We start from the raw sequence: 576,716 nt of genomic DNA, 5'->3' as shown, positions 1-576,716 counted from the left end.
AAATGGTGCGGTGACGTAGTCGCTTCTTATGATGAATAAATTTGTATAAGCTCTAGCTGACCGACAAGCTATCATACACTATGTGATGATGCGTGACCATGAACTTCTGCCCTGATACACCGCTTCATGGTACCCTCGAGTACAAGCCATTAATGGAAGCAAAAACTAACATTAGAAGCTAAACATCCATCAATCTGCTAAATCAAATATTCGTAACAGCCATCTCATTAACATTAAGCAGGCACAGATACTGCAGGTATTTGCTTAACAAAAACCATCTAATGCACAACTCGAATGAGAGCCACTATACAGGTTCTACATTTTCCAGTTACCTAAGTAATCAGCTTGCTGCGGTTTTGTTTCTGCTGTTGTGAGATAAACGGACCATTACTTATTTGAATAAATACGCCCTACACCCTGGGTCATATGTATTTCACACATTTTAGCGCCATCATAAAACAACGAATAAAGAAAGGATGGTGTTAAAGCTCTATTTCACAGTTAGTAAAACAAATTTTCGCAAATCACTTGTATTATCTCAGAAAACAGTTACATATAAAATGCCATCCGAAAAATGTTTAGACACTCGCTGGCAGTGGATGGTCTTCCAGGACTGGAACTAAATTATCCTATTCAATTCACTAGGTATTTACTAGTAATGTTGAAGTTCTCCGAACAATTCGTGCGTAATACGTTACATATGCTGGAAACTTAACGTTACTTAACAGGTAAATTACGATGTATTTCGTCAGTTACTTTGTGGGAAACCTGCTTCAGTCTTCATTAATTTTTGCCACGATTGGTAAGTTTAACTAGCAGGATTCTGCGGAATAATTACGTCTCAAAAGTCGGTCGGTGTAGCCGTGCCGTCCAGGGCGCCTTATCACGGTCCGCGCGGCCTCCCCCGTCGGAGGTTCGAGTCTTCCCTCGGGCATGGGTGTGTGTGTGTGTTGCCCTTAGCGTAAGTTAGGCTAAGTTAGATTAAGTAGTGTGTAAGCGTTGGGACCGATGACCTCAGCAGTTTGGTCCCATAGGAACTTACCACAAATTTTCAATTTTTTTACGTCTCAATCCGTGTCAGATTAAGAAATGCAACAGTGTAATGTTAAAACACAGTTTTTCCACAGTACCAAAAAACAAAACGAAATTTCGGAAACCTAATTCGTAAGTGAACAACTTACTTACAAAAAGCGTCTCGGATGGTACTGCACCACAACAATTGCTGCAAAACTCTTTCTCACGCAGATTATGGTGTCAGCCAGAACGAGGCAGCTCCACGCCAGCAGAAGCCACAACGAGAGTATTTCTGGCCACCCACTGACACACCCTCCTCGAAATACGCCAATAGCCACTATAACAGCGAACAAAACAGTTCTACGTTAAGTTAAATTAAGATAATTAATCTTTATATAACATTTGTCAGTACGCATACATGCCTGATCATGAGCAAAACATGCCTAAATGTATTGTAAAAAATTGAATTAGTCTGGACTACATCAATGAGAGAATGTTCGCCTTCTTAATCCCTCAATAGCTGTGTGCTACTAAAATTGTAGCCATAGGCTCAAATCCTCCTCTAATAGTATATTTAAAGTAACATATTTTCCTCCTACTCTAAATTAATTAATAAAGCCCAAAACGAATCTAAGTGACAGGTTCCTACGAAATCCTTAAGTCTGTACTGCAGTGCTGTATAAACAAAAAAGTAGTTTTCCATACTCGTCAGATGAATGATGGAGTACGCCAAACTTCACTCATTAATATTTTGTTAATTCATAGGTGCTTCTCTGTCGTTTATTTTTTACAATTTTTCGAATAAGGGGCCTGGAAGTAAAGACGTGTTAGATCATCGTCGTACAGAATATTTGTATCTACCTTAAGTATTTCTCTTCAGAGCAATGCTCAGAAAAGTTGATAGGAACCTTCTTAATTTAGGTATAAACCTGCGTCTGGTGTCATAATTCATGCGACATTCACACTGGGTGTGACTGGTAGACGGGGGGAGTGGACACGAACGATGGTGTGGTAGACGATAATACTTGTTTATCGCCCCATTTATAAGGTGACAGTACTGCGGTAGAAATTAAATCGGCATTAAGATACGAACATAGAGCATTAACTGGCATATATTGTGACTGTATTGTCTGTAGGGTGAGGGGTTAGAGGTGTTGATGCTACTCACCCACTGTTGAGAAATTCTGTTACGGGTAAAATTGAGTATGGCCTATAATCTGATATAGCGGCAGTTTGGCGTTAAAATTCAGCAGCATATGGGCAGTCTGTGTAAATTCTAGAACCGTCTGCCCATCTGTGCCGCAGCAATAGAATCCTATAATTCTCCTATGACTCTTGTGGTAGCCTAGAGGCGTGATTAACTTTAAAAGTTAGGGCCTAAATTAATAACACCTGCGCAAGCGACGGATAGAATCTCAGCACCACACTCCACTTGGTGAACCTGTTATCATTTCGGGTTCTCGCTGTCTTAATCATACTGCACATTTAGAACTTCAACATAGGCACTATTAGATTTTACTGACAGGGCATCAGCATCCAGCACATTTTAATCATAACGTATAGATGATACTCATCTTTCTGTTAGTACTCGTATATTTGGACTGAATGACAGTTCTACTGAAGGATGACTTATTCGAAACGTTACTGCCAGCAATTTTTGTTTTTGTTGCTGATAACAACCGTTTCTTCTTTAGCGTTATCAGAAGCTGTAATCGAAATTACGCTGCATACATTCACTTGTATAATTTTCAACGTAATTTCGAGCCTCATTGTCTGTAATTTCTTATAGTTTCTCGTGTAGTACCCTTCTCTGATTCGGAATTTCATGTTGGTCATGGATTCCGAAGTCTATTTCTTACGTTTTGCGATCGATGCTGTGTTGTTGTCTGCTCATTTTTTTTTGTCTGTTTCATGGATGGTGACACTGGCATCAGTCTACAGAAAAATATTTTCCAAGTCTCTTTTTATAAAAATGTTGTGTTGCCTATTCCTAAGTTGACAATGTAACTACTGAAGACGTTCTAAAAATGTGAAACACGGCTGACAACTAGCTCTCTAGTTTCCGTGCACTTGAGATAGAAAAACACAAATAATTGTGACAGTTAGTTATTTGTGTTGTTTAGATTGCTGTCTTAGTACTCTTAGTGTCTACGCTCTACTCCCTAAACCCAATTACAGAAACGCAAATAAGACTCATTGACATATACTTTGGGAATTTCGGTGCATGCCCACTACGCCTTTGAGACACGAAATGTAGTCACTTCCTAGACATCTCAAGGCTAGTATTCTTCGTGATAGAAGTGTAACTGAATCTTGGCAACGACGCATGATACGTTTGACAACCCTGTCACCGATTAGTGTGTTCTTGGGTGATGCATAATAAGCCCACAAAATTCGGTTGATACATTCGTATAATTTCCACTTAATAATCTGAGTGGTTTTCACACAGGATCTGAATTAAAGTTATTAATGCATGGTTTTCGTTCGACGTGGAAGTTGGAATTAACCTGTCTTTCACTTTGTGAGCTTGTGTGTTCTAGCCAGCATTGGAGCAATAAGGGGGAGGCCAAAGCTGCAGTATATTCCACTAGTAGTTTGCCTTTAAAGTGGATGCTACTTTTTTTCACAGTTCCCATCCCGCTGAAGGATACACTTTTAGCCGTTTCATGACAGAGCTACAAACAGTCAGCAACAACGAAACTTTATTTATCTTTTTTTTCTGAAATGCCACTTTTCCATACTACTGCATTGTGATACATGACAGCAAGTACACGCAGAGCGTTTCGAATTCCATAGTGAGTAATATCTGACTAATTCATGATGAGATAGACGCAAAACATTAAGTTCACACTGCCCTTTGCCCGATTTTATATCTCTTTTATTAGTGCTCAGTCATGAATTGTTCTTGAGAAAATTATATAAAGGCATCATAACTACACTCCTGGAAATTGAAATAAGAACACCGTGAATTCATTGTCCCAGGAAGGGGAAACTTTATTGACACATTCCTGGGGTCAGATACATCACATGATCACACTGACAGAACCACAGGCACATAGACACAGGCAACAGAGCATGCACAATGTCGGCACTAGTACAGTGTACATCCACCTTTCGCAGCAATGCAGGCTGCTATTCTCCCATGGAGACGATCGTAGAGATGCTGAATGTAGTCCTGTGGAACGGCTTGCCATGCCATTTCCACCTGGCGCCTCAGTTGGACCAGCGTTCGTGCTGGACGTGCAGACCGCGTGAGACGACGCTTCATCCAGTCCCAAACATGCTCAATGGGGGACACATCCGGAGATCTTGCTGGCCAGGGTAGTTGACTTACACCTTCTAGAGCACGTTGGGTGGCACGGGATACATGCGGACGTGCATTGTCCTGTTGGAACAGCAAGTTCCCTTGCCGGTCTAGGAATGGTAGAACGATGGGTTCGATGACGGTTTGGATGTACCGTGCACTATTCAGTGTCCCCTCGACGATCACCAGTGGTGTACGGCCAGTGTAGGAGATCGCTCCCCACACCATGATGCCGGGTGTTGGCCCTGTGTGCCTCGGTCGTATGCAGTCCTGATTGTGGCGCTCACCTGCACGGCGCCAAACACGCATACGACCATCATTGGCACCAAGGCAGAAGCGACTCTCATCGCTGAAGACGACACGTCTCCATTCGTCCCTCCATTCACGCCTGTCGCGACACCACTGGAGGCGGGCTGCACGATGTTGGGGCGTGAGCGGAAGACGGCCTAACGGTGTGCGGGACCGTAGCCCAGCTTCATGGAGACGGTTGCGAATGGTCCTCGCCGATACCCCAGGAGCAACAGTGTCCCTAATTTGCTGGGAAGTGGCGGTGCGGTCCCCTACGGCACTGCGTACGATCCTACGGTCTTGGCGTGCATCCGTGCGTCGCTGCGGTCCGGTCCCAGGTCGACGGGCACGTGCACCTTCCGCCGACCACTGGCGACAACATCGATGTACTGTGGAGACCTCACGCCCCACGTGTTGAGCAATTCGGCGGTACGTCCACCCGGCCTCCCGCATGCCCACTATACGCCCTCGCTCAAAGTCCGTCAACTGCACATACGGTTCACGTCCACGCTGTCGCGGCATGCTACCAGTGTTAAAGACTGCGATGGAGCTCCGTATGCCACGGCAAACTGGCTGACACTGACGGCGGCGGTGCACAAATGCTGCGCAGCTAGCGCCATTCGACGGCCAACACCGCGGTTCCTGGTGTGTCCGCTGTGCCGTGCGTGTGATCATTGCTTGTACAGCCCTCTCGCAGTGTCCGGAGCAAGTATGGTGGGTCTGACACACCAGTGTCAATGTGTTCTTTTTTCCATTTCCAGGAGTGTAGTTACTAGAAAGAATACTATATTGGAATTCTCAATGAGCCAACTGATGGCGATTGAACGCAGATGCTCACACTCCATCACATTTATCTGTTATCGAAGCCTCCTGAGTGTGCAGAATCAGTCATGCGAGAACGATCTTTCTTCAACCAAAAAATCTCATTCTGACATGTTTCGCGCAAAAGCACTCGAGTCATACAATACAAGGGTTCAGTGCTCCCTCTGCTGCCTTCACCCCTCTACTAAACGCAATGCAAACATTAAGTCGCAAATGTTAAATGTATTTCCAGTTGCTGCTATATTTTCTCACACTCTAACAAGTTCATAAGTTGCAGGCATGCAGAATCTAAATCGTAGTTGTTAGGTAAGTACAAGAAATTCAGTTAAGGAAAGGACTGTCGATAAATAAACTCATAGCGCAGCGCCATGTTCACCTGGTCGGAGGCTTCTGTCTGCTGTTGTCGGCGGGATACGCATGACCGGCAGCTGCTACCTGCCGTGGGGCGGGGGAACTCTAGAGCGTAAACTGTTGTGATCCTGAACTGGCACCCAGCAGTTTGAGGGAAATATTTACATAACTTTTTGCTATTATAAATGGATTAAAAAATGAAAAAAATTACGTTTGAGATAACTTCAGCCTGACAACTTTAGCAGACATCCGATATTCGATTTAAAGAAACTACAATAGGGATTCCCATCCCCCCTTCAGCACGCCCTTAAACTCGCTAATACTCTGCCTTCTCGGTCTCGCTTCATTGCCTTTAACGTTCTTTTCTGAAACCGTAAAATAAGTGGTTAAATTCTTCAATCTCGAAATCGAAGACGAAATAAATCAAAAACTGAGGCACTATGACCTGTCAACAACACAAATTTTTGTGCCAGATTAATTAAAATGATTTCCACCTCCTAGCAACACTTAATTGACGTACTTCTTCCATACAGTAAAGTGTGAAGCAAAACATTTTGAACGAAAGTTTTGTATTTCGGAATTTTTTTGAGGTTATGGTGCTCGTCCGACATACGAGTATATTATAATAATATACTCACTTATGCTCGCATTTTTGGTCGTAGTTGCAAAATATCCGAAGCGGCTTTCTGCATGAGAAATTTCCACATAAGTAACTTTGCCACCACTGTGTCGAAATTTTGTGGGAGTTGCGTTAGCAGTTCTCGCACTCTCCCACACACGGCATCTCCAAAACAGGCACATCTGGTTAAACCTAGCACAATACCAACTCTGTCGCTTCCAGTGAGCTTATGTACTTCATATCTCCGTTCATGGAGTTAAAAATCAGATGAACTGTCTGTAATTCCATCGAAGATGCAATTTGCCGCTTTCATTCGGTATAATATTTCTTTTTCATGGAAAAGGTGTAAGATCACAGACTATCTCATACCACTTCGTACGTGCAGCGTACGAGGTAAGTACAAGGGCTATTCCGAAAGTAAGGAACGATAGGTCGCGAAACGGAAACCTCAGTGAAAATCAAAACTGTTTTATTTGCAACAGTTAGCTACAACTTCCAGCTACTTATCTCCATAGTCGTCGATCCGACTTAGACGTTCGTCGTAGCGTTGTACCAACTTTCCAATACCCTCGTTATAGAAGGCAGCCACCAGTGCTTTCCACCAATTCTCTGTGCTGGCCTACAGCTAGTTGTCTGTGCCAAAATGTTGTCTTCATAGCCGGCGACCGAGCGAAGTGGCTCAGTGGTTAGACACTGGACTCGCATTCGGGAGGACGACGCTTCAATCCCGCGTCCGGCCATCCTGATTTGGGTTTTCGGTGATTTCCCTAAAATCGCTCCAGGCAAATGCCGGGATGGTTCCTTTCAAAGGGCACGGCCGACTTCCTTCCCCGTCTTTCCCTAGTCCGATGAGACCGATGACCTCGCTGTCTGGTCTTCCCCACAACAACCCAACCCATAACCAGCGGTTAATGTGAGCACAGATGAAACTCAGAGGGAGACAAATTACGGGCTGTATTGAGGCTAATCAAACATTTCCAATTGAAAACTATGCAGGATCATCTTCATTGCCCTGCAGAATGCGGCTGAGAATTGTCTTGAAGAAGAAAACGCAAAACGGTTATGTAATGTTGGCTGCATAACTTCAGGCCAAATTTCTCACCAGGCCCTCGTACTTGGCGGGAGACACTATTGTTCTAGGTATCTTTATGTGCTCCCTGTGTGCTCATAACTAAAAAGAACGACGTAACGCGATCGACAGACATACTAGAGACACTGCCCAACACACCTGTGCAAAACGTCATCGGATTTTTACTGTGGTTTCCATTTCGCGACAGATCGTGCCTTACTTTCCGAATAACCCTCGTAGATTGGCTTAGTGGCTAAGGCGACCAATTCCTAATGTGCAGGAAGGGAACTGTAATTTTTAAAGTATTAAGAAGATTATAAGTGAGCCGCTAGTCTTGCACTTATTCTCTGTGTGATTTCAGCTTGGCATTAAAATGAAGTGATATCTGCTTTGTGCTTTCGTCGGTATTATCAAAAAATGGTTCAAATCGGTCTGAGCACTATGGGACTCAACTGCTGAGGTCATTAGTCCCCTAGAACTTAGAACTAGTTAACCCTAACTAACCTAAGGACATCACAAACATCCATGCCCGAGGCAGGATTCGAACCTGCGACCGTAGCGGTCTTGCGGTTCCAGACTGCAGCGCCTTTAACCGCACGGTCGGTATTATCGTTCTCTTTGCATGAAAATAAAGAGAACACAAATTAATACAAAGTTTTTCTGGGAGTAAAAATACGAAACACTTACTTTCTTATGCCTTCATAGACATTGGCGTCAGGCACCATGTGAAAGAAATAATGTTCGGCTCAGATTTTTTGATCACTGGTCGGAAAGTAACTTCAAATCAACAGATTATTGAACGACTGAAAACAGTGAAATAGACAGCCTAGTTTGTATGTATAATCTGCTCCTCTTCTTTCTTTTTTTAAAAAAAAGAAAAGGAGGGAAAGATAAGAAACTAATTTGCCTCTTCCTCGAGGGAAAACAAAATATTCATTTGTCGTAACAAAATTTTCTCTCTAATGAAACAATAATTCAGTGGCGTGTCCAGTGTCCGTCATTCTATGCAACTGCATTTAGCCGCCGGGGATAGAGGCAACAAGTTCCCGGAAGAGTCTTTTATTCTGTGACAACTTTTCCCGTGAGTCACTAACTGCTTCGGACAGCTCTGACTTGGTTGTCTGTGCTGGTCTTCCACGCCTAATAATTTTCTCCTTCTCTGCCCTTACGGGCTCTACGGGACTGAGGTGGGCACCGTCGGGGGCTAGTTGAACAGCTCAACGTCTCCTGTCATTTGAAACCAGTGTTTTAGCAGTTTTCTGTGTGAACAGGAGAGCGCTCGTGTTGGAAGATTATTCTTCCTCCCGAAAAACTCTGACGAACAGAAGGACGCATTACGTTCTCCTGTATTTTGCAGTAGTAATGTCTAGAAAACGGACGGTCCACTAGCCAAAGGATGTCGCAACCACTTGCTGATATCCATCCGCAAACTGTGACAGCAGTTCGGCCACACCTTTGCCTCTGATAGACACATTTGCGATCGAATCTCACTCCACTTGCTCGATATACATAGATTGAAGTATATGGTGCTATAGGAAACATCTTCTCGTCCGTAAATACAACTTTACTCCAGTACAAAACTGTTTCCTTCTGCAGATCACTGCGAAAATTTAATCGGGCAGCCCCGACATTTCCGTGACCGTCGATTTTCCTCCGTACCTTCTTTTCTTGTTGAGACGACGCCAAATGGTCGACCTGCTCGAGCTTACCTAGAGGATGTTCCTAATTTCTAAGCTAGTCCTGAAAGGGTCTTCATCACTACAGTGGAGTGTACCAGTGTCTTGATCCTCTGCTGTAGTCCATGGAAGTGCAGGGTGGCGGCGACGGTTGGTGTGGCCTTCCTCCTCCATCGCCTTCACCAGAGATGTGTCGTAGATTAGCTGTTTCCTAGGGCACACGAAAAGGCGCTGATACAGTATCCATCTTCTTGAAGAGTAAGAATGCGACATTTGTCAAGAAACTTCCTGGAAGATTAAAACTGTGTGCCGGACCGAGACTCGAGCTCGGGACCTTTGCCGTTCGCGGGCAAGTGCTCTAACAACTGAGCTACCCAAGCACGACTCACGCCCGGTACTCACAGCTTTACTTCTGCCAGTACCTCGTCTCCTACCTTCCAAACTTTACAGAAGCTCTCCTGCGAACCATGCAGAACTAGCACTCCTGAAAGAAAGGATATAGCGGAGACATGGCTTAGCCACAGCCTGGGGGATGTTTCCAGAATGAGATTTTCACTCTGCAGCGGAGTGTGCGCTGATATGAAACTTCCTGGCAGATTAAAACTGTGTGCCCGACCGAGACTCGAACTCGGGACCTTTGCCTTTCGCGGGCAAGTGCTCTACCAACTGAGCTACCGAAGCACGACTCACGCCCGGTACTCACAGCGTTACTTCTGCCAGTACCTCGTCTCCTACCTTCCAAACTTTACAGAAGCTCTCCTGCGAACCATGCAGAACTAGCACTCCTGAAAGAAAGGATATAGCGGAGACATGGCTTAGCCACAGCCTGGGGGATGTTTCCAGAATGAGATTTTCACTCTGCAGCGGAGTGTGCGCTGATATGAAACTTCCTGGCAGATTAAAACTGTGTGCCCGACCGAGACTCGAACTCGGGACCTTTGCCTTTCGCGGGCAAGTGCTCTACCAACTGAGCTACCGAAGCACGACTCACGCCCGGTACTCACAGCTTTACTTCTGCCAGTACCTCGTCTCCTACCTTCCAAACTTTACAGAAGCTCTCCTGCGAACCATGCAGAACTAGCACTCCTGAAAGAAAGGATATAGCGGAGACATGGCTTAGCCACAGCCTGGGGGATGTTTCCAGAATGAGATTTTCACTCTGCAGCGGAGTTTGCGCTGATATGAAACTTCCTGGCAGATTAAAACTCTGTGCCGGACCGAGACTCGAACTCGGGATGTTTATCTTTCACGGGCAAGTGCTCTACCATATGAGCTACTCAAGCACTTGCCAGCGAAAGGCAAAGTTCGAGTCTCGATCAGACACATAGTTTTAATCTGCTAGGAAGTTTCATATGAGCGTACATTCCGCTGCAGAGTGAAATTCTCATTCTGGAAACATCCCCCAGGCTGTGGCTAAGCCATGTCTCCACAATATCCTTTCTTTCACGAGTGCTAGTTCTGCAAGGTTCGCAGGAGAGCTTCTGTGAAATTTGGAAGGTAGGAGACGAGTTACTGGCAGAATTAAAGTTGTGAGGACGGGGCGTGGGTCGTGCTTGGGTACCTCTGCTGGTAGCCACTTCCACAATTCTGGTCAATGGCTACTGCTCGCCGCTGATCACTATTGAGCGCTCAGTATGTCCCATGCCAGCCTTTCTCTTCGCCGTCGCCCTCAAGCCTGCACTTCATGGTCTACGACAGCGTTTGCAGGGCATTCACCTCCGCGATGTGCATTTTAAATGTGCCTATGCGGACGATGTAGTATTCTTGGCGAGGTCATCAGAAGATATATGTACAGCGATCGCTTGGCTTCATCTACATCTACATCTACATTTATACTCCGCAAGCCACCGAACGGTGTGTGGCGGAGGGCACTTTACGTGCCACTGTCATTACTTCCCTCTCCTGTTCCATTCCCGTATGGTGCGCGGGAAGAACAACTGCCGGAGAGAGAGGTGGCCGGGAGCCGTATCAACCTGCGAAAGTCGCACTACATGGATGTGGGCAGAGGATTGCATTTGAGTAAGCCAGTGGCCATTACCAAAGTCCTGGCGATGAAGTGTTTGGGAGTGACCTTCCATGGGAACGTGCAGCGTACAGCAGCAGCTACGTGTCGCAGAATACTTAATGCGATCCACATGTGACTTGTTCATGCGGGTACATTTTGTCAACGTCTAACTCGCTCCGAAACTTAATGATTACACACACGTTCTCCCGATGGTCGCTACGGTAGCTGCCAAGTTCCAGGCGGCCTTCGGTCATTTCGCCAGCGAGGGCAGGGTGTTCAATACCCGTTACGAGACATTAACGTTGCCCACACATGCAGGCGGCATTGGAATGATAAACGTGCACAACAGGGCCCGCGCTCTCTTCCTGCGGACGATGCATCGCCTCCATGCTTCGGACAAGGACACCTTCTCTGGTACATTGATTCAGGAGGAGGTGCCTCAATCCCTCCGTCCCCCGATTCGTGTTGGACATATCGCGCGAGCAATGTGTCACATTCGTGCCTACGTGATCGACATGAGTTATCTATTGGATGTCTTGCCTACAACGCGGGATCCTAGCACCAAGGACTTCTACCGCTACTTTCAACGGCCGCTGGCTGCTAATGTGGTTGGACGCGGACAACCGGCGGTTGGCTGGAGACGGGTGTGGAGTAACATACACTCCCCTTTCCTTCCCACCACGGTCCGAGCGCTGTGGTATATGATAACGACTGAAAAAGTCCCCACCCGACAACGATAACACATGATACATATTGCCGAGGATCCTCTCTGCCCCAGATGCGCCGCTGTCGTCACCGACATGCACCGTTTCGTTTGTGGTACGGTTGCCGACTGCTGGCTCCTCACACGGCGCATGTTGGCATTGTTGCTGCGACGAACGCCTCAGTCCGTAGAGCCCACCGAACTGATCCATCCCGACGTCAATACTTCCCTGCTACTCGTCATAACGCCACGATGTGCGCAAGGGGTATGGTATTTTCATACTTTTTTTAATGAGAGTGTTGCAGGTTTGTTAGATTATTGGCTTCATTTAAAGAGTAACTACAAGACTTTACGGTGCAAAGCGTCGTATGGTACGCTCCTTGCGAATTACTTAGGGTCGTTGTTTACGCGCCCTCCAGACCAGTACAGTGTAGCTGGTTTGAGAAGGGACTAAGATATCGCATATGATGGACTGATGAGAGACATCAACGGTAATTATAGGGTGTTTCACCCTCGCTGAACGAGAAGACGACCAGGACATCCGGCCATCTGGCTGTTGTGGACAACCCCGAGAGCCGGCCGCTGTGGCCGAGCAGTTCTAGGCGCTTCAGTCCGGAACCGCGCTGCTGCTACGGCCGCAGTTTCGAATCCTGCCTCGGGCAATTTGGGAGTCCAGATATCTCAACATCTTTTGTTCATAAAAATATTTAATTTTGCCTATATATATCTTGAGTGACTTGTGTGACGGAGCTAGTTAACTCAAATTCTGATGAATGTGGTAATGATTTTGAAATGTCACATACTGTAATAAAGTTGAGTATACAAGCGTTATGGGCTGTCTCATCTCTAATGACGCGTTTCCTAGTATTGGAAATATCGAGGTTTCAATTTACATTTGGACTGATTACGTTAAAGGAGAGTGTTCTCCAGTTATCTCTTTTGTATAGTCAAACGATTGAACTCAAAGCGATTAGAGGACCTACAAGACAGGTGCGTCATGTTGGGTGCATGCAAATCATGCGAAATGCAATTCAGGTCGTTTGGATACTTTTGAGTATGGTAGTACGTCCCCCTTCGTAGCCGAGAGAGCTACGCCCCTGACTGCCACGTAGAGAATGTGGATTCGATTCCATACACTGACAAAGAATTCGAGGATAGGGATGGAGATGAATAACACTCGTTAAGGAAACTGGTGAGCTACAGGAATGAGGAGGCTGTAGTTTCGATATTAGTGACCGAAAGAACGATACAGTAATCACTTACCTCTCATTACTGACGTCAAAATGACGCCATAGCGGTGGTCCTACCTAAATACGTTTTAGTCTTTACCAAATGCTTAAAAATGTTCTCTTCTTTCATTACACTATACAATTATTGGTAGTCACATATCAAATGCGATTAGAGAAGAATGCTCACATACTAAAGTTAACTTCACAGGAAACTTTATGATATTAAAAGCTGAGAAACATTTTACATTAAAACCCTCCTCATGCCTCACTGGTTCCGTCGAATCCGTCTGCGTATCTCTTCTTTCATAGTGACCTCCCCATCATCGCCTCACACTACGAGAACATCGCATGTCGATTAGCAAAGTGGCAGTAAACACTGTAAACGTTAATGTCCTCCAAGACAGTATACGGTTATAACAGCATGATGAAAACTAGTTTCTGCTGATCAGCCTACACTGTGGTTGCTACCTAAATACCATGTTAGCCCCACCATAAGCGTAGTTTGTCTATATTTAAAGGCGGTCAAAGCGTGATTGGTCATGCATATATGCTGGTTAGTACGCTGACGGTTGTTGTTTGACGAGACTTTGAATATAGACAAGTTACACTTGGTGACAATGTTGTGGTGTTAACACTGTATTTAGCTATCAATTGTAGTTACGCATGATCTGAGGAGGGTAGCTAATCAACCGAAACCGATTATCATATTCTTGATATCACATTACATTACGATCAAGTCCATTAAAATTTATACCAACATATATCGCTGTGTGTGTCCTCCACCTAACGCTATCAGATCATACAAATCCCAGTAACACGTCACAGGGTTCGTTGAAAAAAGTTCAGTGCTGGCTGACGTGGGAAGACGCGAAGAGGAGAGATGCCGGCGGATTCGAGGGAATCGGTGAAGCACGGAGAGGAGTAACTTTAATGTAAGGCAGAGACGTTTACTCCAGCATTTTAGTATAATTTAGTGTAATCTGACGCGAGGATCAGGACCTGATTCACGAAACTCACCGACGCAAAATTTGGTAATTGCCGCATAATTAGTGGAATATTGAAGGCCAGAAGGGTGATCAGAGTTTATCGTCATTATGGACGGAGCACAAGCTCAGACTAATGATGCGCTATGTAAATCGCAGTCTAGGGACAAGTCTGCCTTCGATCATGCTGGGGCGCGCACACCTTGTTTGCGTCTCGCCTCTTGTGCTGCTTGCGAGCGAGCGTGCGTTTGTTTACTTCCGCGTAGCGTAGACTTTATCGACCATCATGGCGTTTTCTAACAACCAAGCCAAAATTGAATTAACTTTTACTTTGGATCGCGAACGACAAAGTTGTATGAAGCAGAACGTTTTATACGGGTGAAATGCGTCTTCCACCAAAAGATATTCTCGGAATTCATTATTTGATCCTCAGTACTACCGTGTACTTAAAGCTGGCGAATGACGAGCTGTCCGCCGATGTTGTGCGGCGCCACGTTAATCTTCTCAAGTTTCGATACTCTGACGGACATATAGGGACAGTCGTGGTTGATCATGCTTGTTTTGGCCTCCCAATCTCGCAGGTTTTCGAGTTCGCGCTTGAGGTACCGTCGGACGTTGTGGTCGCCGCCTTTAAGCCTTAAGCCGTCGGTACACGGACCGTGCATCCGAACGTTGAGCGTTGAGCGTGCCGAGTTTCTGACGTCATAGCGTGGAATAGCACGTTCGGGAGTCTTTCCGAATGTGCAGAGCAGTATCTGGCATGTCAGATATTCTGAGCGTTGACCAATGAGATGGCACAATGCCACCTACGTCGCACGCTCGCCGTCTCCCTTCAGTACAGAGTTGTGAGGCGCCATATTGGCATTCATTTCAAGCCTATATTTATAGCACACGTGAGGCAATACTGACCTTACGACTTATCTTAGAAGAAAGATTAAGAAAATGCAAACCTACGTTTCTAGCATTTGTAGACTTAGAGAAAGCTTTTGACAATGTTAACTGGAATACTCTCTTTCAAATTCCGAAGGTGGCAGGGGTAAAATACAGGGAGCGAAAGGCTATTTACAATTTGTACAGAAACCAGATGGCAGTTATAAGAGTCGAGGGGCATGAAAGGGAAGTAGTGGTTGGGAAAGGAGTGAGACAGGGTTGTAGCCTCTCCCCGATGTTATTCAATCTGTATATTGAGCAAGCAGTAAAGGAAACAAAAGAAAAATTCGGAGTAGGTATTAAAATTCATGGAGAAGAAGTAAAAACTTTGAGGTTCGCCGATGACATTGTAATTCTGTCAGAGACAGCAAAGGACTTGGAAGAGCAGTTGAACGGAATGGACAGTATCTTGAAAGGAGGATATAAGATGAACATCAACAAAAGCAAAACGAGGATAATGGAATGTAGTCAAATTAAGTCGGGTGATGCTGAGGGAATTAAATTAGGAAATGAGACATTTAAAGTAGTAAAGGAGTTTTGCATTTAGGGAGTAAAATAACTGATGATGGTCGAAGTAGAGAGGATATTATCTGTAGACTGGCAATGGCAAGGAAAGCATTTCTGAAGAAGAGAAATTTCGTAACATCGAGTATAGATTTAAGTGTCAGGAAGTCGTTTCTGAAACTATTTGTATGGAGTGTAGCCATGTATGGAAGTGAAACATGGACGATAAATAGTTTGGACAAGAAGAGAATAGAAGCTTTCGAAATGTGGTGCTACAGAAGAATGCTGAAGATAAGGTGGGTAGATCACGTAACTAATGAGGAGGTATTGAATAGGATTGGGGAGAAGAGAAGTTTGTGGCACAACTTGACTAGAAGAAGGGATCGGTTGGTAGGACATGTTTTGAGGCATCAAGGGATCACAAATTTAGCATTGGACGGCACCGTGGAGGGTAAAAATCGTAGAGGGAGACCAAGAGATGAATACACTAAGCAGATTCAGAAGGATGTAGGTTGCAGTAGGTACTGGGAGATGAAGAAGCTTGCACAGGATAGAGTAGCATGGAGAGCTCCATCAGTCCAGTCTCAGGACTGAAGACCACAACAACAACAACAACAAATGTATAGCACCAGCAAATTGAGAATCACTGGAGAACCTGTTATTAACTGTGTGATTCAATAAAATAATGAGAAACATCAAATTCGTGGCAAAAGAATTATAATGAGAATAGGCTATTTGAAGGCAGCGATGCACTGAAGAGCGACCCAAAACGCATTGTTCTTGGTACAATTTCCTATAGTTAAATTTCCATTAGTAACGATTAAGGTTTTCAGCAAGCTGTAATGTACTATGATTATATGCGATGGGCGTGATCTTGGTTTGGTGTAATGAGTAGCGTCACTGTCCTGTATGGGGTTGGGTGGTGGTTCGCTTCTCGACACTACCGAATTTTTTTTCCTTACATTCACTTTTTTATTGGGTTCTGATACTTTATTATTAGTTTAATGTAAGTACATACTATAATATTTGATGTTATGTAAGTATAAGTTCACCTTCTTTCGAGGGCTGACTTTGTTCGATTGGCTTAATGTACAGGACAGCTTGCGCTACTTGTATAAAGATATTTTGCTCCTTTTTCTTTTAGGCGTCGTAATTCACATGTTGCAAAGATTCTGCTATTGGATAGGAACAGTGATCAAGTAAGGCTGACCTTGGGCTTTTACTAAAATGTGGGAATGATGAAATAATGTTTATCTTATGCGGAGAAGTATTCCAAATTTGTACCGCACTGTTCGTAATGGAACTTTTATAAGCCTGTGTACTTATTGACTGGACATGGTACTTTCCTTTTCGTGGACGTTGGAGGAAATGTGAGTTTTAATAGAGCTAACGTGGGAATTCTACGCGCGCCCGTTGAGTAAACAGTGTGACTTACGAACTAGAAACATCCCTCAACTGCCGCTGGAGTGCGTTGCGATTGCGTATACCACGGCGGGGTCCATGTACCGTATGCACAAGTCACATCGCTCCTGAGCGTTCAGCAGCACGTTGAACTTGGCACGCTCGACGTTAACGTTTGACAGCACGGTCCGTGTGCCGACGGCTTTACGCCAACGTCGTCAGTCGCGTTGCTGCAGGTGGAAGACGTTCGAAACATACCATGTCCTCAACGTCGACCGTCAAATAAAAATTGAACTACGGAAACTACTTGATTATTGCCGACTGCAGGGCGGACGTCATGTACGATATCAGCGCACCTGTTCAGGCTGTGGCCGGGAAGGCCATTACCATTCTGAATGTCTCCGGTGTAGAATGGTTCAGATGCTGTTCGGAGATGTCGCTCTTACTGCGGCGCCAACTGTGTATCCTCCATCTTAAGCGTCTGCTGCGGTGTTGCCTGCTGCGCACCGTCTGAAAAAGTCGGTACTGGCGTCGAGTCTTTCGAAGACGTGATGGCCGTTATGCCTGTCTCTTCTGAACTCCTGCCGGAGGCAACACAAATGAACCATGACCGTCAGCGGGCTGACTGTCCCGACCCCATGGATACTGATTATTTGGCAGTACCGACCTGCGCTTTTCTGCCATCTAGCTACATGTCGGACGGTAGCCGCCAGCCGTCCTACACGGAACAGCATGTTAAGAAGGAACGGTCGCCGAGGAAACGGAGGAAACAACGCCGTGCCCCTTCTAATGACTGCCTCCATCGGAAGTCTACACCGGATGACGACCCTGTTACTAATGCGCTGCACTCTGACACCTGACGACGCGACGTCCTTCCCCGCCTCCATATCCAGGCAGTGTTCACCTGCGGACACCAACCTTACCCCGCCTGCCTCTGATGCGCTTACCTCCCCTTCTCTGTCTGACGCTGCTTGTGGCCACAACACTGAAAGTGTTCCACTGAACCGGCCCGGTGAGACCGTTTCCTGGGCGGATGACATCGATGGTGAAGATGGTAAGTCTGTAGGTGTACAGAGTGATGGACCCCCATTGGTGGAGTCACGTCGCTTCCTGTCATAGTGATGTGCCCTTCAAATGGTTCAAATGGCTCTGAGCACTATGGGACTCAACTTTTGAGGTCATCAGTCCCCTAGAACTTAGAACTAGTTAAACCTAACTAACCGAAGGACATCACACACATCCTTGCCTGAGGCAGGATTCGAACCTGCGACCGTAGTGGTCGCGCGGTTCCGGACTGTAGCGCCTAGAACCGCTCGGCCACTCAGGCCAGCGATGTGCCCTTCAAAAAAAATGGCTCTGAGCACTATGGGACTTAACATCTTAGGTCATCAGTCCCCTAGAAATTACAACTAGTTAAACCCAACTAACCTAAGGACATCACACACATCCATGCCCGAGGCAGGATTCGAACCTGCGACCGTAGCAGTCGCGCGGTTCCGGACTGCGCGCCTAGAACCGCGAGACCACCGCGGCCTGCGATGTGCCCTTCCACGGGAGCCTAACAGGAAGTTCTCTGTGCTTCCCCTGGTTTGAATCGCCCGTCCTGCTGGCAATGGCAGCTTTCCAGACTTATCGCGTAGCCGCGGTCTATATCAATACCATCTTTGAATGTCTCAAACTGCCTTTAATCCATAACGACCTGTATGCTGCGGGTATTGACATTGTTGTCCTTCAGTAAGTGCGCGTTGCAACGATCTGCGATCCCCAAGGTTTTACAGCACATGTCTCTCAAGCTTCCCCTACGGTATTTGCGTTGATCCAGTTGTCTACCTCCCTAACGCCAGAGGCAGGCTGTCACGTTTGGTGGCGTCGGGATCGTCAATGTCTACGCGCCATCTGGTTCAGGTCGCCGCCGTGAACGTTCCACCTTCTTCTCAGAGACACTCACGTCCCTTTTCCTGCGTCGGTAGGACGCACTGATCGTGGGAGGCACCTAAAGACCGTGCGCGGCACTAACATTTCTCCAGTACCTCAGCGGTGTGGATTCTTGGGAACACGCTCATGGCGATCGTCCTGGGTTTACGCATTTCACTAGCAATTCTTCCAGCCGCCTCGATAGTGTTTACATCTTCCGTGATATTGTCAGTGGGGTGTAGGCTGCTGAAGTCTGGGCCCGTTGCATTCCCTGACCATCACCCATATATCTGCGCCATACATCTCTGCCGCCAAAGAGTGTGGCGCAGCCGTGGACGATGGAGACTGAAAACGATCCACCGTACATCACCTGAATGCCAGCAGCTCCTCGAGGGTACTTGGACAGCCTGTAGTCGTCGCCGTGATGCCAGTCATTGTGCCCTCCGCAAAGCAAACTCTTGACTGATTACGGAAAGGAGGTTGCGCCGACTAACTCATTTCTATTTCACCATTGTCCGGGAACGTACTAAGATGCCGAATTCGTCAGGGTCAGGCGATGGAAAATCGTGTCAAGGCACAGCTGACATCCCTCTCTCGCTTCCACCTTGACGGAAGGGCCGCCGGCCGAAGTGGCCGTGCGGTTAAAGGCGCTGCAGTCTGGAACCGCAAGACCGCTACGGTCGCAGGTTCGAATCCTGCCTTGGGCATGGATGTTTGTGATGTCCTTAGGTTAGTTAGGTTTAACTAGTTCTAAGTTCTAGGGGACTAATGACCTCAGCAGTTGAGTCCCATAGTGCTCAGAGCCATTTGAACCATTTTTTTGACGGAAGGGCGTGCACACACGACAGGTTAGTGCCGGAGCTTCCATCTCTGTATCATGTTATAGCGGAACGACAACACCGTCGGAGGACTTTGATTGATGTTCTTACGACCGACGATGGGTGGCGTTTAGATACCAAACGGGATATAGGGTCTGCCCTCCACGCTGTATGTTATGCTGTACTCTGAATAACGTCACCACCCCGTCAACATTACAGCGGTCTCCATACTCTCCCTCTGCTCGGTTCCCGTGGATGCGATTGTGGATCTGCTTGCTAACGTCACAGAGCTATCCAGACGGGTTCTACGAACATTTTCACTCTTCTGGCACCACTCGGGACGGACATTTATCTGGACCTCTCCTGCCGATTCCGGACGGTTTCCTCAGTGGTTACATTCTCGTCCACAAGCCTCGGGGTATCTCACGGATATGCGTTTACCTCCTCTTGACGTCACTCAACAGCGACACAAATATCTTTACCCAGATGGAAGCTGCGTGGCTTAAACGGATGGCTTTGTACGTGGTTTCCCCAGATCAAACTCCTTTCGGAGCCGTCAATAGCATCCACATTGCCCTCTATCGCTCTTGATCACTCTCGTCGTATACCTGGACTTCTCGCAGCGCTTTACTTCAGCCAGGCGTTCGATCAGCTCGATGACGACTACATGGAAAGGGTTCTCTGCAATATGGGATAACCTGATACTGCCGTCGAAGTCTTAACGTGCCACCTTCGTGGAGCTACGTATCAGGTACTCTACAATGGCCGTCTCACTACCACCATCTCGATCCGTCGATCAGTGTGTCAACGCTGCCCGCTTCTGCACTCTTGTATACTTTCACCATGTAACCACTTTTGTATACTTTCACGGCCTCCGTCAACGCCTCTCTGGGATATATTCAGCTGCACTGCTTGTGCAGACGATCTCATCATCGTTCTTCGTAGCAGTGCTCAGGTCAGGGAGTCACTCGTACGGGGTACCACATACAGCGAGCTTTTGGTAGCTGCCATGATGTCCGCAAATAGAGCGCCAAATCTATAGGTGCGGGGCTTCTGCTCTGCCTGTAGCTAATGCTATCCAATGCTTAGGACTCGGCTTCGCAAGTGATCTGCGGCGCACGATTGCAGTAAACTACCGGCAACTACTTTCCCAACTACGAGCCGCACTCTTTTTAGTCATCTGTTTTGTGACTGGTTTGATGTGGGCCGCCACGAATTCCTCTCCTGTGCCAACCTCTTCATCTCAGAGTAGCATTTGCACCTATGTCCTCAGTTATTTAATGACTGTATTGCAATCTGTCTTCCCCTACAGTTTTTGGCCTCTACAGCTCCATATAGTACCATGGAAATTATTCCCTGATGTCTCACCAGATGTCCTGTCGTCCTGTCCCTTCACCTTGTCAGTGTTTTCCACATATTCCCTTCCTCTCCGATTCTGCGCAGATCCTCCTCAATACTTACTTTATCAGTCCACCTTATTTTCAGCATTCGTTTGTAGCACCACATCTCAAATGCTTCGATTCCCTTCTGTTGCAGTTTTCCCACAGTCCGTGTTTCACTACCATAGAATGCTATGCTCCAAACGTACATTATCGGAAATTTCATCCTCAAATTGAGGCCTATGTTTGATACTAGTAGATTTCTCTTGCTCAGAAACGTGCTTTTTGCCAGTGCTAGTCTGCTTTTGATGTCCTCCTTGCTGCATTCGTCATTGGTTATTTTGCTACCTAGGTGGGACAATTGCTTATCTTTATCTACTTCGTAACAATCACTCCTTATGTTATGTTTCTCGTTGTACTCATATCTGCTACTTCTCATTACCCTCGTGTTCCTTCGATTTATTCTCGATCCATATTCTATACTCATTAGATAATTCCATTCACCAGATCATGCAGTTCTTCTTCACTTCCACTCAGAATAGCAATCATTGATATCCTTTCACCCTGAATTGTAGTTCCACTCTTGAAACTTTCTTTTATTTCCACCATTGCTCCTTCGATGCACAGACTGAGGGGCAAATACTACATCCCTGTCCTGCACCCTTTTTAACCCGAGTGCTTCGTTCTTGGTCGTCCACTCACATTATTCCTTCTGAGCTCTTTTACGGATTCTATATTACCTGTCTCTCACTATAACTTACTCCCGTTTTTCTCAGAATTTCGAACACCTTGCACCATTTCAGATTGTCTAATGCTTTTTCCAGGTCGACAAATCCTATGAATGTGTCTTGATTTTTAATTAGTCTTGCTTCCATTATCAGCCGCAATGTCAGAATGGCCTCTACATCTACATCTACATTTATACTCCGCAAGCCACCCAACGGTGTGTGGCGGAGGGCACTTTACATGCCTCTGTCATTACTCCCTTTCCTGTTCCAGTCGCGTATGGTTCGCGGGAAGAACGACTGCCGGAAAGCCTCCGTGGGCGCTCGAATCTCTCTAATTTTACATTCGTGATCTCCTCGGGAGGTATAAGTAGGGGGAAGCAATATATTCGATACCTCATCCAGAAACGCACCCTCTCCAAACCTGGACAGCAAGCTACACCGCGATACAGAGCGCCTCTCTTGCAGGGTCTGCCACTTGAGTTTGCTAAACATCTCGGTAGCGCTATCACGCTTACCAAATAACCCTGTGACGAAACTCGCCACTCTTCTTTGGATCTTCTCCATCTCTTCTGTCAACCCGACCTGGTAGGGATCCGACACTGATGAGCAATACTCAAGTACAGGTCGAACGAGTGTTTTGTAAGACACCTCCTATGTTGGTGGACTACATTTTCTAAGGACTCTCCCAATGAATCTCAACCTGGCACTCGCCTTACCAACAATTAATTTTGTCTCTGGTACCTTTACTGTGATATCGATAGCTGCGATGCCACAACGTAGGTGCGCTCTCGTAGGTTGGCACTACGAGAGCGGACGAACAACGCCGACCACAGCGCCCTCTAGCCGACGCTGTGGAGCTCGACGAGCGCCGCTCCACATTCAGCCCATCTGATCAAGAGCAGACGACCAAGCAGCTTAGCTTCAACTTGCAGGGGGGCGGCGGCGGCGGCGGCGGCGGCTGCGGCGGCGCTAGCCATTATATAGACTTTGCCTTTGTAACTTCTAGTAACTATTAGCTTCGATACATGAATGGCTGCGCACCTACTTGCTCATCTGTACCAAAAGTTAAGTAATGTGTTTGTATATGTTTATACACCAGTAAAGGTGCTTTAGCTTTATTTGCAGTACCGAAGTACTTCACCTTTTCCTCTTCCTACTCGAGTCCTTCACTCTCGACCTATTTTGCAGAAGCAGTTCACTGGAGCAGATCCACACGCCGCCTATCCAGGCGCGATACAAGAAAGTGGCGACTAGGAACGTTCTTTTTCTTCTGTTAGGTTTTTTTGCTCGGTATTGCTTTTTTGTGATAGCTCCGTGTGACTGCGTGTATGAGTGCTTCCATCCTTCGCTATAAGATATTTTGTGTAAACTATGGCTCCGCCACAGAACAGACTTCGCTGTCCGATCTTGTACGGTTTCAGGCTCAGCAAATGACGCAGCTGCATGCTGCTGTAAATGGAGTGGTCACACTACAAACTGCAGCTAATACGGCGCCTCCGACGCCGCCACCTGTCCCACTGACCACGCCCACGGCGCCGCCATTTCTAGCCTTCAATCCGGACGTTGAACGCTAGCCAGATTACATCGCCCAGCTTGAGGCACACTTCTCACAAGGGAACCTCCCCATCGCACCCCTCTCAGATTTAGTTATAAGTTGGGACAGTGGATAGGCCTTGAAAAACTGAACACAGGTCAATCGAGAAAACAGGAAGAAGGTGTGTGGAAAAAAGTAAGCAAAATATACAAACTGAGTAGTTCATGCGCAGGATAAGCAACATCAAGGATAACGTGAGCTCAGGAGGGCCGTGGTCCAGGGGTTAGCGTGAGCAGCTGCGGAACGAGAGGTCCTTGGTTCAAGTCTTCCCTCGAGTGAAAAGTTTACTTTCTTTATTTTCGCAAAGTTATGATCTGTCCGTTCGTTCATTCACGTCTCTGTTCACTGTAATAAGTTTTGCGACGAAAGGACGTGCCTCTCCAATGGGAACCGAAAACATTTGATCGCAAGGTCATAGCCCACCGATTCCTCCACAGGAAAACACGTCTGATATATTCTATACGACACTGGTGACGGCATGTGCGTCACATGACAGGAATATGTTGTCGACCTACCTAACTTGTACACTTGGCGAATGGGTAAAAAGGTTCTTCTACCTTGCCCGGCTTAGGTTTTCTTGTGGATGTGAGAATCACTCCAAAAAAAGTGATGAAAACGTAAGAGTTTGTCACATAAACTGAAAATAAAAAATTAAACTTTTCACTCGAGGGAAGACTTGAACCAAGGACCTCTTGTTCCGTATCTGCTCACCCTAACCACGGGACCACGGCGCTCCTGAGCTGGCATTATCCTTGATATTGCCTGTCTTGTGCATGGACTACTCAGTTTGTATATTTTGCTTATTTTTTTCGTAGTTCCACACAACTTCTTCCTGTTTTCTCGATTGATCTGATGGCAGTTATTCAAGGCCTATCCAATGTGCCAACTTATAACTAAATCTGACGGGGGTGCCATGGGGAGGTTCCCCTGTCAGCAAACAACATACCAGGTATAGAGCAGCTTGCCTTATTCATTGCCAACGCGGGTGTTATGTGATACCGTGCACTCGTAAAATTGTTTTCCACCGCCCGCCCAGGGACTAAAACGTACGACGAAGTCATTGACGCTTTCAATTCCCACTTATGTGACAGTGTAAATGTGGTAGCTGCACGCTAAAAATTCTTTCGTCTCCGGCGTGGTCCTACTCAGTCCAATAAATCTTGGTTAGCGGACCTTCAGGGACCAACATCTGATTGTGACCTTAACTGCTCATGTGGACGCTCATATGCGAATATAATGATTAGAGACGGTATTGCGCAGAATGTGGAAGATCATCGCACCTGCGAGCAAATCCTAACATTTAAAAACCCGTCTTTGCAGAACCACGCGACTGCTACCGTCGCAGGTTCGAATCCTGCCTCGGGCATGGATGTGTGTGGTGTCCTTAGGTTAGTTAGGTTTAAGTAGTTCTAAGTTCTAGGGGACTGATGACCACAGATGTTAAGTCCCATAGTGCTCAGAGCCATTTGAACCATTTGAACCGTCTTTGCAGGAAGTAGTGGACTTGCTAAACAGACAAGATACATTAGATATGGCTACTTCCATGTTCGACGTGACCTCGGGTGTGTGTACTGTTAGCGAGGCACAACACGTGCCCTCCCGCTCTGTCCCAGCACAGCGAGCCGCAACGCGCCGCTCGCACTCAAGTAAACAAGTTTCCAACCAGGCACCTACTCAGAAACTGAAATCATCTCCGAACTGCTTTGGTGCCCACCCACGGGACAGTTGCCCCACCCGTCAAGCACAGTGTTATTTTTGTAATAAGAAAGGACACGTTGCTTGAGGCTTTCCCGACGGACATGTTGTATATATGGTTCTCGGGCGAGACGTCGGATGTCACAGTGAAAACTCCACAATATTTCATCGGTGCAACTGGCCGACATCTTCAGGTGCGACGAACACACTGCTAAGGCAGGACCATAGCCCCCTATTTTTGCCAGTCTTAGGCAGGATGTGCGCATGCGTGGCGGCGCCAAATTCTATGGCCAATAGCGACGCAATCAACCGATAGCTGGAAGGACAGCAACGCCACCTACAGGATGAAGAACCAAAGACTTCTGCGCACGCGCGCAGGCTGCCGCCGCTACTCTGCGCTGCCATCGGCCGTCCCAGCGTCCTCTGTCCTGCCTTTAGCAGTGTGTTCGTAACACCTGAAGATGTCGGCCAGTTGCACTGATGAAATATTGTGGAGCTTTCACTATAACATTCGATGACTCGCCCGAGAACCATATACAGGGTGTTAAAAAACATTCCTCACACACAAATAAAGAAAAGATGTTATGTGGACATGTGTCCGGAAACGCTTAATTTCCAAGTTAGAGCTCATTTTAGTTTCGTCAGTATGTACGCTCAATGGAGCACGTTATCATGATTTCATACGGGATACTCTACCTGTGCTGCTAGAACATGTGCCTTTACAAGTACGACACAACATGTGGTTCATGCACGATGGAGCTCCTGCACATTTCAGTCGGAGTGTTCGTACGCTTCTCAACAACAGATTCAGTGAGCGATGGATTGGTAGAGGCGGGCCAATTCCATGGCCTCCACGCTCTCCTGACCTCAACCCTCTTGACTTTCATTTATGGGGACATTTGAAAGCTCTTGTCTACGCAACCCCGGTACCAAATGTAGAGACTCTTCGAGCTCGTATTGTGGACGGCTGTGATACAATACGCCATTCTCCAGGGCTGCATCAGCGTATCAGTGATTCCATGCGACGGATGGGTGGATGCATGTATCCTCGCTAACGGAGGACATTTTGAACATTTACTGAGTTTGAAGTCAGGCTGGTACGTTCTGTTGCTGTGTGTTTCCATTCCATGAATAATTTGATTTGAAGAGAAGTAATAAAATGAGCTCTAACATGGAAAGTAAGCGTTTCCGGACACATGTCCACATAACATATTTTCTTTCTTTGTGTGTGAGGAATGTTTCCTGAAAATTTGGCCGTACCTTTTTGTAACACCCTGTATACAAGAAAGGACACGTTGAAACTGTGTGCAGTAAGGGAAACTCTAATTTGCAGCCTGTTTCCCGTTCGCGTGACTCGCGTGAGCGTCACCGCAACGGAAACCGCCATGATCATGATTCGCATCAGCCTACGGACGTGAGTGGCATTTATTCACAGCCTTCTGCTTTACGTGCTTCTACAGCTTATCGTGTGAATCAAGTTTTGCCAGACACTTCCTCTCGCATTCAGCGCAATGCGAGGAAATTTTTTGTGCCTTTGAACATTTATGGACGTTCTGTTCGCATGCAGCTGGACACTGGTCCGTCAGTTTCTTTACTGAACAGATCAACGTATGACTTGCTTGGTTCGACCCCGCTTCGTCGTTCACATTCCCCATTGACCGCATTTACTGGACAGGAAATCTCAGTGCTTGGTGTGCGTAGTTTTCAAGCCACGTATAGTGCTCCACTCTAGTAACGCTCCGAACATTTTTGGCATGGACGCGTTTGAACTTTTTGGCCTCGCGATTCAAGACAAAGTACTTTGCATCAACGTTAGTGACCATGCAGACAGTGTTGCTGCACTATGCAGTAATTTTGCTAAACTCTTTTCTGATGGCCTTGGTTGTGCCACAGACCTTGCAGCGCATGTTGTAGTTAAAGACAAATCCATGCTTATTTTCCGGCTCGAACGCCTGGTACCGCATGCATGTGCAAGGTAGTGGTGTTATTGAGCCTGTTTCTGCTTCGCCTATAGTGTGAAATTTCCAACGGTTGTCTCCGTATTTGTGCTGACTTTAAGTCTACAGTAAATCCCCAGACACTGGCCGCTACGTTCCCCTTATCACGTCCTGAGGACATTTTTGATAAGCTTGCTGAGGGAAAATTCTTTTCCACGATTGACTTGCGGAACTTAGACTTTCAAACTCCGCTCGACGAACAGTCAAAGCGCTATTTTGTGATTAACACCCACCTTGGCTTGTTCAAGTTTCGCCACCTTCCGTTCGGTTGTGCTTCGTCTCCTGCTATTTTTCAGTCTTACTTGCAGCAGTTGTGTGCCAGTCCCTGGTTGCTCAAATTATCTGGACGATATAGTTGTGTCGGATCGAACCCCTGACGAATATTTGCAGAATTTGCGTGCCTTATTTACTGTCCTTCTGCAGACAGGACTAAAGTGTAACAGACAAGTCTAATTTTTTTTTCAAACTGAGATTTAGTATTTAGGACATATGATTAACGGACAGGGTATCCACCCCTCACTGTCACATCTCCGTGCGATTAGAGACTTGCGGGCCTATCACCCTCAAATAGGACACTTTCCCCACCTTCAAAAAGGATTGACTGCGTTCCCATTGTTCACTGTTGCTTCAAAGGGCTCTATAGGACCTCATTAAAAATACTAAAGAAATTGTGGTCTGCAGATTCGAGTTGATCATTAAGCAATAAGTTAGGCTATCTTTTTTGTTTCTATAAATTTGAATTTTTTTTACGATGTCAAGCTTCTTCCTGTGGAGGCCTTATGCAAATCTCCTTGCCTCAGCGTATATCTAACACTTCATGCTTAGACACCTGCATATGGTCTCCAAATGCAGACTTATGTGTATTTGTGTGTTCTCGAAAACGTGTAAAAAAAGACCTTCCTGTGTGCCCGACATAGAACCCTTCGTACTCACCGCATCGTAGTTTATAAACCCCTGTGCTTTTGTATTTATGTGCTTGGCTTTCTACAGTATGTCTAAGCTTCGTCCGTAGGTTACTCCTTGTACTGAACGCGAACACCACGTTCGACTTACGGAACTGTCGTTCAGTTTTATCTGATATCGGACCATTATAGGTCATAGGGACGTATCTTTTCGGATTGGTCTTACTACATAACTTCTTATTTTTATTTCTTTTTTACATTCTATAAATAACGTCGACTATAGATGGATCGTATCCATTATTATGTGCTACGTATTTCAGTGTTGCTATTTTTTGCTTTATACTGTCCTGTTCCAGGGAGTTTTATAAGTCTAAGAATAATCGAATAGAGGGTGACATGATTGGTCGTTAATGTTTGTAGAGGAAGGTTTCCTAAAAATGCTGAACTTATGGTGGCCGTTAACTTTCGTAATCGTCAAATCTAAATAATTAATGCTGCAATTGCTCTCAAGTTAGAGGGTGAAAATCTGATTATGCATCGCATTAAGGGCTGCAAGGTATATGATCGCCTCGGACCAGTGCAATGACATCGTCTACATATCTCTTGTAGTATATAGTTTCGTCTTTCAAATTTGCATTATTACTGAAAAACTTATTCTCAAGGTGGTTAATGAAAATATCTGCCATTGTACCTGCAAGACAATTGCCTATCGCAAGCCCATCACGCTGGCAATATATTTTATTATTGAAGTGGAAGTAGTCAAACGAGAGAGATGTTTGCAACAGGTCAATGAGTTCTATTATTTCGGCTTGACTTACTTTCTGATATTTTAAGAGATTATTTTTAATAATATCAACGCATTCTTTAATAGGAATATTAGTACAAAGGTTTTTATGTCAAACGACACTAACATCGATTTGTCTGGTATATTAACATTTTTTTAAGAGTTCCGTTAAGTCGGTGCTATTCTTTATATTGAAAACTGTTTCAAATACATATGGTTCTTTGTTTTTTGTTAAGAAATTTAATTTAGCGCTTGGGGTGTGCCTCCCGTCAACTATCTCTCTCATACATCTATAACTTTTATGTCTCTTAATTTGCGATCTTAATTTTGCCAATTCGAATGCCATTATTTTTAGACCATATTTTGTTCTACTGTCGAGGAAAAAGTCCGATTTATCGATTTTTTTCCCTAATCTCGGTATTAAATTGACTAACGGGATTCTTTGCGACTTGCATAATATTGTTTTCTGCAAAGAATTGTTCAGTCTTAGTAACATAATCGGCTTCACTAATCACGATGGCAGCATTACTTTCATCCGCTTTTGCCGGCCGCGGTGGTCTAGCGGTTCTGGTGCTGCAGTCCGGAACCGCGGGACTGCTACGGTCGCAGGTTCGAATCCTGCCTCGGGCATGGGTGTGTGTGATGTCCTTAGGTTAGTTAGGTTTAAGAAGTTCTAAGTTCTAGGGGACTTATGACCTAAGATGTTGAGTCCCATAGTGCTCAGAGCCATTTGAACCATTTGAACCATCCGCTTTTACCACTATGGTGCTATTTTCGGTTAATTTCTTATTAATAGAATCGGAAGTTTCAATTTCATTATTAGTGTAAGTTTGACGGTATGAACTGTTCTTAAGTATTTTAGCTGTTCTTGTAGCGGTCGCTATCACCTCATTCTTTTTCAAGCTAGATGCGTTAAAGGCTATTTTGGTCTCCACATTAATCTCATTTAATCGTAGTGCATTATATTTACAAGGCATATTATACTGTAGACCTTTCTCCAATAGGCTAAACGCTTGCTGATTTAACACAATATCACTCAAGTTTTCGACCCTACTTGCAAAGTTTATATTTGGTATAGGTGGTGTAGTTAATTGGGGTGGCGGTTTAGCAGTAAGCCGACTTAACTTCTTATCACGTGTAACCTGCACCTGTTTGCTTACATTGCCGACCTTATCGTTAGCAAACTTACGCGCTCTACGCAACTGCTTATCGAATAGTATGTAAGAGGTCCATGATTAAGGAATTTGTTGCTAGCGCACTCGAGCAGATGCAACTTCGATGGATTGCTCACGCGCTGCCTGCGATAAGTAAGCTATAAGAGAATCTGAGACCAAAGAGCAGTGTTGAGCGCAGTAGGAACTGTGTAGCAGTAGCAGTAAGTAGTTAGTAGCGTGCAGTCGTGTGTATGGAGTTGGCTGGGCCGGTCGTGGGGAGCGATGGCGGAGGTAAAAGCAGCCTTGCGCATATGTAGTATTGTTATGTCAAGTCCCATGTAAATGTTTAAAAAAATCTCTTAATAATAATCTTTCTCATAAAAAGTAACTTTTGACAATCATTTATTTCAATTTAAAGAATTTACTAATTTCTCTAATCCTTGGTCATCCCGATTATTGAAAAGAAAAATCAGTTGTTTCCTTTTATAAGTGACAAATCTATCGGCCAGCATTGCACAGAGCTGCGCCAAAAAAATTTCTTATAGGAGCAGATATATACGCGTTATCCGGTGACCTAATTGAGGTAAGATTTTTCAATTTACTCAGAATTTTCAGGGCCATGACGCAGCACTGCTGACGTCTAAAATTTACCAGTATAAACACACAGTCAATTATTGAAAGGTTGTAAGTGAGTCACATTTTTTATTGAGAGATTAGTCACACTTTTTTATTGATAGATTACGCAATTTCCTGTTGGTAGGTTATACTGAATGTGAACGACATAATTATATTTTTTACTGTTGAGAGGTTTAGGAATTTTTCTGTTTTGAGGTTACACTAAATGTGAATATTATTCATATTATTTTTTTATATTTTGTGGGGAGGTTACAAGTATTAGGGACAAATCACTTTCAACTTCATTTGCTATTGTGAACATAAGATTCACCTCTTTATACAAATGACGAATTTTTGTCTTGATCCATAAAATTTCAGCACTGAATTTCACTGTTTGTGCCACTTTAGAGGCGTTTTTTTATTTTAATCTTAGCGTATTTCGGTACCAAATTATGTACTAGGCACTTTTTGTTAAACGTAATATGTACAGATTTTTTACAATTTTCTTTTTTAGAGATAAAAGGGTACAAATGTTTCCCACTGCCTGGCTTGGCATACTATTTTGTAGGGAGCACATTGTGCACATGTGGAGCGATGTAGATACTTGTAAGACAAACTGGAATAAAGAGTGCCTGCGATCGTGGCTACCAGTTTATTGTTTTACAAGCATCTAGATCGCTCCCACATGAGCACAATGTGCTCCGTACAAAACATTATACCAAATGCTGCGCAGATTGCATTGCCTTCGGCGTAAGAACGTTCATTTGGTGGAATGTGACGCTGCTTTCCACAAGCTCAAATCTGCTTTGTTGAATGATAGCTGCTTGATTCCGTTCGATCCCTCTAGACCAGTTGTTTTGGCTGTCGATGCATCTTCCCATGGCATCGGAGCTGTTCTCTCGCACCACATTAATTCTGTCGATGGCCCGATCGCTTTTGCGTCTAAATTGCTCAATTCTGCCCAACAGAACTATTCTCAAATCGAGAAAGAAGCTTTAGCTGTTGTATGTGGAGTGAAAAAGTTTCTTGATTTTTTGTACGGTTGCAAGATCTATTTAGTCACCGACCATAAGCCCTTGACGTCGTTGTTCCACCCGTCAAAGCCGGTGCCAGAACGTACTGCACAAAAGTTGCAACGTTGGTCTTTGTTTTTGTCCAATAACAATTACGAAATTTTGTTTCGGCCTACGTCCCAGCATGGCAATGCCGATGCTTTGTCTCGTCTACCTATCGGTCCTGACGATGAGTTTGATTCTTCCGAATTTTCATGAATGTCTATTGATTCGCAAGATAAGGAATTAGCTGATGGTTTTCCGGTGGATTTTCGTAGCATTGCTTCCGCGACAGCCGCCGATGCTTCCTGGCAGATTATTTTGCGGTATATTCGTACTAAATGGCCTTCATCTGCTACCCAGATTAGTGATCCCCTTGTTCGGCGTTACTTTGCACAACATCACAACTTGTGTGTACATCACGATGTTATTTTGTTATGAACTGATAATGGTCAGTCTTGTGTGGTAGTACCTCGTTCGTTAGTCGGAAATCCTCCGATTACTGCACACTGGTCATTGGGGTATTGTGCGGACGAAGCAATTAGCGCGTCGTCACTTCACTTGGGTAGGCATTGATACACAAACTGAGAATTTGCTTGCTAATTGTCGCTGTTGCGCAGAGCATCAATTTGCTCCCCGCCAACGCTTCTTTGCGTAGCCGACTCCTACTGCGCCCTGGCAGCGCGATCATATTGATTTTGCGGGTCCTTCCTGGGACACCCGCTGGTTGAAAGTTATTGATGCGTACAGCAAACTTTACTTTTGTTGTACCTTTGTCTTCTACTACATCTGCCAGTAGTATTCGGACTTCGACGTATAATTTTTGCATTGAGGGCCTTTCTGAAGTTATTGTCTCCGACAATGGCCACCAATTTGTGTCCTCAGAATTCTAAGCGTTCTGTGCTGCTAATGGCATTCGCCACCTGACCTCAGCCTTGTTCCCCCTCCCCCCTCTCCCCCCCCTCTCCCCCCCCTCTCCCCCCCCACCCCAACCAGTCGAACGGCGAGGCTGAACGCTTTGTCGTACATGCAAATCGCAGATGACCAAGCTGCGCTCCACACACTGTTGCGAGCACGTGCTTTGGTCTGTCCCAGCCTCGCGGCACCCATTCCCCAGCAGAATAGCTACATGGCCGCTCCCATTGGTTGCCCTTGCAGCTATTGTTCCCGCAGCCGCGCGCTCCCTCTGCTTCGCCTCGTTCTGGCTTGGCGCTGAATGATTTGGTATTCTACTGCGTTTTCTCTGGCAGGCAGGCAGCGCTGGGAGCAGGGGCGCATTTTTCGCCAGCTTGGCCACGCCTTATTTGTCATTTCTGGTCCCTCTGGCACTGTCAAGCGAACCGTTTGTATCGTCCTCGGTTTTTCTGCCGCTGGTAGTTTTCCGGCAGAATTGGAGGCTTCACGGCTTCCGCCGCCTCAGCCCACGACTCCACCGACGGCGCCTCCGCCGCAAGCGCTCCTACCGCCGTCGCCGTGTTCCTCCTCGTGCCGGAGACGATGGACACTGAGGCTGCCGTCACGCTGCCCCCGCCGTCGCCCATGGAGGTTGTTGCTCCGCCTCCTCATCCGAGCATACCCAGTCGCGTCCTGGGCTCCATTTTAACAAGGCGTTTTCCTCACCCCGTCGCGAGCAAATCGGGGACGTGGATGGGCAGCGCGGCCCGGCAGTTCCGCTGTCTTACCCCTCAGTTGCGCCGCCCCTGGGTCCCTCCAACCGCCGTCGGAAGCCATACTCAACGACGGTGCGCCGTTTCAGGGGGGAGGGATGTGGTATCTATAGCAACGATGCTACAACGTAGGTGCGCTGTCGTATGTTGGCACTATGAGATTGGACGAACAACGTCGACCAAAGTGCCCTCTAGCTGACGCTCTGGAGCTCGACGAGCGCCGCTCCACATTCACCCCATTTGATCAAGAGCAGACCTAGCAATTTAGCTTCTACTTGCAGTGGCAGCTAGCCATTATAGACTTTGCCTTTCTAACTTATAGTAACTGTCAGCTTCAATAAATAAACGGCTTCGCACGTACTTGCTCATCTGTACCAAAAGTTAAGTGATGTTTTTATATATGTTTATACACCAGTAAAGGTGTTTTAACTTTACTTGCAGTACCGAAGTACTTCAGCTTTTCCTGCTCCTACTCACGTCCTTCACTCTCGCTCTATTTCACAGAAGCAGTTCACAGGAGCAGATCCATGCACTGCCTATCCAGGCAGGATACAAAATTTACCTTTCTTAAAGCCAACCTGATCGTCTGTTCTTTCCATTATTCTGTATATTATTCTTGTCAGCAATTGGATGTTTGGACTCTTAAGCTGATTGCGCGATAATTCTCGCTCTTGTCGACTCTTGCAGTCCTCGAAATCGTGTGGATGAGATTTTTTTTTTTGAAAGTCGGATGGTATTTCGCCTGCCTCATACATTCTACACACCAACGTAAATAGTCGTTTTGTTGCCACTTCCCCCAATCATTTTAGAAATTCTGATGGAATGTTATCTACCCCTTCTGCTTCATTTGATCTTAAGTCCTCTAAAGTTCTTTTAAATTCTGATTCTAATACTGGATCCCCCATCTCCTCTAAATCGACTCTTTTTTCTTCTTCTACCACCTCTAACAAACCTTATCCATCATCCACCTCTCCCCTCTCTCCTCTGCAATTAACAATGGAATTCCCGTTACTCCCTTAATGTTATAACCTTGCTTTTAATTTCACTAAAGGTTGATTTGACTTTCCTACATACTGAGTCCGTCCTTCCGACAATCACTTATATTTCGATTTCTTCACATTTTTCATGCAGCCATTTCGTCTTAGCTTTCCTGTTTCATCATAGCTTCCCTGCACTTCCTATTTACTTCATTCCTCAGCAACTAGTGCTTCTGTATTCCTCAATTTCCCTGAAACTTTCTGTACTTCTTTCATCAATCAACTGAAGTATTTCTTCTGTCACCTATGGTTTCCTCGCAATTTCCTTTTTTGTACACATGTTTTTGTTTCCAACTTCGGTGATTACCCTTTTTAAAGATGTCCATTCCTCCTCAACAGTACTGCCTACTGAGCTTTTCCTTATGGCTGTATCTATGGCCTTAGATAACTTCAAGTGTATCTCGTAATCCCTTAGTACTTCCATGTTCCACTTCTTTGCATATTGAATCTTCCTGACTGATCTCTTAATCTTCAGTCTACTCTCATCACAACTAAATATTATGATCTGAGTCTATATCTGCCACTCGGTACACCTTACAATTCGGTTGTGAATTGGCAGGAGCCAATTCACGGGGTTTGGAGGAAGCCGAAAGGCACGCGTTTAAGCTCACGCAGGCTGGCGTGAAGTCTGGAAAATGACAAGGAATTTAGAACTTAGAAAAACGGACGCAGATGGTGAAATACTTAACTTTAATCCATAATTGGTGAACATCGGTCTGATATGCATCCCAAGATAAATAACAAATGATAATGGCGCCTTGCTAGGTCGTAGCAAATGACGTAGCTGAAGGTTATGCTAACTATCGTCTCGGCTAATGAGAGCGTAATTTTTCAGTGAACCATTGCTAGCAAAGTCGGCTGTACAACTGGGGGGAGTGCTAGGAAGTCTCTCTAGAGCTGCCGTGTGGCGGCTCTCGGTCTGCAATCCCTGACAGTGGCGACACGCGGGTCCGACGTATACTACCGGAACGCGGCCGATTTAAAGGCTACCTCCTAGCAAGTGTGGTGTCTGGCGGTGACACCACAAATTCAGTATCTGATTTCGAAATCTGTCTGACTACGATGAAATCTAACTGAAATCTTCCTGTACCATCTGGCTTTTCCCAAGTATACCCCTTCCTCTTGTGATTCTTGAACAGAGTATTCGCTATTACTAGCTCAAATTTATTACAGGACTCAATTAGTCTTTCTCCTCTCTCATTCCTTATTCCAAGCCCATATTCTTCTATAACCTTTTCTTCCACTCCTTTGCCTACAACTGCATTCCAGTCGCCCACGGCTATTAAATTTTCAGAGTCATTTACGTACTGTATTACCCTTTCAGTATCCTCATATACTTTCCCTATCTCTTCATCTCCGGCTTGCGACGTCGGCTTGTATACCTAGACTACCGTCGTCGGCGTTAGTTTGCTGTCTATTCTTATAACAGCAACCCTATTGCTGACCTGTTCACAGTAACTCTCTCTTTCGTACATTCCAATTCATAAAGAATCCTACTCCAGTATACCGTTTTCTGTTTCTGTTGATATACCCTATACTCATCTGACCTGAAATCCTTAACTTCTTTCCATTTCACTTCACTGACCCCTACTGTATCTAGATTGAGCCTTTGCATTTTCCCTTTCAGATTTTATAGCTTTCGTACTGTTGTGGACTGTTAAGGCAGCCAGTCCACAGTGAAGTAGCCGAAAGGGCACGCGTCAACTCACGCCGTCTGGCGTTAAGTCTGGAACAGGAGTCGTAATGAATGTGATAAAGAAAAGAACGTAGCTACTAGAACACTTAACTTTTATATTGTCCTTTGGTATACAGCATTCTGGATGATACAAGTGAGACTCTATCTGGAGGTACATGCAACGTTACAAATGGTTAATGGCGCCTTGCTAGGTCGTAGTCATTAACTTAGCTGAAGGCTATTCTAACTGTCTCTCGGCAAATGAGAGAAAGGCTTCGTCAGTGTAGTCGCTAGCAATGTCGTCCGTACAACTGGGGCGAGTGCTAGTACGTCTCTCGAGACCTGCCGTGTGGTGGCGCTCGGTCTGCGATCCTGACAGTGGCGACACGCGGGTCCGACATGTACTAATGGACCGCGGCCGATTTAAGCTACCACCTAGCAAGTGTGGTGTCTGGCGGTGACACCACACGTACCACGTTCAAGCTTCTGACATTCAACACCCCGACTCGTAGAATGTTGTCCTTTCGTTAGGTATTCAATTTTTTCGTCAGTCACCTCCCGTTTTGCAGTTCCCTCCCGGAGATTCGGGGGACTATACGGAATCTTTTGCCTTTGGAGAGATCATCATGACACTTTTTCAATTACAGGCCATGTGCATTGTGGATACATGTTATGTTTCTTCAATGCAGTGGTTTCCACTGCCTTTGATCACTGCTGATTCCTCCACCTTTGGGGGCATTTTACCATCCCAAGGACAAGAAGTACCCTGAACTTCTGTTCATTCCTCTGCCCTCTTTCATAAGGCCATTGGTAGAATGAGGGTGACTTCTTATTTTGGAAGTCTTCGATCGCCAATGTTGGTTATTAACCAAAATTTAAGCGGTGGTGTATTTCGAACTCGGAACTAAGGACCTTTTGATTGCTAGTCAACGGCGCTGTCACTTCTTTTCCTTCCTAGCGCCCAAAGGGAGAAATTCGCTGGGGTCTTCACACACCGTTTGCGAGTACTCTATCTTCTTCAACGGACTCAATATGTAAATGCACCTTTTGCGTCACATATCCTCCACTTAACACACACGCTTCCTATTCCGCCATTCACGCCTCAGCGCATGCTACCAGCATTGGGTTGATGTGTTTGCCACGGCTCGCTGTCCAAGAGGTACGAGACCATATTCTGTATCATGTGCCCGTCAGAACGATAGCCCTTTTCATTGGCTCTCACATGACGTTGTGGCACCGCTGTGCTACGAGCCTACCAGCCTATCGCTTGAGGTCCTTGCCTCACACTCTCAGCCCCCATCCCGCTTTCGGACGTCCCACCGCCCTTCTTTTACTTTCTCCACTTTTTCCTCGAGCTGAGCTACGTCCGCACTGCGATGATTCCAGCGCACTTGACGTCCACGAAGGCGATCAGTGGCTTTCTTCAGCAGCACAGGTCACCGAATATGGTTGAGGGGAAGCATCCCAAAGTCGACTGGCATGCCGTTTGGCGATCGGTGTGCGCTCCCTGTCTTTACACTGACTTCAAGTCTGCATGGTACGTTATTGTCAATGGGAAGCAAGTATGCAGACACTCCGTTGTTGGCGCCTGTGATGTTTTGGGCACAGACGAGCATCGCCTGGTGGGCCGATCGGAAAAAGGTGTCTGGTTATTGGTGCGACAGATGTTGACACTAATCACTCTTACGACTCATCAGGTTCCTACCCAATTGCTCCTCTTGCCGGACGCGGGATGATTACCGCAAGCGAAGATGCACTATGTGAATTTGATTTGTGGACAAGCAGCTCACTACCTGTTTATCGATGGCGGGGAAAGTATCCTTTATTTTTGGCAGTGTCTTAACGAATGTCATAGAAGTTGTCCGCAGTCCAAAACGCAGACAATTTTCCTCCTTTCCAGTGTCTGAAACTTACAATTATGGATAAAGGGCGAAAGGTTAAGGCCCATGTACCATCACGTATCATTTCCTGTTACTGCACTATTTGAGCCGTGGCGCCATTGAGTTAGTAGACTGTTCTGTCTGGCGCCACTGGCTCAGGTGTAGTATCGACTATCCCTCTTGCGGCCGCATTGGCAATATCTATGAGGAAGAGTTAGTATCTGTGGGTTGAGTCCTTAGAAGGTCTTTGTTTGCCGATATATATGTACGGGGTCCGATAGCCAGAGGGAGGCACAAAGTTTGGGGATTGACGGTAGCGTCGCGACAAGAGGTGGTCACGAGATCCGAGCGGCCGAAGCCACGAGCTGCGCAAGGAGGGCTTGCACAGGGAGAAGGTACCGGAGTACTTCACCGGGGTCAGCGTCTACTACAAGCACCAGGCCGACATCCAGTCCGTTGGTTGGCAACATTCATGTCGCACGCCCGCTCGTGGCCTGGCTGCCCTCTTCTACCTGGCTTTCATCGGCACCACTCAGTAACCGCAGCGACGCACCGTGGATCCATGGAACTTAAATGTTTCAAATGGCTCTGAGCACTATGCGACTTAACAGCTGCGGTCATCAGTCCCCTAGGACTTAGATCTACTTAAACCTAACTAACCTAATGGCATCACACACATCCATGTCCGAGGCATGATTCGAACCTGCGACCGTAGCGGTCGTGCGGTTCCAGACTGAAGCGCCTAGAACCGCTCGGCCACTCTGGCCGGCCGATCCATGGAACTGCTTGCTGATAAAGGGGAGTAACATTCTGTAATTTTCGTGGTGATTTTTGTCGTTGTCTATCTGCCCTCATTATTTTCTGGTTTACACACCGGTCGCCTCTTTGGCCGTAAATACAAGCCGTAGTATTGTACTGGACACTACTTGTCGTTCGAAAATTTGTGCTGCTATTATAATGCCTTTTCTTACTTTTTGTTTTGTACCCGACCCTCTGAGACTTACTTGGTCAGCTCTTTGGTCATAAATATAGGCCGTAGTATTGTACTAAGACACTAGTTGTTTGAAATTTTGTCCCGCTATTATATTGCCTTTCGTTTCTGGTTTGTATCCGGTAATTAATGTTGTAATGAATGAGTTCTTGGTCGTAAATACAGTCGGAACAATTGTACTAAGGCACAGGTTGTCGTTAAACGAAGAGGGAGGCTTTGGTTACATTTAGATGTTAACTGGTTCAGTTCTTTGATTGTAATTGCATTTCTCAGTCATTAATTATAATCTGAGCAACCCGTTATACTAAGCGGTTCGTTGCTGTGTTTGAAAGACCGGGTAATTATTGGTGTATTTTAGCTGGATCTTGTGATTCCACCGAGTTAGTTCTTTTGTAATAAGTTTTCAGAAATAATATATTAAGACCTTCCTTCAGATCGGTATTAATAACTGACAATCAGTTTAACTTTGAAAATATTAACAGCCAACTTTCACCAGGGCTTTAGTCAAAATAAAATTGCCAGAAGGGGCGGGTTGGAATCCAGTCGCACCTTGATTGCCGATTGAAATTAAGAAGTTGGTTGCTTTGAAGTAAGCCTTATTATCATTGTCATATTGTTTCCTAATCTGTTTAACCTTTAAGCACAGGTCCGCATCTTAGCCCCGGACCTTTCGACATACAGCTTTCAGATTAAAATTTACGCCATCTGTTTTGAGTAATTGAATCACTCTTGTTATCAGTGGTGCTTATATACTTTTCATGTGTTGCAGAAGGGCATTTAATAAGACAGACTGTGTGCAGCGCCGTAGTAAACACCGCTGTTTCACCGAACAACGGGCGGGCTGCAGGTCCGGCCGTCTTGTAATCATTGTCATATTGTTTGCTGTTTTCCAGTACAGCACTTCATGTTTCTTATGCAAAAGCTTATTTAACTTAACGTTTAAGGTCAAAAGAATTTAGCAAAATTTTTCATTTTATTTAAGAAAATTTTATAGTTATATATTGTTAAATAAACAGGTTTTGTGAAAAGGAAGTTATACTGGTGGGACCTCTGTTCCATGTTTTCCTTAATTTCAGTTTAAAATGTTCAAATGTGTATGAAATCTTATGGGACTTAACTGCTAAGGTCATTAGTCCCTAAGCTTACCACGGGTTCCCGGGTTCGATTCCCGGCGGGGTCAGGGATTTTCTCTGCCTCGTGATGACTGGGTGTTGTGTGCTGTCCTTAGGTTAGTTAGGTTTAAGTAGTTCTAAGTTCTAGGGGACTGATGACCATAGATGTTAAGTCCCATACTGCTCAGAGCCATTTGAGCCCTAAGCTTACACACTACTTAACCTAAATCATCCTAAGGACAAACACACACACCCATGCCCGAGGGAGGACTCGAACCTCCGGCGGGAGCCTTAATTCCAGTAAGTACCAAGTTCGACTATGGACATAAATACGTCTGGCCATCATAATTTCAGTTAATTACAACACATGTTGAGTAAGATATCACATCTGTATAACAGGGCAGGCCCTGACAAGTAAGCGTGTCAGCTAACCCAAATTATGAAATAGCCCTTAATTTAATTAAAAGGGAACAGGCAGTTCTTCAATAATAATAGCTTCAGGTAAGTAAAACCACCAAATATAAAACAGGCAGGCCGTCAATGATAACAGCTTCAGCGCTGGCTGGCCAGCCACGTATTCAAATCGGTCCACAAACATACCCAGTAGCAACTCGCCTGAGAGCGTGCCCAAGACGCTTGCGCTAGTGCTCGCCTTAGTCGCCCGGCGGACCAATCACACCGTCCTCCTCGCTCCGCTACCACTCCCCAACTCGCCACGTCACAATACGCCCTTTCCCCCATGAAAAGTCTCGAGCAGAGATCTTAGTGGCCTCAAACCAGAGGGACATGGAGCGACAGATCGAGATAGTGGAGCCAGGAATTCGAAAAGCGACGCCAGAGACCTCGTCATGGCTCTGTCTTCCGGAACCCACTCTAGAGCTGAGGTGTTCATATTATGAAAACTCGATCCCCGCCTCTTCCACACTTAGAACCGATATATTTCCTGCTCATTGGGATGTTCTTCTCGGAAAATCTATACGTAGATAGCTTCAATGAATCAGGGATCCTGCTGCGCCCCCCTCTTCTCACTACTCCGGTTTACTGCTATTCTCGGCGGTCTCAATGTTCCTAATAAATAAATAAACCATTGTTCATTGTCCATCTGATTTTAACATTTTAATGTTCGGATAATAAGTTGCCGTCTCTTTATCTAAGAATAGATGATGAATGCAGCTAGCCGCTATCTCTGTGTAATGTCTTGTCTGTATAGACGTGTATCTGTTGCCTTTAAGATCCCTTCACCTTCACACATAAATCTATACAGTAAAGTAAGGCCCTCCCAGTTCTTGGCTGATCCGTGATAAGACAGGCGAAAAATTAGACTAATGGAGGATTATTAGTATTATCTCTATTTTCATTCGCTCTCTCTCTCTTTCTGTCCTTTATCTATGTACAGTTTTTAATATAATATTTCATTACGTGAAATCAGCCGAAAAGGATTTTTGGTGGAGTCCTTCGTCTTCGTAATCAGCGGCTGGTTTGCTGTGAGAGATCTTTACATTTATTATTACTGTTAAACACTGCAGTCAGTCGGGAGAATCAATCGTTTGGACAATTTGTTCGTTTTACGAAAGATTGCGAATTCCAGATGTGTACGAAGCCTTTTTGGACGATTTAACACAGACTCAGTGATTGCAGGCTCTCTTCGACACAGCTGAAACTTCCCCAGTAATTACAGGGCCAACGTGATCATCAAATGATTCAGAAAAAACTCATTCGTTCATTCACTCCAGAACAAAAAAGTCACAAACCTTATTTATGGAGGAAATTGTGTATTAAATCCATCTCCATTACATGTCCAGATCTCCGGTGATTCCACGCCTTAATTATTTTCTTTTTACAGTCTCTTTCTCTTCAAACAAACCGCTAGCGGCACAAATGTTAATTGGCTCGCTTTAGCGAGAAGAAAAGCAGAATATGTATCTCTCAGAAACAGATACTCCAGAAGCTGTCCTAGTTACCACTCTAACAACCATGGAGAATGCATATATGCATCTCTGTTATTTCAAAGAATAAATGCACTAGAAAATACTTTGGCGTCGTCGAGCTGTCGCCGCATATATTACGAGAAAATCAGGTCAGATAACTTTTCCAAAGTGAATGAATGTGGATGGTTTGATTGAAAATGATTAATTGGTGCGTGGTAGAGGGTATTTTCTGTGGGGACATTACATGCTCCACATTCCCTATGCGTTCCTTGGTTACTGGAAGGGGGCAACAGGACTTGGTGGCCAGGCATCGTGATGCTACCCCTGTCCACTTTGCCCCCAACCCTCCCTTTGGGCCCCAGAAAGGAAAAAAAAGGGATGGACTCTTTGATTAATAATCAAAACGGCTTCAATCCTGGGTTCGAAACCCACCACCAATTAAGTTATAATTAATAATCAACATTGGTGGCCGAAGACATCCGGCATAAGACATCATCATTATTCAGCCAACGGCCTTGTCAAAGAAGGTGGAGGAGTGGACAGAGGTTGAGTACTCCCTTGTCCTTGGGACGGTGGGAGATGGGGGTCAAATTGCTCCTAAAGGCAGAAGAATCAGCAATTGTCAAAAGCATGGCGATGCAGAAGGCAATGGGAACCACTGCATCAAAGACACCTAACGTGTATCCACAAGACTTGCGGCCTATAATAACTACTAAAACCAAAGGGGAGGTGACTATGAGGAAAATACTGAAAGGATAAAGAGTCGGGGTGTGGAATGTCAGAAGCTTGAACGTGGTACGAAAGCTATACAATCGGAAAAGGGAAATGGAACGGCTCAATTTAGATATCTAGATGTCAGTGATGTGAAATGGAAAGAAGTTGAGGATTTCTGGTCAGATGAGTATAGGGTAATATCAACAGTAACAGAAAATGGTATAACGGAGTTAGGATTCCTTATGAATAGGAAGGCAGGACAGAGTGTGTTGCAGTGAACAGTTCAGGGATTGGGTTGTTCTTATCAGAATAGGCAGTAAACCAACGCCGACGACGATAGTCCAGGTATACGTGCCGACGTCGCAAGCTGAAGAGATAGAGAAAGTGTATGAGGATACTGAAAGAGTAATACAGTACGTAAATGAGGCTGAAAAACGAATAGTCTTGGGGGACTGGAATGCAGTTGTAGGCAAAGGAGTGGAAGAAACGGTTACAGGAGAATATGGGCCTTGGAACAAGGAATAAGAAAGAAGAAAGACTAATTGAGTTTTGTAATAAATTTGAGCTAGTAACAGCGAATACTCTATTCAAGAATCACAAGAGGGGGAATACTTGGAAAAGGCCGGATGGTACGAGAAGATTACAGTTAGATTACATCGAGGTCAGACAGAGATTTCGAAATCAGATATTGAATTGTAAGGTGTACCGAGCGGCAGATATAGACTCAGATCATAATGTATCTGTGATGAGGAGTAGGCTGAAGATTAGATCAGTCAGGAAGAATCAATACGCAAAGAAGTGGAATAGCGAAGTACTAAGGGACCATGAGATATGCTTGAAGTTCTCTAAGGGCATAGATACAGCAGTAAGGAATAGCTCAGTAGGCTAAAAAGGGCAATCGCCGAAGATGGAAAGAAAAACGTAGGTACAAAGAAGGTAATTGCGAGGAAACCATGGGTAACAGAAGAAATATTTCAGTTGATTGATTAAAGGAGGAAGTACAAAAAAGTTCAGGGAAATTCAGGAATACAGATACACTGGTCGCCGAGGAATTAAATAAATTGGAAGTGCAAAGAGTCTAAGACGAAATTGGGTGCATGAAAAATCTGAAGAAATCGAAAAAGGAATGATTGTCGGAAGGACGGACTCAGCATATACGAAAGTCAAAGCAACCTTCGGTGAAATTAAGAACAAGCGGTGGTATCATTGGGAATGCAATGGGAATTCTACTGTGGATGGAGGAGAGAGCGAATAGGTGGAAAGAGTACACTGAAGGCCTTTATCAGGGGGAAGATCTGTATGATGTGACAGAAGAAACAGGAGTCGATTTAGAAAAGATAGAGGACCTAGCTTTAGAATCAGAATTTAAGAGAGCTTTGGATGACTTGAGGACAAATAAGGAGGGAGGGACAGATAACATTCCATCAGAATTTCTAAAATCACTGGGGGAAGTGGCAACAAAACTACTACTCGCATTGGTATGTAGAATGTGTGAATATAGAGATGTATCATCTGACTTCCGGAAAAATATGATCCACACAATATCGAATCCAAGAGTCGACAAGTACAAGAATTATCGAACAATCAGCTTTACAGCTCATGCATCCAAGTTGCTGAGAAGAATAATATAAAGAAGAATGGAAAATAAAACGCAGTGCGTGTTAGATGACGATCAGTATGGCTTTACGAAAGGTAAAGGCGCCAGGAAGGCAAGTCTGACGTTGCGGCTAATAATGGTAGCAAGGCTAAAGAAAATCAAGACATGTTCATACTATTCGTTGACCTGGAAAAATCGTTCGACTGTGTAAAAAGGTGCAATATGTTCGAAATTCTGAGAAAAATCGAGATAAGCTATAGGGAGAGACGGGTTACATAACACGTACGGGAGCCAAGAAGGAATAATAAAAATGGACGACTAGAACGAAGTGCTCCGATTAAGAAGGGTTTAAGACAGGGATGTAGTCTTCCGCCCCTATTGTTCCATCTGTATATCGAAGATGCAATGATGGAAATAAAATAAAGGTTCAGAAGTGGAACTAAAATCAAGGTGAAAGGGTGTCAATGATAAGATTCGCTGATGATATTGCTATCCTGAGAGGAAGTGAAGAATAATTACACCATCCGCTAAATGGAATGAACAGTCTAATGAGTACATAATATGGGTTGAGAGAAACTTAACGTCAGGAATGATGACAACGAAGTAGATGAAGTTGAGCTAGGAAGCTAAATAACGGCGGACGGAGTATATAAGAACAGAAAAGCAGACTAGCTCTGGCAAGAATATTCCTGGCCAAGAGCAGTCTAGTAGTATCAAACGTAGACCTTACATCGAGGATGAAATTTCTGACAATGTACGTTTGGAGCATAGCGTTGTATGGTAGTGAAACATGGACTGTGGGAAAACCGCAACGGAAGAGGATCGAAACCTTTGAGATGTGGTGTTCCTGACGAACGTTGAAAATTAGGTGGACTGATAAGGTACGGAATGAGGAGGTTCTGCGCAGAATCGCAGAGAAAAGGAGTATGTGAAAAACAGAGACAAGAATGACAAGGAGAAGGGACAGGATGATAGGATATCTGTTAAGACATCAGGGGATGACTTCCAAACAGCTGTACAGGAAGACAGAGTTTGGAATATATCCAGCAAGTAACTGAGGACATAGGCAATTGAGGAATTGGTGACGGGCCGCATCGATCCAGTCCGAAGAGTGATGACTCAGAAGAAAAATATAAATAGACGGTTTCCTTTCAAAAGAACCTTCCTGATATTTATGTTAAACGATTTAATGAAATGATGAAAAACCTGAGTGGCAGAAGAAACGGTCTGAACCATCGACCTCCCGTCGGCGAGCCCTGAGGCCACCTCTCTGTATATAACAGTCACCATGCTGTCCTGGAATTATAATAGAAAATCACAAACAGCAATGTTTACGGTGAATTTTATAAAACCAGCCGTTTTTATTGTAGTTGATTCTTCTGTTCTTTATATTCTATGATACTTTCTTTACACATAACACGGGCGATATTTCCAGATGTTTGGGCTGAAATGTTCGATTCTGTATTTCTTCAACAACATACCCTTTCTACCATTCTCTACATCGTCACATTATCCAGTGCTGATGCCTTAGCATATGAGTCACAGTTGTGTTCTTTGTAGTATTGTATATCTCCACATACATTTATGCTCCTCAAACCACCGTGAAACGCATCACAGATCATACTTCGCATTTCACCATTTGGCTTTCACTGGGACTTCTTCCTTTCCCATTCCTGTTAGAAGTGTGGGAAGGGTGACTTGAAATGCAACCCCGCAGTGCGTACGGGACCGATACTTATTGGTTGCAGATTATCCCTATATTATTCAATGGTGGTTCTTGAAACCTTATTAAACAGACTTTCACAGGATATTTGACACCTCTCTTCAAGCATTTGCTAGTGCAGATTTCTCACCATGTTCAGGACGCGTTCCCATGTGTTAAAGTGACCACTCGTACTGTACTTCTGTTGTACGGTCAACCTCGCCCGTTAGTTCCATTTGATACAGGTCCATACAGTTGATGAATATCCTAGGATAGACGCACCACTGATTTGTAAACTTTCATTTTATCATTAAAGTACCAATTAACAGAGCCTCCCACCTGCTTTACTAATAACTAGTCTACGTCCGATCATCGAACTTCGCATCGCTACAAATTGGTATAGCAAAGTATTTATAGAAACTGACCGATTACTGCTGTGACTCATTGATATTTTAGTCAGAGATTAATACGTTTCTTCTTTTTGTGAAGTGCATAGTGTTACATTTCTGACCATATAACGTAAGTTTCCAAATTATTGTACCACTATGAAATTCTGCATCTTCCACCCAGGATAATATGCTGCGTCCTACCTACCAGGAAATCATCGTCAAACCACAATTTTACTTTTATACGCCCAAATGATAGTGCTTTCAATAATAGGCGTTGTACATACTGTTATTTGTGCTACTACTGCGTTTGTAACATCATTTCTCATCCAAATGAGATAAAAGAGGTACTGAGAAATTTAGAAAACAAGGTGTGACGATGTTTTGAAACAGTATTTTCAATTAAATTTTTACAAAAATTACATTTCTCTGATAGATCAGTGAAGTAATTCAACATTTCCTTCAATGTTGAGAATTCGGCTTATAGTCACGGGCCTGTACGACTTCGGTTAGACGTGCTAGTAAAGGAAGTGTTTAATACCTTCCCCAGCTGCTAACCACTATACAGTGGCTGTGCTTCAACTACAACCGTACACTGACTATCATCATCGACTCAGGTAAGCACTTACTCGTTCACTCCAAAAGCAGAGAGTTACAAGTGAACCTGTTTTATCATTACACTTGCTTCCGTACAGGAACATCTATTTCGTGAGCAGAAAGCTGTTTTCTTAGCTATGTCAGATTGCCATCAAAAAAGAAAAAGATAATGAATAACTTTACATAGCTAGATCAAATCCCACAATACTTGCGGCTTCTATAATAATATGCACTCCACATTGACTTGACAACCTTGGATAACTGCTAATATTCTCGCATTTAACTAGTATCATTTTTTGGGGTACGTCTGTTACAGTCACGGGAAAAATGACAGAAAGAGCATCACTGTTAAGTGTTAGGCAAGTAGCCACCAAAGGATGCCATAGAATTGATTTACTGACCTGTGTTTTGTGTATAGTGGGACAACAATGAAAACCTTCAGACGAGTACGGAGGATCAGTCATCTCAACACATGATATGCTGTCAGCATTCAAATAGACAAATGAACACCTGGCTAGTGGTCCCAGTTGGGTTCACCGTGTGCGTAGTTAAGATGCGGAATCTCCATGGCTGAGATAGATAGTTTCGTTGTACAAACCTACAGGGTGATATGCGAAAAACATGAGTTCAAGTCAACGCCGATTATTGTCACGGAAAGAAGCTGGGTAGCGGAATGTAAAGAATTGTCAAAACAGATAAAACAGATATCCCCTAGCAAAGCAAACGCCTTAATGACAGATGATCAAACGACTACATCCAAAACGCCAATAACACAACTCTACCTATGACAGCCAAACATTTGAAATTATATAAAAGTAAACCACTCGAAAGAAGCTTTGCACCGCCAGCTTATTTGTGAACGTATGTAGAAATAGATTCAAAGGAAGTATGGAATAGAAGAAACCTTATGCACCTGCAGCTGGGTGATAAAACCTTGCCCCACATCCGTGACATATTGTCCGTAAGATCGTGGAGACGTTGTTCTTTAAGCATATCCCTGTCTTCAACGACAGCCCTCCTGAAGCCAAGCAGTATGTTATGAAGGTTCTTGCGAAAACATGTTGATACTCCCCATGGTTTCCAAGAATGAACAGTTGAATTCACGTCAGCAGGTATCATAGGCCATTCCACGCGTTTGCTTCCTGCGTTGTTTTTTTTTTGGGGGGGGGGCGGGGGGGGGGGGGGAGGAAAAGTGTTCATCAGATTACTTTGATACAGTTTTGCTCGAATTCCTCTTCTGTGGCAACTTCTTCATATCAGAGATAGCACATATAACCTACGAGGGGCGTTTGAAAAGTCCATGAAACGTGCGGGAGAGGGCACCACCGGCGCGTATCGAGGTCATGTTTAGTTAGTAGCATCTCTGGAAAGAGCGCACACCAAGATTCAGCCAAATTAGTCTATTTCTTTGTGTTTGGCATTCGTGTGAATCAAGGAAGTCGAGTGATTGTCAAAAATTGGACGAAAAATAATTTCGTGTATTGATTAAATATTACTTTATGAAAGGCAAAGCGCCTCAGGAGACTAAAGAGAAGCTTGGTAAACATTACGGTGACTCTGCACCTTCGCTTAGAGCAGTTTATAAGTGGTTTCAAAATTTTCGGAGTGGCCATATGAGCACAAGTGATGCTGAACGTTCTGGACGCCCTGTGGAGGTTACGACTCCATAAATCATTGATAAAATATATGACATGATGATGGATGACAGAAGAGTTAAGGTGCGTGAGATTACTAGTACTGTGGGCATCTCGAATAAACGGGTACATACTATTTTGCATAAATATTTGGACATGAGAAAGCTATCTGCAAGGTGGGTTCCACGATTGCTCACACTAGACCAAAAACGGAATCGTGTGAAGTGTTGCAAGGATTGTTGGCAGCTGTTCAGGAAGAATCCGCAGGACTTTAAGCGTCGTTTCGTCACTGTGGGTGAAACATGGATACATTACTATACTCCTGAGACCAAACAACAACCTAAACAATGGGTTACCAAGGGAGAATCTGCACCGAATAAGGCGAAGACCATTCCTTCGGCCGGAAAGGTTATGGCGACTGTCTTTTGGGATTCCCAAGGGATAATCCTCATCGACAATTTGGAAAAGGGTATTAACTATTACAGAGGAATATTATTCATCGTTATTGGACCGTTTGAAATCCGAACTGCAAGAAAAACGCCGGCGATTGGACCGCAAAATAGTCCTTTTCCTTCACGACAATGCACCAGCACACGCCTCAGCAGTTATGGTCGTAAAGTTAATGGAAATAGGATTCCAGCTCTTTTCACATCCCCCCTATTCTCCAGACGTGGCTCCCTCGAACTACTATTTGTACCCCAATTTGAAGAAAGACAAAGATTTTATTCAAACGAGGAGGTGATTGCAGCAACTAATAGCTATTTTGCAGTCTTAAACAATTCCTATTATTCGAAAATGGTCAACTAATTAGAACAGCGTTGGATGAAATGTATAAGTCTAAAAGGAGAGTATGTTGAAAAATAGAAAAGGTTTGCGGCGCTGGATTAGCCGAGCGGTCTGAAGCGCTGCAGTATTGGACTGGGCGGCTGATACCGGCGGAGGTTCGGGTCCTCCCTCGGGCATAGGTGTGTGTGTGTGTGTGTGTGTGTGTGTGTGTGTGTGTGTGTGTGTTTGTCCTTAGGATAATTTAGGTTAAGTAGTGTGTAATCTTAGGGACTGATGACCTTAGCAGTTACGTCTCATACGATTTCACACACATCTGAACATTTTTTAGGAAAGATTTACCCCAAACACTTAAGTAGTTTTAATTTTTTCACCGACTTATCAAAACCCTCTGGTATGTCCGCAGTTATTTATTGGATACATTCCAATCTCTATATTTCTCTATAGCTTTTACTCTCTACAGCTTCCCGCAGCTAGAGGAAGGTATTCATGAGTTGGGCGTAGCGTCAGCGTGTTTTGAAAGAAGAGCACATCGCTGTTATGTTGACTTTAGTGCTGGACAATATGTTGGAGGATCATGTCCATGTACTCCACATCCCTAACACACGATAGCAATGAGAGGCGTCGAACATCCCAACATGAAACTCGCCCAAAAAAGGCTGAGCCCCCTCCCCACTAAACCTGCGGAGATAAGCGCCTGAAACCTGTCTTGGTACCTGGCCGACTACAACGCCTTCCACATCAATCATCAGGGAAGGAGAACTCGGCACCATTTTTCCAGATTCCATGTTAGACATTCCCTTGCCCAACTTCACAGCGCGGCACAGTGTTGGATGTTTCTACTGTTAATGACGCCTAAAGGCCAACAGATAGTGTGAAGGAGTTTGCGTACTACCTGCCTCTACACAGCTGCCTCCTCAACACACTGCTAAGTTTAGTTGTGCACCTCCAACACGTTATTTGCAGGTAGCGGTTGCCAGTTAATGTTGCGGACTACGGACCACCACTACGAGGAAGTTTCTGAATGTTTTGTGCGTCGCTACAGCGGTTGAATATTCGCGTCACATCGCTGTACTGTTAGCCAATGCGGTGATCAACTACTTGTGCTGAGAGTTCTTCTTGCCTTTAAAGGCACGCTCTGTTCTGTTTAAGATTAAAGACACCGTGCCCTCTGCTTTACCTCACAGAGAATGTAGATTAACTTTAAGCTGCGTTACACGGTTACACAGCAATTTTCTCTGTTCAAAAGAGTATTGAAAAACAGGATTTATATCGAAAGAAAACAGAAACCATGCAAGTCATGAGGGTGGTCAAAAACTAATTTGTGCTGCACAGAATGCGAGACTGAAAGGAATATTTATGGACATGAGAAACATGTGTTTGTAGTTGACAATGAATTCGCCTGTTGCCACATTGTTTTATAAGTAAGACTGGCAAAAATAAGTACATATCACAAAATAGAGCCCAGCAAGAGGATATTGGTCTAAATGAGAAATTAGGTGTGGCAGACACTTCGATGACTTCAGCTGTAGACTCGAACACGCTTGCAATGTGCATCAGCTATGGTTTTGATGGGTAGACTATGTTATTTCTGTGGACTAACCGCTCTTCTTTTATCCATGTCTTTATATGGTATCTTAACGGGTTCGGCTTGTTAATTTATGAATCTAGCGATGTTAGTGCTAAAAGGCGACTGGGTACTATTTCTCTCGCCACCCTTGAATACGCTTCTCAAAGGCAGAATTAATATACTTCGTAAAACCGTCACTGAGAATTTCAAATAATATAAGCAGCAATTTTACTGTACATCTAGTCATTTAAAATGTAGTGTATTTTTATCGTACTCTTCGCATATGTTGTATACCCTTAAAAGGTTGTGTGACTGTGACAGTAAAAAATCGTACTTATACATCTGCATTCTCATTTCCACAGTTGCGGCGCCTAACGAAATTTCTAGTGCTTAATTCTTGGTTCTGCACTCAAGTGCACATCTTAGTAAATCCGACTTTTTTTTTTTTTTTGCCTAATGAGAGACGAATGTCAAAGTTTCCTTGAACAACGTTCTTTTCTAATCCGGGCTCCAACTGTGTGTCATTTATCTCAGTTACCTAGCTTAACAATCTGACACGACAATATAATTTGCTTGCTAAGTCTAATATGTCTACTCTACTTTGCATGACCTTCGACACAAAGAAACGGCAAAGAAATTCACGAATTTGGGGGCAGGATGCAAACTGAACTATATGACAGTTTATGGAGCTATTTTTTACTTGATAGTAGTTTCCGCAGACAATGTGTGGACCATCTGTTATGTAATTAGCGTTACGACATACAGGGCTTGAACAAAAATATGGGAACACTGCAAAATGCGTGCTTGAACATAAATTGATATGCTACCTAAGCCTGAAGATTGCGCTGTCGTATTTGACCACATCTTATGTAGTCTTATAACGTTGTGTATGAAGCTATTGATCTTAAGTTATATGTGACTAATTAATATACACTCCTGGAAATGGAAAAAAGAACACATTGACACCGGTGTGTCAGACCCACCATACTTGCTCCGGACACTGCGAGAGGGCTGTACAAGCAATGATCACACGCACGGCACAGCGGACACACCAGGAACCGCGGTGTTGGCCGTCGAATGGCGCTAGCTGCGCAGCATTTGTGCACCGCCGCCGTCAGTGTCAGCCAGTTTGCCGTGGCATACGGAGCTCCATCGCAGTCTTTAACACTGGTAGCATGCCGCAACAGCGTGGACGTGAACCGTATGTGCAGCTGACGGACTTTGAGCGAGGGCGTATAGTGGGCATGCGGGAGGCCGGGTGGACGTACCGCCGAATTGCTCAACACGTGGGGCGTGAGGTCTCCACAGTACATCGATGTTGTCGCCAGTGGTCGGCGGAAGGTGCACGTGCCCGTCGACCTGGAACCGGACCGCAGAGACGCACGGATGCACGCCAAGACCGTAGGATCCTACGCAGTGCCGTAGGGGACCGCACCGCCACTTCCCAGCAAATTAGGGACACTGTTGCTCCTGGGGTATCGGCGAGGACCATTCGCAACCGTCTCCATGAAGCTGGGCTACGGTCTCGCACACCGTTAGGCCGTCTTCCGCTCACGCCCCAACATCGTGCAGCCCGCCTCCAGTGGTGTCGCGACAGGCGTGAATGGAGGGACGAATGGAGACGTGTTGTCTTCAGCGATGAGAGTCGCTTCTGCCTTGGTGCCAATGATGGTCGTATGCGTGTTTGGCGCCGTGCAGGTGAGCGCCACAATCAGGACTGCATACGACCGAGGCACACAGGGCCAACACCCGGCATCATGGTGTGGGGAGCGATCTCCTACACTGGCCGTACACCACTGGTGATCGTCGAGGGGACACTGAATAGTGCACGGTACATCCAAACCGTCATCGAACCCATCGTTCTACCATTCCTAGACCGGCAAGGGAACTTGCTGTTCCAGCAGGACAATGCACGTCCGCATGTATCCCGTGCCACCCAACGTGGTCTAGAAGGTGTAAGTCAACTACCCTGGCCAGCAAGATCTCCGGATCTGTCCCCCATTGAGCATGTTTGGGACTGGATGAAGCGTCGTCTCACGCGGTCTGCACGTCCAGCACGAACGCTGGTCCAACTGAGGCGCCAGGTGGAAATGGCATGGCAAGCCGTTCCACAGGACTACATCCAGCATCTCTACGATCGTCTCCATGGGAGAATAGCAGCCTGCATTGCTGCGAAAGGTGGATATACACTGTACTAGTGCCGACATTGTGCATGCTCTGTTGCCTGTGTCTATGTGCCTGTGGTTCTGTCAGTGTGATCATGTGATGTATCTGACCCCAGGAATGTGTCAATAAAGTTTCCCCTTCCTGGGACAATGAATTCACGGTGTTCTTATTTCAGTTTCCAGGAGTGTATAACAATCATTCAGTCGTGATATAAAATTAGACAAAATAAGGTGACAGTAAAACTTGCCACTGACATATGTGCATTCTCATTCCATGCAGCTGCACAATCTAATGAAATTTCTGGTATTTAAATCTTGCTTCTGCACTCAAGTGTTCAATTTACTAAACCAAAAAATAAAAAATGCCGCTCAATTTCAATCAATGTTATTATATATTCAGCAGAACCAGGGTTCAAATCCTTCTTCAGAACTAATATTCTGAGTTTTTTTGTGGGTTTCCTAACTAACATGTGACGAATATCATGATGTTTCCTTGAACAACGTTCCTTTCCAGCCTGGGCCCCAAACTTTATAATTAACGGCCACAACGTCTATGTGCTATTAGCGGAATATGTGTAACGAGTTCTCATGATCCAGGAGCTTCGTATCCGCAGTGAGACAAGATTAATTTGTCCACTCCGCGCTATAAGACTCTCGGCACACAAAGAAAGGGAAAGAAATACATTAAATTGCAGCAATACAAACTGAACTTGATTCCAGCTTACATGGAGCTACGAACATTTACCTAGGTAGCGGCTGAGAACGCATTGCATTCCTTTAACAAACCGATTTAGTATTTAGCACGCTCTGTTGTAGGGCGGAATGGCGGACCCAAGGGGGTAACAACGACTACATCATCATTCACAGTTCAAACAAACACACTTTATTAAATAAACCATGCAGTAAAATTTGACAAGACATTAAACCACAGCAACTTCGTGAGTCAGTGAGGTGCCACTGACGAATTATTGCAAGAAAACCTTACTATAATTGTTTGGACTATTTCTCACAAATGGTAGAAGCTCATAAATGTAATTTGAAATTATTTACAGCTGTTTAGTTACTGAATTTAATAAATGTAAAAGCAAACAAAATTCAGGAGCTTAAAAACTTTGGTTTAAATCAGTTAATAGCTGCCTCAAGAAATAAAAACTCTTAAAAAAAAAAACTTTGGCTCAGTAAAAATATCTACGATTGAAGTTGGAGCGTGCTACTTGCGTCCAATAATACGACAGGAAGCAGCAGGGAATAATTACCAAACACACACAGCTTGTGTTAAAAATGTTTATTAGTTTTCACAATTTAAATACAATAAAACAGAAATTTTAATCAACCTCACAGGATCACAATAAAATTTTTTCTTAAAACCCTCTTGAAATCTGCATAACAAATGCATAAAACATTAAGAAAATTTCTTTTGGTGTAACTACTTCATACAATCAAAACTTGCCAAACTCTGAACCCGCAAGACTTTCCTGCACAATGACTTCTGTGTTGCAATACAAATTCATACCAAGATACAACATTAAGGCATAACATAAAGCACACAAGTAACAATAAGGCAACTTCTAAAACTTCAACGCTCGGCAATGAAGACACAGGGAACAGCAACTTCTGACTAAGGAATAATCCAGTTGATGCCAGTACAGGTACACACTAATTAAATAACAATTAATAATAAACAGCGCTTCAACATCTAAACATTCCCTGAGAACATATGCACATGAAACCCTCCTTTATAAAAATTAAACTTCACAATCAGCATACAAGGTACAAACATGATACAAATGGCTGATAAGGGAATACAGAATTAATAAGGCGGAGTCTCCAGCAATCTCATCGGGCACTAATTACAAAAAAGGGTTCAAATGGCTCTGAGCAGTATGGGACTTTACATCTGAGGTCATCAGTCCGCCTAGACTTAGAACTACTTAAACCTAACTAACCTAAGGACATCACACACATCCATGCCCGAGGCAGGATTCGAACCTGCGACCGTAGTAACAGCGCGGTTCCGGACTGAAGTGCCTAGAACCGCTCGGCCACAGTGGCCGGCCACTAATTACGGAATGACCCACTTTTATAGGATTAAATTCATATTTCGAGTGAAAGGTGCATCCGCCAAGGCGGCGGAGGAACGAGCTACAAAGCTTAGCCACCTGACAGAGACAGGAACGAAGAGAACAGCAATACTCAACTCAAGGACGAGGTCGAGACAGAAGGCCAGGAACGTGGAGCCCAGTCTAACGAAACATCGCACCGCACCGTACCGTACCGGCCGATATACACTGCGCTCCGCACAACTGAAACAAATCAGCTACAACAGCACATTTGCAATTGCATATTCATATTATATAAAATAATGAAACATAACATTAAAACAGAGGGCTCGCCAAAATATTTTCACTCAACACTCAAGAATTCATTTAAACAATGCAGTAAATTCGTAAATAAGATTGTTCCTTGAAACGTAATAGCAACATCTGAGTATTACTTTAAACGGGCAAGACCTCACCAGAACTACACCTTCATGGAACCTGTTGTAGTTTTAAGAGACAACATAGTATTTCCTTACTCGTCAATTAAGGTGCAAATTTTGGTACTTATCACCAAGGTTACAACAATTTTAGATATACCGTCACTGAGAATGAGGAGCTCACCAGATTTCTTTACATATGTAGCCAAAGATCCTTCACCAGTAGATGGAAAGCCCAAGCTCCGTTATCTTGCCACGTGTAATATAACTTTGACATATCAGACTCGTCACTGAAGACAACGTTAGCTAATATATATATATATATATATATATATATATATATATATATATATATATATATATATATATATATATATATATACAGGTTGATCCACTGATAGCGACCGGGCCAAATGTCTCACAAAATAAGCGTCAAACGAAAAAACTACAAAGAAGAAAACTTGTCCAGCTTGAAGGGGGAAACCAGATGGCGCAATGGTTGGTCCGCTAGATGGCGCTGCCATAGGTCAAACGGATATCAACTGCGTTTTTCTAAATAGGAACCCCCATTTTTTATTACATATTCGTGTAGTAGATAAACAAATATTAATGTTTTAGTTGGACCACTTTCTTTCGCTTTGTGAAAGCTGCCGCTTTAATAGTCACATGGCTCAAAATTTAAGACGAACAGTTGGTAACAGGTAGTTTTTTTTAAATTAAAATACAGAACGTAGGTACATTTGAACATTTCATTTCGGTTGTTCCAATGTAATATATGTACCTTTGTGAACTTATCTTTACTGAGAACACATGATGTTACAGTGTGATTACCTGTAAATACCACATTAATGCAATAAATGCTCAAAATGATGTGCGTCAACCTCAATGCATTTGGAAATAAGTGTAACGACATTCCTCTCAACAGCGAGTAGTTCGCCTTCCGTAACGTTCGCACATGCATTGACAACGCGCTGACGCATGTTGTCAGGCGTTGTAGGTGGATCACGGTAGCAAATATCCTTCAACTTTCCCCACAGAAAAAAATCTGTTATACGTGCGGGCCATGGTATGGTGCTTCGACGACCAATCCACCTGTCATGAAATATGCTATTCAATACCGCTTCAACCGCACGCGAGCTATGTGCCGGACACCCATCATGTTGGAAGTATATCGCCATCCTGCCATGCAGTGACACATCTTGTGGTGACGTCGGTTGAACATTACGTAGGAAATCAACATACATTGCACCATTTAGATTGCCATCGATAAAATCCTTCCTCCCATAATGCCGCACCATACATTAACCCGCTAAGGTCGCTGATGTTCCACTTGTCGCAGCCATCGTGAATTTTCCGTTACCGCTGTTGGTGAATGACGCTTCGTCGCTAAATAGAACGCGTGCAAGAAATCTCTGATCGTTCCGTAATTTCTCTTATGCCCAGTGGCAGAACTGTACATGACGTTAAAAGTCGTCGCCATGCAATTCCTGGTGCATAGAAATATGGTACGGGTGCAATTGATGTTGATGTACCATTCTGAACACCGACGTTTTTGAGATTCCCGAGTCTCGCACACTTTGTCTGCTAATGATGTGCGGATTAGCCGCGACAGCAGCTAAAACACCTACTTGGGCATCATCGGCATTTGTTGCAGGTCGTGGTTGATGTTTCACATGTGGCTGAACACTTCCTGCTTCCTTAAATAATGTAACTATCCGGCGAACGGTCCGGACACCGAGCAGCATACATAGCACACGCCCGTTGGGCATTTTGATCACAATAGCCATACATCGACACGATATCGACCTTTTCCACAATTGGTAAACGGTCAATTTTTACACGGGTAATGTATCACGTAGCAAATACCGTCCGCACTGGCGGAATGTTACGTAATACTACGTAGTTATAGGTTTGTGACTATTACAGCGGCATCTATCACAAAGCGAAAAAAGTGGTCCAATTAAAACATTCATATTTCTGTGCGTACTACACGAATATGTAATAAAAAGTGGGGGTTCCTATTTTAAAAAACGCAGTTGATATCCGTTTGACCTAGGCAGCGCCATCTAGCGGGCCAACCATAGCGCCATCTGGTTTCGCCCTTCAAGCTAGACGAGATTCGTTCTTCGTAGTTTTTTCGTTTGATGCTTATTTCGTGCCATATTCGGCCCAGTCACATCAGTGGAGCACCCTATATATAAAAGCACACAACTGCACCTGTTTGAATCAAACACATACCAAAGCCGAGACGAATGGTTAATGCCAGGCGACGCTCCGGCAAGCTATTCTTCTCAACATGCGTGGCGAGAAAAGCCAAACACCACGGCTCGTGCCGCACCCACAACCTTTCCGCCGTCTCCTGCCGCAGTGCTCCAGTAATACCACGCGCAATGAACATGCGCAGCAAGTATGAGCGAATCTCCCGCCCGTGTTGTAACTGCAACCGACAGAGCACACAGTGAGAGCTGCTGCCTCCACGGTGCAAACTTAAATAGCCGAACCTGCGATGAACAACTGACTCGCGGCCGGCCAAAGTAAAATCGATGGCAAAGACGACACTACAAGAAAGTGGTACCGGCGACAGCCATGCGACATAGCAAAAGGTAACAACATTAAATAACACAGCAATAACAGAATGTTTAAGCAAATCGCTATGTTGGCCAAGGCTTCGTATGAAGGCACAGTAACGTTGCAGTCAGGCAGGACACACACGCCACTGCCCAGCAACAAAGAGGCGGGTGTGCGGGGCCAGGCGAGCCAACAAGAGGCCAGACCAGACAGCGCACTACCGAAATCTGTAATAAAATGAAATTAGAGTTAGACTACACAATTGCATGTCGATGAACATACAAAGCGATGCATCGTTACGAGGCCCAGAGAGGAGTGTGATAGTGAGATGCCCAGGCTCAACTGACAACACCTAATCCTACAGAAGGCCTTTTATGATTTGTCAGTAACCACAATAAAACTGACGAGTATCAACACCAAAGACCCAAGAGATCATTTCATAACACACCAGACAGTGAGGGGTTTAAATAACTGACGTAAATATTTCGCCAGCTAGCACCAAAATTACAATTACAGCTTGGGCGAATTTTCAGGGAACTGTTACTACTAGTAAGCAGTTAGAATAATTCCGTCTGCAACTAATAGCCTTTGGAAATGTTGTGCCATGCTTCTTGACAGAGAGGAGGGGAACGATGCGGGAGACCCGCACCGCCCTACTAGGCAAGATCCTAATGGAGGTGGTTTGCCGTTGCCTTCCTCCGGCCGTAATGAGGATGAATGCTGATGATGAAGACGACACAACAACACCCAGTAATCTCCTGGCAGGTCAAAATCCCTGACCCCGACGGGAATCGAACCCGGGGCCCCGTGCTCGGGAAGCGAGAACGCTAGCGCGAGACCACGAGCAGCGGATTGGGTGCTTTAAAAGAGGGGGCACCTGACCAAACTATGAGGTCATCGGTCCCTTGTTCCTAATAAAACAAAGCCACAAGTGAGAATAAAACGGAGGAGACATATAACACAAAAGGGAAAGAAAGGAAAAACCACAAGAACGAAGGAACGGTAACGAACCCTAAAAGGAACAAAACAGGACAAGAAAACAACAGAGACGCTAGAAACAGAAGAGAGTAAAACAAGGAAGTAGATTACAGTGGCTGGCCGACCACGAGAGTAAAAAGGAGAAGCCAGCCACTCTGTAACACATTAAAACTTCCGTCCTAAAAGTACTACGGTGGAGGACACAGAGGGACAAAGGACATGTGCTAAAACCTACACAGAAGTATAAGCGAGCTGCGGACTAATTGCCGTTAGTTAAGGGTAAACAGAAATCCAACTTAATTCCACGCTCATATTTAGGCCATAGTTTAGTGACAACAGGGATCCCACCGTATAACAAGTGGCCGGAAATCTTAATCAATGTGCTTACTTAAAGATGCTTATGCAATTAACAAGAAAAGATTTCTAAATTTCAAGACTTAAAAATAATCCACAGTAAGGCAGCCTGTACCGCATTACCAATTATACAAGCAGAATAGTAATTTAAACTCACGAATTCACATGGGAATAGTAGAATTTGGAGTAGCCCCAGCCTTTGACCTATTCTGGTAGAACGCCCTGTGGCTCAATTCAAGCTTTATATAAAAGGTCGAAGTTTTAATTCACTGAGACAAGTTTCAGACAGTGCTTCCACAACAAGCACCAACAGTCCACAACGTAAAACAGTCTCAAATTGCTCACCGTAAACAGGCCGCACGCGTGCAGCACGGGATGGCCGCATATCCACGTTTCAGACTGTTCCTCGCATCTTACTTCCCGACACACTGCCCGGAAGGCGCAAACAGAGGGCGCGGCTCAGTCAGCGTCGCGTTCGCGTTCCTTGCTTACAACTCCGCTGGCTGTCCAAAACAGGCGCCTGCACCAACAGGCTCACGGCTTTTCGAACTAACAACACAGCGCCCCTTTCATAAGGGATGGGGCCCCTCCGCGCCCACACCAACGTGGTGACCAAACCAAAATTTCTACTGTCACCTCCGTACAACATGTTAGTTTTTGAATCAGGAGTCACAGGATGCGGGCTGTGATGTTATCCATGCGTCTGGGTAAGATTACTCGTTTACATGGTCCATCAGGAGATAGAAGTGGTCGAAAACGACCGAAGGGTAGCGATTGTAAGGGCAGAGGAAAAAAGTGACAAGGCAAGCGCCAAGGGAAAAAAAGTCCTCTGCGACAGTAGGACGAGTAGTAAGGGCAGTAGCGGCTTGCTAGCTGCGATAGAGCATGCAAGGTGAGGTAAGGTTTGTGTGAGGTATCGTGCATCGTTACCTATGTTGCTGCGTGTTCGTTAAAGCTGCGTCAGTCCGGGTGGTGCGGCTCGGCTCGTGCGGATTCTCCCGGGCCCGCTGCCGTGGCTTCGTCCCTGTAACAAAGGAATTACGCCCTCTACTGCGCCGTGTCGTCAGTGACTTGGCACAGCTTCATCAGGCTGGTGCAGAACGGCGCAGCTCTGCTGCACCTGAGCCTCGAGCAGCTCCGCTTGTTCGGAGACCTGCGCCGCTTCAGCGTCGGACGAATGCAGGCCGTTAGCTCGCGCTCGTGCGATGAAGGCTGCCTTTTTGACTTCTCGGTCCCTTGCGGGGGCCGCCCCCTCGGCGGTCGGCGTCGCCGCCGATACCGCTGAGGAGGCGGTTGTCTTCTTTGCACCTTTCACCTGCGGTGCTGCTGGGGCAGCCGCTGGAGGCACGCGAACGCCCTTATGCGACGTCGCAGGAGTGTTCGCAGGTACTGCTGCACTGAGGCCTTGGGCGAAGACTGCACGCAGTTGCCTCAAGGCCTCTTTCTTCTCTGCAGCCACGGCGGCTGCGAAGGCAGCCCTCTCTGCCGCCATGACGGCTTTGGGGGCTGCGGTGCCGAGTTCGAGGCCACAGTTGTTCTCGGGAGCGCGAACTGCATCCCGACTGCCCGTCTCCGGCGGTCGTTCCCGCCCCTGGCAGGTGGAGCTGCTACTGCGTCGTCCCTCAGCTGTGCCGGGCTGGTCTGCGCCAAACGTCGTTGCCGACGTCGTCTTTTCGTCCGCTGCGTCGGTGCGGCCGCGGCGGCTTCACCCCCGTCGGCAGGGTTGCGGCTTGAGAAAGCCGGGCAGCCGCGCCAGCTGGAGACGTGCGGCCCACCACACCGGACGCAAGTCGGCAGAACGTTGCTGCCGCGGTCGCAGGCGCGGCTGTCGAGCTCGCCAGAGCACTTGACGCACAGCGCCGCGTTGCGGCAATACTTTGCGACATGGCCCTCGCCCTGGTACCTGAAGCACTGGGCCTGGGGTCCATGGCGGTCGGGAGAGCCTCTGTCGTAACCAGGAAGCCCAGCAACTTCCGCATCTCGAAGATGTCGCTCTCGCCGTCGGCTGTTTGCACGGTCACGCCATAGAGCGGCGCCCTCGTCCTGTCGGTTCGGTTGTGCAACCTTGCGGTTGCACTATCAAACACAGCTCGCTGCAGCCCTTCCCTTACCGCTGCCTCGTCACAGCACCAACGTAACCCCTTTAGGAGTACCTTGGTCGTCTTCTTCCTTCCATCAGAAGATGCCTTCTCACTCGCTGGTGGCGCGTCGACAATGTGGTCGGCCACTGCGACTGTGATCGCCCTGTGGTCGACCACGTTTGCAGCCCGAACGCAGATCAGCGAGTCTGTCTCGACAGACTCGTAGACCACCTCGTTCTTGGCGCAATTCGTCATAACGTCGAACAGCGCTGTCCACTTGACGTACAAAGGGGGCACAGGCCGCGAATCCTCTTCTCGGAGCTTCCTTGCTTGGTCGGCAGACTCAGAGAGTTGCACAACCAAAGGACCCCTCGTAGCAGCAGCAGGTTTCCTCTGCGCGTACTTCTTTCCTATGCGGCGGGGCGCAGAACACGACAATCTGCAGGGGTTGTGAAAAGAAACCACAAATTGCTTCCCGCGGCGCCCACAGCGCAGAAACCTCTTCACGAGCTCTCAACGGCCGAGCAAGCGCAGCGCGCAACACCAGCGTTGCGCACACCTCGCCAGCTCAGGCCGCCCGCAACACTCAACACAGCGCCCCGCAGCCACTTCCCTTCACGTCGTAGCCCTTCCGCCACACCCCCAGTGCTTGGAGCCGATCTTTCAACTACCGAGACGCCGCTGACGGACCGCAGAGTCCAGCTCAGGCAGAGATGGCCACACAATCGAGAGATCGAAGCGATCCGCATGCCTCTGTTGCTTGTGCAGCTAATTTCTAGGCCATCTGCTCTGTTGCTAACGTTACGACACAGGGCAAAGCATCCGCCGCGATTTATGAGGCATACACAACTGTCAGAGTACATCGTAATATTGCCTGGGAACAGGTGATACAGATAAAGTCGTGGAAATCGTTCTAGATTGAGTAGTAGATAAGGCGTAGCTGAACAGATACGACCTATAATTGTCGTGGTGATACTAAAACAACGTAAGTACAGGTCGCGTGTCTTATGGCGTCTTCAGCAAAAGCATCACATAACTAAAATTCGTGGTACGGTTCATTTCCACCCAGAAAATCCGTAGCACTAGAATATGGGATAAAAAGTAGAGAAAGCAGTGTCTGTTCTTGTGTAGATATGAGGAACCTTTATTGGGGAAAACTGTATATGAGACTGCCGTAGGTGAAAAGACAACGGTAAGAGAGAATACTTCTAGGCTTTTGGGTGAACGGCCAATACTCATGCCAGAGTATTACCGACGGGAACCATAACATGAGCGTTGTAGGTTGCTATAATATTGAACTGTAATAGCTGAGCCGGCCGGTGTGGCCGAGCGGTTCTAGGCGCTACAGTCTGGAACCGCGCGACCGCTACTGTCGCAGGTTCGAATCCAGCCTCGGGCATGGATGTGTGTGATGTCCTTAGGTTAGTTTAGGTTAGTTAGGTTTAAGTAGTTCTAGGGGACTGATGACCTCAGATGTTAAGTCCCATAGTGCTCAGAGCCATTTGAAACTTTTTGTGGTTCTCAGTCCGAAAACTAGTTTGCTTCAGTTCTCCATGGTAGTGCACCTTGTGCGAGCCTTTTCATCTTTTTATAATTACCGCAACCTGCATCTACCTACTGTATTCGAGCCTTTAACGCCCTCTAAAATTTGTACCCTCACATTCCCATCCTTCACCACACTGATAATTCCTTCACACCTAAGAATGTGTCCTATCAATCGATCCCTTTTTTTAGTCAAGTTGTGTCAGAAATTTCTCTCTTGTCCTGCTCGTTTCAGTACCAACATTCCATAGAAGGCTACACTCCAGACATAACTTCAGGAAAGACTTCCTAAAACTTAAATTGATATCAGATAGGGAGGTTCCTTTGTATTATAAATACCATTCTTCCTGTTGTTAGTATGAATTTTGTATCATATCTACACGGATACTCTGCAAATCACATTTAAATGCCTGGCAGAACGTTCATCGAACCATCTTCAGAATAAATATCTATTATTCCACTCTTATATAGCGCGCAGGAAAAAACAACACTTATTTCTTTCCATGTGAGCTCTGACTTCCCTTACGAGTACTATGAGGATCGTTTGCCCCTAAGTACGTCGGCGGCAACAAAATATTTTCTCATTCGGAGGAGAAAGTTGGTGACTGAAATTTCGTGAGACGATTCCGCCGCAAGTAAAACGCCTTTGTTCTAATGATTTCCACCCCAAATCCTCTATCATTTCAGTGCCACCATCTCCCCTATTTCGCGATAGTACGAAACGTGCTGCCCTTTCTCTAAGTACTCCGTCCATTCCATCTCGTAAAAGGATGTAATTATTATTTTATTCCGATTACCAGTAATGATCTCTGTCCACACTAACACGCGGGAATTATCTACTTCAATTTCGCAAAAGGATAAGGATCCCTCATCGCGCAGCAGTATTCTAAAAGAGGTCGCTCAAGCGGAGTGTAGGCAGTCGGGTATGTGATTGAAATTAAACTCAACAACTGTTATATCGATGCTTCCTGGATCTACGTCCTTCCTGTGTTCGGCCTGTACCCTCTGAGACTGAAGCCGTTTTTATATTTTCCCAAGACCCTCTAATTTTAAAGTATGATCACACCACACAGCCCCTGCTAGCCGTGTAGCCACCTCCTGCGTGTAGTGGACTCCTGACCTATTCCGCAGAACCCGAAACCCAGCCACCCTATGGCGCAAGTCGAGGAATCTGCAGTCTGAACCTCTGCTTCAGACCCTCCACTCGGCTCTGCATCAGAGGTCCGCAACCGGTCCTGTCGACTATGCTGCAAGTGGTGAGCTCTGCTTTCATCTCGCAAGCAAGAGTGGCAGCCTTCACCACTTCCGTTAGCCGCTCGAAACCAGAGGTTATCTCTTCTGATCGAAAGCGACACCCATCATTGGTACCGATGTAAGCCACCGCCTGCAGTTGGCTGCATCCTTTCATATCATCATGGAGGACACTTTCCACATTGAATGACTCCACCTAGTATGCACACGAAGTGCACATTGGCTTTCTTTCCCTTCTTGGCAGCCATGTCCCTAAGGCCCGTTGCACAGTAACGCGGATGGTCGGCGCTCCGCGTTCCGCGCGCGGTTGGTAGTCACTTATTCGAATAGGGCACCACACAGTTACGCGGACGGTCCGCAAGCGGCGGAGTCGTCCGCACAGCCATTGCGCGCCGCGGACCGTCCGCGTCAGTTGAATACACAGAAACAAGTTGGCGCGTGCACAGTCCTGCGGATACCCCGCGCGCAGTAGAAGCAGAGTACCTCATTCCAGCCGTAGCATTCGACTAGTGTGGTAAATGTGGGTGTGAATTAAGAAGTTTCCAGAATATCTTGTGAAATCGATACAGACATGTTAATTGCCGAAGTTGAAGGAAGGCCTCACATATGGGATCCATCGCATGGGGACTACAAGAACCGTGAAATGCGATTGAAGGCGTGGCTAGATGTCTGTGCAAATATAGTACTCGGCTTTGAAGGTCTAAACGAGGCAGATCAGAAAAAGTGTGGTAAGATGACGCATATTTTCCTTGTGTTTTTATTTCAGTTCTATACAAAATACAGTGTGACGAACAGTCCTTTCTACATCTTTGCTCCACCATAGGATGCACCCAAAATCGTCTCTCGCGCGTGGAATTTCTCTTTTTGTATATCATATAGGCTGAAATGAATTTTACTTGCAGCGAGCTCATCTCTATACACCCGATCAAACAGAACGATGTGTTACACGACAGATGAGATCCAGCACAGTGCAGGGAAGACCGCGCTCACTCGACTGCACACAACCGCGCGCATCCGCCAGACTGTGTGAACCATGACGTGGGTCCGCCAACCGCGTGCGGAATGCGGAGCGCGGACCATCCGCGTAAGTGTGCAACGGGCCTAAGACGCCCCATAACACGTCTAACATTGGAGCACCCAACTACCAATAATCACACCCTCTGTGGCTGCCTGGATCTTACAGGCTGAGAGGTTTCCTCTGAAACAGGAGATGCGACTGTATCTGGCTGAGCGACAGTGTCAGCCACAGACAGCAAGCGGAACCTGTTTGTCAGACTAACCTGGGAAGTCTTTCGACGCCTGCCACACCCTGAGGCGACATCCCATTCGACCAAGGGGGGGGGGGGGGGGGGGGGTCAGCCTCAGGTGGGCTGGCCACCAGTGAGGACCGATCGAAAGACTCGGACATGCTGAACGTCCGTTCGATCCCCACGGCCGGCCCATAACAGTGATGCCCATACACTGCAGCTTCAAGCTGTGTAACGAAGCCATCTCAGCCTGGAGCTGAGAACGAATTTTCACCAACTCGGCTCGAATCCACACGTAAGTCACAGTCGCTACCCATACTAAAGACCGTGGGAAACTATACCACTCAGATAAATGGACTGTCGACACATGCTGCGTAACTGTAGTGTAGATCCAGACGAAAACGCAAGATTTGTGTCTAATATATTAATAAGCAGGGATTCAAAAACCGAACTACAGAAGCACTCAAATGAGATTAAGTAATTCGCCCCTAATCAGGAACTTGTAATATGTCACAAAATCGGTTTACTTTCCAATGCAAATGAAAACGCGAGAACTGTGTCTCTTAGATATTAAATTAACACAGAGAAACTCAAGAAACAGAACTACAAAAGCACAAAGATGAAATTATACAATTCGCTCCTGGTTAGGTTACTTCTCTGTGGCTGCTTCTGTGTCAACCGGTTGTACTGCCTGACTCCTCTCTGTAATTTAGTTCGATTACATTCCATTACAATTGATTTACTTTTATTGCTGTTCATGTTATAGTCTCTTTTCAAGACATATTCTTGCAAGTCCTTTAGCATCTCTGACGGAATTATAAGGGGCTTTCAAAAAGAAACGAGCAGAAGGCATAATTACAAAACCAGTACCTGTATGTTAGAAGTACTGACCCTGGCTGTTGAAACACTTGTCCCACTGTTACACAAGGCGGTGAATGGCTCTCTCATAAAATTCCTGGGGCTGCGACGATAACCAGTTCCATACGTGCAGCTGGACGTCGTCGTCCTAGGTAAATCGTTTGCCCCTCAGAGCCTTTTGAAGGGGACGGCATCATCACAGGGAGGTAGGTCCATACTGTATGGAGGATGGCCGAGGACCTCTCGTTTCAATTTCTGCAGGAGTGCCGCGACTGAGTCGGCCGTATGAGGCTTTGCACTGTCGTTGAGCAGAATGACCCCACGGGTGAGATTGCCTGGTCGTTTTGATTTGATCGCTTGGCGAAGGGTGGTAAAGATTTGGGAGTAACTTTGTGTATACACTATTGTCCTGTGGTGCAGGAAGTTAGTCAGAAGGAGGCCATCTTGGTCAAAGAAGAACGTCAGCATGACCTTTCCTGCACTCGTGTGGATGGTCTTGGCTTTTTTTGGTGGTGGTGACCCTGGATGCTTCGACTAGAGACTTTGTCGTTTTAATTCTGGTTCGAAGTGATGACACCATGACTCATCTGCAGCCACCCTTCGTGACAGGAACGCGCATTCCCTTCCCGAGCATAGTGCTGCAGATGAGCAAGACAGTGGGCCATTCGACATGCTTCGTGTTGTGGTAGGAGACTGTGGGGTACCCATTGGGCACACACGTTGCGCGTGTGCAGTCGTTCCTTCATGATGGTGTGAACACTTCTGACGCTCAATCCGACCACGGCGGCTATGGCTTTCACTGTCTGTCGGCGGTCCTGGGTAATGAGTGCAGCCACCAGCTGGAAGATGTCATCGGTAATGCAGAGTGGTGCTCCAGGCAGTGCATCATGGTCGAACGACACCCGTCCTTCCCTGAAACGCTTGTGCCACGCCTTGACCCTTGCAAGGGACATGCAGTGTTCTCTGTACACTTGTGACATTCGTCGATGAATGTCCGTTCCTCCTTCTCCTTCCGCTGTCAGAAAACGAACAACACATCTTTGCTATGCTTCTGACGCTTCCACGTCACTGTTTTCAATGCGACTGGCAGCGTTGGATGATTGATGCTTGCTGCTGGTAGCTCTGTATAGTCACGTGACGAGCACGCGTGCCCTCTAGCGACGGGCTATGGACTTCAAGGCTCTGGCCGGAACCACACCTCGTTACATACGCTACGACATTACCCTCCTGTCACCGGTTTGCGCATTCCGCACTCGGGCTCGTTTCTTTTTGAACGCCCCTTATACAACGTCATCGACACTCGTAAAAATTTTTCTTTCGTCATCCTGAGGTATAATTTTCTCTCCAGCTTTCTCCTTGGTATCTTTCCTAGCATGTACGCAGAATGAATAACACTGGGGAAGGACCACAACGCGGTCCCACTCCATCCCCAACTACAGCTTCCCTTTTATATCCTCGAATTCTTATGACTGAAGCCTGGTTTCTGCATGAACTTTCCCTCCCTGTATTTTACCCCTGCTACTTACAGAAGTTCAAAGAGCTTAGTCCAAGCAATACTGTCGAAAGCTTTAGTAAGTTCCCAGCCAGCGGTTCCACATGGCCCGGGTTCAACAGTATAACAAGCAGTCATAAGCGAATTGCCGTTGTGCGTTGACGTCTCGCTGCAGGGTAACGCTATCATGGATATAAGCTGCCAACTGCTAATTTCTACCAGTCACTTGCAGAGTAGCATAGGCAACAGCCTACAGTACAGCAACTTCGCCATAGGGATCTTTACCGAGCGAGGTGGCGCAGTGGTTAGCACACTGGACTCGCATTCGGGAGGACGTCGGTTCAATCCCGTCTCCAGCCATCCTGATTTAGGTTTTCCGTGATTTCCCTAAATCGTTTCAGGCGAATGCCGGGATGGTTCCTTTGAAAGGGCACGGCCGATTTCCTTCCCCAACCTTCCCTAACCCGAGCTTGCGCTCCGTCTCTAATGACCTCGTTGTCGACGGGACGTTAAACAACACTAACCTAACCTAACCCATAGGGATCTTTACTTCGAATTGTCCAACGTCATCCCAGAATATAACGTCTGTAGCCACCTGACAAGTGAAATAACACAGTATATAGGGGAAGATTATCACCAGGATCCAGCAGCTCGTCCCACTGAAGGGCACAGGGGCAAAGGCGATCGAAACGTTGCTGTGTCAGTTGTCTCAGTGTTTTATAATGACGTGCTGTAATATCTAAAATGATTTTATTCAGACTGACGCGACGTTGAAGCCTACAGATTTCTTCCACAAGACGCAACTGCCGATGAATACTATTCGGCCGACTTCGGATGCAGTCAGCATCGCAGAGGCATCACAGCGTGATAAAAAACGCCCACGGAGGTCTTCACGCTAACGGACTACAGAATATGTCTGACGACGGCGATATCACGAGCACCTGGTGCAGCGAAACGGAAGCTAGACGTATATGTCGCCAACGATATAGTCCAGGCAGTCCGCATAAGACTCTAACTACTGTATCATTCGTATAATTGATCAAGTAGACAACTATGATTACACAACTAGAAATTCGTCGCTAGGTCTGTTAAACAGAAAATGCCTTCAAGATGTCATCAATTTGAAATATCTTTTAGATCGACAACCATCTGTAGTTCAACTATGATACTATTCCATGGGCAAAACTGCAGTAGGGAAAGTTCCAAATACGCAGCCATTCGACGACAAATTTCACGAACCCTTGCCTTAGGTCCCTGGAGGTCCACATGACTGTCCCAAAAAGTATGACACTGCCACAGTTTGCCTATGCAGAACTCGTGGGTCGTGTATCGCGCAGATACTTTGATGTGTCGGCAGCTGGGCCAACACCTTGTAGATAGAGGTGGCTTAAAAAGGCACGCGAGACTAACGCAGACGGGCGTGAAGTACTGGAACAGGATACGTAATTAATGCTATGAAGAAAAGAACGGAGTTTCTCATATACTTATCTTTAATTTCTTGTTGTACATCTCTATGGTGAACACAAGTGAGACTCTAATTACAATCACTGTAAGGCTAATGGCGCCTTGCTAGTTCGTAGCCATTAACTTAGCTGAAGGCTATTCTGTCTCTCGGCTAATGAGAGAGAAAGGCTTCGTACGTCTAGTCGCTAGCTCTGTCGTCCGTACAACTGGGATGAGTTCGAGTCAGTCTCTCGAGACCTGCCTTGTGGTGGCGCTAGGTTTGCGATCACACAGTGGCGACACGCGGGTCCGACATGTACTACAGGACCGCGGCCGATTTAAGCTACCACCTAGCACGTGTGGTGTCTGGCTGTGACACCACATACTTGTCTGGAACACCACATCTATTGGCGAAGTCACAGGCAGGAACGTTAATCTAAGTAGTCCGTCCATAGAACAGATTATGACAGATGAGAGGTGTTGGGGTGTTATGTAAGCTAAAAATATCGTTTCGCACCGCCCATCAGATACATGGCCCATTGCAATACGTCATTAAATTCTGGTTCACACAGAACACTAGCCTGAGTTCTTGGCTTTTTTTAACTTCTTCCAAGAACTGCTAAACGGATCACCATTAAAACTGTTCCACGACAAAAATCAGTATTTATATCCTATATTAACGTGAAACGTCCCCTTTGGAAAATTATGAATGACAGTGCTGGAAAACCTCTACGTTGTTTGATTTTCAAACAGCTGAATAGAACTGAATGTACTCAAACATTCCTCTCTTTACTTATTCTGATCAACACTAAACTGACACAATAGCGCAACGCAATCTGACTTTCAAAAATCCCTACAAAAGAATGGCGCTGACTAACAATAACCTATACATTTCATGAATCACTTACCTCACAAAAAACTTCGTTACTCGAACTATTGCAATACAGTGTGCGCCAATACTGCCAGCTAAATAAAAGGTTCTAACTATTGAAGGCACTAACTACTGATCGGAATAGTTAGCAAATGAAAGATTTTGATAGACGACAAACAATATATTTACCTTAATAATGTTCAAAAGTCATCTCATATATATATATATATATATATATATATATATATATATATATATATATATATATATATATATATATATCAGTTCATGATATCCAGTATTACAAATTTCCTCTTTCTGGCGGACACACGTCCAGATCGTCCGCTCTTAAAATTCTGCCATCTCTCTCCTCACATCCACCACTGCTGGCGGCTCACCTCCAACTGCGCAACGCTACGCGCTTTTCACATCCAACTGCCCAACACTACAATATCGAATATTCCAACAATGCAAACCAGCCACAGACTTCACACAGCACAGTCAGTGATTTTCATATAGAGCGTTACGTGGCGTTACCAACATAAAAGTAGACTGCCTCCAATTGGTACACCCCGGGCAATGCCGAAAGGTAGCTAAAAGTCTGCTACTATCGTGGCGCTGACTATGAGTGTGAACTCATCTCGCGGCCTAAAAGTGCAAATGAAAGCATACAATAAAATGAATGGGTCTTCTCAAAACCCAATGACAAGAGACCTCGGCCCATCAGTCCGAAGTATAAGTAAGACTTAATGTGATATCCTCTCAAGACCAGCACGGGATAACGATATACATGTCATACTGGTCCAAGAAACACATGTAAACCACGAGGCAGATCTCATGAAAAGAGGTCTCATAAGTGGATACACCGTTGCTGGAGCTATTCACCATGAAAACTATGGATCTGCTACATGCGTGCGTAGTGACATTGATAACTGGGCTCCAGTAAAAATAAGTTGTTCGGTTAACATATTTTTAATAGAAACACTAGTAAGTAACCTCACAATAGTCACTGTATATAAGCCTCGTAACATCCAATGGCCAAAAGAAGCACTCCCTGAAACAAAATACTCTATCCTCTTAATGGGCGATTTCAATAGCCACCACAGTTTATGGGATTATAGTGAAAACGATGATAATGGTCAAGCCCTACTTGAGTGTGCAGATATTGAAGACCTGCAACTAATATATGATGCTAAAGAGAGACACACCTTCTGGTCAGCTAGATGGCAACGCGGTTCCAACCCAGATCTGTGCTTTGTCAGCAGAGACCACAAGGGTAAAGGTTACCCATCAAGCAGGAAAGTATTAACTAACTTCCCACACAGCCAGCATAGACCTGTCATTGTCCAAATTGGAATACAAATCCCTCTGGTAAAATCAGCTCCAAAACCAAGATGGAATTTTGAAAAGGCTGATTGGGAGTCATACGCAAAACGTGCCGATGGCACTGTACGGTGGATAAAGCCAATCATTAACAACTATGAACGATTTAGTAAAGCTCTTATTGCATCAGCTAAGAAAACTATACCACGCGTTTTCAGGAAAGAATATACACCTGCCTGGAATGAAACAACTGAACGCCTCTATAACGAGTTCAAAGAATCGGGAGACAGGGAAGTGGCAAAGGAACTTATCGAGTCACTTGACAGCGCCAGAAGAGAAAAGTGGAAAAAAAAACGTGGAAGAAATAGACTTTAGAAAGTCCAGTCGAAAAGCGTGTGTCCTACTCAGGAAACTAGGATCTGGTGCATACAATCCCTGTGAAAGAGCAAAAACCACTCCCAATACAATTGCAGGCCGTATAGCCAATATGTCCAGGGCACCTCTTGACAAAGAAAACGCCAGAAACATTAAGAAACTAATTGAAACACGATGGAGACAAACTACTGAAAGATCACATCCTGCAGCACCTTTCACAGTGGAAGAACTGAAAACGGCTATCTCGAACATCTAAACTAGGAAGGCAGCTGGGCCAGATGAGTTATACCCACAATTCATTAAGTATAGTGGGAAAATTATTATCAATTGGCTCGTGAACTTCTGTAATAACATCCTTGAAGAAGGCCGAGTGCCTAAGATATTCAAAAGATCTTAAGTATTGCCAATATTAAAACCTGTTAAAACACCAGACAAGCCTGAACATTTTAGACCAATATCTCTCCCGGGCACCTGCTTCAAACTCTTGGAGAGACTCTTGTATAATCGTATTGGGACGACTGAGTGATAGAATCCCCATCGAGCAGGCTGGTTTTCGACCACAACGTAACTGTTGCGACCAAGTACTGGCTTTAACAACACATATCGAGAACGGTTATGAACGGAAACTTAAGACAGCTGTTGCATTTGTAGATTTAACCGCTGCATACGATACTGTGTGGAGGCATGGTCTTCTTAGCAAGATACTTGAGATTATCCCTTGCCAGACCTTGTACAAATTACTAAGTGATATGCTCAGCAATAGAACCCTTGAAGTTCATCTAGAAGGAAAGAAGAGTCGCACCATTGTTTCAAACAACGGCTTACCACAAGGTTCTGTATTGGCACCATTACTTTTCAATGTGTACATAAGTGACATACCAACAACAAATGTGCGGAAGTTCTGTTACGCAGATGACATGGCCCTGGCTGTTTAACATGAAAGTTTTGAACAGTGTGAAAACTCTCTTAACCCAGACCTCGGAGTAATGGGTAAATATTTCAGATCTTGGAGATTAATTCCTAACCCAATAAAGTCAGAAGTTACAGTGTTTCATTTAAACAACCAACAGGCAACCCGATCCCTTGATGTTACCTTTGCTGGTAGAAAGTTAAGGCATAACCCAAACCCAAAATATCTTGGTATTAAACTGGACAGATCGCTTACATTCAAACCACACCTAATAGATACTGCTGCTAAGATACGTACAAGAAATAATAATATTCAAAAGCTCGCCAATACTAGCTGGGGAGCTGATGTACATATTCTGAAGATTTGTTCTGTACCACCGGTATACTCAGTTGCGGAATATTGCAGCCCTGTTTGGTTTAACAGCAACCACACGTCTAAAGTGGATACTCAACTAAACAATACCATGAGAACCATAACTGGGACCATTAAATCCAGTCCACTACCTTGGCTTCCTGTTCTCTGCAGTGTAGCTCCACCACATCTTAGGCGGCAAACCGCCTTAGTTAATGAATGGCGTAAAATCTCCTCCAATACCAACCTTCCAATCCATCAGGACATTTCCCCAAATCTTTTCCGACTAAGATCTAGAAGACCACCATGGAGAACAGCTCAAAACCTCATAGCTACGTCTTACGATGCTATGGATTATGGAAAAATGAATGGTCTCAGACTGGATTATCCAAGAACTGCAATGAAATATCACCTGGTGGAAACCTACCTGGTACAGACCTGCCAAGAAGAACTTGGGTTATACTCAATAGATTCAGAACTGGTCATGGCAGAAGTGGCGAGATGCTCTGTAGATGGGGCATACGAGACTCACCACAGTGCGATTGTGGACATCCAGAGCAAACGATCCAGCACATCATTCAGGAATGCCCTAAACGTGCGTTTAAAGGATCCATTCGAGAACTTTATGCAGCCTCCCCTCCAGCCGTCGAGTGGATGGAAAACCTAGACATAGAACTTTAAAGAGACTCTATAGATTCCATATATGTGATTGCTGAATGACCTTATAGCAACAATTTCTATATGATAATTTTATCTTATCTATGATAAGATACCTTATTGTAACAACCTGTGTATACCTACTTTATCCTTAATTGAATGTCCATAAGTCGAGACATTATTTATGTGTTATAATGTATGTCGATTTTATCTTTATCTGTCGGTATGTATTTAAACATGAAACCATTTGTACTTGAAAACCACATGCGCTAAATAATAACCAACATAAAAACCTAAACAGCCTACTTACAAATGCCACAAAAATCAGATTCAAGCCACAATCTTATGAAACTAGTACTCTTGCAATAGTGAAAAGTACAAGATAGAAACGATAATGATATATCGGAGTAAAAATGTGTAAATATAGTCTAATACAAACAAGAGCAGTCAACAGTACAAATTCACACTTCTATTACCATAAAACGTTTACACTTAAGACGAAATTCTTTACAATAAGGCTGACGCGATATTGACCCTTGTTATTGGACATCATATAAGGTGCTGGTGTTGCTGCATCTAAATCACTGTTCCCAGCATTTTCTGTGATACGCTGTTCTCCTGTACATTAATAAGGTCCAGTTCCGCTTCAGTCAGAACTGAACGTACTCAAACATTTCTCTCTTTACTTATTCTCATCAACACTAAACTGACACACAATATTTTTAGCGCAACGCAATCTGACTTTCAATAATCCCTAGAAAAGAATGGCGCTGACTAACAATAACCTATACCTTTCATGAATCACTTACCTCACAAAAATCTTCGTTAATCGAACTGTTGCAATACAGTCATTTTTCGGGAGCGTTTCATTTTGCTCATTCTGAATATATTGTTTTGACTACATAAAAGCCAACTCACAGTACCACCAGTATTTGTGCATGTTGTTTTCTCATAATCACTTGTATGCAGGGCAGTGAAGTAAAAACGAGGCAGATGGAAAAAATTAAGCATACTGTTTACAAAAATAATCTCCATAACTGTTAATACCTAAATTCCACTGCGACCCGAACGGTCAATGCCTTCGTGGAAAAATGTTTGTAGTTGCCTGTGGAACCATGATCGTCCCCAGGCGTGCACCTCTTCGTCCGAAGCAAATCGACGGCCATTAATGTCTTTCTTCAGAGCTCCAAAATATGGAAATCGCCTCCCAGCGAAACTTCTGCAGCGTACTGGAAACAGGCTCACGAGCTCCGTCATAGTCATGACCTTTTTCTTTGAGTGCAAGGGTCCGATGTTCATTAACTTTCTGGACCACGGCACCACAATTCACGCAGAGCGGTACATGAAAATTTCGAAAGACTGGAGCACCCAAGAACGTTGACGGTCGGCATCATTGTGTTGCAGGATAATGCCATCGACATGTTATTAAGCCCTTACACATCCTCCATGCAGTCCTGATTTTTCCCCATGCGATTTCCATATTTTTGGGGCCCTGAAGAAAGACATTCGTGGCCGTCGATTTGCTTCGGACGATGAGATGCACGCCTGGCTGCAGAATGGCTCCGTAGGCAGCCGCAAACATTTTTCCGTGATGGGTCTGACCGCTTGTTCTCATAGCGGGACAAATGTTTTAACAGTTATGTCAAATACTTATGAAATAGCAAACAGATTACTCGCTTTTCTCCATCTGTCTGATTTTCATTTGACCGTTCGCACAAAAAAATTGAAAATAATTAAAATTACAGAACATCAGTAAATTCGCTTCTAAGAACAAACGATATTGTCACTATTCTTTTACAGTTAAGGAATTTCAGCTGTTTTAAGTAAAAGTATGTAGTTCTTTGGGCCGCTGATAAATGCTCATATACACTACTGGCCATTAAAATTGCTACACCATGAAGATGACTTGCTACAGACGCTATATTTAACCAACAGGAGGAAGATGCTGTGATATGCAAATGATTATCTTTTCAGAGCATTCACACAAGGTTGGCGCCGGTGGCGACACATACAACGTCATCCATGCAATACATCCAACCGATTTCTCATACACACACAGCAGTTGACCGCCGTTGCCTGGTGAAACCCTGTTGTGATGCTTCGTGTAAGAAGGAGAAATGCGTACCATCACGTTTCCGACTTTGATAAGGGTCGGATTGTAGCTTATCGCGATTGCGGTTTATCATATCGCGACATTGCTGCTCGCGTTGGTCGAGATCCAATGACTGTTAGCAGAATATGGAATCGGTGGGTTCAGGAGGGTAATACGGCATGCTGTGCTGGATCCCAACGGCCTCGTATCACTAGCAGTCGAGATGACAGGCATCTTATCCGCATGGCTGTAACGGATCGTGCAGCCACGTCTCGATCCCTGAGTCATCAGTTATGGACGTTTGCAAGACAACAACCATCTGCACGAACAGTTCGACGACGTTTGCAGCAGCATGGACTATCAGCTCGGAGCCCATGGCTGCGGTTATCCTTGACGCTGCATCACAGACAGGAGCGTCTGCGAAGGTGTACTCAACGACGAACCTGGGTGCACGAATGGCAAAACGTCATTTTTTCGCATGAATCCAGGTTCTGTTTACAGCATCATGATGGTCGCATCCGTGTTTGGCGACATCGGGGTGAACGCACATTGGAAGCTTGTATTCGTCATCGCCATACTGACCTATCGCCGGGCGTGATGGTATGGGCTGCCATTGGTTACACGTCTCGGTCACTTCTTGTTCGCATTGACGGCACTTTGAACAGTGGACGTTACATTTCAGATGTGTTACGACCCGTGGCTCTACCCTTCATTCGATCCCTGCGAAACCCTACATTACAGCAGGAGATTGCATGACCGCATTTTGCAGCTCCTGTACGGGCCTTTCTGGATACAGAAAATGTTCGACTGCTGCCCTGGCCAGCACAAAAAAATGGTTCAAATGTCTCTGAGCACTATGGGACTCAACTGCTGTGGTTATCAGTCCCCTAGAACTTAGAACTACTTAAACCTAACTAACCTAAGGACATCACACACATCCATGCCCGAGGCAGGATTCGAACCTGCGACCGTAGCAGTCCCACGGTTCCGGACTGCGCGCCTAGAACCGCGAGACCACCGCGGCCGGCTTGGCCAGCACATTCTCCAGATCTCCCACCAATTGAAAACGTCTGGTCAATGGTGGCCGAGCAACTGGCTCATCACAATACGCCAGTCGTTATCCTTGATGAACTGTGCTATCGTGTTGAAGCTGCATTGGCAGCTGTACCTGCACACGCCATCCAAGCTCTGTTTGACTCAACGCCCAGGTGTATCAAGGCCGTTATTACGGCCAGAGGTGGTTGTTCTGGGTACTGATTTTTCAGGATCTATGCACCCAAACTGCGTGAAAATGTAATCACATGTCAGTTCTAGTATAATACACTCCTGGAAATTGAAATAAGAACACCGTGAATTCATTGTCCCAGGAAGGGGAAACTTTATTGACACATTCCTGGGGTCAGATACATCACATGATCACACTGACAGAACCACAGGCACATAGACACAGGCAACAGAGCATGCACAATGTCGGCACTAGTACAGTGTATATCCACCTTTCGCAGCAATGCAGGCTGCTATTCTCCCATGGAGTCGATCGTAGAGATGCTGGATGTAGTCCTGTGGAACGGCTTGCCATGCCATTTCCACCTGGCGCCTCAGTTGGACCAGCGTTCGTGCTCGACGTGCAGACCGCGTGAGACGACGCTTCATCGAGTCCCAAACATGCTCAATTGGGGACAGATCCGGAGATCTTGCTGGCCAGGGTAGTTGACTTACACCTTCTAGAGCACGTTGGGTGGCACGGGATACATGCGGACGTGCATTGTCCTGTTGGAACAGCAAGTTCCCTTGCCGGTCTAGGAATGGTAGAACGATGGGTTCGATGACGGTTTGGATGTACCGTGCACTATTCAGTGTCCCCTCGACGATCACCAGTGGTGTACGGCCAGTGTAGGAGATCGCTCCCCACACCATGATGCCGGGTGTTGGCCCTGTGTGCCTCGGTCGTATGCAGTCCTGATTGTGGCGCTCACCTGCACGGCGCCAAACACGCATACGACCATCATTGGCACCAAGGCAGAAGCGACTCTCATCGCTGAAGACAACACGTCTCCATTCGTCCCTCCATTCACGCCTGTCGCGACACCACTGGAGGCGGGCTGCACGATGTTGGGGCGTGAGCGGAAGACGGCCTAACGGTGTGCGAGACCGTAGCCCAGCTTCATGGAGACGGTTGCGAATGGTCCTCGCCGATACCCCAGGAGCAACAGTGTCCCTAATTTGCTGGGAAGTGGCGGTGCGGTCCCCTACGGCACTGCGTAGGATCCTACGGTCTTGGCGTGCATCCGTGCGTCACTGCGGTCCGGTTCCAGGTCGACGGGCACGTGCACCTTCCGCCGACCACTGGCGACAACATCGATGTACTGTGGAGACCTCACGCCCCACGTGTTGAGCAATTCGGCGGTACGTCCACCCGGCCTCCCGCATGCCCACTATACGCCCTCGCTCAAAGTCCGTCAGCTGCACATACGGTTCACGTCCACGCTGTTGCGGCATGCTACCAGTGTTAAAGACTGCGATGGAGCTCCGTATGCCACGGCAAACTGGCTGACACTGACGGCGGCGGTGCACAAATGCTGCGCAGCTAGCGCCATTCGACGGCCAACACCGCGGTTCCTGGTGTGTCCGCTGTGCCGTGCGTGTGATCATTGCTTGTACAGCCCTCTCGCAGTGTCCGGAGCAAGTATGGTGGGTCTGACACACCGGTGTCAATGTGTTCTTTTTTCCATTTCCAGGAGTGTATATGTGTCCGATGGATACGCGCTTATCATCCGCATTTCTTCTTGGTGTAGCAATTTTAATGGCCAGTAGTGTAGGTTTGACTGTAGCGGGAGCTGCGGTAGGCCTACAGTGGTTGCACAGAAGGGTTCATAAATGAAGAACTAACAGCGTGCACGGGAAGGAAGGATGGTTCAGATGGAGATGAAAGATCTTTGTTGGCATTTCTAGAAGGTGGTGTATAGTGCTAGGAAGGCAGTGTTGTGGAGGTGGAGGCGGACGAAAGATGGATTTTTCGGAATATCAGCAGTGTAGAGGATATACGGGAGTGGAGAAAAGACAGTTCCTTGAGCACACCTGGTGTCACCGAGCGAGGTAGCGAAGGGGATAGCACACCGGGTTCGCATTGTGGAGGACTACGGTTCAATCCCGCGTCCGGCCATTCTGATTTAGGTTTTCCGTACTTTCCCTAAAGCGCTCCAGGCAAATGCCGGGATGGTTCCTTTGAAAGGGCACTGCCGACTTCCGTCCCCGTCCTTCCCTAATCCGATAAGACCGGTGACCTCGCTTTTGGTGTCCCCCCCCCCCCCCCAAAACAACCCAACACCTGCTGTCGCATGCAAGATGCGGGTATTGGTGCAGTTGCGTGGGGTTGGCTATTGAGTGAGAAGGATGTAATCTTGCAGACGTATGTTGCTGGAGGTGTGAAGGACTTGAGTTTAAAAGGGATGAGAATGCCATAGAAGGTCCTAAGATTTTCAAGTGACACAAAGATGATTTAGGGTAAATGAACCGATGGGATACGAGATAAGTAATGTATACCACGAGTAGTCGTAAATTGTTTATTAGCACACTGAAAAAGATAGTTACGTAATTAATGTTTTGTTTCTTTGCGGGTACATGTCTGGGGGTACATGTCCAAGTACGCAGTGAAATCCTCGCACGCAGCTAGGTGAGCCACAACATACTGATAAAGTGGAGTTGCGTATAGTATTTCGAGAGGGACAATGCTGTAAAAATCCACTCGGAATAGGTGGACATTTATAGTAACAATGCACCATCATCTGATGTAATCGTTAGCCGGGGAAGGCCCATCCAGAGTATGACGATAATAGGAAAAGAGAAAAATAGTCCTGGATCATCGTTACCCGGCGGGTTATGCGACTGCTGACAACCATTCGAGAAGCCCGCAGAACCTAGGTAGCAGCTGAAATGTTGCAACTATCTCAAGCCAATCAAGATGACTTCTTTACCCACTTAATCATCGTTTACAAGGTAAATGTAGCAAAGCAAGTGCAGAAAGATGTGGACTGACCACCCGAAAAAGGCGCAGACCCGACCATCATTATACGTGCTGGTGCTGTTTTCCCTGACTGTTCTGTCGCAGGGAGCCGACTACAGAAACCTCCTGACCAGGCCGACAAGACAAAGAAAGCATCACGGAAAGCTGTCCTAGCTTACAGGATGAAATTTTCACTCTGCAGTGAAGTGTGCGTTGATATGAAACTTCTTGGCAGATTAAAACTGTATGCCGAACCGAGCTTCGAACTCGAGGCCTACGTCTTCCGCGGGAAAGTGCTCTACCGACTTTTGCTCGGGGCGGTCGTCACCGACGGAACCACCCAAGCTCCACACAGGACCCGCCCTCACAGATTTACTTCCGCCAGTCCCGAGTTCAAGTCTCTGTCCGGCACACACTATTAATCTGTCAGGAAGTTTCTTGCCCTAGATTATTCTGCACAGGACACTCACAGCGTATGCTGCTCCTTTGGGCAATCTAATTTTGCGTCCACCCTCAAATTCTCGTGACGTAAGACAGAGTGACTTCTTCCTCTTTCTTCGGATGAAGAAATCTTCGCACAGCAGGAGTTTCCAAAAGACGACGACGTGATTTCCCGAGATGGCGCATTTCCTGAGCCGTATTGGAAGATGAATATGTAGAGATTGATTAAGTCTCAGCTTGCTTTCGAGGTGGTAATTAATACTCTCTGACTACAACCGTTGTAGGAGTGTGAGATACATTAGTACGGCACCATGGTTAACTGGTTTGATAAAACTCTTCTGTTCACAAATCTGTGCTGTTGAGGCGCATGTTAACATCACAAACGTCACGAAGAGTTATAAGTTTCTTTATATTGTCTCTGGGAAGTCTGTTGTGAATAAACATTAAAAGTACTGCAGTGGAGTTCAACATATCTCTCGGTCCTCTAGCAAAGGGGTTCTCAAACGTTTTCTATCGTATCAACTTCTGAAACATATTTTCCCCCTCTTTTTTCTTTAGTTCGTCAGAGCTTCTCATACTTGGCACAAAAACTGCCCACGATATCTGTTTACTTCTGTCTAGTTATTGCAGCAATTGCAACAGTAACAATAACAATTAGAGTATGTCCTTAGAGCACAGCACAGTTCAACATTTTTTTAACTATCATACATTTATATTATTCAAAAGTGGTGAAAATTAACAATTACAAACAGTTTGTGAATAACCACGTCTGCGTGTGCAATTATTCGAACACGTAGAATATTCTTCTGTAAAGGTACGAGCGGTTGTTATCAACAGTATGAAAATGTGAACTTACATACGTCAGTGTTACTGAGTTGAGATTTGTGGTGGTCTGTGAATACAGTTTCTGGTGGGCGCCAAGTTGTAACGTAATCTGTCACGTACTCATGTTCGTTGGTTGGGTGATCGTTGCTCTAAACAACCCAGAAGAACATAACTTATTAGCCTGGTAGTGACTCAAAACATTATGCCATCTTGCTCTTCGCGTGTGTAGCGATGTGTATTGCGTGCCGTGAGAAGGTTTTAAAAGCTGCAGCGGGAGTTCTGACGACTTCCGTTCCTTACTTAAGCCTCTATGTGTGACTGGTATATATATCTGTTCTCTTACAGCAGTAAAGAGTATGTTATTGCAAAGTGTTGTGTTTTCATTTACTATGGTTTTTCCTTTCACTAGAGCCTTTTCTACGTAATAGTTTTCTTCTATTGTTCTTCTACGGTATAAACTGTTGCTAGTTTCAGGATACGTGTGTTCTCCGATAGATCTCGTGTGTGTTCTGTGTAGCTTATTCGAAAATTTATGTTTGTTTCTCCTATGTATTCGCGTTGACAGCTGTTCCATGTGTGTTGATGTATTCCTGCACTGCTAAATTTGTCTGGAACATAAGTCGTCAGAACTCCCGCAGCTGCTTTTAAAACCTTTTCCCGATACGCGCTACATCTCGCGACGCACGCTCAAGCAAGGTGGCGTAATGCTTCGACTCACTGCCGAAGTGTTAAGTTTTTCTGTATCGTAGAGCAACTACAAGGCGACAACGAAGCTGACTACACGACAGATTAAGGTACAACCTACTGCTCACCAAAAATTTTATCCGCAACACGACCGCAATTTCCAATAGTGTGACACTGACGTATGTAAGCTCACATTTTCTTATTGCTAGGAGCAGTCGCTCATACCGTTGCAGATGACATCCTGTTCTCCGAAGAGCGGCACCAAACATAGAAAATACGTCAAGAAACGGCAACAAACATGGAAACCCTGCAGTGGCACGACAGTAAAAAAGTATTAGAAAACTGTTCACAAGATAAAGTATTTGTAACCAGGTAGTAGACCTACACATGCAATAGTTTTTTCGTAATATTTTGTAACGGTGGTAATTTTGCGTGATTTAGAACAAAGAATACACACCGATGATGGCGATATTTTCGCTGAAACTAGTTTGGGGAAGAAATTCGACGTGTTTCATACCATTGTGGACCTCAAAACCCCATATTGATGGTAGAACAATAGTTATATTTAAATTTCCGGTAAAAATTTGTTTTATTCAAACCGATCATACAAAAATACACAAGAGTGAAAATGCACATGTACAAAATTCGGAAATTTTATAACATTTTAACATGTAATGTGATGTGCGTGCTTCAGTTTGTAAAGAAAGCAGATCCAGCCTTGGCTGTATATGTGGAAAAGCAATTCGGAGATTCAGTTCCAGCTACAGTCTAGACCGTGGTTTCTTCTTGATTAATGTCGTTGCCTAAAGGGTTGACTTCCTAAAGTAAGCTGATGCGTAGGGTAGTAACACGTCCATTGCCCTTCTTGTTAAACTAGGATATTCGTTCCGGGCCTGCGACCTAAAGTTTTCAAGAGACTTCGATTTAAATTTATTACGAGTTGTATGAGATACTCCTGTTCTGTTGTTGACAAGTGATCAGTTACGATCGTATCGAACGAATTACGGGTCCACCCATACTCAAACGAAGCTTCCGTAAATTTATCCTAGAATTTTTGACCAAGGTTTTAGAGATGAACAACGCCAGTTCTACTAATTTTACCTACATCCAGCACATTTTCCTTGACGAAATCATTCCCCGTCTAAGTTTTCCAATGTCCGGTTTAAGCACTTTCCCACTTAGAAAAATAATATTACTATTACGGCCTTGAAGTGATGCGTTAAGATCATTCAGTTTCTCAGAAACGCCGGCCGAGTAGCACAATATTAGAAGCCATTTTTCATCCAGAAACAGCCGCGAGTATAGGACTGCTGTTAAATAGGAAAGTTCATCTTTCAGCTCCACAAATCGACGAAGAATTTTACCACGAGAGAACCAAAGTACCGGCTCGTGCAACAGCACCGAATCATGAGTAGAACCCATCTCCTCACACAGAAATGCAAACAGCCTACTGTTTAAAGCTCGTCCTTTCACAAAATTTACGCCACTGAATGCATCATTCAGAACTAAATTAACTTCCTGTTGGATTATTTAGAAGCCAACGCCTCCCTTTGTTTGATGCAGTGTGAATTTGACAGAAGGAGACACAGCAAACACTCTTGCAACGAAATCCTTTATAATTTCATTAAATGCTGTCATGTCAGTGGCTACTGCATCGATACGACGAACCACGGTATCACCTGATAGAGGTATTGATCTAATACTCTCGCAGACCCTTTGTCCACGCATGATTTCGCACATTTAGACGACTGCAGGGAGAAGTAATTTCTCACTAGTGCGGAGCGGTGATTTGGATTTTGTAATTAATAGTACACCTGTAGGTAAGCTTTATCCCTTACGCTGAGGGCATATCGTTTAAGATAGGAAGCATTTTTAGGAATTTTAACATTAAGAGTGTGTTCCGTCCACCTTCTAAGATTAGGGCACTACTCGACTCTGTGAAGGATGATTTGGGGTTAGGAAACCCGGTGTATACGAAATTCCGTGTCAATGTGGGAAAGCTTACATCGGCCGTTCGATTCGCACAGTTCATGACAGATGTGTGAAACATCGCCGTCATACGAGGCTACAACAGCCGGAAAAATCGGCAGTAGCAGAACACTGCTTAAATGAGGGACACGGTATGAAATTTGACGAAACTGTGATACACTATGTGATCAAAAGTATCCGGACACCTGGCTGAAAATGACTTACAAGTTCGCGGCGCCCTCCATCGGTAATGCTGGAATTCAACATGGTGTTGCTCCACCCTTAGCCTTGATGACAACTCCCACTCTCGCAGTCATACGTTCAGTCAGGTGCTGGAAGGTTTTTTGGGGAATGGCAGCTCATTATTCACGGAGTGCTGCACTAAAGAGAGGTATCGATGTCGGTTTGTGAGACCTGCCACGAAGTCGGCGTTCCAAAAAAATCACAAAGATGTTATATAGGATTCAGGTCAGGACTCTGTGCAGGCCTGTACCTTACAGGGACATTACTGTCGTGTAACCACTCTGAAACAGGCCGTGCATTATGAACAGGTGCTCGATCGTGTTGAAAGATGCAGTCGCCGTCTCCGAAATGCTCTTCAACAGTGGGATGCAAGGACGTGCTGGTCCATCAATGTAGGCCTGTGCTGTGATAGTGCCACGCAAAACAACAAGGTGCGCAAGCCCTCTCCATAGAAAACACGACCTCACCGTAACACCACCGCCTCCGAATTTTGCTGTTGGCACTATACACACTGGCCGATTACGTTCACCAAGCATTCGCCATACTCACACCCTGCCATCGGATCGCCACATTCGTCGCTCCACACAACGTTTTTCCACCGTTCAATCGTCCAATGTCTACGCTCCTTACACCAAGCGAGGCGTCGTTTGGCATTTACCGGCGTGATGTGTGGCTTATGAGCAGCCCCTCGACCATGAAATTCACATTTTCTCAACTCCCACCTAACTGTCATAGTAGTTGCAGTAGATCCTGATGCAGTTTGAAATTCCTATGTGATAGGCTGGATAGATGTTTGCCTATAACACATTACGATCCTCTTCATTTGTCGGCGGTCTCTGTCAGACGAGGTCAGCCAGTATGCTTTTGTGCTGTACGGGTCCCTTCAGGTTTCCACTTCACTATCACATCGGCAATAGTGTACCTAGGAATGATTAGGAGTGTGGAAATCTCGCGTACAGACGTGTGACTCAAGTGACACCCAATCACCTGACCACGTTCGACGTCCTTGAGTTCCAGGGAGCGCCCCATTCTGCTCTCACGATATGTAGTGACTACTGAGGTCGCTGTTATGGAGTACGTGGAAGTAGGTGGCAGCACAATGCACCTAATATGAAAAATGTATGTTTGTGGGGTGCCCAGATACTTTTGATCACATAGTGTAGAGGTCAACACTTCCGGTTGTTGGAACAGTGTCTACAAAGTAGCAATTGAAATTAGGTTGGCAGATAATTTAATTAACATAAACAATCGGTTTCCTCTTAGCAGGACGTGGAATCCTGTACTATCCCGCATCAAAACAGAACGTTCTTCGGTGCGGTCAGTCCGAGAATTCGAATATCGTCCCTGAGTGCGATATATCGTCGCCGATAGTACTCTCCTAAGGGCGGCGCCACCCGACAAGTCTTGGAGGGCAGCAACCGTGGTATGCAGAGCATGCGCCATGTACAGTACGGTGGCCTATGTAGGATGTCGATTTGCTGCGTGGAGTCCCCCCCCCCCCCCCCCCATCTCCGGATTATCCAATCCAAGGCACGCTCCCGACTCCGTCTCCTCAAGCTCCTTTCTGGCCACACATGGGGTCTGGGACCCTCTACCATCCTCCACACCTATTGTAAGTAGGCTGTTTAGGTTTTTTTATTGGTAACGCTACCTCTGTATGAAAATCACTGGCTGTGATGTGTGTAGTCTGTGGCTAGTTTGCATTGTTGTCTGCCATTGTAGTGTTGGGCAGCGGCAGCTGGATGTTAACAGCGCGTAGCGTTGCGCAGTTGGAGGTGAGCCGCCAGCAGTGGTGGATGTGGGGAGAGAGATGGCGGAGTTTTGAAATTTTTAAAACTGGATGTCATGAACGGATATGTATATTGTGAGTTTTCAACATTATTAAGCTGGCAGTAGTGGTGCTCGCTGTATCATTGCTGTTTGTGTTAATTGTTTTGTGCTGCTGCACTGCCTCGTCCCTTAGTTTAGCATCTGAGCTCAGTAGATTTAAGTTAGCTTAAGAGGGGGTAGACTATAGAAGAGAATGAGTTGCGATGAATTGGAAGAAATGCATTGAGAACTTATACGAAAAACGTAAAGAAAGCAGGTATAGGTAGGATTTTCTTGAAAATAAATAATGAGGTAAGAAATATGTGATCATATAAATACAGAAAGCATGCTTGGATAGGATTTTTTTTGGTGGAAACAAATGTTGAAATAAGACGAAAGATCTATGGAATGAAGTTTTGGGTTGGACTGCAGTACCAAATGTTACACTGAAAACAAACCCTGTCCTTTCCCCCTGTGTTATTCTGGTATGTGTTTGTTTGCTCTTGTATATTTGTGTTTTTCCTGTCTTTATGTGTTTAGCTAATAAGAGTTATGTTGTAGAATTTTTCAAATACTATGTTATTTTCTTTGTAAAGATGTTTAGACATTATTTATTCTGTTCTGTTTTAATGCTCATGTGTGAAATTAATGTTTCGAAAACTATTCTCATTATTTTATATATTCACTTATGTCATAATTCCTGTAACACTGATGTATATGTTGTTTCGATTCTTTTGTAAAGTTTGTTACTACAAATGTTATCTGTATTGTTATGTTCTTTAATGATGTATTTTGTACCTTTGTAATTGTATTCTTATGTTATAAAATTGTAATTGACACCAGTTCATCATATTATTAACTTGTAAGTTTCATTTCACTGCACACGTTTCTGATGGTCATAGTATATGGACAATATGTGAGAAGTAGGGACTGTTAGTGTTTGCATGTGTGTTAATAATTCAGCAAGGGACTGGATAATAGCATTGCTGGTTCTAAGGACAATTAAAAAAACTTTGTGAGTGCACAAGTGGTGGTTTATGGACTTGCTATATTGTCCGCAAGACTCTTCGATGGTGATTGTGCACCTGCACATTTGCAACAGATGGCTGCTGGCCGTCTCTACAAGGACTACAGTGGGTCTGCGTCTTTGCTGACTCACCAGTACCATTATTTCTGCAAGGACTGCAGTGGGTCTGCGTCTTTGCTGACTCACCAGTACCATTATTTCTGCAAGGACTGCAGTGGGTCTGCGCCTCTGGTGGCCCACCAATACCGTAATCTCTACCAGGACTGCAGTGGGTCTGCTATGTGATGACCTACCAAACGATATTCTTCAAAACTTCGATTGACTCCGCTGTGGGTTTGCTCTGTTGTGGCCCATTACCTGTCAGCATGTCAAGAGTCAGCACTGTCTTTCCGTTGGAAGGACAACACTACTTCTTCAAGACTGCATGGAAATCCACTACTTCTGTGTGCAATTTCTTTTACTAATGAGACTTTGTGGAAAAAAAACTGTAATTACTATTATTATGAATGATCAGGACTATCTTTATGGACTGTGAGAAAATTTTAGCTTTTGACCAACATTGTATCAATGAGTGTGTGCATTTGATTTCTTTGTTATTGTAATTACGATTATGAAAAATTTTAACAAATATGTATTGCCCAGTGCCCAAAACAATTTGTAAAATTTTTTGTGGGGAGCGTGGGGGCTATGTAAGTAGGCTGTTTAGGTTTTTTTATTGGTAACGCCACCTCTGTATGAAAATCACTGGCTGTGCTGTGTGTAGTCTGTGGCTAGTTTGCATTGTTGTCTGCCATTGTAGTGTTGGGCAGCGGCAGCTGGATGTTAACAGCGCGTAGCGTTGCGCAGTTGGAGGTGAGCCGCCAGCAGTGGTGGATGTGGGGAGAGAGATGGCGGAGTTTTGAAATTTTTAAAACTGGATGTCATGAACGGATATGTATATTGTGAGTTTTCAACATTATTAAGCTGGCAGTAGTGGTGCTCGCTGTATTGCAGTAGTTCCAGTAACGAAGATTTTTGTGAGGTAAGTGATTTGTGAAAGGTATTGGTTAATGTTAGTCAGGGCCATTCTTTTGTAGGGATTTTTGAAAGTCAGATTGCGTTGCGCTAAAAATATTGTGTGTCAGTTTAAGCACAGTCCTGTATAAATATTCAAAGGGGACGTTTCACTATAAATCCCTTATCGATCCTATCCTCTGCTTCAACCACCCTGCATGGATCTCTGCCCCTCCAAACCTTTTACAAATCCCTTCAAATCCTAGAACGCCATACGCTCCGCCTCGCATATCACATCCACCTCCCATCCCCCACACGGATCCTATATGACCTTATCCCGTTCCCCCACCTCCTCCTTTTCCTCGAACGGATACGGATCCTCTACACCTCCTGCAAACTTGATCCCCTCACCATATTGTCTCTCCCAACCTCTCCCACCCCCGTCCACTGCCGCGCCTGCATTCCCACATCCCACCTGCTCTCCATCTCTCCACTCTCCATACCCTCGCCCAAGGTGGCTTCCACCAACTCCTTCTCCCTGATGATGCCCTCATCCCCTCCATCTACCCCTCCTACCAACTTTGATCCTCCTCCACCACTGGTACATGTATAGTGAACTTTCGGGCGCTGGAGATCATCGCCTAGTGTTTGTGTGTGCCGTCATGTTCGTGTTCCAGTGTCCCAGAGTTTCATCGTTTGTGCGCCATCGTTTGCATGTGTTGTCTCTGTCATTTCTGTGTGTGTCCACGTTTCTGAACGTTTTTATTTTGGACACTGCGCCCGTGAACGGCTCCTTGTGTTTAATTTTTGTATGTCTACGTTTGTATATCCACCATGTCTGTTTCTCGATTATCTCCTTTTGTATCATTAGTCATGTCTGTGGCCGAAGAGCGGCGTAGTATGCCTCAGTTGGCCTACCTGTCTCAGGTGTGAAAATGACAATAAAGAAAAAAAAAGCCTGCAGTTAGCATTCGAGGGTTGGATCCCCTCAGTTCCACGTCGAGGAATCACACTGCCTTGGCTACACTCAGGGTGTACTCGTCGCTTTGGAAGAGACCCGTGCCATTGCTGTCTGTCCGTCCGTCCGCCTGCCAGCCGCTGTCGTCCTTTCGTCCGTCTGCACGCCGTCGCTGCTGCCTGCCGCCCGGTGCTCGCCACCACCGCCAACGCCGTTGCCGCCCGGCCGCTGCAGCAGTCGCCGCCTCCCGGTGTTCGCCGCAACCCGGTTGCGACCATCGCCGCCGCCCGGCCGCCTCCGCCGCCGCCCGGTGCGTCCGCCGTCCACCGCTGCTGCTGGGCCCCGTTTTAGTTCCTTTCGCACTTCGGCGACTCCCCACTACCACTCGTCCGAGGTGCGACTATTGGCCACCTCAAGCATCTCCCTGTCCGGCCACAGCCCCTACTCAATGATCTGACTGAGCACCTACTCCTCAGCATCTTTTTTCCCTCACTCACCATCACCTGTCCCACTATCTACATCCGTCCGGCAGCTCCTCTCCCCTACAGCTTCATTTCCCATTTCGACCATACCTTGTCCACCTATGTGTTTGCCGCCGACCTCAATCTCCACAGCTGTGACCCTGCCACCCTTCGGCGGTGGCATCAGTTCCTTACCACCCTCCATGGTGACTTTGTTCCCCTCCCACAACACACCCGTCCTGAAAATAACTCCACCCCCAATGTTACCCTTGCTTCCCCCAACCTCCTTGGTTGTATCGCCATGGATGTCCTCGATCCCGTTGTCCACAGCTCGTGGTCTCGTGATCGCATTTTAGCCTCCCGAGCACAGGGTCCTGGCTTCGATTCCCGGCACACAGAGGAGATAGAGAGCGGCGCGTTTCGTCACAGGGTTATTTGGTAAGCGTGACAGCGTTACGGAGATGTTTAGCAAACTCAAGTGGCAGACTCTGCAAGTGAGGCGCTTTACATCACGGTGTAGCTTGCTGTCCAGGTTTCGAGAGGGTGCGTTTCTGGATGAGGTATCGAATATATTGCTCCCCTCTACTTATACCTCCAGAGGAGATGATGACTGTAAAATTAAAGAGATTCGAGCGCGCACGGTGGCTTTCCAGCAGTCGTTCTCCCCTCAAACCATACGCGAGTGGAACAGGAAAGGGAGGTAATGACAGGGGCACGTAAAGTGCTCTCCGCCACACATCGTTGGGTGGCTTGCGGAGTATAAATGTAGATGTTTCACCTCCTCGAGATGACTGGGCGTTAGTGTTGTCCTCATCATTTCATCATCATGAAATTGTCGAGGTTGGACTGAGTAAAGGTTCGGAATTTGTACAGGTGCTGATAACCGCACATTTGAGTACCCCACAAACCAAGCATCTTCATCATCATCGATCCCATTGGTAGTGACCACCTCCCCATCCTTCTCATCATCTTCTATACCTGCGGCCTGCCTGTGGCCCCCTGCCCAGCTGCCCCTCCGAAGTCCGTCCATGACTACTGCCACGCCGACTCTTCCTTCCTTCAGAAGGACATCACTGATGCTGTGGCGGCCCATGTCCCTACCAAACTGATCCACCCTCACCACCCTATGCTTCCTCCACAGGCTGTCCTTCTTCACGAATCCCGCAGGCTCTACCGCTCCTTCCTCTGCACCCATGACTGCGATAAACTCATCCACCACTGGCAATTACAGTGACGTATCTGGAACCTCCTTACAGCAAAAACGCTGGGACTGGCACCAGACATGCACACCTCTCAACTCCACCCACTCTGTCAACCCCTCCAATTACTGGTCAGCCTTCCACCACCTTACCAGTAGCCATCCCACTATGCATTACCCCATTCTCCATGAACATCACCCCTTCCCTGACAACCTCAGTAAGGCTAACCATTTTGCTTCCCACCTCTCCGAGGTCTTCTCCATTGCTGATAATCCCCATTTTGATTCCTCCCTCTTCCCCACCATTCTTGACTGCACTGATACCTCTGACCCACCACTAGCTCCTAGTTTCCAGTACTTGGTCCAGTTACCCCCATCACACATCAACACTCTCATCACTGCACATGACATCACACCCATCCTCCACTCCAAATGCAACATTGCCCCTGGTCATGATGGCGTCACCTACTGCCACCTCAAGGAATCCTGCCCCGTCCTTCCTGGCTGTCTTTGCTACCCTGTACAATGTCATCTTCTCCACTGGCTTTTACCCTGACCTATGGAAGACTTCCCATGTCCTGCTGTTCCCCCTCTGATACCTCTTCCTATCGTCCCATCTGCCTCAACTCCATGTTCAGTGAGGTCTTCAAGACCATCCTCTCCCACCATATTCACAGCTGCCTTAACCAGCACTACCTCCTTCCTCTTACCCGGTTCCAAGTTAACTCCCATCACTCCACTATCTTTGTTTCCCTTGACCTCCAGAACGCCTAACCCATATCTGTCATCCTGGTCTCCTCTTCAGACTCCAAACCTAAGCTCTCCCTATCAATTTCGTCCATCTCATTGCTTCCTTCCTATCTCCCCTCCTATGTCACTATCCACAATTCCAACTCCTGTATGTTCTATCCCTCCACCGGTGTGCTCCAAGGCTCTGTCCTTTCCCCTCTCTTGTACACTGCTGATATACCCAAATCTTCCCCACCTGTTCATCTCCTCCAATTTGCTGATGACACCGCCTTCCTAACCCTTTATCCTACCCTTTATCAATGGTCCCAAAGTGCCCTCCAAACACACCTTGACTAGTTCACTACTTGACTCCTTTGTATCAACCCTTGCAAGACCCAGGTAATCATCAAGGCTGCACCACCCATCCTTCTGTCTCCATGATTTCTATCTAACCATTTATGGCCATCTTATCCACCTCAGTCCTATCCTCAAATACCATGGCCTCACCCTTGACCACCACCTCACCTGGACTCCCCATGTCCTTACAATCCAACGCAAAGCCCACAACAGACCCCACCTCCTGAAACTCCTGCCCAGCCAGACATGGGGACTGCATCCTTCACACCTAATAATCCTTGATCCGCCCCATCCTTTGTTATGCCAGCGTTGGATCTCCACCCCTCCCAGGTTCTATAAAGCCCTCCAAATCCTAGAATGCCTTGCACTCTGACTTGCCTTCTAATATCCGCCTTCCATACCCCATGCACATCCTCTGTGACCTCATCCCCTTGCTCCACTTTCTTTTTTTCCTTGAACACGTCCACACCCTGTACATTGTCCACCTACTCGATCCCCCCCAACCCCTGGTGTCCCCCTTCCTCTCTGCCCCCAGACCATTGCCACGCCTTTACCGTTGTGTCCTGCCCTCTCTCCATCTCCACACCCTCCACCTCTTTTCCCAATGTATCTTCCAGCACCTACCCCTCGCAGATGAAGCGCTTCACCCTGACATCTACCCCTCCAACCAACTGTAACCTCACCTTCCCCCTGTCTCCTCCTCAGGGCTCCCTCTCCTCCCCCTCCCTTCTCCTGAGTGGCTTTCCCACTCATACACCCCCTCCCTCTCATGTGCTTACCTTCAGTGTCTCTGCACTCCCTCCTGCTTCGTCTTCCCTCTTCATCTCCTGCCCTGCCCGTCTCCTGCCCCCTTACTTTTCCTCTTCCTCCCACCCCCCCAGACCCCCCTCACTGCACCTCCTCCCCTCTTTTGCCCTCCTCTCCAGCCTCCAGTCCCTTGGCAGGTCCTTACCAGCGGTGTTTTATTCCTCATGAGTGCTTCATAGTTTCCATAGTTTTTTTAAGTTTCTTATTCTGTGTGATTTTTATCCAGTGGCCGACTTTTACCTTGTGTTTGCCTCCACTGTTTTTTTAAGTGCATTTTGATTTCCCAACTGTGTTCTTTTAACCTTATGTCGACTTTTTAACTGCCCCCCCAGTGCATGTCCCCATCTTAGTGTATATTTAACTCCCATGATCTCCATTTACTGTGTTTTTATGTCACCCTTTGTATCCTCCCTTCTTTATGTAATCACCCTTCTGTATTTTTGTAAAGCCAATTGGCTGAAGAGCGGTGGACTGTACCACTGCCAGCCTGCCCCTGCCCATGTGCTGCAGGGGAATGAAATTACAATAAAAAAACTGGCGTCAGTTCTCAACGGGACTCATCAGTAGAAGCAGTATTCTCTGAAGAGGCGACCAGTTGGATCGCCGAAATATTGAATTGATTTGATCCTAAAGGACCCGGCAGCAAACCCAAAGAGACTTTCAAGACTTACTACGCCAAGAAAGCCTATGAAGTCACATCTTAGAGCTTTCTTAGGAATTATATGCTTTTTGAGGAAGCTGACATTTCGTTTCAGTTTTTGATTATGATGCACAAAAAGTTCGGTGTGTTTACTTACTTCATAGGCTTCAAGCTGAGTCTGGCCAAAAATCTCCAAACAAAACACATTGTAGTCATTGCTCATTATTCGAAAGAATGCGGGTAGAGCCCAATGCAGGCAATCAGCTTTATATTTACACACTTTGGTTTTGATATTAGAACTAACTTTCCTCATAGGATCAGGAGAAGGTGCAGGTGGAAGACAGATTAAATTCGATTTTTTTCCTTACTAGAACTGCATACTTCCGAAAGTGAAGACACACTCGGTGAATCACTCTCAGAGGATCTATTGTTATCACTGCGAATCAGGCACTTATTCATCGGTATGGCGGAACTTCTCACTTTACTTTAAATCCGATTAACTACTTCCACTGAACACGCATTAGAATTCAACTTTCCTATGTCACTAAGGGAACAATATTTCCCATTCAACTGATGTAGAAATTCTGAGAACACAGTTATCTACTCATCATTTTCTCCTACTGGTTTTCACAGCGCAGTTGTAACACCTGGAAAATGTGATAAAAATAAACAAACTAACAGTACAGTTACAGTAAACCCTGTTTTTACAATCCCAGGTTTTATGTTTTCCCGCCATTTACGTTACTTTTGGTTGAAACGTCATCAGCCGTGTTCATTCAATTAATTGTTTTCTTGCTATTGAAAATTCGTATTTCCACATTTTGCGCTTTTGAATCGCTACTAAACCGATCTACGTAGCACTCATGCACAGCCTATTGGATAATGCATAGCAAAAAAAAACTGTCCTTATTTCAGAATCTAAATCATTTTGGATTCGAAAAGAAATGTTGGTGGCCTTTTTAGAGCACTTTCAAAATGTTTCATCTTTGTTTCGTCTCCTGACTCCACTCTAAATTGCAATAAATCACGAAAAACACCTGCTGCACAAAACATTAAACAACTAATTTCAAGTTAGCTCGGTTAGTCTGTACTAATTTCATTAGATCCTCGATGAGTAGTTCTTCTGCACAGTTAATTTGCCTTCTTACAATATTAACAAAATTACTTGACCTTACGGCTGCATGCTTATACTATTCAGAATTATTGTGCATTTTTCCACACTCGTCAAAAATTTTGAAATTTGTGTATGACGGCTTATGAAAGTGCCATATCGACTGCCACACGTGGCGGAACATCACACGCAACTTATAAAGTGCACTTTCAACAGCTTTAAAATAAACCAACTATCGGTAGAATGGCAGCCAGTCCAATTTAAATGTTCTCTTTATGCCATGTATGTCATTCTCGAAATTATAATCTTTGTCAGGTTTTCATACATTCAATAAAATCTTGTAGAAAAGGGAATCGCCAATGTCCATTTTTCTTCAACACAAATTCCAACATCCGAAATACTGAACATGAGAGCACTACGCTTTTCATCAAAGCACTTTGAGCCGACAGAGTTCCTGACTAGGTAGTTGTACTGATGGAGAAACAGTACAGTTACTAGGACTTTCAATAAAGATACTTGACTCGCCCTATTCTTGTTTATGTTTCATAGTAGGCAGTACATTTTTTGGAATCCCTCACTTTCAGTTTCGGTTTTTCATTCGTTTACGAAGAACAAAACCCTACGAATATCTGGCTTTTTTTCACGCCATTCAATATGCTTTTACATCACGTACATGCACAATATTCTACGTAAACCACATTCATGCACCCACTGCTCACTTACAACTCACTGTTGACTATGTGAAATAGAGTTTCATTAACTGCAAACAGCACTGTTGTGACGTACCGATCAATTGAGTTTCGTGACAGCGCATTGTAGAGACGTTCATGCTTAAATGTTATGCTTATTTACAGCAATTACTACGAAATTAATGAAAGGACCGTTGTTGTATAAGAATTACACTGTGAGTATATGACACAAACTTAGATCGCATGTACCTCTGATGAAAAAAAATCAGAACCGCAAATTTTTAGATATGGCGCGGTAGAGCTTCTGGTGTGTTTGAAGCGATGTAAAACAAACGCTGTACAGTATTTACACATTTAAAACGCTCAAAAAATCTCTAAAATAACGTTTCAAGAATTCTAAATTTAAAAAATATGCCCTGGAAGGTTACAAGATCAAAGAAACCAGAACCTCACTTTTTACTTTAAATTAGAGCCTGACAGTTGTTACCCATTATTATAATTTTGAAAGAATATGCTTTTGTCGAGTGTGGTTTGTTGTGCAACTGTTTTGTTAGACCAATATCCATTTGACGTTTATGAAGGCTTCCGCATACAGTGGCTTGGGTACTAGGATGGCAATATTTCCGACACTGTAGTTTCACCATTGATATCACTAGTAGAAGAAGTACACAACTAGCCATTGAAATCGCTACACCACGAAGATGACATACTACAGACGCGAAATTTAACCGACAGGAAGAAGATGCTGTGGTATGCAAATGATTAGCTTTTCAGAGCATTCACACAAGGTTGGCGCCGATGGCGACACCTGCAACGTGCTGACATGAGGAAAGTTTCCAACCGATTTCTCATACACAAACAGCAGTTGACCGGCGTTGCCTGGTAAAACGTTGTTGTGCTGCCTCGTGTAAGGAGGAGAAATGCCTACTATCACGTTTCCGACTTTGATAAAGGTCGGATTGCAGCCTATCACGATTGCGGTTTATCGTATCACGACATTGCTGCTCGCGTTGGTCGAGATCCAATGAATGTTAGCAGAATATGGAATCGGTGGTTTCAAGAGGGAAATACGGAACGCCGTGCTGGATCGCAACGGCCTCTTATAACTACGAGTTGAGATGACAGGCATCTTATCCGCATGGGTGTAACAGATCGTGCAGCTACGTCTCGATCCCTGAGTCAACAGATGGGGACGTTTGCAAGACAACAACCATCTGCACGAACAGTTCGACGACGTTTGCAGCAGCATGGACTATCAGCTCGGAGACCATGGCTGCAGTTACCCTTGACGCTGCATCACAGGAGCGCTTGCGATGGTGTGCTCAACGACGAACCTGGGTGCATGAATGGCAAAACGTCATTTTTTCGGGTGAATCCAGGTTCTGTTTACAGCATCATGATGGTCGCATCCGTGTTTGGCGACATCGCGGTGAACGCACATTGGAAGCTTGCATTCGTCATCGCCATACTGTCGTATCACCCTGCGTGATGGTATGGGGTGCCATTGGTTACACGTCTCGGTCACCTCTTGTTCCCGTTGACGACACTTTGAACAGTGGACGTTACATTTCAGATGTGTTACGACCCGTGGCTCTACCCTTCATTCGATCCCTGTGAAACCCTACATTTCAGCAGGATAATGCACGACCGCATGTTGCAGGTCCTGTACGGGCCTTTCTGGATACAGAAAATGTTCGACTGCTGCCCTGGCCAGCACATTCTCCAGATCTCTCACCAATTGAAAACGTCTGGTCAATGGTAGCCGACCAACTGGCTCATCACAATACGCCAGTCACTACTCGTGATGAACTGTAGTATCGTGTTGAAGGTGCATGGGCAGCTGTACCTGTACACGCCATCCAAGCTCTGTTTGACTCAATGCCCAGGTGTATCAAGGCCGTTATTACGGCCAGAGGTGGTTGTTCTGGGTACTGATTTTTCAGGATCTATGCACCTAAACTGCGTGATAATGTAATCACATGTCAGTTCTAATATAATATATTTGTCCAGTGAATACCCGTTTATCATCTGCATCTTCTTGGTGTAGCAATTTTAATGGCCAGTAGTATACATTGTGGTTTAGTTCAAATGGCTCTGAGCACCATGGGACTCAACTGCTGTGGTTATCAGTCCCCTAGAACTTAGAACTACTTAAACCTAACTAACCTAAGGACATCACACACATCCATGCCCGAGGCAGGATTCGAACCTGCGACCGTAGCAGTCCCACGGTTCCGGACTGCGCGCCTAGAACCGCGAGACCACCGCGGCTGGCTGTGGTTTAGTAACAAAATTCAGAAAATCCTGAGGCAACAGAGACTGTTGCATTCTCGGTTGAAGAAGGTAGACGAAAATATCGACAGGCAACAGGCTATTCGATGATAGCCGGCGTACCTCTGTTACACCCCCCCCCCCCTCACCCCAGCCCCCCGCCACCACCGACACCACCACCACCACCACCACCCGCACACGCTCCACAGTTTGAAGACAACTACAGCGCACATTTCTTCGTCGTATCTGCCGAAGTTTTCGCTACAGAGAAAAAAAAAATCGCGAAACATGACCGAAGCGGCTCGAGTCGCGGCGTCGTAGCGTCGCCTGTCAGCTAATTGTGACCCTGAGGTGCGCATGCGCAGTGCGGCAGGTGTTCCGGCGCGGTTGGCGCCTCGGCTGCCGGACGCCAGTCAGTGCGACCGCGGCTGCCGAAGCACGGCGCAGGGTACTATCTTGCCTGTTGCCTTCCGTTCCGTTAGCGTCGAAGGCGTTTCGCCGAGTTTTCGCGCATCGTACAGTAGTAGCGGCCGTGTCCCGGTTGCTGAGGTACGCACGTGTTAACTTCGAGACCACGTTCTCTCTTATGAGAAACACACATATTGGGAGAATAAATGTGGAAGATTACTTCCAAATATTACTGATACTGTGACACTTAAGTGACAAGCGTGTGCGGCTAGTTAATTTACTTCCATCTTCATAACATGTGCAATGTGTTCGCTGTTTGGTCCCTCGAAAGATACAGCACTTACGCCGAAGTTAATGGTAGTCAGAAGGTACGTTCGGCAACATTTATTACCAGTAGATGCAATAATGGCATGTCGCTGGCGCGTACGCACTCGTCGATACACGTCAATCTAAAAAGTAAATTAGTATTTATATCTCTGTTACAAATAAACAAAAAGTTCCGATGTGTTACTTACGTTGTGATTGATTCGCATTCTTATGTGTCGTTTTTTGTGTTACGTAGCTTCAGTATTACGGAGCTGCACTGTTACGTCTTCTATTTAAATTTATCTTGACCTGATAGTTAAAAGGTGTGGGTGTTATGTGTGTCACCGAATTTATCTCCCAAGTGTTCCCATTTATTATATTTAAATTCAAGAACATTCAATCGTAAGTTTTAATTCTCCATAAAACACTATGTAAATAAGACTGAACTGTGAGTCGAGGAGGTAGTTACCACATCGTTATACGAGAATAATAAGATTTGTAATTAATTTTAATAAAACAGTTCTTGGATGAACTCAGGCTAAGTAATCAGATTATCACTACGATAATCCAGAATTTACTTAAACAGCAATGTATGAAAGGGTTTTTCCGTAACAACACAGATTTTTGCACACTAATATGAGTAGTTCCATCACCTACAAAAGAATACCCTTATTTTTTTATTACAGTTTGGAACGAAATAAAATGAAAGATTTGCGCTAACAGGAATTTCACTTGTATTTTAATTCAAGAACGAATGGACTGTAGCACTTCATTAATGCAACAGAGACTCGCCTAAAGTATTATAATTTTCGGTATGATAGCGGATAGCCTATCGAAACATGAATTCATATTACTATTTCTTCAAAAACCGATATTTTGGGTCCGGCTGCTAACACAGACCGTATTTTCTTCTTTTTATGTATTGGAAACATATCATTGCTTCCACATAATTTGAACAAACAATATTATAATTGCATAATACTGTTGTTGTGATACTAAAGTGAACGGTGAAAGAATGCAAAAACGATACCTAAACAGTCATTCAAACGAAATTCTATCGAACAAGTTCGTTTTGAGTGCGTTACTCAAGGCAAGAGAAGTTTAAATTATGAAGGGATGGTACGAGCAGATAATAGTATTTATTTATTACAAGCTTTTGTCTAACTAATTGTCATTTTTCTCATTTTTGACATGTCTTACAGCGTGTCGCTAAAATCATTTTATTCTACAACTAGAATATCGCCATGGCTACTTCCTACAGTGGACGTAGTTTTTTTATCTATCGTAACATTCGCAGTTTTAAGTGAATCTAACAACAATATACACTGTTCTTGTTGGGTTTCAGGCTTTGAACTAGTATAAGTAAACGATTATAAAGAACATCAGGTTGTCACTTCCAGTGCCTGTTCACGCTAAATTCTATTGTGGTTTTCTTTAGTCACATGCGTCGGATACCGAGTTGAAATTAAATGAATTTGCTTGAATGTCTAACCTTTTTCAATTACTTACATCTGAAATTAACATAAGAAACAATAAAAATTACAGTTATGTCGGGCACTGCAACTTACCTACTTTGGTTTGGCTTACTTCTTAAAATTCTGACAAACTGATATGAAGTTCACTGAAGTGACAACGTGGATGATTCCTTTCTGAGAAATATGATTCTGATTCACTGTAAGCGAAACCTTAACAAGTATGAATGGAATTTTTGTAGCCCGTTTGCATCTTCCGTCCTGTGGTTATCAAGATCGCGTCTCTTCCACAACTGAACAGTCGGTGAATGACTATTCTTCTGTAACAGCCGACATATTTCACACATTTGTCTGTCAATGTACAGTTTCCAGTTATTTGAACCTATGAAAATTCGACACTGGATTTTTTGTAAGCCATTCACCGTATAGCTTCGTATGTTCTCCTACAATTCTCCATAATGTTAATTTCACTTTATCTGATTGATGTATACGTGAACAACTAGTAGAGTCGTAAACAGATATTTGTGAAAATGCTAAGTTGTGATTTACCTGTTACTGTGCTCTGTCTGCCAGAAAATGAAATCGCGAACAGACTCTTAACCACTGGCACTCACATCTAATGTACGTAACCTGCCAGCTGATGTATGAGTAACTGTCTAATGCACCTGATGATGGCAGCATGCTTCCTAAATGCATTGTGCTAATAAAATATTAGTAAAAAGTGACTGCAGCAGTATAAATTATTCACATAACTAGTAGATTGTATATCCTTGATCGCTGTCACTAAATTGCAACTACTTGTTATTTAAATCTCATTGTCCTTCTTGTTCCTTCCACAGCTTGAGTGAGATTGTGCTTGTTACGTCGTCTTCAGTCGTACCTATGTTATATGTCTTGTTTCGTCTCTCTTCTCTTTCTTTGGTCTACTTGGTTACTTTTCCATAATGAAAACTTCTTTCTTCTTTTTTGATAATGTATTATTCTGCTGTAGGTCGTTGCGACTTCTACTTCATGCTGGCCACATCGGCCTCTTCATTTGCTGGTTGCTCACGTACGGACCCTTTCTCTACTTTGTCTAAGCGATCTCTCATCGCAATTCTATCTTTCACTGTTTACTGCTTTTCCTGTTTCTTCTTGTGTACCCCTCCATGATTTTCTATAATTTTAAACAAATGCATTGCAAAATTTCTTATTTTAGTTCCATATTCTTCAGAAATTTTTCTGTATCTATCACTTTAGAACTCATCAATTTAAACTAACAATGCATGCTCTGTTTCGGTGTTCTATTGACTACCTGACGTTCTCTACTCAGTCACAGACCGTGGTGGCTAAAATGGCTCTGAGCACTATGGAACTTAACATCTGAGGTCATCAGTCCCCTAGAACTTAGAACTACTTAAACCTAACTAACCTAAGGTCATCACACGCATTCATGCCAGAGGCAGAATTCGAACCTGCGACCGTAGCGGTCACGCGGTTCCAGACTGTAGCGCCTAGAACCGCACGGCCACACCGGCCGGCGCAATTATCTGTGAGTGTTTTCTGTTATGATGTCAACAAGTGGCTCGCATTTCATGAGTTCATTGATATTGTTCTGCAACATGTACAGACATCAAAAAAGCTTTGCATCACCCTGGTTCCCCGAACTCCTAAGGACAGACGTTGACTATGAGTATTGTATCACAGACACAGTCCTTTTGACTGTACGGAGGGGGTGCGACAGCCGATCAGTTCCAGTCATTCAAACAGGGAGGATGTACACGGCTCGTGTTGTCTGTAGTTGAACCATGCCTCGACGGTCAATGACACGGTTCGATCGGGCCCGTATTGTTACTTTGTGCCAGGAAGTGCTCTCAACAAGGGAAATGTCCAAGCGTCTCGGAGTGAACCAAAGTGATGTTGTTCGGACAAGGAGGAGATACAATGAGACAAGAACTGTCGATGTCATGCCTCGCTCAGGCCGCCCAACGACTACTACTGCAATGGATGAATGCCACCTACGGTTTATGGCTCGGAGGAACCCTGACAGCAACACCACCATGTTGAATAATGTTTTTCGTGCAGCCACAGAAGGTTGTGTCATGACTCACTGTGTGCAACAGGCTGCATGCGCAACTTCACTCCCGCCGTCCATGACGAGGTCCATCTTTGCAACCACGACATCATGCAGCGCGGTACAGATGGGCCCATCAACATGCGGAATGGGACCCTCAGGATTGGCATCACGTTCTCTCCACCGATGAGTGTCGCATGTGCCTTCAACCAGACAATCGCCGGAGACGTGTTTGGGGGCAACCCAGTCAGGCTGAATGCCTTACACACAGTGTCCTGTGAGTGCAGCAAGGTGGAGGCTCCCTGCTGTTCAGTGGTGTCCTTTGTGTGGGGCTGATGTACGCCGCTGGTGGTCATGGAAGGCGCCGTAACGTGATTGCGATCCCCCGACCGATAGCGCATCCATTTTTTTTTTTCTCTGTCATCACTCTTCTGACAGGTTTGATGCGGTCCGCCGGCAGCATATTGGCAAGGCATTCGTCCTCACGGAAAACAATTCGCGCCCACATCGTGCACATCTTGTTAATGACTTCCTTAAAGATAACGACATCAAAAAAATGGCTCTGAGCACTATGGGACTTAACAGCTATGGTCATCAGTCCCCTAGAACTTAGAACTACTTAAACCTAACTAACCTAAGGACATCACACAACACCCAGTCATCACGAGGCAGAGAAAATCCCTGACCCCGCCGGGAATCGAATCGGGGAACCCGGGCGTGGGAAGCGAGAACGCTACCGCACGACCACGAGCTGCGGACATAACGACATCACTCGACTAGAGTTGCCAGCATGTTCTTCAGACATGAACCCTATCGAACATGCCTGGGATAGATTGAATAGAGCTGTTTATGGATGACGTAAACCACCAACCACTCTGAGGGATCTACGGCGAATCGCCGTTGACGAGTAGGACAATCTGGACCGACAGTGCCTTAATGAACTTGTGGATAGTATGCCACTACGAATACAGGCATGCATCAATGCAAGAGGGCGTGCTACTGGGTATTAGAGGTACTGGAGTGTACAGCAATCTGGACTACCACCTCTGAAGGTCTCGCTGTATGGTGATAAAACATGCAATGTGCGGTTTTCATGAGCAATAAAAATAGAAAAATAGCGGAAATGATGTTTATGTTGATCTCTATTTCAATTTCCTGTAAAGGTTCTGGAACTCTCGGAACTGAGGTGATGCAAAACCTTTTTTGATATGTGTATTTTTTCTGTTTCTCATTTTCGCAGTACATTATTTAATCTGATGTTTCTATATTTTATCCTTATATTTCAGGTATATTGAATGTGTATGATATGATATAAACTGAAGTACAATTCGAATACATTATTGTACACAAGAATGGATTGATGATGCGTTCTACTCAAAAAATAGCGCGTGCAATATGCAGTAGCCACGCTACCTGTGTCCGGACACCTTTATGTAAGGTTGAATTGACCCCTACATGTCAAGAAAGGCGGACCCGTCGGTATAAATGGAGGCGGGGAATATTGTGTTGTCAGTAGAGATGAAGTGTCAGCACAACGGGTCGGTCATCAGAGCACAGTGACTTCGTACGTGGACCAGTCATCGGACGGCACTTGAGTAACAGATCCTTGACAGACATTTCAACTCTTCTAATGCTCCATATGTCGACATTTGGCGATGGAACTGTGAAGTGGAAATGCGAAGGAACAACCATAGGTAAACGATTGCATTGTCTGGTCTTTCACCCAAATTAGAAGAGATGTTTTCAAGACATTTCAAAAGACTGAGAAATAAACTGTTTGTCGAAATGTAAGAAGCCACAATAGTCTCCGAGCGTTTCACCATGGCCGCTCGAAGTTACGTAGTATCTGGATTGCACAGCGGGCAGTTTTTGCACGTGCATTGTCGTGAGAAGAGTATTTCAGTCAGCTATCCACGTCATCTATCCAGTCCGCCCTTACATTTGAAATTACACTGGCCATTATAGTACAGGCTAGCAATTACTTTTTTAGTTTCTGCATCTGTGTTGTTTCAACATGCCATACGAAGACTGTTATAGTGAAATTAGTAGGTAGAAGGTAACGCAGATGTCGCGTATGCACTTGAATGAAACTTAGTATTTCATTATAAATAGAGATAAGAGTGTAAGTTTCAGTCTTAATTGTGCAGTTGCGTGAGTAACCTTCATACGGAAATTAAATACATTTTTGCTCATTAAGGGAGTACATGTACGTGCCCTCCAATCTGTTGTGTGTGCGTGTGCACGCGCGTATGCTTTCGTCAGTGTTTCGTATCAGAGCAGTTCTTCTTTACTGCATGCATTGCCGTAACCACGCATTGCTTTATGCGTTACTGTAGAGCATTACAATGCTTTTTCTGCTTATTTCTACTTTACATCTACATCTACGCGATTACTCTGCTATTCAGAATAAAGCCGGCCGCAGTGGCCGAGCGGTTCTAGGCGCTTCAGTCTGGAACCGCTCGACCGCTACGGTCGCAGGTTCGAATCCTGCCTCGGGCATGGATGTGTGTGATGTCCTTAGGCTAGTTTAAGTAGTTCTAAGTTCTAGGGGACTGATGACCTCTGATGTTAAGTCCCATAGTGCTCAGAGCCATTTTTAACAATAAAGTGCCTGGCAGAGGGTTCAATTAACCACTTTCAAGCTTTCTCTCTACCGTTCCACTCTCGAACGGCACGCGGGAAAAACGAGCACGTAATTTTTCTGTGCGAGCCCTGATTTCTCTAACTAACTCATGAAATCTAAACAACTCTAACTTTTACACTAGACTTGTGAGAATATTTCAATTACGTGGACATGAAAAGTGGATACAGAAGGATGTGGGTAGGAATTACCGTATTGTTTATCACGTGTGACAGCGCGATGCCACTAGCTAACTATGAAATGCATATATAGGGACCGTACTGATGTCAAATGCTGAAATATCACGCTTATACGACTCTCCTGTATATATACCTGAAATCACGTTTTATATTTATTTGGAAATGGACATTGTACCGCTATTCAGATGGTGGATGATAATACGGGGAAATAATCGATGCATGACCATAGTAATCCTTCCGTAACTCTCGCTCGTAAATTGTAGTATTTAATAGTGTATCAGTATTCAGTTAACGTTCATTGAAATAAATTTTGATACAAAAGGTTCCAAGTCATGGTCACAGAACTACAGATCCATCCTCAAAAGAACCCAGTCTTACTGGGTCATTCGGAACCCATATATCGAGACTTTACTGGTAATACTGGGGATAATCCTGATCGAGATTCGAGTCGATATAGAGCAGCGTGCAGCTGGTTGAGTCGAGGCAGACTTGACCGAGTGCAAGTGATTACAAGGATAAATAGCAATAACTGAATCCAACTTCGCGCCTGGGGAACAGATGACTAGAACCATACGACCACCGTCAGGCGTTCGTGTAACGTACTCCATATTCCAAGGTGTCAAAGACGAACTATAATCGAATCTGGATGATGCAAGTAAGGCAATGATGCTCTTCGTTACTGGACATAGTCCTTACCCGGTCCACCTACACATAATATGCAGTCGAGGAATATCTCTCGACAGTTGCTTTGAGGTACGAACGCCTCAAAATGTAGTGCTTCGGAGTAATTAACATGAAACACAAAGAGGTAACGGATTGGATGACTTTATGTTGGACAGGATTGGACGAGGATGGGTTACTTAACTCCGCTCCCAGTAGCATACCACCACTGTAGTGTCTGTTTCAGAATAGGAAACACAGTGCAGGGAAATGGATCTGACAGTCGTGTAGTATAAGATTAAAGATGTGCGGAACGTATGCGTACCAACAACAGTAGCAGCTGTAGTAGCAGAACTACCTTGAAAAGGAGTGCAGGCCAACAATGAAGACGAAAGGTAATCGGATGCTAAGTTCGGTCAGAGATAATAGGGGTTTGATAGCGAGTTCGAGTTGGATATTGATCATGAATGTGCAGATTACTGATATAATTTATTCACTCCGAGGACACAGTGCTATTTCACTGAACTTCCGTAATTCAACAAATGTAGTTCTTCAGAGTTGCTGTTGTTTATAATGTCTTTATAATATGCGTTTTCAGGATACTGTGATTCAGTTCAAGAAATAAATGTCATTTTTGAATGTATCTGTTAAATTAATGGGACAATAGCAATTTTTTTGATGTAGGAACCCAAATGGTTATGTGAAGTCTCGAGTGCTGCCAAGCCAAGTGGTCATTTGTCAATATTTTACTGTAGGCACAATGAAAGTTGTAGAGAACTGCAGGATCAGCAGTACTCAGGAATTTAGGACCGTTCACCATCATTTCAACGAAACAGTGACAAAGGATTATGACATGGAGTGTTTTTTTCACTTCTACTTCACTCTGCTTACGTACTTTTAATTTCTACCTTTTTATGTTAATATAGCTGTAAAATATAGTTGTAGATGTTCAGCATTGTATGTTCATTATCATACTGAAAGAAAATATGAAGATGCAGAATATGACAATCGGCCTTAGAATTATAACGTGGTGGAGTCACTTCTAACAGAAAAATCAAAAAGAATACCCACAGGAACTTTTGTTCTCTCTTCCCTACCGAACTGAGCCCATTATAAAGGCCAGAACTAGTATCACACGGTATCTCCTTTGGGAGACTAATTTTCTATCCGATGTGCTCTCTTCTAAACGTCGCAAGAACGCCTGGTGATCGTCAGCTGTAGGACTGTATTACATTATAACTGTTTTGTAGATTTCAGTCATATGCTCAGAGAGAGGCGAAATACCCTCAGACTTCAAGAAGAATATAATAATTCCAATCCCAAAGAAAGCAGAAGTTGACAGATGTGAAAATTAACGAACTATCCGTTTAATAAGTCACGGCTGCAAAATACTAGCGCGAATTCTTTACAGACGAATGGAAAAACTGGTAGAAGCCGATCTCTGGGAATATCAGTTTGGATTCCGTAGATATGTTGGAACACGTGAGGCTATACTGACCCTATGACTTATCTTAGAAAACAGATTAAGGAAAGGCAAACCTACGTTTCTAGCATTTGTAGACATAGGGAAAGCTTTAGACAATGATAACTGGAATACTCACCTTCAAATTCTGAAGGTGGCAGGGGTAAAATACAGGGAGCGAAAGTCTATTTACAATTTGTAAAGAAACCAGATGGTAGTTATAAGAGTCGAGGGGCATGAAAGGGGAGCAGTGGTTGGGAAGGGAATGAGACAGGGTTGTAGCCTGTCCTCGATGTTATTCATTCTGTATATTGATCAATCAGTAAAGGAAACAAAAGAAAAATCCTAGTAGGAATTAAAATCCATGGAGAAGAAATAAAAACTTTGGGTTCGCCGATAACACTGTAATTCTATCAGACAGCAAAGAACCTGGAAGAGCAGTTGAACGGAATGGACAGTGTTTTGAAAGAAGGATATAAGATGAACATCAACAAAAGCAAAACGAGGATAATGGAATGTAGTCGAATTAACTTGGTTGATGCTGAGGGAATTAGACTAGGAAATGAGACACTTAAAGTAGTAAATGAGTTTTAGTATTTGGGGATCAAAATGACGGTCGAAGTAGAGAGGATATAAAATGTAGACTGGCAATGGCAAGGAAAGCGTTTCTGAAGAAAAGAAATTTGTTAACATAGAGTATAGATTTAAGTGTTAGGAAGTCGTTTCTGAAAGTATTTGTATGGAGCGTAGCCACGTATGGAAGTGAAACATGGACGATAACCAGTTTGGACAAGAAGAGAATAGAAGCTTTCGAAATGTGGTGCTACAGAATAATGCTTAAGATTAGATGGGTAGATCACATAACTAATGAGGAGGTATTGAATGGAATTGGGGAGAAGAGTAATTTGTGGCACAACTTGACTAGAAGAAGGGATCGGTTGGTAGGGCATGTTCTGAGGCATCAAGGGATCACCAATTTAGTGTTGCAGGGCATCGTGGAGGGTAAAAATCGTAGAGGGAGACCAAGAGATGAATACACTAAACAGATTCAGAAGGATGTAGGTTGCAGTAGATTGGGAGATGAAGCAGCTTGCACAGGATAGAGTAGCATGGAGGGCTGCATCAAACCAGACTCTGGACTGAAGACAATAGCAACAACAACAACAACGTAGTTTTATTACTTTATTATAGACATAACACAGAATGTTTTTCTTCAAACTTAACTTCGTTAGATGATTACATATTGTTCAATAGTCTTTTCCGTATCAGCAGATCAGTAGTCTCACACGAAGTTGGTAGTTCACAATTAATGCTCACTAGCTTTAGGAGTTTATGTTGACTTTTTTTTACACCACCTTCTGCTTCGCTACATGAAGAGTTTAGTATATTCACCGTGCATATTCGAAACAAATGTTCATCATAGCGTTGATGGAAAAACATGTCTTGAAATGAAGAAGAAAATTTAGTGGAACCTTTAGTGTTTCTTGTCCTGTCTTTCTCATGGACCACGTGGTGTTGTTCTAATCACTGTTCTTTGAATTATTGTGTGTGGCATAACTCAGAGTGTCGGAATTATATCATGCTCTTTTCTTTCACACGTCATTTTTTTTCTGCCAGCTGGTCATGCTGTTTTGTGCTTCCACCAATGATTACCATCTTGTTTCCGTCAACTATATGACCTCTTGAATTTCTGAAAATACCGCACACGTAGGGGCTAAAACATAATAACTGCGCTTAAAGTGACAGGTTGATTGAGAGTCTAACACTATCGTAATACTATCTCCTGGCGCTGGTGAATTCTTGTATACTAAACACTGCGTGTATGTTACACCCACGTAAACAATTCCTGTCATTTGATCGAGCTCTGAGGCCTTAATGTATAACAATCTTGTTGCTGAGCACCTATCTTCTTCTTCACATACAGTGGTTCATTAGTCAGCAGCATCCAACTTTGTGGATGTGTTATGAGGCATTTAAAGTTCGCTAACGATTAATAGCAGTGCCGGCTGGAGTGGCCGAGCGGTTCTAGGCGCTACAGTCTGGAGCCGCGCGACCACTACGGTCGCAGGTTCGAATCCTGCCTCGGGCATGGATGTTTGTGATGTCCTTAGGTTAGTTAGGTTTAAGTAGTTCTAAGTTCTAGAGGACGGATGACCTCAGAAGTTAAGTCGCATAGTGCTCATAGCCATTTAATAGCAGTGATTGGGTCTCCTCGGAGGACTTTATTTTCAATGCGGTCTTCCGGTGTCGGAGGAAGGTTCTTCTCGACGCGGAAGCAAGTATTTAAGCTTTCTATATATAGCTTCTGAACGGCTTCAACGAGACAAGCGTTGATGAACTGCCGATGTTTGATCACAGATTTATCTGGTAGGTACCTGCTAGGTAAACATAGGAGGGCTGTTCGGAAAGTAAGGTCCGATCGGTCGCGAAATGGAAACCACAGTGAAAATCAAAAATGTTTTATTTGCAACTGTTCACTACACTTTCTACCTACCACTCTACACGGCAGCTGTTCCGACTTAGACATTGTCGTAGAGTTGCACCATTTTTCCAGTGTTCTCGTCGTAGAAGGCAGCCAGTGTGCAGCAGCCACTTCTCTAAGCTGGTCTGCAGCTCGTTGTCTGCGCCAAATTGTTGTCTTCATATCCACCGGTTCATATGAGCAGAGATGAACATTGAAGGGAACCCGGTCCGTGCAGTATGGTGGCTGATCAAACGCGTCCCATGGAAAACGCTGGAGGGGCGTCCTCATTGCCACTCCAGTGTGCGGCCGAGGATTGTCATGGATTCCAGGCTGGACAGTATATGTTGTGCGCTGTAGGACTAGGTGTTGTGTTGTCCTTACATTCGTATAGACATAACTGACATTCCATTACTGAGATGGCTGCATGGGTACGTTCCGCAAGCCAAATAAAAAAAAAAAATTGTCACTAACAAGGAATTGCATGACAGGTACGTTAGCTGGGGTTGCATGAAATCAGGCGAAAACACGCAGCGGGAAACCATACTTGGCGATACACCCTACTGTTCGAAGCCTCTTTACATGCTCCCTGTGTGCTCAGAACTGGAAAGAGTAACGTGACATGATCGACAGGCTTACTAGATAGACTGCCCAACATCTGTGCAAAGCTTGTCGGATTTTCGCTGTCCTTTCCATTTCGCGAGCTAGCGGACATCACTCCACGGATAGCCTTCGCTGTTGCGGTACTATGACTGCGAACAGAGAGATTCGATTTCGTGGCTTCAGTGCATAGGCGTAGCGCTTTGTATTATACTTGTTTGATCCGTTTGTGCGAGCAGGCATTTTAACGTAAATGCATACCTCACATCCTTACGGACACTACCGTCATAACCAGTGTTGCACACATAACACCTCATTTCAAACCGAACATGTCGTGAAGAATTAGTTTCCATTTTTCATTCTTTTCCTCGTTTTTTCTGGCGTTCTCAAAGTCGTTCGTCAGTATTTCGGTAGAGTGCTGTTCAGCATTATGTGAACGTTGATGCAACTGATTTGTTTATCGATATCGTAAGGTTATTTGTATTCATTCATCTGCGTCGCGCACTGAGTGCTCGGCCCATAGTCATCATTCTGATGCAGTCCACCGGTGACTTCATATAGTGCAACATACCCTTGACCTCTGTATATATACACGGAAAACCTTTCCGACAAATAATAATTATTTTATTTCTGTATTAAATGTGTTGAAAGAATAATGAGTCTAATAAAGATCCTGACGTTTCTTCAGACCAGTGATCTCATCCGTATTGACGCAATTGACGTTTTCTACAGACTTTTCCGAGTGAGTCCGCCGATTTTAGCGACGCGCGATGGAGGCCCCAGGAGTCCTTACGCTGTACGTGAGACTTTAGGAAGAATAATCTGCAGGAATGCTGTAATACTGTTTGAACTACACACACAAAACATCATGTAGTCGTCAGTGATTAGTGCCACGAGGTGTCCGTCCGTATTCTTCAAGTAATACACACATATAAAAAAGTTTTCATTACCTCGGTTCCGAGAGTTCCGGAACCTGTACAGAAAATAGGAACAGACATCAACGTAAACACCATTTCGACATTTTTGTTGCTCATGGAAACCACACTTGTATCACCATACAGCGAGACCTTCAGAGGTGGTGGTCCAGATCGCTGTACACACCAGTACCTCCAATACCAAGTAGCACATCCTCTTGCATTGATGCATGTCTACATTCGTCGTGGCAACTTTCGCCTACCTCTTTACCTGATGTTATAATGAAAGGCATGGAACCAAGTGGTTCATGAACAGTAATGGCCGGCCGCGGTGGCCGTGCGGTTCTGGCGCTGCAGTCCGGAACCGCGGGACTGCTACGGTCGCAGGTTCGAATCCTGCCTCGGGCATGGGTGTGTGTGATGTCCTTAGGTTAGTTAGGTTTAAGTACTTCTACGTTCTAGGGGACTTATGACCTAAGATGTTGAGTCCCATAGTGCTCAGAGCCATTTGAACAGTAATGACGTAACGTACACACATCAAAAAAAGTTTTGCATCACCCCGGCTCCCATAATACCTGAAGATGGACGTTGACTGTGGATATTGTATCACAGACACAGTCACTTTGACTGTACAGAGATGTCATTAAACCCGCCCAAAGATGTAAACAACCGAGCATGAGCAGCGCCTATTAGACGGACGGGGTCCGACAGCCGATGAGTTCCAGTCATTCCACCAGGAAGGAGGTACACGGCTCGTGTTGTCTGTAGTTCAACCAAGCCTAGACAGTCAATAGCGCGGTCCGGTAGCGTCCGCATTGTTACTTTGTGCCAGGAAGTGCTGTCAACAAGTTCATCAAGGTACTGTTGGTCCAGATGGTCCTATTCCTCAACGGCGATTAGTCATAGATCCCTCAGAGTGGTTGGTGGGTCACGTCGTCCATAAACAGCCCTTCTGAATCTATCCCAGGCAGATTCGATAGGGTTCATATGCTGGCCACTGTAGTCGAGCGACGTCGTTATCCTAAAAGGTGTCATTCACAAGATGTGCACGATGGGGGTGCGATTTGTCGTCCATGAAGATGAATGCCTCGCCAATATGTTGCCTATGTGTTTGCACTATCGGTGGGAGGATGGCATTCGCGTATGGTGCAGCCGTTACGGCGCCTTCCATGACCACCAGCGGGGTATGTCGGCACCACATAATGTCACCCCAAAACAGCAGCGAAACTCCACCTTGCTGCACTCGCTGGACGGTGTATCTAAGGCGTTCAGCATGACCGGGTTGACTCCAAACACATAGGTGGCGATTGTCTGGTTGAAGGCATATGCGATACTCATCGGTGAAGAGAACGTGATGTCAGTCCTGAGCGGCTCATTCGCAATGTTGTTGGGCTCCTCTGTACCGCGCTGCATGGTGTCGTGGTTGCAAAGATAGACCTCACACATGGACGTCGGCAGTAAAGTAGTGCATCATGCAGACTACTGCGCACAGTTTGAGTCGTAATACGACGTCATGTGGTTGCACTAAAAGCATTAATCAACATGGTGGCGTTGCTGTCAGGGTTCTTCCGAGACATAATCCGTAGTGGCGGTCATCCAATGCAGTAGTAGTCCTTGGGCGGCTTGAGAGATGCATGTCATCGACAGTTCCTGTCTGTATCTCCTCCGTGTCCGAACAACATCGCTTTGGTTCATTCCGAGACGCCTGCACACTTCCCTTGTTGGAAGTCCTTTCTGGCACAAAGTAACAATGCGGACGCGATCGAACCGCGGTATTGACCGTCCAGACATGGTAGAACTACAGACAACACGAGCCGTGTACCTCCTTCCCGGTGGAATGACTCGAACTGATCAGCTGTCGGATCCCGTCCGTCTAATAGGCGCAGCTCATGCATAGTTGTTTACATCTGTGGGCGGTTTAGTCACATCTCTGAACAGTCAAAGGGACTGTGTCTGTGATATAACATCCACAGTCAACGTCCATCTTCAGGTGTTGTGGGAGCCAGTGTGAGGCAAAACTTTTTTGATGTGTGTACGATACGTCATTACTGCTCAAGAAACACTTGGTTCCATGCCTTTCATTGTAACATCCGGTAAAGAGGTAGGCCAAAATTGTTTCATTACGTTATTCTGTTTCATTGTACGCCTACTCATTTGTTATGCGATACGCAACTTGTACTCTTCCCAGCCGGCCGCATTGGCCGAGCGGTTCTAGGCGCTACAGTCTGGAACCGCGAGACCGCTACGGTCGCAGGTTCGAATCCTGCCTCGGGCATGGATGTGTGTGATGTCCTTATGTTAGTTATGTTTAAGTGGTTCTAAGTTCTAGCGGACTGATGGCCTCAGAGGTTAAGTCCCATAGTGCTCAGAGCGATTTTTGAACTCTTCCCATATGACATCCTGGAATCTATGTGTCGAGGCAATACGGCAGAGGCATGAATTTTTGACTTCCGAAAAGCATTTGACCCGGCACCACACAAACAATTAAAAAGTAGTATTATATGTGGTATCAAAGAACTATGTGGCTGTATTGAGGACTGTTTTGTTGGGAAGACCCATCATGTTATATCGAAGAGAAAGTCATTTGCAAAAATAAAAATAACTTCAAGCCTGCCCTAGGGAAGTGTGTTGAGGCCCTTGTTCATTTCGTGTACTAATGACCTGGCGGACCGTATTCGAAGTAACCTCAGACATTTTGCAGATGATTCAGTTGTCTATTACGAACTGCTGTCTGAGAAAAGCTGCTCAGATATTCAGTGAGTTCTTCTTCATACTTCAAAGATACCAAAATGGGTAATTTGTTTTAAATGCTCGTAACTGTACTACTATGCACTTCAGGAAAACTATAAAAGTAGTATCCCAAAAATACAACATCAATAGTTTTTTTCGACTCTACATCTACATCAGTACTGCTCAAGCCACCTGACGGTGTGTGGTAGTCAGTTGTTCTGGTACCACTAACTAACCCCCCTCCCCTTGCCCCCCCCCCCCCTCACTCCCACCTTCCATGTTGCACTTATGAACTCGGTATGGGAAGTATGATTGTCGGTAAGCTTCTGCATTAGCTCTATTTTTCTCGAATTTTCTCGTCGGGGTTATTTCGCGAAATGTATGTGGAAGGAAATAATACGTTGTCCAACTCTTGACAGCAGCTAGTCTCTCGAAATTTCAATTTTAAACTTGTCCGTGATGCACAACACCTCTCTTGTAACGTCTCTGTATAACACTGTCACGCCGACCAAATGATCCCTTGGTGAAGCGCGCCTATCTTCATTAGGTCTTCCCTATCTCTAATAACAGTCCTACCTGGTGAAGTCTCCAGATTGATGAACAGTAGTCAAGAATCGGTCGAACAATCGTCTTTTTCACCACTTCTTTCGTGAATTATTTACATTTCCTTAAGATTCTTCCTGTGAATCCCAGTGTGGCATCTAATTTTCCTAATGTTTGCTTGATGGCTTCATTCCATTTAAAGTATCTCTGGATATTTACTTCTAGGTATTTTACGGTAGATACTATTTTCGGCAATTTGTCATCAACAGAGCAATTGTATACTACTGGATTTCTTTTCCTATGAATGTGCAATATACTACATTTCCTTACGATCAAGTTCAACTGCAAAAGCCTGCACCACCAAATGGCTCTGAGCACTATGCGACTTCTGAGGTCATGAGTCGCTTAGAACTTAGAACTAAATAAACCTAACTAACCTAAGGACATCACACACATCCATGGCCGAGGCAGGATTCGAACCGGCGGCCGTAGCGGTCACTCGGCTCCCGACTGTAGCGCCTAGAACCGCACGGTCACTCCGGCCGGCCCTGCACCACCATCAATGCTCTGTCATTAAGCAAATCTATACGTATTTTGGTGTTTATACTTTCTTATACACAACCGTATCATCTGCGAACAGTCTTAACGAGCTTCCAACGCTTTCCGTTAGATTATTTATATACTTTGTAAACGGTAACGGTCCTATCGCACTTCCTTGGGGTACTCCGAAAATTATCTTTATATCAGTCGATTTTGTTTCGTTAGGAGTAACTTGTTTTCTGTCTGCAATAAGGTTTTGAATAAAGTCGCAAGTCTGCTCCGATACTCGGTACTGTCGTATTTTTTTTTTTCACTAAACGATTTTGCGGGACGGTGTCAAATGCCTTCCCGAAGTGAAGGAAACAGCATCAATCTGAGCGCCGTTGTCTACAGCACTATGGATTTCATGGAGGAACAGAGAGAGCTAGATTTCGCTAGATCTCTGTTTGGAGAATTCATGTTGACTTTTATAGAGAAGATTTTCGTTCTCCAAAAACGTCATAATTCTTAAACATAAAATATGTCCCATAATTCTCCACCAGACTGAAGTAAACGATATTGGCGTCTAATTATGTGCGTATGTCCTATGACCCTTCTTGAGAGCGGGAATGATCTACGCTTTCTTTCATTTGTGTCCAGGTACCCTTTGTCGGTCCAGCGACCTACGATAAACTGCTAAAAGAAGTAGAGCAAGTTCTTTCGCATAATCTCTGTAGAATCACACAGGTATGTCATTGGGTCCGGATGCCTTTCCGCTACTAACTATTGTCTCGTTACTTTTCTACTCCGTGACCAGTTATCTCAGTGTCTGCCATTTTGATGTTCGGGCGATGATTGAAATGTGGGATTACGATCTCATACGGTGAAAAAGTTTCGAAAGTTCGAATTAAGTATTTTGGCCTTCTCCCTGTCAACTTCCGTTTCGATGCCAGAATGGTCTCTGAATGTCTCAGTAGATTATTTCTAACAGCTTACTGATTTTATGTAAGACCAAAACGTCTTATGATTTTTAGTTCATTATCTGGACAAAAGTTTGTTTTCAATGTGATTTAACACTTCTCTCATTGTTCTCCTTACGCTTGTTTACGATTTGTTCAAATGGCTCTGAGCACTATGGGACTCAATTGCTGTGGTCATAAGTCCCCTAGAACTTAGAACTACTTAAACCTAACTAACCTAAGGACATCACACACATCCATGCCCGAGGCAGGATTCGAACCTGCGACCGTAGCGGTCGTGCGGTTCCAGACTGTAGCGCCTTTAACCGCTCGGCCACTTCGACCGGCTACGATTTGTTCAGCTTTGGTTTGTCATCTAGATTTTGATTTCTCTTGAACCTGTGATGAAGCTGTCTCAGTTTACATAGCAGTTTTCTAACAAGGTTATGAGACAACGATGGGTCTTTCCCATCACTTAAGACCTTGCTTAGAACATATTTTTCTAAGGTATATTGAACGATTCTTTTGAATTGTTTTCCCATTTGTGCAACTCGTCTTCGTCGTCGGCACTGATTATCTCATGTTGACTACTCAGATACTCTACAGTTCATATCCTGTCACTCTTACTAAGCAAAAGCACTTTCCTGCTTTTCTTAATACTAATTGTAATGCCCGTCGTGATAGTTGCTATCAGAGCCTTGTAATAACTGATACTTTCTTCTACGTTAACTGATTCGGTTAGTCCAGGTCTATTTGTTTGCAAGGGATTTTATCACGTTACCTTTACGATTTGGTTCTCTAATTATCTACGCAAAGTAATTTTTCGGACAAGACCCTTACAAATACTTAGGTGTAATAATTTGTAGGGACATGAAGAGGAATGGTCACACTGCCTGAATCGCAGGCGAGGCAGGTAGCAGAACTAAGTCCGTTGGCAGGATACTGGGAAAATGTAGTCGACTTACAAAGGAGACTGACTGCAAATCACTTGTGCTTTACAAATGGTTCAGATGGCTCTGAGCACTATGCGACTTAACTTGTGAGGTCATTAGTCGCCTAGAACTTTGAACTAATTAAACCTAACTAACCTAAGGACATCACACACATCCATGCCCGAGGCAGGAATCGAACCTGCGACCGTAGCGGTCGCTCGGATCCAGACTGTAGCGCCTAGAACCGCACGGCCACTCCGGCCGGCACTTGTGCTTTACATCTTGGAATACTGCTCACACTTCTGGGACTCAGAAAGGCGGTATTGACTGATAGGCGATACTGGCCGTATACGAAGAAGGCCGACACGAATTTGATTCGCGGAAGAGCGCCACGAAAATTCTGAAAAATCCATGTGGCAGACACTGGAAAGTATAGCGCCAATTACCTCGCAAAAGTTTCAAGAGTCGGTATTAAGTGAAAAACGTAGAAATATTCTTCACTCCTTACATAGCGGCTCCGTAGGGACCGTGAAGTCAAGATCAGGTCAATTACAGAACGCACAAAGTCATTCGAGCGGTGATCCTTCCCACATTCCGTGTGGGTGCTGGAGGAAACGCAAATATGTGATATATTGCCAAGTACCCTCTGTTATGCACTTCACAGTCGTTTGCGTACTATGGATGTTGATATAGTGAAATTTTATTGAGTACCAGACCGACTCACTACGTTCCTTTACTATTGTGTGACCGTATGAAAGCTTGGACTGTAACACAAGTAGACGCACTAGATGGCTTTTACGCTTCAAGTCCTGCGTTTATTATTTTAACTAACGACGAAATTCCGCAGTAAAGGAAACAAAATTAAAGGATTTTTTAATCCATCTGATGGCGGTCAGTGTGACAGCACGTTACCTGTCAGACAGTTTGTGATTGGTGCAGACTAGGCTGCCGATTTCATTTTTATTAAAACTGGCCGGATGCGAGTTGAACTCGCCCACTGAAGGGTCCGTAAAACTTATTTATTATATTCCTTATATAGACGCTTCATAAATTCCGTGAATCAAGATTATCGGCAATTTTTGCATGTTATCGACAACTTATCGGTCCCACGTATTCCGAGACTTTCGAGAATGTTTTAATTTGAAGTTTGAAGTCGGATAACAAATGACAAAAGAAATATTTTTTCACGTTATATAATTAAAAATTAACAATTTCAGATTTTTTCCTTGAGTTGTACTGTGAACCCTTGTTTCCTGTCAAGTTGCATGAGTCTGCGTTAACGGGAAGTACCCTACCGGTTTCGATGAGCGAGTTCTAGAATATCAAATTATGCGGCATAAATGGCCGTATCTTTTGACTGCACTTAGAAGCTTGAATACTACTGAACACCCAATTGAATGTAAACCTTACCACGTGAGATGAATTGAAACTTCTTGTCTCTCCCCATTCCTGAGAGAAAGGAGCCTCAACAGACGGACGGAGGGACAGACAGTCAGAAAACAAAACACAATTTGTTTATTCGTATGATATAACTATAAATCCACAATTTTCGGATTTGTTCCTTTACATGTACAGTGAAACCTTGCTTCTGAAACTTTCCTTTCCGCAACATTTCATGATTCTAGACCAGTGGAAAGTACTCTCTAAGTTCTGACGACTGATTTCGCGAGAATCAAAATGTGTGGCACACATGTTTTTAACAGACGGACAGACAGACAGACGGAGAACAAAGTGATCATAGAAGGCTACTGCTTTTACCGGCTGCGGATGAAACCATACGAAAAATGGACAGTTAAAAGATTTAGAAAAAGACCTGGAGCAATTAAAGAAAAAAAAGACACACAAATTGTATTGATAAAATTTAATCAATATACAGGGTGGTCAGTTGATCGTGACCGGGCCAAATATTTCCCGAAATAAGCGTCAAAAGAAAAAACTACAAAGAACGAAGCTTGTCTATCTTGAAGGGGGAAACCAGATGGCGCTATGGTTGGCCGCTAGATAGCGCTGCATTACGTCAAACGGATATCAACTATGTTTTTTAAAATAGGAACCCCCATTTTTATTACATATTCGTGTAGTACGTATAGAAATATGAATGTTTTAGTTGGACCACTTTTTTCGCTTTGTGATAGATGGCGCTGTAATAGTCACAAACATATGGCTCACAATTTTAGACGAAGAGTTGGTAACATATAGGTTTTTTTTAAATTAAATTACAGAACGTAGGGACGTTGGTTCATTTTATTTTGTTGTTCCAATGTGATACATGTACCTTTGCGAACTTATCATTTCTGAGAACGCATGCTATTACAGCGTGATTACCTGTAAATACCACATTAATGAAATAAATGCTCAAAATGATGTCCGTCAACCTCAATGCATTTGGCAATACGTGTAACGACATTCCTCTCAACAGCGAGTAGTTCGCCTTCCGTAATGTTCGCACATGCATTGACAATGCGCTGACGCATGTTGTCAGGCGTTGTCGGGGGATCACGATAGCAAATATCCTTCAACTTTCCCCACAGAAAGAAATCCGGGGACGTCAGATCCGGTGAACGTTCTGCCCATGGTATGGTGCTTCGACGATCAATCCACCTGTCAGGAAATACGCTATTTAATACCGCCTCAACCACACACGAACTATGTACCTGATATCCATCATGTTGGAAGTACATCGCCATTCTGTCATGTAGTGAAACATTTTGTAGTAACATCGGTAGAACACTAAGTATGAAATCAGCATACATTGCACCATTTAGATTGCCATAGATAAAATGGGGGCCAATTATCCTTCCTCCCATAATGGCGCACCATACATTAATCCGCCAAGGTCGCTGATGTTCCACTTGTTGCAGCCATCGTGGATTTTCCGTTGCCCAATAGTGCATATTATGCCGGTTTACGTTACCGCTGTTGGTGAATGGCGCTTCGTCGCTAAATAGAACGCGTGCAAAAAAACTGTCATCCTCCCGTAATTTCTCTTGTGCCCAGTGGCAGAAGTGTACACGACGTTCAAAGTCGCCGCCATGCAATTCCTGGTGCATAGAAATATGGTACGGGTGCAATTGATGTTGATGTAGCATTCTGAACACCGACGTTTTTGAGATTTCCGATTCTCGCGCAATTTGTCTGCTACTGATGTGCGGATTAGCCGCGACAGCAGCTAAAACACCTACTTGGGCATCATCATTTGTTGCAGGTCGTGGTTGACGTTTCACACGTGGCTGAACACTTCCTGTTTTCTTAAATAACGTAACTTCCGGCGAACGGTCCGGACACTTGGATGATGTCGTCCAGGATACCGAGCAGCATACATAGCACACGCCCGTTGGGCATTTTGGTCACAATAGCCATACATCAACACGATATCAACCTTTTTCGCAATTGGTAAACGGTCCAGTTTAACACGGATAATGTATCACGAAGCAAATACCGTCCGCACTGGCGGAATGTTACGTGATACCACGTACTTATACGTTTGCGACTATTACAGCGCCATCTATCACAAAGCGAAAGAAGTGGTCCAACTAAAACTTTTATATTTCTTTACGTACTAGACGAATATGTAATAAAAATGGGGGTCCTTATTCAAAGAAACGCAGTTGATATCCGTTTGACCTATGGCAGCGCCATCTAGCGGGACTGAGATAGCACCATCTGGTTTCTCCCTTCAAGCTAGACAAGTTTAGTTGTTTGTAGTTTTTCGTTTGACGCTTATTTCGTGAGATATTTGGCCCGGTTACTATCAATGGACCACCCTGTAGAACATTACCTTTGCCTCATGCAAGCAGATGATCCCAAACGGCTTTTGATAGTTACTCTCTTGCACTGTCATCGTACATTTCACTTTTACGTATTTTATCAGCAAATGCACTTTCTTTTGACTTTTGTCATAAAAGTTAACATATGATACTCAACTAAATTGAGTTTTGACAGTGAAAAAGCTCTGCACTGTTTCATATTTCAACTTTCACCCTTTTTTTTCCAACTGTTTCTCCATTAACGGTAATGGAAGAAAACACAGTTCTTAAACTGATGTTGGTTTGGCATTATGAAATAGTGTCTACATAAATTTGAAACTGTCCCACACCCGCTATAACGTCTTCAGACTTCACACCATTTCGTAAACGCAAATTCGTATTAAAGAAACCAGTCGAAAATACAACTTAACACGAATCGAGATTACCAACGTGCAAAATATTAACAATAAATAAATAAATATTGTAGAGTAAGTTGTAGAAGTGGCTCTTCCTTGTGTATACTTGCGCAGTAAACTGCTGTCCCTGGAAAAACGGGATAAATGGACACCCTAGTGTAATCTTCTAAAGTCATGAAACAAAATGTGAGATGCTCCCCAGAGACGGTAGATAGAAAGTTAAACGCGAATTGAAAATATCTCAATTCCGGTCTGGCACACGCTTTCAATTTTTCACCGAGTTAAAAGAATCAATAATGTTTGGTAACTTCTCACGATACTCCAAAACTCTTCTTGAAACCGGTAGGTCCCATTATACTGCAACTGAAGCGCAACCTGCCCTCTGTCTACCGTTCCTTGCCTATTTTACGTGCTACAACTGCATGAACCTTGCTTGGTTGTGGGCCGTTAACTCAGTAAACTTATTCTTTATTATGATTTCGCTTCATTTTGCTAGCAAAACAACATACGCAATCATTTCAACAGCCAAGTAACTTAGAGGGCGAATATCTGAAAACATATTGGTAGGACTTGCTTACGAGGAATTTCAGACCGTAATATAAGTTGGCAGAGATCGCAGTTAACTAAAACCAGAGCCAAAATGGACTTCTCAGAAGCAGAGCCAGAAAAGTATAAAAACATTCTAAATACGTAGAGAGAGGAAACCGTCTGGAGGTGTTGCTGTTTCAATAACCAATTTGAAAGCTTGAGGCAACGTAATACATAAAGAACTTGCAAAACTGTTTTCGGTCCCCAAACATGAAATAATGCTGTAAGTATTGACACTTTCTTTAGTTTTTTCTTGTAAGTGGAAACTGTACGTGCCAAAATTTCTCACTAGCTGTGTCAAAAGAAATATTTTTAACTACCGATTACAGTGTCGCCTTGTGCTCTGATTTAGAATAGCCTTAAGCCACCTCTATTTTTTAAACGAATATTAACAAAGTCAGGTACTGAACTGTGTGACCATGAAATAAACGTCTGCGTGGCTATATGCCTTACCGTACTTTAGGCTGCTTTTATGAATGACACATTTGTTATCTTTTTAAAAATACAGCTCTTTGTCCACGCTATAGTGCAAGGCGCAACAGTGCAATTTTTACGGGATTAATTTTTTATTCAACAGAAGTGTGCAGGTGAATAAAAAGATTATTTTGAAATTATATTACGGGTCTTTTAAAGACACAAAAGTGACTCGTACTAACATGAGACTATAACTTTTCCTCAGCGTTGTCATACACCATAGAAATTGCCTTTACATGCAATATTTAAATAACGTAAAATTACTCTTTCCTTTCCTAATGAGATGCAGGAGAAAGAGAATTAGGATACTGAACACATACCTGATAATTCACACTAGATAGCAACACGTAGATTTTATTGAATACAACGCAATCTTTACACTACAATATTCCGTGGAAAGCGCTTGCTGGAAATAAGAACCAGATTGACGTTTACTTTTCCAAATGTGTCGTCTCTGTATGAAATCATCTCAAAATCATTCTGTACCCTCAATATCATCAGTAAGCACCTCAAATAAAATCCATCCTCTGTGGGGCATGCCCGCCTTCCTAGCTCCTTCCCCTGCGACGACTCAACTCTCTCTCTCTCTCTCTCTCTCTCTCTCTCTCTCTCTCTCTCTGCAACTGACTGACTAGCTCAATTATACAACAACTTCTGGTAGCCGAAGAATATGTCTTACTCATATGTGCTAATTCCATACCAAAGAACTAATAATTTAACATCTACATCAAGGACGCTGCCTTCAGTTCTTTTTTCGAGGGCAGCTAGGAGATGCTTGGCTTTTCGACATCCTGATCGTATCATGCAAGCATCGTTCTCTGCACCTCTGAATAATTTACAATACATTAAGATAATTCTAAATCAAAATGTGTTCGAGTTTTTCTCGGCATATCAGTCCACATATTTATGCTAACTACCAATGTAATAACAGTTTCATTTTTTCACCTTTTGTAGGGAGACGCAACATTTCGACGGGGCATGGATCCACGATTGACGTGACTTTGTTTCAAATTTTTAACATCTCTATTCATGCATTAAATTTGTAACCAACGACCCAGTAAAAAGATTTTAATCAGGCAAAGTAAAAAGCTTACTTCAGCAGTGAGGACTGTACGGTGGACCGTTACGAAGTCGCTAGCGTAATTATAAGGGAGCTAACGAATATGAACTTCGACTTTCTCTGGGATTCATAGATTTTCGAGAAAGTTTTTAACTCAGTTGTAACGCAACTGATGGCGACCGATAGTTGTTGAGAAACGAGGCACTAACTGAGTGTACATTGAGTGAGTTATTCCTGGATCATCCAGAAAACGCAAAAATACACCGCGGTATATTTTCTAGAAATATCTGAAATATCACAATATTACGTACAATGATAGCTTCCTCTTCTATCGTTTTGAGCAGCTTTCTGGTAAATAATCTGTACCTCGAATTTCGTTCTGTCACAGTCGTCTTCTTCGTACACATTCAATTTGTAAGCAACTTGTGGTGTAAAATCTAGTCTCATTCTAACCACTGAACCTTGTGTACTCTCTTTAGTTATAGGCATACACAATTTAGTTTTAGATCCAAAATCTGCTTAAAGATAATTTTGACCCATTCCTCCCGCTTTCCACTATTAGTTTACAGAATTCCAGTTCTGCATCCGTATAGTATTTTCAGTCTTCTGGGAATGGCTGTATAGAGACCCCCACTCTTCTACTTAGGCCATCTTCCAACAACGTTTTCTTTGACCTTTTTTTTTTCTTTTTCATCAAGAGACTGCTAGCCCTTGTCTTGTCTATACAAATATTCCATCTTGATGGTATGAAATGAGTGTTGCTCAAAAATCTTTTTCCCATAAAGATATTGGTAAGTGATTTTAGTTTTTCGGTCTTGTGTTGATCTTCATATAACAAGTACTTTTCTTTAGTGCTGTGCTTTCCCCTCGAAAGCTTAGACTTCCTCCAGCATAATGCTCCAAGCCGATCACAATCCGATAGCCTAGTAGTCCTGCCCTTGGAGCTAGGCGATTTCATCTCCAGTTCTATATATAAGTCGATAGATAGAAGTACAGGCTCTTCAGAAGCAAATCTCAGATTATTTTAGATCGCTTCCACATGCACGGACTGGCGCAACTTAAAGCCACCTATAATAAGAAAGCAGATGCAACGCAGATGCGACGTCAGCTCATTTGGGTAAGGCTGCACACAAAAACTCTACCGTTCTCTGACTGAGTCAAACGCTTGTACTGCTGCCAAGAATTACGTTTCTTCCGAAAATAATGACAATAATAATGATGATGATGATGATGATGATGATGATGATGATGAGAATCATTCTAGCCATTTTCGTGTGAGACGTTGTCAAGGCATACTGAGTAATCCTGATGAAATGATTGCGCCGGCCGAAGTGGCCGTGCGGTTCTAGGCGCTGCAGCCTGGAACCGCGAGACCGCTACGGTCGCAGGTTCGAATCCTGTCTCGGGCATGGATGTCTGTGCTGTCCTTAGGTTAGTTAGGTTTAAGTACTTCTAAGTTCTAGGGGACTAAATGACCTCAGAAGTTGAGTCCCATAGTTCTCAGAGCCATTTGAACCGTTTTTGAAATGATTGCTTGTATCCTTGTGAAGTCATATCCGGCTGTACCTCCTGCAACAATATAGATCACATTCTGGAGTAATTTTCAAAGTGGTACAGGTAAAGGACACTAGTTTTCAACATAGTCATCAATTATCTGTGAACAATGGCCGGAACGTTACACTAATCGTTCAATCCCTGGACGATAGATATCAACTCCTTGGTTAGGGAGCCTTTAAAGAATCACTGTTTCACCGTCCCAATCGTTGTAAAACCAGCGTACACAAAAGTTGGATATCGTATGGCGCATGGTCTGGACTCCTCAATCAACATCGCTCGCGTCTGTGCGGCCTTGATCAAATTCTTGGCACCGTTTCAGTACGGCTGCGCACGGCATTGCATTGGTCTACATACTGAGAATCTGCGTGCAGTTAAGACTTTTTGCCCTCAAAAATCTTACGGCCCAACGTACTTCATTTTTCCAGTTACCGTGCCTTCATAACCGCGGTGTGGAGCACCTATTATCCGTAGAGCAGAAGAAATTCGCCTGGAGAAAACCCGGAAAAGTGTGCTCCTTTCTAACACTGTAACACTGTGTTTTAGTGTAGTAGGACTTGTGTAATTTTCTTCCTGAAGTCCCTACGTTCATCGACTGTATGTTGCCAGGAATGTACCACGATGACTATCATCTTTATTATTATTATTCTTGCCCGAAGAAACATGATTCGTTGTTGAGATACGTTTAGTAATAGATTCAGAGAAAACATGACAGCACGTTAGCCTCTCTCGTGCTGTACTCAACAACAACTTTGAAAATCCATCTCTCGAAAAAAAAAAATAATATTCGAATGCGTGTGAAATCTTATGGGACTTAACTGCTAAGGTCATCAGTCCCTAAGCTTACACACTACTTAACCTAAATTAGCATAAGGACAAACACAAACACACACCCATGCCCGAGGGAGGACTCAAACCTCCGCCGGAACCAGCCGCACAGTCCATGACTACAGCGCCCAAGACCGCTCGGCTAATCCCGCGCGGCCATCTCCCGGCAACATCGTTCCTGGGCAACGTTTGTTACAGTTAAGTGTGTAGTACTATAATAGTGCTAAATACACTCCTGGAAATTGAAATAAGAACACCGTGAATTCATTGTCCCAGGAAGGGGAAACTTTATTGACACATTCCTGGGGTCAGATACATCACATGATCACACTGACAGAACCACAGGCACATAGACACAGGCAACAGAGCATGAACAATGTCGGCACTAGTACAGTGTATATCCACCTTTCGCCGCAATGCAGGCTGCTATTCTCCCATGGAGACGATCGTAGAGATGCTGGATGTAGTCCTGTGGAACGGCTTGCCATGCCATTTCCACCTGGCGCCTCAGTTGGACCAGCGTTCGTGCTGGACGTGCAGACCGCGTGAGACGACGCTACATCCAGTCCCAAACATGCTCAATGGGGGACAGATCCGGAGATCCAGCTGGCCAGGGTAGTTGACTTACACCTTCTAGAGCACGTTGGGTGGCACGGGATACATGCGGACGTGCATTGTCCTGTTGGAACAGCAAGTTCCCTTGCCGGTCTAGGAATGGTAGAACGATGGGTTCGATGACGGTTTGGATGTACCGTGCACTATTCAGTGTCCCCTCGACGATCACCAGTGGTGTACGGCCAGTGTAGGAGATCGCTCCCCACACCATGATGCCGGGTGTTGGCCCTGTGTGCCTCGGTCGTATGCAGTCCTGATTGTGGCGCTCACCTGCACGGCGCCAAACACGCATACGACCATCATTGGCACCAAGGCAGAAGCGACTCTCATCGCTGAAGACGACACGTCTCCATTCGTCCCTCCATTCACGCCTGTCGCGACACCACTGGAGGCGAGCTGCACGATGTTGGGGCGTGAGCGGAAGACGGCCTAACGGTGTGCGGGACCGTAGCCCAGCTTCATGGAGACGGTTGCGAATGGTCCTCGCCGATACCCCAGGAGCAACAGTGTCCGTAATTTGCTGGGAAGTGGCGGTGCGGTCCCCTACGGCACTGCGTAGGATCCTACGGTCTTGGCGTGCATCCGTGCGTCGCTGCGGTCCGGTCCCAGGTCGACGGGCACGTGCACCTTCCGCCGACCACTGGCGACAACATCGATGTACTGTGGAGACCTCACGCCCCACGTGTTGAGCAATTCGGCGGTACGTCCACCCGGCCTCCCGCATGCCCACTATACGCCCTTGCTCAAAGTCCGTCAACTGCACATACGGTTCACGTCCACGCTGTCGCGGCATGCTACCAGTGTTAAAGACTGCGATGGAGCTCCGTATGCCACGGCAAACTGGCTGACACTGACGGCGGTGGTGCACAAATGCTGCGCAGCTAGCGCCATTCGACGGCCAACACCGCGGTTCCTGGTGTGTCCGCTGTGCCGTGCGTGTGATCATTGCTTGTACAGCCCTCTCGCAGTGTCCGGAGCAAGTATGGTGGGTCTGACACACCGGTGTCAATGTGTTCTTTTTTCCATTTCCAGGAGTGTATGAGGAAAATCGGTGACACCACTGCTGCAATATCGTTATTCAGAAACGTATGTTATGGCACCGAGCTACCAGAATACTTCGAAGGGTATCCTGCATTGACAGCAAGCTCCGAGGAACCGCATTTCTCTTAACTATTGTATGAAGTTAATGAACAGGGTGAGTCAGCTGCCCCTAACTATGGGTTTTATGCAACACATACCGACTTCAGATACCAGTAGGAAGATTTTCATTTCTTTTCCTCACTATCTGCAAACTATTACTCCTACAGGAAAAACGAACAGAACCTTTTTGTAGGAAGTTTAGTGCAGTAAATTTTGTACGGGAATACATTTTCGCTTGAGGACGTAGAAAAGTACAAAAGTGGCCTTCAAATGCATTTTTATTGTATAGCAGAGCTAATAGTTTGCACGTAGCGAGCGACAGAATATGAAAATCTCGCGATGTGGTTTGCAAAAAGTCCATTGATAGGAGCTGCTCAGTCGCGCTGTAGATTACGCCTCCTTTTCCTCCCTTCATAACAACACACATTAAGGCCACCTCTGAATCAAAAACTTAGTATTTACAATCATTCTCAACCTAGAAATAAATCGTCCACATTAATGGAACAGGTGGCAACCTCGGCTGAGAAAAGACTTGGCTCATGGCCCACACCTCAACAGCTTGAGGCGGTACAAACAACTCGCCGTGGTGCCAAGCTCTCCAGCTGTCTCAGCATCGCCAGCACGCTTCAGTTGCTGTGTCTGAAAAGTTAAGAGCTGTCGCGAAACGGCTGTGTCCACAATACTCCGTCGTGTAGCGCAGCTTATAGCTTAGCCTGTGTGTGACCTTGCCCGCCGCCTGCGAGGACCGGATGGCGGTAACGCCCAAGGAGCTCCTTTTAACATTTCTCCGGCAAAACTCATTCGTCGTCCTTCGGTTGCAACAGAAGAGTAATTGTTCTCACGGAGAATATATCCAATTTAATGTAAAACATTAAATAAATTAGTCATATGGAATTTGGTTGGCGTCATCTAGGTCTTACTAGTAACGTCATTTATTGATTCATCCCTTCACAATTTTTTATCGCCATCTATACAGGGTGTTAGGTCCATAAATGCAGATATTGTGCTATTGGTACCTTTAAATATGTACGCACTTCAATCTGTTAGTTGTTTTTCCTCTGCGCCTAAATGTCTTCCCGTAAAAACTTCACAATACTTTACTATCTGATGTTTCCTGCACAGTCGTAACGGCACCACTGGGTGGACTACATCTGTCAGTATAGACTAACCGTTTTGCATCCACGCATCCATACTTCAACACCCAACCTGCATCAATGGCTTCCTCTTGCCACATGTGCTTGGAGATATTAACCAGCCGGCCTCTGTGACCGAGCGGTTCTAGGCTCTTCAGTCCGGAACCTCGCGACTGTTACGGTCACAGGTTCGAATCCTGCCTCGGGCATGGATGTGTGTGATGTCCTTAGGATAGTTAGGTTTAAGTAGTTCTAAGTTCTAGGGGACTGATGACCTCAGATGTTACGTCCCACAGTGCTCAGAGCCATTTGAACCATTTGATACCAACCACCGTAAAAGCATACTGTTCTCAGAATTATTAGCCTGCAGATGAAGTAAATACTGATGTAATGTTTTCTGTACACTGTCCTGAGCCACCACTACAAAAATCTGTCCTTATACCCCTAACACAGTGCACACCCCTATCGGATGCTATAATTTCTATTCAAACATATCAACTGAACAGAAAACTCGATAATAAAAACCACTTTCCAATCTAAGCTCCGCAAGCCGGAAGTCTGTACCCTGCTTACATTCGAGAATGGTGGGGGAAAAATGTTTGTCTTCCGTACCACACTGAAGCGCAAAAGAAACTAGTATAAGCAAGCATATTCAAATACAGAATATAGCGCTGCGGTCGGCAACGCCTATATGAGACAACAAGAGTCTGGCGCAGTTGCTGTTACAAGAGCAGGACATCAAGATTTAAGTGACTTTGAACGTGGTGTCATCGTCGGCGCACGAGCGATTGGACACAGCATCTCCGAGGTAGCGATGAAGTGGTGATTTTCCCGTATGACCATTTCACGAGTGTACCGTGAATACATCATACCTCCGACATCGCTGCGGTCGGAAAAGGCTCTGCAAGAACAGGACCAACGACGACTGAAAAGAATCGTTCCACGTGATAGAGGTGCAACCCTTCCGCAAATTGCTGCAGATTCCAATACTGGGCCAGTCACAAAGTGTCAGCGTGCGAACCATTCAACGAAACACCAATGTGGGCTTTCGGAGTCGAAGGCCCACTCGTGTACCCTTGGTGACTGCATGACACAAAGCTTTTCGCCTTGCCTTGGCCCGTCGACACCGACATTGGACTGTTGATGACGAAACATGCAGCCTGGTCGCACTAGTCTCCTTTGAAATTGTATCAAGCAGATAGACGTGTACGGGTATGGAGACAACCTCATGAATCCATGGAACCTGTGTGTCAGCAGGGGACTGTTCAAGCTAGAGGAGGCTCTGTAATGGTGTGGGGCGTGTGCATGTGGAGTGATGCGATACTCCTGATACGTCTAGATACGACTCTGATAGGTGACACATACGTAAGCATCGTGTCTGATCACCTGCATTCATTCATGTCCACTGTGCATTCCGACGGACTCGGGCAATTCCAGCAGGACAATGCGACACCCCACAGGTCCAGAATTGCTATGGAGTAGCTCCAGGAAGGCTTATGAGTTTAAACACTTCCGATGGTCACCAAACTCCCCAGACGCGAACATTATTGAGCCTATCTGGGATGCCTTGCAACGTGCTGTTCAGGACAGATCTCCACCCCCTCGTACTCTTAGGGTTTTGTGGACAGCCCTGCAGGATTCATGGTATCATTTCCCTCCAACACTACTTCAGTCATTATTTGGGTCCATGCCACACGTGTTGCGACAGTTCTGCATTCTCGCGGAGGTCCTACACGATATTAGGGACGTATACCAGTTTCTTTGACTCTTCAGTGTAGTTCTAATTCGTAGTCTTTTGTGGTCATTTTGTGAGACGTAATGTGGAACGAAGTAATATATTTCCCCAGAACCATCTCTTAAAATTTCAGTAGTAAAACTTTCCGTAATACACGATGCGTCGCTTTTCCCATCTACCACTGACATTTCTTCAGCATCTCCGTAACTCTCAAGTGCCAGCTAAACCATCCCGTTACGAAACGCTTCGCTTTTCGTTAGATCTTCCTTATTACTTCCTCTTATCTCTCACGACTGGTGGACAGTACTCAAGAATCAGTCGAAAGAGTGTTCTGTAAGCCACTTCTTTCGTGAATGAATTACATTTCCCTAAGATTCTCCCTATATATCTCAGCCTGGCACCTCCTTTTCCTTTTATTTGATTTACGTGGTTATTCCACGTTATAATGGCGCTCTGGATGGTTAATCGAAGGTATTTTGCGATCTTTAATGTTTCCAGTGATTGGCCGTCTAAAATCTAATCGTGCAGCAATGTCTGTGTATTGTCTTTTCAGTAGCGTTTTTGCTGTGCTAACGTACATTTTGAAGCCACAACTCCGTCATCAGGGTTTCAGTCATTAGCTAAGGACATGCATTGCGATTTCAACACGCCAGAAACGCGTGTCTGTGAATTCTGTTGGATTCTTTTGCAAGTGTGAGGTCATCCACATGAGTGCTAAAAGGAACTCGTGAAACTTCGGTAACACGATAAATCAGTCTACTCTAAAAGCCGTAAATTCAACTAAATACCTAGGTATTACAATTACGAACAACTTAAATTACAAGGAACACACAGAAAATGTTGTGGGGAAGGCTAACCAAAGACTGCTTTTTATTGGCAGGACACTTAGAAAATGTAACAGACCTACTAAGGAGACTGCCTACACTACGCTTGTCCGTCCTCTTTTAGAATACTGCGGCGCTGTGTGGGATCCTTACCAGATAGGACTGAGGGAGTACATCGAAAAAGTTCAAAGAAAGGCAGCACCTTTTGTATTATCGCGAAATATAGGAGAGAGTGTCATAGAAATGATACAGGATTTGGGATGGACATCATTAAAAGAAAGGCGTTTTTCGTTGTGACGGAATCTTCTCACGAAATTCCAATCACCAACTTTCTCCTCCGAATACGAAAATAATTTTTTGACACCGACTTACATAGGGAGGAACGATCACCAAGATAAAATATGGGAAATCATAGCTCGTACGGAAAGATATAGGTGTTCGCCCTATACGAGATTGGAATAATAGAGAATTGTGAAGGTGGTTCGATGAACCCTCTGCCAGGCATTTAAATGTGTTTTGCAGAGTATCAATGTAGATGTAGATATATATGTAGATATGACATCACAATGAAGTCTCTCCCATATGCACCTTCATATAACAGTGTAACGACTCGGCTTAGCCAAGAATATCCGCTATCGTTAACATGTTGTTGTTGTTGTTGTTGTTGTTGTGGTCTTCAGTCCTGAGACTGGTTTGATGCAGCTCCCCATGCTACTCTATCCTGTGCAAGCTTCTTCATCTCCCAGTAAGTACTGCAGGCAACATCCTTCTGAATCTGCTTAGCGTATTCATCTCTTGGTCTCCCTCTACGATTTGTACCCTCCACGCTGCCCTCCAATTCTAAATTGGTGATCCCTTGATGCCTCAGAACGTGTCCTACCAACCGATCCCTTCTTCTAGTCAAGTTGTACCACAAACTCCTCTTCTCCTCAATCTTATTCAATACCTCTTCATTAGTTATGTGATCTACCCATCTAATCTTCAGCATTCTTCTGTAGCACCACATTTCGAAAGATTCTATTCTCTTCTTGTCCAAACTGTTTATCGTCCATGTTTCACTTCCATACATGGCTACACTCCATACGAATACTTTCAGAAACGACTTCCTGACACTTAAATCTATACTTGATGTTAACAAATTTCTCTTCTTCAGGAACGCTTTCCTTGCCATTGCCATTCTACATTTTATATCCTCTCTACTTCGACCATCATCAGTTATTTTACTCCCTAAATAGCAAAACTCCTTTACTACTTTAAGTGTCTCATTTCCTAATCTAATTCCCTCAGCATCACCCGACTTAATTTGATTACATTCCATTATCCTAGTTTTGCTTTTGTTGATGTTCATCTTATATCCTCCCTTCAAGACACTGTCCCACTGTCCATTCCGTTCAACTGCTCTTCCAAGTCGATTGCTGTCTCTGACAGAAACTCGCTAAATTTCACATAATCCGTTGCACTTACACTGCCTGACGAAAAATGTGAAGCTCCCAGAAAGAAAATGAAACTTTGCGGCCTGAGAGTATATGTGACTTTATTTCACAGATTGTCTTATGCAGACAAATTTACAAGAAATTTGCCAGTATGAGCCCACTTGTAAGTATGACATTCCACCGCCTCCATCCTAGATCCATGCACTGTTTCCGTTGAGACGGGTGACACAAAGCTGCTGCATGCTCTCCTGAGACAAGCTGACCGACACCTGTTGTAATCGGTCCTTAGTATATTTGATACTGGCACTGGTACCGAGTGGACATACGAGCTACTCCCAACACCTGCCCTTTCAGGGACAGATCTGGGCATCAAGCTGTTCAGGAGAGTGCCTCAACATCACGCAGACATTCCGTAGAGACAAGTGAAATATGTGGATGAGGACTGTAAATAGAAAAAAGGCACGACGATACAATCTAATCAGAGGTAACTCATGTCGACGCAGGATGTTCGTGACATACTGTTCATCATCATCAGTTATCTGCTATATTAGCAGGTCATTTGCCTCTCCATTTTCTGCGATCCATTGCTTCCTTCTTAAGTCTGCTGTATGTTGCACCGTCCATCATGTCATCCAGTATCTGGAATCTCTTCCTTCCTCGCTTCCTTTTCCCTTCTACATAACCTTCTAAAACTGTTTTTATCAGTCCGTCATTCTTTCTTAATATATGCCCAATCCAATTTCTTTTTCTTCTCTTTATTACATCTAGTAACTGTCTTTTCTCTCTCACTCTTCATTTTTTACTCTGTCCATCCAACTTATTCTTTCCATCTTCCGCCATGTCCAGATCTCAAAAGCCTCCAGCCTTTCTCTGTCTTTTTTCTTCATAGTCCATGTTTCAGCGCCATATAGAAGAACACTCCATACAAGACATTTTATGAGTCTCTTTCTGAGTTCTCTGTCCAGACCACTGCAGAAGATTCTCCTTTTCTTATAAAACGCCTCTTTTGCCATTGCTATCCTTGTTTTAATTTCTGTGGTGCACTTCCAGTCGGTGCTTATCCTGCTTCCAATATACTTAAAATTTTGCACCTGTTCTAGTGTTTCTCCATTCAGCACAATTTTTATTTCCTTATTTCCTCCTACTGCCAATACTTTTGTTTTATTTGTGTTAATTTTCATTCCATATTTTTTTCCGTTAGTTGCAATGGTGTCCACCAAATCCTGTAATTCTTTTTCCCCTGTGGCTAGAAGGACCATGTCATCAGAAAATCTCAAGCATCCTACTCTTCTTCCTCCAATTGGTCAATCATATTTTCCAAGTACAGGTTGAAAAGAGTAGGTGATAAACAGCATCCTTGTCTTACTCCTTTCCCTAGTCTGATCCAGTTTGTACTTTCTCCTTTCACTTTAACTGAAACTTTTTGATTAAGGTATAATGAGTTTATAAGTCTTCTGGTTTTCCAGTCCACTCTCTTTTCCCTCATAATAGTCGCCAGCTTGTCCCAAACCACATTGTCAAATGCCTTTTCTAAATCGATGAAGCACATATATAGGTCTCTTCCTTTTTCAATAAACCTTTCTCCCAAGATTCGTAGGAGCCCTATTGCATCTCTGGTGCCCGTATTCCGTCTAAAGCCAAACTGCTCCTCGCCGAGATTCTCCTCCATTACTTTTTCAAGTCTTTTATTAATTATTCTTAACATCACTTTGGCTGCATGTGAAATGAGGCTGATTGTCCTGTGCTCGCTGCATTTCTTGGTTCCTTGTTTTTTTCGGTAATGGAATCATTACTGTTGTCAAAAAGTCCTCAGGCCATTCACCACTGTCATATATTTTATTACATAACCTCAATATTTCTCTTATTCCATTGTGGTTCAAGCATTTTAGTATTTCTCCCGGTATTGTATCTGTACCTACTGCTTTCCCATTTTTCATTGCAGCAATGGCAGACTTTACTTCTTCCATTATGATGGTCGGTCCTTTCTCTTCATCACTTACACTGTTGTGTGATTCAAGTTCCAGAGTTTCTGGTTTGCTATTTGTGTCATATAGCTCTTTTATACACTGCTGGCCACCGTAAATGCAACACCAAGAAAGACAAGAGGTAGCACAACAAAATTTATTTTGTAGATAACATGTTGACCAAGTATCACATGATTACGTTTACAGACGTCTGTGACATGTGGTTCCTGCCGGAATCAGTAGCCAGAGTAGCCGCCATTGTTGGAGATCACCGCTGCCACACGTCTCGGCATTGAGTCAAAGAGACGTTGGATGTGTTCCTGGGGTACAGCAGCCCAAGCAGCTCCCACACGTTGCCAAAGATCATCTGGTGTGGCAGCTGGGGATGTAATCTGGGTCACTCGTTGAGCAACCATGGACCACATGTTTTCTATCGGCGAAAGATCCGGAGAGCGAGCCGGCCAGGGAAGCAATTCAATCTGGTTATTGACGAAGAACCTTTGGACAATGCGTGCCACGTGTGGTCGCGCATTATCCTGTTGAAATATGGCTGTGGCCGAGCCCTGAAGGTAAGGAAGGACAACTGGCTCCAGTACCTCGGATATGTAGCGCCGGCTATTTAAAGTACCGGCAATGCGTACTAGAGGCGTGCGAGAGTAATATCCATACCGCCCCATACCATAATACCCGGTGCAAGACCAGTGTGGCGGTGCATAATGCAGCTGTCCAGCATCCTCTCTCCACGGTGTCTCCACACTCGAATCCGACCATCGTGGTGCTGCAGACAGAAGCGTGCCTCGTCAGTAAAGACAACGTCATTCCATTCTGCCGTCCACATCCGTCTGTCATCACACCATTGGCGACGGAGACGTCTATGATTCTGCGTCAATGGTAGACGAAGCAATGGACGTCTTGCGGACAGACCACTCTGCTGTAAACGGCGTCGAATGGTACGCGCAGACACTGGATGATGCGTTACAGACGCAATGTGCTGTGCTATGGTTCGGGATGTCGCTGAGCGATCCGTCACTGCCATGCGCACAATTTGCCTATCAGCACGTGCAGTGGTGCACCGAGGTGAATGCGATCGACCACGTCGGTCCGTCGTACCCTCCTGCATCCAACGTCACATATCCGCATTACAGTTGTTTGGTTTCGTCCAACACGACTAGCGATTTCTCTGTATGATAATCCACAATCTCGGTAAGCCACTATCCTTCCTCTGTCGAACTCGGATACTTGATCAAACGATGTTCGCTGTTGTCTACGAGGCATAACTGATCGTCTTGTGAAACAACCACAAGGTAAACACACATGCCGAACGTACACTCGTCGAAATCGCCAAGCCTTAAATGGCGCTATGAGGTGGCGCCACAGGCGCGCGTGATGTGCGTCTGCGCTGAAATTCTAATCAGTTGCATATCTCATCGCTGCAAACCCATGGTGTAAATTTCACTTGATTCGGATGCTTCCTTCAGGGTGTTGCATTTACGGTGGCCAGCAGTGTATATTCTTCCCATCTCTGGAGGACATCGTCACGATCTTTGTACACTATCTCTTCGTCTTTACTCAAAATTTCCATAGTAGCACTTCCTGCTCTGTTTTGTTCCCATGTCATAGTCTTTACTCTGTTGTATAGTAAGTCGTATCTTCCCTTCCTGTCCAGTTCTTCAATTTCATCACATTCCTCTTTCAGCCATTTTTTCCAAGCCTGCTCTGTTTCTCTTCGCAGTTCGTTATTTAACATTCGGTATATCTTTCTTGCATCTTCAGTGTTCTTGTTTTTCAATTTTCTTCTCTCCTCCATCTTGGAAATCATTTCTTGTGTGACTCATGGTTTTTTTGACCTTTTCCCTTTTACATATCCTATATTTTGCTGTCCTGCTTTAATGATTCCTTCTTTCAGCATGTTCCAGTACTCGTTGGCATTATCAGGTGCTTCTTTGTCTCGTAATGTGTTTAGAAAGTCCCGAGACAGCATTTCTGTAATTTGTTCTTTGTTGGACCTTATCTTCTCTAAATCCCACTTCTTCACCATTGTCGCCTTTTTCAGTTTTTTCATTCTTATTCCTATTTCTGCCATAAGTAAGTTGTGGTCACTATTAATATCTGCACCTGGTAATGTGTGCACCTTCTTGATTCCATTCCTGTATCTTTCTTCTACCAGTATAAAATCGATTTGGTTTCTGTATTTATCCCCTGGTGATTTCCAAGTGTAGAGCCTCCTCTTATGGTTCTTGAACCATGTGTTTGCCGCTATCAGCTGCCTTTCCCTGCAGAAGTCAATTAACCATTCACCTCTGTCATTTCTCTTTCCAAGACCATGACTGCCTACTATGTTTCCCTCTTTCCCTTCTCCCACAATGGCGTTCCAGTCTCCCATTACTATTTTGCAGCATTTTTTATTTTCGTCCATTTTTCTCTCTATTACACTGTACGTTTCCTCTACAATTTGGTCATCATGTTCTGAAGTTGGCATATACACCTGGACAATCAGTAAATCTTTTTGTGCTCCTTTCAGCCTTACACCAATAACCCGGTCATTTGCATAGTCCACATATTCCACACATTTAGCCAATTCCTTTGTCATAATCATTCCTACTCCATTAATTCCTTTTACTTCTCCTCCTGAGTAGTAGAATACATATTCATCTGACTGCAACTCTTCATGTCCATTCCATCTTGCCTCAGCAACTCCTACGAGGTCCATATGATTCTTTTCCATCTCTCTTTTAAGGTTTTCTAGTTTTCCTGCTTGTAACACTGTTCAGCCGTCAGATTTCTTTCAGTCTGTACCAGCCGTGACCTGGAGCTGTACCCTATGATGCCAGGAATAACACCGCCATGCTTCTCCAAAATATTGTAAGAATGGGATCTCTCCATTTATCGTCAGTGTATTCGCCGACAAAGGTCGTCCGGGAGGCTTAGAACCTTCATTCTTGGCTAAATCCAGCGTCATTCATCAGCAGTGTGTGCATCCTGATCAAGGCACCACACCAAAGTCGATTTTGCTGAGGTGTCAACGGCAGTCTACGCATGAGACAGGATTCCCTCGACCCTCTGCTGCTAGTCTCCGATCAATGGTGCTGGATGACACTTGTTCTCGAATGGTAAACGCAAATATGAAGGCGTTACGATGTGCTTGGTGCACGATACGGCGTTCTTCTTCTGTACTGGCCAGATGTGGTTGACTAGAAACCATGACAATTATGTCTGCCCTCACGTTTCCATGCACTTCAACAACGGGCCACTGTCCCATAAATATGGATCTTGCACAGATCAACCAGCCTGCCAAATGGAAGTCGCTTTCAAACTGTCAGTTCATGGTAACGCTTTCTCACACCAGCACATGGCTTCTCCTCGGTCTTCAAAGGGATCACTGAACATTGACACTTTTCACGTGCCTTGTACAAACCACCACTTAACATGAAAGACACTAATGTACTCTGATGGCCATTCTAATTGTCACTGAGAAGTACAATTCTAATCATTTACATGTAGGGGAATCCATTTATCTAATGGCTAAACGCACTGCTATCACAGTTTGAACTGTGCACCGTTCGACCGGCCAGGGTGGCCGAGCGGTTCTAGGCGCTACAGTCTGGAACCGCGCAACCGCTGCGGTCGCAGGTTCGAATCCTGCCTCGGGCATGGATGTGTGTGATGTCCTTAGGTTAGTTAGGTTTAAGTCGTTCTAAGTTAGAAGGGACTGATGACCTCAGAAGTTAAGTCCCATAGTGCTCAGAGCCATTTGAACCATTTTAAGCCGTACTGTTCCACAGCACTGCACATCATTCTCGCAGTCGTTTATAACAGTTCAAATAAATGTACAACGTATTTTATTCAGAGTTTTCAAAGAATGTAGTGTACAATTTAGAAGTAAATAGGTCAACAAGTTTTCGAGATTTTTCCTAACAGCGTTTACCCCTTCTGCACATACAGGGTGGTCCATTGATAGTGACCGGGGTAAATATCTCAGGAAATAAGCATCAAACGAAAAAATTACCAAGAACGAAACTTGTCTAGCTTGAAGGGGGAAACCAGATGGCGCTATGGTTGGCCGTCTACATGGCGCTGCCACAGGTCAAACAGATATCAACTGCGTTTTTTAAAAATAGGAACCCCATTTTTATTACATATTCGTGTAGTACGTAAAGAAATATGAATGTTTTAGTTGGACCACTTTTTTCGCTTTGTGATAGATGGCGCTGTAATAGTTACAAACGTATAATTACGTGGTAGCACGTAACATTCCGCCAGCGCGGACGGTATTTGCTTCGTGATACATTACCCGTGTTAGAATGGACAGTTTACCAATTGCGGAAAAGGTCGATATCGTGTTGATGTATGGCTATAGTGATAAAAATGCCCAACGGACATGTGCTATGTATGCTGCTCGAATCCGCACATCAGTAGCAGACAAATTGCGTGAGAATCGGCAATCTCAAAAACGTCGGTGTTGAGAATGTTACATCAACATCGATTGCACCCGTACCATATTTCTATGCACCAGGAATAGCATGGAGACGACTTTGAACGTCGTGTACAGTTCTGCCACTGGGCCCCAGAGAAATTACGGGCCGATGACAGATTTTTTGCACACGATCTATTTAGCGACGAAGCGTCATTCACCAACAGCGGTAACGTAAACCGACGTAATGTGCACTATTGGGCAACGGAAAATCCACGATGGCTGCGACAAGTGGAAAATCAGCGACCTTGGCGGGTTAATGTATGGTGCGCCATTATGGGAGGAAGGATAATTGGCCCCCATTTTATCGATTGCAATCTAGATGGTGCAATGTATGCTGATTTACTACGTAATGTTCTACCGATGTTTCACTGCATGACAGAAAGGCGATGTACTTCCAACATGATGGATGTCCGGCACATAGCTCGCGTTCGGTTGAAGCGGTATTGCATAGCATATTTTATGACAGGTGGATTGGTCGTCGAAGCACCATACCATGGCCTGCACGTTCACCGGATCTGACGTCCCCGGATTTCTTTCTGTGGGGAAAGTTGAAGGATATTTGCTATCGTGATCCTCCGACAACGCCTGACAACACGCGTCAGCGCATTGTCAATGCATGTGCGAACATTAAGGAAGGCGAACTACCCGCTGTTGAGAGGAATGTCGTTACACGTATTGCCAAATGCACTGAGGTTGACAGACATCATTTTGACAATTTATTGCATTAATGTGGTATTTACAGGTAATCACGCTGTAATAGCATGCGTTCTCAGAAATGATAAGTTCACAAAGGTACATGTATCACATTGGAACAACCGAAATAAAATGTTCAAACGTACCTACGTTCTGCATGTTAATTTAAGAAATCTACCTGTTACCAACTGTTCGTCTAAAATTGTGAGCCATATGTTTGTGACTATTACAGCGATATCTGTCACAAAGCGAAAAAAGTTGTCCAACTAAAAAATTCATATTTCTTTACGTACTGCACGAATATGTAATAAAAATAGGGGTTCCTATTTTAAAAAACGCAGTTGATATCCGTTTGACCTATGGCAACCATAGCGAAATCTGGTTTCCCTTTTCAAGCTAGACAAGTTTCGTTCTTTGTAGTTTTTTCGTTTGAAGCTTATTTCGTGAGATATTTTGCCAGGTCACGATGTCTAGACCACCCTGTATATAGAACAAAACTATTTTTAAAGCAGAAATTTATGTCCTTAGTTGATACAACGGTTCTGTAATGAATGGACGCGTAAAAGTGCGCTGCGAAGATCATTTAGTTTGTAACGGGAAACGAACCGACGCTTTCCTTCGACACTGGACGTCGCATGAAAGACATGAGGAGCACTGTTTGTTTAGAATGACTCCGGCTACACAGTGCAAAACCGAAATTTCTAATATCCACTGCAACATCACAGAAAATGCCCGTAACGACTATATAGGGTGTCTCTCGCAAGAGTTGTCACGCGCATTTTCTGTGATGTTGCAGTAAATATTTGCGATTTCGGATTTGCACTGTGTAGCCGGAGTCATGACAAACAAATAGTGCTCCTCATGTCTTTCATGCGACGTCCAGCGTCGAAGGAAAGCGTCTGTTAGTTTCACGTTGCAAACAAAATGATTTTTAAAGCGGAATATACATGGTGTAAATTTTAAGTTGACAAACCAGAATAACTCGAAAAATAAGTCTCACGCGAAAAAATGTGTAGAATCCAAAGTTGATTATTTTCGAGGGGGATATCTGCTGGTGCTAAAATTATCCCGCCACCCCAGCCCATTTTTTATTGCAGAATCTGATTCTACACAAAAAAAACTACGGACATTTTGTCTGAAAGATTTGTTTTGATTCTTCGTAGTTGGCGCTGTAGTGCAAGAAAATGCATGTTCGAATTTTTGAATGGAAAACGGTTACGGATAAATAAAATATACTTATTCACTTCGTAAATTTTGATTCGTTAAAACTAAAAAATGTTGACCCACATATCTGCGGAAAAAATTTATATTTGGGTCAACATTTGTAAACCTCTGATTTCTCACTCTCAGACCGCACACTATGGGGAGAGAGGGAGAGTTTTAGTTTTAGCGAATCAAAATTTACGAAGTAAATAAGTATTTTTTATTCATCCGTAACCATTTTCCAGGCAAAAATGAGAATATGGATCTTCTTGAATTACAGCACGGACTACCAAGAATCAAAACAAATCATTAAGACAAAATGTACGTAGTTTTTTTGTGTAGAATCTGATTCTGCAATAAAAAATGGGGGTTCCAATTTCAGAGTTTAAAGTTGCCTCCCGCCCCACCCCTAGGGGGCTGGGGTGGCGGGCTAATTTCAGCACCATCAGGTGTGCCCCTCGAAAATAATCATCCCTGGATTCTACACATTTTTTTTGGTGAAACTTATTTTTCGAGTTATTCTGGTTTGTCAACTTAAAATTTACACCCTGTATAGTAGAAATGTCGGTAACAGTTTGGAAACCTTGTAAGGGTGTTGCAAGGTGGTATGTGCAGACAATTTTTAAGAAAAAATTCGACACTTCCGCCGTTTCCGAGTTATTTAGTATTGAAGTTAGAGATTCAGGCTGTTTTTCGTTTGGTTTCCAAAAACCTAAAAAGAGAGCGATAAAAATTAGGAGACAGGAGGGTAGTAAAGATAGAATCCTAGCCAAAGGCTATGTACTATCATCTACGCTATGAGTAAAACTGCGTTAACTATATCTGTCGGACCACTTGAATCTGTGTAAGCAATGACCTGATTGTCTAACTTAAATGCTAAGTAACTCGGAAACAGCGCAACGTACAATTTTTTTTTGTTAACAATTATTTCTCAGCACATCCTAACCTGAAAAATCCTCATAAGCTTGTCAGACTGTTTCTGACCACCATATGTAGCCTATTTTTTCCCAGCGTTTATTAGTGTTGTGTAAAAATTGGAAACAAATCGGTCAAGAACTGTTAGAGATTGTGCTCACAGAGGTAACCATCAAAAATCAGACGAAGTCCTTGCTTATGCCTCTAACGTCCAAAATAATAGATGACAGAAATATTTATTGAGATATGTCTACGTATGAGAGTTTCAGCAACAACATGCAAATTTTAAAATAGAACCTTAGGTTTTTTGTATCTTGTAGCTAATGTACTTAAACCAGCTGTAGGAAAATCAATTTAAATCACATTTCTCTCACAAGTAGTTTGGGAGCCAGAAACCTTAGAAGTTCAAATGGCTCTGAGCACTATGGGACTCAACTGCTGAGGGTATCAGTCCCCTAGAACTTAGAACTACTTAAACCTAACTAACCTAAGGACATCACACACATCCATGCCCGAGGCAGGATTCGAACCCGCGACCGCAGCAGTCGCACGGTTCCGGACTGCGCGCCTAGAACCGCGAGACCACCGCGGCCGGCAAACCTTAGAAGTGTTAGGGATGGATGCAACATGTGTATAATTTTTGGCTGTGCGAAGAGGAATATTAATTTATGTGTGGTATTAAAATGTGTGCCCATGTTTCTCAACGCACAACTCAATGCGCCTTGTAAACGACTTGCGGACGGGATGTGACGTCGCTGATGTCACGGAGCGAAGAGATTCCTCGATGCGCTGTTAGGTGTCACGTTCGGTGGGAGTGTCGATCGTCGACTTACACTGCCGTACTCGGCAGGTCGAACCGCGTAAACAAACCGAGTTCAGTGTGCCGAGGACTGACTGACAACAAACATGGCACATTCAACGATGACGTTCATGCAAGGGTTGGAACTTAAATAGTGGCAACTATCTATTCACAACCGATACAAAAAGAGTTACATGTTTGTACCTGTTAGTGTCCTTCAAAGTAATCACCAGCGTTGTGTAGAACCCATTGCCAGCGATGTGGAAGGCGTAGTATACGTTATCAGAGCCCGTTCTGTTGATGGTGCGAATTGAACGGTCTGCTGCCTGTCGAATGACTGGAACAGTTCTGAAGCGAATGCTACGAAGTGGTTCCTTCATCTTCGGAATCAAATCAAAGTCACAAGGTCTTAAGTCCGGGGAGTATGGTGGATGGTACAGTACTTCCCAGTCCCATCGACCGAGCAGAGCAGCCACAGCTTGCGCTCTATGCGCCCGCGCATTGTCGTGCAAAATGATGGGTGGGTTGCGCACAAAGTGTCGCCACATCTTTCGCAAAGCTGGTCGCTGGTGATGCTCCAAAAACGATCGGTAGTGCTGTGCAATGACGGTCTGCCGTGGAGGAACGCAATGCGTTAGGATAATACCATCCCGGTCGTACACGAGAATCACTATAATTTTAGGCCGATCCATTTGCACCATGAACAGAACAGTCTCTACTAACGGTATACTACGCCCTCCACATCGCTGACAACGGGTTCTACACAACGCTGGTGACTGCTTTTAAGGACAGTAACAGGTGCAAACATGTAACACTCTTGTATTCGCTGTAAATAAATAGTTGCCACTATTTAAATTCCAACCCTCGTATGTTGCTGATGCACGGCGAATGCCTATGAGGCGGCCATGGTGAAAGCCGTGAGACATCGTGATCGAAGAGCTCCGGCAGCCCTTACGTTCTTAGGTGCTGATCAACGACTTCGGGAAACAATTAGTTTGGAAAGGTGTAGCAACAGACGAAGACCAGCAAGTAGTGAGACGATGGAGGTGTGTTTTACCTGCGATATCCCACGATCCTCATGTCAGCTTATGAGACGGTGCTGCAGTAACTGGTATCTGCCTTGCATCTGTGTAGTGTAGTACAGAGTCATAGGTTTGGCGCCTACTACCTGTCACTGACACAGCAGCTGCGTGGGAACGATTCTCTCTGCCGACTGACCGCTGGTAATTTCACTCTGGACACCTGGCAAGGTGTTAACAATCTCCGATGAATTCGTATTCACAAATTATGGTGCAGTCAACCGTCACAATACGCTTAACTGGGCCACAGAAAATACTAGGCGGTACATTCTGTTGATCGTCAACGGACGTGGACCGTTAACGTGTGGTGTGGAATCCTTGAGAATGAAATAATCTGTCCACATTACTTTATTCTCTGGAAGATGGTCGGGGTGCCCTGGTCCTCAGGAATGGCACACGCGGTCGTCCGATTTAGCACTAGCAATTTCTTATTATGGTGTACCTAAAAGATCGTGTTTTTTACTGAACTGTGGATGGAGCAAACTGACCGTTTAAAACCGATTCCGGTATTTGAGTTCTGAAAAAATTTTATTTTTCGCTCTTTATATGCTGTCGATTATAACAGGTATTTTTTAAAAATTTTTTACTAATAAAAGAAAAAAAACGAAACATGAATTAGTCTTATCAGTAGAGCTAAAATTTTTCTTTTTTAAACAAATCTTTTTTTAAAAAAAAAAAAAAAGAGTGATTTTTTCTCATAAATTTGGCCCTATTGTAAAAAATGTGAAAATGGATCAATGCTGTTGTAATAACAATGCTGACAGAAACGAGCATCAGACTCGTGGCGTAAGAATTGGTACAGCATTGTTGATCATTAACGTCCCTGTTACTGTGTGATATGGATTCAGGTAAGCGTGTACGTATAGTGCACGAGACTTGTTCCTGCCTGGTCTACACTGATCAGTCAAAACATTATCACCGCTGACCTACATCCATATAAACCCGTCCATGTGACAGCTTCGTCACCTGGCGGGGAGTGACTGATAGTTACACTGACGGTGTATGTTGTATCAGTGAGCGTACTGTTCTTGATTAGAATGGGAAAGCCTCCCGATCTATCCGAGTTTGAATGAGAGCAGATTGTGATGGCTCAAAGGCTCGACACGAGAAATCCAGAAACTGGAGGAGTTGTCGAGGAGTGCTGTGGTGAGTGTCCTCAAAACGAGGCGAAACCAATGTCAAACCACGTCCAGACTTCGTGGGGTTCGGCGGCCACCCCTCATAACAGATGACAGACGTCTGATATGTTTGTTCTCATCAGAATTGACAGAAAACCAACAGTTTTGTACAGCAGCTAATGCTCCCACCATCGCTCTTTGTAACGGTATTAGGAAAGTTTTACGCATTTATCGACAGACCTGAACTACGTTTCCAGAATGAGATTTTCACTCTGCAGCGGAGTGTGCGCTGATATGAAACTTCCTGGCAGATTAAAACTGTGTGCCCGACCGAGACTCGAACTTGGGACCTTTGCCTTTCGCGGGCAAGTGCTCTACCAACTGAGCTACCGAAGCACGGCTCACGCCCGGTCTCACAGCTTTACTTCTGCCAGTATCTCGTCTCCTACCTTCCAAACTTTACAGAAGCTCTTTTGCGAACCTTGCAGAACTAGCACTCCTGAAAGAACGGATATTGTGGAGACATGGCTTAGCCACAGTCTGGGGGATGTTTCCAGAATGAGGAGTGAAAATCTCATTCTGGAAACATCCCCCAGGCTGTGGCTAAGCCATGTCTCCGCAATATCCGTTCTTTCAGGAGTGCTATTTCTGCAAGGTTCGCAAAAGAGCTTCTGTAGAGTTTGGAAGGTAGGAGACGAGATACTGGCAGAAGTAAAGCTGTGAGACCGGGCGTGAGTCGTGCTTCGGTAGCTCAGTTGGTAGAGCACTTGCCCGCGAAAGGCAAAGGTCCCGAGGTCGAGTCTCGGTCGGGCACACAGTTTTAATCTGCCAGGAAGTTTCTGAACTACGTTATTTATTAACACGTTTCCATCTGAGCGTACTCTCCGGTAACGCATATTTCCGCGATAACTATATTTCAGCGGCCGCCAGAAATACGCGTCAGTTGCAATATACTACAGTATCAGTACGACTTGACAGTACAGTGCCGAGCGGCCTGGGTCATTCGGGTATTATTTAGTATTGGCGGGCGCCTTCTGTCCCGTTTGCACGTAAAAGAGGTTTAGTTCCGCGTGCTGCCATTGGCAATTGTAAAATAAACAGATAATACGTAGTTTGTAAATCCATTTAATGTGCTCTAAGTTATAATAAAAATCACACTATAATCTTAAATTTCTACAACTAATATGAATAAATAAACAGACTCACCAGTCAGGAGAGTTTGCTTCTGGCTTTGGCGGTAGAAAACTTGTTGATCATATCTTCATATTTCAGACGGTTATCTGTTAGGAGAGCGATGTGAACACTCTGAAACACTGTGACCTCTCTTTTCGTAAACACTAACCTCAGAAGATTTCAAAAGTTCCGCGAAATGTACACATTCACTAGGGAAGGAATACTCTGAATCTGTGTCATATGACGCTTGGAGTCTTGTTGCACGTTCAACAATATCCTCAGGTGAACTGTTCTTAAGGATACTGAAAACTGAAGGAGTCCAACAGTGTTCTATAGCATCCCTTCCACCTCACTAATTTGGTGTACAAGTTGTCAAGTACTGGGAGAAATGTTTCGATTCTAAATTTTTCCCTTCCAGCCAGAAAAACTTATTTAGAGTCCGCTTCTTCTTCGTCATGAAGTTTGCGTTTTCGTTATCTTTTACAAGTACATTCATAGTCTATATCAATCACAATCTCCATCGATTTATTTTCGTAATAGTCTAACACGCCAAAAATAGATGCAATAAATCCTACAAATGATTCATATAATTCACGCACTATTTTAGCATCAATATTTATGCTTTGCAATTTAAGATTTAAACTATTAAATTTCTGGAGTATGTTCTCCCAAACTGTCATCATGAACACAGTTTCTAGTATGCTGAGTTGAGTCAATAAAGCTGAAGCCTCATTTCGGGCAAGTGCTTTTCCAAACGTGTTATTGGTAATATGTGAGAGGGCATTGATAACGCCCTCCCACTTTTCATGTAGACTCACACACGCTTCCTCTCTTTCTGACCAACGTGTTTTTCATAAACTTTTTACCGTTTTGCTGCCTGGTTCCATGAAAGAAAGAAGTTCATCCCAGCTCTGTTTCGAAGCAGAGGAAAAAATTATAAAGGTTTTTCACTACATTCAAAAAAGAACATGCTTCCCGACAACAGCGTGCAGCACTAGTGCCGACTAAATTCAATGAATGTGCTGCACAAGGCACATGATGCGCTTTCCGATTTCGTTCTTTAATGCGTGCCTGCAAACCAGAGTAGGTTCCTGACACATTGCCTGCGTTGTCACATGACAGGCCTCCATGGTCAGTAATATCAGTAGAATTTGTAGGCAGGACATTTAGTACGGCCTCAGCTAAGTTTCCGAACTTGTCTCGGGTTTGGTAAAAACAGAAGGAAACGTTCAACGGGTTCACCATTCTCGTTCACATATCTTAATATGAAAGATAATTGATCAATATGTGAAATGTCCACAGTAGAATCTATTATTGTAGGGAAATATTTGGTCTGTTTTATTTCACTTCTGATAATACATTTTATTTGTTCAGAAATAAGCTCTATTATTTCATCACAGATTGATGAAGAAAGGTAACTTGTATGTCCCTGCCCTGGATTTCCATATCGTTCAATGTGCACTGCGAGAAAAGGATAAAACTCGGCTATAAGTTCACGAGACATCATAAATTGATCATTGTGTAATGAATGGAATCTTTCAACGTGTCCACATAGGGAAGCCCTCGACTTGTTACCTTCTTCACTACTGTAAACACCCTTTTAACACACTGCACCAGTACATTTTGTTTGTCTTAACATATAACTCGAAATGGTTGTCTATTGTTCCAAGTGACTTTTTTCTTGTTAAGAGTGAATTTGTTTAGAATTTTTGTGTTCATGATGAGATAAAAATCTTAGAAATATTTTCCGATTTGCAATACCATCAGCAGCAATCGCGGTCTTACCTCCGAACAATTTACATGGTGCACAAAAAACAGTACCGGTGCTTCAGGAATATACTAGAAAATCACGTGAAGTTGATTCACCATTTAAAAGTTTACGGTAAAATACATTTTTCTTCAAGTATCTGGTTTTATCACCTATTCAATTTCTTGAATTAGGAAAATCACCGTTTACAGATTTGATTAATGCAACGTTGTAAGAGAATATAGATTGTTGATTCATTGATACATCATTCTGCAGGATCATCACTAACGAGATTATTTCTTTTTGTAATGTCTGACTCGACACTTGCTTTTTCGTGAAACTCGAAATCAGGAACAATTTGCTTTTCTTCATTTTTAACTTTTGTTTCGCCTGTACTTCTTTTGCAACAGCTGCAGCACCAGAAATATCATCCGTATTGCTTGAACTCGAAGGCGAACCAGCAACATTCCAAGTGAAAAATTTGTCCACTCTGCCAATCGTTTTTAGAACATTGGCTTCTCGTTCTCGCCTTTCCTTCGATAATTTCCGAAATGCTTTGTTCACTGTTATTCATGTTAAGGCACTCACAAAATTGTCTACCAACAGTCAAAACAAAAGAAAAAAATTCTACAACGAAAGAAAGAAAAATTGTATCCAGTTTTAGTCATACTACACCGCACATAAGCACAAAGCTTTTTACTTTAAACACGGCACACGAGCACAAATATTAGCCCTTTAAACACGGAGCGATGAACTGACCAACTCTGATCACTCGACGTAACTGTGCTATGAAAGAACGACAACGCAGAATAATTTAATTTCGTTGGCCTGTTTTTCTGTTGTTAGTGAACAGTAGAAACACACCTGCCGGCTGGAACTCGTCTCGTAAAGAAAACGTGCCAGTCCCTTTTTTGGCTTCTCTTCCCCGCGTCGCAGGAATTTTAGCTGGGACGCAAATGTGTTCTGAATATTCTTGACACTGTCTTTCTAATTTAAAAGCAAATCATTTTTGCCGTTTCCTGCAGTGAGTTGTGCTGGATCGAGTCTTATCCTACTTACTCTTAAAACATTTTAGCGGTTTCTGTGGGCAGAGAAGACAGACTACAAACTTAAAGTAGTCTTGTTGGCAGCTGATTTGATGTGTTGTCATTTGTGTGAACACTGCTGAGTCTACACGCAAATGCACCTTTTGTTCTTCGAAGTTTAATATAAAATTTGGAATGCCATGTACTATTCGGCTACACAGAGTGGGAATTTTGATATTTTGCAGGCTGCAGCGCATTAAATGAGACAAACGAAAGTTGGTTTTTTCTCCTTTTTCGCCAAAAAAAGTAACTAATTAAATAAATAAAAATGTTTTTGAACTGTTGTGAAGTGTATTTCACATATTATTAGATATTCTGCTTCTTTCCTTTTCCTATAAATATGTGTTTAAAAATGTAAAATATTCCCAGTATCAACATGTTTTGTGAAACGGGTGTCATTAAATCAAAGCTCAGATATTGAAGACCACTGAGCGTTCACATTCATTACAGTAAAGGAGGGTTAACCTGATACTTCACCGTAATTTCTACAAGAAATTTAAGTAGAGTCGGGTTTTACATACTGAGGCCCACACGCGTTACAGTATTTAAGAAACTGTTGATTAGTTTATCACAGCTTTTCAGGGGTCCCAGTATTTTAACGGGGAAAATATGGCAGGATTAAGTAGAAGCCGACAATATTCTCGGAATAATAACGTTTCAAACATTGTATTGTAGATTGCCGTCCTGACAGCTTACTTCAAAATATTTTGAACAATCATGAAGACAATACCAGACAGAAACCTAATGTTAAATTTCCACTCAGTCACCAAGTAAACTATGTACATTTCCAAGCTTGTATTGTCGAATTTCGTTCTTAAGGCTTATTTAAACTAGCAAGATTTTAAACAATATTAAAATTTTTGTCGTTTGTAAGCACAGTTATTTTAAAACGTAAAAGGTTAAAAGAAGTACACAGCAAAAAATGCTCTTTTCCCCCCCCCCCCCCCCTTAAGGTGCCGTCCCTAGGCCCGTGCCTAGTGGGCATGTATACGTAAATCCGCCACTAACAACGACAGTTGTGGTATCCATGCCGACGTCCCAAGCAGACGATGAAGATGTATAGAGAGTATATGAGGATATTGAATGGGTAATTCAGTACGTAAAGAGAGATGAAAATTTAATAGTAACGGGGGACTGGAATGCAGTTGTGCATGAAGGAGTTGAAAGAAGGGGTATGGCAAAATATGAGCCTGGTATTAGGAATAAGACAGGAAAAAGATTGAGTTCCACAGTAAATGTCAGTGAGTAACAGTGAATACTCTGTTCAAGAATCACAAGAGGGGAAGGTATACTTCGAAAAGGCAGGGAGATATGGGAAGATTTCAGTTAGATTACACCATGGTCAGGCAGAGATTTCGAAATCAGATTGAAACGTCCCCTTTGAACAATTATACAAGACTGTGCTTAAACTGACACACAATATTTTTAGCGCAACGCAATCTTACTTTCAATAATCCCTACAAAAGAATGGCCCTGACTAACATTAACAAGCGCCACTACTGCCAGCTACATAAAATATTCAAACTACCTTAATAGTCATGATATATATATAGCAGTTCATGCCATCCAGTCTTACAAATTTCAAAACTCCGCCATCTCTCTCCCCACATCCACCACTGCTGGCGGCTCACCTCCAACTGCGCAACGCTACGCGCTGTTAACATCCAGCTGCCCAACACTACAATGGCAGACAACAATGTAAACTAGCCACAGACTGCACACAGCACAGCCAGTGATTTTCATACAAAGCGCTACGTAACGTTGCCAATAAGAAAACATAAACAGCCTACTTACAAAGCCCCCATGCTCCCCACAAAAAAGTTTACAAATTGTTTTGGGCAGTGGCCAATAATGATTTGATAAATTTTTTCATAATTACAATAACAAAGAAATCAAATGCACACACTTATTGATACAATGTTGGTCAAAAGCTAAAATTTTCTCACAGTCCATAAAGACTGTCCTGATCATTCATCACAGTAAAATTGCAGTGTTTTTCTCAAAGTCTGAGCAGTAAAAGAAAATGCACACGGAAGTAGAGGATTTCCATGCAGTCTTGAAGAAGTAGTGTTGTCCTTCCAACGGAAAGACAGTGCTGACTCTCGACATGCAGACAGATAATGGGCCACAACGGAGCAAACCCACAGCAGAGTCATTCGACGTTTTGAAGAATATTGGTAGGTAGGTCATCACAGAGCAGACCCACTGTAGTCCTGGTAGAGATGGCTAGCAGCCATCCGTTGCGACTGTGCAGGTGCACAATCACCTTCGAAGAGTATTGTGGACAATATAGCAAGTCCATGAACCACCACTTGTGCACTCACAAATTTTTTTTTTGAAATGTCCTTAGAACCAGCAATGCTGTTATCCAGTCCCTTGCTGAATTATTAACACACGTGCAAACACTAACAGTCCCTACTTCTCACATATTGTCCATATACTATGACCAACAGAAACGTGTGCAGTGAAATGTAACTTACAAGTTACTTAATTTGATGAACTGGTGTCAATTACAATTTTATAACATAAGAATACAATTACAAAGGTACAAAATACATCATTAAAGAACATAACAATACAGATAACATTTGTAGTAATACAGGCTTTACAAAAGAATCGAAATAACATATACAACAGTGTTACAGGAATTATGATATAAGTAAATACATAAAAGATCAGAATAATTTTTGAAACATCAACTTTACACATGAGCACTAAAACAAAACAGAATAAATAATGTATAAACATCTTTACAAAGTAAATAACATATTATCAGAAAAATTCTACAACGTAACTCTCATCAGATAAACACGCTAAGACAGGAAAAACACAAATACACAAGGGTACACAAACACATAGCAGAATAACACATGAGGAAAGGGCAGGGTTTGTTTTCAGTGTAACATTTGGTACTGCAGTCCAACCCAAAACTTCATTCCATAGATCTTTCGTCTTATTTCAACATCTGTTTCCGTCAAAAATCCAATCCAAGCATGCCTTCTGTATTTATATGTTCACATATTTCTTACCTCATTATTTATTTTCCATTATCTTACCTCATCATTTATTTCCAAGAAAATCCTACCTAAACCTGTTGTCCTTAAACCCTACTTTTTTGTTTATATCCTCTTTCAAAATACTTTTTTGGCCAAACCATTTTCTTATAGCTTCTCAAGGCATTTCTTTCCATTCATCACAACTCGTTCTCTTATCGTACCCCACCTTAAGCTAACTTAAATCTACTGAGCTCAGATGCTAAACTAAGGGACGAGCTAATGCAGCACGCTACGGTCGCAGGTTCGAATCCTGCCTCGGACGTGGATGTTTGTGATGTCCTTAGGTTAGTTAGGTTTAACTAGTTCTAAGTTCTAGGGGACTAATGACCTCAGCAGTTGAGTCCCATAGTGCTCAGAGCCATTTGAACCATTTGAATGCAGCAGCGCAAAACAATTGACACAAACAGCAATGATAAAAATTCAAATTGGCAATGCAAGCAGCATAAATTAGCAAAGCAAATGCAATATTACAACTAATATAAGGCAATGCGCAGCAAACAAGAAAAATAAATCAGTAGTAAAACTAGCTTAATACAATGTAAAATTCAGTAGGACTAAGCCTGGCAAACAGCAGCAGCAAATGCAATAACTGATACCTAAACATGACATAGCTCAGGCAGAAAAAATATTACAGTAAAAATGGCCATGTTTAATACCAGTGTCACATCTTAACACTAGACTGATGCATCACCTTGACTTACTGTTAAAAAATTATTTTTGCAATTCCTGTGAAGGGAAATGTGTATTTGTGCTCTCTTTTCTACAAAAGTACATCATAAAATTATTCTTTACTGGGTCTGTATACTGAAAATAGTGATATTAGTACATCTATTAAGTTTTATTTTAACCAATGCTGCTGCAGCTAGAAACTTGATATTAAACAAAATGAGCAAATATATATAAAGCAACATATGAAACGTCATTCACTAGGCAAATGGCGTCTCCAAAGGCAAAAAAATTCTCTCAACTAGAAATACAATAGATGTAAAATGTTTCTCATCATTTCATTAGGCATTTTAGTAAATATCATAAATTAAGAGCTCCAAAGTGTAATCATATGTTTTCAAGTTTGAGCGTGTCATATTTGCGATGCTTTCTACAAAGAAATGTCAATAGCGAGGATAATGGTCTTTTTTTTTCTCCACCTGTGCCTCTGAAAGGCACACACTAATGGCTTTTTTCCAGGCGACTGTTGCGCAGCTGGGTGCCCACGACGCATTACGTGAAGGTGGTCACTTAACATTCTTACCGAAATATTTACGACGCCAGTTTGCACTACAGTGACAGTCTCATATAAAAAGTTTCACAGGTCAAGAATTTGCGTTACAGATGTGTAGAAACAAAATCCTATTAATATAACAGTGTCCAAAAAAATTTCGTCCGGATTGTAATACATTCATGCATTTACATACATTTCATAACTCTTAAAGTACGATTCTTGGTTTCCAACATCCTTTTCATAAATCAGAGTCCCTAACCACTACCCATTATTCCTTACCTTATTACACATATACATATTCGTCGACAATTCTTCAATATTTCATCATAATAAATACATTGCATAATCAAATTCCTCATACAGCATCAGCTTATTGATCATAAACATACCTCAACAGCATAATACACATCGTCATCGTAAAATAACATCATAACACCTCAGTCGTAGCTTTCTGCAATAATTTCAAATCCCAAAAAAAATTATCTGCTCATTTAAATAGTGTCATCTACCTCAAACGTACTTTAAAAATCGTGATCCAATACCAAACACATCATTCAAAGCTCTCATAGTATCACAATGGTAGCTATTGTTGATTGCTAGCGCGTAATTGTAGAGAGAATCTCCTTTGTCGTTGCAGTCTTTCATTGTTGTGGCATGCATGTAGATTTGCACCAAGTATTTCGCAGCTGCGCTTGCAATTAACTAGATATTATTTTCAGTGCTATGTTAATGTTTTCTTATTTTGCTCTTCAAATTGTGTTTTTCTGTGTTGTCGTGTGAAATATTGTGACAATAATGGCGTGTGAAAAACGTAATACTAGGCTCCAAAGTAAACAGAAATGACAGTGAAGACGAAAGCAGTGTGTTAGCGCCACCGTGTAATGAATTAACTAATGCTCAAATTAGTGATTTGGTAATTGTGCATAGGGAAATGGAGCGGGCGGCAAATAATGGCGTAGACAGTGAAACAATTAGTGAACAGGGAAGCATTATCGATCGATCGGTCGGTAATAGCTCGCCTCAGGAATCCGAAATGACAGGACACAATCTCACAAATACTGTAGACTCAGGTATTGGGTCCTCACCGTTTTCTCAAATAAGTCAAGACACATTTTCTGCTCGTGAAAATGTGAATGTTGCCGGTGCAAATTCACTGCCGAAAAGCACTGAGGAACATGTTTCAGACAAGAATACAAACTAGCCACAGACTGCACACAGCACAGCCAGTGATTTTCATACAAAGCGCTACGTAACGTTGCCAATAAGAAAACATAAACAGCCTACTTACAAGATACTGGATTGTAAGATGTAGAATTTAGGAGTCTGGCTACATACGATTTGACTTTCGGAAAAATATCATCCACAGAATTCCGGCAACTACAAGAGCTGAGAATTATCGCACAATCACCTTAACAGCTCATGCAGCCAACTCGTTGACAAGAATAATATAAAGAATAATGGAAAATAAAAATGAGGTCGTGTTAAATGACGATAATTTTGGCTTTCGGAAACGTAAAGGCACCAGTGAGACAATCCTCACATTGCGGCTGATAATGGAAAAAAGACTACAAAAGTCTCAAGACACGTTCGTAAGACGTGTTGACCACGAAAGAGCGTTCGTCTCACAAGATGCAAGAAATTCTGAGAAAAATAGGGGTAAGCTATAGGGAGAGACGGGTAATATACAACGTGTACAAGATCGAAGAGAGAATAAGAATGGGAGACCAACAACAAAGTGCTCGGTTAAAAAAGGGGGTAAGACAGGAATGTAATCTGTTCAGTCTATACACCGAAGAAGCAATGATGGAAATAAAAGAAGGGTACAAGAGCGGAATTAAAATTCTTGGTGAAAGAATTTCTGTGGTAAGATTCCCTGATGACGCAGCTATCCTCAGTGAAAGTGAAGAATTACATGACCTGCTGAATGGAATGAACAAATGAGTACAGAACATGGACTGAGAGTAAATCGAAGGAAGAGGAAAGTAATGAGAAGTAGCAGAAACGGGAGCAGCTAGAAACTTAACATCAGAATTGGTGATCACGAAGTAGATGAAGTGAAGAATTTCTGCTACGTACGAAGCAAAATTACCCGTAACAGACGGAGCAAGGACATCAAAAGCAGACTTGCGCTGCCAAAACGGGCATTCTTCGGCACGAGAAGTTTACTAGTAGCAAACATAGACGTTAATTTGAGAAAGAAATTTCTGACAGTGTACGTTTGGAGCACAGCGTTGTACGATAGTGAAACATGGACTGTTTGAAAACTGGAATAGAAGAGAATAGAAACATTTGAGATGTGGGACTACAGACAAATATTGAAAATTAGCTGGGCTGTTAAGGTAAAGAATGAAGAGGTTCTGCGCAGAATCACAGAGGAAAGGAACGTATCGAAAATATTGACAAGAAGAAGGGACAGGATGATAGGACACCTGTTAAGACGTCAGGGAATGACTTCCATGGTACTAGAGAGAGCTATAGAGGGCAAAAACTGTAGAGGATGACAGATTTGAATACATCCAGCAAATGTTTGAGTTGAGTGGCTGCAAGTGCTAATCTGAGGTAAAGAGGTGGCACAGAACAGGTATTCGTGGCGAATCGCACCAATCCAGACAGAAGACTGATGACTCAGAAAGATGCAGCATGGCTAAGTGTTTCTGCAGGGAACTCCAGCGACTTGTTGAGACCATGCCACGTAGAACTGCTGCCCTACACTGCGGAAAAGGTGGTCTGACAGGGTACTAAGAGGTGTCCTATGACTTGTCACTTCAGTGAATAGCACACAACTGTGATATTTCTTACGTTACTTTCATATACGTCAATTTTAGAATCATGCATTGTGCTGCAGCCACGAGTAGCTGGATGCCGGTATACACTTGCGAAAAACCATAGAGAAACGATAATGTCGCAGGACGAGCAGACCGTCTGTGGACATGCTGGAACCCATACCTCAGTGGAAGAACAAGGAAAATCCAATGGCGGACGAGACACAATGAGAACAAGTCAACCTATGCAACAACATAGTGCAATGGACTTTCGAAACTACGCTGTTAACAGTTCAAGTACAAGCCACAATCCAAGTCGAGTCCAAAGAAGAAAACCAATACCAGACTGAAGGCACCGACGAAAAGTCAGAAGTACGATGGAGTGAATAACGAACGCTGTCAAAAAAAAGTACATGACTGGCTGGGCGTTCTTTTTTTTCTCTTAATTGTATTTCGATTCCCCCCCTCCCCCTCCCTTCCGTTTGCAGCACTTCAAAAAGGGGACACACGACACTGAACACTCACAGAAAACGCTGCACTACAGAGAACGAAGGCATGTGGGTATTGAGGGGGGGGGGGGGAGGATCTGAACAAATGAGGTGGGGGAAAAAGAGGGGAAGATGGTGGAGGGAGAGAAATGGGGGCAGCAGGACAGACGCAACGAATGGTTCAAAATGGTTCAAATGGTTCTGAGCACTATGGGACTTAACATCTTTGGTCATGAGTCCCCTAGAACTTAGAACTACTTAAACCTAACTAACCTAAGGACAGCACACAACACCCAGCCATCACGAGGCAGAGAAAATCCCTGACCCCGCCGGGAATCGAACCCGGGAACCCGGGCGTGGGAAGCGAGAACGCTACCACACGACCACGAGATTCGGGCAGACGCAGCGAATGGGAAAAGTGAAGTGGAAAGGAAAAGGACTCAGGGGGAGAGATTGGAGTCAAGGAGTACGAGGATGGAGAAAAAACAGGATGGAAGGGAGGGGGAGTGGGAGCCCAAGGAAAGGACAGAGGGAGGGGGGAGGTGAGGATCATAGTCGATAGAAGGGATAAATGGAGGGAGAGATGGCATCATATGGGAGTTGATGGAAGCCACCTCATGAATGGAGATGAAGAGTATAGAGATGGAGGGTAGGAGAGACACATTGGTGTAGGCATGGTAATGGGTGGGGATTGGAGAGGAGCAACCAGGCGATGAGGGGGATCAAGTCAGTGGGAGGTGTAGAGGATGCCGACATGTTCAAGGAAAATGAGGAGATGGGCGAAAGGAATCAGGTCATAGAGGATCCACGTGGGGGACAGGAGGCGTATACAGAAGGTGAGGCACAGTGCATGGTGCTCGAGGATCTGGAGGGACTTATAGAATTTGGGAGTGGGGGCGGATATCCAGGTGGGACTGCCATAACAGAGGATTGGACAGATTAAGGATTTGTAGGTGTGGAGGATGGTAGAGGAGTGCAACCCCCATGTCTGGAGTTTCAGGAGATGGAGGTGATTGTGGGCTTTGGACAGGATAGAGCAGAGATGAGGGATCCAGGTGAGGTGACGATCAATGGTGAGTCCAAGGAAGGTGAGGTTGGGGGAGAGGCGGATGGGACGAGTGCAGATGGTAAGGGAAAAATCAAGGAACCAGAAGGAGAGAGTGGTATGACCTATGATGATTGCCTGGGTCTTGGAAGGATTGATTTTGAGGAGCCACTGGTTACAACATGTGGCAAAAAGGTAAAGGTGATTCTGTAGAATGTGTTGCGACCGTTGAAGGGTAGGAGCAAGGAAGGCAGTGACATCAGCATACTGGAAGAGGTGGACTGGAGTGAGGGGGGGTGGGGGGGTGGTTGGGGCATATCTGCCGTGTACAGGTGGTAGAGGAGAGGGGAGAAGACAGAGCCCTGGGACACACCTGCGGAGGGGTAGAAGCTGCGGTAATCGGCGTTATGGATGGTAAAACAGGAGGGGCGGCGGTAGAGGAAGGAGGCAGTCTGACAGGCATAGGCTCAGCGGTAGAGATACGGCGATATTAATGCCAGCCGCAAGGGACGCCATTGACCGGTGTATTCACGTGACGACACGACGGTAGCGCACTCGCTTGGCGAGTGCACCGCTGCTGCGCCACTACCCTATGCTATACGTCGAGGTCCATTTGCTCCGAAGGGCACCCAACATGGGCACCCAACATCCGCGTAGCCCGATACCAGAAAGTCCTGCATCCAGTCAGAAATCTGGTCCGATAGTTGGTAAGCTGTGGGTTTGTTCATCTTGTTACACTACTGACCATTAAAACTGCTACACCAAGAACAAATGAAGATGATAAACGGGTATACATTGGACGAATATATTATACTAGAACTGACATGTGATTACATTTTCACGCAATTTGGATGCATAGATCCCGAGAAATCAGTGCCCAGAACAACCACCTCTGGCCGTAATAACGCCCTTGATACGCCTGGACATTGAGTCAAACAGAGCTTGGCTGGCGTGTACAGGTACAGCTGCCCATGCACCTTCAACACGATACCACAGTTCATCAAGAATAGTGACTGGCGTATTGTGACGAGATAGTTGCTCGGCCACCATTGACCAGACGGTTTCAATTGGTGAGAGATCTGGAGAATGTGCTGGCCAGGGCAGCAGTCGAACATTTTCTGTATCCAGAAAGGCCCGTACAGGACCTGCAACATGCGGTCGTGCGTTATCCTGCTGAAATGTAGGGTTTCGCAGGGATTGAATGAAAGGTAGAGCCACGGGTCGTAACACATCTGAAATGTAACGTCCACTGTTCAAAGTGCGAACAAGAGGTGACCGAGACGTGTAACCAATGGCACCCCATACCATCACGCAGGGTGATACGACAGTATGGCGATGACGAATACACGCTTCCAATGTGCGTTCACCGCGATGTCGCCAAACACAGATGCGACCATCATGATGCTGTAAAAAGAACCTGGATTCACCCGAAAAAATGACGTTTTGCCATTCGTGCACCCAGGTTCGTCGATGAGTACACCATCGCAGGCGCTCCTGTCTGTGATGCAGCGTCAAGGGTAACCGCAGCCTTGGTCTCCGAGCTGATAGTCCATGCTGCTGCAAACGTGGTCCAACTGTTCGTGCACATGGTTGTTGTCTTGCAAACGTCCCCATCTGTTGACTCAGAGATCGAGACGTGGCTGCTCGATCCGTTACAGCCATGCGGATAAGATGCCTGTCATCTCGACTGCTAGTGATACGAGGCCGTTGGGATCCAGCACGGCGTTCCGTATTACCCCCCTGAACCCACCTATTCCATATTCTGCTAACAGTCATTGGATCTCGACCAACGCGAGCTGTAATGTCACGATACTATAAACCGCAATCGCGATAGGCTTCAATTCGACCTTTATCAAAGTCGGAAACGTGATGGTACGCATTTCTCCTTCTTACACGAGGCATCACAACAACGTTTCACCAGACAACGCCGGTCAACTACTGGTTGTGTATGAGAAATCGGTTGGAAACTTTCTTCATGTCACCACGTTGTAGGTGTCGCCACCGGCGCCAACCTTGTGTGAATGCTTTGAAAAGCTAATCATTTGCCTATCACAGCATCTTCTTCCTGTCGGTTAAATTTCGCGTCTGTAGCACGTCATCTTCGTGGTGTATCAATTTTAATGGCCAGTAGTGTATATTCGTTGACGTGTTACGATATTCCCAAGCGTGGGAAAGTGTAATACAGAGCGCACTGTTTCTATAGCAGAACAAAGTGGAAATTTGGATGTAAAGAACTGAACTTATAACTTTTAGTTTTCCGATAATTGTCCTTTAATTCGCTATGGGGACTTTTCAGTGCCATCGTCTTACGTGGTATTTTGAAAAGGCAGTATGATAAAAAATTTTGGTTCCAGTGCGGATTTTTAATAACAGTTAAACAGGAAGTCACAGGAACAGTTCCCATTGCTCGCAGAATACGACTCTGCGGGCAGCAGTATGAAACGATATTGGCGTATGAAAAGCGCAGACAAGACTGAAGTCTGAATGCTCATTTATTCCTCTCATACTAAAAAGGGAATCTCGTTAGCTCACTCGATGTGGATTACGCTCCCGTTTCTTTCCACAGGTATGAGGAATCGTTGCACTTTCTGAATAAATTTGATTGCTACTGCTGAATTACGCTAGTCAGAATGCTTCGTTTGTTTTTAAATTCATTCTTCAGTCTGTGAATTAAATTCTTTTTCTCTTGGTTAAATACGCGCTGTGTCGATCACTTTGGCGCAGGTGTGTGTGTGTGTGTGTGTGTGTGTGTGTGTGTGTGTGTGTGTGTCAGATCCTTATTCTGTCCTGCATGTCTACCTTCCAGCGCATTGTGCGAGAACAGAGCATAGTCCGTTTCCACTCTTCTGCTTTGACCCATGACGACGCATTTCGAGCAGCAAGCATAGTTTATACAAGTTACTAAGACAACCACATATGGCATTTAATACCAGGCCGATTGAATTAATCAATACTGTGATCGTAAAATAGAACATTACGATCGAAAACAAACATTAAAAAGACACGAAATATGTCAATCGGATAATGAATTGGAGATAATGTGACAACCGCAGGAAGTAGAGGGTTTTGGGCGGGAACAAACTAAAAAAGCAATAAAACGAAGATCATTCGAAAGCAACCAAAATTAGGAACATAGTAACTCTAACGCACGAATTCCTCCAATATAAACCAAACGGAGTACTACGGGAAAAAAACCTGGTGCCGAATATTTCGTTTGACCTATAGAGCTCAAACGAGGATCGCGATACCAGACACACACCCACAAAGGAACCACATAATCGAAAAATAACACACAGCACTTGCTCCAGAATAAATGAAACAAAAATTCCAAGAGACACACAATTGGAGTCGAATATTCTGTTTCAATTTTGTAGCTCAAACGAAGGCAGCACTCTCAAAAACCTCACACATAACCGCAACAACCAGCTTCGCAATCTTAAGTAGACCGGCATACTTCAATACACATATCGATGCAATCCTCCTCTCCCCCCTCCCCCACTTCCAACGAACACAAATTTGAAAACCCTCATTTCAAAGAGATTTCGCTTCCACAAACCACACACACACACACACACACACACACACACACACACACACACACGTATTGGAGACAATAAAATATTCAAACTCCTTAGTAAACAACCAAACCAGGCATTCAACCAAAAAAAAAGCAAATGAAAATTATTAGCTCAACAACGAAAACCAAAGTGATAAGGAATAAATATCGATCTCATTCAACTGAACCATTATTACAAACTAAATTTACAAGCACATATATCCACAAGAAGAATGAGCCACCCGTAAAAAAAAAATTAAAAAAAAGTCCATTTCTACTACGCCACGCCTGCACGACGTCACATTTGACAAAAAAGCAGCCAATATTTGTAAGAAGCAAGATTATAATTTCCAAGATCACTTCCAAGCGATACATACCGAGGGCGCAACTGTCACGGAGGCAGATATCAATTAGATATTGCTTTTATTTACAGCGTCGAAACAGAACATCTTGCGAATCTCATCAGCAGTGCTCTAAAGATGAGAAATGCATTATTCTTTCCTGATAATTGTTAATTGCAAGGTTGTGTACTGCGGAAAGTGGTTTAGACTTCTGTTGGGGATATTATTTATTGTCGAATCACCGTTTTCAGGAACTGCGGGGATTGTCATGGGAAGACGTGTGTGATACTTGGTAAAAATATATCGACGTTTATTCCTGTATCTATTAGATTGTACGAAATATCACAAAAGAACTAGGACCAGGGAAAATACGTGGCTAGATAGATGCAAACTGACGACACCGCAGAGTATTATTTTAGTCTCTTGCTGCGTTAAAGAGTATACTTTAGAAGTCACTGACTCAAAAATTGGATTATCTACAAATACTGTTTGGGTTTAGTATGGTATTTGTCGTGAGGTGTCTTATGTGAGTGTGATGAACTGTACATATTTCAGTACTTGTACTGGCTAAGGCAAGAAAAGGACTGCTCCAGGCTGGATTCACAACACGCGAAATTGTCGATGGCGAAGCTCTGCATGACGAGTAAAATAAGTGAAATTTCTGTTAACGATGTAAACAAAATCGGTATCTGGTTCCACAGCAGTCGTGCGCTCGATAAATATTGCTCGCTAGTGATTTTGGAAATTACCAAGATCGTTGCTCGTTTCACTCGTAATCATTTGAGCTAGCCACTTAAGTTCCCGTGTAAACTCACCGTCAGCAAATGTCGTATTAAAACACAAAATAATTTTAAGAAACAACATTATAATTATAATCACTAATTGTTTCACTCACGACAGTTTAAGTTGTGATCTCTGGTTCCAGCCTAACCTTATCCTTGGAAATCGTGCCAAATACGAAAAGAAACAGCCAATCATTTTTGAGTCACGAGAATGTTAATACAATCGCTACTAGTTTCTCTAGCAGTAATTTAGGTTTGCACTCAGGTTCCAGCCTAACCACACAGTTGTATACCACAGGTCTGGAACAAACAGCATGTTTACAAAATTCATAGTTTACACCAACTACTAAGACAACCACGGATATTATTTAATAGCATGCCGCTTGCATCCTACGTAACGTAAATTTATGACGATACGCAGGACATCACTGGACAGAGGCGATGAATGGAACGTCCTTCTCCATGACCCACTCTGTAATGAGTTTGAGGAGAGAGATCCGTGGGTTCAACCAGCTGCCAGGGGACTACGTCACGTTGCCGTGCAGTTCCAAGTAGTTACGAGCTATCAACGGTACGTGTGCACTGCCAGGAGTAAAAAAACGTCATCTTGCTTTCGACCGACAGGCCGATGTCAAACCAAGATCTCGGGAGTGTCTCACATCGTCAGTTCAATAAAAGGTGCCTCGCTGGTAAAAACAATCTACTACTATTCGAGAGGAACGTGACTCATACCCATCCCGATTGCAGCTTCCATTAGAATATTCATTGTTTTGTACATTTTACGGGCACCGTAAATTCATTACGAGTTAAAGACATAGAAGGATTCTGATGCTTCATTTTAAAGTGTAGGGAAATGATGGGAACACTTTTTTGGTGTATCGGATATTAGGAAGTGTCCCGAGTGGAGAAAATCTCATACCCGGCTCTGAATCGAACCCGTGCCCCTCCAGTTGGCAATCTCTCTTGCTGACCGCGCAGCTACCGATACGAACACGGGAGGACATGGAACGTAGTCGTATTTCTCTTGAACATGTATCCTATGAACAGTGTTGGACTGGATGGTCGATGATTAAAAGTGAACGAAGAGCTGTTGACACATCACACGTGAGATTCTGTCGCACTTTACATGAGAAATTATCTGCAAGAAATCGTGGAGCAGGATGCTTGCGCATCTCGTAAAAGTTGTCCAAAACCATATGTGTATATTTGTGTCACGAAAGTTTGAACCATTTCATAAACAATCCAGCTGGCCATGTGCACTGATTTGTTATTGTGTATGAGGCGTGTGTCCATCACTTTACGCCGCTGACAAATGCTAGTCAAAACACTTAACGCTGTAATCCGGAGTTTGAGGTTATCGTCTTCCGGAATTTTTATCTTGCAGAGGGTAACAGAATAAATGGTAAATATTAAGCAGATTTTCTGGTCATTATGCGCTTCAAAAAGTTTTCAGCGCTTTATACGATGTTATAAGAGTCGAGGGTTCGAAAGGGAAGCAGTGGTTGGGAAGGGAGTGAGACAGGGCTGTAGCCTCTCCCCGATGTTATTCAATCTGTATATTGAGCAAGCAGTGAACGAAACAAAAGAAAAATTCGGAGTAGGTATTAAAATCCATGGAGAAGAAATAAAAACTTTGAGGTTCGCCGATGACATTGTAATTCTGTCAGACACAGCGAAGGACTTGGAAGAACAGTTGAACGGAATGGATAGTGTCTTGAAAGGAGGATATAAGATAAACGTCAACAAAAGCAAACGAGGATAATGGAATGTAGTCGAATTAAGTCGGGTGATGCTGAGGGAATTAGATTAGGAAATGAGAAAGTAGTAAAGGAATTTTCTATTTGGGGAGCAAAATAACTGATGATGGTCGAAGTAGAGAGGATATAAAATGTAGACAGGCAATGGCAAGGAAAGCGTTTCTGAAGAAGAGAAATTTGTTAACATCAAGTATAGATTTAAAGGTGAGGAAGTCGTTTATAAAAGTATTTGTATGGAGTGTAGCCATGTATGGAAGTGAAACATGGACGATAAATAGTTTCGACAAGAAGAGAATAGAAGCTTTCGAAATGTGGTGCTACAGAAGAATGCTGAAGATTATATGGGTAGATCACATAAGTAATGAGCAGGTATTGAATAGGATTGGGGAGAAGAGAATTTTGTGGCACAACTTGACTAGAAGAAGGGTTCGGTTGGTAGGACATGTTCTGAGGCATCAAGGGACCACCAATTTAGTACTGGAGGGCAGCCTGGAGGGTAAAAATCGTAGACGGAGACCAAGAGATGAATACGCTAAGCAGATTCAGAAGGATGTAAGTTGCAGACGTTACTGGGAGATGAAGCAGCTTGCACAGGATAGAGTAGCATGGAGAGCTGCATCAACCCAGTCTCAGGACTGGAGACCAGAACAACAACAACAACAATACGCTGTTCTTAATCTGCTGATAGAAGTCGGTTTCTTTAAGTTCTAATTGTTCATTGTCTTCCTCGGACAGTCTTTTTACTCTTCTTTCCACCATTTGTTTTCCTTCAAATGCTTCAAATGGCTCTGAGCAGTATGGGATTTAACTTCTGAGGTCATCAGTCCCCTAGAACTTAGAACTACTTAAACCTAACTAACCTAAGGACATCACACACATCCATGCCCGAGGCAGGATTCGAACCTGCGACCGTAGCGGTCGCGCGGTTCCAGACTGTAGCGCCTAGGACCGCTCGGCCACATCGGCCGGCTGTGTGTTCCTTATATCAAGTAAAAGTAACTCATTGTTCCAAATATTGGAGTTCTAGCATCAACACACCTGAATTATTCGAGTTATGAGGAGAAAATATTATGAACAACAGCCGTTCATAATTTGAAATGTGTTGTGTACTGTACCTCCGTTACACAACGAACGCTTTAATCTTGTTCAAAACACTCCACGTCCCGATAGACAACTGGGAGCCATTCATCTGATTTATGGCCTGGTAGTTACCAGACAGATAACGATAATGGAAAACATGAAGCTTACATTGACAGTTTAAAAAAGAACTCCAAGCGTACGTTGTGCTTCACTCATGAATAATGTGTAATTTTATATTCAGCGAACGCTAACGACAGCCAGTGAATTTCATCTGATTTTCATTTTGGCAGTTTCTTAAAGCCAGTCAGAGTGCATAAAGGACTAACCGGTTTCATTAGTTTACATTTTCGGCCTCACAAAAATACTGTCATGAAATATGCGTAGGATGAGTGAAAAGTGCGGTATGGACGATCTTTTTTTTTTATTATTAATGTTGAACGGTCTCGACCTGAGTGGCAAATCATTTTCAGATTTAATTCTGCAAGATGTAACATAAATTTTATTTTACATTCTTATCTTTGCTTACGAACTGCACCCTGAAGCACTAGGATCAGGAGATGATATAATAGACAGACTGAAAATAGTCTTCATTAATAATCGGTTATCATTAACAAAGAAATTCTGATCCAGACAGTATTTTGCACTCATATTTTTTTACTCTTATATCAAAGTAGATCACGGTTTTTTGAGACCTACCATCTGCTATAAAATATTTGTGATGATAAGGATTTAGATTTATAATACAAGAATAGCTTTTTCTGCAAGAGCTCTACTGAATACAGCTATTGTGACAGTGACAAAAAAAGCCGAACCAATTGTTGGTCTACAACACTTTCGGTGAAAATTGAATATCTGTACATAATGTGTAGACTGGATGCAAACTCAAAGGACGGGCAGCTCAGTACCACAGAAATGCGCAATAATGACTACCGACAGGTGGTTACTGTATGAATCAATAGCGACCCTTCTTGTGTGACCGGAACGTCAGTTACCCGTCATACGGACTGTGAAGGGTTGTCATACTAATCGCCGAGTACACTGCTGAAGTCAAAAAGCAAGATAACTGAGGTTCCTGATAACGGTTAAAAGTAAATCGCGTTAAAAAAGCCTTTGTGTGCCCCAACGTTAATGGCCAGTCGGCAAACCATCGTCAGCCAACTGTACATTTGACTGCGGTTAACTCCGTGTACTGCAATGGGTGGTGCCGTGGAGTTGCAAAGATAGTAATACAGATATGAATTCGCACATGGCTGCCTATGTACGTAAATTTTCTAGACAATCGCTGGTGACTGACGTTACTTTTACATGCTCTCTGTCTTTCGTCAACAAATAGTTATACCTTGCTGATAGTCCGTTTGTTTGTATTTAGCGAAATGTAAAAAAAAAGACACCAAATTTTTCGAACTGTATGATGGATATACGTTTATAATTGCATCAATTCTTGAAAATGAAAGAACTGTCAGCTGCAGTATAAAAGAAGAAAAGTATAGTGCCTCCTTTCGGTCATTATTTTTTTTGTTTTTCCCGTTCAGTTGCAATACTACGTTATTTAAATATAAAAATCATGAAATATATGCTAATTAACACATGTAATTGTTCTTTTTAGAAAAAATTCACATCTCATTTCTGTCTAAGAGCTGAATGCAAAAATCCAGTTTTCGTTGCAAATAAAATTTTGTAACTATTAATCTCTTATAAAAAATTGTTTATCAGGATTGTAAAGTTTAAAAATTTCAAGTTAATTTTTTCTATCTTTTTCTATTTTACACTTCACTTGATGTAAATCCCCATAGCACATGCACCTTTGTTTAAAATTTTCAATTTACTAGGATTCGAACCCCGGTCCCCTATACAGCAAGTATGCATGTTACCCGAGGCACATTGCTTGTCGAAACAAATCTAATTTATTGTAGCTCATTAAACACGATTGAAAAATTTACAACATGATTTACTTGAGAATTTTTGAAAGTTCCATTGAACTGCTCTGGGAGAGGTATATTTGAGTTTTGAACTTCAAGTACCATAAATAAAAAAATTACAAAAATCCAGTTAGCCCCATTGTTTGGGGAAAAAACAGGTAATGTGGTCACATTTGGAGGCATAATCTAATTCTACTCCTGGTAAATTTAATTCATTCATTAATAAACTTTCTGGGTTAATTTACGTATACAGTACTGAAATTTAAAGTTGGTGGACTCGTATAGTTCTGCAATTTAAAATTTTGCTGTTGTATCTGATCTGTAGTATAAACTTCAGTTCAGTTACATTTATCTTTCTTGATGCAGGAATCCTTACAAACAATATCCTGATTCGATAATTTTTTCTACACATTGATCTAGTGTGATGGGTTATTGCCACATTTTGTTTTCGGATTAACATTGCTTTCATACTGATTTTGCCCCAAAAGGAGATGTTTATTTTCCACTTCATCTTTTCTTATTACTTGCCAAGCCACTACAAAGGACAGCAGATCCTTACAGACGTCGGTGATCATTCTGAACACTTACTCACACAATTTGTCTACATTGAAATGTGTTAATTATACCTTATTAGAGCTTGAATTTCAGTATTTAAGTGCTGAACTAATCTTAGGCAATGACTGCCTTACTAAAGAACAGATCATTTTACATTGTAAAAGACATATCGACTTTTACGCAGGTTTTGAAAGATTAATGCAGGAAATCTAATCTCACTTATCACTCTATTGTCTTGAAGAATAATACAAGAAAGTGCGAGATAGTCAAACTCTGTACGTCATTATTTACCAAACTCCTAATTGTGAAAAATAAATGAGTTTATAACTGAGTAATTTCACTAAATAATAGACTTTGCCATTACATTCTAAATATCTGGCAGCTTGTTCCAAAAAGAAATACAAAATAAAATTATCAGATTAATTAGTAGAATACAGAAATGTTGAAATGCTAGGTTTACGTTTATGTTTCACATAGATACGCAGACAGGGATGTCAAACCAACGTTATTGTCACAGCAAGCGGCATTAACTTGTCTGAATTTGTGGCACGGAAGCGTTTAGTCCAGAGAGACTTTCCGTTCCTGCACCTGTAAGCTGTCACTTTAAGTATCAATGAAGACAGAGTAGCTTACTCGCAACACGTATTCTTAACATAATACAGCTTTACACGAAAACAAGGTTGAACACTGAAACGGGCTGAGGTCATTTCACGCCTTGTTTTTTTGTACACAACATTATCGAGCACGTTTTGCTTTCGTCATCTTGTATGCTTCAACGGTTCGTAAATATTTAGTCAACGAAGCAAGCTCAGCATGAACGAAGATTGGGATTGCATTAATATACATATCGTCGTTTCGCAAGTCACTGTTTATTCCTCAGCATTACTGGCCAGATATGTTTCATGTGCACTATTAAAAACACATTGATGTAACCCGTAACAGAATATTTCTTTTTTAAGGAAATTGACTGATCTGTCATAGTAATGGATTTCTGTAGCGGAGAGAAATACGCTCATATTTAGTTTATCTACCAATGACCAAATACACCCCAGACGGAAAGTGATTTTGCTGTTATCAGAGCTCATAAGGTTCCCCCCAAATACAAAATCGATGAACTGATTCATACATGACCTATATCTCACTATGATCTTAGCTGTCTTCCAAAGAAGCTCTGTTGACGGGACGCGAGATAGGTTTACCTACAAATGTAACGTTTTTCTTTTCAAACACACTTTTTAAGTTTCAAAAACATTCCTCCATTAATTAATGCTTTAAAAACTTTTTCAGAATCTCCAAATGTTCGTCATATGTTTTTGTGGCCATCAACAAATCATTTGTGTACCTGATAATGCACTAAGGTAGTTCTTTCCCTAGTACTTTTTCTAGCGCTTGTATATAAACTGAAATTCAAGCTAAACAGTCAAACTTTCTTGATACTGGCGCTGAAGGTACTTTACATTAGACTGCAAGCAGATCGAGATTTGTCAAATTCTCCACTAAAAATTTTTTGAAGGTTTTTATCTTAATTTTCTGATCTGTCAGTTTAAATGTATTATTCACAGTACAGGTGTCTACAACAATCTTTATCCCTCACCTTTTCAGATATAATTAATGGATTTTTATATAAACTTTCCTTTTTTTTAACTTTCTCCTGGTCTTCAGTCATCTTGAACTGGGTGTAGGGTATGGAGGAACAAAATATGCTTTATGCTCACTTATGTTTTAGTGTTGGTCATAGCATTTTACAGATTCTGGTTATCTGAAAACACACTTCTGGTTGCCTATAGTACGCTATACAATTCAAACTCCTGCTAATATTACCATTGTGATATATTATTAACAATAAATGTGACGTTATCTATTGTACATTTGCATTTCTTATACGATAAGCTTCGATACCATTCCAAGGACCATTGTTTGCTGACATTAAAATTGTTCTTAATAATTTTGTCCAAGCTAGATTTCCTGCATTAATCTTTCAAAACCTGCGTAAAAGTCGATATGTCTTTTACAATGTAAAATGATCTGTTCTTTAGTAAGGCAGTCATTGCCTAAGATTAGTTCAGCACTTAGCTGTGGTACAATCAAAAACACTTGAGTAGACATCACTCGTCTTATATTGAAATCCATTAATACCTAATTTCTGATTGTTTTATTCACTTTTCCCATAGATCCAGGTGTTCTTATACTGACATTATTACTAGATCTGATTGATCTTCAAAAGCCTCAAAAAATGTTTCCACTACCGCAATCACTTGTGCTCCAGTGTCTAGAACCACATGTGAGGTATGCTGATATACACTGATAGAAACAGTCGTCTGAGACCTTAGTTTAACATTTTCATCCCTTTGCGAAAGCAATACCTTTTCTACCAGAAAGTTATGCCTTGATATATGACCTGTTGTTACCATTTCATTTTTATCTGGCAGTCATTGTTCTTTTGTATCAGAAATTCGTTTATTGCTTTTGGTGTGTATTGTACATTGCTCACTTACTGTTTTGATTATATAGTTGAATCTCCAAAACTAAATTTCATACCATGTTATAGCCAAAAAATTGTTCCACATTCCACCATAGTCTCAGGTACACATGTTTTGCTGGCACTAGTTATAGCATTGTCTTTACCATCCAAAGGTAACTGACCTTCAGATTCTTTAATTTCTGTACTTTCCAATTCGATATCATTACACTCATTGGATACATTATTCCATAACTCAGTGTCATCCCATACACTCAAGTTAGTCATCAAAAATTTCTGCGTTGGTCTGTACACTTCATAATCAGTATAGCTTTCTAACAGTTTAATCTCTTTCCGATAGTCTTGTTCACTAAATTCACCCTCGGCCTGCGGATAATTGCTCAATTCTACTTTGTAAATGAAATCATAATCATTGACATTGGCTACATGTCTCTTCATTGTGATTTTTATCTACACATTCCTTTCTTTCTGCTTGTAACTTTTGTATAGTCTTTTTGAGATCACTACATTCTTTTTCTACTTCCACGTCCCTTTCCGATTCCTGTTCCTGAAAACCAGAGTACATCTGCACAAGTTCCTCAAAATAATGATCAGCACTACCTTTCTCACTTTTCTGCTACCATCAGCAGTTAGCACTTGCCCCTCCTTGGGCAGTTTAGATAACTAATTGTGCATAATATCACTTTCTTCGTTTACTTTATTTCTTTTAATACCTCGCCACTTTAGCAGTATTTCAAACTATCAAGCACACTTTTCTGTGCAGCACATCACCTCAAACTGAACTGATTTCCTGTAGGTTCCATTGCTATGCTCTTTCCATATCTCTCATTTACATTTACTTCACAGTAGTAAAAATGATTCCTATATTGTTTTTCTCTCCTCCTTTAGGTGTCCTGTATATTTTCAAATTTTGGGCTAAATTCCATCTTTCTGCACTTGATAGCGCCACAAAACATGTAGCCCTCTATTTCTTTCATTTGTGTGTCCCCTGTGGTTGCTGCAACCAGCGCATCTCTGAATTAAATATCTTCCACTACTGCACCCTCACACGATACTGATTCTTGGAGTATTCCATTTATCTGTAACTCACTCAGATTTCAGCACTGTCTTCCATCGTGATTATTGCGCCAGTTATCTTCATCTGTTATCCTTTCTAGGAAAAGTGAAAAAAAAATGGTTCAAATGGCTCTGAGCACTATGGGACTCAACTGCTGAGGTCATTAGTCCCCTAGAACTTAGAACTAGTTAAACCTAACTAACCTAAGGACATCACAAACATCCATGCCCTAGGCAGGATTCGAACCTGCGACCGTAGCGGTCTTGCGGTTCCAGACTGCAGCGCCTTTAACCGCACGGCCACTTCGGCCGGCGGAAAAGTGAAAATGAAATAGTTCGCTATTTCTCTCTGATCTTTAATTATTCATTGCTTACTAATTGTTGTCCATGGTCTGTATTAAATATGGTAAGATCTGTCACCAAGGCGCCAATTGTAATGGTAATGGCCTCTATTAGTTTGTATAGTTTTCAGTTTTATTTATTTATTTATTTATTTTGCCAAATGTGTTGGAATTATTATCAGAATTTCCTGTACTGTTAGTACTGTATAGTTATTGTTATTTAATGTAGTGGTTTCATTTCTTTCATGCAGTCCCATTATAAGATTTGAGGACCAACTTACATTTGCTACAAATGACCTGCGCGTAACCTATCCTCACTTCATCACGCGACCTAACATGCCACCTAATGAAATAGTTTCAGTGTATCTAAAACCATTCACAACTCGCAAGGCAATCAAATTCTGAAGACATCAGAAAATTTTTGTATCACTTCTTACTTGCTAAACATCCTTTAACAACATCACTTTTTTGTAGCCATGCAATACAAAGAAAGACTGAGACAGAAGCCAGTACTTATCATTAGACAATTCACCTACAGGTTTTATATTTTTGAAGTTGCTATTGAAACTTTTCGCTGAACAGTTAAAGCTGTTTTGTCTATGAATGTTGTCTTTTTCTAATGAACTTTGAGAAAGCAAAAACATTCCACTTATACCAGTATACATCGAAAAGCTTTAATTCCTGATTCTTTATACTTCACTGCATTTGAGTAAGATGTCAGAACAATGTATGACTGACAGTCGTCAATATATTACTCAGTTAATAAGAACAATGTAAGTTAACAACTTAACTATCGCAGACTAAACTTAATAGCTGAGAAGTAGTACTGGTAATTCTGCATCTCTTCTTATTGTTCAATGAAACAAATACTTAATGAAATTTTTAACTACGTATATATGAAGGTAGTATCTGTTCTCGAAAGAACAGATACCATCGGTGACCTTGCAGCTTCGCCAGAATGAAATGATAATTAAATCGATACCCTAGCTGCAAACAGGCCTAGATATACATCATTGGGGACATGTTGAAAATGTGTGCCACGACTGGGACTCGAACCCAGGATCTCCTGCTTACATGGCAGACGCTCTATCCATCTAAGCCACCGACGGCACAGAGGATAGTGCGTCGGAAGGGACTTATCCCTTGCACTTTCCCCATGATGGATAGAGCATCTGCCATGTAAGAAGGAGATCCCGGGTTCGAATCCCGGTCGAGGTACACATTTTCAGCATGTCCCGAATGATGTATATCAACGCCTGTTTGCAGCTAGGGAGTCGATTTAATGATCATTTAATGAAATTTTTGTATGCGCAATACAATGCAGATTATAATAATTTGGATAACAGGGTAGTATGCAGTCAATAAACACAATGAACTTGCTTCAGTATATTATCAATTTCTAGAACAACACTTACCATTACCCTCTTACAAATGTAAATTACAACAAACAAAGCTTTAGCTATTCGTGGTATATGATAGTAAGGTCTATGCTCAGTTCATTTGTGCTCAGACGTGTTGCTTCATATTATACAGCTCATATACAATTCACACGATCTTCTTTCCTCTATGCCTCTTCACATTCGGTTATCATTCCAATAGTTGTGCTTAATGCAGAAAATGGATCCGAGGCGAGTAATCATTATTTTGAACAGAAAGCGGCCTCATTTTGTCTGTTCTAAGATTTCTTCTTCTTTAGTCGCATGGAGTGAAGAACGAGTATGTACTTCCAGGAGAACACCACACTACGTACTGAAAGATTAGCACGAAGATCAATGTGAAACGTGCCATTACCTCGCACGTGGTTCTCAGACTTGTTGTGTCTGGATACACCGAAAGATTTACGAATTAACTCGCAAACAAGGGTGAGCTTAAGCATTCTCTTTCATCACTGCAACGTATCTTATATTATTACTACACACCTCTACTGATACAATTTACGTAGAAAAATAATAAAGCAATCAAGTTAAAATAATCGTACATAATCGTTAAATACAAGAAAATGTATTAGACAAATAAAGATATTCTACAAAACATATATAAATGTAGTATGCAAGGTAGTTACGCAACAAGCGTGTTGTAAGATACCTGACAAAACACAAATTCCTCTTCATGAACAGACTTTTAATCTGTTTCGCCCTCAATTTCCAATGTAACTACACACCTCAAAAAAAGTTTTGCGTCATCTCGGTTCCCAGAACGTCAGAAGATACACGTTGACTGTGGATATCGTATCACAGGCACAGTCCCTTTGACTGTTCAGAGATGTCACTAAATCCGCCCAAATATGTAAACAGCCATGCATGAGCAGCGCCTATTAGATGGAGGGGTCCGACAGCGTATCAGTTCCAGACATTCCACCAGGATGGAGGTACACGGCTCATGTTTGTAGTTAAACCTTGTCTAGACGGTCAGTACCGCGGTTCGATTGCGTCCGCAATGGTTATTTTGTGCCAGGAAGCGCTCTCGATAAGGGATGTGTTCAGGCGTCTCGGAGTGATTCAAAGCGATGTTGTCCGGACATGGAGGAGATACAGAGAGATAGGAACTGTCGATAACATGCCTCGCTGAGGCTCAAATGGTTCAAATGGCTCTGAGCACTATGGGACTCAACTACTGTGGTCATCAGTCCCCTAGAACTTAGAACTACTTAAACCTAACTAACCTAAGGACATCACACACATCCATGCCCGAGGCAGGATTCGAACCTGCGACCGTACCAGTAGCACGGTTCCGGACTGCGCGCCTAGAACCGCGAGACCACCGCGGCCGGCCTCGCTGAGGCCACCCAAGGGCTATTACTGCAGTACATGAGCGCCACCTACGGATTATGGCTCGGAGGAACCCTGACAGTAACGTCACCATGTTGAATAATACTTTTCGTGCAGCCACAGGACGTCATGTTAAGACTCAAGCTGTGAGCAATAGGCTGCATTATGCACAACTTCAGTCTCGACGTCCATGGCGAGGTCTATCTTTGCAACCACGACACCAAGCAGCGCGGTAAAGATGAGCCCAAAAACATACCGAATGAACCGCTCGGGATTGGCATCACGTGAGTGTCGCATATGCCTTCAATCAGACTATCGTCGGAGACGGGTTTGGAGGCAAACCGGTCAGGCTGAACACCTTAGATACACAGTCCAGCGAGGGCAGCAAGGTGGAGGTTCCCTGCTGTTTTGGGGTGGTATTATGTCTGGCCAACGTACGTCGCTAGTGGTCATGGAAGGCGCCGTAACGGCTGTAAGATACTCGAATGCCATCCTACGACTGATAGTGCAACTATATCGGCAGCATATTGGCGAGGCATTCGTCTTCATGGACGACAATTTGCGCCCCCATCGTGCACGTATTGTGAATGACTTCTTTCAGAATAACGAAATCGCTCAACTAGAGTGGCCAACATGTTCTCCAGACATGAACCCTGTCGAACATGCCTGGGATGGATTGAAAAGGGCTGTTTATGGACGACGTGACCCACCAACCACTCTGAGGGACCTACACCGAATCGCCGTTGAGGAGTGGGACAATCTGGACCAACAGTGCCTTGAACTTGTGGATAGTATGCAACGACGAATACAGGCATTCATCAATGCAAGATGACGTGCTACTGGGTATTAGAGGTATCGGTGTGTACAGCAATCTGGACCACCACCTCTGAAGGTCTCGCTGAATGGTGGTAAAACAAGCAATGTGCGGTTTTCATGAGCAATAAAAAGGACGGAAATGAGGTTTATGTTGATCTCTATTCGAATTTTGTGTAGAGGTTCCGGAACTCTCGGAGCCGAGGTGACGCAAAACTTTTTTTGATGTGTGTGTATTTACGAAGTTATTAATTGTTCGTCACCACGTTTTTCATTTTAGTATCTTTTCAGTAAGTAACACGACGTAATTATTATTGCGCCACTGCGTAGCCTAAGCTACAGTGACAGCAGCTGTAGGTGTGAAGTATTGTAGTTTGCTACAGGGACTCGTAACACTGTAACTGTGAAAGAAAAATAGGCCTAGGGAGCATTTTCGAGGACTTCGATTATATATAAAATTCCACCGATACCGAGCAGCGAGACGGGTAATGGAGAACGCTAACTTTACTGGTTAGACTATTCTGTTCCTGTAGATTATAAAATTTTAGAAAAATCGGTACTGGAAGACATTGGAAAAAGAAAAGTCAGGGATTATGAAATTCTGTCAACATAAAGGTCATTAGGGGCGAAGTGCTGTCGGAGAAGAGTCTGGAAAAAAACTTTGTCATGGCATATTCAAAGGAATCATCATAGCATTCACCTGAATACACTTAACGAGCTCCACCTTTGGACGATTAGGCATGGCCGTCGACTTTCGCTGAAATGCATACAGTGTTGCAACTATAGTGCACCTTGCTCCGACGATTTTACTCAGCAGAGACAGCGCTCAAATGCTGGTTTCGCCGTACGATGTCGCATTTATTTATCGTCTGTGTTAGGTTCTCTAATTTGCTGGGATATGTTCAGTCGAGGTCCATTACTTTGTACTTTTTGCGATGTTTGAAATCAGTCAGGTAAGTGAGGCGTCGTTTAGCTGCGGTAAGGGTTCCTGGAGCGATAATGGAACCAGCTTTTCAAAAGTGTACTTATCGTCTGACATGTTTTTATCAGAAGCTAATGGGGACAGTAAAGTACGAGAAAGCGAGTTCGCTTCCAATTTATTTACTGATAAACATTTTCCTGTGGTGGACAATCAAACAATTCTTTGCCTGGAAAATAAAGAAAAAGATAAAGACTTAAAATACGTTTTTTCTCTATATACAGGGTGTTTCAAAAATTACCGGTATATTTGAAACGGCAATAAAAACTAAACGAGCAGCGATAGAAATACACCGTTTGTTGCAATATGCTTGGGACAACAGTACATTTTCAGGCGGACAAACTTTCGAAATTACAGTAGTTACAATTTTCAACAACAGATGGCGCTGCAAGTGATGTGAAAGATATAGAAGACAACGCAGTCTGTGGGTGCGCCATTCTGTACGTCGTCTTTCTGCTGTAAGCGTGTGCTGTTCACAACGTGCAAGTGTGCTGTAGACAACATGGTTTATTCCTTAGAACAGAGGATTTTTCTGGTGTTGGAATTCCACCGCCTAGAACACAGTGTTGTTGCAACAAGACGAAGTTTTCAACGGAGGTTTAATGTAACCAAAGGACCGAAAAGCGATACAATAAAGGATCTTTTTGAAAAATTTCAACGGACTGGGAACGTGACGGATGAACGTGCTGAAAAGGTAGGGCGACCGCGTACGGCAACCACAGAGGGCAACGCGCAGCTAGTGCAGCAGGTGATCCAACAGCGGCCTCGGGTTTCCGTCCGCCGTGTTGCAGCTGCGTTCCAAATGACGCCAACGTCCACGTATCGTCTCGTGCGCCAGAGTTTACACCTCTATCCATACAAAATTCAAACGCGGCAACCCCTCAGCGTCGCTACCATTGCTGCACAAGAGACATTCGCTAACGATATAGTGCACAGGATTGATGACGGCGATATGCATGTGGGCAGCATTTGGTTTACTGACGAAGCTTATTTTTACCTGGACGGCTTCGTCAATAAACAGAACTGGCGCATATGGGGAACCTAAAAGCCCCATGTTGCAGTCCCATCGTCCCTGCATCCTCAAAAGGTACTGGTCTGGGCCGCCATTTCTTCCAAAGGAATCATTAGCCCATTTTTCAGATCCGAAACGATTACTGCATCACGCTATCTGGACATTCTTCGTGAATTTGTGGCGGTACAAACTGCCTTAGACGACACTGCGAACACCTCGTGGTTTATGCAAGATGGTGCCCGGCCACTTCGCACGGCCGACATCTTTAATATCCTGAATGAATATTTCGATGATCGTGTGATTGCTTTGGGCTATCCGAAACATACAGGAGGCGGCGTGGATTGGCCTCTGGAAGCCTAATTCGGCGGTCGTTTTCTCCGCGCGCAGTATGTGTTTGAAATAATAGAAAATTGTGCAAGTGGGTCGATGAATCCTCTGCCAGGCAATTAAATGTGGTTTACATAGTATCGATGTAAATGTAGATATAATGAAACTCTATTAAATGAAATACATTGTCGTAATTATAAATTAATTTTATCCTTTTTTTCCAGAAAAATCTTAACATTTGGTTGTTTACCTCATCGCCACAAAAAAGGCACATAACTATACACCTCTGAAACATCACAGCAAACAATTTAAAGAGTCATACTTTCAAAAGATCGTAGTATTTTATTCACATTCTCGGCATCTCTGCGGTAGAGCTTTTGGAATTTCCCTGTTACTGTGATTACGTCAATGAGCAATCGCTGGTTACATGATATGTTAATATGTAATACTACACTTGAACTGTACAAAATACTTGCTGCCTGTTTTTATTATTAACTGACACCGATGATCGCAGCATATTTACTATAAGCATTGTCCGAATAATTACGTCAATATCGAAGGCCGATCTTTATTTATTGTGGAGCAAGGAGACACATGGAGAAAGAGAGAGAGATCAGCTATTATGTCCATCCTTTACAGTACGTTACAACGAAAGTGAATATAAATAAGACGCTTGGTAAGAATATCTTGGGTTCTTCAGAAGTAGTGTATTATTTTCAAGTCAAAAATTACTTTTAATACTCCTTCCCACAAGTGAAACGAGAAAGACGACGCCCACACTGATTTTCTTGTTTTTACGTGTAAAGCTGTTTGCTACCTTCGATATTCTGTGTAGGCTTCAACCTCGAGCCGCACTCTTTAGTATGCGTTCCTAACAATTCAAACACGGCAAAAACACAAAAAAATATTAGCAGCGTTGTGGAGAAATATAATACTTGTGTTCGTCCCAACACAAAGATATCGCTCTACACGTGCAGACCATAAGTATGTAACATGAGATGCTTGCTAAGTCTTCAGCAGGTTCGAAGGAAGCAGACTTGAACTTGGTGCATACGAACTTTGCATCCCGTCCACACAGAAGCAGTAGTATTCAGAACCAAGTTGCTTAATTTTTCTTTTTTGCTTCTTGCGTTATTAATTAAAAATTAGAGACTATCTGCATATATTCCAGTGCCATCGGCACTCTGTGAACGTTTAACAATGCAAAGCCAGTCATCATCAGCCAGTTCTATCACTTAATGATGTAGTCGGCGTGTAACAAAGCATCCTATTAAGAGCTTCCATTTCTTCCGATCCTGAGCTTCCCGTTGCCAAATTGAATCCCACTATTATATCTCTGTCCCATCTGTCTGGTGGTCTTCCTCTAGGTCTTCTTGGTGAATTGGGCTCCAGTCTAGGACATGTTTAGACCATCTACCTTCTTTTGTTTGAGCAATATGACCAGTCCACTGCTATTTCAATGCATTCGCTCTTTCCATTATGTCGGTGACGTTCGTTGTTCGTCTTATTTCAACTGCTCTCTTGCTGTCTGTTTTCGTGTAACCCAACATTGATCTTTCCGTTCCTCTTTGGGCTACTGTTAGCTTCCTAACAATGAACCCGTTTAATGTCCGTATTTCGAAATCGTAAGTTATTACTGGCAATATACATTGGTCAAAAATAGATTTATTCAGCTCAACCGACATCTTAGATTTCAAAATTGAAGAGTGCCTCCCATAAGCTTGCCAGCCCAATTTAATTCGTCGAAATATTTCTGGTTTTAAATCTTCTTCATTTATCAGTTGACCAAGATAGATATATTCTGTGACTCTTTGGAGTTGTGTACTTCCAACTGATATATTTTCCTCAGGTGTCTATTCACCGATTATTATCTTGGTTTTATCAACGTTGATTTTTAGTCCAACTTCAGAGCATACTAATGCAAGTTCGTTAACTAATACTTGAATTTCTTCTATTCATTTTCAAATAGGACAATATCACCCACAAACCTCACATTATTCAGTCTTTTTCCGAGAACTTTAATTCCGTTTTCTACCCAATTCAATTTAGACGTGGCTTTTTCTAAGACTGCTGAAAATAGTTTGGGAGATATAGAATCACCTTGTTTTACACCCTTTTCAATGGAAATTCATCAGTATCTTCGGCAACGCTCACAAAAACTGTGGAAGTTTTGTAAATGTTATGTAAGATTTTGATGTAGCTCTGTTCTACTCCTTGTTGTTTTTGAGCCGCAAACATAGCTGAGTGACTGATCGAATCAAAGGCCGTTTGAATGTCTATAAAAGCAAGGTAAAGGCGTGGATGGTACTCATTTGTTCTACTAATTATTTCCCGTAGCGTGAAGTTATGATCAACTGTGCTGAATCCTGATCTGAAACCGGCTTGCTCAATGGATTGAGCCTGTCCGAAAGAACAGATACCATCTTAGTAAAATATATAGTTAAGGCTCACCGGCCACTTGACCATCTTCTGCTTCTGTGCGAATGCACAAACAGTGCCCGAACTCTTATGGGTATCGGCAACGTGCCGCGAGTAATGAGTATAATGGGCGGGGGCACTACGAATGTAGAGCGGGACAATACGTTGAGAATGTGGGTTTCGCGGGAGGCGTGCCAGAGATAAATCCCTGCAGTCGCGCTATCCTCTGTGTCCTCGGTGGCTCAGGTGGATGCCGGCACGGTAGCTCAGCGTGTTCGGTCAGAGGGCTGCGTGCTCTCTGTAATAAAAAAACTGAGTCAAGAATCAACGATCAATTTGAACGTATGTCTTGCGACGTCCGCCCAGACCAAACGCAACGAACTATCGAAAAAAAAAGAAAGAAAATGGATAGAGCATGTGCCATGTAAGCAGGAGATCCCAGGTTCGAGTCCCGGTCGGAGCACACATTTTCATCTGTCCCCGTTGACGTATGTCATTGCGTGTAAGCAACTAAAGGTGTTCATTTCATTTTAATATCATTGATAGTATTGTATACCCCAAGATTAGTAAATTTATTTTATGCTGGGTCTGATGCGAAATTCTAATTTTTCTTAGTTTCATTATATTTCATACTAGCATGGTTTGCTCCCTCATCAGTACATTTATGTGGAACAGCTTTGCTTTTATAGTTCAGGTCTACTTTGTTCTGAACAAAACCATCCTTAACTGCAACTTGTTTTAATATTCGTATCTCTTTCTCAAATTCTTTTTTCATTAGCAGCAAATGCAGAGGCTGGTGCATCTAGAGCTTTCAGGATGATTAGTTTGGCATTTAGGGCTATAACTGTACATGTCGCCTTCCTGTATCTACCGAAAGTGTGTGTTCGTTTCTCTTAGAGTTTCATCTATTTTTCTACTTCAAGATCTGCAATAAATTTTATTTTTGGACTTTTTGTGCTCATTTTCTTTGCCATAGCTATATCTCCTGAAAAGTGTGGTTCTGTTCTTTGTCTTGATGATCTTCAAAAAATCTAGTTTCTTATTTCTTAATATGTGTCTGTTATGGCGGCTGCTAGGATATTGTCCATAGATAGCATATTGAGGAAAACAAATACGCTGATAAAGTCATCTATTTCAATTCAAAAGGAGGAGAAGAAAGGTTTGTTGAGGAGTGAAGCTATGTGTCCCAGGCTTTATGGCCTACCTAAAGTTAATAAGATTAACCTTCCTCTGAGACCCATTGTGAGTGCTATTAATTCCCCAACAGATATCTGGCATCTTGTTTACAGCCACATATTGGCCCAACTGATTCTTATGTAAAAGACTCATGTCATTTCAAATGGTTCAAATGGCTCTGGGTACAATGCGACTTAACTTCTGAGGTCATCAGTCGCCTAGAACGTAGAACTAATTAAACCTAACTAACCTAAGGACACCACATACATCCATGCCCGAGGCAGGATTCGAACCCGCGACCGTAGCGGTCGCCCGGCTCCAGACTGTAGCGCCTAGAACCGCACGACCACTCCGGCCGGCCCATGTCATTTCACTGAGAAACTGAAGGGACTAATTTTGGCTCCTGAGGATATTTTTGTCAGTTTTGACAAAGTGTCTTTAATTACGATGATTCCGCTTAATGAAGTTATTGTTTACATAACGGATGTTTTCCCAGCAGATTTGACTGCTCTTTTCAGACACTGTTTCACCTATAGTCTGTTCCAGTGGGAGCATGAGTTTTATGAGCAGGTTGATGGTGTGGCCATGGGTAACCCATTTAGTCCTACGATCGCCAATTTTTACGTGGAAAAATTCGAACAATTAGCTCTGGAAGAAGCGAATAAGAAAACATGTCGATGGTATCGATACGTGGATGATACAATTATGGTTTGTTGACATGGCAAAAAAGCTTTAGAGGACTTCTTTTGTTATTTAAATAGTATAAATCCTAAAGTCCAGTTTACCATGGAAATGAAAGAAGACAATGCAATATCCTTCTTGGATGTCCTCTTTATGAGACAGACTGATGGCAGCTTGAAACAAAGTCTTTCGGAAGGTTACACATACCGACAGATACTTACACAAGGATTCCACTCATCACCCACAACAGAAAAGAGGAATAGTTAAAAGTCTAGTGGACAGAGCTAAAAGGATTTGTACGCCAGAATACCTGAACGCCAACATCTAAAGCAGGCTTTTGAGAAGAATGAAATAAATTGAGTTTTCCGACCGAATTACAGGAGGCCTAAGGCCAACGACAGGACACAGCGATGGAAGAATACGGTTTCTCTACCCTTCATCAAAAAAGCAACGGATCAAATCGGAAAGATTTTAAGGAAACATAACGTTCGACTTATTTTCAGACCAACTAAGAAAATAGGTCAAGCACTTCGTTCAGTTAAGGATAAATGTCCCCCTCTGTCTGCAAGTGGTGCCTACAAGATTCCGTGAAATGTGGTAGGGTCTACATTGTAACTACAAAGAGAAGTGTGAATACACGGTTGTTGGAACATAAAAGTCTTTGCCTACTAGGGAAAACAGACAAGTCAGCCGTGGCGGAACATGCTCTTCAGTCGGGTAATCACGTAGTGAAATTTTCGGAATCTGAAGTTTTATGATGATGAACTACTATCCACGGCTATATAGAGAAGCCGTCGAAATATATAAACATGGGGATAATTTTAACAAATGTTTCAAATGGCTCTAAGCACTATGGTTGGGTTGTTTGGGAGAAGAGACCAAACAGCTAGGTCATCGGTCTCATTGGATTAGGGAAGAACGGGGAAGGAAGGCCGTGCCCTTTCAAAGGAACCATGCCGGCACTTGTCTGGAGTGATTTAGAGAAATCACGGAAAACCTAAAGCAGGATGGCCGGACGCGGGATGGAACCGTCGTCCTCCCGAATGCGAGTCCAGTGTGCTAAGCACTATGGGACTTAACCTCTGAGGTCATCAGTCCCCTAGACTTAGAACTACTTAAACCTAACTTACCTAAGGACATCACACACACATCCATGCCCGGGACAGGACTCGAACCTGCGACCGTAGCAGCAGCGCGGTTCCGGACTGAAGCGCCTAGAACCGCTCGGCCATAGCGGCTGACTAATTTTAACAGAAAAGAAGAAGCTATGATACTCAGCGATATATGGACAATGGCGCTACAGAATCGATGAGAAGTTTTTATCTTTGACGTACTATTATGACTAGTTATATTTTATCCTTGACAACGTTTCTCTGCTATCTCGTGAAATCCAGACCACGCCCACTTTCCACGGTATTTAGGCCTTTCCTCGACGTCCGACTCGTTGGTCGGCAAGACTCAGCACAACCAGGAGCACCTCCAAAAATGTCCAACATAGCTTTGACGAAACGTCAGGGATAGAAGATTCCATGGACCACGGCCATACAACCAGGAAGAATTCTCAGCAGCTGAAACATCCGGTCGTGAAAGCCTGCATTGTATCATACATAAACTGTCTTTCTGATAATAGCACTTATTTAATGTGGAACCATATGCCAAGACAAATTTAATCATTTCCATCAGTTCTAAGGTTTCAGTCATGGACATGTGTTAGTTTTTCAATAGATTTTGCTCATAATAATACCTAGAGCTAACTTCATAGGAATGGTGGTATAGATGCTTCCCACATTTAAAGAAGTAAACGCAGCGTAATATGCAACTTTTATGTCGTGTATTCTGCAGTTGCGGAAAATGTCACAGCTTCCACCAAAGTGTGAAACATACCCCAGCTAGAAACATCCCCCAGGCTGTGGCTAAGCCATGTCTCCGCAATATCCTTTCTTCCAGGAGTGCTAGTTCTGCAAGTTTTGGAAGGTAGGAGACGTGGTACTGGTGGAATTAAAGCTGTGAGGACGGGGCGTGAGTCGTGCTTGGGTAGCTCAGTTGGTAGATCACTTGCCCGCGAAAGGCAAAGGTCCCGATTTCGAGTCTCGGTCCGGCACACAGTTTTAATCTGCCAGCTGTTGAGAATTATATGAGACCAACCGGCGAATGCTTCGGTTTGAGGTTGTTACAGGAGAGCCTGGATAGTCTTATTACTGACATTGCTAACACAGATTACATTGAAAATGAGTACTCCCCTTAGCAAGAGGAATTTAAATGTGCGTACACCAATTATAGTTCAGTTTTGTGGTAATATGGTGGGTAAAGTCTATTACAAAGTGGATTGCCAAGAAAAATTCCAAACTCGACTGTCTGTAATGCTAGAAGGAAATGTTTTGTGCATTTAACAGTTATCTGCGTGGTACATTTTCCAAGAAAATATCTGTGAGGCGTGGCGTCAAGGCGGAACTGACAGCAAGAGCCATGCTGAAAAAAAAACAGCAAGGAAGCACTGGAATCCACTAAGAAAAAATATACAAATCCTGTAGCTATTCATATAAAGTGGGACTGGCTGAGGATAAAGTGGTTTCACTACATCTTCATGACTCTTCTGCAATTCACTAAGTACCTGGGAGAGGGCTCGTCGGACCACGTTCACACCATTTTTCTACCGTTCCACTATCGAACAGCTCGGGTGAAAAATGTTCATAAATATTTCCTTATGGGCACTGATTTTCCTTATTCTATTACGGACATCATTTCACCCTCTGTAGGTGGCACCAAAAAAAAAAAACGGTTTCGCATTCGGAGGAGAAAGCTGATTTCCTTGAAAGACCTCGAAGCACAGAAAAACGCTTTTGTTTTAATGACTGCCACACCAACTTGCGTATGATATCCGTGTCACTCTCCACTGTGTCGCGTTAATAGAAAACGAATGTTCTCTGTTAGGCATCTCTTGTAAGGATCCCACACAGCACAGCATTACTCTAGCAGAGGATGGACAACTGTAGTGACGGCAGTCCGTTCTGTGGATTTGTTGCATCTTCTAAGTGTTGTTCTAATAAAACGCAGTCTTTAATTTGCTTTCCTTACAGTATTATCTATGTGGTCGTTCCAGTTTAAGTTGTTCGTAATTCTAATGTCTAGGTATTTAGTTGAAATGACAGCCTCTAGATTTTTGTGATTTATTGTGCAACTGAAAACGGACTCCTTTTAATACTCATGTGGATGAAGGCACACTTCATTATTTACGGGCAATTGACATTTTTCGTGCAATACAGATGTCTAAGTCACTTTATCATCGGTTTTGACTTTCTGATGACTTTACTAGATGGTAAGCGACAGCATCATCTGCAAAATGTCAAAGAGAGCTTCTCAAATTGTCTCCTAAATCATTTATTCAGATTACTAATAGCAGGAGCTAAACACTTCCTTGGTGGACACCAGATACCAGTTCTGTTTTACTCGATGAATTTCCGTTAATTACTACGAACTCTGACCTTTATTACAGGAAATCACGATTCTAGTCGCACAGCGGACATGATAATCCACTGGTGCACAATTTGATTAGAATCCGCTTGTTATCAAAAGCTTATTAGAGGAATATTGCCACGGGATGGTAGGTCCACAACTGAGACGGACGAAATAAAAATAAATAAATCCAGTTTCTTCAGTTGTCAAAAGCCTTCTCGATATCTACAAATATGGAACCAGTTTGGGATCCCCTGTCGATAGCACTCATTACTTCGTGTGAATGAAGAGTTAATTGTGTTTTACGAGAATGATATCTTCTGAATCCGTGCGATGTGTCAATAGCTCGTTTTCTTTGAGGTAATTCATAATGTTCAAACACAGTGTATGTTCACGAAATCTATGGCAAATCAATGGAAACGGAAATGATCGTATGGCATTGTTAACCGGAAGGCCCCATTCGGGGGAGTTCGGCCGCCGTATTGCAATTCCTTTATAAGGTGACGCTACATCGGCGACTTACGACTCAATAATGATGAAAATGATGACGGACGTACAACACCCAATCCCCTGCCGGGAATCGAGCCCAGGCCCCCTGCGTGGTTGGCGATAACACTACCGCTACGCTACGGAGGCGGACTGCAAATTACTCTTATTTCCTTTCTCAGGTATTGGTGTGACCTGCGTAGCTTTCCGATCTTCAGACGGTATGCGATTGCGAAATATGGAGCTATTATATGAGCACTCTGAAAAGAACTTAATTGGTATAGAATCTGGACCGGGAGACCTGAATTTATTAAGTCGTTTCAGTTGTTTTGCAGCACTGGGGATATCTACTTCTCAGTTGTTTATGTTAGAGCTGTTCTTGAGTTGAATTCTGGAATATTTACTTCGTCTTCTTTGATGGAGTAAATTTTCGAAAACCCTATTCAGTAACTCTACTTAAGATGCATTGTCATCGGTAACATCACAATCGTTATCGTGCAGTGAAGGTATTGATTGTGTCCTAGCGCTGGTTTACTTTACATAGGATCTGACAGTCTTTAGATTGTCTGCGAGATTTCGAGAAAGAGATTCGCTGGGTAAATTATTAAACGCATCTCGCAGTGACGAGGCTCTAAATTTCGAGTCTCTATAAAATTATGCCTATTCTGGGGCTTTTGTCTGCTTTTAAATTTAGCATGTTTTTCTCATTGCTTCTACAACATTGTTATTACCTGTAATGTGTACTGTGAGGGATCTGTTCTATCCGTTTTCTGGCACAAATCACTCAGCTGCTGTTGATATTATTTGTGTGAAATCAAGCCTCATCTAGTCTATGCTTACATAATTAGTTCGGAAGAAATTGAGTCAGTCTTTTAGGAAGGCATAAAGCGATTTCAAACTTTTTTGTATATACATTTATCATTTATTCTTATTGTATATGGATGTTACAGTATTCAGTCAAGCTACACAAGCTTGTGATTAGTAATCCCTGTATCCAACATGATGCTCCTTATTTGCTCAGGAAGATTTGTTGCTAAGAGTTAAAGCGCGTTTTCACAACCATTTACACTTCAATCCCTATATCCATCATGATGCTCCTCCTTTGTTCAGGAATATTTGTTGCTAAGAGGTAAAGCGCGTTTACACATTTAAAGTGGGCTCTTGAAGTAATTGCTCAACAGGATTATTAGAGAAGAAATTTAATACTATTTTGGGCCATGCTTTATACCTACCCGACAACGGCCTTGCCGCAGTGGATACACCGGTTCCCGTCAGATCACCGAAGCTAAGCCCTGTCGGGCGTGGCCGGCAGTTGCATGGGTGACTATCCGGGCCGCCATGCGCTGTTGCCATTTTTCGGGGTGCTGTCAGCCTCGTGATGCAATTGAGGAGCTACTCGACCAAATAGCAGCGGCTCCGGTCAAAGAAAACCATCATAATGACCGAGAGAGTGGTGTGCTGACCACACGCCCCTCCTATCTGCATCCTCAGCTAAGGATGACACGGCGGTAGAATGGTCCCAATGGGCCACTTGCGGCCTGCAGACGGAGTGCTTTTTTCATACGACAGGCTCTGAACATTTATTATTACCAACACATCGAGGATACATTAAAGGGCATGACTAACTATAATTTTAGGAGTAGGTTACCTATTTGAGATGATACTCAAGGTTTCTTTGAAACTTTCTGGAACTACACTATCTGAGCTGGGTGAAGGTCAATAAGAGGAACCAATTTCGGTCCCTACAATACAGTAATAACACAGGAAACATGCGACAGGTCATTCTTAACGTTAATAAATTAAGCCATTTCGCATCATAAATCACAGTAATTGGGTGATAACAGGATACGTGTGACGCAGCATGACAGGTGACATGGCCCCGCAGGCCTTAGCTGGGACAGATGCCGGAGAAACCATCAGACAACACACAAGGGCAATACCTTGAGTACGTGGACGTAGTGGGGCATACGGGGAAGCACCGTTTCTCTAATAAAAGCTTGTTTTGCCTTTAAAATTTTACAATTATATTAACTTGATTTTGAATTAGTAAGCGAACATATGTTATCATGAACAGCAAGATCCTCAATGTAGTTTTTTAATGAAAGTTCCTGAAGGATTATCTAATCAACAGTCTCTTGAATAATAACACATCAAAGAAATGCTCTCAGAGTCAATTTAAAACGCTTAAAACTCAAAATCAATTTTTGAGCAAAGGAAAGAAACACAAATTGCATAATGCAAGGTTAAATAAAAGATTCTGAAGCCATATGGCAATACCAAAATCTTCCTAGACATCCCTAAAGGCAATAAAGTATTGATCACAAAATTTTAATTAAAACAGCAACTTAAATGCAATAAAATCTGATTGCTGTCAACGTACACTCAAATCCCATAGCCTATACGATGCGCACAGACTCACAAAATATTTTTCTTTCTTGTAAACACTTTACACCATAAACATCCGTACATGTGATCTATACGACACCCAACAAATTATGACAAATAATTAAGCATAGATGCTATAATTAACCAGGTATGTAAATCTTTTCCTTTCAAAATAAATAAAAAAAATACAAATTATCTCTTAAGCTCAGTGGTTACCTTCGTTAAAAAAGGATATACAATACAAATCTTTTGAGGCCGGCCGGAGTGGCCGAGCGGTTAAAGGCGCTACAGTCTGGAACCGCACGACCGCTACGATCGCAGGTTCGAATCCTGCCTCGGGCATGGATGTGTGTAATGTCCTTAGGTTAGTTAGGTTTAAGTAGTTCTAAGTTCTAGGGGACTTATGACCACAGCAGTTGAGTCCCATAGTGCTCAGAGCCATTTGAACAAATCTTTTGAGTTCGTTGAGGTCATGCAATGTTGTGCAACGTGCTGTCCTCCAGGATCACATGCGGCATGTGAAAGATTTTCCACGATGTACAAAAAATTAACGGGGTGCAACCTACTTACACAAATTGCATACTTGGATTATACGTCGACATGGACGCGGCTCTCAAAACTTAAAACGGACGAGGGAGTAGATGCGGTACTACTGAACACTTCGACTATACCGCACTGCACCAAACTGCAGTACAGTGGGATAGACAAGAGACAAATCAACAATTGTTATAAGACAAACTCAGCGAAGGCAGTAAGAAAATATTTGGGGGCCTTAAATTCTTGGGAGGGACATAACAAACCACAGAATGACGTCCCAAGCTAAATTATGAAAATACTCTCGACGATTTCACCACGACAAGTATAAACCATAAAATACCATAACAAGTGAACTGAAATTAACACGATTCATAAGGGTGCGACTGAAAAGCTCCACAGTCAATCTTTACACTTATCAGTACCTCCAAAGTTCACTCGTAGACACCACCAGAGCGTCAAATTATTCGTTATAACTGTAGATAACAGACTTTAACAAGTTGGCGTCCGACTTAGGTTTCTTATTAAGACAAGCAATGATTCGGTCCTTCACTTGAACCCTCCTTCGACCCAAAAAAGTCATTTACTTTAAAGCAGCTAAATAGATGACAACGCCGATATCAACTTAGGATCCTTATGTTCACCTCATACATCAAACTTGCCGTTTTCTTCGTCAGAATCCAGGGGCAGAACCAAGAAATCACTTCTCAGCCCTAGAGTGACTACATGATGACCGCGATCGGGACAACACCGGCCCTCCACACCAGGATCTTCGAGCCCACCGCGTTTCGTCGCCTGCCGACTGCTTCCGCTGGTCCACCGACCAAGCGGCCTTGCCTTCCGACACCGACGTTGTTCCTCACGCACAGTCCAGAGATAACTCCCAGAAACCCCCTTCTTCCTCGTTCTGTCGCCTCGCGGCGCGCGGGAAGCCAAGTCGCCGAAGGTACGCGACGACCAGAGACTCCAATCCGATCTCGATATTGACATCGCAGTGTGTACTGAGAAGGCGCGTGATTTAAAAAAAATTTTAAAAAAATAATTTAATAGCGAGCCGTGCCTGATCAACCTCCCCCACTCGCCGCGTGAAGGAATTTAACTCTGGCAAATCTGGCTAGCTTGAAGCCGCAACATCCGCCCGGACTCTATAAGTGCTTGACCAGTAAATTCATCCGACTGACCACCTGCAGAACCTCATAAGGCCCCAAAAAACGAGGTGCCTACTTGCGGTATAATCCGCACCACCCTCGGACCTGCCTCAGGAGGGACCACCACCTTATCCCCGGGTTTGTAATTAAATTCCTTCCTACTCTTATTATACCGCTGTGCCGGCCTCTGACGGTCTCGCTGAGTATTACGCCGCGCCCGCTTCCAACTCTGCTGAATAACGCCAGCCCTGGGAGCAGATCGTTAATCAATCACAAACTGGACAGCGGGGAGTTCACCGGTTACCTTGACACCAAGGAAGCCGGACATGCTTTTACGACTCATTCTGACCTGTGTTAAACGCAAAGTTGAGGCAGCCAAGTGAATGATCCCACTTGGTAGCGAGAGCTGCTGAGGAACGCGATTAGGGTGGCTTTTAAATACCTGTTTACACGTTCCGCAAACGAATGCTGCGATAGTAAGGAGTCGTGATATGCTAAATGGCCTGTTCGAAACAAAACCACCTCAACTGCTTGGAAACAAAGGTAAGACCGTTATCACTAACTAGGGTCTTCGGTGGTCCAAATATCGAAATAATTCCCGACAAGTGACGGATGGTAGTCTTAGCTGTGACGCTACTGCTGGGAATAAGCCATGAAAAACGCGAAAACGCGCCGACTACCACCAGAAGATACCGAACACCCTGGCGAGTGTGAGGCAGGGGTCCAATATGATCAATGAACCGTGGAGGGCTACTCCACTTGCTTGCTTGCAAATTTCGCACTCGCCAATCATACGCCAGACATATTTATATAAACTGGGTCAAGAGAGCTGCCTTTTAATATTTGTGAAGGTGTTATCCGCACCTAAGTGGCCACCGACCGGAGTATGGTGGAAGTAACGAAACACCGGCTCCAACAGTTCACTAGGCAGTATATGCGTAAACCGTCGGCATCCGGACCCCGACAGCAGACGAACCCCTTACATGGGGCATATCCGGTTACCTGCTTGGCCGCGGTTAACCTATCTTTAATTTTCCTAATACATGGATCATCTTCCTTTATCCCCAAACAATTCCGAAACCTCCGATAAAATAGCACCTAATGCTGCAGGTAGAAGCAGATTAGCATAATCAGAAATAGAACAACATAGTAAAGACATAACAGTAGTGCCCATAGTGAGAGCAAAATAACTAACATAGAGTAAGCTGTAGTATTAACACTTGAATTGTATCAATTAGGACCCACTAATTGCATAAGGTGGTGGGTTGTTATGTATCATATATATTGAAGAATAAAGATTAAAAAAAAAAAAATAGCACCTAAGTGCCAGTGCCAGGGGCACGCCCACTGGGATTAGCTCGGTGGGCAAGGCCAACAACAATTAGGTTTATAGATCACTGCCACACCTGTAACGCTGCAGGTAGCATAGGCTCGTAGAATAAAGTAGATGCAGCCGGCCGCGGTGGTCTCGCGGTTCTAGGCGCGCAGTCCGGAACCGTGGGACTGCTACGGTCGCAGGTTCGAATCCTGCCTCGGGCATGGATGTGTGTGATGTCCTTAGGTTAGTTAGTTTTAAGTAGTTCTAAGTTCTAGGGGACTGATAACCACAGCAGTTGAGTCCCATAGTGCTCAGAGCCAATAAAGTAGATGCAGCTTAATACTAACATAATTAGAGAAAGACATAGGTAGATACTAAAAACTAGAAAATTAGAGAACCCTGTAGTAGTAGATTAAGAATAAGGATTTACCTGTAGTGTAGAAATAACAGCTGCAAAAATATTACGTATGAAATTAGGACCCACTTATGTATTTAGGTAGTGGGTTACATGTATAAGTATTATAACTGAATAAAGAATTTTAAAAAAAATAGCACCTACTCCAACCTCTCGATCTGGTCCGGCCTTCTCAGGCGAGCCCTCAATCTCGAACATACGAATTAAGACATCTGCCACCTGGTTCTCGGTGTCCCTTATATGCTTTACGTTAAAATTGAAGGCAGATATCTTAAAAGCCCACCTGGCTATCTGACTAGTCTCCTGCGGACGGGCCAGCACCCAGCTAAGAGCCTGATTATCCGTTTCGAGCAAGAACTCGCGGTGTCCCAAATAAAATTTAAACTTTTCCGGTGCAGAAAGCACCGCCAAGGCCTCCCACTCTGAGTACTTGGCCTCAGCAGGGGACAATCTCCTGGAGACTTAAGCTACCGGTTCCCGATCTCCCACTTGCTCTTGTCGCAGCACGGCCGCTACCCCACAAGCAGAGGCGTCGGTCTGCACAATAAACGGCAGATCGAAATTGTGGATAGGCCAACACGGGAGTGTTATTCAAGGCCCGATTAATAGCCTCGAACTAAGCCTGATGACTCCCATCCCAAATAAATTTTGCCCCCTTCTTACATAGTTCGTTCAAAGGAGCAGCCAACTGAGCAAACTTCAGCTCGAACTTACGAAAGTAGTTTCCCATCCCCATGAGTCGTGCCACTCCCTTCTGAACTGGCGGAGGAAACCTTTGCAAATCTTTAGTTCACTCTTGGTCAATGTGAGCACCATCCCCAGAGTCCAGGTGCCCCAAGAAGCGAATCTGATTACGAGTCAGGGTGACATTGGACAGCTTAACAGTTAGTCCGGACCCCCTTAATCGACGCAATACCATCTCCAAATGTTCCAGATGTTTGTGTAAAGTACGACCATAAACCATAATGTCATCCAGGAAGTTGCACTTAAATTTGAGATCTCCAAGCACATTGTCCAATAACCGGGACAAAACCACTGCTCTGGTCGGCAATCCAAATGACACCTGATTGGATTCAAAAAGATTCCAATCGGCGCAGAAGGCGGTTATGTGCTTGAAATCTTCAGCAAGTGGCACTGGTAATACACCTGATTGACGTCCAAAACGATAAAGTACCTTGCCCCAGAAAACCACGTAAAGCGATTGCGGACGTCCGGCAGGGAATCCGACTCCAAAATTACCTTTTCATTGACCAGCTGGTAATCTACAGGGCGAAATTCATCCTTATTAGGCTTAGGAATCAAGAACATTGGAGATGCATACGGAGAGGTCGGGGGTCTTATAACCTCTTCCCTTAGCATGCCCTCTATTAACCGACGCAAACTCTTCATCTTCGGATGCCACAACCGGTAAGGAGGTTGTCGAACCGGTACGTCGTCCTTCAGCCTAATCCTATACTCTGTTTGGCTTGTCATTCCTAACTTGTCGGTCATCACTTCTGCAAAATGATCTAAAACCTGCAAGGGGGACTCCCTCTGAAGACTATCAAAATGATTCATATAATAGTTCTCTGTGCTACCGCTCATGGAACAAAACGGACACCCGACATGAACAAAGAGCAATGCGCTCCTCAGGCCGAAATTTAAAAAACAGAACAAGTTCTTGGCCATCCAACACTGACCCGGCCTTAGCTATAAAATCGCAACCCAGAAGTAAATCCATGGACAATTTCTTGAGCACCAAGAATCGAAACGGCCAAGTAAAATTTCCTACTTCCACATTGACCACACAATCCCCACTATCTCTCACTTTTGTCCGTTGACTGAGCGACAAACCCAGAACGACTTATACAGGGGACCCAAGAGATATAATATGCGAAATTCCAAAAACCACTGATAGTCCACTGCTGATATTTCACTACCCAAATCTGGGAGAGCACAGACTGGTTCGTGATTCAGCTGGGTGCACACGAAAGGCAACTGGGTGCGCATAACCTCCTCTATTCGGCGAAAACGTGTCGGAATCCTAACCCGCGTATTTGTAACCTCCTCCTGACACCGTCAACTGTTATTTTCCTTCTTCTGAGCATACGGGCAGTCGCGCACAAGGTGACCTTCCTGACGACAGCGAAACAATACTTTTGGTTTGGAAATTATCAGTCGCGCCACCTCCCCCTGGAGCAAACAACAATCCGGTTGTCGATCCCTAATTTGGGAGCTCACCCTCTGACTGTCGTCATACGACAGCTTCTCAATCTCTGATGCCAATACACTAAGTTCACCCAAGGTGGCAGGTTTCTTGGCGAACGTCATCCGCGACCTATCTTTGGGTCTATCTCCCCCCCCCCCCCTCAAATTGTTTCGACCACCTGTGTTTCCGAAACCTGTAGCTCCAGAGCTAGGACAGATTTTAGCACACTTTCGTTGAATTTAGTAAAGTTATCCCCCTGTAACCGCGAATAATGCTTATATTGTAAGACATTCAGTAAACGAGGGGACACCTTACGTGCAATTATCTACTTACGTAGTTCCCTCAACCCCTTCCCTTCCTGCAAATTTTGAGCAGTAAATCGCTCAGTGGGTATAGTAGTTGGACAACTTGATCATGGGACAAGTTGAAGACGTCAATGTGGAGTATGAACTTGACAGAAAGCCACAACATCTATTCAGTTTATGGAAACGATTCCACTGATAATCTGTTTGTACCCTTTAGCAAGATTCGCATGGAAGGAGGCAATTTAGGAGAACTCGAACCCACGCATACTGACAATCTACCTTGTATTAGCGGTTCCTGTAACCTCTGCACAACCGAACCTTGTTCCCCTCTCTCATTTGTAGTCTGCTCAACATCTAATTGATTGAACGTCGCGCTCAACGCCGAAACCTGATCCCGCAATTTCTGCGCCTCCTGCGCGTGATCTTTAGTAAGCTCAATCTCACTCAGAACTTCAGCACGCCACTCCCAATGCGCCAGTTGCGCTTGAAGACGTACCGATGACCTGTGGAGAAATAACCACCGGGTTTTGCATGGACGCCTTCACCTGCGTCAGTAATTCAGCCACGCCTCCCTCCTCCCTCGCCCGTCTATCAGGGCGCACGCGCTTCATATTCTAACTGTTCATACTTCAATAGCGCTAAATCTGGGCAACGCCGCGCTTCCATATCGGCTTATATCCTGAAAACAATTTAATATTAGTAAAAATCCTAATAAAGCAAATGCGTAAAATTTTAATATTAGTCAAATCCTAATAGAACAAGCACTCATCAATTTATTATTATTAGCCAAATTCTGATAAAACAAATACTTACCAGCTTTAATAGAATTTAGAGAAAGGGTGCCCTTTAATACCCCGTACACAGGTTACATTAGATCGTAACCAGGCTCTGCTACCATTTGACATGACCACGCAGGCGTTAGCTCGGATAGATACTGCAGCAAACATCAGACAACGCTCGAAGGCCAATGCCTCGAATACGTGGAAGTTGTGGGGCATAAGGGCAGGCACCGTTTCTCTAATAAAAGCACTTTTTTACCTTTAAAATTTTACAGTTTTATTAACTTGATTTTAAAATAGTAAATGAATATACATTATCGTGAACAGCAAGATCCTCAATGTAGTTTCTTAATGAAAGTTCCTGAAGGATTATTTAACCAACAGTCTCTTGAATAATAACACATCAAAGAACTGCTTTCAGAGTCAATTTAAAACGCTTAACACTCAAAATCCCTTTTTAAGCAAAGCGAAAAAACACAAATTGCATAATGCAAGGTTAAATAAAAGATTCTAACGCCATATGGCAATACCAAAATTTTCCTAGATATCCCTAAAGGCAATAAAATATTGATCAAAAATTTTTAATTAAAACAATAACTTAAATGCAATAAAATCTTATTGCTATCAACGTACACTCAAACCAAGTAGCCTCTACGATACACACCGCATGTCAGAATATTTTCCTTCCTTTCAAACACTTTACACCATGAACATCCCTACATGTGATGTACGCGACACGCAACGATTTATGACAAATAATTAAGCACAGATGTTATAATTAACAAGGTACGTAAATCTTTTCCTTTCAAAATAAATCAAAGAAACACACAAATCAACTCTTAAACTCAGTGGTTACATCCACTAAAAAGATAATATACAATACATATCTTTCGAGTTCATCGAGGTCATGCATTGTTGCGCATCGTGCTGTCCTTCAGGATCACATGCGGCATGGGAAAGATTTTCCGCGATGTACAAAACGTTAACAAGATGCAACCTACTTACACATATTGCACAATGGGATTATACGTCGATATAGACGCGGCTCGCAAAACTTAAAACGGTCGAGGGAGTAGATGCGGTAAGACTGAACACTACGACTATACCACACTACACTAAACAGCAGTACGGTGGGGTAGACAAGAGACAAATCAACAACTGTTACAAGGCAACCTCAGCAATGGCAGTAAGAAAATATCTGTGACTTTAAATTCTTGGGAGGGCCACGCCGAACCACAGAATGACGTCCCAAGCTAAATTATGAAAATACTCTCGGCGATTTCGCCACGACAAGTAGAAGCATAAAATACCATAAGAAGAGATCTGCAATTAACTCGATTCATAAGCACCTGACTGAAAAGCTCCACAGTCAATCTTTCCATTTAACATTACCTCCAAAGTTCACTCCTGGACACTACCAGAGTGTCAAATTACTCGTTGTATCTGTAGATAACAGACTTTTACACGCTGAGGGCCGACTTGGATTTCTTAATAAGACAAGCAATGATTCGGTCCCTCACTTGGATCCATCTTCGATCCAAAACAGTCATTTACTTTAAAGCAGCTAAATAGATGACAATGCCGATAGCAACGCTCTCCTCTCAAGCAGCGCAATACCGAAGCAAAGCATAGACCACTGAGAAGTCTGATATACGCTCTGCCAATGTGCACCTCTTTAGGATTCTTATGTTCACCTCATACACCAGACCTGCCGTAATTCTTCGTCAGAATCCAAGGACAGAACCAAGAAATCACTTCTCAGCCCCTGAATGACCACACAATGACCGCCATCGAAACAACACTATCCCTCCACACCAGGAGCTTCGAGCTCACGGCGTTCCGTCGCTAATCGACTACTTCTGCGGGCCCCACCGACCATGGGCCTCACGCACAGCTCACAGCTAACTCACAGCAACCTCCTTCTTCCTCGATCTGTCTCCTCGCGACGCGCGAGAAGCCAACTCGACAAAGATATGCGGCGACCAGAGACTCCAATCTGATTTCGATATTGACATCACGGCGAGTGCTGAGAAGACGGGTGATCTCAAAAACAAAAAAATTTAATAGCGAGCTGTACCAGCTCAACAGGTCATTAATAATGATAATAAATTAGACTCACCATCTTGGATAAATCTGGCAACCATGTGGGCTCTCCCAGCTTTCCTAACCAACAGGGCAACATACTTTTAATTTTCTCACCAGTTTAACTCGCCCAGTTGGGTGTTTGAATCGTCGGCGAGTCCGTGGGTGACGTCGTAGGACGGCAAGCTTTTTCACCATTACAGAGGGGGGTTGTACGTACCTTTGAGTAAAATTTAAAAATTCTGCATCACTATGGGAGACAATTACGGGGTTTCGAGAAACACAAAATACTTTTTGTTGCGCAGTGTATATAGAGCCAGTAAATTAAGTTGTTCCTCTTCACTTCTCTTACATTATCTACGGAAGATATAACTAACTAATTATAACCTTTAAAAACAGACAACACAAACAGCATCGCTGCAGAAGACTAAAAGAGAGAATGTCTACATGCTCCTCGGGCTCCCGAACACCCATTCGTCTTGTTTTACGATTCGAGCAGCAGTTCACTGAGGACAAACATGCAGAAGTCTGAGTTTCAGTCGTATAGCGATGTGCTTCCCCGTAATTAGACCGCAGATGCCGAACTCACCGAGCCTCAGCGTGTATATTCCAATGTGAACTACACAACTCTCGCCATTACTGGTTAGCAGCTCAGTGAATTTTCTGCAGTTAGCCGGATAATTCACCCTTCGGCGTTTGCGCGGCACTTGAAATGCGGTGGCCCGAGTTATTCAGCGCCAGTTGCTTACTGATCAACTTCGAACAACTATTTTTGTCTGCTGAATTACACTGTAATATTAGACCTCGCGTTTTTCACCCTACTTGTCGTACAAACTGTTTACCTTAACAGCGGCATTCCCGGGCTAAAAGGTATTACATATTGGCTGTGAAAGCATTGTTTGTGAAAGCATATATATTTCCACCAAGCGCAATTCTTTGACATATCTCTCGTGATGCCAATAATAATCGATGATATAGGAAGAGAAATTAACGCACCGTAATATTTTAAGAGTTTGAGAAGGAATCCTAGCAGAACGGCAGTTTCATTCTGCTTAGAAGTGTGATAATGAAGTCGTAGGTTCACCGATAGCTACTTAGTCAACGGACATTTCTGTCGATTATCTGTGAAAGCATGACAATACGGAGACTCAAGCATGAAATGGTGATAAGTCTTACCATCTTTGTCAGCTATCATCAGGTAGACGCTCAGGAACCTTCTGCTCCACAAATATTAACAGAAAATTTGTTCGCAATGTTGAGGAATTGTCGTGGCATAATAATGGTAGCGTGTTTTCCACCTTGAACCGTTCCATGGCTGTCATTGTTTCATCAGCGTCAGTACATTAGTTTACTAATAGCTTACTTGTGCTCTGCCAGAAAACGAAACTTGAGTGTGCAAATTGACATCGACTGTAGAAGAAGCGATTTGCAGACTTGTCTAGTCTCAGAACATGCCGCACTTTGAAGGCGACCAGCTCTATTAGTTGTGTCCTGAACTGTAGCATGTTTAATTTGTCTTGTGTCAAATTTCGTAACAACGTATTTTGTCAGATTTTTTTTGTGAGTTTGGCTTTTTGCACTTAGAACGGCGGTGGGAGTATGCCTACTCTACAAAAGTTCTTTCCGTTTTTTATACTATAATAGGGAAGCTGTTTGCTTCTTGCAGGCGAAGAAATCCAGTTTGATGAGCGAAATTGGAGGGCATCCCACCTTTTCGATTTCACAGTTTATCGGAAGCCGACTCATACAAACTTACATTTACAAGCAAATACCTCCCACCAGCCTTCCCATAGGATGTCGCAGAACTTTGGTTCAGAGAGCACATAGCGTTGCCGACGAGAACAGTCTGCAGTATGAGCTTCTACACATAGAGTTTTCGAAGTAAATGAATATTCTCCGTGACAGGTACATATGGCGACACGAATGAAACGTAAGGTAGACGTAAGAAACGATAAAGATGACAGAGAGAGATTTAAATCCTTGATTTTCCTGCCTTAGATGGGAAACCTGTCATCAAAAGTATGTCGGATTCTCATCAAGCACAGAGGGATTTTCACCTTCCTCCGAACACAGTAGCACATTTCGTCAAAGACGACCTGATGCTCCGCAGGGCTGGAGTCCTCAACCCCCCTGAGAGAATGGCCTTTCGGACATCGAGCAGACGACTCGTACAGTCCGTGAAAGATTTACAGAACACCGCAGGTACAGCCGGCTCTTACAGTCCAATAAATTAGCTGCGCAGAGCACTGCATCCACACTGGTCACTTTGTGCGGAATAAAAAAGTCGAAATTCTAGCGGTAATTTCATATTTTTATGACTTAGTGCTGAAAGAAGAATTAAATTAACATAGATAGCGAACTCAAGCTGGATAAATTATGGAATAAGCAACTTTCTTTAATAAATTCGCAAAGAGTCGCTGTATTTCAGCTAACAGCACATCTATACACCAGCATGGATTGAACACATAGCCACGGATCAATTTATGCATATCTTTGCCGCCAGTCAACGTCTTTGCTATTTCAATGTCTATGGTTTAAAACGACAGTAAGAGGACTGAGGCGTCAGTCTGTCAACTCCCTCTGGAGGTGCCCGAAAGCTCTAGGGCCGAAATATTAGGAGAAGCAGAGTTTATGCGGCAGCACTCTCGAAATTTAACGCATATCCTCCCAGAACTTCGCTGTAGAATTTTTTTTTAATTTTAGGGTATAATTTTGCAACCTCTTACTTATTAGGTAGGTACTCGTCATATTGTTATCTCTAGACATAGTGCCACGCTCGATATGACACAGTGCACAACTCGGCTTTCGTAATTACTCACTCGCTTACCGGCACGATTGTGCCTGCATCTGTATGTACAGCGATACGCACCGTAGAACGCAGCAGCAAACATTCGCCACCTGCTTTCACATCAGACGCAGACCAGCCAGCAATCAGCGTGCGTGGCGCCGACTGAGTGATTGCATTTGATGAGAAACGTGGAAAATCTCGTTGTCTGATAGCTTTAGAAATTCAATTTGGACATCAAACACGGAGCGGCGTTGACCACTATTCTGCGATACAAGCGGAATTTACAGCGCTGGCAGCGCCGCCACATTACGATTCTACATCGACTATTTTCGGACAACGGCAAACAGCAGTCCAGTGTTACATCTGCCTATATGACTGGTATTCAGGAGTAAAGGTTTTCCGTGGTTTTTCAGGTTCACTTGAGGATAATGTCGAGATGCTAATTACGAAAATGTTCTTCATGCTATTACCCATGTTTACCCTACCCGAGTTTGTCCTCCGTCTCTAACGATGCTGTTATTGACGGTGGATCAAAACGTAATCATTGTTTTCCTAGAAAATGAAAGTGCGAATTGGATTTATTAGGAAAACCGCGATTTTTAGTTTTTGCCTTTGACAAATTCGTATGTAGTGCCTCAACGTGCACTAAAATCATCATATCTCTTTCGCAGTTTGAACACTCCAGGTCAGTTGCGTTAGTCTCGTTGTAGGCTGTTTTCTGATCCTTAACGGCAAGAACAGTGTCATTTCAAGGTTGTGGGCCATTGAAGAAGAGCAGCACATTCAGAGTTTTGAAACATTTAGAGTATAGGGTTGGCCGAGTGCAATTTTTAATATCGTTTATTACTACAATATCTGTGATCATACTGTGCGTGTGTCTTACATTTAAATACCATTCTGACATGAATGAATGTTGAACGAACAGATACTGTTTTCACTATTACAATTGTTGTAAATATTACTAAATTTCGTGCGTTGCAACGTAGAAGGAAAAAATGGAATTTCCTGCAATAAAGAAAATTCATAAAGAACCCCTTTTCTCGGCTAAAAGTATTCCAATATTGTGTAAGCCGATTTATGAATCTATGTTTTCGTAAATTGTGTCCCTTAAATTGTACCTAGTTGATGTTCCTCATTAAATTGTATTAAATTTTGTAAATTACGATTTTTTATTTTTTATTTTTCTAATATAACAGTTTCAACTTGCTTCTCGTTTTTTTTTTTTTTTTACTTATGTACTAATTTTGCGTGATGGAGGCTTGAATGTCGTGTTACAGTGAAGCGCCAAAGAAACTGGTGTAGGCTTGCGTACACAAATATAGAGATATGTAAACAAGCAGAACAGGGCGCTGCGGTCGGCAACGCCTATATAAAACAACAAGATCGGTTACTGCTGCTACAATGCCAGGTTATCAAGATTTAAGTGAGTTTGAACTTGGTGTTGTAGTCGACGCACAGGCGATGGGACATAGCATCTCCGAGGTAGGGAGGAAGTGGTGATTTTCCCGTACGACCATTTCACGAGTGTACCGTGAAAATCAGGAATCCGGTAAAACATCAAATCTCCGACATCGCTGCGGCCAGAAAAAGATCCTGCAAGAACAGGACCAAGGGCGACTGAAGAGAATCGTTGAACATGACAGAAATGCAACCCTTCCGCAAATTGCTGCAGGTTTCACTGCAGGGTCATCACCAAGTATCAGCATGCAAAGCATTCAACGAAACATCATCGATATGGACTTTCGGAGCCGAAGGCCCACTCGTGTATCCTTGATGACTGCACGACACAAAGCTTTACGCCTCGCCTTGGCACCTCAACACCGACATTGGACTGCTGATAACTGGAAACATGTTGCCTGGTCGAACCAGTCTCGTTTCAAATTGTGTGGAGCGGATGGACGTGTACAGGTATGGAGGCAATCTCATCAATCCACGGACCCTACATGCAAGCAGGGGACTGTTCAAGCTGGTGGAGCCTCTGTAATGATGTGGGGCGTCTGGAGTTGGAGTGATGTGGGGGTCGTGATACTTCTAGATAAGACTCAGACAGGTGACGGGTACGTAAGCATCCTGTCTGATCACTTACATCCACTCATGTCCATTGTGCATTCCGACGGACTTGGGCAATTCCACTAGGACAATGCGACACCTAACAGGTCCATAATTGCTACAGAGTGGCTCTAGGAAATTTATTCTGAGCTTAAACACTTCCGCTGGCCACCACACTCCCCAGGATGAATATTATTGAGCATATCTTGGATGCCTTGGACCGTGCTGTTCAGAAGAGATCTCCACCCACTCGTACTCTTACGGATTTATGACAGCGTTGCAGGATTCATGGTGTCAGTTCCTTCCACCATAACTTCAGAGATTAGTCGAGTCCATGTCCATTACTCTACGTTTTATTGTACTGCCCTCATTACGCCTGCTTTATTTACTTGATGACGCAATAGATGCAATAATAACAATCAAAACAATTGGACGATGATGAGCACGTTGTGTAGTGGCACCTCAGCGTGATCGCGGCGGCCTACACAATATTAGGCAGGTGTACCAGTTTCTTTGCCTCTTCAATGTTTATTACAGTGAGTAAAAAAATGTTTTCTTCGGGGTGGAAAAGCAGCACAATTTTTCCTTGATGGGTCACTATGGAAATAAAAGACCTTTTTAGAAAATCAAGAAAAGTGACAACTCAAAGAATTAATTAATAATTACCCGGTAACACCTCACATTCGACAACTACAGAACTACATATCCATATTAGTATTATATAGACTATAATACGTTTTGAAGAAGAGTAATTTGTTAAGTGTCAGGAAATCGTTTCCGAAAGTATTTGCATGGAGTGTGGCCATGTGTGGAAGTGAAACGTGGACGATAAATAGTTTGGACAAGAAGAGAATAGAAGCTTTCGAAATGTGGTGCTACAGAAGAATGCTGAAGATTAGATGGATAGATCACATAACTAATGAGGAGGTACTGGGTGGAATTGGAGAGAAGAGAAACTTGTGGCACAACTTGACTAGAAGAAGGGATTGGTTGGTAAGGCATATTCTGAGGCATCAAGGGATCACCAATTTAGTATTGGAGGTCAATGTGGAGGGTAAAAATCGTAGAGGGAGACCAAGAGATGAATGAACTAAACAGATTCAGAAGGACGTAGGTTGCAGTAGGTAGTGGGAGATGAAGAAGCTTGGACAGTAGCATGGAGAGCTGCATCAAACCAGTCTCTGGACTGAAGACCACAACAACAACAACAACAGAATAAAATGAATTTGCTACCAAAATTGCTTACAAGAAAAGTAAAGGACGCTATACTATTTCACTATAAGTTTTATAGAATTCTTCAAGAGGAATGTTTCTTAAGTACTTCTTTTTTTACTTGTGTCGTTGTTCTCGTCGAGGTCGATATGTTAAAATACACGTTATTACAATTTTTATGTACTAAATTGGAAACAGAAGCCTTGGTAATGTTGTAACTGAATGCCACTATTAATTCAGCCCATAACATCCACGGTACGAGAAAAAAGTTGATCTGCTATAGTTCTTCACAAGTGGCAGATTGCACTCTGTAACAGTTGCTTGACAAGGTGGCACTATAACAGAAGTATGGCAACGCAATAAGAAATAACCAGTAACATTATTAAGTTGGTTGGTTGGTTGGTTGGTGGAGACCAGACAGCGAGGTCATCGGTCTCATCGGATTAGGGAAGGACGGGGAAGGAAGTCGGCCGTGCCCTTTGAAAGGAACCATCCCGGCATTTGCCTGGAGCGATTTAGGGAAATCACGGAAAACCTAAATCAGGATGGCCGGACGCGGGATTGAACCGTCGTCCTTCCGAATGCGAGTCCAGCGTCTAACCACTGCGCCACCTCGCTCGGTAACATTGTTAAGGAATATGTTACAAAAAATGGCTCTGAGCACTATGGGACTTAACATCGGAGGTCATCAGTCCCCTATAACTTAGAACTACTTAAAGCTAACTAACCTAAGGACATCACACACATCCGTGCCCGAGGCAGGATTCGAAACTGCGACCTTAGCGGTCGCGCGGTTCCAGACTGAAGCGCCTAGAACCGCTCGGCCACTCTGGCCGGCGAATACGTTACAGTATGGTAATAAACTTTGGTAACAGTTTGATGCATGGCACTTGATGTCCTATACATAATACCGTTATATCTAAAGAACCTTGCTGTCTCTTGACAGTCTATGATATTTTCATTAAGGACTTAAACATTACAGAAACTCGTGATCGACCAATAATCCGTAAATAGTGACTGCTAAGTCGGAATGTTGTCTTCTCAACGGAACTAGTAGAAATGTTCTCCGTAGCGTTGTTGCGCTTGCCATACTGACCAGCCTGCAGGCACTGAACTGTGCTGTCTGTCTGCGTGATCGGAACTGTGAAAGTTTCGGTGGCGCATCGTGTTTCGTGCCTTTGAACGGTGGAGGCAGTGTAATTTGCGGTTGGCATCGCTCCCTTTGGCGGCTGGCAATATTATCGGAGAGGCAAGTACGACGTGCAGATGCACGTGGTTCAGAAGCATAAAGTGGTCCTAATTCGTGAGCGGCATATGGAGGCTGCTGCTCGGAATTGAGAGTCGCCAAGCGTGTAGTTGTGGCTCTGTGGCGGTGGCCTCATGTGGTACCTGTTGTGAGCCGTTAAAGAGTGGTAAGCAACTCCCCCCTCCCAGGGTCGTGGGAGAAGAGGGCGAGGTGGAAGCCGATGAAAAAGGCGGCTTGGTGGCGTGAATATTTGGTAGGTGCCCCATGTTGCTCTCCGTGGCATTCGTCCACGGCTCCGTGGGAAACCAACTGGAAATCACGATGAGAGGGCGGCCAGTGAAGCGTTTGCAATTTCTACGTTCTTAGACTTGTCTGAGGAGTGAGGCGTGACCTCCAGTTCCATCCGACGTGGCTGGATGCAGCTGGGACCTGTTCCTGAAGGCACTGTGGTGGGGGTGGGGGAGGGGGGGGCCTGCCACCTGCATCGGAATCTCCATCAGAAGGTTGGTTCTTATAAGTCGTCTTTTCTTCTGTGAAAAAAACTGCCTAGGAGTTGTGTGACCTCAGTGCAGCCAATTTTAATTTTTATGGTGCATTGCCACCCCATTTGAACATTTAATTGTAAATATGAGCTTTCCAAGCTGGCCTATGACTATGCCCAATTCCCATGGCTTTTTCCTACTTTTTGGAGTGGAATGAGTACCAGATCACTCAGTTAAACAAAAAAGCTCGGATGGTGGGTGCACAAGTAAGTTCAAAATTGACTGTAACGTTCGATGCGACATTCCATGTACTTTCTCCTCTGGAGATTGTGCATCGTGTGGAGTAGCTCTGTACTTGATAGAGTAAGATCAGTGAAGCATTGTCTTCATCGTACTGTTGAACCAGCTTCGTCGTGTGCGACTTGAAAGTGTGTATAAACAGAGGCGATCAGTTATCGTGTGCTACAGCACCCTGTAAATATGGGAATAAAATTACGCCACTTCGCTTGGAATGTGAACCGGAAATCGGCCGAAAATTACGTCACTTCTCATCGAGTACATGGGGGTATGCAAATAAAATAGACGAAAACGTGTCTAATAGTGCTCAGTCTGCGATAACTAGGAACCACTTTTGGCTGCTGAAATGACGGTCAGCCACACTACGACGCATCTGTCAGTTTTCTAATGCACATGCTCTGACGTGACATCATCCCTTCTAGCGCTACTAGTGCTACGGTGCTCACAAGACCAAGTCAGTATATTTCTTTGAAACTGCATGTAGCATATTTTAGAAGTGTACAATATGAGGGATTTATGAAGTGCCGCTGTCTTGTGGGCACATTGGCCGTGTGGTCTAAGAGACTGGCAGTTCGCTGAGGTAGATTCGATTTCTGCTGTCACCAACACTTTTTTCCTCGTATTATTTTATTCTTCACAATTTCAAACTATTAATTATATATATAAAATTGATATATTCAAATGTGTTATGATCTCAAAAGTCTGTAGGCTACATGATGGTAAAACAAGCGAATATATTAGGAAATTTAGTATGAAAGTATATTCTGTAGATGATCTGTAGATGGTCTGATAAAGAGGACCTTTCCCAGTAGATCTTCTGACGAGAAGTTTTGCCGGCCGGTGTGGCCGTGCGGTTCTAGGCGCTTCAGTCTGGAACCGCGTGACCGCTACGGTCGCAGGTTCGAATCCTGTGTCGGGCATGAATGTGTGTGATGTCATTATGTTAGTTAGGTTTAAGTAGTTCTAAGTTCTAGGGGACTGATGACCACAGATGTTAAGTCCCATAGTGCTCAGAGCCATTTGAACCATTTTTGAAATAGTTTTAGGTGCATGTATTAAAAATGTGAATCTAAAAACGGAGGGGCGCGGGATGAGACTCACCGATCTGGCGTACATAAAGTTGAAAATTTCGAAATACTTGCAAAATATTTCGGTCAGCTTCTTAATTTTCCAGTATCAGTCTAATCTCGAATACGAAAACACTCGTTGCCGGCCGAAGTGGCCGTGCGGTTAAAGGCGCTGCAGTCTGGAACCGCAAGACCGCTACGGTCGCAGGTTCGAATCCTGCCTCGGGCATGGATGTTTGTGATGTCCTTAGGTTAGTTAGGTTTAACTAGTTCTAAGTTCTAGGGGACTAATGACCTCAGCAGTTGAGTCCCATAGTGCTCAGAGCCATTTTTTTGAAAACACTCGTTAAGATCTAGAAGGATATTCACTCCCAACCATCGACGAAATTGAAGAAGCTATTAAAACCTTATAAAGCATCTGGAGAAGCCTCTGCTACAGCAGAGCCATCGAAACGGTCTCTGCTAAAAATAAAAAAACGAATTGAATTAAGCTTTCAGAAAACGTGGAGAAAATAAAAACTCCCAAGAGAATGGAAGGTGTCATTCATACATCCACTAGATGCGGACAATAAAAAAGATGTTATCAACTACAGAGGAATTTCTTTGCAGCCATTTGGATATAATATTGTTATAAAATTATACTAAACAAAATAGAAACAACAATGGAGAGTAGTTAAGATGTGAATATCAAGCTGCTTTTAGGAACAGTAGATCATGTTCTGAACGAATATTCAATCTGAAGTCAATCATTTGCTGCCGGCCGTGGTGGCCAAGCGGTTCTAGGCGCTTCAGTCCGGAACCGCACTACTGCTACGGTCGCAGGTTCGAATCCTGCCTCGGGCATGGATGTGCGTGATGTCCTTAGGTTAGGTTTAAGTAGCTCTAAGTCTAGGGGACTGACGACCTCAGATGTCAAGTCCCATAGTGCTTAGAGCCATTTGAACCACTCGTTTGCTAGAAATAACTGGATTCAAAAGTCAACATTTTTCTTTTAAATCGCATGTAGCGCATTGTGCAAGCGTATATTATGAGGCATTTTTAAAGAGCTGGTGTCGTTACTTTAGTTTGGATGAGTGGTCTAAAGACCAGATTGGCTACTCGTTGACCCAGATTCGTTTCCTGCTGATTCCAGTTCCTTTTTTCTTTTCATTTTGTTTTATTTTGTAAGTAGGCTGTATAGGTTTTTATATTGGTAACGCCACGTAGCGCTCTGTATGAAAATCACTGGCTGTGCTGTGTGCAGTCTGTGGCTGGTTTGCATTGTTGTTGGCCATTGTAGTGTTGGGCAGTTGGCTGTTAACAGCGCATAGCGTTGCGCAGTTGGAGGTGAGCCGCCAGCAGTGGTGGATGTGGGGAAGTGAGATGGCGCATTTTTGAGAGCGGATGATCTGGACGTGTGTCCATCAGAAACAGTACATTTGTAAGAATGGATGTCATGAGCTGCTGTATATATTATGACTATTAAGGTAAATACATTGTTTGTTCTCTATTAAAATCTTTCATTTGCTAACTATGCCTATCAGTAGTTAGTGCCTTCCGTAGTTTGACTCTTTTATTTAGCTGGCAGTAGTGGCGCTCGCTGTATTGCGGTAGTTCGAGTAACGAAGATTTTTGAGGTAAGTGATTTGTGAAACGTATAGGTTAAATTAGTCAGGGCCATTCTCTTGTAGGGATTATTGAAAGATTGCGTTGCGCCAAAAATATTGTGTGTCAGTTTAATCACAGTCTTGTACAATTTTTCTAAGGGGACGTTTCAATTTCTCACAATGTTAAACGATTAATTAAAAATTTAAATATATTTAAACAGTTCAATTTAGATGAATAAAATTAATATATTCAGTTTAGCAGCGATTACTACCCTTGTAAATCATATGGCTATAGGCCACTATATTGTAGCACAATGGTATAAATTTGCAATGTGTACGAATATTTTAGCGAGTCCATTGGTCTGGGGATGAAACGTCACAGTGCTGAAGCGTCAAATGCTGTTGGTTTCCCAAAATATTTTGAATTCCTGAGAAGAAAAGTGTGTTAAGTGTGTTCCATGCGTGATGATTGCTGTATCAGAAGTGTAAATCTGGTTAAAGCATCGATGAGGGTGAGACAGTAGCTTCCGAGTAACATTCATGCAAAGTGATAAATGTACAGACGTAACCAGGGATCCGATGCATGTGGCCAAGGAAAATATTGTCGAGGTGGGCCAAGGAAAATACTGTCGAGGTGGAGCTGGTAGGTATTTTTGACGTAAGCGGTATTTAGCCAATATTATTGCAATGTCTTTGCCAATATTTTTCGAGTAGCAATGTTCTCTGGAAATGAACTTGGTACGAACTATACCCTAATCCCATTGATGTAGCAGCTGTACTACCTTACACTTACGCACCACTGAATAATCACTCGTGTCTTGCCCGATATTGAATGTTCGAGAATGACACCATTGTACGCTATGAAGAGGGTGCCTCATATTCCAGCAAGATTAAATCTCTGGTTGTTCAACTTTTTATCATTAGGTCAGTCCATCTGACTGCACTGTTTGATCTTAAACAAAACAGGTTGTTTAGGCAGAAGTTTCGCAACTAAATTTGAGTTTACTGGAATATTTTCAACAGTGCCTTGACTAATGATATCTACTGAAAAACAGACATAATCTGACGAGTCCAACCGTTTCTCTACCGCTATTGGTAGACGTGAAAACAAATCTGTGTTTTCGTGCTGTGCTGTGGACTTGAATATAATTTCGTAGTCGGAATTCGACAGAAGTAGCGCTTAGCATTGCAAACGTTGAACTGACGTGTAGGAACGCTGTTGCCCGGTCCAAACATGACCACTAAATGTTCGTGGTCTGAGACGGAGAGTAAATTGAAGCCATACACGTAATCACGTAATTCCTTGAATGCAAACATTCCACTTCCCCATCTGACTAGTTTGTTTGTGGCACCGTCAGAGTCTTTGAAGCAGACGCAGTTTGTCGTTCAAAACCATGATGTCGATGCGACAAAACAGCGCTTGTGCGGTAGTCTCAAATATCCATCTTAATCGTTTTGCGCAGATCATATGTCGCAAGATATTTCGCAGTAAGGAAACATTGGTTTTGTTCGTAAAACGGACGTTGGCATTCACTGATCCAGTTCCATTCGGTGCCTTATCGTAACAACTTGTGCAGTGGTTCACTTAAGAAAGCCTCAAGAGGGAGAAACACCGGATAATAATTTACTTGACTTCATAAGGAACGTAACTGCCTGACGACCTTCAGAGCCGGAAGGTTTTCAACGGCGACAGTGTATTGCAACGTCGGCTTGATGCCGTGTGCATGCAATATGTGAGCCAAGTATTGCACTTCGCTTTGAAAGAAGATACACATGTCTTCGTTGCATTTCAAATTTTTCGCTTGTAGAATTTCGATAACAGATTCCAAATTCTGCAAGAGTTCCTGTGGAGTTGTGCCTGAGACAGTTATATCGTCATGGAATTGACAGAGTTGGGAGCTTTGCGAATTAAACGTTCGAAATACCTCAAACTCGGTGCGCTGACTATTCTTCTGTATCGGTGGAGATCAAATGGAGTATTTATCACTATAAATCTTAGTGAGTCTTGGGCCAAAATGATACGCAGATATACTTCTTTATGATCAAGCTTGGCACAGTACACATAACCAGTTATTTCTGACATCCGTTCTTTTGAATAGGATGTGAACCAGTAATGGATTGAGAACCAACCGCTGCTCTGAAATCTCCGTGATGAAAAATGAGCCGTTCGGTTTCTCGAAAACTACGATCGGTGTTGCAGACTGTCTAGTGGTTGTGGCTTCGAAGAACTTATTCTGTGCAAGATGGCCGAATTCCAGATTTATTTTATCCTTTAATGGAAAAAGAATGTTGCATGCTTTGCAAAATTTGGGCACCACATTCGGCTTTGCTGCTTAAGAAAAATAGTCATAATTTTTTACAAGAGCTGATTAAACTTTGCAGTCAGAATGTCGGCTTGAATTTGATTCGCTCCTTCGTGAATGGTGAAGCCCAAAGCGTTGAAGAGATCCAGTCCTAGTAAATTCGTTGCTTGATTTGAATTTACAACTACGAATGTAGCCTGTTTCAAACGGCTTATAGTCACCTCTGTTGAAATTTGTCCTTTTACTGGAGTCTCTTAACAGCAAACTCTGAGTCGCCTGCAGGTTAACGATTGAAACTGACGACCCTATGTCAGTTTGAAAATTAATTTCCAGCAGTAGTGGACATCAAAAGATACTAAGGAAGATCCCAGCAGAGGGGTCGAAACGTCGAACCTTTTAGAAGAAACATGACCCGGCCTAATAACCCAGAAGATTTTAACTTCAATTTGCATTTTGTTAAGTCGAAGAGGTACAGGTAAAGACTTGTTATTCCCTGAAGATGTAGCATTCGCGCGACGTTTGTCCATAAAAGCTTTTGAATATGCACATGTTCGTTATGAACACTCCTTGGCTTTTTATTACTATTAACCACAGCCCTACGTTTGAGTGTCTGCTTTTTTTCCGTTGTGCTTCGTTTTGCACTCCTCGGCCTACGTCTGGTCTTTTTACGATAACTACAAGGCGCATTCCGATAGAAGCTGTTGTCTCTTTTGTTGTTTACGCCACTGCGTAAAGAAGATTTAATTCAGTATGGATTTCTAAAATTGTGTACGGACGGTTTTGTCGAGTAGCGTGTAAGCTTCGTGTTTTGCGGGTCCGGTCGTGCTGGTCGCTTGATCGCGTCGGCTGTTGCGTAGTGGATAATTCAGCCTCTTCGTGCTACATTGCTTCGTTTGCTCGTCTGTTCGTAACCTCAAATCCTTGGCGCATAGTTTTGGAAAGACAAGTCTGGTAGACTAAAAAGGTCCTTTATTAAATCACTGCCAAGGAAGTGGATGTGCACGAATTAATTAATCTGTATAAAATTTCTTACACTGATCATTTTCACAATGAAATTTATATTTCCTCGTTAGGCTTTGTTACTGGAAAAATTCTCTCTTTGTACTCTTGATTTGAATTCTTGCAGCACTGAAAAATGTCTAAAACCACCACATGAACTTGCAAACTAAAACAAAAAAAATTGTTCAAATGGCTCTGAGCACTATGAGACAACTTCTGAGGTCATCAGCCCCCTAGAACTTAGAACTACTTAAACCTAACTAACCTAAGCACATCACACACATCCATGCCCGAGGAAGGATTCGAACCTGCGACCGTAGCGGTCGCGGGGTTCCAGACTGTAGCGCCTAGAACCGCTCGGCCACCTCGGCCGGCTAAACTAAAACATTTTGTAAGCATTTTTTAAATGTCAGGATAAGAGAGTATATACGTTCACAAGTAGGAGACAATTTCTCAAGAAACTGAAATACAGCGGAGCCTGCATATATTAGTAAAAATTATTTTCGTTTCATATCACCTGATATCTGATTGTCACAGTAGTGATCCTCCAAACGCTGGATATAGTTGATTCAGGACTCCTATTTCCAATCGAATACCGAAATGAATGGTGGCGGAATTTTAAATTGCGGTAGTCGTTTTTGCCCGACGCCCTTGTTCTGTTTTAGTCTGGCCAAGCGAACCACCATGAGCTCCTCCACTACTGACAGTTGTTCTGTGTCCAGTAATTTTTGTCCTCACTTGTATCCCTTAATGACGAGAACGTTGTGGATCTGCACTGCCTTGTTGCCGCAGTTAAAAACTGACGAAAAGTTTTCAGCAATCTGTAAACTTGCGGTATGCCTCCATAGCCGAGTGGTCAGCACGCCAGACCCTCATGCAGGGAACATATGTTTGATTTCCTATACTAACAGGGATTTTTGCCTGGTGGGTGGACAGGTCCTGGGGCGCACTCAGTCTCGTGATGGCAGTTGAGCAGCTACCTGATTGAGAGACAGAGGTCTGAAAGTCGACAGTTGTGTACAATGCGGTGTGCAGACCAAACTTCATGTACTAAAAATATCAAGACACAGTTTTACGAAGAGTTAATGTTACGGAGTTAATTTTTCCCACTGTATGCTCATATATTTCTGAGACATGTACCTGACACTCTGATGAGCCGAATCATTATGATCGCCACCCACCGCGAAGTCGTATGCTACCTGGTAGCGCTGAGGTCACGTGACACGGAAAAGACAATGTACGAGCGGAGCAGAGACGAGTGGGTTCTCATTCTAGCGACGATAAATGGCGCATATGTGGAAATCCGCCGGCTTAAGCGACTTAGACTAAAGCCAGATTTTTGCGGACCAATGGCTGGGAGAGAGCATGTCGGATAGGGCAAAGTTCGTCAGCTGTTCGCGTGCTACTGTCGGGGGCAGCTGTGGAAAGTGGTTGAAGAACGCCGAAACCACGAGTAGACGACAAGAAGTTGGACGTCTGTACGTCATCAAAGAACGTAGGAATCGGAGACTTACCGCTGTCTACAGCAGGACAGGCGACGATGTGTGGCAGGTCTGACGACAGAGTACGGTGCTGTCGCAGGCACAAGTGTTTTGGAGCACGTCGTTGAGCGCACAGTGTTGGTGTTCCGTAGCAGAGGACCCCTACGTATTCCCATGACGACCCAACGACATCGTCATTTATGATTACAGTGGGCACGGGATCATCGGCATTGGACCGCGGTTCAATGGAATTGTCACCTGGTCGGACGAATCCCGTTCATTGTTAAACAAGGTCGATGGTCGTTTGCAGATAAGCTGTCATCCAGGCGAAAGACTACTCGAAGTATGCAGCGTGCCATGGACGTAGGCCGATGGGGGCGGTATTACGTTATGAGGGACATTCACCTGGGCGTCAATGAGGCCTGCGGTAATAATCGAAGGCCCGTGACAGCTGTAGACTACGGAAACATTATTAGGGACCACATGCAGCCCTTTTTGCTTGATATCCTCCCAACAGAGATGGCATCTTCGAGACGGATAACTGTCCGTGTCACAACGACAGGAATCGTGCCGCTGTAGTTTGAGGCACATAATAGTGAACTCATAGCGATGTGTTGGCCATCAAATTCGGCTTATCTGAAAACGACGAAGCACTACTGAGACGCTATCGGCAGCCAGCTCCACGCCCACAAACCAACTGTCCGTAAATTACAGGAAGTGTGTGACCTGTGCGTAAGCGCCCGCATCCTGTGGTCGTGCGGTAGCGTTCTCGTTTCCCACGCCCGGGTTCCCGGGTTCGATTCCCGGCGGGATCAGGGATTTTCTCTGCTTCGTGATGGCTGGGTGTTGTGTGCTGTCCTTAGGTTAGTTAGGTTTAAGTAGTTCTAAGTTCTAGGGGACTGATGACCATAGATGTTAAGTCCCATAGTGCTCAGAGCCATTTGAACCATTTGTGCGTAAGCATCCGGTACCACAAACCCCTAGAAACCTATCAAGTACTTCTCGAATCGATGGCATGCAGAATCAATGCTAGACTACGTTCCATAGGGAGAACAACATACTTTTATTTTTATTTTATTTTTTATTTATTTTTTGACATTTGTATGTCTTTCCTTTTGAAATGACGTCTTGCGGACGACAGCCGTTTAGTATTGTGACAAAATAAAACGCCTACAGCCGTTTATTTATTTTGTGGCTACCAGTTTCGGCGCTTCAATGAGCCATCTTCACGCTGTAGTTGATGCAGAAGGAATTTACACGATCCCACATGTACACCTCATCAGTGGACAATATAACTGTTTACGCAGGCTATATGACAACCGCCGGTCAGTTGGCATCATCGATATCTTTCTACCATCGGCTATATGGACAGGCTTGCATGTACAATATACATGCATGGTGGTTAGACGGGGAAAACATACGTACACATGACATCGTTAAAATTACGTATAAACGTCAGCTTCCAACTGATAATACACTGAGATATCAAATGTCATAGATAGCGATATGCACGTATCCAGATGGCAGTAGTATCGCCTACACAAAGTATACAGAGGCAGTACAATGGCGGAGCCGTCAGTAGTACTCATGTGATTGATGTGAAAAAGTCTCCGGCGTGATTATGGTCGCACGACGGGAGTTACCAAAGTCTGAACGCGGCGTCGTAGTCAGAGCTAGACGCATGAGGCATTCCATACTGCGTGAAATAACCTCAGTACTGCGCGAAACAACCGCGGAAATCAATGTGGGACGTACGACAAATGTATCCTTTAGGACAGTGTGGCGAAATTTGGCGTTAATGGGCTACGGCAGCAGACGATCGACGGGAGTGCCTTTACTAACAGCACGACATCGCCTGCAGCCTATGTCCGGGGCTTGTGACCAAATCGATTGGACTCCATATGACTGGAAGACCGTGGCCTGGTCAGATAATTAGCGATTTCAGTTGGTAAGAGCTGACGGTAGGTTTCGAGTGTGGTGCAGACCCCACGAAGCCACGGACCCAAGTTGCCGACAAGGCCTTGGGAAAGCTGGTGGTGGCTCGATAATGTTGTGGGGTGTTTTTACATGGAATGGACTGGGTCCTGTCGTCCAACTGAACCGATCATTCAGTGGAAATAGTTACATTCGTCTCCTTGGAGACCATTTTCAGCCATTCATGGACTTCATGTTCCCAAACAATAATGGAATTTTTATGAGTGACAATGCGCCATTTCACCGGGCCACAATTGTTCGAAATTGGTTTGGAGAACATTCTGGATAATTCGAGCGAATTATTTGGCCAGCTAGATCACCCGACATGAATGCCATTGAACATTTATGGTACATAATCGGCAGGTCAGTTAGTGCACATCCACAACCGGCAACACTTTAGCAATTATGGACGGCTATAGAGGCAGCATGCCTCAGTATTCCTGCAGGGAATGACTCTTTGTCACCTCAGTGAGGCGTACGTTCAGTGCATTTATTTATTCTAGTCTGCCGAGGAGTTTCCTAAAATATTAAACTGATTCCTGTGTTAAATTGTTGATTGCGTTTACATGAACTTACACCTTGACGTCTTATTAGGATTCATAAACATTTTATTTTATCTGTTATTACTTTTCTGTTGTAATTTCATGCACTGACACGTTCCATAACCGTGGAGATATGTTGCTCAATTTGTTTCTATGGAACTAGAGAGTAAAATAACGAAAATAATAAAAAATAAAGAAAACTTTGTGAGATATTGCGCAAACTAACTTACACAACCTGCGACCAAATAAAGACATGTGTATAAAAATGTGACAAAAGTATCTTGCTACAGCAAAAAGCAGACACAGTGTAAGATATACGTGACAATATAAGAAAAAAGATCGATTAATGGCTCAGAGCAGTAAGGTCATCAGTCCCCTAGAACTTAACACTACTTAAACCTAACTAACCTAAGGACATCACACACATCCATGCCCGAGGCAGGATTCGAACCTGCGACCGAAGCGCAAAGATCGATTAGTCAGCTGATAAAACCGTAATCCAACGCCTTGATAATCATGTTTCTTATTAACGTATACTGGTTACTTTTATCTAACGCTGGTAAACTCTTATCCATTAACACAATCGAAAATAAAATTATTAAGAGCGCCACGTCATAACTTTTAGTTATGACAACAGCCTTGTAACGACACGCGGTTTGGCAATATTCGCACCAAAAAAAAATAGAAAATATTGTCTAATAACTTTAGTGAACTTTATGATTAACATATATTCATAACATATTAATTCCTTCAAATATTTGTTAGTAAACTATAATTATAAATTTTGCTTTACACTATTTTATTTTGAATAAGTTAATTGGACTTCTTTCAACGTCGAGACGAGTATATCCACATACTTTAAGAATTTCAATAAAACTTACATGCACAGCAGAATTTGGAAGGTACAGCAAATGAAACATCTCTCAATGATGTATAAATTCTAGAACTGATCTTCACAAATATGCACAATTTACACACCCGCGACCAAAGACTATACTGTGCCAGAACTGTATTAAATAAAGAGAATGACACCCAACTAGTTAAGTCCTCCGGAAAAACGAATGTCATCATACTAACAATTATTACTAGTTACCATGTTGACTGCCACGAGGCCTCCAGCGGCCACATCAGAGCAGCACGCCCGTCGCCGTGGCCTGGACTGGTCTGGAGGCGAAAAAACTAATCCATTGTTGTACGTGCAGCAGACAACGTTTTAAAGCGTGATGAAAATAAATAAATAAAAAATAAAAAGTGCACACGGACTTAATGTGAGAATCATTGCATACTGTGTTCAATATTTCATCATTTAGTTTGGTAACAGTCTTCCTTCAATAGCTCTCATGTTTTGCATTCACGCAGTTTACAACTTGACAATATTTTGTGTCCTAAGTTTTGATTATATATTGAGATGACAAAAGTCGTGGGACAGCGATATGCACACAAACAGACGGCGCTAATGCCGCGTATACAAAGTTTACAAGGCAATACATTGGCAGAGTTGTGATTTGTACTCTGGTGTTTCGTATGAAAATGTTTCCGAAGTGATTATGGTCGCACGATGAGAATTAGCAGGCATTGAATGCTGGATGATAGTTGGAGATAGACGCATTGGACATTAATTTATTTCAAAAGTCGTTAGGAAATTCAGCATTAAGAGATACAGTGTTGAGAGCGTGCTGAGAATACCCTATTTCAGGCATTACCACTCACTACAGACAACGCAGTGGCCGAAAGCCTTCACTTAACGACCGAGAGCAGCGGCTTTTGCGTGAAGTTGTGTTGACAGACAAGGAAAACTGCATGAAATAACCGCAGAAATCAATGTGAGATGTTCGACGAACGTAATCGTGAGGACAGTGCGGCGAAATTTGGCGTTAATAGGCTATGCCATTAGACGACCGATGCGAGTTCCTCTGCTAACAGCACGACATTGATTGCCTTGTCTCTCCTAGGGTCGTGATCATATCGGTTGGACATTCCACGGCTGTAAAACCGAGGCCTAGTCAGCTGAGTCCCGATTTCAATTTTTAAGAGCTGATTGTAGGGTTCGAGTGAGGAGCAGACCCCACGAACCCATGGACCCAAGTTGTCAACAAGGCACTACGCAAGTTGGTGGTGGTGTGGGCTGTGGTTACGTGGAATGGACTCAGTTCTCTGGTCCATCTGAACTTTGAGACCATTTTCGGCCATTTATGCAGCTCATCTTCCCAAACAACGGAATTTTTATGGATAACAATGCGCCATTTTACTGTTCGTGACTGGTTTGAAGAACATTCTGGAAAATTCGAGCGAATCATTTGGCCGCCCAGATAGCTCGACATGAATCCCATCTAACATTTATGGGACATTGTCGGCAGGTCATATCGTACACGAAATCCTGCACGGTAACACTTTCGCAATTACGAACGGGTATTGAGGCGGAATGGCTAAATATTTCTGCAGAGGACTTTCAACACCTTGTTGAGTACACGCCACGTCGGATTGCTGCACTACGCATGTCAAAAGGAGGTCGTACATGATATTACAAAGTATGCCAGTGCTTTGGTCACCTCAGTGTCTACCATTTTCATGTACATCCTCACTGGCAAAGGAGTTTACAACCTCGTAAAAGTGACCCACAGGAAATTACCCTCGATTAGAGGTTTTATGGTAGTGTTACACCCGTCCTCAGAATCGCATCAAACGGGTAATGGAGGTGGCAGGCAGAAATACGCAACGCTTCCTGTCGTATGTCGGTAGTACGCGTTAGCCAGCAGCGCCCTTGGATGGCGCACAGCTGCAGCCAGTTCTGTGGTTAGATAACCCGCGTATCGCTGCTCGTTAGAGGTTATATCTCAGGATTACAACGTCTACAGACTCGCATGAAACGGGTAATGGAGGTGTCGGACAGCAATACGGCGATACTTCCTGTCGTATGTTGGTAGTAGTGTTAGCCTGCAGCGTCCGTGTACGACGCACAGCTGCAGCCAGTTCTGTATCGCTGCCGCTGGGTCCGAGTGGAAGTCCGCGTCCATCACACCTTGTGGAGAGTGGGGCGGACGGAGCTTACACGTCCAGGATGGTCCATATCTATCACTACAATGAATCTAAGTCACATGGCGCAAATCATTACTAAGTGCGTGGCATAGGGTACTTTTTGCTGTACAGTATATCAAAACTTTCTCCCCATTGCTTTCATGGTTGGAGCTTGGAAATAGGTCTGCTTGTATGTCTCTGGGAGATCTGTTGATAGGCTGATCTTATCTCCACGATCTCTTCAGAAGAAATGCGTAGAGTCTGTGGGTTATGGGTGCTCAACGAAGGACTTATCAGCGCGAATACAAAGACTGCTGTATAATACAGAGTGATTCAAAAAGAATACCACAACTTTAAAAATGTGTATTTAATGAAAGAAACATAATATAACCTTCTGTTATACATCATTACAAAGAGTATTTAAAAAGGTTTTTTTTACTCAAGAGAAGTTCAATATGGCCCCCTCCAGACACTCGAGCAATATCAACCCGATACTCCAACTCGTTCCACACTCTCTGTAGCATATCAGGCGTAACAGTTTGGATAGCTGCTGTTATTTCTCGTTTCAAATCATTAATGGTGGCTGGGAGAGGTGGCCGAAACACCATATCCTTAACATACCCCCATAAGAAAAAATCGCAGGGGGTAAGATCAGGGCTTCTTGGAGGCCAGTGATGAAGTGCTCTGTCACGGGCTGCCTGGCGGCCGATCCATCGCCTCGGGTAGTTGACATTCAGGTAGTTACGGACAGATAAGTGCCAATGTGGTGGCGCTCCATCCTGCTGAAATATGAATTGTTGTGCTTCATGTTCGAGCTGAGGGAACAGCCAATTCTCTAACATCTCCAGATACTGTAGTCCAGTTACAGTAGCACCTTCGAAGAAAAAGGGACCAAAAACTTTATTGGCTGAAATGGCACAGAAAACGTTCACCTTAGGCGAGTCACGTTCATACTGAGTTGTTTCCCGCGGATTCTCAGTGCCCCATATACAGACATTGTGACGGTTGACTTTCCCGTTAGTGTGGAAAGTTGCTTCATCACTAAACACAATCTTTGAAACGAAAGATTCATCTGTTTCCATTTCAGCAAGGATAAAATCACAGAAATCGATTCTTTTAATCTTATCAGCTGCAGACAGTGCTTGAAACAATTTCAGACGATAAGGTTTCATAACTAACCTTTTTCGTAGGACTCTCCATACAGTTGATTGTGGAATTTGCAGCTCTCTGCTAGCTCTGCGAGTCGATTTTCCTGGGCTGCGAACAAATGCTTGCTGGATGCGTGCTACATTTTCATCACTCGTTCTCGGCCGTCCAGAACTTTTCCCTTTGCACAAACACCCATCATCTGTAAACTGTTTATACCAACGTTTAATACACCACCTATCAGGAGTTTTAACACCATACTTCGTTCGAAATGCACGCTGAACAACTGTCGTCGATTCACTTCTGCCGTACTCAATAACACAAAAAGCCTTCTGTTGAGTGGTCGCCATCGTAGCATCAACTGGCGCTGACGCCTAGTCAACAGCGCCTCAAGCGAACAAATGTACAACTAAATGAAACTTTATAGCTCCCTTAATTCGCCGACAGATAGTGCTTAGCTCTGCCTTTTGTCGTTGCAGAGTTTTAAATTCCTAAAGTTGTGGTATTCTTTTTGAATCACCCTGTATTACTAGGTTCTGGCATGGCAGTCTGGTATTTAAAATTTTTAAGTAGATTTTAGATCGTCATTAGGCATTTTTCTTCAGCTGTCTGCCATTTTAGTACTTAAGTTGAAAATCTTAGGGACATATGTTACGGAACTTTATTTCGAGGACTATGGCATCGATATGCGAAGTTAGATTAACCAGCCCATTCATTACGACCTCGTCCCATTTACAATTCTGTTTTGAAGATAAGGCCACGAAGCCTAGATATCAGCTGTCACAATACAATCAACTTACTAGATATTACGTCTGGTATTACGATTCTGGTAACAAAGTATTGTACAACAGTAATATCCCTCTGCTTTCACCAGGTAGATGACATTTACTCGGATATTGTTGTCAGACTGTGGTGATGAAAGTCATGTACAAAAACGGTCGTATCCGGTCAGGTTTCTACAACGGAGCAAATACTGGGTAAAGATTGGGGAGTGAATGTGAAATCATTGGCATCATGCGTACCAGTATGTATATAGCCGCTATGTATGAAAACATACTCTCCATCCATTGGGTGTCCATTACTCTACGTACAGGAGTTAACGAGATCCAGCATGGAAAATAACGTACATATGTTCCACACTTTGCGGTGCGTTTCTATTTCATAGGGATCCTGACCTCTTCAAATGGCTCTGAGCACTATGCGACTTAACCTCTGAGGTCATCAGTCGCCTAGAACTTAGAACTAATTAAACCTAACTAACCTAAGGACATCACAAACATCCATGCCCGAGGCAGGATTCGAACCTCCGACCGTAGCGGTAGCTCGGTTCCAGACTGTAGCGCTTAGAACCGCACGGCCACTCCGGCCGGCCCTGACCTCTCGTACCCAACCTCTATGGTCGTGACTAGTAATATAAAGAGGAGGAAATACAGATATTTCTCATAATCAGTGGCCTATATAAAAACCAGCGATAACAACGCTGTTTATATTCGAAAGATGACAGATCTTTTTTGAGCTGCCTTGTCGCGGTTTTTACGCGGGTCGTCCCGACTTTCTCCATTGTGCCCATCCCGGAGTAACACTTACTACACCCAACGTCGTCAGTCATTTGTTGATTATATTCAAATCTCTGTCTTCCGCTGCTGTTTTTGCTCTCTACGCTGCCTTCTGGTACCAGGTGCTTATTATTAAACAGGCAGTGTTCAAAATGTTACAGTGCAGGCTGTATACATCGCAGAACGCTGAAACATCGTAGGTATGTTCATTAGCCTATGCGTGCACGCACAATGCTGAAAACCATATAGTTTCACTTTCTACCACCAGGTAAAAATAAGGCGCTCTAAGAAGTCAGCCGCGCGGTCTAGGGCGCCTTGCCACGGTCCGTGCAGTTCCCCCTGTTGGAGGTTTGAGTCCTCTCTCGGGCACGAGTGTGTGTGTTGTCCTTAAGGTAAGTTAGATTAGTGTGTAAGCCTAGGGACCGATGACCTCAGCAGTTTGGTTCCATAGGAACTAACCACAAATTTCCACAATTTCCAGGAAGTCAGAGTGTCATTTGGAGCAGGAAAAGGGGAGGAACGATCAAACTATGATAACAGTGGTTGTGGGGCGTTTGTTAGTATTTGGTCACATGTTACTACATGTGTTCAATATGGTCTTCCGACTCTGCAACATACTCCACTAAAAAAATGGCATTGTCGACAGTTGCTCGCAACATATCCGTTGTAATCAGACAGATATGCCTTCGTACGCTATCCTTCAGATCAGGAAGAGTCAGAATACATTGTTGGTAGACGCTATCTTTCAGATATCCCCATAACCTGATGTATCATTGATTTAAGTCACATCTTGAGATTTCCTAGAGATGATGAATTCGTTACCGAAAGTTACTCGAAGCAGACCTTTCACCTGGGAAGCATCATGGTGTTTTACCCCTTTTTACATGGAAATAGTGGTGTGGACACAGTCACGTTCTAGCAAGGCTGGAATCACGTGTTGCAAAAGGGGGTCCTTATAAAGTGACCTAACAGGCTAGTCAACTGCCATCTCCTCGAGGAGAAAAGGACCGAGAATGAAGGAGCTTTTGAAACTACACCACAAAGTGACGTAAGATGAGTGCAGTGGACGTGCCTGCATAATATGTTGCGGAGTTGAACAACATTTACGGCAGAACGGCAACGAGGTTCTAGCGGAAATAAAGCTGTGAGGATGGGGCGTGAGTCGTGCTTGGGTAGCTCAGTTGGTAGAGCGCTTGCCCGCAAAAGGCAAAGGTCCCGAGTTCGAGTCACTGTCCGGCACATAGTTTTAATCTGGCAGGAAGTTTCACCATTTACGGGAGTTCTGTGCGTTCACGGCATCGTGCGGATTGAAATCTGCCTCTCCCATCGAAAGAATATTTCCCCAGCCACCTATCATCCATTTCCAATTGTGTCGAAAAACGAAAGGTACAGTCAGGGCGTAGTAGCCTGCTTTGGGACTTCCTCTGGTGCACATTCTGAATCTTGTAGGGATACCTGTGTAAAATGCACCACAAAATCTTTTGAACTACTGATCAAGGAAGAGACAATTCCTGTGGCACAGCTCGATCACTGCCTGCAAAATTTGAGGCGTGTGTTGCACAGTACGCTATAACTACAGCAACTTCATAAACAACCGTCAGGGGAAAGGGACGCCTCCCTCTCCTTGCTACACCGTCTAATACATCTGTTTCCTCAAATTTAGTCCATTTATTGGCATGGTGCCTCATCGCAGCTGTTTCTGACGGCGATATTCCCGCAAGGCAGCACTGCTGCTGCCGCTGTTCTGATAAAATGACTTTACCAGCAGTACACGGTCTCTGTTTTAAACAGCCAAAAAAAAATATATTGAATTTACTGCTGAAAAGGCAATAAATAATAATTTAAACTCTAGAATTTAAGGAGATGGGACCTGGAGAAACTGAAAGAACCAGAGGTTGTACAGAGTTTCAGGGAGAGCATAAGGGAACAATTGACAGGAATAGGGGAAAGAAATACAGTAGAAGAAGAATGGGTTCCATTGAGAAAGAAATAGTGAAGTCAGCAGAGGATCAAATAGGTAAAAAGACGAAGACTAGTAGAAACCCTTGGGTAACAGAAGAAATGTTGAATTTAATTGATGAAAGGAGAAAATATAAAAATGCAGTAAATGAGGCAGGCAAAAATAAATACAAACGTCTCAAAAATGATATAGACAAGACGTGCAAAATGGCTAAGCAGGGATGGCTAGAGGACAAATGTAAGGATGTAGAGGACCGAGCGAGGTGGCGCAGTGGTTAGCACACTGGACTTGCATTCGGGAGGACGACGGTTCAATCCCGCGTCCGGCCATCCTGATTTAGGTTTTCCGTGATTTCCCTAGATCACTCCAGGCAAATGCCGGGATGGTTCCTTTGAAAGGGCACGGCCGCCTTCCTTCCCCATCCTTACCTAATCCGAGCTTGTGCTCCGTCTCTAATGACCTCGTTGTCGACGGGACGTTAAACACCAATATCCTCCTCCTCCTCCTAAGGGTGTAGAGGCTTATCTCACTAGGGGTGAGATAGATACTGCCTACAGGAAAATTAAAGAGACCTTTGGAGAAAGGAAAACCACTTGCATGAATATCAAGACCTTTGATGGAAACCCAGTTATAAGCAAAGAAGGGAAAGCAGAAAGGTGGAAGGAGTATATAGAGGGTCTATACAAGAGCGATGTACTTGAGGAAAATATTATGGAAATGGAAGAGGATGTAAATGAAGATTAAATGGGATATATGATACTGCGTGAAGAGTTTGACAGAGCACTGAAAGACATGAGTCGAAACAAGGCCCCCGGAGTCTACAACATTCCATTAGAACTACTGACAGCCTTGGGAGAGCCAGTCCTGACAAAACTCTACCATCTGGTGAGCAAGATGTATGAGACAGGCAAAATTCCCTCAGACCTCAAGAAGAATATAATAATTCCAATCCCAAAGAAAGCAGGTGTTGTAACATGTGAACATTACCGAACTATCAGTTTAATAAGTCACGGCTGCAAAATACTAACGCGAATTCTTTACAGACGAATGTAAAGACTGATAGAAGCCGACCTTGGGGAAGATCAGTTTGGATTCCGTAGAAATGTTGGAACACGTGAGGCAACACTGACCCTAAGACTTATCTTAGAAGAAAGATTAAGGAAAGGCAAACCTACGTTTCTAGCATTTGTAGACTTAGACAAAGCATTTGACAATGTTGACTGGAATACTCTTTCAAATTCTGAAGGTGGCAGGGGTAAAATACAGGGAGCGAAAGGCCATTTACAGTTTTTACAGAAGCCAGATGGCAGTTATAAGCGTCGAGGGACATGAAAGGGAAGCTGTGGTTGGGAAGGGAGTCAGACAGGGTTGTAGCCTATCCCCAATGTTATTCAATCTGTATATTGAGTAAGCAATAAAGGAAACAAAACAAAAGTTCGGAGTAGGTATTAAAATCCATGGAGAAGAAATAAAAACTTTGAGGTTCGCCGATGACATTGTAATTCTGTCAGAGACAGCAAAGGACTTGGAAGAGCAGTTGAATGGAATGGACAGTGTCTTGAAAGGAGGGTATAAGATGAATATCAACAAAAGCATAACGAGGATAGTGGAATGTAGTCAAATTAACTCGGGTGATGCTGAGGGAATTCGATTAGGAAATGATACACTTAAAGTAGTAACGGAGTTTTGCTATTTGGGGAGCAAAATAACTGATGATGGTCGAAGTAGAGAGGATATAAAATGTAGACTGGTAATGGCAGGGAAAGTGTTTCTGAAGAAGAGAAATTTGTTAACATCGAGTATAGATTTAAATGTCAGGAATTCGTTTCTGAAAGTATTTGTATGGAGCGTAGCCATGTATGGAAGTGAAACGTGGACGATAAACAGTTTGGACAAGAAGAGAATATAAGCTTTCGAAATGTGGTGCTACAGAAGAATGCTGAAGATTAGATGGGTAGATCACATAACTAATGAGGAGATATTGAATAGAATTGGGGTGAAGAGGAGCTTGTGGCACAACTTGACTAGAAGAAGGGATCGGTTTGTAGGACATGTTCTGAGACATCGATGGATCACCAATTTAGTATTGGAGGGCAGCGTGGAGGGTAATAATCGTAGAGGGAGGCCAAGAGATGAATACACTAAGCAGATTCAGAAGGATGTAGGCTGCAGAAGGTACTGGGAGATGAAGAAGCTTGCACAAGATAGAGTAGCATGGAGAGCTGGTTCAAACAAGTTTCAGGACTGAAGACCACAACAACATACCTCACCATCATAAAAGTTAATGGGAAACATAATTTTATGATTTACAGTAAACCTACCTGTACAAAAATACTAATATGTGAAAATTCTTACCACCCGAAAATGGTTCAAATGGCTCTGAGCACTATGGGACTCAACTGCTGTGGTCATAAGTCCCCTAGAACTTAGAACTACTTAAACCTAACTAACCTAAGGACAGCACACAACACCCAGCCATCACGAGGCAGAGAAAATCCCTGACCCCGCCGGGAATCGAACCCGGGAACCCGGGCGTGGGAAGCGAGAACGCTACCGCACGACCACGAGATGCGGGCATCTTACCACCCAGTAAGACATAAAAATGCCTGTTTAGTTTCTGTGATAAACGGAATCTTAAAACTTCTATTAGCTGTGACAGTGTGGGAAAAAGAATTATTAACCCGAAAACACATAGCCATAAATGTGGTTACAGAGCTCAACTAGTAGACAATTAATACTGGAAAATAAAAAAGGTTACATAACAAAAACAACACAAACAGGAAAATATAAAAAATAAAAATTTTATCTCCATGACAGACTGAGGATGAGTGACAGATGATATTGAGAGACACTTTCCAAATTCAAGTATCTCATTTGCTTTCAAACCCTCTAACGAATTAGGATTCAAACTGAGGCATAAAACAGAAGACCATGACAATAAATACAACAGCACAGGCGAACCTAAATTAGAATTTGGTAAATGCAAAGGTTTTTGTATTGTCAGAGAGGCCATTCATTTTTTACTAGGTTTAGGGAGCATACCAGGAACCATAATAATACCGCCTTTGGTGATCACGTAAGGGAATCGAAACACAGTATAAATGATATACAGCATAATATGAAAATTTTACACTATGAACCTAAAGCAAAAAATTAGTCAGCCTTGAAAAGTTACAAATATATAGAGTCACAAAACAGAAACTAAAGTAATGTTCTTAATGAGCAGTTGCAGTTTGTAGAAAAAAATTTCTACAACCTGTTTGATGATGTACTCTAATACTTCCCATTAGCAACTGCAGTTCTTGCCTTTTCCTATATCAGACATATATATATATATATATATATATATATATATATATATATATATATATATATATATATATATATATACAGGGCTATTACAAATGATTGAAGCGATTTCATAAATTCACTGTAGCTCCATTCATTGACATATGGTCACGACACACTACAGATACGTAGAAAAACTCATAAAGTTTTGTTCGGCTAAAGCCGCACTTCAGGTTTCTGCCGCCAGAGCGCTCGAGAGCGCAGTGAGACAAAATGGCGACAGGAGCCGAGAAAGCGTATGTCGTGCTTGAAATGCACTCACATCAGTCAGTCATAACAGTGCAACGACATTTCAGGACGAAGTTCAACAAAGATCCACCAACGCTTAACTCCATTCGGCGATGGTATGCGCAGTTTAAAGCTCCTGGATGCCTCTGTAAGGGGAAATCAACGGGTCGGCCTGCAGTGAGCGAAGAAACGGTTGAACGCGTGCGGGCAAGTTTCACGCGTAGCCCGCGGAAGTCGACGAATAAAGCAAGCAGGGAGCTAAACGTACCACAGCCGACGGTTTGGAAAATCTTACGGAAAAGGCTAAAGCAGAAGCCTTACCGTTTACAATTGCTAAAAGCCCTGGCACCCGATGACAAAGTCAAACGCTTTGAATTTTCGGCGCGGTTGCAACAGCTCATGGAAGAGTATGCGTTCAGTGCGAAACTTGTTTTCAGTGATGAAGCAACATTTTGACCGACAGCGCCGACTTCATCTTTCAACAAGATGGTGCTCCACCGCACTTTCATCATGATGTTCGGCATTTCTTAAACAGGAGATTGGAAAAACGATGGATCGGACGTGGTGGAGATCATGATCAGCAATTCATGTCATGGCCTCCACGCTCTCCCGACTTAACCCCATGCGATTTCTTTCTGTGGGGTTATGTGAAAGATTCAGTGTTTAAACCTCCTCTACCAAGAAACGTGCCAGAACTGCGAGCTCACATCAACGATGCTTTCGAACTCATTGATGGGGACATGCTGCACCGAGTGTGGGAGGAACTTGATTATCGTCTTGATGTCTGCCGAATCACTAAAGGGGCACATATCGAACATTTGTGAATGCCTAAAAAAACTTTGAGTTTTTGTATGTGTGTGCAAAGCATTGTGAAAATATCTCAAATAATAAAGTTATTGTAGAACTGTGAAATCGCTTCAATCATTTGTAATAACCCTGTATATATATATATATATATATATATATATATATATATATATATATGGTGAGTCACCTAACATTACCGCTGGATATATTTCGTAAACCACATCAAATACTGACGAATCGATTCCACAGACCGAACGTGAGGAGAGGGGCTAGTGTAATTGGTTAATACAAACCACAAAAAAATGCACGGAAGTATGTTTTTTAACACAAACCTACGTTTTTTTTTAATGGTCTTTTTTCACTGACACACATGTACATTACCATGAGGGGTGAGGTACACGTACACACGTGGTTTCCGTTTTCAATTACGGAGTGGAATAGAGTGTGTCCCGACATGTCAGGCCAATGTGGTGGCCATCATTTGCTGCACACAATTGCAATCTGTGGCGTAATGAATGTCGTACACGCCGCAGTACATCTGGTGTAATGTCGCCGCAGGCTGCCACAATACGTTGTTTCATATCCTCTGGGGTTGTAGGCACATCACGGTACACATTCTCCTTTAACGTAGCCTACAGAAAGAAGTCCAGAGGTGTAAGTCAGGAGAACGGGCTGGCCAATTTATGCGTCCTCCACGTCCTATGAAACGCCCGTCGAACATCCCGTCAAGGGTCAGCCTAGTGTTAATTGCAGAATGTGCAGGTGCACCATCATACTGATACCACATACGTCGACCTGTTTCCAGTGGGACACACTCTATTCCACTTTGTAATTGAAAACGGAAACCACGTGTGTACGTGTACCTCACCCCTCATGGTAATGTACTTGTGCGTCAGTGAAAAAGACCAATAAAAAGGTGTTAGCATGTGGACGTAATATGCTGTTCCAGTCTCTTCTGTACCCAAGGCCCATCACCGTTCCCTTTGGATCCCTACGTAATTCGGTGTTCTCCGACACACACGATCGAACAGCGGAGGAGTAGTACGCAAGCGTCAACTTTAGGTTACAATATCTTCGGATTTAATTAACATTTTACAATGCAACAAACGGCACTGATTACGTATTTGTTTATATGTTTAGATGTTCTAACAAAAGTAACGGGGTTCCATTTAAAAAAACGTAGGTTTGTGTTAAAAAACATACTTCCGTGCATTTTTTTATGGTTTGTATTAACCAATTACACTAGCCCCTCTCCTCACGTTCAGTCTGTGGAATCGATTCGTCAGTATTTGATGTGGTTTACGAAATATATCCAGCGGTAACGTTATATATATATATATATATATATATATATATATATATATATATATATATATATATATATATATATATATATATATATATATATATATATAAGCTCAAAATGGAATAGAATGCTATGTATAGGTTTCTATATCTTCATTAATATTGTTGTGGATGTGTTTGAACCATCTCCTAGGAGTGTATCTCCATGTGTGATAACTTTAACAGAGCATAATATAAATGACCAGCCTGAAGTGAACATTATCTTATGTAATAACATTTCCTCTGCACGTTTTATGTTGATTACACTACCATCTTCCTTAATCATAAACAACATTGCCTTTTATTTTATTTATGTCAAATGTTGCACAACACAGACTATAACGTAAGTATAGGCTATAAAGCTTCAGATAATACATCCATGGTTAATATAATTTGCACATTACTTACAGTAGAAAATGTATGTATATCTAATCAAATACTTCTTGCGACGATAAAATATGTTGAACGTACCCTCCTCTTAGTCTTCATTTTGAATGGTTAATCGTGATTTTTGGGCACCATTTACCACAACATGAGTCTTTACGTTCGGTAATTACTTTACAAGACTCTTACATAGCACCAAGTTACGTAAAAAAAGGTTACATCTTGATATCGTCTACATAACTAAGTCACAAATGCTGTACAATCTTTTTTTTATGTGAATCAACAAGAAACGAAAAATACCTAAGTTGTATCGTACGTACTAGTTTCATCTAAGTATTTTTTTTTACGTATATCTCTGATATTTCTCATCTGTACTACACATGTGCCATTCGAAGTGGATTCGCACTGCGATGCCAACCGTTTAAATGTGCTGAGTTTTGTCCACCTGACATCTTGTGTGTGAGGTTCAGCGTAAAATGAACATTTCTACAACAAAAAGATGTTAAAGATCTAAAAATAACAGCCATGCCTGTTGAAACCGGTTTTAAATAAAAAGAGTTACGCGATCTTGTCTTTTTATTGATTTTTCACAATTAAAACACATCGCCCTTCAGTACTGTGAAAGCGAGAAAATTCAGTCGAAAGTGAAATAAATGTAGAATCACTAGCATACGACTTCCCTCAGGTATGCAATGAATAAATCGCAGAATACGAGCAATACAATCTCCATTTCAGTAAGATGTTTCTTAATGGATCACTGTTGTATGTACACAATGATGGATAAAACCGCAACATCAAGAAGGAATTATTGCGACATAAGCGAAAGTTTGTAGGCGCATTTCTACATCCGAAAGATGATGTCTATTCAGATTTCGCGGCAGTCGCAACGAGTGGGGCTGTTAGCGCCTCTACGAGATTGCAAATGAGGTTTGCGTTAAATACACAATACCACGGTCGTGAGCGTTAGTTACCTTTGATATTTGGCAGGGGAAGCTGGTGTTAGTCAAGAACGTCTTTATGGCGACAAACGCCATTACCAACATCTCAATGGATTTGAATGGGGCCATGTAATAGGGCTAAGAGGAGCTGGATGTTGATTCTGCAGAAAGATTTGGCAGACATGTATGTCTGTATGTACAGTCAAAGAAGACGAGGCTCCGGAAAGCAACGTGGCACTACTGAGACGTAGGCGGAATGAGGAAGAGGGGGGGGGGGGGGGGCAGGGTGGAGGTCTGTTGTGTTTTCTGATGGAAGTTAATTCCGCCTTGGTCCCACATATGGCCCTTTGTTGGTTAGGAGCAGACCAGTTCAGGGCCTCCAAACGACCTGTCTACATGCTAGACACCCTAGACCTACACCTGTAGTTACGGTCTGGGATGCGCTCTCGTATGACATCAGGAGCACTCTCGTGGCTATCCAGGGCAGTTTGGCTACAAAATTGTACGTCAGTCTTGTGATTCAACCTGTTATGTTACCATTAACGGTCAGCACTCTAAGGGGTATTTTCCAACAGGATAATGCTCGCCAACATACCTCTCTTGTAACCCGGCATGCTCGATAGAGTGTCGACGCGTTGGCTTGGACTGCGCCACCACCAGATCAGTCTCCAATCGGGCACATACTGGACATCGTCGGACGACAACTCAAGTGTCATCCAAAAACAGCATTAACCATCACCAAACTGACGACCAAGTGCAACAGGTATGGAACACCATCTCGCAAACTGACACCTGTCACCTGTACAACACCATGTATGCATGTTTGCATGCTTGCACTCAACATTGCGGTGGTTACACCTGTTATTAATGTACCAGAATATCACATTTGTCATGGCTTATCTCGCGTTTACATTAACCTGTGATCTTCCGATGTTAACCACTTAAGTATGTTACTTTACATTAATTATTTTTTGGTGTTGCAATTTCTTTCCATCAGTGTTTAACGATCTGCATCTTAAGGGACCATTATGCTACAGTTAAACATGCCTCATAATTATATTTTTTGAATAAATCATTGTAAACAGAAAAAAGAATACTTATTATAAACTGAAAGTTCACCTGGAATTTGCAAATTTTGCACAGTTTATCAGTCCTCCACTGAGGTTCGCTGTCGTAATGATAATTTCCAACGAACGTGAATTCCTACCTGTAGTGTACACGCGTAATGAAGACACCAGAAAAGGCAGACGTAAGCGGAGAAATTGTACTTTTTTTTTTTGCCCAACAGTTTTTAGTCAGTGGTGAATTGAAATACTGGGATAGAACAATTTCGGTTATCATCAAGAATTCTTTTGGTTACAGCTGATCCACCTACTATTGAATATGTGTACGCAGGTATTATGTATGCGTCAAATGTAAAGAAAGATTTTCTTCTCATTTTCGGTAAAAGTGTCACATTTAAAAAAAAAAATCTCTGAAAGGCAGCTGCCGCGCTGTTAGAGGCTCCATGTCACGGATTGCGCGGCCCTTCCCGCCGGAGGCTCGAGTCCTCCCTCGGGCATGAGTGTGTCTGTGTGTGTGTGTGTGTTTTCTTAGCGTAAGTTAGTTTAAGTAGTGTGTAATTCTAGGGAACGATGACCTCAGCAGTTTGGTCCCTTAAGAATTCACACACATTCGAACATTTTGAAAGACAGCTCCACGCTGGTCACGCGAACAATTGTTGTTAACAGACATCTCGAGTGGAGACAATAGGAATTCAAGTACACAAACAAGATTGCAGTGAGGGGACTGAAGTCACGGGACAGCGAAATGCAGATGTGCAGATGGCGGCTGTATCGTGCATTGGTGAAGCTATTTTTTGCACTCAGATGTTTCATGTGAAAGATTTCCCGACGTGATTAAGGCCACTGACTGCAATTAACAGACTTTCAACGCGGAATACTAGTTGGAGCTAGATACATGGGACATTCCATTTCTTAAATCGTTAGGGACTTCAGGATATCGAGATACACAATGTCAAGAGTGTTCCGAGAATACCAGATTTCAGGCAGTGGCCGACGGCCTTCACTTAAAGACCGAGAGCAGCGACCTTTACGTACTGTTGTCAGTGCTAACAGACAAACAACACTGCGTGAAATAACCGCAGAATTCAATGTGGGACGTACGAGGAACAGTGCGGTGAAATTTGGCGTTAATGGACTGTTGCAGCTGACGAGCGACGCGAGTGCTTATGCTGACAACACGGCATCGCCTGCAGCGCCTCTCCTGGGCTCGTGTCCATTTTGGTTGAACCCTGAACGACTGGAAAATCTGGTTAGATGTGTCCCGATTTAAACTGGTAAAATCTGATGGTCCAGTTCGAGCGTGTAAGAGACACCATGAAGCCATGCAAGACACTGTCCAAGCTGGTGGTGGATCCATAATGGTGTGCGCTGGGTTTACTTGTAATGGGCTGGGTCCCCAGGTCCAAATGAATTAATCATTGACTGGAAATCGTTATGTTCGGCTACTTATAAACCATTTTCAGTCATTAATGGAAGCCGCGCGGAATGGCTGCGTGGTTTAGGGCGCCATGTCACGGACTGCGCGGCCCCTCCCGCTAGAGGTTCGAATCCTCCCTCGGGCATGGGCTTCTGTTGTCCTTAGCGTAAGTTAGCTTAAGTAGTGTTTACGGCTAGGGATCGATGACCTCAGCAGTTTGGACCCTTAGGAATTCACACACATACACACACACACACACACACACACACACACACACACACACACACATACACATTAATTGACTTCATGTTACACAGACAAAGACTGAACTTTTATGGATGACAATGCGCCATGTCGTATGGCCTTGACTGTTCACGATTTGTTTGGAGAACATTCTGGACAATTCGAGCGACTGATTTTGCCGCCAAGACCAGACGACATTATTTCTATCGAACATTCGATGCTTGGAATACAACGTTTGTGTATGTGTGCGAATGCTTAAAAGAGAATGACATGGATAGATTAGATAATAGAAAGAAGAACTGCAAACACGTGTTCAGTATATACAAAAAAGTATGTAGAAAATAAAAAGTAATTACGGAATTTTGAAAAAGAATACGTAAAGTACTGACAATAAGGGAGAGAAGAAGATTAATATTTTATGGTTATCTGCATAGAGCAAGTGCGGAAAGGTCAATGAAATATATATCCTGCTTTTTTGGAAAGAATAATCAACACTAGTTAGGATTAATGAAATAAACAGAACTCTGAAACTATCCGGTTCAAGAAGTGGATTCTCCAGAAGAAAATTATTTTGAGAATGAAGTGCTGCTTCGGATAAACGTAATTTCCTTGTATCAACCGAGCCACCAGTATACAATCACTTTATTTCATTGCGGCATTGATATTTTGCTAACGACTATGTCACCGTCTCTATCAACTCAAGAAAAAGTTACATTACGCCAAGTTACTAAATAACGTATAACGCCTTCAAGTCGATATATACGAGAACGTCTTACATAATTGACAGTCCTTAAGTGGGCACCTTACCCATTACGGGTATAACGTAATAAATCTGTAGATACAGAAACACACTTTTGAAGTAATGCATAAAATGTGTAACGTTAAATAAAGATGTATAAACAACAATTTTAAAAATAAAATGGAATTTAAAGACTCCATCAAACGAAAGAGAATGAATTCAATATGAAAATCTTAATATGAAAATGAGATGAAAACGGGCGCCTGCTTTCGTTGAAAACTGCAACCATACTGTGTGCGCAGCTTGAAATACACTCCTGGAAATGGAAAAAAGAACACATTGACACCGGTGTGTCAGACCCACCATACTTGCTCCGGACACTGCGAGAGGGCTGTACAATCAATGATCACACGCACGGCACAGCGGACACACCAGGAACCGCGGTGTTGGCCGTCGAATGGCGCTAGCTGCGCAGCATTTGTGCACCGCCGCCGTCAGTGTCAGCCAGTTTGCCGTGGCATACGGAGCTCCATCGCAGTCTTTAACACTGGTAGCATGCCGCGACAGCGTGGACGTGAACCGTATGTGCAGTTGACGGACTTTGAGCGAGGGCGTATAGTGGGCATGCGGGAGGCCGGGTGGACGTACCGCCGAATTGCTCAACACGTGGGGCGTGAGGTCTCCACAGTACATCGATGTTGTCGCCAGTGGTCGGCGGAAGGTGCACGTGCCCGTCGACCTGGGACCGGACCGCAGCGACGCACGGATGCACGCCAAGACCGTAGGATCCTACGCAGTGCCGTAGGGGGCCGCACCGCCACTTCCCAGCAAATTAGGGACACTGTTGCTCCTGGGGTATCGGCGAGGACCATTCGCAACCGTCTCCATGAAGCTGGGCTACGGTCCCGCACACCGTTAGGCCGTCTTCCGCTCACGCCCCAACATCGTGCAGCCCGCCTCCAGTGGTGTCGCGACAGGCGTGAATGGAGGGACGAATGGAGACGTGTCGTCTTCAGCGATGAGAGTCGCTTCTGCCTTGGTGCCAATGATGGTCGTATGCGTGTTTGGCGCCGTGCAGGTGAGCGCCACAATCAGGACTGCATACGACCGAGGCACACAGGGCCAACACCCGGCATCATGGTGTGGGGAGCGATCTCCTACACTGGCCGTACACCACTGGTGATCGTCGAGGGGACACTGAATAGTGCACGGTACATCCAAACCGTCATCGAACCCATCGTTCTACCATTCCTAGACCGGCAAGGGAACTTGCTGTTCCAACAGGACAATGCACGTCCGCATGTATCCCGTGCCACCCAACGTGCTCTAGAAGGTGTAAGTCAACTACCCTGGCCAGCAAGATCTCCGGATCTGTCCCCCATTGAGCATGTTTGGGACTGGATGAAGCGTCGTCTCACGCGGTCTGCACGTCCAGCACGAACGCTGGTCCAACTGAGGCGCCAGGTGGAAATGGCATGGCAAGCCGTTCCACAGGACTACATCCAGCATCTCTACGATCGTCTCCATGGGAGAATAGCAGCCTGCATTGCTGCGAAAGGTGGATATACACTGTACTAGTGCCGACATTGTGCATGCTCTGTTGCCTGTGTCTATGTGCCTGTGGTTCTGTCAGTGTGATCATGTGATGTATCTGACCCCAGGAATGTGTCAGTAAAGTTTCCCCTTCCTGGGACAATGCATTCACGGTGTTCTTATTTCAATTTCCAGGAGTGTATGTATATAACTACAAAGCTAACTCCGTCAAACCGCCAATTACTGATTTTCATCGAGCCGTAAACGCAATAAGAAACCACATCGGCAATGACTGTAATCAGTAGGACATCGTGTAGTAATATATGTCAATATAATGTGCAACGCCCGCATCTCGTGGTCGTGCGGTAGCGTTCTCGCTTCCCACGCCCGGGTTCCCGGGTTCGATTCCCGGCGGGGTCAGGGATTTTCTCTGCCTCGTGATGGCTGGGTGTTGTGTGCTGTCCTTAAGTTAGTTAGGTTTAAGTAGTTCTAAGTTCTAGGGGACTTATGACCACAGCAGTTGAGTCCCATAGTGCTCAGAGCCATTTTTGAATGTGCAACGATATGATACGAATTACTTAAAGTGTCTTGGCTCTGAGCACTATGGGACTCAACTGCTGAGGTCATTGGGAACTTAGAACTAGTTAAACCTAACTAACCTAAGGACATCACAAACATCCATGCCCGAGGCAGGATTCGAACCTGCGACCGTAGCGGTCTTGCCGTTCCAAACTGCAGCGCCTTTAACCGCACGGCCACTTCGGCCGGCACTTAAGGTGTCTTATGTAACATACATGACACACTGTATACAGATTTGATATTCATGCATGATCAAATATCCCTTTTTGTAATTAGAAAGAGTTCGCCTTAAGCAGATCAGTTCAGGTTTCGAGACCCACAGACTCAAATAATGGTTGAAGTACGACATCTGTGTTGCGAAACATCAGTCATAGTCTCTAACGATGGAACCCGGTACGATAATTACCTTCAATGAAATAAAGTAATTCTTATTTATTAAAGTCATGGTCCGTACTTTACTGAAAATAATGTATCTCCAAGATCTGACAGTTACGGAGCACCGAACACATGACACAAGATGTCTAAGACATCAGAAGCAGTATGGACAGGAACATGGGGAGAAAAAGAAGAATGTTGAAAACGTAATAAATAACAAGAGTGGAGAAAGGCTGAAACCGTAACAGTGATCCCGCTGACCACTGCTGTATGAAAATCAGAAGACTCGTGCATATTCTCGTCTCCCGCGCTTGTTAGTAGGTGCTATCGACAATTTTGTCCAGTGACTATGTTAATCGAAGCGAAAGAGTTCCTTTGGCAGCTGTGAAACTGGAAAAGTGAAATCTTACCACAAAGTACTATAACCAGTCACAAAGCTAACCGCTAACCGTTTAAATTCGCTGGTATTCCTAATATGTGGTTAAGAGCATCCACGTTTGCCAAAAATTACAGAGTCCAAGTAGGAAGATTAACACGAAAGTATGCAGTACATGGTCTATGCAACTAAAACACAGAATTAGTCACATTGGTTAAATAAGTGTTGGAAGCCAATGCACCTCAACGTAGGAAGGAAAACAAGGTGCAAATTACGCCTCTGACGATAATGAAAGTAGGAAAACGGCTTACATGTCATTATCACAATGGGTTTTTCCTTGGAGCGCAAGCAGTCCTACTTATGTTGTGGTGTCACCGCCAGACACCACACTTGCTAGGTGGTAGCCTTTAAATCGGCCGCGGTCCGTTAGTATACGTCGGACCCGCGTATCGCCACTATCAGTGATTGCGGACCGAGCGCCGACACACGGCAGGTCTAGTCTAGAGAGACTCACTAGCACTCGCCCCAGTTGTACAGCCGACTTTGCTAGCGATGGTTCACAGTCTACATACGCTCTCATTTGCAGAGACGACAGTTTAGCATAGCCATCAGCTACGTCATTTGCTACGACCTAGCAAGGCGCCATATTCAGTTACTATTCTGAACAGATAATATTGTGAATCATGTACCGTCAAGAGCGACGTTCATCATTAATGGATTAAAGTTAAGTATCAAACTAACTACATCCGCTTTCTGAATTCTCATACCTTGTCATGTTCCAGACCTCACGTCAGTATAGTTCTTCCCTCCTCACGCCAGCCTGCGTGAACTAAAATGCGTGCATTTCGGTGTCCACTAATAACACGGTGTTGGCTCTTCTGCTAACACAACATATGTGATCCAGGAAAAGTTTAAAAGTAAGACATTGTTTTTACTCGAAAACTGAACGCAGGAAAGCATTTAGCTTTAGAGACTTCAGTTCACTACCTACACCCGCGATTCTAAAGCCGTGGGAGAACAGCGTTTGTTCCGGCCAATTTTCATTTGCTGCTTGCGATAATTACAACTGCAGTTAACGTTCCATCTACTTACTCGGCCCATATTGTATTGCAGTGAAAGTTAGGGATTACAAGAACAAAAGCAGCCTACGACAGACTTAAAGATTACATATTGTCAAACAGTTCAGTGTGCAGATTAACCACCACAAATCGCCTGCTATTTGGTTTACTGCTAGTTTAATTCATCAGACGAGAAAATCATCACATATTGATTCCCCTGATGGCACCATTGACGGTGCGAAGTAGAGTTTTAAACATGTAATACGCTACCTAATGAAAAGTGTCCGGACACCTATTAGCGGACATTAAAATGGGGTGTATCCAGCCTTTGCCTTTATGACGCCTTCGACTCTATTGGGGATAGTCTCACGGAAGTGTCTGATTGCCTATTGGTCGGCGGCAACACGTTCGTCCTCAAGAGCTGAAAGCAGAGAGGATAGTGATGTCACATTCTCGGGGTCTGGAGCGAAGTCATCATTCTAACTCATCCCAAAGATGTTCCATTGAGTCGAGGACGGCATTTCAGGAATTTTATTTTCCGAAAACCACAGCCTCTCAGATGCTAAGATGCATTGTAATGTTGATACACTCATCGTCTCCGAAGTCATGCTCTAGTGTAGGCAGTACACAAATCTATAAAATGCGTTAATATCCTGTAAATGCGAACATTTAGGTTAGGCTTTACCGTGACTCTTATTGACATTAAATGAAGCAAAAAGTTTACTGTTACCAGTCGCTATATATTTATCTCCACGACACGTTTCAAAGGTTTAAACCTCCATCATCAGGTGGATTTACATTTGTTAGTATGACATCTGCGTGTGTGTTGTGTTACGATTTTTTGGAGAGACAGTGCCACAAGTCCCTCCAAAAAATTTTAACACAACGGACACACAAATTTCATACTAACGTAAATCCACATGATGGAGGTTTAAACCTTGCCGACCGTTGTGGCCGATCGGTTCTAGGCGCTTCAGTCCGGAACGGCGCTGTTGCTACGGTCGCAGGTTCGAATCCTGCCTCGGGCATGGATGTGTGTGATGTCCTTAGGTTAGTTAGGTTAAAGTAGTTCTAAGTCTAGGGGACTGATGACCTCAGATGTTAAGTCCCATAGTGCTTAGAGCCATTTGAACCATTTTTTTAAACATTTGAAATGGTTCGTGGAGATAAATAAACAGTGACCGGTAACAGTAAACTTGTTGTTTCATTTAGCGTTAATATCCTTCTGCATTTAGCGTTTTTTCAGGCTCGATAATGGTACCACACCAGACCCACGAAAAGCACTCCCTTGCCATAACACTACCTCCTCCATACTTTACCTTTGGCACTACGCAAGATGACAGGTAATGTTCTCCACGTATTCGCCAAACACAAATTCCATAGGATTGTCGCAGGGTTTAGCGAGATACGGCATTCCAGTTCACTCGTTTCCAGTCACCCGCTATCTTATGGCGTCGCACTTTTCACCACTTCAGGCGCCGCCTAGCATTGAATACAGATGTGTGCGGCTTTTGAGGGGTTACAAGACCGTTTTGCCCCTTCATTGTAACTCTCTACGCACAGTCAGCGCTGGTCAGTGCTAGCTGGACTGCTGGTAGTACTTTGGAGCTCAGAAGTGATTTACCGAGCGAGGTGGCGCAGTGGTTAGACACTGGACTCGCATTCGGGAGGACGACGGTTCAATCCCGTCTCCGGCCATCCTGATTTAGGTTTTCCGTGATTTCCCTAAATCGTTTCAGGCAAATGCCGGGATGGTTCCTTTGAAAGGGCACGGCCGATTTCCTTCCCAATCCTTCCCTAACCCGAGCTTGCGCTCCGTCTCTAATGACCTCGTTGTCGACGGGACGTTAAACACTAACCACCACCACCACCAGAAGTGATTCCTTCCGCTGATTTCATGTGATTTTTAACAATCAGCCTACGCAATGATCGATGTTTCCAGTCCGTCAGCAGATAAAGTTTTCTTGGTCTTGGTTTAACTGTGGTTGTTCTCTCGCATTTCCATTTCACAGTCCTGTCACCGCCATTTGATTTGTGCACCTTTAGGAAAATTGAAATATTCCTGATGTGTTTGTTACTCAGGCGACATCCAGTGATTAGTCTATATTAGAACTCACTGAGCTCCCCTGATCGATACATTGTGCTGGTACTGTTTCTCTGCAGACAACACTCCCCGTCTTCTTGAATCCTGGTGGATCCGCCTCTCATGATATCTAACGGCCAATGCTGCGTTACGTAGGCTGTCTCGATAATTGTGAACAGATACTGTATTTTGCCATCAGAGCAATGAATGTCTGAAGGTCCTGGCCCCCGATGAGCGAAATTAATTACGAATCAAACGGTACCCCACCTCTGGCGGCTCATCAGTAAATTGATTCCTATTGGTCCCTGTGTCTACTGCAGGCGATGCTTCCGTTTGCTAAATGTGTAGAAATGCACAACAGGCCTACCACAAGCCGGCCGAAGTGGCCGTGCGGTTAAAGGCGCTGCAGTCTGGAACCGCAAGACCGCTACGGTCGCAGGTTCGAATCCTGCCTCGGGCATGGATGTTTGTGATGTCCTTAGGTTAGTTAGGTTTAACTAGTTCTAAGTTCTAGGGGACTAATGACCTCAGCAGTTGAGTCCCATAGTGCTCAGAGCCATTTGAGCCTACCACAAATAAAAAGTAATACACACATCACCCCGACTCCGAGAATTCCTGAAGATAGACGTTGACTGTGGATATTGTATCACAGACACTTTGACTGTTCAGAAATGTCGCCCAAAGATGTAAACAACCATGTATGAGCAGCGCCAATTAGACGGAGGGGTTCCGACAGCCGATCAGTTCCAGTCACTCCACCAGGAAGGAGGTACACGGCTCGTGTTGTCTGTAGATCAACCATGCGTAGACGGTCAATACGTCGGTTCGATCGCTTCAACATTTTTACTGTGTGCCAGGAAGGGCTCTCAATAAGGAAAGTGTCCAGTGGCCACGGAGTGAACTGAAGCGATATTATTCCGTCATGGAGGAGATACAGAGAGACAGCAAGTGTCCATGACATGCCTCGCTCAGGCCGCCCGACCGCTACCTACGGATTATGGCTCCGAGGAACCCTGATACCAACGCCACCATGATGAATAATGCTCAAACTGCGCGCAATAGGTTGCATGATAAGCAAACCCGACGTCCATGGCGAGGTCCATCTTTGCAACCAAGACTGCACGCAGCGCGGTACAGATGGGCCCAACAACATGCCACATGGACTGCCCAGGATTGGCATCAAGTTCTCTTCACCGATAAATGTCGCATGTGCCTTAAATCAGACAATCGTCGGAGACGTGTTTGGAGGCAATCCGGTCAGGCTGAACGACTTAGACACACTGTCCAGCGAGTGTAGCAAGGTGGACGTTCCCTGCTATTTTGTGGTGGCATTATGTGGGGCCGACATACGCCGCTGGTGGTCGTGGAAGGCGCCGTAACGGCTGTACGATACAGAATGACATCATCCGACCAATAGTGCAACCATATCGGCAGCATGGACGACAACTCGCGCCCCGACCATGCACGTTTTGTGAATGACTTCCTTCAGGACAACGACAGCGCACGACTAGAGCGGCCAGCATGTTCTCCAGACATGAACCCTGTCGAAATTGCCTGCAATAGATTGCAAAGGGCTGTTTATAGACGAGGTGACCCACCAACCACTCTGAGGGATCCAAAGCGAATTGCCATTGAGGAGTGGTACAATCTAGACCAACAGTGCATTGATGAAATAGTAGTACAACATGCAGTGTGTGATTTTCATGGGCAACAAAAAGGGCGAAATGATATTTATGTTGAGCTCTACTCCAGTTTGCGGTACAGGTTCCGGAACTCTCGGAACCGAGGTGATGCAAAACTTTTTTTAATTTGTGTATTTTACCCAAATTTTTACATACCTACTTCTTTACTGATGACATAAATTTCACAATTGGTGTCTACGATATTCCGTATAGACACATCAGGACTTGACATGAACTTGGTAACTGCAGAATTTTCGTTTTCTCGACACTGGACCTGTTAAGCCCACAGCCATATCATGAATTTTTCTCTCAAAGTTTGATACGCGTTGCGGGGAAACAACAGATGAATGGCATCTTCGACTCGCGAGTGATCACAGTAAAGGAATGAAGTTCTCCCATCCTTTTTCTACGCGCCAGACGCAAAATTACTGTGCAAAATTTCAAACTGCAGATCGTGGAGGTGACTCGATAAGATACGGTTTTTAAACAGGCTTCTTTCACTAGCTCGAATTGACTCTCACAGATTAATTTCTTCATGTTTCTCTGATTTTGGAACTGTCAGATGGACATAAAGCTCGTAATGAAACTTCCAATACAGTACTAACACAGTTATAACAGTTTCATTTTCCAACTGGTTAACTTTCTCACCTGTGTCACAGTAGTTTTTAATGCACATGAATTCTGTTGGTTATCATCGTTCCCTAAATTTACGTTTTCCATTACTGAAGCAGTAAATCTCAGTCTCGATCCAGTTCCTAACATCCAGAGCTCCCGTTGCAGACATTGGTGTTTATCTAAGCAAAGATGCCAATGAAAGTTCACACAGATACGGAACGTCTATTATGCCGATGCTGATGAGATTGTCGGCCACTAGAATGCACATCTTATCTAAAGGTCTACTTCGTTTCTGAGCCGTCATTGCATATTGTAAACCAGTCTGATATTTCCTTACGAAGTAAAACAACAATTGTATTATTAGAGAAACCTGAATTTCACCCACCTCCATTATATAAATCGAAATTCGAATGCCATCCAGTCCAGGGACACGAGTCACGTAACTATCTGCAGGCATCACTTCCATTTCCTACTATTACAGACATTAAACTCAGCAGCCGTTGCACGAACTTCTGATACATTTTTATTGCATATCCGTTACACACGGACCATAGCTTCCATTTTCAGACTATAGCCTACACAAGGCTGTGTGGTGTTAAAGAAGGTAAAATTACAATATACTGCCAAAATTGTACATACACTCCTGGAAATTGAAATAAGAACACCGTGAATTCATTGTCCCAGGAAGGGGAAACTTTATTGACACATTCCTGGGGTCAGATACATCACATGATCACACTGACAGAACCACAGGCACATAGACACAGGCAACAGAGCATGCACAATGTCGGCACTAGTACAGTGTATATCCACCTTTCGCAGCAATGCAGGCTGCTATTCTCCCATGGAGACGATCGTAGAGATGCTGGATGTAGTCCTGTGGAACGGCTTGCCATGCCATTTCCACCTGGCGCCTCAGTTGGACCAGCGTTCGTGCTGGACGTGCAGACCGCGTGAGACGACGCTTCATCCAGTCCCAAACATGCTCAATGGGGGACAGATCCGGAGATCTTGCTGGCCAGGGTAGTTGACTTACACCTTCTAGAGCACGTTGGGTGGCACGGGATACATGCGGACGTGCATTGTCCTGTTGGAACAGCAAGTTCCCTTGCCGGTCTAGGAATGGTAGAACGATGGGTTCGATGACGGTTTGGATGTACCGTGCACTATTCAGTGTCCCCTCGACGATCACCAGTGGTGTACGGCCAGTGTAGGAGATCGCTCCCCACACCATGATGCCGGGTGTTGGCCCTGTGTGCCTTGGTCGTATGCAGTCCTGATTGTGGCGCTCACCTGCACGGCGCCAAACACGCATACGACCATCATTGGCACCAAGGCAGAAGCGACTCTCATCGCTGAAGACGACACGTCTCCATTCGTCCCTCCATTCACGCCTGTCGCGACACCACTGGAGGCGGGCTGCACGATGTTGGGGCGTGAGCGGAAGACGGCCTAACGGTGTGCGGGACCGTAGCCCAGCTTCATGGAGACGGTTGCGAATGGTCCTCGCCGATACCCCAGGAGCAACAGTGTCCCTAATTTGCTGGGAAGTGGCGGTGCGGTCCCCTACGGCACTGCGTAGGATCCTACGGCCTTGGCGTGCATCCGTGCGTCGCTGCGGTCCGGTCCCAGGTCGACGGGCACGTGCACCTTCCGCCGACCACTGGCGACAACATCGATGTACTGTGGAGACCTCACGCCCCACGTGTTGAGCAATTCGGCGGTACGTCCACCCGGCCTCCCGCATGCCCACTATACGCCCTCGCTCAAAGTCCGTCAACTGCACATACGGTTCACGTCCACGCTGTCGCGGCATGCTACCAGTGTTAAAAGACTGCGATGGAGCTCCGTATGCCACGGCAAACTGGCTGACACTGACGGCGGCGGTGCACAAATGCTGCGCAGCTAGCGCCATTCGACGGCCAACACCGCGGTTCCTGGTGTGTCCGCTGTGCCGTGCGTGTGATCATTGCTTGTACAGCCCTCTCGCAGTGTCCGGAGCAAGTATGGTGGGTCTGACACACCGGTGTCAATGTGTTCTTTTTTCCATTTCCAGGAGTGTATATGTTGAACTCAAGTTTCCTTTAATTTACGTCTATGGTCACAAACTTTTTGTTTAGTTTACCGGTTTCGGTCTTTAATGACCATCATCAGATCTGTTTCATAAAACCAAAGTCCTAATGTACTGCAGCCATACTGGCATTAGGACTTTGTTTTTATGAAACAGATCTGATGATGGTCATTAATCTGTTAACAAAAAGTTTGTGACCATAGAAGTAAATTAAAGGAAACTTATTACATATACAGGTCACTGTTTTTTCGCGACGATGTCGCAGCTTGTATATATGTTGAACGTTACATAAAGCGTTATAAAGTACTTCATCCTTGCAATCATACTTTTAAATATCTCAAACGTAATTGTAATTATGCAGTCCACCAATGTACACATGAGTAGCAAATGCTCATATTCATCGTTATAAATCATTACATGAATACAAATGTTTGTATAAGATAGTCGTCTTGCCAGCCAACGCAGCAAACTGAGACGACGCGCTAACTTACTCGCCCTCGTGCCCTCTGTACAAGTGGTACGCCACAGCCTTTATACGTAACTGAAACGCTACTTCTATTTTTAGTCGGTGGTTTTATACGGCACAAACGTTTGTTACAACTGTTGCGTGCCCAAAACCAAGGTCTGTCAGTCTGAACCAGCATAGCCACATAGGATTTCATTTTTTAAAATTTGTTTATTTATTTTATTACATTCAGATACAAAATGTTCATCCCTGAACCATATCGTTTGCTGTGGTCAGCTCTCATCGTAAATTTTAAAATCATGAAACATTCAAACTTTACCGTCTACTATGTACAGCTCATATCGTAGAAAATTACAACTTTCAAAATATGCTCATTGGAATAGACAAATTCCTGATATTTACCGTACTGTTAGTGAATTAAAAATCTTGTCACAGGCTAGGTATTGGTCGAAAGTTTACTACGGCAAGCTTACCGAGTTGTTCTGTGGAGCAACATGTGACTGTTGTTACAGTCGGTATGGCTGCTTTTATGTGGCTGGTTAGGTAATGCAGTTTTTCAGTAGCTGTATAAAAATAATCAGCAGGTACAGAATGGACACGTCAGCTGAGAGATGTACCCAGCAAATATGATATGCAGCGAGGGTACCGTCCGTGTTTCATAAAGAAATGTTTTATTTATGTGGGATAATAATAGCATACGATGTGTAGAAAGGTGTGACCACTTGCCATTTATCAGGCCAACGCACATATAAAATGTGCAGTCAGCAGGAAATTTCTAGATGTCAGTAATACACTAACAGTGCGGTAAATGTGAAGAATTTGTCTAATCCAGTGAGCATGTTTTAAAAGTTGTAATGTTTTACCATGTGACCTGAACAAAGTAGACGGTAACGTTGGAATGTTTCATGATTTTAAAATTTAAGATGGGAGCTGACCGCACCAAACGATATGATTCTGGGATGAAAAATTTTGTAACCGAATGAAATGAAATAAATAAATTTAAAAAAAGGAAATAAAATTGTATGCGACCATGCTGAACGAGACTGACAGACATTTTTGGGCACGCCGTATTGTGGCGTTACTTTGGTTTTATTATAATTCGTGATGAACTATAATTATGTATGTAAATATAAGTAAATGATTATAATTAATTGTAACAGTTCTACCAAAGGTTTATGCTGTTGAAAGTGGTCTATTACCACTGACTAAAAACACAAATAGCGTTTCATATTCGTATGAGGCTGTCGCAAACCACTAGCAGCTACCTCCACAGAGGGTACGAGGCGACTAGGTTCGCGGGGCGTCTCAGTTTGCTGCGTTGGATGGCAAAGCAACTGTATTATACAAACATTCATTTAATGATTTCAAACGATGAATATGAACATTTGTCATTCATATGTACATTAGTTGGCTGTATAATTACATTTACGTTTAAAGTACATGTAAAAATATGTATTGCAGGGATGAATTATTTTATAATGCTTTATGTAACGTTCAACATATATGTACAATTTTGGAAGTACATTGTACTCGTAATTTTGCTTTCGTTAACATCATACAGCCTGGTGTAGGCTGTGACTGTCGCCACAAAGAGACGACTACTATCGCAAGTGTGATGGATACTAGGAAAAAATAAAAACATTTCATACTCAAATCTCTAGTCCCATCCTCCATTATGCTGGATCTTCGTAACTTGTGATACAATGAAAATAGGAATTATTTCCATTCTCATTGAACGAAATAACTATTTCTTGGCTAGTTTAGGACGAATTAATAAGGCACAAAATTCTCTACTTTCCCGTAAAGTGTTTGATGGTGTTGTGGCATTGGCTCTCAGAAGGAAGTCCAGAATGTCCATCTCAACCTAAGCGAACCACAATGTTCCACATAATTAGGTAGTCAGCACATCGAAATGCCAGCTGTTGACGACTTTTTAAATCGAATTAGTTACTCCTAGTAGCTCCTGCGGGAACTAAATGGACTCCTTCCGAGCCTTCCGACAAAACGAAAGATCGGTGGTTGTGTTGGGCATCAGACCATGTTTCTTTGCCCAAAACTACGATACTTTGGTCATTCAGCCACGTACGCAAACCCTACCTGATATTTTACGTAAAACATATATGAACGTAGCTGCTGAAAGGTTGACTGATTTCGTAGTATAGGCCTATTTTGGCGTTAGTTCCATTTTCTAGAAAGACCTGTAATTAATACTAACAGTATTGATATCGTCTACTTGGTGACAGTCTAAGTAAAAGATGTTTGACAATTTTACAGAGGTCTAGATTTTCTTGATGTACTTATATATTGGATCTTTGTGTGGTCGTTGTTTGCTGTCTTTAACTAGTGTGAAACCTTACTTATTTAACTTAACTTTTACAGTTAATTTGAAGTTTAACACCTGCCTGACATACTTTAAAGCTGCTGTATGTTTACATTTATTTATATTGATCATAGATGATGTTTAGATCGTCGTCTGTAGTAGTTATGTGTGAAATGTTTGCTTTTTTTCTATATGGTTTATCGCTTTAGAAGCTCAGTGAAATTGTCTGAATAGTGTTTGTGTTTTAGGTCTGTTTGTTCGTTTAAAATATGCATCTAAATTTCAGTTTCTTCTATAATATTGATGGTGATACCTTTCGAAATTTTGTGCGCTTTCTTCTGTGTTTCTGCTTTCTGATCTTGCACTTTTAAATGTAGGAAGATGTGAGATTGGTTGCTGTTTTAAAGTCTTTTGTGCTCTCTATATCTGATGGTGAAATGCCTGCCTGTTTGTCCTATGTACAACGTGTCGCAGCTATAGCAGATAATTTTATATACTCCTGGATAAGAGTAATTTGATACGGTTGCTTTTTCTGAACGGAATTTTGTGTTCATATTGTTTGTTGTTCGGAAGCCATCGATGGCTCACCTAAAGCTAAAGCCAAAGTTGAAATATCGTGTGATGTACTAAACAATGACCTACTGCAAGCCTGAAATTTGTTTGAACAAGAATGCAAATTCTCGTGGAGGCTCACAAATCAGTAAGATGGTCAACCGCGAAACGACCAGATGCAACAGCAACTACGGCCATAAGGCGCTCAACAGAGCGAACCACATGTCCTTTTCGTTGAATTGTCACCTCAATACATCACATCGGGAACACCATCTGCACCACCACATAGGCACGCCAGATAATCTTCAACCATTAGAATTCTTTTGGCAAAACGCCCCACAACCTTAGCCCGTTTCTGCGTGGCACCTGACTAAATGCACTATTTTCGATCTACGACCTACAAACTTCACAATTTGAGACTCACTCGCCTCGTCGTTCATTAAGCCGATAACCATGTTCTTTCTGTAAAAACTATTAGCTGTATATCCAGATGTGTCGAATTTGTCAGGAAGTCATCTTATTACTTCATATCGATCACAGTCTTCACCCAAGAAAATGAAGCTGTCCGCATCCATGTAAACCAGCTTTAGGTATGCGAAATGAGATTTTGAAAACTACAGATCCACAAATACCTCATTGAATATAGTGGCCCACTTAAAATTTGTCTAGGCAATATTGTCTCCATAACGCCCATTGCAAAGGTTGACTTAATGGATATCGCTATGTTTCCATGGCTTTATTGGAAATTGCATTTTTCGTCAATTTATAAAAGTCTTTTTCGAAATCACACATCGCAGATCATTTCTCTGAATTTATGTCAGTGTATTTCTTCAGCCAGCGTGACTGAATAAATTTAATAACGCACATGACTAATCAGTTCCATCCACAAACTAAAACACTGAGGTTTCTATAGTGTAATGTATACTCATTTTTTGTCAAAAGACCGTGCCGAGTTGGATACACTAGTTCCTACTACATCACCAAAGTTAAGCGCCATCGGGCGTGGTCAATACTTAGATGAGTGACCGTCTAGGTGCTGTTGACAATTCTGTCTTTGCCTGGCTCTGAGCACTATGGGACTCAACATCTTAGGTCATAAGTCCCCTAGAACTTAGAACTACTTAAACCTAACTAACCTAAGGACATCACACACACCCATGCCCGAGGCAGGATTCGAACCTGCGACCGTAGCAGTCCCGCGGTTCCGCACTGCAGCGCCAGAACCGCTAGACCACCGCGGCCGGCTGTCTTTGCCTCTGCCACAGAGGGGGCAGCATGCATGGTAACGTAAAGCCCCTGACGACCAGTACATCCCGGATTCAAATCCAAACCTCTCCGCAGCGTCTCATGAACCGAAGACATGCGACACTGTTGACTGTTGATGGTGATCTTTTTATCCAGATGGGAGTGTTAGGCTCAGCATCCCCTTTGGTGCTCCTTAAGAAGAGTAGGCTACTTGCCAGCACTATGTTTACACTCTCCTTTATCTCATCATCTTCACTAAGAATATTCACGACACTACATGCATGCCACTACGTTTATCTACACGGTTTTTTTTTTCACTGCTCCAGGTGCGCTCTGACTGACAGCTATATTTAAATAGCCAAAAAATCGCATTCGGCAATTTCAGTGGAACAGTTCAGATTTTATGTAAAAGGTTGCATTAATACCACACAAAAATATGTTCAAATAAATCTTAAAGTTAACTGGAAAACGTAAAATTGTACAAAACGAACATAATATTACATGATAAGGTTAATACCATGAGAATTCAAATACCTTTCCCTACAAACTTCACTTTTCGATATATTTTTATTGTTTATTATTCGTATAATCATAAATACTTAAAAATCCCACGAAACACTAAAAAAACTGAAATTACGCTAGTACTTTTAGGTGTGTAGTTCTTGTTATTGTTGTTGTTGGGTTGTTTTGGGGGGAAGAGACCAAACAGCGAGTCATCGGTCTCATCGGATTAGGGAAGGACGGGGAAGGAAGTCGGCCGTGCCCTTTCAAAGGAACCATCCAGGCATTTGTCTGGACCGATTTATGGAAATCACGGAAAACCTAAATCAGGATGGCCGGACACGGGATTGAACCGTCGTCCTCCCGAATGCGAGTCCAGTGTGCCAACCACTGCGCCACCTCGCTCGGTAGGTGTGTAGTATCTTTCTCAAAGGTTTCCTTTGTACTCGCTGGAAATTTTTGAACAGATTTCAAGTCAGATTGGCTTCTTGCAACATTGGCAAATATAAGATGTTTTTCTCTTATTTTTTGGATCACAGCTGGGGCATGTTTCACGTTTTTCCAATCATTCTACGGCGACTTGTACTCTTGGTTCTGCTACACCCTAAACACGGTGGAGGATGCATGAAGTTCACGGGGTATATGACACTAGTTGTCTCGCTTTTTATCTGTGATGTCACCAACGTGTTTACAAGATTCTTCAACAATTAAAGCGCTTCACCTGATTATTGTCTTTGTAGCAATTGTGAAGGACACCCCACCTATGTGCCATTGGTCATCCTTGGAAGAGGCTTCGACATGACGTATTTCTAGCAGAAACTTTAGCTAAGGATTCAGTCTCCACAGTTCTGTCTTCGTCTCTTTGATTGATCACTTGTTTCATTCAAGGAATTCACTGGTGGGAAGACAAATCCATTTTCGCCCTGTTCCTGTACTGTGTCAGTTTCACTTCCGTTGTCACTGTCCGATCTACCATCACTTCCTGAATTATCCTCGGATAATTTTAAATCAGTTTCCTCCAAGTCAGTGTCCGTGGCACGAACAGTAGACGTAGACGTGGCTGCTGAATCCGTAACACAAAGTGCCAGAAGCGGTGTCAGCGACCGCTTGTACGAAAGAAGCAGCAGTTCTTTAGGTCCACGTCACATTCAGTGCCTACTTACAAAGTAAACCACGGTAGCTTCAGAAGGAACAATTAGACAACGCTGTAATCTGCTACCCCATCATTATGCGCTAGCAGCAGAGTAACAATAAGCGCTCACGCTCTGTGTGACCGCACCTGGGACGTTAAGGCATACTTTATCACCAGCTTGGGGAAGGTACTGTTTAGCGGAATTTAGTCCTCTGTGCAAAACTGGTAGCATTGGATTCAACTGGAAATAGCAGTGCACCGATGCGACCAACATGAGTTGTTGGGAACACTGACTTCCTCCCACCCCGCCATCACAATCCCAGAACACTGTGCAGCCTATGATACGTCACTGTAGTCTACAGTGCACTGAATAATTGAAATTGATTTGCGTTCTCTGTGACAGTACAATATTTTTGTTAGTAGCTACTACCGTAATGGAAATAAATAAAAGGTATTCATATCATGCGGGCTACAAATTGCAAGGAACAGCATATGGAGAAGTTCACAAAAACAGAGCAGCTGAGCGGAATTTCGATCCTCCACCAACAGAAAAAAAGCATTCGCAATTAGCGGGCTCGTGAAGCAGAACTGAAAAAATGAGGAAATTTAAATGTGCAAATAGAGGACTGAAAGCGAAATAGCCAAAACTAGAAGATGAGGTATTGAAATTGTATCAAGGACATCGTGAAAATGGCGTTGGAATTAATAAAAAATTATGCAAATTCACGTTCACAAGCTAGTGCTACAACGGAACCTAGACTTCAGGGGTGGAGTTTGTTGGTGGCACAGGTTTTTAGCATGCGAACCAAAACCAAAATATGCAAGAAAACACCACGAGAGTATGAAGAGAAAATCTACTCTTTTCATCGCTTTATTATATAACATCGAAAGATAACCGATGCGGAATTAAGCCAAAAGAGCGAATATGGACGAAACTCCTCTGACATTTGATGTCCCGAGTAACAGAATTGTTGCCATGAAAGGTGCTACAACTGTAATTATAAAACGAAGGGGACGTGAAAAATGCACTACACTGTTGCCTTTCTTGTTGTGCAAACAGTACTAAACCAAATCCAATGATTATTTTCAAGGGCACAACAATGCCAAGACCTTCTGAAATACTACCGATGTTATTGTTCACGTACATCACTAGGGTTGCATGAACGAGGCCGGTCTGAAAATATGGATTAACAGAGTGTGGCAGAGAAGGAAAGGTTCTTTATTGAAGAATAGTTCTTTTATTGTGCTAGGTCAGTTTGGTAGTCATTTGACAACGTCTTAATATCACGATAAATAAACCACTTAAAGTTTATATGAGACAGGAATGGAACAAATGGATGATGGATGAAACCCAACTTGAATTCACGCCGCAGGGATCTTTAAAACGACCTGCAATCAAACAAGTATGTCACTGGATAAAGCAGTTGTGGTCTAGAGTGAGAAAAGACTTTATTTTTAAATCTTTCAAGAAGTGCGACATAAGTAACGCCCTCTATGGTAGTGGAGATAATCTTATATATGAAGAGGACAACGACTACGAGGAGGAGGAAGAGAAAGAAGAAGAAAGTTCAGATGACGATTTTCAGGGATTTTAGAGATCAGTTCGGTTTTATAAACCAAGAATTTTCTTTTTTCAGTCTGGGTCTGCAATCTACCAATAAAAATGGTAAAAATGTTATTTAACAAAATTGCTTGAAAATTGAGGTGCGTTTTCTAGTCCGTAGTGTATCATAGTCTGTAAAAATACGATAATAATTATATAATAATTAAGTTAGGTATAATGGCCAATGATCCCTTCAAGTGCAGGTGCACACCAAGCTTGAATTCTTATGAGGTTCACCGAGGTGCTGATAGTAATGGGGCTCATTATCAGGGGCACTACATCAGTAGCGTCTTGTATAAATTGCAAACTTGGATCTGACGGGAGGCGTGTTCTACATCTACATCTAGGGTAGTCCATGAAGTTGTGGTGGCCACTGTCGCCAGATGGCGTAGTGGTCTGTGCATCCGCCTACTAAGCAGGAGACCCCGGTTCAGTCACAATCTGGCACAAATTTTCAACTTGCCCCATTGACATAAATCAATGCCCATAGGCAGCTAATGTCTATGGCTCCTTTGCGTCTTGATTCTTAGTGGTTGCAACCTCAAAATGGTATCTGTTGTTTCAGACACGTGCCGGTCGGTGTCGTCGTGCGGTTCTAGGCGCTTCAGTCTGGAACCGCATGGCCGCTACGGTCGCAGGTTCGAATCCTGCCTAGGGCATGGATGTGTGTGATGTCCTTAGGTTAGTTAGTTTTAAGTAGTTCTAAGTTCTAGGGGACTGATGACCGGAGATGTTAAGTCCCATAGTGCTCAGAGCCATTTGAACCATTTATTTTTTCAGACACGTCTGAAAGAACAGACTCCGCATATATAAAAACAAGTTAAAAGGGCAATACTTGGCAATTGATAGCAATAGATGTAAATTGTTGAATAGTTAAACGGGACGTTCTGGTCAACCTGTTACCTGTATGATACAGTTAGCTTGAAAGTTCCAAGGACAATGCTAATGAGCGCAGCGTAATTAAATAAATTTGAGCAAGGCAGAGCGTAAAAAAGACAAGTTACGAGAAATCACTTTACGAAAGATTCAGACCAAACACACTCGCTAAGCAAGGTCAGACCACAAAAACTATTTTCGTGATCCACACCGGGACACAAACTGATAAATGACCAATTACTCATAAATAAAACATATAATTCCAACCCGCAGTGACAAGAACAAATAAGGGGGTCGAAACCAATTAATATGAAAAGTGGTCTACTACCTCTAAGCTGTCGACAAATGTTAATCATAAAGTAAAAGGCGACTGCAGCTAATGGGAACAAGGTGTAGCAAATGACATTAAACTGCCTGTACTGCATTTTAATGTCAGTTTCGTGGTGCGAGCTCACTGTCATGGGCAAAATTCTGAAACTTTCTCACCGAGTAGAGTATACATTCCGAGCGGTGGTCAGCATACTGGACTTGCATTCGGGAGGACGGCGGTTCAAACACGCGTCCGGCCATCCTGGTTTAGGTTTCCGTGATTTCCCTAAATCGCTTAAGGCAAACGCTGGGGTGTTTCCTTCAAAATAGCACAGCCGCTTTCTTTCTCTATCCTTACCTAACCCGATCTTGCGCTATGTCTCTAATGACCACGTTGTCGACGGGACGTTATACACTAATCTCCTCCTCCTCCTAGTTCTTCCGATTGAAAAGGGACCGCCTCAAAAGGCCAAAAGTACTCCAATCTACCTCTGTTCGCCTCCCGCAAATATATATCTGTAAAAGGCTCGGAAGTCAGGGCCGTCTACACTTGCTTGATAATGGCCAGAGTCTAACCAGACACAATAGATAGCAGCCGAAGTGGTTCAGATCCCTTCTGATGAACAGCCCGCTATAGTGGTTTGGATGGTAGTAAGGACGAATGAGCTCGATGTATAGCTGTATTTTACTCGGAATTTAGACAAATGGTAAATCTGATGATCAGTAAAGTTGATAAAGGGATATTTTGAAACAAAACTTGCCAACCAATGGCATCGCCTTCCATTATTGGGAGCAGCTTGCTTCATATGAATGTGGCGAAGCAAAAGAAAAGAAAACCTGAAGCGTTCGAAAAGACGTTCGCAGACCATTGGCCCACTTCCGATAGCAAGCAACTGTTCTGTGTTACCTGAACTCACATCTTCCAAAGTAAGTTTGGCGTTTCTTTAGCCCGAAAATGAACCAGAGAATACCCATCAGCGTACATGTACAGCTGGGCATCATCATCGTCATCACAATCATCATCATCATCGTCACGACCGATATCCATATAACTACAATTTCTCCTTGTGATTCTTTCGTGATGTTGCTCTCTATAAGTTCAAAAACAACATAAGAGTAAAATAATTTGTCAAGTATTTGAAATAAAAATTAATATTACAGCACATCGCAAGATGTGGTTTATACTCCCTACATACGTTGTGTGTAGAGTCCTAAAATAACACCTATCACTGCTGCTTTCATTTTTATTGTCAGATATAATAAGCCACAAATACTTCAGAAGAATAACTTCTTGGCACGAGACAAACAAAATAAATGGAAGATAAATGGGATATTCAAGGGTTTTTAACAACAAATGACAGAAAAATCTCTTACTGCGCCAGTAACATGAAAATTGAAGCAGGCACTTAAACGGTGCAAACGGAGTTTCGCTTCTAAACACTACACGACCACGTATCTGTGTGCTAAAGTGAGACTCCGAAAAACATTAATACAATCTAGCCTGTAGTTGATTTCCACTCAGTCTCATGTCGGAAAAACTAATAAGTTCATGTTTACGCTGGTGAAATTATCAACAAGCAGATGTATAACAAACAGCAAGTGCGATGGTCTTCCTGGAATACTATTCTGAATGCAGATCGGTTCGGCAGGAATAAGCGTTATGTTCTTGCATCTGTCCTTCACATAAGTAGATATGTGTAGCTGTGTTAATATCCATTTTCATAAATTTTCAGGCTCACTAAGTACTTTAAACGTTTGGAAAAGAGCACATAGACGTACACCAGAGTACAGTGTCGCTGAGTTAGTTGCAAGGGCCAGTTTCAAGTGACTCAGATTGTACAAACCTCAACGAAAGTTTAGATTATCGTAGAGTTTACTACAATGACTTCTTGAAGTACACCCATTGGCCTTTTTAGAATACGTTATTAACAAAATACAAATAATTTCTTCTGATATTTGGAAATTTGTGGAAAGTTCCTATGGGGCCAAACTGCTGAGGCATCGGTCCCTAGGCTTACGTACTGCTTAATCTAACTTAAACTTACGCTAAGGACAACACAAACGCCGGCCGGAGAGGCCGTGCGGTTCTAGGCGCTACAGTCTGGAGCCGAGCGACCGCTCCTGTCGCAGGTTCGAATCCTGCCTCGGGCATGGATGTGTGTGATGTCCTTAGGTTAGTTAGGTTTAATTAGTTCTAAGTTCTAGGCGACTGATGACCTCAGAAGTTAAGTCGCATAGTGCTCAGAGCCATTTGAACCATTTTTGACAACACAAACAACCATGCCCGAGGGAGGACTCGAACCTTCGACGGGTGTAGCCGTGCGAACCGTGGCAAGGCGTAATAGACAACACGGCTACTCCGCGCTGCAATTCCTTTTGAAAACAAGAATGATTTAGGTTTGTTACAAAAAATAATTACAAAACAGACTATATCCTAAGTGTACATCTTGGAAACAAAAGTAGTGCAAATCTTTATCTCAAATGATGATTACCAGTCTTTAGCAGTAAGTATATCCTCCCAGCTCACGGATGAGTTCCTCCACTCTGCGAGGCGTACTCTCGATGAGACCATCAAGTTCGTCTTCGGGTATGAGGTCCCACTCTTCAGTGGCAGCTTCAGTGAGATCCTGAAGATTGTCAGGTGAATTACAACGCTGTGCGAGGGCACCTTCAACGGGTCCCATGCATGCTCAATTGCATTCAAGCCTGGTTATTGTGCTGGATAACGCATTCGATTGATGTTGCATCTTTGAAGATACTGAGACACTGCTAGAGTACGGTGCGGTCGTGCATTGGCATGGATTAGGATAAAAAGTGTCACCGACTCTAAGTCTGTAGGGCCTTACAATTGTTTGTAGGGCCTCTTGGAGGTATCGGAGACGAGACAAATTGCCGTAGATGGGAATTAGAGGGGTCCGTCGTTCCATCAGGCGCACCCTGAAATGTAAGGGTGCACCTAACATGGATGACCACAGTCTGTGTAGGACGTTGTAATTTTACAATCACAAATGAGGTCATTTAATCTGCCTCGTAGTGACCCTGATACCCTTCTTCCCTCTTGCTTTTTGTATTTGCTTTCATACCTCTCCTAACGTTCTTGCGAAATTTCACACTGGTTCTTCATTCTTTCCCAACTTGGGCTTAAATAATTGGAATGATGATGATATTTTCCGACCATTTACTGCTTCGTGTGATGATAGGCCTATGATATCACGAACTTCAGCATCATAAGCTGTAGCAACGCAAGGTAACAGTGTCGCCCACTCGTTACGATGACTATTTAAAAAGTGGCTTAAAATCTTTCCAATCATCTGTTGCATTCTCTCTCTTCTTCAATTTGTCTGTGTATGTAATTCACCCATCCTTACATGGTTGGTTGGATGGTTGGTTGGTTGGTTGGTTTTAAAAAGGGGGAAGGGATGAAACTACGGGGTCGTCGATCCCTTGTTCCTAATAAAACAATGCCACAAGTGTAAGAATAAGACAGATGAGACATATAACACAAAACGGAAAGAAAGGAAAAACAACGAGAACGAAGGAAAGGCAACGAACACTAAAAGGAACAAAAGAGGACAAGAAAACAACAGCGAGACTGTAGGAACAGAAGTGAGTAAAACAAGAAAGCAGATCACAGATTACAGTGGCTGGCCGACCACGAGAATAAAAAGGAAAAGCCAGCCAGTCTGCAACACATTAAAACCTCCACCGTAAAAACAGTAGGGTGGAGGACACAGAGGGACAGAGGACATATGCTAAAACTTAGATCAGATGATAAAACCCACCCTCACGAATAAAACGTAAAACTAAATCTGCCAATAAGGCGTTGTCAGATAAAATGAGCGGTAATGAGTCCGGTAACCCAAGATTTCGTCGCCGGTCAGTCAAAGTGGGACAGTGCACCAGAATATGAGCCACTGTTAACCGGGCGGATCTTCACGGCGCAAGAGGTAAGCGAGAGTCGCCCAAGGGTGGCCAATGCGGAGCTGGCAGACGACAACTAATTCCCTGCGAGAGGCCCGCATGGAAGACTTCCACACGTTCATAGTCTCCTTAATGACACGCAGTTTTTGTACGTACTGTTCTGGCATTCCGTCTCCCAAAGCCGAAAACCCCTGCGGCATTTCACAGATGCCCACCTCCAGAAACGGTTTCCGCGTAACCTGTTTGGCCAGCCTGTCGGCAAGTTCATTGCCTGGGATTCCGACGTGTCCTGGGGTTCACGCAAACACCACTCAACGATGGGACTGGTCCTGGGCGTAGATTGACTCCTGGGTGGACGCCACCAAAGGATGGCGATGGTAGAACTTGTCGATAGCTTGTAGGCTGCTCAAGGAGTCAGTACACAGAAGAAACGATTCCTCGGTGCATGAACGGATATACTGAAGTCACCTTACATATCTGAACAATATCAACTGGGTTTTTGAGTGGTTCGGCTGTATCCTCAACTAGCGTTACTAAATCATTGGCCTGTTGGTTAATTGAATCACAAACAAGAGAAGTAGGCCTACGTATAATCACCTGATCCAACATAACTGCCGCTTTAATCCATAATTAAAGTTTCCAGAATGCCGAACTTCAACAAGTCACTATTTACCTTTGCCTGTGCAACTGTGTCAGTTCGCTGATTCGGGATACCTACCATCCCCACTCAGCGTGGTAAGTGATCCATTATGGACAGTATATAGCCATTTGCTACCAGTGCAAAATAGGATAGACATATCAGTCATTTGAAATCACTTGTTAACCTCCAGAACTCTTTGCAGTGGAATACGATGCTGGCTCAATTCAGACCCTTTGCACAAATACACAGTTCTTCACATAATATCCCACATCTTGTCTGCGACTACATCATCATTACTTTTCAGCTACAAGTCATTCTGTGGTTCTTCGACCCCAGTGCCCCAGTAACTCGTGATCACGTGCTTTTCTCAATACCTCTTCATGAATCACGACTGATTCTACAACACGTGGCACAAATTTTGTCTTCTTGCATAACATTCCGTTATGCACAACGAACTGTGGTTGCATTGCAAACAGTTTTCACTTCTCGCCAGCAGCTTGCGCTGCTTTTGTGTGACCCACTCGCCGTAATATACAAAACTTCATATTGAGGCCATCTACAGTCCCATGACTATTGCCAAGTTTATTCGCTTAACTTCAGTGTTAAACATATCGGTTAGTGGCTGGATCCTTCGACCAGTTATTTCATTATTGCTGCATCATCCTTCATCACTTTAAATTTCTAACTTAAACAACAATATGACCACCTACCTAGTAGCCAGCGTGTCCACCTTTGGTACGGATAACAACGGCGGCGCGTCGTGGCATGGAAGCAATGAGTCCTTGGTAGGTCGCTGGATGGAATTGTCGCCACATATGCATACACAAGTCACCTAATTCCCGTAAATTCCGCGGAGAGGTGCCATAACCTCTGACGCCACTTTGTCACATCCCACATGTGTTCGATCAGGTTCATATCCGTCGAGTTGGGGAGCCTGCGCATTAATTGGAACTCGTCGCTGTGTTCTTCGGACCACTCCATCACATTCTTGCCTTGTGAAATGGCGCATTATCTTGCTGAAACAGCCACTGCCGTAGCCACCGCGAGCTTGTCACCACCCTGCAGTACAAGTGTCAAGGAGCTGTTTCCCTGGAAGACGACAGACTCGCGTCCTCCCATCGATATGATCAAGGAAGTATCTGGATTCGTCAGACCACGCAACGCTCTGCCACTGCGCCAACGTCCAGAGCCGATGGTCACGTTTCCATTTCAGTCGTAGTTGCCGATGTCGTGCTGTTAACATTGGCATATACGTGGGGCGTCGGCTGTGGAGGACCATCATTAGGAGCGTTCAGTGCACTGTGTGTTCAGACACAACTGTACTCTGCCCAGCTTTAAAGTCTGATGTTAGCTTTGCACAGTTCGCCGCCTGTCCTATTTTACCAACCTACAGCATCCATATTAGCTTGGAAATTGGAAAGGGGCTGCTACTTAGAATCTTCTAAGTAGCAGCTCCTTTCAGATTTTCTTTGTTAAAATTTATCTGTCATAAATGTGGAAATGTGCTACTTTAAACATTTGGCTATTTTTCTAAATGCGGCGAGAACTGTTTGATAGGTCTAATCTGTAACGGACAGAAGAAGAAGAAGAAGAAGAAGAAGTTTTTTCTCTTTCCGCATCTGACTTGTCCCACAGAGGATGTTTATGTTCTCTCTCTGTTGAACATCGTTATCACTGTGCACAGTGCAGCCGCCAGTCTCTTAAAAGTCATGGTGTAGCCAGCACATTCATCAACGAAAGGCATGTGGGGCGCCGAGGAGCTTCGCTGGATCCAAGAAGGGGATATCTAATACTAGTGAATCCCACACCATGTTTGGCGCAGCAATCGACTGCTCCAGTGTACGCAACTTATTCACAACATACATGTACAACAACCTCATTTTGCATTTCCTGTACACTTTCTGATGTCTTTAACCGCCCTACGACGAACACTGATTGTGTCTTAGAATCATAAATTCTTGAAATGAGAGTTTGCGCACTCTCAGCGCTGCTGAGGCTGTGGTCTGTGTCCATTCTGCTTCCAGGTAAAATGCCGCCTTTCTATTATTACGTTCTAACCATTATAAAGAGACTGAATTCGTATCACAGGGAATGTGCAAATACGACAGAAGAAGAATATAATGCACTATATTGCTTTCTATTATTCGCTGCCGGAAAAAAAAATAGTACGCCCTTTTAGAGGTTTCCAATTCACTAAGGATCTATTACTGCTGCAGTACATATTGAGTACATGAAGTAATTCCATATACAGACCAATAGCACAAGCGGTTCTGAGGTACTAAGTATAGTGCCACGTTGCAACACCCATGTTAGTACCTGGTGTACTGTTCACAGGCGACAATGCTGGCACTGACTCTAGTATGGAATCGATCGTACATATGACGATTACTCTCCTGTGATAAGTTATTCCACGGCTGATCGATCTGTTGAAGTATTTCTGTGAGAGTTGTTGCTTGACAACTCACCAAGTCATTGATGATTCATGGAGTCACTTCTTATCCCATCATATCCCACACATACTCGACTGGAGACAAGTCCGGAGATCGTGCTCTACGTATGGCAAAGCACTTTGAGTTTCACGAACAGTGTGTGGGTGAGCATTATCCTGTTGGAACAACACATCGCCTTCCTACTGTAAGAACGGAAAAAGAACGATTCCAACAACATTGTACATGCACCGAGTGCTGGTCAACATCCGCTCCAGAAACACCAAAGGCGAACTAGAGTTGTAACTTATCGCTCCCCAGACCATGAGGCCTGGATTGGGGTATGTTTATGTTGGACGAATGCTCTCCACGAGACAGTGCTCACCAGGACTATGTCGTGTGCGCACATGACCATCACTTGCGTGAAGGTAGAATATGCTTTCATTGATGAAGACCATTGCACGGCATCCTATCTTCCAAGTGATTCTCTGATGGCACTAGTTGAGCCGTGCACATCGATTATGTGGCGTGGGTGGAAACCGGGCTAGAAGTGTGCAAGTCGATTATCTGACTGCTAATAACCAGTTCGCAACAGTTCGTGTTGACACGTCTAGATACAAAAGCCTTCTTAAATGTGAAGTGGCAGTTGTGCGCTCTGCAACCGCTACCCTTACAATACGAGAATCCTGGCGGACGTCTGTGCTGCGTGGCCATTTAGAATCTCGTCTATGGGTGAGAGAATGTTGACGTGACTACTGATACCAGTAACTTTGCGCAACTGAAGCAGTACGTCCAACATGTGTGGCAGTTCTCCGTAAGGACTACCCCGCCACTCAGAGGGCCACAATCTGATCCCTTTCAAACTCGTTAAGTTGACTGTAGAAAGTGCAAGTGCGTCCCCGCTGCATGATTGATGATTGCCTGCTTGCTTCACACTTTTTCACTACAATGGGTCGTCTGTGCGTCAGCATTCCCTATTAAATGGTAGTCGTAAATGGCACTCTGGTAGCTATGCCACTACCCTATCTGATGGTAGTCGCCACTGAAACCATTGTCAGCACATCTACTATCCGTCAGGTGGCATACGCCATCATCGGATCAAAATCATCAACTTGCCAGGTGTACTATTTCTTCCGCCGGAATTGTCTTTGAATAACACGGTTTTGCATCAACGCCTCTCCATCCTGACTTTGCAAACTGTGGCAGTTCAGATCAGCAAGCTGTTTGCAGAAAAATGCTGCCAAAGCTGAAATACTGTCGAAGCAGCATAGTGCCAGGGACAGGCCACTGCAGTGGTGACCTGGAGTACTTCATGCTGGGGTCAAGCGCCGTGTTGCTTCTGTGGTCTACATAAATAAACTGATGCCCTTCCATAACAAAACCGGGCCGAGGTACTCTAAGTACTTGTCACTTGCGCCTGACCGTATATTACGTTGTCATCGATTTTTAATGCTGCCGTGACGTTTTGCACGCCAGCCGACGGCACGATATCGGTCACTGTCTCTTTTGGCTGCTGTCCTATGGGACCCTCATAGACCTGATGCTGCCGGGGCTTGGATTTGTGCTACCCGGCTGGGGCTATATCTAGGGTGACGTCAAGCAGCCTCTGGGCATCTCCAAAAATGGTTCAAATGGCTCTGAACACTTAACATCATCAGTCGCTCAGAACTTAGAACTACTTAAACATAACTAACCTAATGATATCACACACATCCATGCCCGAGGTAGGATTCGAACCTGCGACCGTAGCGGTCGCGCGGCTCTAGACTGAAGCGCCTAGAACCGCTCGGCCACTACGGCCGGCGGGCATCTCCAGGGGGCGTCGACTTCGGAGCCTGCACACTGGCTTCCCTAGCTCCTGACGCAATGCCCCGCTGTAGCATGTCCCGAGTGAACATGCTCTGCCGCCGCAGACGCACGCCCGCTGGTCGCTAGCGCAGCATCCTTTGCCGGGGTCCTGGGTTCACGGAGCTTTGCTGTCTGGTGGGCTCTGTCCGCCAGTGCCTGTCACTGCTGGCTGGCACATCCGGCTTCTGCCCCAGTGTGCTGCATCAGCATCTGACGCAGGACTACTGGAGAATGGTTACAGCACAAGGCGGGGGCCTTTCTGAGTGGAGCAGTTATTGTCATCCTCACAGCACACCCCCAATACAAGTGACAGTGAGTGCGATGCCTACACACGTCTTCGAGTGACCAACAGCTGTTATGCAAATGTCACAAGGAATAAAGACTGTAACTGCTAACAGAACATTTCTGATTTCACGGCCGCCAAGAAACAGGTAGCATATACCGAGCGACCTACACGTCATCTTGAACCGAGCATCGTGACATAACACGGATTCTGCCGCCAGCACTATAACACTAGTTTCTGAAGCAGCCAGTGAAGTTGAGCAAAGTTATGAGCCAGCTTTCAGAATCATAATCACAGCATGGTAAGTGACATCAAACGGTTTGGCTGTTTTCTGTTCAAGTAATTAAAATGTCTGCAGAGTTAGCTTCAAAATTCAGTTTGTGAATGTGGAAGTTATTTGAGGGAGATCAGAAGAACACTAAAGAAATGTATGCTGCTGTGTACCCAGTTAGGCGTGCGCAGTGTAATTTGGTGGGGCACGGTGGCATCGCACTCATTCCTCACCAGTGATCCGGGGTTGATTTTCCGATGTAAAGATTGAGTAGTGTTTGTAAAGGAGTAACTGTGTTCTTCCGCGTCGTGTTTTTGTAGTGCATTATTTGCTGTTGCTATAGACCCATGCTTTACAATGAGAAAACCAGGGGGAAAGAAGTTGCTCTCATTACAGAGATGGTTCAAGCTTTGCTAGAAAAACTGACTCAAATGAAGCCAGCTAACACAGTCGTGCATAAGCAGCTAGATGCATTAAAAGAGGACAGGGCCTTTTCTAGTTTATTAGTACCCATCCTACGTGCTAGTGCCACCACCGAGGTATCTTTTTTTTTCGAATAAAGCAAAAGAGGATGTGTTAGCATTCGTGACCAACCGCAAAGCTGAGTTTGTGGTCAGAGGGACTGTTGTTACATATGGATAAGTTTAGTTCAGTAGGAGATGCGAAAATATATGTAATGCATCATGAGCAGCTAAGAAATGCTCAAACTTTCGAAGGCTCATTGCAGTGTTATAGGAGGCAAAGAGTTGTAGGTATTATTAGATGCAATTAAACATCTTGTCACAAAGCAGGGTGAATCCATCACACGTTTGGCGGATAGACAAGTATTTTTTGGCGTCATCAGTTTTCAGTATGATTTGATGTGGCCTGCCATAAATTCCTCTCCTGTGCCAACATCTTCATCTCAGAGTAGCACTTGCAACCTACGTCCTCAATCATATGCTGAGTGTATTCCAATCTCAGTCTTCCTCTAAGTTATTACCCTCCACAGCTCCCTCTCGTACCCCGGAAGTTACTCCTTCATGTCTTAACGGCTGATCACCTTGCCCCTTCTTCTTGTCATTGTTTTCCATATATACCTTTCATCTCCGCTTCTGTACAGAACATCCTCATTCCTTACCTTATCAGTCCACATAATTTTTAACGTTCGTCTGTAGCACCACGTCTAAAATGCTTCGATTCTCTTCTGTTCTGGTTTTCCCACAGTCCATGTTTCACTATCATAAAACGCTGTGCTCCAAACTTTCATTCTCAGAAATTTCTTCCTGACATTAAGGCCTATGTTTGATATAGTAGACTTTTCTTCGCCGGCAATGCCCTTTCTGCCAGTGTTAGTCTGCTTCTGACGTCCTCCTTACTCCGTCTGTCATTGGTTGTTTTGCTGCCCGCGTAGCAGAATTCTTTAACTTCTACTTCGTCACATCACTCATGAAGTGAAGTTTTTCGCTGTTCTCATTTTTGCTACTTCTCATTACATTCGTCTTTCTTTGATTTAGTCCCAATTCATATTCTGTACTCATCAGACTGATCGTTCCGTTCAGCAGATCCTCCAATTCTTCCTCATTTTCACTAGGGATAGCGATCTCTTCACCGAATCTTATCATTGATATCCTTCCATCTTGGATTTTAATTCCACTCCTGAATCTTTCTTTAATTTTCATCATTGCTTCTTCGATGTGTAGACAACGGCAGGGGCATTGTCTTATATTTTTCTTGGAAGGGGCCTTATCCTGTATCTTTTTCAATCCGAGCACTTTGTTCTTGGTTTCCCATTCTTGTTGTTCCCTCTTGGATCTTGTAGCTGTTGTACATTACTCGCCTCTCCCTATAGCTTACTCCTATTTCCCTCGAAACCGAACATCTTGCTCAGTTTAATACGGTCGAACGCTTTTCCTGGTCGACAAATCTTATGAATGTGTCTTGATTTTTCTTTAATCTTGCTCCCATTATCAACCACAACGCCAGAATAGTCTCTCCGGTGCCTTTAACTTTCCTAAAGCCATACTGATCATCTAATACGTCCTTTTCCATTCCTCTGTATAATATCCTTGTCAGCAAGTTGGATTCATGTGTTGTTAAGCTGCTAGTGAGATAATTCTCGCACTTGTCAAGTCTTGCAGTCTTCGAAATTGTGTGGATGATATTTTTCCGAAAGTTTGGTGGTACATCGCCAGGCTCATAAATTCCACACATCAAAGTGAATAATTGTTTTGTTGGCATTACCCCCAATGATTTTAGAAATTCTGATGGAATGCTGTCTATCACTTCTGCCTTACTTGATCTTAAGTCTTCCAAAGCTCTTTTAATTTCTGATCCTAATACTGGATACCTTATCTCTTCTAAATCTACTCCTGCCTCTTCTTGCATGAAATCAGACAAATCTTCCATCTTGTAGAGGCCTTCAATATATTCTTTCCACTCATCTGCTCTCTCCTCTGCATTTGAAATTACCACCGCGTTCCTAATGTTATCCTTGTTTTTAATTTGGCCGAAGATTGTTTTTATGTATGCTGAGTCAGTCTTTCCGACAATCAGTCCTTTCTCGATTACTCTATATTTTTCCTGCAGCCATTTCGTCCAAACGTCCCTGCATTTACTGTTTATTTCATTCCTCAGCGACTTGTATTTCCGTACTCCTGAATTTCCCTGAACATTTTTGTACTTCATTCTTTCGTCAGCCAACTGAATTATTTCTTAAGTTATTCATGGTTTCTTTGCAGTTACCTTCTTTGTACTTACATTTTTCTTTCCAAATGCTGTGACTGTCCTTAGAGATGTCAGAACTGCCTACTGAGCTGTTCTTTATCGTTGTATCTCGTAGCCGCAGAGAACTTCAAGTGCATGTCTACATTCCTTACTATATCCGTATCTCACTTCTTTGGCAATTGATTCTTCCTAACTAGCCAAACTTCAGCCCAATTTTCATCACTACTAAATTGTGACCTGAATCTATATCTGCTCCTGGGTGCGCCTTGCGAACCACAATCTGATTTCGGACACTCTACCTCACCATGATGTAATGTAACTGCCGGCTGAGGTGGCCGAGCGGTTCTAGGCGCTACAGTCTGGAACCGCGTGACAGCTACGGTCGCAGGTTCGAATCCTGCCTCGGGCATGGATGTGTGTGATGTCCTTAGGTTACTTAGGTTCTAAGTTCTAGGGGACTGATGACCTCAGAAGTTAAATCCCATAGTGCTCAGAGCCATTTGAACCATTTTTTGTAATCTGACTCTTGTGATTATTGTACAGAGTATTCGTTATTACTAGCTGAAATTTATTGCAGAACTTTAGTACCCAGCCCATATTCCCCAGTAACCCAATCTTCTACTCCTTCGCTACAAACGCATCCTAGTCACCCATGACAATTACATTTTCATCTCCCTTTAAGTACTAAATTGCCCGTTCAAAATCAACATATACTTTCCCTATCTCTTCATCTTTAAGTTTGCTGCGTCGGTATATATACCAGAACTGTCGTTGTTGGTGTCTTTTTGCTGACGTTTCTGATGAAGCAATCCTATCACTGTTCACAATAAAACATTCTATGTCCTGCCTTCCTGTAAATTACGAATTCTACCCCCGTTACACCACTTTCTGCTGTTGTTGACATTACGCCACACTCCTCAGCGTCAGCATGTATCCGCTGATGGAGAGTGATGCCCTTCTGCAACAAGCAGAGCTAAGAGTATTAAACGTACATTTGTTGATGTTGCCATCCATTGTGTCTAGGTAGGGGCTGGCGGACTTTCCTAAAGGTTTGGCTGGAGCCATCGGAAAGGAAATATGTTTAGAAGATATAGATGCTGCTATCTGAGTCCATGATAAAAGGATACTTTTTCCACTGACTTCAAGCGTTAGGATGTAGGCGATCAGCCCACATAAGGCGAGATTTCTGACAACTATAGTGCAAGAAATGTGGGTAAGTGGTGCATCGGGAGCAGGATTATAGACAGAAAAGGGGCCTGGTTAAGGGGGTGAGGGGGGGGGGGGGGGGGTACGAAGTAGAAATATGGAAATGGGAGTCTGAGGGCCGCTCAAGCAAATTTTAGCTTAACTGAAACATGTTCAGAAGGAAACTTTGCTTACTTGGCTTACTGGTTGGTGAGGAACACAAGTTTTTATTGGACACAAGTATACACGTGTCTGTGACCAGTTTGAACCACACGGTAAAGGAGATGTTTAACCCACTATTGTTAAGCTGTGTGGAGTGGGTGGTAATTGTGTGCATTCACTAGGATCAAAAGTATTAATTTTTCAGGTGTGAGCAAAATATTTCCGGGAGTATATGGAAGTTTTCCCTTGTATAGGTAGCCGGCCGGTGTGGCCGAGCGGTTCTAGGCGCTTCAGTCGGGAACCGAGCAACCGCTACGGTCGCAGGTTCGAATCCTGCCTCGGACATGTATGTGTGTGATGTCCTTAGGTTTGTTAGGTTCTAGATGACTGATGACCTCAGATGTTAAGTCCCATAGTGCTCAGAGCCATTTGAACCATTGTATAGGTGATGGTTACTATGTGATTTGGGAATAAAGCTATACAACGCAAGAAGAGACAGCAGCTTTAATTTAAGTGACAGATCTTTTCTGATTTACTTATTAACATTTATGTGGCATAAGCATGAACAGCAATAAACAGTTAAGTGAGAGTTTACTGCTACCTTAAACTGCGATACTGCATAAAAACCTCGGGGGCTAGAGGACACGTCATGCACAGTATCATTATTTTGCCAAATAATGAGTTCAGTAGACCCCGTACTAGACAGGATTAACGCCAAGAAGAAAAAGACACGGAGGTAGTTAAAAGTGCCTGGTGGCCCCTGGAGGAGAGGATTGAAAGCCCGTGTAATCCAATTCTAAGGTAGTTCGGAACTGTAATCATGAACATTTGAAAGAAAACAACTTTTCGATGCAAAACAATGTCTCCTCTGACTTGTTGCAATTGTGGCATAAGCATGTCCAGCTACGCGAAAACCAATCACACTTTCCTCTGCAAAGAAAAATGATTTATGAACCTTTATGGAGGACATGACACAAAAGATGTTAATTTTAAGCGAATCACCAACATGTAGCACAATCTCGCGTGAATCATCTATGTCCCAAAAGTGCACGTTGTGAGGACTTACTTCCAGACACACGAAACGTAGCTCCGACACTGAAAATCAGCTTCCGTGGAAACCGACTTGCTCCTGCCCCCACTTTAAATCTTTGCAAAAGTCAGAACGGAGCTGATTGTACCGAGTAGTCACTGTATGTAACAACTGCAGTGCAGCTGGTCCCGGTGGTGATTCGAGTCCTCCCTCGGGCATGGGTGTGTGTGTTTGTCCTTAGGATAATTTAGGTTAAGTAGTGTGTAATCTTAGGGACTGATGACCTTAGCACTTAAGTCCCATAAGATTTCACACACATCTGAACAACTGCAGCTGGTATGGTTCTACACGCAGGCGTTTGCGTAGAATGCGCCAGGCAGTTGACTGCGAGGTCTGCAGTTCCTGCTCGCACGTGTCGACGATTTCTTCGGGCTCCTGACGAATGGTTCCCACACACGTTCCACCTTCTTTGTGGATATATATGTTGTGTCTGTTCTTTCTGACAAATCCAAAAGAACAGTCACCATTTTGATCCTCCAGCCACTATGAATCAGGACACAAAGGATTAGCTGCCAGTGGGCACTGACTTTTATTCGTGGAACAAGTTGAACATTTGTGCTGGACCGTCATGCCACGAGTAATGAGGCTAATAAGCTGGGTCAATACGTAAGTTGAGAATTTGGGTCTGATGTTCGCGTTCCAGGGTAGCCCATGGGTCAATCCGCCCCTCCCCTCTCCCTTTGTCCAACCACGAAAACAACGAATGGGGGAGGGGGGAGGGGGAAGTACCCTTCCGAGCAGGAGTAACTAGGACACAAGGATCCTGAAGTGAAGGTACGAGCCACAAAAAAATAAATTCACTTTATTGACTAAATCGTACTTCGGCACTTGAGCAATGCACATTGAGAAAAACAACATACAATTGGCATTACCCACATTACATAATAACACAGACCAGTTTTCAATCCCACCAGTCAGAACACTAATAGCTAAAAAAAAGCACACAATAAATTTAAGTATATAGGAAATGGCCACTCGGTACAAAAATAGTTCCATCCCAGATGTTTATCGCCTATTACTTTTAGTCACAACGCTTCACATTTATCCACTAATACACAACTCAGGGGCATACCCCAAGACTGCCACATTTCTGGCCAAACCCTCCCAAGATTCCGCACAACCTGAGCCTTCCAGCACCGGACAACGCGACTTTTACGAAAAATGCCTTGTAAATTCTCCGGGAACTATACCTAACAGTGATATTACCATGAATCTAGGACTAGCAGTTCCCACTCCCACTCGTCCTCGCTAAACAGTTCTACGCCAGGCCCCGCCGCTCTCGACGTTCGGACGCTGGCTCACTCGCGCCCACTAGGAGCCCATAACCCGGCTCCGTTGCGAGTGTCACGTGCTGCGTACCGATTCGCACGCTTCCCTCTGTCGCGCGCCATTCCACTCCAAACTGCGTCCTCGAGACCTCGTGCGCCCTCTAGTCGCGCAGCCAGCGCTGCAGCTGTCGCTGATACGAATCAATAGCCAAAGAACGCCGAGGTACGCATCATCTGACTGGCATAGTGTTCAGTGCATCTGCCTGGTAAGCAGGAGACTCGAGTTCGAATTAGAACTGTCGATATTTTTAAAAATATCGGGGATCCGATATATCGATATTTAAAAGAAATATCATTATCGGCCTTCGACAACCGAAAGAAATACCGTTAGATCGTCGAAGACATATCGACAGATAAAAACAAACCAAAATATCTGCCCCATGTTGTAAATATACCGTCAGTTTTAGAGCTGTATTTCGGCACTGATTTACTATTATATATTCTTCTCGGTAAATGATAACAGCAAAATAGTTGCAGGATAAACATTTATTGAAATCCTTGACCACGGTTTCGGTATATCTGAGTATACCTTCATCAGAAGCAAAAATACACTAAAATCATATCCTGCAGTGGAGACATATAAAACAATCGTGCCAAATGCGTCGTCAGTAGTTAAAATTAAAATATCACCTAGGCGGAGATGATACTCATCTATGACGAGTGTCGACGAAATGCAGCTGAAGCCTGCAGGGTGTATGCAAAACGGTACCCGGACAGAGAGCATCCAACGTGTCGCACATTGCAAAACATCTACCGCCAACTGTATGCAACAGGTACGGTCGTAGCACGCAAACGGGTCCGTAACAGGCCCGTCACAGGAGAAGCGCGTGCAGTTGGTGTGTTAGCTGCTGTTGCCATGAACCCACACATGAGTACACGGGACATTGCGAGAGCCGGTGGACTGAGTCAAAGTAGTGTCATGCGCATACTGCATCGTCACCTCTTTCACCCGTGTCATGTGTCGCTACATCAGCAATGACATGGTGATGACTTTAATCATCGAGTGCAATTCTGTCAATGGGCATTAACAGAGAATGCGTTGCACTTCTACCTGTTTACCGATGAAGCGGGTTTCACAAACCACGGGGCAGTGAATCTACGGAACATGCATTACTGGTCCGTGGACAATCCTCGCTGGCTCAGACAGGTAGAGCGGCAGCGACCGTGGACTGTAAATGTATGGTGCGGAATCATTGGCGACCACCTCATTGGTCCTCACTTCATTGCAGGGGCCCAAACAGCTGCAACATACATCGCGTTTCTACAGAATGATCTGCCAACGTTGCTCGAAAACGTCCCACTGGAAACGCGTCGACGTATGTGGTATCAGCAACATTCCGCAATTAACACTAGGCTGACCCTTGACAGGATGTTCGACGGGCGTTTCATAGGACGTGGAGGACGCATAAATTGGCCAGCCCGTTCTCCTGATCTTACACCTCTGGACTTCTTTCTATGGGGTACGTTAAACGAAAATGTGATGTGCCTACAACCCCAGAGGATATGAAACAACGTATTGTGGCAGCCTGCGGCGACATTACACCAGATGTACTGCAGCGTGTACGACATTCATTACGCCAGAGATTGCAATTGTGTGCAGTGAATTATGGCCACCACATTGAACATCTATTGGCCTGACATGTCGGGACACACTCTCTTCCACTGCGTAATTGAAAACGGAAACCACGTGTGTACGTGTACCTCACCCCTCATGGTAATGTACATGTGCGTCAGTGAAAAAGACCAATAAAAAGATGTTAGCATGTGCACGTAATGTGCTGTTCCAGTCTCTTCTGTACCTAATGTCCATCACCGTTCTCTTTGGATCCCTACGTAATTCGGTGCTCTCCGATACACACGATCGAACAGCGGAGGAGTGGAACTCAAGCGTCAACTTTAGGTTACAATATCTCCGGATGTAATTAACATTTTACAATGCAACAAACGGCTCTGATTACGTATTTGTTTATAGGTTCAGATGTGCTAACAAAACTAACGGGGTTCCATTTAAAAAAACGTAGGTTTGTGTTAAAAAACATACTTCCGTGCATTTTTTTATGGTTTGTATTAACCAATTACACTAGCCCCTCTCCTCACGTTCGGTCTGTGGAATCGATTCGTCAGTATTTGATGTGGTTTACGAAATATATCCAGCGGTAATGTTAAGTGACTCACCCTGTATATCTCCGCTGCAGGATGTGATTTTAGTGTATTTTTGCTTCTGATGAAGGTGTATTTAGATATACCGAAAACGTGGTCAAGGATTTCAATAAATCTTTATCCCGCAACTGTTTGGCTGTTATCATTTACCGTGAAGATTTTCAACAGTTGCTGCTATAGCTTTATTTAAAATTTTGTATTATCTGTTCTGTACACCAACAAGCCACCAACCTGCTTATCTCCCTTAGACCAAGAAACGAAAGGAAAACGATGCACTTTCATACTTGGCGATAACCACTTTGCTGACAATGGTAAATTATGTAAGTGGCACAATAAAATGTCTCCGAAGGGTCCGTCGTTTGGCTTTCTCAAATATCTGGTTTGTCTGGAACACTCCAAGTCGACTTTCCTGGGTTTTTTTTCTTTCTTTTTTTTCTTTTCATTTCTGCAAACGCCAGTGAACTATCAGTGGCAGTGTCAAAGCTGCCTGGTGAAGTTAAACTTGCAGTTTCTGTTGGAAACGCCGAGTGCCGATTACGTAAGAATTTCACTCACACGTCTCCACCCACTGTAACGACCATTCTTTTCATTTAGATTTTTGTAGATCAGTTTCAGCAGCTGTTTTTGAAGTACATCGATGTAAATAAATACCACACTAGTCTGCGTTAATAATTCTTTTCTAACGCAACTGGTGTGCTATTTCTTCACATCGGATTTTTTGTTATCCCATTCGCTCCACCACCCCACAGTGCAATCGGACTTATTCTTTGTGCCATCTATACTTGCTTCACGCTATGAATCCTCAAAAAGTAGTAAGACTCCTTGACACAGTGAAACTAAAATTAAGTTCTACTATAATTTCAAATATTTACCTACCTAAAATTCCAAAAAAAAAAATAATTAAAAATATCGGAACTCGATATTGCCATTTCACTATCGATATATCGATATATTGGTGAAAAAATTGGTACATAAGTATGATTTTATTTTTTTAAAGAGATATCGATATATAGATATTTTATCAACCCGGGTCCGACACAAATTTTCAACTTATCTATTGACAGCAAATGTCTTTAATTCCTTTTTGTCTTGATATATTGCTGACTGGTCCACGCTGGCCTGTCTTTCTGCCGGCCGCTGTGGCCGAGCGGTTCTAGGCGCTTCAGTCCGGAACCGCGCTGCTGCTACGGTCGCAGGTTCGAATCCTACCTCGGGCATGGATGTGTGTGATGTCCTTACGTTAGTTAGGTTTAAATAGTTCTAAGTCTAGGGGACAAATGACCTCAGATGCCATGTCCCATACTGCTTTGAACCATTTCAATCTGTTTTCCTTGCACCACGTAGGCAGCCAGTCACACAATCCAAGGACTGTTTTGTCTGTTGGAGTTTTAACACATATTTGGTACGAAATCATCGCTGAACCGTTACAAATGACACATATCTAACGAATTGGAGGACACAGAACGCACGCACCGCTACATCATCATACGCCATTTTTGGAATGCCTGGCTCCTCGTGGTGCGGCTGCAACTACGCCACGGCACGTACTATGAATCGAAACATGGAGAGATGTTAATTCACTGACGTGCGTCACTTTTCTGAATGTCTTGTACGTAGTTTCTGCGCATTCGTCTGCTGAAGCCCCACCGGTACTTATGAATAGCCGGCCGGAGTGGCCGTGCGGTTCTAGGCGCTACAGTCTGGAACCGCGCGACCACTACGGTCGCAGGTTCGAATCCTGCCTCGGGCATGGATGTGTGTGATGTCCTTAGGTTAGTTAGGTTTAAGTAGTTCTAAGTTCTAGGGGACTGATGCCCTCAGATGTTAAGTACCATAGTGCTCAGAGCCATTTGTGTTCGTCGCCAGGGTGATTATGTTGCGAAGTAAATGTGTAGAATTGAAGACTAAAGAGCTATAATGTTAATAACGTTTATTTATTTCAAAAGTTTTGATAGTTCATAAATAAAAATTGGGAGGCGTTACTTATTAGCAGACCCTCGTACTTGAGAATAGAATGTAGTACGCGTTGTGCAACTAATAATTGGATAACTTGTTTTGTTTGCCTCTCTCTGGTGTACAACATATGAGGTCATTTCCTCAGGCACCCCCTCAACATTGCATGTTGTTAGACCTAATGATGTGCATACCTTCATGTTTTCACAAAATTTGTGCTATGGTGAGGTCAAGAGAAGGAGGACGGTGACATTACACGAGCCATCGTTAAATGTCTTTTCCTTGCCTACTTATTTCAAGAAAGGTTTGACTTTGGACTACACCGGTACTGATACAAGAATAGCTTCAGTCTAATAACATTCTACGGTCTGTAGCTTAATGAAATCTTGATGTTAGTAAACCGAACTAGTGGTGTTTTCCTTGAAATTTCGAACAACATTTTATACTTCATAACACAGGTCGCTCTGAAGAATTGGTTATGTCCTTCACTATTGATCCAAAGGTCCAAATTTAGAGGTACGTCGGTGTTACGCTTTTCAGTAACAATTGTGTGACTTGTAAAAAGGAACGCTTCTGACTTTGATTGCGAAAATCACTGTACGAAACAGTTTGTAAACACGTAGCACTTACAGGTTCGTGGTTTTTCCGATAGATTCATTTATTTTAGTTAGCCACATTTCGGCTTTCGAGCCCTCTGCTCCATCGAAGTTGACCTCTTAATTTTTATAGTGTAAACACACAAGTTTTTGTGACATTTAAAAACAATGCAAAAGAGTAGATAAAGGATTGACGTTACAGTTCCATTCCATCTAGTATACAACAAGCATGAAACAGGTGAAATACACTCAGACTTCAACATGGATGTAGTAAATCCGAACTGCAAAAAGGCAGATGTCAATGTGTGTGAATGTGATCGAGCTGTCAGGTTAATAAGGCCTGGTAGCAAAATACTGGAAGGAGTTATCTACAGAAGAATTGAAGAACTGGTAGGAACCGACTTCGGAGATCAATTTGGATTCCAGAGAGCTGGAGGAACACACGAGACACTACTGACCCTGCGACGTATAAGGTAGACTGAGAAAACACAACTGCATTCATAGCAACTGTAGATTTATAGAAACGTTTTGATAATTTTGACTGGAATATACACTTATAAATTTTGAGGATAGTGGAGATAAAATATAACGAGTGAAAGGGTATGTGCAACTTGTATATAAACTGGAGTGTGTGTTGTATCGCTGAAGAATCCAGTGAGTATTCGAAATTTCATTGACACTAGACGCAGATTCTCATTAGCTCTTCGAAAGGAATACGAAAATGAAAACGTATTACATCTCGACAAAGCTCTGTGCTTCGATAACTATGTAAAGGAGCAAAATCACGCTCAAAAAAAGACTCGTCTTTCAATATGGTTGCCTGTTAAAGTGTGGATAATGACTGTCTGTAAATATCAATCTAATAACGCCCTAATTGCAGCTAATTTGCCTCCGGAGGAGTAATTACCGGTAAGGCGGGACGCCTGTTGATAGCGAAGAGGAACCTTTCCTGGAACTTGTTTCTACCCGGAACGTCTGCGTCCGTCGAGGGCAAGAACCTCCGGTCCATTCATAGCCTGCGGACGTAGACTAGAAACTGCACTGCGATGTCGCCCTGCTCTGACCCCTTCATCAGAAGTGGTCAACTATGGCCGAGAGACTAACGTGCCACGATATCAAGAGGTTTTTTCACAGCGCCGCCACGCATGGGTTGTTATCGTCTAACGCAACCAGTTTCACCAAACAATTTTCTGCGTTCTTAGTGTCTCGGAACAAATAATCATACCAGAGTCTGGCGCAACAAAACGAATCAAGAAACTTCCTGGTAGATTAAAACTGTGTGCGGGACCGAGACTCGAACTCGGGACCTTTGCCTTTCGCGTGCAAGTGCTCTACCAACGGAACTACCCAAGCACGACTCACACCCCGTCCTCACAGCTTCAATTCTGCCAGCTCAGTTGGTAGAGCACTTGCCCGCGAAAGGCAAAGGCCCCGAGTTCGAGTATCGGTCCGGCACACAGTTTTAATCTGCCAGGAAGTTTCATATCAGCGCACACTCCGCTGCAGAGTGAAAATCTCATACTGAAAACGAATGATGTTGTTTTATCCATGCTGTATCTTAACTCCACTGTCGTTAATCATTGTTTGTGAACAACTCAGCAGCCACAAAAAATTTTACAGTCCCTTTATTTCAGAGAGACAAGCAGTTTAGGACATTCATGACAATCTTCAGATGGCTAACGTTTCAGGTTACATAAATATTTTGACCTGCGGGCTCTCGTCATCTGCAGTAGTGCACAAGAATCTTTAAATATTTAGTGCCATTTTAGTTGTTCTGATTGTAAGACCATGCTAATATGCCTACAGTCATTTACATATAAGGTGAATCTACTGTATACACTTACGCTGATATGACGAGAACCATGGGATAGCGATATGCACATACACAGATGGCTGTAGTAACGCATATACAAGTTATAAAAGGGCTGTGCATTGACAGATCCATCGTTTGTACTCAGGTTATTCATGTGAAAAGCTTCCCGACGTCGCTTTGGCCGCAAGACGGCAATTAACAAACTTCGGACGCGGAATGGTTGTTGGAGCTAGAAGGATGGGACATTCCATTTCGGAAATCGTTAGGGAATTCAATACTCCGAGATTCAAAATGTCAAGAATGTGTGGAGAATGACTAATTTCAGGCATTACCTCTGCCCATGAACAACGTAGTGGCCGACGGCCTCCGCTTAACGACTGAAGATGATGATGATGATGACATTTCGTTTCGTGCGTGGTTATCAGCCTCAGTACTGGGCTTCACAAATGTGCTTCACACCCGACCTTCTGGGTTACAAAGAAAAGAGCATCAACTAAGCAGAGATATAATTGATTTCTTATTGAACAAAATTCCAGACGTATCTTCTTTGCTTGTTTTTGAAATTTTTCTCGATAAGAAATTAATAATATACGAGGGTGAGTGAAATGAAAACCATAAATTTGTAATAACAAATCGAAATTTCGCGCCGTTATCCTGTAACTTGGTAAGCCTGCTACAAACAGTGTGCAGAATGGCCTATATGTGGCAGCATAGTGCAGATGCACACATACAGTCGCAGTATCAGTATAAAGATGGCCGCCCCACTTGCAACTTGTACCAGGGAAGAACAGCGTTCTGTTATTCGGTTTTTGCGTAGTTAAGGTGTGAAACCTATTGAAATTCATCGACGAATGAAGGTTCAGTACGGTGATGCATGTTTGTCACAGCAGAAAGTCTACGAATGGAGTAGGAAGTTCGCAAATGGTGTGGCTTCAGTGGAGGATGCTCCTCGTCCAGGCCAGGCACAACGAGTTGTGACTCCACAGAACATTGCAGCAGTTGAAGCCATAGTGAAGGAAAACCGCCCAGTGACACGGAATGACATTGCAGCATGTTTACAGATTAGTCATGGGTCCTCACACCACATTGTGCATGATGTGCTTCAGTTTCACAAAGTGTCTGCAAGATGGGTGCCACGGCAGCTGACTCGTCAAATGAGATAACGACGTGTTAATGCTTGTGAAGAACTTCTTCGGCGCTTTGAACGAGAAGGTGATGGCTTCCTTGCAAGAATCGTTACTGGGGACGAAACTTGGGTTCTCTTCCACCAACGGGAAACGAAGAGAGCGAGCAAGGGATGGCGCCATTCCTCATCACCAAAACCAAAGAAGTTTCAAACAGAACCATCAGCAGAGAAGGCTATGCTTACTCTCTTTTGACCGAGTGGTTCTAGGCGCTTCAGTCTCGAACCGCGCGACCGCTACGGTCGCAGGTTCGAATCCTGCCTCGGGCATGGGTGTGTGTGATGTCCTTAGGTTAGTTAGGTTTAAGTAGTTCTAAGTTCTAGGCGACTGATGACCTCAGATGTTAAGTCCCATAGTGCTCAGAGCCATTTGAACCATTTGACTCTGTTTAGGGACGAAAAAGGCGTTATTTCGGAGTATTACATGCCTATAGGGACCACTGTCATCAGTATATCATACACAGATCTCCTGAAAAATCACCTGCGGCTTTCTATCAAATCAAAGCGACGTGGATTGCTGTCAGCAGGTGTCCTTTTGCAACATGAGAATACAAGGCCCCACACTGCCCGTACAACAGTTGCAACAATCACAGACATGCATTTTGAGTGTCTTCCTCATCCACCGTTTTCACCAGACCTTGCCCCAAGTGATTTCCATATGTTTGGACCACTCAAAGACGCAATGGGAGGAAATAAGTTCCGTTCTGAACGAGAGGTACGCCACGCGGTGCATGAGTGGTTGCGCGGACTACCAAAAGAATTTTTTTCTAAAGGAATGTATGCACTTTTGTAAGCGCAGGAGGCTTGCATTGAGCGTGGGGGAGATTATGTTGAAAAGTGATACAGCTTTGTACCACTTCTGCACAATAATTAATATTTAAATAATATTTAAGGTTTTAATTTGACTCACCCTCGTCTTTTGTAAGTGGATGCTCTTTGCTTTGTAAATAAAAACATCGAGCGTAAAACACTTTGTGAAGGCCATACTAACATGAAAAATATTTTGAAATGCCCTTCACATGCCACAAGGATCTGTTTTGAATATGTGTGGTGTTTACAGCGCAACAATTCGTTCATTATCCTGGACGGGTATAAGGACCATGGCGGGACGAAGCACCTGATCAGCCAGAACAATAGGACCGCCTACCTAAATAGCCAGCATGTCCCCATCTGGCACGGATAACAGCGGTGACGCGTCGTAACAAGGAAGCAATGAGGCCTTGGCAGGTCGGTGGATGGTATTGGCACCATATCTGCACACACAAGTCACCTAATTCCCGGAGGGCTATATCGTCTGACGCCACGTTCAGTCACATCCCAGACGTACTCAATCGGATTTAGATCTGGCGAGTTGGGAGGCCAGCGCATCAATTGAAATCGCCACTGTGTTGCTCGAACCACACAATCACACTCATGGCTTTGTGACATGGCAAAAAGGAGCCGCCGCCAGCTTGTCTCCTTCTCACAGTACAGGTGTAAAGAGGCCGTTCCACTGGAAGACGACGCATTCGCACCCTCCCATCGGAGTAATGAAGAAGGTATCGGGCTACATCAGGCCACGCAACACTCTGCCGCTGCGCCAACGTTCAGTGCCGACGGTCATGTGCCCCTTTCAGTCGTAGTTGCCGACGTTGTGGTGTTAACATTGACACGGATGACACGGATCGTCAGCTGCGGAGGCCCGTGGTTAGGAGTGTTTGGTGCACTGTGTGTTCAGACACATTTGGTACTCTGTCCACCATTACAGTCTGTTGTTACTTCAGCCGCAGTTCGCCCCTGTCCTGTTTTACCAGCCTGCCCAACATCCGAATTGCGGCATCTGTAATGAGGGGTGGCCGCCCAACCCCTGGTCGTGTGGATGTAGTTTCTCCTTGGTTTCGCGACATGATGAAGACACTCAGCACAACTCTACTCAAACACCCGACAAGTCGTGCTGTTTACGATATGCTCCTGATGAGCCTCTAGTCCATCAGAAACTGCCCTCGGTCAAACGCCTTCCCCGTTCCACACAGTTTCAGTGACATTGCATGCACCGGGCGTGTGTCTGAAATGGTTCAAAATGGCTCTGAGCACTATGCGACTTAACTTCTGAGGTCATCAGTCGCCTAGAACTTAGAACTAATTAAACCTAACTAACCTAAGGACATCAGACACATCCATGCCCGACGCGTGTGTCTGACTAGCAGTCATTTCTCGTCAGCTGACGCTTGGACGGATTTATATCGATAGCAGGTCGGTAGTCACAATGGTCTGGCTGAACAGTGCATGTACAAAACTGATTCAAAACTAAACTCCTCTCGAACAGGCCACGAAGGCCCAACGGTACCGACCGGTCATCGTATCGCCTCAGCCCGCAGGCGTCACTGGATGCGTATGTAGAGGGGCATGTGGTCAGCACACCGCTCTCCCGGCCGTACGTTTACGAGACCCCAGCCGCTACTTCTCAATCAAGTAGCTCCTCAGTTTGCCTCACAATGGCTGAGTGCACCGCGCTTGCCAGCAGCGCTCGGCAGACCGGATGGTCACCCATCCAAGCGCTAGCCCAGCCAAACAGCGCTTAACTTCGCTGGTCTGACGGAACCCGGTAAAACTGATTCACCTGATATCAAAATAAATGCGGACATATTAGCGTGTTTTTGCCCTCAAACAACGTAATGGTGGCACTACATATTCGAATATCCTCGTGCAGTGCTGCACCTGGCGACAAGGTGCTGCTGAAAACATTTTTGTAACTCGAAAGGTTAGCTGTCTGAATATGGCCCTTGAATGCTCGAAACCGGTTATGGCTCAGAAATAAAACATGTCCGAAGGAACAGACACTACGCATTCCTGTAACTGATTCGCCTCGTTGGGCAATAGATCCGCAAACCTTCAGCGTGGATGCACATTTACGTTCGACCTCCAGTGGGTATCTAAAAATCAGCGGGCATCGAGGACGTGGATAAGGACAGTAGATAGATGGAGCACGGTAGGAATTTTATACGGCTGGGGACCGTGCGGAGATATTTCGCGCATTTGCGCCGAGCACTGTGCCCGGATGAAGCAGTGATTAACGCCACTGACTCCTAAGGAGGAAGTCCCGTGTTCGAGTCCCAACCTGGCACAAATTTTTGCTTGTCTTCCCGATGCAGCTCCTCCACCTTCAATTCACATAAAATGGATAAAGACGAGATATTTACGCGTTCCATAACACTGACGTAAAACTGAAACTGTAACTTTATTACGTCAACGTTTCGATTCTCTTCTTTTCCATTTTTTTTTTTTTTTTCGCAGTCCATGATTCACTCACAGATCTCTTACTCAAGTAAAGGCCAGTGTGTGATATTAATACACTTCTTTCTTTTGGCAAGGAAGGTTCTCTTTGCATGTGCTATTCTGCTTCTTATACGGTCCTAGCTTCGTCTGTCATACGTTACTTTGCTTTCAAGCCGACAGAACCGCTTCACATCGGCCACCACATGGTCTGCAATTTCGATGTTAAGTTTAACGATAGTCCCACTTCTTCCACTCCTTTTCTTTTTTTTTTTAACTGTACTCTCAGCGGATATTTGTTCTCGTAAAACTGTTCGTTCTAATCAACAGATTCTATTACTGTTCACATATTCATTTAGGATAGCAATGTCATCAGCGTATCCTACACGCGACATCCTTGCACTCTGAATTTTACAGCCAATTCTTGTATCGCCGCTGCGCCTAGAGTACGTACAGAGAGCGTCTGCGAGCTGCAGCTATCTGGGGGTGAGGCCCGTACCGTTATGGTGCGCAACAAGTGGCTGCTAACGCTCGAGCATCATAACTTTTAAAGTGAGTCCTAGTTCGCTGCTAAGCCACTCCTGGAGGTATCTTTCTTTCCGTCATTGCTTCTTTGATGCCAAGGTTAAACGGCAGGAGTGAAAAATTGCGTCCTTGTCTTCCTTTTTAATTCATGCATTTCGTTCTTGATCTTTAGGTCTTATTAAATATTTTTTTCTGAAAATTTCGATCATTTTACAATATTTCAAATTGTCCAACGCTTTTTATGGGGCGATAAATTTAGTGTATATGTTTTGATTTTTCTTCTGCCTGCATTTATCAAGTACGTCAGAACGGCCTCTCTTCAGCCTTTACTTTTGTCAAAGCCAAACTGGTCGTTATCTATGTCAGCGTTTTTTCAAAGGCCGTGTCGCGGCGCATCAGCCTGTCACGAGATTTTCATGTTACTGCTGAAGAGTAATAAGTTCTTTTATTGCGTGCCTTATGCGTATGTTCATATGTTCCTCTACAAGAGTCTCACGTAATAAATTTTAAAATTTGTATCTCATAGTTGTTCCACAGTAAAAAAAATTGTGTACAGTCACATTTTATGTGTGTGCTACTTTCTGCATCTAGAAAAAAAATCACATGTATGGGTGTCACGAAAGGTTGAAACCAACTTTGGTGACCCCAAAGGGAGAAAGGCGGAGAAACGCCGATATAAATGATCCTTAATTTACTTTTCCACATAATTTCCATACTATTTTTGTCAGCATCTTCGAGGTCTGAGTTGTTACGCTGATAGTGCGATTGTACTCGTATTTATCTGCTCTGGTAATGTTCGGGGTAGTGTGGATGATACTGTTCCGAAAGTCCTACAGCATGTCACTAATCTCGTATATTCTACAAATTAACTTCAATAATTGTTTCGTTCCAAATGCTCCCTGTGGTTCTAGAAATTCCTAAGGAATTCTAAGAATGCCTTCGACCTCGCTTGATCGCAAGTCTTCCAAAGAGCTTTCATAGCCTGACTCTAATACTAGATCCTGATTGTCTTCTGCACCGAAACCTAAATTTACTCTTTCGATTCATCTGTGCTCTCGCCTGCATTTAACAGTAGAATTCCTTTTGCTTTCTTGAAAATTACTCAACAGGGAGAACAGAATTCGGATAAGAGGATACACAAGAACAAATCTAAAAAGCTTGTAAAGGGAAAAGAGTGAGACGGTCCAAAGCCTTATCACAGTAATAACTAGAGAACTGCTTAGTTGACATTTTTTTCATTTTTCGGTTCGTTGACTAACTGCGAAAGTCTGTGGACTCTTCCTATCACTTTCTTTTCCTAATACGAGTTACGTTTGCAGCATAAATGTTTCAAAAATTTTTATCAGAACTGTATTACATGGTTAAATGTAGCTTTATAACAAGCCAGTTGTATGCACATAGCTCTCTATAAACGATCCAAAGGCATCGTTTCTTCTTTTCTTCTCCTTCTTTCCTTATTAAACGAGTAAATAATGACTTACTTTCATTCATTTGTACATAATTCTATTGTTTCGTTATAAAGTCAGCTATACCGAATCTTTCTTCATTTGTTCACAACTATGAAACCACTACATCTACATGGTTACTCTGCAATTCACACTTAAGTGCCTGGCAGAGGGTTCACAGAACCATTTTCATACTACTTCTCTACCATTCCACTCTCGAATGGCGCGCGGGAAAAAGGAACACCTAAATCTTTCCGTTGCAGCTCTGATTTCTCTTATTTTATTATGATGATCATTTCTCCCTACGTAGGTGGATGTCAACAAAATATTTTCGCATTCGGAAGAGAAAGTTGGTGATTGAAATTTCGTGAATAGATCTCGCCACAAAGAAAACCGCCTTTGTTTCAGTGACTGCCACCCCAACTCGCAAATCATATCAGTGTCACTCTCACCCCTATTGCGCGATAACACGAAACGAACTGCCCTTGTTTGCACTTTTTCGATGTCCTCCGTCAATCCTACCTCCTAAGGATACCATACCGCGCAGCAATATTCCAGCACAGGACAGACAAGTGTAATGTAGGCTGTCTCTTTAGTGGGTCTGTCGAATCTTCTAAGTGTTCTGCCAACAAAGTGCAGTCTTTGTTTCGCCTTCATCACAATATTATCTATGTGGTCTTTCCAATTTAAGTTGCACTTAATTGTAATTCCTAGGTATTTAATGGAATTGACAGCCCTTAGATTTGTGCGATTTATCGTATACCCAAAATTTATCGGATTTCTTTTAGTACCCATGTGGATGACCTCGCACTTTTCTTTGTTTAGTACCAATTGCAACTTTTCGTACCTACAGAAATTCTGTCTAGACCATTTTGTAATTGGAATTGATCGTCTGATGATTTTACTATACGGTAAATTCCAGCATCATCTGCAAACAATCTAAGGGGGCTGCTCAGATTATCGCCTAGATCATTTATGTAAATCACGAACAGCATAGTGCCTATGGCATTACCTTGCGGAACGCCTGACACCACTTCTACTCATTGACTTACCGTCTGTCACTACGAACTGTGACCTCTCTGAAAGGAAATCACGAATCCAGTCACACAACTGAGACGATACTTCATATGCACGCAATTTGATTAATAGTCGCTTGTGAGGAACAGTATCAAAAGCCTTCTGGAAATCTAGGAATATGGAATCGATCTGAGATCCCTTGTCGACAGCACTCATTACATCATGGGAATAATGTTACACAAGAAGGATATGTTCTGAATCCGTGTTGGTTACGTATCAATAAGTCATTTCCTTCAAGGTGATTCATAATGTTCGAGTACAGTGTATGCTACAAAATTTTATTGCAAATTGACGCCAGTGATATGGGTCTGTAATTCAATGGGTTACTCCTAATTCCTTTCTTGAATATTGGTGTGACCTGTGCTACTTTTAGAAACAGACCTTTCGTCAAGTGAGCGGTTGTATATGATTGCTAAGAAAGGCGCTGTTGAGTCTGCATACTCTGAAAGGAACCTGATTGGTATACCATCTGGACCGGAAGACTTGCCTTTTTTAAAGTGATTTGAGTTGTTTCGCAACACTTAAGATATCTGCGTTTATGTCACTCATGCTAGCAGCTGTTCTGGTTTCGAATTCTGGAATATTTACTTCGTCTTCTTTCGTGAAGGTATTACGGAAAACTGTATTTAGTAACTGCGCTTTAGTGGCACCATCATCGGTAACACTTCCATCGCTGTCCCGCAGTGACTGTATTGACTGTTTTTTGCCACTGGAGTAGTTTACATACGACCAGAATCTCTTTGGGTTTTCTACCATATTTTGAGACAATGTTTCATTGTGGAAATTATTAAAAGCATCTCGCATTGACGTCCGCACTAAATTTTGAGCTTCCGTGAAACTTAGTCATTCTTGGGGATTTTGCTTTCTTCTGTATATAAACTATGTAGTTTCACGTTCAATAGGCTACTAATGAAAGCCTATCTGTTGAATTGCACAAACAAAATGTTGTTTCCTAAAACTTCTTACATTATGAGGGCTATACATGAAGTAACATTCGTTACTGAAGTTACAAAATTTGCTTTATAATACTGTGACAGTAAGCAGTCTACTTTATTTTTCTCGCACAGTTGTCGGCGACACCGAGACATCTGTCCTAGCGTTTGACCAGCTCTGAAATTCCGCAGCTATGGAATTCTGCCGCCTGCGCCTGAAAGCAATCTACTACGCTAGTTTTCAGTTCTTCGTAATCGGCAATGAGCTTCGTGTCATTCCACTCCTTCATGTGTTGAAGAGACGATGATCGCAAGGCACTAGATCAGGGTTGTATGGAGCCGATCCGGTAATTCCCATTTGAACTCTAGCTATTTTGTCACAGTACGTCACTCTGTATACGGGCGGGCGTTGTCATGCTGGAAAATAGCGACAGACCTCAACATGACGTCTGTTTCGGATGTCCCTTCTCAAGCTTAGGGAGTTACAGTAACTTCCGCTGTTAATTGTGGTATTTTTCTCCGACAAATCCACTAGCAAAGTTATTTTTCTGTCCCAGAAAACAGTTGCCTTGATTTTCTTGTCACTTTGTGGGGTTTTCTGGTGACCCAGTGTGGCCCCACTGCACTGATTGAAGTTTTGTTTCTGCATTCACATATCGCGCCACTTACTGTCACAAACTGGTCGAGTAAAACATCACCTTCCGTTTCGTAACGCAAAGGAAAGAGCAGTGCATAAACTGAGTCTTTTGTTCTTCAGAACGTTTAGGCACGCGTCTGGCATTAACTTCCCAGTAGCAAAATCTTCAGTAAACATTTTGTTCATAAAAGTATGAGTAATCTGTGGAAAATGAACACAAAGCTATGGGGTGGTGAATCTGGGGTTTTCTCTACCCCTTTAGTCTACGAAACGAATCAGTTCTGCATTAACGATATTCTCTTCCTCGTGGATATTATTTTTGCCCGTTTTTGAACATACGGCAGCATTATCTTCCTCCACCATCACTCATTAAGTTTGGTGTATAAGCGTCAGAAAGTTCGCTATGGATTCCGCTAGCTTATAGTTCTTTTGCCACTAAAAACGTATTACAGTGCATATCCCACAGTTAACGGATTTGTGACTGCAGCACACATTATCTAAGCACATCGCTTGTAGAGGAACGAAGACACGACCTTGATTCTCCGTTGCTCACAGCGTACTGTTTCAAGGTGCATTCCACCGCAAGGACGGTGCCACTACTAAGCACGATAAGAAAACTGAAGTATTTTCATAAACTGCATTTTATAATTCTTCTGATAGAATCAGTAGAATTCGTTGGAGACTTACATGGTTTCCTTCATCTTTCTCTTTGCGCATTTTTTAAAATAACTTAAACGTACCACCTATAAAATATGCTAGATTCGGAGCATGTGCTTTCTATTCTTCCGAAATACCTTCACAAAAGAAGACGAAGTAAATCTTCCAGAATTCGAATCAAGAACAGCTGCAAACATGAGTAACGTAGAAGTAAATATCCTCGAAGTAGTGAAGCAACTTACATCACTTAATAAAAGCAAGTATTCTGGTCCAGACTGTATTCCAATGAGGTTCCTTTCGGAGTATGCTGATGCCTTAGCTCCATATTTAACAATCATATACAACCGTTCGCTCCACGAAAGATCCGTACCCAAAAACTGGAAAGTTGCACAGGTCACACTAATATTCAAGAAAGGTAGTATGAGTAATCCACTAAATTACAGGCCCATATCGTTAACATTGATATGTAGCAGGATATATTGTGTTCGAACATTATGAATTACCTCGAAGAAAACTGTCTATTGACACACAGTCAACATGGGTTTAGAAAACATCGTTCCTGTGAAACACAACTAGCTCTTTATTCACATGAAGTGTTGAGTGCTATTGACAAGGGATTTCAGATCGATTCCGTATTTCTGAATTTCCGGAAGGCTTTTGACACTGTACCACACAAGCGGCTCGTAGTGGAATTGCGTGCTTATGGAATATCGTCTCAGTTATGTGACTGGATTTGTGATTTCCTGTCAGAGGTCATGGTTCGTAGTAACTGACGGAAAGTCATCGAGTAAAACAGAAGTGATTTCTGGCGTTCCCCAAGGTAGTGTTATAGGCCCTTTGCTGTTCCTTACCTATATAAACGATTTGGGAGACAATCTGAGCAGCCGTCTTCGGTTGTTTGCAGATGATGCTGTCGTTTATCGACTAATAAAGTCATCAGAAGATCAAAATAAACTGCAAAACGATTTAGAAAAAAATATCTGAATGGTGCGAAGAGTGGCAGTTGACCCTGAATAATGAAATGTGTGAGGTCATCCACATGAGTGCTAAAAGGTACTCGTTAAACTTCAGTTACACGATAAATCAGTCTAATTTAAAACCAAAACCAAAGACTGCGTTTTATTGGCAGGACACTTAGAAAATGTGACAGACATACTAGGGGACTGCCTACAATACGCTTGTCCGTCCTCTTTTAGAATACTGCTGCGCGGTGTGGGATCCTTACCAGATAGGACTGACGGAGTACATCGAAAAAGTTCAAGGAAAGGCTGCACGTTTTATATTATCACGAAATATGGGAAAGAGTGTCACAGAAATGATACAGGATTTGGGCTGGAAATCATTAAAAGAAAGGCGTTTTTCGTTGCGACGGAATCTTCTCACGAAATTCCAATCACCAACTTTCTCCTGTGAAAATATTTTGTTGACACCGACCTACATAGGAAGGAACGATCACCACGATAAAATAAGGGAAATCAGAGCTCGTATGGAAAGATATAGGTGTTCATTCTTTTCGCGCGCTATACGAGGTTGGAATAATAGAGAATTGTGAAGGAAGTTCGATGAACCCTCTGCCAGGCAGTTAAATGAGATTTGCAGAGTATCCATGTAGATGTAGATGTAGTTATATATAATCGCTTCATAATTTTATGAACTGATCTTGATTTTGGGTACTATGAACGATGACCTTACCGACTTAACTATCCGAACTGGGTTTTCAGTGCCTCTCTAACCGCTGCCGAGTGGAAGCCTCATTCCAGAAACAGTTCACAGACGATCGCTAAGCCATTCTCCCATCAAGTTCCGCGGAACAACTCTGCAGAGTTTTAAACGTGAGGGGGAAATACTGGCAGATTTATGAAATGAAGTGGCCGTAATTCACGCCTGCGTACCTCAGCCGGTCGAACACGAACTACGCAGTTAAGAAAAGGTCGAGGAAGGCTCTACTAATCCTGCTCCTAGTGCTGCTCATCTGTCCTTCCGGTAGAAGAGCGTCTACATGCTTATATCTCGGCAAGTGAGTCTTTTAAGAACTACAAAAGAGAGTTTTCATCACCGTTTTAACTCTTTGAATCGGCTCACGCTAGCATTTGCTAGTCGACGAGAGTACAAACAGTTTGGTACATTCAGCTCAATACGGTCATCTCTGGTTCAGTATCTCAAAGTAGGGATGGAGATTATCGCTAAAACAGCCGGTTTTCCGTTATATCGTGTTTTTTTTAACTTTAACCTGACTGTTAAAACCACTCAAAATAAACGCGTTCTGAAATAACCAATTTTCGGCTTTCTATTCCTTTCTGAAATTAACGCAGAAATCGAACAAAGACTGAAAACCTTTGACTCCCTCAATTTCAAGACATAAACAATCGAAATATTAACTAGTCAAATAACAGAAAAGCCTGTCTCTACGCAGTTTGTTGCTTTTCTCGAAAAGTGATAAGTGGTGGAATACTGCCAAAAACCACCGGTACTTTCCTATTGATTCTATTTTTTTGAAATTCTGCTCAAAATCCTGGTCCAAATCGAGGATCATTCCACTATTTGGGCATTACGAATAATCAGTGCTAAAGGATAAAAACTGAGTCTTAAGAACTCTCTTCTTCGTGGTCACTTGTCCATTTTCAAGGGGTAGAAGCGGATAAAGGTAAATTATCTAGACACAGGCATCAGGTCAGCTACTTTCTATTTGTATCGTAATCTAAGAATGAATGGTTAAGTTTTAAATTTTGTCCTGATATGAGGTTGCGAGTTTGTTGTGGTTCTTCCCCATTTTTTTTAATCCTCTAAAGCAAATGGAGCATTGCACTTCACCGGTACCTTACTTTGTAAAGTACTTTCCTATTATCGATGGTACCATTCTGATTTACACTTGTCCGACGGCGACAATGAGAACTTAAGAAATACACGGGACGAGTCTCGTACACTGCATGTCCACATGTATCATCTAATAGGCCATGCCAAATGGTAACAGGTGCATTATTGTCTCAGTAACGCTGTACCAGTTCGTTTGCTATGTTTTCGTTGCTCGTTTCTGTTCAAAATGGTTCAAATGGCTCTGAGCACTATGGGACTTAACATCTATGGTCATCAGTCCCCTAGAACTTAGAACTACTTAAACCTAACTAACCTAAGGACATCACACAACACCCAGTCATCACGAGGCAGAGAAAATCCCTGACCCCGCCGGGAATCGAACCCGGGAACCCGGGCGTGGGAAGCGAGAACGCTACCGCACGATTCGTTTCTGTTGATACTGTTACTAAAACAGCACCGATTGCTTTCCCCAGTTTCTGTTATAATATAAAATATATTTCAAAAAATGGAAGGTTCATGAATATAAAGCACTGGTTAAAAAAAAATTTAAAAACCATGCATTTTAGCACATCTTCAATGGGCAATTGATATTTCGATTTCTTTATCCTATTATTAGTAATTATCCTATTATAATTGAAGCCAGACAAATACCGAAAAGTACCGGATTTTCGGAATTAAAATATTAGTATTGGTTTTAACCGGTCGGTTTTACCCATCCCTGCCTTAAAGCTACGAGGAAACTAGAGAATGAAAAGTACTCAACCAAAACAAACCTGGGCCATGCAAAATGGTGCAATGGACAGACTGCACCTATTGTAGCGTGTTTCGTATAAAGTTTAAATGTTATCTAAGTTCTAGAAAACGCTCCGCGTTCTGGCCGTAAGTGAGTGAATCATGCCCTACCGACTGCCGTGTCATCTTCACACAACGTCGCAATTGTATGCGGCATGGAGTAGAATGTGGTCAGCACACGGCTCTCCCTTTCATTGTCAGGTTTCTTGAACTTGGAACGGCTGCTAATCGGCCGAGTAGCTCCTCAGTTGATTTCGAGAGGTTGAGTGAATCCCGTTCAAGACCTCTCATCAAGGAAAGCTCCCTGGTAGTAGCGGAAATCGAACCGGTGTCCTCCGAATGGCAACTAGCCGCGTTGACGAGTCAGCTATGGAGGCGGACCAAATGTTACCTTTCGCTTAGAAATATCAGCTGAGAAGGGAACCTCCCCATCGCACCCCCCTCAGATTTAGTTATAAGTTGGCACAGTGGACAGGCCTTCAAAAACTGAACACAGATCGATCGAGAAAACAGGAAGAAGTTGTGTGGAACTATGAAAAAACTATGCAAAATATACAAACTGAGTAGTCCATGCGCAGGATAAGCAACATCAAGGATAATGTGAGCTCCGGAGCGCCGTGGTCCCGTGGTTAGCGTGAGCACCTGCGGAACGAGAGGTCCTTGGTTCAAGTCTACCCTCGAGTGAAAAGTTTAATTTTTTGTTTTCAGACAATTATCAAAGTTCAGGCACTCACACATACTCAACTTCGCTCTCCAAAATTCCAGGACATGTTCAGATTTGCTTGGACATATGCAGGATTTGACGGTCTACACACGGAAAAATTTGAAAACGTTAAAAACAAATGTTTTGACAGAGCACAGGGAAAACTGTGCGACTGTGAAACTGTTGCATTCATTTGTTGCAGTTTATGTGACAAACTCTTGTGTTTTCATCACTTTTCTGGGAGTGATTATCACATCCACAAGAAAACCTAAATCGGGCAAGGTAGAAGGATCTTTTTACCCATTCGCCAAGTGTACAAGTTAGGTGGGTCGACAACATATTCCTGTCATGTGAAGCACATGCCGTCACCAGTGTCGTATAGAATATATCAGACGTGTTTTCCTGTGGAGGAATCGGTTGACCTATGACCTTGCGATCAAATGTTTTCGGTTCCCATTGCAGAGGAACGTCCTTTCGTCTACTAATCGCACGGTTTTGCGGTGCGGTCGTAAAACACAGACACTAAACTTATTACAGTGAACAGAGACGTCAATGAACGAAACAGACAGATCATAACTTTGCGAAAATAAAGAAATTAAAATTTTCGAAGACTTGAACCAAGGACCTCTCGTTCCGCAGGTTCTCACGCTAACCACGGGACCACGGCGGTCCGGAGCTCACATTATGCTTGATGTTGCTTATCCTGCGCATGGACTACTCAGTTTGTATAGTTTGCTTATTTTTTTCATAGTTCCACACAACTTCTTCCTGTTTTCTCGATTGATCTGTGTTCAGTTTTTCAAGGTCTATCCACTGTCCCAACTTATAACTAAATCTGAGGGGTGTGCGATGGGGAGGTTCCTTTGTCAGCAAAATTACTTGCAAGTAAAGCTCGTTACTGACAACGTTCTTTTTTTATACACTTTTTCTTCATTCTTTGTCAGTTAAAGTATTTGAGATAATTTCTTACCTTTGGTGTAAAACTTTGTAGTATTATCGTAATAATAGTCTTTAGCTTAACACTGTTATAATTCCTACAATATTGTACAGTAACTTGATGCGGGGAGTCGCAAAGAGATAATGACAGGAGTGCAGCTAGTTGCAGAGTTCGGATACTGCCAGTGAGGACAGTCTTCGGCAAGTTGCGAAGTTCGAGTATTGAGCAGGTAAAAGCTGCGTAGTTCGTGTGAGCCGTCTGAGTCGGCAGTTGCATTACTCTCTCTTCTAAGTGTGCTATGATGTGTTCAAGTACTGAATCATTGTGACACGTGTTCGACTGAAGAAAAATTTAATAAATAAGCAGGTATTTTTCAGGCATTATACTATTTTCTTAACGAAACATCACCCCAGCACGGTGTTTCAATCCGTCAGAAAGTTTCATAGCAGCGCACACTCGCCTGCAGAATAAAACGTTCATTCTAGAAACGAAATCTACAAAATTAAACTTTATATTACGTTTTAATCGAGACGGGATCTCATCTTCATCCGAAAGGAAGACGGAAAGGAAAGAAAAGACAGTGTTGCCTGACATTTTCTGTTTTATTACCGCTGTCATCGATAACACCGTCTGAGATTTTAGAGACGCTCCAAGAAGCAGGAATCTGTTTACTGAAACACTGGACTATCTGGCAAATCAGAAAGAGCATATTAAGCAAACAAGGCGAGTTCGTAAATCTTCTCCACAGCCGCAAGATATGTCACAAATATTGTAAGGAAGGACGTAAATAGAACTAAACAAACAAACACAAACAAATATTCATGCTCAGTGTCTTAACATTTGTCTGGTAAATTGGTCAAGATTGTCCCAAATATAAATTAAAATAGTTTCAATCCCACAGTTTGACCAATGTTTATCATCACGAGAACTGCGGGACTGGAAATCCCACCACATACATTCCCACTGTGATCTCTCTTACCCAACCACGTTAACACATCCGAGACGGCGTCCGAGTCTCACTTGCGGCCTGGCATAAGCCAGTGCCCGAGTGAGACTCGGGCATATCTCGAAAGGATTAAAATTATGGCGAAACGTATCAGCAGAAAGAAGAGAATCATCTTCAGATACAAAATTACAAAAATTTTAAAAACTTTCTATAAAACTTTTTAAAACTGTCGGAAATTTCCTATATACTGTCAATCATATATAACATTAACATTTTTTTCTAACAAAGTGATGACCAATTTAGGCAGCTTGACTACCATCTTTAGATCTGAGAACAGACAAACCAAAAGAAAAATTTCCTTAAGTAACAAAGTTATGTAAAACTTGCTATTGGCTTACTTTAAAACATCTACAGGGAATTAACATACCACACGTAGTATTATACACTAAATAGCCGAAGAAACGGGTACACCTGCCTAAAATCGTATAGGACCCCCACGAGCACGCAAAAGTGCCGCAACACGAAGTGGCATGGACCCGACTAGTCTCTGAAGTAGTGCTAAACGGAGTTGATTCACACCATGAATCCGTAAGAATACGAGGGGACGGAGGTCTCTGAACAGCACGTCGCGAGTCATCCCAGATATGCTCAATAATGTTCCTGTCTGTTTGAGATTGGTGACCGTCGGAAGTGCTTAATCTCAGAAGAGTATTGCCTGAGCCTCTCTGTAGCAATTCTGGACTTGTCGGGTGTCGCATTGTCCTGCTGAAATTATTCAAATGCGTCGGAATGCACAATGGATATGAATAGCTGCAGGTGTTCAGACAGGATTCTTACGTACGTGTCACCTATCAGAGTCGTATCTAGACGTATCAGGGGTCCCACGTCACTCCATCTGCATGCGCCTCACACCATTACAGAACCCCCACAAGCTTAAACAGTCCCCTGCTTACATGCAGGGTCCATGGATTCATGAGATTGTCTCCATACCCGTACACGTCCATCCGCTCGATACAATTTGAAACAAGACTCATCGACCAGGCAACATGTTTCCAGTCAGCACAGTACAGTGTCGGTGTTGATGGGACCAGGCGAGGCGTATAGCTTTGTGTCGTGCAGTCATCAAGGGTACACGAGTGGGCCTTCGGCGCCGAAAGCCCGTATCGATGATGTTTCGTTGAATGGTTCGCATGCTGACACTTATTGATGGCCCAGCAATGAAATCTACAGCAGTTTGCGGAAGAGTTGAGCTTCTGTCACGTTGAACGATTCTCTTCAGTCGTCGTTGGACCCGCTCTTGCAGGATCTTTTTCCGGCCGCGGCGATGTCGGAGATTTGATGTTTTACGGGATTCCTGATATTCACGGTACGCGGTTGAAATGCTCGTCCGGGAAAATCCCCACTTCATTGCTACCTCGGAGACGCTGTGTCCCATCGCTCGTGCTCCGACTATAACAACACGTTCAAACTCACTTAAACCTTGATTACCTGCCATTGTAGCAGCAGTAACCGATCTAACAATTGCGCCAGACCCTTGTTGTCTTATATAGGAGTTGCCGACAGCAGCACCGTATTCTGCCTGTTTGCATATCTCTGTATATGAGTACGCATGCCTGTACCAGTTTTTTTGGGGCTTCAGTGTAAATCCACTCGCACTGTACAACACCGTTGCAACATATGAACCAGTCTTATTTTAAATCTTCGGGTAAAATGTGATATGTACAGCCTAAAACGAACATAAGAACAAATGTATATTATGTTGTCCTGGGAAACAAGCAAGAATAAGAAACGATTATTTAGAAGAAAGACTAGTTCGTTGAACGTACCACGCTATGTGTGGTAGCAGTTGCAACAAGAAGCCTTTGCAGCGTCGTAAAAAATTTTATACAGTGAAACGACCAAATTATTATTTCCGCTACAGTCAGTAACTGCAAGCAGAGATTTGCCTGCGAAAAGGAAAAAGCATGTCATGTTTGCTCTAAGTTAACAGTGTATAAAAGGAATATGATTATTCAAAACAGTGAAATATTCTTAGTGAAACATACCACGTAAGCAGGGCTTGAAGTCCAAAGCAAACCATTATATCACTGGGTAACTTATCCGAACAGTAAAGACATATGCACACTGGGTGACACGTGACCCCCATGTACTCATAGTTAAAGCAGTACTGACCGTTGTGCTTACATGCAAATGGCAAGTTAACAGTTATAGAAAGTGCTGGTATTTGTCATTTTGGTATGTAAGCGATAAGTGTGAGAAAATCTTTTTCTTTTCCTTCGTCATTAAAACAATGGCTCTGAGCACTATGGGACTTAACATCTGAGGTCATCAGTCCCCTAGAACTTAGAACTGCTTAAACCTAACTAACCTAAGGACATCACACACATCCATGCCCGAGGCAGGATTCGAACCTGCGACCGCAGCGGTAGCGTGGTTCCAGACTGTAGCGCCTAGAACCGCTCGGCCACCCCGGCCGGCCGTTATTAAAACAGAAAGTAATTTAATTAAAACTATGTTACTGCATAATACAAAGGATGAAGTATATGAAACCACATTACGAAATTTACGATTTAACAAGATTATAAATGTGTGTTACTAAAATAGGTGAAGCAAACAGATGTTGTAATTTACTGTACAACGTAATTCATCGTCATTGATTAGTAAAATCATATAAATTAATAAATTAATTCTTCAGTACATAACATGTAAAAACCACTAATGTATGTTTAAAATTAAATGCAACTAAGGAGAACGAGGCGCCAACCCGCGGGACGTGACAGCAGAAAGAGCCGTTGTTAAGTCTGCAGGCGCCACTAGATTGATGTTGATAGCAATATAGCCCACGATCTTCAGGATGCCGCTGTTGCCTTGCATCTCTTGCAATGACTGCCGCCAATTAGAGCACCTCGTGAGAGACACTAAAATAACAGTTCTGACTGTGCTTTTCCTACTGCTATAAATTTCCAGTTCCTCTAACAGATCTAACCTCCTTCTGTTTGGTGCATTGCGTAATACTTTCATTACGCGTGTAATGTCTTGTAATGTGTGCTTTTTAGTATTAATACGCAAACCAAAAGCTGTTTTATTTTAAGTGTACGAAGTCAAATGAACGACCTATTTGGCCGATATAATAGGGGTGACAGTCGTTAGAATTTATTGTGAAGAATGTGTTATCCCATTAGGGAATAAAGTCAGCAGGATACTCCGTACCTAAAACCTGCGTCAGGCCTGTTGTATTGTCACAGGTACCGCTACTATACGCATTCCTAGAAAAAAATGTGGGCTTCTTTTCTACTTTTGTTCAAAAAAGAGAAAATCCTTGGGGATAGGGACTAGCTTCGTGGAAATATTACGGGGAAAGCACTTTTTAGAGTGATGTGGGACACGGGCGACAAGCTTGTTGCGGGAAGGAGCCAGTCAGCATGATTTAGGATGTCCACTATTCCGTTAATTCACGCTAGTACCCATATGGCACCTCTCCCTATCCCACAGAAACTAGTCCCTAATACCACAAAGTGGGCGCTACTTTAAGGTTATATTTTGAAGCCTGAGCTGTAGAAACATACATCGTTCACTAAGTAGAAAACAGAAAGGTTCTGCTAACATGTTCGCCTTGATTAAGATTTTTTTTTTTGTGTCCGGAAACATTTCACCGTCTGAGGAGGGTGACGTCGAGTATCACATTATTATTCTGTCTCTCCGACACCTTGATCCTAACACAGAATAGGCCACGAGGAACGACCGCCAGAATAAACCGCAACGGTGCTTAAGTTAATTCCGAAACTAGTATGCCTACTGACGCCCACCTATTACTTAAGCAACAGAACAGCGCAGGCGCGGCTCAAAACGTGCTTGTTGATGAATGATGTTAAACGTAAGGAGAGTTGGGACTGGCAGACATAGTGACATCTGCTGACATATGAGGTCCGATTGCTAATCTGTTGAACGGCATGAGTACACTGAATGACTAACAGTGGGAGGGCAGGTCGACTGGAGGCTGCTGGTCTCATACATCAAGCATTGCTTCTCGTAAACAAAGTTTCAACTGACATCACAACAATGAGCTTAGCGTCTGCAGTTGTAGTGCTATTTTTACAGATGCTCCTCAGCTGTGCAGTTTGTCAAAGTACGTTGCTACTAACTCTGGCCGTGATAGTCACTTACTAGGTCACATGTTCCACAGATCATTTGAAAGATTCTTTTATCGAAATTATGTGGAAAGAATTAGTTAGCAGGATGTGTATAAATGACTAGTGTTAACATTAATGAAAACATTATCATTTTATTCCTACTCATGCAACTACACTTAAAAATAAGGTCTTTTTTTACTGGCTACCAGTTTTTAAGCAGAATTACGTGTGTGGAATAGACGGAGTTGTCCAGAGAAATGATTCTAAATTAGAATTAAAACTTGATTCGGTCCCTGTCAGACATTTCATGTTACTGAGGAAATGATCAAAATTTTTTGTTGCTTCTCCATGAGCCACTGATAGCTTTAACAATGGGTAATAAAGGTCATTTTACACTCTAACGTTTTAGATATGTACATAATTGTTCCTCTCAAATTGTGGTGGATTATTCATGATTAAATTTTATCAGCGAAAAAAAATAAATGTTGTGGCACCGCAGTTAAAATATCTTGCTCCTTGAGGAGATGCCTACATGACATTCGGGGGTGAACACTACATATTATTCTCACTGCCCGCGTTTGTGTGCGATCAGTACTTTCTTTCTAAGTGATGAGTTACCGCAGAAAAACGTTCCGTACTACATTGTTGAGTGAAAATATGAAAAATACGTCAGGAACTTGATACGATTGTTTCCAAGATGAGCAATGATATGAAGAACAAAAGTAACTGAACTTAATTGTTTGAGAAGCTCAGTGATATACTTCTTCCAGTTCAGAATTTTCATCAATAGGTACACCCACAATCTTCAGTATTCTACCTTACTTACTGACTCTGCTAATGTGTTACATCAGTTGTTGTTATCACTGATTTGTTGTAGAGAACTGAATGTAGTGAGCTTTTATTCTTTTATTTAGGTAGTCAAATATGGTTCAAATGGCTCTGAGCACTATGGGACTTAACATCTATGGTCATCAGTCCCCTAGAACTTAGAACTACTTAAACCTAACTAACCTAAGGACATCACACAACACCCAGCCATCACGAGGCAGAGAAAATCCCTGACCCCGCCGGGAATCGAACCCGGGAACCCGGGCGTGGGAAGCGAGAACGCTACCGCACGACCACGAGATGCGGGCAGGTAGTCAGTTTTCAGGGAGTCACCTAATAATTTTTTGGAAATATCAGTTACTAACTCTTCTGTTGCTTTCTCTGTAATGGTATTTATTACTGATCTTACGACCAACCTCATCATACAACTAATTTAGTGTACGAACTTTCATAAGACGTGCAACAGAAGCCTAACCAGTCTTATCGAAGCTGTAGTGTGTTTTGCGTACTTCGTTCGACAATGTGTATATTCTGATATCTAATACAAAGCTCTATAGTAACTGTGCGTAACTGGAGTGTTCTTGCCCAACTCTTTCACCCTTCTGAGTGACACGTTATTCCATGATCAATATTTCACTGCATAGCGGTTTGTGTGGTACTATGAAAGTTCTTAGCTGATTGATGCTGAGTGCCGAATCGGATCTCAAATCCAGGTCCATTTCCATTCGTGGGCTGTTCTCTAACAGACAGTACTATTCAATAACAGCTCACGACGTGCCTTCACAGTTTCAGTCATATCAGAATCTCTCTCTTACGTTGCAAACATCACAAAGTGTCTCCTGTATACATTGCTGGGAAAAGAATGAAGTAATATCACGAAGAAATTGTTTAGTCACTGACTGAGTGTAATCTCCAGATTGTTTATTTCAGGAGTCTGCGCTGTTGTGGCATTTCCTGACAGATTTAAACTGTCTGCCTAAAAGGTAAGAGCACGTCCGCAAAGAGCACCGGTCAAGACTTGAGTACGTACCCGTCTCTCCACATATTTTCAACAATATGTTGTTGCTTATGGCCGGCCGGTGTGGCTGTGCGGTTCTAGGCGCTTCAGTCTGGAACCGCGTGACCGCTACGGTCGCAGGTTCGAATCCTGCCTCGGGCATGGATGTATGTGATATCCTTCGGTTAGTTAGGTTTTCGTAGTTCTAAGTCTAGGGGACTGACGACCTCAGAAGTAAAGTCCCATAGTGCTCAGAGCCATTTGAACCACTTGTTGCTTATGTTTGAGAACAACTTTCATAAATATAATTGCAGAGTGACGAACGTGCAAAACTACTCACGTCTAAGCCTTAGAAAACATCTGTGAAGTTATTAAAATAGGTGGAATTTTCTCCGGTATCCATGTGGCCTGAAGATTCGTCAATGCTGTCGGTTAAATCTCGTAAATTGAGCCATAGCAATATGTGGACACTTTTAACTTTGTAAGGGATGATAAGAATCTTTAAAATGAAATTCAATATTATTTCTTGCTAACTCGTTCTAATCGACAGAGGAATTTGTTAACTGATGTTTCTTTTACTGAAATTTGAAGTCATATTTAAGATCACATTATCATTATCATAGTCCAAATTCAGTCACAGCTGTTCGTGAAGAATTTATCTGCTATCCAGATGTGGTAATACGTCAGCATATTTCACTTAATTGCGAAATTTTCTACATTTCATCTAGAGAGGAAGTAAATAGTTGAACAAAAGATGTGTTACTATAAAGGTATCTGTAGAAGAGTATAGAATTTACACCACACGCAGCTGACGGTGATACAGCATAGTGGCTAGTGTTTCAGATTATGCAGTTGAATTTCTGCCAAAACCTGAATGCAATGAACCTTACTCGCCGTCAAGGAGTCATATCGAAAAGGCACTTAATCTATTTATTAGGTATTTCCCAGTATCCTTCATCAATATCTGTCGCAGACAACTGATGCTATTTTGCAGTTCATCACTACGTAACCTAATGTGTCGATGACGGATGAATCCAAGAGATTATTTGGATCAAACGTCACGGACGGCGTAGCGGTAAGATACTGAACTTGAATTAGTATGGAGTGTGATTCGAATTCAGATACAGCTACGCTGGAATGGGTCCATGAACAGCGTGATGGCCTTCTTTCATTACAAATCGAGAAAGTGAGAAGAAGGTGCCAGCCAGTTGCGCAACAGAGGTAGTTACGGTATTCTGGAAGAGATTTCATTAGGTGTTGTATTCAAATTTTCTATGTACAGCTTTAGAAAGGTCTCAACTCTTATGAGATGCACCAGGAAATGGTGGTGAATATCTAAGAAGGCAGGTGGTGGTGAGATATAAAGGGCGAGAGACACTGTACCACGACACACATCAACAGCGCCATCTCTGCATTCGTCTGTAGCGAGTTCTTCATGGTGTGCTTGGAACTTTCAGCTTTGATTTTCATATGTGTCCATGAATGTTTACGGTTATTTTGCTATTGTTGAATTCATTTTGGGTAGCACACAGAAAACAGAATAATTATTGCACGAATAAATGAGAGTGGTAGTGTTAGGCAGGTAGGAATTTCTCGAGGAGCACCGGAAGCAGCAAGTGTCCCGACAGGAAACAAACCCCAGATTTGGGAGTTACCAGGAAAGAGGTCAGCTGTATCACATGGTCAGGAACGGGGAGGAAATTTGTGAACTTATAGAGTATTCTCCGTCTCTTTCAAAGCAGAATGCATTGCGCGGCCTCCTTCTCAAGTGCACGTCTTTCTAGCGGTGAATAATACCTCTGCTATTCAAAGCACACTTAATCATCACGAGTGCTAATAATCTTGAATGAGGCTCCTATGCCAAACATAATACCTACAGTGAACACGGCCATCATTGTACCCGTAGCCAGTGAGACTCGGCGGACAGGGCGACCTGTTAGCGACCTTCTCGCCATTGACTATTCATGCGCCCATTGTAAGGCCGACGGCAACAACGGGTAACAAGCAATGGACGGCGTGAGTTACCTACTATCATAAGCTATTACCGTTACCTCATGGGATGTGCCAAGATCAAAGTTACTGCGTTCCATTATCACATTCTGGGTGCTGCACAACAAGAAAATTACATAATACACAGAACGTGCACATCTTCATCCCGAACGAGAAAAGCTTTATTTGCAACATAACGTTTCAAAGCTGAATGATAGACAGCGGCCCTTGTGTACCACTTCTTTCGGTCGCTGTTGCGCCGTACAGGAACATTGGTTGAGACTGTGTACAAACACTTATCGTAGCTCAAACGGCTTCAGGAAGAACTGATTGCATAATAATGATTTGCTTGAATATATAATAGTTTACTTACACTGATACTACACATCCACTTGTGACATCTACTTCATTCTGTTCAAAGGGCCTGATATCTTTTTCCTATCAGTGTAATACTTGTTTTAGTCGTATCTAGGTTGAATTTCGATTGTTATTAAGCAATTAAAAAAATATGTAACCTCTTTGCTGCAGACCTATATTCCTAGTATAGCATTTTCTCAACAATTACTTGAAGGTGTTCGATCGTTACTCTCTAAATTACTTCCGGCCAACACCCGTTTACATCAAGGACGCACAATAAGGCAATAAGGCTTTCTGTGTTGCGAGCTCTCACATGTCTCACTCCTGAATTAACCAACCCATAAAATGAGAGACTAGGCTTTTTTTTTCTACTGAAATAACTGTGCCTCAATCTTCCCGTTGTGTATGTGTTCACTTCAGTTTTCAGTCACTCGTTCCTACATGTTAAAAACATACTTAGAACCGCTACTCTCTTTTCTCCTTTTTCTTCCTTCTTTCGTTTACGTCGTAAATTAAATTTCTACGTTAGTGTTGTAAAAATATCAACAGGTTGCCGGTACATGTTTGTCTCTTTAAACTGTAAAATTTAAGACATGCCTCCATCGAGCAGAAGACATGCAGACCCACAAATAATGAATAAGTTCATCCCCAATTCAAACCGTCAGAAACGTAACATTCTTAGACTTCTTTCTTGCTTATGACCATCATGGCGTAACTTACTATTTTCAACACTATCTTTTTTGAAATCAATAATTGCTTCACTTTATTGCATCCTAGAAACCTTCCTCTTTGCTCTAGAACTTCAATGAACTGAAATTATGTATGAATTACTAGAACTTTCAATTCAGTGTCTCTGACGTTTATTCTGCGAGGCCATAAATTCAGGTAAAACATGTCGTTTTTGTTGCAACTCACGTGTCAGAGAATGTACTAACGTATACAACTTAGTTTTAATTAGTGATGGCTCAGACTAGTTCTACAACAGAATGTACAAATACACACATAAAAAAATGTTTTGCAGCACCTAGGTTCCGAGAATGCCGGAACCTGTACAGAAAATTGGAACAGAGATCAACATAAACATCATTTCCGCCATTTTTATTGCTCATGAAAACCACACATTGCATGTTGTACTACTATACAGCGAGACCTTCAGAGGTGATGGTCCAGATTGCTGTACACCGGTACCTCTAATTCCCAGTAGCATTTCCTCTTGCATTAATGCATGCCTGTATTCGGCGTTGCATACTATCCACAAGTTCATCAAGGCACTGTTGGTCCAGATTGTCCCACTTCTCAATGGCGATTCGGCGTAAATCCCCCAGAGTGGTTGGTGGGTCACGTCATACACAGACAGCTTTTTTCAGTCTATCCCAGACATGTTCGATAGGGTTCATGTCTGGAGAACATGCTGGCCACTCTAGTCGAGCGATGTCGTTATCCTGAAGGAAGTCATGCACAAGATGTGCACGATGGGGGCGCGAACTTTCGTCCATAAAAACGAATACCTCGCCAATATGCTACCGATATGTTTGCGCTATCGGTCGCCTTAGACACACTGTCCAGCGAGTGCAGCAAGGTGGAGGTTCCCTGATGTTCTTTTTGGAACACAGCCTACGACCAGCTTAGAGACAGAAGTGATGACTCTTTCTGCAGGACCTGACCATCATTTTGCAGGACAATGCTCAAGCATGCACAGTGCAAGCTGTTACTGATTTGTTTGACTGATGGGGCTGCTAAGTGCTATACCACCTACTGCACTCATTAAGCCCTTGTGAGTTCAACTAAATTTCTAAACTGAAGGAAACACTTCACGGTATTCGCTTCAGACCTGCTACAAATTCGTCGGGCAATGGACCGCGCCGCCCGAACTGTCAACACAACTGACTGTGCTAAGAGTAGCCTACGACTTCCACAACGCTGGCAACAGGTTATACACAATGCTAGTGACTACTTTGAAGGTCAGTAAAATTTTGAAACGCGTATCTATTTTGTAAGAGCTGTAAATAAATAGTTCCCACTATTGAAGTTCCAACCCTTGTGTTACGTATGATACGAGTCAGATTACGAAATCTTATGTAGGCATTGATCTTCCTCTTGTCTTCAGGGTAAAGCGTTGAAAAAATGGTTCTGAGCACGAGGGGACTTAACTTCTGAGGTCATCAGACTTAGAAATACTTAAACCTAACTAACCTAAGGACATCACACACATCTATGCCCGAGGTAGGATGGGAACCTGCGACCGTAGCGGTCGCGCGGTTCCAGACTGCAGCGCCTAGAACCGCTATGGTTTTTTTTTTTTTTTTAATCTCATTTTGTTCGCTTTAGTTCGGTGCATCTGCTCGGGGCGGACGTCGTAAGACATCCAGTTAAGTTCGTTGTTGATCTATTAACTCAGTTTTTTTTATTACAGAGGGCACGTAACCCTCTGACCGAACACGCTGAGCTACCGTGCCGGCATCCGCTCGGCCACCCCGGCCGGCGGGTAAAGCATGCTAAATTTCATCAAGATCAGAATCAGACTGTTGATTGCAAACAAACAGACACTCTTCTTTATATATATTGTCTGATTCTGATCTTGATGAAATTTAGCATGCTTTACCCGCCGGCCGGGTTGGCCGAGCGGATGCCGGCACGGTAGCTCAGCGTGTTCGGTCAGAGGGTTACGTGCCCTCTGTAATAAAAAAACCTTTGTATATATATATATATATATATATATATATATATATATATATATATATATATATAAAACCGCATGAGTAGCGTGTATTTAGTTTCTCCCCAGGACTATATATATATATATATATATATATATATATATATATATAGTCCTGGGGAGAAACTAAATACACGCTACTCATGCGGTTTACTTGAGCAAAAAGTAGGTGCAAAACCTCTTCCTGCCAAACAAGTCATTAAAGTCGTAGTCCAGCTAAGTCGAAGATAAATATCTGAGAGAAGCTACGAGTTTCTGGAAGCGCTGGAAGATTCTTCAACCAGAAGGATTTAGATAAGGACAGAGTTACGTGTTTCATCCGAGACCTCAGCCCTGTAATGGGAAGCCCTGCAATGAGAACGTTCTTCAGTTTTTTCGATACCGCCTCTGTGAATTGTGCCGACGCTAATTCGTTTAGAATATCTTTGGTTCCTATGCAGTACAGCTCAGGAATTTTTGTACTCCCAAATAAGTTAACGTCGATCGTTCTCTAATTGTTGTAGCAGACATTCGGAAGTGCCACTGTTTAAATTAACATAACTGATTATGATGACGCGTAATACCAACGCGTGAAAATCAAATTTTCATCCGTGTCTTGAATGTCTAATATTTTGGTAAACTATGTTTGTAAATGTGGCATCCTCGTGATAGCAGAAATAAACAAAGACACTAACAACTAAAGAATGACACCAATTTTTAAAAACTTTATCCTAGCTATGGTGAGAATATTTTAAGAATTCAATCAGTATCATGAAGGGCCCGAGGAAAACCACATGTAACTCGTTTGCATTGTTAATAACGATATTTGGGGGCCTGATTTACACTCTCTGATTTACTTACATCAAAATACAGCATACCTGTGTGTCGCTAATGCAGATCGTGAGCTGGAACTCAGTAAATATGAAACCGACACACGAGAAATAATGCGTACCGATGCATTATGTGATTGACTCTTATGTTTTACGTGGCAACGTGCAGTTTTATTTCAACGTACGAGAGCCTTCCGAATTTGTTATTTGAACATTCTTAAGACTTTCCAAAGAAAACCAACGTTATTAACATACGAAATCTCTGTACTTCAGGTCTACTCGTACTTGTAGCCCTCTGCCGCGAAAGGGCTCCGAATTGTAACGTGCAACATGGCGGCGTGTAACGTAACTACGTCGGTGAGTGAGAAACAGCGTGCACTAATCGAGTTTAGTATTCGAAAAGTTCGTCCACAAATGGAGCGCCCTCTGCTTCAGCACGACAAAGCCAGATCACAATCGAACCCTGCTACATCTACAACAATCCGACGGCTACATCTACAACAATCCGACGCCACGGGTTCACTGTCATCGGATCCTCTTCCACACAGTTCTGTTTTGGCCCCATCAGATTTTCATCTGTTCACTAAACTTAAAGAATAACTTCGAGGGCTTCACTTTCACAGTGATGAAGCGCTCCAAACAAAGGTGAAGTTGTGGCTTCGTCAACAGACTCAAACATTGTACAATGACGGTATCGTCAATCTGTTCTCTAGTTGGGATAACTTTGTTCGTCGCCATGGTGACTAGGCTGAAAAATAAATATGTAGGCATACAGAATAAACATGTAACCCGCCAGGGTAGCCGAGAGCGTTCGGGCCGATCTTCCAGTCACCTGTCCTCACCGTACAAAAGATTATTATCGTTTGTTTATGCTGTCCAACCCTTGCGACCCCATGGTGCTACAGCATCCTGACATTAACTGGCGCACGGTTTGGGGGTGTGTGCATGCACCCTTTTTACCGTCGTCTGTGTCTGCACTCTGGTATGTTTTAGTCTATGGAAAATTCCCGACTAATAGTCGACTTTATCGCATAGGACTGGCCACCTCCCCACTCTGCCCTGACTGTCAGCTCGAAGACAGCGACGAGCACCGTCTTACGTGCCCCCTGAAACGTATGGCTCCTCATCCAACGAATCGTGGGCTTTTACCTCCGTGCCACGCCAACGACGGTAACCCCGGATTTCCTGTTGTTGCCCCAGACATTTCACTACCCTCTTGCTAAGCACCATACTCTAATCTGGTTTCGAGGACAGGCTTTAGAATACCTCTTTCAGAGTGGTCCGCATACAGTCCTTGACTTCTGGTACAAAGTTGTGACCGCGCATAGCACCCTCACCCGAGAACCATCTTACCGACAAACTTTTGCCGGTTTTCTCCGCAGCGTCTTCCTTGACCCCCCTCAAAGTTGGGGTGTACCATGCCTACCTGTCACATGATGCAACACCCTTATCCACGTTCTCATGCATCGACCAAAAACAAAAACAAACTTTAAAAAAATGGAAGAAGACAGAATATGTTATATTTTGTTGTATTTAATGTTTTTCATTTTAATATTTTTTTGTTTAACTAACAGTCATTTGTATATGTTTCAATGGTACCGTGAAGAACTCTTGCATAGTGAATATATATGTACTTTTAGTTTGTTCACTAAAAATTATTAAAAAAAAAACAAAAACACAAAAAAAAGGAAAACAGGATATGTTATATTTAGTTGTATTTAATGTTATTATAATAATTTGTTTACCTAACACTCATTTGTATATGTTTAACTGGTACCTTGAAGAACTTTTGCAAAAGTTCTTCAAGGTACCAGTTAGACATATACAAATGAGTGTTAGGTAAACAAATTATTAGAATAACATTAAATACAACTAAATATAACATATCCTGTTTTCCTTTTTTTTGTTTTTTTGTTTTTTTAATAATTTTTAGTGAACAAACTAAAAGTACATATATATTCACTATGCAAGAGTTCTTCACGGTACCATTCAAACATATACAAATGACTGTTAGTTAAACAAAAAAATATTAAAATGAAAAACATTAAATACAACAAAATATAACATATATATATATATATATATATATATATATATATATATATATATATATATATAAAATCTCCGTTTATTCAATAAAGATTTAAAACAAAAAAAACAAAAAAAATACAAAAAAATAAGAGCGCTAACGCGCTGCTTCCTGGACTCGGGTAGGCGCGCCGGCCCCGGATCGAATCCGCCCGGTGGATTAACGACGAGGGCCGGTGTGCCAGCTGGCCTGGATGTGGTTTTAGGCGGTTTTCCACATCCCGCTAGGTGAGTACTGGGCTGCTCCCCACATTCTGCCTCAGTTACACGAGTCGCAGCCATTTGAAACACGTTCGCACCATTTCACGATTTACACTAGATGCAGACAGCTGGGGTGCACTGATTCCATTCCTGGGGGTACGGGGTGGCGGCAGGACGGGCATCCGGCCACCCCTAAAACTAACCTTGCCAAATCCGTTCTAACCATGCCAACCCTGCGATCGCTGTTTGACTATGGCGTAAGTGAAAGAAAGACAGAATAAAGATGTAGAATGTTAATAAAGTTTTTTTTTACTTGAAAAGCATTAAGGGTTTACATATTAAAAGTTCAGAGGCATTACTTTTAAGCACGCCCTCGTACAATGGTTGTTTTCCTCGCACGTGTTCGTAAAATTTAATCGTCAGTACTGCAAGTAGCGACAATCTCTGAAACAGATGTTCGCCATTACAGAACTGCGATGCATCAGATGGAAACAATGCGCACTCTCTTCCATCGCCTTCTAATATCGCGCAATTGTCCATTCTGTGCGCACTATCTGGAGATGGGATGAACTCTACGCTACTCCACAGATTACGTCCAGCAGCTTAAATACTCCAACAGCTTCATGCTTCAGTAGCGTATGTAGAACTACCGTATGTACAATCTCACAGGACAGAGAGTAATGAGTGCAAAATATCGAAAAACCAGGACACTTTCATTTTATGGATCATCTTTCACCAGTTTTTTCACTTGCGGAACTTAACTGAACAGACTATAATGTCGTCTTTCACCGAGGTTCTTCTATTCAGTTGAGATACTGACATTAATCTTCCCACGTAAGTATATTATGTAGTGTATTTTTTGGTAAAATATAATGTGTTGATATAAGAAAACGTCGCAGTTCAATGTTTGTTATTAAATGTTCCGTCGTTTTTCAGACTGATCTGTTTGGAATTGTGCTGTAGAAAAATTGTGACTGTAAGTTTAGTGTGTAGCTTTATCCTTAACGCAAAGAATTTTCTTATGAGAGCACTTCTGAAACTAAATTTATGTGTTATTATAGCGTACCAATCGCACCGCACATTTAGTGTTCCCCTTCCAAGTATGTTGCAAATAGTGAAATGTTTCGCTGTTGTAAATTTCAGTGTGCTAGGGTTAGCTCTCAATGTGACTTTGATTTGGTAGAAAGTAGCCAGCATTACATTTGTGAGTTTTCTGACATTGATCTTTAAAGAATACCGTATCAGTTAACAAACTTTTCATTTTAAACACTGCTATAAAGCATTTTTGTTAGAAATCTAATTTGACCATGTTGTTGCCCGCCAATAAATCAAAACTAAAAAACCAGCATATTTAACCCATTGACTTACTAATATTTTTCCCCATAGTTGATCCTACGATTACTATTTAAATTTACGAAAATCAGCATGTTTTATCTTACACGCACTTCTCAGAATTATGTAATTTATTGATGGAATTTTTTTATAAATCTATCATCACTATTTACAGAAGAGACGAGGAGTGAAGATAATACTCTTTTAGAAATTTTTGTTGGTGTGGTACACCAGAATAATACAGGCATGTGCAACGTCACTAGACGTTTCTCACACTCATGCCGTGTATCACTTTTCTTCTTCCTTGCTTTGCACACTACACAGTTCCAGGAGGGTGTTTTCTTATTGGAGTTGGGGGGGGGGGGGGGAGAGGATAAATTTAACAAAAACTGAAAGCACTTTCTTATAATCCACAAGTTATGCAAATAAATCGAGTGTGTTATACACCACTAAACAGACCGATTTCTCAGCTTTTCAGTGGTGTATAACGCATCATGCCATCTATTAATAGAGAAGAAGAAACACTAAGAAGAAAAGCTGTTCGGCCCGTTTAACAGTCGGCAATGTAATAACCGACTTGAAACCTAAGGCCGGCTATGAGCCGGCTGTTTAAGCCAACGGGTTAAGGATAAAGCTAATTAAGACAGACGAAATCCTAATTAAGTGAAGTTGATCGTAGAAAATTTCTGAGTAGCGCAAAAGAATTTAAAGACAGGTTCGCAGTCCCCTCTCTTGAGTAACTATACGACCTCTGCCTTTTTTCCTTGTCCCTCTGTCCTATATCGGCGCAGGGAGTGCATGGTTAGTTTAAGGGGTGGCCTAATGTCGTTCCTGTCGCCACTCCATTACCCCTGGGAGGAAATATGACCCCAACCGCCTGCGAGCAGTGTTGTTCGTGTAAAAGTGAGCGAAAGTTCTGTAAATAATTGTGAATCGTGCAATTGAGGCGTGACATGGGAACCAGCCCGGTATTCACATGGTGGGAAGGGGGAAACTAGCTAAAATCCACATCCAGCCTAGCCGGCACAGTAACCGATCGTGGTTAATCGTCCGTCAGATTCGATCGGGGACAGGCCCATCTCTTCGTCCCGGAACTGAGGTTTTAACAGGCATGGCTTGTTGAGCATCTAGACCTATTTTACTCACAGTTGGCGCGCAAAGAACTTCAGATAACTTCTGGAAAGCATATGGCTATATTTAAGAACAACCACCATTCCTCGATATGTTACGTGTGGGTAGTACTGATAATACGTATTCGCCAGGTTAGCCGAGAGCGCTAACACGCTACTTCCTGGACTCGGGTAGGCGCGCCGGCCACAGATCCATTCCGCCCGGAGAATTAACGACGACTGCCGGTGTGCCGGCCAGCCTGGATGTGGTTTTTAGGCGGTTTTCCACACACCCCTAGGTGGATACCCGGCTGGTCCCTACGTCCCGCCTCCGTTACACGGCTCGCAGACATCTGAACACTTTCGAACTATTCCATGGATTACACTAGTCGCTAACAGTTGGGGTACACTAATTCCTTCCCGGGGGATACGGGGTAGCGGCAGGAATGGCATCTGGCCACCCCTTACACTAACATTGCCACATCCGAATAACCATCCGACCCTGCGTATCCGCGGGAATAAGGTATAAGCAAAGGAAAGAAAGAAAAATAAAGTACTGATAATACATAGTTTCGCTGTTCTCGCATTATTTGAGTAAATAAATCATAAATGTGGAGTCCTAAATACCTCTTAAGTTCCGCTCGTTTCTCAACGAAAGATGAGATGTCAGCGTGTTTTAGCTGGATACTGATGATGGGACCAGATTGTTCTTTCTTGGAATGTTCTGAGTTTCTACCGAAATAGGTAACTTCCAGTAACTGCAGTATCAAGTACTTTTACGTGGTTTTTAGTTACCCACGTTCGATTTCAGTTTCTAAAATTCAAATTTCGAGTTTGTAATTAGAGACCAACACCAATAAGAGTGACTTAATAAAAATTAATCTCTCTGATACATCTCAGTTCTGAGAGCGGTAATAAATGGAAAAGCATTTATAAAAATGTGTTGCAGACATTACATTACGCAAGCAAAACTGACGATTTTAATAGCCCGGGCACAACTAAATGTGTGTTCGAAGTATTACGATTCTCATTGGCTGCACAGGCAGCTTTGATTAAGTGTCACTCACAGGGGCCATAATTTAAGCAGAACGTATGTAAAATTGATCAGACTCTTTGTAACAAACTTTAAAATAATCATACACAAAAGACATTGAGTATTAATTATTTTAATGTTTCCAGAATGAGATTTTCACTCTGCAGCGGAGTGTGCGCTGATATGAAACTTCCTGGCAGATTAAAACTGTGTGCCCGACCGGGACTCGAACTCGGGACCTTTGCCTTTCGCGGGCAAGTGCTCTCCCAACTGAGCTACTGAAGCACGACTCACGCCTGGTACTCACAGCTGTACTTCTGCCAGTACCTCGTCTCCTACCTTCCAAACTTTACAGAAGCTCTCCTGCAGGAGACCTTCTGTAAAGTTTGGAAGGTAGGAGACGAGGTACTGGCAGAAGTAAAGCTGTGAGTACCGGGCGTGGGTCATCCTTCGGTAGCTCAGTTGGTAGAGCACTTGCCCGCGAAAGGCAAAGGTCCCGAGTTCGAGTCTCGGTCGGGCACACAGTTTTAATCTGCCAGGAAGTTTCATATTTTAATGTTCCTTCCCTATTGGTTACTGCAAACACTAACAAGGGAACCTCCCCATCGCACCCCCCTCAGATTTAGTTATAAGTTGGCAAAGTGGATAGGCCTTGAAAAACTGAACACAGATCAATCGAGAAAACAGGAAGAAGTTATGTGGAACTATGAAAAAAATAAGCAAAATATACAAACTGAGTAGTCCATGCGCACATATGCAACATCAATGATAACACAAGCTCAGGAGCGCCATGGTCCCGTGGTTAGCGCGAGCAGCTGCGGAGTAAGAGGTCCGTGGTTCAAGTCTTCCCTCGGATGAAAATTTTAATTTTTTTATTTTCTGACAATTATTGTCTCTCCGTCCGTCCGCTATATTTGCTGGATTCATATTGCCCACGGAATACATCTCACGTATTTAATGCACTCTCGTCCAAAGTAGCGAACAGTCAACTGCCAGCCAGGGAGCCTCGTTAGGAGGAATACTCTCTTTTCCGTGCGTTGTAGTCGACTGACGTCGTGTGTTTCGAAGTTTGTTTAGGTGTAGCGTCCCCATACTACGGCGCAGTTACCTCGCATCGGACGGACAGATAATAACTGTCTGAAAATAAAAATTTTCACGCGAGGGAGACTTGAACCAAAGACCTCTCATTCCGCAGCTGCTCACGCTAACCACGGGACCACGGCCCTCGTAAGATCACTTGCTCCTTAAAATTGCCTATGTTGTGCATGAACTACTCAGTTCGTATATTTTGCTTATTTTTTTCATAGTTCCACACAACTTCTTCCTGTTTTCTCGATAGATCTGTGTTCAGTTTTTCAAGGCCTATCAGCTGTGCCAACTTATAACTACATCTGAGGGGGGTGTGATGGGGAGGTTCCCTTGTAAGAAGTGGTTTTCTGCGACCGTATGGTTCTACAGTTACGAAGGGAAGGTAAACGTTCTCCACTTGAGTATGAAAGATTGTCATTAGGACAAAAACGCACTTTGTCTCCGACACTTTCTCTGTCTAATTTACTAAAGGAGTAACTCAGTGCACGGTCACAAAGTCTCACCAGGTTGCTTGTCTAATGGCAACCAGGGTCAACCAAAATTTAATTTACAGAATTTAGAGTAACTATTGACCGAATTTAAATATTTAAAATGCTGTCATAAACTGTTCATTGAGAGGTATAATCTTATGCCGATGGTTTAACGCAGTAAGGCAAGTATCACACTCAGAATCGGTGTATATGTCTTGTGCTCCAGACGTACAAATTACGCAAATTATATTGAGCTACTGTTTGAGAATGCGACCACTTACCAACCTCCAGCAAACATAACGCATAATTTCAAATCTTTACGAAACTACTTGTCGCTGACTGCTCCACCACCCCGCCCCCCAACGTGGTGGAAGAAAAACATTAATCACTTACTACATTTTCGCAGTTCATGCAGACAAAGTTCAGCATCAGGTATGACGTTTTAGTTTGTTACTTCCTTACTGTAAGACGCTATTTAAAAGCTTCCGATCGAAAGCTGTACAATCCAGAATCGGTATGCCAATCAATAAAAATCGCTGTGCGCATTGTGGTAACCGTCCAAACTACGCACCGTTTGGTAAAATACCGCTCCCTGCTGAGTGAAAAAGTCCGTAATTGGCCGCTGCACATCCTCATTAGATAGAAATCGTCAACTCTTCAAGACCTTTCTTAAGGGACCGAAGGCGTGATAATCAAAATGGGTGTGGTCAGGATTATAGGGCGCGTACTCCTGTGTCTCCCGTATCTACTGGTATCTTGTGTCGAATACTAATACAGAACTTGTCGTACAAGTGTCAATGAGACATTTACCCTCCCAATTGTTTACTTTAGCTTTAATGTATGGACACCCTAATTCACATTCTTCTACTTTTTCTTTTAATGTTTCATGTAACAGGTCATTTTCAATTTCTCTAAAATTACCCTCATTATTTTCCTGATCAGTTTTTAACAACTTCACACACACATTGACACTTTCATTACCATAATCTATGGTTACAACAGGTTGAGCATACAACAGAAATTCATTACATTTTACACTTTGCCACCAGCGAGGATATAACCTTCTACAAATTTTAGCTAAATAGTTTCACAACTCTTCCCTATCCGTTTTGTAATTGCAACTGTTCCATAATATTTTTAAAAATTTTTCACCTTTTCCTTCAGAACTTGTATGTGGGTTTAAATACTTCATACTATTAGCTGGCACAACATTACAGTCCTCTGCTACATTAAATTGGTTAAACTGACTTAACTTTACCTGTTCTTCAGATGCATGAGTGTCCTCTTCCTCATTACTAACCACACTTACCTCATCACTCACCATACTTGCCTCATCATAATACTCACAATTATCAACTTCATTATCACATAGCTTCACTACTTCACTTGAAATAAACTCGACGAATACCTGATACTCACCTACAGCATTAATTTCACCATTACTAACCTCCGTACAACTCTCAACATCATTAGCTTCCATATCTTCATCAAAATCAAAACTTTCCTCATCATGCATCCTACCCACAGTCACATTAAGTTATATTTCTCTCTCTTCACATAACTTTTCATTTTCATTAAATAACTTATTCAAATCAGAACTGTAATGCTTGTCAGATACTTCTGAATTACATAGATTATCATTCTCTACTCAATTTTAAAATTCTGGCACAATTGCAATATCCTTATCTCGCTTGTTCTCAGAAGTAGTTACCTTATTGATTTCAACATGATTATTTTCTCTTATTGTATCCCAAAATTTCTGATCAAAATTTAAAGTATTAATTTGGTGTTAAATATGAGTGTCTGTTATTTGTGGTGTGTATTTGTTTTGTCTTCCACTGGTTTTATTATAATAATAAGTTACATTTCTCCTTCTTCCTCTGTCTGTAAATTCCCAGTTGTTATTAGCGGTCCTATTGTGATTAAATTTTCTCGCCCCAAAACTGCGGACCCTCATTGAGGCGGTCCGGAGTTTTCCTGCCTGTTTTCTCTGTGTAATCTCCAATTTTGTTCTCCCCTGTTTCTGTCATCCCACCTGTTTCTATTTCCAAAATTTCTGTCCCTGTCTCTGTCATTACCATTATGATCCCTATTGTTTCCCCTGTGTTGTTCATATCTATTGTCTCTGTATTCTCTTCTCTCTCCATACCTGTTTGAATACCCCCCCCCCCCCGGTTGATATTCACCATTGTTAAAATTTTGCGTATTCTCTCTTTCTAATGCCCTATCCAATTTATCCACATATTTTAAAAATTCTTCCACAGAATCATCAGGCCCATGAACTAAGTCCCATTGCAATTTTTCAGGTAGCTTTCTTTTCAGTATATCTATTTGTGTCATTTCATCAAAAGGTTTATCTAAATGTATTAATTTTCTCAATTGATCTTTACAAAATGCTTTCATGGTGCCCACTCTCCCTCTGAAAATAGGTCCATTTACAAATTCGGATTTAATTCTCCCCTGTTCAAATTCTGACCAAATTTTTTTTCTTTCTCAAAATTTGCAAATGTTTCCCACTGATCGAAATTTTGGTTAGCCCAGGATAGGTCCTCCCCTTCAAGAAATTTTTTGACAAATTTAATTTTTGAATTATCAGACATTCCTGGCACAAAATTGTCCCTGCAATGGTGCAAAAAATCAACTGGGTGCAAATTATCACAAGGAAAACTTTTCACTAACAGGTTCGACCATACTGGTCCACGACTGTACAAATTTTCGTTAACAACATATTCTTCAACTTGATTTATTTTAGTTTTTAATGTGTCTAATTTCTTGGTAAGATTTGATTCTAAACTGTCAACCTTTTTCTAAACACTGCTGACTGCATTAACACTGTTTACTTTCAAGTCATCCAATTTTTCATCTAGTGATTCATTTTCATTTTGAAGTGTCTGAATTTCCCTGGCTCTGTTACTATTTTCAGCAATGACTTCATTTTCAAAAAAAAATTACTTTTTCCCCATTGTCTACCCTCGATTGTATTACCTATAAGTTACCTTCCAGTGTACTTTTGACCTCAGTTAACTCAGTTTTTATTGCATTTAATTGCTTATTCAAAATCTCCCCTAACCTTTCGTCAATTTCAGCCCTCATTTCAGATTTTAAATTATTTATGTTTTCATTCTGCTTACTCAGAAACTGCAGAATTATTTCAATCCTATCGATTTTCTGATCCTCCCCCTCTGTTTCTTCCCCTGCATTAATTTTTTCCATTATTAACTGTTAACAGAAAATGAACCACTAGAAATGACAATACCAAATTACAAAATTCGTTAGAATTTTTACTTAACTTATAGCTGAAGTCTTCTCCGTCGGAATCCAGTCGTAGTGTTTATTTTAAATCCTTTGTCGTCCCATTGCTTTTTGCGTCCATTTTTCGTCCTGTTGTTGTCTCCTTTTGATTGTCAGGTTTTTGTATATGTTTTTTCATAACAGATTCACTGTGTACTCTTCCTGAAGCACATCTACAGTTAATTTTTGAATATTTGGTGCTGCCTATCCCGGCAAGAGCACCCACGCTCTAACAACGCTACCACAACAAAGGTCAGCATTTAATAACGATTGTGGTGTTGCTCACGCTGCTAAATACTGCATTTTCGGGCGACAACAGTCATATTATGTGGCAGGTGTCATTAGAGCACAGTTAATAAAGTCATTTCATGTAATAATAAAAAAACTAGGCGCTCATATTTTCGCGTTTCCCACGCTGGTCTCGTCGTAAAATCATGACTCAATCGTTGAAAATCTAGGTGGTTATGATTCCAAGCTCGGATGCAAAGAGACCTAGGTTTTATTCTGCTATATTCAAAAGTTTTGTAGATGCGCTTCACAAACCATTCTTGGAGATTGCTGGACAATGGTGTTGTAAAAAAATAATCAGTACTCCGCAATTAAGTTACACTTCCTTTTAACTGCTTTTATTGCAATATCACGTAACACACAAACATCACTTCATAATACAAAACATACTTGAAAACATCTTCCTCACAGTCGCTGTTAATGTTCACATTTTATAAGCGGACTACAATACGCGTCTTTCCAACATGACGTCCACGACTTGACTTTCTCAAGGTCCGACTCTCTAACAAGTTAACAACTAACTAATAATCGCTTACGCGCCCAGAGTTACAAGTACGTCAAAGATCATAGTGACAAAAGAAATAGTACACATAAGAATAATATCATTGCAATATAAACATATCGATGTTTTTTTTTTTTTTTTTTTTTTTTTTTTTTTTTTTTTTTTTTTCATCAGTCTACTGACTGCTGTGATGCGGCCCGCCACGATTTCCTTTCCTGTGCCAACCTCTTCGTCTCAGAGTAGCACTTGCAACCTACGTCCTCAATTATTTGCTTGACGTATTCCAATCTCTGTCTTCCTCTACAGTTTTTGCCCTCTACAGCTCAGCTCCCTCTAGTACCATGGAAGTCATTCCCTCATGTCTTAGCAGATGTCCTATCATCCTGTCCCTTCTCATTATCAGTGTTTTCCACATATTCCTTTCCTCTCCGATTCTGCGTAGAACCTCCTCATTCCTTACTTATCAGTCCACCTAATTTTCAACATTCGTCTATAGCACCACATCTCAAATGCTTCGATTCTCTTCTGTTCCGGTTTTCCCACAGTCCATGTTTCACTACCATACAATGCTGTACTCCAGACGTAAATCCTCAGAAATTTCTTCCTCAAATTAAGGCCGGTATTTGATATTAGTAGACTTCTCTCGGCCAGAAATGCCTTTTTTGCCATAGCGAGTCTGCTTTTGATGTGCTCCTTGCTCCGTCCGTCATTGGTTATATTACTGCATAGGTAGCAGAATTCCTATACTTCATTGACTTCGTGATCATCAATCCTGATGTTAAGTTTCTCCCTGTTCTCATTTCTACTACTTCTCATTACCTTCGTCTTTCTCCGATTTACTCTCAAACCATACTGTGTACTCATTAGACTGTTCATTCCGTTCAGCAGATCATTTAATTCTTCTTCACTTTCACTCAGGATAGCAATGTCATCAGCGAATCGTATCATTGATATCCTTTCACCTTCTATTTTAAATCCACTCCTGAACTTTTCTTTTATTTCTATCATTGCTTCCTCGATGTACAGATTGAAGAGTAGGGGCGAAAGGCTACAGCCTTGTCTTACACCCTTCTTAATACGAGCACTTCGTTCTTGATCGTCCACTCTTATTATTCCCTCTTGGTTGTTGTACATATTGTATATGACCCGTCTCTCCCTATAACTTACACCTACTTTTTTCAGAATCTCGAACAGCTTGCACCATTTTATATTGTCGAACGCTTTTTCCAGGTCGACAAATCCTATGAAAGTGTCTTGATTTTTCTTTAGGCTTGCTTGCATTATTAGCCGTAACGTCAGAATTGCCTCTCTCGTCCCTTTACTTTCCCTGAAGCCAAACTGATCGTCACCTAGCGCATTCTCAATTTTCTTTTCTATTCTTCTGTATATTATTCTTGTAAGCAGCTTCGATGCATGAGCTGTTAAGCTGATTGTGCGATAATTCTCGCACTTGTCAGCTCTTGCCGTCTTCGGAATTGTGTGGATGATGCTTTTCCGAAAGTCAGATGGTATGTCGCCAGACTCATATATTCTACACACCAACGTGAATAGTCGTTTTGTTGCCACTTCCCCCAATGATTTTAGAAATTATGATGGAATGTTATCTATCCCTTCTGCCTTATTTGACCGTAAGTCCTCCAAAGCTCTTTTAAATTCCGATTCTAATACTAGATCACCTATCTCTTCTAAATCGACTCCTGTTTCTTCTTGTATCACATCAGACAAATCTTCATCCTCATAGAGGCTTTCAATGTATTCTTTCCGCCTATCTGCTCTCTCCTCTGCATTTAACAGTGGAATTCCCGTTGCACTCTTAATGTTACCACCGTTGCTTTTAATGTCACCAAAGGTTGTTTTGACTTTCCTGTATGCTGAGTCTGTCCCTCCGACAATCATATCTTTTTCGATGTCTTCACATTTTTCCTGCAGCCATTTCGTCTTAGCTTCCCTGCACTTCCTATTTATTTAATTCCTCAGCGACTAGTATTTCTGTATTCCTGATTTTCCCGGAACATGTTTGTACTTCCTCCTTTCATCAGTCAACTGAAGTATTTCTTCTGTTACCCATGGTTTCTTCGCAGCTACCTTCTTTGTACCTATGTTTTCCTTCCCAACTTCTATGATGGCCCTTTTTAGAGATGTCCATTCCTCTTCAACTGTACTGCCTACTGCGCTATTCCTTAGTGCTGTATCTATAGCGTTAGAGAACTTCAAACGTATCTCGTCATTCCTTAGTACTTCCGTATCCCACTTCTTTGCGTATTGATTCTTCCTGACTAATGTCTTGAACTTCAGCCTACTCTTCATCACTACTATATTGTGATCTGAGTCTATATCTGCTCCTGGGTACGCCTTACAGTCCAGTATCTGTTTTCGGAATCTCTGTCTGACCATGATGTAATCTAATTGAAATCTTCCCGTATCTCCCGGCCTTTTCCAGGTATACCTCCTCCTCTTGTGATTCTTGAACAGGGTATTCGCTATTACTAGCTGAAACTTGTTACAGAACTCAATTAGTCTTTCTCCTCTATCATTCCTTGTCCCAAGCCCATATTCTCCTGTAACCTTTTCTTCTACTCCTTCCCCTACAACTGCATTCCAGTCGCCCATGACTATTAGATTTTCATCCCCCTTTACATACTGCATTACCCTTTCAATATCCCCATACACTTTCTCTATCTGTTCATCTTCAGCTTGCGACGTCGGCATGTATACCTGAACTATCGATGTCGGTGTTGGTCTGCTGTCGATTCTGATTAGAACAACCCAGTCACTGAACTGTTCACAGTAACACACCCTCTGCCCTACCTTCCTATTCATAACGAATCCTACACCTGTTATATCATTTTCTGCTGCTGTTGATATTACCCGATACTCATCTGACCAGAAATCCTTGTCTTCCTTCCACTTCACTTCGCTGACCTCTACTATATCTAGATTGTTCCTTTGCATTTCCCTTTTCAGATTCTCTAGTTTCCCTACCACGTTCAAGCTTCTGACATTCCACGCCCCGACTCGTAGAACGTTATCCTTTCGTTGATTATTCAATCTTTTTCTCATGGTAACCTCCCCCTTGGCAGTCTCCTCCCGAAGATCCGAATGGGGGACTATTCCGGAATCTTTTCGCCAATGGAGAGATCATCATGACACTTCTTCAATTACAGGCCACATGTCCTGTGGATACACGTTACGTGTCTTTAATGCAGTGGTTTCCATCGCCTTCTGCATCCTCATGTCGTTGATCATTGATGATTCTTCCGCCTTTAGGGGCAATTTCCCACCCCTAGGACAAGAGAGTGCCCTGAACCTCTATCTGCTCCTCCGCCCTCTTTGACAAGGCCGTTGGCAGAATGACTTCTTATGCCGGGAGTCTTCGGCCGCCAATGCTGATTATTTATCAAAATTTAGGCAGCGGCGGGGATCGAACCCGGGACCGAAGACGTTTTTGGTTATGAATCAAAGACGCTACCCCTTTTTTTTAAAAAAAATCTCATTTTGTTCATGTTTGTTCGTTTCATCTGCTCGTGGCGGACGTCGCAAGACACGCGTTTCGGTTCCTCGTTGATCAATTAACTCAGTTTTTTTTATTACAGAGGGCAGATAACCCTCTGACCGAACACGCTGAGTTAACCGTGCCGGCATCCTAGACCACGGGTAGTTGGTAGAATATTACTGGTATCGAGAGGTTCAGATGAGTTGCCGTAATGGTTACGTAATTCAAGTACCATTACACCCTTAGCACTCTTCATTCTCCTATAAACGTCTACCGGTGTTTGTCCTTCGGCAGCCAAAATAGAATAACAGTACGGTGGTCCCGTTTGAAAGCATTTCATAATAACGTCGCCATAGTTCACGTTTCCGCATTTACGGCATGCACGTCGGAAAGACATGAATGCCTTACTAGTCCCTTGCATACATGTCGGTGCTTATATACCCGCATCGGAGTCGTGCTACGTTGCATATACACGGCAGCAACATCCTCAAAAGGAACCTTTTTGAACTTCCCTTATACTAACTCCAACTATACCACATTTTGCAGACTGTATGCACATATACCACTGAATATACCTGAAAAATTATGTAGATGTAGGACACATAGTTCGGGAAATGTGACGCCTTTAACACTTAGATACATAGAAAACTAGCTTTTTTTTACAACAGGGCGCAAGTTACCTAAACTATACTCATCTAGTATTTGGTAATTAGAGCACGTAGTGGTGGTTTCCAACGAATTTTACACATAATTTTAAATATTTTCAAATCCTTTTCTCTCTCACATATTTAACGTCAAAAATTTAATGCATTAACTCATCAATTCGAAGCTTAAAAATGTTTTATACATGTGAGTTCGATTCTTTAAGGAATCTAGGGTTTTACTGGTCTAGACTAATACACTAAATCGATTTTCTTTTCCATTTACTAGAGTCCGTCCTAAAAATTCGATTGCAGAAGGGCTGTGGATTATCCATGCAAGACCTTCACAAATACTTCAGGGACATTACAAAAAACAGACATAATGTCTGATGGGGTAGCCTCAATCAGTGGTTTTACAATGTTACTTATAATCCGTCTTGATTGCAAAATGTTTATTCATATGACCGATTTCGGTTCCTCTAGAACCATCTTCAGATCTGATATTTCGGTTACAGGAGTAACCCGTCCACACACAGTGGACGCAGAATGTGAAGGCTGCTGTGTGTGGACGGGTTGCTCCTATAACCGAAATAACAGATCTGAAGATGGTTCTAGAGGAACCGAAGCTGGTCATATGAATAAACATTTTGCAATCAAGACGGATTATAAGTAACATTGTAACTTCCGGTACTCAAAACTTTTTGTGACCGTCAGTTTCTGAAAAAGATAGAAATGGGTGCAAATCTGATGAACTGGGTTGTTACTGGAGTAATTATTCTTTAAGATCCCTCTCTTTTGTCATTATCGAAACACATCGGAGGCAAAGTGCATTGTCCTGGCGGGAGGTGATTTTATTTTCTTTTTTCTTTCTGGTCTATTTTCAAGTAACTTTTTTATTCATCGATCTGAAGGACTTGCGTAGTATTCGTCAGCTAAAGCCTTACGCTTTGCACGATGATTACTAAGAAGAGTTCATTTTGAATCCCAGAAAACACTGGCCATTGCCTTTCTGAGTGAGAAAATTGTTTCCTGGTATACTCTTGGTCCAAACATTTAGTGCCCATCTCTGCACAAAGCTTTTACATACCTCATTCTTTTGTGAAATATGCTGCAGTCTCTCTTTTTCAAGCCAGTTGCGTCAGCTTTTACCACCGAACGTCCAGCGCGATACTAAGTAGCGAGCACTTTCTCAAAGTTGTCGCTTGAGCTTCTATGTTTGTCATCATTGATATGGGAACGTACGGTCACGTTGATTCCAGCGATCATTATCTATATTTAAACATGAAGGACCAAACTTCTTTTAGTGTTGAACAACTGTGGATGAACTTACGTCATCGATAAATCTTACAAACCATTCTGTGACGGAAGCATATTCCCTGTCCTTCCATCTGAACTAAATACACTCAGTACATTTTAAACAGCAGCAAAGCAAAAAAAGGCTTGGCTTAGGCACTACCACAACAAAAACCACTTATCATCGACATCTGTCTCATCTCTGTGTTAGGCCGAAAACTTCTCACCTTGCACTCGTATAATCTCATCGAGATAGTGCTTACATTGGTATTCACAGATAATGTAACAGAATGGGCTTTTGTATTGCCACACATCATATAGGGTAGAAGTTTGTTTGCTCCACACTGGATCCAGCTTCCATGTTCGTGCGTTGCTTAGCGTGTACCGGAATTAGTCGATAACGCCATATGTCTGGACTGAGAACAATGTCGAGATTGAGCTCATTTTGAGATATCGTTTATTCATTGGCCAGACCGTACAACAGTCACGTAGTATTATCGGTTTCTATTCTCTCCGGAATCCACCTCCAAATCATATTACTGCCTCGCCAGTAAACAAACAATATTGCGTGTTAAAGAATACGTGAACTCAGTTTCTTCTCTCTACGTCTCCCTGTTTTTTTCCTGTCTCTGACGTTGCTCTGACGATTCGGCGTTCCCTTCGCGGTTCGCTGTTACCGTCACCGGCCAACCGTTTAAATTTTTGGTGTGGTGATAAGTTCAGAATGCTTAATCTCGGATATATATGACTTCTAGAAATACCCATTTTGGCTTCGGATCACTGCGTTTTTGAGTGTTCGTGTTCAACACTATGCTGAATGAGAAACAGGCGAAGCAACATCAAAATTTCTGTCAAGACAACTTTGTGAAGCTGTAAGAAAGTGAAGCAGAATGCTAAGGACACAAACGCAGCGAAAGAGGAAACTTGTTCCTAGGAGACAAAAAAAATCGCTATGGTTGAAACTGCACCCAACCTCTTTCGATTACAACTTCCGCTAGCAAGATGGGAAAAGTTTGGTGACTTCAAAGTAGGTAAAAAGCAGATATTGTAATAAACGCCATTCACCACTGACGATGCTTTGTCAACAAAAGCGAAAAGCGCCTGGTATAACATTCTCTCAAATTTCAGTACGCTATTGCGGAGGAAATGCTTCCAATCAAACCAGCAGGGTGGCCAAGAAGTCCCCAACCACTTCTGTTAAAGGTGTACCTTAATGCACAACAGGTTTTGAAGTCCGGGCAGCCATATCCTGAATAAATCATTTTGAAAAGATAAGACCGCTATGGCTGAAAGTTCTTTATTAATTATAGGCACAAATGGTTTTAGCTGCATTGTCAGGTGCAATCTGTACAAATTGGTTGACAAATTCTCGCAAAAGATAGCAAAAGACCATAGCTAAAATGAAGAAGTATATACGGGATGAACATACCCGCAAAATCAAGTCATGTTCAGATCGAAAGAAGAAAATGGAGTGACCCAGCTTTCATAATCAGCAAATTGTCATTAAGTAGTGGACGTCAAAAATGAAGTCACGTGATACCTAAAAAGGAGGGAAACTAATACGAAGAAATTCAGGTGGGTAAAATACTAATAAATTCTGCTCACCATCAGTAACAGTATCTGATGAGCTGGAGGAGTCCTCATATGCCAGAATGGTGATCAGAGCATAGATCGCATTTCATCATCTACGGAATAATGTAAAAATTGAGCCGCTGACGGTCCCCCATGTGCCTGAAATTGATTAAAAAAGATACTGGTAAAGACCCGGTTGTTCACTTGATATTGTACTTAATTCCCCCATAAAGCATTCGATATAAAATTATTTTAAGGCTTAGCACGCAATTGATATGAAGTAAACAACGGGATTGAACATCCTTAGATTTCCTACTTCCTAGTGATCACGGAAGGTTGTACGTGGTTTTATTTTATGAGTCTGCTACTTTGTGAAAATTTGCTGATTATGAAGGCTGGACTACCCTACTCTCTTTTATCCATTTGAATATGATATGAATTGTATGTTCAACCCGTATATACTTTTTTTATTTTAGCTATATTTTCTTGCTACATTACGTTCGTCTATCAGTTGTACAAATTGCACACAATGATGCGGCTAAAATACTGAGAAAACGGTCGTGCCTATAAATAAAGGAGTTACAGCTAAAACTGTCTTATCTTATCAAAATGACACTTTAATTCAAATGAAATGTTTAAAGTGTGCAAAAATATAAATATAGCATGGAAGAAAACCCCGTAATTCAATGAAATCAGTGCTGTTTGGCATAGCTGCCCTCCATACCCAATCAGAGCCGCCCTCTCTCCTCGGTGCACCTGACAACACGCTGTAGTTTTTCTGGAGTAATTGTACGCACCGCTGCGGAAATGCGTTCACACAAGTGCTGTAAATCCCGAATCTTCTCCTTTTACACCTGGCTATTGATGTGACCCCACGCAAAGAAGTCCAAGGGCATGAGATCAGGCAATTCGTGTCCTGGTGACGTCTCGTTGAGGTAATTTCGCACAGTGTGCGCAAAGTGTATTGGGGCGCCGTTCTATCCAAACGCTACAGAATCCAGAAGGTTGTCAACAAACAATTGCGACTGCAGCATTTGCTCTGGAATGGTCAGGTATGATGTTGATGTGATTGTTGCTTCATCAGAACAGAAAGAATCGAAAATGCGCTGTTGCGTGAGACCCAGCCACACTTTACCTTTGTAGTGTTACGTTCCAGTTCTACGGCGATGTAATTTTGTGGCGATTGAGAGTCAATATGATGGAGCACCAAGATGAGAAAACCTTTTTCTTCAGTACGAAGTGCGAGGTTTGCCACACAGTGGACTTTAGGATGCCGTGTATCCGGCTGAGAAGACGTGTCGACACGTGTCGTATGATATCCAAAGTTTCTTGCGACATCGATGGCTGCCCAAAACATTCACATCACAAAAGTAATGTCAAAGAGCACAAGACCACAACAAATACATACTTAAATACCGCCACAAGTGTTACTCCACAAGGCAAAAACATAGGACAAAATCAGTATACTGATGTCAGAAAACCACTCCCAGGCGTTTATCATAAAGTATAAAAATGTATAAATTGAGCATTCATAGGCCTAGAATTCAATTTTTATCATCAACATTTATCATCTCCAGTAGTTACATGACTACGATTCAGCGTAAGGTTTATCGATATGAACTCTTGCCTGACGTTACATCGCTACTACAGGCACACCTTGCTAAAAGTCCGTAGATTTTGTCCACGTGCTTCATAGGAATTGAACAATTTGTATTTAATATCTGGAATGAACATGGCTCAAAGTTTTTAAGAGGTGAATGCAAGGGCATTTCCCTTCATTTGTTTGCGAGAAGTATCACAGCTCAGATGCCGGTAATACTTTGGAAGGGATAACTACCACCATTGTTTTAGGATTTGTACAGCATTTAAATGTACTGACGCCGAACTCGCATTCAAGAGTGTTGGAAATGTTCTAATTTAATGCTACTATTAATTCAACGCAAACATTCAAGACAGCAGAAAAGTTATTTTAGTGCTATAGTTCTTTAACGGTGGCAGGTTTTACGCTATAACGATCAATTCAAACATTTGCTTGATAAGGCGGCACTACAACAAAAATATGGCAACACCTTAAGAAATAACCAATAACATTCATTAAGCGTAGGTGCGGTATTGTACTTAACTTTGGTAACGGTTTGATGTTGTTGTTGTTGTTGTGGTCTTCAATCCTGAGACTGGTTTGATGCAGCTCTCTGTGCTACTGTATCCTCTGCAAGTTTCTTCATCTCCCAGTACCTACTGCAACCTGCATCATTCTGAATCTGCTTAGTATATTCATCTCTTGGTCTCCCTCTACGATTTTTACCCTCCACGCTGCCCTCCAATACTAAATTGGTGATTATTTGATGCTTCAGAACATGTCCTACCAACCGATCCCTTCTCCTAGTCAAGTTGTGCCACAAATTCCTCTTTTCTCCAATTCTATTCAATACCTTCTCATTAGTTATGTGATCTACCCAACTAATCTTCAGCAGTCTTGTGTAGCACCACATTTCGAAAGCTTCTATTCTCTTCTTGTCCAAACTATTTATCGTCCATGTTTCACTTCCATACGTGGGTACACTCAATACAAATACTTTCAGAAATGACTTCCTGACACTTAAATCTATACTCGATGTTAACAAATTTCTCTTCCTCAGAAACGCTTTCCTTCCCATTGCCAGTCTATATTTAACATCCTCTCTACTTCGACCATCATCAGTTATTTTGCTCCCCAAATAGCAGAACTCCTTTACTACTTTAAGTGTCTCATTTCTTAATCTAATTCCTTCAGCATCACCCGACTTAATTCGACTACATTCCATTATCCTAGTTTTGCTTTTGTTGATGTTCATCTTATATCCTCCTTTCAAGACACTGTCCATTCCGTTCAACTGCTTCCAAGTCCTTTGCTGTCTCTGACAGAATTACAATGTCATCGGCGAACTTCAATGTTTTTATTTCTTCTCCATGGATTTTAATACCTACTTCGAATTTTTCTTTTGTTTTCTTTATTGCTTGCTCAATATACAGATTGAATAACATCGGGGATAGGCTACAACCCTGTCTCACTCCCTTCCCAAACACTGCTTCCGTTTCATGTCCCTCGACTCGTAAAACTGCCATCTGGTTTTTGTGCAAATTGTAAATATAATTTCACTCCCTGTATTTTACCCCTGCCACCTTCACAATTTGAAAGAGAGTTGATATTTGAGAGAGTTTGATATTTGGCACTTAATATCCTATTCCCAATACAATGAAATACAAATAACTATGTTCTCTCTTGGCAGTCTACGATATTTTCTTTATGATGGAATGTAATTTTGCAGACGCTCTTAAGTTTCCTGTTACTCCCTAAGTAGCCAACGCTTAGTCAGAAATTTGTCTTCTTAACGGAACTCGCTGAACCGTATACTTAGCGTAATTGCGGGCACTGCGCTGAACTGTCCTGCCTGACTGCAACATGTGATCGTGCCATCTAGCTGCAGATCCGAATCTCTGTGTCCGCGGAGCGTCGTGTTTTGTGCCTGTCCGTAGAAGGATTTCTATCAGCGCCAATAGAAGGCGGAGGCAGTGTAGTCCATGGCTGACAGCACTGCCTTTGGTGGCTAGCGAAACACTCACTGGAAGAGGACGACGTGCAGATGGACGTGGCACAGTAGCAGAGAGTGGTCCGAAATTCTGAGTGCCGTCTAGAGGCTGTTGCTCAGGCTTCACAGGCTCCAGGCAAGTGGCAGTATCGATATGATGGCGGTCTCTCGTGATATTTGTTAAGCCCCCTGAAGTCCACACAACATGGAGGGCAATAGTTCAAACACCATCGAAACATCCAGGTTCAAGTTTTCTATGATTTCTTTAAATCACTTTAGGCAAATACTGGGATGGTTCCTTCAAATAGGAGATGGCCGATTTCCTTCCCCAGCCCTTTCCAATCTGAGCTTGTTTTCCATCTATAATGAACTTCCTGTCGACGGAATGTTAATCTCTAATAATCCCTCCTTTTACTACATAATTGCTGTCTAGTATGCCAAAGGGAAAGTCTCGCGAAGAAACATCTAATTTGGATGTATGATATGCAACAGGCTAGCGACTTATCACACATCGCAATATTTATATGGAATAAGTATTTCTTTTTTTTTTCCTTACTAGTGCCATTTGTTTAATTTTAATTCATTTTTCAGGAATTAATCATGAATACTGAGCTTCCACTGCATACAAACTGCTAATACTATTTCCTATTGTGGCTACTTTAAAATGAACAAAATGGTTTGGAGATCTGTATAATACGGAGACAATTACTCAAACTGCCGAATGTAAATAATCTCTGCTGCTGAAAATTGCACAAAAGGTGTATACATTCAGTTGGCTGAACGATGATCTCGCAGTTTGGTCTCTTCCCCCAAACAACCCAACCCAACATTCAGTTGGCTGACTGCCAGCACGTTCTAATACTAACGAACTTATCTGCCACTTGTCTCGTAAATGTGAGACCGTACAAACACAAATTATCCCTGTCGTTTTAACTGTACGTTACACTCTGTCTTGATATTAACGCACTGCAGACGGATCTCGAGTTTACTCGTATTCCGCACCCCATCTGTTATGGAAGGATCTCCATACAACTGCTGTTTTCTACACGCTATTTGTAGACGCCATCTGCAGTGATATATTTTAACTACTTCAGTAATTTAGGTATTTACACCAGCAGCGATATATCAAATATGATTCCATTCAGCCGGCCGGAGTGGCCGAGCGGTTCTAGGCACTACAGTCTCGAACCGCGCGACCCCTGCGGTCACAGGTTCGAATCCTGCCTCGGGCATGGATTTGTGTGATGTCCTTAGGTTAGTTAGTTCTAAGTTATAAGGGACTGATGACCTCAGAAGTTAAGTCCAATAGTGCTCAGAGCCATTTTTTGATTCCATTCATTCAGTTTTCGTTTGTTTAGAATTTTGACTGTTTTGACATTCCAAATAGTTACTATTTTCGTCTTGAACTTCCATCTGCACTTAAAGATGCCCCTGTTCAAAAAGCAGAAGGGAATGAACGAGTGCCGGCCGCGGTGGCCGAGCGGTTCTAGGCGCTTCAGTCCGGAACCGCGCGACTGCTACGGTCGCAGGTTCGAATCCTGCCTCGGGCATGGATGTGTGTGATGTCCTTAGGTTTAAGTAGTTCTAAGTCTAGGGGACTGATGACCTCAGATGTTAAGTCCCATAGTGCTCAGAACCATTTGAACCATTTTTTTTTATTTTTTTTTTAATGAACGAGTCTTAAGTGCTTTCAGAGGTTGTTGATTCTTCAGATGTTCCTAGCGAGAATGAAGATCGAGGTGATTGTATATGAATTATTTTATAGTTGTCAGGAAGAGTCAAATGACAGTGATATACTCTGACACTAAATAAGCATAAGGTGGTAGTGTTTTCAAGTGATTCCGGAAACAATGGTGAACGTGTGAATGATTCATTTTGTCATAATGTCAAAACCCTATCGAGACGGCTTCCGAATCTGGCTATACCAACGCATGGATGAGCCTGGGGCGCCGTCACGGGTGTGTTAACACATAAAGAATCTCTTTCTGAAAATATAACTGGAATTACATCTTTTTGGTACGAACGTACGAAAAATACCTTTTCCTTCTTTTATGTATTTCGTTTTACATCCGTAGCAGCGACAATTACTCTCAGTTTCTGTTACTAAATATGTAAAAACAGGGTAAATAAATGCAACATTAAATTTTCAGACTTAGGTTAACATATAAGTAAAGAGCGTTATGCATAAGTCACGTTACTGTTTCAGTTTTCTGTTGGTGACATGCGCGTTCGTTATGCTCACACTACAGATATTGCTACTGTATGGTGTTTATCTCAGAGAATGCAACTAATTACTTCCAACTCTGAAAACTGTGATGTCAGTGTTACGTGCATTACCTTCGTCAACACAGAGTTCTTAAAAAAATTATTCAAATGGCTGTAAGCACTATGGGACTTAACATCTGAGATCATCAGTCCCCTAGACTTAGAACTACTTAAACCTGACTAACCTAAGGGCATGACACACATCCATGCCCGATGCAGAATTCGAATCTGCGACCGTAGCAGCAGAGCGGTTCCGTGAAGCGCCAACAACCGCTCGACCACAGCGGCCGGCTCACAGAGTTCTTAATTGTCTGTCTAGCACAAGTTCCGAAAGAGCTGTCATGCAGGCAGTCGCAATAGCGGAAGATCACTTGAACAGCGTGTGGATGCGTCTCTGAGCAAACCAAATTTTTAGGTGCACGAAAGCTACGGACAAGTAATGTTGGACACATTTTCCAATTATGTGGCCATTAGCTTCGACCCTGAACGCAAAACTATACTTAAAAACGTCATTTATACAAGCTCCACCGCCTGCACGTCGTTAGAAAAACGGCCAGCAATACTCGAATAATCGGCCTCAGCTGCAAGAAACCTGTCCTGCAAACTGGTCGTTACTGGTAAGAAGCATGTCGCAAAAGAATATAAGAGGTTGGTATAACCGTTGCTCCACCTTGGCTGTCGTCCTTCCTTCCCTTGCTGAATTAACTTCACGATCATATACGAGAAGATTTTGCCATCTAGTTGGAACATTGGTTATGTCCTTCACATAACACGTGGCAGTCGCGGAAGCTGGAGTCAACGCAGTACCGTTACAGATACAGCCGAGAGATATTCCTTTGTGCTATTCCAGCCTGTTTTTGTTCATTAACACACTACGATACGGCAGCTTGAAACACAATACAAATAATGGCATCAATGGGAATTTTAAACAGATTTACGAACGTTAGTGCAAGTATGTAACAGCATGTGGACGAATAACTTGATAAAAATTTATGTTAAAATTATCAGAACTCTAACATTCCGTCTGTAACGGCCTATGACACAGTAAAGGTAACAGAATAGATAAGCAAGGTAATGTATCATTCAAAGCAATTTTGTTATTAAATAATTTTGTACTGACATTCATTGCAACTCTCAAATTACATTTATTAATTCTGACGTGCTTAAATTTATCAGCTTCTTTTGATTAGTGGGGAAAGCACTTTAGTTTCCTTGTAGCTTTTCATCTGTTCATTTTTTTAACTAAATAAATTACAAAAATTTAATTATTCAGACCGAATATTCACATGGATGGTTCAGCTGTAAAAAAAAGATAAGTGTGCAGTCTCTATCTATACTTGATGTCGAATTACAGCTGTCCGAATGTTGACCACACTAACCAGAGAACTTCGTACTTGCGGGCCGCGATCTTGCGATGAAAAAGAAATTACTTTCCGACTTTGCGTCCAGATTCACCTATAACAATGGAAGTTTTAGATTCATGTGGAAGAACAAAATAAATTCTGCCGAAGCTAGTCAAAACACTATTGCATCATTTCAAAACTCGAGTGTGATCCAGACTTTTACAGGCTGATCATAAAATGGATTCTGCTTTATTTTGACTTACTCACCCATCCTAGTGTGAAACAATGCCTAATGCGGCTAGACAAAACGCATCACATTTTTGTTTGCATGCGACCACATCATTATGGCGCTTTCGATATGCCGTTGTTGTTGGGTTGTTTTTGGGGGAGGAGACCATACAGCGAGGTCATCGGTCTCATCGGATTAGGAAAGGAAGTCGGCCGTGCCCATTCGAAGGAACCATGCCGGCATTTGCCTGGTGCGATTTAGGGAAATCACTGGTATGCCGTCTGAAAGTCTTGCACCTACTGTCAAGACACACCGCTGTAAACTGCTCGCCTTGGCAATGACTACAAGGTTTTTTGCAGATATATTAGAAGAAGAAGTAGATTTGTCCCAGGTGCAGATCCAAAAAGGATGCTGAATTCTATCTGCCTTTAAAAGCTAAGAAGCACTTAGGCAAAAGGTATTTGTTTAGTAATTTGTTCAGTAATATGAATAGTTTCTATGATCAGGCAACTCTTCCTCTTACTTTTTAGAAATTGTTCGACAGCTTAGGTCATCACGCCGCTAAAGCCATAACGATCCCACGCACGTGTGCGCTGTCGTTTACTTGTTTCTGTCTTAATTCACAAGCAGTCTTTTGGGATGGTTATGCGCACAAATAGCTGGAACATGTCATTATATTATGATTGCACAAGTGCTTATGAGTTACTGGAAACAATCACCGTAGTTACAAACCTAAGAGTGTGTGCGCAAAGCGAATTTAAAGAGTAGGGCTCAATTGACCCATAAAACCAGTTGTAGGCAAGGCAGGTGTCACCCTCAGATTAACTGGAACAGTCCTAAGGAAATTCACCCACGAAAGAGGTAGCTTACAAAATGCTAGTTTGGCGTGCAGAGTGTCACTAAGATGTTCAATCATCTCTAGTGGTAGACACTAGAAGAGAGGCGATGTGTATCACGAAGAGGTTTGCAGTTGAAATTGCGAAAACTCATCAAGAGTCAAGCAAAATATAGTTTCCTTCCATTTACATCACTCGAAGTGAAGATGATGGAAAAACCAGTAAATTCATGCTCACACGAAGATTATATCGACAGTCGTTCTTCTGGCACACCATTTCTGAATGAAACAAATGGTTCAAATGCCTCTGAGCGCTTTGGGACTAAACATGTGTGGTCATCAGTCGCCTGGAATTTAGAACTACTTAAACCTAACTAACCTAAGGACATCACACACATCCATGCCCGAGGCAGGATTCGAACCTGCGACCGTAGCGGTCACGCGGTTCCAGACTGAAGCGCCTAGAAGCGCACGGCCACACCGGCCGGCCAGAACGAAACAGAAAAGTGGGAAAATGATAGCGAAAAGTCAAGTACCATCCATTATACACTCCTGGAAATGGAAAAAAGAACACATTGACACCGGTGTGTCAGACCCACCATACTTGCTCCGGACACTGCGAGAGGGCTGTACAAGCAATGATCACACGCACGGCACAGCGGACACACCAGGAACCGCGGTGTTGGCCGTCGAATGGCGCTAGCTGCGCAGCATTTGTGCACCGCCGCCGTCAGTGTCAGCCAGTTTGCCGTGGCATACGGAGCTCCATCGCGGTCTTTAACACTGGTAGCATGCCGCGACAGCGTGGACGTGAACCGTATGTGCAGTTGACGGACTTTGAGCGAGGGCGTATAGGCATGCGGGAGGCCGGGTGGACGTACCGCCGAATTGCTCAACACGTGGGGCGTGAGGTCTCCACAGTACATCGATGTTGTCGCCAGTGGTCGGCGGAAGGTGCACGTGCCCGTCGACCTGGGACCGGACCGCAGCGACGCACGGATGCACGCCAAGACCGTAGGATCCTACGCAGTGCCGTAGGGGACCGCACCGCCACTTCCCAGCAAATTAGGGACACTGTTGCTCCTGGGGTATCGGCGAGGACCATTCGCAACCGTCTCCATGAAGCTGGGCTACGGTCCCGCACACCGTTAGGCCGTCTTCCGCTCATGCCCCAACATCGTGCAGCCCGCCTCCAGTGGTGTCGCGGCAGGCGTGAATGGAGGGACGAATGGAGACGTGTCGTCTTCAGCGATGAGAGTCGCTTCTGCCTTTGTGCCGATGATGGTCGTATGCGTGTTTGGCGCCGTGCAGGTGAGCGCCACAATCAGGACTGCATACGACCGAGGCACACAGGGCCAACACCCAGCATCATGGTGTGGGGAGCGATCTCCTACACTGGCCGTACACCACTGATGATCGTCGAGGGGACACTGAATAGTGCACGGTACATCCAAACCGTCATCGAACCCATCGTTCTACCATTCCTAGACCGGCAAGGGAACTTGCTGTTCCAACAGGACAATGCACGTCCGTATGTATCCCGTGCCACCCAACGTGCTCTAGAAGGTGTAAGTCAACTACCCTGGCCAGCAAGATCTCCGGATCTGTCCCCCATTGAGCATGTCTGGGACTGGATGAAGCATCGTCTCACGCGGTCTGCACGTCCAGCACGAACGCTGGTCCAACTGAGGCGCCAGGTGGAAATGGCATGGCAAGCCGTTCCACAGGACTACATCCAGCATCTCTACGATCGTCTCCATGGGAGAATAGCAGCCTGCATTGCTGCGAAAGGTGGATATACACTGTACTAGTGCCGACATTGTGCATGCTCTGTTGCCTGTGTCTATGTGCCTGTGGTTCTGTCAGTGTGATCATGTGATGTATCTGACCCCAGGAATGTGTCAATAAAGTTTCCCCTTCCTGGGACAATGAATTCACGGTGTTCTTATTTCAATTTCCAGGAGTGTATTTTTGTTTCTAGAAAGTAATATTTATGAAAATAGAATCATTACTGTTACAGTGAACAATTGTAATGTATGTTAACATGTTAGTTCATTGACATACTACCAGTACATCCATATGATCCCTGTGGTACCCAGTGAAACAAAAAAAAACGGTAGTAGGAGGCTTAAGCAATGTCTTTCAATGAATAGCAGAGTGGTGCTCGCAGTTGCAATCAGAGTTTTGTTTATCTCTTGTTTCTGATTCGAGATCGAGCTTAGCAAGCCGATAACTCATTCACCAAATAGGTTTGGCATTTACGCTGTTTCAAACACATATTAATGAATTCGTCCTTGCATGATTGCGGTGAGAGTAAACGGTTTTGAGTAACCCTTATCGGTTTTAACTATGCAATACTTCTGCAATTTTGAAAGACAGAAATAATTATAGAGTCAGTGCCAAACTCATATCTGAATTCAGATTCATACCTGTCATAAATTTAAGTGACAGAAATAGGCTACTAGTTTTATCAGATAGTAGAAGCGAGCACAAATGATGCCCAACACAATACTTACGTGGAAGTAATTAAACTAAATATTCTCATGCCTAACCCAAATCAGCTTTCTCAGTTAAAAACATTTCTGCTTGTAGTAGACGCTAAGAAAGAACCACTCTTTGGATTGGTGAATTATTTTCTTGTGACAAACCGTAGGTGACCTAGAGTGTTTCAAGACGGCGACTACTCGACATTTTATTTACTAGATTTCCCATTCTGTAGTTGTTGCAAGATCATTTTAACGAAGTATAAGAACTTAATACATGAAAGCATAAATCTGGTTTCCTGTATTGCTTATTAGGAAAATATCAAACATTGTTAGGAGGGTTCAAGTTGGATTTAGCAACGGGAAGGTTGATCAGGAAGCAATACTAAAGTAGTACAGATGTTAAACGAAATGTTAACTTGCGCTATTGACGTATAGATTTCTCTAGAATAATAACAGAGAATAGTTAGATTGAGTTTTGTTAATTTGGGGATTATTAATTTTTGTAGAAGGGTAAGTGTTGCAGTTAATTAATAAGCATTCACTATACAGCTACCATACAAGATATAATTTTTTCAGTACACAAACGGCCATGACTTCTGTATTCTCATCTAGTATGCTATTTGTAAGAAACCTCACGGTTATTTAATAGAGGTATCTGCAAGACTAGAACATCAACTTGCGTTATGCGCTGGACGAAGCCGCGACGTTGCACAAACAGCCCTGGAGGGCTAAGTCTAGACAGCAAGGAATCTTGTTTGTGTAGGACGACAGCTGGGAGTTGCTGAAAGCATCACCTGTTTGTAAACAGGCGTTCTTGTTACAAGATGAATGCGAAGTTTACCTTCTTTGCTCAACTGCTGCAGGTCTTCTTCATGACTGAAGCATAACACTACTTCCATAGAGAGTGGCAATGAGGAACACCATAACAGCCTCACTACTCTTACCATTAAACTTGTTACAGAACAAGCAATTTAGCTGTAGCCTACTTTCCCATTTCAACCTTCAAAAAACACTGAAAAAATTGAAGCTTATGCGTCAAAGCAGTCAAAAGATTCGGCCGTTTATGTAACATATTCTTATACTCCCGAACTTAATACTCGCAAACTCACTGATCAAAACCTATAGGGTACTTAACTTTTACGTAGGATCATTTAATCTGAAAGGAAGCAAGGTTTAATAGGGGACAAGTAAAGGGGAAAAAAACCGGAAAGTGTTAATTTGTTATTAGATGACATGAAAAAAATTGTCGTTTATTATCTGAATTCAAAACTAAAACTTTCTCGAAAGTCTTGGAATTCGCGAGGCCGATATCTAGCCAGTATCAATGTCAGTAACAAGCAAAAATCAGCGAGGTTCTGCAGTCCCAGGATGGATGAACTGTCTATATACGAGGATTGCCCAGAAAGTAATTCACCGCATTTTTTTTTTCTTCAGCAATTCTTTATTGAACATAATAAGAATTACGAACACCCTATTTTTTCACGTAATCTTCATCCCGTTCTATTGCCTTCCTCTAGCGCGAAACAAGGGCGTGTATGCCCTGTCGGTAACAATCCTTTTCCTGGTGGCGGAGACAGTGTTTCACTATGTGAATCACCTCCTAATCGTCCTCAAAATGTCTTCCACGAATGCCATCCTTTAATGGCCCAGACAAGTGGAAGCTCGCTGCAACATGTCAGGTCTGATAGCCGACCGCTGTAAATCGTTGAGCTCCGCCCAACGGCCTTGTGATGAACTCATCCTCCGTGACCTGCCACTAGCTGTACTTCTCTCGACAGCAGATACTCCACAGCCTTTGCACAAGCGTTTGTTAATATTCCCCACAGTTTCTTTTTCTGCAGTGAGAAATTCAATGACGGCACGTTTCTTGTAATGTACATCACCTGCAGACGCCATTTTGTAACCGTCCTGCAGCTGTCGGAAGCAACGGAACCTTGGCGCCCTCACTCAGGAGACTTCAAATAATACATACGTAAAGTTTCACATTCGTAGCATTATTTTCGACCGAGAAAAAAATGCGGGGTATTACTTTCTGGGCAACCGTCGTACATAATTAAGTTTGTACAGAACCCTCAAAGCGTAAGCCCTGCTCGCACCCGGCCTACCTTTTTACTTTAAGGGGGGTAGGACGTCAAAAGGGTCGACTTGGAGCAGGAGAGGCACCACAGGACATTTTATTTTCTACTGTCTATAATTTTACAAATAAATTCATAAAACTTTGTCAGCATGACAGGATTCAGAATTCACACTCATAGCAGTGAAAGTGCAAAAACATAGCAAAAAATTTTTTTTTTAGAAATGAAATTTCACCATTTTTTTCACTTACTGTTGGCTGCATTTGTTGTACATTTTTCTTGACAAGTAGAAGAGATTTTTTGATGAATTGTGCGCAGCATACAAACCATACTTACAGGTATATGAAACTCTAGAATTTTCCAAATCTATTAAAAACTGTGGAAAAATTGAGATAATTAACTACAAAATTTGATTTTTTTCTAAACATAAAGTTTAAAACCTAATAGCTCATTCATTTTTTTCATAAATTAAATAGATTCTAGAGTTTCAGACACCTGTAAGTATGGTTTGTATGCTGTGCAAAATTCATCGAACAATCTCTCTTACCTATGAAGAAAAAAAATGGCTCTTAGCACTATGGGACTCAACATCTTAGGTCATAAGTCCCCTAGAACTTAGAACTACTTAAACCTAACTAACCTAAGGACATCACACACACCCATGCCCGAGGCAGGATTCGAACCTGCGACCGTAGCAGTCTCGCGGTTCCGGACTGCAGCGCCAGAACCGCTAGACCACCGCGGCCGGCACCTATGAAGAAAAGTGTACCTATAGCAACAAATGCAGCCAATAGTAAGTGAAAAAAATGATGAAATTTCACATGTAAAAAATTATTTTGTTATGTTTTTGAACTTCCGCTGCTACGAGTGTGAATCCTGAATCCTTTCTGGTCATGCTGACAAAGTTTTATGAATTTATTTGTAAAAGTATAGACAGTGGAAATTAAAATGTCCTGTGGTTCCTCTCCTGCTCCAAGTCGTCCCGTTTGACGTCCTACCCCCCCCCCCCTCCCCCCTTAAAGCATAATTTACGTGCATTGCCTGCAGAAATGAGTCACGTCTTCGACGATTATTAACAACTACTAGCGTTCTTGAAATATTGGAAAAGAAGAAATAAATAGAAACACAGAATTTACTTGTAGTAATGGTTTGCGTGTTTAACGGATTTTATTCTTTTATTGTTTCCCGCGGATTCAAAGCGCGGTGCTGAATTTCACAATGCACATTGTACAAACAACTTCTTCCATTGTCCACTAAAAGCAGATCCTCATTTCCCCACTGAAATCAAACTGAAATAATATTGTATGATTTTAATTATTGCACTCAGGCTCATCAAATCATTGTTAACTAGAACTTCATCCTTTTTGTGTAAACTTCATAGAAGAACGTATGGTGCGTGGCGGAAGGTACGATGTAACTTGTACCACACGCTTTGTGTATTGTTGAGGATGAGATTATTCGAGGTATTTCGCAAGCTAGGGTTAGGGAAGGATGTGGGAGAGTAAAAGACATGCTTTTTTTTTTCAAAGAAACAATCACGACATTTGCATTAATAAATTTGCAGAAACGACGTAAATCCTCAATCTGGATGGCCCGATGGCGATTTAAACCGCAGTTCTGAATACGTATCAAGCGTTTTAGGAATGTGCTACCTCACTCTGTGATTTAGTAATGTTCATCCAACTATAATAGAAAGATGAATATGTTAAGGTCATAAAATCTTTTACCATGTTACCATTAAATCCATCTGCTGTCAGCAATTAAAATACAAACATCATTTGCAATATTGCACCTTTATGTGCTGGCAGGATTCTACCAATTTTTGCGGGATTCAGTTGTGCTGTTTCTCTTATGTTGGCAGAATTGCAACACACTGCTATTAGGCAACAATTGTAATTGCTCGCTGGCGTCTTATATTTACAAGATCTGTAACCTATCTCTGAACCACGGGAACATCGTGCTATTTTCTAGTTTTCGCCAAGAAATGGATTATCCATTACATTTCGGGTCGGCAACCGCTTAAATCTCATTTTGACCGTCTATCTTTCGATCATCTTCCAAGTGATCCGACAAACTGAAGCTATAATTGTAGTGGACTGACAAGGCAGCCAGTCCACAGAGACGGGTAGCCGAAAGGGCACACGTACACACACGCCGACTGGCGCGAAGTCTGGTACAGGATTCGTAATGAATGTGATAAAGAAAAGAACGTAGCTACTAGAACACTTAACTTTTATATCGTCCTTTGGTATACAGCATTCTTGATGATACAAGTGAGACTGAGATACATGCAATGGTACAAATGGCGCCTTGCTAGGTCGTAGACATGGACTTAGCTGAAGGCTATTCTAACTGTCTCTCGGCAATTGAGAGAAAGGCTTCGTACGTGTAGTCGCTAGCAATGTCGTCCGTACAACTGGGGCGAGTGCTAGTCCGTCTCTCGAGACCTGCCGTGTGGTGGCGCTCGGTCTGCGATCCTGACAGTGGCGACACGCGGGTCCGACATGTACTAATGGACCGCGGGCGATTTAAGCTACCACCTAGCAACTGTGGTGTCTGGCGGTGACACCACAATAATATTTTTACTTGTTGTTGATTCAGTGACCCAAGAAGGGGCGAGCTGGCAGAGGATAAAAGTACCATTCTGCCTAAGGGTTAACACATGAAGGTTTAAAATATGTGAAAAGTGAGTTAAAATAAATGTTTGTCTTAAAACACACTCTGATGGACAATTTTTATGATTCCAGAATGAGTTTTTCACTCTGCAGCGGAGTGTGTGCTGATATGAAACTTCCTGGCAGATTAAAACTGTGTGCCGGACCAAGACTCGAACTCGGGACCTTTGCTTTTCGCGGGCAAGTGCTCTACCAACTTTTTTTTTTTCAGATCATGTATCATACTACTTCTAATAATTTGCGGGTATGCAGCCGGATCCCGTCGACAGGACCCGGCTGCATACCCGGAAATTATTAGAAAAAAAAATACGCCGGGAAAATTTCATAAGTCACATGTTTCATATTAATGTGTTTATTTATTTATTTCTATATATTTGTTGAGATCACATAGGACGCCCTCCAGGTGAAAAACAATTATGTGTTATAGCCATCAATAACACAAAAAATAAAAAGGGAATTATAGAATTTAAAGAAAACACCCTCCTGGCAGAACGGACAAAATGGTATCCGCGTCCCGCCAACTTGTGGGTAGACGCACTCTGAATCCCAAGGCAGTCAGGCATGTTCCAGGCACGTCGTCACGAAGAATACTGCATATTGCCGGTACATTGGTCCGAGTCCCGGTATTACATAATCTCACTGAAATCACCTTCTCATACCTGGGACACCCCTGCTCCAGGGGGAATCGGAAGGCACTACCCAAAAAAATTGGCATAGTGCAGCTCGTGGTCTCGCGGTAGCGTTCTCGCTTCCCGATCACGGGGTCCCGGGATTTTTCCTGCCTCGAGATGACTGGGTGTTGTTGTCATCTTCATCATCATCATCATCATTCATCCCCATTACGGTCGGAGGAAGGCAATGGCAAACCACCTCCACTAGGACCTTGCCTAGTAAGGCGGCGCGGGTCTCCCGCGTCGCTCCCCCACGCTCTGTAAAGGAGTATGGGACTCATCATCATCACTGACGGTATCGCGGGTGGTGCACGAGAAAAGTAAAGCGATCTTGCAGGAACGTCCAAAATCAAGAACACTCTTATCACCTTCATGGAACAAATAAGAGATCGAGAGGCGTTTTATCCAGATCACAGCGTTGGTCTTCGTACGTGAGAAGAATGTGGTGGTGGTGGTGGTGGTGGTGGTGGTGGTTAGTGTTTAACGTCCCGTCGACAACGAGGTCATTAGAGACGGAGCGCAAGCTCGGGTTAGGGAAGGATTGGGAAGGAAATCGGCCGTGCCCTTTCAAAGGAACCATCCCGGCATTTACCTGAAACGATTTAGGGAAATCACGGAAAACCTAAATCAGGATGGCCGGAGACGGGATTGAACCGTCGTCCTCCCGAATGCGAGTCCAGTGGTGAGAAGAATGTCTCATCTGGGAACAGAAGAGATTGCGGTGTAATGGCATGGGGAGACGTACGTAGAAGAAAGGCAAGCATCTTCTGAATCAGCTGCCACACCTCTGCAGAAGAACCACACATCTGTCGATGTTCGTCCGTATCAAGCGTGTGATAACGAGGACACAGCGGTGAATCTGTCATTTTTATGGCATGTAGACGAAGTTGTGTCATTTATTTTCCATTAACGACCAGATACCAGGTCGTACGAGCGCTCGCGTCGAGGAGGATATGGTGCACAGGACGCCAAACCACGGGCCATGCGATCGTGGGATGACGGCTTTCCACAACATTTCTAGTATGATTTCTCATCATTTGGCGGTAAACATCACGTGCGGTAGGCTTTCTGGTACTAGGCAAGTCGTCATGGACATAACTGTATTCAATGAAAAAGGTCCTGACATGTGAGAGCGAGGAAGAAATATGGGCCACTGCAACAGGTGCCACTCGAGAGGGAGGGTCCACGATTTAACCATCGTACTTACATAAAGGGCAGCTGCTCTCGCTTGGACGTTGACAAGGCCGAGGCCGCCATCTCGTGGAGCGGACTTTGAGGATAAGACCCGCGCTTACAAAGTAGCTGAACGCTGCCTGAAGTCTGTGTGCCATTGTCTCTGGCATCGGTAAAATCTGTGCTAAATGGGGCAGTCGCGGGACTAGATGAGTGTTAGCAAAATCCACCCTTTGCAACATGTCCAATGCTCTCAGGAGGTTGCAACGAACGTTCGCGCGGATAGCTCGAAGCAGGTGTTTATATTTAAATCAGATCGTGCGCTGTACATCACACGTGAAGGTGATCTCCAAACATTTGAGCTTGTGCACTAATGGCAATGGAGCCACACTCTCTGCTGGAAGACCTCTACCGACGGACATAGCACTAGACTTCGTCAGGTTCGCACGGCTGCCCGCAGCAGTCCCGTACTGGTTGATCCATGCCAGTGCCTCTCGCACTTCATACTCCGATAGAACGAAGAACACCACGTCATCTGCATAGGCGCGGCAGATGAAAGCATTCCCCCTCATTATTACCCCTGTGAGCCGGCTCCTCAAACCGTGTTAACAGTGGCTCAAGGGCGATGGCGAAAAGCGGCATCGACAGCGAACAGCCTTGACGGACCTACCGCATGACATTAATAGGGCCCGCCACACGGCCATTGACCAGCAATCGCGAAGTGGCACCTCGGAGAATCCGCAAGAAGATGTGTATAAACCTGTGGGGAAAGGCCGTCCGTCAGAGTAAGTTTTCTAGAAAGGCATGACTCAATAAAAGGCGTGGTCGAAGCTTGGTTCAAATGGCTCTGAGCACTATGGGACTTAACATCTGAGGTCATCAGTCCCCTAGAACTTAGAACTACTTAAAGCTAACTAACCTAAGGACATCACATACATCCATAACCGAGGCAGGATTCGAACCTGCGACCGTAGCGGTCGCGCGGTTCCAGACTGAAGCGCCTAGAACCGCTCGGCCACTCCGGCCGGCCTCTCGGTCCACCACACAGTTTTAATCTGCCAGGAAGTTTCAATTTTTATTATGGTTAAAATTCTTTAGATGTTTATTTTAAATTGCAGTTAAAATGCAGTTATGCTGCTTTGGTATAATGGTGCATGTAAATGATAATGTTTATGATGAAGGAGTAATTACTATGAATATGGGACCTTGTGGAACCACAGGCAGCTGCTAAGTCATTCAGCGTGAGGAAGTGGGAGGCAAGAAAGTAGGAAAGTGAACCATGGTGTGAAGTGGGGCGCGTTTACGAGGGCTGGAAATAAATGTGAATCTCGAGATGCATTTCACCGCTGTGTAGTAACAGTTGTAGCCAGAGTTCCGGAGGGAGACGATAAATAAGACAGAAAGGAGCATGGTAAAGGGAATATACGTGTAGTGTTACAGCAGACCAAGACGTGATTTGTGGATAGAATACTGGGTGCCAGGGCTGAATTTGCTGTTAATTTGTTGGGTCTAGTGGTGCCGTTAAGAGTTGGTTAGGGACTTGGGTGAATTGGTATAGGACTCAAGTTTGGGAAGGAAGGCAGATGAGGCAGATGAAGAAGAGTGTATATCCTTCCAGGATTTCAGGGGATTTGTAGAAAGGCAGAGATCCAGGCAGTGTTGGTTTAGGATGGGCACATGAGGGATTTAAAGGTGAGGATGATGGCTGAATGATGCAGACCGCAGATGCGGCTTGTTACCAGTTTTAGTCGGTTTTTGTGTTGGATTGTAATTAGATTTGCGTTTTATGTTAGTCTTCCGTCAAGAGTTAGTCCTAAATGCCGGGTTAGTAAGAGGCATGTGTTACGTGCAGATGGAGAGATAGAAATCTGAACGACGGAAACGCCGAGTTGGGGACCAAACGCGGTGGTCTGGCTTTTCTTCGGATTTACCGGAAGTTTCCACGTATTGCACCAATCGTCCAGGAGATGCAGGTAGCGTTGGAAGGAGGCACGTGGGAATTGGATGGTAAATGGTGCTATCAGCATACAAAAAGGGTTCAAATGGCTCTGAGCACTATGGGACTTAACATCTGAGATCATCAGTCCCCGAGAGCTTAGAACTACTTAAACCTAACTAACCTAAGGACATCACACACATCCATGGCCGAGGCAGGATTCGAACCTGCGACCGTAGCGCTCGTGCGGTTCCAGACTGAAGTGCCTAGAGCCGCTCGGTCACAGAGACCGGCTATCAGCATACAGCAGGATGTATGGGACGGTAGTGGTTTAGAAATGTGTGGAGTGCACAGGAAGGGAGGACACATCAGTGCCTTGAGGGAAACCGACAATTGAGTGAAATATGCCGGTGCATATGTGGTTCATTGTCACAACTACAGGATGATGGGGAAGGAAGACGTAGTTAACAGGGAGTGCGTATATTTGTAGCCTGAAAAGCAGTCCTGAGTGTCATACCTTGACAATGGCTTTTCGGATATGGAGGGAGACAAATATAACGAATTTTCGTTTCTTTTGGTGATAGGTGTGGTATCGGTCAGATAAAGAAGTTGGTCCTCGATTTAATAGCTCTGTTGGAAGTTGCACTGGGTGTTGTGGGTGGGTAGGCGTGTTTCAAGATGCTGACGGATTCGTTAAGCGAGGATGATATCAAGAATTTCGTTGAAATCATGTCTGTGACGATCGTTTGTCCTTTTTCAGGAAGAAGAGGGCTTTGGATGTTTCTCACTGCCCTGGGCAATAACTTACGTAAAGAATAGATTGTAAAGGATAGATCGTAAAGGACGGCACGGATTTCTTGGCAGACTCAGGGACATTCCTTGAGATAGCAGTAGGTGGCTGTATCGTGGCCAGAAATAGCGTTTCACTTTTAAGCGAGTTTGTATTATGTCTTCAGCTGTTGTTGTCGTGTTTAGTCCTGTTCCTGGAGTGTTGTGGAAGTACTGGGAGGGTGGTGCGAGAGGTGGGATATCTATGTTTGTACGTTCATACAAACAGGGATTAAACGAATTATTAAAGCTCAGATTATGTAGGATAGTGTAGTGCCTTACAGATAAAATGCGAAGTGGTTGGCTTTGGTCAGGTTGTCAGGAATCGTTTCGTTGTTGTGTGGGATACGATGCGTTGGAGTGGGTTTTTTACAAGAGATCCTATGGAATGCTTGCCAGTACAGTGTAGAGTTTATAAATGTTTCGTTTAATTTGGTGTACATCATATGCCGGTCCCGACGTCTTTTAGAACTTGTAACACCAAACATTACACTGGAGCTGTCGTTTATGTGTTCCGTCACGAGCACGAGCGAATTCTCTGTAAAGACGACGGGATTCTTAGAGCAGAGCAAGAGCCCTTGAAGAGAGAATGGGACGGTCATGATAGAAATGCAGAGCTTGATATGGTTGGTAAATGGCATCTGAGAGGGTATTTCTAGGAAATCAGCCTCAGGCTGGATTTCTTCGAAATGTTCAAATTTGAAGTTGTGGCTTTCTATCACGGTATGGATCTTGAAACTGCATGGATTCCAGTCTGCACGACAATAATGCTAGATTTGTCGGGGTCGATGATTAGGAGTGGTTTACGTTGAGTTTGGTACACGATATGAGATCTGCAGAGGAACAGTAGACGATCACTCCCTGTTGGATTCAGGGCTTCCACTGTGGTGCAGTTCAAAGGATTATGAGAAGCAGTAACGGCTTTATAAGTTCGGTGTAGTATATAAGGAGATATTTGTAAGGTATGGTGGGTTTAGTAAATGATTATTGCTATTTGGGGAGCAAAATAACTGATGATGGTCAAAGTAGAGAGGATATAAAATGTAGACTGGCAATGGCATGGAAAGTATTTCTGAAGAAGAGAAATTTGTTAACATCGAGTAAAGATTTAAGTGCCAGGAATTCTTTTCTGAAAGTATTTGTATGGAGTGTAGCCATGTATGGAAGTGAAACATAGACGATAAATAGTTTAGACAAGAAGAGAATAGAAGCTTTCGAAATGTGGTGCTACAGATGAATGCTGAAGATTAGATGGGATTTTTTATTTTTTTTTTTTTTTTTTTTTTTTTTTTTTTTTTGTCATTAGTCTACTGACTGGTTTGATGCGGCCCGCCACGAATTCCTTTCCTGTGCTAACCTCTTCATCTCAGAATAGCACTTGCAACCTACGTCCTCAATTATTTGCTTCACGTATTCCAATCTCTGTCTTCCTCTACAGTTTTTGCCCTCTACAGCTCCCTCTAGTACCATGGAAGTCATTCCCTCATGTCTTAGCAGATGTCCTATCATCCTGTCCCTTCTCCTTATCAGTGTTTTCCACATATTTCTTTCCTCTCCGATTCTGCGTAGAACTTCCTCATTCCTTACCTTATCAGTCCACCTAATTTTCAACATTCGTCTATAGCACCACATCTCAAATGCTTCGATTCTGTTCTGTTACGGTTTTCCCACAGTCCATGTTTCACTACCATACAATTCTGTAGTCCAGACGTACATCCTCAGAAATTTCTTCCTCAAATTAAGGCCGGTATTTGATATTAGTAGACTTCTCTTGGCCAGAAATGCCATTTTTGCCATAGCGGGTCTACTTTTGATGTCCTCCTTGCTCCGTCCGTCATTGGTTATTTTACTGCCTAGGTAGCAGAATTCCTTAACTTCATTGACTTCGTGACCATCAATCCTGATGTTAAGTTTCTCGCTGTTCTCATTTCTACTACTTCTCATTACCTTCGTCTTTCTCCTATTTACTCTCAAACCATACTGTGTACTCATTAGACTGTTCATTCCGTTCAGCAGATCATTTAATTCTTCTTCACTTTCACTCAGGATAGCAATGTCATCAGCTAATCATATCATTGATATCCTTTCACCTTGTATTTTAAATCCACTCCTGAACCTTTCTTTTATTTCCATCATTGCTTCCTCAATGTACAGATTGAAGAGTAGGGGCGAAAGGCTACAGCCTTGTCTTACACCTTTCTTAATACGAGCACTTCGTTCTTGATCGTCCACTATTATTATTCCCTCTTGGTTGTTGTACATATTGTATATGACCTGTCTCTCCCTATAGCTTACCCCTACTTTTTTCAGAATCTCGAACAGCTTGCACCATTTTATATTGTCGAACGCTTTTTCCAGGTCGACAAATCCTATGAAAGTGTCTTGATTTTTCTTTATCCTTGCTTCCATTATTAGCCGTAACGTCAGAATTGCCTCTCTCGTCCCTTTACTTTTCCTAAAGCCAAACTGATTGTCACCTAGCGCATTCTCAATTTTCTTTTCCATTCTTCTATATATTAATCTCGCAAGCACCTTCGATGCATGAGCTGTTAAGCTGATTGTGCGATAATTCTCGCACTTGTCAGCTCTTGCCGTCTTCGGAATTGTGTGGATGATGCTTTTCCGAAAGTCAGATGGTATGTCGCCAGACTCATATATTCTACACACCAACGTGAATAGTCGTTTTGTTGCCACTTCCCCCAATGATTTTAGAAATTCTGATGGAATGTTATCTATCCCTTCTGCCTTATTTGACCGTAAGTCCTCCAAAGCTCTTTTAAATTCCGATTCTAATACTGGATCCCCTATCTCTTCTAAGTCGACTCCTGTTTCTTCTACTATCACATCAGACAAATCTTCACCCTCATAGAGGCTTTTTAAATGTATTCTTTCCACCTATCTGCTCTCTCCTCTGCATTTAACAGTGGAATTCCCAGTGCACTCTTAATGTTACCACCGTTGCTTTTAATGTCACCAAAGGTTGTTTTGACTTTCCTGTATGCTCAGTCTGTCCTTCAGACAATCATATCTTTTTCGATGTCTTCACATTTTTCCTGCAGCCATTTCGTCTTAGCTTCCCTGCACTTCTTATTTATTTCATTCCTCAGCGACTTGTATTTCTGTATTCCTGATTTTCCCGGAACATGTTTGTACTTCCTCCTTTCATCAGTCAACTGAATTATTTCTTCTGTTACCCATGGTTTCTTCGCAGCTACCTTCTTTGTACCTATATTTTCCTTCCCAACTTCTGTGATGGCCCTTTTTAGAGATGTCCATTCTTCTTCAACTGTACTGCCTACTGCGCTATTCCTTATTGCTGTATCTATAGCGTTAGAGAACTTCAAACGTATCTCGTCGTTCCTTAGTACTTCCGTATCCCACTTCTTTGCGTATTGATTCTTCCTGACTAATGTCTTGAACTTCAGACTACTCTTCATCACTACTATACTGTGATCTGAGTCTACATCTGCTCCTGGGTACGCCTTACAGTCCAGTATCTGATTTCGGAATCTCTGTCTGACCATGATGTAATCTAATTGAAATCTTCCCGTATCTCCCTGCCTTTTCCAAGTATACCTCCTCCTCTTGTGATTCTTGAACAGGGTATTCGCTATTACTAGCTGAAACTTGTTACAGAACTCGTCTTTCTCCTCTATCATTCCTTGTCTCAAGCCCATATTCTCCTGTAACCTTTTCTTCTACTCCTTCCCCTACAACTGCATTCCAGTCGCCCATGACTATTAGATCTTCGTCCCCCTTCACATACTGCATTACCCTTTCAATATCCTCATACACTTACTCTATCTGTTCACCTTCAGCTTGCGACGGTGTTGGTCTGCTGTCGATTCTGATTAGAACAACCCAGTCACTGAACTGTTCACAGTAACACACCCTCCGCCCTACCTTCCTATTCATAACGAATCCTACACCTGTTATACCATTTTCTGCTGCTGTTGATATTACCCGATACTCATCTGACCAGAAATCCTTGTCTTCCTTCCACTTCACTTCACTGACCCCTACTATATCTAGATTGAGCCTTTGCATTTCCCTTTTCAGATTTTCTAGTTTCCCTACCACGTTCAAGCTTCTGACATTCCACGTTATCCTTTCGTTGATTATTCAATCTTTTTCTCATGGTAACCTCCCCCTTGGCAGTCCCCTCACAGAGATCCGAATGGGGGCCTATTCCGGAATCTTTTGCCAATGGAGAGATCATCATGACACTTCTTCAATTACAGGCCACATGTCCTGTGGATACACGTTACGTGTCTTTAATTCAGTGGTTTCCATTGCCTTCTGCATCCCCATGTCGTTGATCATTGCTGATTCTTCCGCCTTTAGGGGCAATTTCCCACCCCTACGACAAGAGAGTGCCCTGAACCTCTATCCGCTCCTCCGCCCTCTTTGACAAGGCCGTTGGCAGAATGAGGCTGACTTCTTATGCCGGAAGTCTTCGGCCGCCAATGCTGATTATTTATCAAAATTTAGGCAGTGGCGGGGATCGAAATTTGTGGCACAACTTGACTAGAAGAAGGGATCGGTTGCTAGGGCATATTCTGAGGCATCAAGGGATCACCAATTTAGTATTGGAGGGCAGCGCTGGGGGTAAAAATTGCAGAGGGAGACCAAGAGATGAATACACTAAACAGATTCAGAAGGATGTAGGTTGCAGTAGGTACTGGGAGATGAAGAACCTTGCACATGATATAGTAGTATTGAGAGCTGCATCAAACCAGTTTCTGGACTGAAGACCACAACAACACAACATGGTGGGGTTGGAAGAAGGTTTCGTTGAGGAGGAGGGCATGGAATTCGTATTGTCTGAGGTTAGGTAAGAAGTTGTTTACTGGAGAGGAGAGACTGGTTATTTTGCCGTTGTCTCTTTTATGTTCGTAACGTCCTTTCCAATTGGGCAATCTTGAAATTTTCCCGGCATAAGGAGTATTCCATAAAGTTTCATGATTACAGCCAGATGATGTCGACTTCTTGCCGTGATATTTCCCTGACAACCATTCGGCAATCTTCAAGTTAGTGTTTTGCGCTGGCGATTGGTAGTTCACATTACTAACATTATATCAGAAGTTGGAGCGGAGAATCACATGCCTCTACCAGAGCGACATCTGTGGAGTTTCATGGCTTCTTCGAATATTACTCCATCTACGACGTGCAGGCCATGTGAAATAGTGATACTACATGCGCTTTGACAGTCGCCAAAACGATTAATGTCTTCCACCAAACGTATTTCCACCGGTTCCTCTATAATTGAATTTCAGACAGATCCCATAGAAGCCAAGATTATTACTGTGGCAGAATAATCAGTGGAATGTCTTTTGGAGATACAATTGACTGCTATGACATATAAACAGACCTGTATTTGCAGGCATCTGGGATATCTGCCCCCCCCCCCCCCAAATTCTATAGATCCCTCCAGATCCTTGAGTGTCATGCACTCCGCCTCGCCTTCCGTATATGCCTCCCGTCCCCCACACGCATCCTCTATGACCTCATTCCTTTCCCCTATCTGCTCCTATTCCTCGAACATATCCGCATACTCTACACATCCCGCTGCCTTGATCCCCCCACCCACTCCTCTCCTCTCCTGTCCCCGCCGTCTGCCACGCCTTCATTGTTGTGTCCCCCCTATCCTCCATCTCTACACCCTTCATCTCCTTTCCCAAGGTGGCTTCCATCAACTCCCCCACATAGATGATGCCCTCTTGCCCCCCATTTATCCCTCCTCTCAACTCTGATCCTCACCCCCCCCCCCGCCATCCTTTCCTCTGTCCTTTCCCTGGGCTCCCTCTTCTCCCCCCCCTTCCGCCCTGTTTTCTTCCTGCCTAACCTCTCCCTACCTCCCTTCCCCCCCCAAGTCCTTTTGTATTCCCCTCCTCTGCCTTTCCCCACGCCCTGTCGCGTCTGACCAGCCCCCCCCCCCCTCTTATGGATCCTTGTCCTCCATCGGCTCCTTTCTCCCCTTCCCCTCCTTCGTTTTTCCTCTCCTTCCGCCCTTTTCATTTTCTCATCGTCTGTCCAGGTTCCCCCCACCTGCCCTCGGCTGCAGTATGTCATATTTGCCAACTTGTTAGTACAGTGTCAAGTGAATGTTCAGTGTTGTTCGTCCTTCCAAAGTGTTGCGAACAGAAATCATGCTGTCGCTGGGTGTGAATTTTATGTCTCTTACGAACAGAAACCAGACTGTCGCTGTGTTTTATAATTGTCTGTCTATTATTTTACCTGTCTGCTTCATATGTATTTTATTAGCATCATCGTCCCGTTGTTCTATGTTTTAAGTGCCACGATTTTTCCGCCATGTTACCATTTAAGTCTCCGATTTTATCGCCTGTTTTTATTATTTGTAATCTTCATCTTTTAAAACAAATTCTGTAGGCTGAAGAGCGCCATACTAGGCTGCTGCCAGCCCGCCCCCTTTTGGGGAATCTAAACTCAATAAAGAAAAAAAAAAACAGACGTCTAGCTGCCACAACCCATCGCAAACTATGCGCGTCCTTCGAAAGTTGCTGTAGCAGGAACCGTTGTGCCTGATGGATACAGCCTTGCAAAGGAGCTGGGCCACCTACAATCTGTGTTCGAAGATGATGGAATCACAGCTTGAGGGGAAGAAGCGGTTCAATTCCAGGACATTCCTTTCATATGTCGGCAATATTTCGTCGAAATGAGGCTCAATCTTATGGAAACATTATGTCGAAGTAATCTTCCGCCCACCTACAATGACTTGTGTTCTTGTAACTTCGGTAAAGGTCGATTTGGAACTGCGAAGGGCTGGAATCTAAAGAATACATTGCCAGTGTGGCAAACCCTACATTGGTCAGACAAAAAGCACCATGCGTGAAAGGTGTGATGAACACAATCGTCTTTCGCAGCGCAGTAAGTTAGCCATAGGCGAGCATTGTATCTCCGCAGGAAATTCCATGGATTATTCTGCCACGGAAATATTGGCCACGACGATACCCTTTTCGGATTCAATTATTAAAGAATCGGTCGAAATATGTTTTGCGGAAGACATTAATTGTGATGGCGACTTTCAACGTGCATATAATATCTTGATTACGCATGCGCCTGCGCGCCATAGACGGAGCAATATTCGAAGAGAGCAAGGAACTCGACAGAGATCGCTCTTCTAGCGGCTGCCTTCGTGCATACATCTCCGCACCAACTTTTGATATAAAGTTAGTGTAAAGTACTTACCTGAAGATGGCTGAATGGTTGTCACCCAAAATATCGCGTGTTAGAGGCCATCAAATATGAAACGAGCTTGATTATTGGAATAGGTGACGTATGTATTGATAGATCAGATGGTGCGAATAGCGAGGATTATTTGTTTTAGGACATAGGTCTTTCAAACGGGTGGATGTTCTGGATAACTAAGGCTATGAAACTAAGGGAGTTGTTTGTATGGAGTTTATGAAATAGTTTATCAACAGTGTGTATGGGGATACCTCCTAAAAAAAGGCTATTGTGATTTATACTTGTGGGAGTAGGTAGGCTGAGACTGGTACCTAGTGTTGTAAGTAGGTAGCGATTATAGATTCGAGCACTGTTTGTGAAGGTGGTGTTGCTTGCAGTGACGACAGGTGGGTGGGTTCTTTCATTTTTTGGTCACGTGATTGTAAAATTGGAGGCATCACTATCATCGATATGGTTCTACAAGACGCATCCTGCGGTAAATGAAACCCACATTTTTTATGAGAATGTCTGTGGTGTCTCGCTCTTACTAAGAGGCGAGGTCCTTTATTTCAAATGCGCAGTACCCTGCGTACATTAGTTCTGTCGAATTCGACTCACTTTCAATTTCTTCGTTTGTATTCTCCAAATCAAACCTTTTCATCACTGCCGTGAACATGGGGGGAAAGGGGGGGGGGGGAGGATGACGTTGAGACTGTAGTTGTTTTGGAAGAGAGTTCAAAAATGATTCAAATGGCTCTGAGCACTATGGGACTTAACATCTGAGGTCATCGGTCCCCTAGAACTTAGAACTACGTAAACCTAACTAACCTAAGGACATCACACACATCCATGCCCAAGGCAAGATCTGAGCCTGCGACCGTAGCGGTCGCGTGGTTCCAGACTGAAGTGCCTAGAACCGCTTGGCCACACCGGCCGGCGGAGTGGGTCTTTTAGAGGTTTTATGGATGCATTTTCCCCAAAAGAGGGGATAATTGTGAGCATGGATGGATGGAAATGCTGGTTATTGGTTTTAATGATCATGTAATCTCGCTTTTTTATGATTTGCTGGATTTGGAATGCTGGCATGCACCTCTAAATGTGATTTCGATCTGCTTGTCCTCTCTGAGTCACTTTGACGCTCAGTCGTACTGAGCATTTTCTTTGTTTTTGTGATAGGTTTACGCTGTGTGTGGAAGAGAGGTTATGGGATGATTGGGGGCAGGAAATGTTTACCTGTAGATGCTGCTGCATCAATTCTATCTGGAGCTGTTGCTCGCAGCGTTGCTGTTGCTGCTAGTGATGTTGTGATTGCTGTTGACCTTGACGACGCTGCGGATGATGACGGTACTGCTGAAATTGCAGCTGAAGCTGTTATTGTTGGTGGTGATGGCGCTGTTGCCTGTGTGGTCGGTGGCATAATTGGTGGTGCTGGAGTGTTGTGGATAAGTCCAGTGACAGGTAGTGGTTTTCCCGGTAGCAGGCGGTATCGTTTACATTGCGGCTGTAGTTGTTGTAACAGTGGTTCCGGGCAATGTCCTCATTCTCATGGCTTGGTCGTATGCGGTCCTGCGATGGAGATAGCGTCCGTCCGCGGCAGGAGAAGCTACCGATGTGTCTGTGACAACCGGCAATAAATATAATAGCGGCGGTGACATTCCGATGCGATTACGCATCTGGAAGAGTAAGTTCTTCCACTTCGGTGACTGAGAGTTAAGAGACTGCTACCCTTTCAGTGGAAGCTACAGTGCTTTCTCTGGTCTTATAAACCCGCGGACCGCGTCACTGTGCATGCAGAAACAGGGACGCAAGTACCGGAGAGGTCTTTCAGCGGCTAAGAGTTACACATAGACTGTGGTTCGATAATCGATCAATGCTGGGATACAGATGTATCACTAGTTATTCTTTGCGAGTTTATTAAGGAAAGAGTCATATCCCGTAGTTTATCCAGGCTGAAACCACAATCTCCGTTAATTAAATTCCAAGCCAAGCGAAATTATGTTGCTTCCTTCACCACTGACAAGCTAAAGGTCCACCTGCATGTCTAAACCTACCCTAAAATTTATCACGCGGGAAGAATACACCAAAAAAAAAAAAAAAAATACAGAGCTAAGGTGGATTGCAAGCATTTTTTTTTTCTTAATGTTAAAATTACACATTTTGGATGAGAGAAGAGCCGCTTGTAACAGCAGTTTGTACAGCCCTAGCGCGCCAACTGGCGAATAACCAGACTTAGCCGTAACACTAGGACGCAGCACCGCGTAGTGTGAAGTCCGAAGTGCCCACATATAAAATTTTAAGCACTTAAATCATACTAAAAATGTCAAATCATTAATTTTTTGAATCACTTGCAGTTCATATCGACAACTAAACTATTGCACATGCGATTGTTGTTACACAAGTGACTAGCAGTGTCCATTAATCGGAACTTTAATTTGTTGGCATTAAATATTTTATAGCAGTTCCTGTAGCACAGTTGTTATAATAATTTTTGAATAATGTATATTTTGCTTACAATGAAACGGTTTCTTGTTTACTTCCTATAGTCGTCAGCAAAACGCCAAATGTCTGTTGGACGAGGAAAACAAACAGTTTTCTTACATCAGGTACACCTGAAGAAAGAAAAATTGGCCACGTGTGAATAGGACTCACGTTCTGAGGCTTCCGTACAAACTTAATTTAGTACACAGGCACTTCATCCATTCCAAGAATCGAGATTATAGCGCATTTTCGCCTGTTACCGAGAATGATGCTGGCAAGATATCGGTCCCAGAGATCCCAAGATTTTCGAGAATGAATTAATTTCAAAAATATAAATATGACAAATTCGTGCAGGAGGCAGGCAGCTGTTACTATAATAATCAGTAGTTCTGTCTTCAGGATGACTGGGTCGCGGGCCGCGCGGGATTAGCCGAGCGGTCAGGGGCGCTGCAGTCACGGACTGTGCGGCTGGTCCCGGCGGAGGTTCGAGTCCTCCTTCGGGCATGGGTGTGTGTGTTCGTCCTTAGGATAATTTAGGTTAAGTAGTGTGTAAGCTTAGGGACTGATGACCTTAGCAGTTAAGTCCCGTAAGATTTCACACTCATTTCATTTGACTGGGTCGCAATAGGAAAAGTCAAACATAAGGCAGGGAATAACTTTATTGCTCGTATGACGCGTTTCGGAACTTACCCATGACCAGATTTCTAAGAGCGATTACTGCACTTATGTATGGCGTTTCATGTTGTTCAAAATGTTCAAATGTGTGTGAAATCTTATGGGACTTAACTGCTAAGGTCATCAGTCCCTAAGCTTACACACTACTTAACCTAAATTATCCTAAGGACAAGCACGCACACACCCATGCCCGATGGAGGATTAGGACCTCCGCCGGGACCAGCCGCACGACCCATGACTGCAGCGCCTAGACCGCTCGGCTAATTACGCGCGGCGTTTCATGTTGTATCTGAAACAAACATTCGCAGACTAGTCTGTTTGTTTCACTTGCAACCTGGAACGCCTTACCTACGTCAGTAATCGCTCCTGTTATAACGCCAAGGCACCAGAGTCCTCAGTATCTGACACAAATTTCAAATTGATACGTCCACCGGTACGAATGAACAGACAGACAGTCTGGTAACAAACAACAAACACTTTATTTCTTGTGATACAATTACAAATTTGCATTTTTCGGATTTTTTCCGTTGGTTCTATTGTAAAACCTTACTTCTTGCAAAATTTCATGGTTCTAGGCCAACGGGAACTACCCTCTGCCTTTTCATGATTGAATTTGCGAGTATCAAAATCTGTGACCTAAATTGCTCTATCTTTTGACTGCATTGATGTATAAATTTACATTTCTTACACCGTTAAGGGATCATAGGCCTTAGTATGTGACATAAATTTCAACGTGGTACGTCAACTTGTTCCTGAGAAAAAGTGGTCTTAAGAGAGGGACGGACAGACGGTCAGATAAGAAATGACAACAATATCTTTTTTTCGTATGATACAATTAAAGATTTACAGTTTTCGGATTTTTTCCTTCGGACCTCAGTATGTGGCATAAACTTCAGCTTGATACTTTTGCCAGTTTGTGAGAAAATTGGTTCATAACAGTCGGACAGACAACAGACAGACGCAGAACATGGAGATCCTATAGGGATCCCGTTTCTATTGACTGAAGTACAGAACTCAAAAAATTAAGGCGTTTCGCAGAAATTTATTTAAACAGAACTGGAATGGAGTAATAAATGGCCATGACCGTTGCTCTGCATATTGAGCTGCGTACCAGGCGTGAATAAGTACGTAAAACGTAGTGATGGAACCTGACAATGTAGAAGAGACTCAAGTCTAACAATAAAATTCCGCTTATAAAACAGAAATGACAAAGAGTTATAGGAAACTATATTGTCTGACAATTTTCTGAAAAATGCCCTACATTGTACTTTTTTTTTTTGGGGGGGGGGGGGGGGGGAAGAGGCTGTAGCTGTAAGTTCCGGGTGGAATCCCCAAGTATCCAACAAAAGTAATTAATTATTTCCCGCAAATGGTAAGGAGACGTTTCGGACGTAACACTGAAAATTATTCTCTCCCATTTTTCCAGAGTTTGCTACGTCGATTGCAAGACTTTTGCAATTAAACGGTCCTTTTTCTAAATTTTTGGTCTTAATTTGGTCCTGAAGACAGAGATGAAGCTGTCGAAACATAAATCCACCGGTAAGAATCACTGGAATTATTTCATACGCAAGTGTGATTGCGTTCATGGACTGCACAAGGACTCCGTCTTTTCCCCTCTCGGTATGGTACTGGCTTTATACGACTACGCAGCTTTCATGGGACAACAAGAGGTTCATTTTCACTTCAGTTACGAATTTCTCTATAGTATTTACCTATTAATGACATCTCCTCTACACGTTTACTTGAGGTTAACTTCGAAATTTTGTGAGTTCCTTTTCCGTATAACTTTCTGAATGTGTTTAACCGGGTATAAGAAGCCTGTAAACAAGTAAGGTCCGTCTCCGTTTCAGTTCCGAGAGCCCAGCGTCGTAGATCTCCCTCGGTAACGACGAACTGACTTTCATGACAGTTGTAAACCCTTAGAATAGATGTTCTTTCACACTTTTACGAGTTTCATTCTGGCGCATATTTCGTAATTCGTTTATATGTGTCTTCCATTTATACGATTTATTTTCAGATTTTACGAAACGGAACCAGCTGTGCACATTTCTTAGGTTTAAGTATTTTCTTCCTTCTTCGTTAAGCAAAAACTGTGAAGCGTTTTCTTTATCACTGGAAGTTATTACTGTACATGTGCGGTTTTTTTTTAGAAGGTACTCTGTTTTTGTTGTGGACTTTAATTAGCACAAGAATCAAACCGCAATTCACAGAATCGTTTGAGTTATTTCCTGTTTCTTGTAATGTTACCTAATTTCTACCAAAATGTCGACATCACTGGGAAGAATGTCCAAGAAATTAACCTATAAATAACGCATATGTGGGTTCTCAGGAGAAGTAGATGATTTCGACTGCATACCACTTTAAGGTTTAAAACATTGAATGAATTCCACATTACTATGGAACTCTTGAATATGAACAGAGGCAGATGCTATTAGCAAGCATATATCAAGAAAACACAAAGAAAATTAATTCAGATTTATCTCTCTTGTTAGCACTTAGCGGTAGTGCAAAGACAACTGCTAAATATTATGGCTATTAAATAGCTTCAAATTCGAGCGAACAGTTACTATGAACAATTGTATCAGCGAAAGTATCAACAGAAAGTAAAATTCGCTTTAAAAATTACGATCGCGTTGTGCCGTGTTATCTTTTTACCAAGGACACCTTATTGTGCATGCGCTGTCTGTTACAGCTAGGGCAGGGGTTTGCATTTCTCCAGCTTCCTGGTGCAATACAAATTTGGCAAATTTCAACCATTTTTAAATGCCTGCAGCGCGTCTTAGCAGCTAAAATTTTGACATTGAATTTCTTTCGGTGTATTCCTCCTATAAAAAAATCTTTGAGCAGATTTCGACTTGTCGGATTGGACAGTTTCTTTGTGACAGCCAGCAAGATGAAGTTGACGATAGAAGAGTAACCATGTCGATGTAGTGCTCCGTTTCGACTGTAAGAGCTAAAGGTATCTTTGCTGTTACATGCATTTTTCATGGAAAATACGCGTTGTCAACCACACGTATAACAGGACCAATTTGCAGGTGATCTTGTAAACCTCAGCCTTGTGGAGCATCGTCATGTTTGGCGAAGCCAAAATGGCTGCTTTCTTCGGTGGAGGGAGAAAAACCACTCTCAGTTTCTGCCTGGTGAAGTTTCGACCTAATTTAGCTGACAAGCTCCCCACGTTTTTATTTTTCGATGTGGTTTTATTTATATCGTCTTAAATGTGGGAGCACATCTTTGGGACTGCTCTCTTCAGCGATACTGTGCGCCCTGTGAATCAAATTCCTGGAAAATACCCACAATCTGGGAAGGATGGCGGCAGTTATTTGCTTGTAAATGCAAGTCCGGTCCGATAAACGTAGTGTCCCAAGGTGCCATCGTCTTAGCGCCAGAAGGCGAAAGGTCGAAATATCGCGTAAAGAGGTAGGGTTTCAACGGTTGCACCCGCTAAATGTATTGGATCAACATCACATAATATTTGGTTTTTTCGTACTGTTTTAAATATATTGGTAATAATGACTGATTCGATATAGTTGCTGAAATATGAACTGAAATACGTTTTTGTTAGCATTTGGACATATTTAGTTCGGAAAATTTACTTTAATCGCAATTTAGCTGTGAATGTGCATTACTAATTTCTTTTTCCACAAATTCAAAACCATACGTTACTGCTGCGTCATAAACTTGCATTTGCTTCTGTGAATAGAAAATATTATTACATGTCTACTTACAAATCTGCTGATTAGAAATGACTAGGCGGCTGTTAGCTAATATTCCTGCCATTTCGATACCTTTTTATTTCAAAACAAATACCCAGTGATACAATGAACCGAGCTGCATAGTTCTTTAATATGTATTGCTATAAAGCTACACCTGTTCCTCTCATTTCGGTATGCAGCAGAATACAAAAACAATGGCTTCTCTAAGCGTCAATATCAGTTTATTACCTACTAAAATGAAATTAATTTTACCTGATTCAGCAGTTAACAATATGACTTTCGTCTATCATTAATTACTTACTCCTGTCATCACGAAACAAATATTTTATGTTGTAACTATGTTTTACGAAACCTTGTTCCCTTGAAGCAAGTGTAAAGTTGCGAGGAAAAATTTCATACCCATTTCCCTCACATCATTGCTTCGACTTAGAGTGGAAACAACGTGCAGGCCATTAAAAATCATTGAATAAATATCAAAAAGTACCGTTGCTATTCGAATTTGTGTTTATTTTTCTTTTCAATCTCAGTACCTAATGAGACGTTATGCCATACCTTTTTATTGTGTGTTTCCTATTACCAGTTGAGTATTATAGGTGGTTCCCTAAAGGAATTTTGTTCTGAAGATTTGATCTTAAACATTTAACGTAATCTAATTTAAACACAAAAACGATAATTGTAGTTTGCAGCAACCAGTTACTAAAAGGGTGAGTGCAAGGATTTATTGAACAAATGTCGGATTTCAATTCCTGGATGAGTGAGCCTCTACTAAAATTTTCAGATTTTATTCTTTACAACACAACCATCCACAACTAAAGTCGTTGTTCCGTAACGGATTCCTTTACTTCAATCATTCATTTATTCCAAAACGCACTACCCTTTCATCGTTTGTGGATGTTTATCTGCCTAGTGTCCAAGAGTCTGCCGAGAGTCTGCCTACATTCAAGGTTTCTGTGTAACTTTCACTCTCATTCAGAGCATCTCATTTCCTCTACACTCACTCAGACGTATATAAAACATTTTTGTCCATGAATTAGCTCACGTACACACTAATTAACAATCATAACTATGGCTTGAAATACTGAAGTGCCTTTCCTATTCAATGACACATTTCGGTCTTATATGGGACAGTAAGGGCAGACACTTCGTGCACATCGAAAAAAGGTACTACGAGCAGAGCGCCAATGAAAGGCAGCTAAATGGGAAGTGACTGCCCTCCAACTTCAACTTTGAACCGTCCGGTGCCTGCTTGTTCGCGATATGGCGCTTGGAGAATGAAACTTTTCAGCTGATGTTTGACTTTCTTTTTAATCCTGGCGTCTCTTTCTTCCTGTTATACCAGCAGCAGCGTCTTCCAGAGCAGAAGTTTCAGGACGTTTAATGTGGGCAGAGGTTTCTGCGTTTACGGGGAAAGAACAAGCTACTAACGCACTTGCATTCTCGCCATTGTTAGGTGCCCAGATGACTCACCACGAATACTGTGTGTTACTACTGATGTCGAACCGACTACAAAATTCAGAAAGTGTAGAGGTTATCAAAAAGATGCTAGCTCACACGTTGCCCAATGTTTCATAAACGGACAGAGCTACAGAAACGAAGTTCTCGGAAAGTGATGATACACAAAGGTACGAATATTGTGTAGCACGGTGTTCCGTGCAACTAGAGGTAGAAACAATTATAGCCAATTTAAATGAAATGATGTACATTTTTAACGTCAGTAGAGCGACTTAGGATGACTTAAATACGGCATATAATATTCTTTAATGTTTTTAATGAAACATTTAGCAAAAGGTTGATAATCAGTTTGATAAAAGGGTGGGACGAAGTAGGCCACACATGTCATTTCTGCCAACATACTGGCAGAGACTAATTTGTCTCCGAACTCACGAAATTTTCAGGAAGTATCACTGCAACCCTAATGAGAGTTATATCGCTGTGCCCATCTTTCCAAGCGGTGGGTAGCGCACTCTTTATATTGGTTGGATGAAATAATATGCAAATTCTTGTAATCTCATGTTCTGCCTTTTACTGGGTTGATGAATAAATGCGTAAAGTTTTTCCGAAAGTTTAATAAACACATCAGATACACATAACAGAGACGTTAGCAATAATGTATTCTCCTTCACAGTTTACAACAGTCTGCCAACGCAGGTGTAACTTTTAGATTTCGCGACTGCAGAAATTACGTGGTTTTCAGGTGAAGAACTCGTCGGGCCATGTTCGGAATGCATTTTCATCCGGAAACGAGGTTCCTTGCAGGCTGTGCGATAGACAGTAATGGTCAGTGTCGCTCACGAGCCATTTGATGTAGAACAAGCAGAGATGCACCCGCTGATTTCTGAGATTTTGGCTTAGAGCATGCGGTACCCATACACCAGATTTCTGAACCTTCGTCATCGCATGCATATATCGTACGATGGTGAAATGATTACAGTTCATCTCATCTGCCCTTTCTATTGCACACTGACGTGGTTCATTACGGATTAAAGCACTTAAACCCCGAAGATCTTCCTGAACGTGTAGAATCACTAACGTCAAAACGATCCTCCATAAAAAGGAGAAAACCATATTCTTACCGTGCTCTGTCCAATGGAATTATCCCTATAGACGGCGCAAATGTTTCTGACTACCTCCGCTACTTTCTGTCCTATATCGAATGGGCTCTGTCGAACTCAATCAGAATCTTATGTCGGAAATGTTGCAATTTCTCTACCTGGCACCCCATTTTCTACAGTCCACAACTCCATTCCTGATCTCCAAGGGAGAAGATGACAATATGTAATCTCAAACAGCAACATATAACCGCAAATAAACAATTACAATCGATAAATAAACCCATCGCAACAAGAATATTAACATGCAAAACAAAAACGATATTGTCTTACGCACCAACCTAATATAAGAAGCACTGACTCTGGCTTTCATTTTTCGCCTTGTTCTATCATATCTCTGAAAGCGTTCTGAATTTGTGATACCTTTTCATATCTTTCATTCCTATCTCTAATGTAGGGGGTTATTTTCAGCAACTTTCCACTGAAACAGGAGTGGGGCAGGGGAATTCCCAATTTGGAATATATGGGATGGTTCCGGAATTTGCCGTACAACTATGGTGAAACGTCCCCAAAATCTTAGGGAGGTAAGTCGATGATATGTTCGGAAATTGGTTGTCGTTACTATTGTTGATCTACCTTCGTAAGGTGAATCTGTCCCCAGACTGGAGGCAACTTTGAAAACCACACTGCTGTTTTAGCCATGCCCCTGTGGGAAGTTGTACGGCCCTTCGACCTCTGAACGAATTCTACCTGGCAAGTTATACCGGCATATGCAGCTTAATGTGGATTTTAAATCACAATGCAATTTGGCGTCTTCACGTTATCAATCATTGCCAAAGATGAAAGAAGTTAAAAGAGACCGAAAAAAGTCTACGACCCAGGACTGAACCCTGTGCTGTTAGATGTGGAGTGTGGGACTTATCCACTTAGTTACCGAACTATCGTGTCAGACCTCATACATCTTCAATGACAGGAAAATTTGGTGCCGATTTAGTAAGTTTTTTCTATATTATTTTTATTTGCTGTGTCTTACTGAATTCAGTGTTTCCTCCAGGACAAATCGATTGAAAAGAAGGGTTTTCTAAGAGCAATAGTTTGAAAAATAATCTAACTCATAATTTGAAACCATTGCATTCTCCCTTACAAAATTCTAGAGTCTATAAAGTTAGCTGTGACACTTGTTCAGCCTATTACGTAGGACAAACAGGACTAGCAATTACATTTAGATTCAAAAAACATCACTATCATCATCAGGCTTGATTTCTTTCCAGCGAGCCCGGTAGGAACTTGGAACTTTGTCAACGATATGCTCCAATGATTTCTGCCCTGATACAGCTTTTTTTCTATACAATGCATCTTGCGTCACTCCTCTTCTCTTGAGATATTTATTAATCTAGTCTGTCCATCTCCCCCTAGGCCGCCCAATCGGCTGCATTCGCTTCGCAAGACACAGTTCAGTCTTGCAGCGCTTATTCTTTCTTCCACGGTCAAGGTCACCTACAGCTCTCCTTACCTATTCGTTTCTGGGTTTTTAGAGAGCTGACCTAATGAACTTGATTTCACATGCCTGTATCTGACTCTCTTCTCTCCTATTTAAGACACAGGTCTCCAGACTATATCTCAAAATTGGCAGGAGATACATTGTCTACATGTTCTGTTTAGCTCTTAACGAGGTTCCTTTGTTCCAGATTAGGATTCGTGCTTGGTGGAAAAGCTGGATCCTATTGCTACTCTGTTTAAAACCTCTAGTCTGGCACTTCCATTACCGAGGTAACAGAGACTTCTCACAAATTCAACCTTCTCTCCTTACTCACCTTCAAGTATGATCTTACAAGGAATGTCTGTCCTACTCATCACCAGTGCCACTGTCTTACTCTTACTCACAGTCAACTTCAAATTTAAATTTTTTTTTATTCCAGTAATCCAACCTCCTCTGAACCGCCATTCGTGTCCCTGCTCAAATGGTGATGTCATCAACAAATAGATCTTCATATCCTACTACTTTGATTTCATTCATGATTGTGTAGATAAGGGTAGTAATGGGGAAAATGAACTGCCTTGCTAAACACCTCTGTTTGGCTTAAACCATTTTGATCTTCACCCCATACTTGCACAATGCTTCCATAACCTTCATACCGTATCTGAACCTTTTTAATTAATGAATCAGGCACATTCTCACAAGCATCCCCATATTTTACCCATTGGTACACTGTCGTATGCTTTTTCCAAATCCAGGAAAACTGTTATTGGATCCTTCCCTTTTTCCCAATAGCTCACCATTTACTGACAGAGGGAATAAATGAGGTTTATTGTTCCCCTGATACTTCTGAATCCGTGCTGTTGTTCTTCAAATTGATGTTTTTTTTCAGTCTCTTTTCTATGATATTTTTCATTACCTTAAGGCGATGCGAACTACTCGCTGTTGAGCGGAATGTCGTTACACGTATTGGCAAATGCATTGAGGTTGACGGATATCATTTTGAGCATTTATTGCATTAGTGTCGTATTTACAGGTAATCACGCTGTAATAGCATGCGTTCTCAGAAATGATAAGTTCAAAAAGGTACATGTATCACATTGGAACAACCGAAATAAAATATTCAAACGTACTTACGTTCTGGATTTTAATTTAAAAAACGTACCTGTTACCAACTGTTCGTCTAAAATTGTGAGCCATATGTTTGTGACTATTACAGCGCCATCTATCACAAACCGAAAAAAGTGGTCCAATTAAAACATTCATATTTCTTTACGTAGTACACAAATATGTAATAAAATATGGGGGTTCCTATTTAAAAAACGCAGTTGATATCCGTTTGACCTATGGCAGCGCCATCTAGCGGGCCAACCGTAGTGCCATCTCGTTTCCCCCTTCAAACTAGACAAGTTTCGTTCTTTGTAGCTTTTTTTCGATTGACGCTTATTTCGTGAGATATTGAGCCCGGTCACTATCAATGGACCACCCTGTATAGTAATTCATTTTCACACAAAATGTATAGAATATTTATTATTGCATTGTCCTGTATAAATTTTTAATTTGCATAATACTTGCGATATGAACACTTAGATGATAGATAAAACATTTTTGTTAATGTAAGCAGCTGATTTCTTCGATTATTAACAGATGGCGCGACTTGTTTCGTGTCCACGTTGTGGCAACTTCGGCCTGTGAGCGTCCTTGTCTGATAACATTTCTAGTGCGTGTTTCCTCTCACAGTATAGAGCGGCGTATAGTGTGCTACGTCATGTAACTATAATTTCTTTTTTGACAAGAACCATTGCTATGTCAGGTCACATACCCTTAATTTTTATGTGGTTTTTAAATATGATTTTAAGATATTATTTTATATAGCGAGAGCATTTTTTCTGTTTTCATCCGTGTGAATATCATCGCCTCATAAATTTATGCAGTGCAATAACCTTCTCTTCTTGGTTTCCTCTACGATAATGATTTTATTATCTTTATAGGTAACTGCTTTTGGTTTTTTTCTGATGAAGACACCCGTAGTCGGTGTCGAAACCAGGTCAAGTTAAGTGTTGTTGCAACTGGTTGGCTGTATTATACAAATCACATTCTTGCACAGTTACTGGCACAAAAAATGGTTCAAATGCCTCTGAGCACTATGGGACTTAACTTCTGAAGTCATCAGTCCCCTAGAACTTAGAACTACTTAAACCTAACTAACCTAAGGACATCACACACACCCATGCCCGAGGCAGGATTCGAACCTGCGACCGTAGCGGTCGCGTGGTTCCAGACTGGAGCGCCTAGAACCGCTCGGCCACATCGGCCGGCTTACTGGCACACGGCCATGTTTAAAGCTGTATATTTAATAAATACACCATACCTTCAGGTATAGAAAAACAAGCGCATATTCTAATGCAACGTTGTGTCAAAATTTCAAAGCAATCGGTGAAGAATTTCCCGATGTTCAATATTTTGTACAAAAGAACATTTACATCTATAAAGATAAAAATGTAATTGTTCGTTTTTTCAGTATCTTAAATCTCCGCAAGTTTTCTTCACCGATTGCTTCGAAATTTTGACACAGCCCCACACCTTTACAGATCCTCCACAAGCTTGAACAGTCCACTGCTGACGTACACGGTCCATGGACTCATGATGTTGTATCCATACCCGTACACGTTCATCCGCTGGATACAATTTGAAACGACGCTCGTCCGACAAGGTAACATGTTTCTAGTCATCAACAGTCCACTGTCGGTGTTGAAGGGCTCAGGCGAGGCGTAAAACTTTGTGTCTTGCAGTCATGAAGGGTACAAGAGCGTGCCTTCGGCTCCGAAAGCCCATATCGATGATGTTCTGTTTTGAATGGCTCGCACGCTGACACTTGTTGATGGCACAGCATTGAAATGTGCAGCAATTTTCGGAAAGGTTGCACTTCTGTCGCGTTGAACGATTCCCTTGAGTCGTCGTTCGTCCCGTACTTGCAGGATCTTTTTTCGGCCATGGCGATGTCGAAGATCTGATGTTTTATCGGATTCCTGATATTCTCGGTACCCTCGTGAAGTGGTCGAACGAGAAAATCCCCACTTCACCGCTACCTCGGAGATCGCTGGTGCGCCGACTGTAACACCACGTTCAGACTCATTTAAATCAGGATAAACTGTCACTGTAGCAGCAGTAACCGATCTAACAACTGCGTCAGACAGTTGTTGTCTTATATAGACGTTGCAGACTGCAGCTTCGTATTCTGCCTGTTTACATATCTCTGTATTTGAACACATGCCTATACCAGTTTCTTTGACGCTTTAGTGTATTTGTGAATCGTAGTCTCCGAGGCGGAATTTGGGGACCATGTCAGCATTTGCCTAATCGGGTGTGGATAAAAGCCTCAAACCACACTCAGGCTCGGCAGTCTACCAGAGCAGCGGTTGTTAATCCGCCACGTGGATTCGTTCGGGGTGTTGCTCACCTTCCCGTCTTGAAAGCTAATGCAATGAGCGTTACTTGTGCTGCACGAGCGGGTCATATGTGTCATTGTGACCCCCAAAATTTTCACAAACGATAATATTTTAATAAGCCACCTGTGCTTCCTGTTCGCAAAACTCTCAAAGGCCCGCTATACTCTTCTGGAAAAACATAGAAAATTCTCTTTAGAAATACTTGTAGTGTTGTAAAAAAATAGCTACCAATTGTTAGGACTTGTAGATGAGTGTTCAGCATGGTTGAGAAGTGTTTTGTATCCCGCCTTCCAGGCGGGGACTGCTCCTGTAAACTGAAGGGTATCCCGAATGTAGGAAGTGAGTAGGAGCAGGAAAAGGTGAAATGCTTCGGTACTGCGTTTAACTTAACAGAACATTATTAGAGAATAGTGGTCAACGACATAGGTAACTTCGCACTGGTGATGAGCACGTAGGTGCGAAGCCGTACAGGTATCAACGCTAACAAAAGTTACACAGGCAAAATCTGTAGTGGCTACCCTCCTATGAAAGAGAAACAATGTTGCTTGGTCGTCTCCTCGGAATCTAATGGGTTGAATCCGGAACGGCGCTCGTAGAGCTGCACAGCGGCGGCTAGAGGGTGCTGTCGTCGGTGTCGTAGTGTCAACCTAGCAGAGCGCACCTACGTTGTGACATCGTAGCTATCGATACCACAACTTGTATGTGCAGCAGGGATGGCTCTACATCATTTCAGTAGTTTTCGACTGAATTGCTTAAACTAATAGCGTCGCATTACGCCTGAAGCCGGAAATAATCGAAATTAGGAGGGATTTTTTTCTAGGTCAGATCGGTTATTATGAAACCATAATGAAAAATAAAAACTTTTCATTTGCAGTTTTAGCTACACCTTCCAACTACTTCTCTACACAGTCGCCACTTAGACGTTTGCGTAGCGTAGTACCAACTTCCCATAACTCAAGTCGTAGATGGCAGCCGCCTATGCTTTCCGCGAATTCTCTGCGTTGGTCTGGTGCTCTTTGTCTATGTCAGAATAATAAAATAGTTCCTCATAGGCAGTGGTTCATGTGAACGTAGAGATGAAAATCAGAGGGAGCAAAGTCCGGGCCGTATTGTGAGTGATCAAACACTTCCCATCGAAAACACTGCAGGAGCGTCTATGTTGCAGCTGCAGTGTGCGGCTGAGCATTGTCTTGAAGAAGGACAACGCCTGATGACAACATTCCCCTTCGCATGTTCTGAAATGCCCTTCCTAGACGAATTTCTCGAATCTCTTGACCCATTTGCTGAGTGATCGAATGGAAGAAAGGACAGATCGCTCCCGTATATGAGAAGGGTAAAAGAAGGATCCGAAAAATTACAGAGCAATATCTTTAACATGGGTTTACTGCAGAATCCTTGAACATATTCCCAGTTCGAACATCATAAATTTCCTTGAGAGGGAGAAGCTTCTGTCCACAAATCAGCAAGATTTAGAAAGCATCGCTCGGGCGAAACTCAGATTGCCGGTTTCTTGCGTGAACCATGGATGAGGGGCAACAGCCGGATTCCATATTCGTAAATTTCCGTAAAAAATTTTACACTGTGCCGCACTGCCGACTGTTAATGAAGGTACAAGCACACGGAATGTGTGTGAGTGGCTCGAGGACTTTTAAAGTAACGGAACCCTGTATGCTATACTAGACGGAGAGTGTTCGCCAAGAGTGCCCCAGAGAGGTGTGACAGGACCACTGTTACTTCCTATATATGAAAATGAACTGGCAGACAGGATAAGCAACAGTCTGTGACTGTTCACTGATGGTGCTGTGGCATGCGGCAAGCTGTAGTCATTGAGTGAGTGTATGAATATACAAGGCTTAGACAAAAATTTCTTGTTGGTATGATGAATGGCAGCTAGCTCTAGATGTAGAAAAATGTAAATTAATGCAGATGTGCAGGAAAAACAAACCCACATTGAGTACAGCATTCCTAGAGTGCTGCTCGATACAGTCATGTCGATTAGATATCTAGGCCCAACATTGCAAACCAATATGAAATGGAATGAGCATGTATGGATTGTAATAGCGAAGGTGAATGGTCGACTGTGGCTTGTTGGAAGAATTTTTCGGAAAGTACGGTTCATGTGTATAAAGGGCGCCGCATGTCGGTAAGTAGTGCGCCCCGTTGTCGAGTATGGTTCGAGTGTTTGGAATCCGCACCAGGTCGTGAGCTGGGCTCGGCTCGTGTTCATCCCGTTTATTGTTTGTCATTTTCTCTTACCGTACTTCAAAAACGCTTCAAATGGCTCTGAGCACTATGGGACTTAACATCTGAGGTCATCAGTCCCCTAGAACTCAGAACTGCTTAAACCTAACTAGCCTAAAGGACATCACACACACCCATGCCCGAGGCAGGATTCGAACCTGCGACCCTAGCAGTCGCGCGGTTCCGAACTGAAGCGCCTAGAACCGCTCGTCCACCGCGGCCCGCCCTCTTACAGCACTGCCGCCTCGTTTTCTTATTCCATTTACTGGCGTCACTAACTTCCTGCCTTACCTGCCCGTGAGTGGCAGCAGCAGCGCTCATCGATAAATGCACTGTTGCACTATCTCTGGAGCGACCGATGGTTTTTCCGGGTCGTCGTCTGTCAGGAGTTCAGGGACGGACCTCCAGTAAGGTGCGGATAGCCAGTGCTCGCCGACCGCTGGCTACACACATGAACTGTCCGACGGAAGGAGATTGGAGCGGGACGACCGTTGGTCGGTCGTTCGGTCGGTCGTCTCATCGGGCGACGTGTATTTGGTCTTTTGACCGTTTCTGGGACTATATACTTATATGGATATGGTGTCTGTTCTTTCGGATGTGGGTGTGTGTGTGTGTGTGTAATCTTATGGGACTTAACTGCTAAGGTCATCAGTCCCTAAGCTTACACACAACTTAACCTAAATTATCCTAAGGCCAAACACACACACCCATGCCCGAGGAAGGACTCGAACCTCAGCCGGGATCAGCCGCACAGTCCATGACTGCAGCGCCTGAGACCGCTCGGCTGTTCTTTCTGTTCGAAAGAAGATACACCATATCCATATAAGTATATAGTTCTGGCAATACCGACCAAAACCTTCTTCTTCTGTGCGGATGCACACATATTCCCCGAACTCTTACGGGACCTGGTAAGAATGTCTTCCACGAGTAATGCGTGCGTTGGGGTGGGACACTAGGAATGTAGTGTGTGGACATACAAGGTGAGAATGTGGGTCTCGCGGGGGGCGTGCTCGAGATAGTCCCTGCAGTCGCCCTATCCACTGTGCCCTCGGTGGCTCAGATCGCTAGAGGGCTGCGTGCTCTTTGTAATAAAAAAACTGTCAAGGAATCAACGATCAACTTGAACGGATGTCTTGTGACGTCCGCCCAGACCAAACGCAAAGAACTACACTCCTGGAAATTGAAATAAGAACACCGTGAATTCATTGTCCCAGGAAGGGGAAACTTTATTGACACATTCCTGGGGTCAGATACATCACATGATCACACCGACAGAACCACAGGCACATAGACACAGGCAACAGAGCATGCACAATGTCGGCACTAGTACAGTGTATATCCACCTTTCGCAGCAATGCAGGCTGCTATTCTCCCATGGAGACGATCGTAGAGATGCTGGATGTAGTCCTGTGGAACGGCTTGCCATGCCATTTCCACCTGGCGCCTCAGTTGGACCAGCGTTCGTGCTGGACGTGCAGACCGCGTGAGACGACGCTTCATCCAGTCCCAAACGTGCTCAATGGGGGACAGATCCGGAGATCTTGCTGGCCAGGGTAGTTGACTTACACCTTCTAGAGCACGTTGGGTGGCACGGGATACATGCGGACGTGCATTGTCCTGTTGGAACAGCAAGTTCCCTTGCCGGTCTAGGAATGGTAGAACGATGGGTTCGATGACGGTTTGGATGTACCGTGCACTATTCAGTGTCCCCTCGACGATCACCAGTGGTGTACGGCCAGTGTAGGAGATCGCTCCCCACACCATGATGCCGGGTGTTGGCCCTGTGTGCCTCGGTCGTATGCAGTCGTGATTGTGGCGCTCACCTGCACGGCGCCAAACACGCATACGACCATCATTGGCACCAAGGCAGAAGCGACTCTCATCGCTGAAGACGACACGTCTCCATTCGTCCCTCCATTCACGCCTGTCGCGACACCACTGGAGGCGGGCTGCACGATGTTGGGGCGTGAGCGGAAGACGGCCTAACGGTGTGCGGTACCGTAGCCCAGCTTCATGGAGACGGTTGCGAATGGTCCTCGCCGATACCCCAGGAGCAACAGTGTCCCTAATTTGCTGGGAAGTGGCGGTGCGGTCCCCTACGGCACTGCGTAGGATCCTACGGTCTTGGCGTGCATCCGTGCGTCGCTGCGGTCCGGTCCCAGGTCGACGGGCACGTGCACCTTCCGCCGACCACTGGCGACAACATCGATGTACTGTGGAGACCTCACGCCCCACGTGTTGAGCAATTCGGCGGTACGTCCACCCGGCCTCCCGCATGCCCACTATACGCCCTCGCTCAAAGTCCGTCAACTGCACATACGGTTCACGTCCACGCTGTCGCGGCATGCTACCAGTGTTAAAGACTGCGATGGAGCTCCGTATGCCACGGCAAACTGGCTGACACTGACGGCGGCGGTGCACAAATACTGCGCTGCTAGCGCCATTCGACGGCCAACACCGCGGTTCCTGGTGTGTCCGCTGTGCCGTGCGTGTGATCATTGCTTGTACAGCCCTCTCGCAGTGTCCGGAGCAAGTATGGTGGGTCTGACACACCGGTGTCAATGTGTTCTTTTTTCCATTTCCAGGAGTGTATATCGAACAAAATGAAATAAAAAGATGCATAGAGCGTCTGCCATGTAAGCAGGGGATTCCGGGGCACACATTTTCACCCGTCCCCGTTGATATATATCAACGCCCGTCAGCAGATGACGGTATTAATATAATTCTAATTTCGTTTCTGAGCCACGCACTTGGTCATCTTGCCGGATGTGTGTCGGTTCCATCCTTGTGCAGAGATGTTGTGGCCAATGGGCAAGAGTTATCTTTGCATGTTTGGGTCAGTGCCAGGGTGCCCGGGTCACCGTGTCTCCGAGTTCCGAGCGGACATGGAGTTCGAGTTGGGTTGGAGCTGCAGTCAGCTTCGTACAGCCAGGACTCGCCCGACCGTCGCCGACACACGTAATGTGAGTGGGAACGACCGTGGTTGGTCGTTTGGTCGGTCGTTCATCGAACGACGTGTATTTGGTCGCCGACCGCTTGTGGAAACTCTTTGTGTGTCGAATTGATTTGTTCTTGTTGTTCCACAGTGATTGCTTTTACAATTGTTCGCGTTCTGGTGCAAGTGTGTTTACGTGGAACTGTGTGTAGCTTCTGTGATTTCCACTGAGAAGATGAATGCTGTCTGCGTACTGGAGTAGGCAGTTGGTCGGTTGGGGCAGAGGGAATTGATTAGGTTGTGGGTTGGTTCTTCAGCCGTCCTTAGGTCGTGTTGCAACCTGATTGTTTAGTGTTACGCTTGGCTACCCGTCTCACCTAAACTGTGGTTAGAGTTTCCTCCCCAGGCCGACCCTTGGAGCACTTCTGAGCACCGCTGTTTGTTGTCTGTGATTGTCATTTTATTTGGTCGCAGGTACTGTGCCAGGTGTTCAGTCGTGTATTAATATTGTCTGCTTTATGTTTAGTATATGGCCTTCAGCCGAACTTCATGACAACTAGTTTAAGAGTAGGCCTTCAGCCATGTTTCTTTTAAAATTCTTGTTGCTCTGTATCTAGGCCTTCAGCCGAGTTTGTTTCAGAATCTGTGGCTTTAATATGTAAATCCTTGTCTGTAAGATTTCTCTTTAATTATCTTGAATTCTTGAAACGGCCGTCACCCGTGTTCCGTAAATGTTTATCTTAAGATTGTCTTTAATTATTCTTGGGTAATTGATTTAGCCTTCAGCCGACAAGATACTTCAAGCTTTTCTGTTGTACTGTGTAAAGGCTTATCTTTAAAGCATCTCCTTCATAATGAAAAGAAATTTTTTTTTAAATTGGGCTTTCAGTTGAAGAATTAACTTGAATTCTCCTTAATATGGCCATTAGCCGGAATTTGTAAATGCTTGGCTTTTAAAGAATTTCCTTAGCTGATCTGAAATATTAATTCGTCCTTTAGCCGAGAAGATAGTGTTATTTTACTCAAGTAAGGCCTTCAGTCGCCACTCTAAATCCATGTGTTTTAAAAGTAATCATTTAAACTTATTCTGGAGAAGTTACTTGGGCCCTCAGCCGTGAATTAATCTTTGTTGTTTTAAAGAGAAAACTGTGCATTGGCTTGAGGAATAAAGCTGTGAGTGTTCTTGTATAACTACCAGTAATTGACCTTGGCCCCTTTCCACAATATGATCCGCTCTGTGCTGCGAGACCAGATTTCAGGTCCGATAAAGGAAGACTCCGAGGCAGTTCAAAGACGGGCTCCTAGATTTGTTACCGGTAGGTTCGAGAAACATGCAAGTATTACAGAGATGTTTTGGGAACTCAACTGGGAATCACTGAAGGGAAGTAACGTTCCCTTCGTGGAGCACTACTGAGAAAATGTAGAGAACAGGCTTTTGCAGTTGACTGTAGAACGATAACACTGCCGCGAAAATATATTTCGCATATCGACTATGAAGATAAGTTAAGAGATATTAGGGTTCATAAAGAGGCATATAGACAATCGTTTTTCCCTCTCTCTGTTTGCGAGTGGAACAGGAATAAAAATGACAAGTAATGTACAGGGTACCCTCTGCGACGCACTGTACGTTGGCTACTGGAATACAAGAAGATGTAGATGTAGATGTAGATGTAGTTGTAGAACTAGATCATCGGTTGACGCTCACATCCTTCCTTGATTGCCTGCATCTTGACCGTCTGTACATCTTGCTTCGAAAGTTCCTGACCATTGCAGTACTTTGCTGTCACACATGACAGTACGTTATGTTGACTGCATGAAATCAGGTGGACCTCACAGCATGAGGAAATGGAATGACTGCACCCACTTCACACTTGGCAGGAGACTTTATGACTCCAGGTATCTTTACGTGCTCGCCGTGCGCCCAGAACTGAAAGCCAAGCAGAAACGCTGTGCAACACTCGTCCACAAAGCTTCGCCGGATTTTCATTGTGGTTTTAACTTCGCGACCGATTTGACCTTGGAAAAAAAGAAAAATACCTCGTATTTATGTGAACGTTACAGGGAACTAATGAATACTTATTTACCGTTTCAGACACATACAGGGTGTTTCAAAAATGACCGGTATATTTGAAACGGCAATAAAAACTAAACAAGCAGCGATAGAAATACACCGTTTGTTGCAATATGCTTGGGACAACAGTACATTTTCAGGCGGACAAACTTTGGAAATTGCAGTAGTTACAATTTTCAACAACAGATGGCGCTGCAAGTGATGTGAAAGATATAGAAGACAACGCAGTCTGTGGGTGCGCCATTCTGTACGTCGTCTTTCTGCTGTAAGCGTGTGCTGTTCACAACGTGCAAGTGTGCTGTAGACAACATGGTTTATTCCTTAGAACAGAGGATTTTTCTGGTGTTAGAATTCCACCGCCTAGAACACAGTGTTGTTGCAACAAGACGAAGCTTTCAACGGAGGTTTAATGTAACCAAAGGACCGAAAAGCGATACAATAAAGGATCTGTTTGAAAAATTTCAACGGACTGGTAACGTGACGGATGAACGTGCTGGAAAGGTAGGGCGACCGCGTACGGCAACCACAGAGGGCAACGCGCAGCTAGTGCAGCAGGTGATCCAACAGCGGCCTCGGGTTTCCGTTCGCCGTGTTGCAGCTGCGGTCCAAATGACGCCAACGTCCACGTATCGTCTCATGCGCCAGAGTTTACACCTCTATCCATACAAAATTCAAACGCGGCAACCCCTCAGCGCCGCTACCATTGCTGCACGAGAGACATTCGCTAACGATGTAGTGCACAGGATTGATGACGGCGATATGCATGTGGGCAGCATTTGGTTTACTGACGAAGCTTATTTTTACCTGGACGGCTTCGTCAATAAACAGAACTGGCGCATATGGGGAACCGAAAAGCCCCATGTTGCAGTCCCATCGTCCCTGCATCCTCAAAAAGTACTGGTCTGGGCCGCCATGTCTTCCAAAGGAATCATTGGCCCATTTTTCAGATCCGAAACGATTACTGCATCACGCTATCTGGACGTTCTTCGTGAATTTGTGGCGGTACAAACTGCCTTAGACGACACTGCGAACACCTCGTGGTTTATGCAAGATGGTGCCCGGCCACATCGCACGGCCGACGTCTTTAATTTCCTGAATGAATATTTCGATGATCGTGTGATTGCTTTGGGCTATCCGAAACATACAGGAGGCGGCATGGATTGGCCTCCCTATTCGCCAGACATGAACCCCTGTGCCTTCTTTCTGTGGGGACACTTGAAAGACCAGGTGTACCGCCAGAATCCAGAAACAATTGAACAGCTGAAGCAGTACATCTCATCTGCATGTGAAGCCATTCCGCCAGACACGTTGTCAAAGGTTTCGGGTAATTTCATTCAGAGACTACGCCATATTATTGCTACGCATGGTGGATATGTGGAAAATATCGTACTATAGTGTTTCCCAGACCGCAGCGCCATCTGTTGTTGAAAATTGTAACTACTGTAATTTCGAAAGTTTGTCTGCCTGAAAATGTACTGTTGACCCAAGCATATTGCAACAAACGGTGTATTTCTATCGCTGCTCGTTTAGTTTTTATTGCCGTTTCAAATATACCGGTCATTTTTGAAACACCCTGTATATACCCTACCGGCCATTATAATTGCTACACCAAGAATCAATGCAGATGACAAACGGTTATTCATTGCACAAATATATTATACTAGAACTGACATGTGATCGCATTTTCACGCAATTTGGGTGCATACATCCTGAGAAATCAGTACCCAGAACAACTACCTCTGGCCGTAATAACGGTCTTGATACGCCTGGACTTTGAGTCAAACAGAGCTTGGATGGCGTGTACAGGCACAGCTGCCCATGCAGCTTCAACACGATACCACAGTTCATCAAGAGTTGTGACTGGCGTATTGTGACGAGCCAGTTGCTAGGCCACCATTGACCAGACATTTTCAAATGGTGAGAGATCTAGAGAATGTGCTAGCCAGGGCAGCAGTCGAACATTTTCTGCATCCAGAAAGGTGCGTACAGGACCTGCAACACGCGGTCGTGCATTATCCTGCTGAAATGTAGGGTTTCGTAGGGATCGAATGAAGGGTAGGGCCGGCCGGAGTGAACGATCGGTTCTAGGCACTACAGTCTGGAACCGCGCGACCGCTACGGTCGCAGGTTCGAATCCTGCCTTGGGCATGGATGTGTGTGTTGTCCTTATGTTAGTTAGGTTTAAGTAGTTCTAAGTTCTAGGGGACTGATGACCTCAGCATTTTAAACATTTGAAGGGTAGAGCCACGAGTCGTAACACATCTGAAATGTGACGTCCACTGTTCGAAGAGCCGTCAATGCGAACAAGAGGTGAACGAGACGTGTAAGCAATGGCACCCCATACCATCACGCCGGGTGATAGATACGCCAGTATGCCGATGAATACATGCTTCCAATGTGCGTTCACCGCGATGTCGCCAAACACGGATGCGACCATCATGTTGCTGTAAACAGAACCTGGAGTCATCCGAAAAAATGACGTTTTGCCATTCGTGCACCCAGGTTCGTCGTTGAGTACACCATCGCAGGCGCTCCTGCCTGTGAAGCAGCGTCAAGGGTAACCGCAGCCATTGTCTCTGAGCTGATAGTCCATGCTGCTGCAAACGTCGTCGAACTGTCCGTGCAAATGTTTGTTGTCTTGCAAACGTCCCCATCTGTTGACTCAGGGATCAAGACGTGGCTGCACGATCCGTTACAGCCATGAGGATAAGATGCCTGTCATCTCTCGTGCTAGTGATACGAGGCCGTTGGGATCCAGCACGGCGTTCCGTATTACCCTCCTGAACCCACCGATTCCATATTATGCTAACAGTCATTGGATCTCGACCAACGCGAGCAGCAGTGTCGCGATACGATAAACCGCAATCGCGATAGGCTAAAATCCGACCTTTATCAAGGTCAGAAACGTGATGGTACGCTTTTCTCCTCCTTACACGAGGCATCACAACAACGTTTCACCAAGCAACGCCGGTCAACTGCTGTTTGTGTATCAGAAATCGGTTGGAAACTTTCCTCATGTCAGCACGTTGTTGGTGTCGCCACCGGCACCAACCTTGTGTGGATGCTCTGAAAAGCTAATCATTTGCATATCACATCATCTTCTTCCTGTCGGTTAAATTTCGCGTCTGCAGCACGTCATCTTCGTGGTTTAGCAATTTTAATGGACATTAGTGTAGATTAGGATTAAAATACTTTTCTGTACTGAAGGCGAGATTCATTTTTTACGCTCTACCGAAAGCCACTAGTCTAATTGATTCTTCTTTAATTTTGTTTTGTTATAATTGAAATAACGCTAATTTAAATTATTATGAAATAAAATTGTGTGTAACAGAAACAGGTGAGAATTCGAAACATAAACACAATAAAATAGTCAACTAGTCGACATTTTTTGAGAAAATAATTGTTATTGCAAAAACCACTAAACTATTAGACTGGAAAATGTATAATATATTTAAAGCTACAAATGTCTTACTTTGCATCGAAAACTGGGATGAACTGATTTCTAGTTCAGTATCTGATAAAAGAATCACTAACGGTAGCTTGTACTTACAGGTTACTAGAGACTTTCTGAATCGACAAATACGTTATCACGTTAAATAAGGAGTATTTTCTTTTGTTTCAGCTCGCACGTATGATGTGTGTCAACTGAAGCGAGAGGGATTGAAACCATGGTCTTCCCACATTCCAGCCCAGAAACGACAAGTAGTCTGCAAGTGAGGAATGGATAATGTGTGTGCGGCCAAGAACAGATGAGTAGTAAGTGTCTCTAAACTGACTACCAACAAATTCAAGCACTAAAACTGTCGATATCTTTGCACCACAAAGCATTATTTTTTAACAAAATCTCTGCTGATACTTTGGTGATGGTTTAGACGGAATGGCAGATATTTTCAAGAACTGGCATTATAAACAACAGCAACATAATTAGTTCGTATAAATATGTGTACAATTTACAGTGAGTGTTTCATTGTTATGCATATAAAAGCCTCATTACAATAGTCAACACTCCACAGATAAAAATACTGATTAACACCACTTCCCCGGCCACTGTGGCCGAGCGGTTGTAGGCGCTTCAGTCCGGAACCGCGTGACTGCTACGGTCGCAGGTTCGAATCCTGCCTCGGGCATGGATGTGTGTGATGTCCTTAGATTAGTTACGTTTAAGTAGTTCTAGGGGACTGATGACCTATAGTGCTCAGAGCCATTTTTTGAACACCACTCCCTTTTTATTTTCAAAGTTCCCACTATCGACTGTTATACACATTTCGCTCTTCTTCTGTGGACATTTTTGTGCAAGTTTATGAGGTTCATAATGTGAACAGCTATTCCTCTCTTGTGTACAGCTGTTGTCTGCAGAGTTTACTGTTCATCCTTCCCTGCAGCCTAATATGTAAAGCAGTTGATGTACCGACCGAAGGATTCGACACTTACTTTAATGCTCGGGTTTATTCACAACTGAAACACTGTGGAATAAGTAAATCAGATCATAGGTGCCGTGTCAAAGTCCACTAGAGCCAAAATAGAACAAGATAGTTTTATAAGAAAATACAGGATTCAACAGCCACGTCGTCTCACGGAATTAACTAAGTCATCAAAAGTACGAATGCGGTAGAAATCCAGCGAAATGGCACGGCTAGTCTCCTCCCTCAGTCTGTGTTGCTAGGCGATACGAATTGCCTTCAACAGCCGATTCGAGTCCTTAAACAAGGGCCACGAGCGGTAGCTGAGGGCACCTTGATAATAGACGTTGGTCGGAAACAGTCTGAATAGCTTGTATGGGAGTTGCAGGACAGATTGTGCCGAGAAATAAATGTTAAGAAAAATAATTCGACGCGTTGCACCTTTTCCGAGTTAATTACCATTTAAATTAGTCAATCAGACCGTAGCTTGCGCAAACTCAAGCGGCCAGCCATATGTAATTAGCGCAGTTCTTCTCATAGAGTAGACGATATCTCGGGTTCGATCCTTACTTGTTCGGTTTTATGCAACCAAACGAAGAACACGTTTGGCGACACTATCTCCGACGATCAGCTTGAATTTGCGCGGGCAACGGCCTGGTTGGCTAACTTCAACGTTAATTAACTCGGAAACTACCCTGCAGCACCCTTACAAGCTTTTCAGATGGTTTCTGACCACCATGTATACTGTGAGTGTCCTTGACGCTTTCCTAGTAGTCAGCGCTCCCAAGACAAGTTCTGACCACGACGTAAGTCACCGTTTGTGCGGTCCCCATGCCGATATGGAGCCGGAGTTTGAGTCGCCATTAGGTCACGTTACAATACAGATAACGGCCATTCGAACTTGATGGCCAGTGAATGTGAAACGGGCAGCCGATGTATTGGACAGGGAATGTGTTGGATTTATCTGTGTGAGCCGATGACTGGACTACGCATGATCTCTTTTATACTAAAAGGCTATTAGCAGTTTGATAGACATAGTAACCTCTAGTAACGTCAACAGCAAAAAATTTTGCAGGACTTGAGTTTGTAAGAAGTTTCAGTAAGGCAACAGGACAGTTAAATGACGCCCAATCAAACTGCACCACAAATGCAAATTAGAAAACAGGACTCAGCTACAGTATGTGTTAGAGATCTATTGATGCATTGAAGCTGCACCAAATGGCTCTGAGCACTATGGGACTCAACTGCTGAGGTCATTAGTCCCCTAGAACTTAGAACTAGTTAAACCTAACTAACCTAGTGACATCACAAACATCCATGCCCGAGGCAGGATTCGAACCTGCGACCGTAGCGGTCTTGCGGTTCCAGACTGCAGCGCCTTTAACCGCACGGCCACTTCGGCCGGCGAAGCTGCACCAGTGAAAGCTATAAACGGCATTAATTGAATTAATCGCCGCTTACCGATAACCCAATGGTAAATTCCTGTGGTTGTTTACCACCGCTGCCGCGCTGGTGTTGCATCCAAAAACAATGAAACGCATACAAGTCGTCCTGATCTTATGTACGACATACTTTTTTACATGAAGCAGTGATGTCTGTTGAAATTCTTTACGCGTCTATAGTAGACCTATATTCCACCGTTTCAAGAGAAGCTTCTATGACTCTTTCGCTTTTCAGTATTTTCGGAAGGTAGAGTGTGCGTGCCCCATGAAATTAAAACAACGAAAATATAATAGCAATTACAATTAGTAGACGTTACTGCGCTTATGGGAACTGTCTAGGATATGCTTCACAAACGTAAATATCATGACTAGAAAACAATGCCATGGAGAGTGTAAGGCTGTCCAGCACTACTTTACAAGTTATATTCCAGAGGCAGTCGGCTAGCTCGAATGGTTCATACATCGGAGTCGTTAGTACACGTGATTCAGATTTAACAAGGGCGCATCAAAACTGTACATCTTAACGTCAAGCAGCTGCTGTTCCACATATATTGAAGTATTAAATATATCTTTAAGGGAAATTTTCACTCTAAAATATCCACACAGTTCTGAATTATTTACTCTCTCCTTAAATAAGCTTCTGAGCAGACGCGGCCTGCCATCCCTTTACTTAGCAATTATGATGAGGATCTAACCATATTTACAGCAGCTTTCGCTGAGTGCATTTCATTTTAGCTTGAGCGCTCTTCATAGCAACAGAGCGACCGAATAAAAGTCATATGCCTCCGGGCGCGGAATAACGTTAAATGGCGTAATTTAGCAGTACACGTCGCGTTGTTAATGAAATTTTCCTTCCTGGGAATTACGTGCACACGCATACCAATTTCATTTTCGATTTTTCCCGGCTCCAAAGGACGACACAATTCTGAAGTAGCTGGAGGTGGGCTTTTCTTTTATTTTCAAAGCAAAATCATACGAACAGAGGAATTAGACTCCGCGTTAAAGCTGTGGTGCCTTTGAATACTTTTTACTATGCACTGTACCGGTCTTGTGAATCATTATGAGCAAATGCTGCAGTTTGTTACTCAGATGCAATGTTCTAAAGTGCTTTCTGAAGCAAGTATGTTTCGACGATGCCAAGCTGTAACGTTCGTGGTCTGACAATGTCAACTTTCATTTTAGCAAAGTTTTCCTTTGTTGCGTTGTTACATATTGCTCTATAGGAAAACTTAGAGAGTTACTTGATCTGCTGAAATCTTTTATAAAACAGTCGTTCTATGTTTGTTTCATTAAAATAGACAATCCGAAAGCCCGTGCCATCATAAAATTCTTTATTTTCGTCGGTGTATCGCCAACGTAACTCTGCCCAAAGTTGGTGACGGAATATGAGGACCCTGCTTCATCATGACTAAGTAATAAAGGAGCAAATGAATTTTAACGTAGCTGTACTTCTCTTGAAGTTAATGCACGTGAAAGATGTGCTGAAATCGCAGCTAGAAATGAAAACCAGAGATCCTGCGCCCCTGGCAGATCTAATAGCGACCCTCCTCCTCCAGAAAACTATACTTATTCAGTTTTTTCGACTCTTATTTAACTAATTTTAATTTTGTAAATAGGCTTCATAAAAATGAAGTACAACGAAACCGACTGGCAGCGAGACTTGATCAAATATATTATTTTTCAAGTCAAGATGCTTTTTCTCAAAGCATACTGATCGTACGGGTTTGAATGAGTTACCATTAGAAAGTCAAACAATAGAAAATCCAGGATGGAAAGTAACAATATTATGAAAAGGAAAGTTGCCACTCATGTGTGGTTTCAATTGCCTGAGACTGCAGTCGTGTGTGTGAGTTGCGTTTGCGTGAGTCGCTCGCTCTCACTCTCTCTCTCTCTCTCTCTCTCTCTCTCTGTGTGTGTGTGTGTGTGTGTGTGTGTGTGTGTGTGTGTGTGTGTGTCGTCTATGCCTTACTGACTGAATGCTTTATTTGTGACAGTCTTTTTGTTGTGCCTATCTGCGGCTCAGCATCTCCACTATGTGGTGAGTGGCAACTTTCCTTTTCATAATATTGTTATCATTAGAAGGGTTCTTGAACCGTGTAAGGTGGAATTGTCTCTTGACCTTCATTTCTTACATATTCCGACCTCACCATCGTATTCTGCGTATCAAGACGTTTCATTCGAGCCCAAACTCGATAGGGTAGAGTCAATTTTACATATTTCCTTTTAGTCGATATGCAAATCTAATGAATAAATCGCAAATGCGCACCGAGATTAAAAAGTCGAGGCTGGCGTACACAAACATTCAAGACACGACGGCCACAGGGGTTTTTGTTCGGCGGAGGCAACCAGCCCTCTGGAAACTCCGTAGGAGGTGTGGGTTAGCACGCAGCTCTGTTGGCCAGCCGACCGCCCACGGACCAAAACAGTTTTTGCAAGATAAAAGGGATATGGCCTGCATGTTCACCTCAAAAGCAAAACCCGCTGTATTGTTTGGGAGAAGCCCAGCATACGCATTTTTTGACGGACCTAGTGCGAAGTCTCAGACTTCTCACAAGTGGACGGTAAACACCTAACGCAGATGCTACACTCCTGGAAATGGAAAAAAGAACACATTGACACCGGTGTGTCAGACCCACCATACTTGCTCCGGACACTGCGAGAGGGCTGTACAAGCAATGATCACACGCACGGCACAGCGGACACACCAGGAACCGCGGTGTTGGCCGTCGAATGGCGCTAGCTGCGCAGCATTTGTGCACCGCCGCCGTCAGTGTCAGCCAGTTTGCCGTGGCATACGGAGCTCCATCGCAGTCTTTAACACTGGTAGCATGCCGCGACAGCGTGGACGTGAACCGTATGTGCAATTGACGGACTTTGAGCGAGGGCGTATAGTGGGCATGCGGGAGGCCGGGTGGACGTACCGCCGAATTGCTCAACACGTGGGGCGTGAGGTCTCCACAGTACATCGATGTTGTCGCCAGTGGTCGGCGGAAGGTGCACGTGCCCGTCGACCTGGGACCGGACCGCAGCGACGCACGGATGCACGCCAAGACCGTAGGATCCTACGCAGTGCCGTAGGGGACCGCACCGCCACTTCCCAGCAAATTAGGGACACTTGCTCCTGGAGTATCGGCGAGGACCATACGCAACCGTCTCCATGAAGCTGGGCTACGGTCCCGCACACCGTTAGGCCGTCTTCCGCTCACGCCCCAACATCGTGCAGCCCGCCTCCAGTGGTGTCGCGACAGGCGTGAATGGAGGGACGAATGGAGACGTGTCGTCTTCAGCGACGAGAGTCGCTTCTGCCTTGGTGCCAATGATGGTCGTATGCGTGTTTGGCGCCGTGCAGGTGAGCGTCACAATCAGGACTGCATACGACCGAGGCACACAGGGCCAACACCCGGCATCATGGTGTGGGGAGCGATCTCCTACACTGGCCGTACACCACTGGTGATCGTCGAGGGGACACTGAATAGTGCACGGTACATCCATACCGTCATCGAACCCATCGTTCTACCATTCCTAGATCGGCAAGGGAACGTGCTGTTCCAACAGGACAATGCACGTCCGCATGTATCCCGTGCCACCCAACGTGCTCTAGAAGGTGTAAGTCAACTACCCTGGCCAGCAAGATCTCCGGATCTGTCCCCCATTGAGCATGTTTGGGACTGGATGAAGCGTCGTCTCACGCGGTCTGCACGTCCAGCACGAACGCTGGTCCAACTGAGGCGCCAGGTGGAAATGGCATGGCAAGCCGTTCCACAGGACTACATCCAGCATCTCTACGATCGTCTCCATGGGAGAATAGCAGCCTGCATTGCTGCGAAAGGTGGATATACACTGTACTAGTGCCGACATTGTGCATGCTCTGTTGCCTGTGTCTATGTGCCTGTGGTTCTGTCAGTGTGATCATGTGATGTATCTGACCCCAGGAATGTGTCAATAAAGTTTCCCCTTCCTGGGACAATGAATTCACGGTGTTCTTATTTCAATTTCCAGGAGTGTATATATTTCCAGATTGGTTTGCTTAGCCATTCTGCCATTTGTAAGAGTAACCCTGATTGATGGACTATTTCTGACGCAATGAGCCATAGGAGTGAGGGAAAGACAGCGGATGATATCCCCTTTCGCTTTTTGCTTGGAGGGAAGTCGTTCCGGTGACGCTCTTGGTAGCAGGAACACGTAGCAGGAGCGAGTGCGCTCGTGCGTGTACGCAGAGAATGAGGAACAAAGTCTCTACTCAGTAGTGCACTGAGAGAGCACCTCTGTTGCTAGCGAATTGGAGTGATACTCTACATTGAGTCGCTCACGATTAAGTGTTTGTTCACTGTGTTGGTCACGACCCTTAAATGTGCGGCCTCGTGGGATTAGCCGAGTGGTCTAAGGCGCTGCAGTTATGGACTGTGCGGCCGGTCCTGGCAGAGGTTCGAGTCCTCTCTCGGGCATGTGGGTGTGTGTTCGTCCTTACGATAATTTAGGTTAAGTAGTGTGTAAGCTTAGGGACTGATGACCTATGCAGTTAAGTCCCATAAGATTTCACACGCATTTGAACATCTTTTAATGTGCGCTGTGAATACAGACAGTGTATTAATTAGCGCCTGCGAATGAATATTGAGTGGCATCATGATGGAGTGGTTATCTGACAGGTGTACCACGCCAGTAGTTAGACTAGGGGCAGATAGGAGTCCTTGACTTCATCAAGGCGTAGTGAGAGTTCGATTGGCAAAGGTCAATCCTGATAGAAAGAGATAGTTTTGTTATTGTTCAGCGGCAAACGACACAGGCAGCAGTCGTCGCAGCTCACGGTATAGTGCGCTGTACAGGATGGGCGTATGGGCAGGCGGTGGGCGTTATGGAATAATAGGGTAATTTTTAGAGAAAGGCCATTTATTGGCTAAAGCATGTTGAAAGGGGCTACATAGGCCTAGGGAGGTGAGGGTGAGCCAGAGCTTATCATTTGGCGAACATTGATCGCGAAGCTACCGAAAGTTGTTGTCTGCCAAAACTAAGTCCACAGTGCCGCAGCACCGGGAGAAGCGGGAGATGTTCAATGCTACAGGGCGCGCATCCGACTTGCGGGTGAGCAAGAATACAAGAGTGCGAGCCCGGCGGCGGGCGGCTGGGTATATTCGACGCACCACGCTGCTTCCTCCGCCCTGATTGGTCAGGACCGAGCAAACCGTGCGTGCGGCATGGAACTTTCCAGAGCGTCGCCTGCTAAGCGACGCCTGGGGCGGCGTTACCTCGTAAGCACATGAGAGAGGCGCGTGATCAATGTGCCCTTCCTCGGTGCTGACTTCCTGTTACTAGACCGTGGGACGAAAGAATTTAGAGGCAGCTAACACTGCCGGCCGTGGCTTGGCCGCAATGGAAAAATGAAGTTACAGTTTGGAGGCTAGTACGAGGGCAGTTCAATAAATAATGCAACACATTTTTTTTCTCGGCCAATTTTGGTTGAAAAAACCGGAAATTTCTTGTGGAATATTTTCAAACATTCCCGCTTCGTCTCGTATAGTTTCATTGACTTCCGACCGGTGGCAGCGCTGTACGGAGCTGTTAAAATGGCGTCTGTAACGGATGTGCGTTGCAAACAACGGGCAGTGATCGAGTTTCTTTTGGCGGAAAACCAGGGCATCTCAGATATTCATAGGCGCTTGCAGAATGTCTACGGTGATCTGGCAGTGGACAAAAGCACGGTGAGTCGTTGGGCAAAGCGTGTGTCATCATCGCCGCAAGGTCAAGCAAGACTGTCTGATCTCCCGCGTGCGGGCCGGCCGTGCACAGCTGTGACTCCTGCAATGGCGGAGCGTGCGAACACACTCGTTCGAGATGATCGACGGATCACCATCAAACAACTCAGTGCTCAACTTGACATCTCTGTGGGTAGTGCTGTCACAATTGTTCACCAGTTGGGATATTCAAAGGTTTGTTCCCGCTGGCTCCCTCGTTGTCTAACCGAACACCATAAAGAGCAAAGGAGAATCATCTGTGCGGAATTGCTTGCTCGTCATGTGGCTGAGGGTGACAATTTCTTGTCAAAGATTGTTACAGGTGATGAAACATGGGTTCATCACTTCGAACCTGAAACAAAACGGCAATCAATGGAGTGGCGCCACACCCACTCCCCTACCAAGAAAAAGTTTAAAGCCATATCCTAAGCCGGTAAAGTCATGGTTACAGTCTTCTGGGACGCTGAAGGGGTTATTCTGTTCGATGTCCTTCCCCATGGTCAAACGATCAACTCTGAAGTGTATTGTGCTACTCTTCAAAAATTGAAGAAACGACTTCAGCGTGTTCATAGGCACAAAAATCAGAACGAACTTCTCCTTCTTCATGACAACGCAAGACCTCACACAAGTCTTCGCACCCGAGAGGAGCTCACAAAACTTCAGTGGACTGTTCTTCCTCATGCACCCTACAGCCCCGATCTCGCACCGTCGGATTTCCATATGTTTGGCCCAATGAAGGACGCAATCCGTGGGAGGCACTACGCGGATGATGAAGAAGTTATTGATGCAGTACGACGTTGGCTCCGACATCGACCAGTGTAATGGTACCGTGCAGGCATACAGGCCCTCATTTCAAGGTGGCGTAAGGCCGTAGCATTGAATGGAGATTACGTTGAAAAATAGTGTTGTGTAGCTAAAAGATTGGTGAATAACCTGCTGTATTTCAATGCTGAATAAAACAACCCCTGTTTCAGAAAAAAAATGTGTTGCATTACTTATTGAACTGCCCTCGTATAGTAAAGTCTGCTACTGTCTGGCTCATCCTTTACAGCGCTACAGCATAGGCGAGCCCCATCTTTCCTCCATTAGAAATAACATACTTCATTCACGTCACTCCATTACATTTCTCACGCGACAGCCTCGACCGTACTTAGAAAAATTCAATCGGATAATTATTCAAGTTGAGTAGGCGCGGCTCTCAGCCATTCGCCGAGTAAATAACATTCTTAAAGAAAAGGGATAAAAGAGCTTTTCCACACTTTGCATATAAACGTCATTAACAGGATTCCTATCCATAAGAAGTAACCTCCTATTCTGAAAAGAACCCGGAAATTTGTGTATCAGTTTATAAATAAAAGTTTCACTTGATTTTCTTCAATTTTGCAATAAATAATATTTTCCAGTCGTTTAATGTTTTTCTTACACTAACTAGCAGTACTCCAGTACCCAAGTATCCCGTTAGTCACGTAAGAAAATAAAATATTTTTGTGTCTTTTCCTTACAGTGGACGACTCCAGAAGATATTTATTGCTGCAAGTTTTTCAGGTATTTCTTTTTGGTACGTTAGGAGCATCTGTCTGACTTGGGGGGTGGAAATTGATTCTTGGAGGAGCCAAAGGGCACTTGTCAGATCAATCCGTTGTGCAACTCGTCAACATAACACCCACACACTGACAACCAGCTTCTAACACTGCCTACCAATTTTGCGCTAAAACTTACTATTTGTGGAAAATTTTAGGACAAAAGTGGCTTTTAATTGTCGTAGGCAGAAGGGCATGATGGATGCCCAGCTTCATACCTACGAGTATAAAAGTGCGGAAGTTTCGCAGGGTTCCCCTGGTACAAGAATTATACTAATTAAGAATCTGTCGGATCGATTAACAAGAACATTAAGATTTTCTATGTTTTAAGATGTATTGAGCTTCATTTGCATTGTAATAACCACAAAATAGCTAATAAGTCATTAAGGTCTATTTTCAGTGATCTTGAGGATATCACGCGCTTGATCAATATAATGACGAATGTCAGAGAAAACGGTTTTTTGCGTGAGAGGACTGAGCGTAAATGAAAAGAGTAGCTGTCTATAAGTACAACGACAGTTATTTGGTAGTGGTGATGGTGGGTGGTGGTGGTGGTGGTGGTGGTGGTGGTAGTGGTAAGTTCCTATGGGACCAAAATACTGAGGTAGTCGGTCCCTAGACTTACACACTACTTAATCTAACTTAAAATAACTTACGCTAAGGACAACACACACACTCCTGCCCGCGGGAGGACAAGAAACCTCCGACGGGGGAGCCGCGTGAACCGTGACAAAGCGCCCTAGACCACGTGGCGAGAGTTATTAATCAGTCACAGAATGCTTATTTTTTTACTTACACAGGTAACCGCATCAATTGATACTTGGGAGCCGCAGAATTACTGGTCGAAGGGACAAGTAAATTACACGTACCTTCCACATGTTTTGCTTGCTGCTCCATAATCACGACACGCTCCAGTCCTCAGTCGGCAGAAACAGACAAAAATGGTGTCATGCTTCAGCACTTGGTCGGCGACCCCTGAGAGCGTATCACACCGGAAAGAAGTAGCAGCAAAGTATCCATTGCTGAACATGAGCGTGTAGACGGCAGCTGCGTGACCCAGGTGAACTGTTGCCACATAAACCGTGTTGGCGATAGAAGTCAGTTCGGTAGTGGTGGTTCCTTTCAGAATCTAACTGGGCGAAATGAAACTGTGACAACAGCATGTGTTTAGTTGGCTGGCTCTAGGCACTATGGGGCTTAACATCTGAGGTGACCACTCCCCTAGACCTAGAACTACTTAAACCTAAGGACATCACACATCTATGCCCGAGGCAGGATTTGAACCTGCGACCATAGCAGCAGCGCGGTTCCGGACTGAAGCGCCTAGAACCGCTTGTTTAGTTGTGAGACGAGAGAAAGTCTACTTCTCCTAGGCGAAGCAAAAGAGGTAAGAGAACTCACGCATATCTGCCGGATAGTCCTTAAACCGACTTTTTTTTTCCTCCGATCAGCTTCCACAACCCCTCTGTGGCTGCAGGCTCGGTACGGCCCTAGATGGAACATCCGTAAACTGTACAGTGTCATGATTCTCCAACGTAATTTTCTGTTGAGAATAACCTACGTGAGGTTCAATCAGTTGTTTTTTATGGTTTATGTTGGTTTCTTCTAAGCTGCAGATATTCCACAATGTCATCGTTTCTGTTCCATGTTTTCTAGTTATGCCTCTAACTGACCTAATAAACTCACGTTCACAGTCCGCATTCAGGCATTGTCCTTAGATTTTACTACCGATAGTTCAGTGCCATGTAAGTGGGGCGATGGTATGATGGATTTGGAAACTTATTATTTTGTATTACTAAATTCTTCCTCCCAACATTCTTCTAGGCTAAACACGATTGGCGGTGGCGTGTTTGTTGCTGTCAGAAGCAGTTTAACTTATCGCGAAATTGAAGTAGATACTTCCTGTGAGTTAGTATGGGCAGACGTCATTGTTGGCAACCGGAATAAAATATTTGGATCCTTTTACCGACCTCCCAATTAAGATGATACAGTTGCTGAAAGGTTCAAAGAAAACTTGAGTTTGATTTCAAACACGTACCCGACTCATACGATAATAGTTGGTGGTGACTTCAATTTACCCTCGATATGTTGGCGGAAATACATGTTTAATTCCGGAGGTACGCATAAAATACCATCCGAAATTATGCTAAACGCATTCTCAAAAAATTATTTCGAGCAGTTAGTTCGTGAGCCCACGCGAATAGTAAACGGTTATGAAAACACACTTGACCTCTTAGCAGCAAATAATCCTGAGTTAATAACGGGCATCAAAACCGATTCAGGGATTAGTGAACCCAGGGTTGTCGTAGCGAGATTGAATATTGTAATCCCCAAATCCCGAATAGATATCTTAACGGTGCGAAAAGTGGCAGTTGGCCCCAAATAACGAAAAGTGTGAGGTCATCCGCATGAGTGCTAAAAGGAACTCAAACATCGGTTACATTATAAATCAGTCTAATCTAAGAGCCATAAATTCAACTAAATACCTAGGAATTGCAATTACGAACAACTTAAACTGGAAAGAACACATAGAAGATGTTGTGGGGAAGGCTAACCAAAGGCTGCGTTTTATTGGCAGGACACTTAGAAAATGTAACAGACCTACTAAGGAGACTGCCTACACTACGCTTGTCCGTCCTCTTTTAGAATACTGCTGCGCGGTGTGGGATCCTTACCATATAGGACTGACGGAGTACATCGAAAAAGTTCAAAGAAAGGCACCACGTTTTGTACTATCGCGAAATATGGGAGAGAGTGTCACAGAAATGATACAGGATTTGGCTGGAAATCGTTAAATGAAAGGCGTTTTTCGTTCTTCTCACGAAATTCCAATCACCGACTTTCTCCTCCGAATGCGAAAATATTTTGTTGACACCGACCTACATAGGGAGGAACGATCACCACGATAAAATAAGGAAAATCAGAACTCGTACGGAAAGACATCGGTGTTCATTCTTTCCGCGCGCTGTACGAGATTGGAATAATAGAGAATTGTGAAGGTGTTTCGCTGAACCCTCTGCCAGGCACTTAAATGCAGAGTATACATGTATATGTAGATCCACATAGCCTAAATTTCCCAGGTTGAGACGAATAGCATCATCTTGCATTAAGGGCATTTGGCAACCAAGAATCTAGAACTTTATAATTTCTTCCTACGAAGAGCTAGTGAGGGTTCTTGGAAAGAATCACCATGATTTTAGGTATAGATGCATTGAAATTATATGTCTCCACAGAATAATGTAATTGTGCAACACTTGTTGTGAAATTGTTCACTGGTAGAATATCGCAACTTGGCGTTCTATAAACAGAGTGTGGTTGGTTGGTTGTTTGGGGAAGGAGACCAGACAGCGTGGTCATCGGTCTCATCGGATTAGGGAAGGATGTCGGCCGTGCCCTTTGAGAGGAACCATCCCGGCATTTGCTTGGAGTGATTTAGGGAAATCACGGAAAACCTAAATCAGGATGGCCGGACGCGGGATTAAACCGTCGTCCTCCCGAATTAAAGAGAGTGTGGAAAACTGTTTTTGGCGCAGATATCGGTATTAAAATTTGCAAATCCGAGATCAGTCAGCGTTTCCCGGGAGAGATATTTGCAGTTAATTTTTAATCCCCTGAACAATCGTGCTTTCATTTGGAAGGGAGTCAAATACACACATCAAAAAATGTTTTGCATCACCCTGGTTTCCCAGAACCCCTCAAGATAGACGTTGACTGTGGGCATTGTATCACAGACACAGACCCTTTGGCTGTTCAGAGATGTCACTAAACCCGCCAAAGAGCATGAGCATAGAATATTAGACGGAGGACGTCCGACAGCCGATCAGTTCCAATCATTCTACCAGGAAGGAGGTACATGGCTCATGTTGTCTGAAGTTCAACCATGCCTAGATGGTCAATACCGCGGTTCTATCGCGTCTGCATTGTTTCTTGGTGCCAGGAAGGTTTCTCAACAAGGGAAGAGTCAAGGCGTCTCAGAGTGAACCGCGGATGTTATTCGGACATAGAGGAGAAACAGCGAGACAAGAACTGTCGATGACTTGCCTCGCTTAGGCCGCCCAAGGGCTACTACTGCAGTGGATGACCGCTACCTACGGATTATGGCTGCAACCGCGACACCATGCAGCGCGGTACAGATGGGCCCAACAACAAGCCGAATGGACCGCTCAGGATTGGTATCACGTTCTCTTCACCGATCAGTGTCGCAAACGCTTTCAACCAGACAATCGACGGAGACGTGTTTGGAGGCAACCCGGTCAGGCTGAACGCCTTAGACTCACTGTCCAGCGAGTGCAGCAAGGTGGAGCTTCCTGCCTTTTAGGGGTGGCATTATATGGGGCCCACGTACGCCCCTGGTGGTGTACGATACGTGAATGCCATCCTCCGACCGATAGTGCAATCATATCGGCAGCATATTGGCGAGGCATTCGTCTTCATGGACGACAATTCGCGCCCCCATCGTGCACATCTTGTAAATTACTTCCTTCAGGATAATGACATCCCTCGACTAGAGTGGCCAGCATGTTCTCCAGACATGAACCCTATCGACATGCCTGGGATAGACTGAAAATGGCTGTTTATGGAAGACGTGACCCAGCAACCACTCTGAGGGCTCCACGCCGTATTGCCTTTGAGGAGTGGAACAATCTGGACCAACAGTCCTTGATGAACTTATGGATAGTATGCCACGACGAATACAGGCATGCATCAATGCAAGAGGACGTGCTACTGGGTATTAGAGGTACCGGTGTGTACAGCAATCTGGACCACCACTCCTGAAGATCTCGCTGTATGGTGATGCAACATGCAATGTGTGGTTTTCATGAGCAATAAAAAGGGCGGAAATGATGTTTATGTTGACCTCTACTCCAGTTTTCTGTACAGATTGCGGAACTCTGGGAACCGAGGTGATGCAGATCTTTTTTTGATATGTGTACTACAGGTATCACCTAGGTCTGCCTGTCACGGTATTGTGACTTATCGAGCTTTGATGTAGTAAGCCTTGCGTTACATACAGAGCCGAGGGTATCGTCAGAAGTGCCCCAGGGAATGTGATGGGACCGCTGTTGTTATCTGTGCACATAAATTATTTGGCGGGCAGGATGAGCACCAACGTGCGATTGTTTGCTGATGATGCTGTGGTGTGCGGAAAGGTATCGTCGTTGAGTGTCCGTAGGAGGATACAATATGATTTAGACAAAATTTCCAGTTGGTTTGATGAGTTGCAGCTTGTTCTAGTCGTAGGAAAATGTAAGTTAATGCAGATGAGTACGTGAATCTATCCCGTAATGGAATACATCGTTAGTAGTGCGCTGCTTGACACAGTCACGTCGTTTAAATAGCTAGACGTAACGTTGCAAAGCGATATGAAATGGAACTAGCGCATATAGACGGTATTAGGAGGAGAGAATGTTCGATTTCGGTTTATGTGGAGAATTTTAGCAAAGTATGTTTCATCTGTAATGGAGATCGCATATGGAACACTAGTGCGATCCGGTCTGGAGAACTGCTGGAGTGTTTTGGATCACGAGCAAGCCGGATTAAAGGAAGCAGTTCAGTACCGGGCTGCTAGATTTCTTACCTGTAGCTTCGATCAACACGCAAGTACTACGGAGATGCTTCGTGAACTTAAATGGGAATCCGTGTGAGGGAAGACGAGGCTCTTTTCGCCAAACGACATTGAGAAACTTTAGAGAACAGGTTTATGCAGCTGACTGTTGAACGATTACACTGCCGCCAACGTACATTTCGCGTTACGACCGCAAAAGGCACGAGAATTAGGGCTGTTGAGGAGGCACGTAGACTCGTTTTTCGCTCGCTCTATTTGCGAGTAGAACGGGAAAGTAAACGGCAAGTACGAGGCACCCTCCGCTATGCACCACATGGTGGCTAGCGGAGTATGTGTATAAATGTAGATGTAGGTGTAGAAGCAAACTACTGCGGTGGAGGCACCACGTGAGTCAGACCGTGTTCTGGGCTGTGTAGTGTGCACAGCCCAGCTGTCAACATACCACTTGCTGGACAGGAGCGGCTCTCTCCGTGACAAAGCGAGGACCAGAAGCGCCGCGAGCTGTCATTAACAGCTGTGTTTACAGTATGACTGGGATGGTGCCTCTGACTGGGTTAAGGATACAGGGTACTTTTTCGGCTCTATATTATGTAAAAATCGACGCCTATTTCTTTCAGGCCATGTTTATAATGTATGTTTTACAGTTCTTTGTTGATATCAGGTAACGCAGCACACTTTCCATACAAATCTGAAGTACTCTGAATATTCTTCAACCTGCTTAGGGTTATTAAAAAAATTACAAAGAAATTAATACATTTTCTTTCCAAAATGCTTCCTCAAATTGAGGTACCACTCAATCTAATGTTATACATTTGAAGGAGACCAAATTTTTACCAGATATGCATGATATGATGGCTGAGGTACTAGACCTATTTAATTCCACCTATTATGTCTATTACAAGGATAAAAAATATCACTTCTTACATTTTAGTTTTTACAACTTTTTCCTAATTAAAAATGGTATTTTTTCTATAATTTAGTTGATCCTGCAATAAAACTTAGGTCTAATACATAAGTATACTCTATTGCAACAGAAAAAAATTAGAGCAATGCTTTATATGCTTTAGGAAATAATTGTACCTGAATACTGAAAAATACAACTTGTGGGAAATTGCGAATGAAGATGTGAATCCAATTAAATTGTGCCTCAGAACATTCCTGAACCATGGTCTTTATCCTGCAGCATTTCTTCATCTTCAAGCTTCCTCTTGGCATTCCTTTTAGCACTTCTTGCTTCTTTGGTAACCTGAAGAGCGAATCTTTCAGCTTCATGCACCCGTTGTCGGTCACACGCAAGCAATTGATCTCCAATATTGGAGCCACATTTTATGCCTAAATTTCTAAGGACTTCCAACCTTCCTATCACTTCATCATTGAAACATATTACTGCATCTAGTAAACCAAATTTTAATGTATTCCGTCCTACAAAAACATTCTTGGGTAACCTTTCCCAATTGCAACCTTCCCCATATGCAGACTAACTTCTATATCTATTCTGAGTGGCCCCATGAAGATATTTACTAAGCAAAACAGTGTCATTCAGGTCTCTAAAAATTGGTTTTATTTAATTCATAACATGCTCAGGAAGAGAATGCTTATGGTGGTATATTTCACCACTTTCTTTTGCTTCTTGGTAACCACACCATGAATCTGCTCCTTTAGGGCAAAGTCCGTGAAACAGGTTGGTCATCTGTGGACAACTACTGAAAGTAGGTAGCCCATACAGCTTTTCTCATTGCTGTAACATCATTCAGAGGTGCAGTTCGTCTAATGACCAGTCCATAATAACTCTAAAGAACGTCTATTTGAGTTTCTGTCAATCTGCGTCGGCCAGACGGAGATTTTCCATCAGATAGCAACTTCCATTTCTCTTCGTAGCTTCCTCAGGCTAGCACCCATCCTCTTTTGCACTTGTCCACAACACTCCAGTTTTGTTACCAAGGTATCATCATTAACATTGAACTCATTAATTTTATTGAAAGCTTTTGAGTCTCCATCGCCTAGATGATTCGTGTATCTAACATTACAAACGGGCACATTTTTAGAGCTCCATCACAATCCATATCTCGACTGTAACCATCATAATTCTTAGAACACTGATGTTCAATATGTCCTTCAGCGTTACCATGGTAGGTGTGACACTACTTAGATAACCACTCAACATCAACAACTTTTCCATTCTCCAGAGAAGTAGCACTTACAACACCATCCAAGGAACGATGTCCTTTACGTTGCCATGTCCCATCAAGTGCAACAGCCATGTCCCTGGTTCCACTAATATTTACAGTTTCTTCTACTGCACGTTTCACAGATGCTTTAGACACAACCGTCAAGGCACCTAAAAGTATTTTTTATGTACTTGCTGATCCTATTGGGAGGAGGAGGGAGGTCCATCAAACCACAAAACGTTTGAGCAGCATTTCTTCCCTTTCCTATTGAACGTATTGGATACACTAACTTCAAATTCACATCATATGAATTATGCACAATGTTCGAAGTCATTTTCGAGGTAGATTTATTACAGGATCTACACAGAACAACTAATTTTGACGCTAAGCCCTTCGTGCTACTTTGTTGTTTAGTTATTTCCAGACAGCCTACACCACTACACCATCACATTGTTTACATTTCGTCATTTACTTTATCAAAGAAGGCAAGATGCCCACATCAACAACAACAAATCCACTACAAACAGCGTCATTTTTAACACAAAAATTTGAATCGTCAGGAGGCGTGCCATGTCGGGGTTTCTTCCCTGAAGAACTGACACATAGACTGCTTTCAACAGTGTGGCTTGCTTTGTTTGTGAACTGGTTACCACGGAATTTCCTTTTATTGAATCTCTTGATGCGTGGCATATTTCGTATTAATTGCACACTAAAGGATATGTACTTCCACAAATATATGTAGCACTTGGGCAACAAACATTCAGTAACACGTGAACAAACTGAATCAGCGAAACAAAAGTAAATACTAGCAAAGACAATCATTTACAGACACAAGAAACCTGCACTATTACCAACATATACAATATATCATACGTATAATCGCTGGAAACAGAAAGTTCACAGTTCTTTTCGAAATAATACTGGTTTCTGTAACAGAAATAAAGGGGACGCGGCGACGTACATGACCGTAATTTTAAAATTTGGTATATATAGGTCATTTTTCATTTTAAACCCTATAATGTATATATCAATGTCATCAGGAAGGACTATAGAATTTAATACAGTCATAAAAAATCCATTTTTCCACCATTTAGAAGTACCCTGCATCCTTAACGGAGCACCACCTCTTAATGATAGCGCCGCGGCCAATAGCACAGCGATCGGGACAACCTGGCCCTCGTCACAATGTTTGAGGATTTTCGCTGTTGTTTGTAACTGCTGCCTTTGAAATGCCCAAGTTCCACAGTCAGCAGGCGTTATTAGATACCATGTAGGCTATCGTTGGACGGTAAGATTTTAAATGCCTGCGGCAACATGAAAGCAAATTAAAACGTTGTAATACGCTTCTGCAAGATTTCAGCAATTACTTTTTGTATGACTCAAGGAGGGAGCGCACGGTTTTTGCTATAGTGGACAGCTGAGAAACAGGCCACGCAACCATGCCTACAGCCGTCTAGAATCACGTGCACTACAGCGAATAGCAAATACAGTATACAGGGTGGTCCATTGACAGTGACCGGGCCAAATATCAAACGAAACAACTACAAAGAACCAAACTCGTCTACCTTGAAGGGGGAAACCAGATGGAGCTATGGCTGGCCAGCTAGATGGCGCTGCCATAGGCCAAACGGATGTCAGCTGCATTTTTTAAAATAGGAGCCGGCTGGAGTGACTGACCGGTTCTAGGCGCTACAGTCTGGAACCGTGCGACAGCTACGGTCGCAGGTTCGAACCCTGCCTCGGGCATGGATGTTTGTGATGTCCTTAGGTTAGTTAGGTTTAAGTAGTTCTAACCTCTAGGGGACTGATGACCTTAGAAGTTAAGTCCCATAGTGCTCAGAGCCATTTGAACCATTTAAAATGGGAACCCCCATTTTTATTACATATTCGTGTAGTAAGTAAAGAAATATGAATGTTTTATTTTGACCACTTTTTTCGCTTTTTGGTAATGGCGCTGTAATAGTCATAAAAGTATGTGTACGTGGTATCACGTAACATTCCGCCAGTACGGACGGTATTTGCTTCGTGATACATTACCCATGTTAAAATGGACCGTTCACCAAATGCGGAAAAGGTCGATATCGTGTTGATGTATGGCTATTGTGATCAAAACGCCCTAATGGCGTGTGCTATGTGTGAAGCTCAATATTCTGGACGACATCATCCAAGTGTAGGGACCATTCATCGAATAGTTACGTTATTTAAGGAAACAGGAAGTGTTCAGCCACATGTGAAACGTCAACCACGACCTGCAACAAATGATGATGCCCAAATAGGTGTTTTAACTGCTGTCGCGGCTAATTCGCACATCAGTAGCAGACAAATAGGGCGAGAATCGGGGATCTCAAAAACGTCGGTGTTGAGAATGCTACATCAACATCGACTGCACCTGTACCATATTTCTATGCACCAGGATTTGCATGGCGACGACTTTGAACGTCGTGTACATTTCTGCCACTGTCCACAAGAGAAATTACGGGACGATGACAGATATTTGCCACGCGTTCTATTTCGCGACGAAGCGTCATTCACCGACAGCTGTAACGTAAACCGGCATAATATGCACTATTGGGCAACGGAAAATCCACGATGGCTGCGACAAGTGGTACATCAGCGACCTTGGCGGGTTAATGTATGATGCGGCATTATGGGAGGAAGGATAATTTGCCCCGATTTTATCGATGGCAATCTAAATGGTGCAATGTATGCTGATTTCCTACGTAATATTCTACCGATATTACTATAAGATGTTTCACTGCATGACACAAAGGCGATGTACTTCCAACATGATGGATGTCGAGCACATAGGTCGCGTGCGGTATTGAATAGCATATTGCATGACAGGTGGATTGGTCGTCGAAGCACCATAGCATGGCCCGCATGTTCACTGGATCTGACGTCCCCGGATGTCTTTCTGTGAGGAAAGTTGAAGGATATTTGCCATCGTGATCCACCGACAACGCCTGACAATATGCGTCAGCGCATTGTCAATGCATGTGCGAACATTACGGAATGCGAACTACTCGCTGTTGAGAGGAATGTCGTTACACGTATTGCCAAATGCATTGAGGTTGACGCACATCATTTTGAGCATTAATTGCATTAATTGCATTAATGTGGTATTTACAGGTAATCACGCTGTAACAGCATGCGTTCTCAAATGGTTCAAATGGCTCTGAGCACTATGGGACTCAACTGCTGTGGTTATAAGTCCCCTAGAACTTAGAACTACTTAAACCTAACTAACCTAAGGACATCACACACATCCATGCCCGAGGCAGGATTCGAACCTGCGACCGGAGCAGTCGCACGGTTCCGGACTGCGCGCCTAGAACCGCGAGACCACCGCGGCCGGCATGCGTTCTCAGAAATGATAAGTTCACTAAGGTACATGTATCACATTGGAACAACCGAAATAAAATGTTCAAACGAACCTACGTTCTGTATTTTAATTTTAAAAAACCTACCTGTTACCAACGGTTCGTCTAAAATTTTGAGCCATATGTTTGTGACTATTACAGCACCGTCTATCACAAAGCGAAAAAAAAGTGGTCCAACTAAAACGTTCATATTTCTTTAAGTACTACACGAATATGTAATATATATGGGGTTTCCTATTTTAAAAAACGCAGTTGATATCCGTTTGACCCATGGCAGCGCCATCCAGCGGGGCAACCATACCGCCATCTGGTTTCCCACTTCAAGCTAGACAATTTTCGTCCTTTGTAGTTTTTTCGTTTGACGCTTATTTCGTGAGATATTTGGCCCGGTCACTATCAATGGACCACGCTGTATAAGGAGGGGGAGAGTATTGTGTTTCCAGTAGAGAAGCAGTGACAGCAGAATGGGTTGGCCAGGGGAGGTCAGTTGCTTCGAACGTAGACCGGTTATTGGAGACGGTGTGATTAACAGATCCATTAGGACCATTTGAAACCTTCTGAAGCTGCCGAAGTCCACAATGGGCTCGGTTGTGAAGTGGAAGCGCAAAGGAACAACCGCAGCTGAATCGAGACCAGGCAGGCGTCAAGTACACACTGTTTAGCAGTGCCGAGGGTGGGTGGTTGTAAACAACGGGAAGAATGAGTCGTGCGTTTCAAAGTGGTACCAGCAATCCAGCTTGCACAATTATTGTGTGTGTGGAGTTAAAACAGAATGGGGTACAATGGTCGTGAAGCTCCTCATGGCTCATACATTTCTGTATTCAGTACTAAAAGATGCTTGACGTGATTGTAAGGAGCGAAACCACTGGACAGTGAAAGACTGGAAACGATTGATACGGAATAATCAATCGAGTGATATGGAATCTTCAGTCACGCCATACTCTGCGTCAGTTCGAAGGTTTCGGTTTGGCGAATGCTTGGAGAAGTTACCTGCCATCAAGCTTCTTTCCGAATGTGAAGTGCGGGGGAGGAGGTGGCGTTACGGTATAGGCGTGCTTTTCTTAGTCGGGATGTGGTCCTCTTGTTGCGCTTAAGAAGACGCTCAGTGTGGAAGGATATGAACATATTTTACAGCATTGTGTTCTGTGTACAACAGAGAAACAGTTCTAGCACAATAATTGTTTGTATGAGCACGTTGAGGACCATCTGTGAGACACTGGTCAGTGGGCAACATCATTTCTGAAAAGGACTGGCCTGCCCACAATGTCAACCCGAAGCCAATACAACGCCTTTGGGCTGAGTTCGGACGTTTATTTCGCTTCAGGCTCTGACGTTCAACTTCACTACCCTCTCTACCCTCTCTCTGGTTTCGACCGATGAAGAGCATTGGGTTGCCACTCCTCCACAAACATTCAGACGCCTCATCAAAAGTGTCTCCTGAAGAGTTCCAGAAAGCATAGAGGTGACAGGTGGGCACATCCCATGTTAGTCGACTAGTAGTGCACAGTTACGTTTTAACAGAAAGTGTACAACTTCGTACTTGTGCTTCACCGATTTAAATGTTACCGTTTCTTGGGAAGAGCAAACTCCAGCTCTGAAATACCCAAAGCGAGTAGTACTGTAGTTAAGCCACTGGATTTGCATCAGGGACGAAGGTGGTTCAAATCCTTATCCGACCACCAAAATTACTCTATATCGCTTGAGGCGAATTTCGGTTCGTTCTTTTGAAATGACCTCGGTCGATTTCCTTCCCCAATCTACGTTCAATACGCTTGTGCTCCTTCTGTTCAAATGGTTCAAATGGCTCTCAGCACTATGGGACTTAACATCTGAGGTCATCAGTCCCCTAGAACTACTCAAACCTAACTAACCTAAGGACATCACACACATCCATACCCGAACCTGCGGTCGCGCGGTTCCAGACTGAAGCGCCTAGAACCGCTCGGCCACTGCGACCGGCGTTTGTTCTGTAATGACTCCGTCATCGACAAGAAGTTAAAGGCTTATCTTCCTTTTCCAATTCTGCAATAGACACTACAGGTTCTAGAGTAGTTGCAATATCTCTCGAAAGCAAATTATAGGCACTGCAATTAATAATCAATTAGTTTCAGTTTCAGTCACAGCTTACCAAAAAGATGAAACGTGAGTATTGCGTATTTGGCCAGGATTCTCCTTCTGGGCAGTTCGGTCGCCTGGTGCAAGTCTTTTTATTAACACCACTTCCTTGGCGATTTGCGAGTCGATGACGATGAAGTGAAGGTGGGGAAAACACAAACACAGATCCAGTCCCAAGCGGAGAAACCCGCTGAAAATCGAACCAGGGGCCCCATGATCGAGAGTTTAAAACACTAACCACGAGAGCACAAACGGCCGACATTTATGACTAGGTCTCTACGAAGAACATAAAATTGCCTATATACGTGAAAGTTACTAATCGGCAGTACTGTTGATATAAAGGGTGTAACGGGTGTAACGGTGTAGCACCTTAATATGTATGCACATCATTACATTGTCTTCCCGCACTCGTGCCCCATAACTGATATTTCCTGCACGGTCGTAACTGCATCACTGAATGGACTACCCATGTCGCTGTAGGCTAACAACAGTGTAGACAACCATTTTCTGTGCATGTGTCGACACTTCAGCACCTAACCTGCTGCCGAGGGGACGATAAGCATTAACGGCTTGCTCTTCCCACATGTTCTTGGAGGTACTACCCAACCTGAAAACATACGCTTTTCACAGCTATAATAATTATTCTGTAAATGACCTAAGCACTAATGTAAAGTTGTTCAGTACACCGTCCTCAGTCACCAGTAGAAATATTTGCCTTTACACCCATTACACACTGTATAACTTTGTATCTGCGTCAGCAGACCTTCATCTGCACCGCTGTTTCGATGCAAATACACAGCGGACGCAGTTGCAACGCAACCGCAAGAGTTTAGTAATGGCGTTGTAGCACCGTTGTGGAGAAATGGGTTCCCACTGGAAGTCTGGTACTGTAGCATTTGTTGGCTGCGTCTGTGCTGAATCGTCTTAATAATTCCTCGCTAGTGGATCGCAGTTGAAAGCATTATTTGTGCAGTCTGGCTGCGGTACATTACCACTATTCAGTCATAGCAGTAATGAGACACACACTAACGGATCAAAAGTATCCGGACGCCAGTCAGTGGGCATTAATAATGGGGAGTGTCCACACTTCGGCTTCATGACTGAACTCTGCCGGGAACGCTTTCAGAGGGGTGTGCGAATGTATGTGGAGGAATGGTAGCCCATTCTTCCTCAATAATGGAAATGCCATGTGGCTAGGGCCTCTCGTCGGGTAGACCGTTTGCCTGGTGCAAGTCTTTCGAGGTGACGCCACTTCGGCGACTTGCGTGTCGATGGCGATGAAATGATGATGATAAGGACAACACAACATCCAGTCCCTGAGCGGAGAAAATCTCCGACCCAGCCGGGAATCGAACTCGAGCCGTTAGGTATGACATTCCGTCGCGCTGACCTCTCAGCTACCAGGGGCGGACCTTCCTCAATAGGTGAAACCAGAGAATACAGTGATATTTGGCGCTGGTGTCTCAAGTGAATTCGACTTCCTAAGTCATACCAAAGCGTCTCATTGGATTCAGGACAGAACCCTGGGCATATCACTCCATATCAGGAACGTTATTGTCGACAAACCACTGCCTCACAGACGCCGCTCTGTAACACAGTGTCTTGTCATGCTAATACAATCATCGCCTCCGACATGTTTCTGTACTGTATGCAACACACAATGCCGTGAAATCTGTTCTTATCCATCTACATTTAGCGTTTTCATAAGCGTAATGTGGAACCACACCCAAACCACGGAAAACAGCCCAACGTTTTCCAGTCATTCGCCAAACCCAAACCTTTCTATCACAGTGTTGCAGTCCAGTGGCGTTCCTCTTTACACCAAATTTAGTGTCACTTGTCATTGATTACAGAAATGTGTCGCTTATGACCAGCTGCTTGACCATTGTGCCCAAGGCCGGCCACTGTGGCCGACCGGTTGTAGGCGCTTCAATCCGGAACCGCGCGACCGCTACCGTCGCAGGTTCGAATCCTGCCTCGGACATGGATGTGTGTTATGTCCTTAGGTTAGTTAGGTTTAAGTAGTTCTAAGTTCTAGGGGACTGATGACCTCAGAAGTTGTCCCATAGTGCTCACAGCCATTTCAACCATTGTGCCCCATTCTCTTGAACTCCCTACGCACAGCAGCTGGACTGCTGCTAGTACTTTGGAACCCACGAGAGATTCCCTCCACTGATTTCATGTATTGTTTTACAACTAGCCTCGACAATACTCGACAATAGCTGTCCGTCGGCACATCAGGTCTGTCTGGTCTTAGTTTCACTGCGGTTGTTCCGTCGCATTTCCAGTTCACAGACACATCACCAGCAATCGACTTGGGTAGCTTTAGAAGGGTTGAAAAGACCTCGCAGTATTTGTTATTCTGGTGACATTCTGTGACTAGTTCATGTTCGAAGTCACTGTGTTGTCTTGACCAGTCCATTCTGCCGTTATACCTGCTCTTCTGACAACTTAATACGAGGGTAGTTCGAAAAGTTCTCGGAATCACTACGAGAGGTCACCGCTAGCGCAGCGAGTTGTTCACGTGATATTCATTGGACTGTTGCCTGTCAACACGTGCCACGTCAGTGCTCTTGGAAGAGAGCTGTGGCGGTGACGTGCCTCTGCTGTTCCCGCGTAGTGATTTTCGAAGGTGGAAAAAATCAAGATTCGAGCAAAGGACGTTCATGCCAATTTCCAGAATGCACTGGGGGACTCTGCTCCTTCATATTCAACTGTTGCCAAGAGGACAAATTAATTTAAATTTGGTCTGGGGAGCTTGGATGATGATCTGCGCAGTGGTCGGCCAAGATATGTCCCTACTCCAGAAATCATTGCAAAAGTGCACAAAATGGTCATGGATGATTGCCGATAGAAAGTGCGTGAGATTTCTCACGCTTGCCAGATTTCATCTGAAAGGACATGTCACATTTTAACTGAAAAATTCGAAATGAAAAAAATTATCTGCTAGATGCGTGCCGCGACTCTTGACGCTGGATCAAAAACGCGTGAGAATGGACATATCAGAACACTGTTTGGCCTGTTTTAGGAGAAACAAACAAGTTTTTTGCGCCGGTTTGTGACCACAGATGAAACTTGGGTGCACTACTATATCCCAGAGACAAAACAACAGTCAAAGCAGTGGAAACATGCTCATTCTCCGCCACCAAAGAAAGCAAAGTCAATTTCTTCAGCGGTAAAGGTCCATGGCATCAGTGTTCTGCGATGCGAAGGGTATTCTGTTTGTAGATTTTCTCCTCATTGGACAAACAATTACTGTAGAATACTATGCTAATCTCCTGGTAAATTGGAACAAAAGATACGCAAAAAGAGGCACGTTAGCAGGGGAGAAAGTCATCTTCCATCAAGACAATGCGCGTCCGCACACATGTGCCGTCACCGTGGAAAATTTACACAAACTAAGGTATGAATTGTTGCCACACCCGCCTTATTCACCTAATATGGCTCCGTCAGATTCTCATCTCTTCCGAAAACAGAAAATTTTTCTTGATGGACGAAGATTCACTTCAAACGAAGAATTGACAGCCAGAATTGACAACTATTTTTCGGGCCTGGGGGAAACATTTTCGAGATGGGATCAAGGCACTGGAACATCGTTGGACCAAGTAAATTAATTTACAAGGAGACCACATTGAAAAATAAAAAAAGTTTCAGTGATGTTAGTACTTTTTTTTCTATTCCGCTCCAAGAACTTTTCAAACCACCCTCGTAAATCTGATACATATGAGCCTCAACTTTATATACGATATGGACAGATGCTGAAGAAATGAATTAAAATTTGTGCCACTGCCAGGACTTAGCAATGGCTAACACAGCTGCAAAGAGATCCAGGTTAAGACCCGGTTGTCGAACTAATTTTAATTCATTTCTTCAGCTTCTGTCATTATTGTAGACAACTTAATACTTCCTCCTTTTATAGTGATGGGTCCATCTCTGGTGAGATCTATTGGTCAATTCGGCACTACGTAGCGGTGTTCAGATACTTGCTATTAGATGGTGTACAAACATAATCTCTACAAAATTTACAAATATGCAACTTTTACATACTTTCACAATTATATACGCAGCTTATAGCGCATTAATGATTATAATTAGAATACTGTTGCCTTTTTTGAAGAATAATCAACTTACGATTGCTTCGTAAAAATGGAGCACTTCACAAAACTTACAGTACAAAAAATGAATAGCATTGAGGATTGTTGTCAGAGGAAGAGTGTTTTTGGAAAGAGTGCGGGATTGAAGACTTGGCAAAGAGGACCCCGATAAAAGAGTTCGGAAAGAGAGGGAGGAAAGTAGTGAGGTGCATGGAATGAATAGGAGCGGTGACGTGGAGGAATGAGCAGTATTCTATTAGATCTGGAGGGACGAATAGATCTCTGGGCGGATTTCATGGTTACATATGTAAGGCGACTGAACTTTCGTTTGTACAGAAGTAGCGTCCGACCCTCACTTCGCATGGCTAAAATTAACCTAAGTATCTACAGCCGGATGTCTTGTCTGTTATAGCAATAATTTTGTTTAGGGGCCACAGCGATGTGTTGTGGTTAAACTTCACAGAACAGCGTTAGGTAAATGAATTTTAATTTCAACCTCTAATACAACTGAAAAGATTGAAACAGCGGAGACAAGGAAATTTCTCGGAAGTCACGAATTAACCTATAAATATGATCACAGTTCAACAAATTTACACGAAATATTTATAAGTTATATACATAAAACCTTCCTCGTGAATCAGTCCGTCCATTATTGAAAAACCTATCAAAATCCCTGCTGGACTTTCTGATATCAACCTTCAGATACAGACAGAGAAAGGCAGCAAGAGACTTTATGTCTAGATCTGGAGAGTTTATAGGCGTAAGGGTGAGAGAAAGTGTTGGTTCAAGTGGAGCAGAGTGCGGTGGGTAATAATCATGGATGAAATTATAGGATGATTGGTGACGTAGTGGCCGAGCGGTTCTAGGCGCTACAGTCTGTATCCGCGCGACCGCTACGGTCGCAGGTTCGAATCCTGCCTCGGGCATGGATGTGTGTGATGTCCTTAGGTTAGTTAGGTTTAAGTAGTTCTAAGTTCTAGGGGACTGATGACCTCAGAAGTTAAGTCCCATAGTGCTCAGAGCCGTTTGAACCGTTTGATTGGTGACGTGTTTGCGGGATGCGTAATAAACCCGAGAGTCTTCACTGTTGGAGAGGAGTGAGCGCGAATTAATTAGAACACACTGATCGAGCGTTAGGACACGGATACGGAAGGCGAGGCAGAATGCATGGCGTTCCAGGATTTGGTGGGAGTGGCGAATTTTGATAGGGTGGAAATCAAGGCGTCATTGCCGTAAGGAAGTACTGTGTGGATGAAAGCAGTGTAAGTGTCGAGTATGGTAGAGGGATACAATCCCCATGTTCGGCAGGATTGTCGTTTTAGTATTTAAGCTGTTATGGACTGCTTGTAGGATGATTATTATCTGCAGTGCCGATGGTACAGGGTGATTCAAAAAGAATACCACAACTTTAGGAATTTAAAACTCTGCAACGACAAAAGGCAAAGCTAAGCACTATCTGTCGGCGAATTAAGGGAGCTATAAAGTTTCATTTAGTTGTACATTTGTTCGCTTGAGGCGCTGTTGACTAGGCGTCAGCGTCAGTTGATGCTAAGATGGCGACCGCTCAACAGAAAGCTTTTTGTGTTATTGAGTACGGCAGAAGTGAATCGACGACAGTTGTTCAGCGTGCATTTCGAACGAAGTATGGTGTTAAACCTCCTGATAGGTGGTGTATTAAACGTTGGTATAAACAGTTTACAGAGAATGGGTGTTTGTGCAAAGGGAAAAGTTCTGGACGGCCGAGAACGAGTGATGAAAATGTAGCACGCATCCAGCAAGCATTTGTTCGCAGCCCAGGAAAATCGACTCGCAGAGCTAGCAGAGAGCTGCAAATTCCACAATCAACTGTATGGAGAGTCCTACGAAAAAGGTTAGTTATGAAACCTGAACGTAAACTACCCGAGGCGATGGATCGGCCGCCAGGCAGCCCGTGACAGAGCACTTCATCACTGGCCTCCAAGAAGCCCTGATCTTACCCCCTGCGATTTTTTCTTATGGGGGTATGTTAAGGATATGGTGTTTCGGCCACCTCTCCCAGCCACCATTGATGATTTGAAACGAGAAATAACAGCAGCTATCCAAACTGTTACGCCTGATATGCTACAGAGAGTGTGGAACGAGTTGGAGTATCGGGTTGATATTGCTCGTGTGTCTGGAGGGGGCCATATTGAACATCTCTGAACTTGTTTTTGAGTGAAAAAAAACCTTTTTAAATACTCTTTGTAATGATGTATAACAGAAGGTTATATTATGTTTCTTTCATTAAATACACATTTTTAAAGTTGTGGTATTCTTTTTGAATCACCCTGTAATTTACGGTCGAGAGCTAGTCCAAAGTGTTATAGTGTGTTAGCAAGTCGGATAGAATAATCGTAGATTGCGATAATTTGTATCTCTCTGCAAAAGACAGATGATCATGGAAGAACGACTACGACTATCGTTCGCACTTCGGAAAAATACGTCTTACGTTGTAAAAGTCAGTTATCCATACATACTGATGGAAATGGAAAGATATATACTTTGAAGCACTAGTCCAAATTTTATCAAACTTTGTGGAGATACCTACCATATAACATATATGGAGCACTATCTAAAACCGGTGCCGAGACTTCTGTGGTGCACTACAGGTCATTTGGCCATTTAGAGGTGTAAACAACGTCTGTGGAGATGTGTGCTGGTGAAAAAGCTGTTGAGAATTGACCGTCCAGCTAAACCTATCAAAGGTGTCTCCTCAACGACTGTTCAGCGAACATTGCTGTGTGTGGCCCTTCGCAGTACGTGGTGCAAAGTGAAAAGTGGGGCCTTGCAGTATCCTGCTAGCATACGCCATTGGATACCCTGGTTCCCTGGTTATGAAGGATACGATAGCATGATTTACCACTCTTGCCACGTTGAGGTGAACATTCACCAACCCTTCAACAAACACCAAAGCAATCCTGTAATCGTATCCAGCAGCTCCTCATCATGGGTCTCGAAAATCGATGCGTCATGTAGCCTTTCACCCGCTCTATTATAGACACGTTTGCGTCGATCTGACAGCCACAGCTGGAAGGGAGACGCTTGGCGGAATGCCAGAGGATGAAAATGTTGCAGCTTACTGACTCCAATGCGTGCAAGTCTCTGTTTGTTGCGGTATTGTGCTAGCGGTAAAAGTCGCATGACAACTCGATACCTCAACTCAGCTCCCACTAACCATTTCCCCACGGTTCTTGCTGACTCTTTGCCTGTAACCACTACCCGGATTTCAGCTGTTGTCATTCGTCTCTTCGATACAGCCAATCGAACAATCCTTCATCTCCTCATGACGTAGTCCTTCTGGAAGAGCCTGTGTCTACTGTCCTGGCCACAGTTTTGTCCTGAGTTCATATTGCCACTTCTCACTCTCGAGTCATTGCAGTACAACCAACCGTATGTGTGATACATTGGAGGGATGGTCCAGTGACACGCAAATGATTCAAACTTTCTATGAGTCCGTGAGAGGGCGACACGCTGCTAGTTCACGTCCTCTCACATCCTCCGATCTTCACCTGAGAAGTTGCAGTAAGGTTAGACACACCCAGGAGCCGTCATGTACTCACACCATTCTCCATCTGAGAAGTGACTTTTTCTGCATTTAAAATAAACCAGTATTTTAATCACTCCACAGGCATAGAAATATTAGAGTATCATTTTCGTAGCGTCCGCTGAAAGTGTTCCACCAAGGACTCGAAAGCGGCCACGCATGGGAAGATGAAAAATTGAATCGATCTGTGAGAGACAAAAGCACTGCTGATAAAAAGCGCTAGCACTTCTTGTATCTCGTGGCAGAAGATCACATTCAATACGTATTTTTTTCTGGTACATAAGTTTCATATAAACTGAAGAACCAAAGAAACTGGTACAAGCGCCGAATATCGTGTAGGACCACCGCGAGCACGCAGAAGTGCCACAACACGACGTGGCATGGAATCGGGTGTCTGAAGTAGTGCTGGAGGAAACAGACGGCATAAATCCTGCAGGGCTATCCATAAATCCTTAAGAGTGCGAAAGGATGGAGATCTCTTCTGATCAGCACGTTGTAAGGCATCCCAGATATGCTCGATAATGTTCATGTCTGGGGAGTCTGATGGCTAACGGAAGTGTTTAAAATCAGACGAGTGTTCCTGGAGAAACTCTGTAGCAATTCTGGACGTGTGTGGTGTCACATTGCTCTGCTGGAATTGCCCACGTCCGTTTGAATGCACAATGGACATGAATGGATGCACGTGATCAGACAGTATGCTTACGTACGTGTCACCTGTCAGAATGGTATCTAGACGTATCAGGGGTCCCATATCACTCCAACTGCAAATGCCCTAAACCATTACAGAGCCTCCACCAGCTTGAACAGACCCTCGCTTACATGCATGGTCCATGGATTCATCAGGTTGTCTCCATACCGGTATATGTTCATTAACTTGATACAATTTGTAACGAGACTCGTCCGAAAGGCAACATGTATCCAGTCATCAACAGTTCAACGTCGGTGTTGACGGGCCCGTCGAGGCGTAAAACTTTGTGTCATCCGTTTATCAAGGGTACACGAGTGGGTCTTCAGCTCCGAAAGCCCATATCGATGATGTTTCGTTGAATGGTTCGCACCCTGACTCTTCTTGATGGCCAGCATTGAAATCTGCAGCAATTTGCGGAAGGATTGCATTTCTGTCACAATTCTCTTTAGTCGTCGTTGGTCCCGACCGCTGCGAGGTCGGAAATTTGATGTTTTACCAGATTCTTGATATTCACGGCACACTCGTTAAATGGTCGTACGGGAAAATACCATCCCTACCTCGGAGATGCTGTGTGCCATCGCTCGTGCACCGACTAAAATACCACGTGCAAACTAACTTAAATCTTGATAACCTGGCATTGTAGTGGCAGTAACCGTTCTAACAACTGCGCCAGACACTTGTTGTCTTACATAGACATTGCCGATTGCAAGATCGTATTCTGCCTGTTTACATTGTATCTGAATACGCATGCCTATACCAGTTTCTTTGGCGCTTCGGTGCAGATCATAGAACAGATCTCCACCGACAGACTTTCACAGGTTGTTCAAGGATACCATGTGAGTATTTTGGAACAAGGCATCCACGATCTTCGGCGGCGCTTTACAAAGTTATTGCTTTTCATTCGGTTTCTTGCCCCAGCTAGCTTTGTATTTGTAACTCACTAAAATGTAAATGTGGTGTGACCAGGGCCTCCCGTCGGGTAGACCGTTAGCCGGGTGCAAGTCTTTCAAGTTGATACTACTTCGGCGACTTGCGTGTCGCCGGGGATGAAATGATGATGATTAGAACAACACAACACCCACTCCCTGAGCGGAGAAAATCACCAACCGAGCCGGGAATCGAACCCGGGCCCTTAGGATTGACGTTCTGCCGCGCTGACATTTTTTTTGTTTATTTTTTTTTTTATTTATTTATCTGCTCGGGGCGGACGTCGCAAGACACCCGTTTCAGTTCGTTGTTGATCCATTAACTCAGTTTTTTTTACCACAGAGGGCAGCTAACCCACTGACCGAACACGCTGAGTTACCGTGCCGGCTCCACTCAGCCACCGGGGGCGGACGTAATGCACTGAAAATAATGTATAACAGTCCAATTTCCGATAGTATACGCTGCGCCTCTTGCTTCCATTCGCTCACGGTGCGTGCTGTTGACAACGGTAATGCCCTTCTTTAACTTGTTGCCCTCAAGTTTAGATTCAGTTCTGCTCGGGACTGTGTGAGGTTTTGTTTCTCGGCACAGTTAGTTGCGTGTTAGCTGTGATTCGCAGCAGTACTATCGACATGTTTACCGATGAGGAGATGGCGGATATGCACCGCGTGTGTGGGTTCACTGAATGTAATGTAAGAGCCGCACAATGGCGCTGTGCTGGTCTGTTGCCCCGGCTGAGGCAGCCATGTCATAGTAATCTGCCGTGTGTACACAGGAGCATTACTCTGTGTTTTGTATGTTTTATTTATTGAACATTACAGGTTTTTCCACTGTTGCGAGCGTACTTTCACAGAGGCAATGGTGACTGCGGTGACAAACCGAATAAATTGTAGGTACACTACTAACCAGATGGCAGTTAGAAGAGTCGAGGGACGTGAAAGGGAAGCAGTGGTTGGGAAGGGAGTGGGACAGGGTTGTAGCCTATCCCCGGTGTTGTTCAGTCTGTATATTGAGCAAGCAGTAAAGGAAACAAAAGAAAAATTTGGATTAGGGATTAAAATCCACGGAGAAGAAATAAAAACATTGAGGTTCGCCGATGACATTGCAATTCTGTCAGAAACAGCAAAGGACCTGGAAGAGCAGCTGAACAGAATGGACATGGCCTTGAAAGGAGGATATAAGATTAACATCAACAAAAGCAAAACGAGGATAATGGAATGTAGTCGAATTAAATCGGGTGATGCTGCGGGAATTAGATTAGGAAATGAGACGCTTGAAGTAGTAAATGAGTATTGCTATTTGGGGAGCAAAATAACTGATGATTGTCGAAGTAGAGAGGATATAAAATGTAGACTGGCAATGGCAAGGAAAGCGTCTCTGAAGAAGAGAAATTTGTTAACATCGAGTGTAGGTTTAAGTGTCAGGAAGTCGTTTCTGAAAGTATTTGTATGGAGTGTATCCATGTATGGAAGTGGAACATGGACGATAAATAGTTTAGACAAGAAGAGAACAGAAGCTTTCGAAATGTTTGTGCTACATAAGAATGCTGAAGATCAGATGGGTAGATCACATAACTAATGAGGAGGTATTGAATAGTATTGGAGAGAAGAGAAATTTGTGGTATAATTTGAATAGAAGAAGGGATCGGTTGGTAGGGCATATTCTGAGGCATCAAGGGATCACCAATTTAGTATTCGAGGGCAGCGTGGAGGGTAAAAATCGCAGAGGGAGACCAAGAGACGAATACACTAAACAGATTCAGAAAGATGTAGGTTGCAGTAGGTACTGGGAGATGAAGAACCTTGCACAGGATTGAGTATCATGGAGAGCTGCATCAAACCAGTCCCTGGACTCAAGACCTCAACAACAACAACTATTACTCTTTAACGAACCGCCTGAGATGGTGGATCCCTGGTACCAAAATACTCAGTAGCTATCCCTGAACATTCTCTCAAAGTTTATATAGAGTTTTCGCAATATTTATTTCAAAGCACACAAATAAAATATTCAAATGTAGTTAATAACACACACAGAAATTTTAGCATACTATACCATGAAAAGAAAAAGCTTACGTGAAATATATTTGTCAGTGAAACGAAATGTCGGGTACATAGGTGTCTGTGTATTGCTGTTACGTTACGAACTGACACCCATTCGATTACAGTAGTGTTTCTGCGCGCACGATAACGTTGTCTGTGGAGCCCTACAAAAATTACAAAACGCATGTCGTTAAAGAGCATAAACCAGTACATAATTTCCACGAAAAATACGCACTCGGTACCAGATCTCTCCAAGTCATATGCAGGTGTTTAAAGTACCTATAGTATGACAAAAGAAGAGAGCATTTACAAAAATGGTTCAAATGGCTCTGAGCACTATGGGACTTAACTTCTGTGGTCAAAAAAAAAATGGCTCTGAGCACTATGGGACTCAACTGCTGTGGTCATCAGTCGCCTAGAACTCAGAACTAGTTAAACCTAACTAACCTAAGGACATCACAAACATCCATGCCCGAGGCAGAATTCGAACCTGCGACCGTAGCGGTCGAGCGGCTCCAGACTGTAGCGCCTAGTACCGCTCGGCCACTCCGGCCGGCAGAGCATTTACAACCATCTGTTTTTTAAATATTTGTTATGCATGGCTGGCTGCTAACTTCGAAACCCATTATTATTAACTGTTCGTTTAAATAAGATTCTCGGAGCCCTGTGGCTGATGGAAGTAGCTGTTGCGATAGGAAGTCGGAAGGTACTGTAAGACTTAAGGTCGTTATTCACTTGTTTCCGGTCGCTACCATTGTTAGCCTCCAACATTGTTCCCTGGTACTATGGCACTGTTGTAGCCAAATTGTTTCTGCGAAAACGTCACTCAATGATTATGAGAGTGTGCACACGACACCCACTTAGTAAATGAAATTAACAACATAGTTTTGTTAGCGATTAAGTACAATCACTGAGCTCTGCTAGCTTAAACTGACTGGGTTGGCTGTGCAGAAAAGGCCGTGAGTACCGACCGAGGCGATTCAATTTCTATCGAAACAGCTACTCCCGTCAGCCACCGCACTGAGAATCCTATGACAGTAAACAATAGTCCCACGTTATAAGCTCGGCAAAGACTCCAGGAAATTTTCGTTTCCGCACTAACCTCGTAATCAGGTAACATGGAGCGTTTCTAGTTAAATTAACAGCTTTCCTTTTGACAAACCCTAGAAGAACTCTGTCATAAATTGCAACATGAAGGCCACAATCAGTTCTGAGAAAGTCTATGGTAGAGGTATGTTGTCATTAATTTCTTTGACGTGTTATGGTCAAGTGTGTATCTGCATGGTACGTATGGCACTGATGATTCACTTTATTATGGCTCAGTACTTACAGAATTTTAAGGGTTGGTGTGAATTAAAGTGCTGACATCTCGAACAGCTCTTATTATAGGTGCAGACACGTCGGAGGGGCAGCAGCTTCTTCAGTAGTTGCGGGGTCATGTCTGAATGATTGACTCATCTGATCCTGTAACATGGAACTTCTACGAGTGTTGACTAACGAAGACTGAGACTGATTTTTTCACAGATGTTTGTTACTTCATTTTAACGTTTACAAGATCTGTTTCAAAGTATTGCCCTCCTACTTGAACTCACTTTTTTCAGCGTCTCTGCCAGTCCTTGAACACATGGTACAGGTCATTCTTTATCAGGTCCTCGAGAGTCGCCTCACTTTTCTTGAGCACTGCTTCAGAGTTCTCAAATCTAATACCCCGAAGCTTTATCTTTTGTGACGCGAATAAAAAAATATCACACGGTGCAAGATCGGATCTATAAGGTGGATGCAGTACAGTGGTAATATTGAATTGAGACAGATACTGCATGGCTTCGATTGCGACGAGAGGCAGCGCATTGTCATGTTGAAGTCGTGACCCATTCCGAGAAAGTTATGATCATTTAATCGCAATGTGCGTCCTCAAAAATGTATGACAATCAAAAATCTTATCACCATCACTTTCCCTGCGGATGGTACAACCTTTTTTCTGTTGAACAATCTGGCGATTTCTACACTATGCTGGTTCGTTTTCCTTCAGGATCATAATGATGCAGCCATGACTCATCACCGACGATAATGGATTCCCGAAACGCATCCCCTCCATCAGCAAAGAGATGCAGCACTTCACGGCTTGTCTCCATCACCAGAACATTTTCTTCGGGAGTCAGCAGCCGTGGCCCCCAACGGTCACAAAGCCTGTTCATATGCAGATGATCACGAATAATCGTAAAGATACTGCGTATAAAATTCTCAACAATTCGCTGAGGTTGCGTGATGTTATCCGTCTATACACAATCACAGCAGCTGTGCTGTTGTTGACTTCAGTCGCAACACGAGCAGAAATACGAGTCCCGCCTTGCTTACACAAGTCGGCCATCTTTGAACTCCTTGAACCACGAAACATTTTTGTGCGAAGTAGTGTATCTTTGCCGTACGCTTGCAGCAGCTTTTCGTAAATTTCAGTGGCTGTGTAGCTTAAACGAACACAGAATTTTGGCTCTTTAAAATATTGGTTGTTTTTTTTTCGACCGTCTTCTGACTGATTTGATGAGACCCGCCACGAATTCCTCTCCTGTGCCAACCTCTTAATCTCAGCGTAACACTTGCAACCTACGTCCTCAATTATTTTCTGGATGTATTCCAGTCTCTGTCTTCCGCTACAGTTTTTGCCCTCTACAGCTCCCTCTACTACCATAGAAGTCCCTGATGTCTTAACTGATATCCTTTCATCCTGTTCCTTTTCCTTTTCAGTGCTCTCCACATATTCCTTTCCTCTCCGATTCTGCGCGGAACCGCCTCATTTCTTACCTTATCAGTCCACCCACTTTTAACATTCGCCTGTAGCACTACACCTCAAATGCTTCGGTTCTCTTCTGTTCCGGTTTTCCCACAGTCCGTGTTTCACTACCAAACAATGCTATGCTCCAAACCTACATTTTCAGAAATTTCTTCCTCAAATTAAGGCCTATGTATAATAGTATTAGACTTCTCTTCGCCAGGAATACCCTTTTTGCCAGTGCTAGTCTGCTTTTGATGTCCTCCTTGCTTCGTCCGTCATTGGTAATTTTGCTGCCCACGTAGAAGAATTCCTTAACTTCGAAATCATCAACCCTGATGATAAGTTTCTCGCTGTTGTCATTTCTGTTACTTCTCATTACTTTCGTTTTTCTCCTATTTACTCTTAACCCATATTCTGTACTCATTACACTACTTATTCCATTCGACATATCTTGTAAGCCGTACGGGGTATCCGCGCTGTCTAGGGGGCCTTGCCACGGTTCACGCTGCTCTCTCCGTCGGAGGATCGAGTCCTCCCTCGGGCATGGGTGTGAGTATTGTCCTTAGTGTAAGTTATATTAAGTAGTGTGTAAGCCTAGGAACCGATGACCTCAGCAGTTTAGTCGCATAGTAACTTACCACAAATTTCCAAAAATATCTTGTAATTCTTCTTCACATTCACTTAGGACAGCAATTCATCAACGATTCATAGCAGTGATAGCCTTTCACCTTGAATTTTAATTCCACTCTTGAACCTTTCTTTCATTTCCGTCATTCCTTCTTCGATGTACAGATTGAACAGTATGGGGGAAAGACTACATCCCTGTCTTACATCCTTTATTAATACGAGCGCTTCGTTCTTGGTCGTCCTCTCTTATTATTCCTTCTTAGCTCTTGTAGATACTGTGAATTACCGTCTCTCCCTATAGCTTACCCCTATTTTTCTCAGAATTTCTATCATCTTACACCATTATACACAGTCGAACGCTTTTTCCAGGTCGACAAATCCTATGAACGTGTCTTGTTTGCATTACCAACCGCAACGTCAGATATGCCTTTTCTAAAGCCAGACTGATCGTCATCTATCATATCCTCAATTTTCTTTTCCATTCTCATGTATATTATTCCTATCAGCAACTTGGATGCCTGAACTGTTAAGCTGATGGTGTGGTAATCCTCACAATTGTCAGCTCTTGCAATCTTCCTAATTAAGTGGGTGATATTTTTCCGAAAGTTATATGGTATGTCGCAAGACTCATACATTCTACCCACAAACATAAATGATTTTTTTGTTGCCACTTCCACCGATGATTAGAGAAATTTTGATGGAATGTTATCTGTCCCTTCTGCGTCATTTGACCTTAAGTTCTCCAAAGCTCTCTTAAATTGTAATTCTGAAACTGGATCCCCTATCTCTTCTAAATCAGCTCCTTTACTTCTTCTACCACATCAGACAAATCTTCCGCCCCATAGAGGCCTTAAGTGTGCTCTTTCCACCAATCCGCTCTCTCCTTCTGCATTTAACAGTGGAATTCTCGTTGCAATCTTAATATTACCACCCTTGGTTTTAATGTCACCGAATGTTGTTTTCCTGTATGCTGAGTCATTCCTTTCGACAGTCATTTCTTTTTCGATTTCTTCACATTTTTCATGCAGTTATTTCGTCTTAGCTTCCCTGAACTTCCTATTTGTTTCATTCCCCGGCGACTTGTATGTCTGTATTCCTGAATTTCCCTGAACAATTTCCTACTTCATTTTTCCATCAACCATCTGAAGTATTACTTCTGTTACCCATGGTTCCTTCAAAGTTAGATTCTTTGTACCTATATTTTTCTTTCTAGCTTCTGTGATTGCCCTTTTTAGAGATGACCATTCCTCTTCAACTGTACTACCTACTGAAGTATTCCTTATTACTGTATTTACAGCATTAGAAAATTTGATCTATAGCCTTAGGAAACTTGAAGCGTATCTCAACATCCCTTAGTACTTCTGTATCCCACTTCTTTGTGTATTCATTCATCCTGAGTAATCTCTTGAACTTCACCCTACTCTTCATCACTATTACATTGTGATCGGAGTCTACATCTGCTCCTGGGTACGCCTTATCTGATTTCGGAATCTCTGTATGACAATTATGTAATCTAAATGAAATCTTGTATCGCCTGGTTTTTTCCAAGTATACCTCCTCCTCTTGTGATTCTTGAACAGAGTATTCGCTATTACTAGATGAATTTTATTACAGAACTCAATTAGTCTTCTCCTCTCTCATTCCTTGTCCCTAGCCCATATTCTCCCGTAACCTTTTTTCTACTCCTTCCCCTACAACAGCATCCCAGTCTCCCATGAATATTAGATTTTCATACCCATTTACAAACTGTATTACCCTTTCAGTATCCTCATACACTTTCTCTGTCTCATCATCTTTCTTGCGACGTCGAGATTTATACCTGAACTATCGTTGTCGATGTTGGTTTGCTGTCGATTCCGACAGTAACAACCCTATCACTGAACTGGTTCAAATGGTTCAAATGGCTCTGAGCACTATGGGACTCAACTGCTGAGGTCATTAGTCCCCTAGAACTTAGAACTAGTTAAACCTAACTAACCTAAGGACATCACCACACCCATGCCCGAGGCAGGATTCGAACCTGCGACCGTAGCGGTCTTGCGGTTCCAGACTGCAGCGCCTTTAACCGCACGGCCACTTCGGCCGGCTATCACTGAACTGTTCACTGTAACAGATTCATTGCCGTACTCTTCTATTCATAACGAACCCTATTCCGGTTATGCCATTTTCTGCTGCTGTTCATATTACCGTATACTAATCTGACCAGAGATCCTTGTTTTCTGCACATTTTACTTCACTGGCCTCCACTATATTTAGATTGAGCCTTTGCGTCTTCCTTTTCAGATTTTTTTTAGCTTCCCTATCACATTCAAGCTTCTGACATTCCTTTCGTTGATTATTCAATGTTTTTCTTATGGTCACCTCGGACTTCCGGATTGGGGGAATATTCCCGAGTCTTTTACCAATGTGGAGATCATCATGACACTTTTTCAGTTACTGGTGACATGTACTGTGGATACACGATATGTTTCTTTAATTCAGTGGTTTCCATTGTCTTCTTCATCCTCGTGCCCTTGATTATTGCTGCTTCTTCCGGTTTTAGTGGCAGTTTCCCACCCCAAGGACAAGAGAGTGCGCTGAACCTCTGTCCGCTCCTCCGCTTTCTTTAACAAGGCCGTTAGCACACTAAGGGTGACTTCTTATGCCGGAATTCTTTGGCCGCCAATGCTGATTATTAATCAAAATTCAAGCGGTAGCTGGTTTTGAGCCCAGGACCGAGGATGTTTTGATCGCTAATCAAAAGCCCTACCCTTTTTTTGTTGATCTCATTTTGTTCTATATTGTTCGTTGAATTTGTTCGGGGCGGAGGTCCGATGACACCCATTTAGGTTCTCCATTGATCTGTTCACTCAGTTTTTTTGTTACAGAGGGTAGCTACCTTCTGACCGAACACGTTGAGCTGCCGTGCTGGCAATCCCTAGACCAAGGGGGCTGTATTCAGGGTACGGACAGGAAATTGTCAAGGAAGCTGTAGGGAAAGAAAATCAGTCACAGTCTGTTGATCAGCCGCCAGCCGTTGTGGCCGAGCGGTTCTAGGCCCTTCAGTTCGCAACAGCGCTGCTGCTACGGTCGCAGGTTCGAATCCTGCCTCGGGTATGGGTGTGTGTGATGCCCTGAGGTTGGTTAGGTTTAAGTAGTTCTAATTCTAGGGGACTGATGACCTCAGATGTTAAGTCCCATAGTGCTTGGAGCCATTTGAACCACTTGTTGAGCAGCCCTCAAATGTTGGTGCTACTGCACAGCAAGAAATTAGGGGAAGCTACAAGCGGTTTATTTCTCGTGGACAGGCCCGTTCTGCTGTCTGGTTTAATGAAGTTGGCATTCTCTTATGGAAAATAATGTAGAAGTAAAATCTTCCTCATTCGGATCTCCTGGCGGGAACTACGGTGGAGCTCATGGATAAAAACTAATCTGCCGCTCCATCGATTGGATCGTGGAAGATTAGAATTCTTAATAGCAAATGTAGGTTTGTGACCTTCGAAAGTGAAAGTGATAAGTGGTTGTTAGATGTAGTAGAAATTTCGATGGCAGGTGTAGCAGGATTTCTGCCCAGTTCGACTGATAGGTCACCAACAACAGAGCCAAATTTTCTCACACCTGGAGACATAGTGGAGGGATTTAAGCCGAAAAAGACGGTACAAGATATGATGAACGGGAGCTTAATGACAGCATTTTTTGGAGGCCAGATGTTGGTGGCGCAGTATTCTTCCACTAAAATGTTTACCTCCACGTCGAGTGCTCGAGCACTAGCGTGCATTAATGAAATTTGTTACAGACACGTACGTATATGTAGAACATTCGCGTTAAGAACTGATGCTGCCCGCAACCAGACTGAAAAATTATCCTTCAGAGAACAACTTCATATTCAGTTCACGAACACTTTTTCTCTTTTCAGTGACAGGAATGTTGCACTCATCAAATTGGGTTTTGTTTACGCCAATCACACCGCGATGTCACATATTTACAGCTTTGTCTCATTCTTTCATTGTTATTTTGTTCAACAGCCGGGAGATGGCTCGCGGGGAAATAATATAATATATGACACCAGTCCTAATTCAGCTCCTTAAACACATGGTGTCGTGTACTAGAAATTACAATGAATCGGTCTTACAATGTGCTCTTCCAGTAATATTGTAGGACTATACGTCCAGGGTTGCTTCTCTTTCCGTAAGCGCTCCAAATGAAATATTTTAGAGACATCAGATATTTGCAGAATTTATTTTCACATATGTGTAGGGCATAGAGAACGCTTTGTTGATTCGGCCTACGACAACATCATTTACTTACTATAAGTCTCTTACGGCAGTTGGTTTCCACATCCCATTCAGGCCTTTATGATGAAATATATATTTATAAATTAAGTTATCTCATCGTTTTCTAACCTGCATACTAACATCATCTTTTTTTTTCATCAGTCTACTGACTGGTTTGATGCGGCCCGCCACGAATTCCTTTCCTGTGCTAACCTCTTCACCTCAGAGTAGCACTTGCAACCTACGTCCTCAATTATTTGCTTGACGTATTCCAATCTCTGTCTTCCTCTACAGTTTTTGCCCTCTACAGCTCCTTCTAGTACCATGGAAGTCATTCCCTCATCTCTTAGCAGATGTCCTGTCATCCTGTCCCTTCTCCTTATCAGTGTTTTCCACATATTCCTTTCCTCTCGGATTCTGCGTAGAACCTCCTCATTCCTTACCTTATCAGTCCACCTAATTTTCAACATTCGTCTATAGCACCACATCTCAAATGCTTCGATTCTCTTCTGTTCCGGTTTTCCCACAGTCCATGTTTCGTATTGTATTTTCACTCCTTAACCTTTCTTTTATTTCCATCATTGCTTCCTCGATGTACAGATTGAAGAGTAGGGGCGAAAGGCTACAGCCTTGTCTTACACCCTTCTTAATACGAGCACTTCGTTCTTGGTCGTCCAGTCTTATTATTCCCTCTTGGTTGTTGTACATATTGTATATGACCTGTCTCTCCCTATAGCTTACCCCTACTTTTTTCAGAATCTCGAACAGCTTGCACCATTTTATATTGTCGAACTCTTTTTCCAGGTCGACAAATCCTATGAACGTGTCTTGATTTTTCTTTAGCCTTGCTTCCATTATTAGCCGTAACGTCAGAAATGCATCTCTCGTCCCTTTACTTTTCCTAAAGACAAACTGATCGTCACCAAGCGCATTCTCAATTTTCTTTTCCATTCTCCTGTATATTATTCTTGTAAGCAGCTTCGATGCATGAGCTGTTAAGCTGATTGTGCGATAATTCTCGCACTTGTCAGCTCTTGCCGTCTTCGGAATTGTGTGGATGATGCTTTTCCGAAAGTCAGATGGTATGTCGCCAGACTCATACATTCTACACACCAACGTGAATAGTCGTTTTGTTGCCACTTCCCCCAATGATTTTAGAAATTCTGATGGAATGTTATCTATCCCTTCTGCCTTATGTGACCGTAAGTCCTCCAAAGCTCTTTTAAATTCCGATTCTAATACTGGATGCCCTATCTCTTCTAAATCGACTCCTGTTTCTTCTACTATCACATCAGACAAATCTTCACCCTCATAGAGGCTTTCAATGTATTCTTTCCACCTATCTGCTCTCTCCTCTGCATTTAACAGTGGAATTCCCGTTGCACTCTTAATGTTACCACCGTTGCTTTTAATGTCACCAAAGGTTGTTTTGACTTTCCTGTATGCTGAGTCTGTCCTTCAGACAATCATATCTTTTTCGATGTCTTCACATTTTTCCTGCAGCCATTTCGTCTCAGCTTCCCTGCACTTCCTATTTATTTCATTCCTCAGCGACTTGTATTTCTGTATTCCTGATTTTCCCGGAACATGTTTGTACTTCCTCCTTTCATCAATCAAGTGAATTATTTCTTCTGTTACCCATGGTTTCTTCGCATCTACCATCTTTGTACCTATGTTTTCCTTCCCAACTTCTGTCATGGCCCTTTTTAGAGATGTCCATTCTTCTTCAACTGTACTGCCTACTGCGCTATTCCTTATTGCTGTATCTATAGCGTTAGAGAACTTCAAACGTATCTCGTCATTCCTTAGTACTTCCGTATCCCACTTTTTTGCGTATTGATTCTTCCTGACTAATGTCTTGAACTTCAGCCTACTCTTCATCACTACTATAGTGTGGTCTGAGTGTCATCTGACCAGAAATCATTGTCTTCCTTCCACTTCACTTCACTGACACCTACTATATCTAGTTTGAGCCTTTGCATTTCCCTTTTCAGATTTCAAGGATTTCTGGTCAGATGAGTATCGGGTAATATCAACAGCAGCAGAAAATGGTATAACAGGTGTAGGATTCGTTATGAATAGGAAGGTAGGGCACAGGGTGTGTTACTGTGAACAGTTCAGTGACCGGGTTGTTCTAATCAGAATCGACAGCAGACCAACACCGACAACGATAGTTCAGGTATACATGCCGACGTCGCAAGCTGAAGATGAACAGATAGAGAAAGTGTATGAGGATATTGAAAGGGTAATGCAGTATGTAAAGGGGGACGAAAATCTAATAGTCATGGGCGACTGGAATGCAGTTGTAGGGGAAGGAGTAGAAGAAAAGTTTACAGGAGAATATGGGCTTGGGACAAGGAATGAAAGAGGAAAAAGACTAATTGAGTTCTGTAACGAGTTTCAGCTAGTAATAGTGAATACCCTGTTCAAGAATCACAAGAGGAGGAGGTATACTTGGAAAAGGCCGGGAGATACGGGAAGATTTCAATTAGATTACATCATGGTCAGACAGAGATTCCGATATCAGATACTGGACTGTAAGGCGTACCCAGGAGCTGATATAGACTCAGACCACACTATAGTAGTGATGAAGAGTAGACTAAAGTTCAAGACATTAGTCAGGAAGAATCAATACGCAAACTAGTGGGATACGGAAGTACTAAGGAATGTCGAGATACGTTTGAAGTTCTCTAACGCTATAGATACAGCAATAAGGAATAGCGCAGTAGGCAGTACAGTTGAAAAGGAATGGACGTCTCTAAAAAGGGCCATCACAGAAGTTGGGAAGGAAAATATAGGTTCAAAGAAGGTAGCTGCGAAGAATCCATGGGTAACAGTAGAAATACTTCACTTGATTGATGAAAGGAGGAAGTACAAACATGTTCCGGGAAAATCAGGAATACAGAAATACAAGTCGCTGAGGAATGAAATAAATAGGAAGTGCAGGGAAGCTAAGACGAAATGGCTGCAGGAAAAATGTGAAGACATCGAAAAAGGTATGATTGTCTGAAGGACAGACTCAGCATACAGGAAAGTCAAAACAACCTTTGGTGACATTAAAAGCAACGGTGGTAACATTAAGAGTGCAACGGGAATTCCACTGTTAAATGCAGAGGAGAGAGCAGATAGGTGGAGAGAATACATTGAAAGCCTCTATGAGGGTGACGATTTGTCTGATGTGATAGAAGAAGAAACAGGAGTCGATTTAGAAGAGATAGGGGATCCAGTATTAGAATCGAAATTTAAAAGAGCTTTGGAGGACTTACGGTCACATAAGGCAGAAGGGATAGATAACATTCCATCAGAATTTCTAAAATCATTGGGGGAAGTGGCAACAAAACGACTATTCACGTTGGTGTGTAGAATGTATGAGTCTGGCGACATACCATCTGACTTTCGGAAAAGCATCATCCACACAATTCCGAAGACGGCAGGAGCTGACAAGTGCGAGAATTATCGCACAATCAGCTTAACAGCTCATGCATCGAAGCTGCTTACAAGAATAATATACAGAAGAATGGAAAAGAAAACTGAGAATGCGCTTGGTGACGATCAGTTTGGCTTTAGGAAAAGTAAAGGGACGAGAGAGGCAATTCTGACGTTACGGCTAATAATGGAAGCAAGGCTAAAGTAAAATAAAGACAATTTCATAGGATTTGTCGACCTGGAAAAAGCGTTCGACAATATAAAATGGTGCAAGCTGTTCGAGATTCTGAAAAAAAGTAGGGGTAAGCTATAGGGAGAGACGGGTCATATACAATATGTACAACATCCAAGATGGAATAATAAGACTGGACGATCAAGAACGAAGTGCTCGTATTAAGAAGGGTGTAAGACAAGGCTGTAGCCTTTCGCCCCTACTCTTCAATCTGTACATCGAGGAAGCAATAATGGAAATAAAAGAAAGGTTCAGGAGTGGAATTAAAATACAAGGTGAAAGGATATCAATGATACGGTTCGCTGATGACATTGCTGTCCTGAGTGAAACTGAAGAATAATTAAATGATCTGCTGAACGGAATGAACAGTCTAATGAGTACACAGTATGGTTTGAGAGTAAATCGGAGAAAGACGAAGGTAATGAGAAGTAGTAGAAATGAGAACAGCGAGAAACTTAACATCAGAATTGACGGTCACGAAGTCAATGAAGTTAAGGAATTCTGCTACGTAGGCAGTAAAATAACCAATGACGGACGGAGCAAGGAGGACATCAAAAGCAGACTCGCTATGGCATTTGAGATGTGGTGCTATAGACGAATGTTGAAAATTAGGTGGACTGATAGGGTAAGGAATGAGGAGGTTCTATGCAGAATCGGAGAGGAAAGGAATATGTGGAAAACAAGGAGAAGGGACAGGATGATAGGACATCTGCTAAGAGATGAGGGAATGACTTCCATGGTACTAGAGGGCAAAAACTGTAGAGGAAGACAGAGATTGGAATACGTCAAGCAAATAATTGAGCAAGTGCTACTCTGAGATGAAGAGGTTTGCACAGGAAAGGAATTCGTGGCGGGCCGCGTCAAACCAGTCAGTAGACTGATGACCAAAACAAAAAAATAGTTTCCCTACCATCTTCAAGCTTCTGACATTCCACGCCCCGACTCGTAGAACGTTATCCTTTCGTTGATTATTCAATATTTTTCTCATGTTAACCTCCCCGCTGGCAGTCCCCTCCCGGAGATCCGAATGGAGGACTATTCCGGAATCATTTGCCAATGGAGAGATCATCATGACACTTCTTCAATTACAGGCCACATGTCCTGTGGGTACACGTTACGTGTCTTTAATGCAGTGGTTTCCATTGCCTTCTGCATCCTCATGTCGTTGATCATTGCTGATTCTTCCGCCTTTAGGGGCAATTTCCCACCCCTAGGACAAGAGAGTGCCCTGAACCTCTATCCGCTCCTCCGCGCTCTTTGACAAGGCCGTTGGCAGTATGAGGCTGACTTCTTATGCCGTCAGTCTTCGGCCGCCAATGGTGATTATTTATCAAAATTTAGGCAGTGGCGTGGGTCGAACCCGGGACCGAAGAAGTTTTTTATTATGATTCAAAGACGCTACCCCTAGACCACGGGTACAGTTCATCTTAAATTAAAATCAGTTGTATCTTTCGTAAAGTGAATCAGTTTCTAGGTTTACGAGTCCTTTAGCGTGTCTTTCCTGTCGGGGAGATAGGAACCAATATAACTAATGATATATAGTGCCGACCCTTTCAGCTCCTCATTCGCAATCAGTAAAAATATTGGATTCAGAGGGTAATATTAACGTGAAAGAAATCATTTAAGTTACAATAAAATAATGAGGCCGAGGTTTCCACCCTTTTCGACGGTTTTCTTTGAGGCGTCGTACCTCCATCTTTTCGAACGGGTTTCAACCCCTGTCTTCGAGGTATCAAAATTGTAGTTAAAAACACCATGAAATTTTTGTTTTTATTCTGTTTTATTTTAACTATGATATACCAGCATGACCTCCTTGGATCGAAACCTGTGATACACAACATTTTAGAATACCTTAGCCCCTGAAATACGTCTATATGTATGAATAGGTCATCACACAATAACATAACAACCAAAGTTGCGGCTGTTGTTTCAGACAACGCTCAACACGCCTAAACTTCTCGCAGTCTTTAGCTCATGCTGCATGTGCCATGTGGTCTTCACTTGTTTGGCATGTGTCGAATAGGAGAATCGGGAGTTGTGGGCACAAACTCCATTGAACTGCATTCCAGACGCGAAGGCTATGGGTTCACATAGCACGAAAACATCCGCTGAGTTTTGACTGAATGATTGTCTGTCTACTAGCAGTGTCAAAATTGAATTTATACAAAACAATTCAAGACAACCACCGCGCGCTTCCTCAGGAGCTCAGATATGAAGTATCTAGTTCAAATACTATATTAGTTATTGTCAAGCAAGACCACGTCATCGTCAGCCACTTTCCTTAGGTAAGAAATGGCACTACGATACTGTTTGATGCTCAGCGTTGAAGTCTTCAGTGTCTTAGTGAGCCCTGAGCCCAGCCATGCTAGGGCTGGCACAGATTCTCACGAAGGAACACGAAAAAGATCGAACGCAAAGAAATCAGGGAAGCCCCGAGGAAGGAAAGCGCTCCAATTAGGCACTTCTTTCAACGGCTTCTCCGTCGTAGCTTAAATTAAAACGGGTATTTTTTAATCATCAAGTACGAGACGAGACATCCGAACGCCGCGCTCGACCTGTAGAGTATGTTTTCTCTCTCTTATGTTAAAATACTCCCCCTCCCCCCAATACTTTTCTTGTGTAGAACATAATTAATTCAGGCGAACACATTTTTTTTAAATGTGGGTAATACGCCACACATTTATCGTATCTATTTGCCGTAATGTTGAGGAGTATAGGTAGTCGATTAGCAACTTCGTAGCATGCGAACTAGATTAGTACTGATAAGTAATTTGACACCTAGACCCTCCCCTCGGCAAAATAATCCACCTTGAAAGATTATACTAATATTAACAACAACAATTTTTTTTTCGAAAGGGAATATACATCTTTTTCCACTGGTACCAGACACATAATGTCGTACTTTAAAACCATTGCATGGCATGTGGCTGCCGAACGCATATAGTCCGTAGAAAAGTTGTCGCCTTCAGAAAAAGTTTATGTCCCTCTACATCTCGTAATATACAGTATCACATGGGCGCCTGGTGACCTGCTGTACTAGACACTAATACTCGCTCTGTTGCTATTTAGCTGAGGCCGTCTGCGCGACTGTAACCACGTTTTCTAAAATCTGCAAACTTCCTGTGATCCTTACGTGTTATGCATTAGAAGCGAGCAATATATTAAGGTGCTGTGAAAGCGTGTCACCCAGCAAGATACGAGGGTTGTCCAGAAAGTAAGTTCCAATCGGTCGCGTAATGGAAACCACAGTGTAAATCAGAAATGTTTTAGCTGCAACTGTTAGCTACAGCTTCCAGCCACTGCTCTACATAGTCACCAGTCCGACTTAGACATTTGTCGTAGCGTTGTGCCAACTTTCCAATACCCTCGTCATAGAAGGCAGCCGCCTGTGCTTGCCGCCGATTCTCTACTCTCATCTATAGCTCGTTGTCTGTGCGAAAATATTGTCTTCCACCAGCTCCGACGTAGTCGCGTATATGAACAGTGATCAAATACTGTCAAATGCTTTTTATTCCAGTCTTTGATCACAATATGAATTGCTTTGACGATGACCGGTTTCAGTCTGTAATGACCATCCTCAGATCTTTTCTACACGATGCCATTATGGTCTTATCACTTTAAGACATGGTGTAGAACTGAGCATGGTCATTACTGAGTAAAACCAGTCATCGTCAAAAGAATTGATATTGTGATCAATGACTGGAATAAAATAACATTTAATATTGTCTTCATAGCCAGTAGTTACTGTGAGCAGAGATGAAACACAGAGGGAGCCAATGGTATAGTGCGGGTGATCAAACACTTCCCATCGAAAACGCTGCAGGAGCATTTTCATTGCCCCTGCAGATTGCAACCGAGAATTGAACCGTATGTAATGTGGGCTGCATAACATGAGGCGACATCTCTGACTACGACCTCATACTTGGCGGGAGACACTATTTTCTATGCATCTTTACATGCTCACCATTCTCTCAGAACTGAAAGGCGAGAAGTGATACAACCGACAGGCATACTAGAGACACTGTCGAACACACATGTACAAAGCTTTATTAGACTGAATCTGAGGTTAAAATCTTCTGGGTTATTTGGCCGCGTCATATTTCTTCTAAAAGATTATCACAGTGGTTTCCATTTCTTGACCGAGCAAAACTTACTTTCTGGACAACCCTCGTATTTTTCTGTTACTGAATATTTCGTGGATTTTATGTGCACCAAAATATTATAACCAGCTACTTAATTTTGGTCCACCTTCGGAATTAAATACAGTAGCTATTATGTGTGGCAAGGATTCTACAAGTCCTTGGTAGGTCTCCGGAGGTATGTGACACCAGATACCTACGCACGTTTCGCGTATTTCCGGTAATCTACGGGACGGTGGTTTGAGGGCACGGACCTGAGGCCAGTAGCGTTCCATATGTGTTTCAGCAGATACAATTCTGAAAAATCTGGTGGCCGAGACATCAACGAGCAGTACACCATTACCCTCCTCAAGCCAACGTGACACAGTTCTGACCTTGTGACACGGACGGTTATCCTGCTGATCGGTGCTGTCGCCAGCAGATTCCATGGAATCCCAGGTGAATGTCACCCATAGGATAATACCATACCCACCAGCCTGCATCCGTGGAAAGGTGCGTGTTCCGCGCAACCGTTCACATTGATAACGCCGCATCCGTATACGAGCATCGAGATAGCGTATCAAGAAACGTAGTTATCCAAGCAGGTGACACGTTTCTATTGATCCATTGTCAAATCTCGATGATGTTATACTCACTGCAATTTTAACTGACGATGTCACTGGGGCAATATGGAAACACGTAGGGGTCACCTGCCCCACGTTTAACAACATTCGCTGAAAGCTGTGATCCTAAAAACTTGCACCAGCACTGGAATTCTACTCTATCATCAGACCTGTCACACATCACCGCCTATCATGCTTTACAGAACGCAAAAACATCTGACCTTCACATTTTGTTCAAAAATGGTTTAAATGGCTCTAAGCACTATGGGACTTAACATCTGAGGTCATCAGCCCCCTGGACTTAGAACTACTTAAACCTAACTAACCTAAGGACCTCCCAAACATCCATGCCCGAGGCAGGATTCGACCGTAGCAGTAGCGGGGTTCCGGACTGAAGCGCCTAGAACAGCTCGGCCACCGCAGCCGGCTCACATTTTGTTATGCGACCTGGAGGTCCAACACATTTTCACTTATTCGTGTTTTCACTGTCCTTCATCAACGCTCCATAGATGGTCACAACGGCAGTAGACTAACAACGGGCCAGCTTCGCTTTTTCTGTAAAATTCGTTCCCGCGTGCATGGCTCATTGCAATTTGTCCTACGTCAAAGCCTCTTATGTCTGTGGATTTCACCATTTACATTTCGCATCGTTGCTATAACGATCGCAGAATACGAAATTACGAGAATGCATGGCACGTGTTACGATACCGAAACCGAGAATGACAGGAGCGCTCCCAGTGGACTGGCAGTGAACTTCGAATATGGGAAAATGTGCAATCTGTTCTTTGACAAAGCCTCTAATATCAGTGGTTTTCACCATTTGAGGTCCGTATCGTCACTATAATGATCACAGAATACCAAATTAGAAGAAGTGCATGGCACGTGTCAGGATACGGAAACAGAATGATAGCAGCGCTCCTTACGGTCTGGCAGTGAATTTCCAATACGGGAAGATATGACGTCAAAATCAGCATTTTTGCTATACGTAAAGTGAGTATTAGATGATAATATTTTTCATTTATACTTTATGGGTGGGTCTCGGAGTCTGGCGGTGAAGTGCGTACTTGCAAACGTTTTTGTGACCTTACAACCATATTCGAAAAGCCTCAATCAAAAACTGAGATGAACATCTTGTAGCTGGTTTTCACAGTCGTGTAAAACTTTGTAAATAACATGTTGATCGTCTTTGACTGTAAAAATAGTTACTTCTCCAAACCAAGTATGGCAGTTTGGACCGTATGGACATTATCGAGTTCAAATAATTGTACTTTAGCACTTGTCAAAACCTAAAAATATTGTGACATCACATGGTACAGAAACTGGTCTCATCGCATTCTGCTCCTGATTACGATCTTCTTGAGTAATTGCTCTCTTTGCATTGAATTGCAGATATACAAATGGTTCAAATGGCTCTGAGCACTATGGGACTCAACAGCTGAGGTCATTAGTCCCCTAGAACTTAGAACTAGTTAAACCTAACTAACCTAAGGACATCACAAACATCCATGCCCGAGGCAGGATTCGAACCTGCGACCGTAGCGGTCTTGCGGTTCCAGACTGCAGCGCCTTTAACCGCACGGCCACTTCGGCCGGCGCAGATATACAATGTTGATGGTATTCTGCTTAATTTTTGCTCGCATCTAACAGTATTGGGTGGGGTAAAGGATTCCTTATTTGTTTCTGTACATATAAAACAGAATCTGGTTTCCGTGCATGGATTTCTACTGACTCATTTCTGTTTGTTAAAACAGAATCTGGTTTCCGTGTATGGATTTCTACTGACTCATTTCTGTTTGTTACTGCTTACGAACCTGTGTGCGAATTTTTCGATTTTAATGCATTGTAGGTACACTGCTCGTATTATACGCTGTTTTTATTCGCTTCCGTTTTTCGTATTTTCTCGCATTTAATGGAGGCCTCCGAAATTTCCACTGCAGTGAGAGGATGAGTTCCAGTACACCGATTTCTGCTAAAAAGTATTGTTTGTAATATCTGTTAATAACGTGTGAACGCATTTGCATAATTACTGTAGCATTTTTAGCATTTGCAAGAAAGAATGTTCTTGTCGCTGTGACTACAAAGCCTGCTCAGCTACATCTACATCCACAGTCTGCCAATCACTGGGAAACGTGTACTCAATCCGTGACAAGATGTAACTAAGCTGAATACCAGTTCTGTCAAAAGCTGCTAACGTTAATTCTCTTCTAAGTGCGAAAAACGGATGTTTACTAATGTAAAATAGAACATGAACAAATATATATATATATATATATATATATATATATATATATATATATATATATATATATAAAGTCTACAGTTGTTGTTTTGTTGTAAGGAAACAAACACAAATATCGAACCACTTATATAAAATCTGCAGTTGTTTTTTTATTCTAAAGAAACAAACACAAATATTGAACCACTTTCTCCGCTCAATATTACGGATACGAGCAAAAATCAAGCAGAATACAAGCAACGTATTTGCAATGCAGTAGAAAGTGCAATACACACAAAATGTCATTATCAGAAACACAATGCGATGAAACCGGCTTCTCTTTACTGTGAAACAAAAATTGTTGTGTTGGACTTTATATCGACAATAAGAAAACGAGATGACGAAGGACTGATAACCTTGCAACGCTCGAAGTGGCATGGTACGGAACCAACATCGTGTTACCGGAAGTCTCTATACGAGTTTCACGCCAGTAAGAATGATTCTCCATTCGTCTCTGCTCCGTTTACCTGCCTTCCTTTCTTTTGGCTCATCTGTGTACAGTACTGGATAAGAATGCTTTGTTCTACGATCTGATGCTAGTAAGGATTTCACAACTAATACTATTCTACACGTTATGAAAAACAACAAAAAAATTAGAGAATAGAAGGAAGCAGAAGTATTGCAGGATTTTGGGTTTACAAAACTAGTACAAAAATTTCGAACAGTTATTGTTTCGATTAAAGATTTTATTTGTTCATTTATTACGAGGGTTGCCCAGAAAGTAATGCACCGCATTTTTTTCTCAGTTGAAAACAATGCTACGAATGCGAAACGTTACGTATGTATTATTGAAATCATGGACTGTGCGGCTGGTCCCGGCGGAGGTTCGAGTCCTCCCTCGAGCATGGGTGTGTGTGTTTGTCCTTAGGATAATTTAGGTTAAGTAGTGTATAAGCTTAGGGATTGATGACCTTAGCAGTTAAGTCCCATAAGATTTCACACACATTTTTTTTTTATTATTGAAAGTCTTCTGAGTGAACGCGCCAGGTTTCCGTCACTTCCGACTGATAGCGGAGCTGCAGGACAGCTTCAATATGGCGTCTGTAGGTGATGTAAGTTACAAGTAACGTGCCGTCATTGACTTTCTCACTGCACAGAAAGACTCTGTGGGGAATATTCACAACGCTTGTGCTAAGTCTAAGGAGCATCTGCTGTCGACAGAAGTACAGTTAGTCGCTGGGCACGGAGGGTGAGGCCATCAGAAGGCAGTTCGGCGGAGCTCAACGATTTGCAGTGGTCGGGAAGACCATCAAAGGCTGTCGCACCTGACATGTTGCAGCGAGCAGATGCTATTCGCGAGGACAGACCCATTACGACTCGGCAGTTGATTCTGCATCTGTCAATTGCAAATGAAGTGAGGATGCAATTATCTGCACTCTTAGATATTGAAAAGTGTGTGCAACTTGGTCCTGCGGTGTCTAACAGTGGATTACAAATATACCAAAAAAAAATTACCTTGATTTGTTGCAACGTTTTGAAACTGAGGGGGAGGCCTTCTTTTCCCGGACAGGTGATGAAACTTGGGTTCACCATTTTGAGCCCGAAGCAAAACGACGGCCAATGGAATGGCGCCATTTCCACTCCCCACAGAAGAAAAAATTCAACGCAACTGCTTCCATCGGTAAGGTCGTGGCCACAGTGTTCTGGGAGTGTGAAGGTGTGGTTCTCTTTTATGTGATGCCAAGAGGCGGTATCATTAATTTAGAAGCATTTTAGTACATTAACAAAACTCAAGACGCGCTTCCGGCGACTTCGGCGTCACAGCAACACAGGAGATATTTTGCTGCAACACGATAACGCTCGGCTCCACACAAGTCTGAGGACTGCTGAACACACCACAAAACAGGGTTGGACAGTGTCACCCCATCCAACCTACAGCCTTGACCTAGCGGACTTGTTTGGGCCATTAAAGGACGCCGTTCGGGAAAGACACTTTGAGGACGATGAGGAGGTGGTTCACACAGTGAAGCATTGGCTCCGCCACCAGGACGAGGATTGGTAATGACTGGGTATACATGCCCTTGTTTCACGCTAGAGGAAGGCTATAGAACGGGATGGACATTACGTTGAAAAATAGGATGCTTCGATAAAACACGATTCATTCGTGTGTGTAGTTCTCATTATGTTCAACGAAGAACTGTTGAAGGAAAAAAATGCGGTGCATTTCTTTCTGGACAACCCTCATGATTGTAATTGCTTTATTTATATTAGTACAGGCTGAAATTCAGAACTCGATTAATGAATATCTATTACAGTGCAGTCTTTCTTGAGACCTTCAGTCTCAAGAATGGTTTGCTGCAGCTCATCCTGTGCACACCCTCTTCATCTCACAAGGGGACCATGCGAAATTCCCCTCACCGAGTTGACTCATACTGACAGTGTTCTTACGGTACAACGAGGACTTGAACATATGCAAACAGGAAGACGCAACTGTCTACCGTTTTCGAGAAAATCGAGTTTCAACATATTAGCCGTGCTTATATGTTTTTTTGTGGTCGCTCATATTCAGGGAGTCCACAGCCAAGCGAGTTAAGTACGTAGTATCATAACTGTGAGATCTGTGGGTCAAATCTTGCTACCGGTAACTTTTTTCGCACGTAATTCTAGTAACAGTATTGTGTGGTACGCCACGAAATTGTATTTAGACCTAGGACCATTTAAGCATGTAAACCAAGTTTGTTTTGCTATAGGCATACCCAAAAAAACCATGCACGTGCAAAATGGTTCAAATGGCTCTGAGCACTCTGCGACTTAACGTCTGAGGTCATCATTCACCTAGAACTTAGAACTACTTAAACCTAAATAACCTACGGACATCACACACAATCATGCCCGAGGGAGGATTCGAACCTGCGACCGTAGCGGTCGCTCGGTTCCAGACTGTAGCGCCTAGAGCCGCACGGCCACTCCGGCCGGCCACGTGCAAAAATTCGTATTTTATTACAAGTGCTATCTGTCGCAATAATGATTGTTTTCCGTGTTTCTATGATCAGTATCATCCAAGTCGTGCACTGCTCCATAGATCACACATAATACTTATCGCAAATTTAGATGCAAAGCATAAATAAAATGACTATACTGATTTTATTGAAAGTTCTTGTATATTCTTTATTTTTATTTCCAATCTCCTTACGAATATTTTTTCTCCTTTTTCCAGCCTAAAGATTATGAAACTAAAACAAGAATCACTAAATACTGATAATCTGTGTAGTCGTAATACAGTGAGGTGATAAAAGTCGTGGGATACTCCATAATATCGTGTCGGACCTCCTTTTTGTCCCGGCGTAGCGCAGGAAGTCGATGCGGCATGAACGCAACAAGTTGTTCGAAGTCCCCTGCAGAAACACTCAGCCATGCTGTCTCCAGTCGTCCATAGTTGCGAAAGTGTTGCTCGTGGAGGATTTTGTGCACGAACTGACCTGTCGATTATGTTCCATAAATGTTCGATGGGTGGGTGAGGGTGGCGAAATCATTCGCACGAACTGTCCAGAATGTACATCAAACTGCAACACAATTACCGATATTACCTATAATGGTATTTACTCAATGTGACGTCTGTATAACTGTGCTCTCTGATGTAACATTGATGTAAATGTTTTATTCATTATTTATAATAATTATGTAATTGTAATTAACCTACGAATGTAATTTTAAAAGTAATTTACTGTAAAAGAATGAAAATGTTACATTTAAGTGGTTCATGCATAGAATGAGTAGGTTTGTAATCATGTAAAATTTGGAGGAGAGTTCCTTCATAATGGAATTAGATATGCGTGAATAGAAAAGGTGGATCTACCGGTAAAACTGCAAAGCTTCTTTGTGGCATGAGTCAGTTGGTGGCTAGCAGGCAAGGGGGCGCGTCTTGTGAATCGATAGAGGAGAAATGGAAATGAGCGTTTGGCGTCAATGGTCGGGAGGCTCCTTACGGGGCAGGTCTGGCCGCCTTGGTGCAGGTCTTATTACATTCGACGCCACATTGGGCGACCTGCGCGCCGGATGGGGATGAAATGATGATGAAGACAACACTCAGTCCCTGACCGGAGAAAATCCCCAACCCAGTTGGGAATCGAACCCGGGCCCCTTAGGACGGCAGTCCGTCACGCTGACTTTTTTCTTTTTTTTCTTTATTTTGTTTGTAACAGATGGTTGTATTCGTTCGGGGCGGATGTCCTATGACACTTGCTGAAGTTCATCGTTGATACATTAACTCAGGTTTTTTATTACAGAGGGCAGCTAACCAGCTACCGTGCCGGCGACCATACAGCTATCGGGGCGGACGATAGAGGAGAGAAGAACTGCATATAGAATAGCCTCGAATGCGGAAGTAATGCGGCTTATTAGTCATGGCATACTTTGGTTACCTCTGTACTACGAAAATCTGTCGCTAAGAAAAGAATTTTCAGAGTTCGTCACACAGGAAGGGCCATGGATGCTTTCGCCTCCCTTTTTTGAATAGTACAAGATGTCGACGTTGCCGTCAACTTCATCTCATATTATCATGATGGCCGGATGCGGGTTTGAACCGACATCCTTCCGAATGCGAGTCCAGTGTGCTAACCACCGCGCAACCTCGCTCGGTGAAGAAGGTGTGGGAAGTGGATGTGGTGTTATACGATGCGAGTTGTGGTACGTAGACCGATGTGGAAGGTAAGACAGATTGCACTTGCTTCCAGGATTTCAAGGGATTATAAAATTTACTCGAGGCTGAGATGCAGGCTACGTAGGTGTAGGTGAGGATGGGACAGATGGGGGATTTATAGGTGAGGATAATGCTAGAAGGTTGTAGTCTGCAGGTGTGCCATGTTAACAGTTTTAGTCGGTTTGGCATTAGTGTCAGATAGTAAGTAGATGTGCGTTCCACGTTAATTTTCTGTGGAGAGTTAGTTCTAAATACTTTCCCATTTTAGTCAGAGAGATGTGCTGATTGTAGACGGAGAGAAGCAAATATGGAGGACGGAAACGCCGAATGGTGCGACCAAAGACTGTGGCTTGAGTTTTTGTGAATTTATTTGAAGTTTCCACCTATTACACAACTCGACTGGAAGAAGGCAGGGGAGAGTCGAAAGATATAAGTGGCTAGGTAGGCGTTGTTCTCACGTATTTCAGGAGACAGGTTGAGAGTGACAGTTTGGGAATGTCTGTAGTGTACATGATGCAAAGTAGGGGCGAACGAACGGTACACGACCCGTGGGCTGAAAAATGCTGGAACAGGCGTGGCTAACTGTGAAAAATGTTAAGCGGTGGTAAAGGAAGGATGCTAAAAGGCGGACATAGTCATCTGGGAATGCTTAGGTTTGTAGCTTGCAGAGATCCAGACTGCCATACCTGGTTAAAGGTATTTTGGATATCAAGGGAAACAAATATGGCGGACTTTAGTTTATTTAGTTGATAGGAGATTAGCTGGGTAAGAAAAGGAGTTGGTTGTCGATGGAATAGTTAGGATGAAAATCACTTTAGGTACTGGGAATGGGTAGGTGGACTGCAAGATGTTGATGGATTCGTTGCGTAAGAATGATTTCAAACAATTTCCTGAGAAGTGACGAGAGGCTGACTGGGAGATAGGATGAGGTCTGCGAGGGTGGTTTGTCAGGTTTCAGGAAAAGGACTTCTGGGTAATAACCTCTGTAGAGGGTGGTACTGTAAAGGATGTCAAGAGTTTCGTGATAGGTCCTGGGACATTCCCTGAGATGTAGGTTATTGTATCGTGACCAGCGAGTGTTTGTGGAATGTCGTCAGCTGTTACTGGCGTGCTTAATTGTGTTCGTGGAGTGCTGTACAAGTATTGTAAGTTTGCTGCAAGACGTGGAATAATTGTGTTGTTGGTACTTTCACACACGAAGGGACCCATCGAGAAATCAAAGTTGGGGTCATGCGAAGTGGTGAATGTGTCTCCTAGAAGGATGCGCAGTGCGGGGTAGCCGCGCGGCCTCAGACGCCTTGCCACGGTTCGCGCGGCTGCCCCCGTCGGAGGTTGGAGATCTCCCTCGGGCATGAGTGTGTGTGTGTTGTTCTTATCGTAAGTAAGTTATACTGAGTATTGTGTAATCCTGGGGACCGATGACCTCAGCAGTTTGGTTCCATAGGAACTTACCACAATTTCCAGAAGGATGCAGAGTGGTTGGCTTTGGTGTGGTTGTCCGGAAGTGGTCCGTTGTTATGTAGGGTGGGATAGGTGGGAGTGGGGTTCTTTCCAGAGAACCTACTGAATGCTTTCCAATACTTCATAGGGTTTGGGGGCATCTCGTTAATTTAGTGCATGTCATATGCCAGTCCTGACGTCGTTTGGCTTATAAGTAAATGCGAAAACTTTGCTGGAGCTGTCGGTGCCGTGTGGGAATGTACCGACCACGAGCACGAAGGAATTCTCTGCATGCACGACAGGATTCTTGAGGCAGGGCAAAAGCACGTGGATGTAAAGTAGGACGGTCGTAGTAGAGCGTTCGGAGCGGGATGTGGTTGGAAATTGAATCCGAGACGGTATGTTGTACGAAGTCAGACTCACTTCAGATGCCGTCAGGAATTTCAAGGTTGGAATAATGAATTCCGATTAGGGAATGAATTTGGGCACGGTATGCATTCCAGTCTGTATGGGAATAATTCTTAATATGCTGGGGTGAAAGATTGGACCAAGTTGGACTAATGCCTGTACATGCCTGAATTAGATTGGAATATGTGTCGTTATAACTACGTTCAGTCTGCGTGTCTACCTATAACGCACTGACAGTTGAAATCTAGATCTGCAATGCAACATAAAACACAGATGACATTACGATCTATTCTGACCTTCTTTCTGTCCGGGGTTACATCACAGTCGTGAGGCACAATCATTCGCATGGATTTGAACACGATGTCCAATCATTCACATATCTGTCGATGCAGTGTATGTGTACGAATTTACACTGACATCCGACCATCTTTTCTGGGTATTTCACTTTTGTTTATCAGACAGTGTATTTCTCGTTATCACAGTTTGTCTTTCTTGTTCTTGATTATGATACACGTCTCGTATGCATATCGTGTCATATGATGCATAATAGCACGATAAGCGCTTACTTTTATCTTTCGTGAGATACATTTCGACGTAAATATGCTCTTCAAACAATAACAGCATCGTGATCCAGCTAAGGAGACCACACGGTAATCGGATTTTTGTAATTTTTATATTTTGCGATACGTGGAATTCAGAACTCAAATATCAATCACACAAAGCAGTGCCGTGAAGCTCTGAAGAATTCTATAGAAAATAGCCTTTGAAGTTTTGCGAGTGTCTTTAGTATCCTAAGATGAGGTCGATGTTTCGGCAGGCCGTGTGACTCTGTGTTAAAGTAGTCGTCTGGCAGGTGGAAGATCTGTGTTCAATTTCCGATCGGTACAAATCTTTAAACAGAGGTGCTGTTCCATGAGCGTTGCCGTGAAGAGTAAAATGCATAAAGTTGGGAAAAATCGGTAGTGTTAGAGACTGGTAACCGATGGTTCGAGTCTTGTTCGGTCATTGTTTTTTTCGTTTAGTTGAATTTAAATGTAAAATTCATCAAGTGTACGATAATTAACACATGTATAACGGTCATTTGTATGACGAATGGCGGAATTCTTATTTCTAATTGCATATCAGACACATAATCGGGTTTTCATTACAAATATAATTCTCTATTACCGATCTGTTATGAATGATTGTTAATAATGATTGTTTCATTTAAAGAAAACATTACAGATTAATAATGAATTAATGATGGGTCCACCTTTTAGCAAGTATACACATTATTTTTTGTTTTATCACCCAAACATGTTTCACCACAGACGTGCAATCCTCAGCAGGTTTTTCTTTATTTTATTTTCCTGAAATGTATGCATACTGATTTTGTATAGGTAGGGAATATGAGGCATCAGATTTTGTTTTTATTTAAATTATATATGCACTTAATCTTTTATTTTACATTGTGTGGGTTCTGTTAAAAAAAATGGCTCTGAGCACTATGGGACTTAACTTCTGAGGTCATCAGTCCCCTAGAACTTACAACTACTTAAACCTAACTAACCTAAGGACATCACACACATCCATGCCCGAGGCAGGATTCGAACCTGCGACCGTAGCGGTCCCGTGGTTGCAGACTGTAGCGCCTAGAACCGCTCGTCCACCCAGGCCGGCTGTGTGTTCTGTGGTTGCCGACCAAAATCAGCCACAGATCCAAGTTAGTACACCATGTTATCTTATCTCCAAACATGACGGATGTTAGAAAATCCTCTGCAATGAATTCCTCTTTATTATCCAAACTTCAAAATGTGTGTTCTGGTAAAATTCGTGGTATTTGCCAGGTTTTGGTCGTACCGTTGTAGTGTGTGGCTAGTCCTGAGCTGTGATAAGTTCATTTTTATGTACCAAAGGTGTTATGTTGTTGAGATGAGCCGGTCCACATCGCTAAAATTTTCGTTAATCTTAGCTATGGTGAATTGTTTCGTATAGGTTGTTATTTGTGGATTTTGTTCCGAATTTTGATGTCCACAGGTTTAGCTCAACTACACAAAAACACGTTTGGTACTTAAAAACAAACCTGTCGCAGCTCACGACTAGTAAAATACTACAACGGTGAGGCCAAAAACGGGAATATGCCACGCATTTTTCTGAACGTATATTTTAAAGATTTAATAATAAATAAAGATTCAGTGCAGACGATTTTCTAACATCCATCATGTTGAAGATGACATGGTGTACTAATTCAGACCGTTGGTTGATTTTGGTGGGCAGCCACAGGACACACACACACACACACACACACACACAATGTAAAATAAAGGTAAAGTGCACATATACTTTACATAACAATAAAATCTGGTTTATCATATTCCCTAACCTTATCATAATCTGTATGTATGTATTTCAGGAAAACAAAATAAAAAGCCATTGATGATGCCACATCTGTGGTGAAATATGTTTGAACGATAAAACAAAACAATATTTTGTGTACTTGTAAAAAGATGGATTCAATGCAATCATTACAAATTTTCATATTTTTGTACTTTTCTATTCTCGGAACAGCTCCGTGCTGCCTGTAGAAAAGTCTCTCTCATTGTAGGGTGTTAAAGACCCTCAGTAGAACTTGTACCCCAGTTTCCACAAGAATTTTTTAGAGTTGCATCGAACAGCTTTTTTGGATTGCTATTTGAATTCTGAACATCACTTACCATAAATACAAAAAAATTATTCAAATGCAATTTTCGGGTGATCTCCTTGTAAGATTCACTTCTTGGTGCTTTCTGTAACATTGTTTTGAGATTTCCATGACACTTTCAACACCTATAGCATTGTTTCACTAATTTGTGGTGTAACCCTCATTGCATATCCCCTCATCTCCCTTACCAATTTGTCCCGATGATAGATAGTGGAAGAAGACGGAAAGAGAGATGTGTGAACATGAAAAAGATAGTATATGCAAAGAAATTCTGCTCTCTAGCGAACAAACGGTACCAAAAGCTAGAAGGATATGAAAAGTAGATTGGCACAGGTGAAAAACGCTTTCACCAGCAAGAGCAAACGGAACTGAGGAATACGTTCTCGAAAGTCTGGTCTGTGATGGTTGTATGGAACTGAAATGAGGATGGAAGGAACTTCAGAAAAAAAATCCTCCACACATTTGAATTAAGATGCTACTGTTGATGGATACTGAAGCTAAATATAAAAACAAATTTTGTAACTGGAGTTGTCAAAGACGATACCACGGATCTTCGACCATGTAAAAGTAAAAAAAAAAAAAAAAGATAGATTGTTAACTTGGAGCCTGAAGAAACAGCAAATTAGAAAAATCATAGGGGCAAACAGATCTTCTAAAGTTGCAAGCAGAAGATGGCGTATGTGGTCTATGTCAGTTATGTAGACGTAACCAGTCGGTACAAGATAGGTACTTACGGAAGAAGGAAGGTGGAAAGCAAGATTAGGGCTTAACGTTCCGTCAGTGACTACCAGAAGCAACGGAACGCGATCTCGTTTCAGGGAAGGAAATACTGGATACTAGGACAGACAACTGAACACGGTCCTCCTAAGTCACTTTCAAATCCTTGCTCCCTGGATGCTGTGAATTATGGCAACAGACCAGTCGAAATAATACTAACTCTGAAAGATTGCCTTCCCAGAATCCAATCAACTTAAGGTCCTTATTAGCACCGAGTGATGCATGCTACTTTTTGAAATATCGCTCTTCTCAGAGGCCACATGGATGAACTCTTGCTCGTTAGTCGCTATTGATTCGGTAAATTACGGGTTATACCTCGACGTTCTAGGAAGAAAAGTGATGGCTGTTTACGAGTCGGAGTTCGTATCGCTATATTCCAAGCTGCTTGAAACCGCTAGGTTACATTTATATTCTACTCACAACCGCGCTGAAACACACAGAGATTTCTGTAAATTTAACGTATAGAAACTTTTTAAGGTGGTCGAAACCAAAGTGGGTGCTTAAAATGTTCTTCCGGCTATATGTATATTTTAACCCTTTGTTGATTAGCAAAGAGACTATGAGTATGTGGTAGTAACTGCTTTCTTTCCGCGCTGGACCAAATCACGTCTGACCCATTCATTATCTCGAGCGAGATTCCACTAATTTCTTTTTTCATGCAAATAAATCTGCTTAACGACAAGTTCACAAACGCATAGTCTTATTTGTAGCTTTCGAAATCCCACAAGACTGATATCTTAAACACGTAATCTTGGCGACAATCGACCGAAGGTGGAGTGAGAGGAGTCCGAATCTGTAAAGGTGTTAAGTATAGTGTTATGGAAATGAGCGTTTGGCGTCAGTGGCCGGGAGGCCCCTTACGGGGCTGATGCGGCCGCCTTGGTGCAGGACTTGTTACATTCGATGCCTCATTGTGCGACCTGAGCGCCGGATGGGGATGAAATGATGATGAAGACAACACAACACCCAGTCCCTGAGCGGAAAAAATCCCCGACCCAGCTGGGAATCGAACCCGGGCCCCTTAGGACAGCTGACCATTCAGCTATCGGGGCGGAAAGTATAGTCTCGTGATAGACTCTAAACAAATTTAGTGACTGTAGAGCCTACACGGGAACACATCGATGGCGCTCCTATACGTGCAATAAACACTAAATTCGACACATCATTGGAAGCATAAACTGGGAATTTCATTTTTTATATTAAAAAGGGTAGGTCCCTTTTTTACCCTTGTTTGGTATTACTCATAGGCCACTTGTTATAATGACAATGTACATGAGCGGTCTATCAACATAAAAATTATAGAAATTAATGTGCAGCCGTTTACTTCGCCTTGATACGGAGAGGCCTTCAAACACAAGCAAAAATACACTGCACAGCAAAATTAAACGATTACTTTTTCGAAACTCAATAATTGTCTCCCATTGCGGCGTATAAGTTTTAAATTTGGATTCCTCTGTAACGGTGGAAACGTGTAGCGTCCTGTGACGTCACCCTCGGGCTCGGTGATGCTTCAAACAGCGAAGTGTCGACACACGCGAAAAAATGCCACAGCTCAGACTTTCATGTGTGCTGAAAGGTGGGTTACTGATGTCACATTGGCACCAAATTTCAGCACAGTTCTGCCCAACGTCACACGATACGAAGATCTTTAGAGATCCTCTTACACACATTTCACTCCTTTTGACGACTCTGTGGTGACGGTCGGCACCGCGACACCCGGTGTCAAAATCGCGCGGCTTTCTTATGGGTGGCTGCGGGAAACATTTCAGACGCACCGCCTCTCAGAATCGACGCAGAAAAGCGTCGCTGAGTGGCATAACGGTCGTTAATGTGACCCTCTCTTTCGTGGAGCGCTGGTTTCCACACACTTCGCGATCGGAAGCGACAGTTTGCAGTGCAATGAGCAACAGAAAGATATTCTTGACAAACTTTGGCAATACTGACACTCTCGAATGTTTCAGCCCTTCTCTAAGCGAATTGTGGAGCTACATGCCCACTAAATACGATCACAGCTCTCTGGAGTGCAGCGCGACCGCAATTTTTTGCAGTCGTGTGCATGTTGGAACCACTAGGGACCGTTCCAAAACCATCCGACGAAATCTGAAAGTGATCCAATGCGTCAAAGGCTACTTAGTCTTTTTCAACCCTACTGTTTTCCACCCTTCTGTGGCGTGATCACGTGTGAGTGCAATTTTAACAAATGCGTGAATGAGACAGCAAAAGGTCATAGAGTTCCTAGATAACAGAACGCAGCATGTCATTCTCAATGGAGAGAAGTCTTCCGAAGTAAGAGTAATTTCAGGTGTGCCGCAGGGGAGTGTCGTAGGACCGTTGCTATTCACAATATATATAAGTGACCTTGTGGATAGCATCGGAAGTTCACTGAGGCTTTTTGCGGATGATGCTGTAGTATATCGAGAGGTTGTAACAATGGAAAATTGTACTGAAATGCAGGAGGATCGGCAAAGGATTGACGCATGGTGCAGGAAATGGCAATTGAATCTCAATGTATCAATGTAGATAAGTGTAATGTGCTGCGAATACGCAGGAAGAAAGATCCTTTACCATTTACCTACAATATAGCAGGTCAGAAACTGTAAGCAGTTAATTCCATAAATTCACTGTTCTACAAAAAAAACCTTTTTTCTATTTCTGATGAAAAGTATTGTGATCCTAGTTGTAATTTGAGTGCTGAATTGAAAACTGTTTTTGGTTTTTTTCTGTCAGGGATAGTTTATGAGTAATTGCAATTTTATTTCTCTTTTGTTTCTGATATAGTGCAGCAAACGTGAGGTGAAATTCGACAAACAAATGCACATCTTTATGATGTTATACGTTCATCACATTAATGGAGGGTGGGATCTAACATATAATACAGTAACCTTTGTGTATACACTTTGAAGCATTTATTTGACATGAGAAATTACAGAAAATTGACAAACAATGAGCCACTGCCTTGTAATGCACATCACTTTTTTCTCTTGTATTGTGAATCTTTCTTCTCTCGAATGATATTCCAGCAATAATCTGCTAACATAGAAGGTACCCACTTCCCTTCATAGTGCCTTTCTATGGTAGAAATGTCTTTATGGAATCTTTCCGCATGTTCATCCGATACGTCACTACAACTCTCTGTGAAGTAGTCCAGATGAGAGTCCATCATATGTACCTTTCAAAGACATATTGCACCCCAAATCCTGATATGCTTTGATCATATCCTTCACCATTGCTTTGTAGTTAGTAGCTCTTCTTCTTCCGAGGAAGTTTTCCGACATCATCTTGAAACAGTCCCATGCGGTTTTTTCTTTATCAGTTAAACATGCTTCAAAATTTGCATCTTTCTGCAGCTCTCTGATTTGTGGGTCCACAAATACACCTTCCTTTATTTTTGCAGCTGAAAGACGGGGTAATTTGGTAGCTAGATATGCAAACCCACAGCCTGTTGGATCCATGGCCTTCACGAATTGTTTCATCAGGCCAAGTTTGATGTGAAGCGGTGGAAGTAGTATATATTCAGGAGCTACCAGACTTTCACGTTGTACATTCTTTTCGCCAACTTTCCCTCTTCGCCTAGGCCATTTCTTTTTCACGTAGTGAGAATTTTGGTCTCGACTATCCCACTCGCAAAGAAAACAGGCATACTTTGTGTAGCCTTGTTGCATTCCCAGTTCCATAGCAATTACCTTGAAATCTGCACATATTTTCCATTTGTGTTCATTGTATTTTAATGAATTTAGCATCCTTTGTACGAATTTGTAATTCTCTTTTGTCAAACTAGCGTAAGATACTGGAACAGAGGGTATTTTATTTCCGTTATGGAGCAAAACACCCTTCAGACTTGTTTTCGATGCATCTATGAAAAGTCTCCACTCCAGTGAAATATAAGTGACGTTCAGCACTTTCATCAGGCCAGCAACGTCATTGCAAAATGTCAGTGCTTCGTCAGTTGAAAAATAAGAAATAAAGGCATGTTCTCTGTGCCTGAACACACGGATTTTAGTACTTTGGTGCAGTAGATTATATTCTTGTAATCTTGAACCAAGCAGCTGCGCCTTTTGTTTACTTAGTCCTAGATCACGTACTAAATCATTTAAATCTGCCTGTGTTAACAAATGTGGCGATGACTCACTTGTGCAGTGATATAAAGAATCATCATCTGTGATTTCTTCAGTACTACATATTTCACTGTCACTCAGAATTTGACCTCGAGCTCTTGAAGGTACTGGAAGGTTGTCGGAACTAAAAAGAACGACGTAAAGCGATCGACGGGTATACTAGAGACACTGCCCAACACACCTGTGCAAAACTTCATCAGATTTTCACTGTGGTTTCCATTTCGCGATAGATCGTTCTTTACTTTCCGAATAACCCTCGTAGGTGTCAAAAGTTTCGGACAGGTACATTTGTAATGTGCGCAACAAAATAGCGTGGGTGCCCCGAGGGCGTTGCCAAACTGAGGGGTCTTAGAGGAGTCTTTTGACGTTTTATCTTATCAGAACATCTTCCTGTAGCTCATCGCACTGCGAACTCTCATTTCCGACTGCGAAATGTGTGGGAATCAACACCCCAGGAAAGAGGTGGTTTCACTGATGTCCGTTGTGCAGCCCATGATGCCGTTCCGTATCGATTCTCAGAGCCGGTATGTCTGAGATGTTTTCCTCAGCCTCCCATTAGAAAATTGCGCGATTTCAACCCTGAGTGTGGCGCTGCTGACTTCCAGGCAAAGATGTCAAAATAATGGGTGGAATGGGTGAGAGGGGCTCTGACGACTTCCTCGGCGTGTGAGACATACACTGTGGCGCTGGGTAGGATTGTGCTGAAATTTGATGCCAATGTGACATCATTAACGCACTTTTCAGCCCAGATGAATTTTTTAGCTGTGGCCTTTTTTTCGTATATGTCGACACTTTGCTGTCTGAAGTGTCGCGGATCCCGAGGGTGAGGTCGCAGGGCGGCACGCTTTTGCACCACTACGGAGGAAGGTGGTAGGCGCCTTTGAGCCAAATTTCAAACTTATACGCTGCAATGGGAGACACTTGGAATTCCGAGAAAGTGACCCTTTAATTCTGTAGCGCAATGTATTATACGTTTCATTAAGTTCAGATCTCATCAGAAGAGCCGCGTCGAGTGCATTTTTATTGTGTCTGTATTACTATATGTCTAAGCAAAAAATCTATTATGAAAATGCAGTTACTACGAAGGACTCGCTACTCGCGAGAAACTTCCACATTGTGTATGGTAGTTCTGTAAATAACATACAATATCTTGAAGATAATGATCTGCAGGATATGAGGGCCACTCCAAAATAAATGCACACTATTTTTGTAAAAATACAGTTTTCATTCGGCATGTGTGAAAGTTTTACAGTGTGTAGATACATCCTTCCCGCTTGTTTTCAAACTTAATTCAACCTGTTCCCGTGAGCGGCGCCGTCACAGCATGTCTTCAAGATGGCTGCAACACTTCACGTTCGTCAGAAGCCACGTGCTGTCATAGAATTCCTGTGCTGTGAAAACGAGACATTGTGAAACATCCACAAGAGGTTGAAAAAGGTGTATGGCGATGCTGCTGTCGATCGCAGTGCAGTTAGTCGGTGGGCAAGCAGGTTACGTGAGGAAAGTGGGCACGGCAATATTCAGGATTGTCCTCGCAGCGGCAGGCATCGTACTGCACACACTCCAGACAATGTGCAGAGAGTGAACGAATTGGTGATTGCTGACAGACGCATCACAGTGAACAAATTGTCACGCTACGTTGGGATAGGGGAAGGAAGTGTTTGCAGAATACTGAAAGTGTTGGCGTTAAAAAAGGTATGTGCCAGGTGGGTTCCCAGGATGTTGACAGTGGCTCACAAAGAAACAAGAAAAACTGTATGCAGCGAACTTTTGGAACAGTACGAGAATGGTGGAGATGAATTTCTCGGAAGAATGTGACAGGTGATGAAACATAGCTCCATCATTTTTCACCAGAGACGAAGAGGCAATCAATGGAGTGGCAGCATGCAAATTCACCCAAAAAAAAAAAAAAAAATCAAAACCACACCTTCTGCTGGAAAGGTTATGGCTACGGTGTTTTTCGATTCCGAAGGACTCTTGCTTGTGGACATCATGCCAAGTGGAACCACCTTAAATTCTGATGCATATGTGACGACACTGAAGAAACTTCAAGCTCGACTGAGTCGTGTTCGACCACATCGGCAAAAGCAGGATGTTTTGCTGTTGCACGACAATGCACGGCCACATGTCAGTCAAAAAACCATGGAAGCGATCACAAAACTCGGATGGACGACACTGAAACACCCGCCTTAAAGTCCTGACGTGGCTCCATGTGACTATCATCTCTTTGGGAAACTGAAAGACTCTCTTCGTGGAACAAGGTTTGAAGATGATGATTCCCCTGTGCACGCTGCCAAACAGTGGCTCCAACAGGTTGGTCCAGAATTTTACCGTGCGGGTATATAGGTGCTGGTTCCAAGGTGGCGTAAGGCAGTTGAAAGGGATAGAAATGTTGTGGAGAAATGAAAACATTGATCCTAAAGGATGTATCTACACACAGTAAAACTTTCATACATGTAGAATAAAAGATGGATTAAAAAAAATAGTGTGCATTTCTTTTGGAGTGACCCTCGTATCTGTTTCTAGCGGAATAGTGGTTCTGATATTTCATACAATGGCACAGAATTATAATGCAGAAATTACATTTGAAATAAAGTGATTGCCTTCCAGTGAATGGTGAAATACTAATCTAATCCTTTGTTTGTTGATGGCATTAATCAACTATTTCTAAACTTCGTTACTGCCTAGTTTGGATTCAAAATGAGAAAAACTGCAATAGTTTCGGCTGTAAGGTTTCGTACACATTCAAACCACGAATGCCCTTAAGCTCTGTTTTCCTATAGCTATGGGGACTGTTAGCCTTCCTGGCAAGTTTCCTAAAAACATGTTTACTAGACTGTGATGATTGATGACTCCTCACCTCCTACAGTCCTGTTTCATATCTGTGTTATTTTTCTGACTATCGCAAATGTGTCTATCGCAAGACGTAAGAGTGGGATAATTTGTTCTGCAGACATGCCACTCTCGCATACACACCGCTGTCGTGTAAGTAATGGTGCCTGTCTTCTTTTATCTGCCTTCTGGACATTTTAAAATAATACATGTCGCGTGCTAAGTAGGTACCTTGTCTGATCATGCTCGCAAAACCACTTCAAAGGTTAAGCCAAAAATGTTGTCTTCTCTCTCTGTATTTTACGCACTTACCACGTCGCTAATAAACGTGGCAGGTAGAATACTCTGTTTCAAAAGAACTAGCGAACAAGGCTGATTTGAAAGCCTTTTCATACTATTAGTTTTCGGCAATTCTTGTATACAAGTTACTCGCGTCTGTATGTTTATTCGGTCTGTAAGAGTGCACAGCTTACCCACTGACCTGAACGCAGACCGTCTTACAAAAATGGTTCAAATGGCTCTGAGCACTATGGGACTCAACTGCTATGGTCATAAGTCCCCTAGAACTTAGAACTACTTAAACCTAACTAACCTAAGGACAGCACACAACACCCAGCCATCACGAGGCAGAGAAAATCCCTGACCCCGCCGGAATCGAACCCGGGAACCCGGGCGTGGGAAGCGAGAACGCTACCGCACGACCACGAGATGCGGGCTACCGTCTTGCAAGAAGTTCTCGAAGTTAGGTATTCTTCCAATTATTTTGTGATGATCAATGAGGTCCGTTTTCTGTTCAACTTACTCTCTTTTTTTCTCAACTAACAGTGTTCAGAAGGGATAGATTAAATACAGTTGGTGGTGGAGTATTTATTGCTGTCAGAGGTAGTTTGCCTTGTAGAGAAATTGAAGTAGATAGTTCATGTGAAATAGTATGGCTATACCTGACAATCGGACTAAACTATTAATTGGATCGTTTTACCGACCCCACTACTCAGAAGACATAGTTGCTGAACAGTTCAAAGAACACCTGGGTCTCATTTCAAATAAGTACCCCGCTCATACAATTATAGTCGGTGGTGACTTCAGTCCACCCGATATGCTGAAAAAATTGTACGTTTAAAGCCGGCGGCAGGCATAAAACATCATCCGAAATTGTACTGAATGCTTTCTCAGAAAATTATTTTGAACAATTAGTTCATGTGCCCACTCGAAACGTAAAGGGTTGCGAAAGCATACTTGACCTTTCAGCAACAAATAATCCTGGACAAATAGTGAGTGTTGTGACGAATACAGGGATTAGCGACCACAAGGCAGTTGCTGCTAGGCTGAATACCGTAACACCTACAACCATCAAAAAGAAACGCAAAGTATATCTATTTGAAAAAAGCTGATAAAAATGCTCTTAACGCCTTTTTAAGAGACAGTCTTCACTCCTTCCGATCTGATCATGTAAGTGTAAAAAAGTTGTGAAATGTTTTCAAAGAGACAGTATCAACAGCAAATGAGAGATATATACCACATAAATTACTGATGGTACTGATCCCCCATGGTACACAAAACGGGTCAGATCGTTGTTGCAGAAGCAACGAAAAAAGCATGCCAAATTTAAAAGAATGCAAAATCCCCAAGATTGGCAAAGTTTTACACAAGTTCGAAATATGACGCGTACTTCAATGCGAGATGCTTTTAATAATTTCCGCAACGAAATTCTGTCTCGAAATCTGGCAGAAAACCCTAAGAGATTCTGGTCGTACATAAAGCACACCAGTGGCAAGACACAGTCAGTACCTTCACTGAGCGATAACAACGGTGAGCCGGCCGGGGTGGCCGAGTGGTTCTAGGCGCTCCACTCTGGAACCGCGCGACCGCTACGGTCACAGGTTCGAATCCTGCCTCGGGCACGGATGAGTGTGATGTCCTTAGGTTGGTTAGGTTTAAGTAGTTCTAAGTTCTAGGAGATGATGACCTCAGAAGTTAAGTCCCATAGTGCTCAGAGCCATTTGGAACATTTTTTGAACAACGGTGAAGTCACTGATGACAGTGCCACTAAAGCAGAGTTATTAAACTCGGTTTTCCGTAACTCCTTTAACAAAGAAGACGAAGTAAATATTCCTGAATTCCATCAAGAACAACTGCCAAGATGAGAAATATAGAAGTAGATATCCTCGGTGTAACAAAGCAGCTTAAATCACTTAATAATGGCAAGGCCACCGGTCCAGATTGTATACCAGTCAGGTTCCTCTCACAGTATGCAGATAAAATAGCTCCATATTCAGCAATTATATACAACCACTCGCTCACAAAAAGATCCGTATCTAAAGACTGGAAAATTGCTCAAGTCACACCAATACCCAAAAAGGGAAGTAGGAGTAATCCGTTGAATTACAGGCTCATACCACTAACGTCGATTTGCAGTAGGGTTTTGGAACATATACTGTATTCTAACGTTATGAAGTACCCCGAAGAAAACGATTTATTAACATATAGTCAGCACAGAAAATAACGTTCGTGTGAAACACAACTAGCTCTTTACGCTCATGAAGTAATAAGTGCTATCGACAGGGGATGTCAAATTGAATCGAAATTTTTAGATTTCCAGAAGGCTTTCGACACCGTTCCACACAAGCGTCTTCTAATCAAACAGCGTGCCTATGGAGTATCGCCTCAGTTGTGCGACTGTATTCGTGATTTCCTGTCAGAAAGGACACAGTTCGTAGTAGTAGATGGAAAGTCATCGAGTAAAACAGAAGTAATATCCGGCGTTCCCCAAGGAAGTGTTGTTGTTGTTGTGGTCTTCAGTCCTGAGACTGGTTTGATGCAGCTCTCCATGCTACTCTATCCAGTGCAAGCCTCTTCATATCCCAGTACCTACTGCAGCCTACATCCTTCTGAATCTGCTTAGTGTATTCATCTCTTGGTCTCCCTCTACGATTTTTACCCTCCGCACTGCCCTCCAATACCAAATTGGTGATCACTTGATGCCTCAGAACATGTACTACGAACCGATCCCTTCTTCTAGTCAAGTTGTGCCACAAGTTTCTCTTCTCCCCAATTCTATTCAATACCTCCTCATTAGTTATCTGATCTACCCATCTAATCTTCAGCTTTCTTCTGTAGCACATTTCGAAAGCTTCTATTCTCTTCTTGTCCAAACTGTTTATCGTCCATGTTTCACTTCCATACATGGCTACACTCCATACAAATACTTTCAGAAACGACTTCCTGACACTTAAATCTATACTCGATGCTAACAAATTTATCTTCTTCAGAAACGCTTTCCTTGCCATTGCCAGTCTACATTTTATATCCTCTCTACTTCGACCTTCATCAGTTATTTTGCTCCCCAAATAGCAAAATTCCTTTACCACTTTATGTGTCTCATTTCCTAATTTAATTCCCTCGGCATCACCCGACTTAATTTGACTGCATTCCATTGTCCTCGTTTTGCTTTTGTTGATGTTCATCTTATATCCTCCCTTCAAGAAACTATCCATTCCGTTCAACTGCTCTTCCAAATTCTTTGCTGTCTCTGACAGAATTACAATGTCATCAGCGAACCTTAAAGTTTTTATTTCTTCTCCATGGATTTTAATACCTACTCCGAATTTTTCTTTTGTTTCCTTTACTGCTTGCTCAATATACAGATTGAATAACATCGGGGAGAGGCTACAACCATGTCTGACTCCCTTTCCAACCACTGCTTCTCTTTCATATCCCTCGACTCTCATAACTGCCATCTGGTTTCTGTACAAATTGTAAATAGCCATTCGCTCCCTGTATTTTACCCCTGCCACCTTCAGAATTCGAAAGAGAGTATTCCAATCAACATTATCAAAAGCTTTCTCTAAGTCTACAAATGCTAGAAACGTATGTTTGCCTTTTCTTAGTCTAGCTTCTATGATAAGTCGTAGGGTCAGTATTGCCTCACGTGTTCCTACATTTCTACGGAATCCAAACTGATCTTCCCCGAGGTCGGCTTCTACCAGTTTTTCCATTCGTCTGTAAAGAATTCGCGTTAGTATTTTGCAGCCGTGACTTATTAAACTGATAGTTCGGTAATTTTCACATCTGTCAACGCGTGCTTTCTTTGGGATTGGAATTATTATATTCTTCTTGAAGTCTGAGGGTATTTCGCCTGTCTCATACATTTTGCTCACCAAATGGTAGAGTTTTGTTAGGACTGGCTCTCCCTAGGCCGTCAGTAGTTCTAATGGAATCATGTCTACTCCTGGGGCCTTGTTTCGAATCAGGTCTTTCAGTGCTCTGTCAAACTCTTCACGCAGTATTGTATCTCCCATTTCATCTTCATCTACATTCTCTTCGCTTTCTATAACATTACCCTCAAGTACATCGCCCTTGTATAGTCCCTCTATATACTCCTTCCACCTTTCTGCTTTCCCTTCTTTGCTTACAACTGGGTTTTCATCTGAGCTCTTGATATTCATACAAGTCGTTCTCTTTTCTCCAAAGGTCTCTCTAATTTTCCTGTAGGCAGTATCTATCTTACCCCTAGTGAGATAAGCCTCTACATCCTCACATTTGTCGTCTAGCCATGCCTGCTTAGCCATTTTGCATTTCCTGTCGATCTCATTTTCGAGACGTTTGTATTCCTTTTTGCCTGCTTCATTTACTGCATTGTTGTATTTTCTCCTTTCATCAATTAAATTCAGTATCTCTTCCGTTACCCAAGGATTTCTACTAGCCCTCGTCTTTTTACCTACTTGATCCTCTGCTGCCTTCACTATTTCATCCCTCAATGCCACACATTCTTCTTCCACTGTATTTCTTTTCCCCATTCCTGTCAATTGTTCCCTTATGCTCGCTTCACTACTGGCAGAGCTGCCACGAAGGCAGACGATTCGCTCCTTTCTGTCGACGATACTATAACAACTGTGTTTGCTTGTGGCATAAGCCTCGAACTATGCGCTACGACGAATTCAGTTATGAAAGCGTAACTCTTGAGAGTCGTGTCATGTCTAGCGTTGACACTTAACGAGTCTCGTACTCGCGCTTGAGTTCCTGCCTCCGGCGCTTCCGCCGCGACCGCAGCGCCGCACGGCGGCGGTGATTGCGCGCCGCTTGTCCCGCGTGCTAGCACCGTCCACCGCACGGGAACCGGCAAAGCAGGTTTTTTTCACGTTTCCTGTCGTCCTTGCGGTGTGCGCGGCCCTGCCGTGTTTCTGACCCGCCGCACGGCCAGCTGTGCGCCGCGACCCGGGCCTCACACCAGTGAAGGACTCACCGTTGAGAGACTCGCCGTTGAGGGACGCCGCATGTCTCGTTTTTTATCTCAACAGTCGTCCCAGTGGTTTAACACCTTTTGAAGTTCTAATCTTTTCTTTTAACCTCCTAGTCCACTCGTATATCCCACATCCATGGTTAATTGTTCTATACAGGGTGTTACAAAAAGGTACGGCCAAACTTTTACGAAACAATCCTCACACACAAAGAAAGAAAATATGTTATGTCGACATGTGTCCGGAAACGCTTACTTTCCATGTTAGAGCTCATTTTATTACTTCTGTTCAAATCACATTAATCGTGGAATGGAAACACACAGCAGCAGAACGTACCAGCGTGACTTCAAACACTTTGTTACAGGAACTGTTCAAAATGTCCTCCGTTAGCGAGGATACATGCATCCACCCTCCGTCGCATGGAATCCCTGATGCGCTGATGCAGCCCTGGAGAATGGCGTATCGTATCACAGCCGTCCGCAATACGAGCACGGAGAGTCTCTACATTTGGTACCGGGGTTGCGTAGACAAGAGGTTTCAAATGCCCCCATAAATGAAAGTCAAGAGGGTTGGGGTCAGGAGAGCGTGGAGGCCATGGAATTGGTCCGCCTCTACCAATCCATCGGTCACCGAATCTGTTGTTGAGAAGCGTACAAACACTTCGACTGAAATGTGCAGGAGCTCCATCGCGCATGAACCACATGTTGTGTCGTACTTGTAAAGACACGTGTTCTAGCAGCACAGGTAGAGTATCCCGTATGAAATCATGGCGGTGAATCGAGGAACTACAGTACATACTGACGAAACTAAAATGAGCTCTAACATGGAAATTAACGTTTCCGGACACATGTCCACATAACATCTTTTCTTTATTTGTGTGTGAGGAATGTTTCCTGAAAGTTTGGCCGTACTTTTTTGTAACACCCTGTATAGTCAAATCTTGGTTATCCGCTCACATCCATGTTTAATTGTTCTATATAGCCAAATCTTGGTTATCCGCTACAAGTATACTGAGGTGACGGATGTCATGGGATGTATAGAAGGCGGTAGTATCGCGTGTACATGGTATGAAAGCGCAGTGCGTAGGCGGAGGTGTCGGTTGTTCTCAGATGATTCGCGTGAAACGGTTTCCAACGTGATTACGGACGCAAAACGGGAATTGACAGACTTTGAGCGCGGAATGGTTCAAATGGTTCTGAGCACTATGGGACTTAACATCAGAGGTCATCAGTCCTCTAGAACTTAGAACTACTTAAACCTAAATAACCTTAGGACTTCACACACCTACTAGATAGTGTCGGAACTACCATGCGGCTTTTCGCGGATGATGCTGTAGTATACAGAGAAGTTGCAGCATTAGAAAATTGCAACGAAACGCAGGAAGATCTGCAGCGGATAGACACTTGGTGCAGGGAGTGGGAACTGACCCTTAACATAGACAAATGTAATGTACTGCGAAGACGTGGAAAGAAGGATCCTTTATTGTATGATTATATGATAGCGGAACAAACACTGGTAGCAGTTACTTCTGTAAAATATCTGGGAGTATGCGTGCGGTACGATATGAAGTGGAATGATCGTATAAAATTAATTGTTGGTAAGGCGGGTGCCAGGTTGAGATTCATTGGGAGAGTCCTTAGAAAATGTAGTCCATCAACAAAGGAGGTGGCTTACAAAACATTCGTTCGGCCTATACTTGAGTATTGCTCATCAGTGTGGGATCCGTACCAGGTCGGGTTGACAGAGGAGATAGAGAAGATCCAAAGAAGAGCGGCGCGTTTCGTCACAGGGTTATTTGGTAAGCATGATAGCGTTACGGAGATGTTTGGCAAACTCAAGCGGCAGACTCCGCAAGAGAGGCGCTCTGCATCGCGGTGTAGCTTGCTGTCCAGGTTTCGAGAGGGTGCGTCTCTGGATGAGGTATCGAATATATTGAGAGGCACCCACATGCCTTGCTCATACTGTGGCATCAAGCAGTCAGGCCTGCAAGATGAGTGGTCTGCCAAGCGAGTGGATTCATTCTTATTTATCGAGTAACATGAACTCTAGTACTCACACTTAAGTTACAAGTTATCCTCCTATATGATTAATACGCAACGGAAACACGCATCTGACTATGAGTAATTTACAGAACTCTGACTGTACACTACGCACTGGCAATACCACATTTTCTTTTTGTCTTTTATTTAACGGCTTTTGTCAACACGTGGCCACCGCACTGAATATGAATGGCGCACACATTATAAATTCGGGACGTTATGACAACACACAATTCGAAGGAAAAGTCCACCAATCTTTTTCTTTTCACTATCTTATTTATTCCGATAAATTCTCTAACCTAAACATACAAATTCTATAACTTACAACAATAACACATGAGAAATTCCGCCCAGTGGGCATGGCTTTACATTGGTGAATCTCTATATTATGGTCTCGTAATTATTTAACGCTACAGTGCACTTTCTGGATAGGATGGTGGTTCTTTTATTATATCTCACACTTCGACTCTCACAATCATCATCACGAAACTTTCCTCCAGACCGAGCAGTACAGAAGGAACAAGCATAACCCACTAATCTTTTGAAACTACCTTGCTACTCTCCCATGCAAACCACACATACCCAAATTACATGACATACATCACACTACAATATGAAATACAAAACACTAAATAGTCACAACACTATCACTTTCAGCTTTCCCACTTCAATTAATATTTATCCCAGTTTCACACGACACTGCCCCACTTCGTAATTCTACTTTCCTACTATGAACTCTGAGGATATATGCACGTCTTCCTGTGCAATGCAAGCCAAGTGGCGTTGCTGGATAGACGGCTGACTCACCTTGCTTCTCTCTCAGAGTTTGAATCTAGCGTCACACGGAATCATATCACGCAAAGTAATATTAAGATCGTATTCATCACACACGCGAGTCCTCAACTGATACCATGGACGAGTACTTCTCTTTATCTTTTGTCTCATACACAGTTTGAGACTCACACAGTACTCACCACAAGGAAGTACTCGTCTCTAATTTCAAGTCCTGCACACGCTATTTCTTAAATATTTCAACTTATTGTACACACGCTAGTAATTCAGCTTAACTTAAGCACACGGAAGTATTTCAACTTATTGCTACACGTGGTTTCATTGTGACCGTTGGTCACTACCGAAGATTACTACAATCCCATTAATATTACCTGCCTGACACTTAATTCTCCCCACAAAAGTTCCTGGAATAGAGAAATTATTATTTCAAACTACTCTTAAATATTCCACATGCATACCATGTCTCCACTCTTTCGTCATTACGAAGCACAACTAAAAAAGGTCTTAACAGCACAAGATCCAGCGGCAGAGTGCTGAAACATGGCCGTTCTCCAGGTCATCTCGCACCTATCTCGAGGTGGGGGAAGACCATGCTACCGTATTGGTCAGCCACATTTCAGGCACTCAAAGCTCAGGTAAGTTTCATCTCTTTGGTCCCACCAAAGGTGGCCAAAGGATCGTCTCAAAGATGATCATATATTCACATTCACTATCTGCGGTTAGCAGCCGACCATACATTCATTCATTTCACAGATCTCACCAAACTGGATGTAGGGATTTATTTTGTGGGATTGCACATGTGATCAATTAAATAAATAAATTGTCATTCTTTCCCACACTGGTATCCGGCTTCGCTGTATTAATTGAAATTGAGTTATTTTACAAAAAAAATGTGTTGTTCTGACAAAAATAATGAAGTATGTTGTACCTATTTTCAATGTCGGGCGGTACTGTACCCTTTCAATATTGCTTCCCCCTACTTATGCCTCCGGAGGAGTTCACGAATGTAAAATTAGAGAGATTCGAGCGCGCAAGGAGGCTTTCCGGCAGTCGTTCTTCCCGCGAACCATACGCGAATGGAACAGGAAAGGGAGGTAATGATAGTGGCACGTAAAGTGCCTTCCGCCACATACCGTTGGGTAGCTTGCGGAGTATAAATGTAGATTTAGATGTAGACATCCATGCCATAGGCTGGATTCGAACCTGCGACCGTAGTGGTCGCGCGGTTCTAGAGTGAAGCGCCTAGAAGCGCTCGGTCACACCGACCAGCGAACGCGGATTCATAGTTCGAAGTTTCCATTTCGGTAACCGTTAGGGAATTCAGTATTCAAAGATCCACAATGTCAACAGTGTGACGAGAATGCCAAATATCAGGCTTTACCTCTCACCACGGACAACGCGGTGCCTGAAGTCCTTCAATTAACGACCAAGAGCAGTGGCGTTTGCGTAGAGTTGTCAGTGCTTACAGACAAGCAACACTGCGTGAAAAGATCCGCAGAAATCAATGCGAGACGTACGACGTATCCGTTGGGATAGTGATACGAAATTTGGTGTTAATGGGCTATGGCAGCTGATAACAGACGCACATATCTTTCCTAACAGCAAGACTTCGTCTGCAGCTTGTGACCTTGTAGGTTGGGCCCTATACGACTGGAAAACCGAGTCCTGGTCAGATAACTCCAGAAATAAGTTGGGGCTGGGGAGGGGGGGGGGGCGGGGGACAAACCGGAGTATCTGTCATGGGCGGCAATTTCAGAGGGACAAATTCATATTCTTGGAGATAAAAACTTTGTTTCGCAAAGCGTCTAGCATCCAGCGCACATTGGTCTATCGATTATTCATATATTCACGGGGAGCGTCCAAGGTATAAGACCCTGCAGTCGCGCTATTCATCTGTGTCCTCGGTGGCTCACATGGATGCCGGCACAGTAGCTCAGCGTGTTCGGTCAGAGGATTTAACTGCCCTCTGTAATAAAAAAACTCAGTGAATGGATCAACGAACAACGTGAACGAGTGTCATCGGACGTCCGCCACGTACAAATTCAACAAACAATATAGAACAAAATGAGATTTAAAAAAAACATGGATAGAGCGTCTGCCATGTAAGCAGGAGATCCCGGGTTCGAGTCCCGGTCGGGGCACACATTCTCAACTGTCCCCATCGAGGTCTGTCAATAACACCTGTCGGCAGCTGAGGGTTTCAATTAATTATCATTTATTAAAGAGAAGCTGCACGGTCATCAATGGTATCTGTTATTTCGAGAACAGTTATTGTCTTCATATATAGATTATTGATATGATTTTGAAACGCATCCCAGTTGGTTTTTTAATATTTTTGTTCTAAGTTTATTTCTGAACGATTGATAAGTTGATTTTTGAATGCATGCATAGTGTACGTGATTTCTCTGCCAGGGGAATCCCCTTCGCATCTAGAAATAAAAAACTTTCCAGCAGAAAGAAGGGGACGGCATTGTACGAGCTGAGCCGAATAAACACGAACGTTCGAGTGCCAATGCTGTTTGTTTATGTGGTTGAGAGGGTGTGCGAATGAACAGCATTGTTACAATTACAAACGAAATCCATAGATTCAGACTACCAAAAGTGGAAGAAACGACTAACAGGACAGGAATAACAGGTAAGAAAGATTACATATTATCTTCTCGGTGTAACGAAGAACTTGAAATTTGGACAGAAAATCTTTGCCACATAGCTACACTACCAGCTGTACAGTCCCCGTTTAGCAGCCGCTTTCAGTTCTGTTCCCGGGACAGCACGGAAAACGCCACGTTGTACGAACACGTACGCCTAACCGGAGAATGATACATTTTTATAATACAGAAATACGTATGGAAAAATTTTCAGAATTTTTAACGCGTCTGATAACTCATCTACTTGCGATACTGATGAAACGCAGCAACTACTTACCTGTAACCTGACCATCACATAATATGACGATGTCACATTGCATTAGTCGTATTACATAGGTCCCACAGTGAGTGCTATGTGGGATGCGGGAAGATATAAGTAGATTTAATTTGATTTAAATGCAGTACAGTGAGACGGCTTATTATCATTAAAAACTATTATACATTACCCGATAAAAACACTGAAGCACCCATAAGACATGGTCAGACGGAAATGTGACTTCGTTCACCTACACACCACTGGCGACTACGTAAATTATTAGAGAAATAATTCTCTGTGTGAAATAGAATGGCCACCATAGAGCATGAGTGGTCTTCGTATTAAGCGTTCTTACCAGGCCTTCTTATGGTACATAAGGGGCTTGTACAGCGCCATACTTTGAGTGATGACGGTGAAGTGTACGGAGATAGTGCGTTATCGTTTGAGACAGCATTATCAGCATCTGACAGAATTTGAAAGGCGCTTTATTGGGCGTCTTTGTTTTGCGGGCTGGTCGAAAGTGCAGTATCCAGATTTGTGTACATTCGGAAAGTGACAGTGACTCGATGTTGGACTGCATAGGAATTTGAGGGCGGCCATACCTGTCAAGATTCAGTTGACCATGTGTGACCAACACAAGAAAGAATCGCAGTATTCCGCGCTAAGCACCTCAAACCCTTCGCGTTAGAGCTCTTCTCTCTGGGCTTGAGGTTTTCCCACCTCTTTTCTGTGCCCGTCTGCGTGGTGTGTGCCCCGCCCATGCCTTCGGCTCGATTTGGCACAGGGCCCGAAGGACTCAGTCCCTCCTGTGGCCCTCCGCCGCCGCTTTCTTTCAATCCTTGCCGCGTTTCAAGGCTTTGACGTTGTCTATACTTACGGTTCGATGGTTGCTAGTCGTGTCGGTTATGCTCTTACTCTAGGGAATCATTATGAACAACACTCATTGCCGGGTAGCTGCAGTGTTTTCACTGCCGAGCTGGTCGCTATCTCTCGCGCCCTAGATTATGTCCGCTCCTGCTCAGGTGAGTCCTTCGTTCCTGAGTGGTTTACGAGCTATCGACCAGTGTTTCCCTTGCTCTCGTCTGGTGATGGCTATTCAGGAGTCCCTCCATACTTTTCCCCGTTGCGTCCGCTCTGTGGTCTTTGTGTGGACCCCGGTCCATGCCGGCATCCCGGGAAATGAACGTGTTGACACGCTGGCCAAACAGGCTGTCGTTGCACCAGCCTTGGAGATTGGCCTTTCGGAGATTGTTCCAGGTCAGTTTTGCGGCAGAAGGTACTTCGCACCTGGGTGAAGAATGGCGCACCCTTCCTTCACCCAACAAACTTCGGACCATCAAGGAGCCTACCGGTGCGTGGCACTCCTCCTTGCGGGTCTCTCGCAAGGACTCTGTTGACCTCTGCCGGCTGCGCATTGGCCACACCTGGATGACACACAGCCATTTATTGCGCCGCGAGGACCCACCTCCATGTCGCTGCGGGTCATCTCTGACGATGGTCCACATCTTGTTGGACCGCCCGCTTTTAACTCCGCTTAGGCAGACGTTTGCGTTGACTGATAAGCTTCCTGCACTTTTATCAGATGACGTTGCGATGGCAGATTTAGTTTTGAGTTTTATTCTTGCAGGGGGTTTTTATCGCTTGATCTAAGTGTTTGCCCTTTTGTGTTGAGTCTGACCTTTGGCGTTTCCTTTTTTGTTTCTATGGTCGGCCAACCATTGTCACACTCGGTGTGATTTTAATTGCTTTTTTCTGGTCTCTGTCTGTGTCTTTCTTGTCCTGTGTCATCTCTTTCCATCTCCATTGTTTGTTTCTATTCTTTGTGGGTGTTTCAATTTCGTGGAAAAAGCGACCAATGGCCCTAGTAGTCTGGTCCCTTAAATCCCACAAACCAATCAACCAACCAACCAACCTTTCACATCTGCACCTGCCACCCGAGATCACGTAAAGGAACAACTGCATCACTGTGAGTCATCCCGCACCATTGGTCGAAGACTGGCAGCAGCCGGACTAGAGGATTACCGTTCCATGCATAGGCTACCTTTAAGACCACAACACAAACGGCTGCGTTTGGAGGGGTGCGGTGGCTGGAAAGCATGGACTGCTGATAAATGCTGCCGCTTTATCTTCAGTGATGAATCAAGGTTAGGCACTACCCCAGATGGCGAACTGGGGATAGGTCCGGCTCTTCCAATGTTTTGGAGAGGAATGGCAGAATTGCTCCTGTAGTTATAGTGTGGGGACCCATCGACTATGACTTCAGGCTACGGCTGGTAGTGACTGGATGCACTCTGGCTGCACAGTGGTACATCACAGACATCCAGCGTCCTCATGCATTACCTCTCATGCGACTGACTCGTGGTGCTATTTTTCAACAGAACAATGCTTGTCTACATCTTACACGTGTTCCTATGAACTACGTGCGAGATGCTGATGTACTCAGAAGGCCAGCAAGATCCTCGGATCAGCCCCCAATAGAAAATGACTCATGCATCAACTCCATCCCTGTGCCAGTATCCAGGACATTCACAATAGCTGAGTGTTAGCTTGCTTCGGGAGAGGATACAACAGCCTTACGACTCCTCGCCTTTGTCAACTGAATCACTGCTTGCGCCCACCCAGAGGAGGCGCAATGTCATATCGATAAGTGAGTTCGTACCGCCAGGTTGGGGCAAACTCCGAGTCGATTTCGTAATCACTGAAAAGAACATTACATACCCTTTCAACCTCTGATGTTTCATTACTCTTCTGGGTGCTTCCTTCTTTTCGTCGGGCAGTGTATCACTGAAAAAAACATTACATACCTTTTCAACCCCTAATGTTTCATTACCCTTCTGGGTGCTTCCTTCTTTTTGTCAGGCAGTGTATCAATGAAAAAAACATTACATACCTTTTCAACGCCTGATGTTTCATTACCTTTCTGGGTGCTTCCATCTTTTCGTCAGGCAGTGTATCACTGAAAGAAACATTACATACCCTTTCAACCCATGATGTTTCGTTACCATTCTAGCTGCTTCCATCTTTTCATCAGGCAGCGTATCACTGAAAAAAACATTACATACCTTTTCAACCCCTGATGTTTCATTACCCTTTTGGGTGCTTCCTTCTTTTCGTCAGGCAGTGTATCAATGAAAAAAACATTACATACCCTTCAACCCATGATGTTTCGTTACCATTCTAGGTGCTTCCATCTTTTCCTCGGGCAGTGTATTACAGCTCCAATTCCAATTATAAAATAACCTAAATCATTACATTTAAGAGTTTCTGCGAAGTTCCTTTTCAGTGGAGTAGATCTGCCCAATAGAAAATTCTTCAATTCAGTATTAATCTACACCACATTACCTACATCCCATTTAATAACCTCTGGCGCATTATGAAATATATGTATACCCATCCGGCGCGTTATGAAATATATGTATACCCATCTATCTGACGTTTTTCAGTACTAATGTTAGCACCTGTAACAGGTAACAACAATTATAAGAAGGTGGAATATAAAAACAATACATTCCTCCTAATTAACATTTCTGCTATTTTAAGTAAAAATTGCAAAAATCCCACTAACCATGCCTCTCCTGGGAGTGATACGGTACAGAACTGAATAATAAACAAATCTATGGTTTTCATTAGGCATAATGAGTCTCCAAAAACATTATAAGCAAATATGAAAACCTCACACTGCAGTTATACAGTACATACTCAAAACAGCTCCTTAACCAATCTGTACCTTCTTTTAACAAAAGCTTTCCGTAGACTTCTTTCCTCTCTTGTTCTGTCAAACCACGCTTTCTCGCGTACTTTTCATGTCCAGTTAACTTTTAAAGTCCGTCTATTGTATATACTGGATCCGAATTTACTCGGTCAGACATTTTTTCCCTCAGACACAGTCAACATTTAAAGCTAGTAGACTTGTTTCATTGAGACCTGCATTCTTTGCCAGCGTTAATCTGCTTCAATATTGTAAAGTAATACATAATCTTGTTTCGTAAGTAACAATTAGCGTATTGTGTTATTCTTGCCGCATTCTGGACCAGCTGATAATCGGCTTCGTTACTTATGTCGGAACGCTAAAACATCCCTTCCTTGTTTGTTTATGAGGGAATTCTTTTAATTGCTTTAAAAATAAATTAACTGTTTTGTAACCCTTTACAGAATCACTGCACACTGTGTTAGAGTAGATAATGGTATACGTCCTCCAAAAATGCTAATAATGACTACGAAAACACAACATATGGATGACAGTTTAACTTCCCTCCGTTGATTTCATAGCATAAAGTTCTTTCTGACATGGGGCCAAGAAGGTATTGATCCTAACGAATTTCCATTGTGTCAAAGTACACTTTTCATGCTACATTTTGAAGAGTCTAAAGACAACCTCCACTAACTTAGATCGTAAGTGACATTAAAGAAATTTGATACAACCCTCAGTATCACAACAAAAAGCCAAACCGAACGAGGTGGTGCAATGGCTAGTACACCAGAATCGCATTCGGGAGGACGACGGTTCAAACCAGCGTCCGGCCATACTGAAATAGGTTTCCCGTGATTTCCCTAAACCGCTTCAGCAAATGTTGGGATCATTCCTTTGAAACGGCGCGGCCGACTTCATTCCCCATCATTCCACAATCTCATGGCACCGATGACCTCGCTGTTTGGTCCCCTCCCCCTCCCCTCCCCCAGTTAACGAACAAATCAAAAAGCATCATCGACTTTTTCTTTCAAGAATTGTATCAATTCCTTTCCTCTGTTCTTGTAGCAATAGCATGATGCTCTGATAGCAGATGTTTTGCTTTCACTCTTGACCTGAGCAATTCAGAGGATCTTTCTTCAAATTCAACTCACAAGTTAAATCATTTGGTTAGTATTGACAAATTACTTCAGGAGCACACTCTTCTTCCGGCTTGTAATCACCACCATTATCGCAATCATTTTCTGAGCTGTCATATGGTTGCAAATCTTCAAGAACGCTAAGCAGAATTGGAATATGGAGAGATTACCTCAGCTTAACTGGTTGCAAGACAGAGGAAATGTCAGAGCATTTTATATCCTTCTTACTTTTCTAAACACTGACCTTACAAAAACTAAACTCACACACAGGATTCTGCGGCTCCCTCCAAGTTATGGGAATTGCAAAAGACACTTCATCCCTCCTCCCATTTTTCCACAGTTTCAGTCCCTCAATACATGTACGGCACATGACCAAGTCTTATACCAAGAAGTATGCGTAGAAGACAACAACACTACAGCATGTCAACTACGATCCAAAATTTCCATCCAAACAGGTAGCTGAGTGTGACAATTGTAGCCAAGTACTCTATCTTAGTAAAATAAAATTTCCCATACTTGTAATAAGTGAGGAACTTAGGTGTAAACGAAGCGTGAGTTTGCTTGATTTCTGAAAAAAACTCTATTTGATAGGAAAAAACTATTTACTCATAAAACTCAGGGCAAAAATGTAATTCAGGAACAGTGAAAATTTCGCAGTCATTAAAATGGTGTTGCATAGTGTCATTCAGGAACAGTGAAAATTTCGCAGTCATCAAAATGGTGTTGCATAGTGTTGTTATAAACTCAAGCCCATTCGTGTGCCAAACTGTGGTAAAAGAGTTTGTGATTTGAATCCGGCTAGCTGGTAGTCTAAAGATGAAGTGTTGCAGCTCGGTGGCGTGACCTTGGCCTCAGAGACAGTTACGAGCACACTGGCTCCTGATCCCCGAGTCGTCAGGCGAAACCAGCGAAGCCGTGAGAATACCAGTGCGGCCGCCCAAATTAACTGGGAAGGTGGTTTCTGGGAACATTGAGAGTTTTTGCCGCTCACCGACAAAAGAGGCTTGCACTGCATCGTTTTCCTACGCTAACAGCTGCGGCAGTAATGTGCACGTAAGAAGCCTGGCACATTACGCACCATCCACTAGCATTCAGGAGGTCATCGAAACGGTAATGGTCGACATGATGGAAATACATGGTGTACATGTTGTTTGCAATGACGCAGAAAAGGTATCACAAAAAATGGCTCAAATGGCTCTAAACACTATGGGACTTAACATCTGAGGTCATCAGTCCCCAAGACTTAGAACTCCTTAAACCTAACTAAACGAAGGACATCACACACATCCATGCCTGAGGCAGGATTCGAACCTGCGACCGTACCACAGCGCGGTTCTGAACTGAAGCGCCTAGAACCATTCGGTCACAACGGCCGGCAAATGGTATCACACGCGTAGTATGTAGGTAGAAGACAACTTTAAAGAAGGCCCAAAAGAGACGCCCACTTTCTGTTGAAAATTTCAGTAAATATAATTCTCTGCTACAGTTGTAAAAGTGTCATCCCTTCACATGCGTCCAAAACAAGTAAATTTTTGTACGCAGCTAAATGAAATGAAAGAAAATGTAGAGAATAATTTGAGACCCAAAGAATTAAACGACAGTACGGTCGGAATGTCTATTTTCCGCCTTTATATGACGCTCCTCTCCGTTTTTCAGAAATATATGATTTGTTCGCGGTGATCTTCAGAGCTGCCACAGACATCTCACAAATTCAGAGTCGCACTGCTATGATTATTAAAGGTCACTAAGGCTCATACGAAAGTGTAAAGAAACAGTCATATTTAATGAGAATCCTTGGAAGGAAGATGATATAATTCTCGCGGAACCCTGTTGGGTATACTCACGGAAAAAATTGCAGCACCAAAAAATAATTAATGTAGAATAATGAAATTTCGAAAATACATTTGCCTAGGTAACATATTTAAGTAATTAACTTTTTCAAGATCACAGGTTAATGCAAGTGAGAGATAAGCCATCGAAAGTGTGAAATTCTGGTACAGTAATAAAAGCTGTAACAAACAGAATGCTGATTTCAGGCGTACAAACGTGCTTGCATTGTGTTGTACAGGTGCTGGATATTAGTTTGTGGGTTGGAATTGCATGCACTGTTACACTTGGTCGGTCAATAGATGGTGACTGCTGTTTGTGGATGATGCTGGAAATGTTATCCGATGATGTTCCAAATGTTCTCGATTGGAGACAGATGTGGTGATTGAGCAGGTCAAGGCAACATGTAGACACTCTGTGCAGAATGTTGAGTTAAATCAGCGGTACGTGGACAAGAGTTATCGTGTTGGAGAACACGCCGTAGAATGCTATTCACGAATAGCAACACGACAGGTGGAATCACTACACTGACGCCCAAATCTGCAGTCATGGTGCGTGATATGGGTGTGCTCCTGCTGTCAGACGAAACTGCACACCAGACCACAACTCTAAGTGTAGGTCCAACGTATCTAGTACGCAGACAGGTTGGTTGCATGCCCTCAACTGGCCTGTTTCTACCTGAGGCAGAATCATCCTGCACGAGAAAACAGAAAAGGCCTCCAACTTGCCCTGTAATGAGCTTGCGCTTGACAGAACTGAAGTCGCAGATGGCGGCGGTTTGGGGTTAGTCGAACGCACACTACAGGACGTCTGACTCGGAGCTGTCCTTGAAGTAAACGTTTTGCAGCTGTCCGTTGTGTCACTGTGGTAGCAACTGCCACTCGGATTGCTGCTGCAGATGAAGTACGGAGAGCCAGAAATGTAGCCCGAACATGAGGATGTTCCCTCTGGTTAGCGACACTTGGTCGTCTGGAGCCCGTTCTTATCGCGACCATACATTCTCGTGGCCACCGCTGCCAGCAATCAGTGGCTACATTCTTGTCAAGTCTTTCTGCAGTATCATACAAGGAAAATCCAACTTCTCGTGGTCCTATTACACAACTTCGTTCAAACTCAGTGAGGCATTGCTAGCAGCGTCTTTGTTGCCTTGAAGGCATTCGTCACTAACATCAACTCACCTCGTCCAATCTCAAAGGTAACTAAGACTCACGATGCGTATAGTGTGTATTTAAACTATTTTGCATCCTCTTACGTAACAGGCGCGAAATTTGAATAGACATCATCTTCAGATGTAGAAAAAGTCTATGGACTCTGTCTCGTTCATGTCGCACAACTCCCTCTTGGTGTTGCGATTTTTTTATGTCATTGTAATTAGTAATTAGAGATCCAATATTCGAAGAAGACCGCTGGACCATCACGCTACCCCCATCGTGAATATATCTCGTTTAGGGATCATGAGAATAAGGTAACTAATATTTTAGGAATTTAGCAGCTGCATAAATATTAATTTTAAATTAACAATAGCGTCAATTGCAATGTTTACCTAGATTTACCTTCATTTCAGAATAAAAGGAACTACGATTTGTCCATAATGAACAACGTCAAAAACTAAAAACTATAATACAGTAATACATCGTCATATTGCAATAACTTATCTGGGAACCAGCCTCGGCCCCACTTCGCGACCGCAGTACGGATGCGACGGATGTACTGGAACTGGCTATAGCCCCGAGAGCGCATGCGCGATAGTGTGTCATGCGTACTTGTTAACACTGGTACCAACATCTACTCCTAAACTTAAAATTTTTATGAATAACAAGGTGCGGCTAACGAAAATGACTTGCACCAGGCTACCGGTCTGCCCGAAGGGAGGCCCCAGCCACACGACATTTCCATTTCCAGTGCAAAGGTATACAGACAGACATTTGTCCCTAGCTCAGTACGATAATCGAATTCGAAAAAGATAAGATTTATCCTGCGCCATGCGCTACATAGTGGTTTGCGGAAAATAGACATACATGTAGCTGTAAACTACTTCAAAACGAAAAAAAAAGATACCATTTCCGCATTAGAATATTTCATGACACTTGGAAATTGTTGATTACAATAACATTGTGATGTACACTGAGGCGAATCGTCATGGGATAGCGTTATGCAAGTATACTGACGGTGGTGATAGCGCGAACACGGGGTATAAAAGGGAAGTGCATTGGTGGAACTGTCATTTATACTCAGGTGATTCATGAGGAAACGTTTCCGACGTGATTGTGGTCGCTCGAAGAGAATTAGCACTTGGAACGCTGAGTGGCAGGTGGAGTTACACGCAGTCGACATTCCATTTCAGAAATCATTAGAGAATTCAATATTTCGTGATCCACAGGGTCGAGGGTGCGCCGTGAATACCAAATTTCAGGCATTAGCTCTCACCACGAACAACGTAATGGCTGGCGGCCTTCTTTTAACGACCGAGAGCAGCGGCAAGAGCGTAGACTAACAGGCAAGCCATACTGAGTGAAGTAACCACTGAAATCAATGTAACACGTAAGGCGAACGTACCCGATAGGACAATGCGGCGAAATGTGGCGTTAATGGACTACGGAAGAAGGCGACCGACACGAGTGACTTTGCTACCAGCACGATGTCGCCTGATGCGAGAATCCTGGGCTCGTGACCATATCGGTTGGACCCTAGACGACTGGAAAACCGTTGCCCGATCAGATGAGTTACGTTTCCAGTTTGCTAAGAGCTGACGGTAGAATTCGAGTGTGGCGTAGACCTCACGAAGTCATGTATCCAAGCTGTCAACGAGGCACTGTGCAAGCTGGTGGTGAATTCATAATGGTGTGAGCAATGTTTACATGGAACGGACAGGGTCGTCTGGTCTAATTGAACCTATTGTTGACTGGATATGATTATTTTCGGCTACTTGGAGACCGTTTGCAGCCATCCATCATCCATGGAGTTCATGTTCGCAAACACCAATTTATATATATATATATATATATATATATATATATATATATATATATCCCATCGAACATTTATGTGACATAATGGAGAGGTCAGTTCGTGGGCAAACTCCTGCACTGGCAACGCTTTCGCCATTATGGACGTCTATACAGGCAGTATGGCTCAATATTTCTGCAGGGGACTTTCAACGACTTGTGTTCATATCACGTCCAGTTGCTGCACTGCGCTGGGCAAAAGGAGATCCGACCCGATGTCAAGAGGTGTTCCGCGACTTTTTTGTACAGAATGGAGGATCAGTTCGGGTCCAGAAAGGATACAAGTAAAAATTAAACAATTCCAGTGCAATATTACGTTCATATTTCGTGAATTGGGATACATCAGTCTATACTAGAGAACACCAACAGTTGTTCCTCATGGATTCTCTTTCTAATGCTACTGTGAAAATGTAGTGTCACCTAATTCGAGCCGGCCGCTGGTGGCCGAGCGGTTCTAGGCGCTTCAGTCCGGAACCACGCGACTGCTGCGGTCGCAGGTTCGAATCCTGTCTCGGGCATGGATGTGTGTGATGTCCTTAGGTTAGTTAGGTTTAAGTAATTCTAGGTTCTAGGGGACTGATGACCTCAGATGTTAAGTACCATAGAGATAAGAGCCATTTGAACCATTTTTGAACCTAATTCGACTTGCGAGCGAGAAAGTGTTAAAGTTATTGACCTATATCGTTCCGTAAATCGAATGTGTGCATCAGTTTGTCAAGGATGTCAAAATGCGTACTCCAGAAGAAACAGTAAAACTTCACACAATCATCAATAATTTTTTTTAAATTTTCGGTATTATTAATAAATGGGTTTAATTTCTTTTACAGTCGCTGACGGTTTGTAATGATACATGCATGCATATCGATTATCGTTGCCTCAGAAAAAAATGTTCGTTTCATGAGTGAACAACGCGTATTTAACGAGGACGATGTGTCCGAAGGCGAGCGCCAAAATTAAGTGTAAGCATATGACAACTAGCGACAATAGTATTAATAAAGCAGAGTGACAGAAGGTACTAAGAACTGTGTTAAACTAGCGACAAAACTATGAAGCAGTATAAGGCACTCTTTTCTGTGTTGTATGTAAAACGTATTGATTGTCGCTATGTTTAATAACGAGATTTTGTTATATGTAAGCTAAAAAACTAAATAATACTGTAAAAAGTACTATGTACTTAAGGAGAAAGAAATGGGCAGGATTAATTGGCTGTGATGTAAGTACAGGGAAACACTGCAAGACAAATAACGCTATGATAGCCAGCCTTTTTCATTAGCCTTCGTAAATCTTGCTTGTGAAGTCATTCTGTAGAAGCGATAGAAAGATGTCTGTTTTGAAGAGTCACAATGGAAAGTGTGAAGTGAGTGAGCAGACTTTATAGTGCCTCGAAAAACTGCATAAATAATGCTACTTATAAGAAGATGCGTGTTTAATAGCTGTACGTCTTCGAAGATGAATAATTGTCACTCTGTTTCTACCTGGATTAACAAGCCAGCATTATGACATTAATATGGACATCCAAATGCCTCTGATGGAAGCTGGCTGGTATTTCATATTAAGTATTCAACACGTTGTATTTGGTGCAAGCTATCTTCAAGAGCCAAAAGTGTAACTGGTACAGCCGTTCGGTAGTTTAAGTAGCGTTTTCGACGTTGGAAAACTTAAGCTCACTACAGCAACTAAATATTTAAGCATTTCTACTCTGAGTATTATTGGAAATTGTGAGCAAGCTACGCAGCAGCCATTACTGAAAGTGAAATTGTGAGCCAATTTCTCCCCAGTGTGATACGTAAACTTTTGATTAATTTTGTTATTATTAACAACCGTGGACCTTGCTATTGATGAGGAGTCTTGTGTACCTCAGCAATACAGACAGCCTTACTGTGGGTGCACCCCCATAGTGGAGAGTTATCTGTTTACTGGCCAGACAAACGTTTCGTTTCTAAAGAGGGGTAATTGCCTTTTGAGTAGCTGCAAGTGCAACAGTCTGGATGATGGACTGACCTGGGTTTGTAATATCAATCAAAATGGCCTTGCTATGCTGGCAGTGCGAACGGCTGAAAGCAAGGGGAAATTACAGCCATAAGTTTTCCCAAGGGCATGTAGTCCTACTATATGGTTGAATTATGATGGCATCCTCTTGAGTAAAATATTCCAGAGATAAACTAGTCCCTGATTTGGATCACTGGGTTTGGACTATTCAGGAGGATGCCGCCATTGGGGGAAACAAAACTAGCACTCTACAGATCAGATCATGGCATGCTAGATCCCAGTCAGGGAGATAGGTTATAAAATTTAAGAAGGGAAATGGATATAGAGTGGGAATAAGCGAAATTCACTGGCGGGAGGAATAGGACTTCTAGTCACGTGAAAAAACTCGTTATAAATACAAAATTTAACAGGGGTAATGCAAGGGTAAATTTAATAACGAATAAGAAAATATGAATGTTGATAAGGTACTATGAACAGAATAGTGAACACATTATTGTGGCCAAGAGAGACATGAAGCCTACAATCAGCTTTGTTGTACAAGTTTATATGACAACTAGATCCGCAAATGATGAAGAGACTGAAGAAACATATGATGAGATGAAAGAATATATTCAGATAGTTAAGGGAGACGACGATTTAATAGTGATGAACTAGAATTATATAGTAGTAAAAGGAAGAGAAGGAAAAATAATAGGTGAATGTGGACTGAGGGAAAGGAATGCAGGACGAAGCCAGCTGGTAGAATTTTGCATGGAGTACAATTTAATCATCGCTAAAACTTGATTTAAGAATCATGAAAGAAGGTTTTGTACGTGGAGGGCAGCTGGAGATACCGGAAAGTTTCTGATTGATTATATAATGGTTAGACAAAGATTTAGGAACCAGATTTTAAATTGTAAGACATTTCCATGGGCAGATGTGGACTCTGACCATAAATTATTAGTTATGAACTGTAGAGAAAAACTGAAGACATTGGTAAAAAGGTATTAAATTAAGTAGATGGGACCTTGATAAGTTGAAAGAACAAGACGTTGTTGGGAGTTTCAAAGAGAGCATTATGCAACGATTGATTAGAAAAGGGGAAAGCAATATAGTATGACGAGTGGGTAGCTCCGAGAGGTGAAATGAACTTCAAAGAGGTAAAAAGACATGGCCTAGGAGAAATCCTTGGATAACACAGGGGATATTGAATCTAATCGATGAAATGAGAAAATATAAAAGCACAGCAAATGAAGCAGGCGAAGGGAATACAAAGGTCTAAAAAATGAGATTCACACGAAGTGCAAAATGGCTATACAGGAATGGCTAGAGGACAAACCTAAGGATTTAGAATCACATTTCACGAGGAGAGAGATGGCTACTGCCTACAGAGAAATTAAAGAGGCCTTTGGAAAAAAGAGAAGCAGCTGCGTGAATACCAATAACTCAGATGGGAAACCAGTCCTAAGCAAAGAAGGGAAACCTGAAAGGTGAAAGGAGTACATGAGGGTCTATACGAGTGAGATGTACTTGAGGGCAGTATTATAGAAATGGAAGAGGACAAATATGAAAATGAGACGGGAGGTATGATATTGCTAGAAGAATTTGCGAGAACAATGAAAAGGCCTGCAGTAAATGGCGTTCCGTCAGAACTACTGATCGCCTTGGGAGAAGCAGCCGTGATAAAACTCTTTCATCTGGTGTGCAAGAAGTATGAGACAGGCGAAATAAGCTCAGACATCAAGAACAATATAATAATTCCAATTCCAAAGAGAGCATGTGCTGACATGAGCGAATATTACTGGACTATCAGTTTAATAAGTCGCGGTTGCAAAATATTAACCGAATTCCTTACAGAACAATGGAAAAACTGGTAAAAGCAGACCTCGGGGAAGATCAGTTTGTATTCCGGATAAATGTAGGAGCACCCGGGGCAATACTGACCCTATGACTTATCTTAGAAAATAGGTTAAGGAAAAACATACCCACCTTTATAACATTAATAGATTTAGGGAAAGCTTTGACAGCGTTGATTGGAATACCCTCTTTGAAATTCTCAAGGTAGCAGTGATAAAATACAGGGAGCAAAAGGGTATTTACATCTAGTACAGAAACCAGTTGACAGTTACAAGAGTCGAGGGGCATGAAAGGGAAGCAGAGGTCTAGAAGGGAGTGAGATGAGTTGTAACCAATTCCTGGTGTTCAAAAAAATGGCTCTGAGCACTATGGGACTTAACAGCTCAGGTCATCAGTCCCCTAGAACTTAGAACTACTTAAACCTAACTAACCTAAGGACATCACACACATCCATGCCCGAGGCAGGATTCGAACCTGCGACCGTAGCGGTCGCGCGGTTCCAGACTGTAGCGCCTAGAACCGCTCGGCCACCGCGGCCGGCATATTCCTGGTGTCATTCAATCTTTAAACTGCGCAAGGAGTAAATTAAACCAAATAAGGATTTAGAGTAGGAATTAAAGTTCAAGGAAAAGAAGTAAAAACCTTGAGGTTTGCCGATGACACTATAATTCTCTCAGATATAGCAAAGAACTTGGAAGAGCAGTGAATGAAATGGTCAGTGCCTTGAAAGGAGGATATTAAGGTGGACATCAGCAAAAGAAAAGTAATAATAATGAAATGTAATCGAATTAAATCAGCTGATGCTGAGGGATTTAGATGAGGAAGCAAGGAATTTAAAGCAGTAGATGAGTTTTGCTATTTGGGCAGCAAAATAACTGATTATGGCCCAAGTAGGCAGATACCAAACGTACACTTGTAATGGGAAGAAAAGTATTTCTGAAGAAGAGATATTTGTTAACATCGACTATGGACTTAAGTGTCAGGAAATCTTTTCTCAGAGCATTTATATTAAGTGTAGCCACATATGAAAATGAAGCGTGGACAATAAACACTTCAGACAAGTAGAGAATAAAATTTTTTGAAATGTGGTGCTACAGAGAAATGCTGAAGATTATGTGGATAGGTCACATAACTAATGAGGAGTTACTGAATAGAAATGGCCGGCCGGTGTGGCCGAGCGTTTCTAGGCGCTTCAGTCTGGAACCGCACGACCGCTACGGTCGCAGGTTCGAATCCTGCCTCGGGCATGGATGTGTGTGATGTCCTTAGGTTAGTTAGGTTTAAGTAGTTCTAAGTTCTAGGGGACTGATGACCTGAGCTGTTAAGTCCCATAGTGCTCAGGGCCATTTTTTGAATAGAAATGGGGGAAAAAGAAATTTGTGGCATAACCTGACTAGAAGAAGGAATCGGTTGATTGGGCACATTCTGAAACATTGAGGGATCACCAGTTTAGTACTGAAAGGATGTGTGGGTGGGTAGGAGGGGGGGGGGGGAAGGAATAAAAGCACAGAAGCAGACCAAGAGATTAATACAATAAGCAGATTCAGAAGAATATAGGATGCAGTAGTTACTCGGAGATGAAGAGGCTTGCACAGGATAGAGAAACTGCATCAGACCAGTCTTCGGACTGAGGACCACAACAACAACAGTGTGTTACGCGTTTTTATTCACAAAGTGTGAATGATTTCTTTTGTGGCAGCGTTCGTAGCGACAAACAATTCGCTGTAGAAACGGCTTACGAAGTCACCGCCACACTTTTAATAGCGGGCCGACCGGTCCGCTGGAACAGTGAACAGAAAGATGAAAACCCAAACACTCTGATTAAATAAAAGTCGGTACTTATCTTTATTAACGAAGATACAGGAACACAGTAGTGAACTCCGTGTCTACAGAAATCTGTCTAGTTCGAGTCGGAGCGGCTAGGTCAGCGTCGGCTGACGACAAACAACAACTCTGCTGCGATGAACACACAACTGACTAGCAAGTACACAATTCGGTGGCGAGTATACAACTGAGCGGCGAATACAGAACTGTCCTAGCGCTCGCGACTCCAGCGCTTAAGAAGCCAGAAGCCAGCGGTGGCGCGCGCAGACTTCCGGCGATTTCCTGTCTCGCTGGCGCTGCTTATGCGGACGGCGTCCGGACTTTGATGCTGCCAACCTTTTGGCAGCGGGCTCGGGTGGCATTACTGGCTACGATATAACAATTTCAAACTTGTGTTGCCCTCAGATAACATCATTTTTCATATTCAACAGTTACTAGAGTTAAGCAATACTACGGAAAAGGAATTTCTAACCTCAAAAGATGTGTAAGAATCATAATTCTAAAGATCTAGTTTTCTCCGTCTAAAATATCATCTAGCTGTGAACTACGCCAAGATGTTGGCATCAAAAGGTAACGTCTCAAATTCTGTATCACAAAGCACAGACACTGTGCTGATAAAAATTAGTGGAATAGTACGTCTTTCTTGCTTTCACCAAAATTCAAGTGTTTTTAAGTATCAAGGAAATTTGTAAGGATTACGTTCACTATGTTACACAGTTATAAAAATCATTACGATAAAACTACATTTTTCCTAGTTTTGCTCACTGTAACAGCTTACAAACAAATATGTTGCATGATTCTGATTAAAACAACAGCCACGACAGTGCGCGTCGAGCCTTCACCCCAATGCACGTTAACTATGTAATTAACTTCTGAATATTAATTACATGTACATACGAATCATTGTGAAATGGCTTATATGTTACTGAGATCTATGTGTTTATGAGTGTGGCTAGAGGCAAACGATTTCTTTATGTTTTTCTATAGATTATGTTAAGGTTCCTCCTTCAGTGATATCAAAGTGACAAAAGAGTTAACAGCTCAGATAATATTTCCTCTTCTACGCAAACAAAATTCAAATAAATCATGTCTGTTTGTGTGGTAGCTTGCGTGCACAGACATATTTTAACGAAGTGTAGTATGGTAAAAAAAATATTACTGCACGCGATCGTTATGCTTCCAAAGTCCGATGCCGCACGGTCAGATGCAGGTCATTCCTAATTAGGAAAGGACTAGTTAATAGGAAACGAACGGTAGCTTCGCAGATTAAAAATTTCGGAGTACCTGCAATAAGCAAATACGTTTATCAATAGGTTCACTGATAAATGACCTTGCAGCAGGAAGCAAATATGTTACAGGTGAATCATTTCAAAATACACTGAAGCGCGGAAGAAACTGGTATATTTATTATTTTCATTTACACGTCAAGTTCCGTAGCACCAAATTGAGGAGCAAATCTCCAAGGTCATGGAACGTGCCAGTACATTAAATCACAACATAAAATAATAACAGATAAAAATAAAATGTTTATGAACACGAAAAAATTCAATGCATATTCAAACACAGAGATATGTAAACAATCCAAATACGGCGCTGCGGTCGGCAAAGCGTGTATAAAACAAAAGTGCCTGGCGCAGTTGTTAGATCGGTTACTGCTGCTACAATGCCAAGTTATCAAGATTTAAGTGAGTTTGAAAGTGATGTTATAGTCGTCGCACGAGCGATGGGACACAACATCTCCGAGGTAGGGACGTAGTGGGGATTTTCCTGTACGACCATTTCACTAGTGTACCGTGAATATCAGGAATCAGGTAAAACATCAAGTCTCCGACATCGCTGGGGCCGAAAAAAAGATCCTGGAAGAAAGGAACCAACTACGACTAAACAGGAGCCTTCAACGTGTCAGAAGTGCAACCCTTCCGCAAACTTCCTGGCAGATTAAAACTGTGTGCCGGACCGAGACTCTAACTCGGGACCTTTGCCTTTCGCGGGAAAGTGCTCTACCATCTGAGCTACACAAGCACGACTCACGATCCGTCCTCACAGCTTCAATTCTGCCAGTACCTCGCCTCCTACCTTCGAAACTTCACAGAAGCTCTTCTGCGAACCTTGCAGAACTAGCACTCTTGGAAGAAAGGATATTGCGGGGACATGGCTTAGCCACAACCTGGGGGATGTTTCCAGAATGAGATTTTCCCTCTGCAGGGGAGTGTGCGCTGATTGGGCTTACGGAGCCAAAGCCCCACTCGTGTTACCTTGATGACTGTTCGACACAAAAGCTTTATGGCTCGCCTGGGCTAGTCAACACCGACATAGGACTGTTGATGAGTGGAAACATGCTGCCTGGTCGGACGAGCGGATGGACGTGTACGGGTATGGAGACAACTTCATGAATCCGTGGACGCTGCAGGTCAGCGGGGGATTGTTCAAGCTGGTGGAGGCTCAGTAACGGTATGGGGCGTGTGCATTTGGAGTGATATGGGACCCCTGATACGTGTAGATACGACTCTGACCGGTGACACGTACGTAAGCATCCTGTCTGGTCGTCTGCATCCATTCATGTCCGTTGCGCATTCCGACGGACTTGGCCAATTCCAGTAGGACAATGCGACACCCCACACGTCCGGAATTGCTTCAGAGTGGCTCCAGGAATACTCTTCTTAGCTTAAATACTTCCGCTGGCTACCAGTCTCCCCAGACATGAACATTATTGAGTGTATCTGGAATGCCTCGCAATTTGTTGTTCAGAAGAAATCTCCATCCACTTGTACTCTTACGGATTTATGGAGAGCCCTGCAGGATTCATGATGCCAATTCCCTACAGCACTACTTCAGACATTAGTCGAGTCCGTGCCACGTCGTGTTGTCGTACTTCTGCGTACTCGCGGGGGCCCTCCACGATATTAGGCAGGTGTAACAGTTTCTTTGGCTCTTCAGTATGTTAGAAGTACAAGGATTCTACACAGATAAAAAAACTAGGATGTGCTGACAAGTAATGCCTCCGAATTTTTTATTCTGTTGTCAATTTCGGTTGAGGTATTACCTGTCATCCGTATCCCTCAGTCGACCTTCCCGTTTCGCTGACGCTACTTACAACCCTCCAATTGCGTAATATTACACAATATAAATATGTTGGAATATAACCTCGTTGGCACATGAGAGACTGTCTGGAAACTGAAAGCAGGAAGTGTTCTTCTTTAGAATGATAGTGTCACCCCACACATGAGTGCTGCGACATCTGAAACAACCCGACGCCTTGGGTTCGCTGTCATCGATCATCCCCCATACATTCCCCATCCGCTTTCATCTCCTTCCAAAACGTAAAGAACACCTTCGTGAACACGTTTTAGTGATGAAACGGTGCAAGTAGAGGTGAGGTTGTAGCTGCGACAACAGAGTCAAACGTTGTCGTGTGACTAGGGCCTCCCGTTGGGTAGACCGTTCGCCGGGTGCAAGTCTTTCGATTTGAAGCCACTTCGGCGATTTGCGCGTCGATGGGGATGAAATGACGATGATTAGGACAACACAACACCCAGTCCCTGCTCGGAGAAAATCTCCGACCCAGCCGGGAATCGACCCCGGGTCCTTAGGACTGACATTCTGTCGCGCTGACGACTCACCTACCGGGGGCGGACAGTCAAACATTGAGGCTATAAGAAACTGTCTAGTGAGTGCGTAAGGCCCTGAGTGCTGCTAAATGAAAGCCTCACTTCCCGAAAAGGGATGCCAGCGGGTCTGTTTAACGAACGACGTAATAAAGCCATAAACCACTGACATAATGTTATAATAATGTGACGCATACCGTGTCACACTTACATATTTCCAACAAGTAACAATTATAATATTTGTTCATTAAACGTTTTACGTAATCTACAGTCACATATGAAAGTAAACTTCCTGTTTACACTCTGCAATCTGGTTTGTTCGCAAAAACGTGATTCATTACGATAGTTACATACACTGGAGATAAATTCTATGGCTGCCTGAGCCAGAAATCTTATACGCCTCAAGCGTCGCTTAGCATTGATAACAGAAAGGTGTGGCTTATGAGGAACATTTCGACGATTGCAGCCCATTCTTTTAAATACTACGCACTGTCGTTCTGCTAGTTGGACTGTGTAATACACTACTGGCCATTAAAATTGCTACACCACAAAGATGACGTGCTACAGACGCAAATTTAACCGACAGGAAGAAGTGCTGCGATATGCAAATGATTAGCTTTTCAGAGCATTCACACAAGGCTGGCGCCGGTGGCGACACTAACAACTTGCTGACATGAGGAAAGTTTCCAACCGATTTCTCATACACAAACAGTAGTTGACCGGCGTTGCCTGGTGAAACGATGCTGTGATGCCTCGTGTAAGGAGGAGAAATGCGTACTATCACGTTTCCGACTTTGATAAACGACTGATTTGTAGCCTATCGCGATTGCGGTTTGTCGTATCGCGACATTGCTGCTCGCGTTGGTCGAGATCCAAAGACTGTTAGCAGAATATGGAATCGGTTGGTTCAGGAGGGTAATACGGAACGCCATGCTGGATCCCAGCGGCCTCATATCACTAGCAGCCGAGATGACAGGCATCTTATCCTCATGGCTGGATCGTGCAGCCACGTCTCGATCCCTGAGTCAACAGATGGGGACGTTTGCAAGACAACAGCCATCTGCACGAACAGTTCGACGATGTTTGCAGCAGCATCGACTATCAGTTCGGAGACCATGGCTGCGGTTACCCTTGCCGCTCCATCACAGACAGGAGCGCCTGCGATGGTGTACTCAACGACGAACCTGGATGCACGAATGGCAAAACGTCATTTTTTGGGATGAATCCAGGTTCTGTTTACAGCATCATGATGGTCGCATCCGTGTTTGGCGACATCGCGGTGGACGCATATTTGAAGCGTGTATTCGTCATCGCCATACTGGCGTGATAGTATGGGGTGATAGTATGGGGTGCCATTGGTTACACGTCTCGGTCACCTCTTGTTCGCATTGACGGCACTTTGAACAGTGGACGTTACATTTCAGTTGTGTTACGACCCTTGGCTCTACCCTTCATTCGATCTCTGCGAAACCCTACATTTCAGCAGGATAATGCACGACCGCATGTTGTAGGTCCAGTACGGGCCTTTGTGGCTACAGAAAATGTTCGATTGCTGCCCTGGCCAGCACATTCTCCAGATCTGTCACAAATTGAAAACGTCTGGTCAATGGTGGCCGAGCAACTGGCTCGTCACAATACGCCAGTCACTACTCTTGATGAACTGTGGTATCGTGTTGAAGCTGCATGGGCATCTGTACCTGTACACGCCATCCAAGCTCTGTTTGACTCAATGCCCAGGCGTATCAAGGCCGTTATTACGGCCAGAGGTGTTTGCTCTGGGTACTGATTTCTCAGAATCTATGCACCCAAATTGCGTGAAATTGTAATCACATGTCGGTTCTAGTATAATATATTTGTCCAATGAATACCCGTTTATCATCTGCATTTCTTATTTTTGTAGCAATTTTAATGGCCAATAGTGTATTTTCTAACTCATGAGTGATTCCTTCCGCTAGTTTCCCAAGATTTTTTTTACAACCACACTTGATGGTCCCTTGCCCCTCACTAAATGAGGTGTGCTTATTCTCGGTTTATCTGTGGTTGTTCCATCCGCTTTCCAAGTGACATTCACATCACCAACAGTCGACATGAGCAGCTTCAGAAGTGTTTAAGTGTTCCTGATTCATTTGTTTCTGTTGTGCCATCCAGTGACTAGACAGTGTTCCAAGTCACTGAGCTCTTCTGACGTCCCCATTCTGCTGTTACTAATTCTCTGCTGACAATGCGGTACTCGACGCCTCCTTTTGTACTGGCGGGTCCACTGCCTTGACATACACTCCTGGAAATGGAAAACCCACCATACTTGCTCCGGACACTGCGAGAGGGCTGTACAAGCAATGATCACACGCACAGCACAGCGGACACACCAGGACCCGCGGTGTTAGCCGTCGAATGGCGCTAGCTGCGCAGCATTTGTGCACCGCCGCCGTCAGTGTCAGCCAGTTTGCCGTGGCATACGGAGCTCCATCGCAGTCTTTAACACTGGTAGCATGCCGCGACAGCGTGGACGTGAACCGTATGTGCAGTTGACGGACTTTGAGCGAGGGCGTATAGTGGGCATGCGGGAGGCCGGGTGAACGTACCGCCGAATTGCTCAACACGTGGGGCGTGAGGTCTCCACAGTACATCGATGTTGTCGCCAGTGGTCGGCGGAAGGTGCACGTGCCCGTCGACCTGGGACCGGACCGCAGCGACGCACGGATGCACGCCAAGACCGTAGGATCCTACGCCACTTCCCAGCAAATTAGAGACACTGTTGCTCCTGGGGTATCGGCGAGGACCATTCGCAACCGTCTCCATGAAGCTGGGCTACGGTCCTGCACACCGTTAGGCCGTCTTCCGCTCACGCCCCAACATCGTGCAGCCCGCCTCCAGTGGTGTCGCGACAGGCGTGAATGGAGGGACGAATGGAGACGTGTCGTCTTCAGCGATGAGAGTCGCTTCTGCCTTGGTGCCAATGATGGTCGTATGCGTGTTTGGCGCCGCGCAGGTGAGCGCCACAATCAGGACTGCATACGACCGAGGCACACAGGGCCAACACCCGGCATCATGGTGTGGGGAGCGATCTCCTACACTGGCCGTACACCACTGGTGATCGTCGAGGGGACACTGAATAGTGCACGGTACATCCAAACCGTCATCGAACCCATCGTTCTACCATTCCTAGACCGGCAAGGGAACTTGCTGTTCCAACAGGACAATGCACGTCCGCATGTATCCCGTGCCACCCAACGTGCTCTAGAAGGTGTAAGTCAACTACCCTGGCCAGCAAGATCTCCGGATCTGTCCCCCATTGAGCATGTTTGGGACTGGATGAAGCGTCGTCTCACGCGGTCTGCACGTCCAGCACGAACGCTGGTCCAACTGAGGCGCCAGGTGGAAATGGCATGGCAAGCCGTTCCACAGGACTACATCCAGCATCTCTACGATCGTCTCCATGGGAGAATAGCAGCCTGCATTGCTGCGAAAGGTGGATATACACTGTACTAGTGCCGACATTGTGCATGCTCTGTTGCCTGTGTCTATGTGCCTGTGGTTCTGTCAGTGTGATCATGTGATGATGTATCTGACCCCAGGAATGTGTCAATAAAGTTTCCCCTTCCTGGGACAATGAATTCACGGTGTTCTTATTTCAATTTCCAGGAGTGTATATTGCTCAATTCCGCAGTGCATAAGGGCTTCCGGATGATTTTGATCCGATGGTATAAATAATTTCACGAGTCAATTTCACATCGCGAGTTTGGAATTATTCCGTATGTGAGGTCATAGACCAAGTTTAAACTTTTCATAGGGAACTTTTTTTATATAATGGCTGTTGTCTGAAAAGTAATGCCTTCGATTTTTTATTCTGTTTTCAGTATCAGTTGGCAGTATTGCATGTCATAAATATTACTTGGTCGACTTTCTCGCCCCGCTGACGCTTTTTGAAACCCTCTTGCAAATTTTAGCTTGTGACACGTCGGTGTGTAATGTAACTACGTCGGTGAGTGACTGATTGCCTGCTGTAATCAAGTTTCGAATTCGAAGAGTTCGCCCACCCATGCACCACTCTCTCCTTAAGTATGACAATACCATACAACACACGAGTGCTGTCACAGCAGTCTGACGTCTCGGGTTCAGTGTCATTGATCATCCTCCATGTAGTCCCGATTTGACCCATCTATTCTCATCTGTTTCCAAAACTTAAAGAATGCCTTGGAGAATTTCACTTTGACATTAACGAAGTGGGGCAAGCAGTCAACAAAAGTTAACCATTCTATAGTGACACTATCAACAAACAAGTCTCCTGTTGGCAGAAATGTGTTAAACGCCAGAGTGACTACGTTCAAAAACAAATTCGTAGACATGAATAAGAAAAATTTAAACTGTTAATAAAATTTCTTTTATTTAAAAACCTTTAAGAGTTTTTCATATAAAAATTCGGATTGTTACTTTTTAGAACGCCCTCGTTCGTTGTAGACTGAACAGTTTGATCGTTGATTCCTTTGTTGTAAGGGACACGCTGAGTCAGCTCTTGCGAATTTTTCAGTGTTGTCATATGATGACAGGGTTGGAGACCGTGGCTGCTATTTGAAGACAAATGTTGATGGAGTTGATACAGCAGGTAGCCACAAATTTATTTTCAGTTCCCTTTGAATAAAGGAACTGAAAAGAAAATTTGTGGCTGGTTGCTGTCTCAACACCATCAACATTTGTCTTGTGAATTTGGCTCCCAGGTAATAGCGTTGTTGAAAGAGCTAATGATGCTAAAACAGATTTGTGTTTTACTGATAAAATTATTATATTCCTAGCTCATGTGATACAGTCGACTCCAGGTACATTCATCTAACTGAATTACAATTACTAAGTCTAATAAGAAGTTTACGACCTTCTCCTTCCTTTAAATATGTATTGTTTTCCATCTGTGTACAGTTGGTTTCTGGACAACAACTGGTGGCCCAAAATTATTTCAAGTAAATCCGATTGTGCATTTATGCTCCCCTCCTATGAAACATTTATTAAAACGGAGGGGAGGGGGGGGGCAGGGGCTAGCTAGCAATCCTCATTAGCACTGTCATAGACTGCTTAATGTAAATTACTTGCTAAAAACTGACAACAAAAAGAACTAAACATTTTCGTACAATGTTGTTGTTTTGGTCTTCGGTCCTGAGACTGGCTTGCTGCAGCTCTCCATGCTACTCTATCCTGTGCAAGCCTCTTCATATCCCAGTACCTACTGCAACCTACATCCTTCTGTATCTGCTTAGTGTATTCATCTCTTGGTCTCCCTCTACGAGTTTTACCCTCCACGCTGCCCTCCAATACTAAATTGATGATCCCTTGATGCCTCAGAGCATGTCCTACCAACCGATCCCTTCTTCTAGTCACGTTGTGCCACAAACTTCTCTTCTCCCCAATCCTATTCAGTACTTCCTCGTTAGTTATGTGATCTACCCATCTAATCTTCAGCATTCTTCTGTAGCACCACATTTCGAAAGCTTCTATTCTCTTCTTGTCTAAACTATTTATCGTCCATGTTTCACTTCCATACATGGCTACACTCCATACAAATACTTTCAGAAATGACTTCCTGACACTTAAATCTATACTCGATGTTAACAAATTTCTCTTCTTCAGAAACGCTTTCCTTGCCATTGCCAGTCTACATTTTATATCCTCTCTACTTCGACCATCATCAGTTATTTTGCTCCCCAAATAGCAAAACTCCTTTACTACCTTAAGTGTCTCATTTCCTAATCTAATTCCCTCAGCATCACCCGAATTAATTTGACTACATTCCATTATCCTCGTTTTGCTTTTGTTGATGTTCATCTTATATTCTCCTTTCAAGACACTATCCATTCCGTTCAACTGCTCTTCAAAGTCCTTTGCCGCCTCTGACAGAATTACAATGTCATCGGCGAACCTCAAAGTTTTTATTTCTTCTCCGTGGATTTTAATACCTACTCCGAATTTACTTTGGTTTCCTTCACTGCTTGCTCAATATACAGATTGAACAACATCGGGGATAGGCTGCAGCCCTGTCTCACTCCCTTCCCAACCACTGCTTCCCTTTCATGCACTTCGATTCTTATAACTGCCATCTGATTTCTGTACAAATTGTAAATAGCCTTTCGCTCCCTGTATTTTACCCCTGCCACCTTCAGAATTTGAAAGAGAATATTCCAGTCAACATTGTCAAAAGCTTTCTCTAAGTCTACAAATGCTAGAAACGTAGGTTTCCTCTTCCATAATCTAGCTTCTAAGATGAGTCGTAGGGTTAGTATTGCCTCACGTGTTCCAACATTTCTACGGAATCCAAACTGATCTTCCCTGAGGTCGGCTTCTACTAGTTTTTCCATTCTTCTGCAAAGAATCCGCGTTAGTATTTTGCAGCTGTGACTTATTAAACTGATAGTTCGGTAATTTTCACATCTGTTAACACCTGCTTTATTTGGGATTGGAATTATTATATTCTTCTTGAAGTCTGAGGGTATTTCGGCTGTTTCATACATCTTGCTCACCAGATGGTAGAGTTTTGTCGGGACTGGCTCTCCCAAGGCCGTCAGTAGTTCCAATGGAATTTTGTCTACTCCGGGGGCCTTGCTTCGACTCAGGTCTTTCAGTGCTCTGTCAAACTCTTCACGCAGTATCGTATCTCCCATTTCAGCTTCATCTACATCCCCTTCCATTTCCTTAATATTGTCCTCAAGTACATCGCCCTTGTATAGACCTTCTATATACTCCTTCTTTTAAATATGTACTGTTTTCCATCTGTAGGCAGTATCTATCTTACCCCTAGTGAGATGAGCCTCTACATCCTTACATTTGTCCTCTAGCCATCCCTGTTTAGCCATTTTTCACTTCCTGTCGATCTCATTTTTGAGACGTTTGTATTCCTTTTTGCCTGCTTCATTTACTGCATTTTTATATTTTCTCCTTTCATCAATTAAATTCAATATATCTTCTGTTACCCAAGGATTTCTACTAGCCCTCGTCTTTTTACCTACTTGATCCTCTGCTGCCTTCACTACATACCTCACAGCTACCCATTCTTCTTCTACTGTATTTCTTTCCCCCATTCCTGTCAATTGTTCCCTCATGCTCTCGCTGAAACTCTGTACAACCTCTGGTTCTTTCAGTTTATCCAGGTCCCATCTCCTTAAATGCCCACCTTTTTGCAGTTTCTTCAGTTTTAATCTACAGGTCATAACCAATAGATTGCGGTCAGAGTCCACATCTGCCCCTGGAAATGTCTTACAATTTAAAACCTGGTTCCTAAATCTCTGTCTTACCATTATATAATCTATCTGAAACCTGTCAGTATCTCCAGGCTTCTTCCATGTATACAGATTTCTTTTATGATTCTTGAAACAAGTGTTAGCTATGATGAAGTCGGGCTCTGTGCAAAATTCTACCAATCGGCTTCCTCTTTCATTTCTTAGCCCCAATCCACATTCACCTACTACGTTTCCTTCCCTCCCTTTTCCTACTACCGAATTCCAGCCACCCATGACTATTAAATTATCGTCACCCTTCACTATCTGATTTATTTCTTTTATTTCTTCATACATTTCTTCAATTTCTTCGTCATCTGCAGAGTTAGTTGGCATATAAACTTGTACTACTGTAGTAGGCGTGGGCTTCGTATCTATCTTGGCCACAATAATGCGTTCACTATGCTGTTTGTAGTAGCTTACCCGCATTCCTATTTTCCTATTCATTATTAAACCTACTCTCGCATTACCCCTATTTGATTTTGTGTTTATAACCCTGTAGTCACCTGACCAGAAGTCTTGTTCCTCCTGCCACCGAACTTCACTAATTCCCACTATATCTAACTTTAACCTATCCACTTGCCTTTTTAAATTTTCTAACCTACCTGCCCGATTAATGGATCTGACATTCCACGCTCCGATCCGTAGAACGGCAGTTTTCTTTCTCCTGACAACGACATCCTCCTGAGTAGTCCCCGCCCGGAGATCCGAATGGGGGACTATTTTACCTCCGGAATATTTTACCCAAGAGGACGCCATCTCATTTAACCATACAGTAAATCTGCAAGCCCTCGGGAAAAATTACGGCCGTAGTTTCCCCTTGCTTTCAGCCGTTCGCAGTACCAGCACAGCAAGGCCGTTTTGGTTAGTGTTACAAGGCCAGATCAGTCAATCATCCAGACTGTTGCCCTTGCAACTACTGAAGAGGCTGCTGCCCCTCTTCAGGAATTCTTAAAATATGTCACTTGAATATCTGTCAACTTGTTTGGTTTTGTATAGAAGGGGAGTGGAGAACGAAAGAGTAAACAGTAGGAAATTAAAATGTAAAAACAAATTAACTATGAAGTAAACACGAAATAATAACTAAATGAAGCCAGTCAGTTGGAAAGTGCAGTGCTTTGCGCATCTGGCAAAAAAGAATGTGATGTTTGGTAACATTCTCATAGTACAGTTTCCAGAATGAATTTCTACTTTGCGGTGGAGGTGTGGTGTTCGCAAACTTCCTCGGGGATTAAAACTCTGTGACGAAAAGGGATGTAAACCTCGTACCTTCTCCTACGTCCGCCCCCGGTAGTTGAGTGACCAACGCGATACAATGTCAATCCTAAAGGGCCCGGGTTCGATTCCTGGCTGGGTCGGAGATTTTCTGCGCTCAGGGACTGGGTGTTCTGTTTTCCTAATCATCATCATCATTTCATCCCCATCGACGCGCAAGTCACCGAAGTGGCGTCAAATCGAAAGTCTTGCACCCGGTGAACTGTCTACCCTACGGGACGTCCTAGTCACGCGACATTTATATTTACCTTTTCCTGCTGCGAGCAAGAACCCAACCAACTGAGCTGTTTAAGCTCGTCTCACGTCTACTCTCTGCGTCCATCGACGCACTTCTGTTACTCTGTAAAGTTTCTGTTTGAGTTGTATACACCACTGACAGTAGAGGTTGCTGATACCTCATTTTAAGTGGTAAATAGGGCAACGAGTTAGTCTTCCTTCCAACGTAGCACCTAAATTTTGTACCTCGTTATCCTTCCTGACAGAGTCCGAGGAATGGGCCGAGGTATATGAGGTGATCGGATCCTGCCTCTGCCTCTCCAACACTGGTTGCCAAGTAACGCCGGACACGGCGCTTGCGTCATATCTGAAACGCCCTGTGTTTTCCAGGCTAGTAATATCTCTGCAGGATACACAGATACGAAAGAAAGCAGCGGTAAATTGACACAAGAGAAAGAATACCACCATGTGCAGCATATGGTAGAAAAAACATCAAAGATAAGTGACAGATCTAGACTCAGATACTTCCTCAGTTGGAGGAACTGTCAATGATGCCACCGACCTACTTGCGTCGAGCTGGCAAAAAAACAAGGATCAGAAAGTGACTGTCGTATAAACTGAACGCCATAACACACTATTTTAAAGTAGGTGCTGTAAGCAGATGGGATTAATGTTGAGTGACAGCAGTCATATCTGAAATTGTAGTTAAGGCGATGCTGCGCTTCTAAACAACATACTAGACGCCATATCAATCACCGCAACACATCTATCAACCCATGTCTGCTAAAGAGCTGGATGTTTTCACTCTCCACGGCTGAGAATAATTCGTGCGGCAGGAATGCGGGAGTCGAGTGCTACATGACATGTTCTACACAGAATACGTAAACATTGAGACTGACTTGAAGAGTATCACCCGACATAAATCTACACTGTCTGATCAAAAATATCTGGACACCCAAATGTAATGCAGAACTGTCATGAGTACGGGGACCCGCCAGTATGAGAAGATGAAGGGAGAATTATGTTGTCTACTGAGATTAAGAGCAGAATGGGTCGGCCAGAAGACCTCAGTAACTTCAAATTGGACATCACCTGGGTAAGAAATCCATCAAGGACATTTCAAACCTTATAAAGTTGCTCAAGTTGCATGTTGATGACGTTACTGTGAAGCGCAAACTTGCAGAGCTGATGTACTGACGGGCAGGGTTCATTGACTATTGGGGAAGGCGGTAGTAAAATACAGCATGAAGTCAACGGAAGGTATCACTCTTGAGTTACAGGCTGGTACCAGCAATCCAGTTAACACAATGACTGCACGTAGAATGGGGCACAATGGTAGCACAGTTCCACATATAGTACACTTTTTTTTTTTAAGTCAGACCTAAGCGACACATGCGGTGCTGTAAACAGAGACAGCACTGGACACTGAATGACGAAACGATTGATTAGGAGCGATAAACAACGCTTTGCCCTGTGTCAAACCAACAGAAGGTTTTGGGGACTGCATGGAGTACAGGGTACCTGCCATCATGTATTGTGCCAGCAGTGAAGGGTAGAGGTGGTGGTGTTACACCATGCGGATTTTTTCGTGTTTAGAGTGTCGCCCCCTTATTGCGTCTAAGAAAACGGTAAATGCACAAGGATATTAACAAAGTTTACAGTGAAACTTCCTGGCACATTAAGACTGTGTGCCGGACCGAGATTCGAACTCCAGAGCTTTGCCTTTCGCGGGCACACTCGGCTGCAAAGTGAAAATTTCATTCTGGAAACACCCCCCAGGCTGTGACTAAACCATTTCTCCGGAATATCCTTTCTTTCAGGAAGTCTAGTTCTGCAAGGTTCGGAGGAGAGCTTCTGCAAAGTTTAGAAGGTAGGAGACGAGGTACTGGTAGAAGTAAAGCTGTGAGGACGGGGCGTGAGTCCTGCTTGGATAGCTCAGATGGTAGAAAACTTGCCCGCGAAAGGCAAAGGTCCCGAGTTCGAGTCTCGGTCCGGCACACAGTTTTAATCTGCCAGGAAGTTTCATATCAGCGCACACTCCGCTGCAGAGTGAAAATCTCATTCTGGAAATTTTACAGTATTGCGTGCTGCATACAGTAGAGGAACAATTCGAAGACGATGATTGTTCGTATCAACATCACAATGCGCCCTGTCATAAAGCAGCGTCTGTGAGACAGTGGTTTGTGGACAATAACATTTATGAAATGGACTACCCTGCCCAGAGTCCCGACCTCAACCCAAAAGACCACCATTGATGTGATTTAGAAAGCTTTCGCTGCAAACCCCAGCGCCCAACATCACTACGTTCTCGGGTTTCGTCTCTTGAGGAGGAGTGGTATGTGATTCCTCCGTAGACACTTGTTTAAAAGTGTCCCCACGAGAGCTGCAGTTGTCATACAAGTGGAGGGTGGATGCATCCTACATTACTGCCCACTAATAGGTATACTTTTGATCGGATAGAGTATTAGTCGTCTCATCTCTTCATTGGATTGAAACGCTCAGAATAATTTTGGGTTATTTCTGTACACCTTTTGTCAATAGTTGTATCAAAAGTACTAATACTGGTACTGTACGTGAATCTGTCGAACCGCGTTTTGCGTCGCGATAAGCTTTCCGTTTTGTTTAGTTAAAACGTCGGCTATGATAGGGTTTTCTCATCAGTATCGTGGTTCCAATGTGAATATGATGTGTGCATGCACGTTTCAATATTCTCATTTTATTCACTGGTTAAATACATAGAAAAATGACAGAAACTGGGAGACTGTGCACTGCGAAGTGCGAAACACAACAGTCATAACCCTAAAGTCTACTTCTAAGGCATTCTGTTCGAACATTCAGTTAACAGACCATGAGCAGCCGCGGAACGGGTGAAAGTGAGGGGAAGGGCAGTATTCTCGCCCCACACATCAACTGCCGCAGGCTTTCTTCTCAGCTTCGTACTGCACGGTGCCAAGCAGCAACGGAGGAAGAACTTTGAGATCCAGCAGCTAAAAGAGGTGGCAGCTGACGTCACACGTGAGCGGAAAAGCGGCACTGAGCGCCGCTCTCGCCACCTGTACAGCACAAAGGGTCGGGGAGGCATGCGGTGACTTGAGACTGGCTGCCCTACTCACCGGCAACAACAGTGCTTTCTAGAAACACGAGAGCCGCCAGACAACAACTGGTCAGCGCGAACTGGTGACCTTGGGTGCACCTTTCAAAATGGTGAAGCTTACTTGGGGCAGTGTTGCCATCTCAGTTTCATACTATGCGTCTAAGCAACACTGAAACATACCCATGTCATCTTAAAAGGACCTACAGAAGAAAAAATGTATAATTAAGAAAGAAAGGCAAATGTCAGCACATGGCGGCCTAACAATACCTGCACATTGTGATTAAGTGACGTTTATTCGTGGAAAGATGCACGAATCCGGACAGATATCCTAAACGTAACCAACCTACACGTCGTACATTTAAATATGTGTATGATAAATTCAGAACAACTGGATCTTTACCGCATCGGAAACATATCCGGAAAAGGAAAGTTACTAACGAGGAAACGGAAATTGGTACTCTTGCCACTGTGGTTTGCGATCCTTGTGTTACTTCGCGTCAAATGGCAAGAGAATCTGGCATGAGCCAGAGTAGTGTTGTTCGTGTTCTGCATCGCCATAAGTATCATTCTTACCATATCAGTCTCCACTAAGAATTAACTTTACACATTGTATGCGTCGCATTGAATTCTGCCGATTGGCTCAACTTCAGATTCAGAGTCATGACGCATTTATTAATTTGATTTTATTTACTGACGAGATTACGTTCACGAACCATGGAAATGTTAATTTGCATAACATGCATTATTGGGCAACTGAAAATCCACGTTGGATGCGTCAAGTTGCACACCAAAAACCGTGGTCGGTGAATTTATGGTGTGGGATTCTGGAGGACTGAATCATAGGTCCCTATTTCATCGAAGGAAATCTTAGTGGTAGGAAGTACACCACATTCTTACAAGAAACATTAGGTTTGTTATTGGAAGAAATACCTTTACGAACAAGGAACAGAATGTGGTATCAACACGATGGGTGTCCGGCACACTTTTCGCTGACGGTTAGAAATTAGTTGCACAGACAATTTCCAAATCGTTGCATTGGACGCGGAGGAGATGTGTCGTGGCCGGCTCGTTCGACAGACTCGACGCCTCTGGATTTTTTATTGTGGAGATTCGTAACAGACTTTGTTTGTAAGATAAAAAAATGGCTCTGAGCACTATGGGACTTAACATCTGTTGTCATCAGTCCCCTAGAACTTAGAACTACTTAAACCTAACTAACCTAAGGACATCACACACACCCATGCCCGTGGCAGGATTCGAACCTGAGATCGTAGCGGTCACGCGATTCCAGACTGAAACGCCTAGAACCGCACGGCCACACCGGCCGGCTTTATAAACACAGTCCAACCACAACTGAAGATATGCAAGAGAGAATTGTCACAGCATGTGCTTCGACAAGTGCCGATGTGATAAGGAATACCACTCAATCCATGATAAGAAGACTGCAGCACTGCATTGATACCAATGGTCATCACCTCGAACACCTTCTGTAAATGAACGTTCATGCCACCTTTCTGACCTTCGTTGACCTTCAAAGAGCTTACTGTTACACATCATTGGCTTCGTCTCGACAGCCGCTATCAGAAATAAGTACCAAACATTAGTTTCTCATTTAAAAAAAAAGTTGATCTTCGTATCTCTGAAGCGACCCCACCTAGCAACAAAAAACCGTCATACACTACTGGCCATTAAAATTGCTACACCAAGAAGAAATGCAGATGATAAACGGGTATTCATTGGACCAATATATTATACTACAACTGACATGTGATTGCATTTTCACGCAGTTTGGGTGCATAGATCCTGAGCAATCAGTACCCAGAACAACTACATCTGGCCGTAATAACGGCTTTCATACGCCTGGGTATTGAGTCAGACAGAGCTTGGATGGCGTGTACAGGTACAGCTGCCCATGCAGCTTCAACACTATACCACAATTCATCAAGAGTAGTGACTGGCGTATTGTGACGTGCCAGTTGCTCGGCCACCATTGACCAGACGTTGTCATTTGGTGACAGATCTGGAGAATGTGCTGGCCAGGGCAGCAGTCGAACATTTTCTGTAGCCACAAAGGCCCGTACAGGACCTTCAACATGCAGTCGTGCATTATCCTGCTGAAATTTAGGATTTCGCAGGGGTCGAATAATGGGTAGAGCCACAGGTCGTAACACATCTGAAATGTAACGTCCACTGTTCAAAGTGCCGTCAGTGCGAACAAGAGGTGACCGAGACGTGTAACCAACGGCACCCCATACCATCACGCCGGGTGACACGCCAGTATGGCGATGACGAATACACGCTTCCAATGTGCGTTCACCGCGATGTCGCCAAACACGGATGCGACCAACATGATGCTGCAAACAGGACCTGGATTCATCCGAAAAAATGACGTTTTGCCATTCGTTCACCCAGGTTCGTCGTTGAGTACACCATCGCAGGCGCTCCTGTCTGTGATACAGCGTCAAGCGTAACCGCAGCCATGGTCTCCGAGCTGATAGTTCCTGCTGCTGCAAACGTTGTGTCACTGTTCGTGCAGATGGTTGTTGTCTTGCAAACGTCCCCATCTGTTGACTCAGGGATCGTGACGTGGCTGCACGATCCCTTACAGCCATGCGCGTAAGATGCCTGTCATCTCGCCTGCTAGTGATACGAGGCCGTTGGGATCCAGCACGGCGTTCCGTATTACCCTCCTGAACCCACCGATTCCATATTCTGCTAACAGTCATTGGATCTCGACCAACGCGAGCAGCAATGTCGCGATACGATAAACCGCAATCGCGATAGGCTACAATCCGACCTTCATCAAAGTCGGAAACGTGATGGTACGCATTTCTCCTCCTTACACGAGGCATCACAACAACGTTTCAACAGGCAACGCCGGTCAACTGCTGTTTATGTATAAGAAATCGGTTGGAGCTTTCCTCATGTCAGCACGTTGTAGGTGTCGCCACTGACGCCAACCTTGTGTAAATGCTCTGAAAAGCTAATCATTTACATATCACAGCGTCGTCTTCCTGTCGGTTACATTTTGCGTCTGTAGCACGTCATCTTCGTGGTGTAGCAATTTTAATGGCCAGTAGTGTATTATGGCCCCCGTTGTCCCATGTAACTTTAGTCCCAAACTTTTCAGCTTCTATCATACTTTCGGAGTTATTCTTGGTGACAATAGTTAGTGACTCACCCTGTATATGGGGTGAGTCTGGTCATCAGAATTGTCTCAAATAAATTATACAGAGCGCATAAAAGAGAAATTGGTCTTAAATGTTTGGGGTTGTCCTTACTCGTCACTGCTTTCAAGACAGCTACTACCTTGGCTTCTTTCCATGTAGTAGGTATTTTGTTCTGCTTGATGCACTCAAAGAAAAGTTTTGCTAGCCAGTTTCTTCCTACTGGTCCCAGATTTTTATGGAATTCTGGTAGGATTCCGTCTACTCCTACTGCCTTGCCGGCCTTCACTCCAGTCAGTGCGTTATTGATCTCTTGAATCTCTACATCTTTTATCAGGTTTGTGTTCTCCCGTTTGTTCTTCATTACCTCTTTTATCTTATGGTCGAAGTCTTCCTTTTCTGATGTTCTTAGATGGATTTTAGAGGATTTTTTATGTGCAACTCTTTCTGGTTGGGTGTAATTCTCGTTCGTGGTCTGTGTAGGGTTTAGCTCCTCCTAATCTTCTTAGCAGACTCCACCTCTTGCAGCTAGAATGGGTGAAATCCATGCTCTCCATCGTTTCCATCCATCTTCACCTGTGTTCTTCGTTCATTGTTTGAACCAGTTGTAATTTTTTCCTCCTATTTGCTACGTAATTATGTAGCTCTCAATTCGTTCGAGCAATCAATCATTCATGATAGGAAACACCGTCATAGCTCAGTCACTCAAAATGATTCTGAAATTTTACTTGTTAAAATGAAAGCAGGCGATGATTCTTCTTCTCTGCAGGCTCGTGCTTTGCGGCAGTCTGCTAATCTGTACAAATAAAATGCCTCGTATTTTTGGGAGCGTTGTATAATCAGTCGGGAAACCTCAGATCAAGCGGATATTTGGCTTTGATGAAGAAATAATGGAGCTCTTGGATTATTAAATGCAGGTTCGTATCCAGTCTTTCGGAAGTTCCCTTATGATTAACAACTACGCAATATATCGATGAATATCATTAATTCTCAAAAGTCGAATACACACCTTTTGTGTGAAGGAGCCATTTATATGTATTTCACTTTTAATCGTACAATTTCGTATCCGTTATCTTCTGTCATAAATCTCAATAATCAGATTACAGTTCTTCAAACAAAACTCCGGCTAATCGGCACGAAGACAATCTCGGAAGCTCCCTTTCTTTTTTTCTTTTTCTAACAACCACCAGAGAGAGTACTACAAAGAATACTTATGCGCTCATGGCATAGCTATTGTATGAACTACTTTTCGCATGGATTCTGCGAGTATGAAGATAGAAAATTAGTAAACGTCATTCAAGGGTAGAATTGTATCTGAATAATTCATCGAATATAAAGAGATATTACACAGCTGTTCCGCAAAATCATAGTTTTCCGTCTCCTGGTTTTCTTCCAATAATGTTTCACGGAGTATTTTCTTTCCTCGCACCGATTGGACCACTTTTTAGTGCAGATTTGTATGTCAGAGTAGTGAAACACTCATAGTTCTCTAGCCGGCCGAAGTGGCCGTGCGGTTAAAGGCGCTGCAGTCTGGAACCGCAAGCCCACTACGGTCGCAGGTTCGAATCCTGCCTCGGGCATGGATGTTTGTGATGTCCTTAGGTTAGTTAGGTTTAACTAGTTCTAAGTTCTAGGGGACTAATGACCTCAGAAGTTGAGTCCCATAGTGCTCAGAGCCATTTGAACCATTTTGAACCATAGTTCTCTGGTGGTGGAGGAATACAGTTCACTGTTCTCTCTGTGAGAGTCCGAAATGCCTCCCAGTCAGCCTGTTGTAGATTCCCTCCAATATGAGGGCTTTGTATGACAAGCTTCGAGCACGTTTCCTGTTGCTCCCGTTCTAACGAAGTTAAAGTAAGGTGTTTTTTGTGATCCCCATGCTCGTAATGAAAAGGTCGCTCGGTCTTTTGGATCGTACAGTACGTGGAGATCTCGCCCGTCAGCCCAGCAACTCAATCTTTCACCTTCTGTATTGCATTCTAAATAACCCCATTTAATGTGATGCGAATTGAAATCGTCAGCATGCAGCTGGGTGTTCGGCTTTGGGCAGTACCTCCAATGGCCAAAGTTCATATGGAGGTTTGTACATTTTGTAAAGAGTTAGTTCTTTCACTTCGATTACTATGGCATGTTCTGGTATGTATTCACATTTTGTGTAAGATTTTGTTGGACGAGGGTTGCTGGGCCACGTTTGTCATGTCCCTTATATTCAATCAAAGTAAAACCAGGGATTTTAAGCTTCGAAATCGTTTCCTTCATCAGATTTTTTTTGTAAAAACACTACATTTGCTTCTAAGATTTTTTCCAGGATTTCTCCTTTCGTCTTCGTACATAATTTCTTAATGTCCCTATAGTTTCCGCCGGGGCGGGCTCTCCTTCTTCTCGTTCGCCTTTTCTTGGACCGGGAGGCACTCATACGTTCGGTCGCCGTTTTTGTGTTGATTCTTCGCCGCTGAGTCATGAAGCAACGTTACCCATGGTGCACCATCGACGAGGTGATTTACACTTCGCACCCTAAGAATAATGTACATCCGGATTTACACATGCACAGTGTTCCCTTCTGCGGCCGTGTGAAACACCTAGCTTACAAGACTCCAGCCACATTGCAGTCACTAAAAACTGACTCTACTGAGATTGAGAGTGTGTAAAATTCATTTTTACTCATTTGCCTATTTGCTACAAAAATCTGTAACTTAATTTGTGTCACCAGCAAATTTAACTTCATTCGTCTCGTGACTCGTCCATCTGAACGTAGAAATCGGCTAACTGGATGCCTCGTTGCTTACGTGGTAATCGTTTGCTGTACTTAGCTAGAGGTCTATATGGATAAGAACAATACTATCAGGATCCGCAAGTCCATTATCCGCATCCATGGTTCTTAAAATGCCGTAAACCACTTTAGGCCGTTCGATACGCTGGAGTTACGACGGCAGGCTTATGTCTGGCTTCACTTTTCGTCGGCTTAATATCGAGCCTCTTACTTCACATCCCGAAGACTAAGAAGTTAAACTCTGATCGCAACTGCATTTTAATACCGCACAGCTTTTTTCATATTCTTGATACGTTCGTTGAATTACAAGTTTCTCCCGGAGTCCTGATCTCTTCCCATGTGATTATTCCTCCTTAAAAAAGGCCGCGAAGGGTCGACGATTCCTGTCAGGTATAGACTTTTTTATGCAGCAGTACACGGTGTTTTACCAAATGGGTATCTTAAACTTGCTGCATCCATGGGGTGATAGCGAAGTTCATTGATGGCCATACCGATTCTGAACTGAAGGGCCTTCGACGGTAACTCTTTGATTATCACCTATATATTGCAACATCGACTATTTCTTCTGATTCTTCTGGCACCGTATTACCTCAGAAGGAACTATACTTACCTACCGTTTTTACTTTGTGACGTATTGCGCAAGCACTCCAACTCAACTCCTCAGCAAAAGGGTGAGGAACCTGACCATCTGTTCATGCACACCTTAACCCCTCTCGTAAGTCCTGTGATAAAAGGAATTGGCTGTCCTCTTAAATTTTTTACGTACAATTTCTTACCTTTTTTATTGTTCAAGAAATGGCATCGAAAACACGGCGCTCTCTCTATTGTTTCGTTAGTGACGAAAATACAGTACAGAAAATGAGAATACTAAAGTGATAAATACTTCCATTTCTCAACATAAAATGAATAGAAATACATTCCTTCAGCTACTGAAAACCAAGAAAAGAAATTTTTGTCAGTGACGTCTACATCTACATCTACATATACACCCAAGCTCCGCAAGCCACCTGACGGTGTCTGGCGGAAGATACCTTTAGTACTCTATCGGTCTCCCTTCTCTTCCAGCCTCGTATTGTTCGTGGAAAGAAAGATTGTCGGCATGCCTCTGTGTGGGCTGTAGTGTCTCTGATTTTATCAAATAGTTCAAATGGCTCTGAGCACTATGGGACTTAACATCTGAGGTCATCAGTCCCCTAGAACTTAGAACTACTTAAACCTAACTAACCTAAGGACATCACACACATCAATGCCCGAGGCAGGATTCGAACCTGCGACCGTAGCAGTCGCGCGGTTCCGGACTGAATCGCCTAGAACCGCTCGGCTGATTTTATCCTCATGGTCATTTCGCGAAATATACGTATGAGGGAGCAATATACTGCTTGACTCCTCGGTGACGGTATGTTCTCGAAACTTCAAAAAAACACCGTACCGAGCTACTGAGCGTCTCTCTTGCAGAGTCTTCCACTGGAGTTTACCTATCATCTCCGCAACGCATTCGCGATTACTAAATGATCTTGTAACGAAGCGCGCTGTTCTCCGTTGGATCTTCTCTCTCTCTTCTATCAACCCTATCTGGTACGGATCCCACACTGCTGAGCAGTATTCAAGCAGTGGGCGAACAAGCGTACTGTAACCTACTTCCTTTGCTTTCGGATTGCATTTCCTTAGGATTCTTCCAATGAATCTCAGTCTGGCATCAGCTTCACCGACGATCAACTTTATATGATCATTCTATTTTAAATCACTCCTAATGCGTACTCGCAGATAATTTATGGAATTAACTGCTTCCAGTTGCTGACCTGCTATTTTGTAGCTAAATGATAACGGATCTATCTTCAGCGTTCTTCTGTAGCACCACATTTCGAAAGCCTAATGCGTACTCCCAGATAATTTATGGAATTAACAGCTTCCAGTTGCTGACGTGCTATATTGTAGCTAAATGATAAAGGATCTTTCTTTCTATGTATTCGCAGCACATTAAACTTGTCTACATTGAGATGCAATTGCCATTCCTAGCACCACGCGCTAATTCGTTGCAGATCCTCCTGCATTGCAGTGCAATTTTCCATTGTTACAACCTCTTGATATACTACAGCGTCATTCGCAAAAAGCCTCAGTGAACTTCCGATGTTATCCACGAGGTCATTTATGTATATTGTGAACAGAAACGGTCCTACGACACTCCCCTGCGGCACACCTGAAATCACACTTACTTCGGAAGACTTCTCTCGATTGAGAATCACATGCTGCGTTCTGTTATCTAGGAACTCTTCAATCCAATCACACAATTGGTCTGGTAGTCCATATGCTCTTACTTTGTTCAGTAAACGACTGTGGGGAACTGTATCAAACGCCTTGCGGAAGTCAAGAAACACGGCATCTACCTGGGAACCCGTGTCTATGTCCCTATGGTCCCTATGAGTCTCGTGGACGAATAGCGCGAGCTGGGTTTCACACGGTCGTCTTTTTCGAAACTCATGCTGATTCCTACAGAGCAGATTTCTAGTCTCCAGAAAAGTCATTATGCTCGAACATAATACGTGTTCCAAAATTCTACAACTGATTGACGCTAGATATATAGGTCTATAGTTCTGCACATCTGTTCGTCGTCCCTTCTTGAAAACGGGGATGACCTGTGCCCTTTTCCAATCTTTTGGAACGCTACGCTCTTCTAGAGACCTACGGTACACCGTTGCAAGAAGACATAAGATAAAAATTTCTTAGGATTTTCTGCCTAGTCAGTACATAGAACTTTACTTTCGAATTCATTGAACGCCTCTCGCATAGCCCTCCTCACACTACATTTCGCTTCGTGTAATTTTTGTTTGTCTGCAAAACTTTGGCTATGTTTATGTTTGCTGTTAAGTGCCGGCCAGTGTGGCCGGGCGGTTCTAGGCGCTTCAGTCTGGAACCGCGCGACCGCTACGGTCGCAGGTTCGAATCCTGCCTCGGGCATGGATGTGTGTGTTGTCCTTAGGTTAGTTAGGTTTAAGTAGTTCTAAGTTCAAGGGATTGATGACCTCAGATGTTAAGTCCCATAGTGCTCAGAGGCATTTGAACTTTTTTTTTCTGTTAAATTTCCTTTGCTTCCGTTGCAGTTTTCAAACTCGGTTGTTGTACCACTGTGGCTCTTTTCCATCTCTTACGATCTTGCTTGGCACATACTCATCTAATGCATATTGTACGATGGTTTTGAACTTCGACCACTATTCCTCAACACTATCTGTACTTGATATAAAACTTTTGTGTTGAACCGTCAAGTACTCTGAAATCTGTTTTTTGTCACTTTTGCTAAACAGAAAAATCTTCCTACCTTTTTTAATATTTCTATTTACGGCTAAAATCATCGATATTGTAACTGCTTTATGATGGCTGATTCCCTGTTGTGCGTTAACTGTTTCAAATAGTTCGGGTCTGTTTGTCACCAGAAGGTCTAATATGTTATCGCCAGGAGTCGGTTCTCTGTTTAACTGCTCAAGGTAGTTTTCAGATAATGCACTTAAAAAAATTTCACTGGATTCTTTGTCCCTGCCACCCGTTATAAACGTTTGAGTCTCCCAGTCTATATCTGGTAAATTAAATTCTCCTCCCAGAACTATAACATGATTGGGAAATCTACTCGAAATATTTTCGAAATTTTCCTTCAGGTGCTCTGCCACAACAGCTGCTGAGCCAGGTGGCCTATAGAGACATCCAATTACCAAGAGGCGACTGCTGTTCCTGCAGTCGCACTGTCCTGCAAGATCAGCGTGGAATGGAAATCTGCTCGCCATTACACAGTTGTCTGATCCCATTACTCAGTTCAGCGAACTAATTTCTCAATGTACCAGAGCTCTGGAAATTTCTACGGGAGTTATCTATAATTACTTCACAGATATGCATGTTATACGTTACAAAATGATTCTTCATGCTTTACAAAAAAAAAATGGCTCTGAGCACTATGGGACTTAACTTCTGACCTCATCAATCTCCTAGAACTTAGAACTAATTGAACCTAACTAACGTAAGGACGTCACACACATCCATGCCCGAGGCAGGATACGAACCTGCGACCGTAGCGGTCGCGCGGTTCCAGGCTGTAGCGCCTAGAACCGCTCGGTCACTCCGGCCGGCCGTGCTTTACAGTTGTATTTATGTGTTGATAATCGGAATAGTATCTATAAATACGAATGTAACGTAGGTAAGTAATGAAGTGCATCGGAAGATATCAGAGCCTATCAGTTTTTGTGCTTATGAAGCACGTCATTTAACCGTAACTGTGGATAACATTACTGGACACCCTAGTATCTCCTCGTGTCTCATAACTGCTTTATGGCTCCTGTTTACTATAACAGCCGGGTAGGTACCGACAGGAAGCGGTAGATTAACATAGAAAGCGGTAGATTAACATAGAAAGTTGACTCTTCTCTGTAGAAAGTATGATTTTACTGTTGGCACTCTGAAAAAATGGATCTCCTCAGTAAAGTAATGAGCCATATCATTGATTATACAAGGTGGCCTGAAAAAATCTGAAAAGCTTGTAAGAGTGTTGCAGGGTAGATTGTGCTGACAAGTAATTGGTAAGAAAAATGTTAGAGACGTTGTGGCGTTTATGAGTCAATTAGCATTGAAGTTAGCCAATCAGAACGCTGAGTGAGCAAATTCAAGTGGCCCGCCATATACAATTAGTGTCAGTTATCAAATGGTTCAAATGGCTCTGACAAGGGAACCTCCCCATCGCACCCCCCTCAGATTTGGTTATAAGTTGGCACAGTGGATAGACCTTGAAAAGCTGAACACAGATCAATCGAGAAAACAGGAAGAAGTAGTGTGGAAAAAAATAAGCAAAATATACAAACTGAGTAGTTCATGCGGAAGATAGGCAACATCAAGGAAAATATGACCTCAGGAGCGCCATGGTCCCGTGGTTAGCGTGAGAGGCTGCGGAACGAGAGGTCCTTGGTTCAAGTCTTCCCTCGAGAGAAAAGTATATTTTCGCAAAGTTATGATCTGTCCGTTAGTTCATTGACGTCTCTGTTCACTATAATAAGTTTAGTGTCTGTGTTTTGCGACGCACCGCAAAACCGTGCGATTAGTAGACGAAAGGACGTGCCTCTCCAATGGGAACCGAAAACATTTGATCGCAAGGTCATAGGTCAACCGATTCCTCCACAGGAAAACACGTCTGATATGTTCTATACGACACTGGTGACGGCATGTGCGTCACATGACAGGAATATGTTGTCGACCCACCTAACTTGTACACTTGGCGAATGGGTAAAAAGATTCTTCTACCTTGCCCGATTTAGGTTTTCTTGTGGATGTGATAATCACTCCCAAAAAAGTGATGAAAACATAAAGAGTTTGTCACATAAGCTGCAACAAATGAATGCAACAGTTTCACAGTCGCACAGTTTTCCCTGTGCTCTGTTAAAACATATGTTTTTAACGTTTTCAAATTTTTCCGTGTGTAGACCGTCAAATCCTGCACATGTCCAAGCAAATCTGAATACGTCCTGAAATTTTGGAGAGCGAAGTTGATTATATAAAAAATTAAACTTTTCATTCCAGAGAAGGCTTGAACCAAGGACTTCCCGTTCGCAGCTGCTCACGCTAACCAGGGGGACCACGGCGCTCCTGAGCTCACACCATCCTTTATGTTGCCTATCTTCCGCATGTACTACTCAGTTTGTATATTTTGCTTACTTTTTTCCACACAACTTCTTCCTGTTTTCTCGATTGATCTGTGTTCAGTTTTTCAAGGCCTATCCACTGTGCCAACTTATAACTCAATCTGAGGGGGGTGCGATGGGGAGGTTCCCTTGTGATCTGAGCACTATGGGACTTAACTACGGAGGTCATCAGTGCCCTAGAACTTATACCTACTTAAACCTAACTAAGCTAAGGACATCACACACATCCATGCCCAAGGCAGGATTCGAACCTGCGACCGTAGCGGTCGAGCGGTTCCAAACTGTAGCGCCTAGAACCGCTCGGCCACTCCGGCCGGCAGTGTCAGTTATCATAGCGTAGATGATAGCGCACGAGACTGCACAACCTTTGTCTCTGGTTCGATCCATACTGTTGCCCCGTGTTAGATTTTTGTATCGCTTTCCTGTTCAGGTTTTGGAAACCAAAGGACGAATGCATTTGGTCACGTCGTCTCTAGCGGGTCGCTTGAATTTGCTCACGCAACGGCCTGATTGCCTGACTTGAGCGTTAGTTAACCCAGAAACGGTGAACAGAATCCATTTTTTCTTAAAAGTTATTTATCAGACCAATCTACCCTGCAATATCCTCACATGCTTTTCAGACTGTTTCTGACCAACCTGTATAAATCCAGACAAAGAACAGAACCAAATATCGAAATCACGTTCGGTGGTGAACTCCTACGCGTTCTGCGGACATTAAGAGCCTGGACATGATGTGCGCAGCGCAGGTAGAGCCTTCTGCAGCGTAATAATTGTAACTGTTGGCCGCTGAAGCACGTCTGAGGCATTCAATCGCTGAAAACCTGCTTCATGATGCAAGACGGGCGACTAAGCCAAGGCCACCCAGCAAACTATACAATGTAGAAGTAAGATTGCCGCCTCTGAAACGAAGATAAAAGGTCAAGAGGCCTGCAATTTTCGCTGTCCTGGGTAGATGCTACATTTTTGCGATTGCCGTATTGCAATTTAAGCTTGCGGCACAGATATGCTGTGTCTAACGAACCCAGAAGTTTTTCCACGATATTCCCTCGTAATCCAACAGTATTTGGCAATTTGGTATTAGGGAGAGCGCACCGACTCAGTTTGACACGAATTGAGAAGAAAATCGGCAGTGGCATGTCATAGGGGACTGTGGTAGCTTTCGTCTGAAGGATTTAATTGAGACAGCATGGAACCTACGCCTGTTCAGGCGGCTGGAGATGCCGCCGCTCCTACTTGCGTGTCTGGCATTTCATAGCCTGCACTGCGTCACTCTGGAATTCTTTCCTCTCTTAGACAACTTTAGTACGAGAGATGATGGGCAAGAATAAGTGAAGTACGGTTTTAAAAGGTGATCTGGTACACTACAAAGCTCAATAAGGCGCCTATGGGTATCGCATTTACACTGAACCGCCAAAGAAACTGGCATAGGCATGCGTATCCAAATACCGAGATACGTATAAAGGCAGGAGATGGCACTGCGGTCGGTAACGCCTATATAAGACAACAAGTGTCTGGCGAAGTTGTTAGATCGATCACTGTTGCTACAATGGCAGGTTATCAAGATTTAACGGAGTTTGAACGTGGTGTTACAGACGGCGCACGAGCGATGGGACACTGCATCTCCCAGGTAGCGATGAAATGGGGATTTTCCCGTACGACCATACAACGAGTGTACCGTGAATATCAGGAATTGTGCAAAACGTGAAATTCTGACATCACTGTTGCCGGAAAAGGATCCCGCAAGAAAGGAACCAACGGCGATAGAAGAGAATCGTGCATCGTGACAGAAGTGCAATCCTTCCGCAAATTACTGCAGATTTCAAGCTGGGGCTTCAACAAGTGTCAGCGTGAAGCCATTCAACGAAACATCATCGATATGGGCTTTAGGAGCCGAAGGCCCACTCGTGTACCCTTGATGACTGCACTACTGCAAACAAGTTGCCTGGTCGGACGAGTCTCATTTCAAATTGTTTCGAGCGGATGAACGTGTACGGGTATGAAGACAACCTCATGATCCATGGACCATGCATGATAGCAGGGGACTATTCAAGGTGGTTGAGACTCTGTAATGGTGTGAAACATGTGCAGGTGGAGTGATATGGGACACCTGATGCGTCTAGATACGACTCTGGCAGCTAACACGTACATAAGCAACCTGTCTGATCAGCTGCATCAATTCATGTCCGTTGTGCATTTCGAGCGACTTGGGCAATTCCAGTAGGACAATGCGACAACCCCACTTGCAGAATTGCTACAGAGTGGTTCCAGGAACACACTTCTGAGTTTAAACACTACCGCTGACCACCAAACTCGTTAGAAATGAACATTATTGAGCCTATATGGGGTGCCTAGCAATCTGCTCTTCAGAAGAGATCTCCAGCCCCTCGTACTCTTACGGATATATGGATAGCCCTGCAGGATTGATGGTGCCAGTTTCCTCCAGCACTACTTCAGACGTTAGTAGAGTCCATGCCACGTCGTGTTGGGGCACTTCTGCGTACTCGCGGGGGACCCTTCAAGATATTAGGCAGGTGTACCAGATTCTTTGGCTCATCAGTGTAGTTGGTAGAGTCAGTCCTGTCTTCACAACTTTTCACCGCTCAAGCGGTATAATTGGTCGATGCATAGAGGAATCGAGAAAGATGACATGAAGGCCTAGCGTGCAAAGGGGCTAAAATGACATACATAAACGAAATATATTCGCATTTGCGAGTATGGACAACCGTCAGCTGTATAATGGAATGACGACAATGAAAATTTGAGACAGACCGGGACTCGAACCTGGATTTCCCACTTACCATTAGGCTATCATAGCGCGACTCGCGACCTGACCCAAACTTCCAAACATTGTAAACCATGCGTCCGTAACCTCCCGACCGCTCGCGATAAGCAGGAAATCAGGGTTCGAGACCAGATTCGGCACAAATTTTCTTTGTCGTCATTCCATTATATAGATGATGTTTGTCTATATTCGCAAATGCGAATACGTTTCATGTATTTTATAACGGCTGCAGTCGCCGCAGTGTCTGTTCCTTCGGAAATAACTTTGCATCCTACTTCTGAAGAACATAGCGACTGCAACATCGTATAATAACGTGTTGTTCTTCTAAGTGCCTGTAAAACACGTGATTTAGAATCTGTTGACCAACCGTCCTTTGTGACGAAACGTCGATTATTTCGGAGTATTTGTTTTGTAATAGTGCAACTGCACGTGTTTGATGACTTCTCACTTGGGAACACAAATAAGAAAATATTTCTTGCTATTTCACCAGGATCTGCCATCTTCAGTTACTGTTTCAGATCGTTAAAACTCATGCAGTCCTATATCATAGTCTATTATTATTCAGATTACGATCTTAAATTTACACTACTGGCCCTTAAAATTGCTACACCAAGAAGAAATGCAGATGATAAACGGGTATTCATTGGACCAATATATTGTACTATAACTGACATGTGATTGCATTTTCACGCAGTTTGGGTGCATAGATCCTCAGAAATCAGTACCCAGAACAACCACCTCTGGCCGTAATAACGGCTTTCATACGCCTGGGTATTGAGTCAGACAGAGCTTGGATGGCGTGTACAGGTACAGCTGCCCATGCAGCTTCAACACTATACCACAATTCATCAGGAGTAGTGACTGGCATATTGTGACGTGCCAGTTGCTCGGCCACCATTGACCAGACGTTGTCATTTGGTGACAGATCTGGAGAATGTGCTGGCCAGGGCAGCAGTCGAACATTTTCTGTATCCAGAAAAGCCCGTACAGGACCTGCAACATGCAGTCGTGCATTATCGTGCTGAAATTTAGGATTTCGCAGGGGTCGAATGAAGGGTAGAGCCACAGGTCGTAACACATCTGAAATGTAACGTCCACTGTTCAAAGTGCCGTCAATGCGAACAAGAGGTGACCGAGACGTGTAACCAATGGCACGCCATACCATCACGCCGGGTGATATGCCAGTATGGCGATGACGAATACACGCTTCCAGTGTGCGTTCACCGCGATGTCGCCAAACACAGATGCGACCACATGATGCTGTAAACAGAACCTGGATTCATCCGAAAAAATTACGTTTTACCAGTCGTTCACCCAGGTTCGTCGTTGAGTACACCATCGCAGGCGCTCCTGTCTGTGGTGCAGCGTCAAGCGTAACCGCAGCCATTGTCTCCGAGCTGATAGTCCCTGCTGCTGCAAACTTCGTGTCACTGTTCGTGCAGATGGTTGATGTCTTGCAAACGTCCCCATCTGTTGACTTAGGGTTCGAGACGTGGCTGCACGATCCGTTACAGCCATGCGGATAAGATGCCTGTCATCTCGACCGCTAGTGATACGAGGCCGTTGGGATCCAGCACGGCGTTCCGCATTAGCCTCGTGAACCCACCGATTCCATATTCTGCTAAAAGTCATTGGATCCCGACCAACGAGAGCAGCAATGTCGCGATACGATAAACCGCAATCGCGATAGGCTAAAATCCGACGTTTATCAAAGTCGGAAACGTGATGGTACGCATTTCTCCTGCTTACACGAGGTATCACAACAACGTTTCACCAGGCAACCCAGATCAACTGCTTTTTGGGCATGAGAAATCGGTTGGAAACTTTCCTCATGTCAGCACGTTGTAGGTGTCGCCACTGACACCCACCTTGTGTGAATGCTCTGAAAAGGTAATCATCTGCATATCACAGCATCTTCTTCCTGTCGGTTAAATTTCGCGTGGGAATGTTTAAAATATCACGATGAGTAGGATAAAGTGGAATAAAATATTTTCTGTTTTGGAGCTCTAAAACTGCGAGTATTAAACAAAAATCAAACAGAACTCGACACGTAGAATTATTTTGCCAAGAGCGTGATTTTGACGTTTTGTAAAGGGAATTGACTTACCGTTGTATCCACACAAATACTGATACTGTGATTCATGAACTTCTTGTGATTGATAATAATTAGTAACAATCGAAAATAGTAAATATTATCATAGCAGCCGCTGATGGTAAACTCTGATTTTCGAAATGCTAAATGTAATTTTTGTAAACCCACCAACAGTAAAGAAAGAAGTTAAATCGTACTTGTTTACGTACTACAGTTTTATTTACATCATACATGCGCTCATGGTTTCAGTGCTGTCTTGGAAAGACTTCGACTCTTGGAAGTCTCTTGTCGTGCATCCTAACGTAAGTGATTTCACTCTATCCAACCCACTCGGTACCCTACAACGGTTCCGTGTATCGTCAGTATTTGAGCTTCATAAGTTTGTTCGAGTTACCGTTATTCTAATTTTAATACAAAATTCTGCACACTGTTTATAACAACGCTGTGCAGACAAATAAATACTTTCTGGGAAGATGTCATCCAAGGAATTTACGGAGCTCTATCGTCCGTTGATGTTCTTACACAAACATAGAAATCTTCTGTTTTTGCTTCCGGTGCGAACAATGTCCACAGGAGAGATGAACCACGAGGTGAGTTGAGTTACAGTGACTCAGTTGTAGACTTTACCTACCATTTGCAGAATGTACTATTCATGTCGCCACGCCACTGCTCTAAATATTGGTAGACTCTAAGATAGCAGAGCATCCAGATTTTCCAAAAAATCATTACAATTGACAAGAAGTTGTTATTTACTTCTAGGACTAAGAAACCAAGCATCAGTCGAGCCAGTGGAAGACCGCCACATGATAGTAGCCGAAGAAAGCAAAACGGTTGAGAACTAGGGTGAAAACAAAGTCACTTTCTTGTTTCCAGAAGAATTTGGATTATCCGTCATTGATTAACTCCCGGATGTAACGCAGTTAATCTCTATTACTCGCTTCAACAAATAAACTGATTTTTTGAGGCAACGTCAACGAACAGCCTAGACTCTGACGTTCAAAAGTGTTGTCAGTAAGTTAACTGACAAAAATAAAGTGACAACGGTTTTTCACCAACACTAGTCATCGGATCTTGTCTTTTGCGATTTCTTTGCTGTTCGTTAGAATTAAAAGAGACCTAAGACGTTTTCCAGGCTTGGAATAAGTGAAACAAAAATCACCAAATACATGAAACAATGTTTACAGAAACAAGCTACCAAATGAGTTGCTAACCCCGATAGATGAGTTGTCATTTTGGGAATTAGCGAAATGGTATTCAACGGGGGGGGGAGGGGTGTAGCGGCTGTTTCTTGGAGCGAAGCTGCTCCCCCCTCCTCAGATAGTATCACTTTTCGCATATGATACATATCAGCGGCAGACTTCGACTCGAATTCCTGGGAACTGGTCGTCCTTGGTTACCAAGTGGAACAAGATACTCCTTCTCTGTCAGAGTACATGACTAGAGTTGTATTTCAGTCATGACTGCAGTGATTAAAGCGCTCGGGTTGTTTGCTTGCACTATTCAAATAAATCTACAGGTTTCTGACATCAAGAGATCTTAAACTGACGAACTTTTTGCCTAAGAATGTTTCACGATGTTGTAATTTTTTGCGCTAAACATGTCGAAAAGTCAAAGCTGGTGTCAAGTTCTTATATAACTAACACTCAGCAGGAAAAGTGATGATTTGTTCCCTACGCCAACATTCGCAGTAACACGTGGCACACCACGTTCATATTCACTTTCGTGGCCATGAATCCTTCATAGTTTTCTTAGGTAGGGGTATGGGTGCGTATGGGTTCCACACTTTTTAATTTGTAGAGATATATTGTTAGGACACAGCGCCTCCAGCCGTACAAATGATTAATGGGACCTCTGGGTTAAGGACGGTGCACTGGTAGTTAGCTTAGAAGTAGTGTAGTCTCTGGGGATGCAAGCTTCTGGTGATACGAAGTCTTGTAGTGGTTACGTCTTCCACAAGAAAGGATGGGAGTGGGAGTGGGGGGGGGGGGGGGGAATCCGTTCAGCCAGTATTACCCCATAAAACACACACCAGTTACGCCCTGAATAACCTATTCTCGACTAACATACCCTCCATGACCTGCGCTCATTGTAATGAGAATTTTTCACTTAGCCGTTGACTTGCTGAAGCGGCATTCTTTCATACCCAAAGTAGGGCGTTCTGAATACCATAAGGACCCACAAAACTCTGTCTTGTATTGGCATTTGTCAAGGCGGCCTAATGTTGACTCAGAAGCCAATAAAAGCACAGGCCGACTGGTTTGCGTTTATTCCTGGCATTTTGATGACCCGTTTAGCGACGTGGTAGGTATTCACGGGCTCATCGTTGAAATGGTAGGTAGGCAATACTGCTGCATAATCTCGCGTATAGCTCAACCATGTCCAGTAAGGCACCAGTCTCCAAACCCCGGCTACCCCCAACTCCGACAGTTGTGAATGTGAGCAGAGACCAAAGGGCAGCAGGAAGTAGATCGTTTTTCTTAGCGAATGCAAATTCTTTCAACTACTCCATCTGATATTTACGAACTCCGAAGTAGCATAACTTTTCGAGAAATAGAATTCTCCAGCAGCAGTACGTTTACTCATACATACACTTTAAAACACGAAACCTTCCACGAACCAGAATGGGCGATCTTTTCTTATCTTCCAGCTTTAGTCAATGAAATCTACATTTACATGATTACTCTGCAATTCATGTTCAACTGCTTACAGAAGATCGAACCACGTTGAAGTATTTCTCTACCGTTCCACTACCGAAAAACGCGCTGGAAAAACGAACATTGAAATCTTTTGCTTATTTTATTGTGATATTCATTTCTTACTATGTAGATGAGCGTCAACATAATATTTTTGCATTCAGAGGGAAAGTCGGTGATTGAAACTTCATGAGGAGATCCCGCCGCAACGAAACACGCCTTTGTTTTAATAATCGCAACCTCCGTGGCATTCTCTCCCCTATTTCGCTATAAGGGGACGGTGACCATGAGAAAAAGATCGAATAATCAACGAAAGGATAATGTTCTACGAGTTGGGGCGTGAAATGTCAGAAACTTCAAAGTGGTAGGGAAGCTGGAAAATCTGAAAAGGGAAACGCAAAGGCCCAATCTAGATATAGTGAGGGTCAATGAAGTGAAATGGAAAGAAGAGGAGGATTTCTGCTCAGGTGAGCATAGGGTAATATCAACAGCAGCAGGAAACAGTATAATGGGCGTAGGATTCGTTATGAATAGGAAGGTAGGGCAAAGAGGCAGGATTCGTTATGATTAGGAAGGTAGGGCAAAGAGTGCGTTACTGTGAACAGTTCAGTGACAGGGTTGTTCTTATCAGAATCGGCAGCAAACCAACACCGACACCGAAGCTGAAATCGTTATAGGTACGGAAAGCTGGCTGAAGCCAGAGACAAATTCTGCCGAAATTTTTACAAAGGCACAGACGGTGTTTATAAGGGATAGATTGCATGCAACCGGTGGTGGCGTGTTTGTCGCTGTTGGTAGTAGTTTATCCTGTAGTGAAGTAGAAGTGAATAGTTCCTGTGAGTTATTATGGGTGGAGGTTACACTCAACAACCGAGCTAGGTTAATAATTGACTCCTTTTACCGACCTCCCAACTCAGCAGCATTAGTGGCAGAACAACTGAGAGAAAATCTGGAATACGTTTCACATAAATTTTCTCAGCATGTTATAGTCTTAGGTGGAGATATAGACTGGGACACTCAGATGTTTAGGACGGGTGGTAGGGACAGAGCATCGAGTGACATTATACTGAGTGCACTATCCTAAAATTACCTCGAGCAATTAAACAGAGAACCGACTCGTGGAGATAACATCTTGGACCTACTGATAGCCGGCCACGGTGGTCTAGCGGTTCTAGGCGCTCAGTCCCGAACCGCGCGACTGCTACGGTCGCAGGTTCGAATCCTACCTCGGGTATGGATGTGTGTGATGTCCTTAGGTTAGTTAGGTTTAAGTAGTTCTAAGTTCTAGGGGACTGATGACCACAGATGTTAAGTCCCATAGTGCTCAGAGCCATTTGAACCATTTGAACCTACTGATAACAAACAGACCCGAACTTTTCGACTCTGTAAGCGCAGAACAGGGAATCAGTGATCATAAGGCCGTTGCAGCATCCCTGAATATGGAAGTAGATAGGAATATAAAAAAAGAGAGGTATGTTTATCCGTTTAGCAAGAGTAATAGAAGGCAGATTTCAGACTACTTAACAGATCAAAACGAAAATTTCTGTTCCGACACTGACAATGTTGAGTGTTTATGGAAAAAGGCAATCGTAAAATGCGTTTTAGACAGGTACATGCTGAGTAAAACTGTGAGGGACGGGAAAAACCCACCGTGCATCAACAACAAAGTTAGGAAACTTCTGCGAAAGCAAAGAGAGCTTCACTGCAAGTTTAAAAGCAGCCAAAACCTCTCAGACAGACAGAAGCTTAATGATGTCAAAGTTAGCGTAAGGAGGGCTATGCGTGGAGCGTTCAGTAAATTCGAAAGTAAAATTTTATGTACCGACATGACAGAAAATCCTAGGAAGTTCTGGTCTTACGTTAAATCAGTAAGTGGCTCGAAACAGCATACACAGATACTCCGGGATGATGATGGCATTGAAACAGAGGATGACACGCGTAAAGCTGAAATACTAAACACCTTTTTCGAAAGCTGTTACACAGAGGAAGACCGCACTGCAGTTCCTTCTCTAAATTCTCGCGCAAACGAAAAAATGGCTGACATCGAAATAAGTGTCCAAGGACTAGAAAAGCAACTGGAATCACTCAACAGAAGAAAGTCCACTGGACCTGACGGGATACCAATTCGATTCTACTCAGAGAACGCGAAAGAACTTGCCCCCCTTCTAACAGCCGTGTACCGCAAGTCTCTAGAGGAACGGAAGGTTCCAAATGATTGGAAAAGAGCACAGGTAGTCCCAGTCTTCAAGAAGGGTCGTCGAGCAGATGCGCAAAACTATAGACCTATATCTCTGACGTCGATCTGTTGTAGAATTTTAGAACATGTTTTTTGCTCGCGTATCATGTCGTTTCCGGAAACCCAGAATCTAATCTGTAGGAATCAACATGGATTCCGGAAATAGCGATCGTGTGAGACCCAACTCGCTTTATTTGTTCATGAGACCCAGAAAATATTAGATACAGGCTCCCAGGTAGGTGCTATTTTCCTTGACTTCCGGAAGGCGTTCGATACAGTTCCACAGTGTCGCCTGATAAACAAAGTAAGAGCCTACGGAATTTCAGACCAGCTGTTTGGCTGGATTGAAGAGTTTTTAGCAAACAAAACACAGCATGTTGCTCTCAATGGAGAGACGTCTACCGACGTTAAAGTAACCTCTGGCGTGTCACAGGGGAGTGTTATGGGACCATTGCTCTTCACAATATATATAAATGACCTAATAGATAGTGTCGGAAGTTCCATGCGGCTTTTCGCGGATGATGCTGTAGTATACAGAGAAGTTGTAGCATTAGAAAATTGTAGCGAAATGCAGGAAGATCTGCAGCGGATAGGCACTTGGTGCAGGGAATGGCAACTGACCCTTAACATAGTCAAATGTAAAGTATTGCGAATACACAGAAAGAAGAATCCTTTATTGTATGAGTATGTGATAGCGGAACAAACACTGGTAGCAGTTACTTCTGTAAGATATCTGGGAGTATGCGTGCGGAACGATTTGAAGTGGAATGATCATATAAAATTAATTGTTGGTAAGCCGGGTACCAGGTTGAGATTCTTGGGAGAGTCCTTACAAAATGTAGTCCATCTACAAAGGAGGTGGCTTGCAAAACACTCGTTCGACTTATAATTGAGCATTGCTCATCAGTGTGGGATCCGTACCAGATCAGGTTGACAGAGGAGATAAGATCCAAAGAAGAGCGGCGCGTTTCGTCACAGGGTTATTTGGTAAGCGTGATAGCGTGACGGAGATGTTTAGCAAACTCAAGTGGCACACTCTGCAAGAGAGGCGCTCTGCATCGCGGTGTAGCTTGCTGTCCAGGTTTCGAGAGGATGCGTTTCTGGATGAGGTATCGAATATATTGCTTCCCCCTACTTATACCTCCCGATGAGATCACGAATGTAAAATTAGAGAGATTCGAGCGCGCACGGAGGCTATCCGGCAGTCGTTCTTCCCGCGAACCATACGCGACTAGAACAGAAAAGGGAGGTAATGACAGTGGCACGTAAAGTGCCCTCCGCTACACACCGTTGGGTGGCTTGCGGAGTATAAATGTAGATGTAGATGTAGATATACATGCCGACGTCGCAAGCTAAAGATCAAGAGACAGAGAAAGTTTATGAAGATATTAAAAGGGTAATACAGTATGTAAAGGGATATGAAAATTTAATAGTCATGGGGATGCAGTTGTTGGGGAAGGAGTAGAACAAAAGGTTACAGGAGAATATGGGCTTGGGACAAGAAATGAGAGAGGGGAAAGGCTAATTGAGTTCTGTAATAAATTTCAGCTGGTAATAGTGAATACTCTGTTCGAGAATCACAAAAAGAGGAGGTATACTTGGAAAAGCCGGGTGATAAGGCAATATTACAGTTAGATTACGTCATGGTCCGACAGAGTTTCCGAAATCAGATACTGGAGTGTAAGGCGTACGCAGGAGGAGATATAGACTCAGATCACAATGTGGTAGTGATGAAGAGTACGTAGAAGTTTAAGAAATCAGTCTGGAAGAATGAATACGCAAAGAAGTGGGATACAGAAGTACCAAGGAATGAGGAGATACGCTTTGTCTAAGACTATACATACTGCAATACAGTTGAAGAGGAATGGACATCGCTAAAAAGGACAATCACAGAAGTTGAAAAGAAAAGTACACGTACAGAGAAGGTGACTGTGAAGAAAACAAAACATGAATAACAGAAGAAATACGTCGGTTGATCGATGAAAGGAGGAAGTACAAAAGTATTTCGCGAAACTCAGGAATACAGAGATACAAGTCGCTGAGGAATTAAATAAATATGATACATCTGCTGACGGTGAATCCTTCTCAGTCTCGCTGTATTCATCGTCAGTTGTCTCTGGCAGAAAATCACCATATTAATCCGATAAGTCACTTTCTTATTCAAAATCTTACTTCTCGAGAACACAAAAAATCTCTTCATTAGTAAGACGGCAGTGACGCGATGTAATTAAAAACGCCTGTTTTGGAAGAAAGAATCACTCTGTAACTGATGAGGCGAGTAACACACGAATGGCGACTGATAAGTTACATTAAAATTTCCAGAGTGTAAATCTTTCCGACGATGCGTGTCTCATCATTACACGCAGCGACTGTTGAGCGAAGCAAAATGCTACGCAAGTACTTTCGTTATTGTGAGAACAACAACATTCTAAATACGTCTGCCCAGATAGCTGAGTGCATTAAAGCGTCCGCTTTCGGGACACGCCCGGCGGATTTGTGTCGAGGTCCGGTGAACCGGCCAGTCTTTGGATGGTTTTTATTCGGTTTTCCATCTGCCTCTGCGAATGCGGGCTGGTTCCCCTTATTCCGCCTCAGTTACACTGTGTCGGCGATTTCTGCGCAAACAAGTTCTCCACGTACGCGTACTATCACCCAAACATAGGGGATACACTTGTCTGGTGGAGACGTTCCCTGGGGGGTCCACCGGGGGCCGAACGGCACAATAACCCTGGGTTCGGTGTGGGGCGGCGGAGAGGTGAAGTGGACTGAGGTAGTCGTCGTGGGGTTGTGGACTACTGCGGCTGCGGCGGCGATGGAGCCTCTCCGTCGTTTCTAGGTCCCCGGTTAACATACAATACAATACTGGTCTGGTACCCACTACAACCCTGCAACCGCGTGGCCTATCCGCGTCAGGCGCACGCGCCTGTGGTGCCCGAGTGAGAGAGGTAAAGCGCTTCGCGAACGTTGGCCGAAGTTGCCGAAGATTACCGATGCTAATGACCGCAAGTACACTCGGCTGGCGTAGCTGAGTGACCTATGAGGATTTCACGCGCCTGCACTTACTTGCACACAGCCTGCGGATTTACAGTGTGCGTATGCGCGATGCGCTTCGCTTGGCAGCAGACTTGGGCGAAATTTATGAGATGACGAATAATGAATACAGATATAAGTTACTATCCGTTATTCATGAATAACAAATATTATTCGAAACATTAGTCACTTATACGAATAAAAACAATTCTTCGCCATCTATGAATAAAAAGTGTGAAGGACAATAGGTAAATTTGAAATCCAGTTGTATTTAGAGCCCCAATTCTTTGTCATTTATTAAACCGAATGTTTTTTTCTTTTCTGTTATATTAATTTACAGATCAACTCTTCTTTTCAAATGTCGTAACAGTAATTGTATTTGATTTACGGAAATTTACCGTTGTGACAGTAAAGAAAGTAAGTTTCAGCCATGCAATGCACCCCTGAATTCGTATTTAATCATGATTTCAATGTTTGACTTTCATCTCATTATTTTCTTCAGCAAAAATACAGAAATCATCAATTCGGCTGTAGTTTTTGCTAAATAATTCGGTGTGAATCCATTTTAACTTCATTCTTCAAATCACATTCCTAATAAAAACTTCTTTTTATGCGACATTGTCATTCGAAACACTTGACCCGATTTCTTTGACATTTGATTCGCTATTATATACCCGAAATTTGTTTTAAGCCTTCGTTGGTCATGAACAGCAGTGCTACCTGTTTTTAAATCGTGCATTAGACTTCGCTGTAATAATTGCAGTTGCTATATAAAGTCGAAATACGTTTTACAATCGTGTCTTGACACTTCCACGAGTCACAAGTCGCAGTTTTATGTTCTCGAATCCAGCGTCTCTTTGAATCTCAAACCCCTACGTAACCGCATAGACCGATGTCGGATCGAAAAACTATTTGATATTCTAACGGCAAACTTATTCAGAGCCGGCCGCGGTGGTCTAGCGGTTCTGGCGCTGCAGTCCGGAACCACGGGACTGCTACGGTCGCAGGTTCGAATCCTGCCTCGGGCATGGGTGTGTGTGATGTCCTTAGGTTAGTTAGGTTTAAGTAGTTCTAAGTTCTAGGGGACTTATGACCTAAGATGTTGAGTCCCATAGTGCTCAGAGCCATTTGAACCATTTGAACTTATTCAGAGTTAATCCTTAAACACTTTGAATAACTCTGGACATCCAGCAGAATTTCATAAACGTTTTAGGTGACTTCAGATGAAAAGTCTGGTGATGTTAATCACTAGGAACAACTGAGTTCTTGCTTTGTTGACGCATTTTGCAGCACTATAACCACGAATAGCGCAGTTACACTAAGGAGCAGGTCCGGATCTAGGGGGGCAGAGGGAAACCGAGATAACTGACCCGGGCGGCAATTTTAGGGGGCGCCAAATTATATACCTGAAGAAAAAAACCTTGTTTCACAAAGCGTCTAGCATCCGGCGGACATCGGTCTATCGATTATTCATATGGTTTTGAAACGCAATCTGGTTGGTTTTGGACCATTTTTGAACACATTCTAAGTCGATTTCTGAACGAATCATAAGTTTCTGCCAGGGGAATCACCGTCGAATCAACAAATAAAAAACTTTCCCACAGACGAAAACAGACTGGACTATACGAGCTGAGCTGAATAAACCTGAACTGGTGAATAACAATCACTGTTTGTTTACGTATTTCATTGGGTGTTATTACAACTATTAGCTAAATCTATAGATTCAGACTATCGTAGTGGAAATAAACGACTGACAAGAATAACAAGTAAAAATGATTACATATTATGTTCTCGGTGTATCCTATAAAATGAAATTTTGACAGAAAATTATTGCCAGATCCCTGCACCACTAAGGGCCAGTTCTACAATCCCCGGATTGCAGCCGTTTTAGTTCTGTTCTCGGAATAGCACGCAAAACACGTTGCACGAGCACATAATATCCCCTTACCACGTTATAGCTAAACGGGTGATTGTGGCACGTTCAGTGAAGTTAGCCGAAGAATAAGTTTTGACAATGGCAGCAATAGTTACAAAATTACTGATGACAAGATTTTTTGTTAGGTTCAAAATGGCTCTGAGCACTATGGGACTTAACATCTGAAGACATCAGTCCCCTAGAACTTAGAACTACTTAAACCTAACTAACCTAAGGACATCACACACATCCATGCCCGAGGCAGGATTCGAACCTGCGACCGTAGCAGTCGCACGGTTCCGGACTGCGCGCCTAGAACCGCGAGACCACCGCGGCCGGCTTTTTGTTAGGACGAGGAAGGAGAAGAAACGGGGACATCACACAAATGATATGGAAGGAGATGATGATTCCAAATTTAAATAAAAATAACCAGCAACCCCGGATCTACGATATTTCCGAACCGGGAAAAAACCTTGATAGAGGCGCCCCCACTCCCCACCTCACTCCCTCCCACTCGACCGTTTGAGGTAGAACGTCAATTTTTTTTACAAAAATCATGTTTTAGAAATATGTTCATTTTATAGTGTACATCTTTCCAAAGAGTTTGCTTTATAAAACATACAGGTTCGAGGAAATCTAAGACATGGTATTTGGTGTGCCAAAGTCCAGTGCTACGCCTTTTCAAATAGCATTCTTCTATCGCACGTCAACAGGCCAAAGGGGAGTAGGAAAGGCGCCACAGGACTTTTTAATTTCCACTGTGCTGAATATAAGATTGATGGTTTCCATTATAAAATATACCCGGGTTTGAATTCCACAGAGCGATATACAGGGACAAAATTAGAAGAATGCTGTTTGAAAAGGCGTAGCACTGCACTATGGCACGCTTAAAACCAAATAAAATTGTCTCGAACACACATGTTTTATACATGAAACTCTTCGGAAAGATATACGCTACAAAATGTATTTCTGGCGTTCTATGTCAAATGTTCGAGTGGGGGTGGGGGGCGGGGAGGTGGAGGGGGAGCCACTATCAAGTTTTTCCCCGGTTCGGAAATATCATAGATCCAGCGCTGCTAAGCCGGCCGGTGTGGCCGTACGGTTCTAAGCGCGTCAGTTTGGAACCGCGTGACCGCTACGGTCGCAGGTTCGAATCCTGCCTCGGGCATGGATGTGAGTGATGTCCTTAGGTTAGTTAGGTTTAAGTAGTTCTAAGTTCTAGGGGACTGATGACCTCAGTAGTTAAGTCCCATAGTGCTCAGAGCCATTTGAACCATTTTTTTGAACCAGCGCTGCTGAAGAGACGCGCTTATCCGATAATTTTAGTAATCTAATAAAGGTTTCGAGGATTGATGGCTTTTGTCTGCCGCATTCTCATCTTTGGCTGCTTATATAGAGTTCTTGTATCGCGTTAGCAGAGGGAGATGGAGACGTATTGGCAGGGGCAGAGACAGACGAAGGGGGGGAGAGATGGTTGTGTATTTGGGCTGTAATGCACTAGGCAGGCAGTCTGAGGCAGCCTACAAAAAAATTACTTTCTTTGTAGACCTTGCGCTGTGCCACTGCGACAGCCAGCTAGCTCCGCACTGCCAGTTGTGAAGCAGACTGTCATGGAGACCGCGTGTGACTGCCTTCAGTCCCGTGCACTTATCGAAGCTGCCAGACCTTGCTTACTTCATGAAACAAATTTCATGATGACTATCGACAGCTTATAGGACTTGGGGGAATTTTCGGTTCTGAAGGGGCGTATAAAATGTCTTCAAACATATAGCCATTTCTTTCAGGCACACTATTTTGTAAAACATTGCATGAATTTATTACGCTAATTAAAGATGCATCTCTACACCCATTGGTAAATGAAAATTTCTCCGCTCTCCATTCATTTGCCAGACCCTATTTTATAAACCGCCTAGTCCGCGACAGCTAGTTTTTACAGGTTCTTATGTTGTTTGTTTACTCCTTCCTCCATAAGGATGCATTACAGTTTTCGGATATACCAAATGCCTCGTCTCCGTTGTTTGATGCGGTACTTATCTAAGATGTTTGTAAATTTTTACTAATGAGACTTTCGCGCAAAGTTGATTGCACAAAAATAGATGAGTCAATATCTAACATCTATATAATCCACAGCGCATAAACGACGGAAAAATAATTTTTGTAATTATGGTAAAGTAGATTTGTTATGAGAAAAAAACCATAACATATTCCACGTCCATCTCGCACGGTTGATCTGTCACGTCTGAATGTCAGCTGGCTGACTTAATTGGCTGCTTAACATTGCGGCTGCCTGTTGCAGTATAGCCCAAACAGCTGAGGTCGTCCGCCTGTATGCATTTTAATATTTCATTTGCTACACAGTAAATCAAGTAAAGCTATACTCAACTCGAAGGAAGGTTTCAGCACTGCAGTACCTTATTAGGCATGGTTGGTGTGCCCTTGACTTCTTCCCACCTCTGAACAGATACAGCCAGTTAGAGCGAAATCAACATTTCAACACGCACTCCGAAACACGGTGCAACTTGACTCACCATTGTCGTCATTGTTATCGGCGAAACAAAAAATAATTAACAGACAAAATCGCAGGGCCAACAGCGGACCGAACCCTGTAAGTAGGCTGTTTATGTTTTCTTATTGGCAACGTTACGTAGCGCTCTGTATGAAAATCACTGGCTGTGCTGTGTGCAGTCTGTGGCTAGTTTGCATTGTTGTCTGCCATTGTAGTGTTGGGCAGCGGCAGCTGGATGTGAACAGCGCGTAGCGTTGCGCAGTTGGAGGTGAGCCGCCAGCAGTGGTGGATGTGGGGAGAGAGATGGCGGAGTTTGGAAATTTGTAAGACTGGATGTCATGATCTGTTATGTATATTATGATTTTTCAACACTATTAAGGTAAATACATTGTTTGTTCTCTACTAAAATCTTTCATTTCCTAACTATGCCTATCAGTAGTTAGTGCATTCCGTAGTTTGAATCTTTTATTTAGCTGGCAGTAGTGGCGCTCGCTGTTTTGCAGTAGTTCGAGTAACGAAGATTTTTGGTGAGGTAAGTGATTTGTAAAAGGTATAGGTTAATGTTAGTCAGGGGACGTTTCAACCCTAAGCCCATGTTTTGTACTCTGGAACTAAAGTCGCCGAGTCACAAAGACACATTTCTGGACAAATCATAGTAACTCATTTATAAAACAGAAACTGCACTGAGCCAAGGGAAAAAATACTAATCATGTACAAGAAGTAAACAAAGAAAATACAGCAGCATTTTATCTTATTCGTTACTTAATATATAAATAATTCATTGGCGAATAAATTTGTTGGAATGACATACTTATTCCTATAATTATTCAGACAGAAACCTATTCGGATAATACCCATCTTTTTTCACCAGTAAACCTTACGCTTAATTTCTGTTTATATTATCAAATGTAACGAGTCCTACTCGTACCACTCCACTTGCGCGATTTACTCACAAAAGCTTAAGGTGTAGCAGGACTCAATCTTTTTAGTTAGTTATAAACAAAACAATTATAGTCTGTTGTCACACTCTCAATGTAAATCTTTTTAATTTGTTCTCTGCAAAATACACTCCTGGAAATGGAAAAAGAACACATTGACACCGGTGTGTCAGACCCACCATACTTGCTCCGGACACTGCGAGAGGGCTGTACAAGCAATGATCACACGCACGGCACAGCGGACACACCAGGAACCGCGGTGTTGGCCGTCGATTGGCGCTAGCTGCGCAGCATTTGTGCACCGCCGCCGTCAGTGTCAGCCAGTTTGCCGTGGCATACGGAGCTCCATCTCAGTCTTTAACACTGGTAGCATGCCGCGACAGCGTGGACGTGAACCGTATGTGCAGTTGACGGACTTTGAGCGAGGGCGTATAGTGGGCATGCGGGAGGCCGGGTGGACGTACCGCCGAATTGCTCAATACGTGGGGCGTGAGGTCTCCACAGTACATCGATGTTGTCGCCAGTGGTCGGCGGAAGGTGCACGTGCCCGTCGACCTGGGACCGGACCGCAGCGACGCACGGATGCACGCCAAGACCGTAGGATCCTACGCAGTGCCGTAGGGGACCGCACCGCCACTTCCCAGCAAATTAGGGACACTGTTGCTCCTGGGGTATCGGCGAGGACCATTCGCAACCGTCTCCATGAAGCTGGGCTACGGTCCCGCACACCGTTAGGCCGTCTTCCGCTCACGCCCCAACATCGTGCAGCCCGCCTCCAGTGGTGTCGCGACAGGCGTGAATGGAGGGACGAATGGAGACGTGTCGTCTTCAGCGATGAGAGTCGCTTCTGCCTTGGTGCCAATGATGGTCGTATGCGTGTTTGGCGCCGTGCAGGTGAGCGCCACAATCAGGACTGCATACGACCGAGGCACACAGGGCCAACACCCGGCATCATGGTGTGGGGAGCGATCTCCTACACTGGCCGTACACCACTGGTGATCGTCGAGGGGACATTGAATAGTGCACGGTACATCCAAACCGTCATCGAACCCATCGTTCTACCATTCCTAGACCGGCAAGGGAACTTGCTGTTCCAACAGGACAATGCACGTCCGCATGTACCCCGTGCCACCCAACGTGCTCTAGAAAGTGTAAGTCAACTACCCTGGCCAGCAAGATCTCCGGATCTGTCCTCCATTGAGCATGTTTGGGACTGGATGAAGCGTCGTCTCACGCGGTCTGCACGTCCAGCACGAACGCTGGTCCAACTGAGGCGCCAGGTGGAAATGGCATGGCAAGCCGTTCCACAGGACTACATCCAGTATCTCTACGATCGTCTCCATGGGAGAATAGCAGCCTGCATTGCTGCGAAAGGTGGATATACACTGTACTAGTGCCGACATTGTGCATGCTCTGTTGCCTGTGTCTATGTGCCTGTGGTTCTGTCAGTGTAATCATGTGATGTATCTGACCCCAGGAATGTGTCAATAAAGTTTCCCCTTCCTGGGACAATGAATTCACGGAGTTCTTATTTCAATTTCCAGGAGTGTATGTCTAAATGTCAGTGCGACCTGACTGAAAAGGAAACAACAATTCATCAGCTATTATTTCACGAAAATATTCAGTACCACAGCGGAAACAATGACCTTCAATAACATTCAATATTCGGTTATCATTTTAATCTTCATTATATGGTGATGGCCGGCCAGTGTGGCCGAGCGGTTCTTGGCACTTCAGTCTGGAGCCGCGCGACCGCTACGGTCGCAGGTTCGAATCCTGACTCGGGCATGGATATATGTGATGTCCATAGGTTAGTTAGATTTAAGTAGCTCTAAGTTCTATGGGACTGATGACCTCAGCTGTTAAGTCCCATAGTGCTCAGAGCCAACTGAACCATCTATATGACGATAATACGTGGTGAATTTCAAGTATACATCACACATCTTCTCCTTAGAAAACATGGAAAATAAACAACTAAAAAGGAATTCTAACTGCACCTAAACTCTTGCCAGTCGATTAGTGCCACTACGCTGTGTACGGGTAGATTCGGTGTTTCTTTACTCGCATGGCGAGGCCACGCGGCTGTCACGCGTGACTCCGTGAACGAGCGCCGCGTGATACCGAGGGACTGAACTGCCAGCCGCATGCTTCCGCGTACCATAAAACTGAGCAGCTAACTGAAAAAAACTTGCAGTAATACTGCATAAAAACAAGTTAATGGCCAGGATACATCTTCTACTTCCAACAATGAGTTGTTTCTGCTTGGAGGCAGTAGTGTTGTGAGAGTTATTTTGCCTTACAAGATAAGAGCCTACACGCACATTCTTACATTTAAGCTGACATCCTTAGTGAGGCTACATTACAATTTTTGTAGTACATTAATACCATATAATGATAATAAGAAGATTAAAAATAATGGTAAAATACGCTACTGCCCATTAAAATTGCTACACCACGAAGATGTGCTGCAGACGCGAAATTTAACCGACAGGATGAAGATGCTGTGATATGCAAATGATTAGCTTTTCAGAGCATTCACACAAGGTTGGCGTCAGTGGCGACACCTACAACGTGCTGACATGAGCAAAGTTTCCAACCGATTTCTCATACACAAACAGTAGTTGACCGGCGTTGCCTGGTGAAACGTTGTTGTGATGCCTCGTGTAAGGAAGAGAAATGCGTACCATCAAGTTTCCGACTTTGATAAAGGTCGGATTGTAGCCCATCGCGATTGCTGTTTATCGTATCGCAATATTGTTGCTCACGTTGGTCGAGATCCAATGACTGTTAGCGGAATATGGAATCGGTGGGTTCGGGAGGGTAATAAGGAACGCCGTGCTGGATCCCAGCGGCCTCGTATCACTAGCAGTCGAGATGACAGGCATCTTATCCGCATGGCTGGAACGGATCGTGCAGCCACGTCACGATCGCTGAGTCAACGGATTGGGACGTTTGCAAGACAACAACCATCTGCACGAACAGTTTGACGACGTTCCCAGCAGCATGGACTATCAGCTCGGAGACCATGGCTGCGGTTACCCTTGATGCTGCTTCACAGACAGGAGCGCCTGCGATGATGTACTCAACAATGAACCTGGGTGCACGAAGGTCAAAACGTCATTTTTTCGGATGAATCCAGGTTCTGTTTACAGCATCATGATGGTCGCACCCTTGTTTGGCGACATCGCGGTGAACGCACATTGGAAGCGTGTATTCGTCATCGCCATACTGGCGTATCACCCGGCGTGATGGTATGGGGTGCCACTGGTTACACGTCTCGGTCCTCTTGTTCGCATTGACGGCGCTTTGAACAGTGGACGTTACATTTCAGATGTGTTACGACCCATGGCTCTTCATTCGATCCCTGTGAAACCCTACAGTTCAGCAGGATAATGCACGACCGCATGTTGCAGGCCCTGTACGGGCCTTTCTGGATACAAAAAATGCTCGACTGCTGCTCTGGCCAGCACATTCTCCAGATCTCTCACCAATTGTAAACATCTGGTCAATGGTGGCCGAGCAACTGGCTCGTCACAATACGCCAATCATGGCTTGTGGTATCGTGCTGAAGCTGCTTGGGCAGCTGTACCTGCACACGCCATCCAAGCTCTGTTTGGCTCAATGCCCAGGCGTATCAAGACCGTTATTACGGCCAGAAGTGGTTGTTCTGGGTACTGATTTCTCAGGATCTATGCACCCAAATTGCGTGAAAATGTAATCATATGTCAGTTCTAGTATAATATATTTGTCCAATGAATACCCGTTTGTCATCTGCATTTATTCTTGGTGTAGCAATTTTAATGGCCAGTAATGTACACGTAAGGCAATGAATAATTGCGATTAAGACAGGGTTAAAGGCGCTGCAGCCTGGAACCGCAAGACCGCTACGGTCGCAGGTTCGAATCCTGCCTCGGGCGTGGATGTTTGTGATGTCCTTAGGTTAGTTAGGTTTAACTAGTTCTAAGTTCTAGGGGACTAATGACCTCATCAGGTGTGTCCCATAGTGCTCAGAGCCATTTTTTTTTTTTTTTTTTTTTTGGTTAAGACAGTTCAGTCTTATTAACATTGTGTTAAGCAATTTTGTCATTACAGTTTTGTTCAATTTGAGTAATGACGTTAACATAAACGTGTAGTTACAGTTTTAGGGCCGCGCGGACTGGCCACGTGGTTTAGAGGCGCCATGTCACGAATTCGCGGCCACTCCCGCCGGAGGTTCGAGTCCTCCCTCGGACATGGATGTGTATGTGTGTTGTCTTTAGCGCAAGTTAGTTTACGTAGTGTGTAAGTCTAGGGACCGATGACCTCAGCAGTTTGGTCCCTTAGGAACTCACACATTTGAACATTTGAACAGTGTTAGAGCTTTGGAGAATAGGTTAACTGGTCCAACGAAAAGAGAAGACTGTTAGGGTAAAATTAGTAAATCAGGTGGAAGGAAGAAATAGAAATAGAATGGAATGAGGAAAGCCTGGATAGTTTACAATATTACGGAGATACTAGTTCCCTATTGAACAAAAGGAAAACTGCTGGATGATAATATTTTAATTGGTTATGTTATGATTTTTCTCTATCAATATGTTATCTAAAAGCACCCTTATTGTTCAAATAGTTTTAAGGGTATTTAATTGGCACTACAGCTTAGTGTCTCACTCCTCAATAATAAAAAGAAAATTTTGTGCTCTGCTATTTACGTTTCAGCTTCGCATTTGGCAGTATGTGCTTCAGTTGTCCTATATTTTGCATATACTATAATGAGGAATGCCCTGGTATATCAATTTTCCTTTGTACGCGTATCTTCTAATCTCTAATTAATTAGCTTGAGACGTTTTACGTTCCAATTGTAATAGATCTGAAGATGGCTGTTGTGATCAACTGAAATCGGTCATTTTTACGACTGACTCGTAAAGGTGTTCGACAATAAATAAATGCTTAAAAGGTATTCAACTGCGGCATACTAGCCTATTGTTTCATGTTGTTGGCATTATCGTCTAAATATGAAGTCTCACGGCAATTAGTCCCTATAATTAGGTTTAATGCTGTTTGTGTCCTGTTACTACCACAAGTCGTTCCATAATTCTTCCATCTTCGGTGCTATTGCCGGCTACGCTTCAACCACTGTTTCGTTTGTAGGCAATGAAAACCTCGTAGCTCCATTTGTTAAATATTACAGGACAAGAAAAAACGGTTTCTTAAAAAATTATATGAAGTGATACAGATAAAGTTGTTACATGCGTAACTATATAGTTGAATCTTGGTTATTGACAGATTTGAGAAATCCATGTACTTTGAAATCTCTCTTTTGTAACTGGAATTACGAGGTTTTCACAGACCGATACGTTTTCATTGGCTACCATCGGTTTGCATTTTCAGTAGTCTTTTAATGCGTGTTTCTATACAGAAACAATAGGAGTTTCCCATTCAAGAGGACTTGTTTCTTCGCCCCTCCTCGGACTTTCTGCTGCTTTTTTTGTACTGGCAACTAAGCTACTCGTTTCACTTCTCTATGACACACAAGTACCATAGGATTATTTTCCCGCCCACTCCATTCGTTGCGTACTGGTACCTTTTCCAACTTCTCAGCTACATTGTTCACTGTTAGTCAAAATGCACCAGTACTGTCCACTTTGAGCCCGTCATGCCACTGTATCCTTTCCACTGCAACAGGCGTTGTCTAAAGCTCCTTCACATCATAAAACAGTGGGAAGTTGTGGTCACGATATGTTTCAAGCGCTGATATACCTCAGCATCCTTGGCGTGAAGTGAAGTGATCAGCTGATAGGACACTGAAATAGCAAACTGGACGACTGCAGTACAAATCCTCATCCGGTCACCCTCATTTAGGTTTCCACGAATAATTTAACGTGAATGACGGGATAGTTCGTTTGGGAAAGCCAACACTTACTTCTTTCTCCATCCTTCCCTCCACCTCTAATGACCTCCTCTTTCAGCCATTACGTACCTGTGATAGTTAGCTCCTCGCACGATATGGTATCAGAGTCACTTAAAGTTAATTATACTTCACCACTACAAACCTATAAGTTCATTGTCGTTACAGGCACAAATTTCTTACTGTCAAGTTGTGTCGTACCATAATCAGACATTCTCTCTTTCGTGCTGAACAGAAATTGGTTGTCAAAATACTTCAATTAGAAATTTTTTATTGTTATCTTTCATCGGCTGTAATAAATCAAATGGCTCTGAGCACTATGGGACTTAACATCTATGGTCATCAGTCCCCTAGAACTTAGAACTACTTAAACCTAACTAACCTAAGGACATCACACTTCACCCAGTCATCACGAGGCAGAGAAAATCCCTGACACCACCGGGAATCGAACCCGGGAACCCGGGTGTAATAAATCACACCACGCCTTATGAACCATTGGATATTGCCGAGGTGGGATGACTTGCGAGCCTCGACGATGTAGATAGCTGTACTACAAAAATGGTTCAAATGGCTCTGAGCGCTATGGGACTCAACTTCTGAGGTCATTAGTCCCCTAGAACTTAGAACTAGTTAAACCTAACTAACCTAAGGACATCACACTTCACCCAGTCATCACGAGGCAGAGAAAATCCCTGACCCCGCCGGGAATCGAACCCGGGAACGCGGGTGTAATAAATCACACCACGCCTTATGAACCATTGGACATTGCCGAGGTGGGATGACTTGCGAGCCTCGACGATGTAGATAGCTGTACTACAAAAATGGTTCAAATGGCTCTGAGCGCTATGGGACTCAACTTCTGAGGTCATTAGTCCCCTAGAACTTAGAACTAGTTAAACCTAACTAACCTAAGGACATCACACACATCCATGCCCGAGGCAGGATTCGAACCTGCGACCGTAGCGGTCTCACGGTTCCGGAACCACATGGAACCGCACGGCCACTTCGGCCGGCAGCTGTACTACAGATGCATCACAATGAAGGGGTATCTGTGGAGAGGCCAATCGAATCTGTGGTTCCTAAAGAGGGGCAGCAGCCTGATCTGTCTTTGTAAGATGGATTTGCTGTACATGTGATGCGAATGGTTGAAAGTAAGGGGACTACAGCTATAATTTTTTTCCTCTGACTTAATAATGATGACATCGTCTTGGGTAACATGTACCGGAAGTAAAATAGTTCCCCAGGACATGCCTCTCTACTGTATGGTATAATAATGTCGGCATATTCTTGCGTAAAATATTTCAGAAGTAAAATAGCCTTCCATTTGGGAATCCGAGGGGCGACTACAAGGAACTGTGTAGGCTGGAGCATAGAATGTTACATCCCTTAATCGGGTAGGTATACAAGAGAGTTTAGGAAGGGAAATGAAGAGGTTGAATTTATGTTCAAATGTGTATGAATTCCTGAGGGGCCAAACTACTGACGTCATCGGTCCCTAGACTTACACACTGCTTAAACTAACTTAAACTAACTTATGCTAAGAACGACACATACACCCCGAGGGAGGACTCGAACTTCCGGCGGGAGGGGCTGCGCAGTCCGTGACATGGCGCCTCAAACCACGCGGCCACTCCGCGTGGCCGTTGAATTTATTCTGGTATTTAGTGTAGCGCGATGCCAGGAAGAACAGGACTTTCTGGTCAGGCCAGTATACACTATGTGATCATAAGTATCCGGACACCCCAAAAACTCCATATCAGCGACCTCAGCAATGGGGCGCTCCGCGAAACTCGTGGACTTCGAACGTGGTCAGGTGATTGGGCGTCACTTGTGTCATACGTCTGTACGCGAGATTTCCACACTCCTAAATATCCCTAAGTCCACTGTTTCCGATGTGATAGTGAAGTGGAAACTTGAAGGGACACGTACAGCACAAAAGCGTACAGTTCGACGTCGTCTGTTAACTGACACAAAAATGGTTCAAATGGCTCTGAGCACTATGGGACTTAACATCTATGGTCATCAGTCCCCTAGAACTTAGAACTACTTAAACCTAACTAACCTAAGGACAGCACACAACACCCAGCCATCACGAGGCAGAGAAAATCCCTGACCCCGCAGGGAATCGAACCCGGGAACCCGGGCGTGGGAAGCGAGAACGCTACCGCACGACCACGAGATGCGGGCTTAACTGACACAGACCGCCGAGAGTTGAAGAGGGTCGTAACGTGTAATAGGCAGACATCTATCCAGACATCACACAGGAATATCAAACAGGATCATGATCCACTGCAAGTACTATGACAGCCCGGAGGTGAGAAAACTTGGATGTCATGGTCGAGCGGCTGCTCATAAGTCACACATCATGGCCGGTAAATGCCAAACGACGCCACGCATGGTGTAAGGAGAGCTAACGTTGGATGACTGAACATTGGAAACACGTTGTATGGAGTGAAGAATTATGGTACACGATGTGGCGATCCTGTTGCAGGGTGTGGGTATGGCGAATACACGGTGAACATCATCTGCCAGCGTGTGTAGTGCCAACAGTAAAATTCGGATGCGGTAGTGTTACGGTGGGTCGTACTTTTCATAGAGTGGGCTTGCACCCCTTGTTGTTTTGCATGGCACTATCACAGCACAGGCCTACATTGATGTTATAAGCACTTTCTTTCTTCTCACTATTGAAGAGCAATTCGGGGATGGCGATTGCATCTTTCAACACGATCGAGCACCTGTTCATAATGCACGGCCTGTGGCGGAGTGGTTACAGGACAATAACATCCCTGTAATGGATTGGCCTGCACAGAGTCCCTATCTGAATCCTACAGAACAGCTATGGGACATTTTGGAACGCCGTCTTCGTGCCAGGCCTCACCGACCGACATCGATACCTCTCGTCAGTGCAGCACTCCGCGAAGAAAGGGCTGCCATTCCCCAAGAAATCTTCCAGCACCTTATTGGACGTATGCCTGCGAGAGTGGAAGCTGTCATCAAGGCTAAGGGCGGGCCAACACAGTATTGAATTCCAGTATTACCGATGGAGGGCGCCACGAACTTTTAAGTCATTTTCAGCCAGACGTATGCCTGCGAGAGTGGAAGCTGTCATCAAGGCTAAGGGCGGGCCAACACCGTATTGAATTCCAGTATTACCGATGGAGGGCGCCACGAACTTTTAAGTCATTTTCAGCCAGGTGACCGGATAGTTTGATCACATAATTTAGTATTACCAACACAGAATCAAACAAAGGTAATGCTGGAGTAGACCTAATAAGGACTAAGAAAATAGGAATGCCGGTAAGGTTCCATGAGTGGTACAATGAACGCCTTAATAGTACAAGTTACATATCATTCAGCTCCGCAGATGATGAAGAAACTGAAATGAAATGTGATCATGTAAAGGAAATTATTCGGATAGTGAAGGGCCACGAAACTTGAGATACTAAAATATAAGCTTTTATAATTATAACTTAGTAAGGATAGCATAATTTTTTAGCCCAGACGGAGGTTCGAATCTTCCCTAGGGCATGGGTGTGCGTGTGTTGTCCTTAGCGTAAGTCAGTTTAAGTCAGCTTAAGTAATGTGTAAGCCTAGGGACCGATTACCTCAGCAGTTTGGTCCCATAGGAACTTGTGTCAAATTTCCAAAAAATTATTTTTTATATATTCCCTTGGAAGTTTTTTTAGTATCAAAAAATTGTAATTTTTATTAGCCTGGTGAAAGACGTACTGAAATATGTGAAGCTCTATTCTGACAGTATTATCGATACCTATACTATTTCTCTAAAAAAATTCAAAGCAGTCTACTCAAACTTTATTATCGTTATCATAAAATCTTGTGTAGCCGTACAACTTGTATTATGAAAACCCTTATTCTGAAATGCCAATATCCTGATAGAGAACAAAAACAAAAATAAATTACTCTTGCTCTAAGTCATGAAAAGTCAATTCTCTAGTATCTGACTGCGATTTTCTTTAAATATTCTCTAACGTCTCCTGACAATTATAATACAATGCTCCTGCAAGCAGCAGACAACTTTCCCCGTCTTGGCGCTGCAACTCCGTAAATATACTATGTCCAGGAAAGTGTTAAAATAATTCAAAAGAAATGCTGCGATTCATGCAGAGTGCAATGCTTGCTCACAACTACTGATGCAACTATTCCTTTGTTTTATGTTTATAGAAATTAAATGATCAGGATGAGTTTAGTCAACAACCTTCAATCAGTGTAGAAAACGAAAGGAATCAATAAAAACTTTTAATTTACTGTATTCTGAAAATTGAAGATTCATACACTGACAAACTTTACTCAGACCTTTCTTTTACTTGGACGTTTGATTAGCAAAATACCTTAACTATTCCGCAATGTCTATAATCAATAATCACGTATCTGGTGAAAACAAAGATATGAATATTACTTTCAATGAACGCATACACAAATCTGAGAAAATCCCTCCAGCGCGCAAGCAAGGAACAACTACATACAGCAAAAAAAGGCAAATTACCAAAAATCCTCGATTAACACAAAAATCTTCTCCGGCGCTACTAGCACGGCCGGGGCAGGCTGCGACCTCTCCTGATGCGTCTTCTCTCCAAGCCACTCTGTGCCCGACGACTACCAACAGCTGTTCGCTCTCTACCACTCGCGATAATCATATTTCAGATTCAGAATCAGTAGCCAACTTTCCAAAAAAGGAAGATAGGAATGTACACCTTTCATCCTCCTTATTAAAATTTTATTTGAGAGGACGCTACGTTCTATGTGCAGCACACTTCATATTGGTTTCTATTTGCTGCATGCTGCCTTCATGATGGTACAATTTTAATACTTCGCAGTTTAGATATGTATTCCTAAAATTGTTCGGTGCTGCTGAGTGTACGCTGCTTATAGGATCGCTGCATGTGTTGCTCTTGCGGATCATATGTTCTTCTGTTTGGTTAACACCAGTTTATATGACACAATACCGAAATTTTAAGTGGTCGGAAGCGCACAGGTCTCAAATCCAAGCACTGATTTATACAGAGCAAACGTGAGGACTGCTTATTTCCATTGTATTAGGCTATTCATTCTGGCCCAGATGACACGCCGCGACGTACTGCGTACCGTTGCAACTTTGATCTGCCCTCGACTCCTTACAGGCATCCCTATTTATGTTCCACTCAGCTGCTTAGTTTAGCATACTCGACGATTTCTGATTTCCAGCGCACCAAAGTGAATTAAATCTGTTCTTGGTGCCTTATAGCCTGGGGCCCAATATCCAGAGCACCAACCGTTCCTAACTTTACGAAGCTAACGCCTCGAAAGTCTACTCCAAAGAAATGTAATATTCATTTGCAGCACAAATGACAGAACAATTGTAAATTTAATAACAAAAAATGTAACTGACTGTTACACCACTCTCCTGTCCATAAATGTCACCCTTCGTGAAACGAGGAGACTTCAGACAGCTCAGACTGCTTTTTCAATCATTGTGCTGTGCAGTAAGGTTAGTCCGGTACGTCAACAAATACAGATGCACAGTGCCAGATCTGATTTCTAGACCAACGTACAGTCGCCTCACATCTAGATGCCGTTTCAAGTCTTTAAACAGAGATCTGTGACTGTGCGAGAGAACAAGACAATCACCGCAAAGCAGTGTAACAGTAACCACTAACAAAATAATGTTGACGTTCGTGCACGAGAAAAAAGTATTGCTACACTCTCTTAACAGTCCTTTCGAAGAAATTGTCACGACCAATCAGTCATCACAGAAACATCGTTGGCTTATATCTGACAAAATAAAGTTTGAATTTGGAATGCTAATTATAATTCTGTGATACATAAAATGTGTTTTTATGTAAGACGCAGTCAAAAGAAAACTAGACAGATGGAAAAAAGAGTAGTAAACTGTTTTATGCGATTGCAGGCTTTCTCGGCGTATTTCAGCTATGAAATCTTCACGGGTTATCAGCCGAGTGGCGTCATCTTCTAGTCGGAACGTTGCAATGGACTGCGTATCCATCATCATCATCTTACCCGGAATATGATGGATACGCAATCCATTGAAACGTTGCGACTAGAAGACGTTGCCACTAGGCTGATAACTCGTGAAGATTTCATAGAATAAACTGTTTGCTGAACAAAAGGCGTAGCCATAAATTTTAACACTCTGCAGTACACACGTCGCGTACAAATTTATTCGCTTGGCGCCGCCAACACTAATTCGGATTACTTGGCTTGTCGCCGACCGTTCTTCACATTACCGGGAGATTATAAATTGTTACGTTTTACTAATCTCATCGTTAATTCTCATAAGTTCTCAACCCTGTTCCCCTACTTTCATGATATTTCGAATATATACATACGTGAATAAAAACAAAATTTGTTCGTTTCATCCAGCCGGGGTGGCCGAGCGGTTCTAGGCGCTACAATCTGGAACCGCACGACCGCTACGGTCGCAGGTTCGAATCCTGCCTCGGGCATGGATGTGTGTGATGTCCTTATGTTAGGTTTAAGTAGTTCTAAGTTCTAGGGGACTGATGACCTCATAAGTTAAGTCCCATAGTGCTCAGAGCCATTTGAACCATTGTTTGTTTCATATATTTGTTTGTTTGCATTGTCTTTGGTACTCAGTATTTCTCTTTCATATGATATGCAACAAAACAGTCCCCAAGATGTAAAGCAACTCCACAAGACTTGCACATTAGGTTCGCTGTTTTTTTGTGTTGCTTTATGTGACTGGAAAGTCTGTAAACCGGGTCATAATGAGACGTCCGCGATGTAGTGGCAATCTCCAAGTTTTGCTCCGCAAGTTCATCGTAATTAATCGTATCGTCGATACTATGCACACGACACCACTTTGGTGTCGCTGGCCGTTGGATACTATTTAGCGCACGACACCACTGTGGTGTCGCCGGTCTCCAGAGTGTTAATACGTTTATCCCAATGTGAATCGAGATGCTCAGTACCTTTAAGGTAAAATGTTTGTGTTTTCTACGGAACCATGATTGCACAGAAGCGTGCACCTCTTCGTCCGAAGCTAATTGATGGCCATAAATGTCTTTCTTAAGGGCTTCAAAGTACGGAAATCGCATGTGGAGCGATCGGAACTGAACAGAGGATGTGCAGAGGCTTCCCTGCGGAACTTCGGCAGCGTACTGGAAACACCCTTTGCAATGTGTGGAACCGCCTACACGTCGGTGCACGCCTGAGTACAATCATGGTTCAAATGGCTCTGAGCACTATGGGATTTAACTTCTGAGGTCATCAGTCCCCTAGAATTTAGAACTAGTTAAACCTAACTAACCTAGGGACGTCACACACATCCATGCCCGAAGCAGGATTCGAACCTGCGACCGTAGCGGTCGCGCTATTCCAGACTGTAGCGCCTAGAACCGCTCGGCCACTCCGGCCGGCGTACAATCATGATTCCGCAGACAACCGGAAACATATTTTTCTTACAGGCATTGACTGTCTTGTCTCACTGTGGGATTTCCATATGCGTCGTTTTCATTTGCTTGCCTCTTATATATATGTTATAAAATAATCGTGTGTAGTTTAACGGTACGAAGAAGTGTAACTGGGACATGAGCGAGGTGGCTCGGCGGTTAGCATACTGGACTCGCATTCGGGAGCACGACGGTTCAAACACGCGTCCGGCAATCCTGATTTATATTTTCCGTGATTTCCCTAAATCGTTTCAGCCAAATAGCGGGATGGTTCCTTTGAAATGGCACGGACGATTTCCTTCCTCCTCCGTCACTAATCCGAGCTCGTGATCCGTCTCTAATGACCTCGTTGTCGACGGGATGTTAAACTCTAATCTCCTCCTGGAACATGACGGGATAGTGGAAGGCTTTAAATTTTTTTGCGTTTCATTTTCTCTACTTGACAAATATCAGTCGGGCTACTATCTCGTTCTCATTTTTTTTTTACTACATTAATAGACTCACGCCGTATAGGACACAATGAAACGTGTACTACGCAATGTGATGCAGTCGCTGTTGCAAGTAAACAAAACTTTCACGCGGGGCGCCGAGCATACCAAGGCATACCCTAGTAAGATCTCCGCCCATTGTCCTTCAGTGAGAGCGACCACGTCGGCCGTCACAACAGCTGCAAGTTGTCTGCCCGATTCTTCTGAAAATCCTTAACCTGAGAGCTCCACGCGAACGTTGCCTCGCCCGCCACGGATGCAAAAGAGGGTTGATGTGTTCCTCCCCCTACGCCATCTTCGAGAATGAAAACAAAACATACCAGATCAGGGAAAATGAAATTAAATTAGAAAAAAAAATGTCGTACCATTACGACGTATCTGGTGTAATGTTCTTGCTTTAATTTGTTCTGAAAGCGGTGCTGATAGACAATAAAAGCGGTTTAAAAGCTGTGAGCTGTCTGGGGAAGTTAACCTTGCATTACTTCGCAACTGTTTCACCAGGTATCCAGTCTAGCTTACCAAATTCCCAACCACACTAACATTAATTATAATCTTTTAATAGTCATACGACAACCGGTGATATATATATATATATATATATATATATATATATATATATATATATATATATATATATATATACACACTCCTGGAAATTGAAATAAGAACACCGTGAATTCATTGTCCCAGGAAGGGGAAACTTTATTGACACATTCCTGGGGTCAGATACATCACATGATCACACTGACAGAACCACAGGCACATAGACACAGGCAACAGAGCATGCACAATGTCGGCACTAGTACAGTGTATATCCACCTTTCGCAGCAATGCAGGCTGCTATTCTCCCATGGAGACGATCGTAGAGATGCTGGATGTAGTCCTGTGGAACGGCTTGCCATGCCATTTCCACCTGGCGCCTCAGTTGGACCAGCGTTCGTGCTGGACGTGCAGACCGCGTGAGACGACGCTTCATCCAGTCCCAAACATGCTCAATGGGGGACAGATTCGGAGATCTTGCTGGCCAGGGTAGTTGACGTACACCTTCTAGAGCACGTTGGGTGGCACGGGATACATGCGGACGTGCATTGTCCTGTTGGAACAGCAAGTTTCCTTGCCGGTCTAGGAATGGTAGAACGATGGGTTCGATGACGGTTTGGATGTACCGTGCACTATTCAGTGTCCCCTCGACGATCACCAGTGGTGTACGGCCAGTGTAGGAGATCGCTCCCCACACCATGATGCCGGGTGTTGGCCCTGTGTGCCTCGGTCGTATGCAGTCCTGATTGTGGCGCTCACCTGCACGGCGCCAAACACGCATACGACCATCATTGGCACCAAGGCAGAAGCGACTCTCATCGCTGAAGACGACACGTCTCCATTCGTCCCTCCATTCACGCCTGTCGCGACACCACTGGAGGCGGGCTGCACGATGTTGGGGCGTGAGCGGAAGACGGCCTAACGGTGTGCGGGACCGTAGCCCAGCTTCATGGAGACGGTTGCGAATGGTCCTCGCCGATACCCCAGGAGCAACAGTGTCCCTAATTTGCTGGGAAGTGGCGGTGCGGTCCCCTACGGCACTGCGTAGGATCCTACGGTCTTGGCGTGCATCCGTGCGTCGCTGCGGTCCGGTCCCAGGTCGACGGGCACGTGCACCTTCCGCCGACCACTGGCGACAACATCGATGTACTGTGGAGACCTCACGCCCCACGTGTTGAGCAATTCGGCGGTACGTCCACCCGGCCTCCCGCATGCCCACTATACGCCCTCGCTCAAAGTCCGTCAACTGCACATACGGTTCACGTCCACGCTGTCGCGGCATGCTACCAGTGTTAAAGACTGCGATGGAGCTCCGTATGCCACGGCAAACTGGCTGACACTGACGGCGGCGGTGCACAAATGCTGCGCAGCTAGCGCCATTCGAGGGCCAACACCGCGGTTCCTGGTGTGTCCGCTGTGCCGTGCGTGTGATCATTGCTTGTACAGCCCTCTCGCAGTGTCCGGAGCAAGTATGGTGGGTCTGACACGCCGGTGTCAATGTGTTCTTTTTTCCATTTCCAGGAGTATATATAAGAGAATTTAAATAAAAAGAAATAAATCAGTTTATATTTGGAAATTTATTTTAACATTGATCATTGAAATTTCAGCATATTAAACGTGAGTCATAACTAAGCTGGTGCCTTATTTAGGACTGTGAAAATGTGAGTTTGTAATCTTACGGAACATATCAAATATGGAGCCACGATTGGGAGACTGCATACAACACTGCATTCATAAAACAACACACGAAGAACGTTGAAACATATGCAAGAGGAAATTAACCACAACCAACCGATTCAATTTTCACCCAAAGAAGTTACGTTCGTAGCGCAATCCTGTCCGTCATGAAATTACCACACACTGGTATACTAAATTCATACTAACTCTCTGTGAAATCTTCCCGAAAAGAATAGCTGAGGGTTACTTTGATGCTTACACCACATGCTTCACGTGGTCAACTTGGTTTACACAAAGAGTGTAACTCCACAACAATTTTGATAATCAAAGTAAATTAGATCGAAAAGCAATTTTCAAAAGAAAAACCTCGAACTGGTCACTGTCGTCTTACTATTAACCTGATGGGTCAAACAATTGTATAAGCACGTGGTACTGGTCTCACAAAGTACACCCCACGTGGGTTGAACATAAAGAAAAGTTGCTATATTGTAAACTATTGTCAAGACGAGACGTTATAATCTCACGCAAATTCGCATTTAAGATTGATGAACTTAGAGTTACTGATCAACACTTGGTTCCAGTTTACTCACAAAGTAGTGACAAAGCAACTACCGGAATATATTCTGAACTTCACTCTCGAATTACACTGCGTTGTAATTTAAGATAACATTAGATATTTTAGATCTAAACCTGAAATAAAGGTGATTAAATTTTCAGTTAGGCTGAACTTAAGAAATCCATTGTCCTACAGACTTAGCAGACACGCGCTTAGCCGGAGATCTTACCACTTCAAAGGCTCGCCGGGGACAGACTGACCTGCGCTCCTACCGAGCGTGCTTCCCAAATAGAAACGGAAGTGACCAGAGAGGCAGCTTCCTATACCAACATGACAAGGGACGGACAGGACCATACTAAGCATAGAAACCTCTCTGCTTTTAGAAAGCGTAGCTACCTGTTCCGACGTTGGTCCTACTGTTCTCTAGCAGACACGCTTGTCTGCTACCATCCAGCATGCAACTAGAAATACATTTGCTCATTCACTATTTCACACAGAAGGGAAGGGGGATGACAGTATCTTATCATATACAGTATATGAAAGAAAGTGGATGTAGGTTCCGTATGAGACTGTGTGACGTGAATTACATATAAACTGTGTTTTAAAGTGTAGTAGTGTGACAGATCGTTTTTGTTTACGTGTAAAAGTAACACATTCCACTACTCAGTCTCCTCCCAGATAGTCAGAAACGCCACAGTAAATTTAGAAGAGGAATTTATTCCGTAAATGACAACAGATTTAAGAAATAAACATGAAAGGAATCCAACAGAGACCTTTCATAACCCCAACGCTCTGGGAAAAGACTGTGCAGAGAATTTTCTGGCCATGCTAGGACATTCCCATGCAGGCTTCTCACACCCAACTTAAACTAAAAATGTAAAGAAAAGCCAAAAGGTCACCAGCTACTTGCTAAAACACAATAATTTCAACACATCTTTAGAATCTACCAATTTCAAAGAGAAAAAAAACAATCTGTGACACCTATTTAAAAGATAGTGTAGACCTAATTCGGCCAGCAAGTAAAAACAATGGTTCCTGTGTCATTAATATGAAAACAATTTCTGGTTGTTACCCTTATGGAGTTCACCAGTATTTGCTCATTGCAAGAGCCAACTGATCACAGGAAAATTTACGACTGTTTATTAACAAGTAAAACTTATGAAAATAGCAAAGGTGCCACAGCAATTTAAAAATAAAACATGAAAATAACTTCAGTATTATAAAGCAGAACATTACAATGCACAATCCGCAAAAGCAAAAAAAAAATGATAAGAGAAAAAAAACATGTTTTACAAAGTGGTTATCACAAAAAATTCTATATCTTATAAAACTAATAATTTGTAGAATTAAAATAACTTCGTGGCACTAATTTAATCACTCTACTAATTTCAGTTAGTTAGCAAACAATGACCACTGTGTCATTATACTGAAACTACAATTAATTATGTGATTGTTACCCTTAAGGGGTTCCTCACAATAAATATGCCCCATGCAAAGGCTAATCGATCACAGTCCAATGATAATGAATAGCTATCTGACTGATAAACGAAGCAATGCCACAGGAATGAATTTACGAACTAAATATCACAAATCTAATACATCACACAAGAACAAACATTGATCAATAAAACAGCTCTGAAAGTACAATAGTCAATATCTAAAAAAAAACACCAATAAATAAAGCACCTGCAAAATAGAAGAGTCAAAATCTAAAAAAAAAAACATAAATAGAACACCTGCAAAATACAAGAGTCAGTCTAATAAACACCAATAAATCGAACCCCTGCAAAACACACGAGTCAAAGTTTCTCTGACAGAAACACACATATATGCATTGAACTAAGAACCGTATAATCACTGTTCACTGACACACTCAGTAGTTCCACTGTTCCGAGGCACAATATACGAGGGGGGAGGGGGGAGGGGGGAGGGTTCGTCGCTGCAGCTGTCAGTAGGGATTTTTTGGCCATCTGTTGTGTGCAATCCCGCCGTCTCTGCCCTCTCATGAAGTTTCTCTTGGTGGCCCGTGTCACGTACATCTCGATTTGGTTCCATGTTTGTGTTGTCAAATTCGTGCGGTATCCTCGTTTGACACGCCAGGTTGATATTCCTGGGCAAGGATGGCACTTAATGGCTCTTCTTTGTGCCACCCTTAGCTACCAGAGAACATCGAACTATGATTTACTGTCGCTTGACAGTGGGCATCCGCCAGGAAATGTTGATAGGCGTCGTTGAAGTCTGCCAGTTTCCCTGGACAGTAGAGGTGGCAAAAAATAACGTAACTGATAGAAATAACCGGTTACTGAGGAGTAACTGTTACTGCGATAACCGTTCCTCTGATACAGTTTGTTATTTCAATACCTGTCTAATGTCAACAGTGCCTCGCGCCATCTGTTGACCGAATATCGTACTACGCTTTCCCGTCAACTCATCGGAGATCTGGCTAGGAACTACGGAGAGGGTAGACCATTTGGAAGGCGTTCTATAGGCCATGAGAATAACTGTGAGACTGCGCGCCATCTGTTGATAAGAACTCTGTACTATATCATGGTCTTCGTTACTTTTAGCACAAACAATTAAATAAAGTTAATGTCCGAGCGGTGGCTGATAGGAGATGCAGTACAGGCATTAACAACTACGGTCGTTCCCTTAAGCCACCGCCTCATATGTCAATTTATCTTGGATGGGTAGTATAAAGAGAGGTACCATAAGGAATTCGAGCGACTATGGAAATAACTGTCAGAGATCTGTATTTTCCTCTGGCAGTTATCGTTATTGGCTCTTAGTTCTCGCTCTCTGGCAGTTATCGGGCTACAATTACAGGTAACCTGGAAGTTGGTAACGGAATAACTGTGTGTCTGTGTTCCTGACACAGTGACTCCAGTCTTAGGCCCCGGTGATATTTCAGAGACGGTAGTTACTAGAGCGAACAAATATTCACGCACCTCTTCGGAAATAGCCACTGGCCATCGCGAATGACAAATAACATGTCAGGAAGTATAATATAATACAGTTGAATATAATAATTATTATCCTCATCATTTGTCAGGAGATTGTCAAAGTACGTGAATATATTACAGTAACTGCTAATATTTACAGAATTGAAACACTGTCAGAATAAAACAGGTACACACTTTTAATAAATTCATCATACACAGAATACCCGATGTTGACTGTTGCAACCAAGTGCTGTCAAAACTGAAGTATAGCAGAATTTTTACCTAAGCTGGTCTATCAGTCTCTGTTACGATATTCATCTACAGAGTAGAAGGAGGAGTCAATGGAAGCGTCCGATTCCACCCGTCTGCTTCGGCGTAAAAAGGTGTTGTGGTGTGTGAATGTCATTACGGCACGGTGTTTATGAGTTGGTTTTTGTGTGTGTGGGGGGGGGGGGGGGGGGGCTGGCCGATCTAGTTGGCAGTGCTGGAATTTGCTGGTGGTAATTATTTTTTTTTTCTAGCTGTGATGTTTTGTGTATTTATGGAGTATTGAATGTGATTTAATTTATGTGGGGATGATTGATTTGCGGACTTTTGGGATTGTGGTTTTTGCAGTTGTAGGTGTTGGTTTTTTGGCATCAGTAGCTGTGGTTGACCTATATAGGTCACCGGAAATCGATTCCCATTTTCATAGTTGTACGTGTTGATGTTTTGGTATCGTCATCTGATCTTTACCTATGTAGGTCAAGGAAAACGTCCGATTCCAATTTTCGTGCTTTTAGTTGTGGGTATTGGTGTTTTGGTATGGTCACCTATGGTTGACCTATAGTGTTCAAGGGAAGTGTCCGATTCCTGCAGATTTTTGTTGGTGTAGCAGAATGCTGTAATTTTTTTTTCTTTTTGTTCTTCATTTTGTGTTTTGGGATCATGGTGTGTTTTTTTTACTAGCTTGTCCTCACCCTAAAACCCCCAACTTCCCGCTGTTGTCCCGTTGGTTTGATTATATTTTTGGTGGGAGATGTTATTGTATTATCTATATGTATCTTTGTGTTTGTTACCATGTGTATGTAGTAACTTCATAGACACACTTAAAATAGCCATTTCTGGCATATTGATGATGGGTGGAATCAGACATTTCTATATCATAAAGTCTTTCAAACACACTGTAAACTGTGCTTTATCTGAAACCAAGTTTTTAATGGTTGCTGACTTGCTGGCAGTTTATTGAAAATGCATGTTCCTGAATATTGGACCCCTTTTGGACCAAGGTAAGTAATTTGAGGTCTTTATGTAGATTGCTGTTCCCATTTCCAGTACTGATATTATGTATTGAGCTATTGGTTGGAAATACTTGTAACAAATTTCATTAAGGAATAAATATACTAGGAAGCAGTGGTTAGAATACAAAGTTCCTTGAACAGGTTCCTACATGATGTTTTTGAATTTATACCACAAACGATTTTTATTACACGCTTTTACATGCGAAAAACTTTTGCTATGTTTGATCAGTTACCACAGAATATGCTGCCTTATGAAATAATAAGAGTAAGAAAATGTGGTATGCCCTTCCCAACTGAATTTATCATAGAGTTGTAGTCCCAGAAATGTAACACTGTCAACCTTTTCGATCTGCATGTCCTCATATGTTATAAACATGCTGTAGCTGGAGAAATCGAGCAGTTTCCAAATCTCACATAAAACTGGGATTAGCGTACTCACACTTTCCCCAATACGACTATCTTTTACAGCACAGGAGTAAACTAATCTGTCACATTACGTAGATTTTTTGTTGTATTACAAGGCTGTACACTTTATTCTATTATGTGAGCAGCACAAGAAAGTAAGCTTCGAATTTAACCTATAGTACTCACTTTACATATTACTTCATACTTATAAATGCACATTAACATTTTACTTAAACAGTGCTGTGGCGAAATTCCGCGTACTTTCTGTTGCAGCTGCGAAGATAATATTTCTAATAGCGACTGATAACCTACAAACATATAATATGAAACACTAATAATCGTTCTAACATCAACTAAAATGTACCCAGAGTTAATAACCTAAGGTGGTGACACAATTCATACAACATTCCTGCCATTTCACACTACTCGCAGTTATACTGATAACTAAACTGATGGATTCCAACTATGTCGTTATTTAACTGTAGCTCCTCGGAGTATTCGGTATTCGCTAGCGAAAAATAGCTTGGCAGTTACTAGTAACTGTTAACAATAACGGTTATCAAAGAATAACTGGAACTGTGATAACGGTTACTCCAGAATAACCGTTTGGCCCACCTCTGCTGGACAGTATGTGTCAAAAGGCTCCACGCCCCTTGTTACATTCTGAGTTATCCTCAAATGGGGCGCCAGTTTGATATTCCTGAGCAAGGATGACACTTAATGGCTCTTCTTTGTGCCACCCTTAGCGACCAGAAAACATCGAACCATGATTTACTGTCGCTTGACAGTAGGCATCCGTCAGGAAATGTCGATAGGCGTCGTTGACGTCTGCAAGTTTCTGTGGACAGTTCCTGTCAAAAGGCTCCACACCCCTTTATCCCCTGTCTTTTGTCGTTTCACCGCGGCCGTCTCGTCATGGTCGCGTGCGTGTGGTGCGTTGCCAGCAGATGGATTTCCGCGCGGTGGACCGCTCGGCCATCTCAGGTCATCGCCTCCACAAGGGTCGCACTGGTGCGGCCGCCCATTAGCTCCGGGTGCAAGGGAAAGTGTTTGTCCCGTCCCCTTCTTTGTTGTCGACCGCGCTCCCGAAGTGGCCCGGTTGACAGTGTGTCCTGCTGGGAAACCCGCCAGTTTACAACTAGCCCTCCCCCTCGCTGCTCCTGCTGTCTCGTAAGAGTTTAGACGGTTCGCTTTCACGTTCTCAACTGCATTCACAGAAATTGTTCATCATAGTTATGTGATTACAAAATGTCATACATAATACCGCTAGTATTGTCTTTCACAATTTTTAAGAACAAAAGTGAGACTTTTTTTTAATAAAAAAGTTACATGAATCGACAACATAAAAATAAAAGTTAAATGACTTGACAATATAAAAAAATGAAAGTGAAATGAATTGACAGTATAAAAATAAAAATTAAATGAACTGACAATATAATATCTAAATCCACATCACTAATGTGGTTCACTTTCATTTTAATAAATCAAATGCTACTTATTAATTCACGAAAATGAATGGGATTATGCCTTGTGCAAGTATAGGTCAGGACAGCATAGGGTTCACATGTTATTTACACTCACACATGCACACCTGTCGTCTATTCTACAAACTAACTACCCATAAACAGGCATTACTCAACAGTTGACTTCAATCCACTACTAGTTAACCCAACAAGCTACTTCAATGCTACTTCAACACAGTGTTTATACTACTACAACATTGTTCTAATTCGTCCTCTTCCTGACGCTCGCGGCATACGTCTTGTCACATGATAAATATGGAGAAACTTTCCTTAAACATACACAGTAAAAAGAACAATGGTTATTTACACGCCAAAACATTTATACCAGTTCACACACCTGATAAGACACTCGCAATTATACATTAATCATACTCATATGTTTATACATAAAACAGTAAGACAATTTCATCTAAGATTACGTTATCACAACAATTAATCATACAGATGACTCTAAGAAGGGTTAAAATATTTTCATTATACAAGTGATACTACATTTTCTTACCCATTTTGCTCCCATTTCGTTCATTCTTAATTTACCTTTCGCTTCCAAATCAGTTATCCGCCTGTGGTGGTTATTCTGAATTCATTTCTCATGAATGGCAAAATTGTGGTCTCCTCTATTCTGTACAACAGTTTCATCTTAACATATTGAACTTACAACAGACACAAAAGATCCGAATCCTCCTGTAGTTTAAATGACAAACGTTTTGCTTAATCCTTATTACCTTAAACCAAGCTTTCCTTCGGTCCCATAATCAAAATTATTTAATCTTCCTCTACCTTCAAGAGGGAAATTTCCTCACTACAAATCATATAGGCTGCAGTGCATCCCACACCAGCGAAAACAATAAGCTGTAATGCTCACAGCATCAGCAAAACACATAAACGTCGCTTTTCTAGGACAAGTATTAACGCAGAATAATTTTTCAGGCTTTGGCTCAACATCAATCAAGACTACCGAAAGGATCCATATTTCTGTTCCATTCCCCATTTGCTGAAAAAACTGCTCGTATTTGACTACCACAATAATATTTCAGGGCCACGTAAATTACACAAACCACAATTCTTCTTTCACCTTGAAGGGAATCAATATACTGACGAAATCCACAGACAGCAATTTACATACTCAGCTATAAAGAACAAAAAAGACATATATCATCAATATTAACATATCATCGCATTTTGGGAAACCAATGGTTAAACAATCGTATTATCGCATCCTGTTTTCAAGATTCTAAACTTACTCACTCCTTTCTCAGAGTTCTCCTATCTTAAAATATTCATACAGCACGCATACTATAGTAAGAGATCCTCATTTATACAGATATAGAATAGTAATAGATAGATAGTAGCACTGAAAGCAGAAAATCGGAAACAAGGCTACTAACAGCTGGGGACCTGGGTTTGCCAGACCCATAATACCCACAGATCGGATATTCCCCTGAGTTTTGCATTAATTCAACAAAGATCTTGCTTCTCTCAGAAGCGACTCTTTTCAATTTACACCAAAAAAAACCATGAACAGCATTTCACTCGTTCACAAAGAAACCTTTTATCTTCACATTTGAACCAACCTAAATCCTAATTGCACAAGGAAAGAAAAAAAAACCGCAAACATCACTTCAATCAATCACACAGAAACATCTTTATCATTATTTTTACCAACATATTATTCAAAATGCATATGTCACAAATTTAAACTAATCAATTCTTTCTCCTCACCGTCCTCTCTATATACCCTATGTACTCATTTGCCATGTCGCTCATTTGTTCCGATTGAGCGCCTTCAGCGCTGATCATTTGTCATTGCCGGTTTTGTTCATTTACATTTGCTGGATTATGTCTAGGGTTGGCCGGCCGAATTTCAACATCATGTGGTGCTCCGCCTACAATCCTATTCCCACAGTGTTCATCGTAGTATCGATTCTGGTTGCCGTAGGCGTTCACGATCTTGTCCACGTCCTCGATCATTTCCGTTGTTACACCTGTGTTCGCGACTGTTACCCCAGTTTCTATACGGCCGGTCCCGATTATTGTTCCGTTCGCGTCGCGACGACCAGTCACGCCGTTGATTAGTACTACGGCCACGACTGCGATCGCACTGCTGTGCCCCGTAATAACTTTGTGCCTGATTAGGCGGGCATTCTCCTGTATTGTATTCCAACTCTTGGAGAAGTGTCTTAAACGTTTCCACGTCCTCTTTGCATCGTCCCGCAAGAATGACGTGGCGCAAGTGCATCGGCAAATTGGTGATGCATATCCTAATTAGTTCCACAGGCCCGTATGGGTCGTATAAAAATTGATTTGCCTGCAGCATGTGGTCGAATAGGCGTGCTGGGCTGCCGAAACCAGACTGGTTCAAATTTGGCAGCATAATTATGCCATGCTTGACCCTATCTTGTTCCGCTTCCGACCACATGGACCTTGCCGTTGGTGGGGAGGCTTGCGTGCCTCAGCGATACAGATGGCCGTACCGTAGGTGCAACCACAACGGAGGGGTATCTGTTGAGAGGCCAGACAAACATGTGGTTCCTGAAGAGGGGCAGCAGCCTTTTCAGTAGTTGCAGGGGCAACAGTCTGGATGATTGACTGATCTGGCCTTGTAACATTAACCAAAATGGCCTTGCTGTGCTGGTACTGCGAACGGCTGAAAGCAAGGGGAAACTACAGCCGTAATTTTTCCCGAGGACATGCAGCTCTACTGTATGATTAAATGATGATGGCGTCCTCTTGGGTAAAATATTCCGGAGGTAAAATAGTCCCCCATTCGGATCTCCGGGCGGGGACTACTCAAGAGGACGTCGTTATCAGGAGAAAGAAAACTGGCGTTCTACGGATCGGAGCGTGGAATGTCAGATCACTTAATCGGGCAGGTAGGTTAGAAAATTTGAAAAGGGAAATGGATAGGTTAAAGTTAGATATAGTGGGAATTAGTGAAGTTCGGTGGCAGGAGGAACAAGACTTTTGGTCAGGTGATTACAGGGTTATAAATACAAAATCAAATAGGGGTAATGCAGGAGTAGGTTTAATAATGAATAAAAAAATAGGAGTGCGGGTTAGCTACTACAAACAGCATAATGAACGCATTATTGTGGCCAAGATAGACACAAAGCCCATGCCTACTACAGTAGTACAAGTTTATATGCCAACTAGCTCTGCAGATGATGAAGAAATAGATGAAATGTATGACGAGATAAAAGAAATTATTCAGGTAGTGAAGGGAGACGAAAATTTAATAGTCATGGGTGACTGGAATTCGTCAGTAGGAAAAGGGAGAGAAGGAAACATAGTAGGTGAATATGGATTGGGGGGAAGGAACGAAAGAGGAAGTCGCCTTGTAGAATTTTGCACAGAGCATAACTTAATCATAGCTAACACTTGGTTCAAGAATCATGAAAGGAGGCTGTATACATGGAAGAAGCCTGGAGATACTGACAGGTTTCAGATAGATTATATAATGGTAAGACAGAGATTTAGGAACCAGGTTTTAAATTGTAAGACATTTCCTGGGGCAGATGTGGATTCTGACCACAATCTATTGGTTATGAACTGCAGATTGAAACTGAAGAAACTGCAAAAAGGTGGGAATTTAAGGAGATGGGACCTGGATAAACTGAAAGAACCAGAGGTTGTAGAGAGTTTCAGGGAGAGCATAAGGGAACAATTGACAGGAATGGGGGAAAGAAATACAGTAGAAGAAGAATGGGTAGCTCTGAGGGATGAAGTGGTGAAGGCAGCAGAGGATCAAGTAGGTAAAAAGACGAGGGCTAATAGAAATCCTTGGGTAACAGAAGAAATATTGAATTTAATTGATGAAAGGAGAAAATATAAAAATGCAGTAAATGAAGCAGGCAAAAAGGAATACAAACGTCTCAAAAATGAAATCGACAGGAAGTGCAAAATGGCTAAGCAGGGATGGCTAGAGGACAAATGTAAGGATGTAGAGGCTTGTCTCACTAGGGGTAAGATAGATACTGCCTACAGGAAAATTAAAGAGACCTTTGGAGAAAAGAGAACCGCTTGTATGAATATCAAGAGCTCAGATGGCAACCCAGTTCTAAGCAAAGAAGGGAAGGCAGAAAGGTGGAAGGAGTATATAGAGGGTTTATACAAGGGAGATGTACTTGAGGACAATATTATGGAAATGGAAGAGGATGTAGATGAAGACGAAATGGGAGATAAGATACTGCGTGAAGAGTTTGACAGAGCACTGAAAGACCTGAGTCGACGCAAGGCCCCGGGAGTAGACAACATTCCATTAGAACTACTGATGGCCTCGGGAGAGCCAGTCATGACAAAACTCTACCAGCTGATGAGCAAGATGTATGAGACAGGCGAAATACCCACAGACTTCAAGAAGAATATAATAATTCCAATCCCAAAGAAAGCAGGTGTTGACAGATGTGAAAATTACCGAACTATCAGTTTAATAAGTCACAGCTGCAAAATACTAACGCGAATTCTTTACAGACGAATGGAAAAACTGGTAGAAGCTGACCTCGGGGAAGATCAGTTTGGATTCCGTAGAAATGTTGGAACACGTGAGGCAATACTAACCTTACGACTTATCTTAGAAGAAAGATTAAGAAAAGGCAAACCTACGTTTCTAGCATTTGTAGACTTAGAGAAAGCTTTTGACAACGTTAACTGGAATACTCTCTTTCAAATTCTGAAGGTGGCAGGGGTAAAATACAGGGAGCGGAAGGCTATTTACAATTTGTACAGAAACCAGATGGCAGTTATAGGAGTCGAGGGGCATGAAAGGGAAGCAGTGGTTGGGAAGGGAGTGAGACAGGGTTGTAGCCTCTCCCCGATGTTATTCAATCTGTATATTGAGCAAGCAGTAAAGGAAACAAAAGAAAAATTCGGAGTAGGTATTAAAATTCATGGAGAAGAAGTAAAAACTTTGAGGTTCGCCGATGACATTGTAATTCTGTCAGAGACAGCAAAGGACTTGGAAGAGCAGTTGAACGGAATGGACAGTGTCTTGAAAGGAGGATATAAGATGAACATCAACAAAAGCAAAACGAGGATAATGGAATGTAGTGGAATTAAGTCTGGTGATGCTGAGGGAATTAGATTAGGAAATGAGACACTTAAAGTAGTAAAGGAGTTTTGCTATTTAGGGAGTAAAATAACTGATGATGGTCGAAGTAGAGAGGATATAAAATGTAGACTGGCAATGGCAAGGAAAGCGTTTCTCAAGAAGAGAAATTTGTTAACATCGAGTATAGATTTAGGTGTCAGGAAGTCGTTTCTGAAAGTATTTGTATGGAGTGTAGCCATGTATGGAAGTGAGACATGGACGATAACTCGTTTGGACAAGAAGAGAATAGAAGCTTTCGAAATGTGGTGCTACAGAAGAATGCTGAAGATAAGGTGGGTAGATCACGTAACTAATGAGGAGGTATTGAATAGGATTGGGGAGAAGAGAAGTTTGTGGCACAACTTGACTAGAAGAAGGGATCGGTTGGTTGGACATGTTTTGAGGCATCAAGGGATCACAAATTTAGCATTGGAGGGCAGCGTGGAGGGTAAAAATCGTAGAGGGAGACCAAGAGATCAATACACTAAGCAGATTCAGAAGGATGTAGGTTGCAGTAGGTACTGGGAGATGAAGAAGCTTGCACAGGATAGAGTAGCATGGAGAGCTGCATCAAACCAGTCTCAGGACTGAAGACCACAACAACAACATACAGTATATGAAAGAAAGCGGATGTAGGTTCCGTATGAGACTGTGTGACATGAATTACATATAAACTGTGTTTTAAAGTGTAGTAGTGTGACAGATCGTTTCTGTTTATGTGTAAAATTAACACGTTCCACTACTCAGTCTCCTCCCAGATAGTCAGAAACGCCACAGTAAATTTAGAAGAGGAATTTATGCCGTATATGACAACAGATTTAAGAAATCAACATAAAAGGAATCCAACAGAGACCTTTCACTGGTTTCAACTAGATAGAGAAATGTAACACTCGAAGAAACAGAAGTGTAATGGCGGAAGCTGCATGAGGCTGTTGGCGGATGATGCTCTTGTATATAGAGAAATCGTAAAACAAGAAAATTGTAGTGAAAAAGTACGAAAATTTGAGGAAGATCGATTCTTGTGACAGATATCATCAGTATATCCTCAACGGAAACAAATTTAAAGAATTTTGAATAAATAGGTTGAACGACAAATTATTGTTTGTTTATAGGGTTGCCCAATAATCACAACCATTAAATATCTGGAAGAATATGGAGGGATAGATTTAAAGCGGAATGACCATATAACACTAATCGTAGTAAAGGCAGATACAGGCTAAGGTTCATTGGAAGAATCGTCAGAATGTGTAGTGCACGCATTAAGGAAGCAACTTACAATATCTTCTTAGACCGTAATACTCCTCAGTCTGGGTCCTTTACCAGAAAATTAGTCTACAGTAAATGATTCCTTGGCTGCTACGTTATTTCTCAATATCCTAACGTGTCCCAAAAGAATTTTTTTTTGATTATAGGCTTATGAGGAAGTGAAATGTGGACGATAAACATGACGGAGTAGCACTGAAGCTTTTGAAACGTTGTGCTACAGCAGAATATAAAAGATAAAATCGGCACGTCGAGCAAGTAAGACGTTCTGAATCGAATTGTAGAGAGCTTCATAGCCTAACGTTACTAAAAGAAGGAATAAGTTGATAGGACAGATATTAGAATTGCTTAATATGGTATGTGGAGATAAGTGTGGCAGGACAAAAAGTTTAGATGCAGACCAAGGGTTAAATGCAGTAAGTAAATTAAAATGGGTAAAAAGTGCAGTAGTTTCGCAGGTATGAAAACAATTTTCGTGGATTTGACAACAACAATAACGACAACATGAGTGTGTTTCTGCTATCTCATCTTCTACTGTTTCTTCCCAGCCTTAGCTCTGAAACTGTTCCGCAAGTTCTTCCGTAAGTGTTGGTACCCTGCGCTGCTCCTACGATTACGAAACGCGCCAGCAGTATAGGAAGCGGGCGTTCCGTCCCCTGCGTGGTAAGCCTCCCGCAGCGCGCGCCAAGGAGACTCGATGTTGAGCTTAGCTGAAGCCGTCCTTGCCGGCGGCAGTGACCGCTGTCTGTGCTGAGCAGCCACGTGCCTCGCTTGCGGCGACAGCTTCTCCTAGAGCTGCTCATTACTACCGCACCGGTCCCTGCCCTCTACTCAGCAAGACTGTTGGCTTTCAAAATCTCCAGGGCTGTTCGCTTTCAATGTCCCGTCCTGTCTCTGGCCACTCTCACAGATCCCTCGACTAGAGCCACGCTCAAGTTCGCAATGGGGGCACAGCATTTCTGTCAGGTGCTCTTCACTACGGTTATAAAAGAAACTATACTTGAAGTTACAACGAAACATTCTCGGCTTAGAGATGAAAGACTAACCCAAAAATGAATCAGTTATTTGTGTTTGAATCCATCCGGTCAGTGCGGAAAAAGTTTCAACGCGACTTCATCAACCTACTCGCTCGGCGTAGAGTCAGTTGCGTTGATAGAGCAGTAGCTAAGAGCACAGTATCGAAATTTTGCGTACCGTGTTCAAATCCAGTCTTACATTATTTTCCTTTGCGTAGCGGAAGTATGCGACATCAGTATTTTTTGTGACATCGTTATATACTCTGTAATGAATGGCAAAAGAAATAAATATTTAAAGTCTTATTAAAAATATATTTTATCATCATAATCGACACGGATTAACACATTCCAGAAGACTGATACCAACAGTTTCCGTGTGTCTCCAAAACCATAGTGACAAATTTGGTCCCCGAGTCCATCAAGACGTGAACCAGTTAATGAACACGCAACAGTCCCAAAATATGGTAGGCTCACAGTAGAAACCTGTCATCACTTCATGTAAAACATTTGTGACATTACGTAAAAATTAGAGCTATTTCCATACATTATTGACTCGTGAGGTGCGCAAAACCATCTCTCTTTGTACGATGGTCTGTCTGTTGATGAAATCAGAATACCGATATGTTCATTAAAAGCAATTTCACCAAAGTTTATGTCGTTATATAAACCCTGCGGCGCGTACTTTTACTGACAGATGAAGATTTAAATTCGCCATTTACAGAACTACCATTCTCTCAATCACAGGAAATGGAATTAACAGACGGCTGCGATGCAATTCCATAATCAATTTCAGGCGCCAGCTTTCGAGAAAATGCTTCCCTTATGCATGATTTGCCGCGAAATTATCGCCACATCGCGTGGTTCTTTTCTTCATGACATTCACATAAAAATGCGATTACCTGATTCTGGTATGTGTGCCTTCGCACGTGTCTCATGGTGCTCTGAATTTTTATTCTTCGAAACTTTTTATGAATGCACTGGCCTTGAAGCACAAAATTGAAAATAAAAGCAAAAATTTAAATACTAGAATCTTTATGTTTTAATTTTCAATTAATGTTGGTTATTCACGATTATATAACATTCTTAATGGTACAATCTACTTTTAATAACATTTGAAATGCTTATTCCTTTTGCAAATAATTCCATTGTATTTTACGAAGTCACAAAAAATATTGGTGTGACATACTTCTGTGACAACAAGAGAAAAATGGAAAATAGAAGTGGACTTGGACGCTGGGCGCGAAATTTCATAATTGTGCCACTTCACTACGAACTCACTTAGTTTTGGGGGCGCAACTCGTTTTCAGGAAAACTATTGAAGTTTGACACCTAAATGGAAATAAGTGTTCTTTTATTTGCATCCGTCTTTCAGTATGCCAAGCTTCGAAAAGATTCCCTTTGTAAACTTCCACCCACATTTACTTTTTTTAATCCAGTTAACGGAAGTTTGTTTTGATGTCGAGAACTTACACAGAGACAAGCAAATGCAAGGTTGAAACATCCAGGTCGATTAAAACTCCGATCTGGACCGAGGCTCGAACCCTAGATCTTTGCCTTTCCTGAGAAAGTGCTCTAACGACAGAGTTACCCAAGCACCGCTGACGAGTCGCCCTCACAGATGCTTCTTCTCCTGCCTTCCAAACAAAGCCCTAGGCTGTGGTTAAATCGTCTGCCGCAATATTCTTCTTTACGGAAGTGCTAGTCCCTCAAGGTATGAAGAACAACATCTGTGATGTTTGTAAAGTGGGAGAAAGGTACTACCGGAAGTTAAGCAGTGAGGGGAAGGAAGTGGAGAACGCGTGAATTGTGTACGGTCACTCAGTGGGTAGTGCATTTGCCCACTAAAGGAAAGGGTCTCTGATACGAGTCCTGGTCCGGCATACAGTTTCAATCTGCCAGGTAGACTCAAATCAGCACACACTCCGCTGCAGAGAGAAAATTCATTCCGGAAAGGTAAGACCATTTAAAACAGTTTGATGATCATGTGATGTAACTCATCATCATCAGTGTTCTGCCTAAAGATAGGTTTTCACGTGGTAGTTCTCCAGGCTGTCCGGTCTGCTGCCATACTCTTCAGGTCTGCATAATTTCCTCTTCCCTTTATATCGTCTATCACCTTGTATCCCCTTCTTCCTCTCAGTCGTCTCCCACAAACCAATCCTTCCAAAGCATCTACTAGCGAGCACTCCCTTCTCAATGAATGTCCCAACCAGTTCTTTTTCCTTTCTCTTACAACCTTCAGCAGACATCTGCTCTCACCAAACGTTTCAAATACTCTTTCATTACTCACTCTTTCCATCCAGCTTATTCTCTCCATTCTCCTCCACATCCACATCTCAAACGCTTCTAACCTTTTTTCATCCTCTCATCTCAGAGTCCATGTTTCTGCCCCATATAGTGCCACACTCCAGATGTAACTGATTTATATTTAATAATTAAGGATGAGCACTTTATTTACACTGTAATAGAGAAAAATTCAATCTCAAAAAACTTCACACTCACTCTCGCCACTACTTTTCAATGCTGTTGTCATTCTGTCTAGTGCGATCCTCGTAATTCTCCCTTGAAATTTACTGAAGTTTATATGAAAAGTGCGATTTCTAACCCTCAGGGCTTGAGCCACTTATTTTCGGACGCCGATTCCTAAATAACTTCTTATTTACATGCTTTGCTCTTAATCCCCGGATTCTTAATGCAAGCCCTGTGTTTTTGTGAGATATCTCTCTCGACCTTAAAACTTGAAATAAAGGAATAGTCGCCTTATAAACATGAGCTATTTGCGATTACATTTTCTCGAAGAAAACCCGTTCCAAGCAAATAACTGCATGTTTCTGTTTTCAATGTTCCGCTGAAAGTAAGTGCGAGCACAGTTTGCTGCCATCAAGACTTGCGTAGTAACTGTGACTGACTACAAAGATATTAAAAATTACTTTGTTAATTTACTAATACAATTGAAACACATTAAAAAACAACACAAAATACACAGAATAATTATGCAAAAGTAAATTATATCATCATCTGAGAATCCCTGACCTGTGCCTGCACAATAAAATATTGAATATCGCCATATATTCGAGACTCCTTTCGGTATATTCATTACATCTAGTTCAAAAAGTCTTCAGACAAACAGGCGTGGATGTAGCAGCCAGAACTTTGCTTAAATTTGTGATTTAACGTTATATTAACAAAAAATAGTACATAACAATATTTTAAAAATAGTATGGAAATATAAAGAACTGTTTCATACAGTAATTGCAAAGATTTAACCGTTTCGAAAATAATAGTGGCTCATTTAGTGGCCAATAAACAGCTTACAAAATTACAAATAGCCACAGAAGCTCTGTCGGTGAGATTTATCTTGTAGATAGAGTTCGTAACAGTAGTTAAGCGACTACATTAGATCTGTGCCCCCTGGTGTTAACAATGATGTTTCTTGACAGTGTTGACAGGCTCCGTGAATACTGTCAATGTCAGTTGGTATGCAACTGCCGGTTTTTCTGTGTTTGTTGGGTTGCATTACATCGTTAGGCGACCGTTTCGGTAACGATGCTTCTTGATTCAGCAAAGGTTTATCTGTTCGATAGCAAGCAGTAATTTTAGAATATTCTCCTTGTAATTATTACAATGAAATAGGTACTAAAAGAAACAAACGTTGCTGTATAGATACATCAGTGAGGTAATAAAATTAAGTGAATATATGTAGAGTGAACCAGAACTCCACCTACAAAACTTTCAGAGATGGTGAAGTATAACAATACAAGAAAACAGTCTCCAGTAAATATGGGTCCTAAAACGCATAACTGAAGAGCTATGAGCACTTGATGAGTAGAAGACATGTGTTTCACAGAAATGAAGATGAATATGTGCCCATGCATTTTAGAGCCAGTCTTTACTAAACATTTTTTTCCTTTCTTTCGTACTTAGCATCACCTATGAAAGATTCTCGGTGTGTTCTTCTCCACCCTGTATAACATGTAGAACAAACAGAAGGGAGGCGAGATTTAAAGGTCGGTTAAAATTCTTTACATTTTAAATCACTGGTTTCTTCAACTACGACCTGACTTCATGATCGACTTAGACTCTTTCGCTGTTCCTTTTGACTCATTTTACGCACTATGTTTCAATTATGAAATAGTTCTCGTATGTCAACATTGTTCAAATATACGCTTAAGGGTTACGTCGTATTATCGTAACTACACGGTCCATTTACATTAATGTGACTACCTGTCAAAAGCCTGAATAACTAACCTTTTGGCGAAGAGAGTCAGTGAGGTTCTGAAATGTACTGACAGGGGTGTGGGACCATGCCGACTCTATTTCCGTGGCGAGCTGCGCTAGGTTTCCTGGTTGAGAACCCATCCCGCGAACAGCCCTATTGAGGCGGTCCTACAGGTTCTTGAATGGCGTAAACCCCGCGACGTTTTCTGGCGTGGAGAGTGCGATAAACTCAGTCTAGTGCTATTCGAACCACGCACGCACATTGCGAGCTGTGGGCACGTTGCATTGTCCTGCTGGAATATGTTGTCGATCCAAGGAAAAAAACGGCATGTAGGGTTGGACATGGTCCCCAAGGATAGACGAATAGTTATGTTGATCCATTGTACCTTCCAGACTGACGATATCACCCAGGGAATCCCAGGCCATAACTGTCCCTCCTCGGCCTTGGACCTTAACGAAGATGGTTGCAAGGCCATTACGTCAATGTTCACCTTTCCACGACACACAAAACGTGATTCATCTGAAAGAACACCTCCTGCCACTCATTTGACGTCCAGTTGAGGTACTGGCGAGTAAAGTACTGCCTTCGTTGCCGATGAACAGCAGTCAACATGGGTGCATGAGACAGGTGCCTGCTGCGGAGGCTCATACGCAGCAACGTTCACTGAATGGTGGTCGTTGATGAGACACTTTTGTAAGCCTCTTGCTTCATCTGTGCGGTTAGTTGCTCAACAGTTGCTCGTCTACTCTCCTCTACACATCTCCGCACTCATCGTTCACAAGTACCACCTGTGCCAGTTGGGCCATCGTATTGTAATCTTGCTACGATTTTTCATCTTTTGTATTGGTAATTTTGTTTTTCAGTAGTAACGTATGTCAAAGCATGCGACATGCGATAAATCAGAGACATATGTGCCGTTGAAGATGGTTTTAGATCGAAATCGGCAGCAGAATAAATATTGTTATCACAGACAGCACAGTGTAATGCATTTTGCAAAAATCAACTACATTACTGGCCATTAAAATTGCTACAACAAGAAGATGACGTGGTACAGACGCGAAATTTAACCGACAGGAAGACGATGCTGTGATATGCAAATGATTAGCTTTTCAGAGCATTCACACAAGGTTGGCGCCAGTGGCGACACCTACAACGTGCTGACATGAGGAAAGTTTCCAACCGATTTTTCATACACAAAAAGCAGTTGACCGGCGTTGCCTGGTGAAACGTTGTTGTGATGCCTCGTGTAAGGAGGAGAAAATCGTACCATCACGTTTCCGACTTTGATAAAGGTCGGATTGTAGCCTATCGCGATTTCGGTTTATCGTATCGCGACATTGCTGCTCGCGTTGGTCTAGATCCAATGACTGTTAACAGAATATGGAATTGGTTCAGGAGGGCAATACGGAACGCCGTGCTGGATCCCAACGGCCTCATATCACTAGCAGTCGATATTACAGGTATCTTATCCGCATGGCTGTAACGGATCGTGCAGCCACGTCTCGATCTCTGTGTCAACAGATGGGGACGTTTGCAAGACAACAACCATCTGCACGAACAGTTCTACGACGTTTGCAGCAGCATGTACTAGCAGGTGGGAGACCATGGCTGCGGTTACCCTTCACTCTGCATCACACACAGGAGCGCCTGCGATGGTGTACTCAACGACATACCTGGGTGCTCGAATGGCAAAACGTCATTTTTTTCGGATGAATTCAGGTTCTATTTGCAGCATAATGATGGTCGCATCAGTGTTTGGCGACACCGCGGTGAACGCACATTGGAAGCGTGTATTTGTCGTCGCCATACTGGCGTATCACCCGGCGTTGTGGTATGGGGTGCCATTGGTTTCACGTCTCGGTCACCTCTCGTTCGCATTGACGGCACTTTGAACAGTGGTCGTTACGTTTCAGATGTGTTACGATCCGTGGCTCTACACTTCATTCTATCCCTGCGAAATCCTACTTTTCAGCAGGCTAATGCACGACCTCATGTTGCAGGTCCTGTACGGGCCTTTCTGGATACAGAAAATGTTCGACTGCTGCCCTGGCCAACACATTCTCCAGATCTCTCACCAATTGAAAACGTCTGGTCAATGGTGGCCGAGCGACTGGCTCATCACAATACGCCAGTCACTACTCTTGATGAAGTGTGGTATCGTGTTGAAGCTGCATGGGCAGCTGTACCTGTACACACCATCCAAGCTCTGTTTGACTCAATGCCCAGGCGTATCAACGTTGTTATTACGGCCAGAGGTGGTTGTTCTGGGTACTGATTTCTGAGGATCTATGCACCCAAACTGCGTGGAAATGTAATCACATGTCAGTTCTAGTATAATATATTTGTCCAATGAATACACCTTTATCATCTGCATTTCTTCTTGGCGTAGCAATTTCAATGGCCAGTAGTGTATTTTAACGGGTTCCTAAGTTCCCCTACATTTTCGTCTGCCCACTTACGAGGAGCGTTCAATAAATATTGCAACACTTTCCTACTGAAAGCAGATTGGTTTTATTCGAGATTACAATACACCATATTAGTCCCCACTCTTTTGCTTGTAAAACTCTATTTTTTAACATAATTTCCGTTGAGTACGACGGCCTTACGACACTTTACTGAAAGGGCCTTTATGACCGTATGGTGTCACTCTACTGGGCGACGTTGGAACCAACGTCTTCCTGCACCAGTAGCCTCGCTATCATCCATGTGGTGCTTTCCGCAGAGTGCATCCTTCATTGGGCGAAACAGATAGAGGTCGGAAGGTGCAAGATACGCGCTGTAAGGTGGATGAGTTATGTGAGCTCTTCCCGAGTGCGCAGACTTTTGTGAGACCTTGTATTCTCATGGAGAAGGGGAAGTTCATTTGCATTTTTGTAGCGATAAGGAAGCAGAGATCTTTTCTTCAATTTCCTGAGAGTAGCACGATACACTTCAGAGTTGATTGTTGCATCATGAGGGAGGAACCCTTCAGAGTCCCGGGTCTCCATGGCTTTATTAGCTGAGGGTGCGGCGCCACTCCACAAATTGCCGTTTTTTTTTTCCCGTTCGAAGTGATGAACCCATGTTCATCGCATGTGATAATGTTAGACAAAACATTCTAACGTCAGCCTCGTAACATCGAGCAATTCCGCACAAATAGAAGCGTTTTACATCACAAATGGAGATGAGATGAAGGTGAAGATGTCTCTAAACAAAATGCGTCCGTCACTGATTGGTACATGCACCTAATTTAACATTCTGCTGCGTGCACTACGTTCTGGTACATTGTGCTCCACGTTTTCCTTCTCCAGAGGCAATGGTGTAGCAATAATGAACACTTCGTAGTTTCCCCAATCCTCTTTCTCTCTCTCTCTCTCTCTCTCTCTCTCTCTCTCTTTGTCTCTCCCTCTTTCTCTCTTCCTAGTATTTATCCTGTCGTGCGGGATCCGCTGTTTGACATGATTCGGCAAAGCTAGATACTTTTGTGGTCACCACTGTCGTCAGTTAACCTGAGTGATGGAATCCGTGTGGGCCACAAGTCACTGAATATCGTAAATTTTGTTCTGCGTTTCACAGTGCAAGGTGGTTATAATCAACCACTCGTTACCAGGAACTATTTCCCGTATGGATAACCAACTTTATAGGAATGATGTTCAGACTGCGCACTGCATGATTTGCAATGTTTGTGGTGTTATTATCATGACTTGCCGTCGGTAAGGGGTACGGCGACGCAGGGTTGAGGGACTCGGCCTCCAAGTTGGAACTGCTCACATTACTGTGATCTGATTCGCCAACACGTGATCCCTGCTTTGCAGGGGAGAGATGCTTTGGAATCAACTGTTTCGATGCACGATGGAGCTCCACCTCATATTGTTCATGAGATCACTCGTTTACTCCGTAACACATTTGTAGAAAAACGAATCACAGGCCGATCGTTCCAAACCGCGTGGCCACCAGATTTGACCCCATGTGATTTCTGGCTGTGGAGTTACCTGAAGGACAGGGTTTACCAGCGGGACACTAAAAAAAACATTGAAAGTTCAAGATGAGCATAGTCAAGGAGGTAGCCATCATACCTGCTGAGATGTTTCGGGCTGGAGTAGAGCAATTTCTTGTGCGGTTCCAGGCTGTCGTGGATGCAAATGGTCGTCATTGAGCAACGTTTGTAACCCGAGACGTAAACAAGGTTCGTAATTAACAAATGTAAGTCTCTCATGTGGGAATTAAAATGTATTTCTTTCATTGGTTTATTCTTTGTTTCTTTTCAGCGTGGCTTTACAAATATTCCCACAAAGTGTCCTACGACCACTCGTCTGGGCCTCTCAAGTAGCAGGAGTTTAATTACAACCACTCTGTATTTTAACTGCTTGTGTGTCGTATTTTATGAGGCGTAGATCTGAGATCAGACCAGCATTTGATTAAATGTGCCTAAAAGCTGCACTCCGGATGGCCAGTGCAGCAGACCAACGGTCGTCGAAGCGCAACACGGATTCGATCTGAATCTGACTCACCTGTCTATCTCACAAACTAGTGCCCTGCGTGATAAGATAAACGAGCAGATCTGTCTGCCGACCCACTCATGAAGCATAAATCTCCAATCGCGCCAATACCACTCCTGCCAACTGTACATGCTCTGGGAATCTGCATCTGCATTAACTAGCGTTATGTATAAATTGAGTACTATCTTGAATTCCGTAAATCTGTTGCATTAAAGTCTAGGCCTAACAATGGTCTAGATGCAAATAATCATGATTATGGCGCGTTTAAAATTAGTTACAACTTTTGACAGTTCGGTGCGGAGCGAGTAGAGGCAAGCGTATTTGCCAGCACGTTCTGAGACCATCAGCAGGTAGGTGGCGATAACGCCAGACCTGCTTTGCACGGAACCTGCCAAGGTCGCTTGACTGTGTGAACAGCAATCCGCGCAGGGCGGCCGATCTCCAGTTTTTCTAAAAGTATTTTAAAGAAACTGTTCGGTAATAAACTCTGATTCTCGCACATCTTATAGCTTAATTCACAGCTTCATGGTGAACTGCCTATCTTTCCTTAACGGTCATAATTACTGTGATATTTCGAGACTAGGTAAAGTACTGCAACCAATGCTTAAGGTCTGCAGTGAAAACAGAGATCGCTATGAATTTCCGTTTGATGCGTGTTAGGCCAAATGTTACTGATTATGAAATTTAGATAAAAGATGTAATTATTCTTTAAACTTGGAAGGATATCGCTGTCTCCATAGCTGAGAAAATGGAAAGTATGTAAAGCATTCCATCAAACGGAAGCGCCAGTGGAAAAGCCAGAATGAAATATTCATAAATCGCTCGTATCTCGTCAACAGTCTGAGATTTCGAAATATGGTTTTGGCAAATGATAGCACGCAAAGTGGAGAGTATCTTGCCTTAAGAAGCGAAACTTCCATATCTAGCGCGATATTCAAGGAACTACAGTATTTTTCAATGAAATAATGTAGTTTATAAAGACCTTCAATAGCTGGTGAAATGAGAATTACTGTGGGTTTTACGCCAATATAAAAAAAGAAAGTACACGTTTATTTTTGTACTGAGGATGGCTTTTTTCATAATTACTGATCTGTCTTGCCCTCAGTTACTGTTTAATAATATACTGTTCCAGGATTCTGTCACAATTTCAATTGCATTATAATGTTAGTGAGATGACATTTGTAAACTCTGCTGTGTTTTGGCAAAATAAGCAGACTTTAACATGGAAGCGAGATAAGTTACGTATTACTCAACACTCGTCATAGTCCTTCATGAAAGCAAGTCTCCTCAACTACCTTGTTGGTACGGCTAACACCTCGACGCCAGTCCTGTGGTGTAACATTTGCAATGGCTTCTTTCGTCAGCATTTCAACCTCACTGACAGTAAATTTCTTGTTGCATGATACGGACAAGTGTGTTTCAACTATGCCCTTCAGCGTTAGCTAGTTCGTCGACCTGCTAGAGTGTGGGCTTTGGCTTATGCAGCACTACAAGTTCCATTAACTCTCCCTTATAAATGTTACGTTCAGCTTTATCCAATGGAACATTTCTTTGTACCCAGAACAAAATATGCAGAATTGGAAGTTTATCCATCATAGTGGTGTGGTCTGGTGCATTGTCCATTACAACTGAAGAGTTCGGAGGAATATTTTGCAACAGAACATTATCTCCACAGCCGGTGAACGTGTTGTTGGGCGACCACTTTTACTGCGAATTTCGTGTTCAGACGTGCCGCACTGTTGTTATTAATGCAACGCCATCACAAAACGCTTGTTCACAATACCTGACGATTGCAGAACACTTCAACGCCAGAAAATACTACTTTATGGCGAGAGTTGTTGAACGTAGATGCATATAATGCGCGACCCCAAGTGGTGCTGTTTATCCACGGCGTGGCAACATGGGCACTTGGCCGATCGAAGTGCTGGCAGCGTGGTAGGAAAAGCCAGCTCGACCTTTGGTGTTTCCTGGGTAACTGAGTCCTGTCCCCTCGGGTAGGCCAAACGTCAAAAGTCACAACTAATTTTAAACGCACTACGACGCACATCGTGTAATTAATGTTGCTTTTTTGCGACTGAAGATGATGTGCTGTTTCACAGAAATTAATAGTTTTAATAAAATGACATAAAACCATTGTGCCAAATTGTAATTTTTATGCATTTCTTTGCTGATTTTGGCATTTCACCTATTGCCTAGGTACTACAACAGCTAGTTTTCTTCTGTCAACAGCCTGCAATTTTTAAGCGAAGCAACATGTACTCTAGCCTCAACAAGGTGTTGTCACCATTCGGAGGAAAGCGGCACGTAGCTTAAAATAACGACCGGAATGCTTCTCAAAATCACTATTTAATGATAGCTGAATTCACAACATCGAAACAATCTGCTTGATCTGATAGGCATATGGAGACCAAACCAATGCAGATCCTGAACAGCAGAATCTGCTCACTAAATGCTAGCAACTGACTTTGCCTTAAATCCGTATAAAACAAAATAAAAAACAGTGTTGCCTTTATCTACGCCGTCACTTTAAATCGCAAAAAAGCAAAGACCGGTCTATCACGCTTCAATCTTTAGTTCCCACTGCAGAATCTCGTAGTCCGTGGAACGTTTCTGTAGTGCCACACATAGCACGCCACAGAGTACATCCAGTGTGAATTTAATATCAGCAGTAATAACAGTTTCCGTAGGATGTTACCTAACTTACGTCACCCAGCGTCGCAGCTTAACCGCAGCTGAGCTTCACTGTTATTATTTCCGTGCTGTAACAAGCAAGTGCCTCCCTGCTGCCCGGCTACCCGCGCATTTCGCTGTGTGTCGGTCTGCCTATATTCTCCGTACATGAACTTCTTTTATTCTCGGGCAAAATGTTAGATTAAAATATGATATTGAAATAAGCCACTGGAAATGTTTTCTGAGTGATGAAATAAAGGCCGCAAGTGAGGATAATCCTGTTCGTAACTGTTTTTGAAAAACATATGTTCCATGTTCCCGATGACTACGAAACACCGAGCCGCTACCCAGCTGACCCCACATCCGAAAATTCTAAAAGATGTGCTTTTATTTCGGTTGATATACACTGAAATTCAGGTGACCTATTCTTTGACAGTAATTATAAATCACAAACACTGATTTTCTGCTAAATAAATATTCCACGCGCGCGCACCCACGACACACACACACACACACACACACACACACACACACACACACACAGAGAGAGAGAGAGAGAGAAAGAGAGAGAGAGAGAGACACCCACTCGAAGAAAATCCCCAAACCGGCATTGAATCGAACCTGGTGCCCCGTAATCGAGAATCAACAACACTGACAGCGAGCAGCCGACAAAAACACATAGGTCGAAGAATATAGTAGCATGTCGTAACGTTCAACAGAAGGTACTAATTTTCAGAAGACGCAACACCGGACAGCGAAGGCTACTATCGTAGACCAAAGAACTGAACAGAAATATTCAAATAACAGGTTTAATGCGGGAAGACGGCAGGCAATCCTGGAAGTAGGCGAAGAATTCAGTAGCCGTGACAGTATTAAAGAAAGGAAATCGACATAAGGAATCGGTCATTTCGTAGTCGTGCAAAATTTTAAAAAGATGAAGACGAAGAAGACGTCGGTAAGTCCGTGTGGGCGCTACAAGTTTTACTGAGAAAGTCGCATTCACTCGAAAGTGTAGGATACAGAGAGCATGTGAAGAACTGAAAGAAAAACAATGAGCCATGTGAGTCCCTTTAAACAATCGCTGATGCATATTCAACGGACGAATTAGAACGGTACTTCGCCGCAGCCCAGGCAGACCACGGAGAACCCTACTCGGCTCCGTGAATTAGCACCAGAGCACACAAAAAATGTAGATATAAAACACGCTGTAGCCATAACTCTTGCGGGAATACGAGTTTCTGCGTTTCATGGATGTGTTTATTTTCACATAAAGCTAACAGCACAAAAAGCGTTACATGAATTTTTTGTACGTTTAGGTTGCTTTAGGTTGCGCGAGTATGTGTGCGTGCGTATGTGTGTGTGTAACGTAACGGCGAGACACTGTTTCGATTGGAATTCCCAAGTGCTTTCGGAGCCAACAGAATCCTACTTACTTTGTAGGCTGAGAAAGGAGTCCTGTGACGCCGAAAGTTTCTTCTCTGCAGATTAAATGTACTGGTTAGCTGGAAAAGCGTAAAGGCGGTGTTTTATCATGTCTGTGGTAGTATTTACAGACTGACATTCAACAGCGTAAACTACATGTCCTTGTGATGTTATCGACTTTATTATAACATGCTCTATCCATTAACGTGTAGACTCCACTGCAGATGTGTAGACCGTATTTAAATAAAAATTACTATTCCTCAACTTCACAACACCTCTCGCCGCAAACGAAATCTTTGTAGCCAATATAGACAGCTACTGCAAGCGTCAAAAGGACCAAACGCACACACTGCAAGTGACATAATGCTTCACGATTCCCTATGCACCCTTCGTGCTGTATTCGTTTCTGGCTATCCCTGTGTATGTAGAACGAATTCTTGTTTATGCCTCATATTATATACTCCTTCGATTTTAAATATTATGTTTCACAAACGCTTACCGTTTATATTACAATGACGGGGCAAATTGGATTAACAACCACCTAAAAGTCAAGAAACACAACATCCACGTTACAGATACAAGATGCAGTCAAATAAAAAAAAAAGATAGGTGAAAAAAGTAAGTAAACTGTTTATTATTTCAAAAATAATCGCCGTAATTATTAATACATTTGTCTCACTGTGACACAAAATGGTCAATGCCTTCGTGGAAAAATGTTTGCAGTTGCCTATGGGACTATGATCGTACCCAGACGTGCACTTCTTCGTCCGAATCAAATCAATCGCCACGAATGTCTTCCGACAGAGATCCTAAAATAAGTTAATCACGTGGGAGGAAATCAGGATTGCATGAAGAATGTGTAAGATCTTCAGAGCGAAACTTCTGCCTACCTTATGTTGCACGGTTGTTTAGAGTAGGCTGCTGATGTAATTACGATGTTGTTGCTTAAAAGTGTTACTCGTTATTGATGCCTCATTGTGTCTGCAAAGTGTGCGAGATCTTACCTGTAATGCAACTTTATTTTTTCTCGAATTTTCGTACAGATCTTGCGTATTATCATAAGCATACAGGCTGTGAATACTTTGATAAGTTAAACAGACACTTTAGAAATGGAAATATTTAGTTTAAAGGTCCATAGATCTTGCAGGTGTGGTACCTTACATCTAATACAGTGAATTACAGATATTTCTATTTATTTTTAAGGTATTGTCTCTGAAACTGTTCTTTCAGATGTCACATATTTCTGTTCCCGTCTTTGATCGCCTACAGAATGTGTATACACAATGCATGTCTCTCTGAAGTTTAAGCGATATATTGTAATAAAACACTTTATTCCTTTCCAAAATCGAACACCTTCTTCCTTCCTAAAATCAAACACTATCTGCCTTCCTTCCTAGTATGATGTTTTTTGTGTTTTAGCTGTGTTGTGCGTGTCGCATATTTTTATTAAATATGTAATAGTTGAGTATACGTATTGCAGCCTATAAACCTTTTATAGCACTTTGCCGCCATAATTATGTTTGCAAATTTCGTCGAAAAGAGCCATCATAATCTCCAGTTGGGCTGCATCATTTGTAATAAAAGCATTAATTGTCAATCAGTATCTCCAGTTACATTTTTCTAGTGCATAACATGATGTGTCATCTTTATCCCTCCTAAAACGGTGGTTGAAAGTGATTTATAAGCGGAAATATTTAATTTGAGGGTGTATTGTGACTTTCATTGAGTGTAGATGTAAATACTTACATTCATATTGTGATTTCTGGTGTAATGACTCTCACATTTTCTTTTGAAATGTCACATTTCTCTGTTACTGTCGTTGGTCGTCTCGTGAGTATGTGTAAACGATGCATTATGCATCTGCAGTTTAAGTCACATGTTGTAATAAAACACCTTCTTCCTTTCCAAAACCAAACATTTCCTATCTTCCTTCCTTCCTGAAATGGTGATCGTTTGTCTTTTGACTGCTTTCGTGCTAGCCTGTTTAACGTAGTATTTTAGCTGGCACATATTTTCTGAAGCTAATCCTGGTCAGCTTAGTTTTACAATATCGAACCCCTTATACCTGATTTCTAAAAAGTATCCTGTTATTTGTAACTATTTCATCATGGAAACAGTGCTTGTTTTTGTGTCGGCAAATGTCTAAAGGCACTAATGTGACTACTATGTGTTTCTGTAGAACAAAATATTGTGATATTTGATACAGAGATTGCAATTTTTTGCATTGCAGACGTATTTTCGTAGACATCTTAGAATATTCTGACTTCTGGCAAGCATCATAGACGTGGAACGCGATTAGCTAGCGGATATATTGTGTCTTAAACCAGGTGCAGCCTACAGATCCATCTTTTTACCAGTGCAGACATCTGTTGGTGACAGTGAACAACTGGCAGTACAAAGATGTAGCATTTAGCGCTTTTAACAGAGCAGCCATCTGTGGGTGATATTAACGACTAGGATACAAACAGCAGTTGATTTCGTTTCTTGTTTTCAGGGTTTATGGACTAATATTTAAAGTAACTCGTGTTGGAAGTTAAATGTAACTAATTCATTATTTATATTTTATAAGCAACATTGGTTTTTAATTACTTACAGTATGTTGTATAAATGTTTCTACATTCAATAGCGAATGATATATGGGGTGTACCATTTATCTTGACCATCCTAAGTAACTGATTGTCCAGATGCAATTTACAAAATGTTTCAAGCAAATGTTCTTTACCCGTAAGGGGGACATCAATCAGCATGATTGCCTTCGTTGTAGCTTTCTTTTTTACAAATATATGAACAGCGGTATGTCTTTTTTACAAATATATGAACAGCGGTATGACTTTTTTAAATGGCACCCTGTATTTTTCGTTCGGTAATTCATTTCCTCTCCTAAAGACCTATTCAAAAATGTCTCACAGTGTACCATTCACTGAAACACGACGTTACAATTACATAACACAACGCTGACTTTGAACCCGGGATCAGAAACTCTTCCACTTGCTGAAGTTGTCAGAAAACAAATGAAAACCAAGTAAAAATAACAAAAAATTGACTTTGACTCTCATGTACCATTGATCAGGAGTAGAACATTCAAAGGTTCTCTAAGTGGTGACCCTGGACACCGGTACACTGGTGCACTCGTTCAATGAAAGAATTATTTACTGCTTCCAGTGTTGACTGCTGAAGATAATTACAAGCAAGCACGATACGTTCCTGCATGTCCTCTGGAGTTGTTAGAATATCGCGATAGACAACGTCTTCAATGCATCGCCAAAGAAAAAAGTCCAGAGGATTTAAATCAGAAAAGCTAGCAGTCCAAGTATATGTTCTTCCTCGACCAATCCATCTGGCAGGATACCTTCGGTTCAGAACACGACGTGCACACAAGGCATTATGTGCTGGACATTCATCGTGTTGATACCCCATAAGCATTCTGGTTCTTAGTGGCGCTTCATCCAGAAGAGGAGGAATAACTCGTCTGAGGAAGTTGGCATATGCTGTGACGTTTAGATTACCATTCATGAAAAAAGGGCCAATAACTGTAGTACGAAGCATCCCACGCCAGACGTTAACTCTCCACTGCCGCTGATGTTCTACCTGTCTAAGCCATCGTGGGTTGTCGCTGGACCAATAATGTATGTTCCTTGTATTTACCTGTCCTTTGTTTGAGAAGAAACATTTTTCGATAAATAGAACATTGGAGAACAAGGTCGGGTTGGCGAAGATTTGCTGCTGTGTCCACTGACAGAACTGTACATGATTCTGGAAATCATTCCCATGCAATTCTTTATGTAGGTGTACATGGTAAGTATGGAACCGGTGACGTGTAAGAAAACGATGTACACTGGTTTTAGGAATGCCAATCTCGTGTTCAAGCTGTCGTGTGCTCAATGTGGATTCATAGCAACGGAAGCGAGAACAGTAACTTCGGTAGCTTCGTCTGAGCGAGTGCTACGACGAATTCGTTGTCGTGGGTTGAAACTTCGTTTCCTGAAGCGCCGCAACAAGACAAGTAAACATCCGTCGGGAAGGTGGGTTCTTGTCAGGATATCGTTCTCTGCACAGTTCCGCTGACTGCGTAGCATTTCTCCCACCTTCAACAGCAACAATAAAAGATACGTTATGTCGATGCAGTTTGTAGAAAGGACAACCTTTACTGTATGCCTACACTACACAACAGTATTTAACAGCACTAAACTACTGAACTACATGTACCCGTACATAAAAAAAACAGTTTTGCAATTACTGTTCTGATAACTTATATTCCTCAAAGATGAGTAGCATTTCTACCTTCTCTTCGTTGGTGTACATTCTACTCAAACAACTTTTCAACTGACGATGGTTGACGGAATAACGGGTGTGCACTCTACTTATGTTTACATTTGTCCTCTGTCAACTCAGCACGTGGATGTGTTCCATTACCCCGAGTACCTGCATCAAGCGCTGGGACCGTCAACGTCAATGTTGTGTAATGTAATTAATAACGTCGTGTTTCAGTGAATGGTAGACTGTGATACATTTTTTAATAGGTCTTTAGGAGAGGAAATGAATTACCGAATAAAAAATACAGGGTGCCATTTAAAAAAGACATATCGCTGTTCAAATCTTTGTAAGAAACAAAGCTACAACGAAGGCAATCATGCTGATTGATGTCACCCTGACGGCTAAAGAACATTTGCTTGAAACATTTTGTAATTTGCATCTTGACAAACAGCTATTTAGGGTGGTCAACATAAATGGGACACCCTGTATAGTTTTGAATGAAATTTTTCTACGTGACAGATGAGTCAATCCATAAACGACATTTTGGTAGTCAATAATGACTTTTATGCGATTCATATCCTCTGAAGTATTTCATGATAAATATTTCGGATGCTTCTGAGCACAGCCCAGATGGGACTACACTGATGTTTATATTAGTCTCTGTCTGGAAGAGAGGGAGGTGTATAATGTAGTTTTTGATAAGTAATTCAGGTCGTTCAGATACATTTGAGCAACGCTTAGGTGACGCTACACTGTCACTGGCTCTTTCATTTTAATATTAGGCTCTGATTGGAGGAGAGGGAGGTGAATCACTATGTAATGTTTGTGTACCTTTTGCGTATATAATGCATATCTTTGACTTTCAAGTTGAGATTACCTAATATTTTACTGCATATTTGTCACCATTTTCTAATTTTACACTTTGTTTGGTTGCTATTCACAATATACATAAATGACCTTGTGGATGACATCGGAAGTTTGCAGATGATGCTGTGGTGTAACGAGAGGTTGTAACAATGGAAAATTGTACTGAAATGCAGGAGGATCTGCAGCGAATTGACGCATGGTGCACTGAATGGCAATTTAATCTCAATGTAGACAAGTGTAATGTGTTGCGAATACATGGAAAGAAAGATCCCGTATCATTTAGCTACAACATAGCAGGTCAGCAACTGGAAGCAGTTAATTCCATAAATTATCTGGGAGTACGCATTATGAGTGATTTAAAATGGAATGATCATATAAAGTTGATCGTCGGTGAAGCTGATGCCAGACTGAGATTCATTGGAAGAATCCTAAGGAAATGCAATCCGAAAGCAAAGGAAGTAGGTAAAGGTACGCTTGTTCGCCCACTGCTTGAATACTGCTCAGCAGTGTGGGATCCGTACCGGATAGGGTTGATAGAAGAGATAGAGAAGATCCAACAGAGAGCAGCGCGCTTCGTTATAGGATCATTTAGTAATCGTGAAAGCGTTACGGATATGATAAACTCCAGTGGAAGACTCTGCAGGAGAGACGCTCAGTAGCTCGGTACGGGCTTTTGTTGAAGTTTCGAGAACATACCTTCACCGAGGAGTCGAGCAGTATATTGCTCCCTCCTACGTTTATCTAGCGAAGAGACCATAAGGATAAAATCAGAGAGATTAGAGCCCACACAGAGGCATACCGACAATCCTTCTTTCCACGAACAATACTGGAATAGAAAGGAGAACCGATAGAGATACTCAAGGTACCCTCCGCCACACACCGTCAGGTGACTTGCGGAGTATGGATGTAGATGTAGATGTAGATGTAGATGGGTATAAGACCCAATAGGCTCGTTTCCATCATCTTGGGTTTGTAATACTATGCTGTGACTGCTTGGAGATAGGATCGAGTTGGAGAGCGAATGGCACTTTTCCAATTGGGTTAGTTTTTTCTTGTACTATGGGTTCATAGGTTCCATAAATTTTTTAAAGGATTTCATCTTGCTTCCAGCTGTTAGACTTTTAATTCTCAGTTGCAGTTTCGGCATTAAGCCATTTTCAAGCATCTACAAAACATAATACAATGTAATGTGCACAATTTGTAGTGGGATTAACAGTAGGTACGTCGAAAATTACAGTTTCTTTACATTCATATAGCATATTTAGAACGTACTACACAGGGTAGAGAAAGGCAGATTAATGGACGCTCTAGAAGAAATTGAAATTTATAGCGCATTCAAATAACAACCATGTACTCAATGAAAAAACAGATCCCAGAAATAAAAATTGTCTCGACTACTTTAAACATTTATTCTGATGTACTGTAAGTGTAACTTGTAATTGTGTGATATATACAATCCACTCAAAATCGCTACACATAAAATGGAATATTGACTAGTTGTTCTTTAATGTGCAGTTACGTGCATTAATTTGTTATCTCTGACTGTATATCAAAATCTTGTAAGTATAGTATATGAACTCCATAAAACTACAAAATTGGTTGTACCTGTTGTTAAGCCCATCGTAAATTGTTCTAAGTACCTTGTATTATGTTTTCTAGATGCTGGAAAATTGCTTAATACCGAAATTGCAACTGCAGCGTAAAATTCTAACAAGTGAAACCAAGATGAAATGCTCTTAAAAAACTGGGTTAGCTCCACCACCTTGGAATTTTTGTACCCCACTATGTTTGGTAGTAGATTAATGGGGAGAGAGAGGAGAGAGGATTTTCCATTTCAAATTATTGGTGAATTTACTGATTTTACTGATTTACTGATTTTATTAACTGATTGATTTTATTGATTGGCATGTTCAAAGTCAACGGTCATTGAGCCAAGCACCTGAATGTAGGTAACCCCAAAGCAAGAACAAATTGTGTCCAGAATCCTCATAGTAATCCATTGACATTTCAATCTTTCTGTTGAGGTTCATGCTATTTTTACTTTCACACAGTCAGTAACGACAGAAACTTTTGGGTTATTTCTAAACACTTCTCAAACACCATTTTTCTCTGCTGTGTTGTGAAATGTTTACATATGGAATGGCAATTATTTTTACAATTCCGACGTTTCAGATTGTATGCTACTGTACATTCTTTCGTTGTAGTAATACTGCTGTGTAACATTTACCTCTTGTAGTTCCAGATACAGGGCTTTCAATACATTGAAAAAATAATAATGTAAAGCTACTAAATGTACCTCAATCTATAAATAACATGAATTTTCTTCATATATGTAGAATTCGATCCTTAATTACAATACTCCAAGTAACGAATGACAAATGACAAAATATGAACAACGTCTTAACAACACGTTATTGTTGTAATGAACAAAAATGCTAGCAAGATTTGCGTCAGTCCAAAAAAAATATTGTAGTACTCAACTAATCTTAATTTTTTGAACGTCAACTTTCTCCTCGAATTTCATTTATGAACTCTTCTCTGTGTCTTTTTTAAATAAGTGTTGAACAACAGCTAAGACAGTTCGTTAAGTAGGAACGTGGTCGGAATTACACACAGATGATAAAAGATATCGCCTTAATCCTTTCACTTCCCAACTGAGGGAACCTTTGTTCTTCGTGCAACGTTTATAAACCGTTAGTTTACTTTTAATTCTTGACTGGGATACACAAGAAGACAGACGTTTGCAGCTTAAGCGTCGCATCTGGAGGCTGTATTTCTCTATAGCCCCAAAAGTCAGAATATGAGTCATGCCGCGGAGTCTAAATATATGGGGAAACCATATTAATTTGTACATAAGTGGGTAACACGCTATAAATTGGTTATAAATGTGGATGACTTTGACAATGCACTTGACGAATGTCTCTTCTTGTGTATCTCAGCCAAGAATTCAAAGTAAACTAATGTTTTAAGGATACTGTATGAAGGACAAAGGCTTCCTCTATTGGGCTGTAAAAGAACTAAGATGATATATTTTACCACCTTTGTGTAATTCTGGCCATGCCCTTACTTAACAGACTGTATTTCACCTTATTGACGAGTGGGAAACTCGTCGAAATGTTGCTTCAAGACGATACTGCCACTCGGCTGATAACCCAAGAAAATTTCCCTAGTATGCCAAATTTGTGGTCGTTCCCGTGATGTAAGAAAATCTATTGAAACTTCATTTAGACATATAAGCTTTCACATTCATAGAAGTGCTAGGTCGTGTAGACATCCATTATTCAGCGTGACTCGGAATTGCCCTTTCGGAGTCTCTAGTGGTCTTTTCTAAGTAGCTGTGTCATTTTTCCGGTAGTGTCATCATGAAACAGTGAACATTTAAATACGGTGAGTACAAGGATTTCAGTTTATGATTTCCATAGTTACATTGATTGTGTAGAGATCACTGAAAGTTGCATCAACGAATACCAGTGAACTAATAGGAAGAACTAATGAATAGCATTGTGGATAGTTCCTTACACTATAGAAGAACATAGGTGTATTGTGAATAAGATGTCCCCTCTTATAACATTTTTGGGAGTTACTTGAGGTGGCAATTTTAAAACCACTCTCCAGGACTTTCATTTCTTTCGTGTAAATAATGCAATGCAAGTAAGGCAGTTTATTAGAAACGCTCTACAGTTTTTGGCATATCTTTACGAATGACATATTAAAGGGGATAAGTTGAACAGGGAAGGCAGCGATTAACGGCTCTGGGAGAATGTGTGTCATTTCTTGTTTGCACATTTATGTTTGTTCCTACAATTAGTGACATTATATACTAACAGATAGACAAGAGCCCCCCTGACAAGATGAAGTGGTACACTGGTTGAGACATGCTAGTCGTAATTGGGAGGTAGACGCGGGGGGCTCAAATTCTCTTTTCACTATGCTGATCTAGGCTTAAAGGGGTTGTACAATCGAGTACTAATGTAATGAACACGAGGCACAAACTGTGCCAATAAGCAACACCTTTCCAGTGCAGACATAACTTTCGAACGAACAAAAGTCTGTTCAACTCTAAGTTGAACATGCTCGACTGATCTAAGTCGAATGTTTGATTTTATACGTATGACGTTTACTTTTCTAGTAGGCAGTCCTCGAAATGACTGTTCTGCACGAAACCTGCAGCATACAAATTACTTTTGAGCTACTTGTGAATGTTTGAACGACATACTGAAACTGTTAGGAGTACATAACCGCTGCTGCGTAGTGTGAAAAGCTACCGAAATTTACGTATCTGTATCTAACATGCTAACGAGGACCTCTCTCTTTCAGGCAGCCTCACTGATAACCTCTCTTCCGGGCCACACCCAAGGAAAAGCTGTTGACCTCGATGTAAAGTCTTGGACCACGAAAGGAACGCATGAGGTGCGTTTTCCCAAAGTACTCTCCAGATACCTGTCTGAGTTCTGAATATTGGAAACCTCATCTAGGGACATGGTAAGAAAATATTCCGCCACTCAAGGCAGTAGTAGTAGATGCCCACTCATCTGTCAGTGATACAGTATAACCAACATGCATTAACAAAAACGATCACGGGTGCTTAGTTCTCAACCATGATTTCAGTCTTAAGAAGATTGATTGCTTTGCGTCTACTTGGTTCCACCACAATGGCAGTATCGACTGTAAAGTGAAGAAAGATACAAGCAAAGAACCGGTAGAGTTGCACTGAGAAGATTACTGCCCCATACATTTCTCTGAAGACCTGATGTAGAAAGTACAACAGCGGTAAGAAGCAACATTTGTTATTAATTTAGATCTTAATTAGTAATAGAAGTTGCTTTTTTAATTTAGATATGTGGAAGATTTTTCAGCTAGTTATAATGCCAGAAATGAAATATCTTAATACCAGGACTGTGTACTATGAACACATTTTGTCTAGTTTCATGTTTGCACGAAAATAAGTTCACAACTATTCTTGTTTCTACAGTGAAATTTGCATTATAAACATCTATCAGAAATGCTTTCAGTAGATGGTTATCTATTCGCTCTTACTGTGTTCTGAAGAGACAGCGTCGCCTGGGAGAGAAACTTCAGCTAACAGGTAATACTGGGACAGATTAAGATCAAAATTCAACTTTGCATATAAAATCTGCGTTTCTTCTGTTGATAAAAATGATAATTTCAACTACTTTTATGTTGTATCCAGTATACTAATCCTAGCAAGCGTAAATCCAAAATTTGATGAAGTGTAGAAAATTAAATGCTTATTTGAACTTATGCAAATCAGAGTAACAGAGAAAGAAATCGATTAATTAAGCAAACTGCAAGTGATTAAAGAATCAAAAAAGATGCCTTTAATAGTCGCACAGTCAACACCAATACAGAGTCAAAGCAAAAATTTTTATGCTCCATAATGTACGTTTATAACACCAGGTTAAATAGAAAAGACAGAAAAGAATAGCTCAGTTATTTTAAAATTATCCAACAGGTCACTATCAATGGGAAAAGCCGAAGATACATGGAAAAAATGAAAAGCACAAAAGAGAATTAAGGAAGTGAAAAGTGGAATATCTCACAAACTAAAATGTTCATTATAATTATAAGCACTGACTCCTACAGCGTTGTGCTCTGCTTCACCTCCGCGAATGCACGAACAATGGACGTTGAAAGTTAACTACTGTGATGATGTAACTTTCATATTCAGCCCGAATATAGGAGGTAGCTATTTCCCGTGGAAAGCTTCGAGCCAAGTTATCCATAGGAAAAAGTAAAAAGTTTGAGTGTCCGAACAGTATCCATATCTAAGTCTGAAGGCAAGGCTAAAACGGCACCACAGTACAACCACGGGTCGTAGCTGTAGACAATCTAGATGCTTGCAAACTGGCTACAGTCCTTTTTCCTCATTCTGTGCACCAAAAGATACAGTGGGCCGTTCGTGTCCTGACCCATGACTGAGTGACGGTATTTTCAGCTATACAAGAGATAATAATAGAACAGTGGGAGCTGCAAATCGGAATATTTGGGGTGTCCTGACCCACTGCAGAGTCAGGATATTCTCAGCCATGTAACAAGCAAGTTGGTAGAATAACAGTTGGAGTCGCAGATGGAAATATTTGGCATGGGATTTCCAGAATTTGTCTTCAACTAAGGAAAATCTTCCAAAAACCTTAGTCAAAACCAGGGGATGAGAACTATTTTTGATTCTGATCATACAATGAAGGCTTTTAAGACGTGTGCTTTAACTGCTAGTGAACCACCTGCAGGTATTTTTAATTCTGTTCCCAGAGAAAAAAATATTAAAGCAAAGTGTATGTGTAAATGAACTTTTTCACGTGCTTATAGAGCAAAGTCGATGACTTCCTGGACACGTGCAGTATACGAATACCGCAACCGATAGCATGCGGCGAGCTGCTCCGGAGGGTTTATTTGTAATCATCCACAAGGAAGATTTCAGAGTGCAACTGTTCACTCATATGATCGCAGCCTCTGTTGGACTGGACTTAAATGCTGCGTGCCGAAGCACGCTGTTTCCATCTGCGGAGTCAGTTTCCACGTCACTGTCATGCGGGCGTTCAAATAGTTCCCTCTCTCTCCAGCGCTACTCGCAAGGATAAGAGAGAGAGAGAGACAGACAGAGATGTCCACTGTATCGAAACAAAGAAAGTGAGTTACGCTATTTCGCAATGTACTAAGGATGGACATCAGCAGATTTTCCGGATGAATTCCGAATTATATTTACAAGCGTGAAAATACAAGAAACGGGAGCCAATGAATGTGCGACATCATGACAGTAACTGGTACAAAAAAAGACACAGTACAAAAGAATATTACTGTATAAGTTTAATGCAATAATATGCTGTTGTCCTGGAGAATTGTAAGAAAAATAATAACTGCTGAACTGAAGAAAGGAACAGCAAACTGAAGAGCTATAGCAAAGAAAGGAAAAAAGTGGAGAAGACGTAAGAAAGGATGCGTTATATTATATTATGTAGTCCCTAGGAGACAAAAAGAAAAACATGAAAAAGAAAGTCGCCTGCTGACACATAGCGAATTTTGTCAGTTTTTAATTGTTTCTTCTATTGTGTAAGTTAAATACATAGTAAACTGTATGTAATTCCACTCCTTAGAAGTCCTAAGTGCGAACATTTTCACGATACATGAAAATTGGTATATGTAGCTTAAAAATCTGCTGATTACATTTGCTATAATGTTACGGTACTATACTTCTACAGTCCTGTAACTTAACAGTCTCAATAAAATAATTAATCATTCCAGTTCCTTGTATGACTCTATTAACAACTGGTTTACTGCATATACTACGCTGAATGAGTCGTTTCCCCCACCTGTCTAGGCAAATGCCACGTTTTCTAACCGACCGTTTCTCAGAACCGTTATGTACCATTATTTGAGACACGAACAGCACAAAATACACGAATTTCATGAGTGTTGCACACCTTTTCCATCTGCAGGTGAAGACGACCGTCTGGCGACAGGTAGTTGATACGACCCTTGAAATCACGGCGTTGCCTTTGAGTGTGCGTGCAGAGTGCGATTGACGGTGACTCTTGAAAGATCACCACCCGCTGTACTAGGGTACTGTGCTCAGGCTTCCAGATGCCTGCTAGTTTCTAGAAAGGAACATTATTATAATATATAGCGTTCGCTGTAAAGAAACTTTCTCCAACAGCAGAACTGCAAGCTAAAAACTCGAAACTAATATCTTGCTTTTGAACAGTAATTCTCTCATCAACTTACCAGTTCCTCTAAATCACTTTCCAAAATCGACCGAAGTTGTTCCTGCATACTTCATTGGACTAGTAGCCCTGGCAGAAATAAAGTGAGTGAGAACGACTTACTCGCAGACGCAGCATTATGATCGAATATCTATGATCAACAAAGGAGTTTTAAGAGTCAGCCACACACGTTCGGTTTGAGTCCATACAACAGCAACTAATTCGGCGAAGCATAATGGTGATGAAATTCTGTAGCATCCCTAGAATGATGAAGCCACAAACTTTAGGTAGATATGCGGAATACAATTGCAGATGTAGAGACAGATAACATTTTGACCGTGTGACATAACTAAAGTTAACAACAGGGGAAAGCAGTGAGTCAGACCTCAGCACTATCCTTTTTTTTTGGGGGGGGGGGGGGGGGGAGGATTCTTCCCGATAGATTTACTGCAAACATTCCAGGAATAGGATTATTCTCAAATGGTTCACATGGCTCTGAGCACTATGGGACTTAACATCTGAGGTCATCAGTCCCCTAGAACTTTTTTTTTTTTTTTCATCAGTCTACTGACCGGTTTGATGCGGCCCGCAGCTAATTCCTTTCCTGTGCTAACCTCTTCATCTCACAGTAGCACTTGCAACCTACGTCCTCAATTATTTGCTTGACGTATTCCAATTTCTGTCTTCCTCTACAGTTTTTGCCCTCTACAGCTCCCTCTAGTACCATGGAAGTCATTCCCTCATGTCTTAGCAGATGTCCTATCATCCTGTCCCTTCTCCTTATCAGTGTTTTCCACATATTCCTTTCCTCTCCGATTCTGCGTAGAACCTCCTCATTCCTTACCTTAGTCCACCTAATTTTCAACATTCGTCTATAGCACCACATCTCAAATGCTTCGATTCTCTTCTGTTCCGGTTTTCCCACAGTCCATGTTTCACTACCATACAATGCTGTACTCCAGGCGTACAACCTCAGAAATTTCTTCCTCAAACTAAGGCCGGTATTTGATATTAGTAGACTTCTCTTGGCCAGAAATACCGTTTGTGCCATAGCGAGTCTGCTTTTGATGTCCTCCTTGCTCCGACGTCATTGGTTATTTTACTGCCTAGGTAGCAGAATTCCTTAACTTCATTGACTTCGTGACGATCAATCCTGATGTTAAGTTTCTCGCTGTTCTCATTTCTACTACTTCTCATTACCTTCGTCTTTCTCCGATTTACTCTCAAACCATACTATGTACTCATTAGACTGTTCATTCCGTTCAGCAGATCATTTAATTCTTCTTCACTTTCACTCAGGATAGCAATGTCATCAGCGAATCGTATCATTGATATCCTTTTACCTTGTATTTTAATTCCACTCCTGAACCTTTCTTTTATTTCCATCATTGCTTCCTCGATGTACAGATTGAAGAGTAGGGGCGAAAGGCTACAGCCTTGTCTTACACCCTTCTTAATACGAGCACTTCGTTCTTGATCGTCCACTCTTATTATTCCCTCTTGGTTGTTGTACGTATTGTATATGACCCGTCTCTCCCTATAACTTACCCCTACCTTTTTCACAATCTCGAACAGCTTGCACCATTTTATATTGTCGAAGGCTTTTTCCAGGTCGACAAATCCTATGAACGGGTCTTGATTTTTCTTTAGCCTTGCTTCCATTATTAGCCGTAACGTCAGAATTGCCTCTCTCGTCCCTTTACTTTTCCTAAAGCCAAACTGATCGTCACCTAGCGCATTCTCGATTTTCTTTTCCATTCTTCTGTATATTATTCTTGTAAGCAGCTTCGATGCATGAGCTGTTAAGCTGATTGTGCGATAATTCTCGCACTTGTCAGCTTTTGCCGTCTTCGGAATTGTGTGGATGATGCTTTTCCGAAAGTCAGATGGTATGTCGCCAGACTGATATATTCTACACACCAACGTGAATAGTCGTTTTGTTGCCACTTCCCCCAATGATATTAGAAATTCTGATGGAATGTTATCTATCCCGTCTGCCTTATTTGACAGTAAGTCCTCCAAAGCTCTTTTAAATTCCGATTCTAATACTGGATCCCCTATCTCTTCCAAATCGACTCCTGTTTCTTCTTCTATCACATCAGATAAATCTTCACCCTCATAGAGGCTTTCAATGTATTTTTTCCACCTATCTGCTCTCTCCTCTGCATTTAACAGTGGAATTCCCGTTGCACTCTTAATGTTACCACCGTTGCTTTTAATGTCACCAAAGGTTGTTTTGACTTTCCTGTATGCTGAGTCTGTCCTCCCGACAATCATATCTTTTTCGGTGTCTTCACATTTTTCCTGCAGCCATTTCGTCTTAGCTTCCCTGCACTTCCTATTTGTTTCATTCCGCAGCGACTTGTATTTTTGTATTCCTGATTTTCCCGGAGCATGTTTTTACTTCCTCCTTTCATCAATCAACTGAAGTATTTCTTCTGTTGCCCATGGTTTCTTCGCAGCTACCTTCTTTGTACCTATGTTTTCCTTTCCAACTTCTGTGATGGCCCTTTTTAGAGATGTCCATTCCTCTTCAACTGTACTGCCTACTGCGCTAATCCTTATTGCTGTGTCTATAGCGTTAGAGAACTTCAAACGTATCTCGTCATTCCTTAGTACTTCCGAATCCCACTTCTTTGCGTATTGATTCTTCCTGACTAATGTCTTGAACTTCAGCCTACTCTTCATCACTACTATATTGTGATCTGAGTCTATATCTGCTCCTGGGTACGCCTTACAGTCCAGTATCTGATTTCGGAATCTCTGTGTGACCATGATGTAATCTAATTGAAATCTTTCCGTATCTCCCGGCCTTTTCCATGTATACCTCCTCCTCTTGTGATTCTTGAACAGGGTATTCGCTATTACTAGCTGAATCTTGTTACAGAACTCAATTAGTCTTTCTCCTCTTTCATTCCTTGTCCCAAGCCCATATTCTCCTGTAACCTTTTCTTCTACTCCTTCCCCTACAATTGCATTCCAGTCGCCCATGAGTATTAGATTTTCGTCTCCCTTTACATACTGCATTACCCTTTCAATATACTCATACACTTTCTCTATCTGTTCATCTTCAGCTTGCGACGTCGGCATGTATACCTGAACTATCGTTGTCGGTGTTGGTCTGCTGTCGATTCTGATTAGAGCAACCCGGTCACTGAACTGTTCACAGTAACACACCCTCTGCCCTACCTTCCTATTCATAACGAATCCTACACCTGTTATACTATTTTCTGCTGCTGTTGATATTACCCGATACTCATCTGACCAGAAATCCTTGTCTTCCTTCCACTTCACTTCACTGACCCCTACTGTATCTAGATTGAGCCTTTGCATTTCCCTTTTCAGATTTTCTAGTTTCCCTACCACGTTCAAGCTTCTGACAGTCCACGCCCCGACTCGTAGAACGTTATCCTTTCGTTGATTATTCAATCTTTTTCTCATGGTAACCTCCCCCTTGGCAGTCTCCTCCCGAAGATCCGAATGGGGGACTATTCCGGAATCTTTTGCCAATGGAGAGATCATCATGACACTTCTTCAATTACAGGCCACATATCCTGTGGATACACGGTACGTGTCTTTAATGCAGTGGTTTCCATTGCCTTCTGCATCCTCATGTCATTGATCATTGCTGATTCTTCCGCCTTTAGGGACAATTTCCCACCCCTAGGACAAGAGAGTGCCCTGAACCTCTATCCGCTCCTCCGCCCTCTTTGACAAGGCCGTTGGCAGAATGAGGCTGCCTTCTTATGCCGGAAGTCTTCGGCCGCCAATGCTGATTATTTATCAAAATTTAGGCAGTGGCGGGGATCGAACCCGGGACCGAAGATGTTTTGATTATGAATCAAAGACGCTACCCCTAGAACTTAGAAGTACTTAAACCTAACTAATCTAAGGACATCAAACACATCCATGCCCGAGACTGGATTCGAACCTGCGACCGTAGCAGTCGCGCGGTTCCGGACTGAAGCGCCTAGAACCGCTCGGCCAGCGCGGCCGGCGATTATTCTCATCAGGAAACCAACGCCCTCAACGGTACCTCAGATATACTTGTAGAAGTTCAAGAGCCAGAGAGAGTATGTGAGAACGCTGAACTTAATATGTTAATGGAGAAGAAAATATAATAATCTTGCGGAACTGTAGCATTGTAGTAGGGAAAAGAATCGCAGGTTCGAATCCTGTCTCGGGCATTGATGTGTGTGATGTCCTTAGGTTAGTTAGGTTTAAGTGGTTCTAAGTCTAGCGGACTGATGACCTCAGATGGTAAGTGTCATAGTGCTTAGAGTCATTTGAGCCATTTTTAGCAATAATATGATTAATATCGTCACTATGCAGGTATAGGTATTTTTGACGTAGGCTCGGATGTTGTCTGAAAAAGAGTCGTCCGTCCGTCGTTACCCCGTAATTGTTTGAGTTAGTGTAATAACCTTGACATCGACCTCACCAGTTCGTAGCTCTACTGAGCCAATACCTCTCTCCACTTACAAGCTCGTCAGAAACGGAAGATTTCGCATTCGAGACTCGCTGTTGGAGGTGAGTAAACAGATGACATGTTGTATCTCTTCAGGCTTTCCCCGCGAGATCTTGATATGTGGAATAATCGGGTCTACTGCCGAATGTTTGTGTCGCTCTGGCACAATATTTCGGCCACGTAACTCGTTGCCTTCTTCAGGTGCTACCTGAGACTGCCGTATTGGAGGATCTTGTCCAGTATTTATGCCAGGGGGCGCTGGGCGCTCTGTTTGTCGTCCGCGCCCGCCTGGCGCTGCTTGTAAGGTGTTGTTGTCTCTTCCCCGGTGCTGCCTCGGTAGCCCGCGCCCACTTGGTCGGGCGTTCCGTTCGCGGTCCGCGCCTGCCTGGTGTTGCTCCTAACGGTTCTGGCCCTTCCCTGGCGCTCCCACGGACGTCCGAGCCCGCCTCGTCCACCATCTGCAGTTGTGGCAGCTGTCTAAGGGCTGTCTCAGAGCTGCCACAGATGGCGACCAAGTCGGGCGCGGACGTCCGAGGGAGCACCGGGGAAGAGACCTTACAGCGCCAGGCGGGCGCGGACGGCAAACATAGGGCCCAACGCCCTCTGGGCATAAATACTGGACAAGATCCTCCAATATGGCAGTGTGGGCGTTCGATTCTGTATGGCATGAGGGGCTTCTCTTCAAGCTCTTGGACGTCGGTGTGCCCCTGCCGCATGTCCGTTTCTTAAAATCTTACCTCGACGACAGAAGCTTTCATGTACGCACGGAGGACCTGTCGACGCGCCACTGGGTCAGGGGCGGAGTTCCCCAAGGCTCCGTCCTCGGCCCCATACTGTACAGAAGACATGCCGCGAGTGGACAGGGTCCACCTCGCCCTCTACGCGGATGATACAGCGATGTACACGCGAAGCATGAATGCAGCTCTGCTCCAACGATGCATGCAGGCAGCAGCTGACACACTTATTCAGTGGGCCAGGAGGTGGCGCCTCAGCTTCGATGGGGCTAAGACGCAAGCCCTCCTCATCACCAAGAAACATATCCCAGCCGACCTACCGCAGATCACCATCAGGGGAACTGCCATACCTTGGGGCAATACAGCCAAGTTCCTGCGTGTGACGCTGGATAGAGGGCTCACATGGAGACACCATATCGACGATATCGTCAAAAAGATCAGGGATAGAATGACTCTACCCCTTCCTCAATCCGACACCTGCGCTCCCGCCAGAACTGGGTGTTGCGCTTTGTCTTATACGCCCACTTATCGACTACGCCGCTGTGGTTTGGGGCAATGCTGCAGCGACCCACGTCGACTGACTCCAGAGACTTCAGAACCGGATTCTACGTCTGGCTTTGCACCTCCCTCGGGACTTCCCGTCGGACAATCTTAACCGATTCTCCAACATCCCAACTGTTCGCGGCAGGTTTCGTCAGGCTGCACGGCTCTTTTACGAGAAGAACGCGCGGTCCGAAAATCCGCTCCTTCGAGCATTTGGCCACCAGGTACAGCGTCTCAACCAGATGGCTCCACGTGCTTCGCGACCACTGAGTTGCCAGCACGTCCAGAACACCGTCCCAGCAGACTGACAGGAAACAACACAAGAAGTAAGAACACATCACACGCACCGTCAGTTTGGAGGAATAGCCTTCCGGCTTAGACTCCACCGACCCACAGGGGCTCATCTGTCCCTGTCAGGCAGCAGCAGCAATACGGCAGTGTCAGGTAGCACCTGTAAAAGGCAACGAGTCACGTGGCCGAAATATTGTGCCAGAGCGACACAAACATCCGGCATTAGACCCGATTATTCCACATGTCAGATGACATATTGTCAGTGTGCTACAACGTTCTTTGCAGATCTCGGAGGCTGCGACGTCGCAGCAGCGGCGCCGGAGCACTGGCGCCGTCGCCACAGCGCGGCTGATGTGGAGGCGCGACGCCGTGACGTCATGAACAGCAGTGGTGCGGACAGCCAGAACGCGACAGCGGCGGACACGGCGTGGGCGCGCGACGAGGCGCTGGCGCGCGTCGAGCTGGCCACGCTGTCCCTCATCCTGGCAGTCACGCTGCTCGCCAACAGCGCCATCCTCGCGGCGCTGCTCTCCAGGAGGTGAGACCCACTACCAGCTGCCGGACACCTCTTCATTTCTCCCTGTACCTGCCCTCACTGCCACACTCTGCCGTGAGGCCCTCCCTCCCCCGGCCACTCACTTTTTACGTCTCACATCAAACCTGCTGGGTGGGCCACAAATAACATACTATCAAGAACACAGTTTGGATTTCTGAAGGGTTCTGATATAGAGAAGGCTATTTACACCTGCAGTGAAAATGTACTTAATTCATTAAATAACAGATTACAAACAGCAGGTATTTTCTGTGATTTGTCAAAGGCATTTGATTGTGTGAACCACAACATCCTTTTAAATAAATTAGAATTCTGTGGTGTCACGGGCAGTGCTGCAGAATGGTTCAAGTCATACCTCGCTAACAGGAAACAAAGGGTGTCAGTGCAAGGGCTAGTGAATTAAGTCATCAGTCAACATCAGAATGGGAAGAAATTACATGTGGTGTCCCACAGGGATCCATCTTAGGGCCATTGCTTTTTCTTGTATAAATTAATGATCTCTCATCAGTTACACTGCCAGAAGCAGAGTTGGTTTTGTTTGCAGGTGACACAAGTATTGCAATAAATAGTATGTCGAGTATAGTTCTAGAAAGATCTGCTACTGACATTTTCATGGATATTAATAAATGGTTCATAGCAACTCACTGACATTAAACTTTGAAAAGACTCACTGTATGCAATTCAGAACCTGTAAGAGGTTTCCACCCTGCATATGCATAAAGTATGAAGAAGAGCAGATAGAAGAGGTTGACAGTCTTAAATTCCTGGGATTACAACTTGATACTAAATTCAGTTGGGAGGAGCACACCACAGAACTGCAGAAACGCCTTAACAAATCTGTATTTGCAATTTGAGTGTTAGGTGACATAAAAATGAAAAAGCTTGCATACTTTGCCTACTTTCATTCCATAATGTCATATGGTATAATATTTTGGGGTATCTCTTCAAGTCAAACAAAAGTTTTCAGAGTCAAAAAGCGCGTAATACGTGTTATTTGTGGAGTAAATTCATGGACGTCCTGTAAAAACCTCTTCAAAGAACTGGATATACTAACTACTGCCTCTCGGTACATTTACTCCTTAATGAAATTTGTCCTAAATAATATATCTCTTTTTCCAACAAACATCTCAGTTCATACATACAATACCAGGAACAAAAATGATCTGCACAAGGACTTAAAAGCACTTACTTTAGTTCAAAAAGGGGTCCACTACTCAGGAACACTCATCTTAAATAATTTACCAGCAAACATAAAAAATTTAGTTACAAATAATGATCAGTTTAAAAGGAGCCTGTAAGACTTACTAGTGGCCAACTCCTTCTACTCCATTGACGATTTTTTTAATAGAAACAAATGATGTATTGTATATATTCATTCCATTAGTATTGTTATTTCAGCCAAAAAAAAAATAATATTGACGTTCCACATCCACGAGGATCTCCTCAGCACGGATCTATCGAACGAAAAACTAATCTAATCTAACAACAAATAAACTTACAGATTTGGAATAAACACAATAACCAACTTGTGAAGACAGGGTGTATACCACCCAGGACAACCGGGAGATCCGGGAAAAACCCTGGAAATTTTTCATCAGGAATAGAACCGGGAAAAACCCGGGAATTTTT

General features: G+C 43.3%; 1 long non-coding RNA gene across 1 annotated transcript; it reads left to right on the top strand.

The window, feature by feature from the left end:
* Positions 1 to 97,497: 97,497 nt before the first annotated feature.
* LOC126237848 (uncharacterized) lies at positions 97,498 to 565,520 on the top strand. The gene is made up of 4 exons (XR_007545217.1): positions 97,498 to 97,827; positions 371,977 to 372,114; positions 565,102 to 565,262; positions 565,389 to 565,520. It is a non-coding gene; the product is annotated as an uncharacterized LOC126237848 (long non-coding RNA).
* Positions 565,521 to 576,716: the final 11,196 nt, after the last annotated feature.

Source organism: Schistocerca nitens, chromosome 1, assembly GCF_023898315.1.
Source record: "Schistocerca nitens isolate TAMUIC-IGC-003100 chromosome 1, iqSchNite1.1, whole genome shotgun sequence".
Classification (NCBI taxonomy): Eukaryota; Metazoa; Arthropoda; class Insecta; order Orthoptera; family Acrididae; genus Schistocerca; species Schistocerca nitens.
Note: the sequence above shows the minus strand (reverse complement) of the source record. Positions and strands in the feature narration are given on the sequence as shown.